Source organism: Pan troglodytes, chromosome 22 (genome assembly GCF_028858775.2).
Source record: "Pan troglodytes isolate AG18354 chromosome 22, NHGRI_mPanTro3-v2.0_pri, whole genome shotgun sequence".
Classification (NCBI taxonomy): domain Eukaryota; kingdom Metazoa; phylum Chordata; class Mammalia; order Primates; family Hominidae; genus Pan; species Pan troglodytes.
The window spans coordinates 39,689,487-40,266,202 of NC_072420.2; the positions used below are offsets into that span (position 1 = coordinate 39,689,487).

Consider the following 576,716-nt stretch of genomic DNA (forward strand, 5'->3'; position numbering starts at 1 on the left):
AGCTTTGACAATAAAGCCTTATTTATGAAAGCCAAACCTCTCCAAAGATATGTTTTATATTACTCCTTAATTTATGATACAATCTTTATATTTTTGTTATTTTGGCACTAAAGCCCTTTCTTTTTTAATAGACTTTATTTTTAAAGCAGTTTTAGGTTCGCAGCAAAACCGAGCAAAAAGCACAGAAAGTTCCCATGTACTCCCTGTCCCCGCCACCCCACATAAGCCTCCCTCACGATCAGTATGCCACACCATAATGTCCAGTTTTAAAATATGCTTCAACCCATTTAAACAACCATAGAACGTTCCCAAAATCTTCCTGACAACAAACAGCATGAATACATGCCTACTGGCCAGGAGTGAGAACCAAGAGGTTGAAGACTTTCTTCCATATTGTTCTCAAAGCCAAGACTTAGGCCTACAGCAAACATCCAGCCACCTCCCTCTGCCTTGGCCGTTCTGTCTTGATAACCACAGCTGTATACTTCAGCAGTTTCAACCACTTACTTCCCAAGCCTACAAAATCTTCCTTTTGCTCCAGTTGCAAGGGGGAGGCATTGGCTAAAGCAAATCATAGTCTCTGTGGGTACACCTGGGAGGCAATGAAACGCAATAACTGAATGCCCCCATCCCCACAGAGACAGAACTATAGTGGCCTGCCATTCACTCACACTGCAGAAACATCTTTGTCTAAGCATAACTTCGTCCAGCCAGTTACAGGAACAAGTGGCTTCATCTCAAAGTAAAAGTTAAAAAGAAAAAAAAAATTAAAGGAAACTGGGATCTCTTGACTCAACTAGCCAGTCTTGCATCTGGAACTAAAATCAGAGGCCAGCCTCAAAAATGGACAAAGGACTTGAATAGATGTCTCTCCAAAGAAGGCATACAGATAGCCCGTAAGGACCTGAAAAGACCTGCAACATCACTAACCATTTGGGAAATGCAAAGCAAAACCACCATTTACTACCGCTTTTCAACCATCAGGATACCCAGTGGGTTTCTTTTTTTCCATTCCTTTCTTTAAAAAAAAACAAACAAACTTTTATTTTAGGTTCGGGGTTACCTGTGGAGGTTTGTTACATAAATAAACTGGTGTGTCATGGGGGTTTGTTGTACAGATTATTTCATCACCCAGATATGAAGCCCAGTACCCAATAGTTATCTCTTCTGCTCCTCCTTCCTCCCACCCTCCACCCTCAAGTAGACCCCAGCGCCTGTCATTTCCTTCTGTGTTCATGAGTTCGTATCATTTACTTCCCACTTATAAGTGAGAACATGTGGTATTTGGTTTTCTGTTCCTGTGTTAGTTTGCTGAGAATAATATCCTCTAGCTCCATCCATGTTCCCACAAAAGACATGATCTTATTCTTTTATATAGCTGCATAGTATTGCATGGTGTATATGTACCACATTTTCTTTATCCAATCTGTCATTAATGGGCATTTAGGTTGATTCCATGTGTTTGCTATGTGTGCACGTGAACAGTATTCCATGTGAACAGTGCTGCAGTGAACATTCGTCTGCATGTGTCTTTAAGGTAGAATGATTTATATTCCTCTGGGTATATACCCAGTAATGGGATTGCTGGGTCGAATGGTAGTTCTGTTTTTAGCTCTTTGAGGAATCGCCGTATTGCTTTTTACAATGGTTGAACTAATTTGCACTCTCACCAACAGAGCATAGGAGTTCCCTTTTCTCTGCAACTGTGCCAGCATCTGTTATTAATTTTTTTTACTTTTTAATCATAGCCATTCTGACTGGTGTGAAATGGGATCTCATTGTGGTTTTGATTTGCATTTCTCTAGTGATCAGTGATGTTGTGCTTTTTTTCATATGCTTGTTGGCCACATGTATGTCTTCTTTTGAGAAGTGTCTGTTCATGTCCTTTGCCCAATTTTTAATGAGGTTGTTTTTCTTCTGTAAATTTGTTTAAATTCCTTATAGGTGCTGGATATTAGACCTTTGTCAGATGCATAGTTTGCAAATATTTTCTCTCATTCTGTAGGATGTCTGTTTACTCTGTTGATAGTTTCTTTTGCTGTGCAGAGGCTCTTAGGTTTAATTAGATCCCATCTGTCAACTTTTGCTTTTGTTGCGATTGCTTTTGGTGTCTTTGTCATAAAATCTTTGTCCATTCCTATGTACAGGATAGGATACCAAATATTTTTTAAAAAGAAAGAAAGAAAAGAAGAAGCGTTGTCAAGGATTTGGAAACATCAGAACACTCGTGCATTGCTGGTAGGAATATAAAGTGGTACAGTGTCTGTGGCATGGTAATTCCTTGAAAAATTAAACATGGAATTACTACATCATACAGCGATTCCACTTCTGGATATCTACATTAGAAAATTGAAAGCAAAAACTTGAACAGATATTTGCACAACAATGTTCATTATTCACAATAGCCAAAAAGTAGAAACAACCCAAATGTCCATCGATAGATGAATAAAATGTGGTACATACATGTAATGAAATATTATTCAGCCTTAAAAAGAAATGAACTTCTGACTCATGCTGCAACATAGATGAACCTTGAGGATATTATGCTAAATGAAATAAGCCAGACACAAAAGGACAAATACCGTATAATTCCATTTACATGAGTTACTGAGAATAATCAAATCATAGAGACGGAAAATGGAATCGTGGTTACCAGGAGATGAGAGGAGAAGGGAGGGAGGGGGTTGGTGTGTCATGGGTACAGAGTTTCAGTTCTGCAAGATAAAAAAAAGTTCTGGAGATGGATAATGGTGGTAGTTAGGCAATAGTATGAATGTCTTTAGTGCCACTGAATTGTACACTCAAAAAGGGCTAAAATGGTAAATTTTATGTTAGGTATTTTACCATGATTTTTTTTAAGTTCACTTAAAAAAAATCAGGAGCCTGCACCCCTTTTTGCACCAAGTCTTCCCATCAGAGCAAGGACAGGCCAGGGAGGCTGCCTGTGTCACAGCCACAGGGGACAGTGGTTTCAGATGGGGATGGGTCCTGGAGACATGGACAACCTCATTCTCTCCTGTCCAATCTCTCACCAGGGATGACATGCAGCTAAGTGGTGGAGCCAGCAGCCAACCCAGAGACCCTTGTCCTTATCCATCTTCTGCTGTCTGTGCCCACAACCCAGTCTCCACCACTGTGCTGAGGTCCGTCTACTCAGGCCCAGGCAGATCAGGCACCATACCTTCCTCTCTGTTCCTAGGTTCAATCTTTGCCTCAAATGCCCTTTGTTCTCTCGAGCTGGAAAAAGAACATCTGAGGAAGATATTGATGGCTGACAGCAGGAAAATCAGAAGTATCTTTGCAAATTAGAAAATAAAGTGAAAGACCTCATAGATACACTTTCTACAGAAACTCAGCTTTGTTTCCCTATTCTCGTCCCATCATTGTTACATTCCTGGCCCAGCTCACCCTCGGCACCGGGTGGCACAGCCCAGGAGTGAAACTGTTCCTCACCTCGACAAGCCGGGGGGACATACAATCCACAGAGCCCCCAGTTTATTTGGCCTCCCCGTAGGTTTCTGCTGCAGCCTGAGTGAGGTTTACATTTACAAGGAGACCCTCATTCTCAATCTTATAAGGTCCTCTTGGAATATTCCAGACAGGAATGGAGCTGACAAGATGCTTGGAAGGGTGCAGGGCTGCACAAAGCCACCTGTCCATTTCCCCACCCTGAGACAGGGTTGCAGTGGATGAGCACCCGCTTTAGGGACATTGGAGGTGGGAAGCCCATTGTCACTCCTGTGTTGACATCACACGCTAGAAGGGAGTCTGTTTCCTCTCCCTGAATCCCTGACACTGCAAGGAAGTTATTTCCTCGAACTCTTGGGAAGTAGGGGAACTCCTGGCCACCAGCCTTTGTTTAACAGCCCTTCCTGTTGTCAAGGAGTGATGCCCCCACCGCCCCCTGGCTCTGCTGCAAAGCAGGTGATTTAACTTTGAGTCATCTGGGTGACTTCTCAGAAGCCATAGAGGCTCACCATGGCCTGTCACAATGGGAAGACAGCTGAGTGTGAGACACATGGAGACCCAGCCTTGACCACCACTGGGGAGGACAAGCTCAGGAGAAGGAAGAGGAGTGACTGGGAGGGAGGAAAACGCAATAGGACAGTGGCTCCGCAACTTGAGCACCACAAAATCCCCTGGGGCCTGTGAGAACACAGATGTCGGGGCACCTCCCCAGCATTTCTGATTCAGGAGGGCTGGGCAGGGCCTGAGAATCTGCATTTCCAATGAGTCCAGGGTGGCGCTGAGCCTACTGATGTGGGATTGGATAAGGATGCCCCGTGCTGGACATTTCTGGAAGGGACCCACCCACCCTCTACTGCCTCAGGACCAGCCTTGGTGCCCACCCTCCTCCATCCCCACCTTTGTGCCCACAGCAGGGCTGAGTCCTCCCCACACCCACCAACCACCCCATCTCTGCTGCAGCTGTGCTCTGCTCCTCAGACAGTCCTGGGTATTTCCGTGTCCTGCTCTGCTCTGCATCTCTGAACGCTGCCCCGGGCCTACACCCTTCGCAGGGGCCCTGACCTCCGTGACTTGCCAGTTACCTGCTCCTTATAAAGCCCCCACCTGCAACCTGACTGACAGACTCAGGGATCCTCGTACCTGCCTGTGATGTCTTTTCCTACCCAGCCTGACCTCCCATCTGCAAAACCCTCCCATCCTTGGATGCCCAGCTTCACATCCTCCAAGGACTCTCCTCTCCAAGACTTTCCAACTCCCAAGCATTAAAAATACCTCTTTCTTCCCTAGTGCCCACAGAGCAGTCACTGTTTCTCAACTATGACTTCTTATGAGTAACACTGAAAACACAGATAGATTCCTGTCTCTACCAAAAACCTTTAAAAATTAAGAATTAGCTGGGTGTGGTGGCGTGTGCTTATAGTCCTGGCTACTCCGGATGCTGCAGCAGGGGGATCGCTTGAGCCCAGGAGTTCAAGGTTGCAGAGATGTTGCCACTGCAGATTGAAACCCTGTCACTAAAAAAAAAAAAAAAAAAAAAAAAAAAAAAAAAAAAAAAAATACATAAAATAAAATAAAAATACGTAGATAGATGATAGATATGAAGGTATGATATAGAGATATATGCCATACTTCATTGTTATTGAGTGTATGCTTTTGCAAACTCATCCCCTATGCACACTGCCCCACCTCTCCAACCCAGATCTGGAATACATCCCCAGGCAGGAGCTCCAATAAGTCACTCATCTATGTTGTATTATAGTAATTGTTTATACATATACAAACAAATTTACACGTATTGTTACTATTTGTGTGTACATATGTTTATGGTAGGCAGAATAATATCCTCCCCGCCTCCAGCAAAATATGACAAAATAGGGCCATCTCCTAATCCCTGGAACCCATGAATATGTTACTTTCCATGGCAAAAGGGACTTTGCAGATGTGATCAAGGTTGAGATGGGAAAATTCTTCTGGACTATCCAGATGAGCCCAATCTAATCACATGAGCCTTTAAAGTGGGGATCCTTTCCCCGATGTGGGCACGGAGAGGTGTGAGCATGGAAGGGTCAGAGACAGATGAAGGGGCCACCAGCCCAGGGGCAGGAAGAAGCCGGGAAGCACAGGAGAACAGAATCTCCAGAAGGGAGAGCAGCGCCGCCACCTTCACGTTAGACACAGGAGACCTGGGTCAGATGGCTAGCCACCAGGAGTGTAAGATGCTAAGTTTGCATTGTTTTAAGCCACTGTGTTTGTGATAAGTTGTTAGAGCAGCAGCAGAACTAATACAGCGTGTGTGCGTGTGTGTGTGTCTGCATACACACGTGTGTGCACTTGTATCCCTGCTATGCCAGAGTTCTTAAAGACAAGATGCGTGCTCAAATCACCTTTGTATCCCTTATGGAACCCAGAAGGAACCATCACAGTGTGAACATATTAGTGTAATTCCACCCATATATTAGTAATTCTTAAATGACACAGAATGTACATTGACCGGGGCTGACATTCATTTCTAAGCCAAGAAAAATGGTAATGAGGTGCAAAGAGGAAACCTGTTGCCCTTGGGATTATCAAAATCTCTCACTTCAGAAGAGGCTTTCTGGGAGACGTCATGGCCCAAATCAGGCCACAAGGAACTGCGTCTCCGGCCTGTAATTATTTCCTTTGACAATGATGAGCTAGACTCATGCTGCTGTCAGTAGAACCCTAGAGCCACTGCACCTCCTTCCAGGGCCTCCACCTCCCACTGATCCGGCCCGGAGGCAGAGCAGCAGCTACAAGGGCCAAGTCACAGCATGGGGCATCAGAAGACCCCAGGCCGGGCCCTGCCCTCTAGCCCCTCACCCCTCTCCTTGCTGAATCTGGAAGCCAGCTAAGTCCAGGCAGGTGGTTGGAGGGATAGAGAAGGCCCAGGGAGGTTCTGGGTGCCAGACACAGGAGAGGAGACCAAAGATGGGGAGAAGAGGGTATTCCCAGGAAGGAGACGCCCTGCTGGGAAACCCTGACCCCAGCCAGTGGCCAGGATGCCAGCTCTCTGCTGAGCCTAACAAGCCTGGTCGCACATACAGCATCGAAGCCCCAGTCCCAACCAGCTGGGCCAGGTGTGTGATGACATCAGGGCTCTAATGACCCCGCCAGGTGACCAAAATCAACCTCGGGTCTGGGATAAAGAGTCACTGACATGATAAATACTGAAAGCCAAGCCGATAAGATGAAATGGGTGGGTGGTTTCCCTTAAAGAGTTACTGAAGGGTTGTCCAAGCCTTTGACAACCTTCATCAGATGAACAATTATTGGTTGCATGGTTGGTGCAAGCCAGGTGTGGATGCAAAGGTAAGCAACACGTTCCCTGTCTAGGAGGAGGCAGAATAATTAAGATTTCTTGGGAATAAAATCTGACCCAGCTCCTAGCACCTGCTCAACAATCTTAGCTCTTTTATTTACATTTATTCAGTCTCAGATTTGCTCCCCGCTTCCTGTACCCATCCCTCAGCTTTTTCTTTTAGTGCAAGCATCTAGTCCTTCTCTTGATACCAATGCAAATAGCCGAGACCCTTCCATTCATGTAAGACCCCATCTTCTTCCACTGCTAAAGAACTCTTGACTTAGTACAACATAAAAGACTTAAATTGTTTCCGGTTTATCTACATGAAGCCTGGCACTCTAAAATTTCCAAAGGATATGGAGTTGCTTTGTGACCTTTTGCAACTTCCTTTCTTTGCAAACCAAAAAAAGGTGTCCATCCTTCAAGCAGCCAGTTAGGTGGTTGATAAATATCCGAGTTCTAAGAAAGAGGATTACCAAGGGAAGAGATAACTTCTGCACCTCCTCACAAGAGTACAGTGTGCATGGGATCCTAATTTCTGAACCTGGGTCTTCCATTTCTAAGTCATTCTAATGGCAGATACTATGAAAATATTCTCACTCCCCCACATCGCTCAGAATCTTCTTGTCATCAGATAATGTCTCATAGAGGAAGGATTCATTTTCTGGGAGCTCTAACCACAAAAAACATCTGGAGCCTTCTTAGAATCCAGGGTTAAAGGTCAGGGTGACTGGAACATTTGGGATGGTCACATCGTTCCTCTCCTAGCTTTACGTCAGGGAAACGTGGTACCACAGTGTGATTCAGGGCTGCGTGTGACATCAACCTGCATGCTCTGGGGGCACGAGTGTGCCCTCATTAAAAACAAGCCCTCAAGAGATGAGAACCAATCTTTGGAGACACCAGCATTAAATGCCAGGAGCTTGGCCATTGGCTGTGGGAATTTCCCAAACAGCAACATCTGTTACTAAGGAAACGACAATATCACTGCAATCCTCTAGCAGCTACTGTTTTACGGCACGGACCAGAGAGACAATAGTCTTGCACCTGCTCACTCACTCTGTCCTCCCAGCAGCCTTGCCAGGGATATGTGTATGACATCCTCAGCACACCCTCAGATGTGATATTGTGTGAATCAGCCCATTCCTCAGATGAGGAGACTGAGGCAGCTGGGAAGTGTATCCTGCTTGGGTCACATAGTGAGTGAGGGGCAGAGCTGTGACGACGAAGGTCTCCCACTCCAGCCTCCTCCGTAGAGCCCTGTCCACGGCATTGAGGCCAACCCTCACACCTGCTGGGTGGCTGTTTCTCAGAGTGTTTCCATCGGTTTCCTCAGCTCTGCAGACCCGGCCTCCTCTACTTCCTCCCTTGCCTTTATCTCTCCAGCACATGCTCACAAAGAGGAAAAAGGCCACCGCAGTAAGCCAAGCTGTCTGTCCAGCATGGACCGTGGGCCGACACCACGCCAGGCCTCCTCTTGAACCTATTCCCTACAGAGGACTTGCCAGCAGCCACAGAGCCTTGAGCAGGAAGCGGGCGGGGGGGGGGGGGGGGGAGGGAGGCGGGGGGCACGGGGGGGCAGGGGGAGTGGCAGGAGGGTCGGGGAGTGCCGAGGCTGGGCCATCACCCTGCCAGATGCTGGAAGGCACTTGCTTTTATGCTTTCAGAGGCAGGTCCCTGGAAGAAGGTCTCCTCAGCTGTATGCATTTCCTAGGGCTGCTATAAAAATGACCACAAACTAGGTGTTAATTCTTTTGTTCTTAAAACAACAGAAATTTATCCTTTCATAGTTCTGGAGGGCAGATGTCTGGCAACAAGGCAGTGGCAGGGCCACGCTCCCCTGAAGGCTCAGGGAGGAACCTTCCCTGCCTGTCCCAGCCACCATCCTCGGCATTCTTTGGCCGTGGCTGCACCGCCCTCATCTCTGCCTCTAGCTTCACGCGGCCTTCTCCCTGTGTCTCTCTCCCCTTCCTAGAAGGAGAGCAGGCACTGGATTTGGGGCCACTCTAATTCACTATGACCTCATCTTGACTTAACATCTGCAAAGACCCTGCTTCTAAATAAAGCCACATTCTGAGGTTCTGGTTAGACATGAATTTGGGGGGGACATTATTCAATCCACTTAGCAATGTTGTGTACCCACCTCCTCTGCCAGGCCTCTCCGGCAAACAAGCAGGAGTCTACCTGTCACCTTCCAACTCAGGAAGGTGGGGCTTGGGTCCCAGCTTCCCGCTTCCTGCCCCCATCCCTCAGCTTTTTCTTTTAGTGCAAGCGTCTAGTCCTTCTGTTGATACCGACGCAAATAGCCAAGACCCTTCCATTCGTGTAAGACCCCATCTTCTTCCACCGCTAAAGAACTCTTGCCTTAGTAGTACATAAATGACTTAAATTGTTTTTGGTGTATTTACCTGAGGCCTGGCACTCTAAAATTTCCAAAGGATATGGATTAGTGGATGGGATGGGGGGATGAAAGGACATCAAGTTTGACTCCATCCATACTTGGGGAACAACTGCAAAGTTTCCTGGGGTCTATGTAGGCTGGAAAAGACATGGTCCCAAAGTTACACAGCCTTCATTTCTCAGAGATTCAGTCTTGCACAGAATGTCAGGCAACCAGTTTTCCAACTTCAGGTTTCTAAGTCGATTTCTTCTCAAGTTCTATGCATCTGTCTATTGGAAAGTCCTGCAGCTGGGGTCAGACGTCCCGGCTGAGCTTCAGGACTTTATCACATTGGGTGAGCCCATGGGTCCTCAGTCAGAGATTCCACGGTAACATATAGAGAGATGAGGGTAGAAACGTAGCTCACTGTGGCAACCCCGTGACCACCAATGGGGACCGCCACCGTGAGAGTGCTTCCCAAGCTCCACGAGCCACCCAACCCTTCCTGGTCAGATCGGATCACCCCAAGTGACTGTTGAGATGCACTCAGCGGGTCAGAAAGGCAAGTGGGTGAGAGCAGATCACAGCCCTCCAAGAGCAACGTTCTCTAGGAAGGAATGATCCAGAGAACAGAGTGGGTGTCAGATGACTTGGGAGAAACACTGTTCCGTGTAGTTGAGGAGATTCAAGATTTAAACTTGAAGAGCTGAGTCAAGTATGAAATGGGGCTTCTGTTTTTCCACTGGGTTTATTCAAACAGTAGGTCCCCTGCTTCTTCCAGCCCTTTCTGTGGTCGAAAGACATCATCAGTCATGTACTTTCTGTTTCCTCTGTCCTGCTGGCCCCCAGGTTCCAGGGAATCCTTCTGCCCTCCAGCAAGATGACATCTGATGAAAAAAAAAAAATATCGAGTCAGTTCAAGCTGTGTGCATCTCCACAGCACAGCTAGCTGCCCCAGGGGACTGCTCAACTCACTTTGTACTTGAAACATTTCTTTTTTTAACCTAAACTAAATTTAGGAGCTAGCCAACAGAATAGAATAACAGGAAAACTCACGCCAAAGCCCTGGCACCTCCCACCCTGTCCCACCCAGCTTCCAGCTTCCTCTTTCCTCAGCCAAGAACCCTGACAGCCTGACCCTGCCGGCAGAAGGTCCTGTATTTCCCAGCAGCTGATGGCGAAGATTCAGAGCCTCACACTGGAGCCCACCCTGCAGAGCTCCTTCCAGCTAAGGAACAGGGGCCAGAGAGCTGTTCACAGCCCACGGCCCCTCACAGAGGGGGATCCCAGGCAGAAAAGGACTCAAAATCCAAATCTGGCCATTCACAATCCCCTTCCTGCATTTACTTCCTCATTACCCTTACAAGTATAGAGAGAACAGAATCGTTTCTGTTTTAGCATAATGTTTGTTAGACAGGTTGTACTCCACGGGTGTGAATTTTCTAGAAAAATGTTTCCATTTTATATTTCCTTTCAGTTGACAATATAAATTTTAAAAATTAGTCTACTTTCATAAATTCACAGTTGAAAGACAGTTTTGTAGAATAAGACTAACACAGTATTTTACAAATGAGAAGAGAACCCATTGTTTTTTCCCCCTTTAAATAGGATCTAAGCATTACTCAAATTTGGAAGAGAGAAAAAAAGCAGCATTAGAATAGAATTGATAATCCAGTGGTCCTCAAGGTGTGCTCTTGGGGCCAGCAGCGTCAGCATCACCTGGGAGCTTGTTAGAAATGCAAACTCCTGGGCCTCACCCAGATCTTCTGAATCAGAACTCTGAAATCCGTGTTTTAACACGCCCTGCAGGGAATTCCGACACAACCTAAACCTGAGAACCGCTGTTGCAATCTAATGAATATTCAAATTGTTATGCTAGAACCTGGAATTCTAGCATCTCTTAGCACATATTTTTAATTGAACCTAGGGCATTTCTGCACATATTTTCACCTGTCACCTATTTCCCTTTGGAATGGGTCCCTTTGACCTATTATATGATGCCTCAGATCCCAAGAGAGATTTCAGCACAACTCCTGGAGTTGCTGTATGATGGAGTAACTACAATTCACAGAGTTTGCATCATTCGCTGAGCAGGTACCAGACACCAGGCGCTGCACAAATTCATTTAATCCTCCCAACAACCGATGGGATTTAAAATAACAAACTAAAAAAAAAAAAAACCAACAACAAAAAACACTCTATTAACTTCATTTCACGGATGAGAAAACTGAGGCCCAGAGAAGTTAAGCATCTTGCCCAAGGTCACACAGCTGATTGGGACAGAGTTAGAGCTGGAGCTCACGTTGCCTGGTCCCCATACTCACAAGATGTTGACCCTGCAGGAAAGAAAAATTACCTGGGATGCTTTCTAGAACAGGATAGACATCTAAACCTCTAGGGACTTCAGAGGCAATGAAGTCCACTCCTCTATTTCACAGATGAACATACTAAGGCCCAGGGGTCTTACAGGGCAATGGTACAGGGTCCCCCAGCTGGCTGCAGCAGAACCAGGACAACCCTGAGGTCTACCATACTGTACTCTTCACTTAGAAAAGCCACAGGCCCTGGGTGGCAGATGGAGAGGACAGGGCTTAGGTCACGCGTCCACAAGCACTTGGCCCACTTCAAAAGCTTTCACGGTTCCCAAAATGCAAGAACTAGAGGCCTGACCACATGTGAACAAAGCATTTTTGAATTCTAATTAATAATGAGCCACATAATTATCTTCTTTGGAGGAGCATATTTAACAGGAATAACTCCAGCGCTAATAAATCAGTTTTTTCTAAGGAAGTCACGACTTTTCCCACCTTGTCAGAGAGGATTTCTGCTCTAAGCTGTTTGAGCCTGTTCCTGGTTTCTATGAGGCAGAGAAGCCAGACTGTGCTGGTGGAAACCTCTCTCTTTTTTTCTTTTTCTTCCTCCGCCACCCTGTTGCTTGTTTTCAGGTGCTCTTGGCCCCCCGACCCTGCTCCCGTCTGTGTGTCTTCTGCTTTTACAAAGGGTGAGTTTCCACTGTTTCTTCTGCAATGCTCAAACATGATTGGCATCCACCCCTCTCCCTGTGTCCGGAACTGGTGTTTGAGCCGTAACCATTTCCACAGCCTTGACTATTTTTCCCTAACAAAATATACCTTTGAATAAATGGCCTTATTGTGCCACCACCTTGGCCTCTTGAATGACAGTTTCTCCTCATGTGATTACCTTGTAGCTTTCACTGGAGATTTGTTTTTCCCAAAACAGCCTCTGGGACCCCTCTGGCCCTGCTGTGGGGTCACTGGTAGCAACATGCCTGCCTCGTGCCCACTTCCACACAAGGCATGGGGCCATCAGCCATCATCCCAGCCCTCCAAGAGGCCTCGTAAATTCCCTGGGAAGACAAGGCATATGCTGAATTCAGGAATATAATGCCTCATTCAGTAACTTCAGTAATCCCCATCCTGGGGGAGCCACAGACCGGGGGTGAGAAATCACAGAATTACAACAAGGTGTCTGGGAACTCAGGTGTCCAACAAGCATTGTCTGAAATCTGAACAAATCTGATTGACTGTTTTGCAATAAATATGTAGGTGCTATTAAGGCTAGCAAAACCCCAATTGCCTTAAAAGGGTCAATAATTTATTTATAACACCTATTTGACAATAGTTATTTTCTCAAGCAACAAATACCAACCTATTCCATGAGTCTTTAAGAAGTGTTGACATTACAAAGGACCCGCATTCCAAAACACCGGGAACCCCTGATCCAAGCAGTCTGTGTCCTGGGAGGTGAACATATGGGGGTCACCTCAGCAGGGCCTGGGGAAAGGCTCTTTGTGGGGAGGGGCTTCTCACCTGCTTTTGTACAGGCAGTAGGGTGGCAGTGGGACTTAGGTAAGTGGGCAGTGAGTGGGCAGGGCCCACATTCCCCAAAGGGAAGAGACTGCGGAGGTGTGGGGGAAGAAACAGTCTGACCTCAGCTTTTGTTGTGTCCTCCCTGCACTTTCTTACTAGCAGCTGGAGGTCAGAAAAGGGTGTTTGTTCAGGGCTGCTTGAGTGGGTAGCGAGCTGAACCTCTCTGAACATGGCTTCCTCTTCACAGCCTCCAGCACCCATGACCTGGCTCACTCCCCTCCTGGCCAGCCAAGACCGGTCAGTTGGAAATACAGCCCCCAGAGCCAAGGCTGACGCTGGCCCAAGGCACTGGCTGTGTGTTCTGCCCCAGCCCTGTCGGGCCAGCGCCTCCAGTAAGGAAAAGAGACTTGCTCCGTGGAGCTTCCAATGTGTTTTGGGGTGGGAGGTAGGGATTTGGAGAGGAAGTTGGATCACCTAAAATGCTGACAAACAGACGTACCTTTGCACAAACAATGCCAACATGCTGGCAGGATTAAAGTCATTCTTGTTGCTGTGAAACCATTTTGATTATATAAATAAAATAGTGCATCCCCATTGCTGACCTCCAAGATAAGGAAAGCTTGCCCCACATCCATAAAATAAGAATATTCTTTTGAACTAGCCACACCTAGAGGCTGGCTGTCAGGGCTCCTCAGGGGCCCTACTGGAATCACAAGCCATCCTAGCCGGCTTCTGTGCCCTCATTCCTGATGCAGCCTCTTCCTGGGGGGATAATTGAGAAAACCCAACGCAGATCAGGCCCTGGTCTCCATTGGCTCCCTGACCTTGCAGCCAGGGCTACTATCCTGAGTCTTAAGGCTCAGTGGCACCAGTAGCTTTACCTCCAACAGCCAGGCCCCGCTCCCAGTTTCAATCCTTGCTCCTCCCCATGGCTTCCAGGATGGACCCAAGCTCCAGAGAGATGTGCAAAGCCCTCCCAGCTCTGGCCTGCTGGTCTCCTGGGCCACAACCACACACATCCTCTCCCCTGCCACCCCCAGGCCTCCCTCCAGCTCCCCTAGCTAGGCTTCCCTAGCCGGTGTCCCAGAAGCCTGGCCACAGCATCTGTGCCGCTGCTGTTGCACAAGTTCCTGCCCCCCGTGCTCCTGGTGGACACACCCTCAGCCTTTGCATTCCATGTTCATCTACCCCTTGGTCACTCCACAACTCTTTGTGGCCCTGCCCTGGGGTGGGTGCTGGGGGGTATTGAAGAAGACAGAGGCTCTGGGGTCTCATGAGGCTTATGATCTATTCTACTAGAGAGAAGCTGAACAGTTATGCATGTTGCTATTTAGTGACAACTGGTATCAGCGCTACCTCGGAAAAGAAGGCTGAATGCAGGAAGAGGATGCCAGGCTGGGGCACTGAGGAAGAGGTGGCGTGTGGCCCGCGGGAAGGTATGAGGGGCTGTCCTTCTGGAACAGGAAGTAGAACATTCTGAAGGGCGTGTCACACGTTCTTCAAGCTCACTCTGCCAGCCACTGGAGAATGGACGTAATGGAGCCAAGGATGGCACCAGGAAGTCACGGGGGCAGTGTTTGCTGCTGTCCATGTAGGAGATGGTGATGGGTGCCCTGTCCCGGGGGGGAGTTGTGGAGGCTGATCCAAGTGCACAGAACAACTCTGAGCTGTAGGAGAGGAAGGGGGTGTATCCTTCAGAATTCTCCAGGAAACTTAACCTAGAAGACATAGACAGATAGAGATGTATTACAACAAATTGGCTTGCGTGATTACGAAGGCAGAGAAGTTCCAAGATCTGTGGTCAGCAAGCTGGACACCCAGGAGAGCTGAGGGTACAGTTCCCATCTGAGTTCAAAGGCCTGAGAACCAGGAGAGCCCAGAGTGTAGGTTCCAGTCCAAAAGCTGCAGGCTCAAGACCCAGGAAGAGCTGGTGTTTCAGTCCTAGTCCAAAGGCAGGAAAAAGCCCATGAGCTAGCTCGAAGGCCGGCAGGCAGGAGGAATTCTCTCTTACCTGGGGGAGGGCCAGCCGTGTTCTACTCAGCTCGGGACCCTCAGCTGATCTCATGAGGCCCCCCGACACTGGGGAGGACAATCTACTTTGCGCACTCATCACCTTAAGTGATAAACTCATCCAAAAACAGCCTCACAGAAATGCCTGGAATCAGGTTAGGCCAAGTATCTGGGCACCCCATGCCCCAGTCAAGTTACCACATAGAATTATTCATGGCAGGGAGTTATGCAGGTTCTGAGAAGCAGTGTGGGGAGGTGGGTGCAGGATGTGCAGACACACACACAGGTGTGGAGCTCAGACAAGAAGAACAAGCAGGGGTACAGCCAGGGAAGTACAGGCATATGGAGGTTACTGGGGCCCCGGGAGGCCATGGAGGCCCTAAAGGAAACAGGCTGGAGTTCAAGGCACATCCAGGACAGAGCCCTGAGAACCCCCAAAGACCCCACTGCTGGAAGTTTGAGCAGATCGGAAGGTGCTGGAGGTAAAAGCACCTGGGAAGGGGCTGGCATGGGACTGGCCCAGATGGGTCAGAGGGACCCTGTGCAGTGGGGCTCTGCACCCAGTGCACCTACCACTGACCCCTCATGCACCTGCCCATTCACCCAACAGTACAATTCGAGGAGCGAGTGAGAAAATCCTCATCTCCAGCTACCTGTCACCCTACCCCTAGCTTCCCTAGTCTCATTTAAGGAAAAGCAAACCAATTTCCTTTATAGAATGTGCCTGTAAGGCAACGTGACACACAGCTTACAGCAGCCACCAGCAGACTTCACTCATGCCATAAGTGGCGCCCTCTGCCACGCTCTTGTCCTCAGAAGCCCTGAGCTCACCGCACAGGGCACCTCAAGATGGGAGGGGAGCGCCTGTTCCACTGACCAAGTTAGATGAGTAAGACACCTGCTGCAACCTCACCCCTCACACACACACTCACGCGCACACACACACTCACATTCATGCTCACACGCTCACACTCACGCTAACACTCACACTCATGCTCACACTCACACACACTCACACTCATGCTCACACTCACACCTGCACACTCACTTATACACACTCTCACTCACTCTGGTGTCCACACTCTCAGGCTGATGTTCACCAACATACACATATGCATTCACATGCACACATACACACACATACATGAACACCTGCACATATACTCACTCTCACTCACATATGCTCACATACACTCACATATACACAATCACACTCACTTTCCCAATACACACACATTCTCATTCATGTACCACATGCACACACACATGCACACTCAAATGCTCATTCACACACACATGCACACATGCACACTCACACACATTCACACACCCCACATGCACACACTCCTCACACATCCCCATGTTTCCGGCCACACCTGCCATTCCATACCCATTCCCTGTGGCCTGAGAGCCTGTCTGCAGGAGAAGGGGCCTACCCCAGTGGACAGCGAGTGAGGGAGGCTCAGAAGGCCAAGCCATCAGCAGACCATTTAGGGGACCCTTCCAAAGCAGCGGCTCATCATAGAAGTGGCAGTGAAACGCGGGATAAATGGAGTGAGGAGGTGAGGCAGACACTAAAGAGAGGCTCTAAAGGGAGACACGTTTCATAGGAGGCTCTGCTGCCTCAGGGAAACACAGCAGAAGGCAGGACCAGGGTGCAGCCTGTATTAGTCCATTTTCATGCTGCTGACAAAGACATACCCAAGACTGGGTAATTTATAAAGAAAAGAGGTTTAATGGACCCACAGTTCCACGTGGCTGGGGTGGCCTCACAATCATAGCAGAAGGCAAAAGTCACATCTTACATGGCGGCAGGCAAGAAAGAGAATGAGAACCACCCCTTTTTCTTGTTTTTTGTTTTTTTTTTTTTTGAGACAGAGTCTCGCTCTATCGCCCAGGCTGGAGTGCAGTGGTGCGATTTCGGCTCACTGCAAACTCTGCCTCCTGGGTTCAAGCCATTCTCCTACCTCAGCCACCAGAGTAGCTGGGACTACAGGTGCTCGCCAACATGCCCGGCTAATTTTTTTTTTCTTTTCTTTTTTTAGTAGAGACGGGGTTTCACCATGTTAGCCAGGATGGTCTCCATCTCCTGACCTCGTGACCCACCCACCTTGGCCTCCCAAAGTACTGGGATTACAGGCGTGAGCCACTGCGCCCGGCCTGGTTTCCCCTTATAAAACCATCAGATGGCATGAGACTTATTCACTGCCACCAGAACAGTAAGGGGGAAACTGCGCCCATGATTCAATTATCTCCCACTGGGTCCCTCCCACAACACATGGGAATTATGGGAGTACAATTCAAGATAAGATTTGGGTGGGGACACAGCCAAATCATATCACAGCCCTCCACTGTCAGGTGCCTGGCACTGTACAGACGTGGGAATCCAGGCAGGATTCTCTGCCTGAACCTCTCTCATGAAGACAAGGAGGGAACACACAGCAGGCAAATCCCAGGGACAAGCCAGGTCGTGACTTTGTGCCCCTAGTGAAAGAAGGAGCCGATCATTTCATTCATTGTGAGGTGGTCTATGTGCAAACAACATGTGAGCACCATGATTGGCAGTGCTTTAAGACTTCTATAAATTAATATTCAAAATTGAAAATAATAATCAGATTAGATTATTTTGGATTTGGACTTTTTGAATTCATTTCTCTAGCATTTTCATTTCACATATTTTTTAAACTTTTAATATTGAGAGAAGTATGAGCCAATTATCTTTTTCAGGCAATCACAGTATTGGCGTTGTGTCTCAGCAGCTGGGGGTTAGGGCCCTGGATTCAAAGCATCCATCTGAACACATTGTCACCCATGCATCCTGAGAGAGACAGCTTCATGGAGTGGAGGTGTGTGGCCCCACGTAGGCCACCAGGCATGTTTTCCACGAAAACCGAAACTTCTGACGGGATTACTAACATTGGGAGATTTCCATTTCTTGGACGCCAGTGGAGGGGCTGCACCAGCCTTAAAAGAAATCATGTGAGCCTCCACGAATCAGCAAACAAAGGAGAAATTAAGGTTCTGCCCACTTTTGTGGTTTTTGCTTTTCTGGAAAGTTTACGTTGCGCATCCTTAAGTCATTACGTAACACTGTATTAATAAGCAGTTGACTCAGAACTCCAGAGGGCTTCTGAGCTGGTGAAGTCCATTTCATGTTACTAAGTCTATTCTTCCTCCCAGAATAAAATCTTCCATCTTCTCTGAGTTAGGCCTTCCTCATCAGAACCATTTCTTTTCTCATTCAGCTCTCTGAGGTTTTCTACTTATCATACAACTGTAGTATCCACTGATAAATTACACAGATTCACAATCCAGCCACTTATTTTGTTTTCTCCTAACATTTGGAATAAGCTACTTCTTGCACCAGAGCCTCTGTCTGTCATGCCTTTACCGGATCTTATTTTGGGGGGCTGACCAGTTGCCTAAACCCACATGCACCCTCTCACCTGGGCTCTCAAGAACTTCTATTTTGGACATCCACCAAAAAAGAAAATCTTGTTAAGTAAGATGAACACTTACCTGATGGCAGAAGCCTGTTGTGCTCATCAAAACTTTGAGATAACCAGGGTTCCTGGAATCTAAATCTTCCTACATAAAATAGCAGAATAGATGATCAAATAAGAGTCAGACAAGTAAGGTTCAACTTTGGAATCAATAAATGGTGGCTCACATCTGTAATCACGAGGTCAGGAGTTTGAGACCAGCCCGACCAACATGGTGAAACCCCGTCTCTACTAAAAATACAAAAATTAGCCAGGTGTGGTGGCCTGCTCCTGTAATCCCAGCTACTCAGGAGGCTGAGGCAGGAGAATTACTTGAACCCGGGAGGCAGAGGTTGCAGTGAGCCAAGATCACATCATTGCACTCCAGCCTGGGCAACAGAGCGAGACTCCGTCTCAAAAAAAAAAAAAAAAAAAAAAACAACAACCAGCAAATACCTGTGAACAGCCACCTGGGCTTTGCTGAAAGGTTCTCCCATTTCTGATGAGGGTTTGTCTCTTTTTAAAATTTCATGTACCTAAAAAGTGAATTGATCACAAGAGATTGTATCCAAGGAAAGCCCCTCTCCCAGGAATGTTAAGGGGAGAAATAAATTTGAGCATAGAGCTGCGGGCTCCTGGGGAAGGAAGTGCTCAGTAAGTATAGTACAAGGCAGCATGACACTAATATGAGGCTGAGGTGACTCTGTAACCACTGGCTGACTACAGTATCAACATCCATACAAAGACAGTAGCAGATTAAAGGAGGACACACATGGCCTGCCCTCAAGCTCATTCATAGCCCACCAAATCAACTCTTTGTTCAGCTTCTTGACTTTTCACAGTCTGCTGGCTTCAAGATGTTTTCCCTGGCCTTCTTCTAATGCCTCTTCCCTAATCCCAGGTAAAATTACTGAGGGGGGTTACTCATTCAATACATATGTAAGTTATTTGAGAAAGTTTATTAAGGCACAGTGGCTCACGCCTGTAATCCCAGCACTTTGGGAGGCCAAGGTGGGTGAATCACAAGGTCAGGAGTTCAAGACCAGCCTGGCCAAGATGGTGAAACACCGTCTCTACTAAAAATACAAAAATTAGCAGGGCATGGTGGTGAGCGCCTGTAATTCCAGCTACTTGGGAGGCTGAGCAGAGAATTTCTTCAACCTGGGAGGTGGAGGTTGCAGCGAGCCAAGATCGTGCCACTGCACTCCAGCCTGGGTGACTGAGCGAGACTCCATCTCAAAAAAAAAAAAAAAAAAAAAATGCTATCCACAAAGTTGGATAAGTACAGAAACATCGTCCCAGGAAATGAAGCCAATGATTAGGGCAGGGGTTGGCAAGTGTTTTCTGTAAGAGCCACACAGTAAATATTTTCGGCTTTTACTGGCCCATTTGGTCTTTGTTGCAACTGCTCAACTCTGCCATCAAAATGCAGGCAACAGCCGTGGATAATATATAGTGAATGGGCATGAGCACTGTCTTAGTTCATTTTCTGTTGCTTAAAACAGAATGCCTAAAACTGGGTCATTTATAAAGAAAAGGAATTTATTTCTTACAGTTATGGAGGCTAAGAAGTCTCAGGTCAAGAGGCCACATCTGGTGAAGATCCTCTTGCTAACCAGGACTCTCTGCAGAGTCCTGTGGTGGTTGGTGCAGGGCAACCTGTGGTGAGAGGACTCAAGTCTCACTTCCTCTTGCTACAAAGCCGCCAGTTTCCCTGCCACGGTCTCCCTTCCTCTTCTTACAAAACTGCCAGTTTCCTTGCGATGATAAACCACCAACCCGTTAATGCATTAATCCATTAATCCATGAATAGATTAATCCATTCATGAGGGCAGAGTTCCCATGCCCCAATCACTTCTTAAAGGCCCTATCTCTTAATATAGTGACGTTAGAGACTAAGTTTCAACATGAGTTTTGGAGAGGACATTCAAACCATAGAAGTGTGTTCTAATGAAACCACATTTATGCATGCTAAAATGTAAACATATAATTTTCATGTTCCACAAAATATTGTTCTTCTTCTGATGTTTTCCCACACTATTAAAATATAATACTCTGACTAGCTTGTGAGCCACATGAAAAGAGGCGGCAGGCTAGATTCGGGCTGTGGGCTGCAGTTCGCTGGCATCTGCTCTAGGGCCACTCTCTCAGTAACAAAAACATGCATTCGCCTCTAATAACACGCATGTACATGTGACACTACTCAAACAGTGAGCAAGCTGAGACTGAAAAACGTATCAGTTGACACTCCAGAATTTTCTTGCTGAAATCTGTCAGCGGATCATCTTATAAAGTCCCGGGAATGCACGCTGAGGCATCCGACCTAGAAAATGAGATGAGAAACTCCTGTAAGATTGGAGTGTTCTGTTAGCCCACCATCTCCAGAGATTAAATAAATAATAATAACTATGGTGCATTCAACATCTCAATCTGAGATGTTTTAGTAAAATGAAGGCATGCTCGCATGTATTCACAAAGCCTAGAGGTGAGAAATAGAAAAGATCTCAGTATTTCAAATCTGAGTAGTGCTGTGCTTGTATCATTCAGCTCAAAATCTGCAGAAGCACTTGGACCAGTTAAAACTGTGCAATGGGGTCAAGAGTTCAAATATTTTATCTCGATCGAGAAGGAGGATGTGGGAGGATGTGGGATGCCCTGCATCCTCCCTCCCTTTTTTCCTGGAGGGTTTGAAGCCATCCCAATTCATTTTCTTCCAAAGTCTGACAATAACTCAGTGGGTCATCCCAGCCTTGGAACGAGCCATTCCTGGATGCCATGGAAATTGTCTATGGGGGATGCCTCCCCAGCTATCTTCTGCAGCCTACATCTGGACCAGTCAATAATCCGAACCCTCAGCTTCCTGGATGTGAATCTTTCACCAGACTAGCTGAGAACTAGGGGTTGACTCAAGAATGCACTAAACAATTCTTCCCCCACTACCCTGTACCTCCACAATCAAGAGTGTTAGGGGCCAGGCAGGGTGGATCATGCCTGTAACCCCAGCACTTTGGGAGACGGAGACAGGTGGCTTGCTTGAGCCCAGGAGTTCGAGATCAGTCTGGACAACATGGCGAAACCCTGTCTCTACTAAAAATACAAAAAAATTAGCTAGGCGTGGTGGTGGGTGCCTGTGATCCCAGCTACTCAGGAGGTTGAGGCAGGAGAATCACTTGAATCTGGGAGGTGGAGGCTGCAGTGAGCGGAGATCGCACCACTGCACTCCAACTGAGGCAACAGAGAGAGACTCCATCTCAAATAAATGAAGAAATGAAAATAAAAAAGAGTGTTAGGAATAAAGCCTGTCAAATCATCATTACTGCTCCTAAGCATCTCTGGATGCTTCTGAAATTGCTGTTAGGCTATTTGCAAGACACTGAACATTCCAGAAAGTGTGCTAGAGCATTGAGAATTTCCCTCAGGGACTGTAGCTGCAGACCTTGCTCTCACATGCAAGGTGACCACGTGGCCTGCACGTTCCAGGACAGTGCCTGCTGCAAACAGTCTACCCCTTTACCTTTTACATAACTGTACTCACAGATCAGGAAAACAGACCTTGGTCAGACAGAAGCGATGGTCATAATCTCTCTGCAGATGGACTTTTAACTACATTTCTTCAAATTGCAACAAATGTAAATACAATCAGTCATACACACTCTATGCTACCTCCTTCTCCCATTTTAGGGTGTTGAAAGCCCAAATTAATCATGGCTGGGTGGGGCAACTCACACCTGTAATCCCAGCAGTTTGGGAGGCCCAGGTGGGGGTGGATCACTTGAGTTTAGGAGTTTGAGACCAGCTTGGGCAACACGGCAAGGCCCCGTCTCCACAAAAAAATACAAAAATTAGCCAAGCATGGCGGTGTGCTCCTGTGGTTCCAGCTACTCAGGAGGCTGAGACAGGAGGATTGCTTGAGCACAGGAGGTCGAGGCTGCAATGAGCTGTGATCACACCACTGCACTCTAGCCTGGGTCATAGAGTGAAATCCCGTCTCAAAGGGAAAAAAAAAAGTCACATGTGAAAACTTCTGGAGAGTCCAAAGACAAACACCATAGCTCATGGGCCATTAAGACAATCTGTACAAACGCTCAATGAACCAATATGAAGATAGAAATCCTGGTGAATTGTATATGTATTCCAGAAGATTAAAATCAGGAAGGCAAAGGAAAATGGAGAGCTGGCACTTGGCACCCATGAAAGACCCACTCTCCCTGCCCTACCAGGTGGCATTTCTCCTTCCCACCCTCAGGATCAGCCTGGCATCAGCGATTATCTCAGCCCACTGAGGCCTGGATGCTGCTGGCTGATTTTTGTCTCTGCAGTCAGGAGCCAACCACAGGCCTCCTGAACCTCCAGCACCCTGGCTCACCCAGGACAACAACACAGATCAACTCCCAAATAAATTCCTCTCTGTTGTCCTGCAATGTGCTAATTGCCCATAATGAGCACATCATAATAATTAAGGATGACTACGCCAAACCTTTGACTGAGGTAGCAATCCTTCACCCACAAATGGCAAGGCCTTTCCTAAATCTTAATTAAAGAACCCACCAGCCACCTGAGCTAAGGCAGAGTTCTCCCACTTTCGAGATGGGGAAAATGGAGGCTCAGGGTGGCAGGTTTCTTATTCTATTCCATAAGGCACACTTGTACATTTTAATTGGTTTAAATTAAGTGCTATACATAACCTATAAGGAGGTTGTTAAATAAATTGCTTAGCCGTTGCAAAGAATGATAGGTAGTTGTAAAAATTCATGTTCTGAAGACATGGGAAAATGCTTGTTATGGAATTTTAAGAGAAATTAAGAAAGATAAGTGTTGTATTTGTAGGACGGTCTTGGTCGAGTGTGAAAATACGCGTGCTGGTGTGTGTTTGTGTGTGTGTATCAAGAGTAGATCATAATGTTAACACGGGTTCGCAGTTTCTTGGGTGATTCAAGATGAATTTTCATGTTTTCTATACTTTTTTGTCATTTCCAGATTTTCTACAACAAACATTTAATCTTTTATAATAAGAAAAAGATAGATGTTTTAAAGATTTTTAAAGGTATTTTACTTTTTTAAAAAAAAGATATTTTAAAAGACTTTCCTATTCTGTTTTAAATCAGGCTCCTTGGCCCTCCCTTATTAACTCTTTAAATGCATGCAGGACATTCGCTCGGCAGCCCTCTTCTCCTGGGTCACCTGTACTTGGGTTTGCGGTGAATTGACAAGCATGTCATCAGGGTGGGACTCCTGCTTCAGGGGATGCCTCCCTGGAATTCACTCAGAGCAGTTGGGAATATCCAGCAAAGTCTGGGGATGCAATGTGGGGCCAAATCCCAGGTCTCCAGCCAGAAGCCCCCGTGGCCCCTGCTCAGAGTCCATGGAGTGACCTTTGTGGCCACGGCTTTCCAGGAAACGGACGTGTGTGCTGGGCACCTCCTTCTCAGCCCACCCAGCTGTCTGGTGGTCAGCGAGAGGAGAAAAGGCAGCCCCAACATCAAAGACATAGCAACTGCCTGGTGACATCCTCCCCGGCCAGCTGGAGGTGTCAGCTCGAGGCCGGACTCTGTTTCCTGCTGCGAGGGCAGCTGCTTCCCTCTTCCCTTCAACTCAGAGGTGAAAGGTTCGCACCATCCTGCAAACGCCACCCTCCAGCCTTTGACTCCCACACCCTAAACAAAACAGCAACCAGACATCATGAGCCCAAACTGAAACCCACCCCCCACCCCAAGGATGGGCAATGTGGAGAGACCTTTGCCCACCAACAACATTTTCCCACTACACCCCAAAAGGAAGCAGCCATCCTCCCTTAAACGCCTTCCGATCTGACCCTGGATGCTCAGGCCGCTTGGCTGTTCCCGGGTGCAGGGGCAGGGACCCTGGGAGGCTCCGCGTTGCTCAATGCCTCTGAGCACAGGCTGACTCTCTTCACAGCAATCTGGGGAATTTGGGTTGTTCTGGGGTGGAGCTGGGGACAACGGTGTGTGTTGGGCAACAGCAGCGGCCTCGACTTGTTCTGGCTTTTGGCTCTGCAGGGAAATCCAGGCAGATTGGGACTGAGGAAGGCTGGGTGGGTGGGCAGGGCTGGTGGACATGGGGAGCAAGGTGGTGGGCCACCCTGTTGACAGACCTCTCCGGGAGAGAAGCCTGTTGGAGCTGGGCCTGGGCGCAAAGGGGGAGAGAGGGTGAGGCGCTCTGGGAGGGAGCCCTGAACACAAGCTGCGGGAGGGGGGAAGGGAGGAGGAAAGGGGACGGGCCTGGGTCCCCCTGTGGAGGGCTGAGCTGGGGACAGGCACAGAGCAGAAAGGAAGCCATCTACCCTTTAAAATGCCTTCAAAAAAATAATCCCAGGACTCCCTTGTACCTTCCAACTTGCCTGTTGGCATCTATTGAGTGTTTTTCGTGTGGCACTCAAAGAAGAGAAACACAGTCTGTGCCACGGCGGGCTGGCCAGCTGCGGGGAACCCTCCCATTTGGAGGGAAAATGAAGACTGCAGGATGGTGGAGAGAAACGTGGGGGCCTCCTGGCCAGCCCTCTTTTCCCCGGCTCCAGAAAGCACTATGAAAATTCCTCGAGCCCTCTCACGTTTATAGCTTCTGACCCACACCTGGCTGGTCTTCCAGGTGGGTCCAGTTCTTTCCTCTCTCCTAGCACCCACCCAGCCCCCAACACACATCCCCAGGATCCACCAATACCACGCCTCCAACTCCGCCTCTGGCGCCCTTAGGTTCCATGCGAGGGTTCCTCCGGCACCGCCGTGGAAGCTGTGGCTCAGGAAAGCCTCATTCACATGCTCGGCAACCGCACGCTGGAAAGCAGCCAGCAGCCCCAGGAGCCACACTTCACCTGATCCATCCACAAAATGGGCTGAACGGACCCAAGGCGAGAGAGCCAGGCCCAGCCGCCCAGCTGGCCAGACCTGTGCACTCGCTAGGGCACGATGTCAATCATAGCCTCGACTGTTGTTAATCCCAAAGACAGGTGGCTTTTGGTCCCAAATATGTGACAGGCACGAATCACGGAGCTGGGAATCCGGAAGACTTGGATTCCCACCTCGCTTCTGGCTCCCAATGCTGTGGAACTACAGTTCAGCCTCCACTTCCTCATTTATCAGAAGTTGTTGATGAGATGCCTTGGAAATTCTTGCCAACTGTAAAATCAAAGAAATGGCAAGGACAAACCACGTGCCTTCAGAAACTGCTTCCCCAGGCACCTGCATGCTCACTCTCTTACCCATGTCGTCACCCCTAATCCCCCCAATGCCCCAGGACGGGGCTGGGTGAGTGTTGGGTGGCAGTGAGGCCCAGTCACCCAGCTGGTGAGCAGGTGAGCCAAGACCACACCCAGGGCCGCCGTCCTACCTCCCAGTCAATCATGCATATGGGAGATAGATAAAGCCCTAAATGCTCATTTGGAGCTGCTTGAGAAGAGAATATAATTCATGGGCCAAAGATACAGAAATGTCTTTCCCAGTGGGAGGCAAGCTGGTGGCACCTGCTCTCCAGGGCCTAACACCCTCATTTCCGCCTCTCCGGTACCTGATGCTATCAGAGGATTGACTCCCTCTAAAGGCCAACCTGAGACCTTCACTTAGCTCAAAATGTGGTTCAGGGAGAGAAAACTAACAAAAGGGAATGGGAGTGGGGGGAAGAAAAATCATCTTTTTCTGCCACCTAAGAACAGCTGCAAACATAGAGAACGTGAAGTAGCCGGGAAGTCGTAGTGGCTGGTGTGAATTCAGTCCCAGGGGAATCGGCCGCACTGAAGTGCTGAGCGAATGCTGCCCAGGGAAAGGCAAGCCCAGCGAAAAGGCAGGCACCTCCCAAGGTCAAGACTTCCTCGATTCGGAGGCAGCCTTCCATCGCAAACTGCACCCCCGCCCACAGTGTCAGGCTGCAGCGTCAGGAACAAAACCAGCAGCCCAGAGTTGATGAGGCGCAGGCGGTGCCCAGGCCCATGGGAGGGTTAATTAAGGCCGCCCTGAGCTGCATACCTGAGTCTCAACACTTGGGCTGAACTGCAGACCTGAGTGCTGAGGACATGGGGCCAAAAGCCGAGAAGGAATGTGAGGCTGCCCACGCGGCCATCTTGGCCGGCAGCCACGGCTGACCTGGAGGGGTGAAGGCCTGGGATGCCATTCCTCCATAGGAGACTGCATTAGCCAGGGCTGGAGGAACGCCAAGGCCATGACCCACAGAAGCCCATGAGAGGCTGAGGCCCAGCCCAGCCCATCTTCTCAAGCCTGGCTTGACCCCCACCTGCGACATCCTGCTTGGTCCCGGAATCAGTGTGATGTGATCAGGAAAGGCAGATTTCTGCTGTGTACTTGACAGAATATCAGACTCCGGTCCCTGGGGCTGCCACAACAAAGTAACACAAACCAGGAGGCTTAAAACAACGGAAATGTATTGTCTCACCTTTCTGGAGGCAAGAAGTCCAAAATCAAAGCTGCTGTCCCTCTGAGACTCCAGACAGAGCCCCCCTTGCCTCCTCTAGCTTCCGATGGTGACCATCAACCCTTGGCACTCCTCAGCTGGCAGCTGCATCGCTCCACTCTCTGCCTCCATCGTCACACTCCATGTGTGTCTATGTCTCCAAATCACATTTTCCTCTACCTATAAGGACCAGCCATATTACAATGGGATCCCACCCTAATAACCTCCTCTTTACTTGATCACAACCGCAAAGACCCTATCTCAGCATCACTCCAATCTCTGCCTTCATTGTCACAATCCATGTGTGTCTGCGTCTCCACGTCACATTTTCCTCTACTTACAAGAACAAGCCATATTAGATTGGGATGCACCCTAATGACCACCTCAACCTGGTTACATCTGCAAAGACCCTATCTCCAAATAAGGGCTCGTTTCCAAACACCAGGGGTTGGAACTTAAACACATCTTTTTGAGGGACACAATTTGACCCACAACAGAATCCTAACACTTGGGCTCAAAAGAAAGAAAAACGTCACAGCTCAAAAATCTTTATAAAATAAGCGTTATTATTTAAAAATATAGAGAAATAGCCTGAAGATACATCATCTGGAGCTTTCATTTGTTGGACTATTATGCAGTCACTGAAAACTATTATTCAGAGACAATGGGATGAGGTGACAATATATTTCTAACAATCTTAAGTGATACCTGTGGTGATGATGATGTGAAAACGTCACATGAATAATGAGGCCGGAGTGGGGAGATGAAACTGCTGTGGGGGAGCTGGGAGATTATGGACAATTTTTCTCATTATATTTTTTATCTTAAACTTCTTTGTATTTAATATTTATTTATATATTTATTTTTAAATTAATATTAATTAAGTGTATATTTGTATTTAAATATTTTTAAATTAAAAAGAAAGGGGAAAAGGTGAGCTTCAGCTTACACTCAGCGACTATAGGATTTGGGAAGGTATTAACCTCTGCACTCAGTTGTTTTTTTTGTTTTTTTTTGTTTTGTTTTGTTTTGAGATGGAGTCTCACTCTGTCACCCAGGCTGGAGTGCAGTGGCATGCTCTCAGCTCACTGCAACCTCCTTCACCTCCCGGATTCAAATGATTCTCCTGCCTCAGCCTCCCAAGTAGCTGGTGTTACAGGCATGTACCACCATGCCTGGCTAATTTTTTGTATTTTTAATAGAGACAGGGTTTCACCATGTTGGCCAGGCTGGTCTTGAACTCCTGACCTCAGGTGATCTGCCCGCCTCGGCCTCCCAAAGTGCTGGGATTACAGGTGTGAGCCACCTGCACCCGGCCTGCACTTAGTTTTCTAAGTGCACATTAGGCGAAACATACATCCCTTCCACCTCTGAGGGCAGCTGGGGTACTGACACAGCTGAAATGAATGTGTTAGGCCATTTTTGCATTGCCATAAAGAAATATCTGAGGCTGGATAACTTTTTTAAAAAAAGAGGTTTATTTAGCTCACAGTTCTGCAGGCTGTACAGGAAGCGTGATGCCAGCATCTGCTCAGCTTCTGGGGAGGCCTCTGGGAGCTCTCACTCATGGTGGAAAGCAAAGGGGTGGGGTACGCACATCACACTCGAGAGCAGGAGCATGAGAGAAAACGGGAGGTCCCAGACTCTTTTAAACAACCAGATCTCACGTGAACTGAGTGAGAACTCCCTCATCACCAAGGGGATGGTGCTAAGTCATTCATGAGGATCCACCGCCATGACCCAACACCTCCCACCAGGCCCCACCTCCAACATTGGGGATCGAATTTCAGCATGAGATTTAGAAGGGGCGAACATCCAAACAGTAGCAATGTCCTAAGGATGCAACCCCCCCACCCCCCGGAGAACTCTATGGCATTCTAATGAAACCGTTCGCCCTTCATGTTATTACAGGGCAAGGCTGCATTTCCATCATTGTCCTTTTAAATGCTTAAGTGAGCCCAGTTACCAATCAATACTACTGACAACAGGAAGAGGAAAAGAAGGAAGAATCAGCGATACAAAGAGCACAAAGTCAAAGTGAGTCCAACCACTGGACATGGGTGTCACTGGCAGAAACTTCCAGAAGCTTGGTTCAACATTACCTGCCACAGGCTCAACCTTAAGGCTTTGAGCTGCTACAAGAACTCCAAGAATTGTTTCCTAGCACAATTTCACTCATTTGCCAAATTCTACAGCGTGGGAACCTGCAGAGCCTCCCCATCTCATCACCGCTACATGACCCATTCATTCCACACTGGCCTACGGGGCGTCCATCCAGGGAGGCGTGTAGCTGTGGCCAGGATGCAGCAGAGCACATCTCGGAGTCCCTGCCCTCATGGGCTCCCGGGACTGTGAAGGGGACAGTCAACAAACAAAAGAGTGCTGGGAGTGTCGAGAGGTGATGATCGCCCAGAGGAAAAGACAAGGTGAGAGGGGAGCCCGGCCCAGGGTCGAGTTCTCGGGGGCAGGACATTTGCACAAAGATGCTGTGAAGTGAAGGGGAGCAAGCATTCCTGTACTCAGGGGACAGAATGTCTCATCCAAAAAGGACCAGCAGGTGCTTCCAGGAACATCAAGAAGCAGGTGTGTCTGGGGCAGAGGAAGTGAGCAAGAGACGGGAGGAAAGAGGCCAGAGGGAGGCTGGGACCAGAACAGTCAGGGCCTGGAAGCAAAGGTCCAGACTCTAGATTTTATTCTTCGTGAGAAGGGGGCCGCTGCAGGGTTTTGAGAAGGCAGTGTCACTTTTTTTTTTTTTTTTAAATAGAGTCTTGCTCTGTCACCCAGGCTGGAGTGCAGTGGCATGATCTCAGCTCACTGTCACCTCTGACTCCCGGGTTCGTGATTCCCCTGCGTCAGCCTCCCAAGTAGCTAGGACTACAGCTACATGCCACCACGTCCAGCTAATTTTTGTATTTTTAGTAGAGACGGGGTTTCACTATGTTGGCCAGGCTGGTTTCAAACTCCTGACTTCAGGTGATCCTCCAGCCTTGGCTTCCCAAAGTGCTGGGATTACATGTGTGAGCCACCGAAACCAACCAGCAGTGTCACCTTTAAAGGGATATCTCTGGATGCTGTGTAGAGAACAGCTGGGGGATGGTACCCAGAGTGAAGAAGGGACCAGGGCAATAGCTGTGGGGTTGCTGAGAGGGGGCAGACTCTGGACAATTGTTGAGGGATTTGCACAGAGCATGCCAGGATTCAACAAGCCCAGCATGTCCACCTTTGGAGCCAGGACCCCAGGGGAGCCACAGCAGGGCCAGAGCAGAGGAGAGAGAAGACACACTGGGATCCATCAGCACCTCTGCCTCCATCCATTGATTTTCTGAGACACACACTAGTTCCTCTTGAGGGGTTGTTATGTAAAATACAGGATGTCCCACTAAATTTGAATTGCAGATCAACAGTGGATAATTTCTTAGGCATAAGTATGTCCCATGCAATACATGGGATATGGTTACACTGAAAATTTGCTATGATTGATCTGCAATTCAACTTTAAATAGAAGTTCTGTTATTTTGTTTGTTAAATGGGCCAAGTTCTATCAGAACTCCCCAAAAAAGGAGACTCTGACAGAGCTCCTGTCCCCAGGAACTGACAAAAACAACCACTACCAACACTGAGTGCTTACCATGCACCCAGCACTGTGCCCACATTTTCAGCACTTCATCTAATTCCACAGCCCAGAGGATTACATTTTATTACTACTGGTTTGCAGATGAGAAAACTGAGGTTCACAAAGATACGCCAACTTACCAAAATTACACAGGTGGGCATAATAATAGCTAACACTTACACGGCACATGTAAGCTCAGGCATGGATCTAAATGGATCTCACTTAATCCTTTTTCACAGCTCTTTGAGACAGGAACTGTTATTGAACCCATTTTACAGATAAGGAAACTAAATCATATTGGTGTTAAGTGGCCCAGTCAGGATTTGAACCCAGGCAGTGTGGCTGCAGAATCTGTGCTCTTACCTAGCATCTTAAACTACCACTGAACCACTTCTGAGGCCACCTCCCCACTCTTAATGAAACAACATTAATGCACAAGAAACACTCAGACAGTCCTAGTGGCAGGAATGGGGCAAACTGACAACAGAGGAGATGGAAATCATTGAGGATTGGGGGAACCTAGGGAGGGTTCATGGAGGAGGAGGTAGACAAGTAGGATATCTGAACAGTTGGAAGATGTAGCAAAAGGGAGGCTGACTAAACACCCATGTTAGGAACTATAAATACATGAAGTAAATATCACTGATTACTGAGTTCTTCATATAAGCCAGGTGCTGTACTAAGCTTAGAATTTATCTCCCTCTAGACTGGGTAATAGAGTGAGACTCCATCTCTACAAAAAATTGAAAAATTAGCCAGGCATGGTGCTCATGCCTGCAGTCCCAGCTACTCAGGAGGCTGCAGTGAGAGGATCCCTTGAGCCCAGGAGGTTGAGGCTGCAGTGAGCTGTGATTGCACCACTGCTGTCCGGTTTGGGTGACAGAGCAAGGCCTTTGTCTCAAAGAAAAAAAAATACCTCTCTCAGTCCTTGAAGTCATCCCCAAGGCAATATGGTTCCCATCTTGCACACTAGAAAACTGGGGTTCAGGGAGGCCAAGCAACTTGCCTGAGGTCACCCCATCAGGAACAGACAGATGCAGGATTGCAACCATCACGGCAACTTCAAAGCCAGTGCACCTGCCATGTTTCCTTCCCTCTTGGCATGCCTGGAAGTACTTCCATCCCTAAAGTCAAAACAGGCAGTTGCAGAATGGCTGGATTCAACAAGGTCATCATGGCTTCTGAAAGAAACAGAGCAAGGGGATTTGCTCTGAGAAATATGGCCTCCATCTCAGAACCCTGCAAAGATGCCCTCCCTGGCTGTCTGAGCAGCCTTTGCTGTCAGGCCCTGTTGGCAGAGGAAAGGTGAGCCGCCTGCCCTGGGTCAGGGAGAGCTGCAGCCCCCTCCTTGGGCAGAGATTTCACCCAACAGAGAAAACCTGGGTGGAAAATTGCATCCAGGAAGAATAGAGGAAAGACAAAGGAAATGGCTGCCTTCTCCCCTGGGCACTCGCCCCCACGGCCACCACCTCTGTTGCTCACAACTTTATCCATTCCTTTCCTTGGGAATCCACGGGTGTTCCAAGAGCTCTTTAGTGCAGTGCTTCAGAGCTTTGACTTTAGGGCAAGATTTGGCCACTGCGAGCAATCTGATGACTCCGTTTCGGTTTCTAAAAACCTTCAGGAGGCAAATGCAGAAATAAGTACAAAAAAAGTGAGCAAACTTAGAGAAAACCTGCCAGCCTGGAAGAGAGAATGGATGTGCCTATGGGCAAGGCCATCCATACGCATGATGACCAGGGTAACTGTGAGTCACAGATTAGAACTGGGGCAGCTCTGGGTGTTAGAATGCAACGTGGAAGCATTAATGAATCCCAGCATTCAGCTGGGATTCCAGAAAAATGGAGTTTGGCAGATGCAGACTCCTTGTCTAAGACTTCTTTTAGGAGCCCTCCTTGCGTTGCGGTATCTTCTATTTGCTCCATCAGCCCTGGGCTCTCAGTGATTGGAGGGGTCTGTGTGAGTTGTTCCAGACCAGCTCAGTATGTTACTAGGTTGTATTATCAAGTAGAAGCCTGCAGCTTCTGTAGCAGTCTCTGTGCTGTTTCTTGATAGTGAGCTATGATTAGGGTGAGCTCAGAGCTGAAAGTCAAACAGAAATGCAGATGGAACCAATCAGCCTCAGATTCCAAAGCAGCTGACAAAAACATAACATACCAAAAAGAATGTTGGTCGCACAGGAAGGAAGCCATAGCCCCTTGCCGTCTGCATTAGGGAGGATTTTAACTTTTTGCTAGTTAATTTTGTAATTTTTTAAATCTTGTATAAGATTGTGCACCATTTGAAATAAGAAACAAATCTTTAAAAAAAATTTTTAAAGGAGATAAAGATAATGAAAGAAAGGAGCCTTGAGGACAGTAATTGCCAAACCATACTGCTGAGTTCAATGCCTGGGTGACAGACATTTTACCTGCAAAACACATAAGGTTTTCCTTCTTAGTAAACTCATGCAGGCTTTACTATTAAAACACAGAAGCACTATCGCAGGAAGGACATTGACATAAAGTGCTTTCAGGGCCCTTGAAGCACGGACTTTAATCAATTTTCCTGTGTCTACTGAAGGAGGCTTCAGCTCTTTGGTTTAAAATAACCCAGTAGATGGCCCTTAATTTCAGAAATTGTTCTATGCAGTTTTTTTCTCAGCAGGATGCAGAAAGCAATCCCCACTGTGGCTGAGAGGAGAGCGGGCCTGGTGGGCTCCACTCAGTGGCAGCCAGTGGTCACTTCTGGATCGGTTCCTGGCTGGGGTCCATTGTCCTGACCTACTGGTCCCACACCCCACAGAGGAAAGTTGCTATTAATACCCTCTTCAGGTCCCTGCAGGAAGCTTGGCCTTCTCCAGATGCCACTTAGGAGTCAATCCTTGTTCCAAAGAAAGAGAGCATAGAATGCAAACTTGTGTCAGGTTGAAGAGGCTGGGGACAGGGGCATCCCAGGCTGCTCATCCACAGGTCATCGTCACTCGGCTCCTAAAGAGTACATCATCGTGGAGGAAGGACAGACAGAAAACATGATCTGCTGGCTCCAGACCCACACCTCGCTGGCTGCCCCTCTGGCCTCTCCCATCACTCACCTGCAGGGCAACCGCCTCCGGCCCTCACCTGCATTCCTGGGATTCCTGCAGCTACATCCTCCCTGGTCTCCCAGCTCTGCTCTTTTGAGCCTCCACGTGGGGCCCAGAGATATTCTTTCATGAAGTGAGTCAGGTGGGAACCACCCAAATGTCCGTCACCTGATGCATGGAGAAATAAATTGTTGTCTATCCACGTGATGGACTATTCCTCAGCCATGGCAAGGGATGAACTGCTGGCCCACACTCCGACGTGGATGAACTGAAAACATTCTGCTGAGGGAAAGAAACCATCACAAAAGGCTTGTAGGATTCCATAGATATGAAATACCCAGAATAGGCGAATCCACAGACACAGAAAGTGGTTGTCAGGGGCTGGGGGGAGGGAGGACGTGGCGTGACTGTGCATAGACTAAGAGTCTCTTTTTGGGGTGATGAAAGTGAGCCTGTTTTGGGGGTGATGGAGTTCTGGAATTAGAAAGTGGTGATGGCTGCACAACATTGTGAATCTACTGAATTAAACACTTTAAAATCACTAAAATGGTGAATTTTATCTTATGTGCCTTTTATACCAACTTTTATTACTTTTTTGAGACAGAGTCTTACTTTGCTGTCCAGGCTGGAGTGCAGTGGCGTGATCACAGCTCACGGCAGCATCAACCTCCGGTGCTCAAGTGATTCTCCCACCTCAGCCCCCTGAGTAGCTGGGACTACAGGCGTACGCCATCATGCCTGGCTCATTATTTTATTCTTTGTAGAGACGGGGTCTCTCTATGTTGCCCAGGCTGCTCTCAAACTCCTGTCCTCAAACAATCCTCCCACCTCAGCCTCCCAAAGTGGGATTGCAATCCAATCCAAAGTTGGATTGCAAGCATGAGCGCCAATTTTTTTTAAAGTAAGCCAGAACATGACAACAGTTAGCATAAAACCGACCAGACCAGAGGCTCCCCCATCTCACCCTAAAGCCTCACCATGACCTACGCGATTCTCCCAGTGTGCTCTCATGCCTGGCCACTTCCCCGGCAGCTCCTACCTCCACTGTTCTGTCCCCATGCTCTTTAGCCACGCTGGCTTCCTTGCTGAACCTTGAACTGCCCAAATACACTGCTGACTTGGGGTCTTGGCGTAAGCCATTCCGTTTGCTAGAAACATCTTCCCTGGGTCTTCCCACTGCTTCCTCACTCCATCAGGCCTCATCTCAGAAGCCACCTTCTCTCACACGCTGGGCTAAAATGCCTCCCTCCCCTGGCCCACTGCTCTGCTGTCTGGCCTCCTTCCTTTTCTCTTGGCAACACCCCTCCTGAACTCATACACTTGTTCACTAATGTATGTGGTTGTTTAGAGTCTGTCTCCCGCACAGCAGGTCAGCTCCGCGAGAGCAGGGACCAGGTCTGGTTTTGTCCACTGCAGTATCTCAGTAACCAGGACAGTGCCTGGTACACAGTGCTGAATAGATCCAGTGACATAGCACCGTTTATGTCTAAATTATTAGAAAACCAGGCCAGGTGCGGTGGCTCACACCTGTAATCCCAACACTTTGGGAGGCTGAGGAGGGTGGATCACCTGAGGTCAGGAGTTCAAGACCAGCCTGGCCAACATGGTGAAACACCGTCTCTACTAAAAATACAAAAATTAGCCCGGCATGGGGGTGGGTGCCTGTAGTTCCAGCTACTTGGGAGGCTGAGGCAGGAGAATCACTTGAACTCGGGAGGCAGAGGTTGCAGTGAGCCAAGACAGCGCCATTGCACTCCAGCCTGGGCGACAGAGTGAGACTCCGTCTCAAAAATAAAATAAAATAAAATAATAAATAAATTATTAGAAAACCATATTTATTTTGAGTATTGATATTATCAAGTAAGATCGTTTGTACCACCTACTACAAGAGACTCCTAGACACAGTGTTATGGGGTTTAAATAAAGGAAAAGCTTTTCTACCTTGGCATGAGGGGGGCTCAGGGCAGAATGGAAGCCAAGGTGTGTGGCTAGGTAGTCCCTGGGCTGGGGCAGGACACAAGAAGGAATTCATTCGCTTAGGCAGCAAGGGAGCGTGATGCTTCCCTGTGCCCTTGCTGACCCTCATGATCGTCTTTAAAGCTGACCAATTATATTAGGTGACAGTGGCATTTTGTATTAATTAACGCTTCTTTGATTGCTAGTGAGGTTGACTGTTTTTCACACGTATATATTAATCATTTCTATTCATTCTTATAGTTATCTGTAATTGTGTTCATTGCCCATTTTTCCACTGGATGTTTGCAGTTTGTTAATTTGTTGAAAGTGTTCCTTATTAAGACACTGATGCTTACACACACATTTATATACATGTGATACAAATATATAGCATATATAGCAAATTGAAATTTCTGGTTTATTATTTACCTTTTCATTTTAACATCATCTTTAGATATGTAGTCAAATTCTTTTTTTATGCTGTTCTTTTTGCTTCTATATCTAGAAATGTCTTAACTCTAAAAATAGATCAGTATTTATCTTTTTTGTAACTGTTTTTATAATGCAAGAGTATAGAAGATGACACTTTTACTTATACGTAATAACTTTTATACTTGTGGAAGTAATTTTGTTACATAGAAGAGCCATATGTACCAAGAGTCTTTTAAAAAGTTCCCACTGTTAACCCAGCAATTCCATTTCTGCAACCCTCTGCGAAGACCTGTTTCTCACCCAGGCACCCCTGAGGCATAACATGAGAAGTAGCAGATGAGATCTGAGGCCTCAGGGTCCCCAGGGCTCATCTCCCTGGACATCCATTGTACTGAAAGCCTTTGCAGGTAGGGCTAAATTAATGACTCATTTCACGGATTAGTAATTGAAGACATTATTTTAACATTAAAACAAATCAGATCACTTTCAAGAAGAAAGCAACATTCTCCTGAAAGTCTAAGAAAAAGGTGAAAACCTCAAAGCTTCCCTTTGGGGGACACACTTTGGCAAGATGTTGGAGAATCACTGTCCACACCAACAGATCTGAGATCTGCACCGAGATTTATTCATTTACAACGTTCGCTGCAGCATAATTGTGCAAAAAAATGGACACAATCTAAATATCCAACAGTAGCAAATGGGCTCAATCAATTATGATATGATCTCATATGATGAACGGGGTCCATTGAAACTGTTTCCATGAAAATAATTTTAGTTGCAATCACTTTTTTCAACATCTAATGTAATCATGAGCACATATTAGAAAAAATATCGAGCAGGCAGTCAGCCAAAAGGTTACCAGTGGCAGAACAGCTGAAGGCGGTTCTTTTCTCCTTGATGCTTTTCTAAACTTTCATTTGCTCCACAGTGACTTTATGATTTTCTACTCAGAAGAAGAAAGTGTGGGGTTTGTGGCTGCTGTTTGGTTTGGCAGCTCGCTTTGTTTTTGAAAGAGAAGTGGAGCGGAGGGAGCAGCGCTGTTCGTGTAGAGGGCCTCGGGGAGACGCCTGGGAACGGGGCCCCTTCATGCCTTGTCTGCATGTTAGGAATAGAGACATGTGAATATTTTTACATCAGTTTTAACACCTTTGCAGGCCTGTAGGTTGGAAATAGCTGGTCAATGTCTGGTACGTCCCAGCATGGGAGGCGCGTCCCTCTCTAGCCCCATGCGACATTCTCGGGGTTGACTTGGGGTCACAGTTGTCTGCTCCCAGTGTTTGATCAGCTTCATTTCCAAAATGGGTCACTCACAGGGCGGTGTGTGATCATGTGTGCGACGTGGCTCTTCAAAGCTGTTTCCTGGTTGGGAAATCTTCACACACACACAAAGGTCGAGTCTGCTGTCTGTCCAGCGTTGACGGTGCCTGCCACACCTCACGACTGCACCCTCTCCTGTCCCCGCTTCCGGGCCTTCTGCCCATAGCCAGGTGTGACAGCCAGGGCTGCCGCCTCCCGATCAGGCAGTGCACAGCCGTGGGACCCCCAGGGACACAGACCTAAGGGAAAGTGAGCCCCCAAACCTGCCTTCCAGCCAGCCTGCTTGGAGGAAATGCCCTAGCTTTATTGAACACTTAATTACTTAATAAATATTAGATGATACCATTCTCCACAAAAAAAAAAAAAAAAAAAAAAAAGATTGAAACCCAGAGAGAGATGGGCAAGTCACGAAAACAAGAATAAAGGGGATTATTCTTCAAGGTAACAGGATATGAAGAGAAGTGCCCCCAGGCTGGTCCGCTGGAGCATTTAGGACAGCAGAAGAGAGGCCTCTTTATAATCTCCCGACCTGAAATTCACCCTCATCGCTCCCAGCTTCACATACAACCTGGAACTCCGGGGGAGATGGGGAAAGCCGGGGGGCGGCCCCTGTGACCTGGCTGACCCAGGTCTCATGACAGAATGTGAAAGACTCCTTTATTTGTAATTCTCAGTACTCCCAAGTTGTAAGCCCCAATTTTACCTACAGGTACCTTTTGAGTATTTAAAGATGTGCCAAGCACACAGTAGAGAAGTATCATAGGTGGAGCCCAGGGCAAAGAGCTCAGGCCTGAGTAAATCAGCACCATCTCCCACCAGCTGTGTGACCTCAGGTAGGAGATTCAACCTCTCTGTGCTTCAGACTACACAGCTCCCAGACAGAATTGCCAACCTGCCCCACAGCTATTGTCAGGGTTAAATGAGGATACATCCATGAAGTGCTCAGAGTGGGGCGCATCCTGAGTGTCACAAAGGTTGGCAGCTGTTATTGTCTTGTTTTGATGGTTGGGTCATCGTCATCATCATCATGATGATTATTATCCCCATTTCGCAGCAGTGAAAACAAAGGCTCAGGTCAGTCTGATTCCAGGGCTCCTTCTTTCTCATCTCCACTTTGCCTCCACCAATAACACCCAGTGGGGGCCCCAGTATGAAATTGTCTAACTCCTTACCTTCTTCACTATCTTTTTCCTTTTTCTGTCTCCTTTCCCCACTCTCTTTCCCATCTGTAAGCCAAAAACCCCAACATCTAGGAAAAGCCAATGATGAAAAAAGTCATCCTCCCACCAATTTGTGCCTCCAGCCCAGACCTCTCTCCCAAATTCCCAACTTACATGTCCAACAGCCAACTCCACACCTCAGCCTCAGCATCTCACACTCCCTTCGCCCAAGACTAAACTCCTGCTCTTCATACACAACTTGCTGCCTGCAAAGACCTCCCCATCCCCGGTGACACCATCCTTTTGGCTGCTCCAGCCAAGAGCCCTGGAGTCCCTGTCCATTCTCCTCTTGCTCTCACTCCCTCCTTCCCCTCTTCCAATTGGTCAGGAAGTCCTGCTGGCCCTTCCTTCAAAGTAAACCCAGGAGCCAACCACTTATTATCCTCCCGCTCTGCTTGCTCCTGGATTCCTGAACCAACTTCCTGGCAGTCTCCTAAGGTCAACTGGCATCTGTCTTCTACTCAGCCTCCTGTGTGGCCCCCATATCACTCAGCGCTAACTGCAGGGGCCTCATCATGGTCTCCACGACCCTGTGTGATGCCTTGCCCACATCTTCCCTCTTCCATCCATGCCTCCTGTCCCCACCGTAGTGGCCTCATTGCCCCAGCTCAGGAGCTTTGTCCCAGCTGCTCCTTTGCCCTGGAACCCACCTATTACAGGGAGCTGTCTGGCTTCCCAGCACCTCCTCTAAGCTCATATCCCACCTTCTTTTCCCTCCGGGGCCTACCCTGATCACCTGCAGTGGGTTGAATCACATCCTCCCCAACATTCATGTCCATGGGGAGCCTGTCATTGTGACTTTATTTGGAAATAGGGTCTTTGCAGATGTAATTAAGTTAAAGATTTTGCAATGAGATATCCTAGTTTTAGGGTGAGCCTAAATCCAATGATCGGTGTTCTTATAAAAAGAGGATAATACACACAGAGATACAGAGACAAGGCCATGTGAAGATGGGGACAGAGACTGGGGTAATGGGGCCACAAGCCAGGGAAGCCTGGAACCACTAGAAGGTGGAGGAGGTAGGGAAGGATCTTCCCTAGAGCCTGCAGAGGGAATGCAGCCCTGCCAGCAACTCGATTTTGGATTTCCGGCCTCCAGAAGTGTGACAGGATAAATTTCTGTTGTTTTAAGTCACACAGTTTATGGTGCTTTATCAGGGCAGCCCTAGGACCCAAGTCCACTGTCCTATTGAACATCGAAGCCTGTCCCACCCCTCGATCCCCATAGCCCCACGTCTTCCTGCCAGTCTCTGCCACTTCTTTGTCCTCGTGCAGTTACCACTGCTGGCACGTGCTGTCATTTCTGCCCAACTGTGCTTATTTTTATCAGCTGTCTCCCCACACTGGGACCAAAGGGCTATGAGAGAAACTTCTTTGTCTTGATGAGCCTGGCAGTTCACAGGGCTGAATCAATATCTGTTCAATCAATAATGGAATAATAAACAAACTCCTAAGGAATTGGAAAGGACCAGAAAACCCTTTCAGAATCTACATGAACTCTCCATCTTCCTCCTCAGCCACCTTCATTTAACTTCATCAAACTGACAGCCAGCTTTGAAAACTAATGCTTTCTAGTTTTTGTTCTATTGAGTTTAGTGACAAGCATCGCAATAGTGATTGTACCTACTATACGTCCCTGCACATTCCCTGTGTGGCTGGTAGAATCAATCAGCTCTTCTACAGCAAGATGGAAGAGTACTTGTCACTAAACCAGGGAAGCAGAGGTTGCAGTGAGCTGAGATCATGCCACTGCACTCCAGCCTGGGTGACAGAGCAAGACTCCATCTCAAAAAAAGAAAAGAAAAGAAACACTGCAGAGAGCTGCTGGTGGAAAGCGTCCCTCGTCACGCCCCCTCCCAGGCTCCCCATTGCGTGGGATCTAGTGTGGTGCACTGTGCCCCACCCACCACAGGCAAAGAAGAGAAACTGATCTTACCAGCCACTCAGGGTCCTTTCACAACCACACACCTCAAAGAAGGATAAAGCCATCCATGAGTAACCCCAAGTCACCATAAGAGGTGCCCCTACTTCAGAGCTAACCTAGCCTCTGGGAGCCAAAAAGAGCAAAGAAAGCCCCAAGACATGGATCTCAGCCCTTTGTCACTGGATGGTGTCCTCCCAGCCTGCTCACTCCTATGGGGCAGGGGGCCAGAAGCAGGGGACAGCTTCCCTCTAAGATCCGCACAAAGAACACTAGGAGGGCATTTGGGGAGTGAGTTGTCACCTACAGATCAGAGGTTGAACGAGCTCACTGGGACCTCCCTTGGCTCCAGTTCACTAAGGAACATGAAATGCTTTAGGGAGTATGGAGTACATACACTGGGAAGAAAAGATCCCCAGCAAAGCAAGGAGAGCCAATGCCAACATCGAATGGTGACCGGAAAGGCTAACATCCATTTATCCCGCAAGTCAGGCCGCCTGGGAGCCCTCTGCCTGCCCCAGGCCGCTATTCCCAGGCCAACCCAGGGCCTCTCCTTCTGGTGCAGGGGTTCTCAAGATGGCGCCCCCTCCTGGTTCCAGGTGGGCAAGGGTCAGGCCCTCCTACCTGGGTCCCTCAGTCCTGTCCACGTTCCAGGGTCTCAACCTCAGCCAGGGGCCTGGAGGGGCCTCTTGAGGACACTCATCTATACCCTGGTCTCCTCTCTAGCTGCCCCACTTTCAGCCTACAGGTTGACTCATTGGGAAATGATTCCTACGTCATTTCCTGCATCCTCTCTGCTTTATGGAGAATCTGTGATGTCTGAACAGGAGGCCTGGCCCTGGGGCCTGTCTCTGACAACATCCCGACTCCTCTGAAAGGTGCAAATGACACGTCCTGCTCTGCAGAACTTCTGTCTTGGCTGGGCTGTGGTAGCCAAAGCCCCTGGGCTTCACGTTCTTCTAGAGAAGTGCCTGCCATGCCCAGCCTAGAAGGCTGGCTCCCAACGCTAAAAGGAAGCTTTTCTCTCTTAAGAACCCAGCTTTGTAAATAAAAGCCTCCTGTGTCGTTATTATTGTTCTTTTAGGTAATTTTTTTCAAGTTGGCATTTTGAAATAATTTCAAATTTACTGAAGAGTTGCAAAAATAATACAGAAATGTCCTAGATAAACTTTGCCTACCTCCACCCATGTCTTAAAATTATTAACACCATTGTTAACACAATCATCCTGTCTTAGCCTCAGTTTCACTTTCTGAGGTTTCAGTTACCCGCCATCAACTGTTGTCCAAAAATATTAAGATATTTTGAGAGAGACAGAGGGAGAGAGAGATCATATTTACATAACCTTTAGTACAGTACATAGAAATCATATTTACATAATCTTCAGTACAGTATATTGTTATAATTTTTCTATTTCATTATTTATTATTGTTATCGATCTCTTACTGTGCCTAATTTACAAATGAAACTTTATCATAGGTATGTGCATATAGGAAAAAAACATACAATGTGTAGGGTCCAGTACTCTCCGAGGTCTCAGGCTGCCCCCGGGAGTCTTGGAACAGATCTCCATGGATAAAGAGGGCTGCCATATTTGAGGAAAGGAAAATGCATGAAGTAACGTTTCCAACTTTTGTCTCGTCAACTAAACTGAAACTTTGACACATGTCTATGTAATAGAATGAGAAACATGTGCTTCTGAAACATTTTGAAAGTGATGCTTTTCTGTCAATACTCAACCCTTTTCTTTCAAGACTCTCATGCTTGAGATATCTACAAAGCCCATATACATTCCTCACCTGCATTTAAAAAGCCGCTACTGTCCATTCCTCACCCTTTGTTGCTTGAGAGCTTCCCCAGAGATGTAAGCCAACCATGCTACCCCTCAGAAGCTAAACAGCACCTCCTTCTTGTAGGAACTCCTTTAGGGGTGACTCGGGCTCCAACCTAATGGATTTGCACACTCAGGCACTCTCTCGGGGCATGTTCACAGCACATGAAACCTGTCCAAAGACAACTATTAAAATTCTAAAATTCCACCCTCTGTCCAACAAGTTTCTGAACACTTGGTCTCTATGCCTCCCTGCTAAAAACCAAGCTAAAGAGACAAACCATGGATCAATAGAGGTTTGCTTTGCTGAGCCAACTAGTGAGGACTTGGGTTGGTGCCTTTCTGCATTTATCATGGTTACATGGTCATTAAGGGTGACATTTGTTAAAACTGAAAAGTCATTAACCCCAGGGGCAGGACTGCCCCCGGTTCACAGTGGGGCTATTCCCTGTCTAGAAAAATGAAGGGGTTTTAGTTAAAAGGATTTGAGCTGCTTGCCATCTGGATTTTATTTTGCTTTTCTATTATTTTTAAGCAGATTTAATGTTTGAATGGGTAATGCATCTACATGGTATCAAAAAGTTTAAGAAGGTGTATATATGAGCAGTTCCTTCCCTTTCCTCTCTCACAGTCACGTTATTCCCACCATGGCCTATGAGTTTCCATTCTTAACAGACGGTTTTATAGTCTTCAAAGGTTACTACACGAATACAAGCAAAGGTATACTCCCGCCCCCACCACAAAGACTGGCACTCTACAAAACTTGCTCTGTGCCTTCATTTTTGATTTAACACTACTTCTTGGAAATTTTTCCCCAATGGTACAAGAAAACACATTTTTGTTTGTTTCAGCCCTATTGTATTCCATTTATATAGACAACATACTTAACTAGTCTTCTCTTAGGGGACAATTACATGGTTGCCAACACTGCAATTATAAAACGACACAAATCTATGTGTCAGATGGTATCTGTTCACTAGCGACTAGGATGGTGCCAGAGGAGGGCACGGAAATGATAAACAAATCACATGCGGGGGGACCCTCGAAGGCTGTGTCTCAGTTGTGAAAAACAGATTTTCATCAGGCAGTACACATCTATACTCCATTTTACACTTTAGATGGAGCTAAAGATGTTTCCCTCTCCAACTGAGTTCTGCCAGAAATGTGTCTGAGAATTTGCCCCCAGTCTAAGGACATGAAACCCCTTGTTCCCAATATACAAGCATGGAGGGGCACCACAGATTAAAGTAAGATCAATGTTACCAGAACAATAAAAGGGCCCGCTAGCACCTTTAAATTTCCACTAATACTTTATTATTTTTACTCCAAACCCTTTGTTACGTTAAGAGACAGCAAATTCCAAAGAACAAACTAATTTTAGCCAGAAAGAGCACAAGCAACATGCCTATCCGGGAGGAAGTGCTCAGGAAATGATAGCTTCAGATAATACACCACCCATATCCTACTTCCTATCGTCAGTAAAAAGAGCACTAAAAAGTCCCTCAAAACACACAAAGAAACACTAAAAGGAAAGTCCAATGCCTGTAGCCCACCTCAGTTTCCTTCAGTCACCAATTTCTAGGTTAATGCTTGAAGATCACAGCCAGACTTCAGCCCCAGGCCTCACCATAGCACTAGATGTTGCTTCTAGAATCAAGCACTGAGTGGCTTCTAGAACTGAGGCACTACATCAAACCTTCAGAAAGGCCAACGCCCGTGGTTCTCAAAGATATGGTCAGGCCAGGGACCCCTGGGAGTCCCCAGACCCTTTCAGGGCCCCCATAAGGTCAAATGATTTTTATAATCATACTAAGATGTCATCTGTCCTTTCCACCCTTACTCTGTCAGTGTGCAGTGGAGTTTTCCAGAAGCTCTGTGATGTGTGGTAGTGCAACAGATTGAGTACAGAGGCGAATAGGAGAATCCAGCCATCTTCCAGCTGTTAAAGAGACTTGAAAAAATGTAAAATAACACTGCTCTTCTTATTAGACCATTTTGCCCTTAAAAATTTAGGGTTTTTTAAATAAAAATGTTATTTATATCAACATGTAATAAGTTTATTATGTTAAATGAATTAATAAATGTTTTTAAATATCTTAATTCCACTTTCTAATATGGTAAAAAAAAAAAAAAAAATGCTCAGCTTACCATAATACACACACACAAAAAAAAGCTCTTTGCTGTCTTCAATAATTTTTGAAAATGTAAAGGGGTCCCAAAAACAAAAAGTTGAGAACCACTGCCTCTACAAGAAATGAAGGTATGCCGATGATCAGCTCATTACCATGAAGTGCTAGGGGGTCAGTGAGCCTGCTTTCTCAGGTCACTCTTCCCTTCTTCATTTTCCTAGTACACAGCACAGTGCCTGCCCGGGGTGGGTGTCCCATGCATGACAGAGGAAAGGAGGGACAGCATAAGGAAAGCAGGAAGACCTTTCCATTGATTATTATTGAATAACACAACTAAGTCAAATCTAGAAAAACTCTCTGAAAGTAAATGGCAAGTTATTCTGGGTGCCCTGCTTACCAGTGAGGAAAACAGACAAATGGAAAGAGGTGTGGGGATAGATGGGGAAGAGGAGGGACGGGTGCATGTGAATGGAATGTTCACCACCAGCAGGGATTGCCCAGCACATCTGGCCCGCCCCTCTTCCCATTCACTGCTCTACAAAGAGCTTCCCCACATCACCCAACACTACCCCCAGCAGTGGGCACCCAAGTGTGTGCAGCTTCCCAGGACCACCCTTCACACCACACACACACATCCTCACCCATGTCCCAAGCATTGAATCCCTGCCCAGCAGCACCACAGCTGCAGAACGGAGCATCTGTGCCAACTTGGATTAAGTGTCCCCATGTGCTCTCAGCCTTCTGCCCCATCTGCACCTCCAAAGCAAGGCCGGAGGGCTGCTCTATCCACTCACCCACCAGTGCTGAGTATAGATGGCTTTCTTGTGTGGCCTAATGGATTTGAAGTGATATCTTCTTCTTGTCTTTGCCCCTCTCTCATTCCTAATAAGAGTCTCCTCATATGCTTGGGTATTTGGGGAAGGTTACCTCTCTTGTAAATTACCGTTTATATCGTTCACCCATTTTCCCATTAGAATTCCTGCTTTCTTTTATCAATGTGTCACACAAAAAAGCGATTCTTGTGTGACTTTGAGCCCAGGCTTTGCTGGGGAAAATGGTGGCAACTTGACTTCTTTAAATCCAACTGAGGCAAAGTCAGACCCACTGTTCAGAGACTCTATCAAAGCTGTAGCCAGATGTCAGGTGGAGTTCCCCCTTCCCCTCAGGCCTAGATGAAGTGGGCCTAAACCCCCAGCTCCATGTGGACTGTGGCAATACCAGGCCCTTTCCATCATCTCCGATGGTTCCCAAGGTTACAGCCTCAGAGTCCCAGTGCCTGGACATGTGCTCCTGTATGCATTGTCTCTGTCTCCATCTGTGTTGACCTGGCTGGAACACACAACCTATATATATATATATATATATATATATATATATATATATATATATATATATATAAACTATATACAACTATATATGTAACTATATATATAACAATATATGCATAACTATATATATAAAATATATATAACGGAATATTATTCAGCCCTAAAAAAGAACGAGATATTACAGTTTGCCACAACATGGATGAGACTGATAAGCCAGACACAGAGAGAATATTGCACGATCTTACTTATACGTGGAACTCAAAAAAATCAAATATATATATATATATATATATAATGTTTATTTATCCCTTCATCCATTGATAAACACTCGGGTTGTTTCTGTATCTTAGCTACTGTGAATATTATTCCCAATGGCATCTCTTCTCCTAAGGATACTAATCCTATAAGATTAGGGTCTCACACTTAAGACCTTGTTTAACTGTAAGTACCTCCTTAGAGGCTCCAAATATAGCCACAGTGGTTGTTGGGGGTTTAACAAATGCATTTGTGACACACAAACATTCAGCCCACAACATGGTCTTTTACCACTTCATGCTACCTCTCTGCACCAATATATCAACATGCAAAAGTGACATTAATATTTTAGGTATTTTCAGTCACAACATCCTAAACTGAGACTCAGGTCTTCACTGACCTAAACAGTTTTTCATTTGAACTTTTTTTGTTTAACTTTTTCTTATTTATGAAGGAGAGACATTGGAAACACTCAGATGCAGGAATCCAAGTTAGGAAGATAGAGCCAATTGTTTGCTTGATGATTTCCAAGAATTCTTTGTACCTTTGAGCCTCTCTTTCAATTCTCTAACAGGTTTAGATATTACAAATATTTTCTCCCAGTCTGACACTTGCCTCTTCACTTTATCGAAGGTTCCCTATCTTGGACAGAAACTCTTCATTTTAATGTGATCGATAGGATACTGATGTGATCAGGACAGATACATTTGGAAGGACAAAGAACAACTTGCAATTTTCCTTTGCTAGGCTAACCCCCACAGTGCCAGCCATGCCCAGTAAATCTATTCCACATTCAGAACACTGTAGACTTAAAATATTCCCAAAAGAATATTGAGACTTCAAATCAATGAAAGATAGGAACAAGAGGAAAATAAGACTTGCTCCCAGCTGTGAAAGACATAATCTTCTAATATACTGGTTCTCTTGCAAAGCAGAAATCATTTTTCTCAGTTCATCGGAGTCCTAGGGGTTCTCACCACAGGAGAAAATTTGAAATGCAAGGGGTGGGACTTCACATGGCCACGTGATTTCATGCAAAAGCTCCTGGGATTCACAGATAGGCAGGGCCTGATTTTTTTTTTTTTTTTTTTTTTTAATTTTAGATGGAGTCTCACCCTGTCACCTAGGCTGGAGTGCAATGGCGTGATCTTGGCTCACTGCAACCTCTGCCTCCCAGGTTCAAACGATTCTCCTGCCTCAGCCTCCCAAGCAGCTGGGATTACAGGTGCCCACCACCACGCCCAGCTATTCTTTGTAGTTTTAGTAGAGTTGGGGTTTCACCATGTTGGCCAGGCTGGTCTCAAACTCCTGGCCTCGTGATTCACCCACCTCAGCCTCCCAAAGGGCCTGATTTTTACATACGGTTGGAGAGGAACCCAAGAAGCAGCACCGACATGACTGGTGCACTCAGTTCTATGCAGAGCATGGAGCCACACACAAAGGTGAACAAGACCCAGCCTGCCTCAGAGGGTCCCTGGGTCTCAGGGGGAAGGCAGGTGGGCAAACGAGTAAATGAAACATAGCAGACTTCACCCTGGAGAAACAAGGGGCCATGAGAACGTGCCAAAGGCAGCAGCTCCCAGTCAAGAGACCCAAAGACGCTTTCAGAGGGAAGGGCAATCTGAGCTAGGTTTTGAAAAATGAAAGACAACAAAGAAGAGTAGTCCCACCTGTGGGCCTTGGAACAGACGGACACAGTGCAATCCAGCTTCCAGAACTTTCCATGTGTGGGGTGAGGAAGTGAGGAAGTCGTGCCTCACAGTGTCTTTTTTTTAATATTCTCAAGTTTTTTTTCTACTTTTTATTTTACCTTTTTTATTGTGGTAAATTATACTTAATGTAAAATTTATATCTTAAGCATTTTAAGTGCACAGTTCAGCAGCATTAAACACATTCAGGCTGTTGGGCAGCCATCACCACCATCCATCCACAGAACTTTTTCATCACCCCAAACTGAAACTTGTATCCATTAACCACTCCCCTTTCCCTCCCAGCCCCTGGCACCCACCATTCTACTTTCTATCTCTATGGATTTGACTGTTCCAGGAACCTCATATAAGTGGAATCATATATATGGTTTTCTGTGATTGGTTTATTTCACTTATCATAATGTCCTCAAGGTTCATGCATGTTGCAGCATGTGTCAGCGTTTCCTTCTTTTTCAAGGCTGAATAATATTATTATGTGGATGGACCACATCTTGCTTCTCCATTCATCTGTCAAAGGACACTTGGTTGCTTCCACCTCTCGGCTTCTGTGAATGACGTGTCTGTACACGGCAGTGGACCCGGGCCTGCCCATGTCCCCGCCACTCCTCATAGCACCTACCCCTGACCTCGGCGCCGGGAGTCTCCCCTGCATTTGTGTGGTGTCTCTGATCATGCTGGTTCCCAGACATTCACCCTTCAGTCTCAGTGGTAGCAATGCTGACTTTGTGCCTCTTCCGCAGCCCCTCTGTACTCATCTGAGGAGGTGGCTATTCCAGGAAATGCTCCAGAACAATTCTCTGCAGAATGCCTCAGGCCCTGGCAGCTGGAAAGGACATCTGAGTCTTCTCTTCCTGAGCAAGCATGCATTTCAAGGAGGGAAGGTCAGATGACACAGTACCAACCCACCTTCTGAATGTCCCAGAGAAGCCATTGCCAGGCAATATTTTTGGGACCTCCATGAGCAGACAACAGCATTTTTTCCTGGAGGTTATTAGCAGGCTCAGTGCAATGCAAACATCAGATAACAGCATTGCACTCTATAAGGTGTGTGTGTGTGTGTGTGTGTGTGTGTGTGTGTGTGTGTGTGTGTGTATACATGTGATGCAGACTGGCACCCAACAGCAAAAGACCTCCATGTAGCCTGGGCCACCAGGCCACAAGAATGACTCTCTAGGGATCATATGTCCCAAGAGCAAGCTCAATGCTCCTCTCACTGGACAATTCCCACCCACCCCTGGGATGAGCCACGATGACTGTGCCATTGATACCTGGAGCAGGAATTCAACCTGAAGATCTAGGGGTAGGGGTGGGATTCCGATGGAGGGAAGAAGAGTGAAGTGTTTAATTGGTGATCAATATATGCATATCAAGAACAAACAACTACAGTATGAGGTGGAATACAAAAATTCTCACGAATTTGTGCAGAACATGAGAAAGCATCTATCTGTTTAAACAGCCTCCAAGGACAGTGCCATATTGGTACCAGAAAGAAGGAACGGTCCTGCTCCTTTATTCCTTCCTCTCCTGGCCCCTCCCCTCCCTGGAGACATGTAGGGGGAGGGGAGAGGAGGAAGGAGCTTATATTAGTCTGTTTTCATGCTGCTAATATAAGACATACCTGAGACTGGGTAATTTATAAAAGAAAGAAGTTTAATGGACTCACAGTTCCACATGGCTTGGAAGGTCTCAAAATCATGGCGGAAGGCAAAGGAGAAGCAAAGGTATGTCTTACATACGTCTCATGAGACGTATTCACTATCACAACAATAGCACGGGAAAGACCTGCCCCCATGATTCAATTACCTCCCATCAGGTCCCTCCCACAGCACGCAGTAATTATGGGAGCTACAATTCAAGATGAGATTTGGGTGGGGACACAGACAAACCTTATCAGAGCTATCCTAAGTAAAAAGACAAGAACCAACTCCCCATTCCCAAGGCATATTTTCTGTCTGCAGCTGGCCCTGGAAGAAAAGAATCTTCTATTTTGAGTGAGGTGAGGAGTTTTCATGAGTAGATGAGGCTGGACATACTAATTACTGAGCAGAGAGAGACTTTATGGAGAATGAAATGCCCAGAGAATTTTTGATGATGAGAAAGTCACCAGGGGAACGAAGGAACCTGCCTTGATTTCAATCAAGCCATCATGGAAGAGGAGCTCATCTCATGGGGACAACATGCAGAAAAGAATCCAGTTGTTTCCCTGTAGCCTATAAGTCCTGTCATTCACTTTTCTGGGAAAACCCTCCCTGGCCTGCAGGCTGGTTGATGAGTTGTTTGGAGGTTACCAGGGAAACGCCTCAAGGTGGGGCTTTCAGAGAACAGGAGCCACAATAGGGCCTCTGAGCTCAGGAGCCACAGCCGTGATACAGCCTCTGATAGTAAATTCCCTAGAGGGATAAAAAGATAGGAGCCCTGGAGGGGATGATTCTTAAAGTCATTCTCACATGCAGTCGACATGCATGAGGTTGCCTGATAAAATACAGGACACCCAGTTAAAGTTGAATTACAGATAAACAATGACTAATTTTTTAGTATAAGTACGTCCTAAATATTGCAAGAAATATATCTGAAATATATTGCAAAAAATAAAAAATTAGCACTGGTTATCTGAAATTTAATTTAACAAGTCATCCTATATTTTTACAGTTTTACTGAGTTATAATTTACATACATTCAACCCTACCATTTAAAGCGTACAATTCAATGCTTTTTAATATATTCACAAGGTTGTGCAACCATCGCCACAATCAATTTTAGAACATTTTCATCAGCCCCAAAGGAATCCACACCCATTAGTCACACCCAATCCCTATGCCAGCCCCAGCCCCAGGCCCTGACATCCACTAATCTACTTTCTGTCTCTAGAGATCGGCCTATTCTGGACATTTTGTGTAAATGAAAGCACACAATATGTGGTCTTCAGGAGTGGCTTCTTTGATTTAGCATATGTTTTTTCAAGGTTCATCCATGTTGTAATATGTATCAGTACTTCATTCCTTTTTATTGCCAAATAATATTCCACTGTATGGATACAACAGATTTTATTTATCCAATCATCAGTTGATGCACATTTGGGTTGCCTCCACTTTTTTGGCTATTATAATAAAACTGCTGTAAACATTTGTGTTTCAGTTTTTTGTAAACATATGTTTTCATTTCTCTTGCATATATATATATAGGAATACAATTGCCGGGTCATATGGAAACTAACATTTTGAGAAATTTCCAAACTGTTTCCCATAGCAGCTGCACTTTTTAAAAATATATATATATGTGGCCAGGCGCGGTGGCTCACGCCTATAATCCCAGCACCTTGGGAGGCCAAGGCAGGCGGATCACGAGGTCAGGAGATTGAGTCCATCCTGGCTAACACTGTGAAACCCCGTCTCTACTAAAATACAAAAAAAATTAGCCGGGCATGGTGGTGGGTGCCTGTAGTCCCAGCTACTTGGGAAGCTGAAGCAGGAGAATGGTGTGAACCCAGGAGGCAGAGCTTGCACTCCAGCCTGGGTGACAGAGCGAGACTCCATCTCAAATATATATATATATGTGTGTGTATATATATATATATATATGTGTGTATATATATATATATATATGTGTATATATATATGTGTGTGTATATATATATATATGTGTGTATATATATATATATATGCACACACACACACATATTCTCACTAGCAACATCCAAGGGCTCCAATTTCTTCACATCCTCACTACATTTATTAGTTTCTGGTTTTTTCATGATAGACATCCTGGTGGTGTGAAGTGGTATCTCACTGTGATTTTGATTTACATTTTTCTAATGGCTAACGAACATCTTTTCATGTGCTTATTGGTCATTTACGTATCTCCTTCTTCTTTTCTTTTTTTTTTAATTTGAGACATAGTCTTGCTCTGTCACCCGGGCTGGAGTGCAGTATCACGATCTCAGCTCACTGCAACCTCCGCTTCCCAGGTTCAAGCAATTCTCCTGCCTCAGCCTCCTGAGTAACTGGGATTACAGGCACGCACCACCATGCCCAGCTAATTTTTTTGTATTTTTAGTAGAGATGGGGTTTTGCCATGTTGGCCAGCCTGGTCTCCAACTCCTAACCTCAGGTGATCCACCTGCCTTGGCCTCCCAAAGTGCTCAGATTATTGGCATGAGCCACCACACCTGGCCTGTGTATCTTTTTTGGAAAAAAAAAAAATCTTCTCAGATCCCTTGCTTGTTTCTTAATTGAGTTGTTTATCTTTCTGTTATTGATTTTTAAGGGTTCTTTATATGTTCTGGATACTAGACCTCATCAGATATATGACTTGCAAATCTTTCCTCCCATTCTGTGGGCTGTCTTCTCATTTTCTTGATGGTCTCCTTTGAAACACAAAACTCTTTCATTTTGATAAAGTCCAATTTATCTATTTCTTGTTGTTGTTGTTGTTGTTGCTGTTGTTGTTGTTGTTGTTGTTGTTTTGAGAGAGAGTCTCACTCTGTTGCCCAGGCTGGAGTGCAATAGTGCACTCCAGCAACCTCAGCCTCCCAGGTTCAAGAGATTCTCCTGCCTCATCCTCCCAAGTAGCTGGGATTACAGGCATGCCATCGTGCCCAGCTAATTTTTGTATTTTTAGTAGAGACAGGGTTTTGCCATGTTGGCCAGGCTGGTCTTGAACTCCTAACCTCCAGTGATCCACCCGCCTCGGCCATCCAAAGTGCTGGGATTACAGGCATGAGCCACCACACCTGGCCTTATTGTTATTGTTTGTGCTTTTGGTGTCATAGCTAAGAAGGCTTTTCATGACCTGAGGTTATAAAGATTTACTCCTATGTCTTCTTCTAAGAGTTTTATAGTTTTAGCTCTTACACTTAGGCCTATGATCGATTTTGGTATACGGTGTAAGGAAGAGGTCCAACTTCATGCTTTTTCATGTGGGTGTCTGGTTGTGCCAGCACCACTTTTTACAGGCATCTGCTAAATCTGGCAACCCTAGGCAGAGGTTTAGCAACTGGAACAAGTGTAGGGCCTCTGTGAGCATCAGTGGGTTAGAGTTGATCTCTTCCAGGAAAATGTTCTTTCTCTTCTTTCCTCTCCACATGAATCCACACCCTCCTTCAGCCCTTGGCCTTAAACACTACGTGGAGGCTGGAAAGGAGAGACCACTGGGCCCAGCCTCTGGTGGCATGTGATGACAGTGGTGCAATTATTAATTTTATGATATTGACGTGGCCTTCATTGGAACCAGCTCTTGGCTAGGGCTCAACTATCTGGACTAATCTTCACTCCACTTTAAGTTTGGAGCCTAAATCCTGCAACAGCAACTAAAATTTATGAATGTTTCTCTTTCCTGGAACCAAGGCCCCTGGTCCAGGTCTCCTATATCTCCTCCATTCCCTTTTAAGTTGTATCCTTAGCCATGATGACAGGCATCAGAAGGCATTCCCTCTGTTCAGGGCCTCTGAACCGAGCCAGTGGCAGCTCTTCCTGTCCCCTGCCACCTTGGTTCACAGAAATCCTCTTCCAGTCCCCTAGGCCGTCAGCCAAATTGCACAGTGAATTCTGCCTGTGAGAACTTAGAGAAACACTTGTTGGACTGTGTTCCTACAAGCAGGTGTTGAGGCTGCTCAACAGAATGTCTGTGAAAAGACCCAGCCCCCATTGCCTATGCTGTCCCCTTCCTGGCATTGAGCCTGAAAGCCAACCGGGCAATTTACTTTAAGGCTCAGACTTGACATGGCTCATAACTTTCTTCTGAGCCCATGAAGTTACTTCCCCAGACAAGCTCTGTCATCTGCGTGAGATGACTTATCCATTAGCAACGATGAATAATGCCTAAACACATCACTGGATCTTCCCCAAGCCCCGCTAGGGTATGGAGAACAAGGAATAATCCTGCCTGCAGAGCTGGAATCAGGCAATCACCCACAATGCCTTGAGTCCTTGATTCATCCCTGGGAATCATGGCTGAACATGCAGCCCAGGCCCATCCAAAACTCGAGGGATGGGGAGGGACAGCTACACATTCCAAAGAATTTGTGTCAACAGAAGCCTTGGTGTCTCTTAATGACCCTCTAGGATGAAGGCAGAAGAAGCAAAAATAGATCAACCCCCTCCATTAAAGAATCATTATTTTTTTCCTACCTTCATAGTGGGAAACATACTATTGAATTTGCACTTTATTAATGAAATGTATCATCAAATTTACCTTTACTATGTGTATCAGTCAGGTTCTACCAGAAAAACAGATCAGTTTCATATATATGTGTGTGTGTATGTATTCACACATTCTGATCATGTATATACACATCATATATATATACACACATACACACATAACACATATGTACATACACACATAAACACACATACATACACACAAATATATATTACTATTATGTATATAACTATATATAAAATATACGTTAGATAAATATATATTGTGTATATATACACACACATTCTGATCATGTATATACACATCACACACACATACACATATATACATACACACACATAAACATACATACAAATACATTACTATTATGTATATAAAATATAATGTATACTTTATAAATATATATTAAATGTGTGTGTACATATACACACTCTGATCATATATATACACATCATACACACACATATAAACACATACATACACACACATATACACGAATATATATTACTATTATGTTTATAAATATATAATATATATTTATAAATATATATAATATATACTTATAAATATACATTAAATGTGTATATCTATGGATTACTTTTTTATATATGAATATATATTACTATTATGTGTATATATATAATGTATATTTTATAAATATATATTAAATGTGCATGTGTGTGTGTATAAAATGTATGTAGAGACAGAGGAGAGAGAGACTGATTTCAAGGACCTGGCTTACATGATTGTGGGCCCAGGCCAGGCAAGTCTGAACTCTGCAGGGCAGGCTGGCAGGCTCAATACTCTCGGGCAGAAGCTGACACTGCAGTCAGCAGATGGAATTTCTTCTTCCACAAGGAAACCTCAGTTTGCCTCCTAAGGCCTTTCCACTGATTGGATGAGGCCCACCCAAATTATCAAGGATAACCTCCTTTACTTAAAGTCAACTGACTGCAGCTGTTAGCCACGTCGACACAATGCCTCCACAGCAATGCCTAGACCAGGGTTTGATTAAACAACTGGGTATTGCAGCCTGGCCACCTTGACACACAGAACCAACCACGGCACCAGAAATGCTTCTCTGTTGTTGGATAAGGTGCATGGGTGCAAGGTTTAGATGAAGCAGCTGAGACACACACAGGATGCGGAACCCGCTAAGTGACCCAAGGTAATGCAGACGTGAAAGGCTGAACTTGGAAGACTTGAAGGAATTATGAGCCAGGGCCCTGGACCAAACTTGCAGAGAACTCAGAGCTCACCCAAAGGTCCTCAAGCCAGGGCCAAGCATCGGCTCCCACACGCCAAATCCCACCCACTTCGGGTCTCCTCTTCTCACTACCCTCCCAGTTCTGATCATGTCTGCCACCCGCTTAAAACTTCTCAACCCAAATTCCTTTGCCTGAGATGTGAGACCACTCAGACTCGGTCTTGGCCGGCTTTCCCAGCCTCCTCTGCTGCTGAGGTTAGCCCCCTTGACCGAGGCAGTTACACTGCAGAGTACATGCGGGGTCCCCCACACCCCAGCTCTGCTGCGTCCCAGCTCCTTTGCACGTGCTGTGTGAATTTCCCCTGAACACTCTTCTGGTTTTGATATGGAACTCATATTATCCTCAAAACCCACCTTAATCACCACTACACCTGAGAAACCCCCACATCCTCTCCACCTAGAAGTCCCCTACTTGGGCAGGTGAGGGGCCCCTCCTTTGTGCTCCACTAGCTACATCCCTCCATCTGTTCGGCATTCCTCTGTTCTTACCACAGTATGATAGAACTATGCCTTTATAGTCAATAAGCTAAGATCGTAAGAAAACTAATTCATGCCCCTTCCTTTTTTATGGAATGAGAGCTACTATAGCCAGGGAGTCAGCAAACTGGAGCCCACAAGCCAAATCTGGCCCACTGCCTGTTTTTTTAAATAAAGTTTTACTGGCACACGGTCACACCCATTCACTTATATATAGTTCATAGCTGTTCTCAGGCTAGAATGGCAGAAGTGAGTACTTGCCCAGATGGCCAGCAAAGCCTAAAATACCCACTGTCTGGCTCTTTATAGAGAAAGTTCACCAATCCCTGCTATGGACTCATCAGTGAGGTGATAGCTGGAAGATGAGGGTGGTGCCACTTCCCAGGGAAGTAGATACTTGATAATGAATGGGATTTCCACCATGGTACACAGCTACTTCATGACAGTTGCTCATCTAGAGAGGGCGGACCGGCATGCACACGTTCAAGCTGGGAATGTCGCCCTGTCAGGAACAGCAGGAATGGCAGCATGCTCTTTGGGTCTGGAGTTCCTCACACTGAGGGAGTTATAATAGCTGTGGGGTTTCCAGGACTGCTCGTGAAGATTTCACTAACCCTGGCTTTGCCCAAGAAGGAGTAAGTGCTTCACGGAAAAGGCCCTGGAGGCAGAGTCTTGGATCCGGGAGCTTCCAATGTTTCTATGAATCTATGCAAACATGGCTTAACTGCTGGCTCAGTTCTTATTGACTTGAGGGCCTCAAGAAAACTCCAGGGAAGACACCAGTGAATTAGAGGATCTTTCTCAAAGACTTTGAGATTCTCAAAAATCTGATGATGAACTGGAACATGTGACCATTTCATGGTGCTAGAGGTTATGGAGAAGGGGAGACCATGATTTCACTCCTCAAGGAAAAATCAGCCCATGGAGGGTCAAGGAAGAAAGGGACAAACTCCTTCTTCCTCTCCCATCTTCAGATACCCAGGTCTCTGGGGTGGAGATAGCAAGACCTAGGGTTGGCTATGTCTTTGTAACCAGGGGCCCCATGAGTGGGACTGTCCTCCCCAAAAAGCCCGCAAGTGTGCAGTGACAGTAGCCAGAATCCACACAAAGACGCATTCCAATGTCATTTTCCCCACTGGAAGGGGCTCTGCTTTCCAGGTTAGTGAATTACTCTCGTAATTGCAAGTCGGAACAAGAGCCCCAGGGGAGATCTTCATTTGGATGCCACCCCAGCATAATTGTAGCTGAATGCTGACTTGAAGTTCCAACTGTGGGACAGAGCCACACCGGCTGTGGGCGGGTCTCAGAGAGCTCAGCCACCCCAAAAGCTGAGGTTGGTCAGCATTCCCAGCTCAGACATGCACAGGTTGGTCTGCCCTCTCTAGGTGGGCAACTGGCATGAAATAGCTGTGTACCATGGTGGAAACTCCATTCATTATCAAGTATCTACTTCCCTGGCACAGTCCTCATCTTCCAGTCTATTCAGAAAAATTTCCCCAGGATTCCAAATTATTTGCAGAAACTGTGGCCATTTATCGCATCAATGCCATCTGCTCCCAAGGTTCACACAACGGAATCTGGCAAAATCACACACTGCTCAAGAGTGGGAAAAAATATTCCATCTTCCTCTTCCCCAAGAGAAACGAGAAATGACACTTGTTTTTTCCAAGACACTCACTCCAAAGGAGTTACAAAGGATCCAGAGAGATTTCTCATCAAAGGGATTCAAGACAATGACAATTTCTAACATAACTGAAATGACTGATCTGCTACTCAGAAACTTCTTAATTGCCTTGACTGCTCTCTACCCTTGCTTCCAGTAATTTCGTTATTATTATTGTGTTGGTTGTTTCGGAAAACATCTCAATGTGTTTTCAACAGTTGTCATGGAGAGCTGGCATCATAAGGACTTCCTGGAGAAAAATCACCTCAAAGGCTCATGTCCTCCACACACACCCCCAGCATATATGCAAGGATTTTGCAGGAGAAACAGGAAGGAACTTTGAAGATAAAAATATTGTGATGTGATCTATAAATTCATTTCTTTCTTTTGGCACTCATGTGGGTCCTCACCATCTGCCATCACCTACAAATTATTGGCTTTTATTACAATGTTATGATTACACATGACAGCAAACACAAAACTTTAACAAATTAACAAAGCATAATTAACACAACTGAAACGTGATTGAGAAACAACTGCAAGCCAAAGCTCTAACCAGTAAGGAAAGGCACCAGAGAATGTGTCTACATGCAAGTGTTTAGCAATATCTTTGTATTGAGACTATTTGTCAGCTCAGAGGCACAGCTACCTGCCAATATCAAGAGACATTTTCTAACATCTAAGCAGTTGTAGAGAGAATGATTACTGAAAAATCCACAAAATCACCCAACAAGGACGTACAAATTCCATAATGTTGGGCGAAACAAGGCATTCTGCATTTTTCACAAATAGATACCTGCATAAATCATTCAATACTGTTCCTTTCAATCATCAGGATCATCTTTGTATTTGGAGTCCTGTGAAAAGTGTACTGTATACAAAAGCACATGGAACAAAAGAGCACCAAGATGTCACAGGTGGAAGAAAATGGAATCTGTGCTCCAAGACTCTGCAATCTCTATTAACAGCATTACTATTCAAAAAGTTTGTGAAAGAAAGTGCATGAATTCCGAAAGCCATTTGTTCCCTCTGACATGATGGAGCTTTGAGGAAAGACATCTAATAGAAGAGAAAAGATCAGAAGAGAAAAATCAAACAATTGTGTCTGTGAAGCATGCCTCCCTTCTTAGATCTTTCTAACGTTTAGGGCAATACCCAGACTTTCTTTCCTTGTTGTACTTCCACCCATGTCCCCCTCTTTGGGAGACAGGATCACCGGCAGGTGCTATGCTTTTCTTTGGGACCCCTTCAGTTTCTTCTCTTTACTTCCCATCTCACCCCTGACCATTCAGGCCTATTGCCTAATCCCATTTTTAATTTGCTGTCACTTTTTTTCTCTTCCTTCCCTTTGAGATGCTGCTTGGAACATTTTTCCTTTTCAGTATTCTCCTTTTAGAAATTTAGAACATTCGCCTTTGAAGTCTTATCTGCAATTTTTTTCCTCCTCATTAAGTTCCAAGTTCCACTGGAAAACTAGGAGAGAGGAACAAGTGGCAGATGACAAGAATATTAAAAAGGACTTAGAAACAGAAAATGCCACTCTCACAACAACCAGAATATAGAAAATTGAGCTCATGTAAGCTTCCTAGATCTTAACCGCACTGATGTGAGACAAATTGCAAAGTCACAGAATTCCTGCAAAGGAAAGAAAAATTCTCTTCTCACAACATAGAGGGGGTTTGGTGTTATTGAGCCACGGTGCACCTGTGTGCTAATTTTAAATGCTCCTTTCCCTCCTGCCCCCATGCCCTTAGGAACATGTTGAAGACTCAGTAAGATGAAGGAGGAGCCCAGACACTCCCTCCTGGCTCCTTTTCCAGCCTCACCTGGAAACCTCCTCAGAGACTCCAATCCCTGCCCATGCCCACCCGCCAGACGCTCCTCTTCCCTCTGTGCTCATTCTACAAACAAAATGCTTCAGGAGCACGGCCAGCAGCACTGGCTAGTTGCCATCAGGAGGGAGGGCTCCTGGTGAGCCCCCTCTCTCCTTGCCAGGTGTATTGCTTTCCTGCTGCTGCCATAACAAGTTCCCACAAACACAGTGGCTTACAACAACACAAATGGATTATCTTGCAGTTCTGGAGGCCAGATATCTGCAATGGGAAACACTGGGCTAAAATTGAGGTGTCAGCAGGGCTGGTTCCTTCTGGAAGTTCCAGGGGGGAATCTGTTTCTTTACCTTGACTGGTTTTCTAGACAACGCTGCCTGCATTCCATGGCTCCTTCCTCCTCCTTCAAAGCCAGCAACAGCAGAATCATATCAACATGAGTTGGCACATGCAGGAATCATTTTGGGGTGGTAGGTGTTTTCATGCATGCGATGGCTTCCACGTGGTAGAGAGAGTTGACAGTAGCCCTTAATTTCTGATTTGGGCAACTGAGATGTGAGACAGGGGATACAGGGACAGAAAGGGACTTGATGAGAGTAGGTCATAATAATAGCTAGCACTGGCCAGGCACGGCGGCTCACGCCTGTAATCCCAACACTTTGGGAGGCCGAGGTGGGTGGATCACTTGAGGTCAGGAGTTTAAGACCATCCTGGCCAACACAGTGAAACCCCATCTCTACTAAAAATACAAAAAATTAGCCGGGTGTGGTGGCAGGCACCTGTAATCCCAGCTACTCAGGATGCTAAGGCAGGAGAATTGCTTGAACCCGGGAGGCAGAGGTTACAGTGAGCCGAGATCATGCCACTGCACTCCAGCCTGGCAATAGAGCGAGACTCCATCTCAAAAAAAAAAGAAATAATAGTCATAATAATAATAGCTAACATTTACCTGTTCACTCATTCATAAATACTGATTGAGGGTTCTGTGTGCCAGGCTGTATTTTTCCAGGCACTATGTAGACAATAGTGAACAAGACAGATGAAATCTCTGAACTGGGAGTCTTCTGCCAGAATCCATGAAACTATGGCAGGCCCACTTGTTAGTTTGCAAGTAAGGTAAAATCTCAGACAGCTCACAATTCTTCACAATGCTTTTTAAAACTGTGTATCTTAAGGCCTTTATACAAACACATTAAATCTGGTCTATGGAGTCTGCCTAAACACTGGGAAAGACTTTAATCACAAAATATTAATTTTACACACCTTCTCACCGAGTTGAAAAGCAATGGAATCCCAAGGAAACATAGTAGATGCTAACTTACTATCCTCTGATTCCGTGGAAAGCTTATTTGCCATTTCTGGGATAGTTTGCTATACCCATTCGCAGGTTGGCCAGGATGACAGAGAACACCTTGTGTTCACATGTATTCTTGTCACCTGCTGCTCTGCTTCCTAGACACATGGCCAGACCAAATTTCCCAGTGTCTTTTGCAGATGGGTGAGGGTGTGACCATTCTGGCCAATGGAATAGGTGCAGAAGGAACTTATGCCCCTTCCTGGTCTGGCTCATAAAAAGCTTCTGTGTGGGCCGGGCGCGGTGGCTCATGCCTGTAATCCCAGCACTTTGGGAGGCCAAGGTGGGCGGATCACCTGAGGTCAGGAGTTCGAGACCAGCCTCAACATGGAGAAACCCTGTCTGTACTAAAAATACAAAAAAATTAACTGGCGTGCTGGTGCATGCCTGTAATCCCAGCTACTCGGGAGGCTGAGGCAGGAGAATTGCTTGAACCTGGGAGGCGGAGGTTGCGGTGAGCCGAGATCACGCCATTGCACTCCAGCCTGGGCAACAAGAGCAAAACTCCGTCTCAAAAAAAAAATAGCTTCTGTGTGGTCTTTTATGCACGCACTCTCCTCCCACATCCACCAGCTGAATGGAGGAGATGGGAAGGCCCTGGAAAATGGAACCACCGTAAGGCAGGAGCCTGGGTCCCTGAGTGATGCTGTGGAGTAGACTTTCTCCTCCGTAAGTTTCTGCCATCACCTGGACTTTACATGAGTAAGAAAGAAACTCCATTGTACTGAGCCACTGAAAAATTGGGGTTGTGTGTTACAGAGGTTAGCCTATGCTGACTAACTCAAACAGTTTCAGTATGTGGACCTCAAGTTTGTCTCACACACACATACAAATATATACACATAGATCAATGACACAGAAGCCACGCAGACAGAAACGCCAGGACACAGCCACCACCTATGATCATGCTTAATCTTCTCTCAATTCTTGCAAGCTCCTCTCATGCACTGAGAAATGTCCCAGATTCAAGCATTATAATTGCTGTTATTTTTAGCAAGTTATTAAAGTTATATGTTATAAAGTTTTATAAATTATATAAGTGACCACTCTTGCTCGTGGAAAAATACCATAAAATGATGCATGGTTGAGGAGGCTCAGATTATCAGCAAGACGAGACCCTGGAAATATCAACCCTCCTCATGGATACTTGGAATTCAGTGTCTGTGAACTCCGTTTCGGGGACTTATGCCAAAGAGAGCTCCTTGTCACTTTCCTTATGGATCAAACGATCTCCATTTGGGAAGCTTCAGGAAACACCCAGCTAAGGTGAGAATGCAGCCAGCCTCTCCGTCCCAAAGGAAGACTTTGGGCTGTTTTGGGGTTTGTTTAAACCAGGCCCCTTTGTCAAAATTCTGTGAAGCAAGACCCACCTTTGTGGGTAGAGAAGAGTCCAACCCAATGCATGGATTTTAGCCCTGCCTCTGCTTTCTCCTTTTCTAACCTGTTGCTATTCAGGGAATCTTTCTAAAACTGGATAAAAATGTAATGCAGCAAATGCTTATCCAGTATATGCAACGTGCAAAGCTCCAAGTTCGGCACTTAGAAAGACGCTAAGATGGGGAGTGACACGGCCCCTGCCCATCTATCTCTGTCCTAACTCCCAAGGGTCTCTCCTTCTCCACTCCCAACAGTGCTGGGAGGTAGACAAGGGTTGCTGCCCCATTTAATGGATGAAGAAGCTGAGGCTTACAGAGCACAAGTTGTCTGCTGAAGATCACAAGGATCAATGGTGGCAGAGCTGAAACCAAACTGCAGATCTGTTGGGCATCCAGTCCAGCTCCACGCTACTCCCACCTCACTGCACACACATGGAAACTTTATTGCAAACACTCCAAATTATGTTCAATTACTGGAAATATCAAAATTTGAGACCCAAACAAATTATATCTCAACCAACAACATTCAACCCAGAGGAAAGGCAGTTAAAGGGTATTTTATACACACACACACACACACACGTGCACCCACATGCATGCACATACATACACACACACTCAAATATCAAAATTTGAGACCCACACAAATTATATCTCAACCAACAACATTCAACCCAGGGGAAAGGCAGTTAAAGGGTATTTTATACACACACACACACATGTGCACACACATGCATGCACATACATACACACACACTCAAATATCAAAATTTGAGACCCACACAAATTATATCTCAACCAACAACATTCAACCCAGGGGAAAGGCAGTTAAAGAGCATTTTACACACACACACACACACACGTGCACACACATGCATGCACACACATACACACACACTCAATCCCTCACTCCACCTCTGAATTTCCCAGAGCATCATTCCACTCTGCCCTTTGCAAGGCCCATATTCGTAGCCTCTCTTGGTGTGGAACCACAGGGATAAGTCAATGTGTTCCCTCCCGGAATAAATCACCTGTCAGCTGACCTGCAGCTAGAATTTCTCGGTGACCTGTCCCCAGCTGGTCCTGCTGTGACAGCCGCAACTTCGGATTCCTATTTTCCCTGGGAGCAGGTGACAGCTTGCAGGCTTGCTGAAAGACACCCGTCCCAGCTTTGATGGGGCATCTGCAGGGCCCTCACCTTCCTCTGCAGGGTCCCCGAGCCTCCTGCTCATCCATTTCCCCTCCAGCACCCCCAGAGCAGCCTGGAGCCAGCCTGCAATGTCAAACACAGGCAGCAGGTCACTCAGGCCCATGCACAGAACCTGCTGTCCCATCTGCCCGGGCTGTCCCCAAGGCACAGGGGCTGCGGACACCCACCAACAGGGGGGAACCCAGAGGAGGGGCTCATAGAAGCAGGAGGACGGAGCAGGGCTGACCAACAGGCACAGGGACACAGCCCGTCAGCAGTACCTCTGCTGTCTCTCTGGGTGTTTTTTGAAGGACCACTTACTGCTCAGCCCATCTTCAGCCCCTCTCCAGATCCCACCAACAGGGTTTAAGAACCTTTGCTATTTCTGCACCAACAGTTTGGTTTTCCAAACTGGGAGGCTTGTGATCAATGTGCCCTGATTGGAACCACCACCGCCACCCCCCACCAGCTGGACTGAAAGGCACCTCACTCAGAAGGAGCTAAAATCCACAGCTTGCAGTGTGACAGAGCTGGAGGAAGATGTAATAGAGGAATCAACGCATTTTCCAAGCCATTTGGGGACCATGGTATGGTTCGGCCCATAGAGTCTCAGTCACCCCATGGAGGAGCTCATCAGTGAGGCTTCAGAACAAGGCCTTAGCTCACTGGCTGGGTTCACATGACCCCACCATCATCCTCAGAACAGGAGCAGAGGACGAGGGATGGACGAGAGCAGCTGGGCGTCAGTGTGACCCGCTCTGAGACTCCCCAGACCTGGCGTCTCATCTGACCTGAGGGACAAGCCCTCTGCCCGCCTCTCACATGGCCAGGCCACCCCCAGCTCTGCGTGGACACGCTGCTGTCTACGCTTGCAGAGCTGCTGTCGTCTGAAGGCATCACCCACTCCTGCTAGATGGGACCGGATGAGCCACCACCAGGGGACGAACTTCCTGCATCCCCATGTGCCCCTGGGCAGTTTCCACACTGCTGGCCTCCCCAGGTATGTAACTCCATGCATGGGCCGACCTCACCTTCCTAATGAGACCTGGACCCTTGGGGCCAGGACAGTGGGGCCACTTCCTATAGCACAGCGCTGGTCAGACAGGACAGAGGTGATGAATTCCCAGGCAGTGAGCCCCATTCTCCTTCCCCTCCTCACCCTTCCTAGAGCCTGGGGAAGCCTGCAGGCCACGGCCCCCCTCTGCGGAGTCCCCACACATGAGTCCCCAGGCCTGATCCCAGACGTTCCACCCACAGCTGCCCAAGGCAGGCATGGAGGTGACCAGCACCCAGGAGCTGCCTGGCCTGAGGCCTCCAACACACAGGCTCACCAGCACGGGGGAGGGCTGCAGCCCAGCCCAGCCCTGTCACTGCAGGCAGAACATGAGACCCACAGGAAGGCACCAGCTTTAGGGTGAGTCAGGCTGAGAGTCACACACAGTGTGGGCAGCTGAGGCCATGAGGCCTCAGGCCATGTGCAGGGATCCTGGATGAGCCTCCACTCCTTCCTGCCCATACCTGAGACGAAAGATGCTCAGGGTAGCAGCAGTCTCGAGGCGGTAAGGCAAAGGCCAGTGGGGACGCTTGTAGGCAGCTAACACAGTGAGAGCAGAAACAAGCACTCAGCCCTCCGGGAGCTGCCAGCTTCACGGGAACGAGATCCTCTCCAGGGGATCTGGAGCGGCTGCGTGTTCCGCACATTAATCCTCTCCATGAGACCTGGTCACCTTTCTCCCCCTGAGTTCCTGAGCATCGCAGCTGGGGAATCTGGGCAGGGCCCCGTCATCGCCTAAGAAAATCGCTGCACCATGACAACCTGCAGCTCGCTAACCCCATTCTGCATTCATCTCAGCCTTCCCTTACTGCCTGTGTCTTACGTAATTTGCAAACATCTTGCACTCTCGCTTTCACCAGATCCTGGACTTAGAGGCTGTGTTCTTGTCCATAGAATTGTGCTCCGAGGCTGCACGCCCACCTCTCCAATGCTATTTCACCTTGCTCCATTCACTCGCCTCTCCAGCCCCATGTTTGTGGTGCCAGCAGCAGTGGGGAAGGTAGGAGGGAAGCTGGTGCATGGGGACAGGCAGCAGGGCTGCTGGATGGAGTGTCCCAGTGTGTCACACAGTGGCATCCAGCTTCCACCCTCCGAGCCAGTCAAGGTCAACCAAGAGCCACCAGGTGTGATGTCTGGAGATGGAGAACAACAGCAGGCAAGAGATGTAGAGGGATGCGGAGCCTTCTCAGAGCAGACACGTCTTTCTCACTTCTACCTCATGACAGGTGCCCGAAAATATTGTACAGGTGTATTCAGAAAGAGTAGAGAGCCACGGATGTGAGTAGTGGGGGTGAGCATTAAATGCCACACTTACCTGCAGAACTAACGATGAGTGATGGTTATGATGGAGAGAGTGTGGCTGGCAATGGTGTTATGCTCTGAGAGTGAGACACAGAACAACCCTATCAAATGGTGGAATGATGGGAAGTGCATATAAAGCGTAGAATAAACCTCCTGATTGCCTTACAGGTATTAACCAGGAATAAAAGGATGTTTTTCAAATCAGATGCTGGAGAAGAGGTAGGAGAAAGAGAAGAAGAGGTTAATAGCTGCTTTCAATATTGCTCACAATAGGGAACTGAGAGACCATAGGCAAAAAGAAAAAAGAGAGAGAGGATGATTATTATATACAAGTATTAATAGAGAGGTAACCAAAAATATACACCTTTTGTGGTAGATTTAAGACAGCCACATAGGCTGGTGTCTCACACCTGTCATCACAGCACTTTGAGAGGCTGAGGTGAGAGGATCACCTGAGGTCAGAAGTTTGAGACCAGCCTGGGCAACATAGTGAGACCTGTCTATACAAAAAACATTTTAAATTAGGCAGCCATGACAGTAGACACTAGTAGTCCCAGCTACTCAGGAAGCTGAGGTGGGAGGATCACATAAGCCCAGGAGTTAAGAGGCCACAGTGAGCTATGATTGCACCACTGCACTCCAGCCTGGGTGATTTTTTTTTTTTTTTTACAGACCCTGTCTCTAAAATATATATATATTCTTTGCTACTTCTTTGCTGGGTGCTGTGGCTCACTCCTATAATCCCAGCACTTTGGGAAGCCAAGGCAGGAGGATCACCCAAGGCTAGGAGTTTGAGACCAGCCTGCACAATGTACCAAGATCCCATCTTTGCTAAAATAAAAAAATTAGGTAGGCATGATAGGCAGCTCTATAGTCCCACTACTCGGGAGACTGAGGTGTGACAATTGTTTGAGCCAAGGAGTTCCAGGCAGTGAGCTATGCCACTGCACTTCAGCCTGACCCTGTCTCTTAAAAAGAGAAAAGAAGAAAGAACATGGTGGAAGTGAAGTGACATTCTGAGACTTGTGAGGTTAGGCCATTAGAACTCTTGCAGTTTCTGCCTGGCCCCGCTGAACATGCTCTCTAGCAGCCCTGAGGCCAGGTGAGGAGTCCAAGCACTCCGCAGGTGCTCGGCCTAAGCCTCAGCTAAGCCTCACCCTCTGGCATCCACTTCAAGTCACCAGACATGGAAGTCAACAGCAACTCAAATACTCTAAACCAACCCATTCACAGCTGAATATTTTTAAGTGACTTCTGTCCAGGACGCCTGAAACAGAAGAATCACCCCGCCAGTCCCTGCTCAATTGCCTGGCTCACAAAATCATCTCTCAGTATGAGTTCATGATGCATTTGATCTCAAAGGAAATACAAACTATCTTTAAGAAGATACTGTCCCCTGAAAAGGCCTAGAAATGTATCATCAACCCAGCAGCACTGAGCACTGTCATGCTGCACCATGGTCTCTAAATACCATTTCCTACCAAAAAGAACAGGGCTGCCTGCAGGAATGGCTGATTCCAGATCCGAAAATGAAAATACACACAATGAATCTAAAAGTGTGTCATCCAGAAATCAAAGAAGCTACCAAACATTACCAGGGGCATGCCAAAAGAAATCAGGAGTTCATCTGAATAAAATCTTACTCATCAAAAATAAAGGCCAGGCATGGTGACTCACGCCTGTAATCCCAGCACTTTGATAGGTTGAGGCGGGTGGATCACTTGAGGCCAGGAGGTCGAGACTAGCCTGGCCAAAATGGTGAAACCCCGTTTCTACTAAAAATACAAAAATTAGCTGGGCATAATGGTGCACACCTGTAATTCCAGCTACTTAGGAGGCTGAGGCACAAGAATGGCTTGAACCTGGGAGGCAGAGGTTGAAATGAGCCCAGATTGTGCCACTGCACTACAGCCTGGATGACAAAGGGAGACTCTGTCTCAAAAAAAAAAAAAAGATATAATTTAAGCATCAATAAAGATAATAACTACAATAGGCTGAATCCATAGGTTCATAATAATATTAAAAAGCTCACTGCTCACAACTGGAAGATGGTCATGAACCACATCGCTACTCTGAAGTTGATAAAGAGAAAAGATAAGGCATTTACTAATCTTTGCCTTCACAATACAAACTGCAGGATAACAAAAGAATTGATGGGCGAAAGGATTCCAATTAGTAAACAAAGAAGGGATGATCTAATGTCACATTTTGAAACTCCTAATGAATTCACGGATCAAGGCAATGGAAACCACAAGAAAACCTGAGAGAAGCTGGCTTTAAATACTTCCTGATAGAAGAGCCCAGCAACATCTGTGAAGTCATCTTAACACTCAAGAATTTAAACTCAAATCTGATCAAACCTCTAGCTCCAACTACTAAAGTTTAGGAAAAGCAAGGCATAGAGAAACATGTTAGACAAAAGCATGGCACTATAGGAAGTTACAAGGCAAATGCGTTGATTTTTTCAATTAATAAATGACCATACAACCAGAGAGGGACTTATGAACCAATTTAAACAAACTAACCTTGTTTGGATCCCAATTCAAACAAATCATCCAAAAAAATTCTTAAGACAATTTAGGAACTGTAAACACTGACTAAGTATTTGCTGATATTTTAAAAGATTGTTTTTATATGAGATAACAGTATAGTGGTTATTTGTTTTTAAGTTCTTTGTATTTTCCTTATCTTTCAGATACACACTGAAATATTTAGAGATAAAATTATCTGATTCTTGGAAACTGCTTCAAAACAATTGGGGAAGGGCAAAGATTAAAGAGGTTAGAAAAAACAAGATTGGCTAAATTGATAATTTTTGAGGCTAGGTGGTCAGTACATTCGCTTCATGATAAATGGCTCTCTAACTTGGTATATGTTTTTAAATTTTTCGTTAAGTTTTTTAAAAACCATGCTGACAAATAATTTTCAGCAACATAGAAAATGCTTATGACACAATATTACGTGGGAAAAGGCAGGAAAAAATATCAATATAGTAAGATCCAAGCTATGTAAATCAATATGTTCAATGCCCAAATGTTTGCAGTGGCTATTTTGGGTGGTGGGATTATTATGGATAAATGTCATCCTTTACACTAATTTTCCAACTTTCTTTTAATACAATGGACACATATGACCCGGCGAATTAGGAGAAACAGATAGTTATTTTAGTTTTTAAGACTAGGTGAACTATGAGCCATTTGAAATAATACTCTTGAGTCTTGAGTCTTGAGTGATGTGTTTAGGTAACATCCTCTCAGAGAGAGCTGGCACCACCCCAGGGTGCCTCTTAGCACCTAAAAGTCACATCTGGTTTAAGATGGCAAACGTGCCACTCTGTTTCTGAGGCGCCGTAAACAAAGGATTGATGCATTTATGCTTCCACTCAGTATGACCAAAGGAATGAAAAAAGTGCAATAATCTCACATATTTGACTCTCGGATGTCCCCAAAGGAGCGCAGCTTGGTAAATGACTATCACTAGGTAATCACTGTTCTAGAAACTTCTGTGCCAGAGACAACTTGGGCGTTTTACAGTTTTGTTCTGTTGCAAGACGTGATCCAGAGGATTACGCACACTCCTCTCCTGCCTTTCTCCACAGGAAAGCAGACTGTTAGTCCCTCAGCAGGGCAGAGCATGCCAGGTCAGGGGCTCTCTCAGCAGACATTTCCTCAGAGGCCCGAAGCCCTAGCACCTCCCATAAGCAGGGCCTTGCTTTCCAGTGGAGTGTTTGTGTAAAAGGAATTTTTATGCCAGTGCCCTCTTAGGAAGCTTTCTTTAAAATCACATGAAAGAAATGCAGAGAGAGATCTGAGTAAATCCTATATAACCCACAAGCCTAGAAAGTTCCAGAAGCATTCAGAATATTAATATAGCCATCATCAGGCCTTTTCCTCTCCCATGGAGTCATTGGCACCCTGGGAGATCTGGCTGGATAGTTCTGTCCATAATCTCTTAGATTTCTTGGTGGTTTTGTTTTATTTTATTTTTCCTCTTCTTGATATCCCCCCTGAGGATGATTTGACCTTTCTGGTAAAAATCTTAACTTGGGAATTTCTTGGATTTCCTGCCTGGAGATTATCACTCCAACATTTCCATATCGCATCTGCACATCTGTGTGGTTTCCAGCATTTGTACTTCATTCCGTCACTCCCCAGTGGCTCTCAAATGTCTTCTCCAATCTCAACAAACTGCCCTCTGGGGCTGTAAGCTCCATTTTTATCGATGGGAAAATAGAGACACCAAGAGGACTTGGCGAGGAGCGAATTCACCCTTGCCTGGACCCTGCTCCAGCCAAGCTGGCCGGCCTCAGCGAGGGGCACCCACACACACAGGCCCAGTGCTCCACTCAGACACCTAAGGAGGCAGAGGCTCCATTAACACACCCTCATCCTCGCCAGGCTTCCTTCTTTAGCCACAGGTGTGTCTGCCGTGACTGCATCTACCCCGGCATCGGTATGCAAATGAGCCAAAGGTGCAATGCATGGACTGACCTCCACGTAGATTTCACAGGATGGAACTGCCATTTACAGGAGTCCTGTATATGGGAATCTAAACTTACCCATGAAAGGCAGAAAAGCTTCGGGAAATCACTCTTCGGGAAAGTAGAAGAACTTAGATAACCCACCACCTCCCAGAGTGCACCCAGATGGAATGGATGCATCCTTCCTCGGGCTGAAAGGTCTGAAGAGAAGCTCCCTAGATCAGAGCCTCTCACCGGATTAAAATCCAGATGCAGATTCAGTAGGTCTGGCACGGCCTGACATTCTGCATGTTAACAGCCCCTAGTTGATGCAGATGCTGCTGGTCCTTGCAGCCCACACTTTAAGTAGCAAAGATTTAGAGCTGAGCTGCCCAATACAGTGGCCACTACCTACTGTGGCTGTTGAGCCCTTGAAATGCAGCAAGTTATAATTTAAATGTCCTGCAAGTATAAAATACACACAAGATTCTGAAACTATTCCAAACAACAGATAAAGAGGGACTCCTCCCTAACTCATTTTATGAGGTCATCATCATCCTGATACCAAAACCTGGCAGAGACACACACACAAAAAAACATTTTAGGCCAATATCCCTGATGAACATTGACAAAAAAATCCTCAATAAAATACTGGCAAACCAAATCCAGCAGCACATCAAAAAGCTTATCCACCAAGATCAAGTCAGCTTCATCCCTGGGATGCAAGGCTGGTTCAACATATGCAAATCAGCAAAGGTAATCCATCACATAAACAGAACCAATGACAAAAACCACATGAGTATCTCAATAGATGCAGAAAAGATCTTTGATAAAATTCAACACCCTTCATGCTACAAACTCTCAATAAACTAGGTATTGATGGAACGTATCTCAGAATAATAAGAGCTATTTATGACAAACCCACAGCCAGTATCATACTGAATGGGCAAAAGCTGAAAGCATTCCCTTTGAAAACCGGCACAAAACAAGGATGCCCTCTCTCACCACTCCTATTCAACAAAGTATTGGAAGTTCTGTCCAGGCCAATCAGGCAAGAGAAAGAAATAAACGTATTCAAATTGGAAGAGAGGAAGTCAAATTGTCTCTGTTTGCAGATGACATGATTGTATATTTAGAACACCCCATCGTCTCAGCCCAAAATCTCCTTAAGCTGATAAGCAACTTCAGCAAAGTCTTAGGATACAACAGCAATGTACAAAAATCATAAGCATTCCTATACACCAATAATAGACAAACAGAGAGCCAAATCATGAGTGAACTTCCATTTACAATTGCTACGAAAAGGATTAAATACCTAGGAATACAACTTACAAGGGACGTGAAGGATCTCTTCAAGGAAAACTACAAACCACTTCTCAAGGAAATAAGAGAGGACACAAACAAATGGAAAAACATTCCATGCTCATGGATAGGAAGAATCAATATTGTGAAAATGGCCATACTGCCCGAAGTAATTTACAGATTTAATGCTATCCCCATCAAGCTACCAATGACTTTCTTCACAGAATTAGAAAAAACTACTTTAAATTCCATATGGAACCAAAAAAGAGCCTGTATAGCCAAGACAATCCTCAGCAAAAAGAACAAAGCTGGAGGCATCACGCTACCTAACTTCAAACTATACTACAAGGCTACAGTAACCAAAACAGCATGGTACTGGTACCAAAACAGATATATAGACCAATGGAACAGAATGGAGGCCTCAGAAATAATGCCACACATCCACAACCATCTGACCTTTGACAAACCTGACAAAAATAAGCAATGGGGAGAGGGTTCCCTATTTAATAAATGGTGTTGGGAAAACTGGCTAGCCATATGCAGAAAACTGAAAGTGGACCCCTTCCTTACACCTTACACAAAAATTAACCCAAGATGGATTAAAGACTTAAATGTAAGACCTAAAACCATAAAAACCCTAGAAGAAAACCTAGGCAATACCATTCAGGACATAGGCATGGGCAAAGACTTCATGGCTAAAACACCAAAAGCCATGGCAACAAAAGCCAAAATTGACAAATGGGATCTAATTAAACTAAAGAGCTTCCACACAGCAAAAGAAACTATCATCAGAGTGAATGGGCAACCTACAGAATAGGAGAAAATTTTTGCAATCTACCATCTGACAAAGGGCTAATATCCAGAATCTACAAAGAACTTAAACAAATTTACACGAAACAAACAACCCCATTGAACAGTGGGCAAAGGATATGAACAGACACTTCTCAAAAGAAGACATTTATGCAGCCAACAAACATGAAAAAAAACTCATCATCACTGGTCATTACAGAAATGCAAATCAAAACCACAATGAGATACCATCTCACGCCAGTTAGAATGGCCATCATTAAAAAGTCAGGAAACAACAGATGCTGGAGAGGATGTGGAGAAATAGGAATGCTTTTACACTGTTGGTGGGAGTGTAAATTAGTTCAACTACTGTGGAAGACAGTGTGGTGATTCCTCAAGGATCTAGAACCAGAAATACCATTTGACCCTGCAATCCCATTACTGGGTATATAACCAAAGGATTATAAATCAGTATACTATAAAGACACATGCACATGTATGTTTATTGCAGCACTGTTCACAATAGCAAATACTGGGAACCAACACAAATGCCCATCAATGATAGACTGGATAAAGAAAACGTAGCACATATACACCATGGAATACTATGCAGCCATAAAAAACAATAAGTTCATGTCCTTTGCAGGGACATGGATGAAGCTGGAAACCATCATTCTCAGCAAACTAACACAGGAAAAGAAAACCAAACACTGCATGTTCTCACTCATAAGTGGGAGTTGAACAATGAGAACACATGGACACAGGGAGGGGAACATCACATACCAGGGCCTGTCTGGAGGTGGGGGACTAGGGGAGGGATAGCATTAGGAGAAATACCTAATGTAGATGATGGGTTGATGGGTGCAGCAAACCACCATGGCACGTGTATACCTATATAACAAACCTGCACATTCTGCACAGGTATCCCAGAACTTAAAGTATAATTTAAAAAAACACACACACAAGATTTCAAAGATAGAATGAGACAAAGAAGATAAAATTGTTCACTAATCATTTTTATATCAAATATATGATGAGATGATATGAATATATTGGTTTAAATTAGCTATGGTATCAAAATTAACTTCACTATTTTTTTTTTACTTTAAATACTGGGATACATGTGCAGAATGTGCAGGTTTGTTACATAGGTATACACGTGCCATGGTGGTTTGCTGCATCTATCAGCCCATCATCTAGGTTTTAAGCCCCGCATGCATTAGGTATTTGTCCTAATGCTCTCCCACCCCTTGCTGCCCATCCCCTGACAGGTGTGTGATGTTCCCTTTCCTGTGTCCATGTGTTCTCATTGTTCAACTCCTACTTAAGAGTGAGAAAATGCAGTGTTTGGTTTTCTGTTCCTGTGTTAGTCAAAGGACATGAATGAAGCTGGAAGTTCACTATTTCTTTTTTACTTTTTAACATGTGACTACAAGAAAACTTTCCATTATAAAAACACCCCATGTTTCTATTGGTCAGCACGGATCTGCAAGACTCTACAAGCTTTAAAGCTAAAATTCTTGAAAGTGCTCTTAGAAATGGTTTTATATGCTTGCCTTCTCCTTGGAAATATACACAATTTATCAACCTGCCAAAAAGGTCTTATCCATCCACCTCTTCTCACTAGGAAGTAGCAAGAGAAAGGGCTGATCAAAGCCAGATAACCTGTCCCACACAATGGCCAAGGCTTCCTTTGAATAATATCATGGTGGCTTTTGATTTTACATAGCCAATTCCAGATAAGAGAGGCCGGTCCTTGTTAAAATGACTGTTAATTCCATTCAACATAATATTATCTGAAGACCGACTATCACTCCAATTTCTGATAAAAGCAACAAATGTGGTTAGAGTCCCAGGCTGATCTTTTGCTTGATTAACACAATCCAGTCCATTTTTTTCCTAATGATCACTTCTTTTCTTTCAGCTGAAATGTCTTTCTCATTAGCAGACATTTTTGAAGTAGAGGGGTTGTTTGTTTAAGGCTTCAAGACCAAGGCAAACATTTGTTATAAGGCTCCAAAGGAATTTGCAAATGATTTCCATCCATGATTTCCAAAGCCACAGGCTGCCTGTATAACATTTGTGCAAAATGCGTGGGCTGTTCCCATGAAGCAAGCATTGCCAGAAATGTTTACTCTGCAGGAGTAAAGCTGTGTGTTTGTCACTCTGTTTGAAAACTTCCACATGGCAGCTTAATGGGTAGAGTGTGGAATAGACACTCCATGGATGGCCACGGAACTCTCCATGCCTGTGTCCTCTGATGAGCTGCCCTTGCAGGATTTGACACCTCTTGATTCACTGTGGCTGTCACCTCTTTGAATTGTCTTCAGTTAAGACTGATTACACAAAGGCCAAGTACAGAAGGGTTCTCCAGCTCTCTAAATGCAGGCCATCCCATGAAGTTTAAGAATAGAAAAGCCCTGGACAGTCGTGGGACAATGTTATGGCATAAATTGTGTCCCCAAAAAAGATGTATTGAATTCCTAACCCCTGATATCTCAGAATGTGACCTAATTTTGAAAGTAGGGTCTTTACAGAGGTAATCAAGTTAAAATGAGGGTATTAGAGTGGGCTCTAACCTAGTATGACTGATGTCCTTATAAAAGGGGGGAATGACACAGACACAAAGGAAGAACTACATGAGGAGACACCGAGAACCATGAGAAGATTGGACTTAGGCTGTCACAGCCAAGGAATGACTGGGGCTACCAGAAGCTGGGAGAGAGGCCTGGAACAGATCTCTCCCTACAGCTCTGCAGACCTTGGATTTGGTCTTCTCTCCTCCAGAACAGCAAGAGAATAAATCTCTCATGTTTTCAGCCACCCAGTTGGTGGCATTTTATTACAGCAGCCCCAGGACTAATACAGACTTGAATTCTAACAGTTCCCATGACTTTTGGGGGTTTTTTTGCCATCATTCTCGCATGCCATCCCACCTTGGTCCCTTAGTATGCGTCAGTGATCTGGGGGTGACCACATATAGTGGCAGCATCTTAAAAATGCATTCTATAGGTTGCCAGATTTAACAAATACAAATAGAGGATGCCTAGTTCAAGTTGAATTTCAGATAAACAACAGATAATTTTTAGTATAAGTATTTAGTATACTATTTGTAAGTGTTTAGTATAAGTATTTACTATAAGTAATGTCCTTCAGACATACTTATACTAAAAAATTTTCTGTTGTTTATCTGAAATTCATGTTGAAACTGGATGTCCCGTATTTTATCTGGCAACCTAAATAATAAGCATCTTTGAAATACTCTAAACTCCCTGGAAAAGACATGTGTTTGGTGCCACGAGGCGGGCTGGGAGAATTTCCATGAGGCTGGGCCAAAACACAGGGTTCTTTGCTTGGCATCAGCTCACTTCTGCTTCCACAATGAGAAGCAGAAACTTAATTCCTCCAAGGAACAATTAATTGGAGTAGAAAGCTTGATTCTTGCATTTCCCACGTAGGTCACAAATTTCTGTTGTTGCAATGTACCTAATACCTATGTTGTGGTTCAAAATGTAGCATCATCTTAATGCATGCCCATAACTGAATTGTTCCACCTAAAATGAGTGTAATCACCCTAACCCTAAACTATTCATAACAGACAGGTGAGCTTCAGGGGTGCATGACCCACACAGCCACACAGGGCCTTGCGCTCAGGACCCCACACTTGATTCAAAACTCTGCAGTCACCGTATTAAAATTCTCGGTAATTTTTGAGCAAGGGATTCTGCATTTTTATTTTGCACTGGGCCTCACAAACGATGTCACCGGTCCGAGGACAGGTGTACCTAATAACACGTCAGCTGCTGCACAAAATGCTTCCATCACTGAAAAGTGACAGATGCCTCAGCCTATTCTTTGCTGAACTCGCTTCTAAGCAACTAGAGCCCTTTGGCCTGGCACCTCTCCTCTGCCACGTGCTGCTGTCTCCAGCATTGCTTTAATTTAATTAGTGTCTGGCTGGTTGAAAAGATTGTTTTTGATTCTGTGTGTGCTGTATGAGCTGTTGTCTGGATTCTCTTCCAACTTGGCCTTGGGAACACCCAGTGTCGAATCTGCTGTCTTTGGCTCTGTAAGACTGTGGTTTTTAAAGGACAATTGTTGCTCATAGCAACTTGAAGGCTGGATGGAGACTTGCCTGAAGCCCCATGAACCAGCAGATTTGGGGCTATTTAATTTCCCACCAGTAGCTGATTCCAAAGGTCTGCTTGTGTGGAACCAAATCTCTCTGCCATCAGCCACATTTATTTTCTAATCTTCATTTTTTTCCCTCCTTTCTCATGTACAGGGTTCAGCTTTCTTTCTCCTCCTCTAAGGTTTTCCTTCCGAATTCCCCTTATCCCTTTCCTTGTCCTCTCCCTGTTTGTAACCCATACACTATTCCACATGCCCCTAGCTGACCCACTTTTTGCCCAGGTCTTTCTCCAGGGGAGAAGAACCAAAAGATGAGATTCAAATTGATTTTGCTGCTCATTAATGTCCCTTTTAAAGGTCTTGACAAGGGCGATGAAGCCAATGCCTAGCGGAAGAAATTTCAAACATTGGCTTTCCAGTTCCATTCCAGTTCCCCACCAATATCTACAGTGATGCCACCATGCAAAGAGCATCAGGAAAGAAGCACTGAATTCTGGCTCAAAGTCACTTCTCTGTGACTTTGGCTAAGACACTGAAACTCTCAAGATCTTGATTTCCTCATCTACAAAATAAGAGTGCTCAATTACATAATAATCTCATAGAAACCTATAATTTGCACACCAAAGTTATAACCATTAATTATCCCACAAAGCACAGCAGGAATTTTCTAAATCTGAGGCTCGTGATCCACTGTATTAGTCAGCAATTGCTGTGATAATGCTACATAACAATCCCAACTCTTGTGGCTTAGAACAACAAACATGTATTTCTTGTCTGATGGGCCAGAGATCTGATTTGGTCCAAACCCATCCAAGGATGTCTCTATAGCCCCAGCATGCTCCAAAACACACATGACCCTTGAAGACAGGGAGCCCTGACCTTGTTCTTGGTCCTCTCATTGCTGAGTCCAGTTGCATCTGTTTGTCTCCTATCAGGGAATCTACCCCAATATTCATGTAGGTTCTTTTCTATTTTCCCTAAGCATTGGCCAGCTTGAGAAATAAAGGGACAGAGTACAAAAGAGAGAAATTTTAAAGCTGGGCATCCAGGGGAGACATCACATGGTAGGATCCGTGATGCCCCACAAGCCACAAAAACCAGCAAGTTTTTATTAGAGATTTTCAAAAGGGGAGGGAGTGTGTGAATAGGTGTGGGTCACAGACATCAAGTACTTTACAAGGTAATAGAATATCACAAGGCAAGTGGAGGCAGGGCAAGATCACAGGACCACAGGACCGAGGTGAAATTAAATTGCTAATGAAGTTTCGGGCACCATTGTCATTGATAACATCTCATCAGGAGACAGGGTTTTGAGATCAACTGGTCTGACCAAAATTTATTAGGCAGGAATTTCCTCTTCCTAATAAGCCTGGGAGCGCTATGGGAGACTAGAGTCTATTTCATCTCTGCAGCCTCCACCATAAGAGACGGCTACGCCCAGGGGGGCCAGTTTAGAGACCTACCTGCAGGCGCACATTCTCTCTCAGGGATGTTCCATGCTGACAAAAAGAATTCAGCAATATTTCTCCCATTTGCTTTTGAAAGAAGAGAAATATGGCTCTGTTCTGCTCAGCTCACTGGCAGTCAGAGTTTAAGGTTATCTCTCTTGTTTCCTAAACATTGCTGTTACCTTGTTCTTTTTCAAGGTGCCCAGATTTCATACTGTTTAAACACACATGCTCTACAATTTGTGCAGTTAATGCAATTATCACAGGGTCCCGAGGTGACATACATCCTCCTTGGCTGACAGGATTAAGAGATTAAAGTAAAGACGGGCACAGGAAATCACAAGGGTATTGATTGGGGAAGTGATAAATGTCCATGAAATCTTCACAACTTATGTTTAGAGACTGCAGTAAAGACAGGCATAAGAAATTATAAAAGTATTAATTTGGGGAACTAATAAATGTCCATGAAATCTTCACAATCCACGTTCTTCTGCCATGGCTTCAGCCGGTCCCTCCGTTTGGGGTCCCTGACTTCCCGCAACAGTCTCCTTGGGATTTTGATTTGTCTTTGATCAAGAAGGGTTAGGCTTGTGCAAACGGCGGTATACCGACAATCTCATTTGTCGACGTTTGCCAGACAACGGCTTTGCTCGGGGCCTGGGGCATTGGCCACAAATCTGTTCAATTAATACCAATTGACCAAATAACCAAGATGTTATATTGGCCAAACTAACAGACTGCAGTGTTTTACAGGATTGCTTAAGAACTTTAACAGAAATGTTTTAACATTAACAAGAATTTGGTTTCGATTAATAGATATATAGAAACACATATTTTATCATCAGTAACTAAAATTGTAGTATTTAGCATTGAAGTTGTTTATATTATGCTAACATCTAAGAGACAAAAAAATAAGCTAATTGATTGGCCTGGTGAATAGATTTTAACCCAAGACACCATGTACAGTTGCACAGGCTGTGCACTATACCACCTCAAGAACTCTATGTGCATAGCCATGATGTGAGTGTGCCTCCAAAACTGCATAGCACAGCAACCATGGCTTCAACAAATTCACTCCTCCTCAACCTAAGACCCCTGTCTTCATATTAATTGCCCATTTCTCTGTGACCATGGACTTTTTCTCTGGTTCCCCAGAGATGACTTTTTCTCATTCCCCAAAGCCATCACCATCCTGTCCTTTTCAGAACCCCATAACAAGACCCTCTTTGTTAATGCATTTCCATTCTGTTCTCTGACTCCCCTGCCTTACACCCAACCCCACTCTGCCAAGAAATGTATGTACATCCTAACACAGACATGTTGTGCAAACAAGTCTTTTACCTAAGAACTACTGCAGGTGCAGGAATCCAGCACCATGAAGGTTGGAATGGGGAAGTTTACCAGCAGCAGATGGGGCATACCTGATGGAGAAATTCTAAAGAGGGATAATAAGACTCTGCCTGCCTCCTTCATGGAAATATACTCTGAGGTGGAAATGTACACAGTGTTCCCATAAGGGGCTTAGAACCATCATAAATGCATTATGCACAGATACAGCATAAATGTGGGGATGGGGGGGGTCACAAGTGGCTGGTGCATCAAGGACTCCCAGGCTGTAGGTGACACTCTGGGATGTCATCATACCACTTAGCACCCCCATTATTCTCTTTAATTAAAATGAAATTCACATAATATAAAATTAATCATTTTAAAAGGAACAATTCAGTGGCATTCAGTATATTCACAATGTTGTGCAACCACCACCTCCATCTAGTTCCAGAACATTCCAGCACCCCAAAAGAAAGTCTCATACCCATTAAGCAGCGACTCCCCATTCTCCCTCCCCCACCTCCCACCCTGACCCTTGGCAACTGCTAATCTGCTTTCCGTCTCTTTGAACGCCCCTATTCTGGGCATTTTATATAAATGGAATCGTACAACATGTGACCTTTTGTATCTGCCTTCTTCAACTTAGCATAATATTTTCGAGATTCATCCAGGTTGTAACGCATGTCAGTCCTCCATTCTTTTTTATGGCTGAATAATGGTCCAATATATGAAAAGACTACATTTTGTTTAACCATGCCTCCAATAACGGACATCTGAGTTGCTTCCACTTTTTAGCTATCATGAATAATGCTGCTACAAACATTTGTGTGGAACTATTTCTTGAGTGCTGTTTTCAGCTCTCTTGGATATACACCCAGGAATGGAATTGCATCTTCATCATGATATCCTCTCATTTTTCCAGCCTTTATTCTGAATCTTTTTAGAGGTCAAGGAGAGCAAACTTTTCCTGTAAATAAGCAGATAGTAAATATTTTACGCTTTGCAAGCCAGATGGTCTCTGACGCAACTACTCAACTCTGCCTTTGTAGCATGAAGCAACCACAGACAATCCATAAAAAGTTTATTGTTCTTCAATAAAATTTATTCACAAAAACAGACAAAGGGCTAGATTTGGCCCTCAGGCTGTGGTTTGCCAACCCCAGCTCTAGGACAAGCCCAAGTGGATGCAGCCTCTTCCAAGTGCCCCATTTCACAGGAGAGGCACCTCCAACCCAGCTTTCTATTGCCAGTGAGGATGAGCAAGGGAGACGGACTTAGCCTGTGGCAGAAGAGTTGAGGAACTGCCTTTAAAACTGATTATGAAATATGTGAAATCTTGGGATGTGCTTCTGCTATGAACAGCAGCATTGTGCTCTCTGTTGATGTTTAAGAGTTAGGCTACCATCTTTCAGGTGGTTTTTGAGAATAAAACTTTGATGAGTACCTTGACCAATCTCTTGGTGTCCTTTCAAACATTCACCCTTTCTGAGATTTATCAGGGGAGAAAGGGTCGCTCATGCTCGAAAGCTCATTCACCCAACAAGCATTTACTGAGCCTTTACTGTGTGCAGACACTATGCTAAATCCTCGGTATTTAAAATGATGCATTCCTGGAGGTTTTCTTTGGCAAGTTGGCTTGGATACCTCTAGTAATGGGGAGCTCACTACCTACACAGGGCATCCTACCCCATGGCTGCGCAGTTCTTTGCTCCTCAGAAGTACCTAAACCTCACCAGTATGCTTACACACCTCCCTCCCACCAGTCAAATATCAACAGGCACCCCCACCATAAACAGGTACACAGAGAACAGGTGAGGAAATGAGGAAATAGCAAGCAAGCAAACAAAGAAACACTGACAGCAGCTTTTCTTACTCCTGGTATTTCTAAAAAGCAGAACAAAATCAATTTCACACCCAAGACATCTTGAAATGTTCCCAAACTTGGGCAAAGTTGACAACTGAATTCTAAGGAGCTGCTTCCCATTAAGAAGAGGATATTAGGAAAGAAAATTATCAGAACTCTTCGTTTAAACCATGGTCTCAGCCAGGCACGGTGACTCAGGCCTATAATCCCAGAACTTTGTGGGGCCAAAACGGGCAGATTGCTTGAGCCCAGGAGTTAAAGACCAGCCTGGGCAATGTACCGAGATCCCATCTCTACAAAAACTTAAAAACTTAGCTGGGCATGATGGGGTGAACCTGTGGTACCAGCAGCTACTCAGGAGGCTAAGGAGGGAGGATCGCTTGAGCCCAGGAGGTCAAGCCTGCAGTGAGCCATGACTGCACCACTGCACTCCAGCCTGGGCAACAGAACACAGTGAGACCCTCTCTCAAAAAACAAAAACAAACAAATAACCTTGTCTCCGGAAGAGGCAAATGAGAGGCAGGACAGCACAGAGACGGAAAACACAGGTCTTGGGGCCTGGCAGGTCTGGGTTTGAAGGCTGCTCTTTCCCCCTTTAGCTGAGGGACCTGGGGCATGTCCTTTCTTAGAGGAGGCTGAGTTTCCTCAACTGTAAAACCCGGTTAGAACAGTACCAGTTTCATAGGATGGCTGTGGGATGGAATGAGACACGCCATCTGTAGTGGTCACACAGAGCCACGAGCTATTAGTAACTCAGCGGGCCTTCCCACCTGGCCACTCTCTTGCCGCTAAACAGAAGAAGGTGCAGAAACACCGCAGAGATGGCTCATGGGTGCCACATGGGGCTATGGATTCGATTAAAAGAAAAAATAAAGTCTGGAGGAAATGGAGGCAGGCAGAGGTCAGGGACAGGAGAAAAGGGGAAAAAGCACAACTGAGGCACCCAAATGCAGAAGCCACTAGAAGCGGCGCCCCAACCCCACCCCTGCAAGAGCCTCCAAGAAATACTTGGCTGCATCACAGGCTTCACCCCTTCCTGCCCACACGCCTGCAAGATCCTGTTCTCAAGCTGCAGTCTGTGCAGAGTCGCAACTCACGAACAAGTTACGAAATCCATTCCAATGGCTGCAGCCAGCAATGGACAAACATGAAACTAGAATAGGTCAGAGGGCATAGCACATCTAGGGGAAATACTGTATTGTTAAACCTTTTCAGTAATACGTACATGTGTTTACCTGCTTATGTCATCTACATAAGGATACAGGCACACTTGCAAAGACTAGAATCAACAATGTCAGCGTGCAGTGTGCATAGTGTATGGTAAGAGTAAGTACTGGTCGGGCGCGGTGGCTTGTGCCTGTAATCCCAGCATTTTGAGAGGCCAAGGTGGGAGGATTTGATGAGAACAGGAGGTCAAGACCAGCCTGGCCAATATAGTGAGACTCTATCTCAAAAAAACAAAGAAAAAGGTGGAAAAAAAGGAGTATTATTCAGATAAACCTTTCCTATTATATATATGTATACGCAATGTATATATCCATACATTCACACATATACACATATGTACATACGTGTGTGTATATATATACATTCACACATATATACATATGTACGTATGTATATACACATATACACATATATACGTATGTACGTATGTATATATATACATTCACACATATACACATATGTATGTATGTATATACACACATATATACATATGTACGTATGTATATACACACATATATACGTATGTACGTATGTATATACACACATCCACACATATATACGTATGTATATACATATTTTGTTAAATTGTTTTTGGTTTTGCACATATGTATATGCACACACGCAATAGAACATGGGCTTCTTGCTGTGAGTTACAGCCAGGGAGATTGAAGCCGCTGGCTAAAGCACCCTTCAGGAGCAGCTCTCAGGGCTCTGGGAGCACCTGGCAGTTCTATCCTGCGGCTCCACCGTGCTGCCAGGGAGAGCGAGCAGGGCAGAGGCCAGCCAGCAAGGGCTTTCCCTGTGGGGAGCAATGGGATGTTCATTTATTTCCTGAAGAGGCCAGGGCATAACATTAATTCTAAATGGAACAATTAAATTCCAAATAAAAATCAATTTTAAAATGTGAAAAAGTAATAGGTACCAACTGATGTCTCTTTGCATCCGTGAGACTTTCCTGGTCCCCTATGCCAAAGTTATAAGCAAAGCTCGCACCAGAGAAAGTTCCGATTTTTCATGAACCTGAGTCAGATTCTCAGGAACCAAAGATTAGAGTATTGATTCTTCCAGCATTCAGCACATCTGATAGCACCCAGGGGGTTATAAATGGCAACAAATCCTGTGAAACATCAGCCCAGAGAATACAGTCTTTATTTTACAACACTTACAAAGAGATCCCCTAAGGTTTATTTTAAAAATAAATAACATTATAAAAAGCAATTTTAGTCACCAGCCTGTTACAGCAAAATATCTGAACCCCAGAATCCTAGGCAGACGTCATCACCAGCCTGTGTGTGATTAGGAAAACGGGGTCTGGTGAGGGTGGCGCCCCACCCAGTTGAGAGGCTCCCCTCTCAATCCCTGTCCATTTATCCTGCTGGGAGCTCTGTGGTTTGGGTCTCTATGTCTTCCTTTTTTTGAGGTGTTCAATTTTTCCCCAAGTCAAAAAGGGTGGCATCCTTCTAAGTCACCAGCTAAGAACATCAAAAACCCCAGGGCTCCATGTCCTGCTGAAGGTCAGGGTGAGGCCTCCGCCCCTCAGCACCAGCCCTCACTCTCCTTCCCCCTCCATAAGAAGGAGGGCCAAGTGCAGTGGCTCACGTCTATAATCCCAGCACTTTGGGAGGCCAAGGCAGGCAGATCACGACATCAAGAGATCGAGACCATCCTGGCCAACATGGTGAAACCCCATCTCTACTAAAAACAGAAAAATTAGCTGGGCATGGTGGCACGTGCCTATAGTCCCGGCTACTCCGGAGGCCGAGGCAGGAGAATCGCTTGAATCTGGGAGATGGAGGTTGCTGTGAGCTGAGATTGTGCCACCGCACTCCAGCCTGGTGACAGAGCAAGATCCCATCTCAGGAAAAAAAAAAAAAATGAGGAGGAGGAGAAGGAGAAGGAGGAAAAGGAGGAGGAGAAGGAGAAGAAGGAGGAGGAGAAGGAGAAGAAGGAGGAAGAGAAGGAGAAGGAGGAAAAGAAGAAGAAGGAGGGGGAGAAGGAGAAGGAGGAGGAGGAGAAGGAGAAGAAGGAGGAGGAGAAGGAGAAGAAGGAGGAGGAGAAGGAGAAGAAGGAGGAAGAGAAGGAGAAGGAGGAAAAGAAGGAGAAGAAGGAGGGGGAGAAGGAGAAGAGCACAGGTGCCAGGCAGACATTCCTGGTAGGGAAGCTCTCATTTGAGGGATCTAATCACAGACCCCCAAGTGTCCTGTCTGTGGACAGAATTCCAGCAGTCTGGATCTTGCATAGAGAAACTATGACTTTTTTTCCACTAATCTCTAGCTGAACATTAGCATTTCCTTCCATCGTGAATGTACACAACAAGCCACAGAAGCAAAAACACTACCTGGTACTTGGTCAACAGTTAGAAATCACAGCTACTTTCATATGACACTACATCTGTTCCAGGAATCTCAGGACAGCGTTCATGCCCATCACTACATGGAAATGAGAGTAGTTATCAGGACTGTTGATAGATCTATGAAAAAATTAATTTTTTTAAAGAGCACAAATTTAAAAAAAAATTTGGGTAACTATGTATCAGTGTAATTGATTTCCTTTGTAACCCAGAGTGTTTTCTTTTATACATTTAAAAGCATTCTCCTAATAAGGGGTCCATAGAGGTCATGGCACCCAAAGAGGAAGGAACCCCTACCCTCATCAAAAACTCAGCTCACGGGGCTGACACACACAGGAGACCCCTAACCAAGGCTGTGGGCCAAGTGGGTGCAGACTCCGAGAGAGGCTGAGGGGAGATGGCTGCTCCTCCTCAGTCATCCATCAGCATCTTCACCACATTCACACTTTATAATAACTAAACTGACTCAAAGCGTTTTGTGGAGCAGAAATGGATGATGATAAATGTTTTATTCTCACATAACAGTTACGGACGGTACGCAAGCCACTGCACTAGAACCCCACAACTGCTAGGCTGGCAAGCTGGGTATGTTGTCATTTCTTAAATAAAGAAACTGAGACGCAAAGGAATGTAATGCTTTGTTCAGAGTCATTGAACCCACCTGCCGGTGGCAGAGCGAAGCCTCACAGCTGTCTTCTGACTCCAAGTCCCGGCACCTGGCTGGGCTGCCGCTCCAGCTGCGGGCATATACTGCGCATGCGCTCTGTGCTGGCCCCGTCCCTCCGGCCCCGCCTTCCACACCCCTGTCCAGCCCCCTGGTATGAACTTAGGCGCATGGGACACCCTGTGACGACGATCATTAGGACAAGTATGCACTTGCTTATTGGCCTGGGAGTCCCTTGGCTTCTCACAAGCTTGAAGCGCTGCGCCCCCATTGTCCCAGTGCTATGACAAGCCATGCAAAGGTAAACAATAACTAATGGTCACAAGGCGGGACAGTCCACTTTCCCCAGAATATCTACAAAAATGCATGCCAAAGGTAGTAAGCCATTTCCATTTTCCGACCCGCTGCTGCACTTACAGTCCTCCTGCTCCTCCAGCTGGGTCTCCCAATAAAATCCAACGCCTGGAGAGGGAAGGTTCTGGCTCCTGGCCCGTCACTGGGCTGGCCTGGATGGTGGCCTGGTGATGCCGGGGGAGCCAGCTTCATCCATGCCAGTCCTCTCATCTCCCCGTGCAGGGAGTAGAAAGGACACTTTCCTCCCATTTTTACGGATTCAAAAACAGAGCCCACCAGTGTGTGTGCGAGCCGGGTTGGCACCTGAGTCCCCACCCCACCCCTTGGTTCAATGTAGGACAAAGAGGGCTCACGGGCTCCACGCTTGCTGCATGAGACTGAATTATCCTTCCTCTCTGTTTTACAGTCATGATTGCCCTGCAAAAGAACTTTCCGGCAAAAACAGCCCTTCGTCCTCTTCCCCCGTCTTCTGACCTCTCAAATTTCCCTCCAGTTTCTGGAACTTCTTTGAAGGGAATCTCCCTAAACTACTCGTCACAAAATTACATGGGGTGGAGCTGGAACATTTTTGTTTAGGATGCAAGATCCTGTTTAAACTGCACTCTGTTTTGCAAGCTCTGGTGTTTAGCCTCTCTATATCTCCTGGGCTTGTTGGGGGTGGGGCAGGGGTGGGTGTGGCGTGACTCACTGCAGCAGGTTGCATAAACCTTATTGGTGCAAGATGAGTGAGAAGGCAGGTGCACATCTTTGAATGACCACCTGCATATCATCAGCCCTTGGATAGCATCTCTACTTTCTTGGGAGATTGGAGGTAAGGATACAAAACACCACAGAGACTCACCGAGTCTCCAAGCAAAAAAGAGTCAACAGCAGCTGAAAGTTGGTGGGCAGGGACACCCTGTGACGTTCAAGTGAAGTTCAGGACCTAGCCCTGTTGAGCTTGAGCAAGGTCAAAATTTTCCTAACATCTTCTGGGTATTTCCACAGTTGAGAATACCAAATGATGTGGGCAGCTTGCTGGGTGCCAAGTACAACATGACGGACACACTTACTGGGTCCACTTACTGCCAAGCCAGGCACTGACTGGACCCACGCTAGTGGCTGTACTGCTGTGTGGCCAGACCTGGCTGTGGGAGGTGGGAGGTAACCAGGGCTTCACAAAGAGAGAACAGACATTTCCTCCACAGTGAAGGAGGAGCTGCCACTCCCACCTTCCCTCCACCTTCTGGCCAGTGTCTCTAACATGCTCAGCACAAGTGTCACCTGGGGTGCCTGCTAAAGATACAGGTTCTAATGCCTGTAATCCCAGCACTTTGGGAGGCCGAGGCAGGCGGATCACAAGGTCAGGAGATCGAGACCATCCTGGCTAACACAGTGAAACCCCGTCTCTACTAAAAATACAAAAAGTTAGCCGGGCGTGGTGGCGGGCACCTGTAGTCCCAGCTACTCAGGAGGCTGAGGCAGGAGAATGGCGTGAACCCGGGAGGCGGAGCTTGCAGTGAGCTGAGATCACGCCACTGCACTCTAGCCTGGGCAACAGAGTGAGACTCCATCTCAAAAAAAAAAAAAATACAGGTTCTAGACCCTATCCCACAGCTACAGAAGCCAGCTTCCCACTCTGGGCAGCTGCCATTCAACAAGCACCCCCATATGCCCGTGGTTCTTGAATACTGATGGGCATCAGAATCTCCAGACACTTGTCAAAATCCACGCCTTTACATTTACCCCAGTCTATGAATCAGCATCTCCAGAAACCAGGCCAGGTGATTCTCAGGCATCTAAAGTTTGAGATCCTACTTTGGATGAGTGATTTTCAAAGTGGAGTCCCCAGACAAGCAGCTCCTGTGTCACCTGGGAGCTTGTTAGGCACATTCTTGGGTCCCACCCCAGACCTCCTGAGTCAGAAACTCGGGATGAGGCCCCACCCTCCAGGTGAGAGCCACTGGAGTTAGACTGTGAGTTTCCCAAGGCCATGCACTTGTCCTGGTCACAGCTTAGAGTGTGGTACTTGGTGCTGAGTCAGCACGGGGGCTCTCCCCGGCTTCTAAGAGAAGTGAATGAGTTTTCCTCACCACTGACTGCCCAGGACACCCCATCTGGGCCAGAAGGAGCTGCCTGCTGTCTCCTTCTCCCAGGGGCCAGAATACAGCTCCTTAGGCACCTGTATTTGCAGGAAAGGCTGCTGTATGGGGAGAGAGCAGGCCTTGCCCTCAGTTTGGCTAACTTCTCACAGCTCCAGTTTAATCTATCTTGCTCTACAGCTGCAAAAGAATTGCCCCATGCCTTATGCATTTTGCCTCAGAGTCCCAGGAGTGCAATGTCCAATGTGGGGTGTGCTTTCTCTACTAGCTTAAAGTACAGAACAAATACCCCTCTGCTCCTATATGAACATGAACTGTTCATTCTAGTGATGGCTCTGAACAAAGCCGGGGGTCCCCTTTAAGTTGGCTTGAACATTTGCATTGCTGTTCCAGTCCTACTCATTTACAGATAACACACGGAGCCCTCCAAGCCCTTGCCACCCCTTTCCAGTCCTATTCCACTCTTCCCTCACCCTTCCCAGACCAGCTCAAGCACCCCTCATCCGGGAAACTTCCCCAGCCCTTTCCAGCCCTGGCTGATCTACCTGCTCTCCAAAGGTGAAGAAGCCGTTGCCTTCAGTGAGTATTTGGCACTTTGGGGCTCTCTTGAACCTTTGTCTTATTTCCCCAATAAAAGTGATAGTCCGATCAGGGCAGGGTCAATATTTATTGTCTTATTTTCATTCCGTCAAATTACTCAGCACCCCAGAGAGTTTTGATCATGAAGGTGCTCAGTAAGTGTTGGATGGCAGCATAGAGGTCAATCACAAAAGCAAGAAACCACACAGCCACTGCTGCAGATGAATGTCTCTGGATCTGCCCACACCCTTAGAATGGTTCCAGATCAACTGGGCGTCTGTCCAGCAGCCTAGGAGTGAGCTTTGGATCCTTTACAAAAAAAAGAAGGCAGTAGCACCCCCTGAAAACCATGCCTTACAGTTAACCTGCCTCTAAGGTACAGGCCCTTCCAACCTGCTGTTTAGCAGGGAGAAGGGGGCCAGGCATGGTGGCTCATGCCTGTAATCCCGACACTTTGGGAGGCCAAGGCGGGTGGATCACTTGAGGTCAGGAATTCGAGACCAGCCTGGCCAACATGGTGAAACCCTGTCTGTACTAAAAATACAAAAATTAGCCAGGCATGGTGGTGCACACATGTAATTCCCAGCTACTCAGGAGGCTGAGGCAGGAGAATCACTTGAACCAGGGAGACAGAGGTTGCAGTGAGCCGAGATCAGGCCACTGCACTCCAGCCTGGACAACAGAGCAAGACTCCGTCTCAGAAAAAAAAAAAAAAATAGCGGGGAGAAGGACCTTGGATTTGGCTTCAACAGACCTATGTTCAAATTAATCACTACGTATTATTAATATCAAAATAACTGTTAACCTACAGCTGACCTCAGCCACTGCCCTCTGCTGGCCCACTCTGGAGGGATCTGGCTCTGCACCCCGGATTTCTGCCCTTCCTGCACCCTCCCAGGAGGACGCTGCTCCTGCCCTATGTTGGGGGGCATTTGAGTTTGGAGATCAAGGAGAACTGCGAAGAGAAGAGAAGAAGAGCTTCAGTCATGGCTGGAGGGAGGCATTGGAAAGGAGGTCAGAAGAACGCAGTCAGAGAGTGTGGGAAAATTGGAATGCCGGAAGAAGGAGAAATGAAATGAGAAGGGGTGCTGGGGATAAGTTGGATCCCCTTTAATATACTTCCAGAAGTGCAAATAAATGATGGGATTTCCTTTACATTGATCTTCAATGATCAAACTGTGCTTCTTAAACTAAACATGATTCTCAGAGACAGTCACGGCTGCAATGCGGTTACAATGATGAGAAGCCTTTCCTGGCCCTGGAGCTAACTATATCCCATGCAATTGGCCCCGACATAGGTACTGCTGTCATAATGACCTTGCAGGTGGGGACAGTCAGGCAGACAAGAGGTTGCCCTAGGCCCCACAGCTGGGCAAGGCAAAGCCCAAAATAGAGTTCATGCTGGTGTCAGGTCAGTGCTCTCAGACACTCATGTCCTGTCTTTAGGCAGGGCCAGCCCCTCCCCGTGCAGGGCTCCAGCCAGGCTCTCACCCCTTTCCTTAAAAGTGAACCGGATCCAGGACCAACAGCTCGAGACAGCACTCTGGGAAGCTGATCCCCAAGTTGACGTCTGAGGCTCAAATTCTCTCTGATTCAACCCCACGAGGAGCCAGCTGGGGTCTGAGCCGGGGCAGCAGGGACAGAGCTGCCGCCGGGGGTCTGCTGCCAGCGGGCATCGCCGAGGAGGGCGCAGCCTGCGGGCTGAATGGAAACCAGACAAGGGGCACTCCAGGCCCACCAGGCCGGCCATCCGGAGGGTCTGCAGCTAATTAAGACTGAAGGGAGCACTGAATAACCCTTTTGTGGATCAAAAGCACTCTGTTGGAAACCCAGCTGACAACTCCAACAAAACTGACTTCATGGTTTCTTATGAGAAAACTGTGAATACATCGAGGACTGAAGAAGCGCTTTGTTCCAGACCTTCGTGGGAGCACCAGAGATTCAGATTACAAAGCGGCCCTGCCCGGCTGCAACAAACAGCGCCTCGCTGAAGCCAAGGCTGTCTCGGTGTAGGAAAGCCAGAAATAACACATTACACTGAAGCCGGGGCATGGTGTGGCCACGACTGCTCGCTCATGTGCTTCATTTACAGAAAAGGACACACACACCCCACCACAATCCGATTAGAACCAGACAAGACTGGAAGGCTGGGCACAAATCACACTGAGCCCCTCCCCCAAGAGGGTCTCCACTGAGCCTGTATCAGGATGGGTTCTTCAGACATTTAAAGGCAACTGAAAATACAAAGGCTCCTTTCACCTCTGCACTCCAGGCTGCTCTCGGGAATCACCCAGAACTTCAAACACGCCCTATGCCAGGATCCCAGCCCCAGGGACTGTAATGTAATTGACCTGGGTGCAGCCTGACGTCAGCATTTGTAGGAGCTACCTGGGTGTCGTGAGTTGGATGGTGCCCCCTCCCAGAAGATATGTCCACCCAGAACCTCCAAATGTGACTTGACTGGAATAAGGGGCTTTGTAGATATCATTAACCCTTTTCCCACTTGCCCAAGAATACTCCCCAGCAGCATTTACCCCAAGATAACTTTGCTGCAAAATACCTTGCTTTTATTATTATTTTCAAATCGCTCTAGTGTATTGACTTTGGAAACAAAACACATCATTCCATTTATAGCATTCTGGTTTTAGTAGTGGTATTTCCATTTACAAAACTATAGTAATTCTCGAGTGCTGAAAATGTCAAATCCTAGAAAACGTCGCATTCCTGCACGTGATGTTAACATTGTTCTTGAAAACAGTTATTGGCCAGAGATTCATTTGATGAATCCGATTCTTCCGAAACAGATGATTCTGATGATTTAGACAATTCTGATGTTAGTTCTGTGCAGAAATAACTCCGAGAACAGTTTTTGTATTTTATTTTCACATTGAAAATCCATCAGATTTGCTTCAGCCTCAAAGAGCATGTTTATGTAAAAAATGAGTACTGGCAGCGAGCTGCACTTTATTTTCTAAACGGAAAAAGGGTGAAGGTAAAGATCTCTAGATGACATCATCCTGGACGAGGGCGGGCCCTAAATCCAATGACTCGTGTCCTCATAGGAGACAGAAAAGGAGATCCTGCAAACAAGGCCATGTGAAGACAGAGGCAGAGACTGGAGTGATGCTGGTTCCATACAAGGAAGGCCAAGGATGGGGGTCATGAGGAACAGGAGGGAAGCCTGGAATACATGCTCCCATGCAGCTGCCAGCAGGGGCCACGCTGCCCACACCTTGACTTTGGCCTTCGGAACTGTGAGGGAGCAAATTTCTGTGTTCTAAGCCAGCGGTCCTCAACCTTTTTGGCACCAGGGACCAGTTTTACAGGAGACAATTTTTCCACACACGGGGGGGATGGTTTCAGGATGACTCAAGGGCATGATGCGTATTGTGCACTTTATTTCTATTATTATTACACTGTAATATGTAATGAAATCATTACACAACTCACAAGAATGAAGAATCAGTGGGAGACCTGAGCCTGTTTTCCTGCAACTAGACAGTCCCATCTGAGGGTGATGGGAGACAGTGACAGATCATCAGGCATTAGATTCTCATAAGGAGCGTACCGCCTAGATCCCTCACAATTCATAATAAGGTTCAACCTCCTATAAGAATCTAACGCCGCCACTGTTCTGACAGGAGGTGGAGCTCAGGCGGTAATGGTCACTCGCCCACACTCGCCTCTTGTCCATACTGGTCCATGGCCCAGGGTTGGGGACCCCTGTTCGAAGTCACCCAGGTTGTGGTGGTTTGTTACAGCAGGCCCAGGGAACTCATTCAGCAGGTGGATTTGGGTGGCCCTAATCTAATAAGACTGATGTCCTTATAAGAAGAGGGGATTAGGACACAGACACACACAGAGGGATAACCCTGTGAGGATTCAGGGAGAAGAGGCCTTCTACAAGCCAAGGAGAGAGGCCTCAGGAGGAATCAACCCTGCCCACACCTTGATCCTGGACTCCAGCCTCCAGAACTGGGAGGAAACAAATGTCTATTGCTTAAGCCACCAGTCCGTGGTATTTTGTTAGGTGGCCCTCACAGAGTCATACACTAGGTACTTGCTGTATGTGATTTTATCTGATCCTCATGGCAATTTTCTAAGTTGTGTTTAGGCCCTACATGGTGGCTCACACCTGTAGTCCCAGTTTGAGACTACAGGAGTTTGAGACCAGCCTGGACTACATAGTGAGACCCAATCTCTGAAAAAATTAAAAAGTAGCCAGATGTGATGACACATGCCTGTAGTCCCAGCTACTCAAGAGGCTGAGGTGGGAGGACCACTTGAGCCCATGAGTTTGAGCTGTGATTGTGCCACTGCACTCCAGTAGCCCAGGCAACAAAACAGGACCCCATCTCTAAAAAAAAAAAGGAAGTTGTTGTTTTATTATTATTCCCTTTTTGCAAATGAGGAAAATAAAACTATAAAAGGTTAAGTGGCCCATCCAAACTCACATATACGGTAAATGTCAGAGCCAGGATCCAGCCTGGCCTATCTCAGGCCACAGCTGGCACTAGGGCCCCTGGTTCTAGGTGGCAGCCCCTGGACACAGGGGCCTTCAAGACTGGGAAGTGCTCCCTCTGAGCGGGCAGTCCAGAGCCGGTGATGCTCACTGTTTTGCTACCCTTGGGCCTAGAACAGAGGGCTTTGCATGTCTCTTGCATTGTCTCAGGGCTGTTTAGTCCCAGGTTGAGGGTAAGAGGAAGGAGGAGCCCCCAAAGCCACAGTTGGGGTCCTCAGTGGACATCCGGGGGCAAGAAAACCTCCAGAAGGTGCACCTTCCATCAGCAACCTGGGAGGGGAAAGATATGTTTCTATGAAGAAAAGATGCATTCACTTACAACAGGAACTAGATTTAGTTCCCTTTAATAAGAACAACACTGCCCATATTCAATATTGAAATAGGCTGTTTTTCAGTATTTTTACCCAGAGTAGCTAATTTGATCCTCAAAACACACCAGCAAAATAAGTAAAGGAAGAATCTCTCCATTTTATGAGAAAATCTCAGGCTCAAAAACATCTGTGTTTGGCAGGGCGCAGTGGCTCACGCCTGTAATCCCAGCACTTTGGGAGGCCGAGGTGGGCGGATCACCTGAGGTCAGGAGTTCGAGTCCAGCCTAGCCAACATGGTGAAACCCCATCTCCACTAAAAATACAAAAATTAGGCGGGCGTCGTGGCGGGCGCCTGTAGTCCCAGCTACTCGGGAGGCTGAGGCAGGAGAATTGCTTGAACCCAGGAGAGTGGAGGCTGCAGTGAGCCGAGATCATGTCACTGCAGAAATGTCTGTGCTCTCTACATCAGCTTCGTCCCTGCAAAACAGCGGTAACACATCTGGCCTCCCGGGCTGTGAGGAAGACAAAATGAGGCAATGGACCCAATGCACAAGTATGGCTATCACCAAGTAAGTGCTCAGTTAAAGGCCACACATGACAATGTTGTGCCCAAGGTCTTAGCACTAATTAGAGACAAAGCCAGGACCAAGCCCCCTGGATTCTAGAACTTTCTGTACTCAGCACAACACTCTCTGCACCCCACCTTTTTTATGAAGTTGATTCATGAATTCAAGAACAGCCCAACTCAGATGGTCACACTCCCCTGTCCCCTCTCCTCTCTCAGGCCCAGCCCCTGGATACTGACCTCTCCCCACTCTGCTCCTCCTCCTCCTCCTCCCAGCCCCGTCGTGGGGAAGGCAGGGCAGTTCCCTGGCATTTGGCTGGCTCCTAAGTGTCAGTTGAGTGATTTCATGAATGAGCAACTACCCTGATTACTCTGATTACTCTGAAGGTTCAATTTTGATTTTTTAATTTCTATGTCTCATAGTTAGTATTGCCAGTAAGAAACACAAGCCTGATTTATAGATTAAAAGACAAATCTTCTCCATGGCTCAATAAATACTGACTCATGAACACAAGATAAATACCACTTAGTAAGATCACTGTATGAACAACAAGAGGTTGAACACATACATTAGAGACGCAAGCTAACTCCCTGTGTTGAAAAAGTAGGTCATTTTGGCAGTGCACGGTGGCTCAGGCCTGTAATCCCAGCACTTTGGGAGGCCGAGGCGGGTGGATCACGAGGTCAGGAAATTGAGACCATCCTGGCTAACATGGTGAAACCCCGTCTCTACTAAAAATACAAAAAATTAGCCGGGCGTGGTGGCACGTGCCTGTAGTCCCAGCTACTGGGGAGGCTGAGGTAGGAGAATCGTTTGAACCCAGGAGGCAGAGCTTGCAGTGAGCCGAGACTGCGCCACTGCACTCCAGCCTGGGTGACAGAGTGAGACTCCATCTCAACCAAAAAAAACAAAAAAAGAAAGAAAGAAAAAGGAAAAGGAAAAGTAGGTCATTTTGAAGTAATAGTAGAGCAGAAACTCTTTAACATGGGACGATGTTCATAATAAAATGGCGACAAACACTATGTATACTAGGCCCCTTCAAGTTAGGAAAGATCTACCCCAAATCCTTAGCAGTATACTTGAGTGCAGAGAGTAATGTGCATGTTTTACCTTTTAACTGATCTGTATCTCCTATGATGAGCAAACCATAGTACTTTCAAAACAAAATAACTTTATTTAAATAAAGCTAAGCAAGATGTAGTGGCTCATGGCTATAATCCCAGTTATTTGAGAGGCTAAGGCAGGAGGATCTCTTGAGGCCAGGAGTTTGAGATGCACCTGGGCAACATAGCAAGACCCCATTTCTACAAAACGACAGCAAAAAATTAGCTGGACATGGTGGCAAGCACCTGTAGTCCCCACTACTCAGGAGGCTGAGGCAGGAGGATCATTTGAGCCCAGCAGGTCAAAGCTGCAGTGAGCTATGATCGTGCCACTGCACTCCAGCCTGGGTAACAGTGAGATCCCATCTCTAAAAAAATAAAATCTAAAATGTTTAAAAAAAAAAAAAAAAAGCAAAAAAGACCAGCACGGTGGCTTACGCCTGTAATCCCAGCACTTTGGGAGGCCGAGGCGGGTGGATCATGAGGTCGGGAGTTCAAGACCAGCCTGACCAACATGATGAAACCCCGTCTCCACTAAAATACAAAAATTAGCCAGGCGTGGTGATGGGTGCCTGTAATCCCAGCTAGTCAGGAGGCTGAGGCAGGAGAATCGCTTGAACCTGGGAGACTGAGTCAGGAGAACCGCTTGAACCCAGGAGGTGGAGGTTGGAGTGAGCTGAGATTGCGCCACTGCACTCCAGCCTGGTTGACAGCGCAAGACTCCCTCCTCCCCCAAAAAAAATCTCCTAATCTTCTGTGTCTGTGTGGCAAGCCATGAACTCCTTCTCAGAAGAATGTTTTTAAATGCATTAAATAAAGCATGAGGTGGGGAGAGTTCCAAAGGAAACCAATGATACTAAAACATACAGAATTATCAAACAGTGTTTATGCTTCTGTTATAAGAATAGATGGGCTACTTTCACATATTAAACAGCAAGAGCTAGCAGCAAGTCTAGTGAACTGGGCACTTGGAAGCAGCGATGAACATAGCAGTATCTCTGGATAGCTGTAACACTGTGTGCAGGTATCTGGGGTTTCTGTCGTGACCACGTGGCAGGAGCTGCTGCCACTGCTGTCTGATGCTCGCCCCACAGTGGAAGGAGATGCTAAATTCCGTTACACATTAGAGGTCAGTGAAAAGGAAGATGCAGTTTGTTCCCGTCCAGGCACAAGGACTCTTGAATTTGTCCATAGTTAAGAACAGCTCATCCAGGAGCAGAGCGAGAGGCCGGGCTGCGCGTCCTCATCTCCTCTCCCAGCCTTCGCATCCTCCTGGCTGCCTCGCGTTTCCTCCACGGGCCTGGCTGAACGCACACACAGGCCTGGGGGAGACTGCAGTCAGCTCGTGGCTGTCTGGCTGCAGAGACACATCTTCAGCCACATCTTCTGTAAAACAGTCACTATGGGATGACAGTGACTGGACAGTGGCTCCGTGCAGTCGGTGTCTTTTGCAAAGATTTCCACCGTGTGCATCCTCTGCAGCCAACTCCAGCTGAGGGAGAACGGACCCTCGGCGAGTTGGGGCTGCACAGCAGGTATGGCCTGCTGCCTTCACCCCACACCTGCTATCAAATGAATCAGCCCCCTTTCCCTGTAACCCCAAGAAAAGCCTCAGGACCCATCAGGGGAAGAAGAAGCTGCCCATATAGAGAGAGGGAAGGGATACTGCTCCTCATTCCCCACATGGCATAGCCCAGGTGTAGAAAGTGGCCAACATCCATTTAGGAAGCCCCGTTTCCCTAGCTGGGAGGGGCCCTGTCCTGGGGAGGAGGCTGGTGGAAAGGACAAAACCATTTTGGAAGGAGCCAAGAGTAATAAAAATGGCAGGTTACCTGCCTTAGTTTAAACGGAATAAGCAAAGCCACGATCTCATCTGAGTCCCGTACAAGGCACACCACTCATAAGCTAACTTTTCTCAGCTTCTCTTTAAAGCCCATTGGCGAGTGGGCCCTCCAACCGTGGGCCACAGCTCGTGAATCTGTTTGTTGGGGAGTCATCTTCAAACCCAAAGAACAAGGCAAACCCTACCCCCAAGGAACCCAGATAACTCCTTATTTCCCCTTTTTATTCTTAAAAAGTACTTCTCCCAGGTTCCGGCGGATTGCTGTTCTTATTTTAGAAGGCTGGCTAACTGTGGGTGCAAGTCATTTCTCAAAGCAGTGTCTGTTCTTTTCTTTAATGGAATTGTTTTGTTCATTTGTTTCACTTCCTCCTTGGGGTTCCCAAGGAACATGAGTTCCTTTTTTCCTGGTATTAGAAGTGCGTCAATTCAAGTATGAGTACGTGAAAAGTGAAGAATAAGAGGCTGGCTCCATTAGGTGATGACATGTACCTGCTATGAGATTTGGGAAGCCATGGCCTGTCATTGTTGCTCCCGCATTATTGTCCAGCTTGTCCCCAGAATGAGAGCCAGTCTCTAAAGACATGCCCATGAGCCAGGCAGCACATAACAGAGACAGGGAAGAGGTCGCTTGGGGGCTTTGTCATCTGGAAGAAATCCCAAGGCTTATCCTAAGGACATGGAAAGCTGAAGAACAGAAAGTCACTAGTCAATGGCAGGAGGAGGGCATCCAAGTCCCCATCAGCCTAGAACGCAGCCGACTGACAAGAGGTCAGTGCCACCATCATAGTCCTATGCTTTCTCTGCCCCCGGTAGGACTTCGAACTTTCTGAAGGCTTTGGGTGTGAATGATGGATCCTCCCTATGAAGAGGACCACATCTGATGTAGTAGTTTACAACATCTCAACATGATTCAAAAATAGATCAGCAAGAACATATTTAGCAAAAAAAAAAAAAAAAAAATGCAAGTCATCAGATGCAAATGATGACACAGAATTCTTCCCAGGCCTAGATATGCAAACAGAAGCAGTGCAAGGGCCGTGTACACAATGACAGTGTGGGTGCAGATAAGACAGTAATTTCCCGGAGAGCTTTGGTTGATGGAATTCCACACTCCATGACCACACAGCCTACGAGGGAGTAGATCACAATCTCACCCAGAACCACAAATGAGCCTCCTGGTGTCAGTTACCTTCTTTTTCAAGAATGACGCCAAGCTCTAATCCCTCCTCACTGAGTCTTTATGAGCTTAAAGTAACTGCATTTTAAAATCTGTCCCATTTGGACATTTTCCCAAAACCCTTGCTCTCTGTTGGACGAGGCACGTTTCATGTTCACTATTCCCATGTCCCCTGATTCTTCTTTTCAATCCAAAAGCTGGGAACTTTCTACTTTGACCACCAGAGCTTCTCTGGCAGGCGATTTTCCACTGCTATTTTCCTTGCTGTCCTTCTCTTTAAAAACCAATAGCATATGAATTCAGGATGCGCGGATATCTTGTGCGATGCAGTAACAGGCAGAGTGAGGGGCAGCAGTGGGCTAGCAAAGAGGTGAAGGGTGAAGGAAGGCCTGGGAGCCAGGCAGACCCACCCCTTCCTGAGTGTTTCCTCTGTTTTCTCATCTGGGCTGCTGAGATTAAGGAGATAAATGCATATAAAGCACTGACCGTGCTTTCTGGCCCAGGGCAGGACTCTAACCATTGGTTGCGCCCATGCTGAGGACTAACCTTGGCCCAGGAAAAGGCTGGAGGAGGCCCACCCAAAAGCAGATGCTTCCCAAGGCCCGGTCACTGCACGAGAGCCAAAAGCACACACCAGATGGGACAGTATGCAATCGGAGGGGACCTGCTCTCCTGGAAAAGCCACCCTGAAAGCTTTCATTGGCCAGATCTGAAGGTGTTGAGGTTTGAGCCAACTGCAAAGAGGTAACCGCAGACCTTGGTTGCCAGAGAAGTCACTGTCTTTTCCAAGCAGTAGAACCACATTCGAATCCCTTGGAGCTTGTCAAGAGCCCTCAAAATCTTACTCTATGCAGAGACCGCCAACAAAAATGTGTCCCCTCAAATTATGGCACAAACTTCAGAGGGGAGGTAATTTAATGCACAGAACCACCCACCAGGGAAGGACAGTGGATAAAATGAGAGGTTCAAGAGACACACGGTGAAAAGTGCCCACAGAGAAATTGTGACATTGAATAATATTAAATTGCAAAGGATTTGAAGCCCAGATAAACACCATGAGCTAATATCAGCCAAGGAAAGTATGATTCAGTCAATGGAAATAGGCAAACAGTTCAATTAATGTTAATAAACAGGCCTTTTCATCCTTTCCCCCAGAGGAAGAAACTTGAGGGGTGTGTGGCCCACAAGGTGAGGAGACAGCGGCTGACTTGAAGTCTTTGGGCTCCTCTCCAGGCTTCTGGCAAGCAGAGACCATGCCAGGGGGTCCAGAGAGGTCCAACCAGCAGCAAAGCCCACCCAGGTCTCACCAGCCAGGGTACGGGTCACCTACTGCTTCTGATGTGACAGCTGAAGCTCCCAGATACTTCTTTTTTGACACAGCCTTCACCTACTGTTCTTTGAAAGTGAACTTTTGTTTTCAGATTCTTGAAAATCTGGAAGAGAATCCCACCACAAAAGCCACTCATCCCTCCAGGTAACAGGCGTTCCACCTGGAGGGGGCAGCGGAGAGACAGGTGTGTCCAGAAAGCCCCAGGGCCCATAGCCGCAGCACAGAAACCATGGAGGAGGGAGTGGGAGAGGGTGCACAGGAGCCCGTGGGCAGACCTCAGGCTGCACGTGCAAGGCCAAGGGGGTGAGTCCCACCCAGGGTAAGTCCCAGGTGGTGCTGGGAGCCCGTGCCCTCCGAGCCTGTTTACAAGCCATGGGCTGCACCCACCTTCCCCGTGGAGGCCCTGGACTGTGAAAAAGAATTGCTTAAAAGTCAGGATAAGTATTGGCCTGAGGATGTCATGCTCCAAGCAGAACAGGGACCCACTGTCATAGATCAGTTCATCCCCTCCCTGCAGCAGTTAGAAAAGGGGGCACCGATGCCATCGTGTCAAACACCAAGATAACTGAAGTCTGCCAAGGTGGGTCCTTTCTCCCACTTCCTAACTTCAGCCTCTTCCTCCCCACAGCCTCCCTGCCCTGGGCCTGCGTAGGGCCCTCCTGCTGACCGCCTCCCTCCCGTCGCCTCTGTGCTGCCTCCCCGACGCCCAGGCCTGTCCCACTTCCCAAGGCCTCTCTAGAATCTGTTTCCTCTGCCTGTATCTTTCAACTCAAAGTTCATCAGATCAGTTTATTCCTCCATTGAGGCCAGAGCTCCTGCTGCCTTTGAAAGCCACGTGTGCTTTTTCAGAAGATGACCTTTGGCAAAAAAACAATTTGTTCCTTTTCCTTTGGCCTTAACAAGATATTAGGGAAGTGAGAAACACAGTCGGGCAATGAAGTGGAAGTAAACGTTGAGGGGAACTATGCAAGACTTAGAAGGCTCACATCATAAGCAGTGAACGTGACAGGGCGCTTTCCTCCCTGGCAACAGTGGCCTGGTCCTGCCTATGGGCTGCATGCCTTTGAGGGCAGGAAGCTATGTCCCCTGGTGGCGGTGGTGGTCCCCAGTCCACACACGACACACATCGCAACGGCCACCATTAGACACTTGTTCCAAAGCAAAGTCAGCCCCTCCACAAAGACAGCCCCCTCCGATGATGCTCTTCTTCTGCAGAGTAAGGAGGCCTCACAACACAGAGATTGCTGTGTGATTTCTCCAACCACAGCCTGCAGGTCATTGTCAGCATTTCAAAGTGTCCACGAAGGAATCACCTTCATTGAAAAACGAAACCAATAAAACCTGCTTTTTGCCCTTGGTGCCCTCCCTTGCAGAGCCCTTCCCGTTAACGAGCGCTCCTGCAATCACGGCGTCTCATTTGCATCTGTTTTTCATCAGAGGCAGAAGTGTCAGCCCTTTTCCACTGGGGCCAGCAGGTCACTTTGCCTGGGAACAGAGCCGTCAGGGACACCCAGCAATCGTTCCTCCTAATTACAGTGTCTGCGCTAACCACTCCAGGATGGTCCCCGCATAACTGGGGTGAAAATCTAATACAACACTGTCTGGAGATCTTCCACATTCACCTAAGCCGGGGTGCAGGAATTAAAGTGTCTCTGACATTATGCTCCCATGCCATCTCCTGCACACTGATTTGCAAAGTGAACATGATCCTCAGTACAAAACCTGTCTCCATCTGCAACCTGCGAGAAACATCAAAAGAGGCAGGGCGACAGCCTGAAGGTTCCCCGAAGTCCTGCGGAGGAAAAGGAGAGCTTCTCAGGGAGAGGCAGCCAGGCGGCCAGCACAGGCACAGCGTGGCGTAGAATTTTTAAGTCCCTCTTTGGCACGTCTTCTCTACAAAGCCTAACTCTCGATCCGTGTTATAACATCCTCACATTACTGTTCCCACCTTGGGTTCTCAGAAGTCTGTCAATGCTGGTACATGATGGATACTAGAGTCTCTGATTAGAGGCCAACGCAGCACGCATTCGCCCCAAATTGTCCTTGGGGTTTCCAGCAGCAGCCCCTGCATAATGATGCTTGGTGTAAACTGACCCAGCCCCACACAGGAAGGCTTTGTGTGTCAGTTACCCCTAGGAAAAGGACAGGGTCAAAAGTCATCCCAAGAGGAAATCTGGCCCCAGCACCCAAGGCCTCCTCTCTCTGTCTCCAGGAAACTCTCATCCAACAAATCAGATATTAGCACCATGAACCCTGAGTGCCACTTAACCTCTGAACTTATCAAACAACACCAGCAAACAGCCATTTACTCCTAGGTTACCCAAGGGTATCTAAAAGAGAAAAAAGGAATGAAGGAACAGCTTTTCAGGATCTTGGTGGACATTTTATGGGCATATTTACTTGTTGTTGGCGTCTTTACGGCTTTTCCCTAAAGACTATCATTATGGTAACAGATGGCTTCATCTTTAACTGCTCAGTAAATAAAAGGGCTTTAAATTTTTTTTTATTAATCTCTTTTAGGTTTCATCTCAATTATCTTAGGGGAAAAAAGGTCTCTATTGCATTGACTAGGTCTTCTTAAACAGATTAATTGGCTATGATAAATTTTTCAAAGTTAGACTCAAAATTCACAGAACATGTAATCCTAGCCAGAGCAATTGGTGGCTTTCTGGAAAGGGACCTGCCTGACTTTCTCAGAGGCTCTCAGAATTTGCCATTACACTTTTTTGCTTTTATAGGGAGGGGAAGTGACAAGTCTTCTACCACCTGCAAAGAACTGCTTTCCTTGGTAACCTGGGGATGCGTCCGCCCCTCGGTGGATCCATCGGAAGGAAGTGCCCTGTCTCAGTGTGCAGGATGATGCAGAATTCTTTTGCCTGCCTAGAGCACCTAGCAAGGGCCAGGCTTTCCCTCTTTCATTCTTTTCTTCATTAATGCATCCAGCAAGATTTATTGAGGGCTTATCTTTGCCAAGCACTGTGCTAGGTGCTCTGAATACAGTAGTGGCCTTCACAAAGTCCCTGCCCTCATGGAGCTCACATGCTACTGCCACAGACCAAATAATACATAAATACAGGGGTCTCCACCCACTGGGCCACAGCCTGGTACTGGTCTGTGGCCTGTTAGGAACAGGGCCACACAGGAGGTGAGCAGCAGGTAAGCGAGCACTACTGCATAAGCTCCACCTCCTGTCAGATCAGCAGCACTCGATTCTCATAGGAGCGCAAACCCCATTGTGAACTGTGCAGGTGAGGGATCTAGTTGCACGCTCCTTATGAGAATCTAATGCCTGATGATCTGAGATGGAGCTGAGGTAGTGATGCTAGCGCTGGGGAGCAACTGCACATACAGACTTTTGTTAGCCAAGAGGTTTGACTGCACAGAGACCATAATAAGTCAACCGCTTTCAGACTCATAACAAAACCCTCTCAGTGAGTGGCAAGACACAATTAAGCTGCAGGCTTCATGGTGGCAAGTGAGCTTCAGTTGTACAGCTGCATCCAGTGGCAATAAAAGTAGGTCTGAGACAACTTCCCATCTCCATACATTCTGGATTAAAGTCAAGGCAGAATATCCTGCGGTTGCCAGAAAAGCACTGGAAAGCCTGCTTCCATTTCCAACATCCTATCTTTGTGAAGCAGGGTTTTCTGCAGTGACAGCAACCAAAACGAGATCACAAAGTAGACTGGACATAAGCGCCACACTTCAGGTGTTACTGTCTCCATCACCCCCAGATGGAACCAGCTAGTTGCAGGAAAACAAGCTCAGGGATCCCACTAATTCTACATTATGGTGAGTTGTATAATTGTTTTATTATATATTACAATGTAATAATAATAGAAATAAGGGGCATAAGAAATGGAATGCACTTGAATCATCCCAAAACCATCCCCCACGCCGTGGAAAAACTGTCTTCCATGAAACCACCCTCTGGTGCCAAGAAGGTTGGGGACCACTGCATAAATACACATGGAATATCACAGCAGGTAGGGAAGAAAAATAATGCCATGAAAGGAGACAGATAGAGTCCTGGGCAGGTTGAGGGTCAGCAAAGAAACCTTTCTGAGGACCCTGAATTTGAGCAGAGACCTGAATGAAGCGAGGGAGGAAGCCAAATAAATATCTGGGAAGATTTTGCTAGACCAAGGAAACAGCAGTCCTGACCAGGAAATAAGGTTGTTGCATTAAAGGAGCATCCAATAAAGGTTAAAGAAACAAGGTAGCAGGTGGTGAGAAATGAAGCTGAGAAGATAAGGCCAGGTCACATAGTTTTTGCCAGCCATTCTCAGGAAATTGGATTTGATCTTTTTTTAATGAAGTTTTCCCTCTGTCTTCCCTCTTTACTACAATGCACTTAAGTGTGGTTTTCCTCATATCTATCTTGCTTGGGGTTCAGAGTCTTTTTGGAATAAGTGGTTTAAAGCCTGTCATCTGTTTGGGAAAATTTTTCATTATTATCTCTTCAGATATTACCACTGTCTCATTTTCTCCCTTCTTCTCCTTGTTAGACCTTTTACTTTGCATCCTTATGTCTCTTGCTCTTTTCTGATTTCTTCACTTTGTGCTTATTCTAGATATTTTTCTTATTCCAGTTCACTATCTCCTCAGCTGTGTCTAATCTGCATTAAACCTTGGGGTCTGAATTCGATATTTTTTTCATTTCTAAAATTTTCTTTTGATTCTGTTTTATACTTTCTAGTTCTCTGCCAAAATCCCCAATTTGTATTTATTTCCTTGACCATATTAAGCATGGTTATTTTAAATCCACAAATTTAGATATATGTCTCTTTCTCAACACTGTCTTGTCTCCTCATGCACCAGGTTATTTTGGTTGCGTGCCAGACAGTGTATATGAAATACATGGAGATATGGAAGAATGTTACCTTTTTCCAGAGAGAAATTACAGTTACTTATGTCTGGAATCTATGGGCCCTAACAATCCCTAACCTCCTTAATCCAATCTGGGGTTGAACCAATTCAAACCTGGCTTAATTTATTGCAAATGCCAGACTATTTTAGATCAATTTTTACTCCTAGGCTGTACCCTTACGTGGTTTTCCCAACACAAATACTGAGATAGTTGTGGGGGAGGGGACTCTGGGTCTCAAGTTCCTTGCAGACCCTGAATGCCCATGTCTGTTCTCCTATCCCTGTTGTCTATCAACAGCTCTATTAGCTTCTCACTCTCTCAGGCACCTCTTCTGGAAAAAGGATACCTAGGGGAAAGTGGTCACAATGCTGGCTCACCTTTCTGTATTTTATTTCTCTCCCAGATCTTGTCCCTAAAATTATTGACTGCCTTGTGAACTGTCCAGTGCCTTCAGATATTTTTAATATTTTCTTCTTTTCTAGCTATTCTCAGGAGAAGGATTGGCTTTTATTGTATGTGTGCAGAAAAAATTGCTTGCAAAAATTACCCAAATTCTCCACCCCTCCATCTACACACACACACACACACACATTATTTATTGCTGGGGCTCAGAGGACAATACCCCAAAGTATCGTGCTTTGATATGCTGAGCACATCTTCATTAAAGGAAATTGGAAAGCCTCAAAAGCCACCGCAGAACCATAGACTTTCTAACCTTCCCTTGTTTCTCTCCACAATTGTCCCCTCCCCACAACAACCAAATGCAGAGAGGGGCTCTCTCTGGAATCTTCTTATTTGATTGAGGAAACTTCTTGCTAAAAGAAATTCAATTGTCAGCAGGGCACGGTAGATCACACCTGTAACCCCAGCACTTTGGGAGGCCAAAGCAGGTGGATCACTTGAGGTCAGGAGTTCGAGACCAGCCTGGCCAACATGGCAAAACCCTGTCTCTACTAAAAATATAAAAATTAGCCGGGCATGTGGTGCATTCCTGTAATCCCAGCTACTTGGGAGGGTGAGGCAGGAGAATTGTTTGAACCTAGGAGGTGGAGGTTGCAGTGAGCCAAGATCATGCCCCCACAGCTTGGGTGACAGAGTGAGACTCCATCTCAAAAAGAAAAAAAAAAGGAATTCAATTGTCTTAAACTCCCTCCCTAGGAATCCTATTGAACAACGAAGAAAGATTAACCCCTAGAGAAGAGACTCAAAGTCTCCACATCCAGACAGACTTTCCATCTATTCTTCTAAGGGCAGCTCTGAGAGATTACCTGAGGGACTATACGTACATAACAAGGCGGCCTTTGCTCACACTTCAGTTCCCTCCCTTAATTTCCTATAACTTGTCCCCAAGCTGCTGTTTGTCCTTTGGTCCCATTCAGCATCCTAAGAAAATAATTTACAAACCATTATCTGGTCTTCAGGCCCATTCATGCACCCTAAAATCACTGACTACCCTCTAAAATTGCCTGCAGCTCCTCACTTCGCTCCCTGCTATGATGAGGGTATCAAAGCTTCAACCATCCAGCCTTTCGTTGGTCGTCATATTTTGTATGGCTCCCATGCTTACGCATGTTAATAAATATGCCTGCCTTTCCTCCTGTTAATCTGTTATTAGTTCATATCAGTGAATCGTCAAAGGGCAGAGGAAAAGCTTCCCTCTTCAACACTACATTATAAATTGTAAACACGTTCTGTTTTAATAATATAATATATACCCCAGAAAATGTACAATGTGCACATTATTAAATGACAGAAGGATGGGGAATGAGTTAATATAAATAAAATGTTTAATGGTTTCTGTACCTCCACACTCTGAAGACCTCTGGTCTGGGAACACTTGGGGGGCTGGAGCACTAACTATTGTGGGGCAGGTGGACTGGGCTAGAGGTGATAAGAAGTGTTTAATTCAGAATGTATTTTGAAGGTAGAATTCAAAAGGTTTGCTGATGAATTGGATGTTGGTATAAAAGCAAGAGAGGAGTCAAGGATGAATCCTATGTTTCTGGCCATTGCCTGAGATGGGAAGGATCAGGCTGCACTGGGGATCACGAGTCTACGGTCCACACTGGCACGTTACAGACCCTGAAATCCAAGTCAGCAGCAGGTTTTCCCCCCAAAGATCCCTTCCATTCCAGGGATGGAGCTTCCCAGGGACACAGCAGAGGACATGTGTCCCTCAAGAGGGCAGGATTGTTTGTCAAGGAAAAAAATCACTTCTCTCCCACTGAAATTGAACTCATAAGAAAGTTGTGTAATTTTAAATTCCAGCTCTTCCATAAACATTCCTCAAACTCTTCCCACCACTTCCAAACTGTGCTAGCAACAGCTTTAGTGCATCTGGACGTTTCCCAATCTGGGCTCTTCAGAGTATCCAGTGTACGAGTTAATACCTATCCTGTGGCAGAGGAGGAGGAGAAGAAAGAAGGAGAAGGAGAAGCTGGAAAGTGAGGAAGAAGGAAGAAAAGGAAAAAGAAAGAAAGATGGAAGGAAGGAAGGGGGGAAGGAAGGAAGGAGAAAGAAAGAAAGAAAGAGAGAGAAAGAAAGGAAGGAAGGAAGGAAAAGAAAAGAAAGAGAAAGAAAGAAACAGAGAGAAAGAAAGGAAGGAAGGAAGGAAGGAAAAGAAAAGAAAGAGAAAGAAAGAGAGAAAGGGAGGAAAGGAGGAAGGAAGGAAGGAGAAGAAGTGAGAGGAAAGGAGAAGAAGGAAGACAGAAAAGGAGGGAGAGAGAAACAGAAAGAAGGAGGAAAAGGAGGAGGAGAGAAAGACGGAGCCCAAGAGAGAAAGATAGGAAAAAGAAGAAGGGGAAGAAGAGAATGAAAGAGAAGAAGTCTAAGAGGAAGGGGAGGAAGGGAGGGCAGAAGAAGGGAAGACGGAGGAGCAGGAGGATTCTCATGACCAAGTTTGGAAAATGCTGCAATAAACAACATGCACATGAGGAACATGTTTCCTTACTGTGGGACTCCTCAGAGCCTTTAATATGCTATTGCACAATATGACTCTCTAACCAGGATGCAGAGTACGCAGCCATTCCCTGACTTATTGTCTCTGAATGCTTATTAATAGCTCATGAGTAATTTTGTTCTGCTGAACAATTCAGGAGACATTGCTGTAGACCCCAGGTCAACAACTATAGCCCAAAGGCTAACGTCAGCCTGCCATTTGTTTTTGTATTGCCAGAAAGCTAAGGATACTTGCAACATTTTTAAATGGTTGGAAAAATTTAAAAAGAAAAACAAAACTTCATGACAGATGAAAATTATATAAAGTTCAGATTTCAGTGTCCCTTTATTTTTATTGGAATACCGTCTTCGTCAGCTCAGGCTAATATAACAGAATACCATCAGCTGGGTGACTTAAACAACAAATATTTATTTCTTACAGTTCTAGAGGTTGGAAATTTGAGTCTAGGGTGCCAGCATGGTTGGGGTTCTGGTGAGGGCTCACTTCCTGGTTTGCAGGTGGCTGCCTTCTTGCTGTGATGAAAAGGGGAGCTCTGGTCTCTTCATCTTCTTACAAAGTCACTAATCCCACCATGGGGGGCTCCACCCGCATGATCTCATCTAAACCTAATTACCTCTCAAAGGGCTTCAATACATGGATTTGAGGGAGACACATTGAGTCCACAGCAACAGCCATGCTCATTCACTTACCTATCATCTGTGGTTGCTTTTGAGCTACAACAGCAGAGTTGAGTAGCTTGCAGCAGAGACCATTTGTCCCTCAAAGCCTAAAATATTTACAATCTGGCTCTTTACAGAAAAGGTCTGCCGACCCCTGCTCTAGACTTCCCACACAACGTAGCATTAAAATATGCATTGTCATTCTGTATTTCTTCACTGTTAACTCTTATTTCCTCAGCTCTATTCACTACTCTGCAAGCAGGAACCATGCCCTATAATTTTCTGTTTCTGGCAGAATCTGGCACAGTGCTGAGCACAAGGACAGTGCTCGAATATCTCTGTAATGGCCTTCTTGCCAAGCATCAGGTATTTATTGGGAGGGGACACTTTTCAAAGAAGGTCATCGGGAGGCACGTGGAGAATGGTAGCTTTGAGAAAATATCTCCTGGGGAGACAAAGCCACTCTGTGTTACTTAGGACAAGCAAGGACGGGTCTGCTGCATGGAAAAAAAAAAAAAAAACAGCATTGAGTGAACACTGGCTTTTATGTATACAGTGTCTTGATCATTTTTCTTTTAGGAAAGAAATTTAAACTACACGATTGAATTACATGGTATATTAGCTTCAGAGCATTCAACGCTGTCAGCTGGGAATAATAGTAATACCCCAGTCTGTGGTTGTTTTGAAAGTTGAGTGGAGGAATGGAACAAGATAATATAAATAAAAACTGCTTTGTCAGTGGTTAAGGTGCTATATCAGCAAGTTACGCACACCCTTCTGGTCAGGCCCGTCCTAGCATTGGTGAGGCCCAAGGCATGTATAAAAATGGAGGCCCACAAACCACATGGCTAAACACTGAAAAGTAATAAATCAAGTTAACAAGCTGTTCAGTTGTGTTCTAGCCGCCTGCTTGATAAATATGCCTTATAACAACCTGGAAAACCTGGTTTGAATTTAGAGGTCTTGGGCTCCCAAGACAATGCTGGAATATGGTGGTCTGGGAGGAAGTGGCTCTGTCCACTAGCTGGCATCCCACCCCCTCCTTTCTCCCTTTCTTTTTCCCCTGCCCAGTTCTGTCTCACCTCCTAAGAAATAGGCACCTGTGGTTGTGCAGCTCACATGGCCAAACTCCAAACACTCTCCACACACACAGCCATCTCCACTTCATTGCCACCCTTTGGCCACTCCTTGGCTACCCCTTGGGCCTAACAGTACACGACCAGCTGCAGGTTTGCTCTTGGGAGGGATCCTGGGAAGAAGCTGACTTTGGACCATTTGAGTGGGAATTCCAGAGTCCCAGGTACCAGAAGCATGGTCTAGAAGGGAAGTGAGGGTGGGGTATGTCCTCTGAGCCCCACAGGCTCCCGGCCCCATGGTAGGACAAGGTGAGGCCCTTCTTGTCCAGGCCTCAGGACAGGACTGATTCTGACCTGAAGCTCAGTTATCTCACTAATAATCACCACAGTGACAGCAGCAACCGTGTGTCGAGTGCTCCTGCGTGCCAGCCACTCTTCTACGTGCCTCGCACTTTACTTAATAACAAAGTCTTTCCTCAACTGGGGCTATCAAGTGGGAATCTGTTTGCATCTTGGCACGACTGGCACATGAAAGCCAGTTCTCACTGAGGAGGAGGATTGTCTAAGTCCTTAGCACATGGGGAGCAAGCAGAGAAGCACCAGCTCAGCGAGGCTCTTCCCTGGGGTAGGAGGGCTTCCTCCCACGGGAACGGCCCAGCCGCAGGTAGGACGCCAGAACGTCAAAGGATGTTAGAAACCCAAGCCTCTGCCTTGGCTGATCCAGGGGATCCGAGACAGGAGAATGGAGAGCAGGAGCAAGTGAAAACCTGACCCCCTGTAGCCCACACCTCGATGGTTGGAGCACAGAGCTTTTAACCACATCCAGAAAGATACCTGAGAGCCCTGGAGCATCAGGGCCTGTAGCCTGCTCTCCCGAGCATAGAGTAGAGGAAATTGCAAGCCCCAGGGAGAGCCCCAGCCTTCAGCTCAGAAAAGGCGGAAGAGGAAGAGGAAGGCACCTAGGAGATGTGAACCTGGGCGAACCTGAGGAAGAATCCGCCTTGGCCTGTGTACAGCATGCAGGGAGTCGAGTCAAGGGGGTGTGGATTGGGTGAGCGTGGTGGGCGGGCTGGAAGAAACCTGGGTAGTGGCAGTGATATCTAGAAAAGTTTTCTTCCCTGATAAAGACAGGCATGTGAGGAGAAATAGGTCTGACTCTAAACCGGCTGAGTGTGGAGGTGATGGATGGAGCAGCAGCAGCCTTCTTTCAACCAGCAGAAGATATGCCTAGGAAGCACCCATCCCACAGAGGTGGCCAAGCAGAAAGAGGGAAGGCAGACTGATGCTGGAAGACGCCTCTGAACCCCTGAACCCCAGAAAGGCTGCCTCTATGCTTTAAAATGTGGTTTCTTGCTACTTAAGTCTTTTTTCCTGGGACTCTTCCTGGCTCTCAGTCCAAAGCTTCTAAACGAAAATGAACCTTTTCCTTTTCCTATGTGGAGAGTTTCTTTTCTGTGAAGGGACTCCACGTCCTTGCCTTTCCTGGAGAAGGCAGTGGGAAGGCAAGCAGGTCGCCAACACCCACCACTGTGCCCTGGGAGAAGTCATTTCCGCAGGGACAGTTCTGAATGAGAACAAATACTTGAGAGTATTTAAGGAAATAAAGGACATCTGGTTACACAGCGGCTTTGACGGAGGCAGCAAGAGATGGGTGGTGAAGAAACGAAGAGGATGAACGTGGGGCCGCCCACGGGGACCCAGCCCCAGGGGCGAGTGCTGTTGATGGTGTGGTTTTCCTTCAGAATCCTGGCACCAAGGTACTGCGGAGGCCGAAGCAAGTACAGCAAGCTCTGAGCCTTGGGGTTCCATCTGCGTTGAACTGGTGCCGTCTATAGCACGTGAGTAAATACAACATGACAAAAGGAAAGGTTTTTCTCAGAGCCTATGAATATGGAACTACTAATTTGAGTCCACGCCATCAATCCCAATCTAGTGACCCAACAGCCGTGGGGTGTGTATGCACAAAACCACTTGGATGAGAAACAGGATGGAGGAGGGAAGCCACTAATAAATGCCTCCTCGGGCGCCTGCTCCAGCCGCGCACTGTCTCATAGCCCACCCTGTCCACTGAGGCACAACCCCACTCGTGGCCTTCCCCCAACTGAGGCTTCAGGGGGCTCTTGGGGGCTGTCTTGGCTCATATCGGGCCCAAGTCTGGTCAAAAGTCCAATCTCTACCTCTTGGCATGAGCTGGTTCCTTCCTCAGCTCCTCCTACCCCTGCGCCCACCAGGTGCCACCTTCCATAGATTCTTCTGTTCCCACAGGTGTGCAAGGTAGCGGGGAGACCTGTGTCTGCCCAACAAGGCCCGGGCTCCAGGGGCCCTAACCAGGTGTGGGCTGAGAACGGGAGCTCCCCAAGGGCGGGCCGCGCTCCTCATCCTGTCGCTAAGCCCTTGCTGAATGAGTGAAGGAGGGGCTTTGGAAGCCCAGGTCTGCAGAGTCGAGAGAGAACCTCTCCGCTCCCTTGCGTCCTCAAACTCTGCCCTCTACTTCCTGGGTACAGGCCAGACTTCATCTCCCAGCCTCCCTGGCAGATGAGGGCAGGCTCCTCTTGATGGAATGGGGTGAAAGCAAGGAAGCCATATCCACGCTGGCCCATAAGAAGCTGCTACAGAACCCTTCCTCCTCCCTTCCTCCACCACCCAGCAGGAAGCAAGGGAGCCCGGGGCACCACGGTGGACCACAGGATGAATGACACAGGCCCCTGGGTCCCTGAGCCGCTCTCTCAGTTCCGCCTCTCAGCATGAAAGATCCCACATGTGGGAACTATGTGTTCTAGCAGCTGGCATCGCCTTCACCAACTCAGGGTTTAGGACAATATTGTTTGTGCCCCAATGTCTAACAACACTTTTCGTTAAATAATCATCATCACAGCTGATATTTACTGAGACCTTTGAGTTCCAGCCACTAGCCAAGTGCTTTGTCAGGATCTGATTTTTTAGAGCTCATGACCACCCCTGGGATGCAGGTGTGTGGTGTGGGGATCGTTGCAGCCTCCCCACATCCATTCCATTCCTTCCCAAGCACTGCATTCTGATTAGGATGAGGTTGGCCCTATCCTTAGCACCAAAGATGGGCCCCGACTGTGTCCAGGGTGGACAGTGTGTGTCCTAAGTCAGTCTCAAGAGCTCAAGAGCTCTGTTTCAGATGGAGGAGGAAACACCACCTCTCTCCCCAAATATTAATAGGAAGATGTGAAGCCTGGATGCCCTTGGACATCCTCTTGCAACCAGGAGGGAAGCCAGCCTGAGCCAATTCATCCAACAAAGCCAATTCATGATGTAGGATAAGGCAGAGGCAAAAGAACCACAGAGAAACAGAACCAGAGCCTGGTGCAGTTATACCTCAAGCTCAGCTTGGCAGAAGCAGTTAGTACTCATGAAATATTCCATGTGCTTGCCACGTGCCTTGAGCCACTAGGGCTGCCATACTGAAGTGCCCCAGATGCGGTAGGTTATTGTCTCAGCTCTGGAGGCTGGATGTCCTTGCAGTTAAATTGGAGCCATATGTCTAGGTCTGGCCATTAAATTGTAAATGACAGTGGTATGTGTCACTTCTTGGCTAAGGCAGGTAAGAGCCAGTGTGCTTTCCTCTCTCCTGATCCCATGATGCTCTTAGTAGCCAGGTGCCGAGATGGGGAAAACAAGAGGGCAGGAACCTGGATCTCTGCATCAGGAATGGAGGAGGGGCCCAGCTAGCGGCACTGAATTGTCGGTGAGCAAGAGGTGTACATCGTGGCGTTATGCCTCCATGCTTCTGGTGCTCACAATGCTGATTAATACATCTACTGTTCTTCTAAAATCAGGACTCCTAAATTGCCAAGACCAGTAAAATCCTGTTATTGTTGAAGCCAGATGAAATCAGGTTTTTTGTTAGTTGCAGCTGAAAGCAACCTAACTCATACAGTATTGTCACTTCTTTAAAATGTAGAAACTAGGGCTTAGTGAAATAGAGTGACTTGCTCAAGGTCACACAGCTAATATGTGACAAAACTGAGCTTCCATAATAATGCTAGGAGTTCACAGTGTGCGGTCCCCATACTATCTCCCTCACAATCATTTGGGATACATGTTTAAAAAGTAGATTAACTGGCCCCATGAATACTGATCAGTCCATCTCTGGATAAGGGGCCCAGGACTATGGATTCTCATGAGCTCTCCGGTGGCTGCTGTCCGTTCAAAGTTGAGAAGCTCTGGTCTAAACTGAGAACTCTTCAGGAGGTACAGTGTCACATGTCCCATGTGTGGGGAACTGGTGAAAATAAATCCATTTGAAGTACAAACATGTTTCAGTTGGCCACTCTCCATGCTACAGTGTGTTTGCCAGTGTTTATAAACACAGTTGAGAAAAAGTCATCAAACTTCATAGCCCATGGTCGTTGACATAAACAAAGATACTCTCCACTGAGTTTTACTTTTAACTTTGCCATTAAGATGGCAGCGATCTTAGTTGCAAGAACTAATTGCAGATTTCATGCTGAATTTTTTTCTCATATCCCCAAAATTACAAATTCTGTGTTGAACCACAAATCATTCATTCAGAAAAAATCCTACATATTATACAAGGATACGGAAGAAAAAATGCATTGCCCAAGAAAACGTGCCTGTGGGTGTCTGGCCCATGGATCATGATCAAGGAAGATGTAGACTGCAATTGTGATACACAGCCAGTGCACTATGGCAGTACGCAGCTAGTGCACTACTGTGATACACAGCCAGCGCACTACTGTGATACATAGCCAGTGCACTACTGTGATACATAGCCAGTGCACTATGGCAATACATAGCCAGTGCACTACTGTGATATACAGCCAGTGCACTATGGCAATACACCGCCAGTGCACTACTGTGATACACAGCCAGTGCACTACTGTGATACATAGCCAGTGCACTATGGCAATACATAGCCAGTGCACTGGCTGTGATACACAGCCAGTGCACTACTGTGATACACAGCCAGTGCACTATGGCAATACACCGCCGGTGCACTATTATAATGCACAACTAATGCATTATTGCAATACACAACTGGTGCCGCCTCAAGGATTGACAATGTACATTAACCTAGAGGCACAAACCATCTGTGAAATTTAAAAATAAGTAAACTATCACATGTCTAGGAATAAATCTAATAAAAGATGTGTAAAACCTCCTAAACTCATAAACATTGCTGAGAAAAATCAAAGAAGACTTAAATAGAGAGAGATGACATATACATAAAAAAACTATTAAGAGAAACAAAAGGCAAGCCACAAACTGGAAGATTTTGAAATTCATATATCCAAGAAAGGACATATTCAGAAAATGTAAAGCTATCTTGCAAACAAATAAGAAAAGGATGTAAAACCCAATTGCAAAAATAGGCAACATCAACAGGTAAAATTTTCAGTTACACAAGATGAATATGTTCTGGAGACCTGCTATACAGCATAGCACCTAGAGTTAACAATACTGTATTGCACATGTTACAATATATTAAAAGGACAGACCTCAGGTTAAGTGTTAACACACACACACACACACATGCACACACAACACCACAGAGAGATTTCTGGAGGTGATGGATATGCTTAGTACCTTGATTGTGGTGATGATATCCTGGGTACATGCATTTGTCCAAACTCATCCAAATGTACACATTATATGCAATTTTTGTATATCAATTATATATCAATAAAGCTTTTCAAAATGGGCTAAAAATGGGCAAAAAAATAAAGATAATACATTGATACAGTCAACTGTTCTTACCATCCACATCTCAGACTTTCCGGGAAGGCAGATGGGGTAGGGGAAGAAACAGTAACGCTGATTCATTTCATCTTGGGCCTCTCTCGATTTGCTGTCCAAACAATACATGCTGGACTTGCAAGCTGTACCAGAAAGCCTGGAAAGGGAAGGGAAAAAAAGAAACACCCTTGGACAAAACCTCAGCAGCCAAGTTGAGACTCTGAGCCATATGCATGTCTTTGTGTGGGTTGAAATCTATTTTCTCTGGGTTCGATGGATTATTATAACACCCAAAGTTTTCCAAAAAACGTCAGACAAGGTTACCACAGCAATTAAGCTGTCTGCCATCTGCAAGAGGCTTGGCTTAAGGTTTACTGAAGTTAAACATGTTTTGAAAAGAAAAAATTAAGGCTGTCGATGTTTTGCCTATCAGTCAAGCTCAGCAACATTAGGCCTTGGAGACTCTTCAGGGAGAGTCGTTCTCCCTCAAGGAATAGTTTAGCATTGGCATGCTGAAATTTCAGAACCCAAGGAACATTTCAAAAATAAATTATGCCTTGAGAAACACTGCACCTAATCTTGGAACTGGCAGAGTAAAAACTTTGCTAAGACATTCAGCCAAGCAATTGAGATTAACACTCTTTATCGCCTTCCCAAATGGCAAGTTATTTAAAAAAAAAAAAAAAAAAAAACAGACCTGAATGTTAACTGAATTTCACATTCTTACTCCACAGTTTCTTTAAAGCAAATAAGTGTCTAAAATGATGACAGTAAAACTTATGGTTTAAAATTCTGAGGAGTGTCTGCAAAGTCTTATATTTTTCTCAGCCAGATTTTCTGGCTGAACCAAAGCTTTCCTGAGAAAAGGAGGAGAAGGAAGATGGGTTCCATGTGCCTGGAAACATTATCATTCTTTCCAGTTGCCCATCTTTAGCCCAGGGTTACTTTTTATTCTTTCTTGAGAAAAAAATATTCCAGGAACCAAAAAAAAACAAAAACAAACAAACAAAAAACATAGTTAAATTTTATCCTCTGAACAACGGGCAGGGGAGAGTCAATGTCATTTTTCTCCGGGAATGAATGACAGGAGGTTTTCTCATCTTAAAGCAGTGCTGTGCTGGCAAACCAGCTCTCTGGGAGGAAAAACAAAATCTTCATTTGTAGCATTTGCCAATTTCCAAAGTGTAAATAATCCCACCATGGCTAATTTGAAGTTCTCAGTCATTTAACAACCAGATCTCAAAATTTCCAAATATTCAACAATCCTTTCTCAGAAACTAGCTTCAACTTACCACTCTCTTGAAGCGAATTATTATTATTGCCCATGACATGTTTTATTTATCCAATATATAAAAATAACTTTACCTGGCATTGGAATGCAAGAGAAAAGACAGATGACAGAAAGGGGCTCTGCCATTCAGAATCCTACAATTGAACAGGCAGGGAAAATACACAGTAAAGGCCTCTGAGAACACAGCTGCATATACTACATCTGTTTGGAGAATTCTCCTCTCTTCTGGGCACAGCCTTTTAAGACAGCCCAGATAATGCCAGGCATTGAAATGGCACTGTGATAGTGGAGGGGGTCAAGCGTTAGTATGGACAGAGGTAAGGTGGATGGACAGGAAAGCTCTTATACATCCATAAGAATGTCACTTGGAATAAGAGTTAGGAGTTACTTTTTTTGCTCCAAAGCTAACAACTAGGTCTGCCGGATATAAGACATAAGGAAGCTGATTTCTGCTCAACATAAGAAAAATGTTTTTGTTTTTTTGTTTTGAGACAGAGCCTCGCTCTGTTGCCCAGGCTGGAGAGCAATGGCGCCATCTCAGCTCACTGCAACCTCCACCTCCCAGGTTTAAGCGATTCTCCTGCCTCAGCCTCCCAAGTAGCTGGGATTACAGTCACCCACCACCATGCCCGGCTAATTTTTATATTTTTAGTAGAGGTGGATTTCACCATGTTGGCCAGGCTGGTCTCAAACTCCTGACCTCAAATTATCCACCCACCTCAGCCTCCCAAAGTGCTGGGATTACCATCATAAGCCACCACACCCGGCCAAGAAAAAGTTTTCCAGAAAAAAAAAGTTGTGCTGTCAGAGGAGATAAGACCATGAGAAGAAAAATAGCCTCTTACAACATTTCTACCAGTTGATACTATTTCTTACATATCCTTTTGTCCAATTCTCACAATGACCTCATGGTACAGGTACTGGCCACTCCTTTATAGTGAAGAAACTGAGGCACAGGGAAGGCAAAAAACTAACTTCTCTGAGGTCTTCTACAGCAGGAGCAGGACTCAAACCAGGTCTCCTCATTCAAGTAGGATTTTTTCCCTCTCTCAAAATGATTCAGAATCTGCCCTGAATTTCAGCGTGTTCCTTGAAAGAGGAACGCCTGGTTACGGAAACTGAAGTGCATTCTGCCAGTAGCACCCAGGCCAGGCACTGCACTGGGGGATTGAACTGGACACAGGAAACCACTCTGTGCTACTTTAGATTTCTAGATAAGGGCCCGGTGTAAATAAAAGAGTGTTCTCCTGAAGATGGTCATATTGACCTGGCTAATTTCTGAGAGGGACATTAAGAGTCAGTAAGGGACGTGCATAAACCACCTTGGACGCACTATGATAGGCACAAGAAGGAACAGATGAGTCTACCAGAGATGGCTTGGAACAAGTTTATCCCACTCCTAGGAAAATGTCATGGCAAATACTCTGTATATTCAGCTAAAATTCATCAAAAATGAAAGTCATTGACAAAGATCTTAGAACACAGCTCTCAGGGGAACAATGATTTCTTCTGTAGGGGATCATTAAGGGTCATTGCAGATTCAAGAAGTTTCCAGAATAAGGCAAACATTCCTTCAACACAGACGGGGTCCATCACAGACCACTCAGCCACCTGCATCCCAAGCTTTGCACATAACCCAGGACACAGTGAGACCAGACACTGGGCTTGGACATTGAATGCATTGAATGCATTCTCATGAGTCACTATTGCTTCATAGATATAAATTGCCCTCTGCAGACCATAAGACCTGAACACGAGAAGACTGTTCAGGTAGTGTTTTTTAGCTGCCAAAGGCACCCCCAGGAGGGATAACAGAGCAGATGTCAGATGCCCCCACGAGTGAACCCTGAACCCAAGACGCACCAGGCCAGCTCAGCCATGTGGTCATTTCCACAGGTCTCTCCTCCCCTCCCCACACTGCTGACCCCCCTGTGTGTGCTGGGAGGCACAGCCCCCCTTGGGAGGTTGACATTCCAAGTCAGTGAGTACCACAGCCAAGCTTGCCAACCTCAGCACAGCCCCCTGCCAGGGAACTGTCATTCTAAACACCATGCTTGGGATGGGACCTCCTGCTGGGGCCTGCCCCTGTGCTCCACCCGCAGCCTGTGAGGTAGTGTTTCTACCCAAGGGTTGAGTGTTCAATGAGTGTCTTGTCCTTTCAACAATAGCAGACGTGTTACCCTGCAGCTTGGGGAGCTCTGGGCCCTTCGTGAGTGGAAAATGAAACCTCACTGTGAAGGTATTGAATGGCCTCCAAATAACACGGCAGGACCAGCCCAGAAAGCCAGAGTGTTTTCTGTGCACACGTCATGTGACCCACAACCAGCTCCCAGGGGAAGTGAGAAACCCGTACCACACTTTGCCCTGGAATGATGTTTTCCATCTCTCTGGTTTTGGGCATCTGGAGATGATCCCTCTGGTGCCTTGCTCGCTGAGGACAGTGAAGCAGGAATGAGCCACCCATACAGGCCAATATGCCATCAATCAACGTCAATATTATTCCTAAGTCTCCACCCCCACCAGGAGTGGTGCGTTCCAGCCCCTGGGGAGGCAGCAGAGCTGTCAGACCATTGTCAGGCTTTGTGGGGAGTTGTGGCAGCTTTCTACAAGCCTTACCCCAACCCCGGACTCCAGCAGGGCTGCACTGCATGTTTCCTGAGGATGTCTCAGAAGAGTTCAGTGCTTCTCCTGCAAGGAGCTTGACCTGGGCTCAAGATGCTGCGACCTCAACCCTCCAGGTCCAGGCTCAACAGCCCAGCACTGGAGCCGACTGTGGATTTTTCATGCACAGCACAGCTTCACGAGGACCTCTGGGCCCCTCACGCACAACAGCCCACCCAGGGTCTTTCCTGCTCCCAACTCTCTTGGAGGCCCATGCCAAAGACAAGGGCTGGGGATGAAGGACAGAGGCCACGAGCGCCTCCCCACCACACACCACATTAGGCCTAATGGAATCTCCTCTTCCTTCTCCAAGATATCTTCTCTTCCATGCAGCTTTTCCCAGTCCCCAGAGTCACTGGTCCTTGGGCCACTGCATACTTCCAGTGCAATTATGCATTTATTGCATTTGACTTTTTTTAGTAGTTACTGGTTGCAATGGTTGATTTTATATGTCAACTTGGCTAGGCCGTGGTGACCAGTTGTTAGGTCAAACACCAGTCTAGACGTTACTGTGAAGATATGTTTTAGATGGGATTAACATTTAAGTCAACAGGCTTTGAGTAAAGCAAATTACCCTCCATAATCAGAGTGGGCCTCATTCAATCCATTGAAGGTCATAAGAGAAAAGATGGAGGTCCCTGGAGGAAGACGGAATTCTGCCAGGCAATCGTCTTCAGACATCAACTCTTCCCTGGCTCTCCAGCCAATGGGCCTGCCCTGAAGATTTCAGACTTGCCAGCTCTCATAATTGCATGATCCAATTCCTTAAAAGAGAGAGAGAGAGAAAGGAGAGAGATATCCTATTTGTTCTGTTTCTCTGGAACACCCTAATATACTGGTAGACATATGGGCTCCCCAAATGGATTGTAAGTCATGCAGAGGCCGAAACTGAGTTTCCTCCACCTCCACGACCCCAGCAGTGCCTAGCCCATAGCCAGCCACAGAATGGACCCTCAGTAAACGCATGCTGAGTGGACAGCACATGGTCTAGGCCGGGAAGGGGTGAGGTGTAGGAAGCAGGGAAGTGCAGAGGTGCACATCCTGAATGTGAGGGCCTCCTTGAGTTTGCAGCCCAGGTCCTGGGCCCTGCCCGTGTGGTCTGCAGGGAGAAGTCATTGGTCTACATGCAGCGACCCTGCTGGCCTCTGGGACTCACACTCCGCAAGCTCAAGGGCCTGGTTGGCACCATGGAAAAATCTTGAAGCGCTCACTTGGCGTGAACAAGGTCTGGGGTTCATGAGAATCAGAACCTTCCAGAACCCTGGGCTGTGCACTGTTATGCTGAAAGGCTGGTGCTCATTTTGGACCGTGAAGTGCAGCCATGAGCAGAAGGAATCCCTCCGAGCATCATGCCCAGATGGCGGCTCAGCCTTTCCCTTGTAATGCATGGCCCAGAGGGAGGGGCCAGGGTCATTCTGCCGCAGGGCTGCTCCCCCAAGCAGCCCTAAATGGGCAGACTGTGTGGGAGGAAACAGCCCCCTTGGATTACTGGGCTATAAAACTTCAAATGCATGAAGACTTTGGGTGGTGATCAAAACCCCAGCGCACCCCAGGACCCCACCATGCAAAGCTCGCCCCACCAGATAGTCCCCGAAGGTCCTTGTTTCTCAATACACAGCCCCTGGCTGGGCCTCACATCGGCCCAGATCCTTCCTGGAGCTTTGGTTTTTCTTGAATCCTCAGCAGTCCCCACCCTGCTGCTGTTAGGACAGAACCGCCAAGTCAGGAGCAACAGATAAAAGGGCCTCCCCTGCCCTGGTCCCTGCGCTACAGTGTAGGCTGAGCCAGGCTCATGGCCTGTGCAGCATGTCAAAGACAGCATCCCCATTTCGCCCTGCCCTCCCCTCAGCACCACAAAATACACAAGGCCCAGAAGAGGAGTCCAAATGCCTTCTCGCTGTCCCATGTTCACACGGACACTGCTTAAGGATCTAAGTACATCTCAGAACACAAGAAGCCATGAGTGAGACTCTTGCTTTGTTCAAAGAGCTGTGTGATGTCCACACAAAATGGAAAACAAGTACGGGCTGCCAGCTCCCTGACAGGACCCCCCTCCCCATCCATGGAGATAAAACAAGCAATCACAGAACTGGCTGGACCTACGAGCCTCTTCATCAGCTGACAAAATAGCTCTGAGGAACCCAGGAGCGTCACTGGGTGTATTGGGCCATTCTTGCATTGCTATAAAGAAATACCTAAGGTTGCATCATTTATAAAGAAGAGGTTTAACTAGTTCCCGGTTCTGCAGGCTGTACAAGCATGGCGCAGGGCATCTGCTCAGCTTCTGGGGAGGCCTCAGGGAGCTTTTACTCATGGCAGAAGGCGAAGCAAGGGCAGGCATGTCACATGGCCAGAACAGGAGTGAGAGAAAGAATGGAGGGGAGGTGTCGCACACTTTTAAACAACCAGATCTCCCAAGCACTCACTATCACGAGGACAGGACCAAGGGGATGGCGCTAAACCACTCATGAGAAATCTGCCCACATGATCCAACCACCTCCCACCAAGCCCCGCCTCCGACAGTGGGGATTGCAATTCAACACGAGATTTACAGGAGACGACATCCAAACTATTCTGCTGGGGGTGGTGTGCATAGCAGGGAAGGAAGGTAGCGTGGATGCAGAGGTCCCAGCAGGGTCTCAGATGGGGTTGGAAAGGCCTGTTCTCTCCCCTAGGAGTAGCCAGGACAGACCAGGCCTGCATGGGACCTGGAAGACACCTCCTGGTTCCCATTACATTTGCATTGCTCAGCCAAAGACCACAGGCTGGGCAGGGACCTCAGGGTTCTCAGGACCCGATAAAAGAGAAGGCGGAGGAGGAAACAACCTCTGTGCACACCCACAGATGGGCCTCGGCCAGCATCCAGGCCAGCCCCGCCATGGGGAGGCGGCTTCAGTGCCAGTCAGGGTGACTCCCAGCAGCTCTGGAGCCAGGCCCTGGTAGACCCCTGAGCAAAGGCTGCCCTCCCCAGCTCTACCCAGGGAAATGGGTGGAGGGTGGCTTCCCCACAGAGAGAAGTACCTGGAACAAAAAGGGATTGAGGGACAGGGGCTGTGGGCCCTGTACACACTAGAACCTGCTGTCTTCCTGAAACTCACCCGAGGGACCCCACATTAGGCCTAGTCTTTTACCCAATACCCAGGGAGACAATTCCAGCTACACCCCTCAATCATCCCAGCAGAATCACGGTCAAGCCCGCAGGGAGGTGACCAGGAGCACAGTCCCTAGTGAGAGGAAAGATCCACAGAATCACCTTTTCCTGAGGAAACAGAACCAAGCTAGGGCAGCGAAAATCCATAGTGAACACGAGCGACGCCCCCAGTGCGAGAACAGAGGATTTGGGAAACACAAAGCAGAAGCAAACAGAAAGAAGAAACACTTGCTGATGCTAGATATGAAACAGAATTGATGAAATAAAGGACAGGAGGGATGGGCTAAGAAGCAGGACAGACCCATTGAAGAGTGCACTGGGGGGTGGGGCGCGGTGGCTCACACCTGTAATCCCAGCACTTTGGGAGGTCGAGGCGGGCGGATCATCTGAGCTCAGGAGTTTGAGACCAGCCTGGTCAACATGGTGAAACCCCGTCTCTACTAAAAATACAAAAATTAGCTGGGCGTGGTGGTGGGCGCCTATAATCCCAGCTACTCAGGAGGCTGAGGCAGGAGAATTGCTTGAACCAGGGAGCTGGAGGTTGCAGCAAGCTGAGATCATGCCACTGCACTCCAGCCTGGGTGACAGACCAAGACTCCATCTCAAAAAAAAAAAAAAAAGAGTGCACTGGGGGTCCGGGGTCAGGAAGGGAGGAGAAGCCGAAAGGGCAGAACAGTCAGGTGAGGCGGAGAACAGGAGGGGCAGCAACAGCTCCCTAAAAGGAGAGAGAAGCGGAAAAAGGGCACGGGGGAGAGGTCGCTCAAGAAACAATAACTGAAAGTCTCCCAAAACTAAAATGAAAAAGTCACATGCATTTATAAATCCTCAGACTGACAGGATTCATGCGGCAGTGAACAGGACAGGCAGAACCCACGCCAGCCAGGCAGCAGGAAGGAAGAGCAAAGAAAAACATGAGAGGTTATATCTTCCAGGAGAAAAAGTCGGTGACCTGCTGGATTCGTCTCCTAGGTCTTCCAGAACAAAGTGTGGCACTACAAATGGGTGACTTAAAACAGCAAAAATGTATTCCGTCATGGTTCTGGAGGCTACGAGTCCAAAATCAAGATATCAGCAGGGCCACGCTCCCTCGGAAAGCTCTAGGAGAGATTCCATTCTATGCCCCTCGTAGCTTCTGGTTTTGCCACCGTCCTCAACTTGTAGACACGACACTCCCAGCCTCTGCCTCCCTGCTCGTGCAGCCTTCCCCCTGAGTGTCTGCATCTCTGTGTCTCTTCCCCTCTTCTTAGAGGGACATCAATGTGCTGGATCAGGGACCCAGCCTACTGCAGTAAGACCTCATCTCTTCACTAATTACATCTGCAATTACCCTAGTTCCAAAGGCATTAGGATTTCAACATCCTTTCAGACGACCCGGTTCAGCCCACCACACCTGCAAAAGAACAAAAATAAGATTTTTATCAGGCCTTTCAGTAACAACAGGATACAAGAAAACTATGGAGTCATACCTTAGATATTTTAAAGAAGAGCATTTTAACTTAGAACAGTGCATCTGGTTAGATTATTATTTAACACAAAAAAGTAATAGCTCCGGGCTCATATATAGATGGTTTCAAAGAACTTGTTCCATAAAGCGCTATTTGAGAAAATTCTTAAAGGGTTTCCTCTGGCAGAAGAAAAAAAATGAATCCAAGAAAAAGATATAAGTAAGGATCAGTATAAAGTTAGTGAAAGAAAGTTTTGTTGTCAAAATTAGCAAGGAGTCAAAAATATTAGGTTCTCAGCAGGGCTTCAGCATGGCTAACTGCAGGCTTCTGGTGCTCACCCCCTCCACAACAAAGACCGAAAATAGCGAGTAGATGGTCACACTCTGAACAGATCATCTAAGAGAACACTAGAATTCAACAGAGAGTGACAAGAAACACCTAAAGCCAGGAAGGCGAGAAAAGCAAGGCAGCCTGCTTGGCAGGGGTCAGCTGGGATCCTGGAGAGGCTCCCAGTGCAGGGAAAGGGTGAGTGAGTGACCCCTGGAGGTCCACACTTCCACTGCAGACTCCTGCATCCTAGCCACGGGAAAGCCCCTAGACTCTCACAGCCCCAAAGACTTATCTAGGATGCTGCCTATAGACCATGTGATGGCTTTGCTCCAGAGGGGAACTCGTGCTAGGTCCCACCTCACCCCCACCCTAGGCAGCTACAGCAGGGTGTCACAATAAGAGCCTAGCCCTCACCAGACTGCATCCTGGACCCAATAGCCCCTGGATCTCCACATCCCTGGAGCCCCACTGACATCCCCTGCCCACAGATGCTACCATGACTGACGGCTGCCCCCAGGGCTGAAGTGCGAGTCAGTAACAAAGAGCCCACTGCCCCTGGCAGTGATGCTGCCACGCATTTTCATGCACCTTAAAAACAAACCCCCCTGCCCACAGCAGTCACAGGTGCCAATGCACACACAAAGTGTGCACTCCTCAGCCACCTGCATGTGGCTGCTGCCACTGAAAGCTACTTAGCCTTCCCCAGAAGCAGGGCTGCAGCACACCTTGGGCCTGGGGATCACCCCACCCCTGCCCACCACAACGAGGACCTGCAAGCACCACTGGGGGTCTGAGGACAGGTCTACCCAGCCTGGCTCTGCACCCCCAGTGTCCAGGCATGCCAACCAGAGGACTGAGGACTGCCTAGCCTAGTCCCCACCGCTGACACCTGAGCCCTCCTCCCAGGGGCTTCAAGTTAGGCCCATCCAACCTGCCATCCCTGCAACAGTGGGCACCCACCTGCACATGCCACCTGCAGGCCTGGCAACTGGCCCACCTAGCATGTTGTAGCCACCACCAACACCAGCACAAACTGCTTGGGAGCCAGAGATTTGTCCTGCCACTGCTACTGCCATCACCCACACTATGCTTGTTGCCTAGGGGCCCAAGAACCTGCCCACCTGCCTGGCCCACCACTACTGGTATCTGAGTAAGCTGCCTGGAGTCCCAAAAATCAGCTCTCTTTTACCTGCTAACACTGGTGCCAGCGTACACATCCCTGAAGCCGAAGGACAGGCACACTTGGCACACTGCTACTACCACTGGGACCTGAGGACAGGCCAACCTGGCATCTTTGCCCCCAGCAAAATTTGACCACAGCCTCCACTAATAACCACATCCTAAGCCACTGAGGAAATCAAACACCACTGACACTGTTAGGCCAAAGAAATCACACAGAAACTATGCTACTGTACCCACAATCGAAACCAAAGTGCCCTACTCAACACTACAGATACATCTTCAGAAAAAAGTTCCCACCCATGAAAGCAAATTCAAGAAATTGGAAGAAGTGACTGTTACACTAGATGTGCAGATATCAATGTGAGGAGAAAAAAACATGAAAAAGCAAGGAAATATAACACCACCAAAGGAACACAATAATTCTCCAGCAACAGATCCAAATCAAAAAGAACTTATGAAATCTCAGGGAAAGAAATTCAAAATAATGATATTAAAGAAGGAGAGTGAGATACAAGTGAATACAGAAAAATAGTTCAAAGAAATCAGAAACATAATTCAGGATATGAATGAGAAATTACCAAAGAAATGAGTATCATAAAAAAAGGATCAAATAAAAATTCTAGTACCAAAGAATGCATTAAATAAAATATAAAATACATTTGAAAGCTTCAACGATAAACTAGATCAAGCAGAAAAAGGATTTCAGAACTTGAAGAGAGGTCTTTTGAAATAAACCAGTCAGATAAAAATAAGAAAAAAGAATAAAAATGAACAAGGCTAGGCCAGGTGCGGTGGCTCATGCCTGTAATCCCAGCACTTTGGGAGGCCGGGGCGGGTGGATCACGAGGTCAAGAGTTCAAGATCAGCCTGGTCAAGATGGTGAAACACCGTCTCTACTAAAAATATGAAAAAAATTAGCTGGGCGTAGTGGTGGGCATCTTTAATCCCAGCTACTCGGGAGGCTGAGGCAGAGAATTGCTTGTACCTGGGAGGCAGAGGTTGCAGTGAGCTGAGATCGCGCCACTGCACTCCAGCCTCGGCGACAGAGCAAAACTCTATCTTAAAAAAAATGAACAAAGCTTACATGACATATAGGACACTATAAAGTGACAAAATATTCTAATTTTTGGTGTCCCAGAAGGTAAAGAGAAAACTAAAAGAATAGAAAACTTATTTAACAAAATAAGAGCTGAAAAATTTCCCAAGTTTAGCAAGAGATGTATACATCTGGATACAGGAATCTCAGTGACCCCCAAACAAATAAAATGCAAAAAAAGGTCTTTTCTATGTCACATTATAGTCAAACTGTCAAAAATCAAAGACAAAGAGAATTCTAAACACAAGAGGAAAGCATCTAGTCACTTATGAGGGAACCTCAGTCAGACTAACAGTAGATTTCTCAGCAGAAACTTTATAGGCCAGGACAGAGTGGAATAATATATTCACAGAGCTGAAAGAAAAGAAAACTGCTGTCCAAGGAAATGATACTATACCCAGTAAAGTTTTTCTTTATAAATGAATGAGAAATAAAGTCTTTCCCAGACAAGCAAAAGCTAAAGGAATTCATCACCACTAGACCATTCCTACAAGAAATGCTTAAGGCAGTCCCACATTTGGAAGCAAAAGGACAGTATCTACCATAATTAAAATACACAAAAATATAAAAACCCATTGGAAAAGCAAACACACAAATAAGGAAGAGCAAAGACTCAAATGTTACTACTACAGAAAATTACCAAACCACAATCATAAATAAGAGATAAAGGAACAATGGATATACAAAACAATCAGATATCAATTAATAAAATGACAGGAAAATGTATTAACCACTCCACTTAAAAGATATAGACTGAATGAATTTTTCAAATGATCCAACTATATGCTGCTTAAATGAAACTCATTTCACCTCCAAAGACACATATTGACCTAAAGTAAAGGGATGAAAAAAGACATCCCACACAAACAGAAACCCAAAACCAAGCAGGATTAGCTACACTCATATCCAATAAAACAGACTTTGAGTCATAAACAGTAAAAAGAGACAAAGAAGGTCATTATATAATGATAAAGGGATCAATTCAGCAGGAAGATATAACAATTCTAAACATATATGCATCCAACACTGGACCACCAGATATATAAGGCAAATATTACTAGATCTAAAGGGAGAGATAGACTTTAATAAAATGATAGTCAGGGATAGGACTGAGTGGCTTAAGGTGGGTCAGTGAGTTTCCCAGAGCTTCAAGCTTTTAAGAGGAGGAGCTCAGAGTCAAGCCCCTCTCCCAGCTCTGCAGGCCTCAAATACAACCACCATCCCACCAGAAACAGGTCCCCCTTGGCTTTGATGTACCACTGAGTTTGAGGGGCTCCTGAGACCCCCAGACATCTCTTCAAGCAACACTACATCTGAAAGTCACACATCTGAGAGGTCCTTAGGGGTATCAGTCTCATTGGAGACAGTGACAGAAGCTGGAGAAAGGCTGGGAGTGCAGCCCCCCAGCAGGAGGTCTCACCGTGGATGGGAAGAGACCTGAACCATCTTCAAATACTCTTACGTGTCCCATTTTAAGAAAATAGAACCAACGTGTTTCCAGCAAATTGAACACACATGGACATTTTTTAATGAACTCCAGTCAGCCCATCTGTCAAAACTGAAGATGCTGGAGAAACCTAAGACTCCTCTAAAGTTACAGCCAAAAAGATGTGATATACCTCCAAGAACTGCACAAGGGATGCTGCTAGCAACACTAAGTGTTGTGGTCAACAAAGAAGTGGAGTAGAGGAGGAGCTTCTCTCTTGCCCTTCCCTGCGAAGATCGCTTTCCCCAGCATCGTTCCCAAAAATAGCAGCCGAGCTTTTAAAACACACACACTCCAGAACTGTGCTCCTGGGAGAGCTTGTTCAACTCACATCCTGCATGTACACAGAGCTCTAAATAGAGACTCCTAACTCTATAAAGGAATTCCTTTTAAGGAATCCACCCAAATCTGTTAATAACCAATCGTAGAATAAACACCAAAGGATCAAGTGTGTGTGTGTGTGTGTGTTTGCACGTGTGCACGCACACACATCAGTGCATCTAAGTGTGTACGGGGGTGAGGGACCTTCTCCTGCCAGAACCTCCCTCCTCCCACTTGTCCTGCCACTGCTACTGCCTACTCTGTAGCATAAGGGCCTGCAGACCAACAGGAGCCCAGGCAGCAAATATCACTCCTGAAGGCCCAGATAAGACCCTGTCACTCACCACATACCAAAGAAAATGATATATATATAATATACATAATATATTCAAATATATACAAATTTGTATTTGATATGTATACATTAATTTTATATAGTGATTATAGAGAGAGATGATATGTTATATATATTCCGTTTCACTGTGCTTACACTATTTTCACTGCAGAAAAGGGACAAATAGAGGCTGCGGCAGGACGGAAGGGTCACTTGCTTTTACACTGTGTAACTTTTTGTGGCTTTGAATTTTGTACTTGAAAAAATTAATTTGTGTGTGTGTGTCCTGCAGGTAAACTGTTGTCTTCTAAAAAATTTCTGCTTGACTTCCTAATCTCCAGCAGGGACCAAAACTTTTTCAGGAGCTCAGCATGCCCTCCCCTCCCCACCCATCCCCAACACACATGTACTCACACACATGCATGTCACACACCCACACAACACACATGTACACACACACATGCATGTCACACACCCACACAACACACATGTACTCACACACATGCATGCCATACACCCACACAGCACACATGTACTCACACATGTATGCCACACACCCACACAGCACACATGTACTCACACACATGCATGCCACACACCAACACAGCACATATGTATGAACACACATAGGCCATACACACCAGACACACACACCACACTGACACATACACACACACACGCATTTGTCAGGAAAGAGCCTTTCACCACCCGCTGAGACCCCTCCCACAGCATTTCTGAGCCCAGGTGCAGGGCAGGGCTCAGCTGGCCAACCAGGCCAGCATCAGGTCACAATGAACTCGCAGCATGGATAGGAAAGGCCCAAGTCCTCTAAGCCTCAGAATTCAGTGCCACCTAGAGGCTCCTCTGTTGCATGATTTCTCAATTCTGAGTGAAAAGGCAGGCCCAGCCATTGGCCTCATGAAACAGGAGGTGGTCCCATGAGCCTGTAATGTCCAAAGAAGGCACTCATTTTTTATGAGGACTTGAGAGATTGGGGCTGCCTGTCGGAGCTGCTGGCCAGGTCCCCAAGACCTGGAAGTGCTCAGTATCCCCTCACAATTTTGCCACTCTACTCAGAGTGCAAACTGGTCAATCACTTCTGGAAACTATCTGGCAATATCTATTTGAGTTGAGCATATGCAGCCCCTCGACACAGCAGTCACACTCCTGATCTATACTCAACATATATGTGCATATAAAACTCCTGCCCACCCCAGCTCACTGAAATAAGGCCCCTGAAAATCCCAGCCCCTCAGCTGGGCCATTCCCCCTTGCAGGGAAAGGGCTGGAGGAAGCTGGGAGCTCATGTTGCTCCCAGGCCCAGCAGCATCGCAAGTGTGGATGGCCCCCTCCATCCTGCCCTCTCTCGGTCCCCACCCTCTGAAGCAGCGGTTCTTAGCCAGGGATGATTTTGTCCCCTGGGGGACATTTGGCAATATCTGGAGACATTTTTGCTTGGCATACCCGGGGAAGAGGATGTACTGGTAGCTGGCGGGTAGAGGCCAGGGGTTCTGTGCAGCACCCTACGGTGCATTGGGCAGCCCCACGTGAAGGAGCATCCGGCTCCAAACGGCAATAGCAATGAAGCCAAGATATTGTGCCTTAAGTTCTCAATGGCGGAAGAGTGGGTGTAAATTATTACTTATTTTAAATAATTGGACATTTCAGCTAAAGATTTAGAATAAAAAAATTCTATTACAGGAGAATTCAGTTCTAAGGCAGATGCATTTATCTTGCATTTTAAAAGAACAAAGCTGCCTAATGAAAACGGCAGAGTGAGACCATGCACTTCCTGGGCTTTAGATGCATCTTTTTCCCAGCCCGGGAAGCTGTTCCATTCTCCAGCGAACACCACTTACTACCTAATGACTGTTCCCCCATGGACCTGTGAGTGCACTCAAATCCAAAGTTCTTATGCTGGATCACTCAAAGGGATAAAAATACATTTCCACTCATTCTTTTCTTCCCTAAAGGCAATGTCTTGTTTATCCTTCCTTGTCTCTAAACAGATAATTTAATCAAAATGAACTAGCCAGATGATCTACAATAATCAACATTAGCTGTGAAAATTGTTTATGGAACTACTCGTTACCCAGCACAGATGTATTCGCATTTCCTTCATAGTGCCTGGATTCTACTAGACATCACAGAAGCACAGTCCCTACAAATTAGTGATTATATATATTCATTGTTTGTTTGTTTGTTTTGCCAAATGCTTTCTAGATTGTTGCCCTATTTGTTGTTTAAGAAATGCTGACCCTTTTCACAAGACGGTGCTGAAAGCGAAGAAGGAAGTTCCTGCCCCTCCTAAAGCCGAAGCCAAAGCAAAGGCTTTAAAGGCCAAGAAGGCAGTGTTGAAAGGTGTTCACAGCCACAAAAAAAAAGAAGATCCACACGTCCCCCACCTTCCGGCGGCCCAAGACACTGCGACTCCGGAGGCAGCCCAAATATCCTTCGAAGAGCACCCCCAGGAGAAACAAGCTTGACCACTATGCTATCATCAAGTTTCCGCTGACCACTGAGTCGGCCATGAAGAAGACAGGAGACAACAACACACGTGTGTTCATGGTGGATGTTAAAGCCAACAAGCACCAGATCAAACAGGCTGTGAAGAGGCTCTATGATATTGACATGATCAAGGTCAACACCCTGATTCGGCCTGATGGAGAGAAGAAGGCATATGTTCCACTGGCTCCTGATTACGATGCTTTGGATGTTGCCAACAAAATTGGGATCATCTAAACTGAGTCCAGCTGGCTAATTCTAAATATATGTATACCTTCTCACCATAAAAAAAAGAAAGCTCCTTTACTGTTTTATATATTAATTCAAGTTGTTCAAATGCAATCCAACTACATTTCTAATTGTCTCACTGTTCTCCTCTTAAATAATTAAGTATTATCCTTTGGAAAACTGAGTTTGATAAAAGAAACCAAAATCCAACAACTCAAAATATCTCAGCAGAAACCAACATAAGGAATCAGTATAATCCTCATTGGCTGCCCCCAGAGTCATTTAGGAAATCAACCTCAAAGTAAATGTAATCAATAATTTGCTTTAAATTCAAAAAGATGTGTACATCACAAACTAAAATTCCAAACACTATCAGAAGGTATACAATAAAAAAGGTCTCCCTGTCATCTGATTTCCCAATCTCCCTACTGTCAACAGTTTTTTTGTGTGTTCTTTCAGAAATTCTTTACACGTACAACAAACAATATATATTTTGATAAATTATAGTTGTGCTATATGCACATTGTTTCTGCTGGTTGCTTTTTCTTCCTTTTTTCCTGCGGTAAAATGCACATAAAATAAAATGTACCCTCTTAACTATTTTTAAGCGTATAGTTAAGCAGTATTCAGTACATTCACATCTTTGTACAGCCATCACCATTATCCATCTCTGGAACTTTTTTTACCTTGCAAAATTGAAACTCTGTACCCATTAAACAACAACTTCCCATATCTCTCTCCCTCCAGCCCCTGGCAACCATCATTCTTTCAGTCTCTATGAATTTGACTACTCTAGATACCTCATGTAAGTGGAATCATAGTGTTTGTCTTTTGGGGACTGGCTTATTTCATTCAGCCTAATGTCCTCAAGGTTCATTCATGTTGGAGCATGTGTCAGAATCTTCCCTTTTGAGGTTGGATAATATTCCATTGTTATACGTAGCACACTTCGCTTATCCATTCATCACTGACGGACACTTGGATTGCTTCCACCTTTTGGATGTTGTGAATAATGCTGTAAATGTGGTGTACAAATATCTCTTCAAGACCCTGCTTCCAATTCTTTTGGATCTATATCTAGAAGCGGAATTGCTTGATTATATGGTAATTCTATGTTTAATTTTTTGAGAAACTGCCATACTGTTTTGCACAGCAGCTCCAACAAGTTACTTTCCCATCAACCATGCACAAGAGTTCCAGTTTTTCCACATCCTCACCAACACTTGTTATTTTCTGTTTTTGTTATAGTAGGCATCCTAATGGGTGTGAGGTGGTATCTCATTACAGTTTTGATTTGCATTTCCTTAATGATTAATGATGTTGAACATCTTTTCATGTGCTTACCAGCCATTTATACATCTTCTTTAGAGAAATGTTTATTCAAGTCCTTTGCCCCTTTTTCAATTGGGTTGTTTGTCTTTTTGTTGTTGATTTTTAGTCCTCTATATATACTGGATATTAATCCCTTCTCAAACATATGATTTGCAAATATTTTCTCCCATTCTATGCGTTGCCTTTTTACTGTTGAAAGTGTCTTTTTGATGCACAAAAGTTTCTCACCCTCATGGAGTCCAATTTGCCTATTTTCTTCTTCTGTTGTTCATGCCTTTTGTGCCTTATCTAAGAAATCCTCACCAAATCCAATGTCATGAAGATTTTGCCCTGTTTTCTTCTAAGACTTTTATAGTTTTCAAAGACATTTAGGTCTTTCATCCAATTTGAGTTAATTTTTCTATATGGTGTTAGAAAAGGTCCAACTCCATTCTTCTGTTTGTGGAGATCCAGTTTTCCCAGCACCATTTGTTGAAAAACCGTTCTTTCCCTGTTGTCTTGTTGATCTGTCCATGTGGGTCCATACAGAATTGCCTCATTCCTTTCATGGCTCAGTCATATTCCATCATATAGAGGTACCATCCCTTTCCAACCTGTCCCCTGCTAAAGCCCTAAATTCCTTTCTACTGTGTTGATTTTGTAAAAATGATAGAGTATACATTTTTATTTATGTGCAGATGTGTGTGTGTGTGTTTGTACATATACACACACACATAAATTCTTGGCAGTAAAATTCTTGGCATAAATTATTTGCAGTAAAAAAAAAAAAAAAGATGATTCTGGCTGAAAAGGCAGAATCATCCAAACCACCACCAGATAATCCATTTGTGTTTTTTAAATAAAAATTCATTGTGATAAAATTGAAGCAGTCAAGAGAGACATGAAATGAAAAATGACATTTTCACCTCAGCCCCAGTCATTCTACCCACTGGTTAACAATTCCTTGCAACTTCCTTCCAGAAAAAATGATTATGCATATACTCAGAAATATGTACTTGTATATTTTTATTTGCATGAGTAGGCAGACTATAGACATTACTATACATCCCAAATATATTCTAGTACTCTGCTTGTTTTGTATGTGTGTGTGTGTCTTCTGGAAAAGTTACACATAATTAACTTTCTACTAACAGAATTGTATATTAGAAGGAAAGTTTCCTTACACCAATGTCATCATGGGAAACCATCAACATTTTAACATTGCCAGTCAGATAGGTAAAAAGTATGTCTCAGAGAAAATAGACATTACTTTTCTTAAGAATAATATGGTTTCTGTTCTAGGAGCCAGGGGGTGGGAGGAGAACAAGATGGAAAAACTTTCCATCTTTTTATACTTATTTTCTTGTGAAGGGTCTTTATTTGTCTTTTGCCCAGTTTTTATTATTTTATTGCTTTTTCTTCTGGAATTGTATGTTTTATTTCTTATGGAAATTAGTTAGGCTAGCTGCTATAACAAAAATAGCCAACAAAATTCGTGTCTTAAATGAAATAAATGGTTGTTTCTCTCACCTATGACAGTCTGAAGTGAATGTCTCATACTGCTACACATGGCCACTCATATGATACACTAAAATCACATTCTGGTACCCAGGTTCCTTCCATCTTATTTTTCCATCATGACTCAAGATGTTGTTCTCTTCCGCAATGTCAATACTGGGGTAGGGGCACATCTGTGTTCTAGCTATGGAGAAGGGGGAAGAACATGGGCAAGAGTCATACCAACTCCTTCAAACCCCTGGCCCAGAAGTGACCCACATTGCTTTGTTCATATCCTATGGGTTAGAATTTGGTCATATGGCCACATCTAACTGCCAGGACAGCTGAAAGATGGAGTATAGTTGGGCTATGTATTAACTATCTACTCTATTCTGCCTAACAATATTACCACTAATAACTTAGGGCTTAAAACTAAACATTTCTTATCTTACAGAATCTGTGAGTCAGGAGTTTGGTTTGGCTCAACTGGGTCCTTTGCAAGATGGTAGCCAAAGCACTGGCTAGGCTGTAGTCTCATCTGAGGTTTGATTGGGGAAGGATACACTTTCAAGCCCAGGCAGATTGGCAGAACTCAGTTGGACTGGAGGCTTCAACGTCTTGCCTTGTTATCCATCAGCCCTGCCCTGTTATCCTCAGCTCTTAGAAGCCCTCAGTTCCTTGCCATGTAGGGTTTCCTCAAGGCCAACAGGGAGAGAGAAAATCCAGCAAGATGGATATGACAATGCTATATATATAATTACATACACACAATCATGTCAATCCTGATACCTTTTCCATGCACTATTGATTAGAAGTCATATGTCCTACCCATACTCAAGGGGAGGAAGCAACGTAAGGGCATGAACACCAGGTACTAGGGATTGTGGGGGCCACCCAAGAGTGCTATGTAGGCCTCTCTAGAATCCCATGACACTTAAAGAAGGAAAATAGATTTCAGTGGATAACTAGCTGTCAGCTTCCACCACAAAATGTGTTGCAAATATTTTTCTTAGCAAAGAAAAATGCTCAGAAAAGTGCTAGGTTGAAAATTGGCTTCATACTTTAATTTGATGGTTATTTTGTGGTTGGTATTTTAAATGTGCTTATGGCATTCTTGACTTACAAAAGCTTTTAGTTTGTGTGAAGTCAAATTTATCAATATTTTCCTTTACTGCTTCTGGATTTTGTTATGATTTATGGCATTTCATGAAAGACCTCCCCTAAGATTATGTGAAATTCCACCCATGTTGGCTCCTAAAATAACTCATATTATTATGGCCAAGCATCCCATTTTTCAGAACGTTTTCTTCACTACCAGGATAATTTGTTTGTATAAACTATTTTGCTGCTGACTTGCTTGAAAGCTATTTGTTCACAGTTTTGCTCATCAGTGACTTTTTAAGGTAAAGAAGTGGGATTTCAGCAAATTATTTTCACCCTTTAATTTACAATTCTTAGTACAGCTCTAAGATAAGCAATAAAATTTCATGGAAAGCAGCTTTTTTATGCAAAATCAGCATCATTCATGTTGAGTCAATGATACAGTTCTTTCCAGCTCTCTCCAACCTTTCTTCTACAGGGGACACATTTTTGTGGTCTCTCTCAGGTGCTTGCCCTCAGAGGTCACTCTGGTGCTGACTGTTTCCTTCCAAATAGAAAACGATGATTGTGCCAATAGGATCCATTTACTTACAATCACTTGCCTCTCAAACAAAGGCTAAATTATTTGGAAATCCCAAAGAAACACAGAGTTTCTTCTTTTCCATCAGCAAATATTCAGTGCACCTTCTACAATGGGCCAAGCATTCTGTGCAAAGTGGGTAGCTGCTGGCAAAAAAAAAAAAAACACCCTTTCAAAATTGCCACCAGGAAAGGCGACTCATCTTTTAGTTCTACAGATTCTACATTTGTGATAATATTCCAATAGTCTTCAGATGACCAAGTAGCATCAAGACCTTCCAGCATGGTCACCTAGAGCCCTTGTGACTAGACTAGACAGAAAAAAGATGGAAGGGAGGGGAGGGGCCAACCCATGCATCCCTGCATCAGCCACAATTTTTCAATCTGCAATACCCAGTGTTTTGCCAGGCCCTTCAGAACTGATCTCCATAAGTATTTGTGTAGCAGGTATCAGTCTCTGTCAGTGAATGCAGGTGTGTGAGAAATTCAGCTCTGTGCATTCCTCCATAGCACGGCTTAATTTCCACCATAAGCCCTCACCCTATCAATGGCAGAGGCTAAAGCTCAGTCCACTGGCCGAGCTGCAGCTGAGGTTTAGGGGACTTGCCTCATTCTTGCCTTGGGGAGGGGCTGAGGTGAGCCGAGGGGGTTGATATCCATGCCTGCCCCTCTGAGGAGACCTCATTGCCATCGATCCTGGCGAGGCACCCCCACTCCCCCATTGAAGGCCCCCACAGTCCTGAACTGTCTCTGCATGTGCTGGCAATGGGTCCCTCACATCTGCCTCCCCACCCAGTGTCTGTGCACAGCTGTTCTTTCTGACAGCCCTGGAAATGGAAAGCCTAGACCTGACCCCAGTTGATTCTCTTTCTGCTGTCCCATCTCTTCCGTGAGACAACCAAACCCTACCCAAGTGAAGGGTTAGAGGGCAAAAAGGGAAGCACCAATTGGCATTTCCAAGTAATACCCACCACGCCAGTCCACAAGGCTAGAGGGCAACCAGAAGATTCAGACCCAAGACACAAATGGACCATCAACCGATCATAGTGCAGGAAAGGCCTTCTTAAAAAGGAAGCTATAAATTGCTCCTTAACACTGCAAGGCGAGGTAAGCCTTGATTTAGATAAGTATGATTAAAGCAGCTTTCAGGAGACACTAAAAGCTTATGACTTTAATTATAATACAGGCTCATATTAACAAAGACACAACCAAAATAATACTGATTTAAACAAGAAAACCTTTTATTTTCTCTTACAGAGCTGCACAAATTCAGTTTCCTTCTATCTCCTTGTCCTGCCACCTGGGCTGCAGGCCTGCAGGTAGGAGTGGGGAAAAGGGAAGGGGCCTGTTCCCCTGGGGGCCACAACCCAAAAGGTGCCTGAATGCTTTCCTTCCCTCCCCGGGGCCATTCCTGGCCACAAGGGAAGATGGGAAAGGCGGCCCTTATGTTGCCGAAAACTGTGGCTGCTGTTAACTACAGAGAAGGAACAAATAAAGATTAAAGAACAAGGAACAATATTTGTCACTCTTATATAATAAAACAGCTAAACAGTTTTATATCCATTCTCCAATGCCCAGCTCCAACATCTCCAACACCGTTAGTTCTCTGAACTAAGTGATTCCTTCCATCTCCAAACTTTATCTGTACCATTCATGTGATGATTACCCTCACATGGCCTGTCTCCCACAGGCTGACCCCTGAATCTCCTCTACATCCAGCATGACAGCGCCCACCTCCGCTAAGGCGGCTCCGCTTTCCTGCCTAGCTCCTTCAGTTTCTTGCCGCGAAAATGGTCTTTGTATTGCACTTTGTGGCTGACAGACACCATCCGTTACCTCTCAGCACTGTTTCAATACACACACATTAACACACACTCGCGCGCACACACACACGTACACACTCGCACACACTCCCACATGTACACATATACACGCACACCCACACATGTACACAGTCACACACAAACTCACTAACACAAACACGTATACATTCACTAACACACACAAACTCACGAACACGTGCTAACATGTACACACTAATACACTCATACATACACACACACATTCACACATGCACACCTAACACGTATATACTAACACACTACATGTACATTCACTAACACACACGTGTACACACATGCACTCAGTAACACACATGCACACTAACACACATGCACACTAACACATACATGCACATTCACTAACACACTCACACTGTAGCAGGACAAGCTGCAGACAAAACCCCTCAGACACTGAGTTAAAGAAGGAAGGGCTTTATTCGGCCGGGAGCTTCGGCAAGACTCACGTCTCCAACAACAGAGCTCCCTGAGTGAGCAATTCCTGTCCCTTTTAAGGGCTCACAACTCTAAGGGGGTCCGCATGAGTGGGTCGTGATCGTGAGAGGGTCGTGATGGATTGAGCAAGCAGGGGGTACGTGACTGGGGGCTGCATGCGCCAGTAATTAGAATGGAACAGAACAGGATGGGGATTTTCACAGTGCTTTTCTATACAATGTCTGTAATCCATAGATAACATAACCCATTAGGTCAGGGGTCGATCTTTAACTACCAGGCCCGGGGTGTGGCGCCGGGCTGTTTGCTTGTGGATTTCATTTCTGCCTTTTAGTTTTTACTTCTTCTTTCTTTGGAGGCAGAAATTGGGCATAAGACAATATGAGGGGTGGTCTCCTCCCTTAACACACATACACACTAACACACACACATACACATGCACACACTTCTCTACTAACAGAGCCCCAGTGTGTTCCGAGGCAGTGGAGAGGACGCCCCTACCCAGCACTGTGGTGAGCCATGATTGGTCTAGACCAGATGTGGCCATTTGTTTTCCCTTTGCTGTCCAGAGATGGCCACATGACCCATGTCTGGCTAGTGAGATGTAAGTGGATGTTCTCTGCAGGGACCTTCTAGGAAACCTCTTGCTTTTGCACCAACAGGGGTCAGCCTGGGCTGGCATCACCTTTCCCCTACCTTTCCCCTTCTCCAGCTTCAGTCTTGGAGGTCTCGGTTCCTGGAGGTGCAGCTGCCTCTGCAGCTATGAGGGGATCAGGCGACCAGATGGAGATTGTGGAACCGAAAGAGCAGTGGGACCAGGTCCTTGATAACCTTGTTGAGCCCCTGCAGCATCCCGGGACTGTCCACTCCAGACTTCTGGACAAATATGACCATTCAATTATTCAGTGCTAGAAAAGAAATGAGCTGTGGAGCCATGAAAAGGCATAGAGGAACCTCAAATGCACACTGCTAAGGGAAAGAAGCCAGTCTGAAAAAGCTACACGCTGTGTAAGTCCAACCATGTGACATTCAGGAAAAGGCAAAACTATGGAGACAGTGAAAAGTCAGTGGTTGTCAGGGGTTAAGGGGAGGAAGGGATAAATAGGTGGAGCACAGAGGATTTTTAGGGCAGTGAAACTGTTCCGTATGATGCTACAATGATGGATCCATGTCATTACACGTTTGTCCAGGCCCGTAGAACATACAACCCCAAGAGTGAGCCCTGTGTAAACTCTGGCTCTGGTGAATCCATGTCATTACACGTTTGTCCAAGCCCGTAGAACATACAACTCCAAGAGTGAGCCCTGTGTAAACTCTGGGCTCTGGGCGACGGTGATGCACCAATGCAGGTTCATCCATTGTAACAAATGTACCCTCTGGTGGAGGATGTTGATAATGGCGGAGGCTGTGCATGTGTAGGGGCTCAGAAACCTCTGTACCTTCCACTCAATTTTGCTGTGAACCTAAACCTTCTCTAAAAAGTAAAGTCTATGAATTTAAAATATACACACACACACACACATATATATATATATATATATATATATATATATATATGACTATTCATGTTATTTGTTTCTGCCTCTGCAGTCAGGAGACACTTGCAACCATGTGCACTTCCAACAGATACCATCTGCCTTCCTGCCACTTCTCATCCACCCCATTGTGAACTCACAAAACACATCCCAATTCCTTCCCAAGCTGAAAATCCGGAAAACAAACCACCTGAGTCCACCAGCATGCCACTGCCTCTGGTGCACCCACATTGCCTTCATGGCCCTGGCACGGACTTGGGTTTGATGGACCTGGGAGTCAGTTGGCCCCAGGCCGGATGGCCCCCACTCAGGTCCTGTGTGTGCACATGAGTCCAAGAGACCCTGGGCTCAATTCTCAGCTGAAACCTGAACTCTGCAGGATGGGTCAGTCATCTGCCGCAGGCATTTGCCAGGCCTGGCTCACTGAGTCATAACGAGGTTAGTTATGTGACCGTCAGCCCTGGAGGGCAGGCAGAGGCTGCTCACATCCCTTTGTGGGGCCTTAGGGCTTCACGCTGGACCTGGAACCACATAGGAATTCCCTTAGTGTTTCTTTTTCTTTTTTTTTTCTTTTCTTTTTTTTTTTTTAAGAGAAGGGGTCTCACTGTGTTGCCCAGGCTAGTTTCAATCTCCTGACCTCAAGTGACCCACCCTCCTCGGCCTCCCAAAGTGCTGGGATTACAGGTGTGAGCCACAGCACCCAGCCTCAAACGGTCTTTTCTTTGTGACAGCATCCAGTCTCCTAGAATCCAGCTCCCAGCTATCCATGAAAACCCTCATGGCCTCGGCTGGAAGAAGAGAGCCCGCAGCAGATCAGACAGAAAGCACCAGACAGAACCCTAAGGCCATCACCTCCCACACTCCTGAGTCAGCAGAGGTCGCAGATAAAACCTGCCTGGAGAGGGCCCTCTGCCTGTGGGCTCTTAGCTCTCAGCTCTCAGCTCTGCAGCCTGGAAGGAAACCCAGGAGGTGTGAGTTGATGATTGCAGAGAAGAGAGCTGGGAGGTCAGCCCCTCCAAAGGTGCCTGCCCAGAGCGCATGGGGTCACATATGGAAACCATTTCTGGGGAGGGAGAGCGGGAATCTGGAAATGAGGCCACACCAGGGGGTCCGGCCATGAATACAAGAAGGAAAGCCTTGTTGAAGGGAGGCCCATGGCAGACACAGCTCAGTGGAAGGAGGAAAATACTCAGCATTCCAACAACTTCTAGTAAGAAATCTTAAAAAAACGGAGAAATCCACGCGCTTGTGGTTTTAATCAATGCAACAACGCAACAGGAGGCTGGCTCAGAGCAACGTGAGGATGAGGCAGGGCCCAGAACACTGAGGCCTAAATGTGGAGCACACCAGTGTGGACACGAAAAACTGGCAGTGTGATCTGAGACCACTCAGTGGCCCCTTTAAGTGGTGACAATTTCCACCCAGAAGAAACGGGTGACAATTTTGAGATCCTGATTCAATAGGTTCCCCACAGATCAGTTTCTCCTCGGAGAACAGAACCTCCTGAATCTTAAGAATATTAATATCTCCAGGGCTGAATGTCCCGGCACTACTGATAAAGAACAGCCTGTTCCAGGAAAAGGAGCAGTTTTTTATCTTTGCTAATAACCAGCCAGTCTCATAAAAACTGGGAGGGAAAAAAAATCCTTAAAAATATTTACTTAAAAAATAATCAATAGACACACTAAAAAGCTCATGCATACTGATTTCTTTGATGTGTTTTTAATTGCTTAAGGGTCTTTGTAGAAAAATGAGCAAAGAGCATTATTTATACATTTACATATTTAGAAGAGAGCAGGTTAAAAACTCCAACTTCACCAGCAGCAGCAAAGAACCTTTGTTGAGCAATACTGCCCCCTTGTGTCCAATCTTCACTTAATGCTTTCCTAAGTTAAGTACAGCTGCTTGATGGGACATTCTGCAGTAGCAAACGACTTCTACATTTTGCAGCCCTTTAAGACTTGCATTCCTGCAGGAAACATGCATATGCAATACCAATTCTAAGTAAGGGGAAATCTGATTTAAGAAAATTGGCCTCAGGTATTCATGATGGAGTTCACAGCATGGGAAAATGTGGGCCATCAATGTGGTGAAGAAAGCCTCACTTCCATCCCAGCTTTTTCACTGTTCCCCACGAGTAAGTAAGTGAACGGCAAATGTGCAAGGGAGTTAAAGTGTAAATTCCTCCCGGCCCATATAATTGACTTGCTGAATTTTTGCAGTAACAAAAGACTGCTGTTCAAAACATTTCCAGTGACATTTTAAGACTACCTATAAAGAGAAGTTCGGGCCGGGCGCAGTGACTCACGCCTGTAATCCCAGCACTTTGGGAGCCGAGGCGGACGGATCACGAGGTTAGGAGATCGAGACCATCCTGGCTAACACGGTGAAACCCCGTCTCTACTAAAAATACAAAAAATTAGCCGGGTGTAGTGGTGAGCGCCTGTAGTCCCAGCTACTCGGGAGGCTGAGGCAGGAGAATGGCATGAACCCGGGAGGCAGAGCTTGCAGTGAGCCAAGATCGTGCCACTGCACTCCAGCCTGGGCGACAGAACAAGACTCCGTCTCAAAAAAAAAAAAAAAAAGAAAAGAAAAGTTTGCATTGGTCATTTTTGTGCTGTTTATGATGTATAATCATTGGCACTGTCCCCACAGTGTCTTAATCCTGATATTCAGCAAATATTTATCCAACAGGGGTTTACTTATTTATTTTTGAGACAGATTATTTTTATTTATTTATTTATTCACTCGTCACCCAGGCTGGACTGCAATGGCGTGATCTTGGCTCACTGCAACCTCTGCTTCCCAGGTTCAAGCTATTCTCCTGCCTCAACCTCCTGAGTAGCTGGGATTACAGGCACCACGTCCAGCTAATTTTTGTGTTTTTAGTAGAGACAGGGTTTTGCCATGTTGGCCATGCTGGTCTCGAACTCCTGACCTCAAGCGATCCACCCACCTCAGCCTCTCAAAGTGCTGAGATTACAGGCATGAGCCACCGCACCCATCCAAACCATATTATTTATGATCTGTGCTCTTTTCTGTATGCGGGACTTGGGAAGGGTGGGACACTGGAGATTCCTGCCTCAAGCCACATTCTCCTCTGCAAGATGGCTAAAAGATTTTGTGCTTTGTGAAAGAGCAGAATCTGTTTTGTACCTAAGGCCTCTGGTCTCTAAATCCTAAAATCTCTCCGCTGGGGTCCCCTGAAGTGTCTGGTACCTACTGTTCTTCTCGCTGTGCCTAATTAAGATGATCTGGATTCGCATGACAGGAACATATGGTAATTAAGTACCAAAATCTCACAAAAGCACCAGAAATCAAAAATAGACTTTTCTAGTAAAGTCAGAATTAAAATCCCTATTTATATTTTAAGTCTTCTTAAAGAGACATACATACCATAAAAGTTCTAGCAAAGAATTTATAAACCGAAATGTAGAATGACTTCACATATAATCTGCAAATCAGGCCGCTGTGTGAACTACTTCTATTCCCATTTTATGAGTAGGAAAACTGAGGTAAAAAAAAAAAAAAAAACCAGGGTTTGAGTACTACTTGCAAGTCACTGGCATCAGTCTCCCATGTATACCCACAGTCAGATGTCACCACAGCCTGTGGCCACCAGCTGCAGAACTCCATAATATTTGTGAGCCCAAATTACACAGCAGGTGGCCCCAGGTAGAGGGGCACAGCCCTTCATCTAGAGGAACTGCAATACCACAGGGCTGGATGAGCTGGCTCAAGGTTTTCTGCTTGCAACGTGGCTGTGTACTATTATGCTATAGGTGACTTTGTCTGTTTCTACCTGCCTGGAGATACAGGAAAATGCTCATGCTTCACACCCAGAACCCTCAGAAGAGCAGCATGGACCCCTCAGAGCCTCCAGGTTTCCAACCAGGTAGGAGGAGACTCAGACATCTTTTGGGAGTGAGGGTACCCGATGGAGGGGAGGAAGGCCTAGAGAGGGATGCAATCATCCTCATCATTCCCAGTTTTCTGCCAGAGCCTGGGGACACAGGAAGGCAGGAAGACTCGGGGCTATCTAAATCCAAGTTCAAATCCTGACTCAGTTACTCACTAACTGGTGATGGATACATTAGTTCCCTGATCTGCAGTTTTCTCAATCATGAAAAGGAGGTAATACTTAGCTTGGAGCCAAGCCACCAAGTTAGGGGTGGTTTAACGAACAGCAAAATAACCATAAAAACCTCCTGCACAATCTTCTATGTTCGCCCCTTCCCCATCTGCAGAGAAAAAACTCTGAAGATCTGGGGGAAGGAAGAGCTAAAACATGAAAAAAGCCTAGTCCCTGCGTGACTGTGTGGAGCAGGGTGTCCCTTTTTCTCCCCCACCACCCCCCAACTCACGCAGAAATACAACATGAGCAAGGAATAACTTGGATTGTGTCGAGGCCCTGAAATTTGAGGATACTTTGTGATAGCAGTCGGTCTACTTGCTTAAACACGAGTGTTAAACGCATCTAAAATGCCTAGAGCTTGGCCCATAGTAGGAACTTGATTAAAGTAGAGCTTTTCCCGACTTGCTGATGACAAAGTGAGCAGACAACCAACCAGCATTTCTGAGAGTGAGAACATCTCTCACAGAATCTTTCCAAGCCTAGGCCACTCCCCTCTCAACCTGTTCTACACGCCTGAAGTGATTTCTGCCAGCCCTGCCTGCTGTCTGTCCCAAAAGGAATAGAACTTTCTGAAATCCTGGAAATGTTCTGTATCTTCACTGTCCAATAGCCTTGTGAGGCTACTAAGCACTTGTACTATAAATATGGCAAGAACCTGGAGGAACTAACATTTTATTTTAATTCTAAGTAATTTGAGTATAACTGCCACATATGACCAGCGGCTACTGTACCACACAGCTCAGTCTTAGAGACCACATGGTTCATTGCAAGCATCAGACTCATCCCAAGCAAGGACAGCCCAACGTTAATTAAACTAAGCAGATCAAGAGCTGCCAGATCACACGGGTAGTATCCAGAATGGCCTCCATATAAGATGCCAACACCTAGCCAGGATTATGGAGTTAAGACAAATATTTGTTTTTACACTTTTATAAAGCAAACAGCCCTGATTGGACATCAACCCAAGTTACAGCTGAGCCCTTCTCTATTTATTAGGTAATTGTGTCTAAACTATGTTTTTGTTTCTCTCTTCATTGTTCCATATGTCACATGCCCACCCACAATACACACACAAACACACTCCCATGAGTCAAACCCTACACGCTCAGTGCTTTGATGTTTCAGCCTCTGCCATCTGCTCTGCAGCTGGCTATCATGAGGGCTGCAGCTTGGAGCTGCTGGAAAATAGAAACTTGCTCACTGATGAAGAGATTGGGGACGGTCTGACAGCACGGCATCCTTCATCAGAGCCATGGCCTGTGTGGCCTTCCTGGGCTGGCCCAGGGCAGGATCTGCTTCTCAGGGACTAGAGCAATGGCAAGATTTTACTTTCTTTAAAAACAACTGGTTACCAGCTATGAAGCAGAAGGCTCTTCTCTTTGCATTTAGCGAAGAGTCATTGATGCATTCAGCTTGTCTTGTGTGCTAAGCATGTATAGAAACTGTTGCAGGCAGTGGCATAGTCACTGTTCCAGGTAGGGATGTCTTGAGGACGAGCAGCACAGACTGGGTGTCCACTTTCGTGAACCTTTGTCCTGGGGTAAGGGGCGGGACTGACAACAAACAAGCAAACAAATAATGAATTCAAGGCAGTGATTACAATGAAAATAAAGTGGGCCAGTGTGACACAGAATGACTGGGTCAGGTGGGAAGATCAAGGTGCTGGAAGGACTGGTGTCCTCTGTGGCCTCTGTCCTTATGCTATGGTTTGGATTCGCGTCCCTGCCCAAATCTCATGTTGAATTGGAGGAGGGGCCTGGTGGGAAGTGATTGGATCATGGAGACAGATTTCCCCCTTGCTGGTCTCATAATAGTGAGTGAGTTCTCACAATATCTGATCATTTAAAAGTGTGTGGCACCTCCCCATTCTCTCTCTCTCTCTGTCCTGCTCCGCCATGGTAAGACGTGCTTGCTTCCCCTTCACCCTCCACCTTGATTCTAAGTTTCCTGAGGCCTCCCAGTCACGCTTCCTGTACAGCCTGTGGAACTGTGAGTCAATTAAACCTCTTTTCTTCATAAATTACCCAGTCTCAGCTAGTTCTTTATAGCAGCGTGAAAACAGACTAATATAAAAAAATTGGTACCAGGAGAGTGGGGTACTGCTATAAAGATACCTGAAAATGTGGAAACAACTTTGGAACTGAGTAATAGGCAGAGGTCGGAACAGTTTTGAGGGCTCAGAAGAAGGCAGGAAGATGTGGGAAAGTCTGGAACTTCCTAGAGACTTGTTGAGTGGTTTTGACCAAAATGCTGATACTGATATTGACATGGTTTGGCTCTGTGTCCCCACCCAAATCTCATCTCCAATTGTAGTCCCCACATGTTGAGGTGGGGGGTCCTGGTGGGAGATAACTGGATCATGGGGGCAGATTTGCCCCTTGCTGGTCTCATGATAGTGAGTGTGTTCTCATGAGATCTGATTATTTAAAAGTGTGTGGCACCTCCCCATTCTCTCTCTCTCCTGCTCCACCATGGTAAGACGTGCTTACTTCCCCTTCACCTTCTGCCACGATTCTATGTTTGAGGCCTCCCAGTCATGCTTCCTGTACAGCCTGTGGAACTGTGAGTCAACTAAACCTCTTTTCTTCATAAATTACCCAGTCTCAGCTAATTCTTTAGAGCAGTGTGAGAATGGACTCATACCTTGGCTGGCAGATGGCCATGCCCTTGCTGTTTCCATGATTATCCCTTTGTGTCTCTTCCTCTTCTTACAAGGATGCCACTCATATTGGGTGAGGGCCTACCCCAATGGCCTCATTTGAACTTAATCACCCTTTTATAGACTATCTCCAAATATTGTTACAGTTTGAGCTACTAGGGGTCAAAACTTCAACATATGATTTTTTTGTGGGGGTAGGGGGCACAATTCAGCCTGTAACAGGTTTTTAGATAGTATGTATTTTTAGATAGTAGGGAAGAGGAGAAGAAGATCAGTTTGCTGTGGACCTAAGAATAGAAGACGTCAGGCTGGCTTCTGATCCTAACCTCCTGGGGGTAACTTAAGAACAGATCTGTAAAAGCAGTAAACCTTGCTTCTGGTTTGTCAGCCCAGCCCCTGAAGGCAATTTGCTTCCTCATCCTGGTGCTTTACCCGGAGTGGTAAGTCATGCAGACGCAACACGGTTCTTCCTCACCATCAGAGAAAACACACCAAGGGCCTAAAGAAACAGGAGTAGCCCTAAGCAGTGCTTCCCTTTGGTTAGATTTCTTTATAAAATGTTTGCATTTTAGTGGCCAGCACCAAAAGTTTAAGAAACGGAACTTCCAGATGCACCAGAGAAAGACCAGGAATGTGGCTATAAGGTTCAGATAAGCACGTGAGATAGCACTCAGAGAGCTGCTCTTTGTGAATGCAGGGTCATCAAGATGCTGAGAACCAGGTGCTGTCAGCAGATACCACACATAAGGCCCAAAGGGTCTCCTCAAGCACCTAGAACAGCAGCCCAGAGGAAATGCACTGGTGAAGATTCCCCCAATCAAGAGAAAGGAGAGAGTCAGACACACTGTTTCCATCATTTGGGGAGATGTTATATTCAATTTGCTGGACAGAGAGGACAATAAACAATCAGATAGAGCTGGGGACTCTAAAATCCTAGGTAGAGTCTAATATCTCCACTGTTGGATGTGGCAAGAAACAACAACAAAAAAAAAACTGTTTAGAAGTACCAGTGGGGCAGAAACTGTCAAATCCCTCAGCTCCACTGCCTTTGCCTCCTGGGCATAGAACAAGCTTGCGTTTCCCATCCTCCTCTGCACTGGGGGAGCACGTGTCTATGTCCAGCCAATGGAATGAGGGAGGAAGTGAGGTACAGTGCTGCCCAGCTTGGGACATTGGCAGATTGTTTGCAAAATGGCTTCCATAATTCCTCTTCCTGTTTCCTCCCACACAGTTCCTGGTTTAACCATGTGATTTGTTTTGGCCAATGGGATAATAGTAACTGTGTTAGAAGCAGAAATTGAAAAAATTTTCCAATTTTTTTCTTTGGGCTTGCCCTCTTTTGTGGCTGGAATTCTTCTCCTCCATGTGAACAAGTGGAGGCTGGCATTCTGGAACAGGAAGCACAGGGACAGAGGCCCAGCCATCCCTGCTGAAGCCCTGGATAAGTGAGCAGATTCATTCTAGACCAGCCAGCCTCAGCTCGGCCAGCCTGACCACAGCAATCACCCAGGAAGTCCACAAAATTGTGAGAAACATTATGTATTTATTGTTTTAAGCCACCAAGTTAGGGGTAGTTTAATGAACAGCAAAATAGCCATAAAAACTCCTGCACAATCTTCTATGTTTGCTCCTTCCCCATCTGCAGAGAAAAAACTCTGAAGATCTGGGGGAGGGAAGAGCTAAAACATGAAAAAAGCCTAGTCCCTGAGTGACTGTGTGGAGCAGAGTGTCCCTTTTTCTCCCCCACGCCCCCAACTCACACAGAAATATAACATGAGCAAGGAATAACTTGGATTGTGTCAAGGCCCTGAAATTTGAGGATACTCTGTTATAGCAGTCAGTCTACTTGGTTAATGTACTACCCACTTCCTAGAAACTGAAATCTGCCAACACACTTGTGGAATGGTCCATATTCCCAGACTACCGCCACTGGTAGCTAAGAAGAATCCTCATCCTCAAGACTTGACTCTGTGCAGCCTCTGTGTAACTCTCATTCACTTTTCCATACATTCATTCAATAAATACTAGTTGCTAAGAAATGCCAATCACCTGGTGCCAGCAGCCAAGACAAGAGTGGTCCCTGTCCTTAAGGCACTTGTAGTCTAGTAGCAGGCTAAGGAGGGGAGGACAGTCACTAAACAAATAATCCCACTGCAGGCTCCAGGAGGAGAAGGAAGCCATATCTATTTTGCATACAATTGCATCTGCAGCCCTCTGCTCGATGTAAGGCACAAAATAAGGGCTTAATAAGTTGTTGCTGAATTCATAAGCACAAGTCAATATTTAATTACAAATGGTGATACGAACTGTGAAGGAAAGTTTAAGGAGCCAGGAAAGACTATAAAAGGGGGGATCAGAAAAGTTATCTCTGAGGAAGTAACACTTAAGCCAAGAGCTGAAGGAGGGAGAAGGAAAGGAGGGCAGAAGGGAGCCAATGAATAGTAGAGTGAGAGACGCTTTGAGGCAAGGGAAATAGCTTAGGCAAAGGCCCTGAAATATAAAGAGCTTGCTGCTGAGTTAGAGCAACCAGAAGACCAGCATGGCCACACCATGGTGAGTGAAAGAAGTGGGATAAGATGGCGAGAGCAGTAGATAGGATCTGTTACATAGATCCCTGTAGGCCAGGTTAGATTTATGTTTTAACAGCTTTGTTGAGGTATAGTCTACATGCTAAAAAAAGCTTATCCACTTTAAGTGTACAGTTCAATGAGTTTTGATAAATGTATACTGTCATGCAACCACCAACACAATCAAGTTTTAGAACGCTTGAATTACCCTCAAAGTTTCCTTCATGCTCTTTTGCATTCAGTCCAGATCCCTACCTGACCCCAGGCAAACAAAGGTCTGCTTTCTGCCTAATTCAGCCTTTTCTAGAATTTAATAAAATAGATTGATACAGCATGTAGTTTTTATGCCTGGCTCTTTTACTCAGCAAAATAACTGTTTAGATTCATCCATATTGTTGTGTGTATCAGCATTTTTTCCCCTTCTATTGCTGAGTAGTATTCCATCATACGGACATGTGACATTTAGTTTGTTCATGCACCAGTTAATGGACATTTGGATTGTTTCTGCTTTTTGGAATGCTACTATATGCATTTATGTACAAGTCTTTTTATGAATATATGTTTTTATTTCTCTTGGATAGATACCTAGAAGTGGAACTGCTGGGTCATATGATAAGTCTAACTATGTAAGAAACTACAAAACTGTTTTTCTGACAATTTTGCATTCCTAGCAGCAATGTTTGAGGGTTCCAGTTGTCCCACATTCTTGTCACAACTTGATATTTTAATTCATTTTAATTGTTGCTACTCTACTAGGTCTGTAGTAGTTTCTCATTTGTGGTCATAATTTGCATTTTCTAAAGACCAATGGTATTGAGCTTTTCTTTTCATGTGTTTACTGGACATTCCCATATCTTGTTTTGTGACATGCCTCTTCAAATCATTTCTCCATTTCTATTGGGTTATTTTTCTTATTGAGTTATAAAAAGCTTACCTTTTTATTGTTTGCTTTTGAAGTCTAATGTATACATTGTTTTCCTTTAGAATTCACGTTTTAATTACTATTGTCAGTTTTTGAAGAACCATGCAAGGTGATTACAGTGGGTTTTTTTGTTGCTTTATTTTACATTATTTTTTATTTTTATTTTTGGTCCAGGGAGTACATGTGCAGGTTTGTTACATAGATACATTGCATGCTGCTGAGGTTTGGTCTTCTAATGATACCACTGCCCAAGCAGTGAACACAGCATCCAATAGGTAGTTTTTCAAACTCTTCCCCCCTCCCTCCCTCTCCTCTTTTGGAATCCCCAGTGTTTATTTTTCCCATCTTTGTGTCTGTGTGTACCCAATATTTGGCTCCCACTAATAAGTGAGAACATACAGTATCTGTTTTTCTGTTTCTGCATGAACTCACTTAAGATAATGGCCTCTACCTGCATCCATGTTGCTGCAATGGACGTTATTTTGTTCTTTTTTATGGCTACATGCTTTTTATATCTTATCCAAAAAAACTCATCTTATCCCCCAAATCATAGATTTTATCCTATGTTTTCTTCTTAAAGGTTTATTATGTATCTCTTATGCATAATTTGTTTAGTTTATTTATTACTTATTTTTTATTTTTTTATTTTGAGATGGAGTCTCGCTCTGTCGTCCAGGCTGGAGTGCAATGGCACGATCGCGGCTCACTGCAGCCTCCACCTCCAGGGTTCAAGTGATTCTCCTGCCTCAGCCCCCGAGTAGCTGGGACTACAGGTGAGCACCACCGCACCTGGCTAATTTTTGTATTTTTAATTGAGAGGGGGTTTCACCATGTTGGCCAGGCTGGTTTCGAATTCCTGACCTCAGGTGATCCACCCACCTCGGCCTCTCAAAGTGCTGGGATTACAGGCATGAGCCACGGCGCCCCGGCAATTTGTTTAGTTTCATAATCCATTTTGAATGTATTCTTGTGCCTAGTGTGAGATATGGGTAAAGGCTTATTTTTCCCATGTGAATATTTTATTATTCCAGCACCATTTATTGAAAAGATTATCCTTTTTCCTGTTGAATTACCTTGGCACCTTTGTCAAAAATCAACTGACCATATATATATCTAGTTTTAGATGTTCTATTCTGTTCCTTTCATCTATGTTTACCCTTATGACAATCCCATGCTTTCTTATTTACAATAGGTTTAGAGTAAACCTTTAAAATCATATAATTTAAGTCCTCTGACTTTTTCTCTTTTGCAATTGTTTTAGCTATTCTTTGCTTCTCCGTATAAATTTTAGAACCAGCTTATAATTTCTAAAGAAATTCTTGCTGGGATTTTCATTGGGATTGTATTGAATCTACAGACAAATTTGAGGATGACTGCCATCTTAATAATATTGAGTATTCTAGTTCATAAATATGATATATCCCCCATTTTATTTAGATCTTTTAAAATTTCTTTCATCAATGTGTTTTAGATTTCAGAACATAGATCTTGAACTTCTTTTTGTTAAATTTATTCCTCAATTTTTTTGTTTGAATGCTATTGCAAATGGAATTGTTTTATTGTATTTTAGGAGTGTTTACTATCAATATATAGAAATACAATTAATTTGTGTATATTGAGCTTGTATCCTATAACCTGGCTAAATTCACTCATTAGTCCTGGTAGCTGTTTGGTAGATACATTAGGAATTTCTACAAAGATAATCATGTTATCCACTAATAAGACAATTTTACTTCTTTCCAATCTGTATGTCCTTTATTTCTCTCTTTCTTTATTGCACTTGCTAGGATATCCAGTACAATATGCATAGACGTGGCAACAGTGGACATCTTTGTCTTGTTACTCATCTTAGGGAGAAAGCAATCAGCCTTTCACCTTTAAGTTTTGTGTTAGCCATAGCTTTTTGGTGGATGCTTTTTATTATCTACAAATCCTCTACTATGAGGGACTTATCTTCTATTGGTTGTTTGCTGAGATTTTTTGTCATAAATAGATGTTGAATCTTATCAAATACATTCTCAGCATCTATTAAGATGATCGCATGTTTTATCTCCTTTATTGTATTAATACGGTGTATTGCATGAATTTTATTTCTGGGATATACCCCACTTGGTGACTGTATATTATACTTTTTATGTGTTGCTAGATTCAAGTTGCTAATACTTTGTTAAGAATTTTTATATCATATTTGTCTTAGTCTGTTCAGCTGCTATAACAAAATACCTTAGACTGGGGAATTTATAAACAACAGAAATTTATTGCTCACAGTTCTGGAGGCTGGAAAGTTCAAGATTAAGGCACCAGCAGATGTGCCTTGCAATGTTTGGAGAGGAGCCATTCCTCATAGATGGCGCCTTCTGTGTTCTCATATGGCAGAAGGGCAAAAGACTCCCTCCTCAAGCCTGTTTGATAAGGACGTTAATCTCATGACCTAGTCACCTCCCAAAGGCCCTATCTCTTCATACCAATACATTGGGGATTAGATTTCAACACAAACTTTGGACAGACAAGAACATTCAGACTATAGCAGTGTTCAAGAGGGACAATGAGTTGTAGTTTTCTTTTATTGTGATGCCCTTGTCTGACTTTGTTATCAAGATAATACTAACAAAAAATGAGCTGGGAATTTTTCCTTCCCCCTGTTTTTTGAGAGACTCTGGGTGAGATTAGCATTGGTTGTTCCTTACATGTTTGATATGCTTGACAGGACTCACCCATAAAGCCATCTGAACCTGAACTTTTCTTTGTGGGAAGGTTTTTAAATATGAACTCAATTTTTTTTTAATTATAGGGCTATTCATATTTCTATTTCTTCATGAATTCTATTTTTTTTTTTTTTGAGACAGTCTCGCTCTGTTGCCCAGGCTGGAGTACAGTGGTGCGATCTCGGCTCACTGCAACCTCCGCTTCCCAGGTTCAAGCAATTCTCTGCCTCAGCCTCCCGTATATCTGGGATTACAGGCGCCCACCACCACACCTGGCTAATTTTTGTATTTTTAGTAGAGACAGGATTTCACCATGTAGGCCAGGCTGGTCTTGAACTCTTGACCTCATGATCCACCCACCTCAGGCTCCCAAAGTGCTGGGATTACAGGCATGAGCCACCGCGCCCGGCTATGAATTCTATTTTCTATTTGTTGTTTGCCTTGTTAGGTTTTGGATTTACTTAGGACTTTGTTATCCCTTTCTTCCTTACTGTGTCTCCCTTTTGGAATGAGAATGTCTGTCCTATGCCTGCCCTGCCATTGTATTTGGGAACACATAACTTGTTTAATTTCATAGGCTCATATGTGCTTCAGGATGAATCATAGTTTGAGTCTCACTCATATCTGCTTTAGATGATATTTAGATGAGACTTTGGACTTTGGACTTTAGACTTTTGAGTTAAGGCTGGAATTATTTAAGACTTTTGGGGTTACAGGGATGGAATGAATGCATTTTTCCTGTGACAAACAAATGAATTTTGAGAGGCCTGGAGCTAGTATAGACCCTTTTAGGGCTCTGTTACACAAGACTGTCCCATTTCAGATGTCAGTCACAAGTCTGAGCGGCCCAAACTTCTGACCAACCAGCTATCAATCGGGGGTTCCCACAACCCCTTCCTTGGCTTACATAATTTGCTAAAACTGTTCACAAAGCTCACAAAAAGGAAACATTTGCCTATGTTTACCAGTTTATTATAAAAGGTACAAGTCAGGAACAACCAGATGGAAGAGATGCCGAAGGCAAAGTGTGGGGGAGCAGCGCAGAGCTCCCGTGCCCTCTATGGGTGCACCACGCTCCCAGCACCTCCGTGTGTTCACCAACTGAGAAGCTCTCCAAATCCCGTCTGTTTAGTATTTTTATGGAAGCTTCATCACACAGGCATGAACAATTAACTCAATCTCCAGCCACTCTCTCCTCCCCAAAGGACGGGGATTGAAGCTAACAAGTTCAAAGCTTCTCATCATGGCTTGGTCTTTCTGGTGACCACTCCCAATCCTAAAGCTATCCAGGAGCCCACCAAGAGTCACCTCATTAGAACAAAAGAGGCTCCTATCACCCAGGCAAATCGAAGGGACTTATGAGCTCTGTGTCAGGAACTGGGGTCAAAGACAAAATGGTAGGACAGAAGATGCTCCTAGCACCCGTACTATTCAGGAAATCATAAAGGTTTTAGGAGGTCTGTGTCAGGAGCCCAGGGATGAAGACCAAATATATATTTCTTACTATATCCAAAATCACAGAATACCTCCAGGCAGGAAGCCCACAGATCACCATTCTTAGCAAATGCTGTAGCAGTTTCATGAGTAAACTCTTCTCAAATGTTGCCTTGTCTTTGATCATTTTCTAATGGCCTGAAATGACTGTCTTTAATCATTTTGTCGATTTTTTTACTTACTTTCTGCCAAGGGAAATCCCTTGACTTCCTCATACAACCAATACCAGAAGTAGATCCCCCAGGTTTTACTCCATCTAGACCAGGAAGCCACTAAAAGGAGTCAAGCTGCAAAGTACCAGGAATCAGCTTTCTATTCCTATATGCTCACTGTGCCTACTGTGGGAGAGTCAGTTGGTAGGAGACAGTTCCAGTTAGAGGCTTTCAGCGGCAGGTCCCAGGAAGCAATGAAAGAGATACGTTGTCAAGTAACTGAAAAGTCCTGTGCAGCTTGGGCCAGATATTCGTGACATCCTTCAGAACAGCAGCTCTGAGGTGCCACTGGATCTGTCTCACGGTACTGTCTTGGTCCTCAAGCCCTCGTGGTAGTGAGAGGTCTGTCAGTAGCTTCTAGACTCTAGAGGCTTCCTCACTTACATCCAAGGAGAGGGAACTTCTCTTTCCTCAGCCACTGAACGAAAGCCTTGGGCTTGCCTCTGCTTGGACTGATATGCTCACTCCTGAACTCATCACCATGGCCCAAGGAATTCAATGTGCAGACTGGCTTTTGCTGCTCAGGTTCGAGCCCACTCAAGCCCCGTAACTAGGAATGTCTGGGTCCTGTTAGGAAAGGGGAGCGGCTGCATGGAGGCTGAGGAGGTGGTCTGGGAGGCCTGCTCCAGGGCACAAGAGAGGAGCCCTGATCTCACTCTTCATTACTAAATGTAGCAGGTGGCTTGGGCTAACCTAATGAAATTCCAAGCACTGGGTGCCTTAAACAAACAGAAAATTATTTTCTCATAATTCTGGAGGCTGGAATTCCAGGATCGAGGTGCCAGCAGGGCTGGTTTACGGTGAGGCCTCTCTCCTCATTGGCAGAGCGCACCTTCTCCCTGTGACCTCACATAGTGTTTTCTCCGCGCACCTGCAGAGAAAGGGCTCTGGTGTCTCTCCTTCTTCTTCTAAGGATATCAGTCCTGTTGGATGAGAGTCCCACCCTTATGACCTCATGTAACCTTTGTTACCTCCTTACAGGCCTTTCCTTCAAATACTGTCACAGTGGGTGTGGTGGGGGACATAATTCAGTCCATAACACCAGAAAAGGGGCAAAGCTTTGCAACTCCGCCTGCCCTACTCAGTTCTAGCCAGCAGAGCTGCAGAAAGATCACTGATGAGACTGAACTCCAGCCCAAAGGTTCTGCACTGGCCCTGACAGGAAAGGAGAGAAGGGAGGGTCACACATCCCAGCAGTTCTATTATATATCCCATTCAGCTAAGATGGAAGACTTGGAAAAATAACTGTCTCATTGGTAATGAAAGGATTAGGATAGTGGTTGTCTGCTATGACGCAAATGCAGTAGCCACATCCCAAGAACTGTGCTTTTAAGCTCCAAAGCAATCAAAGTCAGGGAAAAATGGTCATTGAAAATGAAAAATAAAACCATGTCTGAAAAATAACCCAGACCCGGTGCAGTGCCTTACTCCTGTAATCCCACTGCAGAGGCAGGAGGCTCACATGAGGCCAGGGTTTCCAGACCATCCTGAGTAACATAGTAAGACTCCCTCTCTACAAAAAATTTTAAAAATTAACCAGGTGTAGTGATATGTGCCTGTAGTCTCAGCTACTTGGGAGGCTGAGGCAGGAGGATTGCTTGAGCCCGGGAGGTCGAGGCTGCAGTGAGCCATGATTGCGCCGCTGCACTCCAGCCTGGGTGGCAGAGTGAGACCCTCTCTATAAAAAACAAAAAGTAAAGAATAAAGAATAACCCAATATTAAATCCAGGAAATAGGAACTTATAAATATGATTGGACTTTCCCTCCTGCAATGTGTTGACGTGTTAGCCCCAAGGACTGTTCTCCACATCACGGAAGCATGGATCCCATACAGCCCCCACCCCCTCTCTCGGCATCTTCTTCCCCATTCTCCCCAAGTGCTGAATGCAGGATGTATCCTTCCCTGACTGCAGGATGTATCCTTCCCTGACTGCAGAAATCTCTCCGCACCTCCTTATCCAGGCTTGCCCTGCAGGACAATGGTTCTTCCTCCTAGACACGTCACCATCCTGCTGTCCACACAACTCCCAGCCTCCCAGAGGCCTCAGGGAACAGAACTGTCACCCTGAGAGATGTCCACCCGACAGGAGCCTCTGTGGCTGGAGACGTGCAAGCCAGGTAGTGTAGATTCTCACTATTCATCATAGTGACCGTGTAGAAGTCACCACGGACACTGAATCGGGAAACACTGAACCTCTGCTCCACGGGGAAATATGTGCATATATTCAGTATGCACATATCTCACACACATAGAGTCAAGATTAAATCCTAAGACAACGCACCCAAGTAGATTCTATTTTATTTTACAAGAGAAAAAAAAATGAGGTTCAGAAGAGTTAAGTGACTCAGCAGAAGCTGCCCCACTAACAGGTGCCAGAGTTAGGATTTGACCCTGTCCAACTGGCCCAGAGCTGGAGCTTCCCTCCCATCTCCCCCTCCAGGCCATCTATGTATGAGGCTGAAACAACTGGGCAGAGTATGGCCTGCTTCAACCTCAGGTGGAAACATGCGTATTGGGGACCTCAGAATTTTCACTGTTCTGTGTGTGTCTACTCAAATGACCACTAATTGTCCCAAAGTATTGATTTGGAGGTTACAAATAAATTTTAGCAAATAGGTAAATTTTCAAATATGGAACGTGCAACTGTACTTTTCTGCCACCATGTCATAGCCTGAACAAAAATCAGCCTCGTCAGGATGGACAATCTGTAAGGGTGGCTGCCCCGAGTTTGCTCATTCAAAGCTAGGACCTGGGTGTCAGACCCAGGCATCTACCAGGTTGGTTCCTCACTGCTATAGCTTGAATGTCTGTCCCTTCTAAAACCCGTGTTGAAACTTAATCCCCAGTGTAACAGTATCAGGAGGTGGGGCCTTTAAGAGGTGACTGGGTCATGATTCACCCATTTATGGATTGAAGGATTTGTGGGTTATCATGGGAGTGGACAGGTGGCTGTATAAAAAGAGGAACAGACCTGAGCAAGCACTCTCAGCCCCCTTTTCATGTGATACTCTGAGCTGCCTTGGGCCTCTGCAGAGGCCCCACCAGCAAGAAGGCTCTCACCAGATGCAGCCCTTCAACTTTGGACTTCCCAGCCTCTAGAACTGTAAGAAATAAATTGCTTTTACAAATTACCCACTCTCAGATATTCAGTTATAGCAACAGAAGATAGACTAAGACGCTCACTGACCACAAAATACAAGGACAGAAACTGCATCCCTTGCCCATCACTGCCTCCTGAGCAATTGGAAGTAAGCACATGCCAAAGAGTAGACAGAGGAAAATGAAGGATCCAAATCTTTAACTCAGATCTTTAATCCTTGTTATAAAGATTAACAAAAGATTTGATGAGCATACCTGACTGCTCATTCTAAATTGAGATCCAAGGCAGACACATCTAAGAATGAAACAGAGTGGGTCTCCTTTTCATAATTCATTCATTTGGAGTCTGTATTATTAGTCCATTCTCACACTGCTATAAAGAACTACCTATGACAGGTTAATTTATGAAGAAAAGAGGTTTAATTGACTCATAGTTCCACAGGATATACAGGAAGCATGGCTGGGAGGCCTCAAGAAACTTACAATCATGGCAGAAGGTGCAGGGGAAGAAAGCATGTCTTACCATGGTGGAGCAGGGGAAAGAGAGAAAGAGGGAGAAGGGGGAAGTGCTACATACTTTCAAACAACCAGATCTCATGAGAAGTCACTCACTATCATGAGAACAGCAAGGGGGAAGTCCATCCCCATGATTCAATCACCTCCCACCAGGTCTATCCTTCAACACCTAGGGTTTACAATTTGACATGAGATTTGGGTGGGGACACAGAGCCAAACCATATCAGAGTCTTTTCCCCCTAAGTATGTAAGTAATCCACTCTCAATATTGAAAACTTTTTTTAAAAAAAAGTAAAAACAAAAAACTACCAAAGCTTTTTTTAACTTCTGACTTCTTACATTTTTTGCTCCTGTTTAATGAGTTCCCTATCACCTAAAAACAACGACTAAAATTTAAGCAAATATTCTTTCAATGTTTTTTTGCCCACAGCGTTTGCAGTGGTGACTGAGGCCTGTTTTCCTCATAAATCCCCGATCCCCATGCCTCCCTCTGGCATTCCCCAACCCATGCCATGTAAACAGATGACACCCCAAAGTCTGGAGAATAGGAGTTAAACTCTGGGCACTTACAGTCCCAAGATGTGAGGTCTTGGTCTACACAGAAAGATGAGAAATGCAAGATCAGCCTGAACCAGTTCTTCCCATCCCCAGAGATGGGATTAAAGGATGTCTGGACAAAGAATAGGGAGACAAAGAGCACAGGTGTGTTGCTGGGGTCCCTGAGTATACCCCACTTTGGAAGCCAGGACTAGGCAGAGGGTGAGATCATAGAATCCCATGATCAGAGGACAGAGCCCAGCAAAGTGTCTGACCCCAGACTTTGCATCAGACATGCTTATAATTGAATTATACAAGAAACAGAATGGGCTCCCTGCAGTGGGAGCAGAAGAAATACCTTCCTGTGGTGTCAAGAAGCTAAGCCTGAAATGGTCCTCACTGTCCCTGGACACCCCTCAGCAAGCCAAGCACATCTGAATGCATCCCTCTGTGGCAGAAATAGCCCTAAGAGGTCCCTGAGGTCAGCACTTGGAGAACATGGATCAGTCACCACAGTGGCAAGAATGACCACAAGGCTGTGTTCATAGATGCCAACACAAAAGGTTGAAAATGAGCCTTCCCATTGTGGCTTCCTCAAGACTATTGCCCTGGGTCAGTCCCTGACATGGGAGCACACCCAGGGAAAGGGGCCATTTCTGAACTGGCAGAAATCTCTTCCTGTCATGGTGCAACGTGGGCCCGAAAGAGAAGCTAAAATCCAGTTATAGAAAAGTAAAGCACATGTATAGGGCCTCGGGTCTGGGGGCTGAGATTTGCACCCACTACTCACGTATCCAAACACATGACCTTTCTCCTTTTCAAAGATGGTACCCTCCTTAGACACAGTGTGTTCTGATAGTTCTAATTCCTACTTGCTGATAAATTCCTGAAAATCCTGAAGTGCTGGGGCTAAAATTCTGCTTCTAAACCGTGGGAATCCCCTGGGCTTGTTTTCTTTTCTCATGTTCTCCGCATGTGTCAGCGTCTTGTTTTGGGCCCGACTCCCAACTGCAGAGAGCCCTTACCTTTGCTTGGAGGCACATGGAAGGCAAAGTCTTCCGAGGCTGAGGGTTTTTTTGTTTTCTGTTTTTAGAGTGGGGGTCTCGCTCTGTCTCCCAGGCTGGAGAGCAGTAGCGTGGTCATAGCTCACTGCTTCAAACTCCTGGGCTCAAGCCATCCTCCTGCCTCAGCCTCCTAAGTAGGTAGGGCTACAGGCACACACCACTACACCCAGCTAATTTTTTTATTTTAAAAGAAAATTTTAGGTGGCTCACATCTGTAATCCCAGCACTTTGGGAGGCCAAGGCGGGTGGATCACTTGAGGTCAGGAGTTTGATACCAGCCTGGCCAACATGGCGAAACCCCATCTCTACTAAAAATAGAAAAATTCAGCCAGGCGTGGTGGCTCACGCCTGTAATCCCAGCACTTCGGGAGGCCAAGGCAGGTGGATCATCTGAGGTTGGGAGTTCAAGACCAGCCTGACCAACATGGAGAAACCCCCGTCTCTACTAAAAATACAAAATTAGCCGGGCGTGGTGGTGCATGCCTGTAATCCCAGCTACTCAGGAAGGCTGAGGCAGGAGAATCGCCTGAACCCAGGAAGCAGAGGTTGCAGTGAGCCGAGATTGCGCCACTGCACTCCAGCCTGGGCAACAAGAGTGAAACTTAGTCTCAAAAAAAAAAAAAAAAAAAAAATTAGCTGGGTGTGGTGGCACATGCCTGTAACCCCAGCTACTCAGGAGGCTGAAGCAGAAGAATCGCTTCAACCCAGGAGGTAGAGGTTGCAATGAGCCAAGATCACGCCACTGCACTCCAGTGTGGGCAACAGAGTGAGACTCCATCTCAAAAAATAAAGTAAAATAAAATTCTCTATGATGGGGCTAAGCTGAGAAGAGGTGGTTGGATATTTAGGAGGAAATGGCCTCTGGTGAGTTAGGCCTGCCTCACCCACCTTTACAGAATATTCTTCCAGAAGTGCTGGAGCAGAAGGACAAGAGACAGGACAGCAACTTAAAGGACTAGCAAGGTAGAAAGAAGGCTAGGGGTTTCTAGAACAGGAAAGAAGAAAGAGTCCCATGGAGAGAAAGAGAATTAAGTTTCAGTCAAAAATCTAAACAGATCATGAATTAAAAAGTAGAAATGCTTTTGGGGTTATAAATAACATCTATGATTGCTGAATAAGGATTTCTTATCTCAAAAGTTCAACTCTTTCTGCGAACTTGCAATAACAATTGCACATTTTAATCCTTTAAAGCTCGCTGTGGCTATGAGCAATCAGATGTAAATGGCTGTATTTCCTTTGGAACAAGTACACTTTGAGCTATTTTGGTATCAGTAATGTTTCATATGGGTTTCACAATGTATAGACATAAATATATGAACAATCTCCCAGTTCCTATTAAGAGATTGAACAGATGGCCAAGTTATTAATATGTGGCTTAAACCCAGCACTCAGACGTCTGAGAACATGCATTGGATTCCTGAGGCGTCACAGCAATGCTCAGCAGGCTGGCTGCCACATGGTGGCCCAAGAAGCAGGTGCTTATTATAAACATCAAAGCCCCACATCTGACCCAATGGAGACACCCCTGTTCAGAGTACTTGCAAGGCAAGACCAACATGTGCGAGCTCAGAGTCCAGCAGTGGCCCATGGCCCCTCAGAAGGCCCTGGAGGTGCCCAAGCTCCACCTGCCCATGGACCCCACCGCAGGCCAGCTCTGGCTCAGTCCCTGGGGCTTGAGCCTAACAGACAGGGCAGGCCATGCTGTCTGCCCATTCTGGGGCCCCTGCCAGGCCCAGTATCTCCTGAAGTTGGAGGCATTCTGGGGCCAAAGAGAGAAGCCCAACATCTCCAGGGGTGAGCCAAGAAACCAACCTGGACTGCCAGAACTGCCAGGCCTGCCTGAAGGCAGGGGTTTTTCTTGGGTGGGTGGGTTGGCACGAAGTGTTTGCCATCGGGATTATCAGTCAGGCCTAGCCGGTAGAGCCGTCTGGAGTCTAACCTGATGCAGCAGGTAGACACTGCGTGCACTGGATGGCTCCTTGGCCCTCAGCAGCCTCAGTCAGAGGAACTGACGCTCCCAGAAGACCAGCTTCCAAGTACCATTTTGCTGTCTAAAGCACATTTCTGTGACAAGTTCTGCAACTTTCGGTGTATCTTACTCTTAGCAAAACAACTCCCAAAATCCTTAGTCTAACATGCTCTGAGCCACAGCCCAAATGACCTTGAATTTCCTTTCCAGTACAACTTGAGAGTAGAACTTAGAGCCATGCTCTATGAAGGCTCCCACCCAGTTTTGAAATTGATGCAGCAGGAAACACGTTCTGGACGAAGACTTTTGAATTCAGACAAGGGCGATGAGTGTCCAGAGAGCCAGGTACGAAGTTCACAGAAGCTGTGATCAGAACACACCCGCAGGACTTGGAGAGATCACAACTCAACAACCTTGTCTAACGCCAGTCTGGTTGGCCTGGTGCAAACTGGGCTGGCCAACGTCTGGCCCTCTATGCTGAGCCCACCCACAGTGACTTGAGATGCAGAGATTTGTGATGCCGGTATCTGCTGAGGCAGGGAATCTTGTTCTTTGGGGCCATTTCCCTCCCTGCAAAGTTGTTTCCTCCAGAAGCCCCAGGGTTTCTGTTCCTTCTGGGTTATTCCAGCTGTAGGGCCCCAGAACCATGGCATCCTCTGTGCCATCAGGGCCAGGGGGGACTCCATGTGCCCATAGGTGGTCTTCTATGCCGACGTCTGCTGCCATAATTCCTAGAGGGTCCAACTAGCCTTGGGCAAAGTCAAATCAACCAGCTGGCTCTGTGGGCAAAGTCAAATCAACCAGCTGGCTCTGCAAGCTCTGAACACAGAGCTGAGTCTGAATCCACTTCTTTCTTAACGTCCATGAGCCTTGGTGCCCTCGTTTGAACAGGCCTCGTCTCTAGGCCTGTTTCAAGGATGATATCAAAGGATGGCAGAATGCACCATCCCAATATGCCACTTTGGCACAAGGAACATTGACTCAAAGGAACTTAGAAAAACCGCAGGTCCAAGAAGAGCACTCTGACCCCAACCCCACCCACTTACCACTCTTTTTTTTCCCTAGAGGCAGGAAATAAAACTCCCATGTGAAAGGCACCCTCCCTTTAGCGGGAGGAAAGGATGATTCTTAACACTAGAAGCAGGGAGTCAAAGCTCCAGAGTATTTTGAACAAGCAGACTTTGTGAAATAACTCTTATCTTCCTTTCATTTCCCCACTTATCTTAGTTACTTTTCACAACTGCCTCTCTTTGTTCAACCCAGTAGCTAAGCACTTGGGTTTTGCCACTTCTTTGGGTCTTCATTTTCCTATGGGGACTCTCGTGTACGTGTAAAAATCTGTGTGCTTTCCTCGTGTTAATCCTTCTTGTGCCAATCTGATTTCAAGGCCTAGCCGGGGACCCTAAGAGGATGGAAGTAGTTTTGCTTCCCCTACAATATGAAAGGACAAATCTAAAACTGTCTAGACACTATGTCTAGTGCACTGCAGGGAATTAAAAAGCATCAGTTTCCTTCTCTCCTGGTTAATCTCAGTAGCTCCTTTTTAGGATGGTGGCATCCACAAATGGCAATGAAGATGCAGGAAGGAGAGGGAGATTTTGTTTATATTGTTTGTCCTTTTTCCAAATAAGTAAAACTGACATTTCTGGCTTCTAAAATTATCATTTCCTACAAGTAACTACACTGAATTGGCTTCATTGAAAACCTTTTATGTGCACTTTCTCTCACAGATTTGTTATAACGAAACCAAAGGCAATACAAATAAATCTGCCGATAACCCTGGATTACTTTTATTGTTAACAGTAATCAAAATGATCGCACTTTCATCTCCCTTCGTTTCCTTTTCTTAGGTGTTAATGAGGAGTGACATCACCCTGGAATTTCACTAAAGATAAAATATAATTTACAGATTATGCTGAGACAAGGCTTCTATTTGTGGTTAATGGAGTTCATTTAAACAGCGCCAGATTGTTCTTGAGTTAAAGAGGTCATCAAATAGGGGCTGGTGATATTTTTCATGTTCAAAATGTTTGTGGTAATTGTATATAATGTGATAGGAGTGGACCACAAATTGGATAACCAGTACTGAGGTATTCTAAAGTCAGATTATTAAATCAAGAAGCTACCCAGAATTAGATGGCATGGCATGCAAATTGAGTTCCTTCTGCCACCAAAGGCTCCCAGCCCAGTCTCATCTATCTAAGCTTTTCTTGAAGCTTGATTTATCAAAAGAGTTCCAATGCTGGACCCATTTCTCTACCCAAAACCCAGAATTCCAGGCAGTCATCGGTGCTCTCCTTCTCTTTCTCCTTTCATCTTTCTCTACATCCTCCTTCTCTTTGACCCTCTTCCAACCCAAATTAAGACTGCAAGATTTGACCAAGGCTGGTGGCTCACACCTGCAATCACAGCACTTTGGGAGGCCAAAGTGAGAGGATCACTTGAGGCCAGGAGTTTGAGGCCAGCCTGGGCAACATAGTGAGACACCATCAGCATGGTGGCACACGTGCAGTCCTAGCTACTCAGGAGGCTGAGGTGGCAGGATCACTGGAGTCCAAGAGTTCAAGGCTGCAGTGAGCTATGATGGCGCCATGGCACTCCAGCCTTGGCAACAGAGACTGTCTTCAATTAATTAAGAAAATAAAAATTAAAAGACTGCAAGACTTGAACACAACTCAGGAACGAGTCTCCATTGGCAAAAACAAGATAGAAACTGGATTGGGTAATTTATCATGAATGGAATTCTGCATAAATGTCCTGGCTCACCGTTCTGGAGGCTGGGAAGTCCAAGATCAAGGTGCCAGCAGGTTTGGTATCTGGTGAGGGCTTGGCATCCACTTCCAAGGTGGTGAGGAATTAACTAACTCTCTTCCTCACATGGCAGAAGAGCCAAGAAAGAGCAAGAGGGGGCCGAAATTGCCCTTTCATAACACCACCAATCCCACCAATGAAGGGGTAACCCTTATGGCCTAACCGCCTCTTAAAGCTTCCAGCTCTTAATATCATCACAATGGCAATTAAGTTTTGACATGAGTTTTGGAGGGGACAGACATTCAAACCACAGTGCCATTTGTGTTCATTCTGCTTTTTAGTTTTCTCCAGAAACTACTAGCCTTCAAATTAGTAATTTACTGGCATGAATATAATTACAAATTATATACCTCTAAATAATTATTGATCTGTTACTCATGATTTCAGTATAAAGTATGCAATATACAACTCATTTGACCAACCAGTACATGCTAAGTCCAATGATTGAGCATCAATCCTCATTTTCCTTGGTGTATCAGTTGCACTAAACCCAGGTGAGCCATCCTTCCTGCTTCAACACATTCTTCACCAGGCTTCCAGGAAACTAGGAAACCATGGTTTCATCCTACCTCCCATGGGCTCTTCTCCATCTCCTGTCATCTCCCTGACCATGTGACACTGCAGAGCCCCAGGGTTCATCCCTTGGTCCTCCTTCTGTACTCATTGCCTAGTTATCTCTACCAAGCCCACAGCACTGTATGCGATCTCTTCAGACAACTCCCATTTTTAGCCTCCCCAACTGCCTACTCAACAACTTCACTTGAATGTCTAGTTGACTTCTCAAACTTGATGTATACAAATCAGAATGTCTGGGTTTCTGTCTACAGCATACCCCCATCTCAGCTAAAATAACTCCATTCCAGTTGCTCAGACCACACATTTGATATCAATCTGGTTCCTCCCATTCATACCTACATCTGAGCTGTTAGCAAATCCTATTGGCCAGATTAATCAGAGTGGTTAATGGAATGGTATAGATACAAGGGGTGAATACTATTGGAATACAACTCTTCATGGGTCACTCACATTTCTGCATTTCTTGAGAGCAGAAGTACTCTCTCTTCAAGGCTGTTTGTATAGCAAACACTCTTAGAAGATAGAGATGCTATCTCCTAGATCAAAGGGCAGATTTCCTATGTGGTAAAATAAGAGAGAAAAGGGCAGGTTTGCTTGTCCATCATAAAAGATTTGAATTCCCTAAGTTCAAGGTTCCTCAGCTGTGACACAGAGCTCCCACCTGGACTCTTCTTCATCATCCCTGTAGGACTTAGGGGACAAAGGATGCTGACAAAAACATGAAGCACACACTTCTTGCTGTCCTGTAAGAAAATTCTCTGTCTCTAACCCAGAAATGGGTGAAATCTGTCAGTCAGTTTGCAAGTAAGGCACAACCCCAGACCCTTCAGTTCTATGACTTTCGGAGCACAGAGTGGGCTTATAATTAGATACAAAGAAAGCTCACAATGTTTTTAAGGGTATTGTATTTCAGACTTTCTTCTTTCTATGGATAAGAAAGCTCCTCAGATGGCAACAAAGGCCATTTCTTTGGAAGCAGGCATGGCATGTGATGAAAAAAAGACATCTCAGAAAAGAGCCAAGAATAAGACTGGAGAGCCACTGTCAGAGAACAGAAACTGGGCTTAATCAAGGAACATCTCTTGCTCCCAGAGTAGGAGGCTGGCAATATTTTCTCACTGAAATTTCAGAATTGTTATGGACCAGTGACTGCTCTATGTGTTCTATTTGTTCCCTTTTCAAATGGAAGCATTTATTGCAGACGACCTGCCTCTGTCCCACCATTGTGTATTAGGTTTGTAGAGTGTAGACAACTTGCCTTTTTAGTTTGTAGGTTTCTGTATCAAGAGAAGATGTGTGTGGGCCTAACCTAGATTACAGGATCCTGGACTTCAAGTCTGATATCATGACTGGATGAGACTTTGACTGTCCTAGAATTGGGATGAACATATTTTGCCGGTGGGAGGGCGTGAGTGATTGCGGTTAGAGGGCAGACTGTCCCTCACACCTATTCCTTTTCATGGTGCCTTCCCAAACTGCCTCTGGAGGTGGCCACACAAATGGCTTTGGCCATTGTGACCATGGGAAACTTGATGCAGAGGCTGGAAAAAGCACTTGCATGTTTCTGTCTCCTCTCTTGTTCCTCTACAATCACAAGAAATGTCTAGGCAGGTCTGAGCAGGCCCAGGCTCATCTGCTATGGAAGAAGAATGGCACATGGAAGAGGGTCACATTGTCCCAACCAAGACGATCCTAGACCAGCCAGGCCCCAGTTCATGGTTCAAGACACATGAACATAGTTGCATGAACCAAGATTAGTTGTGTATGGCCCAGACTAGCAGCAGCACCCATCCAACCTAGACTCATGAGAAATAAATACTAGTTGTCTTAAGCTTCCAAGTTTCAGTGTGAGCATTAGGTAGTAACAGTTAATGAATAAGACAGATAATCATTTTATCTGTCTGGATACTTATACAATGATTTCTATTTTTTATTGATACATAATATTTTACATATTGATGGGGTATATGTGACATTTTGCTACATACATAGAATGTGTAATTATCCAGTCAGGATACCATCACTTTGAGAATTTCTCACTTCTGTGTGTTGGGAACAATTCAGGTCCTCTCTTCTAGTTATTTTAAAATATACAATACATTGTTAACTATAGTCTTTTTTATTGAATGACAGGACTTGTACCTTTTATCTAACTGTATGTTTGTATCTATTAAGCTAGTTCTCTTTATCCCTGCCCCCTCCTACCCACTCACTCTTCCCAACCTCTAACATGTATCATCCTATTCTATATCTCCATGAGATCAACTTCTTTAGCTCCCGCATATGAGCAAAAACATATGATGTTTGTCTTTCTGTGCCTGGTTTATTTCACTTATGACCTCCAGTTCCATCCATGTTACTATAAATGACAGGATTTCATTCTTTTTGTGGCCAAACAGTATTTCATTGTGTATATATACTACATTTTCTTTATCCATTCATCCATTGATGAACACTTACGTTGATTCCATATCTTTGCTATTGTGAATGGTGCTGCAATAAACATGCACGTGCAGTTATCCCTTTGATACACTGATTTATTTTCCTTTGGATAAATACCCAGTAGTGAGATTGCTGGATCATACGGTAGTTCTACTTTTAGTTTTTGAGACATTTCCATACTTTTCCAGTGTTTGTATTAATTTACATTCCCATCAACAATGTATAAGATTTCCCTTTCCTCCACATCCTCACCAGCATCTGCTATTTTTTGTCTTTTTAATAATAGTCATTCTAACTGGGGTGAGAGGATATCTCACTATGGTTTTGATTTGCATTTCCCTGATATTTAATGATATTGAGCATTTCTTCATATAACCTATTGGCCATTTGTGTGTCTTTTTTTTTTTTGAGAATTGTCTACTCATTTTTGGCTTTTTAAAAGATTTTTTGTTGTTGTTGAGTTTAGTGCATATCCTGGATATTAGTCTCTTATCTGATGAAGAGTTTGCCAATATTTTCTCCCATTCAACAGGTTGTCTCTTCATTCTGTTGACTGTTTCCTTTGCTGTGCAGAAGCACTTTAAATACAGTCCCATTTGTCTATTTTTTAGTAGTCTATGCTTTTGAGGTCACAGCCACAAAATCTTTGCCTAGACCAGTCCTAAAGTGTTTCCCCTATATTTTCTTCTAGTAGTTTTATTGTTTCATGTCTTATATTTAAGTCTATAATCCATTGTGAGTTGATTTTTGTATATGGTGAGATAGGGGCCTTGTTTCATTCCTCTGCATATAGATATTTAATTTTCTCAGCACCATTTATTGAAGGTGTCCTTCCCTATTGTATGTTCTTGGTGCCTTTGTCAAAATTCAGTTGGCTATAAATATGTGAATTTATTTCTGGGTTCTCTATGTTGTTCCATTAGTCTATGTGTCTATTTTTATACCAATATCATGCTGTTTTGATTACCATAGCCTTGTAATATATTTTGAAGTCAGGTAGTGTGATGCCTCCAACTTTGTTCTTTTTGCTCAGGATTGCTGTGCATACTCTGGCTTTTTGGTTACATACAAATTTCAGGATTTTTGTACTTCTGTGAAAAATGGCATTAGTATTTTGATAGGAATTGCACTGGATCTGTACATTGTCCTGGACAACATGGTCACTTTAACAATATTAATTCTTCTAATCTATGAGTATGAGATGTCTTCCCACTTGTTTGTGTCCTCTTCAATTTCTTTCATTGGTGTTTCATAATCTCCCTTCTACAGGCCTTTCACCTCCTTGGTAAAATTAATTCCTAGGTATTTTTTTGTAACTACTGTAAATGGGACTGCCTTCTTTCTCAGCTAGTTCATTTTTGGTGCATAGAAACCCTATTTTTGTATGTTCATTTTCTATCCTGCAACATTACCAAATTTGCTTATCAGCTTAAAGTGTGTATTTTGCTTTGCTTGTAGAGTCTTCTGGTTTCTCTAAATGTAAGACGATGTCATCTGCAAACGGGGACAATTTGACTTCCTCTTAAAAATCTGTATGCCTTTTATTCCTTTCTCTTGCCTGATTGCTCTGGCTCTACCTCCAGTACTATACTGAATAAAAGTGGTAAAAGTGAGCATCCTTCCTCGTCTTGCTCTAGTTCTTAGAGGAAATACTTTCAGTTTTTCCCCACTCAGTATGATGTTAGCTGTGGGTCATATATAGCCTTTATTATGTTAAGGTATGTTTCTTCTGTACCTGGTTTGTTGACAGCTTTTTATCATAAAAGGATGTAGAATTTTATCAAATGTTTTTTCTGCATCTATTGAGATAATCATATGGTTTTTGTCATTCATTCTACTGTTGTGATGTATCATGTTTATTGATTTGTGTATGTTAAACCATCCTTGTGTCCTTGGTATAAATTATACTTGGTCATGGTGTATTATCTTTTTGGCATCCTGTCGAATTGTTTGCTAGCTTTTTGTTTTGTTTTGTTCTTTTTGAGAATTTTTATGTCTAGGTTCCTTAGAAACACTGGCCTGTAGTTCTCTTTTTGTGTGTGTGTCCTTGTCTAGTTTGGTGCCAGGGAAATGGTGGTCTTGTAGAATGAGTTGTTTTTTCTTTGATTTTTTTGCAAGAGTTTGAGGAGAATGGGTATTAGTTCTTCTTTATGTGGTTGGTCAAATTGGCAGTGAATTCATTCAGTCATGGGCTTTTCTTTTTTGGGAGGGTTCTCATTACTGAGTTAATCACACTGCTCATTACTGATCTGTTCAGATTTTCTATTTCTTCTGGAATCTCAGTAGTTGTATGTTTCCAGCAATTTATCCATTTCCTCTAGGTTTTCTAGTTTGGTAGTATATAGCTATTCATAATAGTCTCTGATGATCTTTTGTGTTTCTGTGATATCAGTTGTAATGTCTTTTTCATTTCCTTTTTGGGTCTTTTCTTGTTTAGTCTAGCAAGGGGTTTATCTATTTTGTTTATCTTTTTGAAGAACCAACTTCTTGTTTCATTGACCCTTTCTACGTCTTTAGTCTTTACTGCATGTAGATTTGCTCTGAACTTTACTATTTCTTTCCTTCTAATTTTGGGTTTGGTTTGTTCTTTTCTAGTTCCTTGAGGTGCATCATTGAATTGTTTCTTTGATATCTATCTACTCATTTGATGTAGGTGTTTATTGCTATACACTCTCCCCTCCTAGAGCTCCTTTTGTTGTGTCCCATAGGTCTTGGTATGTTGTTTCTATTTTCATTTGTTTCAAACATTTTATTTCCATATTAATTTTTATCATTCAGGAGGAGCATATTATTTAATTCCCATGTATTTGTATAGTTTCCAAAGTTCCTCTTATTTCTATTTTTACTCCATTGTGGTCTGAGAAGATACTTCATATGATTTCAATTTTTAAAAATTTGTCAAGACTTGTTTTTGTCCTAACATATGGTCTATCCTGGAGAATGTTCCATGTGCTGATGAGAAAAATGTGTACTCAGCAGTTGTTGAGTAACATGTTCTACAAATTATCTGTTAGATCCATTTGGTCTAAAGTCTAGTTTAAATCCAATGGGTTTTTGTTAATTTTGTCTAGATGATCTGAGACTGAGGTGAAGTCCCCAACAATTATCGTGTTGGAGTCTACCTCTCTTTTTAAATCTAGAAATATTTGCTTTATAAATCCGGGTGCTTTAGTGTTGGGTGCATATATTTAGTTGTTATTTCCTCATTAGATTGATCTCTTTACTATTATATAATAACTGTTTGTTTACTGCTTCTGGCACAAAGTCTGTTTTATGTAAGTACAGCCATTCCTGCTTGAGTTTAGTACCATGTTGACAAAGGGATGCATAGAGAGTTGGTAAAGCATGATTTCTGGGTGTCTGTGTGAAGGTGTTTTGAGAAGAGTTTAGCATGAGTCTGTGGAGTGAGTGGGAAGATTCTCCCTCAATGTCAGCAGGAACCATCCATCCACTGGGGGCCCAGGTAGAAAAAGATGAAGAAATGGTGAATTCTCTCTCTCTCCTGGAGCTGGGTCACCCTTCTTCTGCCCTTGAACAGGACATCACAACTCCAGGCTCTCCAGCCTTTGGACTCCAAGACTGACACCAGTGCCCCTCCCCAATTACCCCAGGCCCTCAGGCCTTTGGCCTAGGATTGAGACTTACACCATCAGCTTCCCTGGTTCTGAGGCTTCTGGACTTGCACTGGGCCATACTATCAGCATCCCAGGGTCTCCAGCTTGCAGACAGCCTGTTGTGGGACTTTTCAGCCTCCATAATCAAGTAAGCCAATTTCCCTGGTATCTATATAGATATACAATCATGTTTTGCTTACCAGCCTGAAAAATGTATCGCTAGATGAGTCTGTCATTGCATAAACATCATAGTGTACTTACACAAACCTAGATTCTATAGCCTATTACACACCTAGTCTATAAACATGTACAGCATGTTACTGTACTGAATATTGTAGGCAACTGTAACACAATGGTGAATATTTGCATATTTAAACATATCTTATCATAAAAAAGATACAGTAAACATAAGGTATAAAAGACAAAAACCGGCACACCTATATAGGGCACTTACCATAAATGCAGCTTGCAGGACTAGAAGTCACTCTGGGTGAGTCAGTGAGCGAATGTGAAGGCCTAGGTTATTACTGTCCACTACAGTAGACTTTATCAACACTGTACACAGGCTACACTAAATTTATTTTTTTTTAATTTGCTCTCCAATAATTAATTAATCTTCGCGGCCTTTTTTTGTTGTTCACTGTGGCATCCAGTTTCTATTCACAAAGAAAAAGCTCCAATGCACCTTTTAATTTTTTGAAAAATTCCTGATATTACAGAACTAAATTGAAATGTATTAACATCTCACTCTGACATTTTCATAATAAACAGAAAAATTCATAAGCCAAAAAACAAAAACAGGGAGTGCTGGTCACAGTGGTTCATGCCTGTAATACCGGCACTTCGAAAGGCTGAGGTAGGTGGATCGCTTCAGCTCAGGAGTTTAAGACCAGCCTGGACAACATAATGAAATCCTGTCTCTCTGAAAAATACAAAAATTAGCCGGGTGTGGTGGCATGCACCTGTGGTCCCAGCTACTTGGGGGTCTGAGGTGAGAGGACTGCTTGAGCCTGAGCGGTCAAGGCTGCAGTGAGCCATGTTTTGCCCCACTGTACTCCAGCCTGGGCGACAGAGCAAGACCCTTTCTCAAAAAACAAACAACTACAAAAACAGGGGGAAACTTATATTGCTAAATACAATCTCAGCGTCAACACTGGAACAGAGAAAGGAATTAAAACACCTTAATTAAAAAAAAAAAGGGTGGATGACAGGCTGGCACAGTGGCTCATGCCTGTAATCCCAACACTTTGGGAGGCCGAAGTGGGAGGATCATTTGAGCTCAGGAGTTCAAGACCAGCCTGGGCAATGAAGTGAGATTCCATCTCATTTTTTAAAAAAATAAAAAATAAAGGAATGGATGAGTGTTAAAAACCAAAAATTTAAAACTATTTAAAACCTGACATGCCTGCTTGTTCAGAAACTACAGATGGATGATGGGTGGTGGTGAACAGCAGAAAGGGGTTATAGTACGTGAATCTGCATTGTTCTAGCTGTTCCCCATGCCACTCATCCTAAGGTGAGCCGGACACTGATTAGCCATTGAGCCAGGCTAATGCTGGCAGCAGATCCAGTGATGGTAACCTGCCTATCAATAGATCCTTCCACTGGGTTCACAATTTTGATCTACGCTGCAGACATCTGATAGATCTCATTTATTCTGGTGCCTTGACACCTGATTATGCAGCCAGTATCATTTGGAATGGTGTTTATGAGAAGTGGTCTGAGCAGATGCATCCAAACCTGCACTGAACCCCAGCGTTGCTATCTACTGCAGGAAAACTAGATTGTTGCATTGTCAACTGGTGCAGCTTGGTCAACTCTAGAAGTGGTCCCTCCAGGTCACAGTTGAGGCACATGGACGAAGTGGTGTGCAGAAAGAAAGCTCACACTGTCGCTGCCTGTGCTGTACCTGTCCTGATCACCTGCAAAGATCACCGGAGAATTGGACAGCTTGGACCAGTATGGGATGGCCATGCGTTTGGGGGAGACTCCAACATGACCACACAGACCTGTCCAACACACTCAATGATGGACTGCGGAATCCCAGCGATAGTGATGGCTCAGTCAGCAGCGTTGGGGAGCATATCCCCTGCCACCTGGACCTGAGCCCTGTACTCTCTCGTATTGCCTTGATCTTGCAACCACCTTTTCCAATGAGCCACACTGACTAGCAGGGACCACCAGCATCAGGGGGTCTACCGGCAGCTGTGCTATTGGTCACAGAGCTACTGATATCCTCTTCCAATCTTGCTTTGAAGATGGCACTAGTGGGTCCAGCCAAGATGATAATTCTCTCAGAACAACTCCCTTCTGAGATGCTGATACATGCACCACTCTCCTCATGCATCTTAACTGATTCTCCTCTTTCTGATGATACTGCCAACTTCCTTTCCATGCATAAGTAGCCAGGTGGTGAGAATGACATTTAATCCAATTTCAATCATACCAGTGTCCATATCAAGCAGGGCTATGGGGAGCTGGACTTGGAGTGGTCAAGTCTTTGGCCAGTGGGGATGAAAACCAAGAACTCCAGGCAGGAGGCAACTCAGGGAAAAAGGAGAGCAGGCAGGGTGGGGCAGGGGTGGAACAACAGGGGTGGGCAGAAAGGCAACGAGAAGGAGGAGAAAAGGTGGTGGAGGAAGAGAAAGAAGGGAGAGACCTCAGGGCAGGTGGGAGAGAGCGCAGCCTGTAGCTGCTCAGGCTGCTGCCTCTGCTGGTGTCAATCTCAGCTTCCTGTAACTTTTCTGCTTTCTAAACTTTTATTTTTTTTAACTTTTTGACTCTTTTCTAATAACTTAGCTTAAAACACAAATACACTGTACAGCTGTACAGAAATATTTTTTCTTTATATCCTTATTCCATAAGCTTTTTTCCATTCAAAAGTTTTGTTTTTTGCTTTTTGTTAAAAACTGAGACACAGCACACACATTAGCCTAGGCCTACACAGGGTCAGAATCATCAATATCTCACTGTCTTCCGCCTCCATATCTTGTCCCGCTGGAAGGTCTTCAGGGACAGTAACACACATGGAACTGTCATCTCCTGTGATGACAATGTCTGCTTCTGGATACCTCTGGAAGGGCCTGCCTGAAACTGTTTTACAGTTCGCTTTTTTGTTACGAGTAGAAGGAATACACTCTAAAATAGCAAAAAATAGGATGTACATAAACCAGTAGCATAGTCATTTATTGTTAAGTATTATGTACTGTTCATAGTTGTATGTGCTGGACCTTTAAACTGGCAGCACAGTAGGCGTGTTTTCACCAGCAACACCACAAACACAAGTAACACATGAGCTCTGACCTTAGGATGGCTACCACAGCCTAGGCGATAGGAATCCTTCAGTTCCATACGATCTTATGGACCCCTGTCTACATGCGGTCCGCCAGTGGTATGTCCTTATGTGGTGCATGACTATACACATCCTACTGGTTCTCTCTGGACTGCTCTAATATACTGGGCATATACTGTCTTGTCTGTGTCATCTGTTACTTCTCTATTTCTGTCCTGCATCTTAGGACACCAACTCAAGTTAGTCCTCCACATAATGGCTTTGTATTATACCCTATTTTATATATATGTAATATATATACAACTTAGATCACATACTATTTGTTGTTATTTTATATAATACAGATTTTAATTTTAAAGTTGAAGTTTTGCTTCTGTTAAAATCTTTTCCATGAAATTTTTTAAATTTCCTTTCAGCTAGCTGCTGCTTCTCATACATCTCATTATTTGCTTTTGGAAAAAGCAGGGGTTCCTGACTTTTAAAAAATAGCTGTTTCCTACAGTCATGTTTTTCAACAGAATGCTCTTCTTCTGCATTTTTAATGCTGTTTCTATCCTTCGTATTGCTTGTTTTCTTCAGCTACTCTCCTTTGAATGGGGAACCTACTCAGGCCTGATGTCTGCTCCGGCTAGACTCGAACTCCTGGGCTCAAGCAATCCTCCTGCCCCAGCATCCCAGGTAGCTGGGACTACGGATAAGCACCACTGTGCCTGGCTTGGTATCTGGCCCTAACGTGGCTCTGCTGCACTGACAGCCAACCTCCTGCACCTGCTGCCTGCTTCTTATCACAAGAAGAGGTTTACTCCTGGACAGTCTGAAGCAATTATGATTCTTTCCTTAACAAAATTATTAAAAACTACAATGCCCAGAGTTATCTGCTTCTAGGGTTCTCCCAGGATTACTGCCGATGCAAAACTTGTCCCCCAACTACTTCCACTCTTAGCCATTTGACACTGCCAAGCTCTGTGGTTCTCAAGTTAGCAAGAGGAAGTACAAGAAGGAATGAAGACTGACAGCTCCAGCTGCCCCCAGAGCAGCTCCCCACTCCTTTCTTACCACATCACAGTCAGCATCTTTGAGGTGGGGCACACAAAGGTGTGTCAACATGGAAATACCACCTTACAGTTCTTCAAAAGCATTCTTATATCATTATTCTCACAATTCAGCAAAGCAAGCAGAGAATTTCCTTCATTAAGCAGATGAAAACCTGGACCCCAAGGGAAGTAGATAACCACCCAGGGAGTATTGTCACCAGTATTATCTGTAGTTTACAGCTGAGAAAACTGTTGCTCAGGAAGCTTCAAGGCATCTGCCCAAAGTCACCTGGCCTGTAAGGGCTGGCCTGGGATTGAACATAGTCCGCTTTTCCAAGATCACTCTTCCTTACTTACCACACTGACCCTCAGCACAAGAAGAGGATTAGCTCCAGCTAGGACCAGATTCCAGGTCATATGATGTTACCTCAGGGCTCTGCAGGCACCTTTCTGAATGAATGAAAACTTTTTTTGCAACAAGGGAAATGCTTAGATTTCTGCCTTCGGGATATATTCATAAACATACTATGCACAAGACTTCCAATACTTAATTATGTAAAGGAAACCAAGTTTACTCAAGAAGGAGTTAGAACACAGTATCTCCTTACCATACTTCTAATCATTACCAAAAACAGTAAATGAACTGGAACTAGAAAATATAAATGGGTGAGTACTCTAAATCTGTAGTATGTAAATGATTCAATAACTAAAAAGGTGAAAAAGAAAGCAGAAGAGATAAGAAGCATTTAACTCCACCATTTTAAAATTTATTTTCATGAATGCAGTTCAGTTTGTGGTCCTGTGAAGTTGTGTGGCTACTCCGGGTTCATGATTCCATTCACACTCCTAATGATAACACATGACTGTAAGAGAACTGCTGACACGCGCAGAGCCAGCCTTGAAAGAGAGCCCTGGGAAAGTCTGGGTGAAGAGGCTATCTGTCAGATATTACTAAAAAGTGAGGACATACACATTTCTGTTTCATTTTTAGTAAATATATAATTTTGTTACTTTGTCATCAATTTTTACCCACAAGATAAAAAAAACTGCAGGACTCCTAAAATATCCAGAAACTTTCCACATATTAAGAATCACCAACAGGTCAATGAATAGTTACACCTAATTAACTACACTTTGCCACATGAATACAATCTGCTGATATCTGTCGCTTTGAAAAATTTAACTAAAGTTGGGCACAGTGGCTCACACCTGTAATCCCAGCATTTTGGGAGGCCGAGGTGGGGGAAATGCTTGAGCCCAGGAGGTCGAGGATGCAGTGAACCATGATAGCACACTGCACTTCAGCCTGGGCAACAGAGCAAGACCCAGCCTCAAAAAATAAATAAATAAATAAATAAGATAAAAATTTAACTATAGTACCTTAAAATATTCAAATACAACAATACTCCCACCTAGTGGATAAAAGGAAAATGCCTGGCTTATTTTGGTTGTGAATAATACCACCATAAATAAGGAATTAAAACTACAATTAATTTTTTACAATTTTATTCCGTTTCATCATTCTCAAAATATATCCCCCAAAAGTAATCTACAAAAGAGTGCAGGCTGCTCCCCTTAAAGGAATGGACAAGTAATATACACTACAAAACAATGTTTAAGATCATGTATAAATGTTACTCTGAATCTCATTTGTTGTCATCAATTTCTTTAGTATCTCAGTGCTTTGGGGAATATTCTGAAAGGAGAGAAAAAAGTGAATACAGTGAGACCCCAGGGATTCAGGCAGAGGCAACACCCCCCCCTCCACGACCAACAATCTCCACACTCGAGACTTAAAGACAACAGCCATGGGACAGGCGTGGCCTTTACTCTCCTTCTCAACAAAAAGGCAAGTGGGAAAGTCAGTTCAACAGGCCCTTTCCCTGCCACACTCGCCCATGATCTCCTGGCCTCCGATGGCCTCCTGGTCTCTGGAGGAAGTCTATGCTCTAACCCGCCCGACCTTCCCCGCAAGATGTCTTCCTCCCTCTCCACCAACACCACACTCCTCACGGCTCTCCTCACACTTCCCCACTCTGCTCACACTGCTTCCCTCTGCACACTTCTACCCAAGATTCATCCATCTTTCAAATCCAACTAAACTGCCACACAGGAAGAACTCAAAATAATTCCACCTTATTGAAAATACCACTTTTAAAAGGTCAGAAACAACGAACTGACTCAGGCTGATGTATTTGGTCATTAAGAAAACAGCATCCTGCAGAACCACCATCTTACCCTCCTGCTAATCATTATCTCCAAAGCAAAAATGAAAATGCTGAGTTAAATTTCCCCTCAAAAGTATATTCATAAAAGCTGAGTTTCCTTAAGCCCCATATGACAGATGATTTCCAAGTCTCTGAACAAGTCCAAGTGTTTATGACACACCTGTGTGCTACACACAGTCCTACAGCAGTAAACAAAACAGCCCAGCCCCTGCCCATGGGAACTCATCTGAGTTAAGTGGGATGAGGCAATTGGCTATTTAAACAAACAAGACGATCAGCATACACTTTGAAAGAGATGCTAAAAATAAATTAACTCCATGTGTCAGAAAGATTACCCTGGATTCTAGCTAATTTGCAAGATAAGCTTGCAGTATACTAAATCAGAGTTTTACAGCTGTACTCTTCAACAAATGGTTATTGACGGCTTTATTCAACATGCCAGGTATGTGGTAAACTTGGGATACCGAAATTAAAAATCGTGGTCCATTACCACAAGGAGCTGACAATCTAGTAACAAACTAATTTATGAGACCTGGGAAATGAGCTACTTCCAACAACTTACCACAAAAGTCTTAAAACTAATGGCCATTCCAGAATAAAACCGGGCTGAGGGACAATGTTGTTACAACCTCTTTCCTTTAAAGAAACCATGCTTAAACCAGAGGCTGTGGACTTCCAAAAAAGTCTCTTAAGAGAAAACAATGGAATCCCTAAACTACCTGAGATTACAGGCAAACATTTTCATGTACGTGTTCCAATTTTTTTAGAAAATGAGCCCAAAGGTATAAACCAAGGGTAAGGAAGAGGTTCATTATGTAATTCTCTCATCTTCACATATACAGTTCTCTGTAAAATTGGGTAAATAAATATTATAATAATTTGATCCACACTATACTCAAAAATAATCGTCTCAAAAATTAAATAAAAAATTTTTTAAAAACCTTGCAAAGTAGTTATAGAAGCTTATTGAACAGTAAAACCATCTGTCCACATAGACATTTGGGATTTAATTGCACTGCATTAATCTATCATACAAGAACAAAGCATTCGCCAAGTTACAGACGTATACAGAAGAGATGATGACAACCAAATTCAAACTGCCAGACTAGAAAGCTTCACTTTGAGAAGAATGGATCTCCAAGCATTGCTTAGGGTTTAAAATGACACTATACATTTATGTTTGTTACTAAGCTGATTATAACAATGCAGCTATTAATTTAAATGAGTTAAAACCTTACCTTAACCAAACCCTTCAAGCTTCTGGTAGAAAGTATAGGCTTAAAAGCTTCCACTGTGATTAGGTCTAATTTCATCACATCAGTATAACACAAGTACAGAATTGCTGGGATTTTCCATACTTGACAGTAACTTAGAACTATGAATACACAAGAAAAAAAAACGATGTAAGTTTTCTATTATGTTACTTTTAAATTAAACACCTTTAAATAATAAAGGCTGTTGTTAAAAGTAGTTATCTCAGCTGCCTCTTTCAATCAAGGTATTTACTGTAATTTTGAACCAATTATAATGAAGATTTTCTTTCAAAGTCAATTTATTTTCCTAATAATCTCTTCTTTTGCAAATATTAATTTTATATTTCCTGAAAATACAGCTGAGATGATTTAAGTAGCTGAAAGATTAAAATTCTACTGACTATAATAAAGCATATAAATAACAAATAAATACAAAATGCATAAAGTGAAATATTTAGCCACTTCTCATTCTAGTAAACATTGAAAGCAAAAAGAAACCCCAACCAAACCCTATTTTAATACAGTTCATATAATAAATAACAATTATGTAATATATTACCCACTGAAAAGTAAATGGCAGTCTCTTTGTCATATGATGGCAGATGTGAGTGACAGTAATAAAAAAAATTAAAGCAACTATCAAGATTCAATATTCAAAACTTCTGTTTTGATAATTAAAATGTACTTTATCAACTTTTCATGCACCAATAATTTATATTTAACACTGGCTTGCATTCTGAATAATCAAAGACCAAAAAGAAACACAGCATGTCTGAAGCCTAACAGTTAAGAAACATGAGCTCCTCAAATAACTGTGTCTGGAAAATCTGAAAACTCAAACTAAATATACTGCACTTGTAACTACAGATATTGAGGACTAACAGCAATATATTGGTATCAATCATCATTAATAAACTACCTCAAAAAGACCTCTAATGGTGAAAGTAGTATCAATAAAGCAATAAGATAGAACGTAAATGTTACAAATTTTAATACCACCTGCTGCAGGAAGGTCGTGTACTATATTCGGTTGTTCTAGCAATGGACAACACGCCGAGTCTTTGAAATTCTGTGTTTTTAGGGCTCTCAGGAAAGGAGAAGGAAGGCTGCCGGTGGATTCTGAGGTTTTATAATCGGTAACATGTCGACATGTGAGAATAGTTATCTGCATGTTCTTCCTTGGACAAGAGCCAAAAACCTAACATAAAATTTATTTCAAATTAAAAAAACATATAATTTTGTTACAGAATGGAAACATTCCTCTAGGTATTCACCTAACACCACAGACAATAATAGCATGCCTAGCAGGGGTGGGAGTGTGCCTTGGAGAAACAGAACACACCTGCTGTCTCAACCTGGGTTTGATCTTGGTTCTGCTTTCTAGGTGGGCAATTTTTCCAAGTCACTCTCCTCATTAGTGAACTAAGGTGATATAGTTTAGATGCCTGTCCCCTCCAAATCTCATGTTAAAATGTGATTCCCAATGTTGGAGGCCAGACTTGATGGGAGGTGACTGGATATGGGGGTAGATCCCTCATGAATGGCCTAGCACCACCCTGTTGGTGATACGTGACTTCTCACTTCTCGCTCAGTTCATGCTAGAGCTGGTAGTTCAAAAGAGGCTGGCTCCTCCCCTCTCTCATGCTCTCGCCATGTGATCTGCCTGCTCCCCCTTCACCTTCCACCATGACTGGAGGCTCCTGAGGCCTCAGCAGAAGCCAAGCAGATGCCAGCACCATGCTTCCTATACAGCCTGCAGAACTGTGAATCAGTTAAACCTCTGTTCTTTATAAATTACCCAGCCTCAGGTATTCTTTATAGCAACACAAGAATAGATGAACACGTAATGCCAGCACTACCTACTTAAGGGGCCTGCGATGTGGAGTAAATGAAGTCAGAGTGCCAGAATAGCGACTACAGGTCTGCCGTCCAGAGAAAAAAAGTCACAAGTACACACCTGACATTCATTCCCTCTCCCACCTACCACCGACACCTGAAAAATAACTCTTATGAAATTCATTTTTGGAATTACTACACTTATAGGTAAGCTTCAATCACTGTGGTTCTAAATGTCCTCTTCTATAAATAGAAGAGTCTGGATTTGATAGATTTCTAAGAACCCCTTTACCTTTTAATAAGATCTAAAGTGATGTAAACAAAGAAAGATGGGCGGGAGGAATCCAATTGTGTTTTATACTTCTGTGACCTACCGTCCTCAATGCTGAGGACCAACTGTGTTTTGTACTTCTGTACCTCAGCATTGAGGACGGGAGGACACAGAAGTATAAAACACAACTGGTTGGTCACGTTAAATAAGCAAGTTCTTTTATTCTTTATATTCCAAAAGAAATTCCCACAATATTTTAAAGAAATAAATATCTGACTGCGTAAGTTTAAGTTAAAAGACATCGAACCCTTAAAAAATGAAAACTCCTGTAGACTAACCATTCACAGGTTTTCATTTCTCTCTTACCTTTTCCAGCCACTGATACTGTTGATCTTCTGCAACATAGCAACTGCACTGACAGAGGAAAACCTGAAAAGTCAAGTTCCACGCTTTTTGTCAAGTAAGTTTTATACACATCACAAACTATCACCATATATGTAACATGTGAATGACAACACTTAGGTAATACTTATTTTCCTGGCTCCACTATTGACCTACTTATTTCTCTTTAAAATTTAACAGTCAAACCACTACTGGTGATTAGTATCAGAAAAAGTGCACACTGACAGAGCAACTGAAAGATTTGCCATACTAAAGTATACTACCAGTAAATAACATGTAAGTGATACTTAAATAACTACTTTTCAAACATACAAGTCCCACCTACCAAGGGATTGGATTTTAGATGATAAAACACACAAAAAGCCTCTGTGGAGGACAGATGTGTAGTGTCTGTTGTTCTACACCATTCATTCCAGAGTTTAGCACAACCAACTTCCTCCCAGACTCCTGAATTCATAACAAATGATGACAGAAATGCTGTAAAAAACAATTCACATAAGTTAGTGTTTGGCTCTGCAAGCTATATTTTCTATTCAATAAAAAGTAAGCTCAAGTTACTGTAGAATCTGAGAGCTGAAAGAGCCATTCAAGACCGTCTACCTAATACCACCATTATACAGAAAAAGAAACTGAGGCCCCCAAGAAGTAAAAGGCCACACACCCTGAGTAAGACAATCCTAGAGCTAGGGATCAAGAAGGCAGGTTTGTTGACAGACTTTCTACCACATGCTCACGGGGTAATACTCTTCTGAAAAACTTTAGGCCAGCAGAACTTTATATAAATGAGTCCATAGTTACTTGCCATCATGTACTTACTATGTTCTACAACCACTAGGGGTACCTTACAGAGGAAGGGATCTTAACTGGGTTTCCTGAATGTTCTCATCACAACCTGTGAACACCCTAAAAATATAAAGGTCTATGTGTGTATTTGTAAATGTACGTTGTCCTAGCTGCACTCTACACTGTTTTTACTTTAATCCACCAAGAGAATTAATACATGCAAGGACCTTAAAACTTAAGTATGTAAACATGTTGATAATTATTACTGTCTTTAGAGTTTTGTGTTCTCAAAGGAGTCTATTAACTCAAAAACATTAACATAAACCCGGATACCTCAACACACTAGAAACAGCTCCTTGAGTTTTAAGTTCCTGAAGCTAAAAACATTTTCTTTAAAGCTTTTCTCTGAGTTGGGGTCTTGCTTTGTTACCCAAGCTGGAGCACAATCAGTGGGAGGATCGTGGCTCACTGCAGCCTCAAAATCCTGGGCTCAAGCAATCCTCCCATCTCAGGCTCCTGAGTAGCCAGGACTACAGGCAAGCACCACCATGCCTGGCTTCATTTTTTTATTTTTTGTAAGAGATACGGTCTCACTATGTTGCCCAGGCTGGTCTCAAATCCTGGCCTCAAGTGATCCTCCCGCCTCGGCCTCCCAAAGAGCTGGGGTTACAGATGTGAGCCACTGCACCCAGCCTAAATCTGATTTTTTCAGTTTATTAAAAAGATAGTGCAGACCAGGTGCTGTGGCTCACACCTGTAATCCCAGCTCTTTGGGAAGCTGAGGCAGGAGGATCACTTGAGGACAGGAGTGCAAGACCAGCCTGGGCAACAGAGCAAGAAACCATCTCTACCAAAAACAAAACAAAAAAAAAATGATGCAACAGGAACAGGAGAGAGATTTTACTCAGAAATACAATCACTCTACTGTGGCTTTTTAAAGTACTAAACATTTTAAATCTTTTATGATGGAAGAAAATAAGTATATTTCATTCTTTCAACAAAATGACTAAGTCTTCTGCATTTTCACTTACCTACTGCATTATTTCCTATAGCAATTATAAACTTGGAGCACGGATATTTTTCTAGCAAAGAAACTTCCAAAGATGTTTTTGTTTGTCTTCGAAGGAGCCGCACTTCCCTAACACAAGAAACAAGATGAAACTAAAGCAACTTCAATACAAACAGTATCATGGCAAAAGGGCACTATATGTATGATTTACAATAAATAAAATGCACGTTCGTTTTATAAAGATATAACTAATATCCTCAGAAAACGATGGACTCGGACAATGATAACCAACAGATAAAACTATTGCATACGTGTTTACGGAGAACTCTAAAATAGTGATCAGGCTGTCCACCTGACCCAAGGACCAATCTTAGCATCCCTAAAAGTGAGACAGCTGGGGATAGCCTGCAATAAGAAACAGAAAGCACCACTTAGTAGAAGCACTCTTGCCGACAAAACTTTGAACGCGAATCTGACCAAGCCTCCAAATGAACACTCATTTTACAGGACATGCAGGTGATACAGACGTTAAGTGACACCACAACGAAGCTATCAGACAAATTCAGAGTGTGGGGCACTGGACAAGACAATCAGTCCTGTCTCTTAGGAGGGGTAAGAGGAGGTTGCTCTAAATGAAGTGACACGTCTAAATGTAACCTGTGGACCTTGTTAGGATTCTCATTCACACAGACCACTGTAAAATGTCATGTCTGAAAAAACTAGGTAAACGTGAGTGAGCATGGACTACAAAATGATACCGGAAAATTAGTATTAGTGTTGTTAGGGGTGATAATAGCATATGTAAGAAAATCCCTAAAACGTCTGAGATGTATTCTGAAAAATGTAGAGGTGAAAGGCCATGATGACTGGAATTCGCTTAGGAGTGGCGGGAGAGAAAATAAACGTGGCAAAATCTTCCTGTTGAATTTACCCGGTTGTGTAGGGGTCAGGGCTCACTTGACTATTTTCTCCCACTTTTTTGTGTTTGGAAACAATTTTTTTAAAGCGTGTTCATCGGCTACTGATACATCATGCTAATTGAAGTGTGGGGTGCAGGTTTAAAAAGTTTCGAGGGAATTGGTGTGTCCGTGAACAATCCACGACAAACGTGGTGGGGCCCGCGGGAGCGCTGCGGCCCAAGACAGTGTGACAAGCGGGAAGATCACGAGTCCGCAAGACACCAAGCCTCCAGAAATGCTCCAGAAACGCTCCAGAAAGCCTTTAAAGAACGGATTTGAACCCAGCCCTCCCACAGCGGCTTCACCCTGGACTCCACGAAACGCCAGCGGATCCACGCGAGAACCACACACACCTGGGGCTGGCGCCGCTGGACGCCGCGGCTTCACGGAGACCCAGGGCCCAAGCAGAGCCACGGAGAGGCGGCAACCGCGGGGGCCACTCGGAAGACCGCGGAGCCCCGGCCTTAGGCGCCGACGCGGCTGCCAGGCCCGCGCACCTTCCAGCTGCGGTGAGGGCGCTGCCCTTATCCCGGTGCCTCACCTCTTCCGCGCCAGCTGCTGACGCACCTCCCTGTCCTCGGGCGTCTCCCTCCGCCCCTCCTCCTCCTCCTCTTCGTCCTCAGTCCCAGCTCGGCACGGCGCCTTCACCACCTCTCCGAAGAACGTGGCCGCCATAGCCGCCCCGTGACCGGCTGGACACAACTGCAGCGCCGCGGGACCGCACGCCGGCTTGCGCGAGACCACGCTCCCTCACCGCGCGGGCAATAAGTCCCGCCCCGCACAGGCCACGCCCTCCGCGCACAGCCCGAGCTCGCGGCCACACCCCCACCGCGCGGGCGCTACGTCCCGCCCCGCGCAGGGCTCGCTCCCAGGCACACCCTGAGCTCGCGGCCACGCCCTCTTCACCGCCCGCCCGCGCTGTCACGCCCTGGGCCAGCAGTCCCCGCAGCTTTTTTGTTTTTAAATTACAGATTGGGGGAGGGGTCTCGCTATGTTGCCCAGACTGGTCTCGAACTCCAGGACTCTAGCGATCGTCCTCTTTAGACCTCCCAAAGTGCTTGGATTACAGGCCTCAGCCACCGCGTCCGGCCCCCAAAGGCTTTCATTCGCAGCTTGAGCCCTGCGGGCGCCAGGAGGTGGGAGGACTGCGGGCTAGAGGGGCAGGGGGCGAGAGGAGGGCGGGGCCTCCGTTCGTGGCGGTAGCGGAACCAGGGGTGCAGGGGCGGAGCCAGCGCCGCTGGCCCTGGCGTCCGGGAGCTGTGGGGCCGTTCCCTCATCGTCCGTTTCCATTTTCCTTCTGCGTTAGGAGAGACTGGGGTAGCATTAGTGTACTGAGCACCCGCTCCAAATTTCGACTGCCCAGGTAGGTGGCGGCGCGGTGGTACTGAGGGCCCCCGTAGCCAGGCGCGCCCTCAGACAGCGGGCACGGGCGGACGCAAGGGCAGCAAGAAATACAGCGCTTCGTGGTGGTATAAAAACGAGACCTTTACTCTGGCGATAGGAATTCACATTTCAAAAGCTGATGATTGTCAAGGCGATTCAAAAAACATTTTTATGAGTGTAAAAAATAGTGTTTTAAAGTTGGCCATTTTCTAATACAAAATGTTTCTTTTTAAATAGCCTTTAATAAGCAGAATGTGTGATTGTTCTTTAATTGGTTCTCTTTAAAATGTGCTGGAAGACAAAGTTCGAGGAGCACTGTTTCAAGCAAGAGAAAAAGGGGACATAATTTAAATGAAAATGAAAATATGCAGTAATGCAATGAAAAATAAAACCGTTTCCTAGATTTAGTTGTACCGAAATACATGACATCGCCTGCATTTTGTGACTTTGTCAGTAGTCACGAAGGTAAGTACTACTTTGGGGTCAGAGAGAGCCTGTTGAGATAAAATCTCAAAGCTGTTAGAAACATTTTAAGATGTGGAAAGATAATCAACAAAATCATTTACATAAAATTAGTATTTAGCAGATGTACACATCTGCAAAAAAAGAAGTGAGTTTGGAAGCAAAATTTGAACATTTAGCAATAAAATTAAGACTAAATTGCTAGCCAGTAAGAGCTTAGGAAACTTTGGATATCCTTAGTGAGATAGAACAAACAAGATCACCACAATGATGTTTTAAAACATTAGGACTCCTGGGTTAACTGGTCTATTATGATGATGGAACTGCAGAATAAAAAGGTTGTTTGGGCACCACTTGTCTTAGTCCTTTTGTTAATTTGTCATTTTTACCAGTAAGATCTTCAATTTGATTTCACAGTTCCATGATGAAGAAATATTTTCTGCAAAGCAAATTACTGTAAATAGGGTAATAGTAATACATTTGGCCATGATTTAAATTCTGCACACATTTCAGAGAGAACAATTTTACAATGTTAAGTTTTAAGCAAATGCTTATTTCATGCAGTTACAATAAGTTTAGGCCAAGCACTTTTTAAAAAGGCAAATATGTTCGAATTAAATACTTAGCCAAAAAAGGATTTCATTATGCAAGACTGATAATACAATCTCAAATACTGACAGAAATTAACCCCACCACAGCAAATTATAAAATTAAAGCTTAAATTCTTTCATTACACTGAAATTGCTTAAAAAAAAAAAAAAAAAAACTTTGCATAAAATAGTCTTCACCAAGTATTTCATTTTATAGTTACTTGTTGAGGACATAATATACTCAATAAATATTATAAATTAAGTGTAAAATTTGAACTGGAAAGAAGTTTAAGCATTTCATTAGAGCTCAAAAATCAAACCCCATGCACCTAAAAGTAATAGCAGTTTATTAGGAATTCTTCCCTTTCTCACCTGTGTATCAACATACTGGGGATCAGTAATTTAGATGAAAGTATACTACAAAAGGAGCAAAGGACACAGACTTAGTAGGTTAGAATATTCTGGCTTATGCTAAAAAACAAAAAGCCTTTTTTTTTAAAACAGACATGCAACCACAAATTTCTCAAGTATTTTAGACACTTGGTTCATCTGTATAACAAAAAAAAAATGCATTTGACTTAAAAAAGAAATAGAAAACCCTAGGTTTCTGTAGTTTAGTTTTTCAGATTTACACATGCAAATCATATATTCAGATATTTTTAAATGGGAAAACAACTTACTTTCAACAACTTAATTTTTCCAGTAACACGTTACTATGTTAAAAAGATGTGACAGTACATTCATTTAATCTGGCAATTTTAATTTCAACAAATACATATTAACAACAAATTAAATCCTATTGTAAATACACTTCTTTGTTATACCACGACCAAATTTTCTAATCCTAGCACAGGCCACAATGAAATAGGCCAAACATGCTACCATTAAAGTTTGTTGGGATGAGATTGTAGTAAGTTTACTCAAAGTATTCAAGTTCTAATTTTTAAGGTGCTGTAGAGAAACAGAAAAGATTTCACTGTATCTAAAAATATGACTGTTTTGATCTTAAGCTATACATTTTATTTTTATCTAACTGATTAAGACCTGCCTCTTAATGAGGCACATTTTTGGCATTTCTGTAAATGCTGCTACATACAAGTAAAAATAAGGAAAAGCCGTGATAGTAACATTCATAGCTTTCATAGAAAAATATATATTCCCTGAATTAGTCATATCAAGTGGTCATTCAGTATGAACTGCAATATTATAAACAAAATGACATCAATGGACTTTCTCTAATTGCCTATTTCCAACACTCTACTTCAGAACTCAATAATCAGTATCTCCAGCTGAAATTCCCAGGTCCTCCTAGTTTGTTTTTGACCTTTGGGGATGTGAATTGTAGGTACTGGATCTGGGTAGAGTTTTTGCTTCACTCAGAAGTCAAATAGGCCCATTAGCACTTCCTTTGGAAAAGTGCCTGAATTTTTTTCCTCATGACACCATAGTTGTCGTGGTCTGAATTTTTACACTGTAATGGAGAACCCTGAAAATTAGCATCAGGTTAAGATTTTGAAATTTGTTCACTCCAAGTTCTTCCTAGCCTGTACACTTCCCATTATATTCTTCCTCTAAGGAATCATGTCTTCAAGGCCTTGCATTCTGGAAAGGAATAGTAGTAGTCTTATAGCAGGCCATTTGTCTTTTCTTTCCACCTCTCCACCTACAGACTCTGCAATCTATTTCCTCCTCAGAATTCCCCAGAGCACATGTCTGTACAAGAGCTGACTGGGAGGAACCCACTGGATTATGGCTTTTAGAAAATTCCTCCAAAGATGCCAATAAGGGAGTAATTTTAGAGCTGGGAGCAGAATGTAACTGCCAGTTTACTTGTGTACCAATTGTTTTCAGATGCCACTTCTACATTCTCATAGTCACTATTGTGCATTTTCTTTCCAGGATCTGAACCCCCTTAAAAAAAGCATTTTTCTATTAATATCTTCTAGCTCTTTTTCACTTTCAGAATTTATGGTTGTATCATCCTCTTTATAAACATTCAGTAATTTTTTCTTAGCCGCAGCAGAAGCATTTCGATGGGGCAGTTTTCTGCTACTCTTCCTAATCCAGACATTTTCTGGTCCTGAGATCGTTTCTTTTAGATTACTCATTATCTTTATTTTATTTGCAGCAACAGTAGCACATCTGCGGGGAACTTTCTCAGGTACCATTTTTGCTTTCAGAGTTTCACTAGGCATCTGCACTGCATCCTTCTGATTATGCATACATGTTCTCACTTTTGTATTGGGTTCTCTGTCTCTAGGAACAAATTCTGAAAAATGAGTGAAAGTTCATGTAAATGCAAAAATCTTGTAACACAAGATTTTACTACTGCTAACATTCCTCAACAACACTCATTCGGAAACAATAAATTTAAAAGTCATATTGCTAAATGATAAATTTTAAAATGTGATACTAAGGGCTTCACATTGATATAACCTTACATTTGCTTATCTACAACTATAAGGATGTCACTTAAAACAGTAGCAGACTTGTAAGAATGGGGTGAAAAGTTCCTTCAGCATCGGCATCATAAAGCTGCTAATCTAAAAACATATATATGAGCATTTTACATAATTTGAATTACTAAATCTTAATTTCATTGTTCCAGTATTTTCTGACCTAGGTATGTGACACACGAGATTCAGATTAAAATTCTAAAAAATAACACAGAGTTGCTTTAAGGAACCAAAAAGTGCAGAGTGCTATGAGAACACAGACTGGAAACCTAACCTAGCCTAAGGGATCAAGGAAGGCTTCCTTTAAGGAAGCTTTTAGATGAGAGGTGAAAATTGTGAAGGGATTTGCCAGACAAAAAGCACTTTGGAGAGTTAACTCCTTCATGCAGACTAAGGCAGTTTTTACAGGGGGCTTGAAATCACACTGGAGCTCTACACAGCCACATGATGCCAGAACTACTACTCCGTGCTGACCAAACTTAGGAGGGCTCAGATATGTTTGTTACCAGTGTCTCAAAGCCAAATTTTCAAATTTCACAAAGAAGTCTAATTAGTACTCTTCTAGAACAGAAGTGATATTCCTTTTACGTATCTGAAGTTCACGGGCCTTTGAATTTTAGGTCTTTCTTGCAGCCATGAACAGTCAAACTATCTAAAACTGCCTTCATGGTACACACCAATCTTGATGGCAGTTTGTTTTGTAGGACCCTGCCTGAAGTTTCCAGACACTTAGCGTTCAAAAGGTCAGGCTGTAGATCACTGAAATAACCAGTTGATATCCTCCCCACCCACACTAGACATCTGGAGGACTCCACCACATTCTTTTTACTACTAAGTACCAGAAAATGAGAGCTCTTTTAGTCAGATACGATCAAGTAACACTATTATTCTGTAGCAATGAAACTACCAATGCCAACCTTCTGAACTTTTTCTTCTGTGAGGATGTTTGCCCTTCTGTCACAAAGCTGACTGAAGGGCAGATGAGTACAGGTAAAAACTGCTTCTGTGGACTGACATGTTCATACAGCTAGATTAATGAGGCAGGCCTCTGCCCTCACAGTGCAAGCACTTCAGATTTTTCCCTAAGTCTATGAAACTGATTTCACACTTCTCTAAGATCAGTTGAGCGTTCTCCCCAGAATAGGTTAGGAAATATATTCAAAGCAACCCCACCACATACACATCAGTTCCTTTTGCCAACTAACTTATGTGATTCACATGCTTTTCCAGTGAAATTCTAAGGGCACTATGTTTTGTTCAGTGTTGTCTCCAGGCATTGTAAATGGCATTTTACCAGAGTAAGACGCTCATCACGGCATTACTCTCATGCAGCATGCCCTTACCTCCTTCAGCTGGGCTCTGTGGGAAGAGAAGTGGCTTAAAGTGCACTGTGTTTACCACTTCAAAGACACTTTTCTTGGGAATTTTAAAATTATGAACTAGTATCTCCAACAAGTCAACCCTATATCCAAAATGAATCTTTAACACATTAAATCAATGTTAGCAAATGCTAAAATATAAATATGCTACAAAGGGTAAACAAAAATTTTAAAATATGCAAAATTAAGGTGAAATTTGCACTTTATAGTAGTATGAGAATATACTATTATCAACTAGCTGCACCATTTGCATTTGGAAGAAAAGAACAGATAACTGGTTCATTCCCAACAACCTATTCATCCAGTCAAATAGATAAAATTCTATTTCAACTACAATTTGTAACAAAATGCTTTAAGTTTGCAGAAATTCCATTTTGATGTGTGATCAAAGTACCTATACTGACAATTTAGGAACCTAGTAAATACTAATTCTAACACATTTTAATAAATGTTTATTTGTCATCCGGAATAATGGAAAAGTTAAGATTCTGCAGGAAAAAAAAAACTAAAATCAGGTTTTTAAAAAATACTTAAGGAAATTTGAACTTCAGTAACTATGCCCAAAGGAGGGAGAATTTGAATTACATTGTACTCTAACTTGATAAAGCTGAATCTCCTAAGTCTTAGACAATAAAACAGGAATTTCATAGAATAAGGATAAAAACAATCTGAGGAAGACAGAAAAGTGTGGAGAATTTTTTTAAATACATTCAAGTCAGTGTTAATTTTATTACTGAAAACTGAGTAAATTATAAAGTGCTTTATTCTCAAGAAAACTACAAACAGTTTTAGAAATATATATAGGATATTTCAGGGTTAGAAGTCAAATTTGTGTGTTAGGGTACAAGCTTAAGAACTCTGGATGTTGCTGCTCTAACAATGCATTTGTGATGGTGCCATGTGATACTAAGAAGTCAGTAGAATCCCCACCAGTCCTACTGCCTCAGATGATTCTTGTTTCAGTCATGGGTTTACAAAGTCATTGAGTGCTTGAGGACTGTTGTTTTCCTGGAAGTGATTCCCTACTTGGGTATGGCAAGAACACATCAGTAGTGTAAAACTGTACATCTGTAGAAGCACTCCATGATCACTTCCCTGGATGACCACTTTAAATTATAACTCACAGATATGTGTGTATTCTAAGATGGTATATGTGGTGAATAGAAACCTGGATACAAACATAACAGTTCTGACTCAACACAATCTCTAGTTTCTACATTTTAAGGATTAATCATATTCTAATTAGACTTTTATTTTTAAGCTACCTTATTTACAGATTCTGCACAATATTTCATCATACAAAACTGTTTTCCTAAATTCAAAGTAAACTGCATATGATTACTACAGAAGCATTATAAAATTTTCATCGGCATTTTTAAAATTGGAGCATTTAAAACAGATTTGAGAATGAGAAAAGAATGTCTGACTCAAAATGAAAACATACTAGCCTCTTTCATAAACTCCTAGAATCTTGACATTATTGGTTGCTGTGGTTGGTGGATAAATCAAATCCACAAAGTGGGTAAACCCTCTAGGTGCAAGTTATAAGCTCCCTCAAGCAAGCCTTTTATCAGAAAAGACTTGAGATATTCTCTCCTCTGTCTGCCCTTCATTGATAAGCAATGAAATGACCGCAAAACTCAGAAAGCAAATAACATTTATCAATGATCTTCATCCCTCCCAAAGCAGAAGTTTCCAAAAACATCCCATAAACTGAAGTACCCCAATGGCTGTAGAATAAAATGGTTTCTGTAACTTGCTGTGTTTTTAAACAGTTCCGTTTTCTAGGGGGAGCTGGTAACACTGCAGTATGGCAGCATCAGGTCAAAAGACCATCAGAAATAATTCCATGAACTAGTTCATTAGCTTATTCATTTTTAGGGTTCATTTACTCAATGATGGGCACCACACAACTCTGAATTTTTGTTCTTATTCTGGAACTACAACTAATCTAGCTCATCACAATACAGTTTTCTCTCACCCCTAGAAAAACTCAGATTTGTGATGGCTATTGCAATTTTTAATAAAAATCTCATAAAAGCCTTATTTTGAAATATGAATTCAGGGACCTTAACTGCTTAATTTGCTTTTTAGAAGCAATACCTTAAGAGCATTTCACACTAAATGCAGGCAGAATCAGAAGTAAATACTTGTTTTCAATCTACCCTATTACTGTACTACTGGAAAGAAACCAGGCCACAGACAATCCAGTGGCAAACCCCTTTTCCAGCAGGGCTCCTGACTCGCTTCAGTTCCCCTATCCAAGCTCATATGTAAAACTCACAGCCCTCGCACCCCTATATTCTGCCTGCATGAAAAGAAATTACCAGTGGAAAAGAGGTTGGGGAACCACTTGGGACAAGTCTGGAATTAACCAGCTAGAATGTATTTGGCTTGGAGTAGTGTTTTGTTTTGTTTTTTAACTCTTTTGCTTGTTAAGATGAAAATGCTAAATTTATTATATCCCATTTAAGAACTGACAAAAAATCATCTAAATGAATAGATTAATTTAGAACATTAACGATCTTATGTGAAGTGGAAAACTAAAGATCTGCTTGACAGGCTCATGTAATTTTTTGACTGGGATTTTGTAGGTGAATATATAGTTGCAGTCCAAGGACTGATTCACATTTAGAAAATTAACTTGAATATATCAAAAATTAAAGATCCCTTTAACTTTTACCCACTGATCAAAAAAGGTAATTTTTAAAATGATTTACCTTGTAAAACAAAGGGGTAGAGCTGCTACAGTCCATCTAAGCTCTATATACTGGTCATCTCATTTCAATTAGGTCAATTGGACTGCCTCTTCTCTTTGGCAGTCTAAAATCTCATTTAAGGGCTTTAATAAATGAAAAAACTTACCTTAAAACTGACATAAAATATGACCAGAAAGTATACCATAGCATTGATAATTAAATTCAAACTATTGGTCTTGCCATACTTGAGAAACAGATGTGTAGTCTAGTTATTTACATGTTGCCAAAGATAGAGCCTGCAGATTGGTAGAATCCAAATGACGTAACTCTCCCCCTCCCTCCATCAAATCTAGAAAAGCAATTCTTGAGCAGACACCAATTTAAAGATATTTTTCTACCAATTTAACAATATATTAGGAACCAGCTTGGCAGATTATGAAAAAGGTAAAAATCTCTTACTTTTGAGAATCCCCATGTATCCTTGGGCAACATCTCTGTAATTTAACAGCCTTTAAAACTTAAAATCATAAGAAAAGACAACACAGCCCTTAGCATTACATACTTTACTTTTCAATCCTTACTATTCACAGTTTGAGTTAGGGATTAACATTTGCTAATCTAGTTGGACTCAGTTTTTCCCACAATGCTCTATTTTCTCACCTAGTTTTGACAAATTTATTCCTTCTCTTCCCAAATACTAGGATAAGAGACAGTCTCAAACTGTTAAGTTGCAAATTTCTTGGGGTTTCTGCTTTATTATTTCCTTGATATCCACAGCAGAAATTCAGAGGTATAACTTCAACATTAACAGGTGAAAAGTTCTACAATGACTTGTTGCACTCCATCACATTAAAATAATTGAACTATAATTTCCATACAACATAAGAAAACTACAGTATTTGGTGACAACTGCAAGATACCTGATAAATAAATATATCAACTTACTATTCATGAAAAGAATGGAGCTGGTTATTTCAGCTTTAAAAGGGCAAAGCAAAAAGACCATTTTCTAGCCATTTAAAAGTTACTCAAAAAATTGATACAATGGAGTGGAAAGGAAAACAAAAAAGATCGTAAGCACCTTTAACAATGTTCTTGCATTCTACTGATATACAAACCTCTGGGGTTTCAGTTGGCACAATCAAGTTCAACTTGTACTAACAGAAAATATTAAAATTCTTCCTATTTAGTTTTTAATATCAAACAGGGAGGTTAGTAAATTGTTTTCTGATTCTTCTACAAAAAAAAAAGTCTAGAAGACAGAGGGAATGTAGTGTGCACCCCTTATTCTAAGTGATAATTTTTACTTACGAGGTCATAACGAGTGCAAAGGGCTTAGTGATGCATCTTATTCTTTACTTTTGGACAGTAACACCCTCAGATGGTATTTTTATTGGTTTGTTTTATATTCCCCTTTTCCATTTGCCCTTCTGTTTTGAAGTGCTTTTTCTTAAAACTTAAGTTCTTTGCCTCCATTTTCTTATAAACCCAATTTCCTCTTTAGGTGCAGCTCTACTATTTGAAAGGAACCTTTCTGTTGTAATTTACAAGCTGTGAGTAACTGCTATATCATTGTTTCCAAGGATTAATAAACTGAGAAATGATTTAATCAGATATTTGCCACTTACAAAAAGGGAGGCTGACCTTAGGAATTATTTGAATATGGGATAAACTTTTCCTTTTATTCATAAGTTACTTCACATTGTAAGTATACCTTTTTAAATAAGGAGGACACGAAAAAAGAAAGCTTTGTTAACACTCATCTATCTTGTGAATGTTTGAAATCATTTTTCCTTTATATGCTTGGTAAAGTGAGTCTTTCCAAGAAAGCAAAAATCAAATCTGAGTACTTCAAAGCCTGTAAAACCATAAATGAATAAAACCATAGGATTTTGGACATACACAACCAAAGTAGTTTTTGTTTTTCACATACACCATTAAGTTGAACTTCAAGTGCAGTGGAAAGGTACAGCACTTATTTCTGGATCAGTTCACATTCAAATCATAACCCTTTATCTTTTTCTCAAGAATACTACAAACTGACCCTAAACATTAAAGTACACCTGTGCATTAAATCCCTGGGCATTTTGCATAACGTAGAAAAAAAAAGCCAAACATGTTCTAGTGCTCAATGTAAACATTTTTAACTATTAATGATTTATTAATTTTCCTTAAAGGTACTTAGGAGTGTGTGTGTCACATAGTCAAAGTTAACCTTAGGAATAGCACCATAACCAAAAAAACCCATAAAAATTATTTTCTCCATTATCTCTCAGTTTTATTTCATAACTTGAGAAGCTACCATTGTCAGCTATGCTTTTAAAGACATCAGGTCCATTCTTGCTTCTTCTGATGAAACCAAATCTGATTAAAAACCAAAATACCACTTCTGTATGCAAGGGTCTAACTATTTTGGACTGAAAGAAAAAATGATAATTGGATGGCCAGTCAATGACCAATTAATGCAGTCCAAATAATCAGAATAGTTCTATTAATGAAGCCTAAACTGTCAAAATATTGTTTTATACCAAAAGAATGTATGTACTTATGAATGTATTCCATATTTATTTATGGATTTTTTTGGTACCTTTTTGCAAATGATGGTAAACATGGAGTAAAACCTGAGAACAGATTATAAAAGAGAAGGTTAAGAAGAGTTTAAATAAATTAATGGATTTGACATCTATCACCAGTTTTTAAAATTAGCAAAGTAAAAGGCATCCCATTAGTCTTTTCAGTCTTAGTCAAGGACAATTATCATGAATCAATCTGTTTACTATCTACTTAACACAAGTTCTGAGAAGAAAAGCATCATAGTTCTGAAATGGTGATAGCTCTCTAAGCCACAAATGAGAGGAGGTTTCCCACCTATCTCAGTTGATAATGTCCAAAAACATCCTTCCCCATGCATCAGAGTAGAAAGAAAATGTACCTTCTACTATGTCAAATGGAATAGATAACTACAAAATAGGAACGCTTCAGAATATTCTCTAACATTAATACCAGTCTGATGCTTCGCCTTGTCTGCCACTTCAAAGATACACAGGAGAAAAGGTTTTGTCTGAAACCAAACACAATTAGGGCTAATAAATAACATTGTCTAATATTGATACCAGTCTGATGCTTCACCTTATCTGCCACTTCAAAGATACACAGGAGAAAAGGGTTAATTTTTCTGAAATCAAACACAATTAGGGCTAATAAATAACTTACAGGTGGGGTACTGTAACATATCCCTTACCCACTAAATATGTAAACCATTTGAATCAAGTCCATCTTCAGGCACAAACAAGTTAGGAATGGCCATCTACACTGGAGTAGCATAACCTATCAAGTATTTGGTTAGAAAATAAGTGTACTATTTGTGTGATAAAGTTTCACTTTAAATGGATTATAAAATTATTTTCCCACAAAACATGACAGTTTCTTATATTTGGACTAGAAGTCACTAATAAAGATACATTTAGTTGCCCCAGCAAAGAATGCTTAGGATTGCACATGGAAGCAGTAAACTAAAACAAAGAGATGGAGAATGACATTTAGCTATTTTCCTATATAGATAAGATTTGCAATTGTACTCTTAACAAAACTCACCTCTACAATTGGAATACAGATGGGGGAAACCTACATGTTAACTTAAATACTCTTAGCCCTGTACACTCTATTAAAGAACACACTTCTAAATCTAAGGCACACGAATTCCTCTATTTCACAGAGTAAGATTATGGAAGAGCAAGATTTTGGTTAAATCCCTTACAATGGAAACCAGGAGATCTTGGACAGAAGACAGATTATATAGCATTTTGTTAGTGCACAGTTTAAAAGAAAATGCTCTGACTATGCTCTGGTCCTAGAGGTTTAAAACATGCACTCAAATCATTAAAAATAATTTACCAGCACTTTATAAATTCAAGTTTATAACATAAAAGTGACAACGTTTTCCTTAAGAAGAAAAAAACCCAACAGCACTTGGGAAGAAAATTAGAAACCATTTCAATGAAAGTGACCAGATCTGGTATAATGCATTCTACTCAAGTAGCCAGGGGAAGAAAAAAAAAAAAGTGGTAGGTACCTCGCCTACTAATCATGGTTACACCTCCCATGATTATAGTGTCAGTATGCATGTATTTATGAAGAATCTGTAAACATAGGTTGTGAAATTGTTGTAACTACTATAGAACAGGGGTTAGAAACTACTGCCTCTTTGACAAATTCAGAAAATAACTGCATGACACTTGCTGCCATGAAAGTAATGCTCATTGGTTTTGATAACCAGGATGTCTAGTGTTTAACATATTTCAAACTCTTACTATATGTAGTCAAATACTGTCAAAATAGATCTGCCCCCAAAATGAAGCATATTTTGGCACCTGTGCTGAATGCTGCTACAAAGACCAGCAAGTGCAAATAAAAATAACAGTCATGATTTAGTCACATTCATAACTTTTCATAGAAAAATATAAATATATTCCCTGAATTGTAAGACAAAAAAATAATTTTAACAGCCAGCTTTCACCATAAATGCCAGTCCATTTCCTCTTAAATGAACTGGCTTTCCCTCAAGGTCATAAGGTGCAACCATTGAAATCTAACACATTTTCTAAACTTCTGTCATCATCCCCATCATGGTATCTCACAGTCCTTCTACCCTGATTTCTCGTTTTTATTTTTGAACGTCGAAGAACTCTTTTAGATTTTGCATAGTCCAAATCCTCCCAGTCATTATCATCCACACTTAACCTAGGGCGTTTGCTTTGTCTTTGACGTCTCACAGTTTTAGATATGTTAGCTGTAAAAGTTTTACCTTTTCTAACTACTTTTGCTTTTCCTTTCGTTTTCCTCCTTTTGGTTTTTGTATTATCAGTACAGTCAATATCTGATTCAGTTACAGATCCCAAATCTGATGATTTGGAACTAGTATCAGGTCTAAACTTTGAATTCCCAGTTGTTTCAGAGATTTTCACATTTTCCAATTCAGGATGCGATCTCTTCCTTTTTATTTCATTCTCTGTTGTTTCCTGTGAATCATGAATCACTTTTGTCTTACTAAAAGGAGCCTTTCCATAGGTCCTGAGTCTTCTGCCATTCCACCTGCGCAGCCCATAATTCAGTTCCACTTCAAAATTATTCTCTGCAGTAGCTTTTTGTGCCAAGGTTGACTCTGAAGAAAATGTCCTATCAGTCTCACTCCCTGGAATATGACTTTTTGAATCTTCTCCTGAAGATGTAACAGAGGAACTTTTTCTTTTAGAAGGTGCATCTATTTTGTGAATATTGGTATGCCTGTGCTTGTGTTCTGAATTCAACATATCTTCAGAGTCTGAGTCTCCATTTAGAGCCTGACTAAGCACTTTTGTACTACCTTCAGAGTCAGCATCAGGTGGCTTGCCTTCACAGGCATACTGTTCACTTGGTACTTCACAATGTACACTTCCTTCACAATCACTCAATTTCTTCTTAGCTGTAGTACAAGCAAGATGGAGAGGTTTTTTCCTTCCATTTTTGCTTCTAGTGTGCACATTTTCTAAACTGACATCTTCTACATCACTCATGAGCTTGATCTTATTGGCAGCCGTGGCTGCACATCTTCGAGTAATCCTCAGGAGACCTGTTCTGGCTTTTGATGATTTCTTAACCACCTGTAAACTACTGTCTGAGTCACTGGAACAGACCCTTTTCCTGGAAATTTTTCTGCTTAGTCCATTGTCTTGTGATGTAGAATCTAAAAGTTAAAGAGCAGATTTCTATTAATCTTTTGTAAGTCTAAAGGAATTATATGTTCAATATTAAAAACAAGTTCAGAATTCGTATTAATTTGAAGGGGGTATTGCAGTGAATGGAATGGTACACACCTCTTAGTATAGTCATATGTTGCTCAACAGCAAGGATACATTCAGAGAAATGCATCGTTAGGCTATTTCGTCTTAAGCAAACATCACAGAGTGTGCTTACACAAACCTTACAGTACACCCTACTACACATCTAGGTTATATGGTATAGCCTATTACTCCTAGGCTACAAACCTGTATGACATGCTACTGTTCTGAATCCTGCAGGCAGTTGTCACACAATGGTAAGTCTGTGTCTGTGTATCCAAACAGAAAAGGTAATGCACTGCACTAGGACTTAAGGACAGCTATGATTACTCCACTAAGCAATAGAAATTTTTAACCTTCATTATAATCTTATGAGACCACCACTGTTATGCAGCACATGACTGTACTTTAAAGCAGTAACTTTTTCATCCTCAGCACCATTCACAAATTCAACACATTCTCAATAACATCCCATGATCTTGACACTATAATATTAACATGAATACAACTAAACTGTTTACCATAGCACTAGCATATGCAAAGTAATCACTTAACACTCAGCCTCTCTGAAACTCCCTGTAACTCCCCAAGTTCCAATCACACAATTACTTTTCATCTTAGTTTTAGCTGTCTTCTGCTCTACAGTATTTTATCAATCCCCATGTACCAGGGGTACAATCTTAATTCAACAAGTTATTTCACCACTTTGTGCTCCAGTTATTACCTGTAAAATGAACAATAATGCTAGTACCTACTTCATAAAAGAAATGAAGACTAAACTGCTTATTAATGGAAAACATTTAGAAAAACTTCCTAATAGAAACAGCTCAGTAACTGTTTTATTTGCTATTACTAACATCTCTTTTAAATAGTCCTACCCTTTTTGTCTACTACTTAAGCTATCAACATCACAGCTTATAAATGTGCCCCTCTCTGCTTTATTCAAGCCCATCTCTAATATAATATATCCCCATCATCAATACAAGAAGTGAAATCTTCAATAGACATAGTTCTTAAGGCCAAGATTGCCTGTTAGGTGAATAAAATTATACTCAATAAAAAGTTACGCATGCACATAAGAATATAAAGGATGAACAGAAAAGGCTAACACAGAATGCATGGGAGGGAGAGAAACAGCAAAGAGAAAAAAGTTTCAAGGGAAACTTTTTCGGGGGGAAAAAATCAATGTGTGTAAGAGAAATAAAAGGATGGTGAGAGTCAATCAGTGAACAAAGATAAATGTTTTGAATTACCTTTCATAAAATTGTTTGGTTTTTCTATTTTGTCATCATCTGAATCTAAATCAGTTTCACATCCATGATCTGAGGAACACTGGGATATAGCAATAGGGTCACAGTTCAGATTTCCTGAAATTGGGTTCATTTCCATTTTATGACATTTCCCATCTTCTCTATCTTGCTCTTCAGATTCAGAGTCTTCTGAGTCACTCAAAATCTTGGTTTTTTTAAAGAAACTCGCATTCTTGTGAAATGTATTGTATTTCCTACCACCAGATCTTCCTGGTTCAGAATCTGCTTCCTCTGAGATGCTCTCTGCCTTAAGTTTCTGCACAGACGTTGATGGGCCAGCAGTTCTGTTACATGCATGATCTGAATCATGACTTTTAGAGTCTTCCTCAGAAGACTCTATTTTAAGAAATTTTGTTTTTGAAGGTGCTGGAGTATGGGACTTGTAACCATTAGCATGCCAATTTTTCCGGGCTACCCGCAAATCACTTTCTGACTCTGAGTCTCTGTTTTCAGATTCATCAACATTGCTCTGGGCAGTGTGAGAACTGGACACTGGTAATGGTTGACTTTCATCTTTTAGCTCCTCTTCTTCAATTTCTGACTTTAAGCTCTGTTCATCTTCAGAATTATGTAATAACTTTTTTCTAGCTACAGCAGAAGCATTGCGGTGAGGCAGCTTCCGACCAGAACAGACACTTTCAGAGCTAGAATTCTCTTCTACATCACTCATTAGCTTTATTTTATTGGCAGCCACAGCAGCACACTTCCTTAAGACTTTTCGGTTATTTCCAGCTCTGGCTTTTAGAATTTCACCAGTCTCCAATGAATTGTTATCAGAATCACTTAAATAGACTCTCTTTCGAGTGGCTTTTCTGCCACATCCATTTTCTAATGAAACGGGACCTAGAAATAAGGTTAACAATAAGATTAAAAAGATTTTCCTTATTTCAACATTTTTAAATGACTATTATTTTAATGATTTTCTTCACTTTTTTGGGGGGCGGGGAGGAGACGGAGTTTCGCTCTTGTTGCCCAGGCTGGAGGGCAATGGTGCAATTTTGGCTCACTGCAACCTCTGCCTCCCGGGTGCAAGCGATTCTCCTACCTCAGCCTCCCGAGTAGCTGGGATTACAAGCACCAGTCACCATGCCTGGCTAATTTTTTGTATTTTTAGTAGAGACAAGGCTTCGCCATGGTGGCCAGGCTGGTCTCGAAACTCCTGACCTCAGGTGATCTGCCCACCTCAGCCTCCCAAAGTGCTGGGATTATAGGCGTGAGCCACCGCACCCAGCCTTTTCTTCACTTTTTAATGCCAAAATTCATTTCCTTCCTAAATCTAAGGAACCTAAAGGACATTAACTTAATCTTACGTAGATACATTAAATCGAGAATCTATTCAATTTGTAACTTTTGGATTCTTTTGATATACATTCCATAAAAGTACTACTGAGTCTCTTACCAGTTTTTCTTTGAGCAGCTCTAGTTCTGGTTACCCTGAGATTGCTGCTTCTGGATAGCCCACTGCGTGAGGAGGATTCACGAGCTCTGGAACTCTCTTTGCTTTCCTCAGAACTACTGGAAGCTGACGATGACAAAGAGGTAGCTAAAGAATCTTCCATTTCACTTTCTAGGAAAAATAAAGTGTAAATAGTTACATATATTCTCCTGTCTTTACACACATAAGCAAGCAGTTCATAACATTACTCTGAACATTACATAACATTACTACAAAAGCAGATTCCTAAAATGCTTAGAATGTATTTTTTAAAAACCATTCCCAAAAAAAGCTGATGAAATTTGGAGTATTAAAAGGTACATAATCAGCATTCCAAATAGTTTTTAATTCTATTTCTAAAAATAACAGATTAATCCTAGTGTAGATTTACAAAATATAGTTTATGTATTTTATAAACAGACTTCCAATTAAAAATTTAATTAGCTGCAGGCCGGGCACGGTGACTCACTCCAGTAATCCTAGCATTTTGGGAGGCCGAGGTGGGTGGATCACTTGAGGCCAGGAGTTCAAAACTAGCCTGGCCAAATAGTGAAACCCCATCTCTACTGAAAATACAAAATTAGCCAGGCGTGGTGGCAGGAGCCTGAAATCCCAGCTACTGGGGAGGCTGAGGCAGAAGAATCACTTGAACCCGGGAGGGGAAGGTAGCAGTGAGCCAAGATCGTGCCACTGCACTCCAGCCTGGGCGACAGAAAGAGACTCTGTCTCAAAAATAAATTAGTTAAATTAATTGGCTCCATATCTACTCCCTTCTGTGATATCAGATAGGTATTTCATATAAAAAAGACACCATCATTTCAATTCCAGCATTTCAGAAGTCATAGTTTGCATGTCTCACCATCCTTTTACCCATTCCTAACAGCACAGTAAGGTCATTTCTTACATAACAGCTACATGAGAGAGAGAGTATGAGAGGGAAGAAAAGAAAACTGGCTGTGATACCAAAATACTAGACACCAAATTGTGGTTCATCCTTTGAACTTGTTCTACTGTTTGCCCACCTCAGCTACTCCTGTCAACTCTACCATCCATCACCTTGACTCCCTGTTTTTCCAGGCTCTTCCCCTCCCTCTGCACATCACTGCCAAACTTAATCTTCCTGAAACATAATGTGACTCTATCACTCAGTAAGGAACCCAGTTCAGTAATCCAAACTCTTCTGCAAGGCTCGAAAGTTGCTATATTTTGACTGTACTCTATCTGTTTGACCCCATTGTTTGTAACATTCCCCAAAACGGTCTTTTCATATGCACAAAATGCATCCTTCTTTCCTTCAGTGCATTTTCTCATAGTTGCTACTAGGCTGTAATGTGTCCACTTATCACTAGTGCCATTTTCAATTACTCCAGCATACTCTGATTGGACATTCCATGCTATGAATGTATCCCTTAAAACACTGTACAGTTCTAATGTGATACACATGAACTTGCTTGTCTTTCTCCACATTTTATCACAGTCCACTTCCATTCCAAACTTTTATCTGTATGTATATTTTTCAATGCTGTCAATACTATTTATTGAAATACTAGGTAAAAGATATGTATAAATGATTCAATTATAATAGTAAATAGTATGCTATCGTCATAATTCAGCAAAACCACTCAGAGCAGTACAGAAATAGATACACACCACAGCCTCATTTGTACAATGTTAACAAAGTTAGCATCAGCTACAGTTATGCTACCAGATGGCAACAACATGAACAGTTTAGAATTTACTAGGTCATCAGCTTTGAACTTCATTGATTCTCAGTACTTAATTTTTAAATTAAAAAGATACAAAAACTTCAGATGCTGCACACCAAGTGTGAAGAATCTATGTATCACGTAATTGAAAATTCAATATAAATGTACCATTCACAAAGCATGGCACTTATAGAAGATAATCGAATTGTTCCATGTTTATTATGTTTATCTCTTCCATTAAACTGTAAGTTCTTTCAGTGTCAAGGCCACATCTTTATATTTTCCTCTAAATCTCTAGTAACGGCCAGTGTTACACATTTGGGTGCTCAGCAAAGAAATAATATAGTATTTCACTTCTCACCAGATAATGTAGAACCATTTGTTATAGGTCTATTTCTTCTCCTCCTTTCTGATGATTCTGCTGAATCTGAAGAGTCACCAGAAGTAACACCTGAAGAGATACCAGCACTTGTCTTGTGGGTTCCAAGATAAGCTGTCCTACTTGAGGTAGACTGGGTAGGAGAACCTACCAACTCAGGAATTATTTTTGTCTGAGATTTTAACCTCTTCTGCTTGAGGTTTCTGGCCAAACATATGAACAAAAGAAACAGTATTTAACAAAATACAAAGATAATTGGTTCACAGAGAATGACTAAATAGAAGTATATCATATTTCTTAAACTGAGAGTAATTTTATCATCAAAACATTAAAATATTCACTATTAACATTTTATTCTGGCACTGATTAATAGTAGTATTTCCTAACTCTAAATTTAACACACTGTTATTCAAATTTGGAGTAATGAATCAATGTTCCAAGTAAAAGTTACAGAAAATTATTTGAATACCTTACATTCTTTGGATTAAATGCTAAGAGGAACCAACATTTACGTCATATAGGCATTCATTCATACTACCAATGTAAGCCTCAATAGGACCCAACTTTCTCCTCTCTTATTTCTATGTCCCTAAAGACAGAATATGGTTAAGAGGAGAAATCAACAAAACCTAAACAGGAAAAGTTAAAAAAAGGCATCAGAACAAAATGATTTTTGTCCCAAGACCAGACTATTTACATCTAACTGCACCCATTCACCATGGTTGGCCACTAGGCCAGGAATTATGAGAAAGGAGAATGGAAGTTTAAGGCATGTGAGAAATATGGGTGAATGAATATTGAGATAATCCTATTTTCCTTTAAAACAGTAAGAAATGGCCGAACATGCCTGTAATCCCAGCACTTTAGGAGGCCAAGGCAGGTGGATAAATTGAAGCCAGGAGTTCAAACACTAGCCTGGGCAACACAGCATGACCCCATGCCTACAAAAAATTTAAAAATTAGCTGGGCATAGTTGTGTACATCTATGATCGCAGCTACTCAGGAGACTCGTTTTAGCCCAGGAGCTTGACATTACGATGACATTATGATCACACCATGCACTCCAGCCTGGGCAACAGAGCGAGACCCTGTTTCTTTTTTTTTTTTTTTTTTTTTTTTGAGACAGAGTCTCTGCTCACTGCAAGCTCAGCCTCCCGAGTTCACGCTATTCTCCTGCCTCAGCCTCCTGAGTAGCTGGGACTACAGGCGCCCACCACCACGCCCGGCTAATTTTTTGTATTTTTTAGTAGAGACAAGGGTTCACCATGTTAGCCAGGATGGTCTCGATCTCCTGACCTCGTGATCCACCCATCTCGGCCTCCCAAAGTGCTGGGATTACAAGCGTGAGCCACCGCGCCCGGCCGACCCTGTTTCTTAAAACAAAAGCAAAACAGCCTTTTAAGTGGTATCTAGACGTTGAAGCTTAAAGTTAATCACAATTCTTTAAAGCAATAATTGTCTATATAATAACACACAAGGCTGTAATATCAAAAATTTTAAATGCCGTTAATAATCAAGGGAGAGAACAAAAGTAAATATAAGGCCGGGCACAGTGGCTTATGCATGTAATCCCAGCACTTTGGAAGCCCGAGGCAGGTGGGTCAACTGAGGTCAGGAGTTTGAGACAAGCCTGGCCAACATGGTGAAACCCCGTCTCTACTAAAACTACAAAAAATCAGCTGGGCGTGGTGGCGGGTGCCTGTAATCCCAGCTACTCAGGAGGCTGAGGCAGAAGAATCGCTTGAACCTGGGAGTCGGAGGTTGCAGTGAACCGAGATCGCACCACTACACTCCAGCCTGGACAACAAGAGCAAAACTCCATCTCAAAAAAAAAAAAAAAAAAAAGTGATCTGATACCACCACCACCTAGGAAGGGGATGGAAGGAAGCTATACTAGAGCCAAGTTCCTATATGTACTGTAATAAAAATAGTATTAATATAAAATCGATTGTTTGCAATAGATTGAGATGCATAGTGTAGTCCCCAGAGCAACCACAAGGAAATCCCATCAAGGGATATACTGCACAGTTGAAAATATAAATGGAAACAAACTAAACATTGCACAACTCAATTTTTATACTGTAACAACATAAAGTACCTATAAATGTGATATTAATCTAAACTACATAGTCAAAGAATATAGAATGTAAATTAATATACAATTACTGAGAAAGTTAATAAATCCTTCATTTTACATTTCTTTACAAATAATCCTCAGTAATACTGAGGTACATTGTATCAAGGGTACATTTTCCCTTACACAATCAAATGCTCAAAAGACCATACATAAAAATCACATTATTCTCTACATAGCAGTCCCCAAGCTTTCTGGCACCAGGGACCGGTTTTGTGGAAGACAGTTTTTCCATGGACTGGGACTGGGGCCAGTGAGTGGGCAGAGTTCAAGACGAAACTGTTCCACCTCAGATCATCAGGCATTAGATCCTCATAAGGAGCACACAACCTGGATCCCTCGCATGCACAGTTACAACAAGGTTCCTGCTCCTATAAAAATTGAATGCCCCCACGGATCTGACAGCAGACAGAACTCAGGTGGTAATGCTTGTTTGCCAGCCAATCACATCCTACTGTGTGGCCCAGTCTACACAGGGAGCGGGTGCTGGGGACTCCGACTCTACATTAAAGAGCCAATTCTTATGCAAAATACAAATGACACTTTAAATAATCCTTAATAAGATTTGAAAAAATCTATAATTTTACATATTTATAGAATTACAAACCAATACAACAGCTCTATATTCACAGAAATGCTTTCAAGCTGTAAAACCCATGACTAGTCTTTTCAGAATGTACAGTACTCTAAAGATTAAATAACACAGTCTTAAATTTTTAAAAAAATGCATACAGGCTGGGCGCAGTGGCTCACGCCTGTAATCCCAACATATTGGGAGGCCAAGGTGGGAGGATCTTGATCCCAGGAGTTCAAGACCAGCGTGGGCACCATAGCAAGACCCCATCTATACAAAAAATAATTTTTAAAAATTAGCCAGGCTTGGTGACACACCCCTGTTATCCCAACTACTCGGGAAGCTGAGGTGAGAGGGACTGCTTGAGACCAGAAAGTTGCAGCTGCAGTGGTCATGATCATATCACTAGACCCCAGCCTGGGCAACATAGTGAAACCCTGTCTTAAAAAATAAATAGGGCTGAGCGCGGTGGCTCACACCTGCAATCCTAGCACTTTAGGAGGCTGAGGCAGGCGGATTGCCTGAGCTCAGGCGTTCGAGACCAGCCTGGGCAACACGGTGAAACCCCGTCTCTACTAAAATACAAAAAATTAGCCAGGCATGGCAGCATGTACCTGTAGTCCCAACTACTCAGGAGGCTGAGGCAGGAGAACTGCTTGACCCGGGAGGCAGAGGTTGCAGTCAGCCAAGATCATGCCACTGCACTCCAACCTAGGTAACAGAGAGAGACTCCGTCTCCAAAAATAAATAAAAAATAAATAAATAGGCTGGGCGTGGTGGCTCACACCTGTAATCCCAACATTGTGGGAGGCCAAGGTGGGTGGATCACCTGCGGTCAGGAGTTCGAGACCAGCGTGGCCAACATGGTGAAACCCTGTCTCTTCTAAACATACAAAAATTAGCCAGATGTGATGGTGTGTGCCTGTAGTCCCAGCTACTTGGGAGGCTGAGGCAGGAAAATCACTTGAACCCGGAGGCAGAGATCATGCCACTGCACTCCAGCCTGGGTGACACAGTGAGACTCTCTCCAAAATTAAATAAATAAATAAAGCAAGCTTGCCATAACCAGTTTACCTGATACTTTTGTTAGGCTGACTGTCACCTTTACAATTTTGCCGTTGCTTGAACCTCTGGCTTCTTCGAAGTTTTTCATTGAATTTTTGACCAATTTTAAAATCAGAAGAGATTTTCTTCATTTTTTCTTCAAATAAGGCAGATAATCTCAAGGTCATACTATAAATCTGCAAGGATATAAGAACAAAGTAGAATTACAAAATAGCCTTAAAAGTACTTAAGAAATAATTGTAATCATTGAGATCCCTTGCAATGTATTATATCACTGCTTATAGGTAATGGCTGTCACCCATTTCTTCTGTTTCCAACCCCCTTCCCTTAATGACATCCGGAAGTAAGAAGTATCAAATACATACCTCTCAGATGGTAAGAAAGTAGTTTGAAGTCAAGCATCTATATTCAGGACTTATGTCTATATGTCAGTGAATCTCAACTGTTTTTGCCTATTCTAACATCTGTATGTACAAACCCCAAAATATACCCTTCTCCCAAAGTTAGATGGGAAGTTGAATGGTTTTAAGGCTGCTATTTAGGCTACAAAAGCGCTGTCTCTCTTTGGGGCAAGGGAACAAAAGCACTTTTATATACCCCTCTCCGTCTGCAATCTGTTTTCAATGCCACCTAATTCTAAAAATGAAACAAAAATACCTTGCATCCAGTAGCAGAAAGTATAACCTAGAACGTTAATGCATATGAAAGATTTGTTTTAACAATGTTTACAATTAAATAACATCAAATCTTAAATACTTTTGGATACAGCTATGTATGTACAGAACTACTCTATCCTCCTCCACGACCTTTCCTGAAAATAAGTGCAAAAGTCTAATGCTCAAAACTTAAATATAATTCTTGTACATGGCAGTGGATGGCGAAGACACTCCAATACCAGAAAACTTTTTTAAAAAGTATGTGAGATATACGAATTTCTTACATGCTTCTCATATACATATATATATGCTCACAAATGAATGTGAAATTTGTTATACTTAATCTGAAATGATCTTTGACAGTTATTTTCAGTATTTCATATATATAAATTTTATTCTGCCAGGCACAGTGGCTCATGCCTATAATCCCAGTACTTTGGGAGGCCGAGGCAGGCAGATCACTTGAGGTCAAGGGTTCAAGACTAGCTTGGCCAATATGGTGAAACCCCATCTCTACTAAAAATACAATAATTAGCCGGGCATGGTGGCGCAAGCCTGTAGTCCCAGCTACCCGGGAGGCTGAAGCAGGCAAATTGCTCAGGAGTTGGAGGTTGCAGTGAGCCAAGATCTCACCACTGCTCTCCAGCCTGGGCAACAGAGTGAGACAGGCTCAAAAAAAAAAAAGAAAAGAAAACACACACACACACACACACACACACATACACACAAACAAAACTCCAAAAACAACAAGTGTTGGCAAGGATGTGAACAAACTGTGGCTTTTATACACTGCCAGCGGGAATGTAAAAAGGTGCAGCCAATATGGAAAACAGTGTAGTGGTTCCTGGAAAAGGTAAACATGAATTATCCCATGACCCAGCATTTCTACTCTTAGGTCTATACCCAAGGGAATTGAGCAGGGTTTCTGAGAGATCCGTGTATTCCAAAATTTGCTGCAGCATTACTCGTAATGGTCAAGAAATAGAAACAGCCGAGCTGGCCATCGATAGATGAATGAATAAGATATGGTATAACCACACACTTTAATACTATTCAGCCATAAAATGGAATAAAGTTCTGATACATGCTACAACATGCATAAGCCTTTAAGGCATTACACTAAGTGAAATAAGCTGGACACAAAAGGACAAATATGGTAAGATCTCAATTTTTATATGAAATTATCTAGGACAGGCAAATTCAGACACAGAAAGTTAGAGGTTTCCAAGGACTGGGGGTGAGGGGAAATTACTGCTTGATGGTTACAGAGCTTCTGTGTGGAATGATGAAAAGGTTTTAGAAAGATTATAAATGATGCCACTGAATTGTACTCATAAAAATGGCTAAAATGGCAAATGTTATGTTATATATAGTTAACCATAGTTTTGAACAACTGACAATGTACTATACCAAAAACCACTGAACTATAAGCTTTCAATGGTGAATTGTATGGTATGTGTCCTCAAACATGTATTTGAGGGGCGCAGGGAAGACTTGAATGAAATTTATTTTGTCGCTGAAAAAAAACAGTCTTACAAATGGTGACTTTGACAAAAACCCAAGCTTGGAAACGTTAGCCTTGAACGTTAAGCTGATCCAGCAAGCAGTGTGGATCCTGAATCCAAAAAAGAGTTCTCAAATTGAGACTAGAGGCAGTAATGCTGGAGGAGTCTAATATTAAGTAATGACAGGGAAATGCAGTTAAAGCAAAACAGTTAAATGTCACTGATTGTAGACACCAAAAAATGTTGTTAAGATCAAACAAGTATTTTACTTTAAATATGACTTTTTACAATTATTCAACACATGAGCTACCTGGAGTCTTGCTCTGTTGCCCAGGCTAGAGTGCAGTGGCGTGATCTCAGCTCACTGCAACCTCTGCCTCCCAGGTTCAAGTGGCTCTCATGCCTCATTTCAAGCGGTTCTCATGCCTCGTGCCTATAGGTGGGATTACAGGCAAGCGCCAACACGGGCTAATTTTTTTATCTCTAGTAGAGAAGGGGGCTCACCATGTTGACCAGGCTGGTCTCGAACTCCTGACCTCAAGTGATCTGCCTACCTTGGCCTCCCAAATTCCAGGGATTACAGGCCTCATCAAGTTTTGAAAAGTTACCCAATGTGTAACATGTTAACAAAACTTTAGTAACCTTCTACTGAAACTGCGTGCCCCAAAGAGTTAAAGAAATCAATTAACTAACAAAAATTCTTAAGTTTACAAAATGACACAAAAAAAAAAAAAAGAAAGAAAGAAACCCAACCTACTATAAAACACTGAAACTCCCTCTGCTTATGAGATAAGAAGAACTGGCTGAAACTGGTTAAAACCAGTATGGCCAAGTGGAGTCTGCAAAGAATGAGCCTGCTGACATCAGAGCCTGAATTTCCAGCATGTTTCACACTAACTTCCCCCAAATTTGCACACGCAACCCATGAGATAACATAAAGAAATAACTATACATGCCCAAAGACTTTCCAGACCTCTCCTTTCCTTCCATTAATCACCTGCTAATCTCAGAATCCATGCCCTGAACCTTTTCTTTAAAAAAAAATAAAAAATAAAAATACTGCTTTAAAGCCAGCACCGGAGTCAGATTTGAAATTCACTCCTGTCTCCTTAGGAGTCAACTTTCAATATAAAGCTTATTCTCAAAAACCCAGTGTCACCACTTCACTTGAATAGGCTAGAAGAAAAAAAAAAGAAAAAGAAAAACCCTGTGTCATAATATTAGCTTCTAACACATCAAGCAAAGAGCCTCCACTGGCTCTGTAACATTATTTGTGGTCTTAATCTGATAGCTTATGTGTTCCTTCTTCAAATCCAAATGTTCTTATGCTCTCAGCAGTCTCACAATCAGATTTTCCTTTTTACTTTTAATATTCTTACAGTCTCGATCTACGTTTCCAATCAAGATCCTTATACATACAAAACACAGAGACTCTTACTCTGTGTATCAAATTTGTTCACTTTCTATTGATGCCTACTCCCATTAATCCCCACTTGCTTATAAAATTTAAGGAGATTATGATAAACATCAACTGATGAAAGGCAAAAACTGAAGATATATGAGCAGTAGCAGAAGCTCTTTTCTTTATAATAGTCTTAATTTATTCACTTATCTTTAATGTTCTAACCTCTACTACACAGTGGAAAATTACACTGGAAAAAATTACTATTACATTGGGAAATTATCTACACAGATCAGGCAGTTTTTTTCAATAAACCACATAAAAAATTACCTTTGATCTTTTGTTTGGTGTATATGCTTTTGCATTGCTAAATATGAGCCGGATGTCTTTGCAAAACTCCAAAGGGCTGTCATAATTTCCCGCATCTAGAGTTTCCCTTACTGTTCCAAAATCCATTGGGGTATCTATAATATCTCTGTAGTCCTAGGTTTTAAACACAATATTTAATTCATAGATTCATTTCTTGCTTTTAGAAATGTAAATGCATCAGATCTCTAAAAAATTTGAAATGATAGAAGAGAGGAAAAGGTTAGAGGACTCTTAAAATTCATTAGTAATGTTTAAAAAGAGGTATAAAAACAAAGAAAAGATAGAAATATACCAAAATGTTAATGTCTATTTATTGTTAGTGACACATGGGATGGTTTTATTTCCTGCTGTATGTACTCCAAGCATCCTACAGTCACTCTGTGCTGTTATAATCCAACTTTTTTTATAAAGTCATCTTTCAATTTCCCTTTTTAAAGAGTGCAAACAGACACGTTTATCCAATTCACAGTTCTCCTAGTGCTGGGCCTACTTAGATAGAAATCTAAGTAGATCCATCCCACTGTTATGTAATACTAATCTGATTATCTAAGTCTAAATTCTTAAATGAGCTCACAAGGGTGTCTATAAATTGAAGAAAACTATGTAAAAACGATACTTCTACCACTTAGTGATAGGAGCAAAAAAGTTAACATAAAGCCTAGGTATCTTTCTCTTTAAAGTTTAATAACTCTACCCCAGTTTCCTCACTGCAAAACAAGAAAAGCCCCAAACATTTAAACAATGGAAACTTACTGGATATTCAACCAAATCAACAGGTTGTCTAAATGGTTCAGAATCTTCACACTGAAAAATTAAGTTCACTAGTTCCTTACACTGTTTCTTCCAGTTGCTTTCAACATAGTTCGTAGCTCTGATGCTTTTTTTCCCATCATGGACCTAAAAATACATTCACAGTCTTAAGAAAAATCACACTATTGGTGTAAGACTGTGGTAAAAATGTAACTGATCTACTGTCTTCTATAAAAATACAATAATGTCATATATGTTGCTCTCAACACATTTTTCCAGAAATGAAATTTTTAAACTATGCATGTAACATAAGTTATTTTGATATAACTTAACCAATTTCAGAAATATTACAAAGTTAGCTATGAAAAGCATACTCTAACAAGAGCACATTATCTAGTGAAAGGCTATTCCATGACCTCTCACCTCCCAGGTTTATAATATTTGTTTTCGCAGAATATGAAGCATATCTGATAATATGATAGGCAGAATAATGGCCCCACCAAAGATGTCCACATCATAATCCTCATAACCTATGACTATGTTGCCTTACATGAGAAAAGGTATTTTGCATTAAGGGTATAGACCTTGAGATGAAAGATTATCTTGAATTGATTGCTTGGACCCAGTATAGCCACAAAAGTTATTATAAGAGGGAGGCAGAAAGGTCAGAGTCAGAGAGAGACTGAAAAATGCTACGTTGTTAGCTTGAAAGATGGAACAAGGTGACCTGGAGCCAAGGTGAGGACACCCACTAGAAGCTGGAAAATGCACGTAACTCTCCCTGGAGCTTCTAGTCACACCAAGACCATGATTCTGACCTAGAGACCCATGAAAACTTCTAATCTACAGAACTATCAGGTAATACATTTTTATTATTTAAGCAACTAAATTTGTCATTTGCTGCAGCAGACATAGCAAATAAATACAAATACTAAACACTTGGGAGTCTAGAAATAAAATTAAACGAAAATGACTAATCAAATTAGAGTATTTTAGGTCTAACTTTTCAGTGTTCTGGAAGGCAAGCACATGGTATAAATTAATATTTCATAAAAAGCTTAAATTTAAGGAGCATTTGGAGGAAATTTAAAATGATCTGGGCTAAAATGTCTTAAGCATTTTCATATTAATAACCTTTAATTTTAATTACTCTCTATTTGCACTTCAAAGCCTGCTGCTGATACTCCATTATGATTACCCACTTTCATAAACTTAGTTCCATAGACCCTTCTCCTTACCCCTCAACCTCATCATCCCAACATATCTCCATTGTTAAAAAAAGTTCAGTCACCAAATCCTAGTTAGTTTTCCCTAAAAAGGTCTCATAATTTTCCTTTCCTCTCCATTCCAAGCAAATATCCTTGACTAGGTACCCATCCTTCACCCTATATTCTTGGAATAAACTCCTAATTCATCTCCTTTAATACACATCTTCTTATCCTTCAAATTGTATTATCTATTTTGGCTGTTCAACTGATTCTCTACTTTAAATGAAATCCTTGGATTTCAATATCACCATAATCTACCCCAATCATAACAGCCAGACACAGCCACTTTGGTCACTTCAACATCCAACCTCTACACCAGTCAGGTGTAGTGCCCTTAACAGTCTATGGACATGCCATGCCATATTTCTCTACTTTTTTTGTCTTTCCTGTGGTAGCCTCTGTTTTTTGAATGGCCTCTTCTTACTCCATCTCACTCTGATAATACAGTACAAATTCCAACTCTCCCACTAAACCTTTCCAGTAATTTCTCCCATTTTGCTAATAAAATATTCAGTATCTACATTTTGCTAATAAAATATTCAGTATCTACACTGATATAACTTTTCAAAGACAAAAACTAAAATCCTGAATTGATTTTAAAACAAAGAAAAAGAAACTACAAAAGTCAACCATGCAGAGTAACTTACTCTCCTTCTTCCAGAAGATGTTTTAGGAAGATCACTATCATCCTAGGAATAAAATCAGAGCACCTTAAGTATTTAGAGTCTCATTAGAAAATAATAACATAATCTTAATAAATAACATATCAAAGACATTTGGTATTACCAGAGTTATAACATGTTATTAACAAAATCTCCAAAGAAAGAGTACCAGATGATCTTTGTGGCACCCAGGCTTGAAAAAAAAAAAATCATTCTTAATAATCCTTTTTCATTCCCTAAGAACATGAACTAATTCTAAAATTTGAAATTACAGCTATAAAAAGACGTTTCATGCATTTCCTAAATACAAAACTTGTGTTTTACCTCTATCCACAAATCCCCAGAAACATACAGATTCCTATAGTTTCTGCATTTTGTGTTCTATAGTACAGGCATGCACTACCACCCCCATCTAACTTTTTTATTTATTGTAGAGACAGGGTCTCAAACTCCTGGCTCAAGCAATCTTCCCATCTCAGCCTGCTAAAGCACTGGAATTACAGGTGTGAGCCACTGTGCCCAGCCTCCAAGGTACTTTATATAATACACCTTTCACTAGCTAAAATATAGAAAGAGAATATATTCCACACCTAAAGTTATTCACTTAGATATATTTTGATATTAGCTAAAACAAATTACCTCATAAATCATCTAGAAAATTCAAAAATATAATTTTATCAAATGCCCTATTTGTTCATTGGACTACTACAAGAGTTGGTACTACAAAGCCAACATTTTCTTCTTCACTTTTTAAAAATACCATTTGAAATTAACAAAAACCATTATAAAATCAACAAACTTCATACCAAATCCTCAGCATTTTCCTCATCATTTTCAGATGTGTTAGAAAGTTCTGAGATATTTGTACAGTGTTGATTCCTAAAAAACAAATTTTCACTTTAATAGTATGCAGATGTAGTGACTTGTTGGCAAGGATTCAAATTATACATTAAAATATAAACAGTTCACCAACCTATACGTGCCTAATTTCAAACAGAGGAATATCAGGTTTTCCCCCAACCCTTTGTAAACGTAACTAGCCATCTTAAATCCTAATTTAGAATCTTGAAGGTTTTTCTTGTTTTCCGTTAAGTGTGTATCCAAATTAAGCAGGTAATCCAGAAATAATATATGTATGGCCTCAATTAGATGAATACATGGATGAGTTTTTCTAAGTATCATCAATAGCAGTATTCACACAATAAGTACCAGGAAAACAGTTGATTTAAGGTAAATATATATATACACATATATATATAAGGGAAAAAGTAATTGAAATTAAAGCAAATAGTATCTTACTGTACACACAGGAGAAAAAAAGAATGCTGAAATATGGATATCTAAGCATAAAGGAGACAAAAATGGGTAGATAATTTTCCTGAAGTAAGAACAAGAAGGTGATTCTGGGGAGGAGGTAACTTAAGTATGAGTCTCCAAGACTTAGGACAGAATCAACCCAAGAAAGCTGACAAGAATCAGTTACTCCCCAGTTTTCAGCTAGATGCTGAAAACGATGGCACTGTTTCTAAATCAAGAATGCTCACTAGAATAGAGCAGACTAGAACCTGGGTCTGAATTTCCAAGTCAGTTTACATTCTTTGATTCCGAATACTTCTGAATTTAAGAAAATCTACAGAATATTCACACGTATACAAACATTTTCACAGGACATAATCTGAAACATTAAAACAACATAATCATGGGAAAATACCAAACAAACTCCAATTAAGTATACTCTATAAAATAAGTAACATAACTATACTCTATAAAATAAGTAACATTCATAAAAATGATGAGGTGATAAAGACAAGAAAAAATTGAAGGAGACTAAGAAAACAAAACGCTAAATTTGATGGGGATTCTGGATTAGATTCTGAAACATAAAAGGGTGTAAAAACTAGTGAAATCCAAATAAATTCTACACTTTCTGTCAATAGCATGGTACCAAGATTTTTTTTTTTAACATTTCATAAGTACACCGTAGTTATATAAAATGTTAACCTAAGGGGAGACTAGATGAAAGGCAAATGGCAACTTTCTGGAGTATAAAATTATTTCAAAATTTTAAAAAGTTGAAAAACTGAATTATTCAGTTTCTCAGATTTTACTTAAATTATGTATGTAAAGAAATGTCATCTAAAGTAAAGCATTAAAAAAGTATAGTTCTGAGTAAAAAACAAAACTAGATGATTTTTTTTTCCTCTTTTTTTTTTTTCTGGAGACAGAGTTTCGCTCTTGTCACTCAGGCTGGAGTGCAATGGCACGATCCACACGATTGGGCTCACTGTAACCACCACCTCCTGGGTTCAAGCAATTCCCCCACCTCAGCCACCCACCACCACGCCCGGCTAATTTTTGTATTTTTTTTAGTAGAGACGGGGTTTCACCATGTTGGCTACGCTGGTCTCAAATGCCTGACCGCAAGTGATCTGACGGCCTTCGCTTCCCAAAGTGCTGGGATTAACAGGCATGAGCCACCATGCCTGGCAAAACTAGATGATTGTTAATAGCACAATATGCAGTCACTTTTACACAACATCTATGAAATTACTTACTTGATAAATTTTAAAAGTTGGTCAGTTATCTTTTTAGCTGATCTTGCAATTACACTCTCAGGTTCGTTAAATGTTCTGGCATTATTTTCTATATATCTGACTTCCCAAACTAACGCAGACAGCCTCCTTCAAAATAAAGTAGACAATTTAGGGCTTAGAAAATGAGAAGACAGAAACCAAGTGAAAAAATGCAGCATGTGAATTAAACAACTGTGAAATAATAATTAAACCATAAGTGCAAAGTTATAATGAATAACCTTCTAATGCTCTCAACTTGATCATAGTCATAGGCAATACATTGGACACCGAAGCAATTATATTGAACTGAAGAGGACAAAAATCTTAACAAATTACTTAATCACATACATAAAACCAACAAAACTACCCTCCCTTTTCATATTGCATATAGGTACCTTTTAAAATTGTTGAATCTCAATAAAGAAAACATGTTAAATATCATCAACCCTAAAAGCTGGCCCAGCAAGCTGGGATTACACCTGTAATCCCAGCACTTTGGGAGGACAGGGCAGGAGGACAGCATGAGCCCAGGGGTTCAAGATCAGCCTGGACAACATGGCAAAACCCCATCTTTACCAAAAATTAAAATTAAAAAATTAGCCAGGCGTACTGGTGCGCACCTGTAGCCCCAGCTATTCAAGAGGCTGAGGTGGGAGGATTGCTTGAGCCTGGCAGGTCGAGGCTACAGTGAGCTATCATCATGCCACTGCATTCCAGCCTGGGTGACAGAGCAAGACTCTATCTCAAAAACAAACAAAAAAACAAACAAAAACTAAGAGCTTCAGTCTCACTGTAAACAATCAAGTGGTTTCTGATTGGAATGCACATTCCAGTGTTAAATTACAGAGATAAATTACGTCGATAATGTGGACTCAAGATGACTTTTTATAATTTCTTAAAGTAGTTGAATTATAAAAGTTAAAATACAATCAACTGCTGTAAAAATCATTAAGAATAGGAAATTTTATACTTACCAGTGCTCTAGAAGCCAAAGATAAAAAGTCAGTGCCTCTGGGAAATTAATCTTCCAAAGGCCAAAAAGACCAAGTATTAACTATATAAATATTATTTTTAAATGTAGTTAAATAGAAATTTAAACATACAAAGAAAGAAAATAAAGTTATCTAACAACTTAACAAAATTTCTAAGAAAAACAGATTACTAAAGATTGAGGGTTGAGGCCCTGACTCGGACCTCCCTTCTCCAGCCAGGCCTGACCATCCCTGCAACTCTCAGCCTCCTACTCATGTCGGCTGTGAGAGCCTGTGCTTAAACAAGATATCAGGCCTTACTGGAGACACTCAAGGATAGGTTGAACAACTATTTTTCCAGAGCAGAAAGGAAACTCATGCATCAGAAAGGCCAGAAGTATATGACTGTATAAATAACAGAATCTACTCAGAACAGTTTAAGGAATTTCTTGGGACCTACAATAAACTTAGAGAAACCTGCTTTTTGGACTGTGTTAAAGACTTCACAACAAAAGTAAAGCCTGAAGAGACCACCTGTTCAGACCATTGCTTACAGAAATATATTTTTTTTAACTTTTAAGTTCAAGGGTACAAGTACAGGATTGTTACACAGGGAAACTTGTGTCACAGGGGTTGGCTGTACAGATTATTTCATCACCCAAGTATTAAGCCTAGTACCCATTAGTTGTTTTTCTTGATTCTCTCCTTCCTGTCACCCTCCAAAAGGCCCTAGTGTGTGTTGTTCCCCTCTGTGTGTCCATGTGGTCTTATCATTTAGCTCCCACAAATAAATAAATATATATATATATATATATATATATATTTTTTTTTTTTTTTTTTTTTTATTGCTTAGACAGGGTCTCACTCCACCACCCAGGATGGAGTGCAGTGGCGTGATCTCAGCTCACTGCAACCTCCACCTCCCAGGTTCAAGCAATTCTCCTGCCTCAGCCTCCCAAGTATCTGCGATTACAGGCACGTGCCACCGTGCCTGGCTAATTTTTGTATTTTCAGTAGAGAAGGGGTTTCACCATGTTGGCCAGGCTGGTCTCAAACTCCTGACCTCAGGTGATCTACCTGCCTGGGCCTCATGAAGTGCTGGGATTACAGGCATAAGCCAATGCGCCTGGCCTCCCACAAAAATTATTTTTAAATGACACAAAGAATATCCAAGAGATTTCAGGAATATCATATTCAACAGAACGAAGCCCTGGTAGCCAAAGCAAAACTACTTGGCCAATCACAATAGGTAACTCCAGATGGATGGACTTTTGATGAAAGACTGCCAACAGCTGCTGCACTGGAAATGAGGATTCATCTGACAGTTCCCTGGGAGCAGTAGCCACCCTGTTAAACCATCTGTCATGAGTTTGGCAAATGAAAACCACTGGAGAAACAAAACCACTATTTACCAAGAATAATTAAAATAGAAGGTCTTATTGTTCAAATAATAAAACACAACATTTACTGAGGCCTTAAGATTCTGCACCTTGGTTACCTGATTAGAAAAACAAACAACTGTTTCTTCAATTATGGCTATTAATTTTAAAACAAATTATGTCTTCAATCATGTATGAGGATAGAAAAATTCTCATTACTAAAGTACCAGTGAAAGTTTACTGAAATAAGTGGAATAAAAGTAAAATTTCAGTGATATGGAAATAATCACTGAAAAAAAAACGAGGGTGAAATATGGTAGTCAATCTTCTGCCTGGCCCTACCCACACCTACCCATAGGCATCTAACACCATCTGACAATGAAAGAGAATAATGAAACAGAAAATGCTAATCAGCCCCCAATTCTACCACTATCTCTTTCTTTCTTTACCCTAGTCAATACTGCCAAATATAGCTTTTTAAACATTTTGAAAGCAGGTTTCTACTAACCTGTAAAATCGATTAACAAGTCTCATTCGAATTGTGTAAAGATCGGTTGGATAAGCTACTACAGTACAGTACTTCGGGTACGTACACAGATCAACAGGGCCTGCAAAAGCTGCTGCTATATCTGTTAGGGAAGACAGGAGAGTTTTTAATCAATAAATCCATTGCCTCTAAGTGGTACTTCTCTAGAAATCATAAGATATGGCTACATTTAACATTACAGGCTAAATTAAAAGATAACCAATACAAAGTGTAGAAAAGAACAGAAACCTCAATTATGCTAGTATTTTTAAATACCTTTATGAAAAAATTGAAAAAAAAACTTTTCATCCTAAAAAATAAAAAACTTACCAAGATTCAAAAGTTGATCTATACCACTGATAATTCTATCACATTCTTCATCTCTTGATTTCTGACCCCATTCACCAGCTTGTGGTTTATAGAGCAACTTCTCTAGCTCATCTGATGTGACAGAAATACTAGCTCCTAATTCTTCAGGTGGATCAACTATGAATACCATAAAAAACAATGAGGGGAAGAAAAAAAACACAAAAAATAAATATATACGGTATTAAAATTCAATTTTCATAGCTTATAAAACTAGGTTATCTCCACAGTCAAAAATAGAGTTCAAATGTGCAACTCTTTTAAAATTACTCATTGAGATTAACAAATTGCTTAAATTCAGGTAAAAACACAATCTACCTACCCTAACAAATTAAAAATTAAAAATAAGAGTGCCAGTATTGCAGTTTTCAGTCTATTTCTTCAAGGAGGCAAACTTAACCCTGAGGCCTCTGAAAACACAAATTGAACCTGACAATATTCAAAATTTTAAGCTTACATACAGTTAAAATTTTTAAATTAAAATTTTTAAAAAGTCAAGTCAAAATGGATAAAATAATCCCACGTGACAAATGGCTAATTTTCTTAAATTTTAAGGGAGCGCAAATGAAACAGACTGGTATTTCTTGAAAAAATAAGGAGAAGCAGGCAGGGTGGCTGACGCCTGTAATCCTAGCACTTTGAGAGGCCGAGGTGGGTGGATCGCCTGAGGTCAGGAGTTCGAGACCAGCCTGGCCAACATGGCAAAACTCCATCTCTACTAAAAATACAAAACTTAGCCAGCCTGTAATCCCAGCTACTAAGGAGACTGAGGCAGGAGAATAGCTTGAACCCGGAGGTGGAGGTTGCAGTGAGCCGAGATTGTGCCATTGCACTCCAGCCTGGGCAACAGGGCAAGACTCTGTCTCAAAAAAAAAAAAAAGGAGAAAATCTGAGGAAGCTCAAAATATTTTAGCTTATTGAATATCAGTTCTAACATACAGATAAGAAATGTCATTTACTGTGTACTGTGTACTGGCTACCAGGTTAACTCAGAGCACGTTCACAATGAGGGAACAAGGGCATTGGGAAGAGCATCATTTTAACAGCTGCTAAATGATGGAGAGAATGCTCATGGGAACATTTCCTCTAGAAACATATCCATTAAGATTCCTGCAAACATACACACAAGTTTTATATAGAGCATTCTTTGGGAATGCTCTTAACTTCAGTAGAGTTGACCTATTAGAATTAAGTCATATGATGTAGTCTTTTAGCTGAGAGATGGGAATTTTTTAAACATGGATGATAAATGATTCCTATAAGCTTATAATTCATGTTCTTGCAAAAAGAAAAAGGATTTCCATTTTATTTTCTGCATGAACATAAAAGAAATGTGGGGGAAGCAGGCAGAGACATCCCACTGCCCTAATAAGCCAAAATGTGTATTTTTATACTGTAATTCAGAGTTATGCTTTCAGTATTTTATCTCATCAAAAGGAAGAGGAAAGACACTGTACAGGCAGGCAACATAAAGTGCTTTAAAAAACACTGGTTTATCAAAGCCGGGATCTGAGTTCAAATCACATCTATACCACCTAAAAACTATGACTTTGGGCAAGGGGTGTGGGTGTGTGGGTGTGTCTGTTTTAATGGGGAGAAAGGGGGTCTCACTATGTTGCCTGGGCTGGTCTCCTCAGGTATTCTGGTGAATACTGATCAACCCACACGTGTGAAGAAATGACAGGAAGCCAGGAAAAGAACCAAATGAAAGACATGTGATAACAAAGGCCTGATGCACAAAAGGGCCAGCACCCATGCCTGTTCCCCTCAGCCAGACTGAAAAAGCTGCATGATACATAGAGCAATGGATACATTGCATAAAAGGGTCTTGCCTTAGAAGTCAAAAGTAAATCAGTTCTAGGCTGAGCACTGCTCCAAACCCATCTACCGTATCTTAAAAAGATAAAATTGTTTCCGACTAGCTTAATTGTGTGACAGAACAAAGTGTAACACTTACAGGAATACAAAAATATACAGCACCCAACAAGGTAAAATTCACAATGTCTGACATAAAATGTAAAATTATAACACAGGTAATATATTAGGAAATACCCATAATGAAGAGATTTATTAATCAACCAACCAGAATTGGCACATATGTTAGAATTAGCAAAGACATGAATGCAGTTATTATATTACGCATGTTCATTAAAAACATATATAAATGGAAGACATGAAACACACACCCAAATCCAACTTTTAGAGATGAAAACAACAAGCAGTAAGGTGAATACTATAAACACATTGGCTGGTGATACATAAGATATTCCGAAAGAAAATATAAATATGTAAGATAAAAATATAAAAAGACTCAACACCAGGAATGGTGGCTCATGCCTGTAATCCTAGCACTTTGGGATGCCGAGGCAGGGGGATCACTTGAGGTCAGGAATTCAAGACCAGCCTGGCCATGGCAAAAGCCTATCTCTACTAAAAATACAAAAACTAGCCAGGCATGGTGGCACACACCTGTAGTCCCAGCTACTAAACAGGCTGAGGCAGGAGAATCACTTGAACCTGGGAGGTGGAGGTTGCAATGAGTGGAGATTGCGCCACTGCACTCCAGCCTGGGCAACAAAGCAAAACTACATCTTAAAAAAAAAAAAAAAAAAAAAAAAAATTCAAAAGAGCACAATATGTGTTATTCATTTCTGAATGTATATCATCATTGAGGGGAAAAAACTAAATCTTTTCTCATAATGTCTATTTAGTGCCTAACTTGATGCCCCCCAAATGGTAGGCATTCAAGAAATGTGCATGAAACAAATATGTGATGTAGTTATATGATTTACTCTATAAGCATAGCTAATATTTCATAAAACAAAGCAATAATAACTAATATTTTCCAAACATAAAACTAAAAAGATGCATATGTAACAAATTTTACACTAACATAGTGTAGACACAGCAATAAAAACTGAAGACACAGCAATAAAAATTATCCTAATGAAACAGTAAAAGAAAATAAAGCAAAAAAAAAACAAAAAAAAATCCAGAAAAGCCCCGAAATACAGAGACCATTTAAGGGAACAGAAGAAATTATGATATCCCAAACTAATGGATAACAGTTAAAAATGAGGAAAGAATCTGAATATTTCTCAGCCAGGCTCCGTGGCTCACGCCTGTAATCCCACCACTTTGGGAGGCCAACGCGGAGTTCAAGTCTAGTATGGCCAACATGGCGAAATAGCTGGGTGGCACATGCCTATAGTTCCAGCTACTCAGCAGGCTGAGGCACAAGAACCACTTGACCCTGGCAGGTGGAGGTTGCAGTAAGTCGCGATTGCACCACTGCATTTCAACCTGGGCAAAGAGGGAGACTGTCTCAAAAAAAAAAAAGAAAGAAAGAAAAAAGAAATTGAACATTTCTACAAAGATATAAAAATGACCAATAAACAAAGGAAAAAATGCTCAGTATCATTAGGCATCAGAGAAAGGCAAATCGAAACCACAATAATACTTCCTATAAGTTAAAAAAAACAAAAGTATCCAGGATGTAAAAAAATTGGAACCCACATACACTGTTGCTGGAAATGTAAAATGGTATACCTGCTCCAAAAAAACCATTTGGAGCCCTCAAAAGGTTAAACAGAGTTACCACGTAACCCAGCAATGCCACTCCTACATATGTACCCAAAAGAAAAAAAAACTTGCACATGATATTCACGGGAGGACTATTCACAGCCAAATAATGGAAGCAATCCAAATGCCCATCAACTGATGAATGGATAAAAATGTGTTATATCCATATAATGGAATATTATTCATCAATAACAAGAAATATCTTGGTTTCTAAATGCCATTCTCCAATCAAACAGGCCATGGCCCCTGAAAAACTGCCTGATTCCACAGCTGAGGTAGGGAAAGTACAAGGTGAGCCTTGAACACTGCATATTGCCAGAAGCTATGAAAACACTCAAAGGCGATTCAAAAGAAAATGTCAAATGGACATAGGAGCCAACATGAAGGGGTTCCCAGTGGCCAAATCTGCAATAAGGTAGCAACAAAATAATGATAACAATTGAACACTGATTTTATTTTACAAAAATCTGAGTACATACTAATATAAATAAATGGGAAAGGAGAAGATGTATCTTATAGTAGAATTCCAACTAATACATGTAAGACAATGAAAACAAAAAATCATTATTTGAGGCAAGAATTATCAACGGATGCTACAATTAGTGAGTGGAAACAGCATAAGAAACAAGATTATTTGCAGCACATAAATATATCCCCATGGGACACTAATTATAATGGAAAAAGTATTTACTTTACACTGGAGAAACCTGACACATACCCCCTAAATCAAATTATTAAAATCCTAAAATAATTGCACTGAGAAAGACACATTACCTTTCTGACATTTTTGCCAAAAATGCAAAACCTAAATTTAATCGAGAAAAAACATCAAACCCAAACTAATGGAAATTCTATAAAATAACTGCCCAGTAATCTTCAAAAGCCTTAAAGTCATGAAAGAGTGAAAAACGGAGGGATCCTGGATTAAAGACTAAGATGACATGACAAATCCAAAATGTGAAAGAATATTAGTGAAACAGACAAAATCTGAATAAAGTCTATAGACAATAGTATCGTATTAATAATAATTTCCTGATTTTGATCACTACAATGTGCTAGCTGTATAAGAAGGGAAATATAGGTATTCAGAAAATCCTTGTACTATTTTTTTTTAACCTTTTTTAAGTCTGAAATTATCTTGAAATCAAGTTTTTTAACGTGCTATAAAAATGGAGAGTACATATTGAAGAGAAATATCAAAATACAGATATTCAGAGATTTTCTTGAAAATTATAAAAAGAGAAAAACATCAAAGGATGTTACAAATCAGTAAAAACACATAAAGAAAGCTTGGTGGTGAAAACAATGGACGCAAGAGATATAGAGTACCCTTTCAAAAAGTTTCGCAAAAGGGAAATAATTCAGTAACAAAAATGCTTCATGAAGTCAAATATAAGGTCTAAGAGACATATTCAAACCTGACTGGAGAAAGGTAGGAGGAAATTAAAATTGTTGGAGGGGATGAGCTAAGTGTAGGTACCAGGCCCTTGGAAGGCCAACAGCAGTGGGATGCTAGCACTGGAGGACAGGCTGGCTTTAAATAGTTGTCTATTTCAGTAGAAAATCCATAATAAGACAACTTGAGGTAAAGCAGAAGACAGATGGAAGTCAAGTTCAATCTTTTCCTTGAAGGAAGACCAAGGGTAAAAGATTAAGAATGAGGTAGGCAAAGTAGAGGCTACATGAAGGATGTAAATTTTTTGTTTTGTTTTTCTGAGATGGAGTCTCGCTGTCGCCTAGGCTGGAGTGCAGTAGCCGCGATCTCGGCTCAGTGAAACCTCTGCCTCCCGGGTTCAAGCGATTCTCCTGCCTCAGACTCCCAAGTAGCTGGGATTACAGGCACACGCCACCATGCCCGCCTAATTTTTTGTATTTTTAGTAGACACAGGGTTTCACCATGTTGGCCAGGCTGGTCTCGAACTCCTGATCTCAGGTGATCCATCTGCTTTGGCCTCCCAAAGTGCTGAGATTACAGGCGTGAGCCATGGCGCCCAGCCAGGAGTTAAGTTTAATGCAGGGTTACATGAGAAACGACAGCAAGCTACTAAGGTACAGCCAAAATCAAGCTGGAATCTAAGGTCAAGAATTAACAAAACAGATAAACACGATGCTGTTGTCTTCTTTCAGTAAAGTTCAGTTACTGTAATAATTTGAATATATTGATCATAGAATACAAATATGTTTGTTCCATGTGCACTGGCAAATGTACATATTATAAAAATAAAATGTTTTCATTATTTAACAAATATATATACCATTATCAGGAATTGGTTCCATGTCCCATGGGCTAAGTTTTTCAATTTCAGTATTATCCCACCTGTTAAAAAACAACAAATCTCTGGTTAGCCTTTCATAAAAACAAAATGTGGATAATAGGTATCCATTATAAAAGTAAACAAAAGATACAAAATGTGAAAATTAACCTCACTGCAGCAGTACAATTTTAAATATTAACAGTAAATTTTTTTAAGAAGGATATATTATTAAAATAACAGGTTTAAGAACAAAACCAGAAATCCTATGTGGCCTGCACCCAAAGTAAACAATAACTGAAAGACAAGGCATGAAGCCCTTGAATTCCACTACAGCCACAGTCAATGGTTTTTATCCCATTGCCAATGAAGAGGCATCAAAGGTTTCTTTGAAGAAGATTAATGATATAGTATCTGCTTCTGAACTAGGACACTGACAATACGAGGTAAAGGAAATATTAGGTGGCTACAGAAATAGTTCCAGGAAAGCAAGCAGAACCTGAACCAAGGGGAGTACTAGTGAATAGGAAACAAAGAGTAGGTGCATGTCTGAGAGACATTTCGGGTCAGCCTGACATGACTTAATGACAGATAAAAACCATGTTTTTTTAAAAACCAGAAATGTATTATTTATACAGCAACCTGCCACACTGAATTACTGGGAAATGATTAGTTTTCATCTGTATACAAACCTAACAATATAACACTGGAAATGACTATCAGGATACTGTGGTTGATATGGCTCTTGACTTAACACTGTTCCAAACCACCAAGCATCATCAATAATAGAGCGGAATCTGTCACCTAGGAGAGAAATGATCAAGTCTGAGGCATTTCTCTGCTAACATTCATTAACATTTTTTTAATCTACAAAATACCATATGATACAGATAAAAAAGAAGCCAAAAGCACAATACAAAAACAGGCAAGCAGCGCTCCTAAACAAACCAAGAAAAATATGGCATAAAAAATTTAACTTTTAGATTAAATGCATTTCTAGATGTATTTTACAACTCTAACACTTCAACCAGTGAAATAAACTGCACTAGATCTGTGTTTAACATTCATTACAATAGAAACATGAACTGCTGCAGTAACCATATCTCTTCCTTCTTACCCTTCCCACCATTTACAAAACAAAACCAATGAAACAATAAAAGTCACCTATCCAGCACTGATGATTCTTCGGGATATAGATCAACAGTTCTTTTCTCAAGGAAAGTTTTATAGAAATAATCAAGATTAAAGCTACAATTTATCCCCAAGAAAGAATATAATATACCTGGCAAACAGTCTTGAATAATTAAAGTATGCTTACAGTGAATTCTTCAAAGGTTTGAAAAAAAATAATGCCATAACTACTAGACCTACATGTTTTAGTCTTTAGCATATTTTCAAACTTATGTAAACATGAGTTTTACATATATTTTACTTCAAAATCACTTGAAACCATAGCCCCTGAAAGAAATCTAAGGAGACTAGTATAGCTTTAAACTTACAATTTAAGATAAACCACACCATGATTTTATCCAAATCTCTAATACCCTAATTTAACATAAACATTAATTACAACTGAATGTAATAATAAATTATTGTCATAAAATCAGCTGCCTCAATTTTGAGAGGCCAAATATAAAAACATGTTAGAAGAGAGTCTTTGATATAAAAAATTAAGTGTATATTTTTCTTGCTATTTACCTAATACTAGAAGATAATTTCAGTTTAGTTAAAAATATTTCTTCATACAAAAACAACCCTTTAAATAAAAAGGAGCCCGAAAAAATTAAGTTTTCTCATAATAAAAGTGTCTTTTCTATGTTTTTGCTAGCTGATCACCCTGGTAATCTTATGTTAAGACTTTTCAAATAAACCTACTTTGGCCTTTCAAGAGAAGGATAAAAATCCACTGTAAAAATGAAAACAAGCAACTTCTTCTTGCCATACTACTCAAATTCCACGCAAAAATGGGGGAGCAAAATGAATTAAAGTGTAGTATAACAGGTCTGGTCCAATAATTTCTCAACCACAAAAATAAAACAAAAACCACTAAATTACAGGAGGCATCTGGGACTCCATCTCTAGAGTTTAACTGTAGATAATTCAGTTTTAAAAAAATTAATGGACATGTTGGCAAAAATGAGAGCCTCTTACACCTCATGGGAGCTGAAAAATCATAATAGCTGGGAAGCTTTAAAGTTATTCGGAACACAACTATACAACCTGCTAATGTTGCTTCATGTTATTTTTGTGGCTGTATGTTTTTCTTCAAGAAAAATTTTCTCTGCATCTACTCCCAAAATAATCTTGATTACTTGTGTAGGTGTTACCAGGAGAATAATCTATAAAGAGGAGCCACACGCCCTGACAATCTTTCACGTCAGATGAGTATGATTAGGGACTTTATCTAAAATTTACCTTCTTGTAGTACGACACAAAAAGGCAGCAGTGGCCAGATATGGTGGCTCACACCTGTAATTCCTACACTTTAGGCAGGCTGAGGCAAGAGGATTGCTTGAGCCCAGGAATTCAAAACCAGCCTGGGCAATACAGCAAGACCCTGTCTCCACAAAAAAAAATTAAAAATTAGCTGCACATGGTGCAGCTTCCAGAATTTACATGTTTGTATGCACTATAATTAAGAGTCCCACAGCCAAAAAGGAGGCTGAGGTGGGAGGATCGCTTGAGCCCAGGAAGTTGAGGCTGCAGTGAGCTCTGATTGCACCACTGCCCTTCAGCCCGGGCAACAGAGCAAGACCTTGTGTCCAAAAAAAGAAGGAAAGAAAGAAAGAAACTGCAGTAACTAGAAAGATCAATGTCTTAACATCATTTATGAATATGTACACCAGATGACACAGCCTGGGTAAAACTTAATATTTCTAACAAAAATCCAAGAACTGATAAAAGAATGAACCATCCTACTTCTAACTCAATACACAAGCTCCCTGGATAGCATTACACACTGAACATATATTTGTACACCTGTGAAACAGGTACTACAGTTACTATTAACAGTTGCTATTACTACCCAGCCTAATGACAGTCATTCAATCAATTATCAATTATATCCTGAGATTAATAATCTACACAACTCTGAATAAGTGAGCCCTCCTTAAATGATCATCACAAAAATCACATTCGAGTAATTTAGTACCTACATTGAGGTACTAAAATTACTCCAATGTGTAATTTTACTCGAATGTGTAAAATTACATTGAGGTAATTTTAATTTTTTAATTTTTCTGCCCACCTATACATTACATGGTTATAAAGCAAAGTGTATATGAATTTTTTATTTCTTAACAAAACAGTGTCAAGTCTTCCCATTTAAGTCTACGTTGTTATGATATCAAGGGTAAAATAATTGGGTATACCAGAACATTTTCAGTGTGAAATCTGAAATTACTTTTCAACCTTCTGATCATTTTAGATCCTAGTATAATTGTGTAAATTATGCCAATGTTACATCAAAGATAATTATATACAATATAGTACAGGGAAGTCTAAAAGGAAGTAAGTCTACCCTAGCCTATAGTCAAGGAGTGAAAATAATCTTTTCCAAATGTCATGAACCAAAAGAACAGAAGAAAAGTTGCTCGTCTAAAAAAGTCTACATAATAGGGCTGGGCACGGTGGCTCACACCTCTAATCCCAGCAGTTTGGGAGGCAGAGGTGAGTGGATCATGAGGTCAGGAGTTCGAGTCCAGCCTGACCAACATGGTGAAACCCTGTCTCTACTAAAAATACAAAAATTAGCTGGGCGTAGTGGTGCACACCTGTAATCCCAGCTACTCAGGAGGCTGAGGCAAGAGAATCGCTTGAACCTTGGAGGCAGAGGTTGCAGTGAGCTGAGATCACGCCATTGCCCTCCAGCCTGGGTGACCTAGGGAGAAAATGCCTGCCCTGTCCACCGTCCCCCAGCCCCTACCAAAAAAGTCTGCATAATCAGTAAGTACCAAGCCATAAGCAAAATATATTTATAGGTCACTTATATCTCTTCCGGAATTTACATGTTTGTATACACTATAATTAAGAGTCCCACAGCCAAAAAGGTAGACCAATAAAACAGATTAATTTTTAAGGGTATATAAAACTTAGTAAGGATAGACTTACAAGACTGCCAATTCCTCTGTCTTGCTTCATCATAAAATTGACGCAATACAAGAAAGTCAATAACATCTGGCATATCATGATATCTAGACAAAAATTTAAAAAATTATTAAACTCTCTACAAAGCAGGTTATATAGTCTAAAAGCAGCACTGTCCAAAAGAAACATTAGATCTACGAATGTAATTTTTAATTTTCAACCAGCTACATTTTAAAAGGTAAAACAGTAAATTTCATAGCATATTTTAAATATATCCAAAATATTATTTCAATATGTAATCAAAACAAAGTAGAGATCTTACATATTTTTTCTTCATAACTAGTCTTCAAAATGCAGTGTGTACATTCACAACACATTCATTTCTTTAAAAAAAAATGTTTATGCCTCATACTCTGCCAAGTCTCATATTAAGACATTCAATCAAACCATTCATATTTCAAGTGAGCAGTAGCCACATGTGACTAGTGGTAACCTTATTAGACAGCACAGGTGTAGGAAATTATTTATTCTGAATTTTTTCAAAAACGAAGGGCAGAAAAAATTTGGCCCGTATGTCAGAATTCCCCACCCACATAAGCAGCATGAAAACCATATAAAACAGACTGCCCACACTTAACTATAACTGTGACATGCCTACTATGACTTCAGGGTCAGGGATGGGTTTCCTAGCCATCAGAAGCTCGAGCCACATCTTAGGCTATCCACAGTGCTCTACCAGTTACCCTGGAGTTAAATGGGAAGGGCATGCTAATCATTCAATCAGCAAAATGGCAAATTTAAATTTAAGTAATTCCATTTTTAAAAATAATACATACCTAATAGAGAAAGATTTGTCCGTAAGTTTTCCAGTTGCTGGATCTATAAATGCTAGTTTGAGGCAACAGAGTGTAGGGGGCCCAACTTCATATCGTATTCCAACTATTTTAACCAATTCTTGATCCTTTAACAGACATATTTTTTTAATGGTTAAAATAAAAGCAATTCCTTAATACTATAATTCTCCACATACTGTTATATTAAGTAAACTCATAATTTAGGCTTCCAAACCAGCAGACAAGTTTAATTAATACCATTAATTACATTCAATTTTTCTAAAGTTAATCTCCACATATTTAATACAGTTTCTAATACAAAGAACATCCTTTAGAAAATACATTACAAAAGTGTAAGATTGAAAACACAAATCTCGGATTAGCGCAATATCTAACGACAATCACTGTTAAAAATCTAACATATTTCCTTCTGGCTTTGTTTTGGAAACAGGATCTCACCGTGTTGCCTAGGCTGGAGGGCAATAGCACAATCATGGCTCACTGCAATCTCAAACTCCTGAGCTCAATCAGTCCTCCCACATCAGCTTCCCGAGTAGCTGGGACTGACTACAGATACAACATGCCACCACACCAAGCTAATTTTTTATTATTTGTAGAGACAGGTCTCCCTATGTTGTCCAGACTAGTCTCAAACTCCTGGGCTCAAGTGATGCTCCCACAACAGCTTCCCAAAGTGCTGGGATTATAGGTGTGGCCTGCCACACCCAGTCAATGCACATTTTTATTTATATAGCTTTATATTATACAGTGAAAATGTGTAAGCATTCTACTTATTCATAAGTGTTCTTCAAAATCTTGATATTAAGTTTCTGCCTAATACATTCAGTAAGTCATGTTTGTTGAGAATCTACCATATGCTATGACCTCTTCTAGGCAGTAGGGACAGGACGGTAAACAGGTGAAAGTCCCTACCTGGATGGAGTATCCATCAAATGGATTTGCCATAGTCAACCTTCCCCCCAGTGTCTGCTTCTCTGATACTAGGAATACAACAGATCATTCATCCACTTATTCACTGAACAAATGTTATTATTATAATGTACCAAACAAAGTGCTAAGCATAGTTTTCATTATTCACAGCAGTTATGTTCTATAGTCACCTAGAACACTGAAATAAAATACTAAATCAGTGCTATAGAGAATATATAGGGATAGGTTCCTGCAAAATTCTGGTCACAACACTGTAGTAAACCAGTGCATACATAACTTGGTTTTATGTGTGTTTCCATTTAAAGGTACCTTATTTAATATGTTGTTGATTTGCAAACATTTAACTGATACCTGAATGAAGCTTATCTAACATACCTTCTCCATAAGGCACATCTCAGCCTTCTAGCACTTAAGAACACTAGAGAGCATGTCAGCACTAAGCTTAGGGGCCATTTTAAACAGCAAAGTCACCAGAAAAAGCACAAAAATGGAAAACATGTGGCACTGAATAGACCATGAAAAGGACACTTGTTTGCAGTGCGAGAGCTTAAAAAAAAAAAAAAAGAAGGCAGAGCAACACCTTGTTCAACCTCAACTAGAAACATGCTCGTCAGGCAAGTCAAATTTTTCACCACCCTAAGCATGTCCAGAAATGACCAAAAGGCTCCGAGAGTACTGTTTGGGGGATTACAAATAAAGCAAGTACACAGTTCACAAATACAGAATCCAAGAATAATGAGGATGGACTGTACTTAGGTACACAGTCCTAAGTTAAACAGACATAAATAAAACCGCCAATGTATATAAAGCCTAACTTATACAAGCAGAGCCATTAAGTTGAATATGTGTTAAAAACAGCTATATTTGTTAAAATAACTAGCATTTTCTTCATTTTCTAAGTTTTTAAAAGTTATCAAAATCTGTAGAATAAAAATATAAAAAATGAAAAAACACGTGTACTACTACCCCACAGATCATCACTATTGACATTTTGATGTTGTTCTTTTGATTGGCTGCAAATGTTTTTAAAATTTTGCTACCATAACCAGAAATACCACTTCACATCCCATTTTTCCTATTAGTAATACACTGTGAAAATGTATCCATCATTCATTCAACAAATATTTTTCAACCTTCAAGTACAAGATGGGCTGTACATAGTAAGTGACTGTGTGAATGCACCATGATTTGGTTCATTCACTATTGTGGAATATCTGAATTTTTTTTTTCCAGCTTTGTTTCTGTCAACAGTGAGTGAACTACAATACTCATATATTTACAAGCATTTCTGCTTGTTTTCCAAATTACCAGAAGAGTAAAATCACAGAATTAAAAGTTCCAAATATTTTTCAGTTTCAACTACTATTACCAAAATATCCCCTAGAAAGCCTGGAACACTTCACACACCCCACCAGCAATCTGAATAACTGTTAACAAACCAACATCTTTGCCACTTGCTAAAATGTGGAATTCTTTCTTGAGCTAAAAACAAACGAAATCACAAAATTGGCTAAGTACTGAAAAGGAAAAATTATTATTTCCTTATTTTATTATCCATCAGGTTAAACCCTTCTTCCAGTTTTTATTTCTTCTTTTGAAAACTTGCATTTCTTCCTCTGAAAATCTGTCTTGGATACATAAACATTTTTAAGAGTGATAACATATATATTGCCAAGCTGCCTTTCTGAAACTCTAGGTTGTTGCATTTAACATTTTACACACCAATCAGCAACATACAAATTTTGCCCAGTGACAAACAAGCCATTCCCACAGGATCTTAAGGTTTGGTTACAGCAGAAATGTTATCAAGTAGGAAAGAAAGTAATAAAATATGTTTCCAACAGGTTTTTAAATAGATTTGTAAGTAACTTAACTATGTATGTGCTAAAATGTTTAATGATTTAATAATGCCATCATCCTACCCTAAGATCCATTTTTCTCCATGGCTCCTTATTAGGGTTCAGTTCATAAATATTATTTCTTCTTACAGCCTCAATATAAGCTTCATGACCCTGTCGAAAATATATTACCTACAAAAGGGAAATATGCATTTAAAAATTAAGAGCAATATAAACTTTATGTTCCATATTCTTGTTTTTAAATTTGTATTACTCTCACCTCATCACCCATTTGAGGAACAAAAGGAGATTTTCTAAGTGTGGTGTCAGTAATCCAAACTGGAGGGTGAAATTCATATAAATGCTCCATATTTGCAAGCTCTGCTGGAGTCATCCTCCGCAAATTCTACCAAGGGGAAGAGAACAAAGTTTCTTAGATTAGAAAGGGGCAGCATGCACTGTCTGAATGAAAAATAAAAGAAACTTCACCATTCAGAATGACTATTTTTGCCATGTCCATCTAATGATTAGTTTTCACACAGCATATATATTTAGTTCCTTTACACAGGAATATATCACTTAAAAAAGCATTGTAAATCTACCTAACATTTTCCTAGCATCATCTCCTAAATTTCTGATAGATTCTTCATGCTATTTTACATCCCATTTTAGGGGGCTAATACCCAGCCTAAATCCTCTTTTACCCATAGCCTGTTCTGCCAAGACTCCACTCTGAGTTTGGCCACAGGCTAATCATCACAAGGAGTCTCCTCTTGATTTTAGGTTGTAAGACCAGTGATTTCAAAATATGCCTACAAATTCCCCAATAGTTCTCTCCTTTTCAAGAAGTGGAAGTCTCCTCCTCTTAAGTGTGGACTACACTTAATGACTCACTTCTACCAAATATAATAAAGCCGATGAGACTATGTGCAACTTCTAACACTAGGTCATAAATGGGGGCTTATCCCTGGCTACTGTTAAATCATTCACTCTGAGGAAAATCAGAACTCAAGCAGCCAGCTTGAGTTGAAAATCAACACTCAAGCAGCCAGCTAAGGAGAGATCTGTGTGGCAAGGAACTGAGGCCAAAAGCCATATGAATAAGCTTGGAAAGAATATCATCCAACCCTCATCAAGTCCTCAGATGACTGCAGCCCCAGTCAACATGTTGTAACCTCATGAGCCAAAATCACCCAGTTAAATCAGCTCCCAGTTCCTGATCCACCAATACATGAAATATGCAACGTTTGCCATGTAAACACCTAAATTTTAGGGTGGTTTGTTATATACAGCAATAGATAAATACAAAGACTTAACATCTTTAAACAATGACTACCTGCTTGAGATCAGCACAGTGTACACAAATAAATAGGGATGTTATTAAATGAAGAGACAAGTATGAAGACAGACATGTAAAATGAAAATGGTAAACGTAGCAATAACACACACACAAAAAAACAAAAAAAGCACCTTAAAATTCCTTGAAGTCTACTACTAGTGTTGAAATTGACAGGAGAAAATAAGTGTTGCCGTGAGATTCTGAGCAAAATAGAGCTTTCTCTTTAAGTTTCAGATTTGGAAAGGTTTAACTGTCAAGCCCACTACTCAGAACAGTGGAGATGGAGAAGTGTTAATAATAAAGTAGCTTGGCCGGGCGCCATGGCTCACGCCCGTAATCCCAGCATTCTGGGAGGCTGAGGCAGGTGGATCACTTGAGGTCAGAAGTTCGAGACCACCCTGGTCAACATGGTGAAACCCCGTCTCTGTGAAAAATACAAAAACTAACCGAGCGTGGTGGTGTGTGCCTGTAGTCCCAGCTACTTGGGAGGCTGAGGCAGAAGAACTGCTTGAACACGGGAGGTGGAGGTTGCAGTGAGCCAAGATTGCACCACTGCGCTCCAGCCTGGGTGACAGAGTAAGACTCTGTCTCTAAATAAATAAATAAATAAAAATAATTTTTAAAAAGTTTATGTGTGACTTCATGAAGTGTATCAAAGTCAATCATAAAACAATATAACAATCATTTAAACCAACAATCAAAAGCCTCTAACTGGAATGTATCTTTTTCATTATTTGGTTATGATATATTAATACCAGATCCTGGGGAAGCAACAATGAGAGATGCAGAAGCATTCCTGGCCCTCAAGAAGCTTACAGTCTACTGGGTAATACAGACACTGAATGAGCAATTACAAGTACAATACAGAAGGAGCTTATGTTTGGGAAGCTAACCTCTTAATGGAGGGATGGGATTTAGAATCTTTTTTACTGTTATCCTATATATTATTAAGAAGGCATGGAAAGCTTAAGAAACAATTACATTAAAGCAACATTTGAGACAAGGTAAAGCTGAGGGGGAAAACCACAGCTTTTGCTTTGATAAAGATAACCTATATTCGAGTCCAAGACTTAAGGTACTCTCAAAAAGTAACTAAAACTTTATTTTTACTTAACCCTTTGTTTAGATACTTAAACCTGAAATTAAGCCAAAAAGCATAATATGAGACCCCAGAAAACTCACACCCCACTCAACCAACCCAGAGTTTTTACAATTTAAATGGGGCAAAAGATTTCAATAGCACCAACAGCTCAGGGAACATGTTAAACCTCTTTCTTATATCCAGAAAATCAGAAAACTGGGCTAAACACGATGTATTTCAGAAGGTGTTTAAAATTATTTGTATGATTTAACCTCGCCAAAACAAGCTTGCTAGTTTAAAGACACCTTTATACCAATGCTTCACATCATCAGTGAAAACTGTTTATCAAGAGGGAGCAGTATGGAGTACAGAAACAGCATGAACCAAAATCTCACACTTAATCTTTTAACATTAATGGAATTTCAGAGTAAGTAAATATGACTAAAAATTACAGCAATGGCGAGGCACAGTGGGTCACCTGTAATCCCAGCACTTTGGGAGGCTAAGGCGGGCAGATCACCTGAGGTCAGAAGTTCGAGACCAGCCTGGCCAACATGACAAAACCATGTCTCTACTAAAAATACGAAACTTAGCCAGGCGTGGTTGCGTGGGCCTGTAGTCCCAGCTACTTGGGAAGCTGAGGCAGGATAATCACTTGAACCCAGGAGGCAGAGGCTGCAGTGAGCCAAGATTGCACCACTGCACTCCAGGCTAGGCAACAGAGACTCCTCTCAAAAAATAAAAAATAAATAAATAAATAAATCACAGCGATGGCATAAAGCACTGCTTTGTTTTAAAACTGCATGTGTGTTTTGTCTCCAAGACCTTAATCAACACCCTCAATGACAGCATGCTTATAAATGATAGCCAACTGTAGGTCCTTGCTGTGGCTTCTCTTCTGTGTAAGTATGTACATCTTTCTCAGTATCATAGTGAACCTTACAGTAAACTGCCTCTCCAGCATTGCTCAAAAGTTACTCCGTTCATAGTGAATTAAGCAAGGTAAAAGAATCATGGAGTGATTGCTACAGAGATGGTCCAGTGTTTGAAGAAGATCTGTGAATGTTTCTTCTAAATATATGATATCGGCTCCAAGTATCAGGTCAAAATCTCTAGGAGAAAAACTCCCCAAATTCTTTCCCCAAGTCGGCTCCTTAACAAAAGCTCTGGATTGGATACAAGGAGGTAAATTGCCTTGAACATTTGATTTACAAAACTCTAATGCTACTTTTCGATCTATGACAGTCACATGAGCACCCAGCAGGGCAGCCACTATGCCCATCAGCCCTATGCCAGCACCCAGTTTCACTGCGGGGCAGCCTAAGAGCTCCACAGCTCCCATCTCCAGATGTGTGGAGAGAACCATGGCCACATCCCAAACCACTGTGGCAATTCCCAGTTGTCTCCGGTCCTGCCGGATCTGTGTCACGTGGTTCACAAAGGTGGCAAGAGGCTTATGGAATTTCTGCAACCCCAATCCCAGGGTCTCCTCATAGGGAAACAGGGCCAATCTGCCTGCACCCAGCCCTCTGACCAGACCTGCACTTAGACTGGATGTTAACAGTTTGAGATTATCCTGCCTTTTGACACAGCCAGAAACATGCAGTCATGGCAGTTCCATCTCCTCAAGACTGAAGTGAACGACACTGGTGGACTCCAAGTCTCTCGCGGGGAGACCGGGGCCCCAGTCCTGCAAAGGACTCCGCATCTGTGAAGCAAAGGCCTCCCCCATAAGTCCCACTATATCTGCCCCCACCCATCCCTCCAAAGGACTGACTGATGCTCCCTTCCTTCCCACAGGCCCCAGAGCTCCTGCTATCCACAGGGGTTGAAAGTAGGAGACAGAGGAGTCCACAGTGCCCTTCAGAATTCCCAAGACACACAGGGTACCTGCTGCACCCTGGGAGTGCAGTGAGCTTCCCCAAGGAGGGCTGACAGCTCGCCCAGACCAGCCCCAGAGCAGGGCCCAAGACACCCAAGGCACCACTATGCCAGTATCACGAGAAATGTTAAAACAACATTTGAAATGGGGTAAATGGGGTATCATGATACATGCTATTTTTAAAGATACGTTTTTCTTACCTCCTTCTTAGGCTTATTTTCTTTCTTTCTCTTTCGTCTTCTTTTTGGAGGAGATAAATTCTCAGTAGATATTTCATCTTCTGAACTACTACAAAATCGAGTAATTCGTCGACGACATGATGTTCTTAAAGGAGGCTGCAAATTGATGCCCGCATCAGCTGTCCAATCGGAATATCTAGATGAAGAGTCACTAGAAAAGGGGAGTGCTTTCAGTTGAATGGAGCCAGAATATAAGCACTGATAGCAAGTCAATCATATAAAATTGAGGGGAACAGAGAGAGGAGAAAAAGGGAAGGGAAGATACCAGAAAGATTTAACTTGAGCATTCTCCCCTCACTACCAACAAGTACTGAAGTGACTAAAGATCATGACAAACATAAGAGAAAAAGAGAAATCTTCACTAACACTAGAAATTAGGAAAGGATGTAAACCCGAAAAAAAAAATTTAGGTATATTGTAGATAAAATATGATGGAAGACAACTAGCAATTACCCCTTCAAGGAAACAAAACACAGACTTATGGAAACATAAGAATCACACAAAACCCCAAAAATAGGCCCCACCACTACCCCCATGTTGGAGGAAGCTGAGGTATAGACCAGGAATTTCAACTGGAATCACAAGCCATCAATGAACACACTGAGAAGCCCAAGGGAAGCATAGCTACACCAAACTGAAAGCCCTAAGTAGTCAGTTTCTTGCCAAGAGGAGTCTCCCTGATAGAAAGAGACTAGTCCTAGTCCTTAGCAAAATCAGAGTCAAAGAGGAAACTAGTTATAGAAAACTAGTCCCTGGTCCACTACTAGCTTCACCAAACAGAAATAATAATAAAAATAAAGGACTCTACTTGGGCCATCCTTGGCCCAACTTCAACCAACCACACACCTTTTCGTCTCTATCAAATACACAGGTAAACACATTACAAAAAGGTATTTATTAGAAAAAGAGCTTATTTATGAAAATTATAAAAGCATCTGTTTTGGATAAATAAAATTCAAGAAAAGTTGAATTAGAAGACAATGAATGAAAACACGGAAGGTAGAATAGTGGTTGCCAGGGACATGAGGAAGGGTAAAGAAAAGAATCATTCTTTAATTGGTATAGAATTTCCGTTTTGCAAGATAAACAAGGTTCTGGAGACTGGCTGCACAACTATGTCAATGTACGTAACAGTACTGAACTGCATGCTTTAAATGGTTATATTTCTGTTATGTGTATTTTACCACAATTAAATTTGTTTAAAAAAAGATAATACATTATGTTCTTAAAAAAAAATCATTCTAGCTCCTTATCATAATGAAGTAAAACAAGACAAGAAAGGAAGCAGAGAGTATGTGATAATGGTTTGAACCAAACAGTACCAATAAAAAAAAAAAAAAAAAGATGATCTGAGTGATAGGAAGGAGAATTTTCTAGCCATGTTATGGATAGGTGGACAAGAGAGATTAAGGTCCAGTTTTCTGGATTGAGGATCTGTTGAGATGAAGGTGACATGCACCAAGAACCAAAGGCTGACATTTTGGACCCAGGAAATCTGGATCTCAAAACTAACAAAAATTCAACACATGCAATAATAATGAATATACTGTGGTTTTACCACACATACTTTAGATACTAGTCTTTTTAAGTGCAACCAAGATTAAATTTATATTTTCAGTATGCATGTTCAACAGTGCTGGGTCAACTGCTTAAAGTCAAAAAAAAAAAAAAACTCCTGAAATACTCCTATAGGAACAGCTGTTGATCTAGTTTTTGTCTCCTTTTAAGTGTATTAAAAACTGTTCCACAGTTGCAAATTCTTGCCTCTTGAATAAAATTCAAGTATGATTCCATCCAAGACTATGACTAAAATGCTTAAAAGACCACAACAATTAAAAACAGATACCTTGAACTTTCGCTGTAACTTTCACTTTTTCTGTCACTTCTCCATTCATCCTCTTCTGAAGAACCAGAACCTTCACTCTGATCACAGGAAGTCTCCTAATTTGTGAAGGGGGGAAAAAAATCTTGATCCCTGAAGTTAAACAACACATGTCCAGAAAAAAGGTGTACACAATCCTCCCCAGTAAGATTAAATCATCTAAGAAAAATGAACAGTAATTAGTAAATATATAATCAGATAAACTTAAAAAGCAAACTTCTTCACTACATCCCTTTCTTATCAAAGCATAAGACAAAAAGAGAACATCCGTAAGATTTAACACTACCACCATTAGCAAAGAAAGTGATACAACAGGCCATTCTGAGTAAAGTTAATAAAAAGTCAATGTAAATGTTTTCCATTTTGGACTTTAGCTATTCTAATAGAGGTATCTAATTGTTGTTCTAGTTTTCAATTCCCTGTGACATATTTTGGTAGCTTTTCATATGGTTATTTGTCGTCTGTTTATCTTCTTTGGTGAGGTGTCTGTTAGATCTTCTGCCCATTTTTAAATTAGGCTGCCTTCTTATTGCTTGGTTTTAAGAGTTCTTTGTATACTGTGAATATAAGTCATTTATCAGATATAAGTTTTACTAATATTTTATCCTGGTTTGTGGCTTATCTTTTCATTCTTTTAATAGTGTCTTTCCCAAAGCAGTTTTCATTTCAGTGTAGTCCAAATTTTTTATATTTTTTCTTTCATGATTGTGCTTTTGATATTGTATCTAAAAAGGTCAATGCCACACTCATGGACACATAGATTTTGCCCTTTGTTATCTTCTAGAAGTTTTGTGGTTTTTTTGTTTTACATTTACATTAAGCTTATGATTCATTTTGAGTTAATTTTTGTGAAAGACTGGTGTCTAAGATTTATTTTGTATGTGAATGTCCAGTTATTCTACCACTGGCTGAAAATGATAAATTTGTCCACCAAGTTCTCTTTGCTCCTTTGCCAAAGATCGTTTGAATATATTTGTGTCAGTCTGTTTCTGGGCTCTTTATGTTGTTCCATTGATCTGTTCTTTCACCAGCATCACTGTCTTGAAAACTGCAGATTTACAGTAAGTCTTAATGCCAAGTAGTGTCAGTCTTTCAGTTTTATTCTTCTTCAGTGTTGTACTGGCTATACTGGATCTTCTTCCTCTCTATATAAACTCGAAAAATCAGTTTATCAGTAAAATTAATTTGCTGGGATTTTGTTTGGGATTGTGAATCTACAGATGATGCTGGAAAGAATTTTTTAACAAGGGTGTGGATCAGCAGGAACTCTCATTCATTACCGATAGGAATGCAAAATGGTACAGCTACTTTGAAAGACAGTTTAGCAGTTTCTTATAAAACTAAACATAATAAGATCCAGCAATCACACTTGATGTTTACCCAAATGAGGTGAAAAATTATGTCCGCACAAAAACCTACACCCAGATATTTATACCAACTTTATAATGGCCAAATCTTGGAAGCAACCAACACATCCTTCAGAAGGTAAACTGATAAACTATGGTATATCCAGACAATGAAATATTATTCTGTGCTAAAAAAAAACAAACAAAAAAATCAAGCCATGAGAAGGCATGTAGGAAATGTAAATGCATATTAATAAATGAACGAAGCCAATCTGCAAAGGCTACTAGCTATATGATTCCAATTACATGGCATTCTACAAAGATAAAACTATGAAGACAAAAAATCAGTGATTGTCAGGGGCTGTTGGGAAGAGAAAGATGAACAGATGGAGCACAGAGGATTTTTAGGGCAGTAAAATCATTCTGTGTGATATTATAATGGTGGATACATGTCATTATAAATTTGTTAAAAAATTAACTGGGCATGGTAGCACATGCCTGTAGTCCTAGCTACTCAAGAGTCAGAAGCTGGGAAATCACTTGAGCCTAGGAGTTCGAGGTTGCAGTGAGCTATGATTGCACCACTGCACTCCAGCCTGGGCCATAGGGCAAGACCCTGTCCCTAAGAAAAAGAAAAAAACAAAGAAATATATCCCCAAATGACACTTCCAGCAGTACAAAAATACGTATACAAAATATTATTCACTGTAGCATTATTTATAATGTAAACATTGGAAACAACCTAACTGCCCATAACCAGGAGAATGATTCAATAAACTGTTTCAATCATGCAATAAAGTACTACATAACTCTTAAAACAAATAAGGATCATATGGAGTGATCTCAAAGATATTTTAAGTGAAAAATGTCAAGTGTGGGACTATCTGTAGTATGCTGTATTTTGTATAAGAAGGATAAATAACTTTTGAACTATTTGTGCTAAATACAATTTGGTTAATGACAAAAAAAGAACAGTAAGTAAATAACTAAACTCTACATACTAGGGTTTTTACCACAGGGTAAGTAAATCTTTTTTTTTGTTTTTTGAGACAGAGTTTCACTCTGTCACCCAGGCTGGAGGGCGGTGGCACTGTCTCGGCTCACTGCAACCTCCAATTCGTGGGTTCAAACGATTCTCCTGTCTCAGCCTCCCAAGTAGCTGGGATTACAGGCACCCGCCACCACGCCCAGCTAATTTTTTTTTGTGTATTTTTTGTAGAGACAGCCTTCAGTCACCCAGCCTAGTAAATCTTAAACTACTTTCTGTATATGTAGAATTAAACAAATAAGTTTATGATAAATAACAGGGCTGGACATGGTGGCTCACGCCTGTAATCCCAGCATTTTGGGAGACCAAGTCAGGCAGATCACTTGAGGTCAGGAGTTCAAGACCAGCATGGCCAACATGGTGAAACCCTGTCTCTACCAAAAACATAAAAAAATTAGCCGGGTGTGGTGATGCATGCCTGTAATCCCTGCTACTTGGGAGGCTGAGGCAGGAGAATCGCTTGAACCCAGGAGGTGAAGGTAGCAGTGAGCCAAGACTGTGCCACTGCACTCCAGCCTGGGCAACAGAGCAAGATTCCATCTCCAAAGTAAAAAAAAAAAAAAAAAAAAAGATTTAAAAATCTAAATAAATAACAGGAGCCAGGTTTCTCTGTACAGAAGGGAAGTACAAACGGGTATCATTAAAATCAGAATAATGTGAAGTCGTGCATAACAATGACAGATATACAGACAAAAAAATACATGTGTCTGCATATAATATGTATACACAGGCATACTTTTTATGGTGCTTTACTTTATTGTGCTTCACAGTTGTGTTTTTTACAAATTGAAGTTTTGTGACAACCCTGAACCCAGCAAATTTATTGGTGCCATTTTTAAACAGCATGAGCTCATTCTTGTCTCTATGTCACATTTTAGTAATTATCATATTTCAAACTTTTTCATTTTTATTGTATCTGTTACTGTGATTTGTGATTAATGATCTTTGATGTTACTATTCTAATTGTTTTGGGGGCACTAGGAACAATACTCATATAAGATAGCACACTTAAGAATACCATGTGTGTTCTGACTGCTCCAGTCTATTCCCTGAGATACAATATTGCAATTAGACCTACTAATAACCATACAGTAGCTTCTAAGTATTCAAAAATGAAAGAGTCACACATCTCTTACTTTAACTCGCAATGTAGAAATGATTAAGCTTAGTAAGGAAAGCATGGTGAAAGCCAACACAGGCTAAAAGCTAGGCCTCTTGCACCAAATAGCCAAGTTGTGAATGCAAAGGAAAAGTTCTTCCAAGAAATATAAAATGCTATTCCAGTGAACACACAAATGGTAAGAAAGCAAAATAGCCATACGGCTAATATAGAGAAAGTTTTGGTGTCTGGATAGAGGGTCAAACCAGCAATAACATTCCCTTAAGCCAAAGCTTAACCCAGAGCAAAGCCCTAACTCTCTTTAATTCTATGAAGGCTGAGAGGTGACAAAGCTGCAGAAGAAAAGATGGAAACTTGCAGACGTTGGTTCATGAGGTTTAGGGAGAGAAGGCATGTCCATAACATAAAAGTGTAAGGTGAAGCAGCAAGTGCTTTAATGGAGAACCTGCAGCAAGTGATCCAGAAGATCTAGCTAAGATAATCAAGGAAAGTGGCTACAATAACAGATTTTAAATGCAGATGAAATAAATAGCCTTCTATTGGAAGAGGATGACATCTAAGACTTTCACAGCTAGAGGGACTTATGGCTTCAAAGCTTCTAGGACAGGCTCACTCTCTTGTTAGGGCTAATGCAGCTGGTAACTTTCAACTGAAGCCACTGTTCATTTTTACCTTTTCAAAAATCTCAGGCCCCTTAAGAATTATGTTAAATCTGCTCTGCCTGTGCATAAGAAATGGAACAACAAAGCCTAGGTGACAGCACATCTATTTACAGCATCATTTACAGCATGGTTTACCAGATATTGTAAGCCCACTGTTCAGACCTACTGAGCAGAAAAAGAAGACTCCTTTCTAAATATTACTGCTTGTGGACAATAGACCTAGTCATCCAAGACCTCTGATGGGCACATCAAAGGAGATTAATGTTGTTTTCATGCCTGCTAACACCACATCCATTCTGCAGCCCATGGATCAAGGAGTAAATCCAACAATCAAGACTGTAATTTTACCATAGAGAAACCTGCAACCACCACCACCTTAGGAAGTGATCAAAGCACCTATCACCAGTAGTGGGACAAAACAAATCATGTGCTTTCTGATGTGATGCACTGAGAAGAACAGTATATTTTCTGTCGTATTACTGCCAAAAATGCATGACCCTAATCATCAAAATTACCAGTCATAAATCATCAAAAAATATCAACATTAAAACAAAAATCAAGGAACTAGACTAGATTCAGGTTACTAAACAGACACAACAAAATGTAACACGTGATCCAGGATTGTATTTTGCTATGAAAATTATCAGGACCATTGACTGGGAAAATTTGAGTAAGATCTGCAGATCTGATAATGACATTATATTGTTGTTTATTGCCTCATTTTTTGTTTTTTTGACACAGTGTCTCACTGTGTCACCCAGGCTAGAGTTACACTGGCGCAACCAAGGCTCATTGCAGCCTCAACCTCCTAGGCTCAAGTGATTATCCTGCCTCAGATTCCAGAGAAGCTGGGACTACAGGTGTGTCACCACGCCCAGCTAATTTTTTTTTTCTCATTTTTTTGTGGAGGAGGGCTTGCCCTGTATTGCCCAGGCTGGTCTCGAACTCCTGGGCTCAAGCCATCCTCCCACCTCAGTCTCCCAAAGTGCTGAGAATTACAGGCATGAGACACTGCACCCAGCCTGATTTTGATAATTATATCACTTGTTTTTGAAAATACACAAGGAAATATGTAGATATCAAGAGGCATATGTATAACTCACTCTCAAAAGGATTAAAACATATTCATACATACAGGAGAGTGATAACATTCAGGGTGGTAAACACAAAGGAATTTTTATTATTCTTAGAACTTTCATGTCTGAAATTACATCAAAATAAAAAATTTACACCTGGCAGATAGGAGGCATTCAATAAATTTTTTTTTAAGTTTAATTTCCCCAAATCCTCAAGTGAACTGATGCTTCGGTAAGGCAGGGTTTCTGCTCTGAGATCATGCTGCTAACTTTTTTTTTTCTTTTTTTGAGATCTGTCGCCCAGGCTGGAGTGCAGTGGTGCGATCTCGGCTCACTGCAAGTTCTGCCTCCTGGGTTCAATGCCATTCTCCTGCCTCAGCCTCCCTAGCAGCTGGGACTACAGGTGCCCACCACCATGCCTGGCTAATTTTTTGTATTTTTAGTAGAGATGGGGTTTCACCGTGTTACCCAGGATGGTCTTGATCTCCTGCCCTCGTGATCCACCCACCTCGGCCTCCCAGAGTGCTGGGATTACAGGCATGAGCCACTGCACCTGGCCCATGCTGCTAACTTTTTATATAAATGTGGGAAAGTTACTGAACCTCCATATCTGTACCTCAGTTTCCTCATTTTTAAAAGAGATTATAAGAGTGCCTTAATTCCTACTTGTTGGAATGATGAAATTAGATAACGTGTAAAACATTTAGAATAGTGCCTCCCAGGCATAATAAAATGTATTGATGTTTAGCCCTTTTATAGCACTTTTTACATATTGATTGTATGATTTTGTATATCCTTGACAGTAATTAATGTATTTCCACATCAATAATGATAATGCCACTACATACCACCCTAGCCTTTCTAGAATGACCTTACGTAACAGTTTTCCCAAAGGAAACCATCCCATGTCTACTGTGTTAGGCAAATTCAAGGTACTTGAGGCGGAGAGGTTGGAACAGAGCTGCATGGTAAAATAGTTATTTCCAGACTAGGATACTACACCTTCCTCCCAAAGGCAAAGTCTATATATAACCCTTTATTCCAAACCATGATACAACCTGACTATCCAATTGCTTAAGTCATACAATGTAAGTTACATATAGAAACTTTGGAAGAAATATATATACATATGCAGAAAAAGAAAAGAGAAAAAGGTCAACCAGCATAAAAACGACACATAATAAAATAATTATTTCCTATTATATCCTGGGGGACAGAGCAAGACCCCATCTCAAAAAAAAAAGAATGTAAAAACATTCTCATTACATAATATAATAGTTTAGCCAGGCAGGGTGGCTGGTGCCTGTTAATCCCAGCTACTTGGGAGGCTGAAGGAGGAGGACAGCTGGAGCCCAGGAGTTTGAGGCTACAGTGAGCCATGACTGCACCATGCACTACAGCCTACGCAACGGAGCAAGACCCTGTCTCAAAAAAATAAAAACAGTTTAAACAGATGGTTTTAATCATAATCGTAGCTAACATTATTGTGTATTAGGCACTATTTAAACACATTACATTACTGATTAAATTAATTCTCTCCACACCTCTGAGGTACATGTTACCACGCCTCTGAGGTACATATTACATAGGCAGAGGCACAGAAAAGCTAAGCAACATGACAAAGTAAAAGAATTTGGATTTAAACTCAAACCCCATGCTTAATTATTAACCTACTGCATCATAAGACAATTAAATGAACTTTTCAGTCATACCTAATACTTCATTCCTCAAAACATTACTCAATCAGGAAATTTTAACACTGTAGTATTAAATACTTTTTTTTTTTTTTTTTTTGAAACAAGAGTCTCGCTCTGATGCTCAGGCTGGAGTGCCATGGCGCAGTCTCGGCTCACTGCAACATCCACCTCCCGGGTTCAAGCTATTCTCCTGCCTCAGCCTCCCAAGTAGCTGGGATCACATGCACCTACCACCACGTCAAACTAAATTTTGTCTTTTTAGTAGAGACAGGGTTTCACCATGTTGGCCAGGCTGGTCTTGAAGTCCTGACCTCAGGAGTCATCTGCCCACCTTGGCCTCGCAAAGTCCTGGGATTACAGGCATGAGCCACCGCGCCCGGCCTATTAAATACTCTTTACCAAAAAAGTTGGTTTCTCCCTCAAACAAATCAAAATGAAGACAAATAGCTTACATATGATTATTAAAAATCAATCAAAGATATTAAACAAAGACTTAGACACAACAGTAAAAGAAGCTACTAAGGAAAAAATGAAATGAATGTCATCAATATTTAAAACTTTCATCCTCAAAAGACACCACCAAAGAAGTGAAAAGACAACCCACAGAATGGGAGAAAAATTCTACAAGTAAAATATCTACAAGTCATAAAGGACTGTATCCAGAATATATAAAGAATTCTTACAACAATAAAAAGACCCCCCCAAAAAAAGTGAAAAATAAGCAAAAGATCTGAAGAAGCATCAAACATGTTCAACATTACTGGTCATTAGGGAAATGCAAACTGAAACCAAGAGATACCACTTCACGCCCATTAAGATAGCATAAATAAAATGGAATAATAACAATCATTGGTGAGGATGTAGAGAAACTGGAACTCTCATATTTCTGGTGGCAATATAAAATGGTAGAGCCAATCTGAAGGAGTCTGGAGGGTCCTCAAAAAGTTAAAACATAAAACTTGCCATACGACCCAGCATACCATCTCCTAGCGTGACCCAAAAGAAATGAAAACATATGTCTAAACAAAAACCTGTCATGAATGTTGATAAGCAGCACTATTCATAACAGCCAAAAAGTAGAAACAATACAAATGTCCATCAACTGATAAATGGATAAACAAAATGTGGTACATCCAATGGGAGAATTACTAGGCAATAAAAAGTAAAAAAAGAATGAAGTATTGATACATGCTACACAAATGCTCAACATACTAATCATTAGAGAAAACATTATGCAATGTCAAAGAAGCCAGTCACAAAATCATATTTTAAGAGCCCGTCCGGCTGGGCGTGGTGGCTCACGCCTGTAATCCCAGCACTCTGGGAGGCCGAGGCGGGTGGATCACAAGGTCAAGAGATCCAGACCATCCTAGCCAACATGGTGAAAACCCCTTCTCTACTAAAAATACAAAAATTAGCTGGGCCACCACTCACCTGTAGCCCCAGCTACTCGGGAGGCTGAGGCAGAAGAATCGCTTGAACCCGGGAGGCAGAGGTTGCAGTGAGCCGAGATCGCGCCACTGCACTCCAGCCAGGCAAGACAACGAGACTCTGTCTCAAAAAAAAAAAAAAAAAAAAAAAAAAAAAAAAAGGGGGGGCCCATTCATATAAAATGTCCAGAACAGGCAAATGCAGAAAAAGAAAATGTATCAGTGATTGTGAGGGGCTGGGGGAGAGGGAGGGACTGGCAAGTGACTGTAAATGGGAATAGGGTTTCTTTTAGGGATGATGAAATGTATTAAAATTTAATAGAGGTGACGATGGCCCAACTCTGTCAATATACTACAGGTTATATACCCCTTATCCAGAACGCTTGGGAATAGAATTGTTTCAGATTTCGTATTTTTTCAGATTTTGGAAAATTTGCATTTGCACTCACAGGTTGAGCATGCCAAATCCAAAAATCCAAAATCTGAAATGCACACTAGAACATCATGTTTATATACAGAAAGTTTCAGATTTTGGTGCATTTCAAAATTCTGAGTTGGGATGCTCAACATGTAAAACCACTGGATTGCACAAGTATACAGTATGTGACTATCTTAGCCATTAAAAGTTTTTGTTAACATTCAAAATGTGAAATTTCATATTAATCTCTGCAGAATGCTGTGTTTTCATATAAATTTGGGGTATATTCATTCAAAGTAAAGAATTAAGCCAAATTCATTTAAGATTATCTTATAACATTTTAAAGTTTTCCACTCACATGTCTTACAGAGCTTGAAGACTCATTTCCAGAAGATAACTCACGCCAGCTACGATTTCTTCTACCATAATTTGGATATTTACGCCTACATGTCCTTTGTCTAGACTGTGATACCAAAACCACTGAATCCGACTGAAACATAGAAAAACATGCGAATGAAAATCAACACCTAAATAAGGACAATATCAACAAAATGGGCATTCCGTCAAGTTTCCAAAAGGATTTAAAGCAAAAAGAAAAAAAGGCTTAAAAAGAAGGTAGCATTTTTGCCATACAGTTTTAACTCAAGCTTAGTAATTTTACTTTTAAGGTCCTTAGAAAACATGAGAAAATGCACATCAGATGGGCATTTTCCAAACTATGCTGTAAGTTAACTGGTTTACCACGAATGAGGGAAAATAACAATAATCTGAAAAGGATGTCGCCTTAAAAGTATACATCTCAGAAATGAAAAATACATATTCGTACATTATGATGCAGTAAGCAACTTCTCAAGGAATGTCTCACTATCTCTATACACAGGTGTAAAGAAAAAATGTTCAACATACTTATCATTAGAGAAATGCAAATCAAAACCACAATGAGATACCATCTCACACTAGTCAGAATGGCTATTATTAAAAAGTCAAGGCCAGACGCGGGGGCTCACACCTGTAATTCCAGCACTTCGGGAGGACAAGGCAGGCAGATCACTTGAGCCCAGGAGTTCGAGACCAACCCAGGCAACATGGAGAAACCTGCCCCTAAAAAACAACAAAAACAAGAACAAACAAACAAAAAACGACAAATTAGCTGGGCATGGTGGTACACAGCTACAGTCCCAGCTACTAGGGAGGCTGAGGGGGGAGGATCACTCAAGCCCAGGAGGTTGACGCTGCAGTGAGTGAGCCATGATTGCACCACAACACTCCAGCCTGGGCAAGAGTGAGACCCTATCTCCCAAAAAAAAAAAAAAAAAAAAAAAAAAAACTGGGGGGTGGAGGGCATCAAAAACTAGCAGATGCTGGTGAAGTTGCAGAGAAAAGAGAATGGTTATACACTGCTAGTGAAACTGTAACTTAATTCAACCACTGTGGAAAGCAGTTTGACGATCCCTCAAAGAACTTAAAACAGAATTACCATTCCACCGAATAATCCCATTACTGGGTATATACCCAAAGGAAAAGAACTCATTCTACCATAACGACATATATACACCTATGTTCACTGCAGCACTATTCACAATAGCATAAGACATGGAATCAGCCTAAATGCCCATCAATGGTAGACTGGATAAAGAAAATATGGTATATATGAACTATGGAATACTACCCAGCCATAAAAAAAAACGAGATCATGTCCTTTGCAGCAACATGGGTGAAGCTGGAGGCCACTATCCCAAGTGAACTAACATCAGAATAGAAAACCAAGTACCACATATTCTAACTTACAAGTGAGAGCCAAGCATTGAGTACAGAAGGGAACAACAGACATCAGAACCTACCTGAGGGCACAACGTGGAAAAAGGGTGAGGACCGGGAAACTACCTATCAAGTACAATGCTTATTATCTGGGTAACAAAATAATCCATACACCAAAACCCTATGACTCGCAATTTACCTATATAACAAACTTGCACATATACCCCTGAAGCTAAAAGTTTTCTTTTTAATGTTCAAATATTAACTGTAAGTATGTGTATTTTCAGGTTTTTAATGTTTACATAATTTGTTGTCTGTGCTTTTCAGTTCTGAATGTTTTAAATATATTTTTATCAAAACAGAATAATCATTCAAAATCAGCCAAATAAAGTAACTATATTGGTTTTAGTTTTTTTAAAAGGCATGCCATTCCCCAACCACAAAAGCAGATGAGATTACCCAATGAGAGCACATATTCCTTACATTTATGCACAAATCAATTTTCACATGAGTGGCCATCTGTCTAATGAGCATTGGTCAGTTTTAGAATTTCAACATTATCACTGGATGATCTTAAAATGAACTGAATTTTCCTTAATTTGTCAGTACTGATTTTGGCAAAAACTCGTATTAATGAGTTTCACGAGTGATAATAGGTTAACATGTAGGTGGGCCAAACTTTCACTAAGAAAAACTAGAAAATCTGGTAAAACATATTTTTTAACAAATCTGTTTAAAGGCACTTTATGCCTTAAAAGGTTATGAAGAATCACAGAACCAAGATCAAAAAAAGAAGGTGTGTGTGTGTGTGTGTGTGTGTGTATACACACACACATAGATATATATATATATTTTAACCCTAGAATTTCATTCTGGAAGAGGAAGCTGGAAGGTTTAGCAAGTAAGCAAAATCACAGACTAACTCACGAGTTAGGCTAATAAACTTGCAATTCATGGCCTCCTATATGTAGGGGACCCCCCCAGGCTTTGGCTGTTAGCCCAAAAGGCTACAGCCTAGACCTGTAGGTAAACTACAGATAGAACAGTAATCCCAAGGAACTAAGGCCCATTCTTGTTCGGATAAGGCAATAAGGCTTGAGAGTGGCCCCAGAAGGCTGCCAGAAGTCAATGTAAATCTTCTCTGGGAATAAAGCCATCCTGTGCTTCAAATCTTTTCTAACATTTAACAATCAAAAAAGAAACAAAAATATGATGATAAAAAAGGAGAAAAATCAACAGGCAATAGAAAATGGTCCACAGGGAAGCAAGACATTGAAAAAAATGAAATTACCAGACCTGTTTTTAAAATAGCTATGGCTGCTTTCCAAGTAATTAAAACAATGAGAATTTTAGTAGAAAACTGAGAGCCCTTAAAAAAAAAAAAAAAGAACCAAATGACAATTCAGAATCAAATAATTTAGTAACTAAAATTAAGAACTCAATACCACTGTTAGGCACTAGGCAATTTTTCTCAAGTTTTCAAACTACTCCTTTCTAACAGCTATATAACCTTAAGTCTACTATTTTAAATCCCAAACAGAAAACCTTAAGCAAGAAATACTCCACTTCAGATGAAAGTTACTGATAGTTTTATAAATCAAAAAGAAAACTCTATATTTCAATTTAATTTCTAATTTGCTAAGAAAACAGAATTTAGGTTACCTTATGTGAGAGTTGAAGAGTCTTTCTTTTTCTTCCTATTATATAAAGATTTCTTTCCTCTTCACCTTTCTCTAATCGGAAGTCTTCCAGCTTCCTACAAATTTAAATACCCAGTTATATTAACTACTGAACTGATGGATAACTAACGGATATAAAGAATAAAAACCAGTGTGATTCTATAAATCATAAGTTTATGTACTTTAAAAATACACAAAATCTCTGAAGTTAAAACATGTTAAAAATTTATATGAATATAAATAAAATCTCAGAGGCAGTTAAACCTATTTTTCATATCTGAGGCAAAAATATTCATTCATTTTCTGATTGGTACTATCAGGACCAATTCAAACAGAATCTCCCATAATAGCTTTTCAAAACGTCTTCATGATTTTCCAAGATTGCAATTCCTTTCTCTAAAGAAAAAATAAGCAGAGTCTGCCTTCTCCACATTTATTTAAGCTATGTTTGATAATTTATAGAAAACAAGAATAGCAATGTTACTGGTTTTTCTAATCACCTATATTTCACTCACATGATACAACAAAAAGATTATGTTATTGTGACCAATTTCAAAGCAAAGGACCTGCCACCAAGAAGAAGGTACTAAAAATCATTTTTCTTCTCTGGAAAAGACTGACTGTCCCTTTTCTCCAACTGGAACATTATTAAAAACACGTGGCTTTTATGTTTTTGTTTACTTTAACATCTCAAAGGAAAAAGGTTTATACTGAAATCTTGGCCATGCTCCAAGGTATAACTAGACACTCAGCAGAGTGTAAGAGTAAATGCTGTAAGGATAAAAACTGATTTTTAAGAACACTGCATTTTTCTCTAAGTACGCCAGACAGCCCACACTCAAGATTACAGTAGAACATTATTTTATCCAGCGGGGATTTCTAAAGCAGACTCAACCTTTCACAGGTTGTCAACTTCACTGCTTTACGTGTGTTTAAGGAACCATATAACGAGATTTTCAGCTTGCAGCCAAATGAAAGTCCCACCTGATATCTGTGTGTTTCCCTTTGACAATAAAGCAATACATACAATTGATTCTCAATCAATAAAACAAAGGAACACTTGACATAGGTATCATTTTCAGCTGCATGCAATTTTACTCCTAATGAGATGGTCAGCTAAGAAAAGTGGTATTAGCAAAGATCATAGAGTGTATATAAAAGAATTTTTATAAGGCCGGGCGCAGTGGCCCACACCTGTAATCCCAGCACTTTAGGAGGCCAAGGTGTATGGATCACCTGAGGTCAGGAGTTCACGACCAGCCTGGCCAACATGATGAAACCCCGTCTCTACTAAAAATACAAAAAATTAGCTGGGCTTGCCAGCTACTCTGGAGGCTGAGGCAGGAGAATCGCTTGAACCCGGGAGGTGGAGGCTGAAGTGAGCCAAGATCACACCATTACACTCCAGCCTGGGCAACAAAAGCAGAACTCCGTCTCAAAAAAAAAAAAAAAAAAATTTATAATGAATAGAATTTCTACTGTTATTGGATCAAGACAAACTACGTGCCTGAATCCTAGGCACAAAAAGAATTACTTATACTGGCAAGCAACATTATATGCTCATAGCTCTGCACAGCTGTCATTTACCTTTATGCTTTTATATCTATTACTCCAATTTTTCACAATGGACACAAACTTTTATAGTCAGAAAACAAATTTTTAAATACTCTTCATCCTTATCAAATGATATCCTAACATACAGTTATGCAAAATTCACCCTTGTTTCCACTATTGGAACTGTTGTCATGGGCAATGATCACCACATCTCAATCAATTATCGCCTTTATAAAATTTCACATGAGCTTTATTTTAGAATAAAATGCTAGAAAGAGCTATGTTCTTTTTTGTGAAAATTATATTATGGCAGATAGCTAGCTGCCGTTCTCCTTTTCTTCCTTAGAAACACAATACCAATTTTTATCCAGGTTCTTTGCTGCTCTAAATAGATACTGTGTTACCTACTCTCCTCCTTAGCTTATTATGGTCAAATGACAACATTCTGGTCAATGAGTTATAAGCAGAAATGCCACATGGCTACTTAAAGCAAGTTCCTTTGACTAGAAATGCCCTTTTTGACATCTGAACATCTTTCTTCTTTTCTTCTAAATTTCAACCTACATCACAAATACAGATATGTAATAGCTACAGCTTCAGCAGCTATCTTGGACTATGAGGTGACCTTAAGACTAGAAGCCAAGGCTGGATGCGGTGGCTCACGCCTGTAATCCCAGCACTTTGGCAGGCCGAGGCAGGTGGATCACCTGAGGACAGGAGTTTGAGACCAGCCTGGCCAACATGGTGAAACCCCATCTCTACTGAAAATACAAACTTAGCCGGGTGTGGTGACCCATGACTGTAATCCCAGCTACTCTGGAGGCTGAGGCAAGAGAATCGCTTGAGCCCAGGAGGAGAGGCTGCAGTGAGCCGAGATCATGCCACTGCACTCCAGCCTGGGTGACAAAAGCGAAACTGTCTCAAAAAAAAAAAAAAAAAAAAAAAAAAAGGACTAGAAGCCAAGCTCCATGATGGGGATGAGAAACACAGGAGTCTAAGTTCCTGATTAACTGTGGAACCACTATTCCAGCCTTAGATTATTTCTAGTCTTCCTTCGGATAAGAAAATAAATGCTTGTGTTTTAAGAAACTAATTTTTCAGGTCTTTCTCTCTTGACACCTGTTTGCTTCCCTTGGTTTTGAAAAAGCATCCCAAAATGACACTTTTGGTTCTGATGACCATAAGACTTAGATGACAATTTAAAACTTAATTACAGCATACTATATACATATTGATTTTCTATATTTCTCATCACAATTCCACATTTTGCTTTTCACTATTTTCTAGTCCTTCCCAAATTCACAGAACAATATATAAGTACTATCTAATAACACTCCAGCATTCACTGAAACTCTTCTGGTTAAACATATAAAAACACAAAGATAAATTTACAAAATTATCTTCAAGCTATTATGACATACAAACATGAGAAAATACTGAAACATTTTAGATATCATTCTAAAAAGTATTTCCTGCTTCCATTTCAATAACTCAAATCAGTACATTACAACTCAGCACCAAGGACACTACTGCCCATATTATAATTACAAAATATCATTTCTACACTTGATCTTAGCAAAAAGGCCAAGAAGCAATATAAAATATCATTTCTTAGGCTGGACATAGTGGCTCACACCTGTAATCCCAGCACTTTGGGAGGCCGAGGCAGGCAGATCACCTGAGGTCGGGAGTTCAAGACAAGCCTGACCAACATGGAGAAACCCCGTCTCTACTAAAAATACAAAATTAGCCAGGCGTGGTGGCGCATGCCTGTAGTCCCAGCTACTCGGGAGGCTGAGGCAGGAGAATCACTTGAACCCAGAGGCAGAGGTTGCAGTGAGCCAAGATCGTGCCATTGCACTCCAGCCTGGACGAGAGCAAAACTCTGTCTCAAAAAAATAAAAGAAATAACATTTCTTACTAAAAGAAAATAGGGCTGCTTAATTTCAGATATAGGTCAAAAATTTACAAGATGAACTATAATATCTTCCCCTGTCTCATAGTAGGGATGCTATGGAAAACTACTAGTCATTTTGAAAGGACAGGGAGCCTTGAAAAGAGGCTCCTCATGGCTAGAAAAGAGATGATTTAAACATCAATAAAGAATATCAGAAATAAGTTAAACCCCAGCTATTTGATTTATACATTAAAACACACACACATACAAATTGGTCGCTGTTGAATAATGAAAAGGAATAAATCTTTATTTTGAGGGGAAATAAAGCAAAATAATCAAGCATCTACTCTGCCCTTCCTACACAAACTTTGCTACTTGAAAACTAAGTATACTTGGGTTTTTTTTTTAGATTTCTTTTTTAGAAGTGTCCAAGATAATAAATGAAGAAGTTTTCATAGAGTTAAAAATCATGATTATACAACAGCTAATAAATTAATGAATCTAGACATTAAGCACTGATAGCTGCTAACATCACAAAAACCGAGGAGGCTATTTATGTGTGCCTTCTGATAGAATTATCACTTATGAAGCAGTCTTGCAAAAAACCGAAAACATTTATGACACCTGAAACAACTGGAAATTTAAACACAGCCTGGATATTTGGTTATACTGAGAAACCAAGGTACGGTTTTTTTAAGGTGTGATAACAGCATTATTTTATATATTTTAAAATTTCTTAACTTTAGAAATACACACTTATATGCTTATGGACAAAAATAATATTACATCTAGAATTTCTTTCAAAATAATACTGAAAGGACAAAAGTGGGTGTGTGTGTGTATGGACAAAAAAAGACGGAGCCAGGCGTGGTGGCTCATGCCTGTAATCCCAGCACACTGGGAGGCTGAGGCGCGTGGAGCGCCTGAGGTCAGGAGTTCGAGACCAGCCTGGCCAACATGGTGAAACCCTGTCTCTACTAAAAATATAAAAAATTAGCTGGGCGTGGTGGCGGGCGCCTGTAAGCCCAGCTACTCAGGAGGCTGAGGCAGGAGAATCGCTTGATCCCGGGAGGTGGAGGTTGCAGTTAGCCGAGATCATGCCACTGCACTCCAGCCTGCGCAACGAGAGCGAAACTCCGTCTCGGAAAAAAAAAAAAAGAAAAGAAGCAAGACTGGCTCTGAAAACCTTTAATGTAGTAAAAACATTAGAGAATAATTCTGACATTTTCCTACCACAATTAAGATAGTAAGATTCCCACTCATTACTAATATATTTATACAATTATTTACACAATTAATGGAATACAGAATGTGTAAATAACCATATGAATATATTTTCACAGATAGAAACATTATAAATAGATATCCTAAAACAAACCTAAATATGCCTAGTGGTACCTCTGGTACAACCACTCTTCGTTTCCAAGCCTGCAGGTCACGTTCTGTAGCAATCTGACTGCGTGGAGCGTTTTGATGCATCTGACGAACACCTTCAACTTGTCCACTACGACGTAGACCAATATTTGGAGGGGACTGAATGTCTAAGCTCAGCCTTCTAAAACCTAGGAAAAAATGATGGGGAAGTGATTCCAATACACTTTTAAACTAATATACATTTAGCATGTAACAAGCACACGTTCACCTAAGATGCGCACCAAAAATAAAGAACTAAGAGAAGATAGTATCTACTGAAAAAACTTTGTGAGAAAAATCTTTTTAAAATTTATTTTCTGTACAGACAAGGTCTTGCTATGTTGCCCGGGCTAGTCGCAAATGCCTGGCCTCAAGCAATCCTCTTAACCACGGCTTCCCAAAGTGCTGGGATTATAGGCATGAGCCACTACACCCAGCCTGACAGAATCTTAACATGACTAAGATCAAAATGTAGAATACTGAACAAACATTAACTATTAAACCTCGATTTCAATTTTTACTAGACTTTCTGAAATTATAAAACGTACATTTCACATTACATTATATATGCATTCCTAAAAACTGTGCCTTCTTAAAAATTGCATACTAAAAAAAGTCTTTTTGAAAAATTTGCACCGAAGACAGATACCTGAAATCAAAGTGGTTTTACAAGAGCTCTTACAACAGTAATCATGATTCTCATGATTCTCAAGAGATAATCTGAGCCACCAAGGCAAGTAGCTGTCAAGATGGTTATTAAAAAGTCAAACAAATAAAATGCTGTGGGTAAATGCCAGTCGTGCTTAAACTAAAGCTGGGCAAGTGGGTGATGAGGCAATGAAGACAACAGTGACGCTCTGAGCCTGAGGGGCTGCTGTTAAGGTGGGTATAGGAGGCTGAGCAACCTCCCATGAGCTGGAAGCCACAGAGAGACTAGCCTCTGAGGAGGAAGTCCTAGACAAAGTGCTCATTTTCTTACAACAGAAGGTGAAGGGGCTCCTGCTACTAACACAACAGAAAAACTGAGGGTGATATTGATTCTTGTGGGAGGCTATGGAGCTGTACTCCAGCTGTGCCAGCTCTTCTTGCCTAGGGAAAAATCCACGAGTGAATGCAACTTCTGCACTCTTCTATGTACCACACTCTATTTACCAATCACATGTGTACCAATGTGCATTAGAGAACACACTATGCTTCACCAACTTCAAATGGCATTAAATGCCCCGCTAGTAAACCAAGCATTTATATTAAAATACTATATATTGAAGAAACATTTTTGAACTGAGAAATATAAATTCTAAATTTAACTGCCCAAGTCATAGCATTATTCTCCAACAATCTGAAAACATGCATGAAGTTATTTATCACATCACTTATAACAGCAAAGCATAAGAAACAACCTAAATGCCCATAAAGAGATTACAAAGGTTAATTACTCCACACAGAGGAGGAGTATGAAGCTATTAAAAAAAAAAAAAAAGGATGAAGAATTCTGTGAACTGATACGATTTCTAGAATATATTGTTAAGGCAATACAGTAGGTGCCAGAAGAATGCGTTTATATATCTTGTGCCTCTTGCCATGACAGACTGAGGACAGAGCATCAACTATTCAGTATTCCTGTCTAAATGCTTAACCTGAACCCAATTATGAGGAAATAATTAGACAAATCCAAATTGAGAGAAATCTTGTGAAAACAACAGGCCTGAATCTTTCCAAAGTACCAGTGCTCTGAGGAAACTTTTCTGGATTAAAAGACATAATCCTAAAATGTAATGAGCAGGGCTTATTAAATCCTAAATTTTTTTTTTTTAAAAAAGGCCATGAGGAAGGACAGTTAGTTATGGGGACAACTGGGGAAGAGTAAGTAAGGACTCAAAATTAGATAGCAGTGCTATATCAACAATTATCATATTCAGCTTGTTGAATGTGATCACTGTATTATGGTTATGTAAGAGAATATCTCTGGTTCTTGGATGATACAGGATGAAGCATTAAGATATCAAGTGTCACAAGTCTTACTTTCAAATGCTTCTGAAAAAAAACACATAGGAATGTGTGTGTGCACACATACACAAAAAAAAGCAAAAGCAAGTATAGTAATATAAGGAATCTAGGTAAAGAATATATGGCTGTTCATTGTATCCTTCTTCCAACCTTTCTTTCCAAAATAAAAAAACAAAGTCTTATGCTGTAAGTTTAAGAGAAAAAAAGTACTATTTTAAATGAATAATGAAACTTGTTAATCATATTGGACTAGAAACAAAGTAAATAGTGGAACTAACTGAGGGGAGACTGGTGATTGTTATGTATTTACTTCTACACTGTACTTTTAAGGACTCAACACTGAAAACTCACTAAGTTTTCAAACTTTCTGATTCAGTAAGAAAAATCATACTCTACCCAATACAGTTTTTCAAAAATTACCAATGTTAAAGCAAAGAAAAGCTAGAACTATGGTTTTATTTTAAAAACCAATCTGTTATTCGCTATTTAATACAATTTTGTAAATACTATATTTTTAGAGTACAAAAGGCTTCAGCAGTACTTGAAATTCAAAGACCCATTTGTTACTACATTATCTTACACCTCATGAAGCTACCTTCAGACTACTAATTAAGTTGTAAAAATACATTGTTTACTTAAGTTTCTCACATTACATGTACCTGACAAAGACTTCGTTTACTCTTTAATTTCAATGCAGCCATATTCAGGTAAAACATTTATCATTATTTATTACCTCTCCGGGGTGTTTCTTCACCATTTGAAAGTCCTCTTGGAATAGTATCCTGATCTGCTCCCATTCTCTGATCTTGCTGCTGCTGCAACTGTCTTATCATTCCATCAAGAATACTCGATTCTGGGCTGCGTTCATCATTATCATTGGTTTGCAGGCTTATAATTTGTTCAATCACCTCTCCATCACCTACAAATTCAATTATTTAATATATAATCATATAAAAGCAGAAAACAAAAAAAATTTCGTTAGGGTACAAATTAAAATACATTAACAATGGTCAGAATTTCCCATTTTTGAAAAATAACCAGTTTAAAAAGATACTCTACATATTCACCAAGAAGTCAGAGAAAAGATTCAAAGCCAACAAAAGTCTTCCTGTAGAGGACTAAATACTACAAAAACCTGAAAGCAGCCTCTGAAATTCCTGCAAGTGGAAGCATGGAAACATTTCTGTAAAACTTTATTACGCTGTTTCACACTAATGCTTCTCACCATACTCGATATATTTCACTAAAATCTTATTCCCCAGTCTCTAACGGGAACAGAGCAACTATGGGTCATTTCCAATGTGGAGAAAATCCCTGAGATTTAATTTCTTCTCTATGTCTTAAGAAAGGGGAAAAAAGGGAGGTAAGACCTTTTTTAAGCCTTCAACAAGACTTTAGCTCTCCTTCTGCCCCAAGAGTCCTCGGAGAACAGTGCAATTGATGGTGGTAATTACACAAGCCTCTCCGACTAATCTCAAATTACTCTCTTAGATATGTTTTTAACATAGCTAGTACCCATAATTCTTACTTCAAGTACAGAGTTTTTCTGAGACGGAGTCTCACTTTTGTTGCCCAGGCTGGAGTGCAGTGGCGTGATCTTGGCTTACTGCAAGCTCTGCCTCCTGGGTTCAGGCCATTCTCCTGCCTCGGCCTCCCGACTAGCTGGGACTACAGGTGCCCACCACCATGCCCGGCTAATTTTTTGTATTTTTTTTTTTTTTCAGTAGAGACAGGGTTTCACCATGTTAGCCAGGATGGTCTCAATCTTCTGACCTCATGATCCACCCACCTCGACCTCCCAAAGTGCTGGGATCACAGCCGGGGCGTGGTGGCTCACATCTGTAATCCCAGCACTTTTGGAGGCCAAGGCAGGTAGATCACTTGAGGTCAAGAGTTCGAGACCAGTCTCTACTGAAAATACAAAAAAAAATTAGCCGGGCCTGGTGGCGCACGCCTGTAGTCACAGCTACTCGGGAGGCTGAGTCTACAGAATTGCCTGAACCCAGGAGGCGAAGGTTGCAGTGAGCCAAGATTATGCCACTGCACTCTAGCCTGGGTGACAGAGTCAAACTGTGTCTCAAAAAAATAAATAAAATTAAAAATAAAGGAGATTAATAAGGTGATAATCAAAAGGAATGCAAAGATATAACTTGCCACCATAAAGACAGATAGAGAAACTGTAAAACCTCATATAGTATTATGGGATGGGCAAGGGAGGACATTTCCATCCTGCTACCTGAGTAAGACTCCCTTGCATATCACTGATAATGTCTTTGTTTTGCTATGGAAACCAAAGAAGAACTTAAAAGAGCTAAATGTTATATCTCATATTAACTTTGTCTTTAAAAATTTTATCAGTCTCAAAAAATGAGTTGAAAAGGCAGTACATAGAGGCTTAATCTAAAAAGATAAGAAGATTTTAGTTAGAATTGCTTATAACACAAAATTCCTAAGATTACAACATGATACCAAAGGGAAAACGGCAAAGAAGATTTCTAATCGGCATAAGCCAAAATAACCTAAGTCTATATAACTTTTCTTTTTTTCTTTTTGGTAGAGACAAGGTCTTGCTATATTGCCCAGGCTGGTCTTGAACTCTTGCTATATTGCCCAGGCTGGTCTTGAACTCCTGAGCTCAAGCAATCCGCCTGCCTGCCTCAGCCTCCCAAAGTGCTAAGATTACAAGCGTGAGCCACTGCACTCAGCCTAACTTTTCCTTCATAGCACAGAACACTTAACTGTTAACTTCTCAAATATCAGAATGTTAACTGTCTCTATGGAATAATACAATCGATACTGAAATATTGAAGGAGGGTTCTACCCATGAAAACTTAACTGCCGCAGGAAGTGTCCTTCTGCCATAAACAACTACAATACTGGAAAAAATATATGTAAAACAAAAGCTTTCAGACACTGGATAACAGGCAGCACAAGACTGTGATCCCTGAGAGAAGGGCAACAATGGAGACAAACCCTCTGATTGCTCCAGATTACTGTCTGGAGGTAGTCTCCAGGTTACAGAACAAAAGAGAGAACCCAAACAGCATCCACAGATCTAACTGAGTTGAGGAGACAGAGGTGAGAGTTTGCTGGAAGAAGAATGTTAAAATACGCAGGACTGAAAATCAGAGGAGAGTGAACTGCACACAAAGCTCCAAAGATCTGTAATGAGGTCCCATCAATTATTTGACTAAATACTGATACGTGGCCGGGCATGGTGGTTCACGCCTGTCTGTAATCCCTGCACTTTGGGAGGCTGAGGTGGGCGGATCACCCGAGGTCAGGAGTTCGAGACCAGACTGGCCAGCATGGTGAAACTTCATCTGTACTAAAAATACAAAAATTAGCCTGGTGTGGTGCACACCTGTACTCCCAGCTACTTGGGAAGCTGAGGCAGGGAAACTGCTTGAACCCCAGAGGCAAAGGTTGCAATAAGTCAAGATCACACCAGTGAACTCCAGCCTGGGCAACAGAACAAGACTCTGTCTCAAAAAAAATTTTTTTAATTAAATACTGTTATGTGTGCACATGGGGTAGAACTCCACTACCGAGGGGAAAATATAAAAAAGCAGTTGCACAAAAATTTGCAGAGCTCTCACAGGACAGAAAATAGTTCAAGTTCCCAGGAGAAAGAATACACAGCAGAAGTGCTTTATGTACACTTCCAGTTTTAATACCTAGAATAGTAAAAAGACATGTATTCATGTGCAGAGCAGTGAAGAATATAATAACTCCTACTATTTTGGTGCCACAACCAAGATTTGTGCTACAGTGCCAGAAGTTTATTTCTACCCACCCATGATCCATCAGTACAAATGTCAACACTGTAAAAAAATAAATATCTCAGTATTGTTATGAAGATGGCTGTGACCTTGCAGACTCCATGAAAGGTTGCAGATACACCTATGGGTCTGCAAACCACACATTGACAATTTCTGCCCTAAAGCAACCATTACATACAAATAAACAGGTATTGCTAGTAAGACATTAGTGGAGGTCGTATGGAACACACAAAAAAATCATCAATCCCAAAGAAGAAAAAAAAAAAAGAAAAAGGAAAAAGGCACAAAGAATGAAAAGAATATAGAGGAAACAAATAGGAATACTCTATGTTCAAACCCATACCATATGAACATTTAAGTGTAAATACTCTACACTTAATAGAGTACTTAATACTTAAATCCCAATTAAAAGACAAGTTATCAGATTCAATATATAAAGACACAGACCAGCTGGAAGAACTGACAAAGATATACCATGACAATCCTAATCCAAAACAAGTTGAATTGGCTTTATTAATATGAAACAAGACTCTTCAAAACAAAAATTATTTTCAGAGATACAGAGAAACATTTCATGAGAAAAGAATTATTTCATCCAGAAGACAAGCAATTCAAAATGTGTATGCACCTAATGAATGAACTTTAAAATATATAAAGTAAAAACTGAGTAAACTGAAGAGAGAAATGACAAATTCCACGTGACAGCTGGATATTTCAATCTGGATGATAGCCCCAAAATGGAAACAAGCCTTTAACCATTAGTGAATGCAAAAACAAATGATAATATACCCATCTATTCCATGGGGTATTATCAGCCCCAGTGAATAAACAGGAACAAACTACTGATACATGCAACAACACTAATGAATCTCAAAAGCACCACACTAAGTCAAAGAAGCCAGACACAAAAGATTACACTTTGTGGCCAAGCGCGGAGCCTCATGCCTGTAATCCCACCACTTTGGGAGGCCGAGGCAGGCGGATCATGAGGTCAAGAGATCGAGACCATCCTGGCCAACATGGTGAAACCCCATCTCTCCTAAAAATACAAAAATTAGTTGGGTGTGGTGGCACACACCTGTAGTCCCAGCTACTCAGGAGGCTGAGGCAGGAAAACCACTTGAACCCGGGTGGCGGAGGTTGCAGTGAGCCAAGATCATGCCACTGCACTCCAGTCTGCTGACGGAGCAAGACTCCGTCTCAAAAAGATTACACTTTGTATATAAAACCCTCTTAAAGTACAAAATTAAAGTGACAGAAAATGTAACACTGATTACAAGGGACTGGGAGAAAGGAGAGGACTGACTCCAAACAGGTCGTGGGGACTTTTGGGGGCAGTATAAATGGTTTGTATCTTGATTGTGGTGGTAGTTACTTATTATTTAACATCTGTCAAAACATACTTGACAGCCTGGGCAACATGGCAAAACCCCATCTCTACTAAAAATACAAAAATTAGCCAGGTGTGTTAGCACACGCCTACAAGTCCCAGCTACTCAGGAGGCTGAGGTAGGAGGATCACTTGACCCTCCTGCAGTCAGCCAAGATCGCACCACTGCACTCCAGCCTGGGCAAACGAGTAAGACCCTGTCTCAAAAAATAAACACACATACACTTGAATTGTACACTTAAAATTGGTGAATTTTGTATATAAAGTACACTTCAATAAAAGTAATAAAAAATAACATTTGAAATAGCAACCATATAGTAATCTACATTAGGTTTTAACTTTATATATAGCTGGTGATTTAGTTTCAGTAAATCCTCATCCAAACAAACAAAATAGCATTTTTTCTTTAACATCTGTAGAGAAACACTGCCCTGCTATTAACACAAAAAAGAACTTTGCACTTGTCTACGACAGAGAAAAGTACAAGACAAACCTGGAACATCCTACATCCAGAAAAGGAAAAAAGTGACTGAAAAAGTGTAAGGACTTGGGAAAGGACAGCTTCAAAAGGCTCTGAGAGTCAAACCTAAGGATTACGTGAGTAATACAACCCACTAGCCACACCCAGAAGCCCATACTAAAACTTAATAAGCCTCATCAATAAATAAAGGGGTGAGCAATAGACAGTCATATGCAATGATACATATGATGCAATGAGGGAGCAATGATACATATGATGCAATGACAGAACAATGATGAAGTTAGAAAATAACCACTTTGGAGTATTCACAGTAACAACCGATTCAGGCAAAACTCATCAATGGGTCCTAAAACTTGAGGGTAAACTTTGACAATGAACAGGTTATTGACATATCTCCCCACAAATAACTATTAATTACAAAGAGAAAAATACTAAGTTTATAGTGTTCAAAAACGACATTACCAGTAATTAGACAAACCACAATCATAAGCATCCTGACAGGATGCTCTATTAAGACTAGAACATCATTTATGTTGTATTCTGTCAAAAATGCATAACTGGAACCTAATCAAGAAGTAGACAAACCCAGATTGAGGCCTTCTACAAAATTCCTGACCTGTAATCTTCAAATACATCAATATCATGAAAGTCAAAAACTGACAACCTGCTCCAGATTACAGGAAATTAAGGAACTATGACAACTAACTTTCGTATTTCGTATGTGGTCCCAAATAAAAATTGGGAGAATTTTAAAAGCTATAAACGAACATTACTAGAATAACTGGAAATTTTTGGTTACACACTATAGATTTGATAATAGTATTATCTGAGTGTAAAACGTCCTAATTGTCATAAGTGTCTATAGTTATGTAAGAGAATGTCGTTCTTATTTAGAGGTAAATGGTACATGAGGTCCAGAAGTTAAATGGTTCAAAACAATACACAGAAAAAATAATAATAAAACAAATATTGCAAAATATTAATAATTGGGGATCTAAAGGTAAGGAAATTATTTATATTATACTTTAAAATATTTGAGTACAACTTTAAAAAAAAAAAAAAAGACTGCACTTACTTGTTGCCACATAGCCCAGCTGTGGAATCAAATGTTCATCTGCAGAATTTTCTCGGCCTGGTACTAATCTCTGATACTTGGTTGGATGAGGATTTCCATCTACATCTACCAAGAATGGTGGAGGCATAAGATGAGGAGCCTGCTGAGTTTGCTCATCTAAGACATAATTATTAGAATCTCTAATAAGTGGTCGATAGTCAGTATGGAAGAACATCTGATCAGGAATCTAGAAAAATGAAGTTCACAGGATGACATTTTAAGGTTCACGCATTTTAAAGGAAACAAATATTAAACAGTTAATTAAAACTAGAAAAACAAGGAAATCAAATCACTCAGCTAAACTGTTTCCAAAACATAGCTCATAACTACTTATTTCCAAAACACAGCTCATAACTATTACTTGCATGCTACAACAAAGTATTAAAAATGACCTTTTCATATGGTTTGCTGCATCCAAAACCAAATATCAGAAGGTGCCCATGAGAATCTGTACAGGCAAAATGCTGTCCATCCTGTGAAAACTTACAGTCAAACACAGCTCCATGTCCTTGTCCTTCAATCTAGGAAACACAAAAGGAAAAAAGTTAGGACCAATTCTATGCAAGTGATTTGCTATGTAAACTTTTTTAATGTGGATAACCTGTGACAATATATCCCTTCTGAAAAAAAAAAAAAAAAGTTTCAGCCAGGCATGGTGGCTCATACCTGTAATCCTAGCACTTTATGAGGTGGAAGCAGGTGGACTGCCTGAGCACAGGAGTTCAAGACCACCCTGGGCAACATGGTGAAACCCTGTCTCTACTAAAAATACAAAAAATTAGCCGGGCGTGGCAGTGTGCGTCTGTAGTCCCAGCTACTCAGGAAGCTGAGACACGAGAATCGTTTGAACCGGGGAGGCAGGGGTTGCAGTGAGCCAAGACTGCACCACTGTACTCCACTGCACTCAAGCCTGGGTGACAGAGTGAGACTCTGTAAAATAAAAATAAAAACAAATGTTTCATTAAGCATATACATCAATCACTATTCCCAAAAAATAAAATTGATTTTGGATACAACTAGCCCAGAAAAAAGTCTTCAAAGTTCTTCTAAGCATTAGTTCTCCAAGTGCTCCAATGAAGGCTAACAACCCAATCCAAAGTGAAGGCTTCTTTTACTTCTTATAAACAATTTCATAAATTTTTGTCTTAGTATATAATAAAAGGATAATAAGCTACAAGATAAATGATTAAAGATTAACCAAATTTGGTATTCATGAACTAAAATGAACACTTTTCTAGATTTTAAGGTGGGCTCTACTTCAGCTCATTACTAAGATGACTAAGCACCATGCAAAATTTGGCAATGCTGCCAGGTCTCAAGCATATATATGAAAAAGTCTGCAGCCACAACTACCTTAACAGAGATTTCAGAAAGGATGCTCTAAGTCTATCATGAGTGTAACCTTAAATAGATTACTTTTATACTGTTTTATTCTTCCTTTTAAACTGTTAACTATATTAGTTTAATATCATCAATTTATAGTTAAGTTAGTTATTTGGTTAACTCTACAGTGTAGAGCTATGCATATTTGTTGTCTGCACCTTTAACTTTCCAGTAACTAAATGTTATGCGTTCAGTGTTGGAGAAATGAGACATCTACTCAGTAACTGCCAGAACAAACTCACGTCCACGCCCAAGTAAGTCACTGCTTGAATAGTGATACTTCACTATTGCTGCACATGAAAAGGATGACAATTAGCAAACATGGAAAAAATAAAGTTACTCGGATATTCAGAGGATTGCTGAATAAGATGTGCATATTAATTCATATTCTCTTAACATAAAAAGGAAAAAATTGTGTGTGTATATATATTATATATATTTTTTTCCTCCAACTGATCATTAAAACATAAGAACATGGTTTCACCCACATGGTCCTTCTAGGAGCCACCTGTGCCACAGCACAACCTGCATATATGTACCATTTTGCATCCCTGGCCTGGGACCTTCAGTCATGGTTAAAGCAGATGCCAGTGGGGAGGGAGTGGCAAAATCTCAAAGCTGGAAAGCTGAAGATGGTGGCAGCAACTCTGCCCATCATACATGTGGACTTAACAGCACCAAAAGCTTTTCTATAAATACTTGCTGAGATGAAAGTTTTCTCAAGTGGGCAGACCTATCTAAGCAGAGCAAGGAGGACTTGGGGTTTCACTTGTAACTGGAAGCGTCCTATACAATGATTCCTGACAAAACGCAACCTGCAACTGTGTCTGGAGAAAAATGTCACATTAAAGTTTATTATGTATTCATGAAATATTGTTGCTATTAATAACTGACAACCCTATTTAGTCTATCTAGAATTAGGAATTATGAGCCTCTTAGCTGAGCACTAAGGAAATGTCAGTAAACAAGGCCAATTTTGGCTATGCAACTGGAAATAAGATCATCGTTGCCCACGTGAAATGTTTTTTCAGATTATTCTTTGGCATAGAGTTTTTCCGCTTATATTCTGCTTAAAGCCTAAATTAATGTAGTTTTTTGTGTTGAGGAGTTAAATTCAGGATGTAATATTATTACTGAGTTTGAAAGGATAGTTAAGGTAATGGATGTATCCCACGGATTTTAAAACGACAGAAAAATTGTCCAAGAATGTTTAGTTTTTTCCAATAATTTGAATACATAGAAACGCAGCTTTCAGAGATGCCTAATTGTCTATTTGTACTTTGATCATACTATTTAAAATGTTTTAGAATGCATTTAATCAAAGGTCTAAGAACCTGAGAATCAAAGGTCTAAGAACCTGAGAATCAAAGGTCTAAGAATGCATCAGCATCAATAGGATGCTACTACACTGCCTCTAAAATACATCACACAGGCCAGGTACAGTGGCTCAAGCCTCTAATCCCAGCACTTTGGGAGGCCGAGGCGGGCGGATCACAAGGTCAGGAGATCGAGACCATCCTGGCTAACATGGTGAAACCCCGTCTCTACTAAAAACACAAAAATAAAATTAGCCAGGCGTGGTGACAGGCGCGTGTAATCCCAGCTACTTGAGAGGCCGAGGCGGGAGAATGGCGGGAACCTGGGAGGCGGAGCTTGCACTGAGCCGAGACCACACCACTGCACTCCAGCCTGGGCGACAGAGAGAGACTCTGTCTCAAACAAAACAAAAAAAAAATCGCACTTTGAATTGTAACAGTATAAACTGAAGAGTAAATTCACAAAATGTCTCAAACATATAAAGCCTTAACAGTGTTAAAACCCTTTTACACAATAATTCCTTCAGAATTTATCTTAGGGAAATAATCATGTACAAGGCTATTCAAAGTGTTATTGTCATACATATTTTAGAAACCACTTAAGTATTCAACAATAGAAATTAATTGTGTAAAAGTTAACTTTCTTCTCAGACAGGCTGAATTTATACTCAAAAATACATCTGTAAATTCTTTAAAAATAAAAATTTCAAAAAAAAAGGTTTTACATGAAATAAGATTACAAAACTATGTGCAAGCACATTTACCCATGTAATCAACCTGCACATCCTGCACACAGCAGGTAGCCCCTGAACTTAGAAGTTGGAGGAGGAAAAAAAAATACCACTGTGTGCAAAGATGCCAACTAATAAATATGGAAGGAATAATGCCATTGGAAAATCTTCAATGGATCCAATACTTGTGGGTAAAAATTTAATGAGAAACAGGATATTCAGATTAGTCTCAAAAGCGCTACTAAAAAAATTAGTTTAATAATTATATTGGGAGGCCGAGGCGGGTGATCACTTGAAGTCAGGAGTTCAAGACCAGCCTGGCCAAGATGGTGAAACCCCATCTCTACTAAAAATACAAAAAATTAGCTGGATGTGATGGCAGGTGCCTGTAAATCCCAGCTACTCGGGAGGCTGAGGCAGCAGAATCACTTAAACCCAGGAGGCGGAGGTTGCAGCGACCCCAGATTGTGCCATTGAACTCCAGCCTGGGCAACAAGAGAGAAACTCCATCACCAAAAAAAAAAAAAAAAATTATCACCATAGTAAGGGGACAAATAAATATCATGTGCCTCCTAATATGATTCATGAAGGACACAATATCATTTATGTTTTATTTCATTTAAAAAACTATAACAATCTAATCATGAAAAAATATCAGACAAAACTGAGGACACTCTGTAACAATACTTGCTAATATTCAACAAAAGTTAAAGGCCAAGAAAGAGGAAAAAGAAAAAAGGCTGAGAGGAGCTGGTGACAATTAAAGAAAACTAGAGGCCGGGCACAGTGGCTCACGCCTGTAATCCCAACACTTTGGGAGGCCAAGGCAGACGGATCATGAGGTCAGGAGATGGAGACCATCCTGGCTAACACGGTGAAACCCCGTCTCTACTAAAAAATACAAAAAAATTAGCCAGGTTTGGTGGCGGGTGCCTGTAGTCCCAGTTACTTGGGAGGCTGAGGCAGGAGAATGGCGTGAACCCGGGAGGCGGAGCTTGCAGTGAGTTGAGATTGCGCCACTGCACTCCAGCCTGGGCGACAGAGCGAGACTCTGTCTCAAAAAGAAAAAAAAAAGAAAAGAAAAAAAAGAAACCTAGAAAGATACAACCACTTAAACACAACGCATGAGCTTGAACTGGATTCTGGTCCACGGAGCAAAATATATCTAAAAAGATGTTACTACAGACCTGACTAGATAATGCTATCTTATAAATGTTAAATTTGCTGATTAGTAACTATAATTATGATTATGTGGAGAAATTCTAAAAAGATACAGTAGGATCCTCATTTGGTTCTAGAATATACATATGCAAAAAAAAAAAAATTTTTTTTTTTTAAGAATACACCTGTACAGAAAGAAAAAAGGCCGGGAAAACCTAATGATGTTTGATCTCTATATCAACCATCTTGGGATTTTTTTTTTTTAAGAGAGTGTCTCACTACATTGCCCAGGCTGGACTTGAATTCCTGGGCTCAAGCAATCCTCCTGTCTCAGCCTCCCAAAGTGTTAGGAGTTCAGAGCCACCATACCCAGCCCAAGGTTACTGAAATTGGAGTAATCAAATATTGTAATATTTGGTTAATATTGAATATTAATAATGTCATTTTATTTTATTACTATTTTTATATTTCTATTTGTTATCAAATATTTCAATTTGTTATCGAATATTTCAATAAATTCAAGTAGTGAAAAAGTTTTTATAATTGCCATACTTTTACCAGTTTAAACACACAGGCACATAAAATGCTCAACAGGTAACTTAAAAATGTCTCCCTCATATAAATCAGTCATACAGAGAGTTTCATGTATGTACGTATATACATGTAGCTGTCTAATATTTAGCAGGCTTTGAATATGCTGATTTGTAAAAACAAACTGCCAAAACAAGCAGATCAATTTCTGGCTAAGCCGCATAACCCAAATACTCCAAACAAATTCAAGCATGTATCAAGGTACATCTCACTTCACTTACCATATTAAAATAATGTTTCATCTTGGTACCTTTTGTAATATCCCATATAAATATGCTGCCATCGTGTCCTGCAGATAACATAATTCTGGAATCAAAGGGATGCGTCTCCAGAACAAATACTTCATCAGCATGTCCCTTTATTTAACAAAGTCATAACATTAAGGAGGGTTTACAAGTTACAAATTGAAAATTTAAAAATACATACTGTTACAGCATATACTTTTAAAAATGTATTAGACAATAATTTATAATTATAAAAATTTCTAATCATTTCATAGTTTACATGAGAGAAACAACTTGTTCAGTATATTATTTTTATAGCTTCAGAATTACAATCATATTTCAAAAAATCTCATTTGTTACATTGTACCAGAAATTACCTACCATTAAGTTATGAAGCAGTTGTCCAGTGTAAGAATTCCACACTTTGAGGACATGATCATTCACAGCTGTGACAACAATGCTATCATTTTGATTCCAAGCTATCATTGTTACTTTAGGTTTCATAAACCTTTCCTCTTCGGAAGATAAGTCCCTAACAAAAAAATACACAACATGTATAGATGGCTGGCTATACAATGTATACAATCTCTCATCAATACAAAAATAAAGAAATCCAACCCATGTGCCTATCTTATCAACCCTACAGTGAGTTCATCACAGCTGACCCAGAACAGATTATCTAGAAACAGGTGAGGGCAAAACCTGAAGAAGGGAGGGATAATTTAGAAACAGTACAGAGACTGAATAAGGGCAGATTTTAGGACACCATTACTGCTTATGAAAGCAATGCTTTTTCTCCCTACTTCTTTCCTATTATTTCCTTCTTCTGAATACAAACCTATTGCTAACACTTACTTTCAACTGTTTCTCTCCATAGAAGACAAAAAAATTTTAGGAACACAAAAATAAGGTAATTCATATTCATATCCCCAATGTTTAGAAAAATAACTGACACACAGATGTTCAATCTGAACTGTAAATGGGACTATTCTCATCTCTTTATACAACTTTCCTACAGTCTACTCCTACAGGCCCCTTGGCAAGAACGGTCTTGGATACACCTGCCTGGAATGTTTTTCATCCTTTATAAAAGTGTTATGGAGGGCCAGACACGGTGGCTCACGCCTGTAATCCCAGCATCTTGGGAGACCGAGGCAGGCAGATCACGAGGTCAGCAGTTTGAGACTAGCCTGGCCAACATGGTGAAACCCCATCTCTACTAAAAATACAAAATTAGCCGGGTGTGGTGGCACACACCTGTATTCCCAGCTACTCAGAAGGCTGAGGCAGGAGAATCATTGGAACCTGGGAGACAGAGTCTGCAGTGAACCAAGACCGCACCATTGCACTCCAGCCTGGGTGACAGAGCAAGACTACGTTCTCAAAAAATAAAAAAGTGATATGCAAAGGGTCTCTGCATTACAGTAGTCAACAGTGGGGTAGGGAAGGCCTAATGGTTCTGAAATAATAGAATACGTTTTAAGAAATTACAAGCATCGGCCGGGCACGGTGGCTCACACCTGTAATCCCAGCATTTTGAGAGGCCGAGGCAGGCGGATAACAAGGTCAGGAGATTGAGACCATCCTGGCTAACACGGTGAAACCTCATCTCTACTAAAAATACAAAAAAAAGCAAAATTAGCCAGGCGTGGTGGTGGGCACCTGTAGTCCCTACTACTCGGGAGGCTGAGGCGGGAGGATAGCATGAACCCAGGAGGCGGAACTTACAGTGAGCCAAGATCGCACCACTGCACTCCAGCCTGGGCAACAGAGCAAGACTCCGTCTCAAAAAAAAAAAAAAAAAGATATTACAAGCATCTAACATGTTTTAATTAACAAAGGCTGGGCATGGTAGCTCACACCTATAATCCCAGCACTTTTGAGAGGCCAAGGTGGGCAGATCACGTGAGGTCAGGAGTTCCAGACCAACCTGGCCAACAGGATGAAATCATGCCTCTATAAAAAATACAAAAATTAGCTGGGCGTAGTGACAGGCTCCTGTAATCCCAGCTACTTGGGAGGCTGAGGAAGGAGAATCGCTTGAACCCAGGAGGCGAAGGTTGCAATGAGCTGAGACCGTGCCACTCCATCTCAAAAAAAAAAAAAAAAAAAGAATATAGAATGAGTGTTATAAAACAGCTATCTATGTAATTACAAAAAAAAAAAACACACAGAAGAGAGAATAATTCTAACTAGATTGATTGGTGTTGAGGGTAGAATAATATTAAGAAGTAAAATGGAGGCCGGGCGCGGTGGCTCACGCCTGTAATCCCAGATCTTTGGGAGGGCGACGTGGGTGGATCACGAGGTCAGGAGATCAAGACCATCCTGGTTGCACATGTATACATATGTAACTAACCTGCACATTGTGCACACGTACCCTGAAACTTAAAGTATAATTTAAAAAAAAAAAAAAAAAGACCATCCTGGCTAACATGGTGAAACCCCGTCTCTACTAAAAATACAAAAAAAATTAGCCGGGCATGTGGCGGGCGCCTGTAGTCTCAGCTACTCATGAGGCTGAGGCAGGAGAATGGCATGAACCCAGGAGGCAGGGCTTGCAGTGAGCAGAGATCGCACCACTGCACTCCAGCCTGGGCGACAGAGCAAGACTCTGTCTCCAAAAAAAAAAAGTAAAATGGAATAAAGGCAAAGACTCCATTCTTCACTTTAAACTAAAAGGCTTTTGAAGTAACAACATTGCTTTTTTTTTTTTTTTTTTTTTTTGAGGCGGAGTCTAGCTCTGTCGCCCAGGCTGGGGTGTAGTGGCTCCATCTAGGCTCACTGAAACCTCTATCTCCTGGGTTCAACTGATTCTCCTGCTTTAGCCTCCCGAGTAGCTGGGATTACAGGCACATGCCACCATATCCGGCTAATTTTTGTATTTTTTTTTAGTAGAGGCAGGGTTTCACCATGTTGGCCAGGCTAGTCTCGATATCCTGACCTCAGATGATCCGCCTGCCTTGGCCTCCCAAAGTGCTGGGAATACAGGCATGAGCCACTATGCCCAGCCACAAATTAATAACTTTGAATTTACTAACAGATATGTTCCATTTCATCAAGTTGATTCGCCAATATTAGAACACTAAAATAAACAGATCAATCAATTCTTACATACAGAAGACTCTGTTTTTCAAGATTTGAAAGCAAGAAAACTTAAAATGAGAAGATATTTTCTCATGAAGAAAATTATAGGAAAAGTCCCCTTCATGGATCGAGTGCGTCAGCAAGAAAACTATAGTTTTCAGTCTCATTTAAAAATTTTCATTCAAGTTTTGACAGTTTCTATTTTCCTTAATAAAACAATAATAGGTGAAACTGATTTTAAATTATCTTCACCCCCATTCCCTTTATTTCAACTAATCAAGGATTGACAGTATTCACTTTCATACTGAGATGTAACATTTTTATATATAATAAAGATTTTTTAATTTGTTTATGAGCAAGGGTTATCAAATTTCCAGTATATATACTTTTCATTCTCCATCACAGATAATTCCACAAAAAAACAAGAAGATCAAATTTATTTTGAAAATGCAATACAATTCTTTGAGCTACAGCAGAGAATATAAGTCAATTTCTGTTGTTAAAAACAAAGCATTTGGGAGGCACAGGCAAGAGGATCACTTGAGCCTGAGTCTTTACAAAAAATAAACATAAAAATTAGCCAGGCATGGTGGCTCATGCTCATAGTCCCAGCTACTCGGAAGGCTGAGATGGGGGGACTGCCTGAGGCTGGAATGTCAAGGCTGAAGTGAGTCACGATCATACCACTGGCGCTCCAGCCTGGGCGATGGAGTGAGACCCTAGAACATTTTTTTTAAATAAAAATACAGCAGACATGATTTCCAGAAGACAAAATGTGGAAACATTTCTCAGAAAAACTGATATGAAAAAGTGCAAAGTTAAAATCAGGAAACAAACTCTAAAGTAAAATCTATGACTTTTATTTTTAGAGAGTCTCGCTCTGTCACCCAGGCTGGAGCTCAATTTTCTTTTTTAACCTTAATAATAAAGTATGTTTGCTTACCCTATTTCCCAGCCTTGGCTCTAAGCTACTTTTAAATTTTTTCAAAAATCCTATCCACAGAAAAGTATAATTTCCATTCTTAACGTACTTGAGTTAATTTTATCTTTTTTACTTGTAGAAGCTTTTAAATGCAACATCTAAGAAGGAGGTCAATGCTTTGAACCATAGAAAAAGTACATGTTATTCTTTGCTACACAATGTAAGGATAAATTTACCTGGATGTCTCTGTTCACCTGATATGCAGTACGCAGCTATTCACTTATACCACAGCTCTTCGTAATAGAAGGTAGCTATAATCCCCTCAACAAAATAACCACTGAGAGACACAGAGAGCAAGAGAGAGAGAGAGAGAGACAGATCGAACACCTATGATGCACCTACTTCTAACAATCTCAACTTACCCTGAGATTCTGGTAGCCATATCCAATAAAATGCTCCTCCATTCTAACTGCTCAAATCTCCAAATCCGTGCTGTTCCATCTCTGCTACCACTTAGGAACCTTAAAACATTCAGAACAGGATCTTACTATATTCACACACTTTCCAACAAGGGCTACAATTAAAATCACATGCAAAAAAAGAATGTAATGAAGCTGTCCTAACAACAGGACAATCCACAGGTGTTAATTCAAAGGACAAGGTATTTAGAGCGTTATCTGGATGGGAAAAAAAATTTGGTTTGCTATGATTTGCCCGGCCCTATGAAATAAAACACACCTCAAACTCAATCAATAGCTTTTCAAACAGATTAAGTTTTGAAAATACAATGTATAAGAATGCTGAGAAGAGGCAACCTGCAGTGGCTCATGTCTGTAATCCCAGCACTTTGGGAGGCCGAGGTGGGTGGATCACAAGGTCAGGAGTTCGAGACCAGTCTGACCAACATGGTGAAACCCCGTCTCTACTAAAAATACAAAAATTAGCCAGGCGTGGTGGCACATGCCTGTAATCGCAGCTACTCAGGAGGCTAAGACAGGAGAATCGCTTGAACCCAGGAGGGGGAGGTTGCAGTGCAGTGAGCCGAGGCTGCACCACTGCACTCCAGCCTAGGCAACAGAGCTAGACTCCGCCTCAAAAAAAAATAATTAAATAAGAATGCCAAGAAGAAAAAAAAAACAGAAAAAAGTTTTAAAGTATAGGAAAATAAGAGCAATAGCTCCATTTTAAACATCTTACTTGTTAATTCAAATTAATTCATGTTGGACACTGTGTAAAAATAAATCAATCTATTAACAAATTAAGTTCTCAACAATTAGTTTAGCAAAGGTACCTGACACACAATGGAGGCAAAGAAGGAGTATATGATTTAAGTAATAATTTATTTGCAGGATATATCACAGTGGTTTCTTAGAAAAGTTTTTTTTAACTACCCAAACAAGAAATTTAATGATCCTTACACATAAGTTTTTCAGTAAATCAGACATCTAGCCGAAGAAAAACTACTTTTGGTCGCTAGAAGCTGGCAAAAACTACAATTCTAAAAACTTACATTTCATGTGTTCTTCCCCCAACCCCTGCCCTAGACACTTTTCATTCAGTTAATACATTTACTAATAAATATCTGCAATATACAAAGTGACAGTTAATTATATATTATTTCAAAGTTTCTGAGTAGATTTCAGATGTTCTGACTACAGAAAAATGCTCAGTATGTGAAGTGGCAGAGATGTTTATTGGCTTGATTTAATCATCCCACAATGTAAATATATATTAAAACACCACAGTGTACTTACTCCATAAACATAGACAATTATTAGTCAACTAAAAATAAAAAATAATGGCTGAGCAAGGTGGCTCACGCCTGTAATCCCAGCACTTTAGGAGGGCGAGGCAGGCAGATCACCTGAAGTCGGGAGTTCAAGACCAGACTGACCAACATGGAGAAACCCCGTCTCTACTAAAAATACAAAGTTAGCCGGGCACAGTGGCAGGCGCCTGTAATCCCAGCTACTCAGGAGGCTGAGGTAGAAGATTAACTTGAACCCAAGAGGTGGGGGTTGCAGTGAGCCGAGATTGTGCCACTGCACTCCAGCCTGGGCAACGAGAGCGAAACTCCATCTCAAAAAATAAATAAATAAATAAATAATCAAAATAATACAAAGGGAAAAAATACATACAAAATGACAGGTTAGCTATACTAATATGTAGCACATTATATTTGCCTAATAACACACACACACACATACAAAACACACACTTACCGATCACCATTGTTACAAAATTGGATACTATCTACTTTATCCTAAAGGGGGGAAAAGGACAAATACAAAAATGATCATCTACATGGTCTGTGAATTTGAAAAAATGAAGTTTTAATGCTAGAAGCCTATTTGCTTTAACAAGCAAAATTTGCACTTGTGTTGCTTAGCCCTGTCATTCAACATGTTTTATAATTTTAAGTGAAGACTAACTACAAACCTAAGACTACTAAAATACAGCTTTCATTTCAAAGAAAGGCACATCTAACAGGAAAAAAAGCCTTGCTTCTAAACTTAAAGCAGTATTTATAATTACATCTGTTTAAAATGACTTATATGGAAGTGAAATGTGTGGAAAGTGCTCAAAATACAGGCTTTAAAGTAGCTAAAAATAAGGCATTTTCAATTGTTGTTTTAAGTTATTTAAATCTGTATCTATCAAATAACCTCTGGATGTGGACTGGCTTCCCAAAAGCTTCAAATAAAAGAAAAGATGGCCTAACCCTGACCAGTACTTCAGAACACTGACAGTTTTCTATCTTACTATGCATTATTAAAATCACATTCTTATTTCATGGGCTTGGTTAGATAAACAGGCCCACTTAAAGTTAACCCACCCAGATCAACTGTCATAATCAAGATTTTGAACATAAAGCTAAAATAACCACTGTAAAATATTAGGCCTCTCAAGTGCTAATCTGAGTTGCCAATGACATACCTCCCCTTTAAATATAACTGCTTGTATGCTTAAATTAAAATTAGAATAGAATTAACAAAAACTATATTATACCTAGACATTTTCATTTTTATAAATAAACAAACATCTCTAACAATATTTTAACTGTCAAATAGAATTCAGCAAAAATTTAAGATAACATTCACAAGCAATGACTTATCTCAGAAATGCAACTATGATTTAATATTTTAAAACTTAATACCATCAAAAAGTTATAAATGACAGTTCATTTGTTCAACAGAAAAAAAATTAAAAATAAAAGTAGAGCCAATAACAATGCCCCTTAGCAATAACAGGAATAGTATTAACAATTAATCTAAAGGATTTTAAAACGTGGATGCTTACAGTGTGGCTTTCAAGTTCTGCGATTTTTTCAGGTGCTTCAAAACCCAAAAAATACATTCTGATTACATGATCAGTACTACCTGTGGCTAAAAACATACCACCTGAAATAAAAATGGTAAGGTTTAAACATCCAGTTTATAACAAATACCTGAACAAATCAAATTTCCATATTAAAATATAAAAAAGAAAGATCATTTACCCTAAAACTAAGTTTATCTCAACAGTTACATTTTCTGACTCACTATATAGAGGTTATAAAACTGAATTTGTAGCTTTAAAAAACAAAATTAATTCAATCTGGAAACATTCACAATCTCCTCCTGTTTTTTTTGAGACAGAATCTCGCTCTGTCGCCCAGTCTGGAGCCCAATGGTGTGATCTCGGCTCACTGCAACTTCTACCTCCCAGGTTCAAGTAATTCTACTGCCTCAGCCTGCTGAGTAGCTGGGATTACAGGGGCACACCAGCACACCCAGCTAATTTTTTGTATTTTTAGTAGAGATGGGGGGTCTCACCATGTTGGTCAGGACGGTCTCGAACTCCTGACCTCAGGTGATCCACCCGCCTCAGCCTCCTAAAGTGTTGGGATTACAGGCGTGAGCCAGCTGGTGGGGCGGGGAACATGGTCTCAGTATGCCGCCCAGGCTGGAGTGCAGTGGTGTGACCATGGCTCACTGCAGCCTCAACCTCCTGGACACAAGCAATACTCCCACCTAGTCTCCTGAGTAGCTGGGACTACAGGTGTGCACCATGCCCAGGTAATTTTTGTTTTGTTTTTTTTGAGAGATGGGTTCTCCCTATGTTGCCAGGGCTGGGCTCGAATTCCTGGGCTGAAGCAATCCTCCCATCTCGGCCTCCCAAAGGACTGGGATTACAGGCATTGAGTCACTGTGCCTGGCCTCCCCATCTATATTATTAAGGGTGGCAATATAATGCCAATTAAGCACCAGTGCTCTAAAAATATTTTTAAGAAAAGAAGTTCTGCTTTCTAAACAATTCTACATACCTAACCCTAGCTTGTTCAAGTTTTCAGATTTTATGAGGGAAAAGTCTTTGACCTATCCGAAAAAAGAGAAAGGTTACCACACAAGTTCACTGTACAAAAAATGAAAAAGAATAATTTCATCAAGATATTATGTGTGAGAAATAAATTTAAACTATCAAACATACACAGTTTAGCCTATTCGAAGAAAATCACAAGTTTAGATTATCATACACATAGTACTGGCATAGGAATCACTTGTGTGGACACCTCAAGCCTCCCTGTTACCAGCCATCTCTTATATCACTGATTACTACCAGAAATCAGAGAAAGGCAGACTGGAGGACTGGAAGAACAAGGCTAACAAAATGAACATCATAAATTGAACCTAATGAAATAAACATCAGAAGTCATTTACCACGTAGCTAATAAAAGTTCTTAGCAACCAAGTGGTCATTTAATAAATGTTTAAAAAAAAAAACTAAGAAAAAAATGTGAAGAAGTTCTTACCAACACTAAAAGAAGAACAAAGCATTTGAACGCCTGGCCTAGGCTTTTCAGTGAACTTCAGGGGACGTGGGCTTTAAAAGAAGAAGATGCTGCTTTAAAATAGATTATTTCACCACATTAACACAGCTTAAAATATTCGTTTTAATCTAGCATATTTAAATATTATAATTTTTTAAGAGACAGGGTCTCGCCATGTTGCCCACACTAGACACAAATTCTTGGGCTCAAGGGACCCTCCAGCCTCAGCCTCCCTAGTGGCTGGGGACCACAGGCACACAACACCCAGCTATAATCTTATTTCTATAATACCTTATTGTACATCAAATATTTCCACAGATTTCCATGTATTTTTACAAAATATAAAAAGATCAAATTAATCATATTTCCTTTAACCCAATACACCCAAAATATCAACATGTAATCCAAATCAATAAAATTATAAGATACTTTCATACTCTTTCATATTAAGTCTTTGAAATTTTCCAGTGTGTATTTGAGACTCAAAATACATCTCAATTTGACAACTATTTTTTAACAAAAATATTTTATCTATATTTGGATTTCCCAAAACTCATTGAAAATTTCACATACTCGTTATTCAAGATATGCTTAATTTTCTAATAGGCCAGGCGTGGTGGCTCACGCCTGTGATCCCAGTACTTTGGGGGGCCAAGGCGGGTGGATCACCTGAGGTCAGGAGTTTCAGACTAGCCTGGCCAACCTGGTGAAACTCCATCTCTACTAAACATACAAAAAATTAGGGGGACGGGGTGGCGGGCACCTGTAATCCCAGCTACTCAGGAGGCTCAGGCAGGAGAATCACTTGAACCCAGGAGGCAGAGGCTGCAGTGAGCCGAGATCACGCCATCACACTCCAGCCTGGGCAACAGAGCGAGACTCCGTCTCAAAAAAAAAAAAAAAAAAAAAAAACGAAAACAAAAGGAAAAAAATGTTTTAATACATTAACCAATTGTAAGTTTTAAATTTAAATTATCAATTCAGTTCCTCAATTGCACTAGCCACATTTAAAGTGCTCAACGATCATGTATGGCTAGTGACTACTGTATTAGCACAGGTATACAATACAGGTCTTATGACTCTCAAATGTTCCTGCCTGAATTTCCAATTATATACCTATTATTTTAAATGCCTTACTTTGTCTTTGCAAAAATGTGCTAAGATAGAAAAGCTATGCTTCTTTTACAAATCCTGCTATCTACATAATTATAAATAGCAAATAGTCAATATGGCACATATGCTGTATATAATAAAAATTAAGTTCAAAGGTTAAAAAAAGCAACAATACACAATTTCTCATAACAATAAAACTTCATTTCATTAGACTAAACTGTAACTACATTAAAAAACAAAACCTGTTACATAATTAAAGCCACTTACCTAAACTTTAAGGATTCTAAATCCCATTGCCAAAAGCAAACTGTCCCATCAGCACCAGTGGAAACCATGTATCTTTGAGAGCCTTTGGCCATCGGGCTAAACTAAAAAGTAAAACATATACAATTCAGTTTCCAGAACTTCTACTTAAGTTACAGTTTAATAGTCTTGCAAACTTAACTTCAATTGACAGTTTCAGGAAATAAAACACATGAAATCCAAAATATAGGTAATACTACCATAGTGGAAAAAATCATAACCTCTCCACATTCATTTATATGTAATATGATCTCAATAAGTCTATTTTCAGAATAAACAAGACTGGCCAGAAAAACTTTAACAAGGTGGAGATCTAGTCCTACTAGATATTAAAGCATATCACAGAGTGTTAATAATTAAAACGATCAGACAAAACAGGGTACACTGACAGAATGACCAATGGAAAAAATACAATCCAAAACTAGACCCTATTCAACCTGGGAAAGCTGACTGAAAAACTGGAAGGAAAAATGGGGGAAAACATGAATCCTAATCTAAGACTTAAGTAGAATTAAGGTATTATCTCAAATCTGTTGGGCGAACAATGGATCACTGCATAAATGGTATTACAATTGTGCAGTAATCTGGAAAAAAACTAAGTCCATTCTTCAGACTGTACATCAGAATACATTCGAAATGGGTCAATGATTTAAATATTTTGAAAACAAAACCATAAAATAAGGAAACACAGGAACTATATTGCAGCGCAACTTCAGAATAAGGCTAACATCTGTACTTAATAAAATACCAAAAGTGCTAAACAAGCAAGCTACAGAAAGGAAGATGAACTAGCTAGAGACATCTAGGAAGGATTAAATAGTAGGAAAATGCAAGGAAAACAAACACACACTAAGCAAAGGAATAATATCAGCACAAGTTCAAAAGCGAGGGGGAATATGGTATAAGATAGAAACAAAGATCTATATGAACAAAGTGTTCATTTCTCAAAGTCATGCGGCAATGGGGTAAATGAATAGAGAATCTGGATGTAATCAAAGCAGCTTAAAGGGTAACTGTACTTTTCAAGTAAAAACACCAGAAGCAGCCAAACGATTTGTCTTACAGCAATATACGGTATTGATTGAAAAAGAAGAGGCAAGATGTAATAAAAAGCCAAGAGGGAACCCAGTTAATCTAAGAAGCAAGAAGCTTAACTGGAATACAGCTCCACCCTTCTCCCCCTAGAATGGGGAGGAAAGACCAAAAGAGAGGAGCATCAAAACTTGCTGACTCGCCCGAGTGCCGTGGCTCATGCCTGTAATCCCAGCACTTTGGGGGGCCGAGGAGTGAGAATTGCTTGAGTCCAAGAGTTCAAGACCAGCCTGGGTGACATGGCAAAACCCTGTCTCTACAAAAAAATACAAAATTGTCCAGGCGTGATGACACACGGCTGTGATCCCAGTACTATGGGAGGCCAAGGCAGGCAGATCACTTGAGGTCAGGAGTTTGAGGCCAGCCTGGCCAACATGATGAAACACCACCTCTACTAAAAATACAAAAATTAGCCAGGCATGATGTTGGATGCCTGTAACACAAAAAGTAGGCAGGAGTGGTGGCGGATGCCCATAATCCCAGCTACTCGGGAGGCTGAGGCAGGAGAATCACTTGAATCCGGGAGGCAAAGGTTGCAGCAGGCTGAGATGGCGCCACTGCACTCCAGCCTGGACAACACAGCGAGACTCCTTCACCTACCAAAAAAATATATATATATATGTATGTATGTATACATGTATATATATACGTATACATATACATGTGTATATATGTAGACATATATGTATACAAATACATGTATATAAATATGTATATATACACATGTCAACATATACGTCTATGTATACGTATATGTATGTACATATGTATATATACACGTATACGTATATATGGACATATACACATACGTATATAAACATATATATAAAATAAAATAAAAAATTAGCCAGGCATGGTGGCGCATGCTTGTAGTCCCAGCTACCCAGGAGGCTGAGGCTGCAAAGAGCCAAGATCACACCACTGCATTTCAGCCTGGGCAACAGAGTGAGACTCTGTCTCAAAAAGCAAACAAACTTGCTGACTCAAGAAATATTCAAGACAAAGAAGGAGCTTAGAAAACAAAGACTAATAGTGCCATTAACAGAAAGCAAAGTAAGGAAGAAATTATGGATTTTTTTTAATGTTGAAAGTGATTGTTTATATCTAAGTAGATATGTTCCAGAATGTGGCCTAACATTGAGCTTTGCAGGCTATCTCATTAAAAGTAATGAGAAAAAGTAGTATAATTAAAGTTATATTAGTAGTTGGATATTTTTGTTAATTAAATTTGAAGATTCTTTTAGTCCTTTGCTTTCTTAATAAACTTGCTTTCACTTTAAAAAAATTTAAACACCTTCCACACTGAATTGCTAATTGGACAAAAAAAATTTTTTTTAATTAAAACATCAGAGTAAAACTCGCAACCTTGCAGAGTACTTTGAGAATTCTAGAGGCCAAGCACAGTTGCTCATGCCTGTAATCCCAGCACTTTGGAAGGCCAAGGCAGGTGGATCACCTGAGGTCAGGAGTTCAAGACCAGCCTGATCAACATGGTGAAACCCTGTCTCTACTAAAAATACAAAAAATTAGCCATGCATGGTGGTGGGCGCCTGTAATCCCAGCTACTCGGGAGGCTGAGGCAGGAGAATCGCTTGAACCTGGAAGGCAGAGATTTCAGTGAGCTGAGATTGCACCACTGTACTCCAGCCTGGGCAACAAGAGCGGAACTCCGTCACAAACAAAAAAAAAAAAAAAAAAAAAAGGAATTCTAAACCTAACTGTCCATGGAAGAATATGTTTAAGTCACCTGTTCTAAATCAAATTTCCAGACAGATAAGCAATTTGTAGCTATTTCTGTCCCACTTATATCTTCGTCTATTCATGGACTGATATATACTGTTTTCTTTATAACAGCTCTAAAACATTTTTATATCTCCAGCATGGCTCAACAATTCTTTGCTCTTCTTTCGCTGTCCGTGCTTATTTTTCTCTTTTAAATGAGCTTGATTGGCTGGCATAGTTCCATAAAAACAAAATCATTGGAATTTCAAATGTAAATACGCTGATTTTATAGCATAATCAGGAAAGATCTGACATATTTACAATACTGAATCTTCTGATTCAGGAACATGGTAGAGGTATTTTCACTTACTTAGACTATTTCCTTCCCCAACCCAAGACTCCGGTCAGTATTTTTAAGACCTTTCTTCATAAACGTATTTCACATTTCCTGTTAAATTTATTCCTATGTGTTTGAGGGGTTTTGTTGCTATTACAAATTATACTCTTCTTCCATTGTATTTATTACTTGTTTATTGCTGGTGTACAATAAAGTTCTGGTTTTAAGACATGGGTCCTATATATATTTAACCGTCATATTAAGCTCTCAGCAGTTCTAACAAGTTTTAACAGAATTCACTAATGAAGCCTCTAAGCTTGAAGTTTTAAAGAGTTGCGATTTGTTTTTGTTTTTTTAGTGTCCAACAGGTATTTTTAACTTCTGGGGGCTTCCTTTTACTGTTTCTAAATAGCAACATTTCATCAATTGCAGTATCACTGACATACAACCATGTTTTGTTATGCCCTCTCAAGGCCAGTCGCCAATGACTATAATATGTATTTCTGGATATTAAAAATAGTCTTGCTTTTTTTTTCTAAGATGGATTAGCTAAATCCTGCATAAAAGAAACAGTATGAACTATGATATCTAAGTCTTCTTTGGCCTAGGATTTTAGGATTCCGTGCTACAATCTCATGTGTCTACTTCCAAAGTCCAAAGTATGCTTGAAATCTACACATTTTGAGTGACTACCTAGTATTTACCACAGGCTCATGAGCTTAAGAACGTCTACTTTTACAACTTGTTCAGTGGTAAAATAAGGACTCTTTAATATATGCTGATCCTCTCTTTTGCTATGAAAGAATGTATTATTTATTTTCTTTGGATATAAAGCCAATCTTTTTTTGTGAAGAACCTCCAGCTGGGTAGGGTGGCTCATGCTTATAAAGCCCAGTGCTTTGGGAGGCCAATGGAGGAGGATTGCTTGAGGCCAGAAGTTCAAGACCAGCTTGTGAAACATAGCAAGACACTGTCTCTACAAAAAATTAAGAACTAACTAGGTGACGTGGCACACACCTATAGTCCCAGCTACTCAGAAGGCTGAGGCAGGAGGATGACTTGAGCCCATAAGTTTGAGGCCAGGCGAGCTATGATTACACCACCGCACTCCAGCCTGGGCAACAGAGAGAGAACCTGCCTCTGGGGGAGGTGGGAGAACCTCCATACTGTTTCCCATAATAGCTGTACTAATTTACATTCTCACCAAAAGTGCATAAGAGTTCCCCTTTCTCCACCTCCTTCCCAACATTTGTTATCCTTTGTCTTTTTGAGAACAGCCATTCTGACTGGGGTGAGGTAGTATCTCACTGTGGTTTTGATTTGCATTTTCCCGATAATTAGTGATGTTAAGCATATTTTCATATATCTGTCGGCCATTTGTATGTTTTCTTTTTAGAAATGTCTACGCAGGTCTTTTGCCCATTTTTTAACTGAATTTTTTTTCTATTGAGTTCAGTTCCTTATATGTTCTGGATATTAACCCTTTGTCAGATGCATAAAGTTTACAAGTACTTTCTCCTATTCTTCAGGTTGTCTCTTCGATCTATATTGTTTGTTTCCTTTGCTGTGCAGAAGATTTGTAGTTTGATGTAATCCCATTTGTCTGTTTTTGCTTTTGTTCCCTATGCTTTTGGGTATATATCCAAAGGGAAATGAAATCAGTATATTGAAGAGATAATTGCACTCCCATGTTTACTGCAGTGCCATTCACAATAGTCAAAACATGAATCAACCTAAACACCCATCTACAGATGAATGGACAAAGAAAATGCCGTTCTGTGTATACACACACACAAAATGGAACATTATAAACAGAATACTCTTCTGTCGTTTGTGGTAATATGGATGAACCTAAAGGCCATTATGTTAAGTGAAATAGCAAGGCACAGAAAGGCAAACACTGTGTAATTTCACCCTTGAATTTTAAAAGTTGATTTCACAGAAGCAGAGAATAGAACAGTGGTTACCTATGGCTGGGGAGTATGGGGGAAGGGGGGGACCATGAGAAATTGTTTCAATGGGTATTAAGTTACAATCAGACAGGAAGAATAAGTTCTGGTGTTCCATTACACAGTAAGGTGAGTACAGCAAATAACAATGTGATAGACATTTCAAGATAGCTAGAAGAGAAGATTTTGAATATTACCACAACAAATAAATGATAAATGCTTAGTGATGGATATAATTACCCTCATTTGATCCTTATACAATGCATATATGCACTGAAACATCACACTGTATTCTTTGTCTTTCTACAAGTATTATAGGTCAACTAAAAACAAAAAATTTAAAAAGGATGTAGGCTAGGTGTGGTGGCTCACACACATAATCCCAGCACTTTGGGAGGCCAAGGCAGGAGGACTGCTCGAGCCTAGGAGTTTGACCAGTTCAGGCAACATGGCAAAACCCCATCTCTACTCAAAAAACACACAAAAAAAAAACTTAGCCAGGTGTGGTGACACACACCTGTAGTCCCAGCTACTCCCAGCTACTCAGGAGGGTGAGGGGGGAGCATCACTTGAGCCCAGTCAACAAAAAAAAAAAAAAAAAAAAAAGATGTATTTGTCAAAGGTAGTTAGCTGTCCTGAACTGTTAAAATGAAATCTCTTCCTGTATGCTCACTCATGCATCCTAGGGGAGATAAAAATTCACATAACATAAAACTCACCATATGAACTTTTTTTTTTTTTTTTTTTTTTTTGAGTCAGAGTCTTGCTCTGTCACCCAGGCTAGAGTGCAGTGGTGCCATCTCGGCTCACTGCAAGCTCCGTCTCCCAGGTTCACGCCATTCTCCTGCCTCGGCCTCCCGAGTAGCTGGGACTACAGGCGCTGGCCACCATGCTCGGCTAATTTTTTTTTATATTTTTAGTAGAGATGGGATTTCACCATGTTAGCCAGGATGGTCTCCATCTGCTGACCTCGTGATCTGCCCGCCTCGGCCTCCCAAAGTGCTGGGATTACAGGCGTGAGCCACCGCGCCCGGCCCATATGAACCATTTTAAAGTCAACGATTCAGTGGCATTTAGTACATGCACAATGCTGTGCAGCCATCACCACTACCTAAGGTCAATAGCTACTATTTCACAAGATAAACTGCAACCTGTCAAGGCATTTTTCAATTCTCTTGGATTTTAAGTAGGCAACCAAACTTCTGGAAAAGAAAAGTTTTTTATTTCCAGTATTTGTACTTTTTTTTTTTTTTGAGACGGAGTCTCACACTGTCACCTGGTGGGAAGTGCAGTGGCGCGATCTCTGCTCACTGCAACCTCCACCTCCCGGCTTCAAGCGATTCTCCTGCCTCAGCCTCCCAAGTAGCTGGGATTACAGGTGCCCGCCACCACGCCCGGCTAATTTTTTGTATTTTTAATACAGACAGGGTTTCACTATGTTGGTCAGGCTGGTCTGAAACTCCTGACCTGGTGATCCGCCCACCTCGGCCTCCCAAAGTGCTAGGATTGCAGACGTGAGCCACTGCGCCTGGCCCATTTTTGTTCTTGCCTAGCAATACTAAAAAAATGAACAGTTGTAGTAATAGTATAGTGTTTTCTGCAAATATTTAATTTTGTAATATTTTTAATCTAGATAAAAGTCGTAATAGTACCATGAGCACCCATACACTGGTCATCAAGATTCACCAATGGTTAATAGTTTGCAACACTTGCTTCCTGATGTAGATATCACACTGACATGAACCATCCAAATCTACCTTGCTGACATCATCACTTCAACCCTAAAATCCTTAGTGTGTATCTCCTAACAATGACATTCTCCTACATAACTATGATTATCAATACTTCAAAAACTTACTATTGATAAAACATTATTATATAATCCATATTCAAATTTTCCAAATTTCTCAAGCATCCTTTACAGCTTTTTTCTCTCCTAAATCTAGAACCCAAATCAAGGCTCACACATTACACTAACGTTTGTCCCTTTTCCTGAGGTTCCTTATTGAAAAGCTCTCCACCTTTCTATCTTTCTTGAAACCAAACTTTTGAGGAATAAGAGATTTGTTTCACAGACTGTTTCTCAATTTGGATTTGTCTGATTGCTTCCTTGGGAGATTAGCGCCAAACATTTTTTACCTAAATAATAAGTAGGTAGAGAAAATGTTTAACTACAGATACAATGCATTTCATAGTTACAAGTCAATTCAGATTTTCTTTTTGTTTCTTGTTTTTCTCTGTATTTACCTTCAATTTTCCTTTATAAAGCTGCTTAAAATATCCTCTTTTTATTATCTGAAGGATATGTAGTGATACCCCTTTTTCAAATCTGATAATGGTTATTTGTCACGTTTCTTTTTTGTTCCCTGAACAATGTGTCTTTTACCAGTATTTATAGTCTTTCAAAGAACTTCTGGCTTTGTTGATCCTCACTACCGTTATGCACATTTTTTCTATCCTTAATTTCTGTACTTATCTTCATAATTTCTTTCTTCTTGTTTGTTCTTCTCCCAACTTCTTGAGAAATACACTTGTGATCACTGAATTTCAGCTTCTTTCTAATACATGAATTGGGTGTAAATTTCCCCTTCAGCACAACTTCAGAAGAGAATTATATACTGCTATGAAACAACTTACCCCAAAATTTTTAGCTGCACTGGACAACAATAAATATTCATTATCTCATAGTCTCTATGGTCCAAGAATTCAACAGCAGCTTAGCTAGATAGGTCTGGCTCAGTGTCTCAAGGCTGCGAGATGCAGTCAAGATGTCGACCTGAGCCACAGTCACATAAAGGCTTAACTGGGAATAGGGGGATCTGCTTCCAAAATGGCTTATTCACATGGCTATAGCAGAAGACATCAGTTATTACCATGAAGACCTTTCCATAGGGCAGTTTGAGTGTGCAATCTACCTAACAACTGGCTTCCCCCAAGACCAGTGATTAAAGAGAATAAGACAAAAGCTATTTCATTATGTTGTAGTGTAACTTCAGAAACACTGAAAGTCACATTATACCATTTTCTCAATATCTTTAAGTTCACAGGTCAACCCTATTCAGCAAGGAGACTACAGTGGCCTAAGTGCCAGAAGGCAAGAATCACTGGGCCCTGCCTTGAAGGCTGGCTCCCAAAGAGTACCTCCCCCAAGTTTTAATATGTAATGTTTTCATTATTAATCAGTTTGAAATATTCTTAAATGTCTATTGTGATTTTTCTTCTTTGATGTATGGATTATTTAGAAGTACAGTTGACCCTTGAACAACGCAGGGGTTAGGATATCAAACCCCCCCAGGCAGTTGAAAATCCACATGTAACTTCTGACTCCCAAAAAACTTAACTATTGATAAAGCCTCACCAATTGCATGAACAGTCAATTAACACATATTTTTGTATATGTTTTATATAATGTATTCTTATAATAAAGCTAGAGAAAAGAAAATGTTATCAAGAAAATCGTAAGGAAGAGAAAATATATTTACTATTAAGTAGAAGTGATCATCTTAAAGGTCTTCATCCTCATTGTCTTCATGTTGAATAGGCTGAAGAGGAGGAGGAGGAATAAGAGGAGTTGGTCTTGCTATCTCAGGGGTGACAGAGGTGGAAGAAAATCTATATATAAATCGACCCATGCAATTCAAACCCATATTGTTCAAGGGTCAACTATACATAAAATTTACAAAAAGTGAGGATTATCTGTTATTAATTCTGGCTGTTAGTAATTTCTGGCTTAATTACACTGTTGTCAGAGAATATACTTGGAATTATTTCAGTTGAGACTTGCTTTAGACCATTTAATGTAGTTGCAAGTAATATAATTATGTTTACATTGACATTTACTATCCCAGCATCATCTTAGTACTGTTTTTTTCTCCTTTCTTGTTTTAGTTTCTTTATTAGTACATATTTCCGCACCTCTATTAAGCCTAGTAGTTATGCAATCTCTTGCTATACTTTTGGCTATTATTCTAGAGATTTCAAAATGCATCTTCATCTTAAAGTCTAATGTAAATTTGTATTATTTTCCACTTCTTGAACAATGCAAAGATCTTAGAATACTGAAGTTACCGCCTCCTGATACACACACTATTCATTCTTTAATTCCATATGTATTTTGAAGCCTAGAATTTACTTATCTTATACAGCCAATGTTTATTTCCATTTACCCACACATTCATTTTTTTTTTGTCTCAAGTCTTCATTCCTTCTTGCATCTCCAAGTTTCCACCTGGGATCACATCCCCGCCTAAAGAATATTATTTAGAATTCCCTTTAATGTTGTTCCATTGCTAAGAAGTTCTCAGCTTGTCTGAATATGCATTTAATATACTTTCATTCTTCAATGATATATTTTAATAGGTTCAGAATTATTGACTGGCATTTTCTATTAGCAATTTAAAAATATTACTTCTTTGTCTATCAACTTGCGTTACTTCTATTAAGAAGCTAGCAATCAGGCCGGGCACAGTGGCTCACGCCTGTAATCCCAGCACTTTGCGAGGCCGAGGCGGGCGGATCATGAGGTCAGGAGATCGAGACCATCTTGGCTAACACGGTGAAACCTCGTCTCTACTAAAAAATACAAAAAATTAGCCGGACGTGGTGGCAGCCGCCTGTAGTCCCAGCTACTTGGGAGGCTGAGGCAGGAGAATGGCGTGAACCCGGGAGCCGGAGCTTGCAGTGAGCCGAGATCGCGCCACTGCACTCCAGCCTGGGCGACAGAGTGAGACTCCATCTCAAAAAAAAAAAAAAAGAAGCTAGCAATCAGTCTTCTTATTAGTCCTCTAATTTTTCCCTAGAGCTGCAATGATTACTCATTGTACTCCATTCTATTTATTTTCTTCTGGCCTCAATTCCACTTCACTAATTCTCTCTTCAGTTTCATCAGTTGTGTTCAGATGCTGTTAAAATCACCCACTGAGGTTGGGCGAGGTGGCTCACACCTGTAATCCCAGCACTTTGGGAGGCCAAGGCAGGTGGATCACAAGGTCAGGAGATCGAGACAATCCTGGCTAACACAGTGAAACCCCATCTCTACTAAAAATACAAAAAATTAGCCGGGCGTGGTGGCACGTGCCTGTAGCCCCAGCTACTCGGGAGGCTGAGGCGCAGAAGAACCACTTGAACCCATGAGGCAGAGACTGCAGTGAGCTGAGATTGCACCACTGCACTCCAGCCTGGGCAACAGAGCAAGACTCCGTCTCAAAAAAAAAAAAAAAAAAATGTACTACTACCCAATTAGATTGTTCAGATATATTCAGTAGGTGATAAACGCATGTGAGCCCCCGTTACAAGAAGAATCATTTCAGGGAAGACTAGAACTCCACTTTCAAAGAATTCCAAGATGATTTTAAAACAGGCACTCTCTCAAAGTATAAATTTTCTTATTTGCTGCTATATTGTCAACACATTCATATCAAACTATAAAATGTTAACTGTGAAACCTAGCAAGAATTTGAATTAATTTTCAAACTATAAAATCTTCCAGAGAACAATATACTTAACTAAAAGTAAGTACACAAACCAAAAATCTTGCTTAAACTTCCAAAATAAAACACTATCTCAGCAAGGCACGGTGGCTCAAGCTTATAATTCCAGCACTTTGGGAGGTGGAGGAAGAAGGACTGCTTGATCCTAGGAATTCAAGAACAGCCTGGACAACATGGCTAGATTCCATCCCTATAAAAAATTTAAAAAGCCGGGGTTGGTAGCACACACCTGTGGCCCTAGCTACTCGAGAGGTTGAGATGGGCAGACCTTGACCCCAGGCTGAGGTTACAGTGAGCCATGACTGCACCACAGCACTCCGCCTGGGCCAAAAACAAAAAACAAAAACAAAAACCACTATCTCAGTTATAACTATCTTCATCCCAAAATAGCTACTCACTCTCTTTTCTTTGAGAATATTGACTAGAACAAAAGTCACCTTTTATCATAAAATTTCACACCAAATCTATTTAAGTGACCAGTAATACATAGCCTAGGTGAATGTGCATAAAAAAATTGAACCACCACCAGTTTTCACCAAATTCTAATGAGAGACACCAATGTACCTTTAAAAGCCTTATAAATCAAACATAAAATAAAAGCCTTACAAATCATCTAACAATTTACTTCAGCCTAACCAAACGTTAAGTTTCAAAACATGATAGAAAAGCACTGAAACAGGGTAGTAGGGACAGCACTTGGCCCAACCCCACCAACATGTTTTTCCATATGTGACCACTGACCACCAGACATTTTGGTACCACCCCCACTGGCCTATACTCGCTGACCAGACCTTGTAAGTTGTCTAAAAAAACTAAAACAAGCAGCATTCTGCCATGAATCCTCCTAAGGAGAGTTAACTCTATCCGCCCATATGTGCACAAGGCCAGGAGAAGGACCAATCCTAACCCTGAGCCTCATTGTAATACTAAAACCTTCGCCCAGAGGGGCTTATCTGCCCCTCTCATCATGTGACATATGTGTCAGCATGATTCCTTTGTGCATCTGCACACCCTGGGCTCCATCCCACACATGTAATAACGTTCACCTACCTGATGAGTTATGCACATTACCCTCCTTAAGACACGGCAAGGCATTCCCCTGGGGAGCCAACCAGAGAACCCTTCTTCCTTCACTGTCTCACTTATTCCCAATGTTTCAGGCATAAGTCTCTTTTTTTTTTTTTTTTTTTGAGGCAGTCTCACTTTGTCACCCAGGCTGGAATGCACTGGTGCGATAACGGCTCACTGCAGCCTCAACCTCCTGGCTCAAGCAATCCTCCCTCAACCTCAGGAGTACTGAGACTACAGGCGTGTGCTACCTTGCCAAACTATTTTTTGTGGGGGGGGGGGGGGTCTCACTAAGTTGCCCAGGCCGGGTCTCAAACCTGTGAGCTCAAGTGATCCTCCCACCTCAGCCTCCCTAAAGTGCTGGGATTATAGGCATGAGCCATCGCTAGGCACAAGTCTTAATAAATCTCAGCATAAGTCTTAATAAATCTTGTCTGGGAAGTCTGCCTAGCCTCCTATTAATTTCTGTTACACTGAGAGCCAAGAACCTTGCACTAGTAAGAGTAACATTTTCTATCCCTAATAACTAACGGATGTAAGGCAATGATCATCAGTGAGTAATACAAAAAACACTAGACATTTTGTGCCTTCTGATGGAAGAACTTACATCCCAATATGATCAATTCTCTATCAGTGATGAAATTCTCATACCCCCACCCCAGACGTTTTGAATCAGAAACTTTGGGAGTAGTGCCTAACAATGTTTTAATCAAGCCCTCCAGGTGATTCTCATGCACATTAAAGAGAACCACTGCTCTACATCCAATAACCAACTTAATAGAAATACAGAGGAACATATTAAACTACTCCAACAGGATACAACTGGCAACATCCAAACTGTGGGGAAACTATAGATAACCTAGGTCCTTCAACGAAGAAACTGCAAGCGAATTTTTTTTTAAACTGCATAGATAGGTGAAATTTATATTTTAAGTTTCTTTTATTCTACAGCAACCAATTGTAACATGCAGGCTTCGTTTTGCTCCTGATTCAAACAACCTAAATAAAATACCATTATGAGACAACTAGAAACTTGAACATCAATAAATAGTGTGATAATGGTGTTGCAGTTTTTTTAAAAAGGAATCTTTTCCTTCCATCATAACCGTCACTATGAAAAAAAGTGGGGAGGGGAATCCTTATCTTTTAGAAATACAGAATGAAATATTTGCAGAAGAAATTATATAAAACCTAGGATTTGCTTTAGGTACAAGATGAAGCAGTTAGGAAAGAATTGGCCATCGGTTGACAGATACATAGGGGTTTATACAATTCTGTCTACTCTGTATAGGTTCAAAATTATCCTCTGCTTATTGTGAAAAAAACTTTAAATATTTTGGTAAATTAAATCAACTAAGCAGCCAGGCACGGTGGCTCACGCCTGTAATCCCAGCACTTTGCGAGGCTGAGCCGGGCAGGTTACTTGGTCAGGAGTTCGAGACCAGCCTGCCCAACATGGTGAAACCCTGTCTCTACTAAAAATACAAAAATTAGCCGGGTGTGGTGGTGGACACCTGTAATTCTAGCTACTCAGGAGGCTGAGGCACAAGAATCGCTTGAACCCAGGAGGCAGAGGTTGCAGCGAGCTGAGATCACACCACTGCACTCCAGCCTAGGCAACAGAACAAGACTCAGTCTCAAAAAAAAAAAAAAAAATTCAACTTAGCAAAATCCACAAGTTTTAAAGTTGAAAAATAATTAATCTATCACCAGTTTCTAATTGACACTCATCCAGTTCAACCATAAACCCCAAAATATCAATAAGCCTTCATGTAAATATACATTAGATCTTCATTTCATCAGCCTTCCATGATTTGTGGAAGTATGAATGATTATCACTTCTCTTACTTAAAACATAACTAATACACATCTTACTATTTCTCAATTCCAAAGAAACTGTTTTAAAGAAAAAGGTGAAAATACATATAGGAATGTGCCCACTAAGCTAGAAGTTTACCTGTAAAGATGTAATTGATCCTGTGTGTCCTTGGAGCACAGCAACTGGGGCACAAGTTCTCAAGCACCACACTCTAATAATTTTATCACAGCTCCCCGCAGCAATCATTGTATTCTCATAGTTTACTGCCATATCTGAAATTTCTGCAGAATGACCTCTTAATGTAGATAACAAGCGGCCATTATGTGTTGACCAAATCTTTACCAAACAGTCATCTGAACCCTAAGAAAAAATATATCCAAAAATTAATGTTAGTACAGCAAATCTTTTAAATAATATTAAAAGAATACCTTTTATATGCCATCCAAATTAACTTTAACTTCTCTCTTTCCAACTATAGAATACTCTGTTATTTATGTAATAAATTATGACTATGGTCAGAACACTTACGGAATAATAGTATTTTTCTTTAAGGCAAAGACAGTCTACATAAAGATACTGCCCAGTTATCATTTCTACGGGTCAGACTCCATTACCAATACTATTTTCCCTCAAGTTCTCTGCAAAGTAGTAAGTCCAACTCAAAGTTCACGGCTCTCTTATATCAACTAACAATGGTTAAATGTTAGTCTAGGCCAGGCACAGTGGCTCACGCCTGTAATCCCAACACTTTGGGAGGCCCAGGTGGGCGGATCACAAGGTCAGGAGATGGAGACCGTCCTGGCTAAGGCAGTGAAACCTTGTCTCTACTAAAAAATACAAAAAATTAGCCGGGCGTGGTGGCTGGCACCTGTAGTCCCAACTACTGGAGAGGCTGAGGCAGGAGAATTGTGTGAACCCAGGAGACAGAGCTTGCAGTGAGCGGAGATTGCGCCACTGCACTCCAGCCTAGGTGACAGAGTGAGACTCCGTCTCAAAAAAAAAAAAAAAAGTCTATTCACATCAAGCTAGATAATGTGATGAATGCTGGAACAGATCTATACTTCACAGTGTGAGAAACAGGACTAAGTGGCAATCCCAAAAACAAACAAAAGTGGTGAGAATAGCCTCCTCACAAACACAGTCTCAAGTTTACAGTACTAGCCAGCACCCATTCAAGAAACATTTGATTATCTACTCTTGAATTGTACACCCGCAAAATGAAAGTTAAACTTCTCACCTCTCCTAATTTACCCTTAAAACATTAAAATGATAAATTCCAAATTTTTTCAGATAGGTTTTTAATACTTACTTGAACACTAATGGGTTATTTTATAATCAACCCATTTTCCTGAACCAGTGATTAATGTGAACATGAATCACTTGTAGAGGTCTGAGGAGCTTTTTATTTTGGGGGGTTTACAGTTAATACATATATTTAATTACAATGTAATCTAATTCAGTAAGTCTAGAATGTGTTAGAGGGAAAGTGTTGGTATGTCTATTTTTTTTTTTTTTTTTTTGAGACGGAATCTCGCTCTGTCGCCCAGACTGGAGAGCAGTGGGGCGATTTCTGCACACTGCAAGCTCCACCTCCCAGGTTCACGCCATTCTCCTACCTCAGCCTCCCGAGTAGCTGGGACTACAGGCGCCCACCACCACACCCGGCTAATTTTTTTGTATTTTTACTAGAGATGGGGTTTCACCGTGTTAGCCAGGATGGTCTCGATCTCCTGACCTCGTGATCCGCCTGTCTCGGCTGCCCAAAGTGCTGGGATTACAGGCGTGAGCCACCGCGCCCGGCCAGGTATGTCTATTTTTAAGCATCCTTAAATATCACATTTAAGAACCACTACTCTAAATCACTGTCTTTCAAAACAGCACAGAGTCCTATCTTCAGCTGAAGCACTTATTAAAAATACAAATTCGTGAGACCCACACCATACCTACTGAGTCAAAATCTCTGAGGATGGGAAACAGAAACTAAGATTTCCTAGATGATTCTGAAGCACACCAAAGTACTCTAGATGACATCAAATCAAGTTTAAAATTTTAACTCACTGTAAAGATTCTATGTCCTGTCCTATCAAATGCTACACAGTAAACAGCAGATAGATGTCCGAGAATCCTTCTGTGCATTTTTATATGCTGATACATAGTTCCTGGAAATGCTGTACTAAAAGTGGAACACCCTGTGAGTTGTTTTCCTCGATGTATCTCCACTAGGAAATAAAAACAATGAAAATGGTTAAGGGAGAGCCAATAAGGAAAAATCTAAGAAAAACTCAAATAACAATTTCTAGAGGGTCACAAAAATCTATGTTCAAGAAGCCCTAATGACACAATTTCTTCCCAATTCTATTCTTCTGTATTCAGTAACATAGACTTCTTACTATAAAAAGATTTTTTATTAATTTTATTTTTAGTAATTATTTTAACAATAATTTGACATTTGATACTTATTACTATTAAAACAACATTTCAACCAGTATTTCCTTTTAAATTTTAATACAGCATTTATAAAGGTTGTTGAGAAATTTAAAAACAATTATTTCAGGCATCTCAAAGGCCAACCTTACTTACCAAGATTTGGTGGGGAGCCGTAATTCACTGGCATTTCAGGAGGTCTTCCTCTATGAAGAGCAGCAAAGGCAGAGCCCTTCCAAACTGTGTGCCTGCAGTCTTTAAAATGAATTTTAGATACACATAAAATCTTGAAAGTTAACCCCAAGAAAGATTTTATAGAATACTTACGTATATTGTAATAAACTGTTTATTCAACATTTTACCAACTAATATACTTTAACAGAAAAGCCCTGGAGGTTTATTAGACTATTTCTGAAGAAAAAGAAAATTAAGACATCTCAGATACAGCAGCAACAACAACTAACATTTGTGTAGCACTTTACAATTCACAAAGTGCTTTCAACATACATTAGCTCATTGAATCCTCACAACAACCCTGTGAGGTAGGTATTTTTGCCAATTTACAAGTGAGGTAACTGAGGCTCAAAGGTTCCAGGACCTTTAAAGAGATCCACAACAAATGATTGGTAAAGATGGACCATAAAACCAGATCTTTTGGACTCCAAGTCCCATTTAATGCCAAGTGTTTATTTTTCAATGTAGAATTATATCATACAATACTAAAGATAAAAGATCTTACAACTGATCCAACTTTTCAAAAATGGAAGCTTTTATAAGGAAAAAGTTCTTTCATTTATATGAAAATTCATGACTTGTTCAGTTTTAAAATTAATTTGGCCAATACTACCATGACTTTAGTCTCTATCTTTAGGAAGTACCAATAAATTATATAGCTTCCCCTTCATTTTAGGATCACAGAAAATCCACTACTGAAGAGCACATACGTAGGATCTGTGACTCTGAACACTAATTCAAAGTCCATCCCTCCTTGACCTACCAGCAAATGCACTAAGAAAAAAAAGTCTGCCCTCCTCTATAGGAGATAGCAGCAGAACATAGGTTTGAAGCAGTCACACTGTGCCAGAAATTAGTTTCTTCATAACTCAAAGAAGAAAGGGAAGGCATCATACTAAACCTCTACTGAGCCTCGGGTGCCCCAAACTAACAGACATATTGCATTTTACATGAATGGATTCATTACCACTATCATGACCAAAGAGCAGTTACAAGGCATCCTCCTGGGGTACCAGTACAAAACAAACAGAATATGCCCCTACTCTAGGGCAGCTTGCTGAAGACTCTTCTAAGGTCTGGCCAGTTCTAAATCACTGCTCATCACAAAACAACAACATGGAGCTTGACACAAGTAAAGAAAACAAAGGAAAACAGGCTACCAATTAACTACCATATAACCAGCTAAAATAGAATAATTACAAAGTGAATAGGGACACAGAAGAGGAAGAATATAAACAGTGTCCTGATTAGTGCCACAGGGTGACATGGCTAGAGCACTAAGAAACAACTAAAGCTAACAAACCAGTCTGGCACGGAACTAAGAGGGAGAGGTGTTCTTTCTCAGTTAAGCTTTATACTGGTGGTGCAGCTAAGAGTAGCATCACATCAGCAATAGCTCGTAATAAAAAATAATCATGGGATGAACTTGATGTATACTCAGGATCAGAAGAACCAACAATCTTTGCCCATTAGCAGTTTAGCCACATGTACACATATATTATATCACATACATATACTTAGTCTAAGTCATATATACCAAGCTAACAGAAAAAGAATAGCAATTTCAAACATTTTGCTAGCACATAACTTGGCAAAAAAATTAAATTAGTAAAAAAAGAACCATGCAATTTTACATTTGTGGTGCTTGTTTTCAAGCTGCTACCAAATTTAGAAAATCACTTCCCTTTATAACAAAGGGCTTTCAGAAGCTAAATATCAAATGAAATACCTCTAGCATTTAAAGAGTTTATTAGACACATACAATTACATTCAATGAAGTTATGAGTGAGCTACAAAATGGAAAATTAAGAACTCACATTGATAAAACCTCAAACAACATCTCAGAATAAATTCAAGCTTTTTAGCTTAACATCTGTATCTTTATCAACTTTTTAATGCAGAAGGACCCATTAAACACTTATGTAATAAAATTCAATGTTCTATGCTAAATGCAGAGAATTTTATAGTCCACAGCATGATTTATAGTTACATTATCACCTTTCTTCCACAATGCTTACATTACTTCACAATTATAATAATTATTAGGCTATTAATACAAAGCAGAACACTTCTTCAAATTAAGGTACCTTTTGCTGTACGTAGCAAAGACTGCCTTCCTGCACCAAGTAAAGAAGTGACTCTTGAAATACTGGGTGGAATTTCTTTATCCAACATAGGACCGATGCGCTGGCAGATTTGCAACAGATGATCAGGAGCCACATGCTTATTGGACAAGACCTAGTTGGAGAGCAAGTTTTAATGACAACAGTTTAATAATATCAAAAACTATTAAATACTTAGGGATAAGTCTGGCAAAATGTGAAAAACATACACTGAAAACTGTAAAACATGCTGAGAGAAATTAAAGACGACTTAAATAAGCAATAAGCTGATCTACAGATTTGAGCTACAGATTCAAACCTGTAACACTCAAAACTTCACCAAGATTTTTTTTTGTAGAAATTCACAATTTTGTTCTAAAATTTATATGCAAATGACCTGGAAAAGCACCTCTGAAAAAGAAAAAGGTTGCAGAGCTAACAAAACTTAATCTCAAGACTTGAAATCAAGACTTTACTCAAAATTGCACTAACTGGGCCAGGGATGGTGACTCACACCTGTAATCTCAGCACTTTGTAAGGCCAAGGCAGGTGGATCACTTGAGATCAGGAGTTCGAGACAAGCCTGACCAACATGGTGAAACCCCATCTCTACTAAAAATACAAAATTAGCCAGGCATGGTGGTGCACACCTGTAGTCCCAGCTACTTGGGAGGCTGAGGCAGGAGAATCACTTGAACCCAGGCGGTGGAGGTTGCAGTGAGCCAGGATCGTGCCATTGCACTCTAGCCTGGGCAACAAGAAAAAAATATATATATATATTACACTAACTCGCCTGTCTCAAAATATATATATATATATATGCTAACTGGCCTGTAAGTGAAGCATACATCTTTGAGAGAGATGTTAAGATATCAAAGATCCTATAAGACATCATTTAGTATCTAAATCATGGATAACTGGTTCTCAACAACATACTAGGCAGTAAAAAACACTAATTCTTTCAGTAAGTACTGACAGCCTATTAGGTGCCAGGAACCATAAGTGGATATACCTATGGATTACTATAGACAAATATATGTCTGTTATAATTTTAAATGAAAAATAATCATTTACTCCAACGTAAAAGATAAAAGATACTGCTCTCATCTCTACAATGAGAATAGGCTGGATAAACTTTTAAAAATGCATAAACCCATCACAGCTGAAGAAACAAAGAAAAATCTACATTAACTAATCCCAGAAAGTACAAGCTTTTCTGGGAACAGAAAAGGGACTCAGGCTGGGCACGGTGGCTCACGCTTGTAATCCCAACACTTTGGGAGGCTGAGGCAGGTGGATCACTAGAGGTCAAGAGTTCGAGACCAGCCTGGCGGAAATGGTGACATCCCATCTCTACTAAAAAAAAAAAAAAACAAAAATTAGCTGGGTGTGGTGGTGGGCGCCTGTAATCCCAGCTACTTAGGAGGCTGAGGTATGAAATCACTTGAACCTGGGAGGCGGAGGTTGCAGTGAACCAAGATCATGCTATAGCACTCCACAGCCTGGGCGACAAGAGTGAAACTCCATCTCAAAAAAATAAAGTTAAAGAAAAGGGACTCATAGTTGCTTACATCCCTAGCAGAGAGACAGGAAGAACTGACCTCAGAAAAGAATAAGAAAAAACCACTCAAACCTCTAACAAACTTAATGGCTACTTGTGGCCGGCATGACTGATTAGAATCCTAAGGCGCCTCAGTTACAGTGAGTCTGCACACCTACCACAATTTTTTCCCATAGGCCTTCACCAACTGCATAGGGCCCAAACACTAAAGCCAGGGCAGCCCTGGAAGAAACCTTACATTCCAAATGCACTGCAGTGGCCCTCCTAAGGCTAGAGATGGGACAACAGGGTGGAGAATGATCTCTTCTGACATGGAAAGCCTAGAGCAGGACGGCAAGGCAGAGTGAACTCTGTGGCAACCTAAAAAGTTGGCAGTCAGGTACAAAGTAGAAAAAGATCTCACAAAGTTTGGAAAGGTGGCAACTCCAGTGTAAAAAAATAAGACATCTCAGAAATTTCACGAGGGCCAAATGTCAAACTCTGCTGGAAGGGAAAGTATTGATGCCACCCTCAAAGCATGGAAAGCCAGTGATTTACTGAATGTAACAAAGCTTAGAGATGATCAGTTACAAATTAGATTGACCCTGTCTCACACACTAACTGCTTGAGAAAAGAGCACATCTTTACCAGAGGTAAATACATTACTGCAGCCTCTACTCTTTTTACACAAAAAGTTACAGCATACCTCAAAAAAATGATGAGATACACAACAAAGCTAGATATATGACCCATGGTCAAGAGGGGAAATGGTCAACAGAAGCAGACCTAGAGATGGCCCAGATGTTCAAAAACGCTTAGCTGTTATTTCTTCAAACTACTTCTCCCCTCTATCCTTTCCACTTGGGACTTTAATTACACATTAAACTATTTGATATCATACCACTTATTCAAAAAGCTCAGAGAACCCAAGAAAAATAAATGCAAAGAAAACCCACTTTGGGAGGCCAAGGCGGGCAGATCACGAGGTCAGGAGATCGAGACCATCCTGGCTAACACGGTAAAACCCTGTCTCTACTAAAAATACAAAAAAATTAGCCAGGCGTGGTGGCAGGTGCCTGTAGTCCCAGCTGCTGGGGAGGCTGAGGCAGGAGAATGGCGTGAACCCAGGAGGCGGAGCTTGCAGTGAGCCAAGATGGCGCCACTGCACTCCAGCCTGGGTGACAGAGCAAGGCTCCCACAAAAAAAAAAAAAAAAAAAAAAGGAAACCACCTAGGTGCACATGTGAAAGGCAGCTTCTGACATGCCCGCTAATAGTGCCCAAACCTCTTGGTAGTCAGACTTGTGAAATCCCCTCCTCAGTTACTTCAGAAAACAGTAACATTGAGAGGATACTACTTCTATGATTAGGTTACAATTGTGACTTCTGTCTTGCTAAGACTCTACTGCCTCGTCAGCTTCCATCTTTTGATAACTCAAGCTATCACACTGGAAAGACCAAAAGGGCGAGGAACTGAGAGTGGCCAATAGTCAGGTAGAAACTGAGGCCCTCAGTCAAACAACCCTCCAGGAACCGAATCCTGCCAAAACTACGTGAGCTTGGAAGCCTATTCCTCCCCCGTCAAGCCTTCAGCTAAAACCCCAGTTCTGCCAACATTTTGACTGCACCTTCAGAGAAAAGGAGACAGGGAACCCATCTGAGCTGTGTCTGGACCGCTGACTTACAGAAACTGGCAGATAACAACAAATTAGTGTAGTTTTAAGCCGCTAAATTTTGGGGTAATTTGTTATACAGCAATAGATCATGACTACAGGACAACATAGTAAAACTGCTGAAAATAAAAGACAAAATAAAAATCCTAAAAGCAACCAGACCAAAAACAACATTATTTTCAAAGGAGCAATAAGACTGCTAAATTTTCAACATTAGGAAGGCATAAGGCAGTAGAACATCTTTACTGTGCCGAAAAAAAAAAAAAGGACTATGAATCAGAATTCCATAGCTACTGAAGTCAATGTCAACAAACCTTTGTTAAAAAGCTTTGTGTGTGTGTTTTTGTTTTGTTTTGTTTTTTTGAGACAGTCTTGCTCCGTGGCCCAGGCTGGAGTGTAGTGGCCCCAATGCCGGATCACTGCAACCTCCACCTCCCAGGTTGAAGCGATTCTCCTGCCTCAGCCTCCCAAGTAGCTGGGATTACAAGCACACGCCACCACACCCAGCTAATTTTTGTATTTTTAGTAGAGAAGGGGTTTCACCATGTTGGCCAGGCTGGTCTCGAACTCCTGACCTCAGGTAATCCACCCGCCTCAGCCTCCCAAAGTGCTGGGATTACAGGCGTGAGCCACCAAGCCCGGCCAAACCTTTATTAAAAGAAATAACAAAATAAGTTCTGCAGACAGAAGAAAAATTACCACAAATAGGTCCCATGGAAGTGGAGGAAGAAATTTAAAATACCAGAAAAGATGTATAGGTAGGTAAGCAAGTGATTATTGACTTTAAAACAACAGTAACAACATCTTGAAACTTTTATAATATGTGGTAAGTCCGGGCTGACAGCAGTGGCTCAGACTTGTAATCTCAGCACTTTGGAAAGCTGAAGTGGGCAGATCACCTGAGGTCAGGAGTTCAAGACCAGCCTGGCTAACATGGTGAAACCCCACCTCTACTAAAAATACAAAAATTAGCCAGGCATGGTGGCACATGCTTGTAATCCCAGCTACTTGGGAGGCTGAGGCACAAGAATCACGAATCTGGGAGGTAAAAGTTGCAGTGAGCCAAGGTCACACCACTGCACTCACACCTAGGTGACAGAGTGAGACTCCGTCTTAAAAAAAAAAAAAAAGTAAGGCCAGGCATGGTGGCTCATGCCTGTAATCCCAGCACTTTGGGAGGCCCAGACAGGCGGATCACTTGAGGCCAAGAGTTCAAGACCAGCCTGGGCAACATGGCAAAACCTCATCTCTACTAAAAATACAGAAAGTAGCTGGGTGTGGTGGCATGCTCCTGCAATTCCAGCTACTTGGGAGGCTGAGGCAGAGAACTGCTTGAACCCAGGAGACAAAGGTTGCAGTGAGCCGAGATCATACCACCACACTCCATCCTGCACAACAGAGACTCCGTCTCAAAAAAAAAGATTACTAGCTCAAAGCGACAAGATGGTGACAACTAACAGTTATAACTTTATTTATTTGGGAAGTGGTAAAGGAACTAATGTAAAGTAATGTATATTGGTAATGTATATTGAAACCTCTAAGGAAACCACCCAAAGAATAATAAAAGGATATATAACTAAAAAGAAATAAAGAGGCCGGGTGCAGTGACTCACACCTGTAATCCCAGCACTTTGAGAGGCCAAGACAGGTGGATCACTAATGGTCAGGAGTTCAAGACCAGCCTGGCAAATGCGGTGAATCCCCATTTGTACTAAAACTACAAAGATTAGCCGGGCATGGTAGCAGGCGACTGTAATCTCAGCTACTTGAGAGGCTGAGGCAGGAGAATCGCTTGAGCCCAGGAGGCAGAGGTTGCAGTAAGCCAAGATCACGCAACTGCGCCCCAGCCTGGGCAACAGAGCGAGACTCCAACTCCAAAAAAAAAAAAAAAGTTATTAAAAAAATGAAGAAAAGGAATAGTTAGGCCAGGCGAGGTCCACTTTGGGAGACTGACGGCAGATCATTTGAGCTCAGGAGTTCCAGACCAGCCTGGGCAACATGGCAAAACCCCATCTCTACAAAAAAAAATAGCCAGGTGTGGTGGTGCATGCCTGTGGTTCCAGCTACTCAGGAGACTAAGGTTGGAAGACAGCTTGAGCCCAAGAGGCTGAGGCTGCAGTGAGCTGTGATCATGCCACTGTACTTCAGCCTGGGTGACAGAGTGAGACCCTGTCTCAAAAAAAAAAAAGAAAAAGAAAAGAAATACAGAGTAAGTAGTTGCCAGGCGCAGTGGCTCACACCTGTAATCCCAGCACTATGGGATCCTGAGGCGGGTGGATCACCTGAGGTCAGCAGCTCTAGACCAGCCTGGCCAACGTGGTTAAACCCCGTTTCTACTAAAAATACAAAATGAGCCAGGCGTGGTGGCGGGCGCCTGTAATCCCAGCTACTCAGGAGGCTGAGGCAGGAGAATCGCTTGAACCCGGGAGGCGGAGGTTGCAGTGAGCCGAGATTTCGCCATTGCACTCCAGCCTGGGCAACCAGAGTGAAACTCTTTCTCAAAAAAAAAAAAAAAAGAAATACAGAATAAGTAGAATACTTTTTACCTTTTTGAAATCCTGCTGTCATCTTAATACTTGATTAATCAAAAAAAAAAAGTGAGAGAAAGAATAAAGAAGAAATGAGATAAAGAACAGGTAGACTTAAACCCAATTATGTTTAATTATGTTAAATACAAATGAGCAAGGCACAGTGGCTCACACCTATAATCCCAGCACTTTGGGAAGCCAAGGCGGGAGGACTGTCTGAGTCCAAGAGTTCAAGATGAGCCTAGGCCATATAGTGAGACAGTCTCTACAAAAAAAAATTTTTTTTAATTAGCCGGCCATGATGGCACACACGTATAGACTCAGCTACTCAGGAGGCTGAGGCAGGAGGATCCCTTGAACCCAGGAGGTCAAAGCTGCAGTGTGCCATGATCATGCCACTGCACTCCACCCTGGGCAACAAAGTGAGAACTTGTCTGGGAAAAAAAAAAAAAATACGAATGACCAAAACATCACTAAAAGAATGCACATAAAACTACACGCTGTTTACGGGACATAAACTTTAAACATGTGAACACAGAAAGGTTGAAAGGAAAAGGACAGAAAAAGATACACTGTGCCATTGCTAACCAAAAGAAGTTGGTGTGGCTATATTAATGTAAGGCAAAGTAGATGGGAAGACAAGAAGATTATAATGAATAAAGCATTTTCTAATATTTAAGGTCAATTCAATAGGAAAACAAAAATCCTAAATCTGAATGTACCTAATAACAGCTTCAAAAAAGGACAAAAAGAGCAACAAATCCACAATCATATTTGGAGAGTTTTTTTTTTTTTTTTTTTTTTTAGATGGAGTCTTGCTCTGTCGCCCAGGCTGGAGTGCAGTGGCACAATCTCCGCTCACTGTAACCTCCGCCTCCTGGATTCAAGCAATTCTCCTGCCTCAACCTCCCAAGTAGCTGGGACTACAGGCATGTACCACCATGCCTGGCTAATTTTTTTATTTTTAGTAGAGACGGGTTTCACAAGGTTGATCAGGCTGGTCTTGAACTCCTGACCTCAAGTGATCTGCCCACCTTGGCCCCCCCTAAAGTGCTGGGATTACATGCGTGAGCCACCACATCTGGCCGTAGTTGGAGATTTTAACAAATCTTTCTCAGGAATCAATACAGTAAGCTTGCAAAAATCCATAAGGATACATATGATCTGAAAATAAACAAGTCACTCAACTTTTATCCGTTAGATACAAATAACTTCTTGTTGTTGGGTGAGCCTATGGAAACTAGTAACTACTCTCTTATAAGGTAGCACAGCCAGCCAGGCACAATAGTTCACACCTGTAATCCCAGCACCTTGGGAGGCCAAGGTCGGTGGGTCACCTGAGGTCAGGAGTTTGAGACACCAGCCTGACCAATATGGTGAAATCCCATCTCTACTAAAAATACAAAAATTAGGCCTGGTGCAGTGGCTCACGCCTGTAATTCCAGCACTTTGGGAGGCTGAGGTGGGTGGATCACAAGGTCAAGAGATAGAGACCATCCTGGCCAACACGGTGAAACCCTGTCTCTACTAAAAATTCAAGAATTAGCTGGGCATGGTGGCATGTGCCTGTAGTCCCAGCTACTCAGGAGGGCTGAGGCAGGAGAATCACTTGAACCCAGGAGGCGGAGGTTGCACTGAGCCAAGACTGCGCCACTGCACTCCAGCCTGGCGACGGTGCAAGACTGTCTCGAAAAGAAAAAAAAAAAAAACACCTTATCGGGGTGTGGCTGCGCCCTCCTGTAGTTCCAGCTACTTGGGACACTGAATGGGGAGGATCACCTGTGCCCAGGAGTTTGACGCTGCAGTGAGCCATTCATTATTGGGACGCTACAGTGAGACATTCATTATTGTGTCACTGCAGTCCAGCCTGGACAAGAGACCCAAACTCAAAAAACAAAGAATTGAGACTAGTTATCTTTAAGTATCTTTTTTTTTTTTTTTTTTTTTGAGATCGAGTCTCACTCTGTCGCCAGGCTGGAGTGCAGTGGTGCAATCTTGGCTCACTGCAACCTCTGCTTCCCGGGTTCAAGTGATTCTCCTGCCTCAGCCTCCCGAGTAGCTGGGACTACAGGTGCCCGCCACCACGTCTGGCTAATTTTTTGTATTTTTAGTAGAGATGAGGTTTCACCATGTTGGCCAGGATGGTCTCGATCTCTTGACCTTGTGATCCACCCGCCTCGGCCTCCCCAAGTGCTGGGATTACAGGCGTGAGCCACCGCACCCGGCCTAGATATCTTTAAATATCTAACCCTGCATTGGGCCTGTCAAATCCATGTTATTTAATTGTAATTTTCATGTATATGAGTGGTAAACACAGAGGAGGAAGGAAATATAACTACAGAACTGAGCCTAAGAATTCGGAAGGACTAGGTTTGTAGAGGGGTTTATTTAAAGGGAAAGAGATTAAGAGACTTAATAATTGAATAATGTGTTACATTTTTGTGGGCCATTTTCTTTGACCGGAAAAAATACCAGAAGATCCTTATATTTAGTGTATCATTAGAAAACTCATTAAGATTTAAAGAAATATATTGGAGTAGTCCTTTTGTGTGAGGAACAGACTTAAAAGTTATTTATACTGAAATCAGAATTTGGTTTATTAGAATTGCAAGTAGTCATTTTTCTTAAACCTTCAAATACAAATCTTATTTATAAATCCAGAAACAAATAGTTACTTTTATTCTTTGGTTACTGTTTAATTGATAATTGAAAATTTGTTTATTTATTTTAAGATGGAGTTTTGCTCTTGTTGCCTAGGCCGGAGTGCAATGGCTTGATCTCGGACCATTGCAACCTCCGCCTCCTGGGTTCAAGTGATTCTCCTGCCTTAGCCTCCCAAGTAGCTGGGATTACAGGCACCTGCCACCACGCCCGGCTAAGTTTTGTATTTTTAGTAGAGACGGGGTTTCACCCTGTTGGCCAGGCTGGTCTTGAACTCCTGACCTCAGGTGATCCACCTGCCTCAGCCTCCTAAAGTGCTGGGATGACAGGTGTGAGCCACTGAGCCTGGCTATAATTGAAAATTTAATCATAAAATATTTTATACCACTTACACATTTAATCAAATTTCCTTGGGCATTTTTCACTACACTTAGAAGCGTACAGTTATTTTAATCACCTCAGCAGGGTTAACTTAGACACACCTAACCATGAATTTTCTAAGACTAAACTTGTAAATAGATTTCAAATTTATTTTGTAATTTTTTTGACTCTATCAAATAAATGTAACTCAGTAATTACAAAACTTGTTACTACGTCAGAATATGTACTTGTATGAATATCAATGTATTATATGTATATATTTTATGTATATATGTTTGTATGTATATATTGTACATATTATATGTATATATACTTGTGTGAATACATTTGTACTTTCCTTTTTCTTCATCTTCGCTTGTTAACCTTCCTGGGTTATGACTTAATTACCCAAACTGGGAGGAGACTGGTATTACCATTTTAAGTACTCTACAGGATTAAGGAATCAGGTTATGATAGAAGATTTTAGGCTATGACTTGGAACTTGGGTGCACTGCCAGATACTTAAAGTCTTAGGCTGAGCCTTTTTTAATAGTAAGACCCCTTTAAAACAAAAACCTCTTTTACAATTTTGTATTTCCCACAAGTCTTGAAACTAATCCCATTATCATTTAATTTTCACAGTGGAACTCTAAAGACCCTTCATCCTGAGGGTAGCTAATTTCTTTCCTCTATGGATTCTGTATTGTCATTGACTATAGAGATCTATCATTCTATAGGTATTTCATTTGTAACTTGGGGACACTTAATGATCATGGTAGTGTGATTGATGAGTTACAGTCTAGCAATATAGCAGTGCAGGTAGAGACTAGAAACTTGGGAGCTGGACACGGAGGCTCACACCTGTAAACCAAGGTTTTGTAAACTTTTTTTCTACAGATGAGGTGTTGCTTATGTTGCCCAGGCTGCTCTCAAACCCCTGGCACCAAGTGATCCTCCCACCTCAGACTCTCAAGTCTCTGTGTAGCCTTAGCCACCACACTTGGCTTCAATTCTTATAAGAAGCAAAAGTAGGCCTGGCAAGGTGACTCATGCCTGTAATCCCAGCACTTTGGGAGGCCAATGCAGGTGGATCACTGAAGGTCAGGAGTTCGAGACTAGCCGGGCCAACATGGTGAAACCCCGTCTCCACTAAAAACACAAAAAGTAGCCAGGCATAGTGGTACATGTCTGTAATCCCAGCTACTCAGGAGGCTGAGGCAGGAGAACTGCATGAACCTGTGAGGCAGAGGTTGCAGTGAGCCAAGATTATACCACTGCACTCCAGCCTGGGCAACAGAATGACACCCTGTCTCAAAAAAAAAAAAAAAAAAAAAGAAGTAAAAGTACCAAAAATACTCTTGCCCCCAAATACAGGTTGGAATAACAGCATGGTCACAAGTTTAAGATAAATTGTGGCTTTACAAACACTAATACTAGAATCATCTAAAAAGCTTTTTAAAATACTGATGTCCAATCCCACCACAAAGATTCTGATTTAACTGGTTTGGGGCATACTCTGGGCAACCAGATTTTATAAGGCTCCCCAGATGATTCTCATCTGAAGATGAAAACCACTAAGAAAAAGGAACAAGTTACCATCATGAGGAACAATAAGACAAATACAGAATGTAAAACATTCTACAGGATAAATGATTTGGTCTCCAGTAAATCAATGGCATAGAAACAAGACTATTCAAGATAAAAAGAGATTTAAGATAATCAGGGCAAGGGCAGGATGCGGTGAGTCACACCTATAATCCCAGCACTTTGGGAGGCTGAGGCGGGCAGGTCACAAGGTCAAGAGATGGAGACCATCCTGGCTCACATGGTGAACAGCCGTCTCTACTAAAACTACGAAAATTAGCTGGGCATAGAGGTGTGCGCCTGTAGTCCCAGCTACTTGGGAGGCTGAAGCAGGTGAATCGCTTGAACCCGGGAGGCAGAGGTTGCAGTGAGCCGAGATCACACCACTGCACTCCAGCCTGGCGACAGAGTGAGACTCCATCTCAAAAAAAAACAAAAAAAAAATCAGGGCAGGTGTGGTGGCTCACACCTGTAATTCCAACTTTGGGAGGAACATTTGAGACCAGCCTGGACAACATAGCGAGTCTTTTTCTCTAGGGGGGGGAAAAAAAAAAAAACTTAGCCAGGTGTGGTGGCACATGCCTGTGGTCCCAGCTACTCAGGAGGTGGAGGGCTGAGGTGGGAAGATTGCTTGAGCCTGGGAAATGGAGGCTTCAGTGAGCTGTGATCATACCACTGCACCCCAGCCTGGGTAATAGAGTGAGACCCAGGGTGGGGCGGGGAGAGAATCAATCAGTCAATGCATGTATGGACCTTTCTCAAGACCAAATCAAACTAATTGTAAAAAGACACCCAGGGACGCCGGGCGCGGTGGCTCACGCCTGTAATCCCAGCACTTTGGGAGGCAGAGGCAGGCGGATCATGAGGTCAGGAGATCGAGACCATCCTGGCTAACACAGTGAAACCCCGCCTCTACTAAAAATACAAAAAAATTAGCCGGGCGTGGTGGCGGGCGCCTGTAGTCCCAGCTACTCGGGAGGCTGAGGCTGGAGAATGGCGTGAACCCGGGAGGCAGAGCTTGCAGTGAGCCGAGATCGCGCCGCTGCACTCCAGCCTGGGCGACACAACGAGACTCCGTCTCAAAAAAAAAAAAGACACCCAGGGAACAAAAACAAAATCTGGATATGGACTCTGTGATATTGGCACTTGATGATATAATAAGCAGTCCTTATTTTTTAGAGATGAACTCTGACAAACTTAGAGATGAAATAAATGTAGTGTCTGGAATCTGCCTTAAAACATTCCAACACATTAACCAATGAAATGAATGGCTTTCTGGAATTTGCTTAAAAACAAGGGAGCAGACAATATGCAACATTCTCTGATAATCACTGAAGTTGGAAAATGGGCACCTAGTGGGTGGGTCATTTATTCTATTATTTTTGTTTGAAGATGTCCATTGATAGTTTCTTAAAACATATGTATACCTCAAATAGAAACCAAACTAAATATAGCAAGTTAGTAACTTTCAAAATTCAAATTTGTTGGCCAGGCGCAGTGGCTCACGCCTGTAATCCCAGCACTTTGGGACACAGAGGCGGGCAGATCACCTGAAGTTAGGAGTTCAAGATCAGCCTGGCCAACATGGTGAAACCCCTTCTCCACTAAAAATACAAAAATTAGCCAGGTGCCTGTAATCCCAGCACTTTGGGACACAGAGGCAAGCAGATCACCTGAAGTCAGGAGTTCAAGACCAGCCTGGCCAACATGGTGAAACCCCATCTCTACTAAAAATACAAAAATTAGCCAGGTGCCTGTAATCCCAGCTACTGAGGAGGCTGAGGCAGGAGGATCACTTGAACCCAGGAGGCAGAGGTTGCAGTGAGCCGAGGCTGCTCCTCAAAACAGACTGTCTCAAAAAAAAAATTATTATTATTCAAATTTGATGATATACAGGGGTGCATTACATTATTCTCATTTGTGTACATCTGAAATACTTCTTTTTTGTTGTTGCGTTTCGAGACAGGGTCTCGCTCACCTAAGCTGGAGCATAGTGGCTTGACCAGGGCTCACTACATCCTCAACCTCACTTTAGGCAGGTCTGGAACTCCTGGCCTCAAGCGTCCTGCCAAAGTGCTGGGATTACAGGTGTAAGCACCGCAGCTGGCCTGGAATACTTCTTAATAAGGTATTTTTAAAAGACTTTGAAAGTTTAGAAACGATACATATACCATTAACAAAAGAATAATTCTCTACACATGAGGCTCATCATCACTCAGTCCTGAGGGACTGGAGGGCAGAGAGGAAGGTAAAAAAGAAAGGACACCCACCAGACAGACCAAATCAGGGAGGCAATGATAGATGCCATATGTCATAGCCAAATCACAGCCATATTATCACAGAATTTAAGTGATTTTAAACAATAGTAAGTAGGGTTTTAAGCAATTCTACCAACAAAAGCCAAAAAATTTATATAAATTTTTTTTAAAAAAAAAAGAAACTAGGCCTTGCTCCATCTCCCAGGCTGGAGTGCAGTGGCAGGAGGATAGTTCAATGCAGCCTCAAACTCCCAGAGTCAAGTGATCCTTCCGCTTCAGCCTCCGAAATAGCTGAGACTACAGGCACGGACCACCACATCCGCCTAATTTTCTGTTACTTATTTTTTGTGGAGACAAGAGTTGGTCTGAACTCCTGGCCTCAAGTGATCCTCCCACTCGGCCTCCTAATGTGCTGAGATTGCAGCCATGAGCCACTGCACCCAGCCCCTATAAATGTATTTTAAAAGTAACTTTTCCAGTAGTTACAGCACTACATTTGTTTCAAGTTATTTTCTCTCAGCACGACAACAGCATCATAACCAGTAATGCTTTTCCGCTTCACCTATAAGGCTATATTATCCGTGAAGAAAACTAAAAGAGGGCGTCCTTTAAATGTTTCCTCAACGTTTACAAAAATAAACTCTCAAAATGTCAAACTCAACACATTGCCATCAGAATTTTTAGAACTCATTCCCTTGAAAACATCCACTGTTAAGTGTTTACTTCAAAATCTAAGAAGGCAAATATTATTTATTACTTGCACCAGGCTTCAAAAGTTAACTGTTCATGGAAATAACACATCCTCTGGTTTCTTCTGTTGTCTAATTCAAAACCAGTAATCTTCTACCACTTTTTTTTCTTCTTTTCACTTGCCACCATACTCTACCACTCAAGTGTTACAGGTCTTCCAACTGTGGTAAAAGATCACTCAGAAGCTCTGTTCTTTCTCAATTGTTTTCCTTATACAAGATGCTGAATATGGCCTGGCAATTAATGAATTCCTTTATCCTAATAACGAAACGGCAAAAATATATTCCTGAAAAATGTCTCCAGTAAAAACAAACGAATCCCTGCAACTGCTGTAACTATAGATAAAATGCAAATTATATAGAGACATTAACCAAGTTCACAAAAGAAATGAGACTGTAATGCACGATTAACCGAGCTCAAAAGAAAAGTGCCTATTTAAAGCACTTCATTGTGTTATCTACAAGATCAGTGTGAAACTCATCAACTACGGCGTTCAACAAATATTGTACAGTAGAAAGGAGCACAAGCACTACAGTGGCATATTCATACAGCTGCAAGATTTTTATGACGCTGCTGACAAAACAAAAAATAAAAAGCTCAACACAAGAACATTTCTCCACCTTCAGAGACCAATGATTCTATTCCTAGGGAACAAGTGGGGGACAGACCTGGGCGGGGCAAGAGCAGGGAGGCCAATCAGAGCGCGAGTTACAAGCGGGGTGGAGTGGGGAAGCGAATGAAACCGCCCAGTTGAATGGCTGGCTGCGCACGCCACACCCCCGCAGAGGCGGCCGCACCTGGAGCCCCACCCCCGCCGCAGGACCTCCGCGAGTCGCCCCCACCGCTCCGCCCCGCGCCGCCCCCCATGACTGTTTCCTGCCAAAACAAACCTGGCCGCCTCAAAAACAAAACAAAATCTTCAGCCGGAAACGCAGCTATCCCCGGGCCGCCCCCCAGTGCGGGTCACACTTTGCACCCCACGGGCCGGGGTCCCCGCGAGGGGAAGGGGCGGGGGCGGGGGGCGGTGCACGGAAAACCCGGGGAGCAAACGTGCCCAATGCTCACCAACTCCTCGTAGCTCCTGTTGTGCTCGTTGCCCTCCCAGTCCAATCTCTTCGGCAACAACTGGAAAGACACGAAACGCACACGAGTGACCACCGCTCCGGCGCGGGGGGGGCGGGGGGGCGGGCGGCGGGCGGGGGGCGCGGGCGAGCATCCCTCAGGGCAAGGTCGGGAGGAGGAACCCGAGGGAGCGCGGGGACGGGCGCGCACAAACCTGGTACTGCTCCAGCTCCTGCACCAGCACCTGCGGCCGAGAGACGCGCGGTCAGGGGTGGGGTCGGGCCTGGGGCGCTCCCGTTTCACCCCCGCCCACCACCCGCGACCCCCGGCGGCGGGGACACTGGGGACGCCAAGTCCGCAGCCGCCCGCGGGCCCGCACTCACCTGGGCCGCTCTCCGACACGGGCCCGCCGATAGGTACCGGGCGATGAGGAAGTACAGCTCTGCGGGAAGACAGGGAGTCGGGTCAAGCCCGGGCGGGGAGGGGAGGGGGACGGGGCCGGGGGAGCCGGGGGTGCCCGGGGAGCCGGGGAAGCCGAAGCAGCCGGGAGCGCCAGGGCGGGGGTGGCACGGCCTCGCGTCTTACCCGACTCGATGAGAGGCACCGGGCGTCGGGCGGACGACGGCTCCGCCATGGCCGGGCGCGGGGCGGGAGGCGGGAGCGAGCGAGCGGAGCGTGTAGGCCGCGCCGAGGCCTGACCGGGCTGGCGTCCCCTTTTCTCAGGCGCGCGCCGCCGCCGCCGCCGCCGCCGCCGCCATACCGTGCGCGCCTCCTGGACCGACGCCTCCGCGGGGGAGGAAGTAGTCCCTCCGCAGGAGACGAAAAGTAGTCCCTCCGCGGGGGGCGGGGGTTTGCGCCAAGGGAGGACCGGAGCTCGCGTCCCGCCCGGGGAAGCGAGCCTCGCTCAGCTCTCTGCCTCCGGGGACTCGATGAGGAGAAAGTGACGCGGAGGCAAAGACCTGGGCGCCGCAGCAGCGAGTGGGGGAGGGGAGGGCGCGTGGTCCGAATCCCTGCGCGCAATGAGGCGGCGGCCCGGGCTTTGTGAGGCGGCAGCGCGACGCCGGGCGGCCCAGCAGCGGGCGGGTGCCGGGGGCGGAAGCGCGGCCACAGGAGGGAGCGATTCACCGCCGACCCCCGTGGGACCTGGGTCCTCTACGCGGGACCGCAGGGGCCCCGAGTCGCGGCTTTGGCAAGGTCGCCCGCTCCGGGTCGTTCGGAAGGGTCATTTCACGGACCGGTCGTCTGGGGCCAGCGCGTCTTGCCCCCCACGGAAGATCCCTCGCTTCGAGGACACGAAAGCCTTTAAAGTGAGGATTGGCTCGCCGCGCCTCCCGCAGAGGGGAACGCCGCCCGGACCCGCGCTCCTGGGGCGGGGGCCTCGTATGCCGGCGTTGCCGGAGCGTCTGCGGCGCTGAAAGCTGCCGAGACCCAGCCACAACCCCCACAAGCCAGCAGCCCGGCAGAAAATTACATAAAATGCAGCGCTTCGCCGAGGGGGTGCGAGTCGGGGGAGCAGCGCGCAGCTGCGGCTGACGGTTCGGCCGGATCCGTCCAAGCATGGACAGGAAAACGGGACTGCGGGGAGAGGGTGGTGCAGACGGGCCGCAGACCCTCCTTAGGAAGAGAAGCCGGAAACTAGGGAGTCATGTGCAGTTAGAATCCTCTTGGAAGACTAGTAGGATGTGAGGTTGGAGAGGTGAACGACGACCAGAAAATTCCCTTGTCTTGCCAGGCTTCTGACCTAACTATGAGTTTCCTCCGCGCATCCAGCCTGCCCTGCTCTGGCCCCTAAAGTACAGCAGTAACACTCAGTGGTGTCCCTGCCTTCCTGGAATGCGCGTTAACAATTCTGATTCTTACTCATGGCAATAACCTACACACCACATAAACGTTAAATGTGGTTCGGGTCAGACTCTAGGGCAGGACTCTCTGCCTGCACCTTGTCTTGGCTCCACCAGCTTGACCTTGAGCAAGTCACAACCTGTGGGTCTCAGTGTTCCTTACTAGTAAACCGTAGGTAATTCCTCACTAGTAAACAGATAATATTTGTGCCTGTCTCAAAGTTGTGAGGATTTAATGAATTTGTGTTCCTGGTATACGGTAAGCACCGTGTACAAGTTGGCTTTTATTTATTTATTTTGAGACAGGGTCTTGCTCTCAGGCTGGAGTGCAGTGGCGCGATCTCACCTCACTGCAACCTCTGCCTCCCGGTTTCCAGCGATTCTTGTGCCTCAGCCTCCCGAGTAGCTGGAATTGCAGGCACGCGCCACCACGTCCGGCTAATTTTTATATTTTTAGTGGGGACGGGTTTCACCATGTTGGCCAGGCTGGTTTCGAACTCCTGGCCTCAGGTGATCCACCCGCCTTGGCCTCCCGAAGTGCTGGGGATTACAGGCTTGAGCCACTGCGCCTGGCCAAAAGCTTTTATATATATTTATAAATGGACATAGATATCTGTGAGGCTGTCGGGCATGGTGGCTCACGCCTGTAGTCCCAGCACTTTGGGAGGCCGAGGCAGGCGGATCACGAGGTCAGGAAATCAAGACCATCCTGGCCAACATAGTGAAACCCCCGTCTCTACTAAAAATAAAAAAATTAGCCAGGTGTGGCAGTGCGCGCCTCTAGTCCCAGCTACTTGAGAGGCTGAGGCAGGAGAATCGCTTGAACCCCGGAGGCGGAGGCTGCAGTGAACCGAGATCGCGCCACTGCACTCCAGCCTGGGCGACAAGGCGAGACTCCGTCTCAAAAAAAAAAAAAGCTATTTGTGAGGTAACAATCTAAATATGTTTGAGCTAGTGCATCAGTAAGTTAACTCCTTACATCTGTTAATTCAGCAAGCACTAACAAGTGATGGAGATTAAAAAAAAAAAGGAATGAGCCACAGCTTTGCCATCAAAGACTTCAGCGTCTCTTAGGGGAAACAGATGTAAGCAAATAATGACACGATTTAGGGCAGAGATATATCAGAAGATCAGCTTGCCTGTGCGTGGGGGAAATGTTAGGGAAGTTTGGGTTATCCAGGCTACAATGTGTGGAAAGGGATTTCGCACATACAAACAACAGAGGGCCAAGACATGAATATGATTTCTAGTTTAAGGAACCCGAAGTTTAGTATGACTACTTGGGGGACTTTGGAGAGGATGGGACCATGATGTCAGAAGTTGAAATTGGGAGCAATTGAAAGATTCTAAGCCAGGAAGGAATCATTTTCTATTTTAGGATGGGTTTGAGAAAGTTAAGACCAAGAGGCACTTAACATACCCCTGAAATAGAAAAGAAATGATGCATGAGGGCGTTGGTCATAAGGATAGAGAAGAGACAAGATCAGAAGTATGTAGGACAGTAAATCTGCAAGATGAAGTTGGGGTGAAATAAAAACCACAAAAATCTCGTTTGGGGCTTTCCAAGGTTGTGCCAACAAATAAGGTAGGGCATACAGGCTGGTAGCTAGATTGTTAAGATGAGTAACTGCTTGCAACAACTTGATTATTTGAAGTTACAGTGCATAGATGACTGTGGGACAGTGATCTGATGCTGCAAGATTACCAGTGTTACCAAATGACAAAGACATCAAGAGGGGAGAATTTAAACTTTAAATGATTGACCAAGGAGTTGTGCATTTCATTTTGTAACAAGGGCGTAAGATTAAAAACCCCCTAAAGATATTACAAGAATTTATATCCCAAGCTCTGGTCATTGTCCAAAATTATAGTTCTGATACTGGCAGCATGATAACCATTACAAGAGATCAGAAATGATGACAGGAGCCCAGAAACAGTGGCTCACACCTGTAATCCCAGCGCTTTGGGAGGCCAAGGCCAGAGGACTGCTTGAGCCCAGGAGTTCGAGACCAGCCTGAGTAACATAGTAAGACCCCATCTCTACAAGAAATAAAAAATAGCCAGGGGTGGTAGGTGTGTACCTGTAGCCCCAGCTACTTAAGAGGCTGAGGCAAGAGAATGGCTAGAGCCGGGGGGGATTGACACTGCAATGACCCATGATCACAGCACTGCTCTCCAGCCTAGGCAGCAGAGCAAGACCCTGTCTCAAAAAAAAAGACATGATGACATGAGTTTTCCTTTACAAGAGCCTTGGGAGTCCTTTTACAACTTACTATCACATTCATGACAAATATTCTTTCTAAATTTTGAATAGGAACAAAGATTTCTAACAAGAGAGAGAATATCTTCCCGATTCGACTCCCATATGTCAAGAGACTCAGATGTGACTCTCATATTTGCCTGCCAGGAGGAGGAAAAAGAAATACACTGTCCAAGAGCAACTCCTTAGTGGGTACCCACCAGAAGTGGTCTCCAAACAAGGCAAGAATCTGTGTATTCCTCACACAATTCAATCCAAGCCATTCCATATGTACACACTGAGGTTTGCTTTTGGGTAAATGGAAATAACTTTAGAGTTTCACCACAAGAAAGCTATATGGTAAGGAAGTGTTGGAAAATCTTAACAGTGGGTGACATTAAGCTATAGGGTTGCATTTTCAAGGGAACCAACATCTTATCCCGTGGCAAGCAACTCCTGACTGGATAAACAGCTCTTAGATGTCATTGATAGGCTCAAGCTGAGGTGCAGAGGGAGTATGGCCCAAGGGCATATAGCTGGTAAGTGGTGGCTGGACTGCAATCCCAAGTAGACAGTATTACCTTAGACTGAAACACAAACACTGCAAAGTCCATTCTCCCTTGGCCACGTTTCACAAAAGAGGAAATGGGACCTGAAAATTAGGAGACTTACACAAGATTGCACAGCTAGTGCATCAGAGAGCTGACATTTGGAAGCCCACGTGATAAGTACGTGTGTAATCTCATTTACCGCAGGCAACTCTTAGATTCTGTTATTCCCATTTTAAGAATGAGGAAACTAGTCTGGGCGTAGTGGCTCTCTTCTGTGCTATCAGCACTTTGGAAGACCAAGGCAGGAGGACCGCATGAGCCCAGGAGTTCAAGGCTGGTCTTAAACATAGTGAGACCCTCTCTCTACAAAAAATTAAAAACTTAGTCCATGCATGGTGTTGGGTGACTGTAGTTTGAGCTATTTGGGGAGACTGAGGCAGGAGATCACTTGAGCCCAGGAGTTTGAGGCTGTCACAAGCTATGGTGGTACCACTGTGCTCCAGCCTGGGCAACAGAGCGAGACCCTGTCTCAAAAAAGAATGAGGAACTAAGGCTAATAAAGTTTAAGAATTTGCCTAAAAATGGAAAGCTTTTTTTTTTTAATCTGTCTGTGAATGAGAGGAAAATAAAATTCAGTAAGGCCTTCCAAATCACCACTTAGGAAGCCCAACAACGTTAAATATGAATGCATATCTAGAAAATGGTGACCAAAGAAGTCTGGTTCCAACAATTCACATAAGAGAGTGGTCAAAATGGAATGAATTAGTAGATTAGAGTCAATTTCAAAAGACTCTGAAAAATGAGATAAGGAAATCTGTGAGCAGTGGAGAACATGCAAAACAACTCAGATACATAATCCAAAGCCTAATATTAGTTTTAATGCAAATTTATGTTAACTGAATTTAGGTTCATTCAGGAGGCTGTGCTGATGTTGATGTACACACAACATCAGCATACCTCTGAAGGGCAGGAAGTAGATGACGTTGGACCTCCAGAACACTATACCACAAACTGGATCAGCACCTAGAGGTGAAATTAAATGCACACAAAAACCTGGATCACTTCATTCATTCATTCAACAAAATATGTGTTAAAAGTCTTCCCTGGCTCCTGGGCTTTGTTTTGTTTTGTTTTTTTCCGCTTTAGAGACAGTATGTCATTCTGTCACACAGGCAGGAGTGCAGTGGTACAGTCAGAGCTCACTGCAGCCTCGCAGTCCTACCACTGAGTACTTGAGACTACAGGTGTGCACCACCATGCCTGGCTAATTTTTTAATGTTTTTTAGAGATGCGGGTCTTGCTCTGTTGCCCAGGCTGGTCTCAAACTCCTGGCCTCAAGTGATCCTCCCACCTGGATCTTCCTGGACTTCTGTTGGATAAATTCCCTAGGAAGAGGAGAGTTAACACTTCGATAGATTTTATTTATTTATTTATTTTTTAGAGACAGGGTCTCACTGCGTTGCCTGGCCTTAAGTGACCCTCCTGTCTTGGCCTCCCAAAGTGCTGGGATTACAGGCGTGAGCCACCACACCTGGACTTTGATCGATTTTTGGAGGACTTTCAAAGTAAAAATGAAGAAGGTATCTGATCTTTTGATAAGCCGTTAGTCACTAGTAGATATTATATTGCATTTAATTCCTGATGCCCTTCCTCCACCTACTAGTGGTGTCATCTTTCCCACAGGACCTTTTCTTCCCTTTAAGTCTAACCCAACCAGCTGTCCCCTTAATGCTACTTATCCCTGCCTTCCTCAGCAAATTGTTTCCACATTTATCTCTTCCCTCTCCAACTTCTGCCTCTCCCTTGCCATTGGCTTCTGTCCTATTTGTTCCCAGCTTGCAGGCGCTGGCCCATGTCTGTCTCCAAGTCTTACTCATTCTTACTTTGAAACATTTCTCACAGCACTAGAGAAAACACAGTGTGGTTGGACAAGACCTTGGGAACATGGGAGCTGGGATCAGAATGTGTCTGTGTTTGGATGTCGGAGTTGGGCAACCTCTTGGCTCAGATATTTTTCTGTTTGTTTTGTTTAATAATCTTTAAAATAAGCATGACAACTAATAACATTTATTGGATATGTTTGTATGCTGGACACTGTCCTAAATCATTTCCATGCAGTATTTAAGGATCATGAGACAGCTAGAGGTGTTTGTGAGCATTTCCAGAGAGCATGCCTGTGAAGCTCGCTGAACAATGCCCAGCTCTCAACATGACCCTGTTATATAAGAATGATTCTTTTTCTCTCCATTCCCACTTAGTTCAGGCCCTCAATCATCAACGAGCATCCTGCTTAAAGTTCTCCCTGACTCTCCACCTAATTAATCCTGTCATTTTATTTTTTTCCTTTCATTTATTTATTTTTATTTTCTTTGCCACTTCTGTATCTTCTTTGGAGATAATCCTGTCACTACTTTTAAAAACCTTAAGTGCAACTTAACATATTGCTTCCCTGTTCACGTCTTTCTCATTCGCTGTCACCTCAAATCCAAACTCCTTGGCTTGCTTTTAACACTGTGGAGGACATTCTACTCTCCTCCCTCCCTGCTCCACACCCAGGAAAGATGACTGTGCAGTAAAGCCATGGCTCGCTTGCCCTTGAGTTTCCAATGGGATTCATCTGGTAAGAGGCCTCAGCCAGAGATGGAAGGGTGGGAGGAGAGTGAGGTTGGAGTTTCCATTTTCCCAGCTCCTTTCCTGCCAAGCCACAGGTTGATAGTAACTGCTATTTGTGTGCATATAGAGACCCTCTCTTTGCACATAGAGACCCTCTCTGGGCTTTAAGACCACTGCCTCCCCTGCCCCTTAAGGAGTTGGGCTTCCCTTTTTTTTCTTGTTGAAACAGTGTCTCAGTCTGTCATCCAGGGTGGAGTGCAGTAGTGCAATCACGTCTCACTGCAGCCTCGATCTTTCAGGCACAATTGATCCTCCCACCTCTGCCTCCCAGGTAACTGGGACTACAGGCACCCACCACCACAACTGGCTAGTTTTTGCATTTTTTCTACAGACGGGGATTCACCATGTTGCCCAGGTTGGTCTCGAACTCCTGGGCTCAAGCAATCCTCCAGCTCTGCTTCCCAAAGTGCTAGGATTATAGGTGTGACTACCACACCCAAGCCGTTAATCTCTTTTCAAAAACCTTAGAGTCATATCTTTTTTTTTTTTTTTTTTGAGACAGAATCTTGCTCTGTTGCCCAGGCTGGAGTGCAATGGCATGATCTCGGCTCACTACACCCTCCGCCTCCCAGGTTCAAGCAATTCTGCCTCAGCCTCCCCAGTAGCTGGGAATACAGGTGCACACCACCACATCCAGCTAATTTTTGTATTTTTAGTAAAGACAGGGTTTTACCATGTTGGCCAGGCTGGTCTCGAACTCCTGACCTCAGGTGATCCACTTGCTTTGGCCTCCCAAAGTGCTGGGATTACAGGCGTGAGCCACGTGCCTGGCCAGAGTCATAACTTTTATATCATACATGCAACTCATCAGTAAACCATCCAATTAGCTTACCTTCAAAATGTATCCAGAATCTAAGCACTTCTCATCCGGAAGAGCACCATAACCTCTTATGTCTTACTGCTTCTACCTTCATCCTATTTCTGTGTATTCTCAGGCAGCTGGAGGGATCCTGTTAAAACTTAAGACAGGGCCAGGCGTAGTGGCTCATGCCTGTAATCCCAGCACTTTGGGAGGCCGGGGCAGGTGGATTACCTGAGGTCAGGAGTTTGAGACCAGCCTGACCAACACAGTGAAACCCTGTCTCTACTAAAAATACAAAAATTAGCCGAGTATGGTGGCGTGTGCCTGTAATCCCAGCTACTCAGGAGGCTGAGGCAGGAGAATTGCCTGAACCCAGGAGGTGGAGGTTGCAGTGAGCCGAGATCGAGCCATTGTACTCCAGCCTGGGCAACGAGAGGGAAACTCCATCTCAAGAAAAAAAAAAAAAAAAAAACTAAAGACGGACTTGTCCTTCCTCTCTCAAAATCCTCCAGAGGCTCCCATCAGACCCAGAGGAAAAGGCCAAGTCCACACGATCTGGCCTCTCTCTGGCTTGTCTTACCTCTCACCTGACTGCTCCCCTTCTCATAGTGCTCCAGCCTCACCGTGGCGTGACCTGGCCCACGGCTGCCTCAGGGCATTTGTACTTGCTGTTTGTTCTGCAGGAATGCTCTTCTCCTGGAAAAACTGCATGGCTGAGTCCCTCCCCTCCTTCAAGTCTTGGCTCAAATGTCACATTTTCAGTGAGACCTTCCCTAACCACCCTAAGTACAATTTAAACTTATCCTCACTCTGTGCCCATTTCTCTTTTACTCTTCCTGTGTTCTTTTCCTCCATAGCACTGTTGATCTTCTAACCTACTGTAACATGTCCCCGTCTATTTTGTTTATTGTCTATCTCTTGACATTCTATGAAGGCAGACAGAGATCTGTGTCTGTTTTGCTCTCTGATACATCTGCAGGGCTATGATGAGTCCTGACATACTTATGGTAGGTATGCAATAAATATTTGTTGGATGTTTAATGAAAAATTGCTCAACTAGACAGTCCCTCAAATATGAGATAGTTATGCTTTCAACATTTCCTCAAATCTTTCAGCCACTGTGGTGGTTAGATCTGAAGACAAGCCTGGGCGCGGTGGCTCACACCTGTAATCCCAGCACTTTGAGAGGCCGAGGCGGGCAGATCACTTGAGGTCAGGAGTTCAAGACCAGCCTGACCACATGGTGAAAGTCCTGTCTCCACTAAAAATACAAAAAAAATTAGCCGAGCTTGGTGACAGGCACCTGTAATCCCAGCTACTCAGGAGGATGAGGCAGGAGAATCACTTGAACTTGGGAGGCAGAGGTTGCAGTGAGCCAAGATCGCACCACTGCACTCCAGCCTGGGTGACAGAGCGAGACTCTCTCAAAAAAAAGATCTGAAGACAATCTGCAGAAACTCGTTGACCCATAACATACCTGGAGATACGGCCTCCTTGGCTCAAGGCTCCCCTCAAAGGCAGCAGGATAGTCAAAGTCTCTGGAGCGGAAGGGTGAGTGGAAGGAAACACTTTCAGGAGGAGCAATGGAGGCTGCTTTAGGAGAGGGTCCCCATACTACAGGAACGGGGCATCCTGTCCATATATTTCACAGGTGCCCCATGCCCTCCGTGGCCAGCCTGCTTCAACCCACTGTCAGCAGCCTGTTTCACAGGCCCCCATCTCCCTGAGCCCCCGCAGAACACAGCAGTCACCCCTGGTTTCCCCCAGCCTCTCTCTCAGACTGGCTCAGTACCCTCTGGTTTCCTCAGGGTCTCGCTGATCCCAAAGATGAAGAGACAAAACCGGCCTTGCTTGCCCCCAAGGTGAGACTTTGGATCTGTGGTGAGGGAGGGAAAAATTCCAGCAGACCCAAGAGGAAGGCTACAGAGGAAAGGACAGAAGCGTGGAGAGAAATTCTAAGCGGGAGGCTGGGGAAGAAGGAAGAGCTACAGGTCACTGGGTCACCCCACCAGGAGATAGTCCCCTTGTGGCCTTGAGACTTATGCAATGGGCAGATGCAATCTGGGTACCTAAGGCAAGGATTGCCCTTATTCTGGCCATGACATTTAACACCTAATTGCAGTAATAACCCCTCTTTTCCACCCGGAGAAAGCTTCCTGGCCCCTCTTTTTCACTTGTGGGTAAGTCTGGCCAAGAGCAGGGTAAAGAAACCCATAGTCTAACACAAAACCATACTTTTTATTTTTATTTTTTTAATTGTAGAGACAGGGTCTTACTGTGTTGCCTACACTGGTCTCAAACACCTGGCCTCAAGCAGTCCTCCCACTTCAGCCTCCCAAAGTGCTGTGATTACAACACAAAACCACCTTATCATTAAAAAATTAGGGCAAGGAACAGTGGCTCACATCTGTAATCTCAACACTCTGGGAAGCCAGGGTGGGAGGATCACTTGAGTCCAGAAGTTCGAGACCAGCCTGGGAACACATACAAAAACCCCACCTCTACAAAAAATACAAAAATTAGCCAGGCATGGTGGTGCGTACCTATAGTCCCACCCACTCAGGAGGCTGAGGTGGGGAGGACAGCTTGAGCCCAGGAGCTGGAGGTTGCAGTGAACCGAGCTTGTGCCATTGCACTCCAGCCTGGGCGACTGAAAGAGACCCTGTCTCAAAAAATAAAAATTAAAAAGCTTTTAAAAAGTTAAAATATTGAAGCCACCAAAGGTTAATATATGAATATTGGTAATTAGATGAGATTAAGATGATTTTTGGCTTGAGAATGCAGATTCACAAATCTTTTTTTAATTTTTATTTTAGGTTCAGGGGTACATGTGCAGGTTTGTTACCTGAGTATATTGCATGATTCTAAGGTTTGGGGTATGAATGATCCCATCACCCAGGTACTGAGCATAGTACCCAACAGTTAGTTTTTCTTTTCTTTTCTTTCTTTCTTTTTCTTTCTTTTCTTTCCTTTTTTTTTTTTTTTTTTTTTTTTTTGAGATGGAGTTTCACTCTTGTTGCCCAGGCTGTAGTGCAATGGCGCGATCTCAGCTCACTGCAACCTCCGCCTCCCGGGTTCAAGCGATTCTCCTGCCTCAGCCTCCCGAGTAGCTGGGATTACAGACATGCACCACCACGCCTGGCTAATTTTGTATTTTTAGTAGAGACGGGGTTTCACCATATTGGTCAGGCTCAGGAGTTGGTCAGCTCCTGACCTCAGGTGATCCACCTGCCTCAGCCTCCCACAGTGCTGGGATTACAGGTGTAAGCCACTGCACCCAGCCTCCCACCCAAATTTCATGTTCAGTTGTAATCCCCAGTGTTGCAGGTGGAGCCTGGTGGGAGGTAATTGGATCACAGGAGGTGGATCCTTATCTCTCTCTCTTTTTTTTTTTTTTTTTTTTTTTTGAGACAGAGTGTTGCTCTGTTGGCCAGGCTGGAATACAGTGGCACGATCTCGCCTCACTGCAACCTCTGCCTCCCGGGCTCAAGCGATTCTCCTGCCTCAGCCTCCCGAGTAGCTGGGATTACAAGCCTGGCTAATTTTTGTATTTTTAGTACAGACGGGGTTTCACATATACTTCACTCATACAGGTGGGCCCATATTTCCTACATGAAACAGGACCCATACATAGTTCACTTCTAAGTGGGAAAATATGAAAATACGTCTTTTAACAAAAACCTATATATGAATATTTATTTGTAAGGGTCTTAGTCATGAAATCATCAAAAATTGGAAGCAATCAAAATGTTCTTTAACTTGTGAATGGATAAATAAATTGTGGTACATCCACATAAGGCAATGCTGCTCTATAATAGAATGAACCCATGATACACACAGCAACTTGGATGACTCTCAAAAGCAGCATGCTATGTCACAGAAGCCAGGCTCAGCAGGCTACACACATAATCATTCCATATATGTGACATTTTTACAAAGGCAAAACTCTAGGGACAGAGAACAGACCAGTGCTGGCCAGGGGCTGGAGGTGGAGGGAGGGGCTGACTACAAAGTAGTTTCAAATAATGTTTTGGGGTAATTGAAATATTCCATATCTTGACTGTGATGACATCGATGTGTTTGTCAAAACTCATCGAACTGTTTACTAAAAAGAGAGAATTTTATTGTATGTAAATTACACTTCGGTAAACCTGACTTTAAAATAGCAATGAGTTGGAAATTTCAGGAATCAAATAACCTAGAGATTTGTCAAAGGGCTTTTCTCCTGCCTCTCAGCTTTACCAAATGCTTTATTGCCTAGCATTATGCTATGAGGTTCATTTCAGTCCTGTGCTTGTGAGATTGTTTTTTTGTTTGTTTGTTTGTTTTTTTGAGACAGAGTTTCGCTGATCTCGGCTCACTACAACCTATACCTCCTGGGTTCAAGTGATTCTCCTGCCTCAGCCTCCCGAGTAGCTGGGATTGCAGGCGCCCACCACCACGTCCGGCTAATTTTTGTAATTTTAATAGAGATGGGGTTTCACCATGTTGGCCAGGCTGGTCTCAAACTCCTGACCTCAGGTGATCCACCCATCTCGGCCTCCCAAAGTACTGGGATTATAGGCATGAGCCACTGCGCCTGGACCCCCTCATACTTTTTTAACTTTTAAAATTCATTCATATAAAAGCATATGTGTAATGTATTTTTAATTTTGTTTTTGTTTATTATTTTGTAATGTATTTTTTACATGTATTATTTTGTAATGTATTTAGTATTTTGTAATGTATTTATTTTTTATTTGTTTGTTTGAGACGGTCTTGCTCTGTCACCTAGGCTAGAGTGCAGTGGTGTGATCACAGCTCTTTGCAGCCTCAAACTCCTGGGCTCTTGCCATCCTCCCACCTCAGCCTCCCAAGCAGCTGGGGCTACAAGTGTGTGCCACCACACCTGGTTAATTTATTAATTTTTCTTTTGAGGAGAAGGGGTCTTGCTATGTTGACCAGTCTGGTTTCAAACTCTTGGCCTCAAGTGATCCTCCAGCCTCTGCCTCCCAAAGTGCTGAGATTACAGGTGTGAGCCACCACTCCTGGCCAAAATAATATATGTAATGTAGATGTAAGGTATTACACTCAATATTAAAATAAATTGCTTTGAAGCCAGCATCTGATGTAAGAATTAAAACATCATCAACATCATTGAAGCTGCCCTTCTGCCCTTACTTTTGTTTTTTGTTTTTTGAGACGGAGTCTCGCTCAGTCACCCAGGCTGGAGTGCAGTGGCGTGATCTTGGCTCACTGCAACCTCCGCCTCCTGGGTTCAAGCAGTTTTCGTGCCTCAGCCTCCCAAGTAGCTGGGATGACAGGTATGTGCCACCACACCCAGCTAATTTTTGTATTTTTAGTAGAGACAGGGTTTCACCATGTTGGCTGGGCTGGTCTTGAACTCCCGACCTCAGGTGATCTGCCCACCTCCGCCTCCCAAAGTGCTGGGATTACAAGCGTGAGCCACTGCGCCTGGCTGAAGCTGCCCTTTCTATAGCACTCCCCTGCTGGTCCCCAGAGGCATCCACTGGCCTGAACTTTATGTATATCCGAATCTCGCTTTGCTTTTTATGAGTAGTTTTACTAGATATGTAGGATTCCCTTATAACATTGTTTAGCTTCCTTGGTTTTGAGTTTGGTAAAAATGGAATCAGCTAGGTGCAGTGGCTCAAGCCTGTATTTGCAGCGCTTTGGGAGAGCAAGGCAGGAGGAGGACTGCTTGAGGTCAGGATTTGGAGACCAACCTGGGCAACATAGCAAGAGCCCATCTACACAAAAAATTAAAAACAAAACAAAAAATGTATCCAGGCTGGTGACCTGCACCTGCAGTGCCAGCTACTCGGGAGGCTGAGACAGGAGGATCACTTGAGCCTGGGAGGTCGAGGCTGCGGTGAGCTATGATGGTGCCACTGCACTGGGGATCATTCATATGTAGATTGTGTCAGCTTGAAAACAAAAGTTCATTCTTATGCTTCAAAGGAAGAGATTGTATTGAAGAAACTGCAAGTTGTGGCCAAAGTTAAGGAAACCAACCAGATGCAATTGAAGCTCCCAGGGATGAGCAGCTGTGGAAAGCCATGACCACCCTAGGCCTGATGGAGCCAGGGAGAACACCTGTGCCCTGAGAGCTGGGTCACTAGGTCACTGGCTGAGGAGGTCCACTGGGAGCCACAGCCGTGCAGCCACTGCCGGCACAGCTCTAGCAGGGGAGAGATACTCCAGGCTCTCTTTTGCCCTGCTGGTGTCTCCTGTTGGGAGAATCTGGCTGGAGCTCAGCTGCAGGAAGACCCTAGTGCAGCAGTCTGTTGGAGTCAGACTGTTGGAACATAGCACAGAGCAAAGGACAGAGTGTGATCAGGGAAGGGGTTGGAAGCATCTTTTCTCAAAATTTTCTCACTCAATACAGAATTGTTTCAAACGTTCATTCCTGTTGAGCGTGGCTGTGATTCATTCTTTTTAAGTAGTTTAATATGCCACTGGGTACAAAGACCACAATGTATTAATCCATTCTCTTGTGGTTGGATGTCTGGGTTGTTTCTAGCTTTTTGGTTTTTTTTTTTTTTTTTTTTTTTTTTTACAGTTTTTACAATTATGAAAATGAATACTGTATGAAGGTTTCTGAGATAACGGAAAGAGGCCTTTGCCCACAACCAAGAGTGCCATCAAAGGTGGGAGAGATGGGCATATGGTATATGCCTGCAACCCCAGCATTTTGGGAGGCTGAGGCAGCAGGATCATTTGAGGCCAAGAGTTTGAGGTCAGCCTAGGTAGCCTACCAAAACTCTGTTTCTCCAAAAACATTTTAAAACTTAGCCGGGCATGGTAACATGCGCCTCTAATCCCAGTCTCCTTGAGAGACTGAGGCGGGAGGATGACTTGAGGCTAGGAGTTCAAGGCTGCAGTGAGCTATGATCGCGCCACTGCACTCCGGCCTTTGCTACAGAGCAAGAGCCTGTCTCTTAATAAATAAATTAATTAATTAATTAATTAAATTAAATAAAGTGGGAGATATCTCGTGCTTTTCCTCAGGCAGAGATGACCTAGCCACCTCACCTTGCTCTAGGTAGGATTAATTGACAAGGCAACGGATCTTGTTTTTTATTATGGTTAAGTATACATAACATAGACATTTACCATTTTAACAATTTCTAGTGTATGATTCAGTGGCATTAAGTATATTCCCAGGACAGCTGTTTTTCTAGTAGTGAAATTGAACCAGTAGCAAGCTGGTATACTTTTTTTTTTTGAGACGGAGTCTTGCTCTGTTGCCCAGGCTGGAGTGCAATGGCGTGATCTCGGCTCACTGCACCCTCTGCCTCCTAGGTTCAAGTGATTCTCCTGCCTCAGCCTCCCAAGTAGCTGGGATTACGGGTACTTGCCACCACACCTGGCTACTTTTTGTATTTTTAGTAGAGATGAGGTTTCGCCATGTTGGCCAGGCTGGTCTCAAACTCCCAACCTCGGATGATCTGCCCACCTCAGTCTCCCAAAGTGCTGGGATTATAGGCGTAAGTCACCACGCCCGGCCACTGGCATGATTTTTAAACCAAGATCGCTCCCTGGAATTTTACATACATAATATGCTCCACTTGTCACAACCTCTTGATTTATTTATAAGAAAGGCATTCACAGTTCTTGCGGAATTCACTTGAGAATGAGAGTACAAGTTTTTATTTTCATGTTTTTTTTCCAAGGAGTCCCCAAAGCATTAAAGATATAGTGAATGGAAAGGAGGTCTTGGGCCTAGGAAACAGAAGTTGATGATGCCAATTTTATCAGTCCCCAATTGAGAGACATTTGACTATTTTCAATTTCCATCATTACAAACAATTCTGCCATTAACATCTTTGTCTGTGTCTCCTTGAACTCTTGTACTTCTTTAGGGTAAACACTGAAAAATGGCATTGCCAGGACATAGGAAATACCACATTTAATTTAATAGGTACTGCCAAATTTCCCTGTCGATTCTGAAAACTTCTGGAATGCTTAGATCAAGATCTCAATGTCTCAGTCACTGTCTAGGGCCCAGAAGATCTAAAAACATGTTTGGATAGGTGTTCCTAAAATACGTCATTTAGGTTATGTCTCTCCCAGGCCTGCTCGAGTTACTGGTACACAGATCTTTAATTCACTCAACAAGTGTTTATTGAATGTCTATTATGTGCTAGGGCTGTTCCAAGCTCTGAGGATGAAGAAGTGGGAAGAGGAGACAAGTCCCTCCAAACTAGTCAGGAAGGTGTATTCTCACTGTTTCACCTCAGGCTGTTCTCAAGTGTGTCTGATCCATAATAGGAACACAGTGTTCATGCATTCATGCTGGTCTTGCTTGGAAAAAAATCATCTTTCTTGGTTTTTTGGCTATAACAAATAGTTTTTATTAATAGTAGCCAAATTTTTAACTTTCCATCAAAATATGCCATGTCCAATTTTGTCCATAATTATGTTAACTCAGGAGCTCAAAATTGTACCATATTTATCCAAGAGAAATAAAAACATATTCACAAAAAAACCTCTTTGTACCAGAATGTAGTGTTCATTGCAGCTTTATTTCTAATAGCCAAAAAAAAAAAAAAAACACCCCAGCCGAGATATCCATCAATAGGAGAATGGATAAACAAGTTGTGGCATATTCACCAATGAAAAGGAATGAGCCACTGATGCAAGCAAATGGCATAAGTGAGTCTCAGAAACATTCTTCTGAGTGAAAGAAGAGTACACACTGCATCATGATTCCATCTATATGCAGACCCGACTAGAACAGGCACAACTAATCTATGGTGGAAAAAGTGAAGCCACAAGGGATGGGGGCAAGAATCGAGTGGGTAGGGGCATGGGAGACCTTCTGAGGGTGATGGCAGTTTATCTTGATGAGGTGTTGGGTACACAGGTGCATCTTTTTTTTTTTTTTTTTTTGAGACAGAGTCTCACTCCTGCCCAGGCTGGAGTGTAGTGACACAATCACAGCTCACTGCAACCTCCGCCTCCTGGGTTCAAGTGATTCTCCTGCCTCAGACTCCCGAGTAGCTGGTTACAGGCGTGCCCCACCACACCTGGCTAATTTTTGTATTTTTAATAGAGATGGGGTTTCGCCATGTTGGCCAGGCTGGTCTGGAACTGCTGACCTCAAGTAATCTGCTCGACTTGGCCTCCCAAAGTGCTAGGATTACAGGCATGAGCTACCACGCCCGGCCACAGGTGCATCTTATCAAACAGGAAGCTTGAGATTTTACATTTTATCAAATGCAAATTTTACCTCTGAAGGAAAAAAAATAGAACCATAAATATCGAGCTTTAAATAATAATGTGTATGCTGAATTATTAGGGGGAAGTGTACTGATGCCTGCGATTTACTTTAAAATAAATGAAAAATAGGCCAGGCACAGTGGCTCACCCTTGTAATCCCAGCACTTTGGGATGCTGAGGTGGGTAGATCACCTGAGGTCAGGAGTTTGAGACCAGCCTGACCAATATGGTGAAAACCCCGTCTCTACTAAAAATACAAAAATTAGCTGGGCATGGTGGCGGGTGCCTGTAATCCCAGCTACTTGGGAGGCTGAGGCAGGAGGATTGCTAGAACCTGGGAGGTGGAGGTTGCAGTGAGCCGAGATCTCACCATTGCACTCCAGCCTGGGTGACAGAGTGAGACTCCATGTCAAAATTAAATAGATAAATAAATGAAAAATAAGGTGGGCCGGGTGCGGTGGCTCACGCTTGTAATCCCAGCACTTTGAGAGGCCAAGGCAGGTGGATCATGAGGTCAAGAGTTCAAGACCAGCCTGGCCAAGATGGTGAAACCCCATCTCTACTAAAAATACGAACGTTAGCTGGACGTGGTGGTGGGTGCCTGTAATCCCAGCTACTCGGGAGGCTGAGGCAGGAGAATCACTTGAACCTGGGAGGCAGAGGTTGCAGTAAGCCGAGATTGCGCCACTGCACTCCAGCCTGGGCAACAGAGCGAGACTCCTCAAAAAAAAAAAAAATAATAATAATAAGGTGAATTGATGAGGAATGGGTAGATGGATAGAAATATATGGAACAAAGCCACTATAGTAAAAACATAAATTGTAAAATCTAGCTGGTGTCTCTATTTAAAAAAGGATCTTTTGGCCAGGCACAGTGGCTCACACCTGTAATCCCAGCACTTTGGGAGGCCAAAGTGGATGAATCACTTAATTTCAGGAGTTTGAGACCAGCCTGGCCAACAGAGTGAAACCCCATCTCTACTAAAAATGCACAAAAAATTAGCCAGGTGTGGTGGCGGATGCCTGTAATCCCAGCTACTCCAGAGGCTGAGACAGGAGAATCACTGGAACCTGAGAGAGTGAGGTTGCAGTGAGCTGAGATTGCATCATTGTACTCCAACCTGGGTGACAAGAGCAAGACTCTATCTCAAAAAAAAAAAAAGAAAGTATCTTTGGAGATCAAAAGCCTCAAGTCATGTCATCCTCAGCCATGTGAAGCCAGTTCAGAGCTTTTTTTTTTTTTTTTTTTTTGGAGAGGAGACGCTCTGTCGCCCAGGCTGGAGTGCAGTGGCACTATCTTGGCTCACTGCAACCTTTGCCTCCCGGGTTCACGCCACTCTCCTGCCTCAGCCTCCCGAGTAGCTGGGATTACAGGTGCCCACGACCACATCCAGCTAATTTTTGTATTTTTAGTACAGACGGGTTTCACTGTGTTGGCCAGGCTGGTCTCGAACTCCTGACCTCGTGATCTACCCGCCTCGGCCTCCCAAAGTGCTGGGATTACAAGTGTGAGCCACCGCACCCGGCCCAGAGCTTTTTGTCAGTTTAAAAAAAAGGGAATTTCTTGGAGGGATTTAGGAAAGAGTAAAGGAGAGAGAGTGAGCATATGACAGCAAGGGATTGCAACAGATTCTTCTCTAGTGGCCTCCATCTCCTTGAATGCCTCCCAATTCATCCTTTACAACATTTTTTTGGCAACTTGAAGATCTTTTCCCAGAACCTTTAATCCAAAAGGAGTTGCTACTCAGCCGACAGTGAGATGTCCATATTCAAATGCAGAGGCCATGTTGCGGTTTAATTACAAACTTTTTTTGTGACATACTGTTCCTCTTGCCTGCAAAGGCATGGATTGTCAAGAGTTGACTGAAAAATGTTTTTTAGAAACCTTGCAAATTATCAGCAGATTAGTGATGTAACAGAGTACCCCCATTTTTCTGATAAAGAACATGAGTTATTTTTTAAATGTTATTTTCTTTTCTCTTTCCTCCTTTCCCCCTGTTCCCCACTTCCTACTTATGTCTTTAGGAATGCAGTTATAACCTTGACCTTCCCTTCACCAGACACTCCCTACAGGGCGAGCTTATCTAACTGTGTGCTTACTTAGAAGCTCCAGAGCAGGAACTTTCTCCCACTGGGAGATTGCCTTGAGAGACAACAGTCCATTTACAACGTAAAATGTGCCTGCAACAGAACCGTCTCCCACCTGGAGAGCGTCTGGAGACAATGGCTACTTTACAACCTAGCTCTGTCCAATGGCGCCAGCTAGACCACCCGGTAGATAAGACACTGAAATGAGTCACATAGTACCCACACCTGCTTTCTCCCTTCCCTGCCTGCCATTCATGCCAAGTACCCCACATTTTGTTTTGTTTTGTTTTTATTTGTTTTTTGAGATGAAGTCTCACTCTGTCGCCCAGGCTGGGGTGCAAAGGCGCGATCTTGGCTCACTACAGCCTCCGCCTCCCGGGTTCAAGCGATTCTCCTGCCTCAGCCTCCCCGAGCTTCTGGAGATGGATGGTGGTGATGGTTGTACAAAATGTAAATGTACTTAATGCCAATTAACTGCACACTTGAAAATGGCTAAAATGGTACTTTTAAAACTTTTTTATTTTTGAGACAGTCTCGCTCTGTCGCCTAGGCTTGAGTGCAGACATATGATCTCGGCTCACTGCAACCTCCGCCTCTTGGGTTCAAGCAATTCTTGTGTGTCAGCCTCTAGAGTAGCTAGGATTACACGCGCCTGCCACCACACCCAGCTAATTGTTGTATTTTTAGTAGAGATGGGGTTTTGCCATGTTACCCAGGGTGCTCTCAAACTCCTGGCCTTGTGTGATCCTCCCTCCTCAGCCTCCCAAAGTGCCGGGATTATAGGCGTGAGCCACCATGCCCTGCCAAAATGGTACAATTTATTTTATGTATATTTTACCACAATAGAAAAATATTTATTTAAATTTTTCAAAATATAGGGATGGGGGGATCTCACCATGTTGTCCAGGCTATTCTCAAACTCTTGGGCTCAAGCAATCCTCTCGCCTTGGCCTCCAAAAATATTGGGATTTATATTTATATTTCTTTTGTGAATTATCTTTTCATATCATTTGCTCATATTTCTATTGGTTTTTTTCATATTGATGGTCATATTTCTATTGGATTTTTTCTTTTTCATATTGACGATAGGAATTCTTTTTTTTTTTTTTTTTTTTTTTTTTGAGATGGAGTTTTGCTCTTCTCTGCCCAGGCTGGAGTGCAATGGTACGATCTCTGCTCACTGCAATCTCCACCTCCCAGGTTCAAGCAATTCTCCAGCCTCAGCCTCCTGAGTAGCTGGGATTACAGGCATCTGCCACCATGCCCAGCTAATTTTTGTATTTTTAGTAGAGATGGGGGTTTCTCCATGTTGGTCAGGCTGGTCTCAAACTCCTGACCTCAGGTGATCCGCCTGCCTTGGCCTCCCAAAGTGCTGGGATTACAGGCGTGAGCCACAGCGCCTGGTCAACGACAGGAATTCTTTCTATAGTTTGACATCTAGCCCTTTGTTATGTGTGTCACAAAAATTTTCTCCCAATCTAACATTTCTCAGGTATTTGTTTACATAAAATCATATCAAGCCAGGTGAGCACCATTAGTCCTAGCTACTGGGGATGAAAGAGGCTGAGGCTCCTTAAGCCCAGGAATTGGAGACTGTATTGAGCTATATGATTGCCCCACTGTACTCCAGCCTGGGTGACAGAGTAAGACCCCATTCTCTAAAATAGAAACAAACCATATAAAAGTTTAAATTGTTATGAGGTCAAATACTCCTACCTTTTCTTTATGGCTTCTGAATTTATTATCTGGCAGAGGAAGGAAGGCCTTCTTCAATTCATAATCATAAAACTATTCTCCTATACTTTCCTCTGGTGCTTTTAGAGTTTTTCTACATTTGGATTGTTAAATCTGTCTGGAATTTATTCCTATGTGTGGTGTGAAGTAGAGAACTAATTTATATTTTCCAAAATGAATATCCAATTGAACTGAAACATTTTATTTTATTTTATTTTTTCCAGACAGAGTTTCACTCTTGTTGCCCAGGCTGGAGTGCAATGGCACGATCTCGGCTCACTGCAACCTCTGCCTCCCAGGTTCAAGCAATTCTCCTGCCTCAGCCTCCCCCGTAGCTGGGATTACAGGTGGACACCACCATGCTCGGCTAATTTTTGTATTTTTAGTAGAGATAGGGTGTCACCATGTTGATCAGGCTGGTCTCGAACTCCTGACCTCAGGTGAGCCACCTGCCTCAACCTCCCAAAGTGCTGGAATTACAGGCATGAGCTGCCGTGCCCGACCTGAAACTTTTTTGAGTGGTCTCTTCCTCAACAAGCTGAAATGCTACCTTTATTGTATATTAAATTTTTGGCTAGTCTCACAATTTTTCCTATTTCCAATGGAAATTCTACTGGGATTCTGATTGGTATTGCATTACATCTTACATAGAAAAAAACAGACACCCTCAAATCGTTACTCCTTTCCCAATAGCAGAGTCATGGAATCAACCTAAGTGCCCATCAGCAGATGTCTGGATAAAGAAAATGTGGTACACATACATTGTGGAATATTGCACAGCCATAAAAAAGGATGAAATCATGTCTTTTGCAGCAACGTGGATGAAGCTGGAGTCCATTATCCTAAGTGAAATAACTCAGAAACAGAAAATCAAATAATTCGTGTTCTCACTTATAAGTGGGAGCCAAACTTGGGTACATATGGACACTGGGGACACCAAAAGAGGGGAGGGCACAACAGGTACAACATCCACTGTTCTGGTGATGGGCACACACTAGAAGCCTAAACCTCACCATTACCCAGTACATTCCTGTAACAAATCTGCACGTGTACTCCCTGAATTTACAAAGATTAAAAAAATATATAGGGCCAGGCGAGGTGGCTCATGCCTATAATTCCAGCATTTTCGGAGGCCGAGGCAGGTGAATCACGAGGTCAGGAGTTTGAGACCAGCCTGACCAACATGGCGAAACCCCGTGTCTACTAAAAATACAAAAAGTAGCCAGGTGTGGTGGCAAGTACCTGTAATCCCAGCTACTTGGGAGGCTGAGGCAGGAGAATCACTTGAACCTGGGAGACAGAGGTTGCAGTGAACCGAGATCGCGCCACTGCACTCCAGTCTGGTGACAGAGCGAGACTCCGTTGCAAAATAATAATAATACTATAAAAATAAAAATAAATATTAACTTTTCTTTAGGAACATTGTGTATTTCTCATTTGTTCTGATCTTTTTATGTCAAAGACTTCAGTCACATCTTGTATTTTTCTTGGAAGAGAAAAATGCTCTTTTTTTTTTTTTTTTTTGAGACGGAGTCTCGCTCTGTCGCCCAAGCTGGAGTGCAGTGGCAGGATCTCGGCTCACTGCAAGTTCCACCTCTCGGGTTCATGCCATTCTCCTGCCTCAGCCTCCCGAGTTGCTGGGACTACAGGCGCCCGCCATCACCCCCGGCTAATTTGTTGTATTTTTAGTAGAGGTGGGGTTTCTCCGTGTTAGCCAGGATGGTCTCGATCTCCTGACCTCGTGATCCACCCACCTCGGCCTCCCAAAGTGCTGGGATTACAGGCGTGAGCCACTGCACCCGGCCCAAAAACGCTCATTTTTGATACCAACCAAGAACCACAATGAGACCTGAAAATGTGCGAGAGCAGCGCGCCCGTCCACCAAAGCACCTAGGCTCTGCCCATCCCGGTATCTAGGAGACTGCTTCATTCATATTAGCTCAGTTAAGTTCGTTGAATTTAATATTTCATTCATATTGTCTTTAAAAATAGATGAAATAAGGAGAACTGAAGCAGAAAGTGAGAAATCATGTGATGACCTTTAAGACTGTCTTAAATATATTTCTTTTGAAAATCTAAATGGGCACTGGTGGAAATGACAATCTTGCACGTTTTAATATGCAACCACATCCTTACATAAAAACAGCCAAGCATGCAAGACTCCCAATCTTTCTTCTCTATGAATCATGCATAACAGATTAGTGTATTTTAAAATTCTCATACATAACTTCAATGTATTATTAGTATTTGTACATTTTTTAAATTAGAATTTTCTAAGGAGTAACAACATTAAGTGCTTTTCAGAGATAACATTTGTAGTATAAAATTATATATAACTTTTTAATATAATTTGCAGTTATGGATTAAATCTAAAACACAAAAGTAATCTTTACACTTAAGGATGTAAGGAAACACTGAGGGACTTACAAAAGCCACTCTCTAACAAGACAGCACAGCCAGATTTTATGAGTACGAGTTACCCATTATAATGCTCAGCTTAAGGTTAAATTAAGTGTAGTTTCAAAGGCTTTCCTCAACACTATATATTGCTGTGAGGTGGTGGGAGGCGGGCAGGAATCTGCCAGGAATCTAGTAATTGTAGGTTCTGAAAATCACTCAAGAAAGAAAGCAGACGTTTATGGTGCACTAACTGCCAGGCCCCGCATCATCCACTCTGACCCTCTGGGTAAAGTATTATCGTCTCTTCAGTTAAGCCCATTACCTATATCCTTAGCCCCTTCTGTTGTCAGGTTACCTTCATTTGCAACCGAGAGGTGGTGGAATGGAGCTACAGATGATGGTCCCTTGCCCTGATGCCGATCCGCGTTCACCCCAGCGAGTGTCTTCGTATCTTCGTGCCGTTTCCCTTCAATTCCATCACTAACCATGGCACTATACATTTCCATGCCCTCAAAAAATCTCAAACATCTACCTACTTTTTTCCACTGGAAAAGATTTTTGTGGAATCAGCATCTGGAAGCTAATATGTAATTCTTTTTTCTTTTCTTTCTTTTTTTTTTTTTTTTTCTGTTTTGTTTTGAGACGGAGTCTCGCTCTATTGCCCAGGCTGGAGTGCAGTGGCGCGATCTCGGCTCACTGCAAGCTCCGCCTTCCGGGTTCACGCCATTCTCCTGCCTCAGCCTCCCGAGTAGCTGGGACTACAGGCGCCCGCTACCACGCCCGGCTAATTTTTTATATTTTTAGTAGAGACGGGGTTTCACTGTGTTAGCCAGGATGGTCTCGATTTCCTGACCTCGTGATCCGCCCGCGTCGGCCTCCCAAAGTGCTGGGATTACAGGCGTGAGCCACGCTAATACGTAATTCTAAAGTGGAACTAGCCATGCTGGCTATATATAATTTTTTTTTTTCCCCCTGAGACGGGGTCTAACTCTGTCGCACATGCTGGAGTGCAGTGGTGCGGTTCAGTGCACCCTCTGCCTCCCAAGTTCCAGTGATTCTCCTGCCTCAGCCTCCGGAGTAGCTGGGATTACAGGCACCCGCCACCAGGCTTGGCTAATTTTTTTGTATTTTTAGTAGAGACAGGGTTTCACCATGTTGGCCAGGCTGGTTTCCAACTCCTGAGCCCAAGTGATCCACTTGCCTTGGCCTCCCAAAGTGCTAGGATTACAGGCATGAGCCACTGTGCACTGCCGATTTTTTTTTTTCTTAATAGCAGCTTCTTTTAAAATTGAACTTGTATCCAATCCTGAGAAAATGTCCAATACTCCAAAGGTAAATGAGCTTTTACTCCTAAATATTTGTTCTTATGCATTTTGTTCCCTTTCAGTTTTGTATTTGTAGATATTATTTTAAAAATATCCACTCTTATTTGCTTCCAAAAACGTTGATGGCTACTGGGACTGGTTGCCTGGTACAGGGGCTTCGGTATACTGTACTGTTGGCATGAGCAGTATTATCCCAAATAGAGTAATTTTTTTTTTTCTGAGACAGTCTCGCTCTGTCGCCCAAGCTGGAGTGCAATGGCGCTATCTCGGCTCACTGCAACCTCCGCCTCCTGGGTTCACGCCATTCTCCTGCCTCAGCCTCCCAAGGAGCTGGGACTGCAGGCGCCCACCAGCACGCCCGGCTAATTTCTTTTTGTATTTTTAGTAGAGACGGGGTTTCACCGTGTTAGCCAGGATGGTCTCAGTCTCCTAACCTCGTGATCCGCCCGCCTCGGCCTCCCAAAGTGCTGGGATTACAGGCGTGAGCCACTGCGCCCAGCCCTTAATAATTATAAAAAAAAAAGTGTAATGGCCAAATTATGGTTTTGCCACACGATGAACTATTAAGCAAGTATTAAAACATTTTACAGTTAAGGAAAAACCCAAACATATGAAGAAAATTCACCCTAAAATAATTGCTTTTAGCTTCTGGGATTAAATGGTTTTTTTGTTTGTTTTTTGAGGCAGAGTCTTGCTCTTTCGCCCAGGCTGGAGTTCAGTGGCAGATCTTGGGTCACTGCAACCTCTGCCTCCTGGGTTCAAGTGATTCTCCAGTTTCAGCCTCCCAAGTAGCTGATACTACAGGCGCCCACCACAGACTAATTTTTGTATTTTAGTAGAGACGGGGTTTTGCCTTGTCGGCTCGGCTGGTCTCAAACTCCTGACCTCAAGCTCAAGTGATCTGCCCACCTTGGCCTCCCAAAATGCTGGGATTTCAGGCATGAGGCACCATGCAGGGCCCCTAAATGGTTTCTTACTTTATACTCTTTGAGGTTTTAAAAAATGTAATCCTAGCTTTCACAATCTTGAAATAAAAACAATTGTTACCAATTGATGAGCTGCTTCCCATCATCTTTTTAAACCTAATGTTTAGAAATTCTCAATTCTAATTCTCAAAATTACTTGGTGTTTCAACCAAGTATTTCTATTGCAAACTCATGGAACAAATGGAGATTGTGATAAGCAGATACATCTTTAGGTCTATCTGTGTGGGTTAGCAGAGATTAGTTTTTAGTTTGACAATTCTTGTTTTAATGTGAAAAAGTCTAAATGTCTGACAAATTATATATTCTTGAAATAAAATACTACACAGTGCTTACAAACGCTGTGTAAGTGTATTCACTGAAATGGGAGAAAGGTCACAGTATGATAAAGACTACAAAATAGGATGTACAAGCATAGAATAGGATCTGAGAAAAATGCATCTTTAAATAGCTACTTAAATAGTTGTTTAAGTGAATTATGGGTGATTTTAGCTTGTCTGCAGTTCCTGAGTTTTTTTTCCAATGTGTATTAATTTCTCCCCTATGATGACACACATATTTCTCATCCCTGCATCTGTCCATCTCCCCAACCTCATCCCTAACCCCACAAGACTTTTATACACATTTCCCAAACTGCTACAACAGAACAGAACTTCCCCCTGGGGCCTCCATGATTACCATGAATCCAAGTACTAAGTACCAAGATCTATGCCTTAAATCCTGATTAACCCACATTTGACGCACGTCAAGCTCAATCTCTGAGAAGTCAAGAGAATGCAGGGTTCTTGTTCACTAGTTTTTCTAATCAACCAACTGCTGTCTGATAAGAAGTTCTCTTCCTTATACTTTTAGATGTCTGATATTGGTACAGCCAGTCAACCATTCTCATCACTCAAAAGTACTGTCGACTCTGTTTAAACGGCAAGATATTAACTTTCTGTACTGATCCCAGAAAACATGCCTCAAAGTGGCTTTTGAGACAAGATCTTTGTACCCCAGGCTGCAGTGCCATGACACAATCATAGCTCACTGCAGCCTTGAAATCCTGGGCTTGTGATCCTCCTTCTTCAGCCTCCTGAGTAGCTGGGACTACAGATATGCACCACTATGCTTGGCTAATTTTTAAAATTTTTTGTAGAGACTGGGTCTTGCTGTTGCTCAGGCTGATTCTGAACTCAGGCTCAAGCAATCCTCCTAGCTTGGCCTCCCACAGCACTGGTGTGACTGCCACATCCAGCCCCCAAGGTGGCTTAGTTAAAAAAAAATTTTTTTTTCCTTTGACAGTTGAAGTCGGTTTATCATAAAAATATGTGTCCTGGCCAGGCGTGGTGGCTCACGCCGGTAATCCCAGCACTTTGGGAGGCCGAGGCGGGCGGATCATGAGGTCAGGAGTTTGAGACCAGCCTGGCCAACATGGTGAAACCCAGTGTCTAATAAAAATACAAAAAAATTAGCCGGGTGTGGTGGCTCATGCCTGTAATCTTAGCTACTCAGGAGGCTGAGGCAAGAGAATTGCTTGAACCTAGGCGGCAAAGGTTGCAGTTAGCTGAGATCGCACCACTGCACTCCAGCCTGGGCGACAGAGTGAGACTCCGTCTCAGAAACAACAACAAAAGGTGTTCCTTCCTGTGGGTAGGATTTAAAAGAAAAAAAAAAAAAAAAGGAAAATGGGCAGCCTTAGGGCTAGCAAACACCCAAGTAATTGGTCAGATTTAACAAGGCAAGGCTTGCTCCAAAAAAACTGTAGAAAAGCCTAACGGAGTAGTTCAAGGCAGGATCTTAAAGTACTTCTGTTATGCTTTTCTACAATGTTTTTGGTATTCTATAAGCCAAAACCCTTTACCTGTTTTAATTTGTAAGAAAAACTAGTGATTTCTTTAAATATATCATTACAACGAGTATTCAACGATTAAGAAAATCTGTGATTTGAAAACATCTATTACCACTGTCCGGGGTGGGAAGGTTGGGGATTACAACTAACTAAACACTGGCAGATGGTTCTATGGTTAAAAGGCTTATCAAAAACTCATCTATTCTACCTATACTTCAGAGTTAAAGGCAAATCTGTTCATCACCGTTTCAGGCCTCCATCGTGTAATGACCAACAGCGCTCAGGTGGCCCCTAGTCCTTCCCCATCCCCCAAGGGTTATCAAAGCTTCTTTGCCGTCAGTTCATGACACATCACTATCCTCTGCATTTGTTTTTACTGTATCCTCACTATTCCCTATAAACTCTGCTCTGGCAGTCCGTGCAGAGATCTATGATCCCATAGGGCTTGTTTTTAAAGGATTCTTGCCTACTGATCAGCCCACAGGCAAAACAACACACCAAGTGTACAGAGGTTTAAATTCTGTTCCAAGGATCCCTATTTAGTGATAACCTCAGCAAGGTCTGTTCTCCGGCCGTTTTCACTGTTGCCAAGTCAAGAGTTGCCCCACACCACCTCTGAAGACTATACTTAAGAGGGCAAAATGACAACAGAATGTATATGAAAGCAAATCTGGAAAATACATACCATACTAGATTTAGTTGTAGCTTTTTTTGGGACAAGTTTCACTTGTCACCCAGGCTGGAATGCAATGGCGTGAACTCAGCTTACAGCAACCTCTACCACCTGGGTTCAAGCAATTCTTCTGCCTCAGCCTCCTGAGTAGCTGGGATTACAGGTGCCCACCACCAAACCCAGCTGATTTTTTTTAGTAGAGATGCGGTTTCACCATCTTGGTCTCAAACACCTGACCTCAGGTGACCTACCCACCTCAGCCTCCCTAAGTGCTGGCATTACAGGTGTGAGCCACCACACCTGGCCTATCTGTACTTTTTTTAACCTCATACGAAGTTAAGAATTATGTATTTGCTTTGATTCAAAGGATATTGGATTGTTTTTCCCTTAAACCAATATAGTCAAGCAACTTCAAAGGACATAGATACTCAAGCAGTTATGTCTCAGGTATCAACCAACAATGAACCACACAATGGTCCCATATTATATACTGTACCTTCTCTTTAGATACACAAGTACTTACCATTCTATTACAACTCCCTATAGTATTTACATAATAACATGCTGTAGAGGTCTGTTGCCTAGGAGCAATAGGTTAAACCATACAGCCTACATAGGTAATAGGCTATGCCACTGAGGTTTGTGTAAGCACTCTCTATGATGTTCACGCAAGAAAACTGCCTAACAATGTGTTTCTTAGACTGTATCCGGTCAGTGGTGACCCATGACTGTATTAAACAAAAATTCAAACATTTCACTTAAAAAAAACAACTTTGGAAGATCAAATATGGAATTTTTTTTTTTTGAGACAGGGTCTCACTCTGTTGCCCAGGCTGGAGTGCAGTGGTGCGATCTGGATGCGCTGCAACCTCCACCTCCCAGGTTCAAGCGATTCTCCTGGCTCAGCCTCCCGAGTAGCTGGGATTACAGGCACCTGCCACCACACCTGGCTAATTTTTTTTTTGCATTTTTAGTAGGGACAGGGTTTCACCATGTTGGCCAGGCTCAAATGTGGAAATTCTGTAAATAAAATTTAAACCAGAATTTAATCCATGTGCTTCAAAATATTTTCATAACTGAGATTTTATTGGTTGAGGATCAGTACAGACATTTCAATTTGTACACAAATCTTAACATACGTAACGAAATTCTAAAAAGCCATGTATTGTAATTCTTTTTTAAAGTTATTCCAGTGACTTTCCAGCTTAAAATTTGGAAGCAAATTTTCCTTAAGAGGCTATCAAGTACCAGTATCTTCACGTTGGTCAGCTGTTACATACGGCCCACCAGTTCACAACTCAATAGCACATACACTACATGTTCAAATCTGTAATCTTTCACAGCACAGTAACAAAGTTATTAGGAAAACAGGACTACCACAACCAAAGATGTTACAGAGTGCACACAATTCTGGCAGAGAGAGCCATGATCAAAGAGTGGTTTTCTTTAGGAAACAATTCTACTAAAAAACAACATGGTAATAGAAGTAATTTAAAATGTTCAAGACATTAAATGCAGGACTGACTCCATATTGCCATTTAATATGCTTTGTATTATAGGATATAAAAACTAACCCCCCATCTGTGGAATGTTAAGCTGACACCCGAGACAGTCAGAGCCTCCCATAATTCAATATCCCACACTATTTTCTGGTTGTACCAAAAAATAAACAACCAGCAAATGATTTCACCTCTTAAAAAAAAGCATTTACACTTAAAAAATGGGATGAGGTGGGATTCCCTCCTTCTTAAAAATGTTTCTAGAGCTACTAAAAAACTTGCATTTACAAAATAGTTGATAAAAATATTCCTCTGGATTGTACAAGAAGGGAGACAGGGACCACTGATAAGACATGGTATATGGTTATTAATCAGACTTGGCTTCTTTCTCTCCTGCTTCATCAGAGGCTGGACTCTGCAAAAGAAAGGAAATTGAGATCTTTAGCATTTAACACGTTGTCATTTTATTTATATGCAACTATCAGGTCTTTAAAAAAGTCAATAACCTTTGTTATTTGTAAAGTCACCTACTCTTGTTAAAAAACTTTTGTTAACCACCCCCTCACCCCAAATCAATACTTGCAGCCCTTCCATGGTCACGTGCATGCATCTACAGAGCAGGAAAAAATGTTGAGTTGCATCACATGTACACTCCAAGCTGAGGTCACTCTGTCTTCTTGTTTCAGCTCTAATGCCGTAAACAACTGTTTTTCCGGTCTACTTAGTGCCACATATTTTACACCTTTGTGCTTTTTACTGATGATTTTGTTGTTTAAAATGGCCCCCACGCATCTTGTTCAAGTGCTATCTAATGTTGCTCAATTCAAGGCTGTGATGTGCCACACAGAGAACGTATGTGTTGGAGGGCTTTGTTCAGGCACAAATTACAGTGCTACTGGTAGTGAGTTCGATGTGAATTTAACATACATTAAGGCATGTCTAAACAGAAATACACATGTAACAAAGTCACGTATTTTCAGTTGATGAAAATGTTGTGATCAGAGGTTTGTAGGAACCCAATCCTGTATTTCCCCTATGTGAAAACGGTTTCATACTTGTGGCAGCCTTATATTAATAGAACACAGCTATAAACAAGGGAGAACCAACTGTAATTTGATAACATGTACTAGAAGGTCAAGTTCTTCCTTTAAAATCAGAACTAGATTAGCAATGTGATCTTATTATCACACAGTATTTGATGTATGGTTAGAATTAAGTAGTACAGGCCAGGAGCGGTGGCTCACACCTGTAATACCAGCACTTTGCGAGGCCGAGGCGGACAGATCACCTGAGGTCAGGAGTTTGAAACCAGCCTGGCTAACACGGCGAAACCCCGTTTCTACTAAAAATACAAAAAATTAGTTGGGTGTGGGGATGCACGCCTGTAATCCCAGCCGCTCGGGAGGCTGAGGCAGGATAATCGCTTGAACCCGGGAGGTGGAGGATGCAGTGAGCCAAGATCCCACCACTGCACTCCAGCTTGGGCAACAAGAGCGAAATTCCGTCTCAAAAAAAAAAAAAAAAAGGAATTAAGAAGTACAAGTTAAAAAAATAAACTGTGATTACAAATTTCTTAACTTAGGAATAAATAGTTTATAACTTAAGAATTTGATAAATATCAAATATAAACATCAAATACTTAAGTGATATCAAAATTTAAAAATCAATATACTAAATTACTTATCTTTTCTAGCTTAGCTAATATAACAAACATAAAATAAAGGCCTGGCTTAACTGAACCTTGCAGTTCAGTTATTTTTTAAGAAACAGCTTCCAGGCTAGAGGAGTGCAGTAGTGCTCACAACAAATCAATCAAAACCTGTTACAGACTTCTTTGTTCCTTCTCTACTCCCACTGCTTCATTAATAAAAAAAAAAAGACAGCTTTTCCTCACAGCTTAAAACAATAAAGATTCAGCCTGGCTAATAGACACTGTCTCTAAGAATAAAGATTAATGACACTAGTCTTTTTATTTACTTGATCTATGTTATTATTTAGACCTTTAAGAAAAATACAAACAAAAACATTTTCATTAGAAATGAAAGTGGGAAAAAATGCCAGGAAAAATGCAAGTAAGGGGAATAAATTTTCAAAAATATATTTAAAAGCAACATCCAGAATATAAAAACAAAACAAAGACTGAATTATATCTGAAATTAAGCATATTAAACTTTCTTGCTCTTAAATAAGCCATTTACATATTTACTTTCCAATAACATAAATCATAGAAAACCGTTTGTCCAATCACTTTGGGATACCGTACAAAACTTTGTTCAATATTATAATGAATACTGTTATCTGCTACAAAAAATGTACAATTTAGTATCTACTGTTCAGAGTCAAAGCAATCTCTCTCTCTCACACACACACACACACACACACACACACTCTCTCTCTCTCTCTCTCTCTGACCTCCTCAGTCTTCGTTTCCCCGTTTTCCGCAGGTAAATCTTCTTTAGTTTCTTGGTTAGCCACTTCGGCCTGTTTTCCCTTTGCTCCCCTTTTCCCTTTTGTTTGCACTTTTTTGTCTGAAGATTTATCCTATGATAGAATAAGAATATATTTTAAGTACATGCTTTACCCCTTATTTACATTTTGTTTTACTTTTTCCCCTTCATGTCAGACAAGTAATGTGCCCAGTGGTGCTGACTTCATAGTAAGGTTTGAGAGAGGGACATCTCACGCATGAGCATGAAACCCCAATCTTCAAGCTTATGAAAGGATCTCATTTTGTATAGACTGTATCCATAACAGCTGTCATATTAATGTCTATCACACATCAGTTGATACACCTATTACATGAGACAACTTAAGGTCCACCCCAGTAATCAGGAAAACAACGTATGCTAAGGAGATTTTAATAGTACTTGCATGTCAAGCCTCATTAGACATATGACAAATCCTAAAGCCCGAGCTATATTTCACCACTGTCACCATCATCCACTATTCTCTACAGTTCCACATGACAGGACAATGTCATGAAGTTAAATACCGGAGGAGTCTCGTCGACTGTATTCCCACCCATCCCCAAATTTGTTGTGAACTTGAACAATACTGTCCTCACAAGACCTTAACCCTCACATTAAGACCAATCACCTGAAAAAAAGCACCATGCCGTACGGTCAGGTTGACTATCCTGCTACAGTTAATCCCTTCATATCATATAATGAGGAACTAAAAGGATCAGTTTTGAATTTATCACTTTCATTTAGGTGTTTGAAGAATCTGAAAAGCACAGGTATTAATATGACCATACTAACTTGATACATTAAGTTCAAAATTTAAGCCATGTTAAAGAAACATAAAAATACTTTTAGATACCATCCATCAATACTGAGAAGAAAGCTTAACATTTATTCCTTGTTAGTAAGTATACAGCAGCAGCTAAATTAGTTTAGCCCCCAGCGGGTGGTATAAAAGACCCAAACGGATACTGACCAATTACTTGAATTAAAGGGCCATAAAGACAAGCAAGTAGAGCTCACAACTTCAATGCTAACATGGGCGGAAAAATCACTGCAGGGTGTTCTGTACTAATAGTAGGATTCCACAGACAGCATAATGACTTTTAATACTTCAACATCCTTTGAGTAACAAATGATAAATGTATTTGAGACAAAACTGCTACTACACACATTGCTATCACAAAGTTTCACAATCACTTCTGTATTTAAGAACTACTCTTTTGTAGTCTGATTTCTAAAGATTTCTCATTAATTTCATAATCATTCCAATACAAAAAATACAAAACTGGGAAACAGTTAAAATAGAATACATAATACCTTGGACTTGAAATAATACCACGTGTAACCATTATCAGCTGAAAAGCTAGATTAAAAAAAAAAATCAATCAAGTTTCCCGAAGTATAATGTTTGGACCTTCAAAATATTTAGTTCTAGGGAAAGATACAAGTCAGAAGCACACACAGTGACAAGATATGCCTTGAAAACATGTCTACTGTGTAGTATGATAATCGATACACCAAGTGCTTACGTTCTGTTTAGACTTCAAAGTCTGATCAACCATGAAGTCAAAGGTGTACTACAGAAACGAGATGTAAAAATGAACAAATCCCTTCTGCCCTTTTTCCTTTTGGGAAAACTGACCTCATAGGCTCGTTCCTCAACAAACACTGACATGAAGACTTACCTGTTGGCCTCTCAATTACATCTGATGTCCCAAACCCACTGAGAGTAAAACTTGGAACTGTTTTCATTAAAAAATTCACTTTACAGTAGATCTCAAGATGGACAAAGATAAATAAGGAAAGAAACAAGAAAAATGTAAAGAGGGAAACAGGCAGATATTTCAGCCAATTAGTTTAAAAAACACACACACACACACACAGAATCAAAAAAGATAGGTAATAATATACCGCTAACGCCAACATTTTTAACAAGGTCAGCTAATTTTTTAGGCCTTCAAGTTTCCGTGCTGTTCTAACTGTATACAGAGAAATTACCACATGGTCTTCTGGTAATGAGAAATTTAAAGTTGAAAAATACTATTCTCATACCTTCCGTGAAGCTTTATTTTTAAAAGGATCACAAAAACAGAACTTTCTGTTAAAGAAAACATAGTTAATATTTTTACACTCAGCTCTGTAAAAAATTTAAATTAAAAAAGAAAAAACGTCTTTGTTTTATACCTTTATTTAACAAGGACAAATTTAGTAATTAGCCAACAACTCCTCAATGTCAAGGAAATTAATCTTGCCTCTTCTGATGACTGCAGTGCTAAACTTCCACCTACACTTTTAGGAAAGAGGTGAAGGCATTAACAAAAATTTTTTTTGAGACTTCAAATAGCAAACTCTCACCTAAGTTTTGGATAAAAATTAATCACCCCGCGAAGAACATGTAGAGCTTTACAGGTGGTGGTTTCAATGCCATATCCAAACACAAAGCTTATACATGTTTTACACATGTTCTGCTTTTCCACCCTGAAAGTTATCAAACACACGTATACCCAAAGCCAACTTCATTCTACAGACCTGCAATTCGAATCATGCAATCACGAATTTGTTAGGGAGCAGCCAAAATCACGGTTTTGTATAACTGCTGTTGAACACTTCCAGAGTAGTGGCGGCTATTTTCTCAGAGATCACAACTTTTTACCTCCCCACCCCCACCCCGTAAAAAGGTTAAGGCTTCCCGAAGTTGGCTTGGAAACTGTATATATAAAAACTTACACGGTCCCTTTCTCCTGGCCTCAGTGCTAACTTGACTCTTTTATTGTCAAAAAAGGAAGTACAAGCACGCAATTAAAAGCCAAGCACCAGCCACAATGTACGCAACGCAAAGAATAAATTTCCTTTGTAGACTTAATATTGAATATTTTTTGTCGTCCTAAGTCTCCTAACATCTGCATTAGTGTGATACAGTTCTATAAACCAGGATGAATATATCCATTACATTTTTGCCTCGACCACTAGAAAAATTATTTACCGTAATTATTAAAGTATAAAGAAAGCTCAAATAGCTAATCACAATGGAAAGTCCCGCATTAAGAAGCAGTGTAGCCTAAGGCCCCGCTGCATCCCAATGCGCGTTTCGAGGCCTACCTTCGCTGCTGCCTTTTTCGGCTTCGCTTCCACTTTTGCAGGAGGTTTCTGAAAGGCAAAAGTAGCACTGAGCGTCCTCACCCGGGACGACCCGCGGAAAACAAACGGATACGGGGCTCGCTTTACTTACAGCTGACAACCGCGCCGATCTCCTCTTGGGCTTGGAGAAAGAAAAAGGAGAGTCAGCGAGAAGAGAAGGCAGGCCAGCGGCTCACGGGAAACCCACCACCCCCCGCAGAAGGCCCCGCACTCACCTCTTCCTTGGCGGCGCCTTCGGCGGAGCTGACCTGCGGAGAAGGAGACGCACGAATAGAGACGGGCCGCAGTCCCACGACTCGCGCGCCCGCCCGGCCCCGAGAACAATGCCCGGCCGCGTGACGTCACGGCTTCCCGCCGCCCCGTTCGAATAGCCCCCTCAGCTCCCCCGGCCGCCCAACGTTCCAGAACGCCCGCCCCCGCGGCCGCCGAGCGCTCGCCTGCCCGCCCGCCGGTCTCCAAGCGCCTCCCGGGCCCGTCGCCACCGTGGGTGCAACGGGGCCTGGGCCTCGCGGGGCCCGGCGGGGCGGCCGGCGGCGGCTCCAGGGGGCGTGTGCGGGCCGCGGCCGCCGCTCACCTTCCTCTTGGGCATCGTGGCGGCGGGGAAGGCGCGTGCCGGGTGCCTGCGGGCCGCGGCGCGCCGAGAGCCTTCGCGAAACTGGGCTGCCTTGCCGCTGCCACTCCTCCCGCCGCCCGAGCTGCTGAGACCCACAGCGGGGGCGGTGGGAGAACCGGATGGAACCGGATTGGGAGCCCGCCTCCTCCTCCCCCCGCGTCCCCGGCCGCGGGCTCCCCCTCCCCGCCGGCCGGGCCGCCCCCCACCCCCGCCCATTGGCTACGGGGCTCAGCCCGCGCCCGGAATAGGTGAGGCGGGCCGTCACTCGATCCCGCACCCCGCCCCCTCCCGGGCGCCCCCTCCCGGGCGCCCCCACCCCTTTCCGCCGTCTCGCGGGGCCCCAGACCCGGGCGAAGGGGGCGGGGTCCCAGTGGCGCTCCGGCCTCACGGTAGTTTGAAGCCGAGCCGCAAAGTGCGGTCTGCGCGCTGATTGGCGGACGCAGGTCACGTGACCGCGGGTCCCCACCCACAATTCTTCTGGATACCTGGGCGCCTTCAGGCCACTGGTATCTGGCCCCTCCCCTCCGGGGTGAATTGGGTTCGAACATTTATGGTTCGTGTCTTAGACTGGGAAGGGAGAAGGATAAGGGATACATGAAGTAGCAAATTTCTCCCGCCTCTGTCCGCAAGAAAGGCTATCCAGGGGCTCCAGCTTCGCAGGCCTGCGTGAGGCGGGCCCTGGTGCGCAGGCGCTGGAGGAGGGCGTGGGAAGGAGAGCCGACGCGGTCTCGGCATGGGCCAGTGCGCAGGCGCGGGGCACTGGCGGCGCTTCCCTCGCGGAGGTCAGCACCTGGGGCTCTGATGCGAGGTTACGGCAGGCGGCCTTTCTGTGTAACTTCCTTCCTTCCTTCCTTCCTTCCTTTCTTTTATTTGAGACAGGGTCTCGTTGTGTCGTCCAGGCTGGAGTGCAGTGGTGCGATCACGGCTCATTGCAGCCTCGACCCCTTCGGCTCCAGCGATCCTCCCACTCCGGCCTCCCGCGTAGCTGGGACCACAGGGCACCATTTTGCCCAGCTAACTTTTGTATTTTTTGTAGAGAGGGGGTTTCACTATGTTGCTCAGCATGGTCTCCGACTCCTGGGCTCAAGCGATCCTCCCGCCTCGGCCTCCCAAAGTGCTGGGGATCCAAGCTGTGGAACTTTCTTCAGATTTCCCTGGAGGACTGCAGGTGCACGAGGGTCGTTTCTGGGCCCAGAGTAGGGCAGCTCTCAGATTGCAGCTCCTGAGAGCCGTGCGCGACCGTCTCCAGCACTCGCGGACCCCCAGAGGGCTGTTTTATTTTCTCCATAGCATTGATTGAATATATATCCTTATACATTCCATATATATCTCAGGAAGAATACACAAGGAAGTGGTACCAGCGGTTGCCTCTGGGGAAAAGTGGGAAGATTGAGGGTAAAATTTCCCTTTTCTCGTGTGTAATTTTTTTTCACTTTCCTATCTGCATGGATTACCTTAAAAAAATTCAACATCAGAGAGTACCCAAGTTTGTGGCACAAGGGTGTACTGAGCACCTGCCCTGTGGCAGGCACCTTGAAGTCCCTGGGGTAGAGAGAATCCGGGTTTGTATCCCAAGCACTGGGTCTAGTAATTTAGTGGGGAGGGAAAGTACTCAATTGGCCTAGTAAAGAAAGGGGAAGCCATCGGCAGGGGGGTCAGCATATTTCAAGGCATGCTGACTTGCTAGAGTGTGGCAGCCCACCAAGACCTTTAAAGTGGCAGGGATGGAGATATGAAAAATGGACGTAAAGATCAGGGAAAAGAGGCAGAAAAAAAGAAGAGCAGCCCGTCATGAAGTTCGATCATTATCCAAAGATTGAGAGATACTGCAAGGTCTTAAGCAAGCGAACTCTATGCTTTTGGACTTACCTCATAAAGAACTTTCTCCCATAAGAACCGAAGATGCGCTAGGCCAGAGGTGACAACTGATGGTCCACAGATGTTTTATTTGGCCTAGTTTTTTTTAAGTTGCCAACACAAACAAATGGAGCAGCCAGAACTCAAATGAAAAACTATTTGGCAGTAGATTCCACTACTCATCAGCATGGGGGTTTTGACCTGCTCCGTTTCTGACCTGAGCCGGTTCACCCCTTCATAGGCAAACTTGTGGGTCTTTTGCTCCGTGGAAAGTCACCGTAATGATGCTAACGACCTGATCAGCATAACACACTATAGCCCAGAACTGGATTCAAGCAATCCTCCTGCCTCAGGTTCCCAAGTGGTTGGGACTACAGGCATGTGCCACCATGTCCAGTTGGCAGTATGTTTTAAACCTAAACAGACACTTTCAGGACTCAGTCATTCCACTCCTAGAAAGGTACACAACAAAAATGCTTATATATTTTCACCAGAAGACATGAAACAGAATATTTATAGCCGAACAATTTGTTATAAGCCCAAACAGAGAGCAACCTAAACGCCAGTCAACAGAAGAATAGATGAATAAATGGAAGACCGTCAGCAATGAAAATGACCCATATGCAACTACATACAACAATGTGGGTTAATTTCACTAGCATAATGTCGAGAGAAAGATACCAGATCCAAAAGTGTGTATACTGTGTGATTTTATTCATATAACGTACAAAAGCAGGCAAAACTAATCCAGTCTGTTAGAAGTCAGGATAGTGCTTCCTGGTTGGGGTTGAGGTGGGGAGCTAGCGACTGGAGGAGAGAGCGATGGAAAAATTTGAGGGGCTGGCTATTCATGCTCCATTTCTTGATCTGGATGTTGGTTGCACTGTGTTCACTTCATGAATACTAATTGAGCTTTTCACCTATGTATACATTTCTGGATATATATAAGTTTTGTTTTGTTTTATTTTGTTTTTTTGAGACGGAGTTTCGCTCTGTCACCCAGGCTGGAGTGCAGTGGTGCAGTCTCAGCTCACTGCAAGCTCCGCCTCCTGGGTTCACACCATTCTCCTGCCTCAGCCTCCCAAGTAGCTGGGACTACAGGCGCCCGCCACCATGCCCAGCTAATTTTTTGTATTTTTAGTCGAAACAGGGTTTCACCGTGTTAGCCAGGATGGTCTGGATCTGCTGACCTCGTGATCTGCCCGCCTCAGCCTCCCAAAGTGCTGGGATTACAGGCGTGAGCCATCGCTCCTGTCCTATAGTGAAGTATTTTTTCAACATGTCAGAGTCAGAAATTTTCACTTACAAATTTAGCTCTTCCACTTCTCTTGGCGTCCTTTGGGCGTGCGTTCCACAGGCTGCACTTGACCTTGTATCTTGTAAGGAGGTGTTCTTTCTCCAGTTGCCAAGGTTCCAGACCTGCTGATTTCACTCCTTTGTATTTCCTACTGGGCTTCTGGAGGAATTTTAGTTTGTGATGCCCGCATATATGTGTAGGTTATATATAGATATCACCTTTTACATTTTCATTTAGTTTTGGACGATGTGTTTCTGTGATTCAAATTCCAAAGATTCCATTCTGGGCAACAACACAAGACCCCGTCTCTACAAAAAAAAAAAAAAAAAAAAAAAAAAAAAATTAGCTGGGTGTGTGGCACACACGTGCAGTTCCAGTTACTCAAAACGCTGTGGTGGAAGGATCACTTGAGCCCAGGAGGTCGAGGCTGCAGTGAGCTATGATTGTGCAGTCCACTGCACTCAAACCTGGGTGACAGAGTGAAATCCTGTCTTAAAGGAAAAAAAAATTCCAAAGGAACAAAAAAATTTCCAGAGAAGTCTGCCTTCTGCTTCTGTTCCCCCTGGCTATCTACTTCTAAGAAGAAACCAATGTTGCTGCTTCTTAGGTATCCCTCTTGAGATATTTTGTGGAAGCAAATTAATATATGTTCTTTTCTTCCTCCTTTATTTTTACACTGTTTGGTACCCATGCATTTTCACTTAACAATAGAGATTGTTTTTTATCAGTCCTTTACAAATTATTCTTTTTTTAATTACTGCATTGTATTCCACCATATAGATGGAACAAACATTGTTAAAAATTGTGACAAAGTACATATAACATTTATCACCTCAAATATTTTCAGTGAAAAGAAGAATGAAAATCAGTGAGGAAAGTTTATGAAACTTATGGGACAACTCAATGCAGCCAATATGTGCGTTATGGGAATCCAAGAAGGAGCACAGAAAGAGAAAGGGATGGAAAACTTACGCTTGAGGAAATAATGACAGAAAAATTCCCAAATCTGGAGAGGAAAACAAACATCCATCCCCATGAAGCCTATAATACTGAAAATACTTGAGCATAATGAGGTTCTTGAGACACATAATCAACTTGTCAAAAGTCAAACACAAAGGATCTTGGACTGAGCACAGTGGCTTGTGCCTGTAATCCCAGCACTTTTGGAGGCTGAGGTGGATGGATCATTTGAAGCCAGGAGTTCAAGACTAGCCTGGACAAAATGGTGAAACCCTGTCTCTACTAAAAATACAAAAATTAGCTGGGTGTGGTGGTGCATGCTTGTAATCCCAGCTACTCAGGAGGCTGAGGCACAAGAATCGCTTGAACCTAGGAGGCGAAGGTTGCAGTGAGCTGAGATTGTGCCACTGCACTCCAGCCTTGGCAACAGAATGAGACTCTGTCTCAAAAAATAAAAATAAAAAATCTTGAAAGCAACGTGAGAAAAGTGACTCATCACATACAAGAGAGCCACTGTAAACTATGAGCAAATTTTTCAGCAGAAATCTTGCAGGACAGGAGAAAGTGGGATTCAAAGTGCTGAAAGAACTAAGTACTCTTAGTGCCAGGAAAGAATACTATACTTGGCAAAGCTGTCAGAAATCAAGCAGAGATAGACTTCCCAGACAAACAAAAGCTGAAGGAGTTCATCACCACTAGACCTGCTTTAGAAGAAATGCTAAACAGAGTTGTTCAAGTTCAAATGAAAGGATGCTAATTAGCAACATGAAAACATATGAAGGTATAAAACTCACGGGTAAAGGTAAGTATAATCAAATTCAGAATATTCATACTGTAATGGTAGCATATAAATTTTAATTCTAGTATAAAAATTAAAAGACAAAAGTATTAATTATTATATAACTATAAAAATTTGTTAGTGATTACACAGTGTAAAAGATATACATTGTGATATCAATAAAATAAATGTGGGAGGGAAGAAGTAAAAGTGTAGAGCTTTTTTTTTTTTTTGAGACGGAGTCTCACTCTGTCTCCCAGACTGAAGTGCAGTGGCGTGATCTTGACTCACCGCAAGCTCTGCCTCCTGGGTTCACACCATTCTCCTGCCTCAGCCTCCTGAGTACCTGGGACTACCGGCACCCACCACCACGCCTGGCTAATTTTTTTTGTATTTTTTTAGTAGAGATGGGGTTTCACCATGTTAGCTAGCATGGTCTCCATCTCCTGACCTCGTGATCCACCCACCTTGGCCTCCCAAAGTGCTGGGATTACAGGCATGAGCACTGCGCCCAGCCAGAACTTTTATATGCAATTGAAAATATCAGCTTTGACTGTTATAAGTGTAAGATGTTTTATGTAAGCCTCATGGTAATCACAAAGCAAAAACTGGTAGTAGATACACAAAAAACAAAGATAAAATAATCAAAGCATGCCACCAGAAAAATCATGACATTAAAAGGAAGTAGTAAGAGAAGAAAGAAACAAAGGTGGCCAGGCGTGGTGGCTCACGCCTGTAATCCCAGCACTTTGGGAGGCTGAGGCTGATAGATGACTGGAGGTCAGGAGTTCAAGACCAGCCTGGCCAATACAGTGAAACACCGTCTCTACTAAAAATACAAAAATTAGCCAGGCATGGTGGCACATGCCTATGATGCCAGCTACTCGGGAGGCTGAGGCAGGAGAATCACTTTAACCTAGGAGGCAGAGTTTGCAGTGAGCCGAGATCGTGCCACTACCCTCCAGCCTGGGTGACAGACCGAGACTGCATCTCAAAAGAAAGAAAAAAAAAAAACAAAGGAACTACCAAACAGAAAACAATGAACAAGATGGTAGTGGTAAATCCTCCTATATCACTAATTACTTTAAATGAAAATTGATTCATTTCTCCAATCAAAAGACATAGAGTGAGCCAGGCATAGTGGTGTGTGCCTGTAATCTCAGCTGTCAGCTGCTTAGAAGGCTGAGGCAGGAGAATCCCTTGAGGCCAGGAGTTTGGGGCTGTAGTATGCTGTAAGTGTTCCTGAGAATAGCCATTACACTTTAGCCTGGGCAACATAGTGAGACTTAATCTCCAAAAAACAAAGACATAGAATGACTGAATGAATAAAAATTTAAAGATAGACATAGGCTGAAAGTGAAGGGACAGAAAAAGATACTCCATGCAAATGGTAATCAAAAGAGAGCAGGAGTGGTTATACCATCAAAAAAATATACTTTAAGTCAAGATGTCACAAGAGACAAAAAAGATCATTGTGTGATGAAAGGGGTCAAATCATCAAGAGAATATAAGAATTGTAAATATGTATGCACCCTACATTAGAACACCTAAATGTATAAAACAAATATTAATGGAATTGAAGGATGAAATAGACAACAATACAATAATAGCGGGAAATTTGAATACTTCACTTTCAACAATGGATAGATAATCTAGACAAAAAAGAAAAACAGTGGACTTGAACAACCACTATAACCAATAGAGCGGACATACACAGAACATTCCATCTAACAGCAGCAGAACACACATCTTCTCAAATGCACATGTAACATTTCCTAGGATAGATCATATATTGGGCCGCAAAACAAAACTTTCCTTTTATAAAGTTTAAACAAATTTAAGAAAATTGAAATTATTATTATTATTTTTTGAGACAGAGTCTCGCTCTGCTGCCCATGCTGGAGTGCAGTGGCACAATCTTGGCTCACTGCAATCTCTGCCTCCCGAGTTCAAGTGATTCTCCTGTCTCAGCCTTCCAAGGAGGCTGGGATTACAGGCATGTACCACCATGCCTGGCTAATTTTTGTATTTTTTAGTAGAGACAGGGTTTCACCATGTTGTCCAGGCTGGTCTCCAACTCCTGACCTCAAGTGATCTGCCTGCTTTGGCCTCTGAAAGTGCTGAGATTACAGGCATAAGCCACCGCACCCAGCCCTGAAGATTGAAATTATATCAAATATCTTTTTTTCTCACCACAATACTATGAAACTGGAAATCAATAATAGGAGGAAAATTGGAAAACTCACAAATATGTGAAGTTAAATAGCACACTCCTAAACAACCAATAGATCAAAGAATAAATCAAATAAGAAAAAAAATCTTGGGACAAATTAAAATGGAAACACAACATACCAAAACTTATGGGATGCAGTAAAAGCTGTTCAAAGAGGGACATTTATTGCACTAAATGCCTACATTAAGAAAAAAAGAGGGCAGGCACGGTGGCTCATGCCTGTAATCCCAGCACTTTGGGAGGCCCAGGCAGGCAGATCACGAGGTCAGGAGATTGAGACCATCCTGGCTAACACAGTGAAACCCCGTCTCTACTAAAAAAAAAAAAAAAAAAAAAAAAAATTAGCCAGGCATGGTGGTGGGCGCCTGTAGTCCCAGCTACTCGGGAGGCTGAGGCAGGAGAATGGCATGAACCCGGGAGGCAGAGCTTGCAGTGAGCCGAGATTGCACCACTGAACTCCAGCCTGGGTGACAGAGTGAGACTTCATCTCAAAAAAAAAAGAAAAACTGGGAAGAGAGGAGCCCCTCTGCCCGGCCAGCCACCCCGTCCGGGAGGGAGGTGGGGGGGTCAGCCCCCCGCCCGGCCAGCCGCCCCGTCCGGGAGGTGAGGGGCGCCTCTGCCCGGCCGCCCCTACTGGGAAGTGAGGAGCCCCTCTGCCCGGCCAGCCGCCCCGTCCGGGAAGTAGGTGGGGGGGTCAGCCCCCCGCCCGGCCAGCCCCGTCCGGGAGGTGAGGGGCGCCTCTGCCCGGCCACCACCCCGTCTGGGAGGTGTACCCAACAGCTCATTGAGAACAGGCCATGATGACAATGGCGGTTTTGTGGAATAGAAAGGGGGGAAAGGTGGGGAAAAGATTGAGAAATCGGATGGTTGCCGTGTCTGTGTAGAAAGAGGTAGACATGGGAGACTTTTCATTTTGTTCTGTACTAAGAAAAATTCTTCTGCCTTGGGATCCTGTTGATCTGTGACCTTACCCACAACCCTGTGCTCTCTGAAACATGTGCTGTGTCCACTCAGGGTTGAATGGATTAAGGGTGGTGCAAGATGTGCTTTGTTAAACAGATGCTTGAAGGCAGCATGCTCGTTAAGAGTCATGCCACTCCCTAATCTCAAGTACCCAGGGACACAAACACTGCGGAAGGCCGCAGGGTCCTCTGCCTAGGAAAACCAGAGACCTTTGTTCACTTGTTTATCTGCTGACGTTCCCTCCACTATTGTCCTGTGACCCTGCCAAATCCCCCTCTGCCAGAAACACCCAAGAATGATCAATTAAAAATAAATAAAAATAAATAAATAAATAAATAAAAGAAAAAAAGAGATCTCAAACATCTTAATATTCACCTCAAGGAACTAAAAAAGGTAAAACAAAAACTAAGGTTAGCAGAATGAAGGAAATAATAAAGATCAGAGCTGAAATAAATGAAATAGAGAATAGAAAAACAATACAGAAGATCAATGATATGGCCAGGCGCAGTGGCTCACTCCTGTAATCCCAGCACTTTGGGAGGCCGAGGCGGGTGGATGACGATATCAAGAGATTGAGACCATCCTGGCCAACATGGTGAAACCCCGTCTTTACTAAAAATACAAGAATTAGCTGGGCGTGGTGGTGCGCAGCTACAGTCCCAGCTACTCGGGAGGCTGAGGCAGGAGAATCGCTTGAACCTGGGAGGCAGAGGTTGCAGTGAGCTGAGATTGTGCCACTGCACTCCAGCCTGGAGGACAGAGTGAGACTCCGTCTAAAGAAAAAAAAAAATCAATGATAGTAATAGTTGGATTTTTAAAAAGATAAACAAGATTGGCAAGCCTAAGGATAAAAGAACATGCAAATAGATAAAATTATAAAAGAAAGAAGAGACGTTACAGCAGATACCACAGAAATACAAAGGCTCATAAGAGACTACTATTAATAATTACATGCCAACAATTTGCATAACCTAGAAGAAATGAATAGATTCCTAGAAACGTACATCCTACCAAGACTGAACCATGAAGAAAGAAAAAATTTAAACGGATCAATATGGGTAAGGAGATTGAATCAGTAATCAAAATCTCCCAATGAAGAAAAACCCATGATCAGATTGCTTCACTGGTCAATTTTACCAGACATTTAATGAAGAATTAATGCCAGTCCTTCTCAAAGTCTTCCAAAAAACTGAAAAGAAAGGAGCATTTCTAAACTCATTTTATGAGCCCATCATTGCCTTAATACCAAAGCCAGCCGTGGACACTGTAAGAAAAGAACATTACAGGCCAATATCCCTGATCAACATAAATGCAAATAGAATCTAAGTTGGTGCAAAGTAATTGCGGTTTCAGACTAGGAATTTTAAATAATTATAACTAGGCTCAAACACATCTTTATTAATCAAAATAGGAACCATTACAATCAACATATTTTTGCTAATGAGAAATAAGTTTGTCATTCCTTTAGTATAAAAAATCCATGCTTTGGGATTCGGTGAACTCTTGGAAAGCATTTTCTGCTTTTTGCTGGTTGTGGAAATGTTTTTCATGCAAAAAGTTGTCGAGATGCTTGAAGAAGTGGTAGTCTGTTGGCGAGAGGTCAGGTGAATATGGCGGATGAGGCAAAACTCTGTAGCCTAATTCATTCAACTTTTGAAGATTTGGTTGTGCCATGTGCGGTAGGGAGTTGTATTAGTCCATTTTCATGCTGCTGATAAAGACATACCTGAGACTGGGTAGAAAAACAGGTTTAATTGGACTTACAGTTCTACGTGGCTGGGGAGGCCTCAGAATCATGGCGGGAGGCAAAAGGCACTTCTTTTTTTTGTTTGTTTTTGTTTGAGACAGAGTCTCTCTCTGTCGCCCAGGCTAGAATGCAGTGGTGTGACCCCGGCTTACTGCAATCTCTGCCTCCCGGGTTCTAAGCGATTCTCCTGCCTCAGCCTCTGGAGTAGCTGGGATTACAGGCACCTGCTACCATGCCTGGCTAATTTTGTCTTTTTTTTATTTTTATTTTATTTTATTTTTTTAGTAGAAACAGGGTTTCGCCATGTTGGCCAGGCTGGTCTTGAGCTCATGACCTCAAGTGATCTGCCCTGCTTGGCCTCCCAAAGTGCTGGGATTACAGGCATGAGCCACTGTGCCTGGCCAGCACATTTTTAATCTAATTAGGAAACAACTAAATTCCACCTCAACTTTAGATTGGACTTGGGCAGAAGACAGCTGCAATCCCAGCACTTTGGGAGGCTGAGGCTGACAGATGACTTGAGGTCAGGAGTTTCAGACCAGCCTGGCCAACACAGTGAAACACCATCTCTACTAAAAACACAAAAATTAGCCAGGCATGCTTGTGCATGCCTGTGATTCCAGCTACTTGGGAGGCTGAGGCGTGCAGGTATCAGGTGAAGCACCTCTATGTTCTGAAAGGCACAATAATAGTCACCACCAGACTAGAACCTGTGATATGGGATTTTTGCCACCTCAACAATGTAGTGAGACCCTTTTATTAGCAGACCAGATGTGGATGGTATGGCAACATAATTTGCCAAAAATGGATGCCTACCCTTCTCCTTGGGGATGGTTATGGGCTTGCAGAACTCATGGCTGGCTGTACTTACCTTCTAACTGGACTGGAAGGTGTATATGTGGTCACCCTTATCTCCCAGGTTGTATCCTCACCAAATTGGACTCTCTCCCATCTAACTGGGAAATTGTAAAGGCTCGCCATAGGCGACAAAAACAAGCATCTTGGTGGTTCTACCCCATGGCTATGTTTTCCTCACAGGCAGCTACCAAATTACAAGCTGAAGCCTTAGCCGAGCACACGGTTGCAGCTTTCAGTAATACATGCCATGCTGCCATGCCCTTACCATCCTGAGGAAACTTCTCAGATTAGGCAGGTACCCTTACAAAACCGTATGGCTTTGGACATTTTAACAGCGGCCCCAGGAGGAACTTGTGTTTTGATCAAAACTAAATGTTGTGTGTATGTTCCAGACTATTCACATAACGTTACTCAGGCTATGAAAGCTTTAGACACTCATATCTCTGCCATTGATGTGCTATCAGTCAACCCTATATCGGCTTAGTTCCAACAACTGCCCAGTTCTTAGAAGGCCTTTCTGTTTAGTTTACTTGGAATTATTTTACTTATTTTGCTTTGCTATTGTGGAATATATTGCGGTTATATTCTTCGTGTAGGAATGCAAGACAAGCTTACTTAAATTGGACCCTTATTAAGCTTCCAGATATGACCTTTTGTTTGAACTCAGAGTTATGAACACCCCTCATCATACTGATGCTTTCTGACTGAGCTCCTCTCTACCCTGAATGCAAGAGACCCAATAATTAGGCAGGAATATCGTCACCCCTATTCAGCCTGAAGGAGTTACAGAAGACAGATCTTTGTCCCTCTGCAAACTTTAGGGTTAAGGGTCCTCTTGTAAAGGGAGGGGAGAAATATGTCAGAGGCGTTTGAACCAGAGCGACTCCATCTTGAGGGCTATGTAAAATGAGGCTGGGACATGCTGAGCTGCATTCCCAGAAAGTCAGGTATTCCTAGCCTCTAGATGTTTACGGTTAAAGGAACAGATTGATAATGTTTACTAAAGTGACCCGGACTTAGGAATGTCCTGATATCCCAATATCTTGAGAACAGAAGCGTTCCTAATTTTGCTTTAAAGATAATAATATCAATTCTTGCAAAATGTAGTAATTAGGAAAATTAATCATTTATCACAAATCCTTGTAGCAGAGCACATCTCCCCATGATCTTTTTTTAATCCTATCTATAAATAAGTATTGTATCTAGGATGGACACATTCCTCCTCTGGTAACTTCCTTCTTTCCTTTCTTTTTTTTGAGACAGGGTCTCGCTCTGTTGTCCAGGCTGGAGTGCAGTGACGTGATCATGGCTTACTGTAGCCTCCGACCTCCTGGGCTCAAATAATTCTCTCCTTTCAGCCTCCTGAGGAGCTGGACTATAGGTGCATATCCCTATGTCTGGCTAATTTTTAAATTTTTTTGTGGAAACAGGGCCTCACTATGTCGCCCAGCCTAGTCTCAAACTCCGGGGCTCAAGCCATCGTCCTACCTCAGCCTCTCATGGACAAATGATTTTCCATTTTTAATAGAGAGATTCTCGCTCTGTCACCCAGACTGGAGTGCAGTGGCGCTATCTCTGCTCACTGCAACCTCTGCCTCCTGGGTTCAAGGAATTCTCCTGCCTCAGCCTCCCAAGTAGCTGGGACTACAGGAGCACGCCACCACGCCTGGCTAATTTTTGTATTTTTAGTAGAGATGGGGTTTCATCATATTGGTCAGGCTGGTCTCAAACTCCCGATCTCAGCTGATCCACCCACCTCGGCCTCTCAAAATTCTGGGATTACAGGTGTGAGCCACTGTGCCCAGCTGACAACTAATTTTTGACAAGGACACGCAATGGGGAAAGGCTGAAGCGGGGAGGATTACTTGAGTTCAAGACTTTGAGAAAACCAGCCTGGGCCACATAATGAAACCCCTATCTCTTTTTAAAAAAGTATTGTATACTAAAAGTTTGCTAAGAGAGTGGATCTTAATATGTTAAGTGTTTTTGTCACAAAAATAGCAGAGATCATAATAAAGGAGGTGCAGTGAAACTGCGAGGGGATGAGTATGTTTATGGCCTTGATGGTGATAATGGTTTCCCAAGTGTATACTTATCCCTAATCTCATCCAGATGTTTACATTCAATATGTATGGTTTTGATATGTTAATCATACCTGAATAAAGTGGTTTAAAAAGAAGAGTTGGCAGGGTGCAGTGGCTCCTGCCTGTAATCCTAGCACTTTGGGAGGCCAAGGCAGGAGGATTGCTTGAGCCCAAGAGTTCAAGACCAATCTGAGCAACACAGGGAGACCCCTGTCTCTACAAAAAGTAGTAGAAAAAAATTAGCTGGGCATAGTGGTGCGTGCTTGTAATCACAGCTACTCAGGTGGCTGAGGCTGGAGAATCACTTGAACCTGAAAGGCAGAGGTTGCAGTGAGCTGAGATTGTGCCACTGCACTCCAGCCTGGGTGACAGAGAGAGATCCTGTCCCCCCTAAAAAAGAGTCAAGCTTCCTGTCCTCATAGGACTTGTGCTCTAGCTTGAGAAGACAGACAATAAACCAGTAAACAGGATACTTTGACATAGTTGTAAGTGCCTTGAAGGAAGAAAACGCAGAGTTTAGCCTGAGAGGTTGAGATGTAGGATCGGGTTATCTTGAGACAGAGGAGACCGGGGGTACATAGTAAATTCACTTAGGCAATGAATGACTAGGATCTTGGCTGTAGGGATGGGGATCAGTGGTGGTGGTGGTGAATTGGGGATATATTTTGGTGGGGACTGACAGGACTCTTCAGTGAATCTAATGTGAGACAGAGCACAGAGACTTTTGGCTGTGAGCAATAGAAACCCAAATTAGCATCAACCACGAGAAAGGAGATCATCTCCAACAATAGAAGATGGATGTGGGATTCATAATAGGCTTGCCCTGGGTCGTGGATGCAGCAGCTTAATGGGTTATCACAGTCCCAAGTTATTTTTTTTTCTTTTTTGAGACGGAGGTTCAGTTTTGTCACCCAGGCTGGAGTGCAGTGGCGCTATCTTGGCTCACTGCAACCTCCGCCTCCTAGATTCAAGTGACTCTCCTGCCTCAGCCTCCCAAGTAGCTGGGATTACAGGCGGCCACCACCACACTTGGCTAATTTTTGTATTTTTAGTAGAGATGGGGTTTCACCATGTTGGCCAGGCTGGTCTCAAACTCCTGACCTTAGGTGATCCACCCACCTCAGCCTCCCAAAGTGCTGGGATTACAGGTGTGAGCCACCACACCCGGTCCCAGTTTCTTTTTTTCCTCTTTTGTTGTGCCTCTTTCTGAGTTGGCTTCTTTCTCTGTCTGAAATGGAAATTCTAGGTGTCATATCCAGATTACAGCATCCAGACAAATAATGTCTCTTTTCTCAGAGTGTCAATCGATTGGCTTTTCTTACTGCTTAGAATGTAGTCACAGTCAGGGGGACTTGGATACCCTTTGGCCAAATCAGGCCCACCCCTGGAGTTGGGCCAGGAGTGGAGACAGTGGAAACCTGAACAAAATGAGGGCTGTGTCACAAAGGACAAGGAGAAGAGTTGATGTGGCCTGGTATTCAGCAGTATCCGCCAGGCTGTGTGGATGGGGAGCCATTTGCCCTGCCAGGGATGCAGAGAGTTTGAGAGGAAGCTGGTAGGTCTGGTGTTGATGCATTACATTTTGGGAAACATCCGGGTCCGGCAGGCAGTTGCAGCTACAGGCCTGGAGCTTAGGAGGAAGGAAATATTTGAAAGAAAAGAGATGTTCGGGCGAGAGCTGAAACCTCAGGCATGTGGATGGGTCAAATGGGGAACATAAAATGCCTACACCCGGCAACTAGGGATGTCACCCATCGTCCTGATGAAGCAGTTTCAGTGAGTGGCAGGGCAGAAACGAAGCCAACGGTAGAGAGTGGAAGGGAAAGGAAGAAATGGGAAGAGCTCTGGATCCTACACTGCCGTGCTGGACCACACTGTTTCACAGGAAGCCCAGGGTCTGAGCTGGTTTGTCCACGTGATGAAGACAGAAGATAAATAGGGGTAGGTGTGACCCAAGCCTGTGAGCCAAGGAGAAGGTATGAAGGGAGGTGATGGTCAGAACATGTGAATGCTCAGCGCTCATCACTGTATTGGATATCCAGGCTGCTGCAGAAGGATGAGAAGCAAAGGATGCAAATGAGAGCAAAAACACAGGGCTTGACACAGCTTGTCTATCATCACTATGATGGATGAGCTGGCCAGTGACACCCAAACACAAATATACACATATAGCTCACCGTGTAGCATATGTTTCTAGCCTGTTGCCAAACTTTATGGATACATGACTGTGTAATTAATTGTCATTAGATACGATGATTGGATTTCTGTTGTTACATGTATCCCTCTAGCAGTCCACAGTGCTGATTGTTATTTTAAAAAAAACACAGAGGGGCGCGGTGGCTCATGCCTGTAATCCCAGCACTTTGGGAGCCTGAGGCGGGCGGATCACGAGGTCAGGAGATCGAGACCATCCTGGCTAGCATGGTGAAACCCCGTCTCTACTAAAAATACAAAAAATTAGTCAGGCGTGGTGGTGGGTGCCTGTAGTCCCAGCTACTCAGGAGGCTGAGGCAGGAGAATGGCGTGAACCCGGGAGGCGGAACTTGCAGTGAGCTGAGATCGCACCACTGCACTCCAGCCTGGGCGACAGAGCGAGACTCCGTCTCAAAAAAAAAAAAAAAAAAAAAAAAGAACGCTAAGCCAGCCATAAATTGGTCACACTGTTCTCTCCTAATCACAAATGAGGCCTGGTTTTCCAAATATGGAAAGGAAGGGCCCCTTGCTTCTCTCCCATATGGCTCAGCTTTTGTGGCTTCAAAGGATAATCACTCCCTCTAAGGGGCAGCCATTTAATATTCAAGACATGAGTGAAACCCCCCAAAACCTACTCAAATATTAAGGGGCACTTGTTCTGCCTGACTCTTGAAATTACATGAACAAGCTAAAGGTTTCCCTGTCTCGGGTGAGCTATAAAAGCAGAGGCAATGGTACAGACATGTGTATCTGACATGGCCTGAGGGGTGATCCCTTCTTAAGCCTGCGGGAGGAAGCTGCCTTAAGTTTGATTAGATGTTGCCCTACGTCTGTGGTTTGGAGTGTTGGCCAGGATAATAACTAAAAGCAGAAAAAAATGTCATCTAAATGCTACTTTTACATTTTTCTTTTTTTGTTTTTGAGACTTACTCTATCACTCAGGCTGAAATGCAGTGGTATGATCATAGCTCACTGTAATTTCAAACTCCTGGGCTCAAGAGATCCTCCTACCTTGGCCTCCCAAAGCCCTGGGATTACAGGCATGGGCTTCCGGGCCCAGCCAAGGTCTTTATTATGACAGGATTTTGCATCATCTTCATGTTGCTTTTATTGATCATATTTGCATGCTGCAAAATGCTTTTTCCATGGCACTCTGCCATGTGGTCAGCTCACCACCCTGAACTGTGTGTGAAGTACCATAAATTTAGGTTTGATCAAAAAAGGACTCTCTAATTATCAAAATGTGCCTGTTATGTTGCCTGGGCCAGCGAAGTTATTCTTTCCATTAATAGCTCTAAATGGAATGAGAAATCTTAGACTTATAGGTTAGTCTATTTTACTTGTGTGTTTATTTTGAATACTTTCAAAATGTTTGGTGAAACTTAATTTGGAACATTCCAGGGTGTTCTCTCATCTCTGAGCCAACCTATAAAGAAAAGAGGAGAATTGTCTCTTCAGTGTATCACTCGTGGGGCTGTAGGGGAGGCAAGGAGATAACAGGTTGCATTTTTCTTTGGAAATTTTCTGACACAGGCCTATTAATCAGTCTAGCCTATTTTTTCCATGGGAGTGAGATGAAAAGAATGAAGTATATGAAATCCCTTATTAACCCTTGCATGCTCAATCTCCACACTAGATCAGGGCCTTCTGTATTTAATAGGATTCCATACTACTTTTTTGTTTTGTTTTTGAGATGGAGTCTTGCCCTGCTGCCTAGGCTGGAGTGCAGTGGTGCAATCTCAGCTCACTGCAACAACCCCTGCCTCCTGGGTTCAAGCAATTCTCCTGCCTCAGCCTCCCGAGCAGCTGGGAGGCACATGCCACCATGCCCGGCTAATTTTTGTATTTTTAGTAGAGACAGGGTTTCACCATGTTGTCCAAGCTGGTCTTGGACTCTTGACCTCAGGTTATCCACCCACCTCAGCCTCCCAAAGTGCTGGGATTACAGGCGTGAGCCACCACGCCTGACCTGCTTTTTTGAAAAAGTCTTAAATAATGCACACACCCCATTTTTATTTCATGCGTATCCTTCCTTTGTTTTATATTATTTACAAACAATATAATGTGCATCTGTAAACCTATCATCCAACTTGGAGCTAGGATGTGGACAGTTACCAAGATAAACTTATGTGTCCCTTCAAAATGCTTTGCATGCTTATAATTATTTACAGTACTTACAGTTGTTTAGTTAAGCCATAAGAGAACAAGGTCTGGGCATATTTGGTTCATCATCATATTTTACCCTGCAGTGAGTGAAGTATCTGATACCTAAAAGGCTTTAATATCTTTTTTAAAATATCTTTTTTTAGAGAAAAATGTAATTCTTGTAAAAACACGTATCATAACATTTACCATCTTAACGATTTTTAATTGTCCAGTTCAGTAGTGCTGAGTACTCATATTACGGTGGAACAGATCTCCAACTCTACCCATTAAACAACTTCCCATGTCCACGTCCCCCCAGTCCCTGGTAACCACTATTCCACTTTCTGTTTCTCAGTTTGACTACTTTAGATACCTCATACAAATGGAATCATACAATATTTGTTTTTTTTGTGTGTGTGACTGGTTTATTTCACTTAGCATAATGTTGCCGGGGTTCATCCATGTTGTAGCATGTCAGAATTTCCTTCCTTTTTTTTTTTTTTTTGAGATGGGGTCTCACTCTGTTGCCCAGGCTCACTGAAACCTCTGCCTCCCAGGTTCAGTGGCACAATCATTCAGTGGTGCGATCATCACTCACTGCAGGCTGTGTCTCCGGGGCTCAAGTAATCCTCCCACTTCAGCCTTCAGAGTAGCTGGGACTACAGGTGCGCACCACCATGCCCACTAATTAGATTTTTTTTTTTTTTTTAGAGACGCTGTCTCGCTATGTTGCCCAGGCTGATCCCAAACCCAGTCCTCTCATCTTGGCCTCCCAAAGTGCTGGGATTACAGATATAAGCCTCCAAACTTGGCCACTAAACTTATTTATTTATTATTATTTTTTGAGACAGAGTCTCACTCTATCACCCAGGCTGGAGTGCGGTGGCACAAGCTCTGCTCACTGCAACCTCCATCTCCCGGGTTCAGGTGATTCTCCAGCCTCAGCCTCCCAAGTAGCTGGGATTACAGGTGCCTGCCACCACACCCAGCTAATTTTTGTATTTTTAGTGGAGACGGGGTTTCACCATGTTGGCCAAGCTGGTCTCAAACTCCTGATCTCAGATGATCTGCCTGCCTTGGCTTCCCAAAGTACTGGGATTACAGGCATGAGCCGCTGCACCCGGCCTCAGCTTATTTTATTTATTTTGTTGAGGCAGGTTCTCATTATGTTGGCCAAGCTGGTCTCAAACTCCTGACCTCAAGGAATCATCTCATGTTGGCCTCCCAAAGTGCCGGGATTACAGGTGTGAGCCATCACACTCAGCCTCATTTTTTAAAAAAAATTAATTTAATTTTTTCTGAGACAGGGCCCAGGTTGGAGTGCAGTGGCACAATCTCGGCTCACTGCAACTTCCACCTCACGTGTTCAAGAGATTCTCATGCCTCAGTCTCCCAAGTAGCTGGGATTACAGGTGCACGCCACCACATCCTGCTATTTATTTTTATTTTTAGTAGAGATGGGGTCTCACCACATTGGCCAGGCTGGTCTTGAACTCCTGGCCTCAAGTAATCTGCCCACCTCGGCCTCCCAAAGTGCTGGGATTATAGGTGTGAGCCACCACGCCCCGCCTCATTTTTAAAAATAATGTTTTTCTACCCAATTGGATATGCTGCTGGAAAGAATGATTTAATTTTTTTCTGAGAATGGAATATATTTTTCCCCCTTCCCTTCCCCTTTCTCTTCCCCCTTCCCTTCCCTTCCCCCTTCCCTTCCCCCTTCCTTCTTCCCTTCCCCCTTCCCTTCCCTTTTTCCTTCCCTTCCCCCTTCCCTCCTCCCTTCCCTTCCCTCTCCCTCCCCCTCCCCCTCCCCATCCCCTCCTCCTTCCCCCTCTCCCCTCCCCTTCCTCCCTTCCCCCCCTCCCCTCCCCTCGTCTCTTCTCTTCTTGAGGCGGGGTCTCACTCTGTTGCCCAGGCTAGAATGCAGTGGTGTGACTATAGCTCACTGCAGCCTCCACCTCCTGGACTGAAGCCTCAAGCAATCCTCTCGCTTTAGCCTCCCGAGTCAGCTGGAACTACAGGTATACGCCATCATGCCTGGATAATTTTAAATTTCTTTGTAGAGACGGGGTTTCACCATTTACTTACCTAGACTGTCTCAAACTGCTGGGCTCAAGCGATGCACCTGCCTTGGGGGATTCTTAGTAAATCTACAGGGCTGTGCAACCATCACCACAATCCAGTTTTGGAACATTTAAATCACCTGGAAAAGATCCCGCCTGTCCATCTGCAGCCAATCCTGGCCATAACTCCCGAAGCCCCAGGTAACCACTGATCCACTTTCTTTTACCGTAGCTTAAAATCTTCTGCCTCTGACTAGCCTGGGAAACATAATGAGACCTTGTCTCTACAAAAAATTTAAAAATTAGCTGGTCATAGTGTCATGTATCTCTAGTCCCAGCTATCTGGGAGACAGAGGTGGAAGGATCGCTTGAGCCTGGGAGGCAGAGGTTGCAGTGAGTCGTGATTGAGCTACTGCACTGTAACTAGGGTGACCGAGCAAGACCCTGTCTCAGGAACACAACAAAACAACCTTCCGCTCTTCAAAGGACAGTGTTAAGAGAATGAAAAGACAAGCCACAGACTGGGATAAAATGTTTGCAAAACATATTACAGATAAAGGATTTGTATACAGAATAAACTCAACATTATAATAGTTAATAAACAACTCAGTAAAGAAAGGGGCAAGAAAGATCTGAACAGATATTTCATCAAAGATATAAGAATGACAAGCATATGAAAATGTGTTCAATATTAGTAGTCATTAGGGAAATGCAAATATAGCAGAAAACTATAATAAGATACCATTACCCCTTATTAGAATGGCCAGATTGAAAAGACTGACACTACCAAGTATTGGTGAGGATGTGGAGGAACTGGAACTCCTGTGGTTGGTTGGTTTGTTTGTTTGTTTTTGAGACGGAGTCTCATTCTGTCTCCCAGGCTGGAGTACAGTGGCATGATCTCTGCTCACTGCAACCTCTGCCTCCTGGGTTCAGGTGATTCTCTCACCTCAGTCTCCCCAAGTAGCTGAGATTACAGGTGCCCATCAACCAGCCCGGCTAATTTTTGTATTTTTAGTAGAGACAGGGTTTCACCATGTTGGCCAGGCTGGTCTTGAACTCCTGACCTCAGGTGATCCACCCGCCTTGGCCTCCCAAAGTGCTGGGATTACAGGTGTGAGCCACTGCGCCCGGCCGGAACTGGAACTCTTGTACGCTGTTAGTCACTGCTAGAGGGAATATAAAATGGTATAACTGGCCAGGTGCTGTGGCTCCCGCCTGTAATCCCAGCACTCTGAGGGCGAGGCGGGTAGATCACGAGGTCAAGAGATCGAGACCATCCTGGCCAACATGGTGAAACCCTGTCTCTACTAAAAATACAAAAATTATCTGGGCATGGTGGCGCGCGCCTGTAGTCCCAGCTACTCGGGAAGCTGAGGCAGGAGAATCGCTTGAACCCAGGAGGCAGAGGTTGCAGTGAACCGAGATCACACCACTGCACTACATCCTGGGCGACAGAGTGAGACTCCATCTCAAAAAAAAAAAAAAAAGGTATAACTATGCTACGCTACTTTGCAAAAGAGGTTAGCAGTTTCTTGAAATACATTTCTTTTTTTTTGAGACAGAGTCTTGCTCTGTCACCCAGGCTGGAGTGTAGTGGTGCGAATCGGCTCACTGCAAGCTCCGCCTCCCGGGTTCAAGCAATTCTCTCACCTCAGTCTCCCCAAGTAGCTGAGATTACAGGTGCCCACTAACCTGCCGGCTAAGTTTTGTATTTTTAGTAGAGACAGGGTTTCACCATGTTGGCCAGGCTGGTCTTGAACTCCTGACCTCAGGTGATCTGCCCGACTCAGCCTCCTAAAGTGTTGGGATTACAGGCATAAGCCACTGTGCCCGGCCAGAACTGGAACTCTCGTACACTGTTAGTCACTGCTAGAAGGAATGTAAAATAGTATAACTGGCCAGGCATGGTGGCTCCTGCCTGTAATCCCAGCACTTTGAGTCCGAGGCAGGTGGATCACGAGGTCAAGAGATCAAGACCATCCTGGCCAACATGGTGAAACCCCATCTCTACTAAAAATACAAAAATTACAAAAATACAAAAATTATCTCTCTGAGTCCCATCTACTAGAGAGGCTGAGGCTGGAGAATCACTTGAACCTGGGAGGTGGAGGTTGCAGTGAGCCGAGATCGCACCACTGCACTCCACCCTGGCGACAGAGTGAGACTCCGTCTCAAAAAAAAAGGTATAACTATGTTATACTACTTTGCAAAACAGTTTTTCAAAATACTTTTTTTTTTAGGGATGGGGTCTCACTATGTTGCCGAGGCTGGTCACCAACTCCTCAGCTCTAGTAATCCTCTCACTGCAGCCTCCCAAGTACTGGGACTACAGGCACATCCACTGCTCTGGCTCATAAACCTTTTTTTTTTTCCTTTTTTTTTTTTTTTTTATAGGCAGGGGAACTGTATCTTCAAAAATGTCAATATAATAAAAAACAAAGAAAAGATATGGAAATGTTTCAGATTAAAGGAGGCCAAAGAGACATGTAAATTAAATAAAATACCTGACCCTGGATCTTTTTTTGTTTTTGAGATGGAGTTTCGCTGTCGTTGCCTAGGCTGGAGTGCAATGGCTCGATATCAGCTCACTGCAACCTCCGCCTCCTGGGTTCAAGCGAGTCTCCTGCCTCAGCCTCCCATGTAGCTGGGATTACAGATGTCCACCACCATGCCCAGCTCATTTTTGTATTTTTCATAGAGACGGGGTTTCACCGTGTTGGCCAGGCTGGTCTCGAACTCCTGACCTCAGGTGATCCACCCGCCTTGACCTCCCAAAGTGCTGGGATTACAGACATGAGCCACCACTCCTGGCCAACCCTAGATCTTATACTGAAGGAGAAAAATGCTACAAAGGAAATTATGCGGTCAATTGACAAAATTGGAACACAAATAGCAGATTAAAGTATTGTATTAATGTTAACATTACAGAATTTGACAAATTATGTAAGAGGCCGGGCGAAGTGACTCACACCTGTAATCCCAGCACTTTGGGAGGCTGAGGTGGGTGAATCACCTGAGGTCAGGAGTTTGAGACCAGCCTTGCCAACATGGTGTAACCCCGTCTCTACTAAAAATACAAAAATCAGCTGGGAGTGGTGGCGCATGCCTGTAACCCCAGCTACTCGGAGGCTGAGGCAGGAGAATCGCTTGAACCTGGGAGACAGAGGTTGTAGTGAGCCAAGATTGCGCCACTGCACTCCAGCCTGGGTGACAGAGCAAGACCTTGTCTCCAAAAATAATGTAAGAGTACATTGTTAGTGACACACACACACACACACACACACACACACACACACACAGAAAGAATGAGAGAGCGAGAAGGAGAAAAGAATGAGAGAGAGAGAGATACAGAGAACAAGTCCCCAAAGAACCTTGGTCAACCCAGCTCTCCCCTTCTTGCTTGCGGTTCCCAGGCAGAATGTACCAAGATTGCAACATCCTGAGATAAAGAGGAACAACCCAGGCTCTCTCCACGATCCTCCTAGAACAGATGTCCTGCAACACTTGTGATCAGTTAAGTCAAGTCCTGGCCAGAGTATAAAACCCAGAGTTGGGGGGTGGTGTGCTTTCTGAGTCCCTCAGCTGCAGTGTGAAGTGGAGCTCGTGCAGATGAGACTTCCTCTGTCCTATGCACCTTTCTTGAGGCTTGGGGACCAGCTCACCGTGGATCCTAGGCTTCTGTTGGCTTTTGCCGCCTTTCTGGGAGTAATAAAGTTGCTTTGCCTGACTTGTGCAAGTGTTCTATCTCCCTGGACTTATACTCGGACAGCTGGGTTTGTGCAAAATCTCCTAGCAAATGCAGGAATCTTAGCAGAAGTTAACGAGGTGTTTAGAGCCCTCCCTTGGGATTGGTAATCAGTGTGTGATGTTTCCCTCTCAGTGATTGACACTGGTCTATGGTATTCTGCTTAACAGAGGGAGAGAAAGAACATGAAGGAGCAAATGAAGTAAAATGAACTAGGTTAATCTAAGTTAAGGATTTTTTTTTTTTTTTTTTTTTTTTGAGACAAGGTCTTGCAATGTTGCCTAGGTTGGTCTTGAACTCCTGGCCTCAAGCGATCCTCTCACCTTAGCTTCCCAAAGTGCTTGGATTATAGGTGTGAACCACCAGCTCTGCCTACATTGAATGTTCTTGACACCATTTTTATTTTTTGCAACTTTTCTTTCTTTCTTTCCATTTTGGGACAGAGTCTTGCTCTGTCACCCAGGCTGGAGTGCAGTGGTGCAATCACAACTCATTGCAGCCTTGAGCTCCTGGGCTCAAGCAATCCTCCCACCTCAGCTTCCCAAGTCGCTGGGACTACAGGTGTGCACCACCATGCCTGGCTAATTAAGAAAAAAGAATATTTTTTAGAGACAGGGTCTCTCTCTCTATGCTGCTCAGTCTGATCTCAAACTCCTGGGCTCAAGTGATTCTCCTGGCTTCACCTCCCAAGGTGCTGGGATTACAGGCTTGAGCCAATGTGCCTGGCCACAACTTTTCTACAAGTTTGAAACTATTTTAAAATAAAAACTTTCAATATTTTAATTATTTTTAAAAGGAAGGTGGCATGGCATAAAATAAAAACAAATTTAAAAAGCAAATGAAAGTTTATTTAGAGATAAATTTCTGGGCATAGTGCTAAGCCTGTGAAAATTTATGGTCTAAATAAAGTTGGCTGCACTAATAACAATAAGATTAATTTTTAACTTATTGAACTTTACCTAATCAGAAGGCCTTGGTGTAAAATACGGACTAAAATAAAAACATATTAAAGGTTATCTGGGGCCGGGTGTGGTGGCTCATGCCTGTAATCCCAACACTTTGGGAGGCCGAGGTGGGTGGATGACTTGAGGTCAGGAGTTCGAGACCAGCCTGGCCAACATGGTGAAACCCCATCTCTACTAAAAATACAAAAATTAACAGGGCATGGTGGTACGTGCCTGTAATCCCAGCTACTTGGAAGGCTGAGGCAGGAGAATTACTTGAACCTGGGAGGCGAAAGTTGCAGTGAGCCAAGATTATGTCACTGCACTCCAGCCTGGGCAACAGAGCGAGATTCCATCTCAAAAAATAAAAAATAAATAAAAGTTATCTGGTTTTAGCAATATTTTTCAAACTGAGGTGAAATTCATAGAAGATACAATTAGCCATTTTAAAGCATATAATTCAATGTCGCACAACACCATCTAGCAATATAAATAGTGCTGCCGTTTAGGATAATTTAATATTTGTATTTTAAAATGTTGCATAAATGCTTGTTTTTAAACTTCTTTTTTAATTTTTTTATTTTTATTTTTATTTTTGAAACAGAGTTTCACTCTTGTTGACCAAGCTGGAGTGCAGTGGCACGATCTCGGCTCACTGCAAACTCTGCCTTCCGGTTTCAAGCAATTCTCCTGTCTCAGCCTCCCAAGCAGCTGGGATAACAGGTGCCCACCACCACGCCTGGCTAATTTTTGTATTTTTAGTAGAGATGGGGTTTCACCGTGCTGGCCAGGCTGGTCTCAAACTCCCGACCTTAGGTGATCGCCCACCTCAGCCTCCCAAAGTGCTGGGATTATAGGCGTGAGCCACGGTGCCCAGCCTACACTTCCATTTTATAACATTTTACTTTATTTAAAGATTTAAATTCTTGTTCTTTCAAGAACCCTTCTACATGTATAATTTAATTTATTTCTTGGACTCTTTTTATTTTATTCTTTTATACTGTAGAGATGGGGGTCTTTCTTTTTTTCTTTTTTTTTTGAGACAGAGTCTTGCTCTGTCGCCCAGGCTGGAGTGCAGTGGCACGATCTTGGCTCACTGCAAGCTCCACCTCCCGGGTTCACTCCATTCTCCTGCCTCAGCCTCCCGAGTAGCTGGGACTACAGGCGCCCGCCACCACGCCTGGCTTTTATGTATTTTTTAGTGGAGACGGGGTTTCACCGTGTTAGCCAGGATGGTCTCGATCTCCTGACCTTGTGATCCGCCCGCTTCAGCCTCCCAAAGTGCTGGGATTACAGGCGTGAGCCGCCGCGCCCGGCCAAGGTGGGGGTCTTTCTATGTTGCCCAGAGTGGTCTCCAGCTTCTGGCCTCAAGCAGTCCTCCTGCTTTGGCCTCTCAAAGTGTTTGGGTTGCAGGCCTGAGCCACCCCACCTGGCCTGGAATCTTTTGTATTAATACATAATAGATGTACATATTTTGGGGATCCATTTGATCATTTGATACATTCATATAGTGTTAAAGATTAAAGCAGGTTTATTGAGATATCCATCACCTTAAATATTATCTTTTATACACACTTTTTAAAAAACTCACTAAAATTAGCCAGGTGTGGTGCTGCACACCTGTAGTCCTAGCTACTTGGGAGGCTGAGGTGGGAGGATTGCATGAATCCAGGAGTTCGAGGCTGCAGTGAGCCATAGCGATACCACTGCACTACAGCCTGAGTGACAAGTCGAGACCCTGTCTCTAGCAAACAACAACAATCAAAAACTAGTTAAACATAGCAAAATAGTTCATATTACATTCTGTTTTTCTTTCAGATTAGCTATACACACACACAAAGGCTTAAAAATTCAGCTATACTAAAATGCAGTATTCCAAAAGACACCAATTCTTCATTCATTGTTAGCCATCCTGGATTCTCAAACAGGCTGCCAACATACAGGACGACTGTAGGTGTCTCGCAGCTACTGAGCAATACGATGGCTGTAAAACGTGTTCATGTGAGGAATTGCCTGAGCTTAGTTCCTGCCAGTCAGCTACTGAAACAAACACTGCAGATTTTACTTGATTCACTCTGAATACTGATGCATCCTAGTTCCTGGGGGAAAGATGGTCAGTCTGCTCTGTAATTCAACCTGTGTGTAATCATCAATATGATCATCATTATTGTCATCTAGTAAAACCAAGTGGATAATGCTAAGAATAGGGAAAGTTTCAGTTCCCACTAAATTCCTTCTTCTCTCTGTCCACTCTGTTTTCACAGGTTTTAGAATGAGTTGAGGCAAGCTCATTTTCACCTTGCATTTCAGTGCTGCCTTCTGGATGTGCTCTCTTGAATCTGCCTTGCGTTTGCTGCCCTCAGTAACTGACCCTGCTTCCCTCCGTTCTGATCACACTGCTGGTCAGTGCTGATGTTCCTTTGAGTCTCTGACTGAGATGTAGTCTCCCTGAAGAGACTTCAGCTCTCCAAACTCAGTCATGATTGGTTTAAAATTGATGTAAAAGCCACCGATGAAGGGCTTGTTAGCCTGGCTCTCTGAAGTCCGAAGAAGAAAGATTGTTGGCCAGGTGCGGCGGCTCACACCTATAATCCCAGCACTTTGGGAAGCCGAGGCGGGCAGATCGCCTGAAGTCAGGAGTTCGAGACCAGCCTGGCCAACATGGTGAAACCCTGTCTCTACAAAAATACAAAAATTAGCTGGGTGTGTTGGTGTGCCCTGTAATCCCAGCTACTCAGGAGGCGGAGGCAGGAGAATCGCTTGAACCCGGGAAGCAGAGGTTTCAGTGAGCCGATACCAAGCCATTGCACTCCAGCCTGGGCAACAAGAGCGAAACTCCATCTCAGAAAAAAAAAAAAAAAAAAAAAAAAGAAAAGAAAAAAAAAGAAAGATTATTAGGACAGAAGTCCTGGTACTTGTCTGCTCTGAACAAGAAGTGGTTTGACAAAAGCCCCCGCTGCTGCTTTCATTGGTATTTGCATTTTCTGACAGTTTTGCTCTGGGCTCAGATCCATTTGTAACACTGTCCCAATCTCTATCCCCTCCCCTCCACTTCTGTCCCCTCCCCTGCCCTCCACTTCCCTTTCCCCCCCTTTTTTTTTTTGACAGGGTCTTGCTCTGTCACCCAGACTGGAGTGCAGTGGCGTGATCTTGGCTTACTGCAGCCTCTGTCTCCAAAGCTGAAATGATTTTCTCTCTTCAGCCTCCTGAGTAGCTGGGACTATAGACATGTGCCACCATGTCCAGCTAATTTTTGTATGTTTTGTAGAGATGGGGGTCTCACTATGTTGCCCAGGCTGGTCTAGAGCTCCTGAACTCAAGTGATCCTCCTGCCTCGGCCTCCCAAAGTGTTAGGATTACAGGTGTGAGCCACTGTGCCCGGTCCCAATTTCTATTTTCTACAGGGTGATTTTTTTTTTTTTAACTTGACAGTCTAGTGTGATAGTTGGATGGTGTTGGTAGCAGTTTGGACCTGCTGTATTCTTTTTCTTCTTCCACTGCTTTACTTGACTCAAGTCTTGAATTAAGGAATGAAACTTTTCTGTGTTCTCTGTCTCTTAAGAAGAAAGAGCTATAGCTGTTCTCCTGATAGACCTTCTAAAGTCTGTGTAAAGATCTTTTTTCCCTCTGTGAATTATATTCCTCAGAATAAGCAGTATAGTTGTTTCTGAATTGGTAAACAACTTTTATTATTTTATTTTCTTGAGACAGGGTCTTGCTCTGTTGCCCAGGCTGGAGTGTAGTGGTGCAATCACAGCTCACTGCAACCTCAACCTCCTGGGCTCAAGAGATCCTCGTGCCTCAGCCACCTGAGTAGCTAGGACTACAGATTTGAGTCACCATGCTCAGCTAATTGTTTTTTTGTAGAGACAAGGTTTCGCCAGGTTGTCCAGGCTAGTCTCATACTCCTGGGCTCAGTTGATCTGCCACCTTGGCCTCCCAAAGTGCTAGGATCACAGGCATGAGCCATCATGCCTGGCCAACAACTTTGATTATTTAAGGTATAATGTAACCTTGTTGGCTCTAGTCTCTGAACTGTGTTTCTCATTGTAATAATGATTCTAGCACTATTTTCCCCAAATATGTGCTTCTCCAAATGGTTTTCCTTCTTTTGCCTGAATTCACTACTATCTGATTGGCTTGCATAACCACTAAGTAAATTAGCATGCAGAGCAATAGGTCTAGAACTTGCCTATTGATTCCAAATTTCATTTTTAATCTTCCCTATATTGTAAGTAAACATTCTTTTTTTTTTTTTTTTTTTTTGAGACTGAGTTGCACTCTGTCACCAGGCTGGAGTGCAATGGTGCCATCTCGGCTCACTGCAACCTCTGCCTCCTGGGTTCAAGTGATTCTCCTGCCTCAGCCTCCCGAGTAGCTGGGATTACAGGTGTGTGCCAACATGCCCAGCTATTTTTTGTATTTTTAGTAGAGACGGGGTTTCACCATGTTGGCCAGGCTGCTCTCACGCTCCCAGCCTCAGGTGATCTACCCACCTCGGCCTCCCAAAGTGCTGGGATTATAGGCGTGAGCCATCGCCCCCAGCCAGCACCTGTTTTTAGGTCATCATTTCTGTTGGGGTTTAAGAGTTGAATACCCATATCACATTGACCAGGAATTAATTGATTGTAGAGACGAAGTCTTGCTATGTTGCTCAGTGTGGTTTTGAACTCCTGGGTTCAAAACCCTCTCAAACTATTGGGATTACAGGCGTGAGCTACCGTGCCCAGCCTTGACCAGGAATTTAAAATCCACTTATTTTCATGATTTATATTGATTTCTGGCTGAAGCCAACACTCTTCACTGGATTTATTCAACTCACAGATTTCAATGTTTGGTTCCCATCTTGACCACTTTAAGGTGCATTTTATGTGCAATAAAAGGTGTTCAGACATTTTAAAAAGATTCTCTATTTGAAATTTTTTTAGGGACTCCTGAGCCTCTGACATATGTCCCAATTACCCTATTCTCAGGTCAGGCTGAGGTGGGGCATGTGCCTGGATCCATCTAACAGTGATTGATTGGAAGCAACTGATGTTATTTCTCCAGTAGTGCTTGGAAGCTTATGGTTTTCCTCTGGCAACCAACACCATGTTCATTAATAAACCAGTAATAGGCTTCTTCTCTGTGGAGTTTCTCTTGCTGCCATCTTGGTTCATTTTCACAAATGATTATGGTATTTACAGTAGGCAGAATACTGTCCCCCCACCATGTCCACGACCTAATCCCCAGCACATGTGAATATGTTACTTTTTGTGGCAAATGGACTTTGCAGATGTAATTAAGTTAACAATTTTAAATGGAGAGATTATTTTGGTTTAGCCACATGGATCCAGTATAATCACAAACATTCTTCTAGAGTGAAAGAGGGAAGCAGGAGAGCCAGGGAAGATGTAACAATGGAAGCAGGAGTCAGAGAACTGTGCCTGCTGGATTTGACAAGGAAGAGGGACGCAAGACCAGGAACGCAGGCAGCCTCTAGAAGCTGGAAAAAGCAAAGAAATGGATTCTCCCGTGAACTACCAGAAGGAACTCAGCTTTGCTTTTATTTTTAGCCCAATAAGACTCATTTCAGGTATCTTTCTCCCAGAACTGTGAGATAATAAAGTTAAGCCACTGAGTTCATGGTAATATGTTACAGCAGCATTAAGAAATGAACAGTCTTGTTCTTGTTATGAGCTTTGTTTACTATCTTAACCTGTGCTGGATGTAGATTGACTCACGCTGAAACACCCTGGCTCTCACATTGCTTTCCATGTGTTGGAAGAGGGTCTCCGCCTTCCATTGTTGGTGCTTTTGTGAAGTGCTGCTCACAGGAAGCAACAGGAGAGGGTTGAGTTCTTCAGACTGGGTTGCCTGTGAAGCCCGGGTGCTGCTGCTTCTCTCCCACCACTGCTGCAAAGTTGAGGACATGCTCCAGGGTTTTTTTTTTTTTTTGTTAGGCGTTCTCCACTGTCCAGGAATTAGGTAATCCTTTTCCTGAAGATAGGTGGCAGTGGGGTGTGGTAGTGGACTTCTCTTTAGCCAGAGGCAGAGACTGGGGGCGGATGAAAGGGGTCCAGTGGGGTCGGGGCTGTCATCACTTTTCCTTTTTTTTTTCTTGTTTTTTGAGATTGAGTCTCTCTGTTGCTCAGGCTGGAGAGCAACAGCACGATCTGGGCTCACTGCAGTCTCCGCCTCCTGGGTTCAAGTGATTCTACTGCCTCAGCCTCTTGAGTAGCTGGGATTACAGGCGTGTGCCATGCGCCACCACGCCCAACTAATTTTTGTATTTTTAGGAGAGATGGGTTTTCACCATGTTGATCAGGCTGGTCTCGAACTCCTGACCTCAGGTGATCTACCCACCTCGGCCTCCCAAAATACTGGGATCACAGGCATGAGCCACCATGCTTGGCCTGTCATCACTTTTCAACAGGCAGTTTCTCCTTCTAAATCCATCTCAATCTCCAGTGAGAGAGGAGCCAGGAGCCTGGCTGCCGTGCTGCGTGGTCCATCCAGGTGGAAGGGAAGGCTATGGAGGAGAGCCAGGCTCCTGCTCTTTGTTTTGGTCAGTTCAGAAGTCACTTAACCAATAAGTCCTTTCAGGGAAGGAATTCACTCTACCACTACAGAATGCTTCACATGTTTTCTTGACACAGAAATTTGTAGAACCACAGCCTCTTTCTTTTCTTTTCTTTTTCTTCTTTTTCTCTTTCTTTCCTTTCCTTTCCTTTCCCTCTTTCTTTCTTTCTCTTTCTTTCTTTCTTTGTCTCTCTCTCTCTTTCTTTCTTTCTTTTCTCTTTCTCTTTCTCTCTTTCTTTCTTGACAGAGTTTCACTCTTGTCACCCAGGCTGGAGTGCAATGGTGCGATCTCAACTCACTGCAACCTCCGCCTCCCAGGTTCAAGCGATTCTCCTTCTTCTGCCTCCTGAGTAGCTGGGACTACAGGTGCCCGCCACCACACCCAGCTAATTTTTGTATTTTTAATAGAGACAGGGTTTTGCCATGTTGGTCAGGCTGGTCTCGAACTCCTGACCTTAGGTGATCCACCTGCCTCGGCTTCCCAAAGTGCTGAGATTACAGGCTTGAGCCACTGTGCCGAGCCGCATAATTATTTTAATTGGTTCATAATAATGAGCCAGAGTTGTACTCTGTCGCCCAGGCTGGAGTCCAGTGGTGTGATCACAGCTCACTGCAGCCTCGACCTCCCAGGCTCAGGCGATCCTCTCATCTCAGCCTCCCTAGTAGCTGGGGCCACAGGCACGTGCCACAGTGCCCGGCTAATTTTTATATTTTATTGTAGAGATGGGGATCTCACTATGTTACCCAGACTGGTTTCAAACTCCTGGGCCTGTGATCCACCTTGCTTGGATCTCCCAAAGTGCTGGGATTACAGGCGTGAGCCAGTGTACCCGCAATCTTGCATCATTTTGATTAGGATTTAGTCCTCAGAAACCAGTCATGGCAGCATGGCAGAAGAGACAGTTGAACATGTCTTGCTTTATCCACTAGGCATACTTTTTTTTTTTTTTTTTTGAGACGGAGTCTCGCTCTGTCGCCAGAGCTGGAGTGCAGTGGCGCGATCTTGGCTAACTGCAACCTCCGTCTTCCGGGTTCAAGCGATTCTCCTGCCTCAGCCTCCGGAGTAGCTGGGACTACAGGCGCGCGCCACCACGCCCAGCTAATTTTTGTATCGTAGAGACGGGGTTTCACCATGTTGGCCAGGCTGGTTTCAATCTCTTGACCTCATGACCTGCCCGCCTCGGCCTCCCAAAGTGCTGGGATTACAGGCGTGAGCCACCTCGCCCTGCTCACTATGCATACATTTGAGTTGGGATTCTTTCGCTGCAAAACCTGATCTTCACCTAGATTCGGGTTAATTTATTAACTATTACTAATGATTGTGAACAGTGCATTCTATTAAACTTATTTTTCAGGTATGCAGTTGTGTAAATTGGTTAGACTTACTACAGTGTTTAGATCTGGAACGAAAACGTAAGGCATTTTCCATGTAACTGCTTGGAACACGACAGTTACCTGCTACTATAAAAACGGTAGTTTTCTATTTATGGAAGAGTTTATCTTAAACTTATCTAGAATTAAAAGTTAATTTAAAGAAAGTACTAATTATGACAAAAGCGGGGAGTCGTTAGCACTTGAAACCAGAGTTTGGTACTATGAGAAGGTTTTTAATTTTAAAAAGAAGGAAAAAAAGAAACACGGACGTCAGAAAACTGGTTCAGTAGGGGTGGGTGCTAGAAGGCTACGGAATCGCCGAAGGCCCAGGAGAAACCCGGAACGTGTTAACCGCTCCAACTGGAGCCGGAGGAAAAAACGGCCCCGCCTCCCGCGAGGGCGACGCAGTTCGCAGGCGCGTCGGCGCGCCTGTTCTGGGGCGCTTGGCTTCACCGCGCAGGCGCGGTCGCCGCTGTTGTTGTGGTCCCCATGGAGCTGCCGTAGCGGACCCAGCACAGCCAGGAGCGTCCGGGATGAGCTCAGCCGCGGCCGACCACTGGGCGTGGTTGCTGGTGCTCAGCTTCGTGTTTGGATGCAATGTTCTTAGGATCCTCCTCCCGTCCTTCTCATCCTTCGTAAGTGGCTGCCTGGCCTCCCAAGGGCCGGTGGGGATGCCGCCCCAGTCCCCCGGCGGGTCTGGCGTAGGTACAGGGGTCTCAACTGGGCGACTGAAGGCCGTAGTAGCGTCTTGGTTGGTCCGTAAGCTTTTTTGAGATAGTTGTTAGCGTCTAAAAGGTGCGACGCTTTACCCCAAAATCAGACTTTCTGGGTTCTAGGGGGTTGGGAGAAACACCCGGCAACCCTGGGCCACGCTTTCACGTGGCAGGACTCTTCTGGCTGTGGGTGGCGGCGGCGAACCTCACACTGGGAGTTCCTAGTGCCCCGCTGTCAGCCTCGTTTCCGTTAATCCTGGTCCCTAGAGGCATTCGAGCAGCCGTCGGCCAGGGTTTCCCAGAGGCCTGGCGGGCGAAGTCAGCTGTTCCAGGTCCCGGAGAGATGGATCCTCGCGTCCAGGAGCCCACATTCTTGGGGTGGGTAGGGTGGGAGACAGGTGTAGAGAGAATCTCAGTACAGCGTGATGCCTTCAGTATCCAAGGGAGCAACCAGGTTGGGGAACACTCTCTTTCTGCCAGGTAGTGAGTACATTACCTCTGTCTCACGGCTGCTGGGAGAGGCGAGTATTATCATCCCATCCTCCTTTACCTCCCGGAGGAGTCTGGCTCAAGAGAATTTAGTAGTGGCACTAAGTCATCCACCTAGTGACTGGAGGTGGAGATTTGATTGCCTTTTGGAGCAGGGATAGGGATTTGGTGGCAAATTGGACGGGGCGTGGTGGGGTGTGGCCATGGAAGGCGGGGGTACTTTGGGAACTGTCCCCGAGAATGAGCGCCCTCTGTATGCCCACAGCAGAAATGAGCTGTTGGACAAAGGCGGAGTCCTCAAAGATTGGGCGCTTTCGTTTCAGCGTTGTCTTGGAAAACAGTTCTTGCTTTTCTCTCCTAAGATAAATTGGTAGTAGTGGAGGATATTTTATTCCACCAGTATTCATTGAGTGCCTGTTTTGTGCAAAACTCTATTCTTACTCTCTCAATTGTCCTACTGTCTGCATTGTCCTGAGATATAGGGAATTCTCTTTTAACCCCTGAGTCTCCTTCAGAATCTTTCCTGATGCTATCCAGTCTTTAAGATGATGTCTCAGGCATTGCATAAAAGACTCCTGATGAGCTGGCCCATGCTCATCTTCTTGTTTTTAATTGTAAAATATACATAATATGAAGTTTATCATCTTTATCATTTTTAGGTGTACAGTTCAGTGGCATTTAAGTACATTCACATTTTTGTGCAACCATTATCCCAGAACTTTATTATTATTATTTTAAGACAGGGTCTGGCTCTGTGCAGTGGTGTAATCTCGACTCATTGCAACCTCTGCCTCCCAGGTTCAAGTGATCCTCCCACCTCAGCCTCCCAAGTAGCTGGGACCACAGGCATGCACCACCACGCCCGGGTATTTTTTTGTATTTTTAGTAGAGACAGAGCTTTGCCATGTTGGCCAGGCTGGTCTCAAACTCCTGACCTCAAGCCATCCACCCACCCTGGCCTCCCAAAGTGCTGGGATTACAGGTGTGAACCACTGCACGTGGCCCCGCTCCCAGAACATTTTTCTTTTTTTTTTTTTTTGAGACAGAGTCTCACTCTGTTGCCTATGTAGGAGTGCAGTGGCCTGATCTTGGCTCACTGCAGCCTCCACCTTCCAGGTTCAAGCGATTCTCCTGCCTCAGCCTCCCAGGTAGCTGTGATTACCAGTACCTGCCACCATGCCCGGCTAATTTTTGTATTTTTAATAGAGACGGGGTCTCACTATGTTGCCCAGGCTGGTCTCAAACTCCTGACCTCAAGTGATCTGTGCTCCTTGGCCTCCCAAAGTGCTAGGATTACAGGCGTGTGCCACCACGCCCGGCCCCATCCCAGACCTTTTTTTATCTCCTCTAACCGAAACTCTCGCACTCATTAAACAACTTTCCATTCCTACCTCTCCCTGGCAATCACCATTGTACTTTCTGCCTCTGTGAATTTGACTACTCTTGGGACCTCATGTAAGTGGAATCAGACAGTATTTTTCCTTTTGTGACTGGCTCTTTTCACTCAGCATAATATCCTTAAGGTTCATCCATGGTGTAGCATGAGTCAGGATTTCCTCCCCTTTTAAGGCTGAATAGTATCCCATTGTATGTATAGGCCACATTTTGTTTATTAATTCATCTGTCTATGGACACTTGGGTTGTTTCTACCTTTTGACTATTGTAGATAATGCTAAAATGTTTACAAATATCTCTTTGAGTCTCTGCTTTCAGTTTTTCTGGACATATACCCAGCAGTGGAATTCCTGAATCTATGGTAATTCTATGTTGAATTTTTTTGAAAAACCACCATACTGTTTTCCATAGCAGCCACACCATTCGACATTCTCACCAGCAGTGCAGAAGGGTTCCAGTTGCTCCATATCCTTCAACATGTATTTTGTTTTCTTATTTATTTATTATTTTTATTTTTTTTTATTTTTTGAGATGGAGTCTTGCTCTGTTGCCCAGGCTGGAGTGCAGTAGCGCAATCTCGGCTCACTGCAAGCTCCGCCTCCCGGGTTCACACCATTCTCCTGCCTCAGCCTCCCGAGTAGCTGGGACTACAGGTGCCCACCACCACCACAACTGGCTAATTTTTTTGTATTTTTAGTAGAGACGAGGTTTCACCGAATTAGCCAGGATGGTCTCGATCTCCTGACCTTGTGATCTGCCCGCCTTGGCCTCCCAAAGTGCTGGGATTACAGGCTTGTGCCACCGCGCCCGGCCTATTTTTTTTTATTTATTATTTATTTTATTTTATTTATTTATTTTTTGAGACAGAGTCTTGCTCTTGTTGCCCAGGCTGGAGTGCAATGGCGCAATCTCGGCTCACTGCAACCTCTGCCCCCCGGGTTCAAGAGATTCTCCTGCCTCAGCTTCCCGAGTAGCTGGGATTACAGGCGCCCGCCACTATGCCCGGCTAATTTTTGTATTTTTAGTAGAGACGAGGTTTCACCGTGTTGGCCAGGCTGGTCTCGAACTCCTGATCTCCGGTGATCTGCCCGCCTTGGCCTCCCAAAGTGCTGGGATTACAGGTGTGAGCCACTGCGCCCAGCTAATTTTTATTTTTTTGAGAGGGAGTCTCTCTCTGTCACCCAGGCTGGAGTGCAGTGGCTCAATCTTGGCTCACTGCAACCTCTGCCTCCCGGGTTCAAGCAATTCTTCTGTCTCAGCCTTCCAAGTAGCTGGGATTACAGGTGCATGCCACCATGCCGGGCTAATTTTTGTATTTTTAGTAGAGACGGGGTTTTGCCATGTTGGCGAGGCTGGTCTCGAACTCCTGACCTCAGGTGATCCACCTGCCTGGGCCTCCCAAAGTACTGGGATTACAGGCGTGAGCCACCACACCCGGCCTTTTTTTTTTTTTTTTTTTTGTAATACTAATCATCCTAATGGACGTAAGGTGGTGTCTCATTTTAGTTTTGATTTGCATTTCCCTAATAGTGATGTTGAGTATCTTTTCAGATGCTTATGGTCATCTGTTTATCTTTGGAGACATGTCTAGTCAAATCTTTTGCCCCCTTTTAAAATCCAGTTGTTTTTTGTTGTTGAGTTCCTTTTGTTATTATTATTATTATTATTATTATTATTTTTGAGACAGAGTTTTGCTCTTTTGCCGAGGCTGGAGTGCAGTGGTGCTATCTCGGCTCACTGCAACCTCTGCCTCCTGGGTTCAAGCGATTCTCCTGCCTTAGCCTCCCGAGTAGCTGGGATTACATGCATGTGCCACCACACCTAGCTAATTTTTGTATTTTTTTTAGTAGAAAGAGGGTTTCACCATGTTGGCCTGGCTGGTCTCGAACTCCTGACCTCAGGTGATCCACCTGCCTCAGCCTCCCAAAGTGCGGAGATTACAGCTGTGAGCCACCACACCTGGCCGACAATTTTTTTTTTTTTTTAACTTTTAAGTTCAGGGATACATGTGCGGGTTTGTTATATAGGTAAACTTGTGTCATGGGTGTTTGTTGTACAGATTATTTCGTCACCCAGTTATTAAGTCTGGTACTCATTAGTTATTTTTCCTGATTGTCTCCCTCCCACCCCCTACCCTCCACCCTCCGAAATAAAAAAATTTGTTTTTAGAGGCCGGGTCTTGCTCTGTGACTCAGGACCTGTGGCCACATCCTGTGCTGCCTCATACAACCTTATGGCCTCTCTAACCTCAACCCAGTTAGCTTTCCTAAACCCATTTCCCTATGATTGTTAACACTTGTTGTTAGCCAGGTTCAGAGGGATAACATAATTATTATCCCAGCAGAGTACACCCACCCTGTAATCGGTAAGAGAGATGTTTGGCCTGGTCACTGGGTTTGTGGTGAGGGTCTGTGAAAAGCTGTAAGGAACGCGCTGGTCTTCAGTGGGGTCACATGCTGCTCCTTCACCATCGTCAGAGGCTACTTCATCACAGCCTCTCTGATTCGAGGATTCCAGTGGGAAAGACTCATGACAAGCAGCAGAAAGTCGAATTGGGAAAACAGTGCCCTCAGGGATGGGGCCGCGCTCAGGTACTTAGATTATAACCTCCGTTGGGATGTTTCTGAAGCTTTCGTCCTAGCAGAAGTTAGGGAGGCAGCACCCCGATCTCAGCACTCAGTCTAGGCCGCACTGGTCCCCGCACTGGTCTCCCCCCTCCCCCCGCGTGAGGCCTTAGGGGGTCTGAAGTATCAGAAGTCCTTGGGCCAGTTAATCCTAGCAAGGTCCTGGGAGGCGATCTCAGCTGTCCGCTGCGGTGGGGGTGGGATGCCTGGTAAGGACACCAAGTCCCTGGTGTTGGCGTGGTTGGAATTTTCCTGGGATCGCTCCCTTCTCTTCAAGCTGGTCACGGGGACGCATGGTTGAGAGAGCCTAGTTCATTCAGTAGGTGGTCCAGGACTTTCTTCAGCTATAGGAGGGAAACAGACTCCTTTGGTGAGCACCGGCTCTGCAGCTCTGCGGGTGCAGGGGAGGTGTACTGCGTAGGTGCCCCAGGACTGGCGGGGGCTGAGGGTCCATGCGAACGGCACTACTACGCAGGCGTCGCAGGACTGGCGCGGGCTCAAGGTCCGTGCAAACTGCATGCACTGCGCAGGCGCTCCAGGACTCGCGCGGGGTCAAAGTCCATGCAAGCCGCACGCACTGCACAGGTGCCCCAGGACTGGCACGGGCTCAGAGTCCACGCATACCGCACACACTGCGCAGGCGCTCCAGGACTGGCGCGGGCTCAGAGTCTATGCAAACCGCATACACTGTGCAGGCGCCCTAGGACTGGCGCTGGCTCAGGGTCCCTGCGAGCCGCACGCACTGCGCAGGCGCCCCAGAGCTGGTGTGGGCTGAGTGGCCACACGAGCCACATGCACTGCGCAGGCGCCAGGAGGCCCTTCCTCGCAATCCGAGCTTTGCAGATAAAAGGACTCTGCGTGTGTTGCCTTCTGGGCTTACGGGCCGAGTGCCCTTTCAGATTCAACTTTTTCTAAATTATCCTTCACTTTCTGCTGTAAAGAGTGGCCACCTCCTTTTCCCTCTAGGGGACTGAAGCGAGAGGAAGATATTGCAGGGTTTGCGTCTGTGGTCATCTTCTTAGAGAGCACCCCCTCCGCCCCCACACCCTTTTCCTCAGAGCTGTTGCTTAGTGAGTCCCTGCCATGGACCAGGCTTGGGAATGGTCCCCAAGTATTAGTTTAGGGGGACGACTCTCTGCTTCACAGGACCTGCCCCAGAATCCTGTGACTCAGAAGCGCGCTGGTGAAGTGCGCATGTGCGGGCAGGGCCTCCAGTGGGGCTCTCGTGGGGGCAGCAGCCAAGGACTGGGGCTGGCGGCCTGGAGAGCTGCCCGCTTCTCCTCCCTGGCCGGCAGGGGTCCTGGCCGAGAGTGGCATCTGGGGCTGTTCAGGGTCTGGAGCTTCCTGAGTTGGAAGACCCTGTCCCCTGTGTTCAGGGACTCAGGGTGACCTGAGTTGGTGGTTCCTGGGTTTGCCTGCTCTACTGCTGGCAGGGACGAGCACGGGTTGTGCACGTTGTCATGCCATCAATTAATTCAGAGATTCACTTTTGTTCTAAAAATTAGTATTTGCATTATTACATTTAGATTCATATTAAATCTTACACTGCGTGATTCTAGAACATTTTAACACTTATATGTGGGTCTTGGATTAACACTGATACATATTTGCAAATTTATACTTTAAAACTTTTTTTTTTTAGAGACAGAGTCTCACTCTGTTGCCAAGGCTGTAGTGTGGTGGTGCCATCATAACTCACAGCAGCCTCAACCTTTCGGGCTCAAGTGATCCCTCCCTCCCCGCCTCAGCCTCCTGAGTAGCTGGGGCCACACGGACCACAGGCGTGCACCACCACACCTGACTAATTTTTAATTTTTTGGTAGAGATTGGGTCTTGCTATGTTGCCCCGCCTGGTCTCGAACTCCTGGGCTCAGACGATCCTCCCGCATCAGTCTCCGAAACTGCTGGGATTACTGCACTGCACCTGGCTCAGACAATTTTTATTGTGCTTATATATGTAATAGATGTAATTATTTTTTCAAGCACCAGTTGTTTTTGTTAACCTTACAAAGCTGCCTTCAGTTTTCCTGAAGTTCACCCTTCTGCCTTCACTCACCTCCCATTCCTGAGTTGTTTTGTGTATTCCCTATAATGCTAAATAATGTCTTGGAATCTCTTTTTCTTTTTAAAATATGGTTTTAAAAGCAGATTTATTGAAGTGTAATTTGTATAAGGCGAAATTATCAAAAAGTCCTTAGCAGTGTCTGTAGATTTTCCTTGCTTTTGAAAGATAATTTTGTGATTCATCTAAGAGAATTTGGCCCATTCCTATTTCCTTCTCCAGAGTGGATCAGGCTGGAGTATAGCTCCTTTGGTTATAGTGTTGGGTAGTGGCCAGGGCAGAGGCACCACAAAGAGAGCTGGGTTTGAACCCCCTACTCCCTGCGCAAAGGCTGCCAGAAGCTGCGCTGCAGTGAACACGCTGCGCATAAGCCCCTGGACCCCCCCCCCCCCCCGCCTACTCCCCACATTCCCCCCACTTTTGCCTCATCACGCAGGCGCTGGTAGGTGGCATCACTGGGCGGGTCAGAAACCAGGCGCATGCGCAGACACCCTCCGGCGACTGCAGGGACGCGGCTTCCAAGCTCTAAATGGAGAGTTGTCCCTACTGTGCGGCAGGCGGAGGAGACCTGTAAGCTGGAAGGGGGAGGGGGGGATCTCATTTATTGTGTGCCAGGCACACTTTAGATACACTATAACATTTCATCTTTATTAATCTATTTTTAAAATTTCGAAACACAAATGTGCAGAAAAGTTACGCATACAGTCAATACCGATAACTGATTTTGTTTCCTGAACCATTTGGAAGTTGTCAACCCGAACCCCCTCATTCCGAGATACTTTGGTATTCAAAAGAATCTTGGGGGCCGGGCACAGTGGCTCACGCCTTCAATCCCAGCACTTTGGGAGGCCGAGGCTGGCGGATCGCTTGAGCTCAGGAGTTCACTGGCAACATAGTGAAACCGTGTGTCTACTAAAACTAAAAAAAAATTAGTCGAGTGTGGTGGTGCAGGCCTGTAGTCCCAGATATTCAGGAGGCTCAGGTGGGAGTATCGCTTGAGCCCAGGAAGTCGAGGTTGCAGTGAGCCGAGATCTAATGCAGGCGTCAAGTACGTTACCACGATCTGATCCTCAGACCCCATGCAGGTTCCCCACGTTTCGCAGTAACGTCCTTAACAGGGAAAGGACCCAGTTCGGAATCATGCGTTGCATTTCCTGGCCTCTAGCCTCCTGTCTGGAGGAGTTTCCCGGTCTTCCCTGACTTTCATGGCTGTCATTTGTGGGTGTCAGAGGCCAGTGATTTCGCAGAAGGGACGCCTACTGGCATGTCTGATACTTGGTAGGGATTTCTGAGAGGCAGTGCTGTGTTCTCATTGTGTCTCATCCGCTGGTGTGGGACTGGGATTTGGGGATGTTCGCTGATCCCTTGGGGTAGGTGGCAGAGGCGCCTCTGAGGGATCTGGTCTTGGGGCGCCCGCGCAGTCCTTGGACTAGGCCTTCCCGGCAGATCTGCGGGCGCCACCTGGCGGTCACTGCCGACTCCTCCGTTGCGCTCCAGTTACCCCTCCCCTCCCGGTGCCGTGGCCCGGGGCCGTTCCCTGGAGAGTGGACGGCTGGGGCTGCTGCAGGGAACAGGGGCCTGCGGGGGCTGCGCAGGCGGGCCTCCAGGTCATGCGGGGCCCCTCTGTTCACAGGGACCAGCCAGGCCAGCCTGGGGAGCGTGCCTCTTTGTTTATGTCTGTATTTCTCTGCCTATCTGTGGAAACCACAGATCTCCAATTGAAGCCAACACCACAAGATTCATTCTGCTTCTCTCCGAGACGCCTGCCTGCCTGCCTGCCTGCCTTCCTTCCTCCCTCCCTTCCTCCCTTCTTCCCTTCCTTCCTTCACCAGGTTATGAAACTGGCTAATTTTTCATATTTTTTGTAGAGACAGGGTTTCACCATGTTGCCAAGGCTGGTCTCGAACTCCTGGGCTCAAGCGATTCACCTGCCTTGGCCTCCCAAAGCGCTGGGATTATTGGCATGAGCCACCCAACCTGGCCTTTTTTCTTTTGTCCCCCCCCTTTTTTTTAGACAAGGTCTCACCCTGTCGCCCAGGCTGGAGTCCCATGGCGTGATCTCAGCTCACTGTAGCCTTGAACTCCTGTATACAAGAGGTCCTCCCACCCCGGCCTCCAGAGTGTTAGGGTTGCAGGCCGAGCCACCATGCCAGGCTGAGGCATCTTTCTAAGTGTCTTTGTTGAAAGTGAGAAGACTGGCTTCCATTACTCTCAATATGTTTATTTCTGTGATCACCCTTTTGTAATTAATCTCTGGTGTCCACCGCCCACTGTTACCCAGGTGAATGCATGCCTCTCCCCACCTGGGCTCCGACACTGGCAGGGTTCCTTCTTGTCTTGTATGTCTGTTTCCCTCACCCTACAGACCCTGACTCCCGTGTCAGGCTGCCCTTTCTTGGGGACCCCTGTATCACCATGCCTGGCCCTGATGCCTCTTGCCAGGGTGCCATTCTGTGGGAAGGCCCTCTGCACTGAGCTTGGGCACTGACACTCTGCCCCGGGCCCCTGCCTCACCACTGTTACCCTGCACCTTGCTCTGCCCCTCCCTGAATTCTACTGGGAGGGGAGAAGATACATGTTCCCTGTCACTGGAATAACAGCTCTGGTGATGGAATTGGTTTTCATTTCACAATTGCAATTTTATTTATAGTGAAACAGACAAACATTTGTATTGGAGCAAATTCATGGGCATATCTGTAAAAGGAGAAATATAGTTTGAATAGCAATTTGAGTATGAGTTTTTTTTTTGTTTTTTTTTTTTTGTGGTCGTTATAGGGAGCCAAAAAAGGCAGCAGAGGCTGGCTGTGGGAGGAAGGTGTACCGGTTCTGTCTGGCCAAACCCATGCTGGAGTCGCCTCAAAAGCAGTGGCAGGGGAGTTCCCTCAAGGGGCTGCTCCAGACTGCCTGGAGATGGGGCCGGCTGGGATTCCAAAGAAAGAAGCACTAAACGCCAGGGTGATAAGTCCACAGCATTCATGACGGGAACTTACAAGAGCTGCGGCAGTCCCGGGACAGCCAGTGAGAGAAAGGGACATTTACCTAGGGCTGTCTGCCACCCGGGGGTTGGGGTATGGCGTGTATATGGGAGTTTAAGGACTTTGTCATGGCGGGGCTAGTTTGTAGGTGTTTCTCAGCAGGATGAATCTCCCAGTGTTCTCCAGCAACAGCCTTTACTCTTTATCAGTCCTGGGAACGTTCACGGCCCCAGTTTGCATTCAGTCCTGCAGGGAAACACACAACTGGCTGGGTCACAGAGTGGTCAGGGCATAGACAGAAAGTAGCGGGGGACTGGGGAACCCTCCTGTGACCCGTGTTGGAAGGTGCTGATCCCCGTTGTCCGCCCTGCCAGATGTCCAGGGTGCTGCAGAAGGACGCGGAGCAGGAATCACAGATGAGAGCGGAGATCCAGGACATGAAGCAGGAGCTCTCCACGGTCAACATGATGGACGAGTTTGCCAGATATGCCAGGCTGGAAAGAAAGATCAACAAGATGACGGATAAGCTCAAAACCCACGGTACTGTGTCCCTTGCAGCCTGAAGGCTTCATGAGAGCTGATGAATAGAGAAGTCTGTATGTAAAGATTAGTAGAATATATACTTTGCTTCTTGGATGTTCTGAATATTGATGGAAACTTAAGTTATCTGGAGGAAACTCAGTAATAAGTATTACTTTCCTCTTATTTGCTGGTGAACCTTTGCTTTCTAAGCACAGAAATATCTAAGATCCTCTCAGATTTTCCTCAGAGCCAACTCTTTAAAATTTTAAGCCAACTCTTAAAAATTGTAGGTTTTCATTTTTAAATTCATCACTTTTCTGAGAGAAGCCCAGAAAAAAAGTCTCACAGTGGATTCCCAGAGGCTTTTGTTCCACTCTCTAGAAAAGTGCCCAGCAGTGTCCTCTTCTGAGTGTCACCTCCCGGGTCCAGTGTCCTGTGATGAAGAGCGCTTTCTCAGGGCAGCCCGTGTGCTGAGGGACCCCGGTCACAGTGTGTGCACAGTCAGAGAGCTGTCTCTGTGGCTAGGAAAACAGACAAAGGGGCCTGTCCAGGCCCAGGACAAGCTGGACTCCCACCAGGGGTTCGTGTACTGTGCACACTGGGAAATAAGGAGGAAAATTTAGTCCTGTTGGTAAGTGGTAACTGTATTATACAAAGAATCTTTGATTTCATGAGTCGTTTTAAGAGTTTTCAAAATTAAAGCTATTCAAATCTCAATCTGAGTCGGATACTATTTTAAATAATGGCATAATGAGATGGTGGGTGACTTAAAAATTCTATTTTATATTTTCTAAATATGTTGAGCGATTGTTCCATTTATAATCAGAAAGTGTATTATAAGGGAAAATAACATTTCTGTGTATTTGAATATTTTGTTAATTTTTCAGGACTGACATAATTATTTATCCTGTTTTTCCTTTCAGTGAAAGCTCGGACAGCTCAATTAGCCAAGATAAAATGGGTGATAAGTGTCGCTTTCTACGTATTGCAGGTAAGTGTGCTAGAGCGTCAGCCGGGTCATTGGAGTTGGTGACCCCGGCCTCCGGAGACGTGCCTGCAGATCCAGGGCTGGGAGTTCGGGCTGTTCCACCTTCAGCTGTCGTGTCGTGTGTCCCTGCCCACACGGAGCTCTAAACACTCTCGGTCTCTAAGTCAGACTAAAAGGAAGCCTTTCTCTTGAGGAGAGTTGTTAAAGTTTGGGACTTTTTGGCAGATGGACTGTGAAGTAAGTTCTTGGAGAGCTTTCACCATGCCTGCATCCCAGTGTGGTTTGAAGGGCCTGGTGGGATGAAGCGAGAAGCTTATAGATGACATCGGTTTTTTCTGAGATCTTCAATACTTTTGGCCCTTACTTGTTACCTGGTGTACTTCATGCACACTCTCCACCCTCCAGGTAGAGAACCAGCTTTTCCGACTGGAATTGGCTTCTAGCCTCCCTGCCTGGGGCTTAACCCTCATAGCCTCTCCTGGAGCTGTTGTTGGGCTCTGTTCTGCCCCGAGAGTGCAGTTGTGCTGCCCAGACACCTTTAGCAGCTGCCGTAAATATCCGAGTTGCAGTACCATGTGATCTGGTAACCAAGGCAAAGGATTCAAGCCCACCCCCAAAATAATTTAGTTTGGCGGGGTATATTGAAGGAAATTAATTCTGAGGCACTGTCATTTGCTAAGAGATAAGCTTCCGCAGACAAAGGAGTTAGGCCAGCAACCCTCTTTCATGTCTCTTCTGAGCGGCCTGTTCAAGCCAGGAAGGGGACAGATGACAATCGAAGGAATGCTGTGGGGGGATGGAGGGAAATAAAGCATCCCCCACCATTGAAACTTACACAGGGCTCACCTCTGCATCCCTTGCTAACACTGGTGTACATGGGAGAATTCACTATTTTTTCCAAGGATGGCTTTCGTCACTAATAAGGTGTGTTGAGCATACAGTCTGGCTACTCAAAGGAGATACTCAGTGAGAAAAGTACACCCATGTTATGGGAGACTTTGGTTAGTTTATCAGCTAATTTAAATTATGTGTAGATTGTATTCATCCTAAAACAGTGAAATGCCCATTCACATAGGAAGGCTCGCCTACTTGTTGGCAGTGTTCAGACATGCTGCTGAGCTCGTCTTTAATTTGACTTTCTCATTCAAGGTTTCACCAAGGGACATTAGTGGCTGTGTGTGCTCATCTGTTGTCTGTGGGGACTGGGTTCCTAGGCTTGAGGTGCTCAGTCTGGAGAGTTTTCCTGGTTTTATTTTCGCATTTCCCTGTCCTCCCTTCTGTGTGGTCGGTTGTGTGATTGGCAGGCTGCTTTGCTCACCAGAGGTGTCTTTCCAGGCTGCCCTGATGATCTCACTCATTTGGAAGTATTATTCTGTCCCTGTGGCTGTCGTGCCGAGTAAATGGATAACCCCTCTAGACCGCCTGGTAGCCTTTCCTACTAGAGTAGCAGGTAAGAATTTTCTGGAAGATGCAGTGGAAGAGTGTGAATAGGCTTATGTAGAGGTGTGTGGTAGAAGATTAAGTTAGCCTGACATCCTCCTCACCGTCCATTTAGTGAGCGGGGTTGTGTCTCAGCCTCACATGAGGCTTCCCATGAAGAAACTGAGGTCTAAAAAAGTTACTTCACTTGTCCAGTGTCACCAAAATGTTAAGGAGCAAAGCTAGAATTCAGTCCTTAGGTCTGTTTCCGGGATCCATGCCCAATACGTCAAGTCTGATACCCCATTGAAACACTAGCCGTAGTTCCAAAATTCTGTATCTTTTCAATCCCTATTATGGTTGGCTTCTCTGTAGCACTTGCTGCTCTTGGCTATTCTTTTATTTTTTATTTTTTGAGACTGAGTCTCACTCTGTCACCCAGGCTGGAGTCAGTGGTGCGATCTTGGCTCACTGCAACAACCTCTGCCTCCCAGGTTCAAGCAATTCTTATGCCTCAGCCTCCCAACTAGCTGAAATTACAGGCGTGCACTACCACGCCCAGCTAATTTTTGTACTTTTAGTAGAGACAGCGTTTTCACCATGTTGGCCAGGCTGGTCTCAAACTCCTGACCTTAAGTGATCCTCACGCCTTGGCCTCCCAAAGTACTAAGATTACAGGCATGAACCACTATGCCCAGCCACGTTCTTTTATTTTTGAAGATAAATTTTTTTTAGATATTAAAAGTAGTACATGTCACTATAGAATGATTAGAAATATAGCTATCAATTAAAAATCCCAGCTGGGTGCAGTGGCTTACGCCTGTAATCCTAGCACTTTGGGAGGCCAAGGTGGGTGGATTGCCTGAGCTCAGGAGTTTGAGACCAGCCTGGCCAACATGGTGAAACCCTATCTCTACTAAAATACAAAAAATTAGCTGGGCATGGTGGTGCGTGCCTGTAATTCCAGCTACTTGGGAGGCTGAGGTGTGAGAATCACTTGAATCCTAGAGGGGGAGGTTGCAGTGAGCTGAGATCACGCCACTGTACCCCAGCCTGGGTGACAGAGTGAGAATCTGTCTCAAATAAAATAAAATAAATAAAAAATAAGATTCCTATTAGCTTTTAATGCTGTGATATGTTTTTCTTTGCCTTTTTTTCCCCATTTATTTTGATATAGTTAAGGTCACCTGGCACATCACATGTTGTGCCTCCTTTTTACTTTATAGGGTAAGCCTATTCCCACATGTTTTAGTTTGTTAGGGTTAAGTGAAATACTATAAACTGGGTAGCTCATAAAGAACAGAAATGTATTTCTCACTGTTCCGGAGGCTGGGGAGTCCAAAATCAAGGTGCTGGCAGATTTGGTGTCTGATGATGGCCCATTTTCCAGTTCATGGATGGTGTCGTCTCACTGTGTCCTTGCATGGTGGAAGGACAAGCTCCTTTAGGCCTCTTCTATAAGGGCACTAATCCCATTCACACGGACTCTGCCCTTGTGACTTAGTCACCTCCCATAAGGCCCCAATTCTTAATGCCATCACTGTGGGGGGTAGCATATTAACATATGAATTTTAGGGGGATACAAACATTCAGACCATAGCACCATATCAGTACATTTCTTTTCTTTTTTTTCTTTTCTTTGTGAGGCAGGGTCTTGCTCTGTTGCCCAGGCTGGCAGTGGCACCCTCATAGCTCACTACAGCCTGGAACTCCTTGGCTCAAGTGGTCCTCCCACCTTAGTCTCCTGAATAGTTAGGATCACAGTTGCACACCACCATGCCCAGCTAATTAAAAAAAAAAAGTTTTTTATAGAGATGGGGTCTTGCTTTGTTGCTTAGGTTGGTCCCAAACTCCTGGCATCAAGCAATCCTCCCTCCTCAGCCGCTCAAAGTGCTGGGATTATAGGCGTGTCACCTTGCCTGGCAAATTTCTTTATTAAGGAATTTTCAGTAGCTGTTCTTCATTTAGATATCTCATTTGCAGATTTTCCTGATGAAGGATATTTATTCCGGTCCTGATTTTTTGCTATTAAAGATAATGCTGCAGCACACATACTTGCTGGTCTTTGGTTGTGATTTGTGATTTAGAGGTGAATACTGTATCAAAAGGAATGACTATTTCTTTTTTTTTAAGACCGAGTCTCACTCTGTCGCCCAGGCTGGAGTGCAGTGGCGTGATCTCTGCTCACTGCAACTTCCACCTCCCAGGTTCAAGTGGTTCTCCTGCCTCAGCCTCCCCAGTAGCTGGGATTACAGGTGCCCACCACCACGCCCGACTAGTTTTTGTAGTCTTAGTAGAGACAGGGTTTCACCATGTTGGCCAGGCTGGTCTTGAACTCTTGACCTCAGGTGATCCACCTGCCTTATCCTCCCAAAGTGCTGGGATTACAGGCGTGAGCCACTGTGCCTGGCCAGGAATGGCTGTTTCAAAGACTCCCAATTTAGCTACCACCCCTGTCCCCTTCCCCACCCTTTTCTTCCCCTCTCCTTTGTTTGACACAGCTGGGCCTAGGCCAGGAGCTCTGCACTGCGGCCAGAGAAGCATCCAGCCACCCTTCCATGCATCCAGCAGGGCCATGGGCCACTCTTGCAGCCTGTCTTCCTGGACAGGGGGATATGTATGCCTCTCCATTATTGGTGGGGCAAGAAAGGCATAGGTAGACATTGCTTTGTTTATAATGCTTTCTGAGAAAGGAAAAATAAATAATCTTACAGGTTTGGTTTTGGAATCTATTAATATCATAAATAGTAACGCACATCTCTCTGGCAGGAAAGGGAAATTCAGCCCAGGGTCCACTGTTCACTGCAATTCCTGCTTAGTAAAGAATACAGCCCTATGATTCTATAGAAAGTGACAAATTCAGGCTGGGCATGGTGGCTCACACCTGTAATCCCAGCACTTTTGGAGGCCGAGGCAGGCGAATCATCTGAGGTCAGGAGTTTGAGACTAGCCTGACCTACATGGTGAAACCGTGTCTGTACTAAAAATACAAAATTAGCCAGGTGTCGGCCGGGTGCGGTGGCTCATGCCTGTAATCCCAGCACTTTGGGAGGTCGAGGCGGGCAGATCATGAGTTCAGGAGATCGAGACCACGGTGAAACCCCATCTCTACTAAAAATACAAAAAATTAGCCGGGTGCGGTGGCGGGCGCCTGTAGTCCCAGCTACTCGGGAGGCTGAGGCAGGACAATGGCGTGAACCCGGGAGGTAGAGCTTGCAGTGAGCCAAGATCGCGCCACTGTACTCCCACCTGGGTGACAGAGCGAGACTCTGTCTCAAAAAAAAAAAAAAAAAAAAAAAATTAGCCAGGTGTGGTGGTGCACACCTGTCATCCCAGCTACTCGGGAGGCTGAGGCAGGAGAATCGCTTGAGCCCGGGAGGCAGAGGTGCAGTGAGCCGAGACCGCACCGTTGCACTCCAGCCTGGGGGACAGAGCGAGACTCCGTCTCAAAAAAAAAAAAAAAAAAAAAAGAAAGTGACAAATTTGAACCTATGAAACATAAACTTCACTTCAGCCCAGCACTGCTCAAAAAGAATGGAAATACTCTCTTTGCTGTGAGTTAAAGACAGCAGAGACAGATGGGGGCAGCACTGCTGGTACGCGCTCTCATGGTGAATGTCTTTGTTTTCAGGTGGTGTTGGAATTACCTGTTGGATTTTAGTCTGTAACAAAGTTGTCGCTATTGTGCTTCATCCGTTCAGCTGAACAGGAGGATGGATACAGCCGCGAGGCTAAAAAACGGATTTCCTCTTACTAGCTTAAAATCTGATTTACACTGTTTTGTTTTTTAAGAAACAAAAGTGCACAGTTTAGATTTTTTTTTGTTGAATATGTTTGTTCTTGGACTTTATGAGAGCGTCTTAGAAGAATCATGATTTTCTACACCTGTCATTGAGCCAAGAAAGTCCAGTTTATGACACGTATGTGAACACCGTCCTCGATCTGTACGAAATGTGAAATGTTTAGGGACATCTCCGTGCTGTCACTTGTGATTTGCCCTCTTATGTATTTTGGTCATATTGCCAACTGGAAAGTCAAAATTTTCTAACAACTTTAAGTAAGTTCTTTGAAGACTTAGTGCTGTTTTTAATCCAGTTTAGAAAGTAACTTAATTTTAATACCACTACTAAAAATTAGAAAATTTCTTCTTTAATCACATTCAATATGGTTAAAAGAACAACACTAATTGACATTGCGTGGGCTTTTTCTCCCTTTGTTTAAAATGTCATTTGTTGAGCAAGAGTTGTATAGTATTATCTACTTACTTGAGGCTGTTAATTTTTCATTACAGTGTTTTGTAAATGTATCCACGAGACCATGATGCATTGTTTTGTGCTCAACTTGTGTTTTGTATTTAAAGCATTTTGAATGAAGTGTATTTTATAAGCATTTAATATTTATGCTCTTTAGAATGGAACACAGAAAACAAACCTTATAAGGCCTGATTAAATTAATCTGAACCAATAACCTGTGTGACCTACAAAGTATAATTCTATTAAATGTTCCTTAAAACACTTTTTTCTAATTAAAATCTTTGCAAGTGCTTGTGTAACTTCCTGCCTTACAGCTACTTGTTTGCTGTGAGCCACCCGCAACTGACAAGTGGCTGTTAACTGAGTCACCATATCCCAGTAAAGCTGAATTCTCTCACTAGTTTCTGCAAGTTCATATTTGTACTCTTTTGTTTCCTAATGATCTAATAAGTAGTTTGTCATTATTTTAGCTGATTGGACTGTGAGAAGACAAAGTGCTGTGGTCCTTTATTTATTGTCATGCTGAAGGCCACCACAGCAGCTTTTGGGTTCCACTTACTCAAACACACATGCACCGCAGGCTTACCCAGCACCAAGCTTACTTAGCTTTAAGAAAGGACAGAGCAGGGAACGCAGCCACAGCCTGGTGGAGGAACTGGACACCAGCTTCCAGCGTCCGTCACCACACGGGATACATTTTGCCCACAAAGGATGAGAAGCCAACCTGGGGAGGAGGTGAGAGCAGCACACGGAAGCTGCAGGAACTCGTCCTTCAGACGAAATGTAGCACCAAGGGGGCACGTGCCTAACTCCCGTTTTAGTAAGCTGCAGGCAGAAATGATGGTGGACAGTCAACAGTGCACCGGCCATGTAGAGCGTGCCCAGGGAACTGCTGGGATCACTCATCCGCATACAGTGTCCATGATGATACCCGTATCTCTTAAAGATATTCTCATTCAGTTGTTACAAGAATTTTGACAAATCTCACTGAGGCTAGAGGTAAAAATTTCTGGTTCACAGCTATTAACTTTCCCCATGCGTGAATAGTTTGTGATGATTAAATAGGGGAAATGTAAATGTCCTTTATGTTTCACATTATTGTGTCTTTTTAGAAATTATACAGTTTTTTTTTTTTTTTTGAGATGGGAGTCTTGCTCTGTCACCCAGGCTGGAGTGCAGTGGTGTGATCTCGGCTCACTGCACCCTTTGCCTCCTGGGTTCACGTGATTCTCTTACCTCAGCCTCCCAAGTAGCTGGGATTACAGGCGCCCACCATCATGCCCAGCTAATTTTTGTATTTTTAGTAGAGACAGGATTTGGCCAGGTTGGTCTTGAACTCCTGACCTCAGCTGATCCACCCGCCTCGGCATCCCAAAGTGCTGGGATTACAGGCGCCCGCCATGACGCCCAGCTAATTTTTGTATTTTTAGTAGAGACAGGATTTCACCATGTTGGCCAGGTTGGTCTCGAACTCCTGACCTCAGCCGATCCACCCGCCTCGGCCTCCCAAAGTGCTGGGATTACAGGCGCGAGCCACCGCGCCCGGCCTGCCATTTGTTTTAACAGATGATGAACACGGTGATGAATTCAGAAGATAGAGAAAGAGCTACAGTAAATGTGCATCTTACGACTCTTGTCCCCCAATTTCCCAAAGTTTTCCTCTGTTACCAGTTTTTTATGATTCTGCCAGTGATATTCCATGCATTTATGAATATTCATGCATGTGCTTTTAAGACATGTTTTAAAGGTATAAAAATAATACCTAAAAAGACAAAAGTAGTACCTATTTACTGCTTTTTTTAAAAAATGGAACTTGGGAAGTACAGAAAAGCAGCAAGGAAGAAAAACCTATGACTCCGTAGAACTAGGGTGACTGGCGTTAGCATCTGTGCTTTTGCTTTTTTGCATATATGTATGTATAATGTTGAAAGGTAATGATAGGTTTTTTTTTTTTTTTAATTTATTTTATTTTTTGAGATGGAGTTTTGCTCTGTCGCCCAGGCTGGAGTGCAGTGGCGCGATCTCGGCTCACTGCAACCTCTGCCTCCTGGGTTCAAGTGATTCTTCTGCCTCAGCCTCCCGAGTAGCTGGGACTATAGGCTTGCACCATGACGCCTATTTTTTGTATGTTTAGTAGAGATGGGGTTTCACTATGTTGGCCAGGCTGGTCTTGAACTCTTGACCTCAGGTGATCCACCTGCCTCAGGCCCCCAAAGTTGGGATTACAGACCTGAGCCACCACGCCCAGTGGGTTTTTGTTTTTATTTTAAAAATACTGGATATATTTTATAGCTTTACGTGGAAGCAGGTATCTCTTTGATTTAAAATACATCTAAAGCTCTCTTCATACCGATTTTGTCATAAATTTATGGTAAATCAAGCAGGGAAATTTTTAAATATACAAATCCATAATCTTTTTTTATTTATTTTTTATTTTTTTTAAATAGAGACAGGGTCTCACTATGTTGCCCAGGCTGGTCTCAAACTCTTGGGCTCAAGTGCTGGGATTACAGGTGTGAGCCACCATGCCCAGCCCATAATCAATTTTTATTCATTTTATGTGCTGTTGCCACCATAAGGGGCTGGAATGCTAGGCAAACTGGTTTACTGTCCCCTGAGCTGGGGGGCTCTCTGGCCTTCCATAGTTTTTCTTACACAGTGCATCATGGGAGAGGTGTGTGTGTGTGTGTGTGTGCACGCGCACGTGCTGACAGCCCCCCGGAACCGGAGCTTTAGGCTTAAAGCTTTCTCCCTTATGGTGGTGGTTTCCTTTCTTTCCCATCCTCATCTGAGCATTTAAAATACTATCTGTTTGACTGATTTGTCGTGTCTGCTGTTGTGGTTTTGTTTCTCATGTTGTAGATCCTTGTTTTGTGTGTGATAAAAGGTTATTTCAGTGATGACGCAAGTGCCTTTAGGGCCAGAGACTATTCCTTGAGCTTTTCTGTACTCCTCCTGCATGCCTTCAGTCAGTACCCAGGAGTATTTAACTCACAATCACATAATGGTTTTCCACTAGAGCCGTGTATGGAGTCTGTTTTCTTTGCAGTTGAAATGTTAGCAATTAACAACTGTCAGGAGAATTTTCTAAGTGCTGCTCTCTTATAAGGCCTGCGGTATGGAGCACTTTGATGACATCTCAGATTCAAAGCCATGTGTGACTGGTTTGAACACCATTGGAATCCCAGGCCAGGCAGCTCATCCTGTCTCTGGACCCAGGGTTCTTGTGTGGGTCGGCTTTCCTGCATGCATCTTTGGGTTCTAATGCGTATCAATCTATTGACACGCAGAGTGCTGACTCTTACTAGTGAATTCAATCATAAATAGCATGAATATTGTGTAGTTTTAGCCAATATTGTGGGAAAGGATATTGGACTCTAAAGGGTAGGGTAATCATTCCTTTATGTTGGCCAAATTCTTTTCCTGTATTTTTTTTTTTTTTTAGAGACAGGGTCTCATTCTGTCACCCAGGCTGGAGTGCAGTGACATGATCATAGCTCACTACAACCTCGTGCTCCTGGTCTCAAGTGATCCTCCAGCCTCGGCCTCCTGAGTAGCTGGGATTACAGGCATGCGCCACCATGCCTGGCTGTTTCTCATTTTTTATTTTTGTAGAGAGGAGGGTCTGACTGTGTTCCCAGGTTGGTCTCGAACTCCTGGACTCAAGTAATCCTCCTGCCTCAGCCTGCTAAGTAGGTGGGACAACAGGTGTGTACCACAACTTTGGACTAATTTTTAAATTTTTGTAGAGACGGGGTCTTGCTATGTTGCCCAGGCTGGTTTCAAACTCCTGGCCTTAAGTGATCTTCTGCCTCAGCTTCCCAGAGTGCTGTGATTACAGGTGTGAGCCACTGTGTCCAGCCATTTTTCCTGAATCTTTTTAAAAAAGTTTTTATTAAATATTGAGAGGTGTAAAATATTTAAAATATGTAAATTTTAAAGAATAAAAATACAATGCAAATCTTTGTATCTTTCACCCAAGTTTTAGAAGAACCTTTGCGATCCCCACTGAGCAAAGGTAACACCACTGCTCTGAATTTTATCATTTCCTGTTCGTCAGAGTTGTATCACATATTTGAATCTGTAAAAATACATTGTTCGGTTTCGCATGCTTTTCAGCACGCAGACATGTCTGTTTTTTTGCGCTTCACTTTACTGTGCTCTGTAGAGACTATATTTTTCACAAATTGAAGGTTTGTGGCAACCCTGCATCGAGCAAGTCTGTCAGCGCCGTTTATCCACAGCATGTGCTCACTTTGTGTCTCTGTGTCACGTTTTGGTAGTTCTCATAACATCTCATATTTTTTCGTTATTATATGTTATGGTGGTCTGTGATCAGTGATCTTTGATGTTACTACTGTAATTGTTTTGGGGCATCAAGAACTACACCCGTATGAGGCAGCAGATTTAATGTATAAATGTGTGTGTGCTGACTGCACCACTGACTTGGCCATTCCCGTCTCTTCCCCCTTCCCCAGGGCTCCCTATTCCTTAAGACACAAAAATGTTGAAATTAGGGCAACATTGGCCCCTAATTTCAATAATAATGATGACCTCTAAATGTTCAAGTGCAAGAAAGAGTTGCGTGTCTTTCGTGCTAGCTTTTATTTTATTTAATTAATTAATTAGTTTATTTGAGATGGAGTCTTGCTCTGTCACCCAGGCTGGAGTGCAGTGGCATGATCTCGGCTCACAGCAACCCCTGCCTCCTGGGTTCAAGCGATTCTCCTGCCTCAGCCTCCCGAGTAGCTGGGATTACAGGCGTGCACGACCACACCTGGCTAATACTTGTATTTTAGTAAGAGACGGGGTTTCACCATGTTGGCCAGGCTGATCTCGAACTCCTGGCCTCAAGTGATCTGCCTGCCTCGGCCTCCCAAAGTGTTGGGATTACAGTCTTGAGCCACCTGTAAAGAGTCTGAGTTCTTTACTTACAATTTTTTAGTTCACTGAGCTGGAGACCCCAGGGAGGTCCCAGCATTGTATGGAAAAGGGACCCCCTAACTTGGGCTGCCTGGGTTTTGTCCTCAGGAGGAGTCTGTGTTGCTCAGACATATTCGGCAAATGCCCTTTAGGCAGAAGCTTACTTTAGTGCTTTGCTTACTTATCTCCTTGGGCGCCTAATTTCTTTTCGTGTTTACCAGCTGAGCAGCTGAGTTAGAAACGTTTTCTATAGTTGGTACAGCATTTTTAGCTTTTGTTACAGCAAGAGTGTTGGAGTGCCTTCTCTCTCAGAGCTCAGGAAATGGATTTGTTTTTAAAAATCTTTTTTCCATGATCGTAAAGTTATGTTCATCATAGCAAACATGCGAAAGAAAGCCAGAGTAGAAAACACTAAAAGTAAATTAAAAATTGGCCCCAATCTCATAATACCTCAGAGATAAAAAGTTAGCATGTTAATCTGTTACCCTCTAACTTTTTTATTCATACAGTTAAGATGACTAGACAACAGGCTTAGATTGTATTTTTATTAAATTAGTTCTCTACACTTCTAAATATAGCTCTGATTTAATATCACGATGTGTGCTTTCATTGTGGGTGGGCATAAGAAAAGATCCCTTGGAAAATCCTCTGTCTGCTATGAAGCTGGAGTAGACACTGTCATGTTACTCAGCATACCATTTCCAGGAGTCCTTTTAATACATTTCTCCGGAATTGAGGCCACTATGTCATCTCACTTAATTTGCGTATTTCCCCTTATGAGCCTGTGAGAGCTCTCCCTCCCTGCCTCCCTTACTCCTTCCGTCCTCTTCTTTTCTGTTATTCCACCTTGCTTTTCATAAACGATCAAAGCATATGCCAATTGTAGTATTTATCTCATCTTTGGTTTTATTATTTTTTGATTAATTAATTTGACACGGAGTCTCTCTCTGTTGCCCAGGCTGGAGTGCAGTGGTGCGATCTCGGCTCACTGCAAGCTCCGCCTCCCGGGTTCACGCCATTCTCCTGCCTCAGCCTCTCCAGTAGCTGGGACTAAAGGCGCCGCCACCACGCCTGGCTAATTTTTTGTTATTTTTAGTAGAGACAGGGTTCACCGTGTTAGCCAGGATAGTCTTGATCTCCTGACTTCATGATCCGCCCGCCTTGGCCTCCCAAAGTGCTGGGATTACAGGCGTGAGCCACCGCTCCTGGTCTACTATTTTTATTTTTATTTTTATTTTTGAGATGGAGTCTCACTCTGTCGCCCAGGCTAGAGTGCAGTGGCGGGATCTTGGCTCACTGCAACCTCTGCCTCCCAGGTTCAAGCAATTCTCCTGCCTCAGCCTCCTGTGTAGCTGGGACTACAGATGCCGGCCACCACGCATGGCTAATTTTTGTATTTTTAGTAGAGACGGGGGTTTCACCAAATTGGTCAGGCTGGTCTCGAACTCCCGACCTCAGGTGATCGCCCGCCTCAGCCTCCCAAAGTGTTGGGATTACAGGTGTGAGCCACTGCGCCCGGCTCTATTTTTATTTTTATATTTTTTGAGACAGGGTCTTGCTCCTTTGCGCAGGCTGGAGTGCAGTGGCATGATCCTGGCTCACTGCAACCTCCTCCCAGGTTCAAGCGATTCTCCTGCCTCAGCCTTCCGGGTAGCTGCCATTACAGTTAATATTACACACCAACACATAAACATCACTGGAAAGGAAATAGTATGGTCTAGATTATAAACAAGTTGCCCTTATAACTAAATGAAGTAAGCTAAATAAAGTGAGGCTGGGAGTATAGCCTCCTTATTACAGTCCTAATTTAAAATATCCTAAGTTTAGTAAATATATTAGTTAGGACTGAGCAGCTAGCTCGAATAAACACCAGCAGGGCCATGGTACTGTTTTATGGTTTTTAGAACAAGGTTAACAGAAAAATGGTCAACATACAGGTATGCAACAAATCTCAGTAAATGATACTGGATCTCACGTGTACACAAGGAAAGCATCACCCACAAAGGAAAGACATTGGATACCCAGGTTAGCTGAATAAGAGAAACTCAAAAATGATTTTCATGGCTGGGCACGGTGGCTCACGCCTGTCATTCCCAGCACTTTGGGAGGCTGAGGTGGGCAGATCACCTGAGGTCAGGAGTTCAAGACCAGCCTGGCCAACATGGCAAAACCATTTTTAGTCTCTAATAAAAATACAAAAATTAGCTGGGTGTGGTGGTGCACGCCTGTAATCCCAGCTACTCTGTAGGATGAGACACGAGAATCGCTTGAACCCCGGCAGGGTGGAGGTTGCAGTGAATCAAGATTGTTATCACTGCACTCCAGCCTGGGTGACACACTGAGACACTGTCAAAAAAAAAAAAAAAAAAAGATTTTCATGAAACTAAGCTTGGTAATCACTATATATATACACACATACATACATATATGTATTTTTTTTTTTTTTGAGATGGAGTCTCGCTCTGTCACCCAGGCTAGGGTGCAGTGGTGTTATTTTGGTTCACTGCAGCCTCTGCCTCCTGGGGTTCCAGCGATTCTCCTGCCTCAGCCTCCTGGGTAGCTGCCATTACAGGCATGTGCCACCACACCTGGCTGATTTTTTGTATTTTTAGTAGAGACAGGGTTTCACCATGTTGGCCAGGCTGGTCTCAAACTCCTAACCTCAGGTGATCCACCTACCTCGGGTTCCCAAAGTGTTGGCATTACTGGTGTGAGCCATGGCACCCAGCCTATTTTTTTTTTTTAGTAAAAAGAGTCTTTTGATCATATTGTTCCCTTTCAAAGCTGCTGCCACATTTTGTTTTTATTTTTTGAGACACGGTCTCACTCCGATTGCCCAAGCTAGAGTGCAGTGGCACGATCATGCTCACTGAAGCCTTGACCTGGGCACAAGTGATTCTTTGACCTCAGCCTCCCAAGTAGCTGGGACTACAGGCACACACCACCACACCTGGCTAATTCTTATAATTTTTGTAGAGACGGGGTTGTACCATGTTGGCCAGGCTGGTCTTAAACTCCTGGACTCAAGTGATCCTCCCACCTTAGCCTCCTAAAATGCTGGGATTACAGGCAAGAACCACTGCATCTGGCCTGCTTCCATGTTTTTAAGTTACAATTCAACTCTATTGCTGATAAATTTTGTTGTGTAGGAGATGCATGTCTTGGGTTGACTAACTTAAGAGTTACTAGCTATGGAGTCCCACAGAATACTAAAACCATATAGTAAACCAGTCTTCCAGAAGATAATGGATGTTTCAGTTGTAAAGATGTAAATTTGTATTTGAAGTGTTATCATTGGCTAATATAAAATAGATTTTTTACTATATTAGCAATAAAACAAAAATTTAATTATCGAAAGTCAATTAAGTACTAAAACACACACATACATACACTCCCTCTCTCACACATTTCAAAAATAAGATGCAAGGCACATAAGCAGCATTATATCAAACCAGAATGCATTAGGATATTGATTATATTTAAATAATTATTTTTCTTTTTCCTTCTGTAGGTGACGATGGCTTACTAGAATTTACCACAGTTACTTTAGAGTCTCCGAAAGCATTGCTGGCGGAGGCCTGACTGGGAGGCAGGGGATGCGACTCCTTACTTTGCAAAGGCTCCTCTGAGCCTTTTGCAACACCAGGACTTGATTGGTCAGTTTTCAAGACATAGCCTGATCCAAAGAGTTCTTCCATGAGACTGCTTTTCTTATCTCTGAAAGTTGTATCCTTCACTTTTATTCTGGAAGACTTACCAAATGAGGGCTCATACCCACTGTCGGAATGCTCTAGCTCCATTTCCTCTCTGTTACTGAGATGCTTGCCTGTACTATGACTGTACCTCATGTTGCCGGCATTGGCTGGCCCCCCTGAAGCAGGAAGCCCATGATGCAGGTTTTCAGTTGCTTCTGTGAATGAGTAATGTCTTCTTTGTCTGAGGGGGCCTTTCGTGTAGGGAGCAGTGCCTTTGCCAAGTGTGTCATCCACGCCAATTCTCTGCATGCTTCTTTTAAACTTTTCTCTTATTAGAACATCTTCTTGATTGCTTTCTCTTTCAGGATGAATAACTTCAATTATTTTTGGTGGTAGTTCTTGCTCTTCTTTCACAAAAATGGTTTTCTTTTCTTGGTCTTCTTTTTTGTCTTTTTGTCTTCCAGTATTCTCCAGCAGTATTTGGACTTCCAAATGTTTCTCTTCCCCTGATAAATCTATATTAGAAAAATAGGCAATTTAGTGCTGTTTAAAATGAATGGATCTCTATTTCAAGATGGCATGTCTAGTACACTTATGTGCACCGCCTCACAAGCACACTGAAATGACAGAAAAGGTAAGAAAATAGATGCATAGACAAAAGATTACAGAGAAAGGTGCTATTAACAAATGTGTTATGTTATAGTTTCTTGGAACTTCCCAAGCAGATGGGAATTATGAAGCCAAAAGAAAAATGACATTCATAGAAGAAGAAATAAAATTTGCCAATAAGGTTATTAATAGATGTTTAACATCACTAACTGGACATACTGCCAGTTGAAACAATGATGGCTGGGTGCAGTGGCTCACACCTGTAATTCCGGCACTTTGGGAGGCTGAGGCAGGAGGACTGTTTGAGCCCAAGAATCTGAGACCAGCCTGGGCAACATAGCGAAACCCTGTCTCTACAAAAAATACAAAAATTAGCTGGGTGTGGTGGTGTCTGCCTGTAGTCCTGGCTACTCAGGAGGCTAAGGTGGGAGGATCACTTGAGCCCAGGAGGACAAGACTGCAGTGAGCCGTGATTGTGCCACTGCATACCAGCTTGGGCAACAGAGCAGAGCTGTTTCAAAACAAAACAAAACAGAACAGAAGAACAGAACAGAACAGAATAGGACACAATGAGAACATTTTTCATCCATCCAATTGGCAAATAATTTCTAGAGCTGGTGAGAAGATGGGGAAATTGGAATGTTTGGTCCCCACTGGTGGGTGTGTTGTTGGTACAGCATTTTTGGATGGCAGTTTGGCAGTATCAACATTTTAGGTGAATATACTCTTAGACCTAACAACTTCTTCTTAGAACGAACCTACAAAAAATAGACAAGGATAAGTGCAACGATGTTCACTGAGGCGTGGTTTAGTAACAATAAAACCTCCTAAACATCTGCCAAAGGAATAATGGTTAAATAAGGTATGGCACGTGCAGTCTGTGGAATTCCAGGCAGTTATTATAGACAATGAGCTGGATCCATGTGAACTGATGGGGAAGGATGTTCCCACTACAGAATATAAGCACATGAGGGCAGGGTTTTGCATTTGCTTCCTCCTGTCTCCCTAATGCCTAGAACAGTGTCAGACACATAGTGCATGCTCAGAAAGTATTTGTCAAATGAATGGATACACTTTCTAGGACACTATGAATTAGGACAATGGACTGAAAAATAAGCAGAAAATTTAAACACACCAGTGACCACAGTGCAACTGCAACTGACGATCAGTTTCCACCAAACTGCAACAGAGAGAGTGGCTTTGCCGGTGAGTTCTGTCAAACTACTGTGTTATTTAAACATTATTTGGCCTTACAACTAAGGTGAGGCCCTTCCTGGGCCTCTACTGAAGGCCCAATGTGTTCAACAAGGGCTCTCCATGCTGCCTAAGGGAACACATCTGATTTGCAGCCCTGAATGAACTCTGGGACTCATTCATCATGCATGTACTTTCCTCAGAAGTTGCTCTTACCCAGCCTTGCGGGGCTGCAGCCAGATCTCCCACGAGTGGTAATGTAACATGAAAACAATGAGCCACATCTTCAAAATTCCAAAGGAAAATGACCCTCAACCTAGAGTTTCCTATCTAGGCAAGTATTAAGTGTAAGGGCAGAATAATGACACTTCCAGATGAGAGGTATACAAATTTACCTTACCTGCACCCATTTACAAGAAGCTAGTGAAGGTTGTGCTCTTTAAAACATGATGGAATTTACCAAGAAAGAGGAGGACTTGGCTTAGGAAAGAGAAGATCCAGTAGAGAAGGGGAGTGACAGGAATCTGCAGGAAATGATGAAGGGCAATCCCAGGATGTTAGCTGCACACCAGAGATGAGGAGACAGACTAGGACCCCCGCTCCATTAGACCTCCAGGTACCAAACACCAGGTGAGCCAGGGCCTTGGCCTGTCTTGCCCATGGCTGATGAAGTGTTGTACTCTCTATCAAACCCTGCAGTCTGGGCCAGCTGAGGACTCTCCTTGGACCCCAAAGAAGCAGTTTGTTTCCACCTACTCCCAAGAGCTGAAGGTAAGCTTTGGTGATCTTAGAACAGGAAAATCTGGGCAGCCCATTCTCTTGGCCCTAGCTCTCTTGGGCCTGCCCAGAAGAGCTCTGCCAGATGCCGTGGATCTGAGGGTTTTTCTATCTCCCAGGATGATTCAGGACCTCACCCACTGATTGGGCCCTTGTATATTCAAGGGAGCTGAAGCTGGAGTCCTTTTTCTGGAAGTCTTTATTCAAAAGTGGTAATATTGCCCTTTGCTCAGCTGGATTTGAATAATTTGCTACTCAGTTTTTCAAAGCTGAATATATTATTTAAGGATACTATTATGAAATGAATGTTTGTATTCCTTCCTCCCAAATTTCATATGTTGAAGCCGTAACCCCCAGTATGGCTATATTTGGAGACTGGGTCTTTAAGGAAGTAATTAAGGTTAAATGAGATCACAAGGTTGGGGCCTTCATGACGGAATTAGTGTCCTTATAAAAAGAAACACTGGAGCACTGGTGCTCTCTCCCCGACTCTCCTCGTGCGAGCACTAAGGAAAGGCCACATGAAGACATAGTGAGAAGCGGGACATCTAAAGCCAGGAAGAGGGCCTTAACCGAAGCCAAATGCCTAGAACCTTGATCTCGGACTTCCTAGCCTCCAGAACCATGAGAAAATAAATAAGTGTTGTTTAAACCGGCAGTCTGTGGTATTTTCTTATGGCAGCCCAAGCAGACGAATGTAGCTACATATAAAGACAGGGAGCTGTGAGGGAAAGCAAGGGAATGACTGGCCTAAAACCCAAGACGGTGGTGGTTTCTGGTGGGCAGGGCGAGGGGATATGATTGTGAAGGGCCCAAGGGTGTTCCAAGGAGTACTCATCCACTGTTTCTTAAGCAGGCTACTGGGTACGTAGGTGTTCCTTTCATTATAATTCTGGAAACGGTTTTATGTTTTTTTTTTAATTTTTTGAGACAGAGTCTCACTCTGTCACCCAGGTTGGAGTGCAGTGGCACGATCTTGGCTCACTGCAACCTCTGCCTCCTGGGTCCAAGCGATTTTCCTGCCTCAGCCTCCTGAGTAGCTGGGATTACAGGCACATACCACCATGTCCGGTTAAGTTTTGCATTTTTTAGTAGAGATAGGGTTTCACCATGTTGGCCAGGCTGGTCTCAAACTCTTGACCTCAGGTGATCTGCCTGCCTTGGCCTCCCAAAGTGCTGGGATTACAGGTGCGAGCTGCCATGCCCAGCTGTTTTATGTGTGCTTTATATACACATATAGTAATTCACAATTTTAAAGAAATCAGATAAGATAGACTTTAAAGAGTTAAAATTACCTTCATATTTTCTCTTAGAATCCTCTTGCTTTGGTAGTTTATTCACACAGTGAGGAATTTCATGATTTATTTCAGTTGATTTTTCTTTATGATCAATGTTTCCTGTTGCCTTTTTACCCTGTAATTTAGAAAAGCAGCAAAAACACATTTTGGGGGGTCTAGATAACTTAAAATTGCATTTTATTCTAATGACTACAAATACTTTTCACATAGAACAAGTGACTGTAGCCTATTTTGTTAAGACATGTTTAATTAGACACTGCAAGATTCCAAATTTGCTGTACCTTAGTTGTCAAAGGTGGAACATCTGATTTTTGGGTTCCCTGGTGTCTCATACTTGTGAATGGCAAAATTTTTCTGTCTGCTTGGACTGATTTTGTTGAAGAAACTATGGAACAGGTAGATTATATGTAAGAAACATATTTTACATTTGGATACAATATTGATTTTAAACATAAAATAACTTTTATGCAATGTAATAATAAAGTATACTAAGCATTTTCTAAATATTCTATATATATATATAAGCATTTGTTAGTTTCCTGTTTTTCCCTCCAGGGCCCTTGCTTTGTCTTACTTTGGGCCTCACAGTGTTCGAGTACAAAACAAGTAGGTGTTAGGATAAGACATTGTTGCTGTTGGAGGACAAGGCTGTCCTTTGTGGATGGGATTCAGCAAGGTAGACGTGTAATTGTGAGAGGCCAGGCCACCGAGCTATCCTGTGGCAGAGCTCTTGATTATCAGTGGTTAGACTGTCCATGCTGAAGCGCATGACCACTAAATCTAGACTGCACTTTCCTGAAAAGTGAAGGAAATTATATCATTTAAACAACCCCTCGGTTGATTCATTGTCTCTATTATTCTAGATTATAAGCCAGAAGCAAACAAAGGCAGGCAAGGAAATTTGAGGTTGTTGCATCTGGAAGTAAACATGTAGCTACTTCTTCTAATAAAACAGAGGTGAGTATTCCTATGGTACTTCTGAGTCGAATCTGTTGCTGGGAGATTTTGGGGGGAAAGCAGTGCACGTGCTCTTGAAGAAAAGAAGACTTCACCAATGAGAGGTATACACTAATGATAGTGGCATCAATATAGACGAATCTCAAAAACACTATGCTGAACAAAAGCAGCCAGATACAAAAGGGTTCATGCTGTGGGATTCCACTTACATGAAATTCTAGAACAGACAACCTAGGCTATTGTGACCAAAGGAAAGTCAGTGGTTGCCTCGGGTGAGGTAGGGGACTACTGACTGCAGGGGACACGAGGAAACTTCCTGGGGAGGTGGAAATATTCAATATCTTGATTGGGGTGGTGGCTCCATCGGTATTAACATCTGTCAAAACCCACTGAGCTGCGTGCACACTTAAAATGGGTGCATTTTATTGAGGTCAAGTATACCCCAATAAAGTTCATTTTGAAAAGCCATACACTGGCTAACAGATACACTTAGAAAGTTCACTTTTTGGCAGACATTTTGCTTCAAGCTGAAGTTATCCTCTTGCTCCACCTGAAGAAAGGACATAAAGGGGTGTGCTGAGGATGGGAGAACAGGAAAGCATTTCTATTCCTTTCTAGCCATGTCACCATCTCAGTCTCGTTATTCTTCTAGAATCACAAAATGTATTTTAATGCCTAATGAAGTGATTTTTGAAAATATCCATTATTTTGTCTATATAAATTAGGAAAATGACTAGATACTTAAAAATAGATTTTGAGCAAAAGTAATTAAAACATACCTTTTGGATAGTCCTCTGTGTCGTGTAAATTTTTAAGTATTCGATGACTATAGATGTTTTTAATTTCAAGCTCACGATCCTTTTCCTAAAAAGAACCACAAAACCAATTTTTCTATAAATGTTTGCTTTTGTCAACCCTGATTTCTTTTAAAAACAATTTAAATGAGCTCAGTATCCTATGAATAAAATCTGTAGATTTTAGAAGAAACAGAAATAGGCCATATCATCCTATACCATTCCTGACATCAAAAAGTACTAGCTCTTTAAACAAAGTGACACATTATTGTGATCGGGACAGTATTTTTGAAGAGCCTTGCAGGTCAGCTTGTCCACTGTTTTCCTTCTGTCCTGTGGGCCTTGAAGTTTATGAAATATTCTTCTGTACTGTGCACTACAGTAGCCATTAACTATATGTTGTGATTTCATTTAAATGAAAGTAAAACTAAAATTTAGGTCATCAGCCACACTATTTGTATTTCCAATAAGCGGTCAGCAGCTGTGTGTGACTAGTGACTACAGTATTGGATGGCACAGGTGAACATTTCCGCCATCTAATAGAAAGTTCTATGAGACAGGGCTACGTCTAGACAAGGGCAGGAGGGGAAAGCCTAGAACAAGGGTATCATTGTTCCGTTTTAAATTTCATAATGATTTTTTTGAGTCTTGGCAAAACAGACATTTTGAAACCTTAACTTGTTGAGGAACAAAGAAAGGGTTTTTATTAAATATCAAATGCTCCTTCTTACATGTACACCAGGAGGCAAGAAAGGCTTTGGACTCAAGACCATTGAATTTTAGTAACAACCATGGTTAAGAGAGGTGGGCATATATGAAGTAAGGAGGAAGGAACCCAGGGATGTCAGAGTGTGACAGACGTGCATGTGCACACACACACACACACACGGGGGGTGGGGCGGGGAGAGAGAGCTCTTGTCTCCTTGTGCCCCTTAGGGTCAAATCTATGGGCCAAGGGATATTCAGGGGGTGAGAAACATCTCTGAGGTTTGGGAAAGTCTCAGTGCAAGAGGCCTTGGCGTGGTCCAGGAAAATTGCAAGCCCCTTAAAAAGCGCCTCCCCCGCCGCCCCATTCATCATGGAGCTAAAGTAACATGGTATTGCCCAAGTGTAAGTTAGAAAGGGCTAAATACCCTCTCTAGGCCAGAGATTGTGCTTCCCTTACCCTTGCAACCAGTGGGACCTGTGGAGGGAGCTGCACCTGCCCTGGAGTCCTTAAGGTTACAGATCCAGGTGCTCCCATAGCACAGGCTTTGCAACAGAGAATCTAGCCAGGGATCAGATGGAGGATGCATCTCAGAGCATTTGCATCAACAGTCAGCAGGGGACGATCACCAGGATTTATTTGACCAGACTGAGAAGAGGCCAGGAGTTTTAGCAGCCACATTCAGTACACATCAGACAGGGTCCTGGGAATTTGATTTAAGACCAGTCACTCGTCAGGAGAACCAGCTCTAGAGAGGGGCCAGAGGGCAGAACACAGACCAGAGGCCTCTTTTTTACTCCACCAAGAGTACACATATGTTTTCTCTCCTGCCCAGGATGCCATCTCCACTGAGACAGAAGATAGGGATGAGGAGAAAGTCTGCAAGTCTAAGAGACAACCTAGCATAAGACTGTTTTGAGTTAGAAGAGACTGAGACAAGCTTTTATCCATTTCTTCTTGTCCAACTGCCATCCTCATCCCTAATTTGTGGGACTGGGGCTCATAAGGAAGTATGGCTTAGTTACAGAAAATAAAGAACATGACATATTTTTGTACCTGAATTGTACAGTGTAAATTTTCTACTCATTTGAATCATAAAATTAGTTTATTATCAGAGGTACACAAAGGGATAAAACATGAGAATATTAATCTTTTCTAGAATTTAAGTTTCTGGAGGCAAAAATGTTAACAGTTCATCTCTCTTTTCTTATTGTGGTAACAGCCAAAAGAACAGTAAATGCTGACAGTTCATCACCATGAAAAGTTGATCAGGTGTATTCTGGATAATAGCTTTCAGATGAAGGATACTGTGTAAAACATTTTAGAATGAGTTTTCATCCACATTGGTTAGGAAACATTTTCATATTTACAGGGACAAATTTTGATTACCTGAAAAATTCAGTTCTATCTTTTGATTTGGTCTGGACACTTGGAGGTCAGCAACCGAGAGCAGGAAGGAGGCACAACAACAACAGAAGAACAACAAGGGGCTGCGACAGGGGCGGCATGGGTCAAAAGGAAGCAACCTGGAGGACAGTCCTCCTTGCGGCTTGGAGCAGAGCTTCAGGTTGGGCACCACGACAGAGCTGGGCCAGAAGTCTAACACAGCCCGTTTGGAACACAACCTGGGATACTTGTGTGGTTGGGTTCAATCAGTCAAGGGAAACAAGAAGCTAATCCGTGGCTGGGAATGTTCATGGAATGCTCGTGGAATACTCAGCGCAAAGCCTGCCCGCAAGCACAAAGGGTATCAAGGAAGAGTTAAATGGGAAGTTGGGTCATGGTGTGGAATCATATTAAGGTCAGCATTGATGGCTTCCGGAACTTAGATAGAAAGCAGTGTCTTAATGCAGGAGTGTGACCGTAGCCTGGGTGTAAGACGGGTGGCAGTACCTCACGTGGGAGCTGTGGAAGGCTGACATCCCTCTTCTTACTTCGGCTCATACTGCAGAAGTGGGCCTAGAATTCGGTGTGGGATGACTTTGAAAATGAGTTTCAAAGTAAAGAAACGAACTTTTGACCTTTGGGACCAGACTCTTCCAAGCTCAGGCAATGACTTTCGTTAATGTGGCAGACTGTATTTTCGTAGAATTCCCACGACAAGATTTCTAGTCCTATATGCTCTTCAACAACCTCGTGACTCGCTACCAAAAGGTGGAGTTCACTGCTTGAACTGCCTAGGACTGCCCTGACAAATGCTGTGAGGCAGAAGTGATGCTGCGTGACTGCCAAGGCTAGGTCATAAAAGGCAGTATTGCATCTGTCTGGTTCTCTCCCCCTCTCTCTCTCTCTCTGTGTGTGTGTGTGTGTGTGTGTGTGTCTGTGCATATTTTACTTTGTGATTGTCTATGTTTGGTTTCATTAATCTACAAAAAAGAAAAGCCCCTTTTTATCTTCCAGAAATTCTTTGTTAGATCTGGTAGTTGTGGTATCCTTTCTGGGATTCTGGATTATTTTATTTATTTTTAGAGACAAGAGTCTCTCTCTGTTGCCCAGGCTGGAGTGCAGTGGCGCCATCACTAAAGCCTCTAACTCCTGGGCTCAAGAGATCTTCTGCCTCAGCCTCTGGAGTAGCTGAGATTACAGGCTTGTGCCACCATGCCCAGATAATTTCTAAATTTTTTTGTAGAGACAGGCTTTGTTCTGTTGCCTTGGCTGGTCTTGACTTCTTGGGCTCAAAAGATCCTTCTGCCTCAACTTCCCAAAAAATGATGTAAGCCACCATGCCTGGCTTGGAGTGTTATTTTAAAAATAACATTTTCTGTCATTTCCATGGGGCTTTGGCAGGGAGGGACAAAAAGCATGTGTTCAGGCCACCTTCTTGATCTAGCCATTTCTACTCTTTTAAAAATGCATAAAATATGTAATTTCAAAAGCATTTTTCCCTTTGAAACTTTATTATACAAATTAAAATATATAAAAAAATAAAAGTAGAATAGTACAGTAAACCTCCATGAGCCCATGAACCAGCTTTACTAATGAGCAACTCATGTGCTGTTTCCCACTCTCTCTGACCACTCCCCAGCCCTGGCTTATTTGAAGCAAATCTAGACCTCTAAGAACTTATTTCAGTATCTGTAGCAAACAAGGGTATCCCTTTTAAAACCTAACTGCAGTATCTTCATTCCACTTCCCCCAATCAATAATTCCTTCACATAATCAAATATCCAGTTTGTTTAACATTTTCCCCATTTTCTATAATTTTTAAAAGGTTTGTTTGAATTAGAATCTAAACACGGTTCAAAACACTGCGACTGATTAATATATCTCTTACTGTCTTTTAATCTATAGATTCTCTCACCTCTTATTTTTTCTGCTTTGCTATTTAATCGTAGAAATGGGGGTATCTGTAATGCAGTTTCCCACAGTCTCATGCTGCTGACTGCATCCCATCCTGAGCATGTTCCTCTCCCCTCTTCTTTTTTCAATTGGTAGGTAGAGCCCAGTCTGTAACTAGGTTTAGGTTCGGTTCGTTGGCATGAGTAGGTGGTGGTGTGTACCTCTGTCAGGAAGCGCGTATCTCTTATGTGATACTAGGAGCCACTGATGATCATTGATTAGAGCCACTAATTCATTAGGAGTTTCCAAAATAGTGACAATTCTAATCCTGTCATTCCTTCTTCATTATTGAGTGGAATGCTTTTATAAGGAGGATCTTACCCCCTCACAAACGATTTGGTTACTCTGAGGAGTCGTTCATACAGGGAAGGTAAAAATGTTTGCTTCTTGTCCTCTACTGACCAGTCTTCAAGACAGCATGCTGTTCCCTAGTATCCTCCACAAGTGACTCATCGCTGAGGTGTTTAGTTTTTTAAGTATCATTATGAAGTGTGGATTCATTTGATAAGTTTTAACCTGGGCAGTTATCTTTATTGATCCTCAAATATCCCCATCTTTGGCCAGTAAGAACCTATTCTAGATGGGCCTGAGTCCTTTTGATACTACCCTAATGGTCCTTAATAGTTTCTTTGCTTTTGTATGACAATACGTTCCAGGTTCATCTAGTGCATTTCCTGCACCAGACCTAGAATTTTTTTAGGGAGCCTTGGTTTGTTTCAGTGGGATATGGAACTTACAGACCATAATCTGGGTGCTGGAGGTGTTCATTGCTCCTGGTTACTCTGAGAATATTGCATACTTTCACTTCAGATCAAAATCAGGACTGTAGGATTTTTATTTGACTCTATCTTACTTCTGTATTTTTTTTTGTCCATCCCCCAAATCCCAGTTCTCAATGACAACACCATAATCTATCAGGAGCTTTATCCCATAAGATACACACAACATTCTCAAAACAACAACATCAACATCATTACCAACTATATCATTACTAAACAGTGTAAGATTTTTTTGTAAAGTTATTTGTGTCCTTACAGTGTATCTCACTGGCCATATGCAATGACATTATGTGTTTTAAGTCACTTGGAATGGCTTCTTTCTGTGGCTTTGTGCCACCAATAGGATACAGTCAGCGTTCCCTGTCTGCAGGTTCTGCATCCTGCGGTTACAAAGGGCTAACTGTATACACATTTGGGTTCATCTGCATTTTACTTTGGATATTTAGGGATAGCTTTTTATTTTATTTTATTTTTGAGACAGAGTCTCGCTCTGTCACCCAGGCTGGAGTGCAATGGCACGATCTTAGCTCACTGTAATCTCCGCCTCCTGGGTTCAAGCATTTCTCCTGCCCCAGCCTCCTGAGTAGCTGGGATTACAGGCGCGCACCACCACACCTGGCTAATTTTTTTATTTTTGTATTTTTGTAGAGATGGGGTTTCACTATGTTGGCCAGGCTGGTCTGGAACCCCTGACCTCAGGTGATCCGCCCACCTTGGCCTCCCAAAGTGCTGGGATTACAGGCATGAGCCACCGTACCCAGCTGCTTTTTAGTTTTTTTTACATTTAATTCTGCTTCATACTTATGGAAATATTTTCATGGTTCCATAAAGATATTCATGAAATCTAGGTTCTAGAGCTGTCCCTTCTACTCTATTCTCTCTTTTTCTGCTGTTATCCTATTACTGGTTTATTTTTTAAATGTAGGCAAATAGATGGATATATTTCTATTGCTTCCTTTATCTTAAATAGGATTGTATTAGTCCTTTTTCAGGCTGCTTATAAAGACATAACTGAGTCTAGGTAATTTATAAGGGACAGAGGTTTAATGGACTCACAGTTCCACATGGCTGGGGAGGCCTCACAATCATGGTTGAAGACAAAGGAAGAGCAAAAGGACTTCTTACATGGCAGTGGGCAACAGAGGACTTGTGCAGGGGAGCTTCTTTTTATTTATTTATTTAATTTTTTAATTTTTAATTTTTTTTTGAGATGGAGTCTCGCTCTGTTGCCCAGGCTGGAGTGCGGTGGCGCGATCTCCGCTCACTGCAAGCTCCGCCTCCCGAGTTCACACCATTCTCCTGCCTCAGCCTCCCAAGTAGCTGGGACTACAGGTGCCCGCCACCATGCCTGGTTAATTTTTTGTATTTTTTAATAGAGATGGGGTTTCGCCATGTTTGCCAGGATTGTCTCCATCGCCTGACCTCGTGATCCACCCACCTTGGCCTCCCAAAGTGCTGGGTTTACAGGCGTGAGCCACCGCACCCAGCGGGGGAGTTTCTTTTTATAAAACCATCAGATCTCATGAGACTTATTCACTATCACAAGAACAGCATGGGAAAGACCTGCCTCTATGATCTAATTACCTCCCACTGGGTCCCTCCCCTGACATGGGGGAACTGTGGGAGCTACAATTCAAGATGAGATTTGGGTGGGGACACAGCCAGACCATATCAAGGATATTACAGTTTCGTTTGCCTTCCTTTCTTCCCTTACCAGTGTATCCTAGAGATTATTCCGTAGTAGTACATCAAGATTCTTCATTGCTGTTTACAGATATATAGATATCCATTGTGTGGAGGTACATTTAATTTTCTTTTTAAAAGTAAATTTGGATCTTACTGTATATAGAATTTTCTATCTTTTCATTAAGCATTTCATTAAGTATTAAGCATTTCTCTGTTAAAAATGGTTATTTTTATTTTTATTTTTTTAAATTTTTTTGAGATGGAGCCTCACTCTGTCACCCAGGGTGGAGTGCAGTGGCACAATCTTGGCTCACTGCAACCTCTGCTTCCCAGGTTCAAGCAATTCTCCTGCCTCAGCCTCCCGAGTAATGGGATTACAGGCACGCATCACCATGCCAAGCTAATTTTTGTATTTTTAGTAGAGACGGGGTTTTGCCATGTTGGTCAGGCTGGTCTCGAACTCCCAACCTCAGGTGATCTGCCCGCCTCGGCCTCCCAAAGTGCTGGGATTACAGGTGTGAGCCACCATGCCTGGCCAGAAATGGTTTTTTAATGGCTGCATGTTATTCATATTCATATGTCTGCATGAGGAAGCATAAAATTTATTTTAAAATTCCCCAATTGTGTCTCCATATGTGTGTGTGTTTGCTGTGACCAGGGGATCTTGAAGTCTCTTCTGTTAGATTTCTCAGCTAGCTGCAATAGCCATGCCTACGTTCTGTGTATTCTTTTTGAAGTTTCCTGGAACTCCACAGAAGAAAGGAACTCTTTTTTCTTCTTTACAAAGGGAAAATTTTCTTTCTTTCATCCTCCAAATCCCAGTTCTCAATGATACCAACATAATTCATCAGATGAATTATCCAACTCGTCCAGCTCCGCCCCAACTCCTCACCCCCCACTATTCTTCTCCTGTCTCTGAGTCATCTCAAGGCTCCTGGAAAATCTAAATTGCCTAATTGTCATAAAAAAGTTAAAGATCAGGCTGGGTGTGGTGGCTCACACCTGTAACCTTAACACTTTGGAAGGCCAAGGCAGGAGGATTGCTTGAGCCCAGGAGTTTGAGACCAGCCTGGGCAACACAGCGAGACCCCGTCTCTACAAAAATTTTAAAAATTAGCTGGGTATGGTGGCATGTACCTGTGATCCCAGCTACTTGGGAGGCCGAGGTGGGAAGATCGCTTTAGCCCAGGAGTTCGAGGCTGCAGTGAGCCAGGATGGTGCCACCGCATTCTAGTCTGGGCAACAGAGCAAGACCCTGTTCAAAAAAAAAAAAAAAAAGAAAAAAGAAAGAAAGGGAAATTATTGATATGGTGCTAAATTTCTTATGTTAATATCCTAGCCCCCATGGTGATACTTTTACGACGTGGGCCTTTTGGGAGGTGATTAGGTCACAAGGGCAGAATCCTTGTGAATGGGATTAGTGCCCTTGTAAAAGAGGCCTAAAGGAGCTCATTTTTGCCTTCCTTAAAAATAAAAAAGTTAAAGATCCTTGTCTTAAAGAATCAAGCTTAAGATTTATTAGTTGAGGCTTGAAACAGCGTATTTCTTAAGCATCTTATCTAAATTGTTGGACATTTTACCAATCTTGAAGGCAGAAAGATAGCAAAAAGCCTGACAAAATATTTTAAAAATTCTTATTTTTAAAGCAGTATACATATTTTTAAGACAGTTTTTCAAACACATTTGTAAGTAAAACTAAGATAAATTTATGAGTCATTAAAATTTATCTTAAATATTATATATTTTTAAACGTTAATTTTGAGTTACATTAAAATGTTAACAAACGCTGTATTACTTAACGTGATGAAATAGGAATGCTAACAAGAAGGCTTGTTAATGAATAGAGTTTTTATTTTTCTAAGACAGTACACATTCGCCAAGCTGTTAACTCATTCTAATAATTGCAGATCCTTTGTCTGTTCATATGATTGTAGAGAAAATATCTGAGAAAGATATTAATGAAGTTACATAATTTAGGCCAGGTGTGGTGGCTGACACCTGTAATCCCAGCACTATGGGAGACCAAGGCAGGTGGATCACTTGAGCCCAGGAGTTCAAGACCAGCCTGGCCAACACGGCAAAAGCCCGTCTCTACTAAAAATAACAAAAATTAGCCAAGCGTGGTGTTGCATGCCTGTACTCCCAGCTACTCAGGAGGTTGAGATAAGAGAATCACTTGAACCTGGGAGGCAGAGGCTGCAGTGAGCCGAGATCATGCCACTGCACTCCAGCCTGGGTGACAGAGCAAGATTCTATCTCAAAAAAAAAAAAAAAAAAAAAAAAAAAGATAAACAGAACTGTGGATGGGGGCCCAGGCCCCCTGCAAAGGGGAGAGGAGCCTTATATATGTATGTAAAATAAAAAATCACTTAAAGATATAATAGACATAAATAGCTCATATATTTCGGGAAACAGGATTTCATTCTTACATTTTGTTTTAAAAGAAATACCTTAAGTTTTTGTTGAAGGTGTTTTACTTCCACCTGCAGAGTCTTGGTAGCTGTCTGAGCTGCTAAAGTCTTCCGAGTCTCAATAGCCAGCTGCCGGCTAAAGGCTCTGCAGTTCAATCTCAGTTGTTTTTCCAAGCTCTGAAAACAGTGTATATTATAATTATTCTGCAACCAAGTTAGTATGTTAAAAACTTCAATTATCATGGAACTAACTACATTTATGAAAAGTGCACATTTTCAATACAATTTTAGTGAATGACTTATACAAGGGACATATATTAGAATGAAGTATAACCGAAAGAAAGACCCCAAATCCCAGATCCCAGCTCTAGAGAACAAATATCACACGTTTGGAGCCTGTTTTTTACATATTCTAAAATTTGATTTAACAATTCATTTTTTTTTTTTTTTTTCTAAGTTGGAGTCTTGCTCTGTTGCCCAGGCTGGAATGCAGTGGTGCGATCTCGGCTCACTGCAACCTCCACCTCCTGGGTTCAAACGATTCTCCTGCCTCAGCCCCTGGGTAGCTGGGTTTACAGGTGCACACCACCATGCCTGGATAATTTTTGTATTTTTAGTAGAGACAGGGTTTTGCTGTGTTGGCCAGGCTGGTCTCAAGCTCCTGGCCCACCTCGGCCTCCCAAAGTGCTGGTATGACAGGCGAGAGGCCACTGTGCCCTGCCCGATTTAAACATTCTGACCAGATCCTGAAAATCAGTAGACATCATGGATGGGCATTCCCAGACAACAGAAACTGAATGTTATAAAAGGGACTCAAACCACCACATCCATCCACACTGATGGACTGTAAGACAATGAAATGACTGATTTAACTCAATAACCATCCATAAATAGATTCATCTGCTCTCTGGAATGAGAACTATTTTACTGGAGAACTGTTAGATCTGGACTGGACAGAAAGCTTAGCAAAAGGACCACTTTTCTGTGTTTTAACATAAAGTGGGACCTCCTCCATGATAACAGCAGTACTTTCCCAAACAGGAAAAGTGGAAGACATGGAAAGCTACAAGGGGAAAGAATCACTAAAAATACCACTCCCTAAAACATTAATGTTAAAGAAATAACATGTTTTGGTCCACAAAACAGTTTTCCTCCACTAAATGCCTACAACCAAACAGAAATTTCTTATACTTGGTAAGTGCTTTTTGTATCAAAGAAAATAGTTATGGAATTTGTTTTGGTTTTATGTATAGATATAAAAACATGAACTACTTAGATACATACATGAAAACAGATTTGCTTTTACATGACAGACATACGCTAAGATGAATACAATATTACCTAAAAGGCCCAATAATATCACTTTGGTATACAAGAGTGAAAACTGAGGTTGCTCATTATTTTCTGTAGATCACATATTAATTTCATGTGAAAAAAATTTATTGGAAAATAGAGAATTTTAACAACAGAAGAAATAACTGAGATTAAAACGTGGAGGAAATGAACCTGGTATTTACTTACTTCAAGATCATAGAAAATACTCATGTTTCAGCATCAAATATTACAGAATTAAATCCTAAATTAATTCCATTTATGTTTATGTCTATACAGACTCAAACTAGCTAATGTAAGATATGCAGGAGAATTCTTAATATGATATCAATACCTTCTCCCAAGTCATCCCTTATAATGTAATCCCCAGGCTTTTGACAACCAAGTGCTGTTGAGGAAAATCAATCCAGTCATCTCTTTAATTATTTTAATTCCTTTTCCTTCCCTACTACCCAGGAACATTATCTGGGAAAAACTGCTATTTTGAAAATAACTACAAATGTCTGTGTGGTAATGCCTGGCCAAAATGGTGAGGGAGAATACAAAGGCCCTGAACGGATGCACTGAGTAGGTTTTTAGGGAAGTAGCCCTTTAATCAACAGTTTAAGGTAGAGGGTTGACTTCAAAGAGAGGTTTCACGTAACACAATGCAATCTTTTCAGCACAGGGAAAAAGTCCCTTAGCACTGTAGCTGTGCTCTCTTAGAGAATGGTCATTTCCAGATAAACCAGTCCAGCCACAGAGTGAACTCTTGTGCACTGCAACAGATGAACATTTCTAGTTTGAGCTGCTTCTGTTTTTCCTTCAAACCACTCCCTTTCTGTGCCCTCTATTAGACAACATAATTATTTAGTGCAGCACGCCAAGCAAAGCAGTTAGTAATGCTTTGTTACAGAGGGGGCGCATCCATGATTAATTCACCCCCTCTCTCTATTAACTTTGGAATCTTAAACTGTCTGGGCCCCTGAAATACAGACCTGTATTTTTTTGTCATTTGCGTCCATTTTTGTTGTGATAATAGATAATTTATGAGTGAGTTCTTCCCTTTCTGCAAGGTTTTTGTCTTCAGAAAGTTTCTGCAGTGCCTGCAAGGTATCTTTAGTCTTCAGTAACTGGCTGTCAGTTTCTCTAAGTTTCCTAGATACAGTTCTTTCCTTTTCCTGGGATTTCCTAAGTAGTTGCCTTAAATTTTTTACTTCATTCTGATGTTTAGCCATAATTTGAGGTAGATTATTTTGTGAATTCTCATATTTTCCTATAGCTTTCAAATGCCTAAGCTGAAGTTGTTTCAAAAATTGGTTTTCTGTAAGGATGGCTTCCAATTTATGATGCATATCAGCTAATTCATTTTTTAGTCCTTTAATTTTATGAAGCCTTGCTGAGAGTATTCGATGAGCCATAGCATCTCTTCTTTGGGCAATCATATGGATTTGAGAATTAAAGAGTGATGCATTCCAGGTGTGCTTTTTTTCAACTGATATTTCCTTCTGGCCTGTGTAAGCAGAAAATCCAGTTTATTACTAGTAAAATATACAGATATGCAAATATGCACATAGGCATAATCTCTCTCCCATGACCCCATGCACACACACCACACACATACACACAAGCATAAGTGTAACTAGAAGGGGACAAAACTATCATTTAATGAATACCCATGCTTTAGGCTAGGTACTTTATATATAACTACCTCATTTAATACAATTCTTTAAGATCAGTCGTAATATATTTTATAGCTGGAGATTTTACATCATTTGTCCAAGATTACATAGCCACGAAGTGACACAGAATGGATTGAAAACCAAGTCTTCTTTGAGTCTAAAATCTGTACTTAGATTTCTATTATAACAGCTAGACTAAAAGCTGTGATAATAGGCCAGGTGCAGTGGCTCATGTCTGTAATCTCTACACTTTGGGAGGCTGCAGTGGGAGGACTGCTTGAGGACAGGAGTTTGAGACCAGCCTGATCAACAGAGTAAGATCCCATCTCTAAAAAACAATTTTTAAAAATGTTTATTTTTATTTTTTTTTGAGATGGAGTCTCCCTCCGTTGCCCAGGCTGGAGTGTAGTGGCGCAACCTTGGCTCACTGCAACCTCTGCATCCCGGGTTCAAGCGATTCTCCTGCCTCAGCCTCCCGAGTAGCTGGGATTACACGTGTCTGCCACTATGCCCTGCTAATTTTTGTATTTTTAGTAGAGATGGAGTTTCACCATGTTGGCCAGGCTGGTCTCAAACTCCTGACCCTCAAGTGATCCACCCTCCTTGGCCTCCCAAAGTGCTGGGATTACAGGTGGGAGCCATTGTGCCCGGCCTCTACAAAATTTTGAAAAGTAGCCTAACATGGTGGCACATGCCTATAGTCCTAGCTCCTCAGGAAGCCTTGGCGGGAGGATCCCTTGAGCCCAGGAGTTTGAGGCTGCAGTGAGCTATGATTGCACCACTGCATTCCAGCCTGGGTGACAAAGTGAGACCCTGTCTCAAAAACAAACAAACCAACCCCATGACAATAGCTGAAATTTACTAAGTGCTTATCATATGTCAGGCATTAAACTAAATGCTTTCTGTAGATTATCTGATGTAATCCTTTCAACAATATGTTATGGGTAATTAGAGTGTAACATGAGAATCCAATGTAAAGAACTTATATATTCAAAATGACCCTCAAAAGGTCATCAAATTGCATAAGAGTCTATCTATTTATACAGATACCGATTTTCCATCTGTCAATAAATCCAACACAGTTACTTTTTCCTGTTACTTTGGCTGGGCACCAAATGAAGTAATTGGCATGTGTCCAGGGGTCTATCTTAAACAAAAAGTCTCTAAAAATTATCACAGTTAGCACCAAACTTACCTAATTGAATTTGAGTATGTTAAAAACATTTGTAAATCACTGTACTATCATCCCATTTTAAAGATAAACACATGGAAGCTTGGGGATGTCCCTTGTCAATGAGCACACAGCTAGGAAGTGGTGAGACAGAGCCCATTGTCTATGTGCCTATGCTAGTGCCCCACAGGTGTGTGCATTTGTAGGATATAGAGGTATATGTATGCGTGCACCTGTGTATGTAAATATATATGTGGTGTGCAAGTGTATGTATTCATATATCTAGATTCGGAGAAGGAGAAATTGAAACTGGATTCTAAACTCTAAAAATGTCTGATCCTCATTCTGGAGAGGGAAGGATACTTAGTGGCCAGTGTCACCCAAGTCCTAACCTTAAACTACTGGTCCAAGTGTGGACACATCTGAGATGTGGCTTAATATGTCTGCTCCAGGTGGTGGGAAAGGCAATTCTACCTGTGATAGAAACAATGAACCAAGAGAGCCAAAGCATGCTTTCTGGGGATAAAACATTTGAATCATAACTATGAAAGAACTCATAGATTATACAACACAGTATAACATCAATAACTGGTGGCCTGTCTTTGCAATTATACCTTCAAGTGTATTTATTTTCCCATGGTTTAGTAGGGACTATGGCTGAATATTAAGTATTTTAGAATAGGCTTCTGAGCACACTAAGTGGAAAGCAGAGCAGGCCAGCCTCTAGGACATCTACTAGAAGGCCTGCGAAGAGGTGTCTGTGGTTTTGTTGAGGCCGTACACTTTAATACTCTGGGCACTGGCTAGGGAAGCTCTAGACCCAGGCCATATGGATCAGGCTGGTTTAAAATAGGGGTGGGCGAGGACTGACATGTTCTACACTATGGCCAGCATGACTGAACCTGACCCCCAACTTGTAATGTCTTCCAGCTCTTAGGTGCTCTGACCCTGGAGGAGAGGGATTTCACTGAGATGAGAAGGATGCGTGATGGGATCCATGGGCACTGGAGGCTTATATTTCCCTCTCATGCCATGCTCAAGTGATGGGAGGGCAGAGGCATGAGAGGGTGCTAAGGGACTAAACGCCATGGCCACAGGAGTCAAGAAGTGCACAGAGGGCATGGATGCGTTGGAAAGGGGAGGTGCTGGCCTTTTAAAGATCATATGGCTTGGACAAGGAACATGTAAGTGGTAAAAATGAAGGGCAGAGGCTTCTCCCCCAGTATTCTTCTTCGTGTGAGGCCCTTTCCATGTCCCTGCCCCCTCATATTCCCTTATTCCCCAAACGTGTCTGAGATTGACTTTCCTGTCTACCCTAGTGAGTGGGTGGGGAGGACAAGCCAGGTTTGTTGGCTTCAGAAAGGTAAGTACACCACTTGCATTTGAGGGGTATGTAACAAATTCATACTGTATCCATCATGCATACTTGATGGAGGAATATATACTCCAAGAGTAATCAGCTTTAAAAAGCTAAATTATAAGGTACTTAGAATTCGAAATGCAATTTCTCTCTTGTAGAAAGTTTTATAAATGCCAACTGCCCTCTTGCATGATCCCACAAAAGCTTACCATCAATATAAAATGTAGTATATAGATTCAAGATCTCTTATTGTAAACCCTTGGAACCAGACTGTTTCAGAATTTGGGGGTGGGTTTTAAAGGTGAGTGCATATATGGTATTTTCCACAGTTCTCTCATTGGGGTCTGGAACAACACCCTTTAATGAAACTATATTTTTTGCAGTGAAATTATAATCACTATTCACACTAAGTGAAATAAGTAAAGATCTGTTTCATATTAGTTCAAATAAGGTTTTTGTTGCCAAATCAACTTTGATGCCAAGGATATGAAAGATGTTGGGTTTTTGGAGATTTGTAAATTTCAAATGTGGATAAGGAATTGTGTGTTTGTAGGATCTAACTATGATGTTCATTTTTGATGGAGTCCAGGCATGAGAGAAGTAGTGGACTTTTCATTTCCTGCCCTGGGCCTTGCCAGTGGAGGTAGGACCCCCAGCTCTCTAGAAAAGTAACATTTAACCTTTTGAGACTCTGATGAAAGGTACAGGGCCTTCTAGAAAAGTTTACAAACACACATAGACACAAAAAAATGCATAGAATTTCATGGGGTTCACAGACATGTGTCTTAGATAAAGAATCCCTGCGCTATAGCAGGGGAACTGAAGATTCTGGGTGTTCCAGAAGTGGCACAGAGGGTCCTGGACACAGCTGGTAACAGCAGACTGGGGATGCAAGATGCAAGGTGGACATGGTGGTGGCAGATGCACTCCCCAAACAGCAGGCCCTTTATTGTCCTCCTGTTGACTGAAGTGCTCTGATGGTCAACATGGACAACAGCCCCAGCTGTTTCTATATAAGGAATACTTATGAGCTCAAGATTGCCTCAAATGGGAGGAAGGAATTACAGTCTGGGCAGGGAAGGAGGAAGAAAGGAGATCAAAGATAACACAAGCGAATTCCAATTTGGACAGCTGGGAGTTGATAGAGCTGGTACTTTAAAAATCTACAAAGAGCCGGGTGTGGTGGCTCACGCCTGTAATCCCAGCACTTTGGGAGGCCGAGGCAGGCGGATTACGAGGTCAGGAGATCGAGACCATCCTGGCTAACACGGTGAAACCCTGTCTCTACTAAAAATACAAAAAATTAGCCGGGCGTGGTGGCGGGTGCCTGTAGTCCCAGCTACTCAGGAGGCTGAGGCAGGAGAATGGCGTGAACCCGGGAGGCAGAGCTTGCAGTGAGCCGAGATCGCGCCACTGCACTCCAGCCTGGGTAACAAGAGCAAGACTCTGTCTCAAAAAAAAAAAAAAAAAAAAAAAAATCTACAAAGAAATGACATTATTAACAGCCTTTTGAACCATCTCTGTTTCAAAAGATGGTGTTTGCCAATGTCTCACCAGACTTGGAGACCATCCTCTTGGGGTGCTGAGATAGGTATTTACATTTCACTGGCAATTCAAACACTGATTCTTCAGCTGAGATGAAAGGCAAGAAGCCAGTGAAATCCAAGTATTGTGGTACTCTGTAACAAGGCCACCTGTTAACTAAAAACGGAACTAACCTCACTAGTAGGCTCCAGTAGGGTAAGCCATGCAGGGGGCTAGGCTTTACATGTGAAGCCTTTCTGTTATTTTATAATTACTCTTAATTTCTCTATTTCCTAATTTCTTCTATAAAAGTTCACCTATAATACACATTTACAATATGGGAAAACAATAAAACTGAGTATGAACCACTTCAAACACTAGTGCAGTAAAATAACATCATTATGACAGAAATTTGGTCTTGCTTGGGAAATTTTACTCCTTACCTTTAGATTGGGAGATTTTAGAAACATTATACTTTTTCTTCTCCTTTTCTTTTACCACAGGCTGCTTTAAATAATTTCTATTAATAGCCTTTTCTGAACAATCACAGAGAAAGTCTTCTGAATAATCATACTGAGAACTTAAACTTCCACAGGAGCACTGAGATCTGCTATAATCAACACTCTTATTGGAAGCATTACTGTTCCGTGAAAAATCGCCTGTGCCTGGGCTTCTCTTGCATTCTGCAGACCTCCTATTGTTTTCTAATGCCATGCTGGAGAAATGCTCATCTATATTTGTTTTTGTTAGATCAGCCAAAGACATAGCAAACAACCTAATAAAAGAAAAGTAAAACCTAATAAAAGTATTTTTGAATTTATTGACATTAAAATGAACTTATGCTTTATTTTATATATATATATATATATATATATATTTTTTTTTTTTAAAGACAGGGTCTCACTCTGTTGCCTAGGTTGGAGTGCAGTGGTGTGGCCATGGCTTTCTGCAGCCTTGACCTCCTGGGCTCAAGCGATCCTCTCAGCTCAGCCTCTGGAGTAGCTGGGACTACGAGTGTGTGCCGTCACACCTGGCTAACTTATTATTTTTTGGTAGAAATGGGAGTCTCACTATGTTGCCCAGGCTGGTCTTGAACTCCTGGGCTCAAGTGATCCTCCCACCTTGGTCTCACAAAGTGGTGGGATTACAGGCGTCAGCCACTATGCTCAGCCATGGACATAAACTTTGAATACTTTCAATAAGCCCTCTTAGTTGTCTAAAGTGATAATTTAAAATGGAAGGAATAGAAAGTGAAATACAAGAAAGACCCCAAATTTATACCCTTAATAAAATTAACATTAGTTACAAAGCAGATGGTTCTGCATTTCTTTATTATGCTACTGCACTAAGGACGATACCACCACAAGTATCTCTTTTATAGCAGCTTACCTCAAAAGCAGATTGAAACAAACAGATCCATCTTCTGAGGTCTTTAAAAGGATTTACCTTTTCATTTAATTCTCAATTCTCGTGTTTTATCAAGAAAGCAAAAGAGAATTTAACTGGCATTAGATCCTTTGCAATAGGAATCTAATATCACTTTCTCTACTGAGAGGGTTTTTTTGAAGTCAGTTTCTGCCTTTTGCTGCATCTGCTTAATTCTCCAGCCTTCTCTTCTGATGAAATATATTAGGCAGTCCACAATCTCCTCACTACAAGAAATCAAATGATCTTAGTAATAATTAATATTAGCATTACACTTAATATCTAACTAGTGCTCTTACTTTGTACAAACTTATTTCACATCACCTCATCTCAGCCACCTAGAGGGAATAGGTTCAGACAGGTTTAAAGTTCAGAGACTGTCCCTGTTTCCTAGCTCCAGGGGCAGTGCTTTTTTCATTAAGCACCATGACTGCAACACCACATTGGTGGGAGCATTACACAATCCTAAGGCAAAGAATTTCTCTTTCCAGACACATTCTGCTGTGTAGTGGTGGGCAGAAGCAGATCCTTATTTGTGAACCTTTGCATCTAGATTAAGAAGAATCCAGGCCGGGCATTGTGGCTCACATCTGAAATACCAGCACTTTGGGAGGCTGAGGTGGGTGGATAGCTTGAGCTCAGAAGTTTAGGACCAGCCTGGGCAACATGGCGAAACCGTCTCTACAAAACAAATACAAAAATTAGTGGGGTGTGGTGGTGCACACTTGTAGTCCCAGCGACTTGGGAGGCTGAAGTGGGATTGCTTGAGTCCAGGAGGCAGAGGTTGCAGTGAGCTGTGATCGCGGCACTGCATTCCAGCCTGGGTGACAGGGCCAACTCTGTCTCAAAAACAAACAAACAAACAAACAAACAAAAAAACAAAAAGAAGAATCCCAGATGTTGGTGTAAGGGACCCTGAAAGACTACAAATGCTCCCGTGTAGCCCTCATAGCCTTGCCTGTCCTTGTCCCCAGGAGCTGTTCCTCCCTGCCCTCTTGCTCATGACCTCAGTCCCTAATTTCCTCCTCACCTATCTTGGTAAATCCAAATGGCTCAAACAATGGTTGCTAATCCGCAAGAAGAATTTGTTTTTTTGGCCAGTTGTTTCTGACTCAAGCTAGAGTTCAGCTGACTTCTGCTAAAGCCCCTCCTTCTTCCTCACTTTAGAACACTCCTTCAACAAGTCTTCTTATGCAGGCAATTTTGGATAAAGGCTTAATTCAAGAGTGTTTTTCATGTTACATTCACAAATTGTCCAGCTACAGTAGTGGGAGGGAGTGTGATGGAGTAGAAGGTGATGGACAATTTGAAGGCAGACCGGCTTGGGTTTGAACTTGGGTCTGCCTGTCACTTAAGTGCTCTTGTCCATCTGTAAAATGTGAGTGACACCACCAATCCCATAGGGTTGAGAAAGAAAAGAAGCTTATCTGAGGAATGCAACCCCCTTTAAATGACCAGGCCCAAAGAGGCATTGGAATGAGACAGCAGTCACGTCCCCCCATCCCCCCAGCTGAGCTAAGTAATCATTTCTTAGCTGCTTGCTCCGTGGGCTCTGACTGACACCACCAATAGCTATAAATTAACCTAACAATGCCATATGCTGGACACCACAGCTCATACCCTGTGGTTCAAACAACAATCTAATCGCCAGTCACTGTTATTTCTGTAGACCAATGAGAATTCCTGAAAAACGACGTTTGCAATTGTCCCTCTCCTGACTTTGTCCTTTTTTCTTTAAAAAATGCAAGCCTCTCACAGAAGACTAAAGTGAACTTCAATTGTCCCATGTTTGATAAAGTAGAAGCCTAGCCATCTTAGTCTCTTAGTTTAATAAAAATTGATGTAACAGCCAAAAAAGAAAAAAAATTCCAATGGAAATCCTGTAGAGCCACGTAAGAATAAACAAGACTATAAATAACTTCACTCTTAAAACAATTCTACCAGATTAAAATGTCCCCTAATGAGGCTTTCTAGACTTAGTTGTGAGAAAGGTGGTGGATTGGAAGGTGTTACCGCCCTCCCCACGTGGATGTGCAAGTCATAAGCCTCTGTGGATGCTGAGTTGTCCCATTACCTACTGGCTCCAGTGGATGTCTGTATTTTGCAGGATCCTTATAGCTAGAAGTAATTGTAGCTTCTTAAAAGTGCTTGAAAAATCAAAAATCTGTCAATGTTTCAGTGTGTTTCAGTGAGAAGATCCCTTACTAGCAAAATTATCCACAATCTTTCCTGCTCAATAATTTGCCTAGCCTAACATTAGGGATCTAGTTGCCTCAGGATGGGCAAAGGGTGGTCTTACTATAAAGACAATTTTTTTTTTGTTGGTGGAATGGATGAGTAGAAAATGACTGCTACCAATTTTATTTATTTTATTTTTGAGATGGAGTCTTGCTCTGTCACCAGGCTGGAGTGCAGTGGCATGATCTCGGCTCACTGCAACCTCTGCCTCCTGGGTTCAAGTGATTCTCCTGCCTCAGCCTCCCAAGTAGCTGGGACTACAGGTACGTGCCACCAAGCCCAGCTAATTTTTGTATTTTTAGAAGACATGGGGTTTCACCATGTTGGCCAGGATGGTCTCTATCTCTTGACCTTGTGATCTGCCCGCCTCGGGCTCCCAAAGTGCTGGGATTACAGGTGTAAGCCAGCGCGCCTGGCCTGCCATAAATTTTCTAGTGGATGTACTGTCAACTTGCTTTTGTCAAATTTCTAAAACACATAGTATAAGGCAGTGATCAATTCTACTATTGATCACTACTATAACCTAATCTGTCTCATGTAAAAAAAGCTACAAGCAACTTCAGATTAATTGCTGTGTTCACCGATTTGTCTTAAATAGGCAAAAATATCTGAAAATCAAAAATCATAATTTCAATCCATATCCTAAGACACTGAATTTTTGGGAGCTTACTAAATTTAAAAGTTGTCATGAATGCTTTATAGAGTATATTTAGATGCTATATTCTTTTGAAATAATATATTTACAACTTGGTAAGATCAGTGTATAAACTGACTGGCCCAGTGTTTATCACAGCTTATTAATGTCAGTGTCACTAAAATCAGCTTTTAGGTAAAATTGGCTTTTAGGTAAACTCAGTATGCTGCTTTTTGCTACAACAAATAGACAATTGTTTTTAATATTAATGGCATAGTCTTTGACAAAAAGAGGTCATAAGAAAAGCTGGGACCAGATGATAACAACACTTAAATGAATTTTGTACCTGATTCGCTAACATTTTAAAATGAAGATTTAAAAAAATGTATCAAATAGGTCAATTTATTTGGCTTACTGAGCGTACATATTTAACACAACTGATTCCTAAACCTTTGGGATACAATTCTTTATTTTTAACCCTCTTTTATTGAGGTATCAAAGAAAATTAGTAAGAGTACCATTTGATAAGATTAGAAATGTGTATCCCCATGAAACTATCACCACAATCAAGACAGTGAACACAACCACATAATCTCCCAAAGCCTCCCAGCACCCCATTGTAATTCCTCTCATCCTTCCCTGCGCCTCACTCCCAACCCAGGCAAACCCTGTTTTTTTGTCACTATCAATTATTTTGCATTTTATAGAGTTTTATATAAATGGAATAATCCAGTATGTATTTTTATTTGGTTGGCTTCTTTCACTCAGCATTATTATTATGAGATTCATCCATGTTACTATGTGCATCAATATCAGTAGTTCATTTGTTTTTTTTTTAAGTTGCTGAGTAGTTTCCAATTGTATGTATAAACCATAATTTGTTTATTCATCTGTTCACAGACATTTCAGCTATTTCCAGTTTTGGGCTATTACAAATAAAATTGCTGTGAATATTCTGGATATAAATCCTTTATCAGATATATGCTTTGCAAACATTTTCTCCTCATCTGTGATTTTTCATTCTCTTAAAAATGTCTTTTAAAGAGCAGACTGTTAATTTTGGTGAAGCCCAATTATCAATTTGTTCTTTTAAGAATGATCCTGGCTGGGCACGGTGGCTCATGCCTGTAATCCCAGCACTTTGGGAGGCCAAGACAGGCGGATTGCCTGAGGTCAGGAGTTCGTGACCAGCCTGGCCAACAAGTTTAAACCCCATCTCTACCAAAAAATAAGAAAATTAGCTGGGCGTGGTGGCGGGCGCCTATAATCCCAGCTACTTGGGAGGCTGAGGCAGGAGAATTGCTTGAACCCAGGAGGTGGAGGTTGCAGTGAGCTGAGATTGCGCCATTGTACTCCAACCTGGGTGACAAGAAACTCTGTCTCAAAAAAAAAAAAAAAAAAAAAAGATCCTTTTGGTGCTGTATCTAAGAAATTTTTGCATGACCTGAGGTCACAAAGATATCCTCCTTTCTTCTAGAAGTTTTACTTTAAATCTATAATCCATTTTGAGTTACTTATGGATTAAAATTCATTTTTTGGTATATGGGCATCCAATTGCTCCAGCACCATTTGTTGCAAAGACTATCCTTTTCCCACTCAATTGCCTTTGCATCTTTGTAAAAACCCAGATATTCATATGTTGATCTATTTCTGTGCTCTCTACACTGTTCTACTGATCTGTTTCTCTATATTCATACCAATACCACACTATTTTGGTTACTGTAGCTTTTTTTTTTTTTTTTTTTGAGAGAGGGTCTTCTATTGCCCAGGCTGGAGTGCAGTGGCACGATCTTGGCTCACTGCAACCTCCACCTCCTGGGTTCAAGTGATCCTCCCTCCTCAGCCTCCCAAGTAGCTGGACTACAGGTTCATGCCACCACAACCAGCTTTTTTTTGTTTTTTTTTTTTGTAGAGACAGAGTTTTGCCAATTCTCCTGCCTTGGCAGGGTAGGTAAATTTCCAAAAGAGTTACTTGTACATAAATTATACTCATCAAAGAGACAGGATATTCCTAGCATTCTGGAATTCCCAGGACTCCAGAACCATCCTAAAATTTCTACCTATATGACCTCAATACAGGTATGTTTGGGTTCACCTGGCACTGTGTGAGTTCTATTCTTTTCCACGAAATGGTGACTGAGAGACATTATCAGCAATGTAAACAAAAGTAAAACCCAGTTTGATTCTTGGCTATTACTATAGTTGGCAATGAATGTGTCCTGAATGCAGGTATCAAGTAGGATCATATATTCAGTCTGCTAAATACCAGTTTTCTCACTGACCTGTTAAAAATTGATGACTAGTATCAGGCCTATAACTGCACTTTTAAGTTGATTAAACTATTTCAGAAATCTTCATATTAATATACATACACTACACTTCTCTATTGTTATCAATAAAAAGTGTAGTTTCCACATACAAATTTCTGATTATGTGGTGCATTTTTGAAAAATCCAGGCCTTAAACCAACCACCTACTGTTCTTTCTTTTGAGACGGGGTCTTACTCTGTTGCCTAGACTGGAGTGCAGTGGTGTGATCACAGCTCACTGCAGGCTTGACCTCCTAGGCTCAAGCAGTTCTCCCACCTCAGCCTTTCATTTAGCTGGGATTACAGGCACATACCACCATGCCTGGCTAATATTTTTAGTTTTTGAAGAGATAGGGTCTCACTATGTTGCCCAGGCTGGTCTTGAACTCCTAGGCTCAAGCAATCCTCCCATCTCAGCCTCTCAAAGTGCTAGGATTACAGGCATGACCCACCATGTCCGGCCACTGATGTTCTTAATTAATTAATATGTTCAGTCAAAGAACATTTATTTAGTGTCTTCCAGGGACTGGGGTTATGAAGAAGGTAAGGCAAAAGGATCTTAAAATAGGCAAAGTTAGTAATTATAAAATTAATATCTACTATAGTTACACTAGTTTTTGTATCAAATTTACAGTATAGTTCAGATTTAGTTTGGCAGCATTTATATTTTGAACAGTTTACAGTATAGTGGTGCCTATTTTACTGCACATGAAGCATAATTTTATTATGTCTCTATCATTATGGAGTTTATAGTTGTTTCTTTGCTGTTATGACTCAGGAACACAATGAGTAATTATAAACACTATTCTAATGGAAAAAATCTGATCTGGTTGAGGTTACGTTTTCCCGGAATGCACTATGGTGAAAGGGATGGCTACTTAAAAGAACAGTAAACTTCTATATTATGCTTATCTAATTAGTGAATTAGAAATAAGAATGTTCAAGATCAAGGTATTGTCTGAATCATTCTGAATACAACGGTCAGGTGTCTTTTCTCCTGCTTTTGCAACAAGGCAGATGGAAAATAAAACACACTAAAATGTTTGAAAGTGATTACTGCATACCTGGTGTTCTTTATCAAACTTCCCTAAGATGTCTGATGATAAACTGAAGATAAGCACAGGGTTCTTCACACTGTAGTATTTATGAGCTTTCCACGGTAGTATTTTTTTGACAGGTTTTGGTCTCTTTTTAAAGAAAGAATATATATTAAAAAACCTAAAATGGTATTACAAAAGGAAAATGTTACAATCTCACAAAGAAACATATTTATGTAATAAGAATAAGGTTTTGAAGCAGTTTTAATTAATATATATATATTCCCTTGTATTATGGATTGGTGTGGTCTTGGCTCACTGCAACCTCTGCCTCCCAGGTTCAAGCAATTCTCCTGCCTCAGCCTCCTGAGTAGCTGGGATTACAGGCGCCCGCCACCATGCCCGGCTAATTTTTTTGTATTTTTAGTACAGACGGGGTTTTACCATGTTGGCCAGGCTGGTCTCAAACTCCTGACCTCAAGTGATCTACTCACCTTGGCCTCCCAAAGTGCTGGGATTACAGGTGTGAGCCACTGCACCTGGCCACAGGCGGCTTTTTCTCTATGAAAGTGAATCACCTGTTGGCAGTTGATTGGGAAATTCTTGGATGTGATTATCAAACAGTGATGTTGAAATAAGATTTGAAGGAGCCATACACAGCAGTGCCTTTTCAAGTTTTTGGCAGAAAAGATCTTGTGGCTCACCTGCCTGCTCTTTCTTTCCAGTACAGAGTTGAACATAAATAATTAAAGTTTTTGGATTATGTGTTTCTTGCCTGTCAACAATAAAAATAACAAAAAGACGACCCTCTTGGTAGCTAATTGTAAGCACTGGATTGTATTTTAGAAGCAGAGACAATGACTGATTTAGTATTATATACTAAAATGTATTCTGGTTCCATACTTTCATGAATTATCAGATTCTTGGTTAATAATACAACTAGAAAATCCTAATTCTTAAAAGTAAATATTTTGTTACACGCATATAATGAAAAAAATTCAGTAGTGAATTTATAATTAATTCATAAGGATAATTTAATTCAAATGATTACATCTGTGTTTCTGGCTGAAATTATTCTATGGGTAGGTAATTACATACATATTTTTTGAGATGGAGTCTCACTGTGTCATCTAGGCTGGAGTGCAGTGGTGTTAGCTCAGCTCACTGCAGTCTCGACCTCCTGGACTCACGCGATCCTCCTGCCTCAGCTTTTCAAGTAGCTGGGACTACAGGCATGTGTCACCATGCCCAACTAATTTTTTTATTTTTGCAGAGACGGGATTTTACTATGTTGCCCAGGCTGGTCTAGAACTCCTAGACTCAAGTGATCCACCTGCCTTGGCCTCCCAAAGTGCTGGGATTACAGGCATGATCCAGGCCACAGCGCCCGGCCAGTAATTATATTCTTAACCAGTCCTGCCTCTTGGGGAAAAAAATTTACTCAGCATGCAAATTTTCCCTCTTTTCTTATCCATTCTCAACATTTCCTATTGCCTTCCCCATTTCATTTTTTCTCTTTAACACATACTGTCTAACCTAACACCCATTTTACTTCCTCAGCCTGTTTGTAGCCTGGCTTCCCCACTAACTGCATGCTTCACAAGGCATGCATTCTGGCTCCTTTGTCTATTGCTATATCCTAAGTGCCTAGAGGAGTTCCTGAGAATATTAAGTGTCCAATAAATATTGATCAAATAAATTAATGTTCCGGATGCCTCTGTGCTTAATTCCTCTCTTCATATCCATTACTCCTGAAAAAACTTCTCATTACTGCTAACCCAATCTGAAAAGCTCCAAATGAAAGCTTTCCCAATGTGATAAATACCTATCTCAAACAAAAAAACAGCTTTAAGCTTAATGGTGAAACATTAATTTACACTGATGTAAGAATTAAGATAAGAAATGCCTACTATCACTGTTGTTCATTAATATTGTTCTGGAGGTACTAGGTCTAAATATTGGAAAATAAGAGGCAAGTTATTATGTGGAAATGAAATGAAATGATTATATACTTATAAAACACTATCAAGAGAATTAAATTGACACTATAGGTTACAAAATGGCTATAAAATTAATCTTTTTTTTGAGACGGGGTCTCACTCCACTGCCCAGACTGGAGTGCAGTAGCGTGATCACAGCTCACTGCAGCCTCAACCTCCTGGGTTCAGGTGATCCTCCCACCTCAGTCTCCCGGGTAGCTGGGACTACAGGCACGTGCCACCATGCCTGGCCACGTTTTTGTAGAGATGGGATTTCACCATGTTGCCCAGGCTAGTCTCAAACTCCTTGGCTCAAGAAATCTGCCCACTTTGGCCTCCCAAAGTGCTGGAATTATAGGTGTGCCTGGCCCTAAAAATAATCTTTCCTATATGCAAAATAAAACGACTTAGAAAATAGATGAAAAATACCCCACTTACTATATCCAAATATTTAAAACATCTAAGTTTACTATGAATAATATGAAGGAAACTTTAAAACTACTGAAATAAAATATTTAAGTGAAGGACACATTTTGTTCTTATATCAAAAGGACACAGATTATAAAGCTGTAAATTCTCCCTAATTTAATCTACATGATCAATGTATTCTCAGTGAAATACTGAGTAATTTTGTGAAATTTGACCAAATGATACAAAATTCATATAGAGAAATAAATATGAAAGAATACAAGAAATATGAACAAAAATGATGAGAAGGGACTACTTTGATCAGATACTGAGATATAAAACTACAGTTACTAAAATAGCCTGATACTAATGCTTTGACAGAACAATATTCTGGAATAAAGAGTTCAGAAACAGAAACACAAACAAATACATATGGTAACCTAGTCTAAGATAAAGGTAGAGAAAGTGGACTTCAGTAAATGATGAGAGGTAGGCTAGAATCTACCTGGAAATCAAAACAAAAGCAGATTCTTATTTCATTTCTTACACTAAAATGACGGTTAGATGGGTTCAAAATGTAAATGTTTAAAAAATTATTAAAAGAAAACACAGAGTGTGGAAAAACATAAAGCCTAGAACCATAAAGGAAACAACTGATAAAAATAACTGCATAAAAATATAAAACTTCCTTATAATTAAAAAAATAATAAAGTTCAAAGGCATCTTACAAACTGGAAAAAAGATTTTCAATACATATGACAAAGACCTAATTTCCTTAATTTACAGAGACCTCTTAAAATAATCCATTAGTAAAATGGGCAAAAGATATGAATGCATTACAGCATAAACACATTACAGAAACACAGAAAACCAAGAGTTGTATAAAAAGATGTTCGAACTTACTCATAATGAAATGCAAATTAGATTCCGCTTTTCATCTACCAGAATGGCAAAAATTAAAGAATCAGATAAAACATATTATTGTTATTATAACTGTGATGAATAATACTGATAATGCATATTATAAAAAATAAAGCATATCTGTGTATGTGTAGATATGTAAATTCTCTAAGATACGTTCATTTTCCAATCAATGTCTACATGTAAAATAGAGTTAAATTCTCATTTTTAAGATTTAAGACTTTCATTTGGTACAGTGGTAGGCTGAATAATGGTCCCCTAAGGATGTCCATGTCCTAATCCCTAGAACCTGTGTTACTATATATAGCAAAAGGGACTTTGCAGATGTGATCAGTTTCAGGTCTTGAGGTGGGAAGATTATCCTGAGTTATCCCAGATTATCCATGTGGACCTAATGTAATCACATGGGCCTGTCTAAGAAGGACACAGGAGGGGTCAGAGTGAGAAGGCTCTGTGATCACAGAAGCAGAGTCAGAGGGAGAAGACATGACGCTGCTGGCTTTCAAGATGGAAGAAGGGGTCACATGCCACAGAATACAGGCTTTTCTAGAAGTTAGAAAAGGGAAGGGAATGATCCTCCCTTGGATCCTCTAGAAGGAATCAGTCCTGCTGACATCCTAACCTTAGCCCCTTAAGACTCATTTCAGACTTCTGACCTCCAGGGCTGTAAGAAAATAAATTTGTTTGAAGCCACTGAGTTTGTGGTAATTTGTTATAGCAGCAATACAGAACTAATACAGGTACCTTGAAAAACATCACAAATTAAAATGAGACTAAAAGCAGGCTATTAAATGCAAATAAATTGCACTGTTATAAATTTCAAGAAGTCAGAGAAGATGGTGAGTTCAAACGTTTTGGGGAAATATCTTAATTGTTCCAGAAACCAGCTTGCTTTACCTTGCCTTGGACTATATCTAGGAACAAGATGACCAACCCGAGATAGCTGGTGGGATTGTTTGCTTTGGAAAAATGAGCTGGAGAAAACAGCCGACCCTCTCATAAGCACTCCATGAAGATTTTTTTTTAAAGCAGGTGGCTTTCCTGCAGAGGCAGTGGCAGAAGCATGGCTGAAGGCTGAGAAAGCAGAGTGAAGTAGTTGTAAGGGGGAGGAGTGACAAAGAGGCGTCAGGTAGCTGGCAAAGTTAGGAAATTAATTAGAGCTAACAAATTAACTGAGGACATAAGTAAATATATTTAGAATCATGGGGTCAAATTTCTTACTGTCTGAAAGAGGGAAGGCTGGAAAGAACCCTGAAATGTTGGATTAGAATGAGAAATGCTAGGTTCAAATACACACACATACACACACAAGGAGGTATATACAGTTACAGATCTATGTGCATATATATCTATAAATGTATGTGTATGTGTATATGCATATGTATGTATATGTGTGCGTGTATTTTTCCCCTAACTCTGCTGAGAGGGCCTAGAATCAACGACACCCCAGAAACAATGAGTACACTGTGTACCATTCTCCACTAAATACCATTCTCTGCTATAATGAATTGGGGTTCCTTGGAGAAATGGATGATCCTAAGCCTGAGGCAGGCAAAGAGAAGAAAGGCTGGTGTGTATCAAAAGGGCACAGGAGCCAGCTTTAAGAAGCTCCCACTAGTCAAAGATAGGGCAATTTGAACATCAATACCAATAAGGATACATCAGCCTGAGCAACATAGGGAGATGCCATCTCTATAAAAAACAAAACAAAACAAATTAGCTGGGTGTGGTGGTGCACACCTATGGTCCCAGCTACTTGGGAGGCTGAGGCTGCAGTGAATTTGATCATGCCAACACTGCACTCCAGCCCGGACAAGAGTGAGACCCTGTCTCAAAAAAAAAAAAACAAACAAAACAAAATGGGATTTACCACGTCAGAGTATCTCTTCCCAAAGCACTAATCAAATGCAAAGGGAAAACAGGTGGCTGTGGAGAAACCTGGCAGATTTGTGCTTGAACAGGTAATCAAGGTTCATGTCACCAGGGTGGGACAGGTGACATTCACTAGTGTCCATGGGCACTTGAGAAGATCACAGCACCACCTCTGTGGTCTTTCTGCCACAAGCACAGCCTGTCTGGTTAGAAAAAAACATCAGCCAGACCCAAGTTCAGGGTGTTCCTATTGAATGAAAGGCTTAAACTCTAAACTCTTTGACAAAAATGTTAAATGAACAGAAAAGCTCTTCTCTAAGCTTATAAATGTGGTATTATATAGCTAAGATAATCAATATCTTACGGTTTTCAAGAACATTATTTCAAACACTTTATCTACTTTTATGTGTCCCAGTTTTTTGCTTCAGAAATTTTGCGAGTCACTCTAAACATTGACAAAGGGAGGTTATGATTCTTAACACTGATTGGCCTGGCGTGGTGGCTCACACCTGTAATCCCAGCACTTTGGGAGGCTGAGGTGGGCAGATCACTTGGGCCCGGGAGTTTGAGAGCAGCCTGGGCAACATGGTGAGACCCTGTTCCTAAAAAAAAATTAGCCGGGTGTGTCAGTCCCAGCCACTCAGGAGGCTGAGCCCAGGAAGTCAAGGCCGCAGTGATGCAGTGAGCTGTGATCGCACAACTACATGCCAGCCTGAGGGACGGAGTGGGACCCTGTTTCAAAACCAAAAAAACCAAACGAACAAAACACTGATTGAGAGGCAGTATACTGTGGAAGAAAAAAGGTATGTTCCCAGTTCTGCCAATACAACTAGCTATTAGGCCTCAAATGTCTAAGGCAAGAAATTAGCTGATTTCTCAGTGACATCTAAGGTCCAGTCTAGCACTAAAATCCATAAATGAAATATACCTATATATATAAGCAATTTCAAGTTTATTTGATAACATGAAAATGTGCCACGTTCAAAGTTTGGATGGTTACAGACTAGCTATGCTATGTAGGTTTTGGTAATTTAACAACTTTATATATTTTAGAACAAATGTTTGAGTTCACTACCCGACTGACACCCTAGTCACCTTCAGGATAAGAACCCGTGCCTCTCTACTTCCACCAAGTGGTGGCAAATGCAATGTAGTGCACTGAGTAAAGGGCTACAAATCTTTACACAAGTACCCGTTTTTAGCTACCCTGACACAACATTCTTTTTAATTTTCAGTGTTTGCTTGATTATTTTTACTAGATTTTCATTCTATTTTAATAGAATTGTACTAAAACACACGGCGCTTAGTATCTCTTACACATTAGAATGTTCATTTCATTCATTCTTTCAGCACCCATTTGAGTGCTTACTATGTGCCAGGCACTGTGTGGGGTGTGGAGATACAATGATGAACACAAACAGCAAATGTTTCTATTTTTGTGGGCCTTATGTCAGTAATGAACTAATCATAATAGTGACTGTCCTGAGTGTCTTCAAGGAAGGAGATACAACTCTGTGAAGATAAAGAAACCTGATCCTGACAGCGATCAGGGAAGTTATCCCTGTAGAAGTACTGTCTGAGTTGAGATAGGAAGGGTCAGTGGGAACTAACTAGGCAAGAGAGGATGAGAGGGAGGAGGGAAAAACAATGCAGACAGAGAGGAAAGAATGCCAAGGCCTGGTGGGTGGAGGAGGCCCATGTGGCTGAAGCCCAGTGAGAAGGGCCAGCGGTTTCAGATGAGTCTTGAGACGCAGGCGGGGGTGAACAGCTGCAGGGCCTTCGGAAGGCGTGTTTATGATGTGGATCATTAATCCGAGGGCAATGGGAAGCTGGCTGTAGGCAAAAGAGGGAGGCGGGGAGGGGTGGCATAATCAGCTCTGCCTTCTGAAGGTTACTCTGGCTGCAGGGTGAAGAATCGAGAAAAGCCAGAGGGGATGTGGGGAGACCAGCTGGTACAGGACTGCGGCAGGCTGAATGAAGGTGGTGGTTTGCACTTGGGTGTCCACGACAATGAAGAGATGTGAAAGATGCCCAGGAGCCAACCTCACCTGGGCTTAAGGATTCACTGGGTGTTGGGGTGTGATAAGGGTCAAGGAGGAATTCTAGGTACAATGGAAGAGCTTCCAGCTGGGGTTGGGAAGTGGGGTTGTTTGGTTTTGTGCATGTTGAATTGGAGGAGACTGAGTGGTATTAAGAAACACTGTCACGCAGCTAGCTGAATGTACGAGTCTAGCTGAGAGAAGGTCAAGTTGGAGAAAGGTGGGAGTCAAGAGCACAGGGCTGGAACTTAAAAGCTGTGCGTGTGAATCTGTGCCTTGTGCTAGATGAAGGGGCGCAATGGAGAATAAAATGGGAACAGATGCCGAGCTTTGAGAATCTCCAATATTAAGGAGCCTGGGAGAGGAGGGTGAGCCAGAATGGCAGCAGGAAAAGCAGAAGAGTCAGGGGTGGTCACAGAAGCCAAGGGAAGACAGTGTTTGTAGAGTGAAATGGGGGCAGCAGTTTCGGATGCCGCTGAGAGATTGAGCAAAACGAAGCCTGAAAAAGTCTCATTCCTGGTTTTTGTTTTAGCAGAGATGAAGAGGGAAGCCAGACTGGCTGAGGAGTGAGAGACAAATAATAGAGGCATTGAATATGGCAGTTCTTTAAAGTTTGCCTGTCGAAAGGGATAAGGGATTGGACAATAACTGGAAACTGAAGGGGAACGTGGGGTCAAAGAAGATTCTTTTTTTCTCTTTTGTGATGGGAGACTTGAACATGCTTCAAAACCATGGCAAAGAGCCAGCTGAGATGGAACAGGTGATCATACAGGAGAGGGAATGTATACCTGACAGGGTAGAGTTTTTGGCGAGTGGAAAGCGATGGGATCCAAAGCACGGAGAGGGAGTGGCCTTGGTTAGGAGGAGGAAGGAAGGTAGGAACAGATATAAGTAAGGCTTGCAGTTTTGGGAGCTGAAGAATGAGGGGATTCCCATGTGACAGCTTCAAGCTTCTCTATGAAGTGACAGCACAAGGGCATGGTGGGAGATCAAATCTGAGGAAAATGGTCATTTATGAAATGCAATCTCCTACAGACCCTCAGCTAACCGTGGCAATCCTACTCTGTTACTTTGGTTAATTGGGGTTTTACCTGATGGCAAAAGAGAAAAGATGGGGCTAGGAGTTTAAGAGAGTGGCAAGGGTAGGGCCGGGCGCAGTGGCTCACGCCTTTAATCCCAGCACTTTGGAAGGCCGAGGCAGGCAGATTACCTGAGGTCAGGAGTTTGAGACCAGCCTGGCCAACATGGTGAAACCCCATCTCTACTAAAAATACAAAAATTAACTGGGCATGGTGGCGCACACCTGTAATCCCAGCTACTCAGGCCGAGGCAGGAGAATTGCTTGAGCCCAGAGATGGAGGTTGCAGTGAGGCGAGATCTTGCCACTGCACTCCAGCCTGGCCGACAGAGTAAGGCTCTGTCTCAAAAAAAAAAAAAAAAAAAAAAACAACAAAAAAAGAGAGATTGGCTAGGGGCCTTAGCTCCTTGAGGGCAGGGACCTGTCACATTGATCGCGGTATCAGCACCCAGGTACTTACTATTCAAAATGATCAGCATACAGATGATCATTTGTCTGCATCTCAGTTTGCCTCTTTTGGTGCTTCTCTAAAAAATAAAAAAGGAGGAGCTTAAACTCCTACATGATTCCTGTCTTTGCGCTGGGAAGAAGGCTCTGGGTTCTTTTGTTCTTCAGGACAGTCCCTTGTAAAGCTCTTGCCATAGTTCTGTTCCAGGGGCACTGTCATATTTATACCTAACAAAGCTAAGGGGTGTCTTTACATTTTTAGCTTGTTAGCAGGATGCTTATATGGCCTTGTTGACCCGGTTTAAAAGTTGCAATTTGCAAAATACATACTGAAAATACTGCACTTTTACCTATGGAAGTTGTAATTTATATAAGGAAATTGTAATTTATATAATCCTTTAAAAAACTTATTCATACGAAATAACAGAGAACGGGGAAATACCATTAAGACTGTCATGCTCAAGTGGGGGAGGGGCAGACTCAGGGAAACCAATTAGGAAGCAAGTAAAATAATCCACGCACCAGATGATGGGGGCCTGGACCAAGGTGGTGACAGTGGCGGTTGAGAGAAATGGTAGAATTGTGAGTCTATTCTGGGTGCATTTTGAAGGCAGTGCTGACAGACTGAAGGTGAGGAAGAGAAAAACAGGACTCAAGCAGGATGCAAGACTCGGGCAACTGGAGGATGGAATTTCCAGCAACTATGGTGGATTAAGATTGTGGGAGGACAGGCTTGGCTTGGGGAATTATTGAGCGCTATCTTGGACGAGCTGTGTTTGAGATGCCGTAGACATCCAAGTAGGGATGTGGCAGGCAGCTAAATGCAGGGATCTGGTGTTCAGGGGAGGGGCGAGGGCTGGGAATGCACACTTGGGGCTCACTGGAATTCAGATAGGCTCTGAGTACAGGCGACTGGATGAGTTCATCTAGGGATTGAGTGTAGACAGAAAAAAGGCTCAAGCTCACATTCAGCCGTGGAAAAAAACTGGTCTCTGAAAAAAGTTAACCGTTGGCTTAAGTGTGGCAACAAAACGTTAACACGTTGAGGGGAGGGTGTGGATAAAGAGCCCCGAGGCTGGGTGAGTGGGGGACAAACAGACAGAGAAGACATTTCAAAAGATTTAGATTCCTACGAGATAGGGAGATGCCAGCGCTAAGGTTAGAAAGAAAAACTAATCCAAAGCAAAACAGCAAGTAAGCAGAGGCAAAATCGGAGGTCAGATAGAAGATTCAGATAGAAAAACCCCAAAGTTCCCTCGGTGGGGCGGCGGTGAGATCGGCCTCCGCCCCCTCGCCAGACCCAGGCGCGGCCCCGGGAGCGCTAGGTCACCTCGGCCCAGGCCGTCCCCCTGCCCAGCGGGCCTGAGAGTACGTGTGTCGCCGGGGCGCCCGGTCACTGCCGAGCCGGGGTAGCTGTTCCTTGGCAGACTGTGCCGCGAGGAGGAAACGGCGGGGCGCCAGCGAGGCAGGCAGGGGCGAGGACTGAGTGACCGGCGATACTGGAAGCCCAGAAAGAGCGTAGCAGGAGGGTCCGGAAGGGCCCAGAGCTGGGGCTGTAACAGGGTAACCGGCTGAGGGGGACGACGGCAGCAGCGGGGCCGTTACCTGCTCCGCGCTGTTCCCGCGACTGCGCCAACCCCGCAGCGCCGGCGCGTCACCATGGAAACCCGCGCGCGGGGCCTCCTGGGAAGCGCCGGCCTGCGGGGGCTGGGCGCGCGCATGCGCACTCGGGCAGCAGGAGCCGCGGCGGGGAGGGGCGTCTTGGGCCTGGAGGTCAGTGTGGCCTCGCGTTTGTCTTCGGTGACGGGAAGTGAGTTTCTTGTGTAGACGTCTGTAAACGATCCTCCTGCCGTCCCTGTTCGGCGCCCGGGACCCTCCCTTCCCGCGTGGCCGCACCGAGACGAGGGAGCCTGTCACGCGCTCTGGCGCTCTCCCGACCTCTTAAGGCTCTGTCAGTCTTAGGTAACTTGAGTCAGTAGGTGGGTGTAGACGCCTGCCGGTAGGCTGCTAGGCAGCGGGTGTAGACGCCTGGTCAGGTCCTGGGAAGCACAGTTCCCCTATTAACCTCTTGTCATAAAGACGATTTTTTTTTTGTTTTTTTTTTTTTAAAACAAAATCTGATGACAAAACAATGCGTGTTTGGCATAGAGAATATAGAAATGTACAGGCAAGTCCAAAGCAAAAGTCAAAATCACCTAGATGATGGAGTTATAGGTGTTTTTTAATGACAGCATAGGAATTTGGCATAATTTAGGAAGACTTACATTGTTTCCTTTTATTTATTTACTTTTTTTCCTGCGTCAAAGCCATGTTGAATATCCTTGCAGATGAATCTTTGAGGTCACCCCTGACTGTTTCCTTAGGATAAATTCCTACAAGTGAGGTTGCAGGGCCAAAGCATATGCTCACTTTGAGGCTTTCTAAAGGTAGAGGGAAACTGCCTTCCAGTAAGTGTCCCAATACTTGGCCCGCATTGGAAATTCTCTTTTTTCTTAAAATTTTTTTGCCCATTTTATTGTCAAAAATTGGCATCTTTAATTGTATTCACTTCCTTGTTAGTAGGAAGAATAGACTTTTTCCCATATCTTGAGTGCCATTTGTCCTTATTGTGTGATTTGCATTTTCCTGTCTTTTGTCCATTTTAAAACTTGACATTCATCTTTGTAAAAATGGGTTTTGTAAGGACTTTTGATGCTTGAAAACTTGGCTTGTGATATACGTTGCAAATATTTCCTCAGTTTGTCAGTTACCTTTAATTTTGTTTACAGTGTATTTTGGTATTTGTTTAGAGTCAAGCTTATTACATTTCTCTTTATAGTTTCTGCATTTGGTTTTTATATAAAAGGAGAAACGGGTGTTTTTTTTCAAATTGACTTTAATCCTACTTTGGTAGAAGTGGGTTAGGACAAGCTTTCTCTCCATATCACCATTTCTTCCTCTAGAAATGCATGACCCACCGTGAGTTTTGGTGGGCCATGCATTTCTAGAACTCCTTAGGTAGGGAATTATCCGTATAAGATGGGTGCCGGTTGTTTTTGCTGGTGGTGGTGGGCGGGGCAACATCTCCAGGTAGGCAAACATTAGACAAATGTCACTCTAGACTTGACATTATGGAAAGATGGGCTGATGCTTGGTGGCTGGTGGTGGCCCCATGACAGTAACGAGAGCGGAGTTTTGCCGTTGCGGGAACATCCAACCCTGGAGCTCAGGACTGGAGGAATTGAAAGGTAGAGTTTCCTTAGAATGGTTTCCTCCTCTTTTCTACCAGCTTTTCCCAGTCTGTAGACATGATAAGTCACTGCAAATCTGCCCTTGAATCTTTCTTTGCTTTTGCTTTTGCTTTTTTTTTTTTTTTTTTGAGACGTATCACTCTATCGCTCAGGCTGGAGTGCAGTGGCGCCATCCCAGCTCACCACAACCTCCGCTTCCTGGGTTCAGGTGATTCTCCTGCATCAGCCTCCTGAGTAGCTGGGATTACAGGTGTGAGTCACAACACCCGGCTAATTCTTTTTGTATTTTTAGTAGAGATGGGGTTTTGCGATGTTGGCTAGGCTGGCCTTGAACTCCTGACCTCAAGTGATCTGCCCGCCTCGGCCTCCCAAAATGTTGGGATTTCAGGCATAAGCCACCGTGCCCGGCCTTTGCTTTTGCTTTTGAAGGGGTGTTCTTTTCTGTGTACACAATGGAAGGAGAAGAGCCATGGCCTTTCACTATTCTGGGGCCATCTCCATCATGCCACATAAAAAGCATAGCCTTTATTTCTCTATATTAGGTTCTTAGGTTCCTAGGGATGCCATAACAGACTACCACGAACTTAGGGGCTTAGAACAATAGAACTTTATCTTCTCACATTTCTGGAGGTCAGAAGTATGAAACCAAGTTGTCTGAAAGTCCATGTTTCCTCTGAAGGCTCTTAGGGAGAATTTTTTGAGTCTTCCAGCTTATGGGGACTCCTGCTATTCCTTGGCTTGTGGCAGCACCACTCCAATTTCTGCTTCCATCTTCACAGGGTGTTCTTCTCTGTGTCTCCCTGTCTTGTCTTCTTATAAGGACAACCAGTCATTGGACTTAGGGCCCACCCTAAATCCAGGATGATTTAATCACAAGACCCCCCCAGCTGATTACATCTGTAAAGACTCTATTTCCAAATAAGGTTACATGCTGAGGTTTGGCTGAACATGAATTTTGGTGAACAATATTCAACCCACTACAGTTATTATGGTAATCATTTCCATCATTCTACATAATAAAGACGTGTCTTTATTTGTCATTTTAAGTTATCTGTAAAGTTATGTAAATCAAAACATATCATCTGGTATCATTTATCATGAGATCATCTGGGGGTCTCTATGAAGTTTGTAGCCCAGTACCTCATGTCTTTAAATCAAAATTAATCAAATCAAAAAGTGATGTTATTTGACTTGTTAAAATATACTCCAACAGACGGACAAAATGAACTCCTGTTTCCTAAAATGAGATGCACCAAAAACAGAATGTCCTACTGGGGAGGCTGAGGCAGGAGATGAATCTGGGAGGTGGAGGTAGCAATGAGCTGAGATCAAGCCACTGCACTCCAGCCTGGTGACAGAAACAAACAAAAAACAAACAACAAAACAAAACAAAACAAAACCTCCAGAATGTCACAGCCAGAAGGATGAGGGGTTAGTTACGTATTTTTGCATTATTAACTGCTATTAAGTAAGCAGAAACCAGCTTCGAAAAAGCATAGCCAACACAACTTCAGCTGGAAAATTTCCAACTGACCCCGATAGACTGCCTGATGCCAGCCAATGGAAACATTCCCTCCCTCAGTATGCGCCCCCACCCCCAAACGCCTTGCAGACCTACTACAACTCCAGTTGGACAAAGGACTGGTCTTATAAACATTCTTCATTGATAAACAGCTGCAGACCTCCAGCCAATTTTGGCCAGCTTATAGAAATTGCACATAAAATGTCTTTGTGCCCTATAGTTCACCTGTTGATATAAAGAGCCAAATTCCATCCCATTTTAATGCTAGAACTCCACCCCAAGGTGAACATGGAATGTATGATACATATATGTTTACCCACTGCACACATGCCTGAATTTCCTCATAAATATTAGTAGATCCTCTGCAACCTTGCTCAGTATGTATGTAAGGCTGACTCTGTAAGACACAGATACCAGCTCCTTCCTCCCTTCTGCAGCATGTGCATTTTTGGTTTTTTCTGTAAGCTGCATTCCCCAATCTGCAGGTTGTATCTCCCCCTAAAAATAAAATCTCCTTTCCTTCCTCCGTGGATCTCCTGGTCTTTGTGAACAGACGTAAACAGCAAGCAGGAGATGTTGAATGGTTGGCTGCTTGCATCTTCACTAAATTATACACCTTCTTTCTGAAGTGGATTTTGTAAGTCAGGGGTTCATTGAGCTTTATTTTAAGATGCATTTGGAATGTTCGCTATTCCTGTTAATTATGTTGAAGCTCGTTTGTGTCATTAATAATACATTAGAAGGAATCTTTCACCTGGAGTTTTCAGATTTTTAATTTGTACATTTTTATGGTCATTTCGAAAAGAGTAAACTTAAAAAAATTCATAGTGAAAAGGGGGCACTAGGAATTTGAGGGTAGCATCTCAGGAGCTTCTCATGTGGTGTAGAGAGGAATGGGTGAGGCTTAAGTCTTGGATATGCCATTTCCTATTCCCATCATCTCTAGTTCTGTGTCCTCATGGTGAGTGGGCATAATAATGGAACACAGTTTTAGGGTTCTTATACAGGTTAAGGGAGTGGCTTATGCAAAGCACCTAGAGCAGATCTGGCACATGGACAACACCTACAAATTGTTAGCTGTTATTTGAGTAGGAAATTAATTTCTCCCCAGGGTTTGCAGATGGAGGAGGTGTCATTATTGAGGGCAGTTTTCACCTGATATAATCAAGAGATGCGTATTCTCTAGAGCACATGAGAATCCAGCTATAGTTTATGCTACTAACTTACAAAGTCATTAGAAAATATGCCTCCACTTTCTTCAAGAATATTTGGAGAAATATGGCATGCTTATGTGGCAGACTTTAAGGTGTGAAAATATATAATTGTATGAAAAAATAATACGTACTGTAGAAATTTTGAAAATGCAGAAAAGAAAAACTGATCTGTAATCCTTGATGTGCTTTAAAATAAAATTTATAATTCTACTGACTTAAATTTGGGGAACCATTAGTCATCTTCATCAAGGACCTTATTTTTGGAGCAGCTAACTTTGCATGTTGAAGCCAAAAGTTAAATGTTGGTAGTCACCTCAATCATTCATTGTGATGTAGAGGCATTTAAGCGATATTCCAGGAACTGGGATATTCCGGGGACTGGGATGTCTTTTCTCGTTGCAGGCACCTACCTGAGGGGGTGGGAAACATGCCTCTGGGGCTCTGGGACTCAGGTGAAGAGGGAGTACAGAAGCCTGGGAGATTCCTCTCTGCTTCAGAACGTCGGTGCCACCCAATCCATGATGAGCAGCAGGGGATTTTAAAAAGGGAGCCGGAGAACAGACAGAGAGAGAGACAGTAAGAGACTCAGTTATCTAAGCTAAATATCCCCCAAGTGCTTCTTGAAAAACTAGCCCTTTGTCCCTAATGCCCTTGATCTTGATTTTGAAATCTATCAGAAGAATTTACGTAGCTGGCATTTGGGCTTCTTTGCTAGATTTTGTATTCCTTTAATTTAATTTGTTTGTTTGTTTGATTTGGTTTTGTTTTAGAGATAAGGTCTTGTTCTGTCACCCAGGCTGGAGTGCCGTGGGTGCGATCATAGCTCACTGCAGCCTCAAACTCCTGGCTAAAGGGCTCAAGGGATCCTTCCACCTCAGCCTTCCAAGTCGCTGGAAATACAGATACAGGCGCCTGCCAACATGCCTGGCTGTTTTTTTTTTGTGTTATTGTTGTTGGTAAAGTCGTACCTCAGTATGTTACCCAGACTGGTCTTGAACTTCTGGGCTCACACAATCCTCCTGCCTTGACCTCCCAAGGTGTTGGGATTACAGGTGTGAGACACCGCCCCGGACCCTCTCTAACTTTTAACACAATTCGAAATACCTGTATAAACATTAAAATGTATAAACACAAATATATATAAATAAACACAAAATACCTATGTAAACAAAGAGCCTATTATAAACAGATTATTTAGGTTTTTTCCCCAAGCACTTTAAAATAGTTAATAAACTTCAAGTCAGTGACAAGTAAATAAAATAGTGAGACAATTGGCTTGTTGCAGCCATGAGTATTGACAAGCCAGCGGCTATTTCCCTGCCTCCCTGGATGTCAGTGAAACTTTAGATGGCCCATGGCTGGTCAGTTTCTGTTCTTTAGGAGAAACAGGTGGGAAAGAGAGCACACTGGAAACAGCCACTCTTAAAGGCATTTCTATTGTATGACAGTTTACTTAAAAATTTTTTTTTAACCTGCCAGGAAAAAAAACAAAGTTGCTCTTTACTTAAAGGCCTCTGTGGCTATTCTGACCCTTCCAGTTTATTTGTTTGCCAAAAGCCCTGTAAACCCAGCCTCCTCCCAGACTGAGGTGGTGTTTTCCGGGCTTTTCCAGCTCCCAAGAGCTCCTCCCTCACTTCTTTCGCCTCCTGCTGCTCTGTTACCGGGGCCCCACCTCCCTTGGCCCCAAGGCATCTCTGCACAGGTCTCCGATTGGTGCACAGCACAGCCTGGCCTTTTAGGGACTGTTGTCGCGCCTTTAAAGTGATAGGGAAAGGGTCCAGTGGCTGCTTTTATCGACCAATCAAATATTTTCCTGACAGATCCCAAAATATTCCTGGGCCAATGGAGGGAGGAGCCCAAGATGCCTCTGCTGCTCCTTGGAGAGACAGAGCCTCTTAAGTTGGAGCGGGACTGCCGGAGGCCAGTGGAGCCCTGGGCTGCTGCCAGCCCCGACCTGGCACTTGCTTGCCTGTGTCACTGTCAGGATTTGTCTAGCGGCGCATTCCCTAACAGGGGTGTGTTGGGGGGAGTCCTCTTTCCAACTGTCGAAATGGTTATCAAAGTGTTTGTTGCTACATCTTCTGGGTCCATAGCGGTAGGTGTCTGGTGGACTCTTTCTTCCTATACTCTTTTCTGAATAACTTAGGGTTGGAAATATGGCCAACGTTGGCCTTCAGTTTCTTTTTTGCGTGTAGTCAGCTGTGGCTCTGCAATAAGTATGTGCGCCCTTTGCTTTCTGCATTTGATTTCATAGTGTTGAAAAAGCATGGAAAGGGTGTAGTCTGGATGGCTGAGTGTGCAAAGGGATTCGAGTAAGGAGGCGTGCTTGACACTAGAATTTTTAACATGTGATTTGTGTTGTGTTGCCTTGTGAATATCATAGAAGCAGGGACTTTTTTGTATGTGTTTCTGCCATTCATTCTGCAAGGCTTAAACTAATTTAAAATTGTAAATAAATGATACTTTGTGTAACACTGTTTGGAGCGGATGATGAACCAGATTGCTAAAATGACTCTGGGGTGTAATCACTTGTATATGCCATGTAATGATGTAACCATACTGAAAGTGTAAAGTTAGCATGTGTAATCCTTTGTTTGAGGAAAGTGATGTCACAGTGACCAGAGCAGACGTCTCTCAGGCCACAGTTATAAACACTCCAGGCATTCAGACGGCCCCAAAATAAGAGCTGAAAGCCGACCTTCATAACCAGTGCTTTGTCTAATTTTCTTGAGACCATCCACCTCTTCAATTCTGGCCTTCATTCTGTGCAGGCTGGACCTGCCGTAAGAAATAGGGGTGATGAAGTGACACATTTCTCTTTGGAAATGGGTCAGACTTTGATTTTAGGCTTGAACCTATATAGTGTCTGTCTGTCTGGAACTGATATTTCGACCAGCATTTTAGCAGCAGTTAGGAAGGCTGTGGAGAGAAAAAACAGTTTTATTAAACCCAAGAGTTAGAGACCAGCAAGGCGGCTGTTTCCTTTTATATCTAGTTTCTGGAGGATCTCAGGTTTCGGCTGGGATTTCAGCAGCCACTCTGCCAGAGACAGTACCCAGAGTAAGCCATTGGCTGGGGTGACAGCCCCAAAGGCAGCCGCTGAGTGCCACCACTCCCAGCCCCGAAAGTTCATGAGGTTTCCAGAGAGGGTGAGAAGAAAGCAAGAGAAAATAGCTTGGCTGTCCCTTTTGCTAAGTACAACTGAGCAGCTATTGTTTTAGTGATCTCTAGAACAAATTAGCCGAAAAAGATGAGAACGCACTCCAAATGTGAAACTCTGCGAAATCTTTTGTGGCTATTGATGACTGCTGAAACTTTCAGTTGATCTAGAAGGAGTAAATTTTTTGGCTGTTGGATAAAAAATTTTTTTGGGGGGGGAAAATGGTTTTGGTGGGCTCTAAATATGTTGTTGATGCTCATTGCTAAAAACTTTACCTCTTACCAGCCAGTCCTCTATATATTCTGTAGACCTGGTCTACATATTCTTCAGAAGACAATCAATAAGTTAATGGATTTTTAAGGTTTATTTGATGTCCTGTGTTCTTGAAGTTTGGGCCCATAATTTAGTTAGCTTTGGATGACCTGGAGAGGCAGTGTTCATCCCAGGGTCTTGGAAAAGCCGTTAGTTTTGGTTCCCTAAGCAAATGTTTCAGTGCCACTTGTAACTGTATGACCTTGGGAAAGTTATTTCACCTTGTTAAGCCTCAATTTCCTTGTCTGTAAAATGAGGATAAGAATAGTGCCTACCTCATAGTGTTGTCATGAGGACGGATGAAATGATGTGCGTGGGTGCCCCGCATGGTGTCAAGTGTTTATCAGCACTCAAGAAATATTCTAATGATTAGTGAATGTTATTTATACTTACTAGCTGCTATTAGTTAATATTAGTTGCTACTATAATTGTTATTATTAGTTAGTTAATGAATATTAATTAGGATTTCAGTTACAATTATTAGTTACTATAATTATTAGCTAATATTATTTAGTAGATCGGGGTCTATGATCAGTATGTGTGAGAAGAATTTTCCAGAACCACATACATGGGAGAATTTCTGCCTTAGCCGTAAGAATGAGAATTGATTATCCCTGCGGTGTCAGTGCTAATGATTTTTCATGGGTAGAGAAATTTCACTCAAAACTTCTTGGCAGGAAAACCCTAGAGTGGCTTCTTGTGCCCATGCTACTGTGTGGCAGTCAGTCTGCCAAGCCTTTCCTACTTATTTCTTCAGCCTGTACATTTAAAAAATGGATTCTTGCCTGATACCTCATCAGTAAGGGCATTCTGACTTCTGTTGGTTGAATGAAATAAATGAGAAAGGAAAAGCAAATTGTAATCTCCTTATGAGGAATTAAATACATGCAGCTGTGTATTACATCTCAATTTTAATAGTTGACTTCAAAGAGCTGTGGCACATTTTACCACGTTCTGGACGGATTTGGGTTAAGAGACCCTGGCGAGCAGGAGAGGGCGCGTGACTTCTTCTAGGACCCTCCTCTCTTCCAGAAGGCCACAGTGGGGCAGGGGGGACAAAGGGAGAGAGGACAGTCCCTGCTGTCTCCAAGATGCACAGCCCCTGGAACCGATCTTTAAGGACAGACCCTCATAGTGGCTCTTGGGCTTCACAGTCCTTTCTCCATTTTGATTGACAGTGTAAATATCGTGGGAAAAATATGACTCTTGAATTAGATCGTTGAGTGTCATTCTTGGAAAATTCATTCATTTATTGGAGCCTCAGCATTGTTATAAAATAGCCATCCAAATACCTACCTAGATGGCCCGTGTGACAGTGCACTGGGATGATAGTGTGCTATGTGGTGCCTGACAGTGCAGGTTTTCAGCCTAAGGTACAAAATGCTTTTCCATGCATCATCTTCTTCAGTTCCCACCAAAACCCTGTGAGGAAGGCATTGTTACATCCAGTTTGCAGATGAAGAAATTGGAGATCAGAGCCCTTGCTCAGAAAGCAGCCTTCCAAGCTAGGATGGAAGCACAGGTCGTCTCTGGCTCGAATCCAGTGTGCTTTATACTACAGTACAGTGATCTCAGTTGGAAAGTCTCCTAACTGTACAAGACAATAAATGAGAGGTGCCAAGTGAGTGGCAATAAGAGGTGCTGCTGTCAGATCACTCTGACACAGTCTAGTAGCTAACAGTGTCTGGGTGACTTTAGGACAGAGAACAATACTTTCTTATAAGTAAATGTAACAGGATAGGAAAACGGAGCTCTCTGAGTCTTCACTGAGGTCCCAAAGGCTCCAAACAATGACACACACCCCAAATACCCCCAGATCCTGTAGAGCCACTACTCAGGACAGACAGTGCAGCCTGGGGGGCCAGCATGGGCCATGGCACCCTGGAGGGTGGAGAAGGGGCAAAGGGGGAGAGGTGAAGAGTAGGAGTGTGTCCATGATGGGAACTGATGGGGTGCTATGCACACCCCTCCCTCTGGGCCATGAAGAGATGGACTCTTCCAAGAGCTGATCCTGTGTCCCTGGGAGTCAGCTCAGCAGGCGCTGTGAGGAGCTGCACTTTGCAGGCCCACAGGAGCTCCTTGATCAGGGACCCTGCAAGGGGGAGGATTTTGGAGGAGAGGGGCCCCATGCTAGAGCCAGGGCACAGGGGTGCAGCAAGACGACAGTGCCGGCCAGGTTAGCTCATGTGCTCACTCCCCTCTTCCCTCCTCTGGCCTGGATCCTAAGACCCTTTTCTGCAGGCTCCCAGCCCAGGCAGAACTCAAGTGCCCTGAATAGCGTGATAAGCAATGCATTGGGCTCTGTTTAAATGACTGGTGTTTGGGGGATTACAGGGGGCAAACATTTCATTTTTCTTCTTCTTTTTCTCCTTTTTTGGGGATGAGGGCTGAGAAATGGCACTTAACACAATGCCAGGCATCCAACAGTCCCGCAATGGACCTGGATGCAGTTGCCTGTCTTGTGAAGCTTAATCATAAGCATGGTCTTCCCCTCCCATTGTCTCCATCTCTTTTTGCCTTTCTAATAGAAGAAACATAAGTCAAGACTTTTGGAAATATTTTTCATCTATTCCAAAATTATGGAATAAAATATAGCTTTTTTCCCATCCCACATCAAGGCCTGAGGCATGGTTGATAGAAATAATGTTGGTGAGGTGGCTTGGACCTGGGCCAGCTGCCTCCCAGGCCAGTTCGTGCTCCCAAGAGGGTATCTTAGAAGGCTTTGGAGAAAGAGCAGACAGGGGTTTGGACCGAATAAAGGAGTTGCCTTCTGAATAGTTAATTAAAAGTAAAACTGCCTAAAATGAAGGCATCTCTACTCTTTGAAACAGCAAAGTCGTCTCTGAAAAGATGTAAGGGAATAAGTGCTTTATAAAATGGCGTGAATAGTTATGGACAGGTTGGAAAAGATGTGTAGAGAATGCGATGAATTAAAATGATGATTTAGTCCAACAACCTGTCATCAGGCCTGATGGGATTTTGTAATGTTGAAAATTCAGCCTTGAAGCTGTGGAATTTGGAGCAGTTTCCATGCGGGGTAGCAGTTTCCGTGCGGGGTAGCAGTTTCCATGCGGGGTAGCAGATTCCATGCGGGGTAGCAGATCTATGTGCCAGGCATCCACGGCACAGCTGTGGGAGGAGGACACCTTGGTGGGGAGCACGCACCTCCTCCTTTGGTTCTCATAGGCCTGATCCTGGGGAATTACCAGAGCCCATATGCCAGAAGTTTAAGAGAAATTCCATCATTCCACACCTTTCTATCTATATTTATTTGTCCGTGCTTGCCCCAAACTGCAATACCTTTGTTGGCCTGAGTCTTACAGATTGAGTAAGTGTTGTGTTGTGGCAAACAGAGCCTTTAATTTATTGATCCACTGTCTTTAGTTCCATTGTCTTTTTTATATTGATGGTATAAGTGTTAATTAAATTAAATGCGTGATTACCATTTATATAAGTTTATATGTGATTTGTATACTTATTTATATAAAATTTTATAATATATATTGACTGTCAATTTTGTTTTAAAAATTAACATAGTAAATATAAAATTTAAAAAAATTAAGAATTACTTGATATTAATTTATATTATATACCATATATAATCAAATCACCATCAAGACCAAATTATATATAAATCATATAAATTATGTATATTATGTAAGTTATATTACATTATATTATATAAATTATATAAAAATCATATATAGTTAAATATAAAAATCTTATATATGATTATTAGATATTATATTGTTATATATAAAAGTCATATATAAGATTATTATAATATAGTTACATATATAAATCTTATTATATATAAGATTATTATATATTATATAGTTACATCTATAAATCTTATTATATATAAGATTATTATATATTATATAGTTATATATAAATCTTATATATAAGATTATTATATATTATATAGTTATATATAATCTTATGTATAAGATTATATATAGTTATATATAATCTTATATATATGATTATATATAGTTATATATAATCATATATATGATTATTATATATTATATAGTTATATATAAATCTTATATATAAGATTATTATATATTATATAGTTATCTAATTTGGTCTTGGAGGTGATTTGGTTCTAGGGCTTAAGTATCCAGATTTGTCTTACCTTTCCTTATATTATGAAACACCCAGCCGGGCACTGTGGGTCTTGCCTGTAATCCCAGCACTTTAGGAGGCTGAGGCAGGTGGATCACTTGAGCCCAGGATTTTGAGACCAGCCTGGGCAGCATGGTGAAACTCCATCTCTACCAAAAATTAGCCAGACGTGGTGGTGTGCGTCCATAGTGCCAGCTATTCGGGAGGCTGAGGTGGGAGAATCACTTGACCCTGGGGAGATTGAGACTGCAGTGAGCCAAGATTGTGCCACTGCGCTCCAGCCTGGGCAACAGAGGGAGACCCTGTGTCAAAAGAAAAAACAAGAAACAAAAAAAACAAGAAACAAAAAACCCCAAACAAAGAAACACCCTAACACCCTATACATGAGTCATTAAATTTGTCAAAAGTGAATAAAATAGATATTTTCGTTTACATGTCTCTAAGAAAGGAGTTGAGTTTAGTTAAAAGAGGGTTTGCATCCAGATATTAGATTTGGGACAGGCATGTACCTTTTACAGCATTTGTTTGAAACCCTCAAAGTGTAGTCCTTCTTATAAACAAGGCACATGAAAATGACAAGGGGCTCTTGTGCTCTGTAAAACATTTTTGTAAGTTGTTTTTATATGAGATGATATTCTATTCAGAAGACTTTTAAAAAATTGAGATATTAGATATTGTCATGTCAAAGAAAATTTTTAAAGTTTATTTATTTATTTATTATTTTTATTTTTTTTTTAAATTTGAGACAGAGTCTTGCTCTGTTGCCCAGGCCAGAGTACAGTGGTGCAATATTGGCTCACTGCAACCTCTGCCTCCCGGATTCAAGCGATTCTCCTGCCTCAGCCTCCTGAGTAGCGGGATTACAGATGCGTGCCACCACACCCAGCTAATTTTTGTATTTTTAGTAGAGACAAGGTTTCGCCATGTTGGCCAGGCTGGTCTCAAACTCCTGACCTCAGGTGATCCACCTACCTTGGCCTCCCAAGATGCTGGGATTATAGGCATGAGCCACTGTGCCTGGCCTAAATCTCACTTTTTTTTTTTTTTTTTTTGAGACAGAGTCTTACTCTTTCACCCAGGCTGGAGTGCAGTGGCATGGTCTGGGCTTACTGCAACCTCTGCCTCCGGGGTTCAAGTGATCCTCCTGCCTCAGCCTCCCAAGTAGCTGGGATTACAGACATGCGCCACCACGCCTGGCTCATTTTTGTATTTTTAGTAGAGACGAGGTTTCACCATGTTGGCCAGGCTGGTCTCGAACTCCTGGCCTCAGATGATCTGCCTGCCTCAGCTTCCTAAAGTTCTAGGATTACAGGCCCGAGCCACCGTACCCGGCCAAGTTTTAATCTTACTCTTAATAAATGGCCATACTTTTGCCTCAGTATCCTGAGTGTATTCTGTATCTATATTGTACCAATTAGTTCTGTGGTTTTTTTTTTTTTTCCACCCAAACAAGCAGTTTAAGAATCTGTTCACATGAAGGACTTGGCACAATGTCTTGTGCAAAGTAGAGAGTCAATAAATAACTGTTGATTGATTATTTGTTTTATTACCCTTTCTTTCTCCTCCTTCCCTTCCTCCCTCTCTCCCTACCTACCTTCCTTCCTTCTTCCTTTTTTCTTTTTCTTTCTTTTTTTTTGAGACGGAGTCTCACTCTGTCACCAGGGTGGAGTGCAGTGGCACGATATCTGCTCACTGCAACCTCCGCCTCCCGGATTCAAGCAATAGTCCTGCCTCAGCCTCCCAAGTAGCTTGCACTACAGGTGCGTGCCACCATGCCCAGCTAATTTTTGTATTTTTAGTAGAGACAGGGTTTCACCATGTTGGCCAGGATAGTCTCGATCTCTTCACTTTGTGATCCGTCCACCTTGGTCTCCCAAAGTGCTGGGATTACAGGCATGCACCGCCATGCCTGGGCCTTTTTTTTTCTTTCTTTCTTTTTCTTTCTGACAGGGTCTTGTTCTATTGCCAAGGCAGGAGTGCAGTGATGTGATCATAGCTCATTGCAGCCTCCACCTCCCAGGCTCAAGTGATCTTCCCACCTCTTGAGTAGCTGGGACTACAGGCATGCACCACCACCCGTGTCTAATTTTTAAATTTTTTGTAGAGATGTGGTCTCTACAAAAACTTTTTGTAGAGGCCCCATCTCGACAAAAATGTGTTTGCCCAGGCTGGCTGGTCTTGACCTCCTGGGCTCAAGTGATTCTTCCACTTTCAGCCTCCCAAAGTGCTGGGATTATAGGTGTGAGCCACTGCACCTGGCCTGATTACACTTTCTGTAGGTTTCTCCCTGTGGTTATTAAAATGGGGTCCACACAGTCTGCTGTAACTTATTTGCCAGTGTTTATAAAAGATGGCATCATACATTTTCAGGAGTGAATTCTTTGAAGAGAGAAAATTGTAATTGCTTTTGTAATTGTTTATGGGGAAGGAGTTCTAAGTGTGAGAGATGGCCACGTTGGTAAGAAATGGCTACTGGCAGATACAGTCATTACATGTTACACAGGTAGAGAAAGGACATTCAACCATGTTCCCTTAGGTGTGGCTGCACTGAACTCAGAGAGGAGCCAGGTGTGAGTAGGAAAGGAGGAATCTGTGGGAGGAAAGGGTTGTTTTGTTGTGTGGCTTTTTTATGTGCTGGGAGAAACATCCTCCAGCTTTTTCTAGCCTCTGCTTGTGCCCTTCCCCTCCAGTAGTCTCTATGTGAGCTTTTTAATCTCCTGTAATATTTCTAAAGCTACTTTTAGTTCAATGTGACTAATACTCTTATTTTCATAACTGAATGAAATGCATTTTAGTGTGGGTATACTTGATATTTGAATTTCATAGTAAAGTATCTTTTTTATTTTATTTTATTATTTTACTTTATTTTTTAAAAATTAAACTAAAAAATTTTTTTTGAGACAGAGTCTCACTCTGTCGCCCAGGCTGGAGTGCAGGGCTTACTGCAACCTCCGCCTCCCAGGTTCAAGTGATTCTACTGCCTCAGCCTCCCGAGTAGCGGAGATTTCAGGCGCATGCCACCACGCCCGGGTAATTTTTGTATGTTTAGTAGAGATGGGGTTTCACCATGTTGGTCAGGCTGGTCTCGAACTCCTGACCTCGTGATCCACCCACCTTGGCCTCCCAAAGTGTTGGGATTACAGGTGTGAGCCACCGCACCCAGCCTTCTATTCTTCTTTAAACAAAATTTTTATTTTATTTTTAAGAGACAGGATCCTGCTTTGTCACCCAAGCTGGAGTGCAGTGGCATGATCAGCACACTGTAACCTCGAACTCCTGGGCTCAAGCAATCCTTCTGTCTCAGCCTTCCAAAATGCTGGGATTATAGACGTGAGCCACATTGTCTGGCCTCTTTTTTCTCTTCTTTCCCTTTTCCCAATCCCTTGTCTTCCCAATTCTGATTTACTTTTTGGCCATTAAAGCTTTGCAAAAAATTAAAAGTATTTTGAAGACTGCAAAAAAGATACGAGAGCATCTCTATTCCAATTAGGTCATGTTAAAAGACAACATTACAACTCATCTAGTTTTGTAGATTTTTTTTTTTTTGCGACAGAGTTTTGCTCTTGTTGCCCAGGCTGGAGTGCAGTGGCGCAATCTTGGCTCACTGCAACCTCCACCTCCTGGGTTCAAGCGATTCTTCTGCTTCAGTCTCCCGAGTAGCTGGGATTACAAGGCATGCGCCACCACGCCTGGCTAATTTTGTATTTTTAGTAGAGATGGGGTTTCTCCATGTTGGTCAGGCTGGTCTTGAACTCCTGACCTCAGGTGATCTGTCCACCTCGGCCTCCTAAAGTGCTGGGATTATAGGTGTGAGCCACTGTGCTTAGCTGTTTGTAGATCTTAATTGGCTTTTGTGATTCCAGAATCTGGCAGCAGTCCAGACCAAAAAATCGTTCACAAAGCTCTGCCCCCACCACACGTGCAGGTTATATTTATCACCAGAGAAAAGGAAATAACATTCAGAAAAAGGATGTGAGGTACAGACAGCTAGGTTGGTTTATAACTCAGTATCTGCCTTATTTGAAAGTGGTTTGAACAGTTGGCCACCTGTGATTGGCTGAAGCTTGTCTGCTGTCATTGACTGAAACTCAGCTCTGGTTACAAAGGCAAATTTCTAGTTAGGTTTTCAGTTTGTTTATGTACTAAGCTAGGTTGCAGTTCATTACCTAGGACTCCTATGGAGTCTTCTAAAGCCCAAATTTAGTTTTAACAGTTGATTATACAATAATTAATTAATTATTTTATTTATTTATATTTTTTTGAGATGGAATCTTGCTCTGTCACCCAGGCTGGATTGCAGTGGCATGATCTCGGCTCACTGCAACCTCCACCTCCCAGGCTCAAGTGATTCTCCTGCCTCAGCCTCTCAAGTAGCTGGGATTACAGGCGTGTGCTACCATGCTTGGCTAATTTTTGTATTTTTAGTAGAGACAAGGTTTCACCCTGTTGGTCAAGCTGGTGTCGAACCTCTGACCTCAAGCGATCCACCTGCCTTGGCCTCCCAAAGTGCTGGGACTACAGGTGTGAGCCATCGCACCCAGCCTGATTATATAATAATTTAAGCATTGATGATACTAAAATTTCAGAATTTAAATAGTCATTTGGTTGACCCTTTATAACAAAGAGGTGTGATTCTATTATTTTCCTTGTTTGAATACTTAACAAAATTATTTGTGTTGTATAGTATAACTAGAGGAAGGATTTAATTTTTGTAAATGTAAGCAAAATATTTTTCATAAACAGCCTAATATTTCTCTACTCTTGACCAGATTAGGAAGAAACAGCAAGAAGTAGTGGGTTTTTTGGAAGCGAATAAAATCGACTTTAAGGAATTAGATATTGCTGGAGATGAAGACAATAGGAGGTGGATGAGAGAGAATGTTCCTGGAGAGAAAAAACCTCAAAATGGGATTCCTTTGCCTCCCCAGATCTTCAATGAGGAGCAGTACTGTGGGGTGAGTATGTGCTTCTATTAAAAATCCTGCTGTGTGTGTGTTTATTAGAAATTTTCTAAAGCAGATTAATTTTGAGTCAGCATTTGAAATTATTCACAACTGTCAGGTCATGGTCTATTTCTGCCATCCAATAGCTGGATGGTAGATCCATTATGAATAATCAATATTTAAGATTTAGAAAAGGACAGAAACAATATCATGATGATTCAGAAGTTTTGGGGATTATTTCAGGTTCTTTCTTTTATTTTGAAGAATTGAGGTCACATGTTCAAAAAATACATACATGTAGCTAGGAATTCTGTTCAGCCTTGCAGTGTGCACACACGTGTATCTGCACGGGAACATGGTAAGTTTTCTCTGTCGCCCAGGCTGGAGTGTAGTGGTGCAATCATGGCTCACTGCAGCCTCTTTCTCTTGGGCTCAAGCGATCCTCTCACTTCAGCCTCTTGAGTAGCTGGGACTGCAGGAGTGCAGTACTCCACCCAGCTAATTTCTAAATTTTTTGTAGAGACAGGGTCTCCCTATGTTGCCCAGGCTGCTCTGGAACTCCTGGCCTCAAGTGATCCTCCTGCCTTGGCCTCCCAAAGTGCTGGGACTACAGGTGTGAGCCACGGTGCCCAGCAAGTTTTCACTTTTATAAAATTCATTTTTAGAAATAAAGTCTTACTATAGATACAAGATACATTTGTGTACCTTTAATTAGTTTGAAAACTGTTCTGGGCATTTTGTTTATAACAACAATTTTGTTTTATACATTTGATAGTTCATTTCACCATGAGATCACTTTTTTTTCCCAGAGTTTATAGATCATACTTAATAAATCAAGTCGTTGGAAAGAAATATTTTTAAAAAAGGACTTCAGAATATGAGAACTGAAAATTAACTTAGAGGTCAGCTAAGCCATCTAGGGTTTTTGCAGATGAGGAAATGAGAGCTGTGTGAAGTAGAGGGAATGTCTCAGCGCCATGCGCCTGGGACTGCTGGAGCCAGGTGTAGGAATCTTATCTGACCTCTTCTCTTGCTGCACAGAACTGCTGGTTCTTCAGGTTACTTTTTAAAAAAATTGTTTACTGCCACTGTCTGCTTTATACATTTATAAATGAATGTCCACACTCATTCATTTACCTATTGTCTGTGGCTGATTTAGCACCATGGCAGATTTGAATAGATGCAGCAGAGGCCATATGATCCACAAAGCCAAGAAGATTTACTATCTGCTTGTTCACAGAAAAGTTTGCGGACCTCTCATTTGAAGGATGAATTGTGTAGTTGTTGGGGGCTTGTATTAGCTTCCTAGGGTTGCTGTATCAAACTACCACACATGGTGGCTAAAAACAACAGAAATTTATTCTCTCACAGATCTGGAGACTGGAAGTTCGAAATCAAGATGTGGGTGCAGGGTTGGTTCCGTCTGAAGGCTCTGAGGGAGAATTCGTTCTATGCTTCTTTCCTAGCTTCTAAAGCTTGCCAACAGTTCTTAGCACTCCTTGGCTTATGGAAGTGTCTCTGATCTCTGCCCTCATCCTCACATGGAGTGTGTCTCTCTGTGTTCATATGGCCTTCTCATAAGGACAGCAGTCATGGGAATAGGGCCCGCCCTCATCCAGTATGGCCCCATCTTAACTAATTACAACTACAAAGATCCTATTTCCAAATAAGGTAACCCTCTTTTTTTTTGAGATGGAGTTTCTCTCTTGTCTCCCAGGCTGGAGTGCAGCAGTGCAATATCAGCTCACTGCAACCTCTACCTCCTGGGTTCAAGTGATTCTCCTGCCTCAGCCTCTTGAGTAGCTGAGATTACAGGCGTGTGCCACTACGCCTGGCTAATTTTTATAGTTTTAGTAGAGACAAGGTTTCACCACATTGGCTGGGCTAGTCTCGAACTCCTGACCTCAGGTGATCCACCTGCCTTGGCCTCCCAAAGTGCTGGGATTACAGGTGTAAGCCACCATGCCCGGCCCAAATAAAGTCACTTTCTGGGGTTCCAGGCTGACATGGATTTATGGGGGACACTGTTCAGTCCAGCAGAGGGCTATACAAACTTATATGGTTGTGTTAGCATTCTTCAGAGGCTTAACCAAAAGTCCTGTGGGTGTGGAAGTATTTTCAAAAATCTTAATGTGGTAGCATATATTAAGGTGAACATGTGGTCCAGTTCAAATTCCTCCTCACCCCTCGCTCCTGTCCTACCCACATCTTCCCCACCTTCCTTTACCTGACCCACATTTCTCAAAATTGTGGCCCTTGTTGGATTAGGAAAGGGATAATATTTTTTTAGGGGGGATGGTGGTGATGAGGAATTTTATTTCTTATAAAATCATTTCTATTATATAATTGAAAAATTAATATATATGCCCACTGAAAAATTAAGGTGATTCAAAATGGTCTCTAGTGAAAATTATTCCCCTCCGTTTCTGTTTATTATTTATTTAAGAGAGAGAGTCTCGCTGTGTTGCCCAGGCTGGAGTGCAGTGGTGCAATCATGCCTGGGTAATTTTTAATTCTTAAAATTTTTTGTAGTGACAAAGGGGTCTCACTGTGTTGCCCAGGCTGGTCTTGAACACCTGGCCTCAGGCAAACTCCTGGCCTCCCAAAGTATTGGGATTACAGGCATGAGCCACTGTGCCTGGTACCCCCTCCAATTTCTGACCCCTGTCATTCTAGCTACCTTCCCCTGAGCCAGGCTGGCTCTTTGGGCCTGTGATCTGGGATACCACACAGGACCCCATCCACAGGAGGGCTCTGTACTTGTTTAATGTTCTCCTATTGCTGTCTTGAAATTCTCAACCATTTTTGAAGGAAGGGCCTCATGTTTTCATCTTGCACTGGCTCTTTTGAATTCTGTAGCTCGTCCTACTCTGAGGCAGCCAGTGTTGGCAATTTCGTGTTTGGGTTTGCAGAAATTTTCTATGTAGATTTACAACTGAATGTCATTTAAAAAATCAGAGTGTATCATATACGACTTTGTTTTCTTGACTTAATAACTGCATCTCAGAGTTCACAGTATAGCTGCCCATGCTTATTTTATTTATTTTAATTTTATGATAGGGTCTCACTGTGTCACCCAGGTTGGAGTGCAGTGGCGCAATCATAGCTCACTGCAGCCTCAAACTCCTGAGCTCAAGCGATCCTCCTGTCTCAGACTCCTCAGTAGCTGGGACTACAGGTGTGCACCACCACACCTCGCTAATGTTTTTTATTTTTTGTAGAGATAGGGTCTCACTGTATTTCCCAGGCTGGTCTCACACTCCTGGCTTCAAGTGATGCACCCATCTTGCCTCCCGTAGTGTTGGGATTATAGGTGTGAGCTGCTGTGCCTGGCTGCCCCATATTTTAATGTCTGCAAAATGTTCCATTGTGTGTGACAATTTTTTGGCTTGGTCCTCTAATGAAAAACATTCAGGTTGTTTTCAGCCTCTCCCCCTTACAAACAGTGCTGTAGGAATTATCTTTATACATAACAGATCTTTGTATCCGGTATGAGTGTGTATATATATATGTAGGATAAATTCCTGGAAGACATCTGAGTTAAAGTACATATGCATCTCACATTTTGATCAATATTGGCAAATGGTCCTCTGTTGCAGTTGTACTAGTTTACATTTCCACCAGCTGAGTTTGAGTGGCTAGTTCTCCGTGACTTTGACAACACTGTGCATAGCATACTTTTGGAACTTTGACAATCTGTTTGGTAAAACATGAATTCTCATTGCTTCTACCTGGATTTCTTTCTTTATGGGTAAATTGAACATCTTTTAAAACTACATTTATAAATCATCTGTGCTTTTTCTATGATTTACCTATGCATATTCTTTGCTGTTTTCCAATTGGGTTATAGGTAATGTTTACTGGTTTGTAAGAGTCTTTGCATATGAAAGAAAGTAGCCCTTTGACCATATGTATTACTTCATTCTCACGCTGCTAATAAAGACATACCCAGGACTGGGTAATTTATAAAGGAAAGAGGTTTAATTGACTCACAGTTCAGCATGGCTGGAAAGGCCTCAGGAAACTTACAATCATGGTGGAATGGGAAGGAAGCATGCCCTTCTTCACATGACCACAGCAGAGAGAAGTGCAGAGTGAAGATGGGGAAAAGCCCCTTATAAAACCATCAGATCTCATGAGAACTCACTCACTATCATGAGAACAGCATGAGGGAACCACTCCCATAATTCAGTTACCTCTGACTGGGTCCCTTCTATGAGACAGATTATGGGAACTACAATTCAAGATGAAATTTGGGTGGGGACACAGCCAAACCATATCACCATAGATGTTGCAAATATTTCCTCCACATTTCTTACTTGTCTTTTGACTTTCAAAAGGGATTTTTTTTTTTTGCAATGCAGAACTTAAATTTTTTTTGTGTAGCCAAATATATTAAATCTTTTCTCTTTGTGATTCCTGAATTCAGATTTTTGTTTAGGAAAGCTTTCTGTGCTCAGAAATTATCAGAAGAATCATCTCATGTTTCCTTCTAGTACTTTTCCAGGGAAAATAAGATTTTAAATGTCTTAGTTTGCTTATTTTAATCATGCTTTTAAATTTAAGTGAGTTACAGTAGACACAAGATTAATGTAGGTGTCCACCAATGTTAACTCCTAGGATAAAATTACTACAGTTATTTTCTGCTATAAAAAAGAAGATTTCAAAGTCATCTCTTATCCCAGTTTGCTGTGATCTAGTAATTTTTTTTTCATTTTAATTGCGGAGGAGAAAGAAAAGGTTTTCCAAATAATGACTGCTATTTTTAAGATGTATTTTCCTATAACAAATATGGATCTAATGAAATAAATATACAAATTATTTCATGTTTAACTGTTTCTATTCTTTTTATTTCTACCTTCAGAGAAGTACTTGTAGTTTACCTTATGAGAAGCTTTGCTTAATTTGCTTTTCTGTGGTCTATGGACACACTGACAAAAGTATATTCATGAAGAAGAGGGCTTTGTTTCCAGAAAGTAGGTAAAAATGATTATTTTTATTTGTATGCTCAGATTTTAAAAGGAGACTCAAAAATTCTGAAGGATATGCAGGCTCAAAATAATGTTAGTCTAGATAGTCAGTGTCTCTTTCTACATGATTAAAATGTATATAACTATTATTTAAGTGGTCTCCGTGGCTTCTGAAGATTCTTGGTCAGTCATATGCCATGCCTGATGATGGCAGCAGGTGGAAGGAGACCCCAGAGGCAAGCAGTAGATTTCATTGGGCAGTGAGGGGATTGGACATCAAGGGTAGTCCTCAGTGCCTTCCTGCCCCTGCCAGTTTGAACTTCTGCTACTCTATGCAGAGCAAATGAAGATATTATCCTGAGAGCCAGGGCAGACAACTGTTAGATTGAGAAAGGAGACACCACACTGGAAGCCAGGCACAGTTGAGGCCAGGCTCCCCGCCTGACAGAGGAATGTGAACTGGAAAGAGCAGACACATCTGTTGATGACAAGTTGGCATCTGTGCATTTTAGCCCAGGTAAGGGCCGGAGTGCCTGCCTGGGACCAAGATAGCCTGGGCCTGACTGAACACAACCAAAGAGGACCTGGATCATTCAGCACAGAGGTGCCCATTTAGCAGAGGTATGAGTGTCTCCGGGTACTCAGGGCTGTAAGGAAACACAGGATGCAAACCCAGTTAGGGTGGGGAGAGGGCTTCTCAACATATCGATGTTACTGAACAAACTATGTTATGTTCCTAAAATTTATTCTGAAATATGCCGTATGTGATAAGAAATACATAATTTAAAAAGGAATGATACAGTGAGCAACCATTGTATGCACTATCCAGTTTAAGAAGGACAGTATACTATTATCAGAAATGTGGAAGCCCTCTGTGTGCCTCTCTCCCTGATCCCATCCCTCCCCCTCTGCACCAGTGATAGTCATTGGAAAGAAAGGGTCTTGCTTTGTCACCCAGGCTGGAGTACAGTGGCACGATCATGGCTCACTGCAGCCTCATCCTCCTGTACTCGATCGATCCTCCTGCCTCAGCCTCCTGAATAGCTGGGACTATAGGTGTGCAGCACCACACCTAGCTAAATTTTGTATTTTTTGTAGAGATGGCATCTCCCTATGCTGCTGAGGCTGGTCTTGAATTCCTGGGCTCAAGCAGTCCTCCTGCCTTGACCCCCCAACGTGCTGGGATTACTGGTGTGAATCACTGTGCCTAGACCTTATTTTTCGTTTAAAAACCTTTGTCTTCTTTTACCTCCCTGAATATGCACATAGTTTACTATGACACATGTGTTCCCATTGCAATTCCTTATTCCCAAACAAATATAATTTTCTTTTAGAGAGCCTCTTGTTCATCTGGGAAGCTTGCTAGGCTTGGGTTCTTCTCTGTGGGAAACGTTTCAATTTCCTTAATGAGTGGACTGTTTAGGCTTTCTACTTTTTCATAAGTTGGTTTTCATAATTCTGTTTCTATAAATTCTAAGATGTCTAGTTTTTTTTTTTTTTGAATCAGGGTCTTTGTCTGTTGCCCAGGCTGGAGTGCAGTGGTGCCATCATGGCCCATGGCAGCCTTGAGCTTGTTTTTAAGTTTTAAAGTCTAGTATAACATTTTTTTTCAAAAGGAAGAGGAAGGTACAGAAATTTCCCATGTACCCCCTGTTCCCACACATGCAGAGCCTCCCCCATTATCAACATCCCCCCAAGTTTTAAATAAGATATTCTTAAGACCTGTTTAAAATAGGTAGTTATGTCTTCTCTTCATTCCTAATGTTTCTATTGTGTCTTCTCTGATTTTTTTTTTTTTAATTTATGTTGTTCATAGTTTTTTGTTTGTTTGTTTTTGGTCTTTTGGCTTATTGATTCTTTCTGATCTCTCTATACTTATATCTTTATAGCTAATTTTTCTCTTATTTTTAAAATTTCTGCCCTTGCCTGTATCATTTTTTCCTTCTATACACTTTGTTTTTTTCCTCCCCTTACCTTAATGTTCAGTTAGATGCTTAGCTCACTTTTAACCTTTTTTTCTTCTCTAATATCAATATTTAAGGCTAGAAATTTCTCACTGAGTACTGTCAGTTCATTCCATATATTTTGATATGCAGTATTTTCTTTTGTTTTTATTTTATTTATTATTATTATTTTTTGAGACGGAGTTTTGCTCTTGTTGCCCAGGCTGGAGTGCAGTGGCCCGATCTCAGCTCATTGCAACCTCTGCCTCCCGAGTTCACGTGATTGATTCTTCTGCCTCAGGCTCCCTGAGTAGCTGGGATTACAGGCGCCACCACGCCCGGTTAATTTTTTGTATTTTTAGTAGAGACAGGGTGTCATCATGTTGGCCAGCTTGGTCTTGAACTCCTGACCTCAGGTGATCCACCAGCCTTGGCCTCCCAAAGTGCAGGGATTATGGACGTGAGCCGCCGCGCCCAGCCTGCAGTATTTTCTTTATTGTTAAGTATAAATGTTAAGATATTTATACCTTTCTTTTTTGACCCATGCATTGAAATTATGAGTACATTTGGAGTTTCTTCTACTTTATTATATGCTTTTTTCTCAGTTTTGCAGTTTTTTTAATCCTTTCTTGATGTAATTTTACTAAAGTCTCTTTTTTCTAATTTTATTTTCCCCTTTACTCAATTCAAATAATCTACCCTTTTAGTGGTTAACTTAGCTATTTTAACATACATACTTAAATTAGTTAAAGATAATCAGTAACCTTACTTTTGTCCCAAACTTTTTTTTTTTTTAAAGCCAGAGTCTGGTTCTGTCACCCAGGCTGGAGTGCAGTCGTGCAATCTTGGCTCACTGCAGCCTCCACCTCCCAGGTTCAAGCAATTCTCCTGCCTCAGCCTCCTGAGTAGCTGGGATTACAGGCACGCACCACCATGCCCTGCTAATTTTTTTGTATTTTTAGTAGAGATAGGGGTTCACCATGTTGGCCAGGCTGGTCTTGAACTCCTGAACTCAGATGATCCGCCCACCTTGGCCTCCCAAAGTGCTGGGATGACAGATGTGAGCCACCACACCCAGTCTGTCCCAAACATTAAAAGGGCCTTTAGACACTTTCACCCTAATCACTCTGTTTACATGTGTTTGGTTTTTCAGTATTTCAGTTGGCCTCTCATCCTGCTCCACAAATTAGGCATTTCTATTTGTTGGTTGAACAATCAATGTTTGTTCAGATTTAGATTTACCCACATATTTACTATTAATTTTATCTTCTTGAATCTGAGATATTCCATCTGGAATTATTTTCTTCTTCCTGAATACATCCTATAAGTTTCTTTAAGTGAAGTTCTCTTGGTGGTAACTTCTCTAAGTTTTTGTTTGTTTAAAAAAAGATATTTTCCAGACAATGTCTTTCTTTCACCTTCATGCTTGAAAAAATAGTTTTACTGAGTCTGGAATTCTGGGCTGATGGTTATTTTTTCTAAACACATTGAAATTCTTATTTTACTTTCACCTGGCCTCTAAGTTGCTATTGAGAAGTCAGCTGTCAGTCTCATCACTATTCTTTTATTGGGAAACTTTGTTTTTTCCTTTTTCTTTTCCTCCCTTTCTTCTTCTGTCCATTCTGTCTCCTTCTTCCTCTTTCTCTTCGTCGTCTTCTTCCCCCTCTCTGGTTGCTTTTAATAATATTTCTCTACGATGTGTCTAGGTTTAGAGTTATTTTTATTTGTCTAGTTTAGAATTATTTATTGGGCTTCCTGAGACTAAGGGTTGTTATCTTTCAATAAGTCTAGAAAATTTTTAGTAATTGGCCAGGCGAGATGTTGCATGCCTATAATCCTAGCACTTTGGGAGGCCGAGGTGGGAGGATTGCTTGAGCCCAGGTGTTGGAGACCAGCTTGGGCAGCATAGTGAGACCTTGTCTCAAACAATTAAATTAAAAAAAGAAAATGTTTAGCAATTGTATGCTTGAGTTTAGGTTTTCACCTATTATCTGTATTTGCTTCTCCAAGAGCTCCTATAAGACATCTGTTAGCTCTTCTCACACTGTTTTCATACAATAATATTTCCTCCACATTTTTCATCTTTTTTCCTCTCTAGATTATTTGTTGTTTGTTTGTTTGTTTATTACTTTTAAAAATAGAGACAGAGTCTCGCTATGTTGCCCAGGCTGGTCTTGAACTCCTGGGCTCAAACAATCCTCCCTTCTCTGACTCTTAAAGTACTGGGATTATAGGCATGAGCCACCACACCCAGCCTGGATGACTTCTTTGACTGCATCTTCCAATTAGCTAATTTTCTCTTCAGGTGTGTTTGTTTAATCCACATATTGGGTTTTACAATTCCGGTATTATATCTTTTTATTTTCAGGAGTTCTTTTTGGTTCCTTTCTAAATTTGCTTGATTGTTCTCTCTAGGTATTTATGCTGTTTTCGAGTTTCTCTTTTATTTCACTAAATATATTAAATATAGCTGTTTTATATTCCTTGCCTGATAATTCCAATATCTGATTCTGATTTCTAATTCCACCTTCTGTTATTTCTTCTTACTCTCACTATGTTTTCTTTTTATTCCCTTATTTATATTGTAACTTTTGGCTTCAAACTGCTCATTTTTAAAAACTTTATTAGTGGCTATCTTAGTCTGTTTTGTGCTGCTAAAACAGAATACCACAGACTGGGTAGTTTATAAACAATAGAAGTTTATTTGGCTCATAGCTCTGGAGGTGGAAAGTCCAAGATCGAGGGGCAGCATCTGATGAGGGCTTTCTGGCTGCATCAAACATGGTTGAAGGTATCCCAGGAGCAAGAGAAAGGGAGAGCCCTAACTCACAGCCTCAAGCCTTTTTATAAATGTCATCAATCAGTTCATGAGGGTGGTCCCCTTATGGCCTCAACAGCTCCCCTTAGGCCCTACCTCCCAACACTGTTGCACTGGGGATTAAGTTTCCAACACAAGCTTTTTGGCGGATACATTCAAATCACAGCAGCAGATACTCTTTGAGGCCTGGGGTTTATTTCTGCTAGTTTCCTTAGAACTGTATCAAACCTAGACACATCTTAAACTCAGATTTCCTTTTAAGATTTTTTAGGATCACACATGGCATGGGAATTTGAACTGCAGCCTCTCATGAATTCTACTTTTGGTTATAAATTCTCAGAGGAGAATATTTTCCCCTTCACCCAGAAGCAAAGTTGAATCAGGGAAGTTTCCTTCCATTCTGTTCTGCCTGGTGGGGTATTTTCTCATTCATATTTACTTTGAAGGCAGAACCCTCTGGAGTTCTGGTGTGTGTGCTTTATGAAACTCCCCAGCTTGACGAGGCTCCGGGCTTTATCTACATCCCCCTTTTTCCTCTTCAGTGTCAAAGTGATGATAAAGGTGTCCTGTGTGTGTCAGAAACTCTCAGCATGAATGGTGGCTTTGGTGTGTGCTTACTCTCAGGATTCACGCTCTCACTGGCTGGACTCTTTTATGCCGGCTCAGCAGTGTATTTAAATTTTTTTTTTTTCTTAATTGGGTTAAAAATTTTCTTTGAGACAACTTTTCAGGGTCTCTAATCTGCCATAGTAGCAGAACTGGGAGTTGAAAACCTGTTTTATGTTCATTATTTTCTACATATATTTGGTAGCATCAAGTCAAAGATAATGATGAATTGTTCTTCAGCCTTCTGAAATTCTGAAGAAGGTATTTGGTCTTAAATTGAAGCAAAAGACTAGTTCACTCAACTATGATAAAACCTTTCTTGCTTTGAAATCTAGAGTTGGCCAACGAAAGAAGTTTTCAGAACTTTATATATGGAATTTCTGGGAAATAGCATAGATTTACTTTATTACATTTCACCAACTTACTGCTACTACTATTAACGTGTTATCTCATGTAATCTTTTAACAATGATTAGTAAGTGTGTACTCTGGGAATCAATCAGAATTTCTGATACCAGAGTTCCTGCACTTACTCATGATGTTATATTCCTTTCAACCAAGATTTGAGGCAGCTTCCAACCATGTATTCAGTATAAAAGAATAAAATTAATCACTGAGAGACTTGAGGCAATGGATAGGAAAACAATAAAGCTTTGAATAAGAGTAACACACAGGAGGCTGGGCATGGTGGCTCACGCCTGTAATCCCAGCACTTTGGGAGGCCGAGGTGGGTGGATCATTTGGGGTCAGGAGTTTGAGACCAGCCTGGCCAACATGGTGAAACCCCGTCTCTACTAAAAATACAAAAATTAGCTGGGCATGATGGCATGCACCTGTAATCCCAGCTACTCAGGAGGCTGAGGCAGGAGAATCGCTTGAACCCAGGAGGCAGAGGTTGCAGTGAGCCGAGATTGCACCACTGCATTCCAGCCTGGGAGACACAGTGAGACTCTGTCTCAAAAAAAAAAAAAAAAAACAGTAACACACAGGAATACATAATACTTTTTTCTCAACAGCTGCAACCTGTATTTGGTGTTAAGATTTTGTGTTTTTTTTTGTGAGTCAGAGTGTTGCTCTGTTTCCCAGGCTAGAGTGTAGTGGCACAATCACAGCTCACTGCAGCCTTGATCTGCCAGGCTCAAGTGATCCTCCCACCTCAGCCTCCCAAGTAGCTGGGACCACAGGTGTGTGCCACCATGCCCGGCTAATTTTTGTATTTTTTGTAGAGACAGGGTCTCACCATGTTGCCCAGGCTAGTCTTGAACTCATGTTCAAGGAATCCTCCCACCTTGGCCTCCCGAAGTGCTGAGATTAGAGGCATGAGCCACCACGCCTGGCTGGTTTTAAGCTTTTTGAACATACACTAAGAGTAGGGTAGGCAAAGAACAACTAAGTTGGTTTGTGTGTTGCCCTGTAGGACAAACACCTGTGACTTTGTGAGCCTTTTTGCAACACTGTTGAAATTGCATCAAGGCCCTAATGACGAAGATTGGCAGTAATAAAGTAGTCTGGGGGAATATCGTTTATGTTTTAATTATAAAAATTGAAACTCTTCTAAGCTATTGACAGCTGCATTACTGGGAAGGTGGTTTAGGGCTGGACCTGCCTGGTGAAGGACTGGCCCTGGTAGGATCTGGATGGGGTGGTAGCTTCATTGAGCATCAGATTTCAATCCACTACCAAGTTTCTGATCACTCCAGTTGTTCCTATTTTGCCAAAACAGTCGCCCTCTATGTCCCCCGTGGTCTTGTGCCTGTTCGTATTGGGAGGGCCTGAGATGCATCTGGGCCCTTAGAGATACTTTAATCACAGTATGGACAGCCTGTATCATCTCAGTCTCAGCTGATCAGGGACCATATGCATAGGGGCAGATTATAAGTAAACCAGCCAGTGGTGTGAAACTTGGAAAAGCCATTTACTGTGTATATTTGGGTCTTGTCAGCAATTCTTGAGCATGGGTAGGGGTGTGTGTGTGTGTATGTGTGTGTGTGTGCTCTTGCTGTGGTATACAAGCACAATGAAAGTGTATAAAAACAAATGTAAAGTTCATGATTAGATTTCTTAACTCTGGAGGTTAGTCATCTTTGATAAAGCAAACTGGGATGACTTTTTGTGTGAGCTCCTCACTTAAGGACTAATAAATACAAAAGATCAGTTTCCGTAAATAAACTGGCTCACAAGTGTGCAGTCGTTTTAAACTTTCTTTTTCTTTGCTTCAAGGATTTTGACTCTTTCTTCTCTGCAAAAGAAGAGAATATTATTTATTCCTTCCTTGGTTTGGCTCCTCCTCCAGACTCAAAGGTAAGTTTGAACAAACTCCATTGGGGTTCAAAACAGGTAATACTAAATGAAGGTAGAAATCACAGCATCCATGACTGTTTAATACATGATGATCTCTAAATTAACATGACTTCAGTACACTTCTTATTCTGATGCAGTCCTATGCATAGAGAGAATGCAGTTTTTACTAAAAAAAGTTCTAAAATTATGCTTTTCATATTTATGCTGTGTTTTCGCCTTGTTATGATAAATTTTATAATACCTAAGTTAGGAAATATCATTACTTTGAATAATCTTAAGTGCATTCATTAAATATGTAAACATTTGAGCTCCTAGGTTGTGTTTATACAATTATTTTGTTTTGAATTGACTTCTCATATAACTTTATATGAATTAATTTCATAATGATATATACCCTCATATTATTTCTATTTAAATGAACCAAACTACATTTTGGTCTCATAAAAATGGGACAGGTAAGATCTCGATTCAACGACAAGGTAGGTTTTATCAGATTTTTTTCTTCCAGTGATGTCTCATCTTTGATTATGTATAATTAAATAGAGAGTTATGCTAATAAAGCAGGAACCATGAATTTGACTTGTGTGCATGTTTAATTCATGAGACTTGCTAAGACTTGCTGATGGATTGAATGTGGATAGGGATGGATTCCTTGATGACTTCTAATCAGTGTGTGTAAAAATCCACTCTGAGAGAGGACCATATTGACAGGGGAAGTTAAGTTTGAATGAGACAGCTGAGTGAAGAAGTGAGGTAGGCAATTGCATACTGATCTGTGTCTCTGCAAAGTCTGGTTGGAGACACACACGTGGAAGCTGCGAACGCGTGTAGATGGAGCTGAAGTCATGAAAAGTGGATGAAACAGAGTAATGAGAGAGTTGTCAGGATGGAGACCAGAGTAGGGGTGGAGGTGGGACTTCAAGTTTAAAGTTGCCTGGAAGATGAGAAACCAGTTGAGGAGGCTAAGATGGAGAGTAGGGAAGGCAGGAGGAGACCAGGAGCGTGTGGCGTCATGGAAGCCCAGGAGGAGCTCGGCTCTTTACAGAAGAGGGTGATGTTAGTTGTGACAAATGCGGCTGAGAGATTGAGTCAGGTGAGGCCATAAAGGTGACCACTGGCTTTGATGACATGGAGGTCATTAGAGGCCATGACAGAAGTAGTTTCTGAGGAGAGGTGGAGGAAGATGTATGTGGTCTAGACAGAGTGGTCTAAGGAGGGCTGGTAGTGAGAACGAGGGACTATGCACAGACAATTATTTTGGGGGAATTTTCCCACAGAGTGAAAGAGAAAAATGGCAGACATCATTGTTTTAAAAAGTTGCCCTACTCCTTCCCACCACTGGAAATTTGGGCAGAGTCCCTTGCGTCCCTGCTTGCTGCCGGTTCCCTAGCTTCCTCTCTCCTCCCTATGTTCTGGAAAGTTCCCCCATCTCTGTTCTTTACCCAAGCTCAATCTCTCTTCTTAACCCAAGTTCTCTGTCTTTCAGTAGACATCTCCCGTATTCCTACTACTTCTCAATCCCCTTCTTCCAGACCCCAGACCTGTGGGTGGTAGGAGGGGAGAGTCTACTTTTTACAAAGGCCCACTAGGGGGTTATCTAAACAAAAGGGAATTTTCTATCCTTGGTCAATAATAATGTGGCAAAACTTTGAAATGACTTTTTTTTAACCTTTTGTAGGTCAAATTCTTGACAGAGTTACTGTCTTCACCAAGAGTCCCAATAAACAGAAGGGGGAGACGGTAGTAGAAAAATATATTTTCTGTCTGTTCATCACAAATTCCAGGAATCATGTCTTCCTTATTTCTTCCCTTTGCAATATCTTTTTATTTTTTATTCCTTTTCTTATAGCATTAGAATCTTTTATTTTTTCATGTGGCTATAGCCTTCATGATGATCATTTAAAACTTTTGTCTGATACTCTATTACATTGATGTATCATAATTGACTTCCTTATTCCTATATGTTTAATTTTTACTTATTATTGTGTCATAAACATGTTTATGCTATTATGGTGTCATAATGTCATCTAAATATTTTGTATAACATTCCATCAAGTTGATGTGCCATGCATTTAAAAAAATTTTTGTTCATTTATTTATTTTTTAGAGACAGGGTCTTGCTATGTTGCCCAGGCTAGTTTTGAACTTCTGGGCTCAAGTTGTCCTCCTGCCTCAGCTTTCCAAGTAGCTAGGACTACAGGTGTGAGCAACTGTGTCCAGCATAATATTTTTTCACTATGCTTATATTTTTGAACCTGTGGTTGCTCATTATTTTTAATTACAAATAACTCTGCACTGATTTTCACCATGAAATAGTATTCTTTATTTTGGAGTATTTCCTTAGGATAAATTCCCGGTAGCTCTTTCAGTGAGACAAAAATGCACACAAATTTTTATGGCTTTGAACATGCCTCCAGATTACTTTCTGGGAGGATTATAACATTCATCCTGCTGCACTGTGGTGGACCAGCTTCACTGTACCTTCCAGATATGAGCATTTTAATGACCTTGATCTTAGGACCATTAAATTGTATTTTAGAAATTTGTTTCTGGTTTTACTGTGCTATGAGGAGGGAATTTGGTTTTGATAAATGTCTGTCTGAAGTGTCTTTGTACCTGAATGTATATTTTTTCATTTTTGTGTGATATTTTATTTTTTAAATTGACAAATAAAGTGTATATTTACCATGTACAATGTGATGTTGTGAAATACGTATACATTGTGGATTGGCTAAACTGAGCTAATTAACATCTGCCTTTCATTGAATACTTTTTTTTTGTGGTGAGAACACTTAAAATCTACTCTCAGTGATGTTCAAAACACAGTGCATTGTTATTTGCTATAGTCACTATCTTGTAAAATCAATATCTTGAACTTATTTCTCCTGACAGACTATTTTGCTATAAAAGATTGTTTTCTGAATATTAAAAAAATAACTTTTTTCAAATCTTACATATATGATATTGGAAAGGTCAAATAGTCCTACAAAGATTACTTTTTAAAAAAACAGTCCTGCTAAACATTGCATGCCAGAAAATGCCTTATATTTTCCTGCTTTAGTTTGCAGTGTGCTTAGGTGCAGAATTCCAGGCTGGACGTTGCTGCACCTCAGAACCGGGAAGGTGCCGCTCCATCATCTCTTCCCACTTCCAGAGCTGCTCTGAGATCACGTCTGATGCCAGTCTGTCTCCAGATCTTTTTATCTGCCTATTTTTGTCTTTCCCAATTCTGGGAGATTTTAGGGTCCAATTTTTTGGTTTTGAAGTTGTACGATGAGGTAGCTGGTAGAGGTCTTCGTTATTGTGCTGGGCATTTGCTGGGACCCTTTAATCTAGAAGGTCATGTGCCTTGGCTCTGGAAAACAAAATGTCAGAGGACTTCTATGCGGATTCATTTCCAGTTCATTTTCACTTTCTTTTCTTTTTGGAATTCTTCTTATTTAAATGTTGGACCTCTTGGATGAATTCTCTAATTTTCTTATCTTTTCTCGCCTATTTTCCATATTTTTGTATTTTTCTGCTTTCTGGGATATTTTCTTAATTTTCTACCTTATCTTCCCTCTAGTGGTAGTTTTTTTCCATTTCTCCTATCAATCATATCTGAACTTCTCAAAAGCCCTTTTTTGTTGTTATCTCTGCATGTTCCCTTATTAAATAGCTTCCTATTCTTATTATATAGGTTCATTATTTTTCTTAATTCCGAGTTTATTAAATATAGTTTTCTTTTACATCTTCTTCAACTCATTGCATTCTTTGTTTTCTCTAATTCTGTTTCTTCTCTGTTTGCTTTGCTTTCCTTTTTATTTTTATGTAAGTTGTTTTCCTCAGATGTTTGGTGATCTTTGACTGTTTGTATTTAAGACAAAGTACTGAGCTAGCAGTGGTGGGTGCATGTCTGTATTCCCAGCAACTAGGAAGGCTGAGGTGAGAGGATTGCTTGTGCCTAGGGTTTCGAGGCCAGTCTGGGCAACATAACGAGGCTATGTGGTGGTGGTGGTGGAGGTGGTAAGGGTGGTGATGGTGATGGTGGTGGTGGTGGTGGTGATGGTGGTGATGGTGGTGGTGGTGATGGTAGTGATGGTGGTGATAGTGATGGTGGTAGTGGTAATGGTCATGGTGGTGATGGTGGTGGTGGGGTGGTAGAGGTGGTGATTGTGGTGGTGATGGTGGAGATGATGGTGGTGGTGATGGTGGTGGTGGTGATGGTGTTGGTGGTGACAGTGATGGTGGTAGTGGTGATGGTGGTAGTGGTGGTGAGGTGGGTGATGGTGATGGTGGTGGTGGTGATGTTGGTGTTGGTGGTGGTGATGGTAGTGGAGGTGGGGGTGGTGGAAAGTGGGAAATAAATCTGGCTGCCAGTGTTCTAGAAGCAAGTAGGGAAGGGAATGGAGGGTCTCCCCTTTCAGAATGTGAACTTCTTATATAGACCCCTTGTTTTCAGTATGGTTGCCTACTTCAGCTGGCCTCATGCCCAGGAGGTCATATTTCCTCTAGTTCAGCTTCTACAGAGACAAAAACTGCTTATTTAGAAGGGGACAGTCACTTGCCGTCCAGGGTTGAGGAGGGAAACTAAATCTGCTTCTTCTTTCTCTCACATCACTCCTTGTAAGCAATTAGGTTTCAGATTTTTTCTGGTTAAGTCAATTATTACTCAACGATTCCCTTTACTGCCTTTGAATTTCTGTAGACATTTTTTTTTCCTGCAAAAAGACTTCTTGTCCATTTGCCCTGTTCTTGTGAATTTATCCTTTTCTTTTTAACATCTTTGTTGTATTGTCAGTGGGGTTCTGGTAAGAAGCCAAAGCAAATATCTGTTTTCAGCTTCTCATGATTAACTAGAAACTGCCTGTAGTTTTCAATGGTCCCAGTCTTCCTGAAAAGGAACTATCATACCCTGTTATTCCATTAATTTCTTTCCATATGTTGGTTAATTTAATTTAATCTATTTTTAGTTACATAATTTGAGATTAAGGATTTTAATATCTTTGCTCTTTTTAAAAAAATAGTTTTATTGGGATATAATTCACACACCACACAATTCACCCATTTAAAGTGTACAATTCAATGGCTTTTAGTATATGCAGAGTTGTGCAACCACCACCACTACTTCCAAAATACTGTAATCACCCTTAAACCCAGTACCCCTTAGCTGTCACCCCCTAATTCAGCCATTCTTCCTGCCTAGGGAACCACTCAAATGCTTTCGTTCTCTGCAGACTTGCCTCGTCTGAGCATTTAATGCCGGTGGAACCATACACCATGGGGTCCTTTGTGACTGGCTTCTTTCACTTGGCATCATGTTGTCAAGGCTTGTTGTAGCAGGTGTCAGCACTTCTTTCTTTGTTAGGGCAGACTACTATCCATGGCACGAATGGATGGACTGCATTTTATGTATCCATTCCTCAGTGGCTGGGTATTTGGGTTGTTTCCACGTTTTGGCTATCATGAATACTGCTGCGATGACCATTCATGTATCTTCTGTTTAATCGATTTCCAATACTTCTACAGTTGCTGCTTTGTATCAGAATCTCTTGGACAATTTTAAAAAATTCAGATGCCTGAGTTTTACTCTAGACTTACTGACCCTAAATTACCAGGGGAGAGGCCCAGGGATCTACATTTGCAAAAAGTCCCTTAGTTGATTCTGATGCTCATTTCTGTTTAACAACCACTACACTGGAGACTCATTTAACTAATATTCATGTATATGCTTCTCCAGAATGAATGTGGTATCTTATTTGCTTTAGTTAAGAAACTCAAATAGGCAGGGAAATTGTAAGGCCACTTTGTTCCTTTCCCCATTCCTGATTCTCTCCTGCAATCATGAATTTGGTATCTCTCTTTCCACAAGCAAGACATCTTTTTGTGCTGTATTTTCAATGCCTAATTGTTATATTGTATGAAATCTGCTTTTTAAAAAGACACCATGGACATTTTATTAATATTTTTAAACAACAATAGTAGTAGCAGTCGCAACAAGAACAAACTCTTAACCAGGCATTGTGGTTCGTGCCCGTAATCCTAGCACTTAGGAAGGTAGAGGCAGGAGGATAGTTTGAGCCCAGGCATTTGTGACCTGCCTGGGCAACATAGTGAGACCCTGTTCTCAAAAACAAACAAAAACAAAGAAACTCCTAGAGGGCTAGCAACTTAACAGATATTGTGAAGCTCCAAATGGAATTCCAGCCATTAAAAAAAGTAACTCATATAATAGCATTAATAGATGTCAAAGAAAATATATGGATAAGTGAATAGTGAGGCTGACAAGTTCAAGTAGATTGCTCCAGGTCACAAGGCTCATAATCTGTAGACCTAGAATTTGATTTCAACATTTTCTGATTATTAACCCAGTATCCTCTTCACTCCCTTGTATTTAGGGCTACATTTATAGAAAACCTATCTACCCTTAAGTCTATTAAAATTAAAAAACTCATTTGTCACATATATAGGTAACTATCACCCCGATATTTTACTCTAAAATTAATAATTAAAAGAGAAGATCCAAACATTTTTTTTCTGCCTTTTAAACTAGAATCTATAATTCATACCTGGTTGTTGAGAGTAAACTTTTTTTTGTAGGTCAAATATCAAATAAATGATAGAATTAGAAAAATAACCCGTTTGCCAAAGCCAATGTAATAATCGATTACAGCATAGCTAATGAATAGATAATAAAACTGGGTAAAAGGCATTAGGTGAATTTGTTTCTTGGGGGAATGAGTTGAATTTCCTGTGCTAAAGTATTAGCCCCGCCAAACATTATTTGCTAAATTCAAGGGGGAAACCGATCTTTATAATAAAGAGATCTGTTGGTCACAGCCTTAACAAAGTAGCCAAACCACTGCCACTACTAATGGGACTCACTGATATCAAATGCTGCCTGTTGCAAACGTGAAGTCCATAGTCTCACCAGTCAAGTGTTCTTGCTAAATCATTTCACCTGCATCCAATCTAGTCTCCAGCTCCAAGTTCTAGTCTATAAAAAACACAGAGGAAGAGGAGCAAGTTAAATAATATCACAAAGAAAGAATCAGACAAAACAAAAATTTGGAACATTCTTCAAGATAACTGACCCAGATTCTTAAAACATTCAGTGTCATGAAAGAAATAAATAAAAAGAGGTGGAATTGTTCTAGACTAAAATAGACTGAGGAAATATGAGAATCAGATGCAATTAATATGTTTTAAGAGGTTCAAGTCTAAAGAAAGTAACTGTAAAATATTTATTGCAGGCAACTTGGGGAATTTGGAAAGGAATTGGATATTAGATGACATTAGGGAGTTCTTGTTAGTTTTCTTAGATGTGATAAAAATACTGGAGTTATGTAAGAGAATGCCCTTGTTTTTAGAAGATGATACTAGAATATTTAAGGGTGCAGTTTCATAAGACAGATGAAAATGTTAGCAAGTGTTCAATCTATGTAGTTCATCTTTAAAAGCTTTTCTTTGTCTTTAAAATTTTCATAATGAAGAGCTGGAGCAATGCTTTTTTTTTTGAGACAGAGTCTCGCTCTGTCACCCAGGCTGGAATGCGGTTGCGCAGTCTCAGCTCACTGTGACCTCTGCCTCCTGGGTTCAAGCAATTCTTGTGCCTCAGCCTCCAGAGTAGCTGGGGTTACAGGTGCCCGCCACCACGCCCAGCTAATTTTTGTATTTTTAGTAGAGACGAGGTTTCACCATGTTGGCCAGGCTGGTCTCGAACTCCTGACCTTAGGTAATCTTCCCACCTTGGCCTCCCAAAGTGCTGGATTACAGGCATGAGCCACTGCGCCTGGCCTGGAGCAATAAGGATTTGGAGCTAAGCATATGGCAATGTTGTATTGCCTTTGCTCTTATTAGTTAAAAGCCCTTAAAATGTCCTAGTCAAAACTTGAGGAGGATTGCTCTAAATGGAGAAGAACACAACTCAAATAAAACTTGTTTCAAGGCAGAAAGACACACAAATGGCAAATGGCCTTGTCCAAAGTTACTATTTCTAAAGCTGCTTTAAGTTTTACAGGGAAAAAAACAGACTTTAGAAAATTATGTGGAAAAGTTAGAGCAGATGAACTTATTTTCCAGTGTGCAGAGTGTCCAGGATCAATCTCATATTTTCAGCAACAAAAATAAAATAAAATAAACGGATGGAAGTTGATCAACATAGATATTGCCATTTTTCTTTCTCTGAGATAATGACTTGCCATTCATGTCTAGGGACATCCCACTTCCTAGACCCCTTCTCTTGCATTTCTCCTGAGAAGTCTCAGAGTTCACCTCTCTTCTCATCGAGGCTTTTGTAGTCCTGGTATTTCTTTCCATCCATAATCTGTCTCATTCAGCATGAAATGAAGAGGAACTCCAGTGGAAAAGAACATATGATTCAGTTAGAAAACCTTACCTGCTTTTTACCTGCTGACCCTGAATTTGGGGGCAAGATTTTTAACGTTTTCCCAGCTATAAAATGAAGAGAGAAATATGACCACCTACCTCTTAGGGGTATTTGTTTTATAATTTATTCTTTCAAGACAATTTTTTTGCGTACATGCTGGGCCAGACACTGGGCTGGTTGATTGAAGGGACTTTATGGTCTAGAGGAATAGTTAGATGTGAGCATTCTGTAAGTAGATAAAATAACTGTCTATGTGAATATGGAGATGGTCCACCAATCTCAGGCCTTAGATTAAGTCTCCGAAAAGAGTTGATACCTCACTTGGTATTGGAAGATTTAGTAGGAGCTCAGTAAGTGGAAAAAGATAGTCAAGACACTATGGGAAGATGGATTTATACACTAAGGCAATGAAATTTATGAGAGTATGTTTCATTCAGTGAAGTCATACTTTGGATGGAATCAGAGGTTTCAGTAGAACCCAGGATATGGAAGTGGGTAAAGATAAGAGCTGAGGCAAGAAAAGTTAGTAGGGATGATATTGTAAAGGGCCTTCTGTGTCTGGACTTTTTTCTTGGCAATGAGAATGATGGGAAAAGGTCAATGTGGAGTGATTTACATTTCACAAAGCCTCTGACTCAGACAGCAACATAGAAGATTGTTAGAGATAAGATGCAGAATCTGGGACTATATCTTTCATATTTACATCCTCAGAGCCAAATACAGCTCATAACTCGTAGTAGGTGTTCACCTCTGAAATTTGAGGCAATAATTAACTGGGATACCAAAGTCAATGAAACACTCCGGAGATATTCAGCACCATTCTTCAAATTGAATGTAAATGGGACAGGTTTGTTTATTGTAACTTGCTATTTAAAAAAAAATTATATTTTGAGATCTATTTATACTAATACATATAAATCTATTTCAGCCTCTGCTGTGTTTTATCTTATCTCATTTTTATTTTAATATCTAATCTCCGTTTTTAGATACTACCCTGATTTGTGCTCAGGTACTGTCATATTATATAAAACTCTCGTTTTGTGGAAGAAAGGGATGGCCACGGGATTATGAAACCTGGCCTAGAGATACCTAAGAGGCCGTCCAGTCCAGATTCTTCTCTTCTGAGAGGAGCAACATGAAGCCCAAGGAGCTTAAGTGACTTGTACAAAGAACCCCGCTAATTAACAGTACAGTTCGTGCTAGAGCCTTTGGTGCTGTCAGCATTGCTTAGGTTTATAGGTGTTTATACTGTGCGCAGGGACAGAGTACTTCCAGTATCCTTTGAAAAGACAGACATCTGATTTATGGAAACATTACTTATCACGGTGTCATGTTGTAGTAAACAAGATTGTGGAAAGGTGTCAGCAAGGAAAATTAATCTCACTCAAGCTAAAAATAGGTACTCTTGACAATTATGTAGAAAATGCATGCTCATAAAACGTATCATCATATGCAGCATCATTGCTTTTAGAACATTTTTCTTGTCTTAGACAGGCTGTTCTAGGCCAAGGACCAGGCCAGTTTTCCCAAGAGGGCTTTGTAAGTAAGCATTGGTTCCATAAAGTCAACCTTAGTTCTTTAAAAGCACGTGGTCATATCTGATTAAATGAATATCATTCTTAATAGGACATGGCAGGCAGGACCTAGGTTACATAACCAATGTTTTCAATTATGCCCTGGCAAGAAGGAAGACAGATTCTTGTTGAAGTTATGGAAATAAGTATATTGCCAAAAAATATATATGTATTCTGATTTAATAAGCAGATTCAATAAGAATTTTTGAACTCCAGAAGAATTAGGCAGGGAGAATAAGAGGTCATTTACAAGTGATTCATTTCAGCTTACAAAAGCAGAATCTACAACATTATTATGATGTATGAAAAGCTTAAGAGAAAGCAAAAAGGGCTTCCTTATATATAAGGAAAATAAGACATTAAAATAACATCAACAGTATTCCAGACAAAAATTACTATCATCCCTCACCAATTCATTTAATCCTATGTAATTAATTCCTATTCCACTGGATCTTGTGGATCTTGGGTTAGTCGTCTAATGAACCCATCTGCTTCTCAACAAAAGTTCTGGAAAATTTGACTAAGTCCACGGATATGGTCTCAAAGTTCTTTTCTTTTTTTTTTTTTTTTGAGACGGAGTCTCGCTCTGTCGCCCAGGCTGGGGTGCAGTGGCGCGATCTCGGCTCCCTGCAAGCTCCGCCTCCCGGGTTCACGCCATTCTCCTGCCTCAGCCTCCCGAGTAGCTGGGACTACAGGCGCCCGCCACCACGCCCGGCTAATTTTTTGTGTTTTTTAGTAGAGACGGGTTTCACTGTGTTAGCCAGGATGGTCTCGATCTCCTGACCTCGTGATCCGCCCGCCTCGGCCTCCCAAAGTGCTGGGATTACAGGCGTGAGCCACCGCGCCCGGCCGGTCTCAAAGTTCTTTAAGCAATGCCATCAGAAACCTGAACCCAAATGTATTTAACATATAACCCTTTACTGTGGGGCTCTGAGCAGTCATTCTTCATGAAAGATGAAGCATTTTTGCTTGTAGCTCATTACAAATAACTTCAGGGAAGCATCAAAGCAAAACATGCTAACAAAAATATCTGTAGATGACAAAAAACTTAAAATGGGTGCCATTTATTCATTGCTTATAATTTTCAAAAGTGAAAGACTGGAAAGTCATAACAGGAATAATATATTTGATGAGAAAATTTGTTGTTTTCTGTGACATGCAAAACGAAACTATAAAATCAACCACCCAAATTTTAGACAAATTACTTATAAACATAATAATTAGGCCTATTTCAAAGAATACAGAAATCATTATATCTAATTTACAACAATAAGTGGGCATAGCAAAAATCTTGATGTAATTATTCAGAGACATAATATACTCTGACTATACCAAGCATATGATAAGAATATCAAGAAACAAGATGTAGTAGGTCTGGAGTAGGTCCTAAACATCTATTTATTAATAAAACTGTATGAGTATATGATGGGAATTCCCAATTGAAAAACACTGTTGTAAAACATGGTAGATTCAGATTAAAGAAGGATCAAGTTAACATTTAAAACAACTGAAGTTATGGTTGATAACTTAAGCACCTGTTGTCTGATACCAGGCAAAACAACAACATAATCAATGTCTTTTTATTTTTATTTTTTATTTTTTGAGATGGAGTCTCTGTCACCCAGGCTGGAGTGCAGTAGCACAATCTTGGCTCACTGCAACTTCCGCCTCCCAAGTTCAAGCACTTTCCTGCCTCAGCCTTCCAAGTAGCTGGGATTACAGGTGTGTGCCACCACGTCCAGCTAATTTTTGTATTTTCTTAGTAGAGACGGGGTTTCAGCATGTTGGCCAGGCTGATCGTGAACTCCTGACCTCAGATAATCTGCCTGCCTTGGCTTTCCAAAGTGCTAGGATTACAGATGTGAGCCACCACGTCCAGCAATCAATGTCTTTTAGTACATTAATTTAGTCAGGGGAATATTATTATATCAATGAAAGACATCCAGTTATTTAGGCAATTAGATTTGCCCTTAATTGACAGAGATATACACAGCCATAACAATGTTTTTTTGTTTCTGTTTTTTGAGGCAGGTTCTTGCTCTGTCTCCCAGGCTGGAGTGCAGTGGCCTGATCACGGCTCACTGCAGCCTCGACCTCCTGGGCTCAAGCGATCCTCCCACCACAGCTTCCCTAGTAACTGGGACCGCAGATATGCACCGCCATGCCTGGCTAATTTTTGTATTTTTTGTAAAGACAGAATTTCACCATGTTGCCCACACTGGACTTGAACTCCTGGGCTCAAGTGATCCTCCCACCCCAGCCTCCCAAAGTGCTGGGATTATATACAGGTGTGAGCCATCATGCCTGGCTGTCATAGCAGTGTTAAAGTGTTACCTTTACAGATTGCTGTTGGTGTATAACTCCTCAGTGCCAAAGCTTGTACATCCCAGCGAGGGCTGTCCTTCTCCTGGGAACCACATTAGGAAGTTCTAACATTCCAACAGCCAGACCAACATTGCTCAAAAGAGGTTTCAAATCCCTCTATTAGAGTCATAGTAACATCTTCTATTGGAAGATGGATTTTCTTGTAGAACACATTTCAGTCTAATGAATAAGGCAGGGATAATATATCTGGATCATGTAACTTTTGGCCAAAAGTGACTTGTGATGAAAAGTTTTGAGATTCGTTTTCCGGTATCACTAGCGAGTTCCTATTGAAAGCATTTTTGAGTAATGGCAAAATATTTAAGTAAGTGTAGCATTTCCTGGTGACCTGAAGGAGGAAGGCAAAACTGGACAGAGGACAGGCGACTTCACTTGAAGGAGTACAAAAGGAAGAAGCAGAAGGATTTTTGGAGGAGCATTTGTTGAGAAGCATAAAAGATATGAATTTGGAGCACAAAATTCATTCAAAAGATGTTCTGGAATTTTCTAATTTGAAACTACAAGATGGGTCCTTACTGCAGGAAAGGGTATGATATCTCACCAATTCATTTAGTCCCGTGTAATGAATCCTCATTCCACTGGATCTTGGGCTAGTAGTCTCAGGAAGCCACCTGCTTCTCAACTAAAGTTCTGGAAATTTTGACTAAGCCCACTGGTATGGCCTCAGTTCTTTAAGCAATACCATCAGAAACCTGTACTCCAAAGTTTCTAGCATATAATCCTTTATGACAGGCTTCTGAGCAGTCATTCTTCACGGAAGGTGATGCATTCTGGCCTGTAGCTGAGCAGAGCTGAGCAGTCCAACATGTAACTTCATTGAGAACCAGACCGCAGAGTTCAAGGAGGCCTTCCAGCTGTTTGACTGAATGGGTGATGGCAAGGCCCTTACAGCCAGTATGGGGACATGACGAGGGCCTTGGGCCAGAGCCCCACCAATGCCGAGGTGCTCCAGGTCCTGGGGGAACCTCAGGAGTGATGAGATGAATGTGGAGGTGCTGGACTTTGAGCACTTCCTGCCCATGCTGCAGACTGTGGCCAGGAACAAGGACTAGGGTGCCTAGTCTTAGGATTATGTCCGAGTCCAGGGATTATGTGGAAGGTCTTTGGGTGTTTGACAAGGAAGAGAATGGCACCATGATGGGCACTGAAATCCGGCAAGTCCTTGTCATACTGGGTGGGAAGATGACAGAGGCAGAAGTAGAGATGCTGGCGGCCGGGCATGAGGACAGCAATGGTTGTCAACTCTGAAGAGCTCATCTGTGTGGTGCTGAGTAGCTGGGCACATTCCCAGCATCCCCCCAGCCCTGTCCTTTGCCCTGTGAGACACTGTGTATCTAGCCCCGAAGGCTTTCTGGTCACAGCACCCTTCCCATCTTGTCTTTTTTGGATAATGCTTGCCATGAGCATTCACCAATAAACTTGTTCTCTGTTCCCCCCAACCCAAAACCCTCAAACAAACAAACAAAAACTACAAGATGAGCAACAGAGAGAATGAACAGTGTTCAGGCCTCCATTCAAGAAGACCAGAGGGAAGAAGGCATCAAACATAAAATAAAACACAAAGAAATAGAAATTGTGAGTGAAAGGTACAAGTTTGCAAGTCAGATGCTGGAGACCTGATATGTGCACGAGAGGAGTTCCAGAAACAACAAAAGACCAGATGGAAGAGGGCTAATCATTCGAGAGATGCCAGGGTCTTCCAGTTGGAGATGCTGCTGCAGCCCCCTCCATCCCCTTATCTTATGACTGCAGGAAAACCAGAAAGGGTGCTGCCTGAGGACTAGAAACTATGGGAGAATCCCTGAAAGGTTAGAAAGCAAAAACATTTGGTTTGAAGAAGGAAATCAAGGTCCAAATGCCTGTCAGAGATGGGAGTGGCTCTGTGGGCCCTGCACAGCCCCAGTGGTGTGTTCCAGTTGCAGGAAGGGCCTGGGCATGGGCTTGGAGCTTGAAAGGCAGAGCCCACTTCCATCCTTCTCTTAGACCTGGCAGGGGTCAACACAGTGGTCAACAGAGTGGTCAACAGGGCAGGGCAGTGAGCACTGAGTTGGGTGGGGAGGCACAGCAGGTCCGAGGGAGGTGTTCTTACTCCAGAGGGACAGAGAGAAGTTTAGATACTGGCAGTCAGCCTCAACCCTGGCTGCACATTAGAAATCTCTGGGGAGCTGTTAAAGCTATTAGGTTGGTGCAAAAGTAATTGCGGTTTTTGCCCTTAAAAATAGTATGCCGGGGCTACATTTGAGAGCAATTAAGCAGAAGCTTCAGTCAGGGAGCTCCCAGGTGAACCTAATGTTTTATCAATGTGGAGAGCCACTTCTGTAAAGGAAAACATTGAATAATAGTGAAATCAAGAATTGTAAACTATCTTGGAAAAATCTAGGAGTTCTGGTATCACTAGTGAGTTCATCACTGTGGATGGAGCTATGTAAGAAAGGAGATATAGGAAAATATCCATTACAAGGATTCTGTTCATGGATGAGGGTATGGAGAAAAGAAGGGAAATAAGTGTAAGTGTTCGAAAGGGTGCATCTCAATTGCAGGTGAACTATCTTGATGGGAACCCATGTATTGTGTAACTGTGGATGTTAATAGAGAATTATGTTTAATGATGACTGTTATGAATAGGAAACTAAACAGTAGTGAGATAGAGAAGCATTTCAGAACATTTATGTTAACAAGGCCGGGGGGCAGAGCTGAGGAAAACAGAGGGAAGAGAAACTTTAGCCAGCAATAGTAAGGAAAGGGAAAAAGCATAAGAGAGAAGACAGGCTGTCATGAATTAATACAGCAGAAGCAATTGAACTAACTATATCAGTTGTTCTAATAAATTTGAAAAGGCTAAAATTCCCTGGAAGAAAAGAGACAATCCGTTTGGATTCTTGCACAGCTGTTCTGCAGTTGAGAATATCTCCGACCATGATTGTGCATTTTCTGTTCCTCCCTTTAATCCCGTCAATTTATTCTTCTTGTATTTTAAAAATTTATATTATTAGGCACATTTGTATTTATAATTGTTATAGCTTCTGTAATTATCAGCTGTCTTTTACAATTTCTGATAATACCCTTTGTCTTTGTATCTGTATTATATAAAGCTACTCTAGATTTCTTATGCTTATGGTTTGCCTGGGATATTTTTTCCATCGATTTCCTTTCAACTTCCTATGCCTTTGTTTTTATAATATGTCTTTTGGAGACAGCATCTGATTTGGTTTTGTGCATTTTTTTTTTTTTTTTTTTGAGAAAGTCTCACACTGGAGTGTGGTGGCATGGTCATAGCTCACTGCAGCCTTGACTTCCCTCCCAGGCTAAAGTGATCCCCCTGCCTCAGTCACCTGAGTAGCTGGGACTACAGGCATGCACCACTATCCTCAGCTGATTTTTAAATTTTTTATAGAGAGAGGGTCCTACTAGTTGCCCAGGCTGGTCTCAAACTCCTAGGCTGTAGTGATCCTCCCTCTTTGGCCTCCCAGAGTGCTGGGATTACAGGCATGAGCCTCTGCACCCGGCTGGTCTTGAGCATTTTAATTCATCTTGATAATCTCTGTTATAAATTGGAGTATTTAGTTCATTAACAATTAATCATTGATATAATTGTGTTTAGATTTACTATTTCTTTATTTTTTCTATTGGCCTCCATTTTATTTATTTATTTATTTATTTTATTTTTTATTTTTATTTTTAGAGACGGAGTGATCTCGGCTCACTGCAACCTCCGCCTCCCGAGTACAAGCGATTCTCCTGCCTCAGTCTCCCAAATAGCTGGGACTACAGGCGGGTGCCACCACACTGGGCTGTTTTTGTATTTTTAGTAGAGACGGGGGTTTCACCACATTGGCCAGACTGGTCTTGAACTCCTGACCTCAAGTAATCCACCCTCCTCGGCCTCCCAAAGTGTTGGGATTACAGACATGAGCCACCACGCCCAGCCCCATTTCAATTTTTATTATTTAAAAATACAATTTCCATTTTATTTTTCTCCAGAGAATAGTTTTTCTTCAGTCTTTAAGGCCTCAGCTCCTTACATGGGCTTTGGTGGGGGTCGTGGGGCAGCACCCACAGGTCTAAATAGGGGTGGAGGTGTTCGGTCCTTGCAAGCTTCACGAGATTGATTCCTCACTACTTTGCTTTAATATTATAAACTGCACAACTCACACAGTAATGTAACTTCATATCCAGCTTGGGAAGCACACAGGTGTCGAAGAAGCTTGCTTAGAAATGTCCCTGACTGCTGTGGCCTCCACTGTGTTTCAAATGACAAATTTCTTAATGGCCTTGTTCTTGGGCACACATCAGGTATAGTTCGTGCAGCAAATAGGCTACACGTGGCCATGGCCCTTTTTGGTATGACCTTTGTTCCTTCTTTTATTTGTCATTTTGGAGGCACAGACTGGAGCTGGTCTCCCATTTTTATTCCTCTGTTTTATGCTTTTTTGCTTTCTTTTGGGCTATATGAATGTGTTTTAGACTTCCTTTTTAACTTATCTATTGTATTTTTAACTATGCCTCTTGGCATTATTTGGTAGTGGTTGTTCTAGTGGCTATAATATATATATATTTTTTAAATTTTTTATTTCCATAGGTTTTTGGGGGACAGGTGGTATTTGGTTACACAAGTAAGTTCTTTAGCGGTGATTTGTGAGATTTTGGTGCACCCATCACCCAAGCAGTGTACACTGCACCCTATTTGTCATCTTTTATCCTTCACCCCCTTCCCACCCTTTCCCCCTGAGTCCCCAAAGTCCACTGTGTCATTCTTATGCCTTTGCGTCCTCATAGTTTAGCTCCCACTTTTGAGTGAGAACATACGATGTTTGGTTTTCTATTTCTGAGTTACTTCACTTAGAATAATAGTCTCCAATTCCATCCAAGTTGCTGCAAATGCCATTAATTAATTCCTTTTTATGGCTGAGTAGTTTCCCTTGTGTGTGTGTGTGTGTGTGTGTGTGTATGTGTATATATATATATGTGTGTGTATATATATATGTGTGTATATATATGTGTATATATATGTGTATATATATATACACACACACACTACATTTTCTTTATCCACTTGTTGATTGATGGGCTTTTCGGTTGGTTCCATATTTTGGCAATTGCGCATTGTGCTGCCATAAATGTGTGTGCAAGTATCTTTTTTGTATAATGACTTCTTTTCCTCTGGGTAGATACCCAGTAGTGGGATTTCTGGATCAAATGGTAGTTCTACTTTTAGTTCTTAAAGAAATATCCATACTGTTTTCCATAGTGGCTGTACTAGTTTACATTTCCACCAGCAGGGTAGAAGTGTTCCCTGTTCACTGCATCCACGCCAACATCTGTATTTTTTGATTTTTTGATTATGGCCATTCTTGCAGGAGTAAGGTGGTATCACATTGTGGTTTTGGTTTGCATTTCTCTGATCATTAGTGATGTTGAGCATTTTTGCATATGTTTGTTGGCCATTTGTATATCTTCTTTTGAGAATTGTCTATTCATGTCCTTAGCCCACTTTTTGATGGGATGATTTTTCTTGATAATTTATTTGAGTTCATTGTAGATTCTGGATATTAGTCCATTGTCAGATACATAGATTGTTAATATTTTCTTCCATTCTGTGGGTTGTCTGTTTACTATGCTGACTGTTCCTTTTGCCGTGCAAAAGCTCTTTAGTTTAATTAAGTCCCAGCTATTTATCTTTGTTTTTATTGCATTTGCTTTTGGGTTCTTGGTCATGAAATGCTTGCCTAAGTCAGTGTCTACAAGGGTTTTTCTGATGTTATCTTGTAGAATTTTTATAGTTTCAGGTCTTAGATTTAAGTCCATGATCCATCTTGAGTTGATATTTGTATAAGATGAGAGATGAGGATCCAGTCATTCTCCTACATGTGGCTTGCCAATTATCCCAGCACCATTTGTTGAATAGGGTGTCCTTTCCCTACTTTATGTTTTTGTTTGCTTTGTCAAAGATCATTGGCTGTAAGTATTTGGGATTATTTCTGGGTTCTCTATTCTGTTTCATTGGTCTATGTGCCTATTTTTATACCAGTACCATGCTGTTTTGGTGACTATGGCCTTATACTATAGTTTGAAATCAGGTAACATGATGCCTCCAGATTTGTTCTTTTTGTTTAGTCTTGCTTTGGCTATGTGGGCTCTTTTATATGAACTTTAGGATTGTTTTTTCTAGTTCTGTGAGGAATGATGATGGTATTTTGATGGGAATTGCATTGAATCTGTAGATTGCATTTGGCCGTATGGTCATTTTCATAATATTGATTCTACCCATTCATGAGCATGGGATGTATTTCCATTTGTTTGTGTCATCTATGATTTATTTCAGCAGTTTTGTAATTTTCCTTGTAGAGGTCTTTCACCTCCTTGGTTAGGTATATTCCTAAGTATTTTATTTTTTTGCAGCTATTGTAAAAGTAGTTGAGATCTTGATTTGATTCTCACTTGGTCACTGTTGGTGTATAGGAGAGCTACTGATTTGTGTACATTAATTTCATATCTGGAAACTTTGCTGAATTCTTTTATTAGTTCTAAGAGCTTTTTGGAGGAGTCTTTAGGGTTTTCTAGGTGTATAATATATATTCTTAACATCTCACAGTCTACTTAGACTTAATGTTATAACACTTTCATGTAATATGTAGAAACATTGCCATCATATGCATCCATTGACTGTTTCCCATCCTTTAGGATGCTATATGATCATGTGTATCACGTTTCCATATACCATTAACTCTACTATGTAATATTCCCATTGAACAGTCTTCTTCTTCTTCTTTCTTTCTTTCTTTTTTTTTTAAGTAGGAGGTAATCTTTTGTGCTTACCCAGACTTTTAAATTTCTGATGCCTTATTAAGAGTGAAGTTTCCATCTGGTGCCATTTTCTTTCAGCCCAAAGAACTTCCTTTAGTCCTTTAGCATTGTTTCATAGTGCAGGTCTGCTGGCAATAAGTTCTTTACTTTTCTTTTATCTGAAGTGTCTTTACTTTGCTTTCATTCTTGAGGGATATTTCACTGGATATAAAATTCTTAGTTGACAGGATTTTTTCCTTTCAACACCTTGGATGTGTTTTTTTCCATTCTGTCTTCTGATCTCCATAGTTTCTGATGAGACATGATCTTGTTTCCTGTAGATAGTGTATGATTTTTCTCTGGGTGCTTTTAAGATTTTCATTTTATCTTTGGTCTTCAGCCATTTGATTATGATATACCTACCTATGGTTTTTTTATGTACTTATTATTATTGGGGTTTTCTGAGAGTCTTGAATCTATGTCATTTACCAAATTTAGAAAACTTTCAAACATTATATTTTCAAATATTATTTCTGCTCCATTTGTTTTCATTTCCCCTTCTGGCGCTCTAATTACATATATGTTAAATCTTTTGTTATTATTCCACATTTCCCTAAGGCTTAAAATTTTTTCAGTCTTGTTTTTCTTTGATCTTCATATTGGATAATTTCTATTGATTTATTTTAAGTTCCCTTATTTTTATGTTTGTCATTTTCATTCTGCATCCAGTCTAGTAATTTTTTTATTTCATATATTGTATTTTTCAATTCTGAAATGTTACACTTGTTTGATTTTTATAATTTCTATTTTTCTATTGAGAATGTCAGTTGTTTCGTTCATTGCAAGCATGTTTGCCTTTACATCTTTGAGAATAGTTTTAATAGCTGCTTTAAAATCCTTGTCTGCAAATTCCAGCATCCAGGTCTTTTCTGTGTTGGTCTTCATTGGTTGTTTTTTTCTCTTGAGAATGAGTAACATTTTCCTGGTTCCTTGTATGTTAAGTATTTTGGATGGTATCTTGAACATAGTGAGTCTTGTGTTGTGGAGATTCTGTATTTTGTTACATTCTTCTGAAAAACATTGACTATTGTGTTTGTTTCAGCAGGCATTTACTTTGTTGGACCCAAACAGCAAACTCTATGTTTCTAGTAGCAGCTGTCCTATTACTTAGGATACTTTCAGTTGTACCAAGATCAATCTCAGTTATGAATCAGAGGGTAAAAGTCTCTGTTTTTTTTTTTTTTTTTTGAGTAAGGATCTTGCTCTGTCACCCAGGTGAGAGTGCAGTGGCATAATCATGGCTCACTGCAGCTTCAGACTCCTGGGCTCAAGCAGTTCTCTTGTCTTAGCCTCCCAAGTAGCTGGTACTATGGGCATACATCACCATGCCTTGCTAATAAAAAATTTTTTTTTTGTAGAGGAAGGATCTTGCTGTGTTGCACAGGCTGGTCTTGAACTCTTGGCCTCAAGTGATCCTCCCACCTAGGCCTCCAAAGTGTTGGGATTACAGATGTAAGCCATCATGCTCCTTCTGAAAAGTCTAAATAAAATACGAGCAAAATATATTCAGAAGTGAATTAAAGATAATTCACCATCATCAAACAATTTATTCAGTTGCCATAATTCATTACATGAACTGATTAATGGAGAAAAACCATATGATTGCACCTATAAATGCCAAGAAGATATTTGATATAATTTATCAGATATTTCTAGTTAAGAATGGATTAAAGTATAAGTAGAAAGAAACAAAACATAAAATACATTTATCAGAAGGTAATTATAAGTATCATAATGAACCATGCAATACTGAAGCATTTCTATTAAAATTAGAAGCAAGATAGGCATGCCTGTCATCACCATATTATTAAACATTGTTTTAGGAGCTGTAGTTATTGTAATAATGTAATAACGTGTAATAAGTCTTATGTATATAAGACATGGATACAATTTAAAAATTATCTTTATTTGCATATGATATAATTGCATGCCTAAAAATCTTTAAAATTCCAGTGAAATGCATTAGAATTGATAAGATGGTTTCTTAAGTTTCTAGATGAAAGAAAAATGTACAAAAATTTGTAGGTTTTGTTTACATCAATAATTATAAGTAGTAAGTTAAAATGTAAGAAGGAAAAGTATCCCATTCATGGTAGTGATAAAAATCTGTAAAATGTTTAGGAATAAATTTATCAAGAAACATACAGGGCCTCTGTGAAGAACATAGTTTAATTTTATTCTGAAGGACACTAACAAATACCGAAGAAATAAACCTGCAGTGTTCCTGGATGGAATGATTTAACAATAAGGAATGAAAATTTTCTAAATTAATAAATGTTTAGTGCTATTTCAATCAAAATTCTATTTTTTAATTTTTGGAACTAAGAAACATTATCTTAAAATGTATTTGGAATAATAATTGTCTGAGAGGAGCCAAGAAAATTTTGAAAAATACTTTGTGTAACAACTTGACTTTCCAAATATTAAAATATGTCCTCTAAGCTACAGTGATAAAAGCAGTATATTGGTCTTGGAACTAATACATGTATTTATATGTATATCTGAGAATATATTTATATTTATATGTTTATATAAAATATTTTAATTTTTATTTTCATTGTATCAGTATTTATATATAGGATAGTGTAGAAACATCTATTTATATATATTATAGTAAATGACAAATATATAATCTGAATGTAATGGGAAATGATGATTTATATATAATATAGACATAATTTGCCATCTAGCTGGAAGAAAACAAATGTAGACATCGACTTTACATTATATGCTAAATTAAATTCCAGATGGATTAAAGCTCTAGATATTAATAACAATATAAAGTAATAGAAGTATATTTTAAAGAATAAAAGTTAGATAAATTTGCCCATAAAAAGACTACAAACTAAAAAAAATACAACAAAATCTGTAAAAACTGTAGACTGGAGGAAAACATTTGTAACATGACAAAGGAATAAAATTTTTAATATAGAAAGATACTCTAAAAATTTATAGTAAAGCACAAACAACTCAAGTAAAAATGAGCAATGCATTCACTGCAATGTCTACAAAAAAGAAAAAAATCAAATAAAATGGGCAAAACATATCAAGACAATTATTTGAAGAGGAAATAGAAATAGCTAAAAATTTATAAAAAATATGCCCTTATTTCCAATAATGATAAATGTATAAGTGAAACCAAAAATGAAATTCTATTTTCTTCTCAACATCTTGGTAAACATTAGAAATAACAATCATCTTCACTGGTTATGAGGATAAGGGAGAAGGAGACATTCATATATCACTGTGGGGATATGAATTGCTGCCACCTTTTTGAAAACTAGTAAGAATAGCCTCACCATTTTATTCAGTTTAGTACAGTGTTATTTGTGGTGGAAGAAACATATAAACATTTGGAACACCCATTGACTGGGAAATATTTGAATAAATTATATATTTAATATGAAGCAGATGTTAAAAAGAATGATTCAATAGGATCAATCATATGAATTGACCTGGACAAAGGTCCATGGTACATTGAGCTAAAAATGAAGTTGTGCATACTGTGTTCCCATTTCTGTTTCAAAACCACAAAAATAAAAGAAAAATGACAATCAATTCCCCCCTAAAATAGCTTTTATGTATTAGGATGCAGAGGTACCCTATCACATTTTTAATACTGATTATCACAGGAGGGTGGGATTGGAGGGTGTGTGTGTGGCTTAATTTGCTCCCATGAGCTTGCAGAGCCTCTGTAATAAAAATAACCTGATATTTTAAAAGGCTGGGACCCATTTTGTAAGTTAAAAGAGCATCAGGGAGGAGGTATAGACCTAGTCCTTCCCCTAACTCACAATGTGACATTTTCTGCCTTTATTTTCCTGTCTCTGAAGTGTGGGTGGTAATGACTGCCCTACCTACTTAGTGAAGATAAGATTAAGGATGAAGACAAATATAGTTTGAATAGTTAAGACATTGAAATGCAAGCTATTATGCTTAAGAAAATTCTCAAACACTCTCACTTTACATCATGCGGGTGACAAAATCACCCAAGGAAGCATCGTCCCTTCCCAATGGTGATGTAGTGGGAGAGGCACTGAGCACCACAGAGGTAAACACTGGTGTCTCGAGCCATCGCCCCCATGCCCGTTTCCTCAAAATGTCTACTTGGTCCTAATCTCTCTCTCTCTCTATCCATCCACCCGTCCATCTATCATCTATCTGTTATCTATTCATCTGTCTAATCAATCATCTATCATCTGTATCTATCCATCTGTATTAGTCTGTTTTCATACTGCAATAAAGAACTGCCCAAGACTGGGTAATTTATAAAGGAAAGAAGTTTAATTGACTCACAGTTCAGCATGGCTGGGGAAGCCTCAGGAAACTTACAGTCATGGTGGAAGGTGAAGGGGAAGCAAGGCACCTTCTTCACAAGGCAGCAGGAAGGAGAAGTGCTGAACGAAGAGCGAAGAACCCCTTATAAAACCATTAGATCTCGTGAGAACTCACTCACCATCATGAGGACAGCATGGAGGAAACCTTCCCATGATTCAGTTACCTCCATCTGGTCTCTCTCTTGACATGTGGGGATTATTGACATTATGGGGATTATAATTCAAGATGAGATTTGAGTGGGGACACAAAGCCTAACCATATTATCATCTATCTATCTATCTATCTATCTATCTATCTATCTATCTATCTATCTATCTATGTCTGTCTGCCTGCCTACCCATCTCTTTGCCCATCCATCCATTCCTCCGTCTGTCTGTCTGTCTCTGTACATTATCCATTCATCCATCCATCTATCCATCCGTCCATGCATCCATCCATTTATCCATCTATGTATGTTTACCTGTCTACTTTATCTTTCTATCTTATCTATCTTCTTAATTTTTAATCTCTAAAATTATAAGCCTCCCTCCATACAAGCAATAGAAAACACTGTGTAAAGATAGAATTCTTCGAATTTCTCCTCATCAGCCTGAAGTGGGTGAACTGAAACTCCTCACTTAGGCAGTTTGTTACCCTGCAATGCACATAGGTTGGATCTTTGACTTATCCCAGTCGGCATTTTGGAGTTTGGAGATCCTATGCTGTAGTCGCTAAGTGACCTAATGAGTGGGCAGTCTATGTTTGCTTCATGTATATACTGTGTGTCTAAATAAGAAAGCCACAGCATATGTGGCCTGTTTTTTTTTTCTTTTTTCTGTTTTTGAGCTCATATCCTGGGTTTCCTTTATGACCAGGGATCAGAGAAGGCTGAAGAAGGTGGAGAAACTGAGGCACAAAAAGAGGGCAGTGAAGATGCGGGCAACCTCCCAGAAGCCCAGGAGAAGAATGTGAGTTTTTGCTTTTTCACAGCAGTTTGACTGGATTCTCTGCTGTTCAAGACTTTTACAGGGCTTGTACAACTTGACTCTGGGCACAAGCAGTCAGAAAGAGAGCAAGGAGCTGAGAGTTTAGCCAGGGAGGAAGCAAGTAATTTCTACTGATGTGTTAAGCACTGGAATCCTGGTGCAGAGAGGGCTAAAGGGAAGACAAAGGAGCCTGAACCCAGACCAGGAGGGAGCCGGCTGGACAAGGCTTGGAGAATTTGTTGTGGTGTTGTTATGGCTAGGTTAGGTGCATGCTCTTTATAAACAAGGGACCTTTCTGCTTGATCATGATTAATGACAGACTCCTAGCTTACACCCACCCAGGAGCCCTGCCCAGTGGGGAAATAGAGCTAAGGGAGTGCAGTATATCTGGCGGAAGACAACAGGAACTTGAGGATAAAAAGGACTCCTTGGGGAGGGAAATTGACACTCAGTTAATTTAAGTTCAATCAGGGAAATAGATCCTGGTGAAGTCACATGATTAATTCTAAAGGGGTTCCCATGCAGGAGCAGCAGGGTAAGGAGTGGGCAATGTTGGGGGACACTGTGGTTCTGTGAGTGCCAAGCTGACATAATAGGGGATGGGATGGGCCACTTCTTCAAGGAGTTCTGAAAATGTGCTGGGAAACCAGGCGCCAAGGAAGGAGCCTGGTGGGGCTGGGAATGGGGTGCAGGCATTGTTCTGGGCCTCCTTAGAGGAGAATGTTAGAGGGCTTCTCCACTGGGTCAGTTGTAGCAAAGACTTATTTTTCAAACCCTGATGGTTTGCTAATTTATTTATTCCGGGAGAGGTGTGGGAGCTTTTATGAGAGCTGGATCCTCATTCACCAGATAGAATGTGGCTAGAAAGGGGCTGAGACCCACACCCACACTATGGAAAAAGGGGTGTGGGGCTGGGCATCCATTTGTCTTTACCTCAAAGAACTTAAATTGGGAGGGGCTAGGGAAGGAAATTCCCTGATATTTAGACTTATATTTGAAGTAGACTGCTATTTCAAAATGTTGATATTACAACTCTGAAGTTTTTGTTTTAAAGAAAGACAAAATCTTCAATCTTGACCTAGAAGTTAGACGGTGTTTCATGGCAGCCTGTATAATTCAGAAACAATACTTTAAAAATTAAATATAGTGACCATTTCATTATCTTGTAATTAAAACATAATCTGTTTCACAATTTGAACTTTGCATGAGTTGCCTAATGCACCCTTACAGTCATATTGATGAATACTTTGAAGTTGAGTTTGCTTCTTTTAAGACATAGAGACAAAGATGAAAAGCATTACACCCCAGCCCCTTTCTCCCGTGAGACCAGCAGGAAGGTAGCATATTTATAATCAGATCCTGCCTCCTATAGCCAGGGTGGGCTTTGCTTCAGCTTCTCAGCCACTGGGCTGGGTTAGTTCTGTGAAGTGATGAATCACCCAGCTTGGACGTTCTCTTTGCTACTACATTTTAAAATTGTGAGCCTTTGACAAAGTCAATTATAATCTTGTGAATCCTGGTAGGAATTAAAAAAACCATTTTTTGTTATTTTTGTGTGGGCTATGGTGAAGAAATGACCGTAAGTGAAAAATATTTTTATTTTATATGAATATATTACTAACATCATATTATCAAATTTACTTTTCAACTCTTTAATGCCATTTATCCTACAGAAATACAGATTCTGACTTCTTCCTGTTTGAAAACCAACACATGCTCTTTGATTTACTTTAATTCAATTAAATTAGAAAAACCCTCTGTGATTGTCAGTAAACAGATGAAAAATGTTGTAAAAACATGATTAACCCTTATGAGTGTATATGAAAATAGGCTGAATTTTAAAATTTAAGAAGGAGACAAACACCACTTAGATATTTAGAATGCTTGCATTTTGTGCTTCAACAACCTACTGGCTTGTTTTGACGGTCTCTGGTTTGTTGTTAAAAGCTGAGATGGGGCCGGGCGCATGGCTCACGCCTATAATCCCTGTACTTTGGAAGGCAGAGGTGGGCAGATCACTTGAGGTCAAGAGTTTGAGATCAGTCTGGCCAACATGGTAAAACCCCGTCTCTACTAAAAATACAAAAATTAGCTGGGTGTGATGGCGCACGCCTGTAATCCCAGCTATTTGGGAAACTGAGGTGGGAGGATTGCTTGAACCCGGGAGGCAGAGGTTGCAGTGAGCTGAGATCGTGCCACTGCACTCCAGTCTGGGCAATAGAGTAAGACCATCTCAAAAAAAAGTTGCTGAAATGGGAGGACGTTGTGGGCTATTTGTAAAGGCATCTCTCCTCCCAGGGCACCCCAGGCATAGACAGGCTGATAGGGAATCAGAAAGACAAGGGAGAGCTCTGTGTGTTTTGAACATTGATTTTGAAAGTATGAGACACATCCTAGTAGTTTCATGTAGGTATGACACCTCAGATAAATCGAAGGCTTTCAAACTCCTGGCTCCGTTGAAACCATCTTGAGGCTATTTCTTTTTGCTCCTCTTGGCTTGCTGTGGTTAAAACAGAGGTGCTCCCCTGGGCTTCCCTCATTAACCAACACGCTGTGGTGGATATAAAGTTTAGAATATTCGTGGGCCCACATTTGGTTCCTAAGACTCCTGGGCAAGGAATGTCAGCTTCCTTTATTGCTTTAAATTCCCTCTATCTGCTCCATGTGCCCACCTCATGGCTGGCAGGAGCTTCCAGCTGGGTGGGGTGTTTTGAAGACCCTGTCCTCCTGAGGGTCTCACAGCCATCCTGGGGTCGTTAGTGGTGACTGGGCAGGGATTGGGTGCTGGTTGTCTGTGGTCGTGTTTCTGCTGTCTGTCCCTTGGCATGGGCCAGACCCTCTGTTCTGGCTGGACACAGACTGGCCTTTCACAGTGGCTGGCCTTCTGACCGCGGACGCTGCTGCCTGTACAGAGTGCCTTGTGTTACTTAAATGCCCCAGCGGTCCCTGGCTCTGTTTCTGTGTATGAGCAGGGCCTGGGCAGTACCCCTCCTGGAAAATCCTTCTTTCCTCCCCAGTCTGGCCACCTCCGTCTTGCCAATTCCAAGCTCTTTTTTTTTTTTTTTTCCTCAGGGACCGCCTAGCTTTATCACCCCATTAGCCTAAAGTTTTGAAAACCAAGGTCTATACTTTCTTCCTTAGGGGTGGAAAGCCAGAACAAATAGGTCGCCTGTGGGAAGAGAAAATAACTCTTACTCTGACCCCTCTACCCCCTCAGCTTTGTGTAGCAGAAAGAACAAGTCACAATTCATATCCTGGCCTTCAGCCACACTTATTATGAGAAGGAATAAAAACAGTTTTAAACATTTTATTCTGAAATAACTATAGACTCACAGGAAGTTTCAAAAATAAGAGTCTTGTGTGTGCCCTTCACCCAACTTCCCCAAATGGTGACATCTCATCTAGCCTTAATGAAACCAGAAATGCAATGCATTGGTGCATTTCTGTTAACTAGATGACAAACCATATCAAGTTTTTACCTTTTTTTAAAAAAAACCTGCCTTCATTTGTGTGTTAAAAACAATTGTCATGTGTGCAGTAAAAACACAAAACGAGCAAAAAACCTCTCTCCAGCACCTGGCAATGTTCAGTTGAGTGATAAACCAGGTAAATGCCTAAGTCAGGGACAGGCTTATCTGATCTCTGCTATGAAACATGCATACTCAATGCACACTTGTAGGCACTCATACAATTCCATTTAATGGAGAGGAATATTTACCTAATGTTTGACATTGATTAAAAAAATCAACAGAAATGGAAACAAAAACTATTATCTTCTTTAATGATATGGACTTCCCCTGACCACCTCCTCAACTTCCAGGGTTCTTAAAGACAAGATGCCAAGATGTAAATTCTGTCCTTGATAAAGGATTGAGGCAGGAGGACTTGGGAGGTCAGGAGGGTGAACACCGAACAGACCATGACTTCATGCCTAGGAAGATCTTACCTGTAACTTTAGAAAATAGGGGACCTCATGGGGCCTGGCCTGATAACCCAGGGGAGGGTGAGGGGCTAAGGAACCGGCACCTCAGGAGTAAAGGAGGAAAACAGAAAGTCAGCTCAGCTTCTGGGCATTCTCTAAGAAATGAACTGCAGACTGGGACATCATGAGAGCTTTAGAAAATGCTGGAAGCATTGCACCTTGTGCAGGTTTGGTTCGTGTTTTTTGATCAAGGTACAATTATTTAAAATTGTATGCTTTGTGAACCCAGTCATCCTATCTGAAAGTCATGAGGCCCTTGCTTGACAGATAACATGATTATGGTCTGTAACCACCCCTCTTTGGCTTCCTCCAATAGCAGTCTTGAGAAAAGTTTCAAGGGGCAAACATTGATGTAGGTTTGTGGGAGGAGTCACGGGTCTCAGCCTGGGTCCCTGGAGTGCCTGCAGCTCGAGAGGACTCTGCCTCTGTCCTCTCATCTCTAGCCGCTCTGAGGCTGGCTGCCCTTGCAGGTCACGCTGGGCTAGTCCTTCACTATCTCCCACGCCTGCCACCTGTTCCCAGTGAACGCTGCCTGGCACTCACCACCACGGACACCTGTCCTTAGTTCTGGCCACGCACCACCTCTGCAGTCTGCTTTTCTGGCCAAGTTTCCAACAAAAATAGCTGCTGTGGAAGGTTCTAAGACTTCCCACTTCTGAGGTTTCTCTCTTCTGGCTTTCTCTGAAAAACAAGGTGAAATTACTTTAAGGTGTATGCTTCCTCAAATGGTGATTATGTGAGATCTTGGCTTAATTGACTGGATGATTATAATTATCTTTAAAAAATGCTTTTGTGCCTATAATTACTTGCCAGCCGTGAAAGTCAATTCAAGCATTTTACATAGATAACTTTTAAGGATCTGCCTAATTCCAGTATTTTATAATTCTATGAACCAAGGTTGGAAGCTTAATTATTATTATTTTTATTTATTTATTTTTAGAGACAGAGTCTCATTCTGTCACCCAGGCTGGAGTGCATTGGCATAATCATAGTGGGCTCGAGTGATTCTTCCACGTCAGCCTCCCGAGTAGCTGGGACTATAGGCACAGGCCACCACACCCAGCTAATTTTTACATTTTTTGTAGAGATGGGGTCTTGCTCTGTTGACCAGGCTGGTCTCAAACTCCTGGCCTCAAGTGATCCTCCCTCCTCAGCCTCCTAAAGTGTTGGGTTTACAGGCATGTGCCACCACGCCCAGCCATTATTTTTAAAACTAATATATCCCACCTCATTCTATGGGGGATTTGAAGCTGAGCTGGAGTAGCATTACATAAATGCAGTCATTCAACATTTTATGGGCAGATTGAGTGCTGCCACTTGCCAGGCAGGATTCCAGGGACTGTGGAGGGAGCAATGAAAATGACAGAGTCACTGCCCCCACAGAGCTTATGTTCTGGGGAAGCTTGTGATGGTAATATCCAAAGTTCTTCCAAGCTTACTTATCCTTTTGAGGCTAAGTATTTTTATGCATTCTCTGAGCAATCACTTTCCCTGAGCAATCACTTTCCCTGCTAAACGTATCTTTTAAGAAATTAAGGTCAATTCAGATATTGATAAAGAGTGCTAGGAGCCAGATGCGGTGTCTCACACCTGTATTCCCAGCACTTCGGGAGGCTGAAGCGGGTGAATCACCTGAAGGTCAGGAGTTTGAAACCAGCGTGGCCAACATGGTGAAACCCCATCTCTACTAAAAATACAAAAAATTAGCCGGGTGTGGTAGCGGGTGCCTGTAATCCCAGCTCCTTGGGAGCCTGAGGCAGGAGAATAGCTTGAACCCAGGAGGCAGAGGTTGCAGTGAGCTGAGATTGCGCCATTGCACTCCAGTCTGGGCAACGAGAGCAAAACTTTGTCTCAAAAAAAAAGAGTGCTAGGTTCCTCCATAGTTGTTGCTAGCTAACTATAAAAGTTGAGACTTACATTCCTATAAGACTTCCTACTGCCCCCCAGGCTGGCTCTACGGTTGACCTTATCTGGTTAATTCATTTGTTTCAACTGAATGTAACTAATAAAAATAATTGGATTCAGAAGAATGTAAAACTCTACATAATCAATAATTCTATGGCACATATAATGAATTTTATTCTGATCCTATGTGAAGAAGAAAATCAAAGTTCTTTGAGATCCAAAGAGTTACTAACAGATTTCATGTGTTCTTCTATCCAATCACTAACACATATTTATCGAGCTTGCCTGTTGGTTCCAGAAAGTGGCCTGGAGGGGCCAGACAGTTCCCAGAGATCCAAAAATGAATAAGACACAGGTTATGCCCCCAAACACACAGACTAGTGAGGGAGACAGATAAGTAAATGATGATTATGGGAGCAAGTGAGAAGGTCCTTAACTCAGCCTTGTGGGTTAGGAAAGTCTCCTTGGAAATGTTTGGAGCATATCCTGGAAGGTGTGGCCAATGTGAGAAAATTGCATGTGACTCAGAATGGCTGAAGTAGAGTGGTGAGGGATGAGGCCAGAGGGGTACACAGAGCCAGATGGCCTTTTCACTGTTCTAAGGAGGTGTATTAGTCTGTTCTCACGCTGCTAATAAAGAAATACCCGAGACTGGGTAATTTATAAAGGAAAGAGGTTTAATGGACTCACCGTTCCACATGGCGGGGGAGGCCTCACAATCAATGGCAGAAGGCGAAGGAGGAGCAAAGCCATGTCTTAACATGGTGGCAAACAAGAGGGCTTGTGCAGGGGAACTCCCATTTACAAAACCATGAGATCTTGTGAGACTTACTACCACAAGAACAGTATGGGGGAACCCGCCCCCCTGATTCAGTTACCTCCACCTGGCCCCACCCTTGACACGTGGTGATGATTGCAAGTCAAGGTGAGATTTGGGTGGGGACACAGCCAAACCATATCAGGAGGATAGATTATCTTGAGGAGATGGAAGTTTCTAAAGATGAGGGTAGTACAGTAAGGTTGGGTGCTTTTTGGAACGAACTCTCTGGCTGCAGCCTGGAGCACAGATTGGAGATGAGAAAGAAAAGAGGAGGTGATAATCACTCTTTAGGAGCTTCCTTCAGCAACCCAGTGAGCAAAGATGGCGGTCATGGCAGAGGAGGGGCGAGACATGGGCAGGATTAGGCAGGATTAAAGAGGCACGATCAACACGTCGCTGTGAAAGCAACCCCTGGATTTTGCAACAAGTGCCAGACTCTTCTGCACATTATTTGAGCACCAAAACTTGGGGTGTCACCAGTGGCATTTAACGTAAAGGTTAGTTTGAAGATTCCCAGTGCTGAAAAAGTCCTCTTGGCCTGATTCAGACCTGGCTGGCACTGTCAGGCTTTCAAGTTCAGTGCCCGTCTCAGAAATAGGAAGGTATTGTTCTGGTAATGGCTAAAAACATGAGGTTGGGCCAGGAGATGTGGGAGTGTGTTGGATCCTGTATAACTTGCCTTCTGTGATATTTATTTATTTATTTATTTTAGATGGAGTTTTGCTCTTGTTCCTCAGGCTGGAGTGCAGTGGCGCAATCTTGACTCACTGCAACCTCCGCCTCCTGGGTTCAAGCGATTCTCCTGCCTCAGCCTCCCGAGTAGCTGGGATTACAGGCATGCGCCACCATGCCCAGCTAATTTTATATTTTTAATAGAGACGGGGTTTCTCCATGCTGGTCAGGCTGGTCTCAAACTCCTGATCTCAGGTGATCTGCCCGCCTTGGCCTCCCAAAGTGCTGGGATTACAGGCATGAGCCACTGCGCCCGGCCTACCTTCTGTGATTTTTAAAATTTTATTTTATAGACAAGGTCTTATTTTGTCACCCAGGCTGGAGTGCAGTGGCACGATCATAGCTCACAGCAGCCTCAAACTCCTGGGCTCAAGTGATCCTCCCGCCTCTGCCTCTGGATGCCTGGCTTATTTTTAACATGTTTCATAGGGATGGGGGCGTCTTGCTATGTTGCCCAGGCTGGTCTTGAACTCCTGCCCTTAAGTGATCCTTCCTTCTCAGCCTTCCAAAGAGCTGGGATTACAGGCATGAGCTGTTGTACTCTGCCACCTTCTGTGATTTTGATTTTTCCATTATTAATCTTGAGAGGCTGCCTGGTAGTATAACAAGGACACTTAATTAGGAATCAGTAGACTTGCAGTGAGTCGTGATTGTGTTGACTCCTTGTCCTGTGACCTTTGACTTTGGCAAATGACTTCCCTCTGTGGCCTCAGTGTCCTCATCTGTATAAACATGGTGCTGGGTAGAGAATGTATATGACTGCAAGATCACTTTCAGTGCCCCCTGTCCATGATTCCCTGAGCTCACTGCCTGAATTGTAAGGCATTAGGAATTTTTAGGGACTGCTCTTAAGAACCACATCTCTCTCTTTAATTAAAGCAATTGTGGCACTCTGGCTTCAGGGAGGTTTATCGGACCATTCTGGGAAGGGATGGAAAAGCTTTTGTTTTCTTCTTAGAGGCATTTTTAGGAGCTGTAACCTGGTTATTTTGCTTTGATCTGGGGGAAATAGAAATTCCAGTGGGCTGGTGGCTTGCTCAGTAGAGACCTATCTGAGCCTTGGGTGACCCCACCTACTCTTACCTTGCAAGTTTCTTTCTTTACCCAGAAATCAGTATTTAAAATACTTTGTGATTCAGAAATGTTATCATTTTGTTCTCATAGAGGAAAAGTTTTTGACCTACTTTTATTAATTTGTTCAAACCTGAAGTAAAGACATAGTTATAAGGGCATAAAGTCAGAAAAGACATTTTTGTTCAAATTTTTACATTGCTTGCATATGGTCTGAATTTTGCTAGATAGCACTATCAATCTTTGGTATGCTTTAGAAATAGAATTGAATGTATTACTAAGCAGTATTAATAATTAATTACATTTTCTCAGGAGTTCAAGTGATGGGAAATGGTCTTTAATCTCACAGGTATTTTAAGAGCTTGAAATATAATGTATGAAAGAAGTAGGGATCACCCAGCTATCATATCTTTGCTATTTACTTATTTTATGGATAAACTAATGTGTTGTTCATTTTGATTAGCTTGTATTTTATTATAGTTTGCTTGATTTTCAGATTTGACTTTAAACTTACTTGAATTATGTTTTTTTCTTGAATTTTGATTTATGGATGTAAGGAAGAAGAAGGAGAGACAGCCACAGAAGAGGTACGGTCGACCATCTTCAACAGCTGTGCTTAATCTGCTTAATAAAAACATCTTTTAGGTGGGAGGATTGCAGCTTGAGGCACGTTCTTAATAACATAAGAGAGCGATGCAACCCACACACCCAGAAAATCCTCCTTTAACCTGCTGAGAAGGAAAGTAAGTTGGAGATACGTTTGTCCGAGGGAGGTGGAGAGAGAAACGGGGCTTGGCTGTGGAATCTGTTCGGAGCCCCCTCAGGTGAAGGTGTCTTCCGTGGTTTCTCACTGACATCAGGCCAGGCCAGGCCAGGGCACTGGCTGGAGATGCCTGCTCCTCGTCCTTTTCTACCCTGTTGAATGCACTGGATTTAGGAATCCTGCATGGTGGTTAGTGGTGTTTTCATTGAGGGAGGGATTCCACCTATGTTTATGTTTTTGAACATCTTTGAATTAATCACTTTTATTGTTTTTTTTTTTTTTTTCTGAGACAGGGTCTCACTCTCTTGCCCAGGCTGGAGTGCAGTGGTGTGATCTCAGCTCACTGCAACCTCCGCTTCCTGGGTTCAAGCGATTCTCCTGCCTCAGCCTTCTGAGTAGCTGGAATTACAGGCACGTGTCACCACACCTGGCTAATTTTTGTATTTTTAGTAGAGATGGGATTTCACCATGTTGGCCAGGCTGGTCTCGAACTCCTGACCCCAAGTGATCCACCCACCTCGGCCTCCCAAAGTGCTGGGATTACAGGTGTGAGCCACTGCACTGGGCCTGGATTAATCACTTTAAAATGCTAGAGAACTAACTTAAAATTATGAACACAAGGTTAGGGAGAATAATTTACTAAGTTACGTGTATTGTCTAGATGTTTCAGCACAAGGTCATCAACATTAAAAAGGGTCCCAAATGTCAAAAGAAATCCCCCCAAAGAAACTTTTATTAACTTTTGAAATGACAAAATTTATGATCTTTATAGAAAATTTAAAAAATGCAGATAGAAGAGGAAAATGAACATAGCTTTTAACCCTCGTTACCCAGAGATAACCACTGTAGCTACACACACACACACACACACACACACACTGTAGCTACACACACACACACACACACTGTAGCTACACACACACACACACACACACACCCCATCAATTTCTGGTGAATACTCTTGTAGTCTCCTTTTTTTTCATGGAATGTGTCTATATTTGGGGAGGTAGTAAGTATAGATCTGCTTCATCATTTTAAATGTTAATATATCAAACCAACCCCTCTTCTTAGACCTATAGATTATTTCTAGTATATTCTACACCATGATTTCTCAATATTTACATCTTTCCAATAATTATTTCTTTTGTTTCTCTCTTGCTAGGCCAGCTTCAAAATAGAATTTTAAAAATAAGATAAAAACATATTGTTAATTTGGAAGAAATTCCAGATTATATATATAGGTTGCTGATAACTTTTGCTTCAAGAAATTAGCTTGTTACAAGAAAATGTAACCAACTTGTGCATTTAACAGCTCATCCTGACAAAATTCAATTTGCTGATTCTTTTTGTATTTGATTCTTCTAACTATATATATATATATATATATATATATATACTTTCTGAATTTGTAAAGGTTATTTGCTGAGAATGGTTTGTTAATATGAGTGGAGACTGTACATTTAGGTGGGATTATAAAACCTGTTAGGATTAACATATCATTCTAAAGCACCATTCTAAATTGAGGACTCTGTGTTTAGAAGGATGATTTTTTTTATGTATGTGTGGTATGTGTGGTGTGTTGTATGTGTGGTGTATGTGTATTTGTGTGTGGTGTATATGGTGTGTGGTGTGTTTGGTGTGTGTGTGTGTGATGTGTGTGGTATGGTGTGTATGTTATGGTGTGGAGGGTATGTATGTGTATGTGTGATGTGTATGTGTATATTGTGTGTGTATTTGTGGTATATGTGATGTGTGTGGGGTGTGTGGTCTGGTGTGTGTGTGTGCTATGTGGTGTTTGGTATTTGTGTGTGGTGTGTATGTGGTGTGTGTGCGTGGATGTGTGTCTGGGTGGTGTGTGGGGGTGTGTGTGTGCTGTGTGTCGTGTGTGTTTCTGTGGTGTGTGTGTGTTTAGGCAGTATGTGTGTGGGGGGTGTGTGTGGCATGTGTTTGTGTGGCATGTGTGGTGTGTGTATTTGTGTGTTGTGTGTGTTTGTTTGTGTGTTGTGTGGTGGGGTGTGGGAGGCTTTGACCTCTAGTCCAGCATTTTACAGTCTTTTTCTCACTGTATCCTTGGCCCTTATGCTTCTTAATACTAATGTAAGTTTTGTTAAAATAAGACGGAAGAAATAGCCATGGAGGGTGCGGAAGGGGAAGCCAAGGAGGAGGAGGAAACTGCAGAAGGAGAAGAAGAGCCTGGAGAAGACGAAGATTCCTAGGCCTTTTCACGCTTCATTTCTTCCACTTCTCCAGGTAGCTACAGGATTCTGGGGTGGAAAAGCTGCTAGTTACCGTACTGTATGCTATCTGCGGCATGTTTTGCTTAGTAACAGGAGAAAGGGAATTCCAATTCAGGGCTGTCTGTCTCCTTCCAAAGCCCTGGTCTGCACACCTTTCTGGCGGGGTCCAGCTCCTTTCTAGAGCCGCGGGGCTGCTGACCTTTCGTGGGTCTGTTTCTTGCGCACTAGGGCACAGAAGGCTATGGTTGATGGGATTTCTAGGAAAAAGTGCACCTTTGATGCAGGGAAGAGTTTTGTTTTGCATTTACTTCCTCCTCTTCCTCTATATAAACTTTGTTTGAGAGAAGATACAGCAAGTGTCCTTTTATCAGCATTCTGTAACCTCAACTCCTCCACCAACCACATGTACAACTTTAGGGGGGTGACTACTGATGTTCAGAATGATGGCAATAAATTATAACCTAAAAAAATCACAAAGCTGGTGTTGAGTCATGAAAGAAAATTATTGCTGCCACGGGTTTAGTCGTCAGTGCTTGATACTCCATTTCCGTTTCTATTAACCAGAACACTCCTCTGGAAACACCGGGGAACATGGTGAAGTCCCTTTAGGTATCTTTGACAAGTAAGCTCTTGCTGCCTTCTGGTTTTAAACTTCCCTTGATGATGGAAAATAATTATGTAATTCTTACTAGTTTGATAAGTGCCACATATTAGTGAACATTTATTAAGTGTTAATAAGACAATAGAATCTGATAATGGATCTTGAGGACATGGGCGAATGCTTAAATATTGTGAGCCATACAGATAGGACAGCATGCGTGAAAACCCCTAAAGACATGAAGTGCATTAGCCGGGTGGGGTGGCTCATGCCTGCGGTCCCAGCTACTTGGGAGGCTGAAGCCTGAAAATCACTTGAACCCGGGAGGCAGAGGTTGCAGTGAGCCAAGATTGCACCACTGCACTCCAGCCTGGGTGACAGAGCAAGACTCTGTCTCCAAAACAAAAACAAAAACAAAAACAAAACAAAACAAAACAGAAGACATTAAGTGCTATAAAAATATCTGGTTTTTCCTGATATTTGGCAAATACCTAGGTACATGTTGTATTATTATTAATATGATTGGCTTTGCAACTGAATTTGAGGCCGTAGTTTATTCTCTAGGGCAACATTGCTCATGGTTTTGCTCTGGAGCTATAAGCGTTTTTCAAAAAATTTAAAAAAGTTTAGTCTTTTTATCTCCCATATTATGCCTCCACTGAAAATTAAGACGGCTTTTTGGGCTGTTACTCTCAGGAGATAATGATAGAATATGCCCTCATTATTCTCTAAATGAGAGACACTTATCAAACCAGTAAGAATTACATAATTATTTTCCATCGTCAATAGAAGTTTAAAATTACAAGGCAGCAAAAGCTGACTTGTCAAAGATACCTAAAGTGACTTCACCATGTTCCCCAGGCAGGTCTCCAGTTAAGAATTGGTGCATGTACAAAGAAGGGTGGATAGAAGGGTTTATTTGGAGAAGGAAGAAGAAATCTTTGGTGCTCTTTAAAAATTGGCTGACAAATAGCAATGCTCTTTGCACCAAAGTCCAATTTGAATAGTAGGGATGTCCCTTCTTAATAGACTTACAAAAAAAAGCTGATATAAAAAGCACTTAATCTATTTTTAGAGCATCTTGGAGCTAGTGAGGGTGGCCATCACACTTTGTTATTGGACCATAAAGGTTTTGTCAAATTCATTTGCTTGAATGAGAAAGTGAGTCTAGCCCACGATTTGATGTCTCTCCAGGGTGTTTCTTTCATGCTCTGGACCCACAGACTTCTACTTTAAAGCCCTCTGCTTGCCACTTGGTTACAATTCCATTTCTAAGGAGTGGGTTGGGACTCATTTTTGAAAAAAAGGAAACTGGCAAGCTTAAGATATTCTACCTGAAGAATGGTAGAAAATGAAAATATGATTATATTTATCCTCATACCAGAAACAAAACAAAGCAAAACCCACAGTAACAGACTCATTGGTCCCGTTTAAATCCATGTCTGTTCACTCAGCTTGGAAAGTTCTTTAAAAATTGTGCAGTTTTAATGTGATAATTATAAAGAAATATTGGATGTGAAATGGCACAGCCGAGAGAGAATCTTTAATGTAGACAGATGGCTTCTTTATAGGCCATTTCCAAAAAAGAAAGAAAAAAAGGCAAGTTACAGTTGTGGCTAGCACATTCTGCCTGTTTCTCTGATGGGTTCTAGTTTGGAATCCAGTCCCTAATAGTCTGTTGTGAGGTCAAAATGTCTGACAGTGAAGGAGTAAACCAGGCAGCACCCTAAATCCCAGCCACTGACTCCCGAAGAGAGTCAATAACCTTTAAAATGCGACATGATGATGCAGTCAGGTATTCTGCAAACTATTTGGCTTCCAAAAACAAACCCATCTCATAACTCATAGATTATCCATGCATTTTATTTGAAAAGACGATTTTAGACAGAACAAGGCAATGAATGGAACTATGAAAGAATTCTCATTTCCCATAGCTGAAGTTGGAGTCAGAATCTATTATTATTATTATTTATTTATTTATTTTATTTTTTGAGACAGGGTCTCACTCTGTCACCCAGGCTGGAGTGCAGTGGTGAGGTCATGGCTCACTTTGACCTCCTTGGTCTCAGGTGATCCCTCCCACCCCAGCCTCTTGAGTCGCTGGGATTACAGGCACACACCACTATGCCTGGCTAATTTTCGTATTTTTTGTAGAGATGGGGTTTCACCATGTTGCCTAGGCTGGTCTCGAACTCTTAGGCTCAAGTGCTCTGCCCACCTTGGCCTCCCAAAGTGTTGGAATTACAGGCATGAACCACCACGTCTGACCTAGAATCTAAATTGATGTTTGAGTCCCAGGGCAAATAATGTCCAATATGAGACGGGATTCTACCTCCCCAAAGCTTGCCACTTAATACCTTCTTCTGGTGTAGCCATGAACCATTTAGAGCTCCGCCTCTGGGACCAAGCTGTCAATTCAGCCTATTTTCCATGAAAACACAGTGGGAAATTATAATTGGAGATGTTGTCTTCCTTATGGTGTTTGATATGTGTTTATGCAGAGAAAGGATATAAATCTAGCTTAGTTTTCCATGAGACAAATTCCCTTTCCTTTCAGTGGGGAGCAAATGATGACTAGTGGTTTATAGAATAAAAGGCAACACTTTCCTTTATTGTATGTTAAGTGATGAAGATTGTGGTAAACATTCTGTGTCTTTCTCTACAGTCTTTCCCTAATATTTGCCTTTTCTTTTAGAAAATGGAAGCTATGAAGCGACATTTCAAATGTCTCTCCACAAACCAAACTCAACAGAATACTTTGGCTTGAAGCCGGCACACCCAGGGTTACTGAGGACTTATGCTGCCTGACCTGGTTAGATGTACATGGAGGTATCTCCCGAATCATACAAAATTAAATGTGAAGACAGTTTATGCATACCTTCATGTGCCTGACAGTCTTGGCTTTTGAAGATTTTTTTTTCTTTTTTGCTCTGCATAGCTAGACCATCTTATTAATAATACTCTGAAAAAAATGATTTCAAGGCATGGAAGTTCTCTGTGATACAACAATAGTATTTCTTCAAATGCGCCTTATGCTACTTATCTCAGAAGCAGGTTTTAAAATGAAGTGCTTTCCAGAGAACCATCATATAAATAAAGATTAATAGAAAAATATCTTGTCCCAAGGAGCATCATTTTATTATTTATAGTCTCTGCTTGCATATGCTTGAACTCCGTCTGTCTGTTGCCAAGTCTAAATCTTCAGCAGCACTTTTCTGTCTGCGTTGGGATCGATGTCTTTTATTGCACTGATTGTTTGGTCCATGTTTTCAATTGCATTGATTGTCTCATTACGTCGTATTTTTTTTTATTACACACACGTTGTGCGTATCATCTTTGAAGGCTTATCTAACTGTAACTTTATCATCCACTTGTTTGGGGATGATGGTAAGGAGGGATGATGTTAAGGACAGAAATTTGCAACCCAGTGCCCTTCACATGTTTCTGAGCTGAAGGGAGTGGCTGCTTCTGTTTCTCCTGCTGTTGATTGATTTGTAGCCATGGCTGTGGAGACGGGTCCTGTAATTTTTCTTCCCGATGGCCAGGAGTGTGTGTTCTCCTACAGCTGATCCAGCTCCAATGACTTGTACACCAGGTAAGTTTGATAGCATTTCTCTGCTCACCTGCCTGCCTCAGTTTACTGTAGATATTTTTTCTTCCTTGTAAGATTTTGATATTCCCCCTGCTACCTCCCTGCCTATGTGTGATTCCTTGTGTTTTTGCAGCAAATGTTGCTCCTGTATTGTCAGAGGGGCTCATCTCCTTGCTGTGCTCTTTTCCTATTTCATGTTAATTATGGCAATTCAACTTGGAGTGGCATAAACTTTCCCCTCTGGAGTCTGCCTCCTAATTTTGCAGCAGAGTCTGTTGGTGTTATTTCAGAGTGTATTCTGCAGTTGCAGAAGTCTCGTGGCTGTCATGAACTCTGGGAAACGGCTCTTTTCTTGTTACCCTAGTAACAAAAAAAGGCATTTTGAATAGAATTAGGTTATTTTGTTTCCAATCATTGAAGTAGTCTGTGTTAAAAACATTTCTCCCTTTGCTTAAGGTAAAAGACCACAGTAAAATGGAAATTCATATAATTAAAAATTAATTTCTACTTTTAATTTCATTGCACTAAATTATGTCCTATCTAAAAAGCTTGCATAATTTTTACAACAACCCCCTACACAAATAGGCCTTAACTTTCTTCTTCTTGCTCAGGGCTGACTTTTCTCTCTTTTATGGCAGAGTAGGATGGAGATAGATTTAGTTAGGTGCCAATTTTCCTCCTATTTCTCTCTCTCTCTCTCTCTTTTTTTTTTTTTTTGAAACAGAGTCTTGCTCTATCGCCCAGGCTGGAGTTCAGTGGCAGGATCTCGGCTCACTGCAACCTCCGCCTCCCAGGTTCAAGCAATTCTCCTGCCTCAGCCTCCTGAGTAGCTGTGATTACAGGCACGTGCCACTACGCCCAGCTAATTTTTGTATTTTTAGTAGAGACAGGGTTTCACCATATTGGCCAGGCTGATCTGGAACTCCTGTCCTCAAGAGATCTGCCCACCTTGCTATTTCTCATATTTTAAAAAGAAAATAAATATCTATGCTGACAATAAGCAAAGATAAAAACCCAGACCACTTATTTAAATTGAATTAATTTTTTCTTATATTGTTTTCCTGTAGTCAGAAACATTAACATCTTAGAAGGGTATTTGTATTTGCTCCTGTTTCATTTTCTTTAAAGTATCACTGAAATGCAAAAATCACTTAGATCAATAGTACCCTATGGATGGTATCAGTTCTCTTCTAGTTTTGGCTTCAGCTGTCCCTTCAGCCTTCCATGGTTAGCAATCCAGTGGCACAGTGAGGAGAATCCCAGATATGGACTGTATGGTATCAAAATACGATTAAAAAATCTGAATGCTTTTCAATATAGGAAGCTTCTAGAAACTAAGCAGCGTTGTGAATCTGTAAAAAAGAATAACTCACAAGGAAACCCCAAGTGAATAAGGAAAGTCATTTTGAAAAAAAAACCAAAAGAGACCAGAGAAATGGAATAATTGCATGATGATCTGAAGTGAATCGAAGTTCAAAGAGCTTGGTTTAATAGTATAAAGGAGGCCTGAACACGCAAAGGAACTGTTTCTTTTCTTTCCTTTTTTTTTTTTTTAATTAGAAAAGCAACTACACAAAAATTTGAGTGTATTTTTTTTCCAGCCACTGAACAATACACTCTCCTTTCCCCACTCTCCTCTCCTGGGCTCCCTCTCATTTCTTTGGACTGAAATCTTCCTTTGGTTTGTGGTTGTCTTTGAGTTCTTAGTTTTCTCAATGAAATGTGAAAGGTATAGGAAGAGAATGAACTGTATTGCCTGCAAAGATTCTTTGGAAATATTTACAGATTTTTTTTCTTTTTTCTTTTTTTTGGAGACAGTGTCTCGCTCTGTCGCCAGGGTGGAGTGCAGTGGCACTCTCACTGCAAGCTCTGTCTCCCAGGTTCAGGTGATTCTCCTGCCTCAGCTGCCGGAGTATCTGGGACTATAGGCCTGCACTACCATGCTTGGCTAATTTTTGTATTTTTAATAGAGATGGGGTTTCACCGTGTTGGACAGGCTGGTCTTGAACTCTGACCTCAGGCAATCTGCCCACTGCAGCCTCCCAAAATACTGGGATTACAGGCGTGAGCCACCGTGCTCAGCCTACAAATGTTTTCTTTCAAAACTCATTTACCCGGGCCGGGTGTGGTGACTTATGCCTGTAATCCCAGCACTTTGGAAGGCCGAGGTGGGTGGATTGCCTGAGCCCAGGAGTTCAAGACCAACCTGGGCAACATAGCAAGACCCCATCCCTACAAAAAATACAAAAATTAGCCAGGCATGGTGGCGTGTGCCTGTAGTTCCAACTACTCGGGAGGCCAAAGTGGGAGGATTGCTTGAGCCCAGCACTCTAGCCCAGCCCATTGATCACGCCACTGCACTCCAGCCCGAGCGACAGAGCAAGACCCTTTCTCAAAAAGAAAAAAACCAAAACAAAAAACCGCACCTCATTTAACTGTTAACACCTGTGCAAGCACGGCAAGTAGGTGTGAAGGGCCTGGTACATTGTAATAACAGAGAATGGCCATTAGGTGGCGATAAAAGACAAGCTTCTCGCTATGGTGTCGCTGCCCCCGAGGTCCCCTGGCTGTGAACCCGAGTCAGGGTACTGCTAGTTGACATTAGAAGGTGGGAAGAGGTATTTGTCAACCAGATGGAGGAAAATAGACAAAAACCCTACTTATAATTAATTTGTGAATTAATTAGTATATCATTTATAAAGCTTTTATCCAAGATAACTTTATTTTGGGCCAAATGTGCATTTATTGTTCGAATGCACATCCTTGCATTATACAAAAGGAGCCTAAATTCAGTCAACAACTGATTGCATATTGACAATTTTGATAAAGATACGGGGTCTTTTAGCCTCTAATGGGGTTCTATCTTATCAAATAAGTAAAAACAGAACCCTGGTTATTGAAGGGGTTGATTATCCTTTTCTGTCGCAAGACTTTTAGTTCGAATAGAACATATGTCCAAATATTTGGAAATATATTCACGATCCTAACAAAGGCATTCCTTTCACAGTTGTCTAGGTTACTTGGCTTTTTCACTACTTTGTTTTGGAAGGACTTTCTTGGAAGTAGAAAAACTGAGTTGGGAAATCTTTAAAATGTATCAGTGCATCTGGCTGTTTCCCAATCAGAAGTCAGGAGATTGTTCAATGATGCGGAAATGTACTCAGGTGTGGAAGATTCCAGTTGGGGAGGGGCTCAGGTGGACAGGTGTGAGTAGCATAGAGGGGGCGTGGAGTGGGGGCTTAACCTGGGGGGCTCCTGGTTCCAGTCCAGCATTCTGTAGATTTAGCACCCAGATCTTGTCAGGAGAGGTGAGAGAAACCTCCGAGGCAGACTCCCATGAATCAAGCTCACAGTCTAGGATTACAATCAGGGTGTGGGCTTTCCTATTATTTTTATTCACTAACACTAACGGAGTGCCTGCTATGAGCCGGGCTCTGATTAAAGGCTTCGTGTGTTGCCACAGTAACCCGATGAGGTGGATACCATCTTTATCTGGCAAGGAGGAAACTGAGGCACGGGGTTTCAATTCAGTACTTCGGCAATGGCTGAACCGAAGCTGAGATATACCTGTGTCCCACTCCAAAGCCACGAACAGCCTTCCCAACAAGCCCTTTCCTCTCGGTCCTGGACCACAGTACGGTTCCTCTACGGTGCCTGGCTGGCCGTGGGCAGTGTGCGCCTTGGCCCCAGAGCGCCTCCACCGCCTGGCTTTGGTCCTCGCATTCTGTCTTGAGACTCGATGCCGTTCGGGCCCTGGTGCAAGGTGCCTTGCCTTTCTCACTTACGATCCACCTATTTTGTTTTCTTAGTTGCACCATCAGAGGTCTATTCCATTACCTTCATCTTCCAGTTCTTTGGGCCGCTAGCTGTGGCCGCCACCACCAGCGCCAGTTACAGAGGGAACTGGGTCACTGTCCACCCACAGGGTTCTAGAAATTGGTCAGTGGCCTCAGATCCGAAGTTTCAGGTTGCAGAGAGAAAATACTAAAACTGCCACCTGCCTTTTCCAGCCTGGTTGTCCTTGGATATATCTTGCCCACTGATGCGGAAGGACACACACACACCAATAACTCATTTGGTTCTGAGCTATCAGCTGCCACGCAGTGATGTGCCAGAGTTGCAACCAGCCCCACATGGTATTTTTAGCTGAGAGAACAACTCCTTCTAGTTGAGGATGATTTAATGAGTGCGTCTTAATCCCATGACATGAATTTTAGTTCGTTTTGTAGCAGGTCAGGTTTCTCTGTAGTCCCTGCTTTTTAAACAATTAATTTTAATTTTAAATTAAAAATTTTGTGGGTACATAGGTGTATATATTTATGGGTTATTTGAGATATTTTGGTACAAGCATGCATTTTGTTTTTTTGGGAAAGTTTTTATTTCTCCTTCATGTTTGAAGGATATTTCCACTGGGTATACTATTCTGGGGTAAGTATTTTCCCTTCAGCACTTCAAATATGCCATGTCACTTTCTCCTGGCTTGTAAGGTTTCCACTGAAAAGTCTGTTGGAGGTCCATTGTACGTTATTTGTTTCTTTTATCTTGCTGCTTTTAGGATCTTTTCTTTATCCTTGACCTTTGGGAATTTGACTATAAATGCCTCGAGGTAGTCTTCTTTGGGTTAATCTGCTTGGTGTTCTGTAACTGCCTTGTACTTGGATACTGATATCTTTCTCTAGGTATGGGAAACTCTGTTACCTTCCCTTTGAATAAACTTTCTATCCCTACCTTTTTCTCTACCTCCTCTTTAAGGCTAATAACTATTAGGTTTACCCCTTTAGGCTACTTTCTAGATCCTGTAGGATTGCTTCATTGCTCTTTATTCTTTTTTCTTCTCTGTGTATTTTCTTATTTTTGATGCACTTTTTGTTTCAATAATTTTTGGGGTACAGGTAGTTTTTGTTTACATAGATACATTCTTTAGTGGTGATTTGTGAGATTCTAGTGCACCTGTCACCCAAGCACTGTACCTAATATGTAGGCTTTTATCCCTCAACCCCCTCCCAAACATCCCCTCAATCCCTTAAATTTCATTATATCATTGTTATGCCTTTGTGTCCTCACAGCTTAGTGCTCCCTTATAAGTGAGAACACATGATATTTGGTTTTTGATTCCCGAGTTACTTCACTTAGAATAATGGGCTCCAGCTCCATCTAAGTTTGCTGCAAATGACATTATTTCATTCCTTTTTATGGATGAGTACTATTCTGTGGTTGTATATATACCACGTTTTCTTTATCCACTTGTTGGTTGATGGGCACTTAGGTTAGTTCTATATCTTTGCAATTGTGAATTGTGCTGCTGTAAACATGCATGCGCATATGTCCATTTCATACAATAAGTTCTTTTCCTTTGGGTAGATACCCAGTAGTGGGATTGCTGGGTCAAATGGTAGTTCTATGTATGTAGTCTGGAGATTCTTTTAAGAATCTCCATTCAGTTTTCCACAGTGGTTGCACTATTTTACATTCCTACTGGCGGTGTAAAAGTGTTCACCATATCTATACCAACATCTATTGTTTTTTGACTTTTTAATTACGGCCATTCTTGCAGCAGTAATGTAGCATCTCATTGTGGTTTTAACTTGCATTTCCCTGCATTCGTGATGTCGAGCATTTTTTTGTATGTTTGTTGGCTGTTTGTCTTCTTTTGAGAAATGTCTATTCATGTCCTTTCCCACTTTTTGATGGGATTATTTGTTCTTTTCTTGATGATTTGTTTGAGTTCCTTCACCAGTTATACTAGGTATGGCCGTTTTACATAATCCCATATTTCTTGGAGATTTTGTTCATTTATTTTGATTCTGATTGGGTTAATTCAAAAGCCTTGTCTTCAGGCTCTGAAATTCTTTCTTCTACTTGTTCTAGTCTATTCTTAAAACTTTTCACTGCATTTTATATTTCCCTAAGTGTGTCTTTAATTTCCAGGAGTTCTAATTGGTTTTTCTTTATGATACCCATCTCTCTGGAAAATTTTTCATTCATATCCTGAATTTTAAAAAATTCCTTTATTTTGTTTTTCACCTTTCTCTGGTATCTCCTTGAGTAGCTTAATAATCAGTCTTCTGAATTCTGTGTCTGCTATTTCAAAGATTTTAGATTGGTTTGAATTCATTGCTAGGGAGCTAGTGTGATCTTTTGGGGTGTTATTGAACCCTATTCTGTCATATTACCAGAATTAATTCTCTGGTTCTTTCTCATTTGCGTAGACTATTTTTTCAAATTGTTCTTGAATTTATTTGACTGTATTTTTTTCTTTAATTTCTTTTTTTTTTCTCTTAAGGGTCTGACTTTAATGTTTATAGTTTATTATAGCCTAATTTGATTCTTGGTGATTTTAGGGGGGAAGACTCCGTATGAGTTCCTTAGTTATAGAGAGTCTTTGTGTGCAGGCTTTCCCAGATGTTGGCTGTAGTATTTATGTACTTGGTGTATGGGCAAGTTCACTGTCTCCTACATGGTTGGAATGGCAAGGATCTCTTGAAGCTTATCTCATTCTCCCATTGTGAACAGTTTTTAAATGTATTTGATTTTCCCCCAGCATTTTATTTACTGAGTTGATGATTTAGGCTTCAGGCCAGAAGAGGAGGTATCCCTGGGTAGACACCAGTTGTAGCTAAAACAGGTAGGTAGCTGTAATACCCAGTGGTGGGCGCAGGTTCCAGCCTTGATGAAGGTGTCTGAGGGAGCTCTCAATTAGATGTCTAAGGTTTTATCAGGGTAAAGGGTGGGAGCTACCTCAGCTCCCCTGCCAGGCCAGCAGGAAAACTACTTACCTCCCAGCTTCACTCCTGTCCCAGTGTTCTGGCTATTCAGATCAGACAAGCACTTCTTTTCATCTGTAGGAATGTTGATGTTCCAAGTAGAGAGGGGTTGTTACTCTGCCTCCCACGCAAGCCTAAATGTGAGGAGTGCTCCTCCTGTGGGGATGCGATCACCCTGAATTGTACCAGAAGGCTGACCATAGGTGAATCCATGCTGCATACCCATGAGAGAAGCACCAGCTGTGTCTGCAATGGTGTACCAGAGAAGAACAAGAACCCCTTTTCCAAGACCCTTCATGTACAGACAGGCTGCCTGCCTACTGGGGCAGACTTTCCCTACTGTCCTTAGCAATGCAATTGTATCTCTGAAACTTCCCATTAGTGGATAGATCTGGGACTCAAGACCTGCTGTTTAGATTCTTTCATCTGGGTGTTCTTCCCTTTGATGTTGTATTCCTCCTCTTCCCTAAGAATGGGAATTGCTGAGAACCATACTATAGGGATTGTTATTGCTCTCCTGGGTCTAGCCACCCAGTGGGGCTACCAGATTCCAGGCTGGTGTTAGGAAATGTCTACAAGGGATCCAGTAATGTGACCTGTCTTCAAGTCTCCCATCTGTAGATACCAGCACCAGCTCTGATGGAGGTGGTGGGGGAGCAATGTGGATTCTGTGAGATTCCTTGGTTGTAGATAGGCTTAGTGTGTTGGCTTTCTTGAATGCTGGTTATAATTGTAGTGAACTTGTCATGTGGATAGACTCAAGACCTCTGGTTAGCCAGGGTGTTGTATGCAGAGATGATAGCTGAGGTCACATGACTGTTTTCTCCTTCCTGGGCACAGTGTTATTCTACTCAGAAGTGCTACAATGGACTGTGTTGGTTGGCCTCCATCCAGGAGGTGGTGATTGCCAAAGAGCACTAGCTGTGGTAGTAACAGTGGGATCTGAGCTTGCCCTAAGTTGCCCTGGGAAAGTATTCTGGTTTCTCAGGCAATGGGTGAGGCTATAAAACTCCCCAAAATTTATGTCCTTTGTGTAAAGCTACTAGAGTGGGTGGAGGGGCACAACCAGGTTGGGGCAGGGTTAGGCAGGTCTGCACTCTGACTCTCCTTGAGCAGGGTTAGTGACAGCTCCCGCAAGGGTTGGGGAAATTTTTTTCATGCTGCTTGGGTAATGTTCTGGAGAGGAGTATAACTGCCTCTGCTGCACAGGACAGTTTGCAAAGGGAGTGGGGAAAAGTGGGTAGCAGTAAGTCTCATGCAGCTCCCATGCATTTGGCAAGGCTGATCTCACTCCTGCAGTACTCTGCTAACAGTGCTGGGTTAGATCCAGGCAGTCTGTGCACAGAGCTGCGCCAGGCCATCGGCTTCCCTGCACAGATAGCAATCTTGGCTTTCAGGTCACACTGTTCCCCATCTGCCCACAAGGCTGGGTACCCAGCTCCTGAGGGTAGTGTCTGTAGAGCACTTGCCATTCACCCCTCCCTAGGTTCTGCTCAAGGGAATTTGTCCCCACTTGAGATTATATTATAAAATTCAGTTGAAAACTTCTTAATTCAGTTGAAAGCTTCTTTTAAGTTGTGACCCCTCCCTGAGTTCGTTGGCTGACTTCTCTGAGGACCCCTGTGGGATATAATCAGGAATGGCTTCCCCCAGTTCATGCTGGAGACTGGGAATGCCTGCAAGGTACTTCCTGCTGCTGCTTCCACTTTTATATTTCATGTCACTCCCTGAATCTGTTCCATCTGTGGGTAGAGTTAAGACCTTCTCCCATGGCCTGGATTTTCAGATTCCATGGTGGGTGGGTGTGCTCTGGAGGCAGACTCTCCCCCTCTCACACTCCGGGGACTTAAACAGTTTCTTACTTGTCTCATAGGGTAGGCTGCAGCCTGCCACTTCTTTCAAAGGTCTGTGGATTCTTTTGGTTTTCTTGTTAAGTTCCTGCTTTGATTCTTGGAAAAAAAAAATTCATTGTGAATCTCTGCACAGTATTCGTTCCTTCCAAATATGAGAGACACACTAACACTGCCTCCGATCTGCCATCTTGGAAAAAAACCTGACTGTGTATTTGCAAATAGCCTGTCTTCAAGCTCACTAATTCCTTATTCTGCTTGATCAGTTCTGCTATTAAAAAACTCTGATGAGGCTGGGCATGGTGGCTCACGCCTGTAATCCCAGTGCTCTGGGAGGCCGAGGTGGGTGGATCACGAGGTCAGGAGATCGAGACCATCCTGGCTAACAAAGTGAAACCCCATCTCTACTAAAAATATAAAAAATTAGCTGGGCGTGGTGGGAGGCACCTGTAGTCCCAGCTACTCAGGAGGCTGAGGCAGGAAAATGGCATGAACCTGAGAGGTGGAGCTTGCAGTGAGCCGAGATCACTCCACTGCACTCTAGCCTGGGAGACAGAGCAACACTCTGTCTCAAAAAAATAGAACAAAACTCTGATGAATTCTTCAGTATGCCAATTGCATTAGAAGTCTACCTGGTATTCTATTGTACCGCAGCCAAGCTGGCACTCAAATCATTAGACACAGTCTCTCCCGTTTCAACAGGCAGAGGAGCCTCGGTCCCATGGCCACTATTGCCACAGGCCCACGAGGAGTACTGCCAGGCTCCTGCCAACGTTCACTTAAGGCCCAAGGGCTCTTCAGTCAGTTTGTGGCTCTTCAGTCAGATTCTGGTTAGGCCCCAGGAACTAGAGTCTTTTTAAAAGCTCCCCCAGCCTGCTGCCTTGAGGGATGCTGAAGTCCCTGCACTTGCTAACACCAACAGCCCAGGGGAGCTGGGTCCTGCCTCCACCAGTATTCCAGTGGTGGAGCTTCAATGAGGCTGGGCACCATGTACAGTGCCGAAGACCTCCTGATCACTCATGGGTACAAACTGTTGAGAGACCTCCCAGCACCACGCAGGGATAACCCTGAGGGATGCCAGCCAGCAAAGACAAGGATGCGAGTGGTCTGTGGCCTGCTGAATAGGCATGAGGATGGCCCTGCGGCCTTGGCACATCATAAGACATCTGCTGGGAAAGGGCGTGGGAGTGACTCTGAAAGCTGCCGCGCCACACTGAGAGGCCACGGGGATCCCCAGAGCACTTCTGCTTCTAGAACCTCTGAGGCAGGGCTTCATAATCAACCAACCCCAGACTGTTAATGACCAAGCCAACTGAAGAAGAGGAGGGCGGGAAGTCAGCAGCCTGCTGGGTCCGAGGGACCCAGAAGACCTGCAGGAATGACCCAAGCCCACAGTCCGCCCGTCCACATGAGGCAGGGTCCATAGGAAGTCAGAGGAAGGGTAGAGGATGTGACGAAGAAGACAACTTGGGGCCGGGTGCAGTGGCTCACTTCTGTAATCCCAGCACTTTGGGAGGCTGAGAGGGGTGGATCACTTGAGGTCAGGAGTTCGAGACCAGCCTGGCCAACATGATGAAACCCCGTCTCTACTAAAAGTACAAAAATTAGCCTGGTGTGGTGGTGGGAGCCTGTAATCCCAGCTACTTGGGAGACTGAGGCAGGAGGATCGCTTGAACTCAGAAGGCAGGGGTTTGAGCTGAGAACACACCACTGCACTCAGCCTGGGCAACAGAGAGAAACTCGGTCTCAAATAAATAGATAAATAAGAAGGCAGCTTGGGAAGAAGAATTGAGAATGTTGGGTCCTGCCAAGTGGCTGAACGTCTGCAACCAGCCAAGGAAATTCAGGTGGCGGGTGTCTGATGGTGATGGGAAGAAATTATTTCAAGATCTGTTACTGTTCATTCAAGGAGAACACATGTCGAATTCTCAAAACAAAGAGAAATCCCAATTATTGCCTAGAACTCTCCCCTCTCCCACCCCCATAGCCCTCCGACCCACAGCCTGAATTGCACAGAAATTTCCATTCCATTAAATGACAGACATGTACCTAAAATGTCACAGTATTCTCCCAATTATGCAACAAATTTGAAATTCACAAGTGACCCTGAGAAGGGTGGCTCCTTGGCCTCTTTTCCTCAGCCTAAGTTTGGGAGACCCCTCAAGCCCCCATCTGACGGCTTGCACCACCAGTCCCATAGGGAGTAGAAAGTGGTGACTATCAGGACAGCCAGCAGCGGATCCATAAGTCCCCAGGCATGAGCTCTGCATGTCTGACTTTGGATTGGAGCCTCCAGTAGGTACCTCCACCATCACACAGGTCACCCCCCAGCACATCCCAAGCCCCTACTTGGAAGACACAGTGCTCACTCATATGTGGCATTCACGGTCAGCAGCAGCCTCCAACTGAGAAGGCCGGGCTGGTGGTCGGCTTCCTTGTGGCCCCCGTGGAACTGGGCACTGCAAACACCCTCTTACCTCGGGGCTCCCTCCACACCTCCAATCTGCCACTGCGCATGACAGCTTCATTCAGTACATTCCCTTTGATGACCCAAGGATATGACATATCAAACCAGCTCAACCCCAGGGTTTCTTTGAGGACACAAGGTTTGGTGATGAATCTTATACTCCAGTCCTGTCACTGACCAAGAGCCAGCTCATGGAAAAATGCTGATGGTGCCATTTGGAATCCACAGAGCCTGATAGCCTCGTCAGGGAATAAGAGAGGCCCAGCCTTGGCTGATCCTAGCCCCTTGTGGCCGTGGGGCCAGCTTCCCAGAAATAGAGAAAATGGTGGCCTTCCTGACCAAAGAGACAGCTGTGTCATGAGAGGATGGCAGCCTGACGTGAGGGGCAGCCCTCACAGACACGCAGAAAGCCAAGTTTCTTCCCCAAGCCCACAGGGCGAGGGCACTCATGAAACTCAAACCAAACTCAAAAAGTTTGAAACTGGGATTCGGACCAAGAAAAGTTCAAAGAAGTAAATGAAAACCAAACAAAAAACAAGACTGTATTTTGTTTGATTTTCATCCCAGTGAAATCAGAATCACAGCTGCCAGATACAGGTACGGACAACAATGACTTAAATCTGAGTGGGTCTGATAAGAGTACAGCTCTGCAACCACAGTCTGCTGAGCATGTCCTCCAGCGACCTGGGGCTGCAGGCTGTCACAGGAAGCATGGGTGGGAGAATGGAGCTCCAGAAAGAAGATCTGGGGGTGGGGATCAGAAGAAGATAAAGCAATCAATGACCTTGGATTCATTTACCTTACAAAGCACAGTGAACTCCAGCATTCTGGCTCTTGGCCAGGGCACCAGTACAGAGATCAGCAAACACAAACCAGTTTCCCCAAAGAACCCCAAAGCTCGCAGCTCCTTCCTGTTGCAAAGCTGGGAGGGTCTAATGTGTCCCTGACTCCAAAATGTTTGGACCCTGCTGCCTCCGAAGCTCAGATGCACACGGCAGTCCCTTCTGGTGACCACAAATAGAGGTGAAGTGCCTGCAACCTGAAAGGTCACAGGTCCCTCAGCCCAGCCGGCAACAGTGCTTTTCCAAGGACTTCCTTGTCCATAAATCAGGCACTGATGACAAAAGCAGGCTGAAGTCAGCCCTGTGTGGGTGTCTGTGGGCATGCAGTCCACCCCGGCCCAAGTGGGAGGTGGTGAAGGAGGTACCCACATGTCTGTGCAACAGCAAACAATGATTTGGGCGTTTTCTCCTGACACCAGTCAGCCATTGTGCCTGGGCTTATAAGTTAACGAGTAAGTTTTAACAAGGAGCTTCAAGAAGACAAAGAAGGAAGACAAAGAAAACAGCTGCTGCGGCAATGAGGAAACAGAGGCGGAACAGCAGCAGGAAAACTGTGCTGACCCCAGACTGGAGAATTCAGGCTTCTGTGCAAACAGCCCGGAAATGAGTTGAGCAACAGCCAAGGATGTGGGTGCCGGAGGACCCTGGGTTTAGTTGGGAAAAGGTAGACATAAGTCTGAGAGCTGAGGTGAGGAACTGGAACCTGGCCACCTGCGTGTCTGGCCTCTGTCCCCGGGTCCCTCTCAGGTGGAGACGACAGCCATGCATCCTCCAGGCAGCAGATGAAAGCTTGAGAGCAGAAGAGAGACACCAGAAGGTTGGCAATGGAGGTAATGAGCCCAGGTCCTGCAAAGAGAGTGATGTCTTCAAGATCAAGTGACACAAAACCAGTGCCCCTCTCCTATCCAGCTGAGCCAAGGCGTCCCAGGAAAGTCAGAAACTTACCAGCACTTTCAGTTCTGTGAAACTGAGTGAAGTGGCCCCTTGGAAGGTTGATAGTGGTGGAGAGAGGGACACAGTGCTCCCGCTGTCCCTGACTAACCAGAACCGAGGGCTCTTGGCACCAGACTTTACAGGCTATGGTGTTCACCACAGGGCAAGAGTAGAGTGAGCCAGCAAGCTAGAGGGGTCTTTGAGGGAAGTGGGTGCAATAGAAACCCTCCAGGCAAGTCCCTGCAAGTGAGGGCTGTGAGGATCCTGGGCATTGAATGGCGGTGGCATTTCTCCTGCCAGTGCCCTGAGGGTGGAGGCAGAACCAGCCTCCCTGAGGTGAGCGTCTGCAGCCCAGAGGCCCCCAGGCAAGAGTCGCTGTCCAGCTCAGCACTGGCTGATGGCCTCATGGTGTCCACTGGTGCCTTTTATGGCAGGAGAAAGTGTGGCTGGACTGAAAGCCCTCTCTTGGTAGGGGAAGGGAACAGTGCCACGTGGGCTCCCCAGGCTTCTGAGCACTCAGACCTCACTTAGGGTTGTCACCAATGGAGCTTCCAGCCTTGAGTCTCAGGCTAACCCCTTGGAGTCCAAGTCCTTAAAGGAAGCGGGGGCAAAACTGCCCTTCATATTCACTTTGTTCTACTTCATAGAGAGGACTCCAAGTGTGGCAGACTCAGAAAAGAGGCTCAGAAGTGCTTTCAAAGTGATTGAAAGTTCACAAGAGAAACTGGCTTCCCCCTGGCCAGGAGAGCAGACCCTGCCACCTGATGAGAATGGAAGAGGTGTGTTGAGTGTCTACTGAGCTTCAGGAGTGCTGACTCCCTGGAGGAGGTGGAGGGACTGAAGGCTTGGAGGGGCCAGGTCCACCTTCCAGAAGGCTCTGTGTCTCTGAGAGGCAGGGACGACAGGGTCAGAGTTGGCCACTCACTGTCTTTCTCCAAGGATGGTATCTCACGGGAAGAAAATCAGCATCTGGTGTCCAGATTCGTATGTCCCTAGCGGAGAGGAGAGACTGTGATGAGATGCCAGTGACGCTTGCATGCGTTTGCTGATGGAGTATTCTCTTATTTGTTGTTGTTTTCTTTTCCTTTTCTCTCTCTTCACTGTTCATCTGCAAGAGCATTCTCTGATTCAGTCTATGTAGGATCTGGAAACTGCTAGTTTTTAATGTACTGATAACATTCTTTACCACTGTCACTAGGAAACTTACCATCCACACAGAATTGCTTTGTGGAGATAAAGCAATAGTCCGTTGAAATAATCCTTTTTTAAAAAATTAAATTTAATTGATTAATTATTTTTTGACACAGGGTCTTGCTCTGTTGCCCAGGTTGGAGTGCAGTGGTGTGATTTTGGCTCACTGCAACCTCTGCCTCCCAGATTCAAATAATTCTCCTGCCTCGGCCTCCTGAGTAGTTGGGATTACAGGCATGTGCCACCACGCCCAGCTAATTTTTGTATTTTTAGTAGAGACAGGGTTTCACCATGTTGGTTAGGCTGGTCTCAAACTCCTGGCCTCATGTGATCTGCCCACCTCAGCCTTCCAAAGTGCTGGGATTACAGGTGTGAGCCACCACGTCAAGCCCTTTTTTAAATTTTAAAAAATAAATGAGACGAGGTCTCACTGTGTTGCTCAGGCTGGTCTCGACTCCTGAGCTCTAGTAATCTGCTAGCCTCCCAAAGTGCTAGGAGTATAGGCGTTAGCCACCATGCCCGGCTGAAATCATTTTTTATAGCATGAAGATTTAATGCCTATAATTAGGAAAGAGCTTTCACAGAAACCCTCCTTCATGAAGGATTTGGCCAAACTGGCAAATAGTTTGGTGTTTCTGTGGTTCTGCGTGAAAACTTAGACACAGAAGATCTAGTGAACGATTTTAAAGGACTGTGAATGCCACACATTCTCCTTCGTGTCTCCGTGCCCTGTGGCCCATGCTCAGTCTTTGCAGACGTAATCAAGTTAAGATGAACTGACTCGGCCGGGCGTGGTGGCTCACGCCTGTAATCCCAGCACTTTGGGAGGCCGAGGTGGGCAGATCACATGAGGCCAGGAATTTGAGAGCTGTAATCCCAGCCACTCGGGAGGCTCAGGCAGGAGAATTGCTTGAACCCGGGAGTTGGAGGTTGCAGTGAGCCGAGATCGCGCCATTGCACTCCAGCCTGGGCGACAGAGCGGGACTCCGTTGCAAAAAAAAAAAAAAAAAAAAAAAGATGAGCTGACCCTGGAGTGGGGTTGGCCCTAACCAATGACTGGTGACCTTCTAACGACAGGAAACCCCATGTGAAGACAGAGACACTTAGGGAGAACGCCCTGTAACGACACAGGCAGAGATCAGAGGAATGAGGCTGCAAAACACGGGGCGGGAAGGATTGGCAGCTGCCAGCAGAAGCCAGGAAGAGGCAAAGAGGATTCTAAGCAGAGCCTCAGAGGGGGCGTGGCCCTGCTGATTCCTTTGATTTCAGACTTCTGGCCTCTAGAACTGTCAGAGAGTAAATTTCTTTGTCTTAAGCCATCCATCTGTGGTGCTTTGTCAGGACATCCCAGGACACTGACGTGCTAGGCTTCTGTGATTCTTTCCGTTCCTACCTCTCCCTCCATCTCTGCCTTTCCTTTCACTTTTCACCCTTTAAATAGGAAAATTTCTGAAGGACCAGTCCGTGGCTCTCTATTCTTCTCCATTGATTCTTTCTTCTTTGGCAATTTCTTTCATTTTCATGGTTTTGCTATAGATCCTGATGATTCTCAAGTCCTGTGTTAGCGAGGCTATTGGTTGCAAAGGTTGGGGCCTCCCTCAAGCCACCTTTAAAAAAGGATGCTTACCCCTGCACATCATTTAGAATGGCTGCTATAAAAACCCAGAAAATAACAAGTGTTAGTGAGGGTGTGGAGAACTGTTAGTGAGAATGTTAAATGGTGCAGCTGCTACGGACAGTGGTAAGGAGATTCCTCAAAAAATTAAAAATAGAATTATCGTATGATCCAGCAATTCCAGTTCTGGGTATATGCCCAAAAGAATGGAAAGCAGAGTCCTGAAGAGGTATTTGTACACCTATGTTCTAAGCAACATTATTCACAATAGCCAAAAGGTGGAACCAACACAGATGTCCATCAATGGATGAATGGATAAACACAATGTGGAATGCCCATACAACAGACTATTATTCAAGCGTTCAAAAGAAAGGAAGCTCTGTCACATGCTACAATATGAATGAACCTTGAGAACACACTAAGTGAAATAAGCCAGTTACAACAGGATGAGTGCTGTATGATAAGTGGAATCATACAGTATGTTGTATGAGTCATCAAATGGAGACAGCGAGTGGAATGGTTGTTGCAAGGGGTCATTATAGTTTAATGTGTATAGAGTTTTAGTTTTGCAAGATGAGAGTTCTGGAGATACGATCATAAAGACCAAACAAGGCTGAGAAGACCCACTTGTGTGCGAGTGCTGAGGGTAGTTTTTTAGGGCACAGGCTGAGAAAGCACCCCCAAATGTACTGACTACACCCAGAATTCAAAGCACCTGCAGGATATCTCCATGTGGATGTCCTGCAGGTACTTGTCTCTACTAAAATACAAAAATTAGCTGGTCGTGGTGTTGCATGCCTGTAATCCCAGCTACTTTGGGGGTTGAGGCAGGGGAATCGCTTGAACCCGGGAGGCGGAAGTTGCAGTGAGCTGAGATCGTGCCACTGCACTCCAGCCTGGGTGACACAGTGTGACTCCGTCTCAAAAAAAAAAAAAAAAAAAAAAGTCAAAGATTTAACTCATCTTGATTTCAAAGCAATTTTCATCTTGATGCCAATATCTAATCTTTCAGCCTTTCAGCCATTGTGCCCTGGCACTGTCTTAAAAACTTTTTTCTTGTTACAAAAGCAACATATGTTCATATTTTTTAAAGAAGATATAGATAAGTAAAAAATAAACATAAAATAATTTATAATCTCTGTGCCCAGAAATAGCCATTAATATCATTGTAACGTATTTTGCCATTATTTTTCTACACAATCATCAGAACTTCATGTACATGTAGCATGTTCTTATCCATGCTATCCAAGTCTTTGCTTATTTGTCCGACTATGTCCACATGCCTGAATCTTACTTGTAGGTTAAGACCCAGCTTGAGGTCACGTCTGTCATTAAGCTTTACTCACTATTGCCATCAGAGAGTATTTACTACTCCATACTTGACCTCTCAGAGCATTTTAACTAACCTTTCTCGTGATACAAATCATTTTCATGTAAGTCAGCGCTCTCCTTCAGTCCAGTAGTTTTTAATTTTTTTTTTTTTGAGATGGAGTCTCACTCTGTTGCCCAGGCTGGAGTGCAGTGGCCCAATCTCGGCTCACTGCAACCTCCACCTCCCGGGTTCAAGCAATTCTCCTGCCTCAGCCTCCTGAGTAGCTGGGACTACAGGCATGTGCCACCAAGTCCGGCTAATTTTTTATTTTTAGTAGAGATGGGGTTTCACCATGTTGGCCAGGCTGGTCTCGAACTCCTGACCTCAGGTGATCTGCCCGCCTTGGCCTCCCAAAGTGCTGGGATTACAGGCGTGAGCCACCACACCCGGCCTCGTTTTTAATTTTTTAAAGCCATAGGATTCTGTTCAAATGGGTCCCTAGCATAAAAAATCAGATGGAAAGAGAGCTGCTCTGACTGTAGTTACAGAGACCTTGAACCCCAAGGGGACTAAATTCAGAGCTCGGCTTGAAAGCCCTGTACTAGATTGCAGGATTTTTAGAAAATACATTTTATTAAGGTTTAATTCATCCAGCAATATGCACCCCTTTTGAGTGTACGGTTTGATGAGTTCTGACAAGTGTGTATAACCAATGCCCCTGTCAAGACACAGATTATTCCTGTCACGCTGTAAAGCTCTCTTCTCCTGTGCAGCTAATCCCTCCCTTCCACATGACCCCAGGCTACCGCTGCTGTTTTCTGACATTACGGATTAGATTTTCCTTTCCTGGAACTGCATGGGAATGAGTACAACAGCTATTTCCTCTTTTTGTGCCTGGGTTCTCTTCTTCCACATGTGTTTGAGACTCACCTGTAATGTCGTTAATATCAGTAGTTTGTTCCTTCTTTTAAATTTATTTTTTATGTTATTCATTTATTTTTAAGATTTTTTTAAAAACTTACATTTTAAATTTTTTATTTTTTATTTTATTTATTTTAATTTTATTTATTTATTTTTAATTGAATGAATTTAATTTTTAAATTTAAATTTTAGTTTTTTATTTTTATTTTTTATATACATAAATTTGTTCCTTCTTGCTGAGTGTGGCATTACCAGTTTGTTTACTCACACTCGACATTTGAGTCATTGCCAGTTTTGGGGTATTTTGAATAAAGCTGCCACAGACATTTGTGGATAACTCTTTTTGAGTATGAATGTTTTTATTTCTCCTCAGTAGATGTCAAGTAAAAGTTGAGATGATAGGTTTCTGAAAATAGAATCCATGTCTCTTTCATTTTTGTGATCCAGAGCACACTGCATTGAGCTAGGGTTAAATGAACTTCTTGGTAAGAAAAGGGAAGGAATATTTAGTAAATGTTTACTAATTGCCAGCTACTTTTAAAAGGATTTTTAATATATTGTCATATTTAGTTTTTTCAACAACCATACAATGTGTTATTTTTACAGAATTTTCTTTCTTTCTCTCTCTCTTTTTTTTTTTTTTTTTTTGAGATAGCGTCTCACTCTGTTGAGCAGGCTGAAGTGCAGTGGCATGATCATGGTTCACTGCAGCGTCAACCTCCTGGGCTCAAGCAATCCTCCCACCTCAGTCTCCCAAGTAGCTGGGACTACAGGTGTGCACCACCACGCCTGGCTAATTTTTTTATTTTTACAGAGATGGAGGTCTTACTATATTCGAGACCAGGCTGTTCTCAAACTCCTGGACTCAACAATCTTCCTGCCTTAGCATCTCAAAATGCTGGAATTACAGGCATGACTCACTGTGCCCAGTCCAGAATTTTATTTCTAACTGGAGAGTTAGAGGCTTGGAAAAGTTAAGTAGCCTGCCTAGGAGCACACAGCTAATAAGTTAATAGAGCTAGGATTCAAACCCTCTGTTGGACTCCAAAGGCCAGGTTTATTTCTTAGTATTATTTTTGGCTGCCTGTTCAATCAGCTAAGTTGATTTAACATGTGGGAGAGTCCGTAAATTCTCCCGAGAGCCTCTGTGGGCTCAGCAGAGCCTTTCTGGCCACTGAAGTAGGTCAGGTCCTGCTACAGTGAAGTTTTGGAGTCAGTCTTTAACTCTGGGACATTGTCCATTCTGTCGTATCATTTACTGTTGAAAATAAGAGCATTTAGCTGGGCATGGTGTTGGACACCTGTAATCCCAGCTACTCGGGAGGCTGAGGCAGGAGAATCGCTTGAATCCAGGAGGCAGAGGTTGCAGTGAGCCAAGATCATGTCACTGCACTCCAGGCTGGGTGACAGAGGGAGACTGCATCTCAAAAAAAAAAAAAATAATAATAAAAAATAAATAAAGGAGCATTGTCAGCTGAATTTTTAAAGATTCACCTGAATTTTCCTTGTTATCAACCTTTTGCTGGTAAGCCACTAATTAATTGTCACCTGTGGAAATTTAGACGAATTTTCTAGCTTTTTATGTGTTGTTGACTCACAATAAACAACACTTCCACAAAATCTATGGGCTTTTCTGGAGGCCTTTTCTTGAGCGATGGGACTCTTGTTGAAAAGGAACTTTGAGGGCTTCAGCGTTCTTTACAATTTCCTATCAATTCATCTCCTCCAGGTGGGGAGGCCTGTAGAAGAGAGTTGTGAACAGAGCGCTGTGTGGCACCCAACACCATAGATATGGCAGGGTGGACTGGAAATGGGGTCGATGCACAGCTGGGATGCTCTGGTTTGTCCACAGTGATTCCCACAATATTGAAATGCTTTTGTTTCTGTAGGTAAACAGCAGGCTGCCCTGGCTCCTCCCCTAGAGCTCTCTCCTCTCCAACATCTTATGCTCCAGCAATGAAAGGGTTCGCACCCATCTCCACAGGGGGCCTCTGGACCCTGTGCCAATGCCCTGGCCACCGCCCATTCTCACTGCTTGGTCCCATGACACCAAATTGTTAAATAGTTGGCTATTGACCTCTTGGCTAAAAGTTATTTTCAAAACAGAAATGTACAGGCAACAGGCCAATCACATTCTTAATTTGTAACCACCCAAGGGGTTCACCTTGCCCACTGCCTAGAGAGCCGATTCATCAAGACAGGGGAATTGCAATAGAGAAAGAGTAATTCACACAGAGCCGGCTGTGCGGGAGACCAGAGCTTTATTATTACTCAAATCAGTCTCCCCGAGCATTCGGGGAGCAGAATTTTTAAGGATAACTTGGTGGGTGGGGGGAAGCCAGTGAACTAGGAATGCTGATTGGTAAGGGATGAAATCACAAGGCGTCGGAGCTGTCTTCTTGCACTGAGTCAGTTCCTGAGTGGGAGCCACAAGATAAGGTGAGCCAGTTTATCCATCCTGGTGGTGCCAGCTGATCCATCAAGTGCAGGGTCTGCAAAATATCTCAAGCGCTGATCTTAGGAGCAGTTTGGGGAGGGTCAGAATCTTGTAGCCTCCAGCTGCATGACTCCTAAACCATAATTTCTAATTTTGTGGCTAATGTTGGTCCTACAAAGGCAATCTAGTCCCCAGGCAAGAAGGAGGTCTGCTTTGGGAAAGAGCTGTTGCCATCTTTGTTTAAACTATAAACTATAAACTGTAAACTAAGTTTCTCCCAAAGTTAGTTCAGCCTATGCCCAGGAATGAACAAGGACAGCTTGGAGGTGAGAAGCAAGATGGGGCCCGTTAAGTTAGATCTCTTTCACTGGCTCAGTCATCATTTTGCAAAGGCAGCTTCAATCTCACTTTCCATTATTCTTATCTCACTCTTCATTGGAGTAGTCCTCCCTTATTTGTGGTTTCACTTTCCATGGTTTCTGTTACCTGCAATAAATGGAGGTCTGAAAATGGGTGAGTGTAGCGCAGTAAGATATTTTGAGGGTGGGCACAATGGCTCATGCCTTCAATCCCAGCACTTTGGGAGGCTGAGGTGGGAGGATTGCTTGAGTACAGGAGTTTGAGACCAGCAGGGCAACATAGTGAAATTTCTCCACAAAAAATAAATTTTAAAGAATTAGCTGGGTGTGATGATGCATTCTTGTAGTCCCAGCTACTCGGAAAACCGAGGTGGGATGATCACTGGAGCTCAGAAAGTCAAGGCGTCAGTGAACTATGATCGCAGGACTGCACTCCAGCCTGGGCAACAGAGCAAGACCCTGTCTCTCTTAAAAAAAAAAAGATATTTTGAGAGAGAGAGAGAGAGAGAGAGACTGCATTCGCATAAATTTTATTGCAGTATATTGTTATAATTGCTTTATTTTTTTATGAGTAATTGTTGTTAATCTCTTGTGCCTAACTTATAAATTAAACTTTATCATAGGTATGTATAGATAGGAGAAAACAGAATATACAGGGTTCAGTACTATCCAAGGTTTCAAGTATCCACTGGGTGTTTTGGAACATATCCCCTTTGGATAAGGGGGATCACCGTATGACAAAAGCCATTGTTTTTTGTTTTGATTCTGATCTTTCTGATTCCTACATATACTTTAAGCACAAACAATTTGGTTAAAGTCTATTTCCAAGTTTCTGTGGTGTAGAGGAGGAAAATTTTAGTTTCCCTCTGCTCTTCACAGTTATTATTTGGGATGGACTCCTGTAACAAAAGACAGATTAACAAGAGAAAGACGAACGGAAGTTTATTAACATGCATGCCTCCTGTGTATGTGATAGATACCCAGAGAGATGAGTCAGTCTCAAAGAGGAGACTTTGAATTCAGGCTTAAATATTTAATACCATCTTCAGCTGTCACAAAGAAAGGTGTTGCTGGCAGGTGTGGGGAGGTAACCAGGAAAAGCAGTCAAAAACGGTAAGGTTTGTTATGCAGATTCGAGTCATCCTTGTCTTCCTGGTACAGAGGGGGAGGCACCCTCATAAATGGAGGGCTCCTTTACAGAAGTAAATTTCCCTTACAAAAGGGTAACTGCCTCTGTGTTCTCAGGGCTTCTTCTGTGTCAGCAGTTTCTCAAAATAATCCTTATGCCCAAAAGGCATATTTGGGGGGGGGGCAGGTTGTGGTCTCCTACACTGGTCATGCCAAAGCACTGGCAAACATTATAGTGTAGCAGTTATGAGCATGGATTTTAGGATCTGACAAGCTTCAATTTTGATTTCTGGCTCTGTTACTTCCTAGCATGGTGATCTTTGACAAGTTATGGCAAGTCATACAACTTTTGTAATGCCTCAGTTTTCTCACCTGTAAAATGAATATGATAATATCTACTTCATAATTATTAGAGATTGTTAGCAGCAGTGAATCCTTATGGGTCTGCAGCAAACTCAATTCTTGCTTCCTCAGAAGAAAGAATTTGACGGAAGGACATAAGGCAGAGGGAGAGACCGAGGCAAGTCTTAGAGTAGGAGTGAAAGTTTATGAAAAATTTTTAGGGGAAGAATGAAAGGAAGTGAAGTGTCCTTGGAAGAGGGCCAAGTGGGAGAGACAAGAGCACTGTTTGACTTTTGACTTGGGGTTTCACTTGCTGGCTTGCTTCTGGTGTCTTGCTTCTCTTCTTTCCTTATTCTTCCCTTGGGGTGGGCTGTCCACCTGTGCTGTGACCTGCCAGCACTTGGGAGGGGCTGCGTGTACAGTGTTTACTGGAGTTGTATGCATGCTCACTTGAGGCATTCTTCCCTTACCAGCCAAGTGTTCCTAGAGGAAGATCATGTGCCACTTAATGCCGCCATTTTGCCTTCTAGTGCGCATGCTTGAGCCCACTCGTCCAACTCCTGAGATCTTCTCCAGAAGCTGCTGATTACCAGTTTCAGGTTTTTTCTTTCTACTGGGAGACTGCCTTTCCCTGGCGCTAGCTGTGACCAATTATTGTTTTAGTGCTTAACAACCGCCTGGCCATCAACTCATGGTTGCCTGACATTCCTGGTGTGATGGGGCCCTCTTCTGCCCTGCTCATGTCTGCCCGACTACCTACTGCAATAAGATCACGGAGGGGATGGGTGCAAAGACCTTGCCCCAAGTGCTCCCTGCATGCTGGCTGTGTTACACATTTCAGGGGAATTTTTATAGATTCATTCAATGCTGAGTGTTACTTTCTTCAGATATTGGAAGCTGTAACTGTTAATTCCAAAAGAGCTGCTGCTTTTGCTTTAAAGTGACTTTATTTTGCATGAGTTGATTTCAGCTCCATGCCTGTCTTCTTTTTTTGAATGGAGAACTTCTTTCCCAAAGGAGCAGTTGATTTTAAATAACAGAAAAAACAACTTGTAAAGGTGAAGAAACAAACTTAAGGCTTGAGTTTTGAACTTAGGGTTTCAACTTCCTTTGCCTATAAGTAGGAAGGATGGAGATGGCCACTATGTACCTTGCATATAAAATCAGTTGAACAGAAAAAAGTGCAGCTTTTCTGGGCAGAAGAAACAGCGATCATCTTGGGGACAAGATCTTTGTTCCCAAACTGGGAACAAAAAGAGGTTTAATTGGACTTACAGCTCCACACAGCTGTAGAGGCCACAAGGCTTCAGAATCATGGTGGGAGGCGAAAGGCACTCCTTACATGGCAGTGGCAAAAGAAAAATGAGGAAGAAGCAAAAACGGAAACCCCTGATAACCCCATCAGATTTCATGAGACTTATTCACTTTCAAAAGAATAGTACAAGAAAGACTAGTCCCCATGATTCAATTACCTCCCCCTGGGTCACTTCCACAACACGTGGGAATTCTGAGAGATACAATTCAAGTTGAGATTTGGGTGGGGACTCAGCCAAACCATATCATTCCGGAAGACCATGGCCCCTCCAAATCTCATGTCCTCACATTTCAAAACAAATCATGCCTTCCCAACAGTCCCCTAAAGTCTTAACTCATTTCAGCATTAACCTAAAAGTTCATAGTCCAAAGTTTCATCTGAGGCAAGACAAGTCCCTTCCACCTATGAGCTTGTAAAATCAAAAGCAAGCTAGTTACTTCCTAGATACGATGGGGATACAGGCATTGGGTAAATACAGCCATTCCAAATGGGAGAAATTGAGCAAAACAAAGGGGTTACAGGGCCCATGCGAGTCTGAAATCCAGCTGGGCAGTCAAATTTTAAAGCTCCAAAATGACTGCCTTTGACTCCAGGTCTCACATCCAGGTCACACTGATGCAAAAGGTGAGTTCCCACGGTCTTGGGCAGCTCTGCCCCTGTGGCTTTGCAGGCTGTAGCCTCCCTCCTGGTTGCTTTCACGGGCTGGCGTTGAGTGTCTGTGGCTTTTCCAGGTGACCGCTGCAAGCTGCCAGTGGATCTACCATTCCAGGGTCTGGAGGACAGTGGGCCTCCTCTCACAGCTCCACTAGGCAGTGCCCCAGTAGGGACTCTGTGTGGGGGCTCTGATCCCACATTTCCCTTCTGCACTGCTCTAGCAGATGTTCTCCATGAGGGCCCTGCACCTGCAGCAAACTTTTGCCTGAGCATCCAGGTGTTTCCATACATCTTCTGAAATCTAGGTGGAAGTTCCCAAACCTCAATTCTTGACTTCTGTGCACCTGCAGGCTCAACACCACGTGGAAGCTGCCAAGGCTTGGGGCTTTCACCCTCTGAAACCACAGCCTGAGCTGTACGTTGGCCCCTTTCAGCCACAGCTGGAGCAGTGGGACATGGCACCAAATCCCTAGGCTGCACACAGCATGGGGACCCTGGCACCAGCCCACAAAACCGCTTTTTCCCCCTGGGCCTCTGGGCCTGTGATGGGAGGGGCTGTCGTGAAGGTCTCTGAAATGGCCGGGAGACATTTTCCCCATGGTCTTGGGGATTAACATTAGGCTCCTTGCTGTTTATGCAAATTTCTGAAGCCAGCTTGAATTTCTCCTCAAAAAATGGGTTTTTCTTTTCTATTGCATCGTCAGACTGCAAACTTTCTAAACTTTTATGCTCTCCTTCCCTTACAAAACTGAATGCCTTTAACAGTACCCAAATCACCTCTTGAATGCTTTGCTGCTTAGAAATTTCTTCTGCCAGATACCCTCAAGCGTCTTTCTCAAGTTTAAAGTTCCACAAATCTCTAGGGCAGGGGCAAAATGATGCCAGTCTGTTTGCTAAAACATAACAAGAGTCACCTTTACTCCAGTTTCCAACAAGTTCCTCATCTCCATCTGAGACCACCTCAGCCTGGAGACCACTTTATTGTCCATATCACTATCAGCATTTTGGGCAAAGCCATTCAACAAGTCTCTAGAAAGTTCCAAACTTTTCCAAATGTTCCTGTCTTCTTCTGAGCCCTCCAAACTGTTCCAATCTCTGCCTGTTACCCAGTTCCAAAGTTGCTTCCACAATTTCGAGTATCTTTTCAGCAATGCCCAACTCCCGGTACCAACTTACTGTATTAGTTCATTTTAACACTGCTGAGAAAGACATACCTGAAACTGGGAACAAAAAGAGTTTATTTGGACTTAAAGTTCCACATGGCTGGGGAGGCCTCAGAATCATGGCGGGAGATGAAAGGCACTTCTTACATGGCGGTGGCAAGAGAAAAATGAGGAAGAAGCAAAAGCAGAAACCCCTGGTAAACTCATCAGATCTTGTGAGACTTACTCACTATCATGAAAATAGCACGGGAAAGACCGGCCACCACAATTCAACTACCTCCCTCTGGGTCCCTCCCAGAACATGTGGGAATTCTGGGAGACACAATTCAAGTTGAGATTTGGGTGTGGACACAACCAAACCATATTAGGGCTTAAACCCTTGATTTAAAATCTTTAATGGCAAGTATAGTGATTCCTATTCTGTACAGCTTTTTTTTTTTTCTTTCATAAGATTGTATTTTTTCTTTCCTTTTTTTTTTTTTTTTCTGGAAACGGAGTCTTCCTCTGTTGCCCAGGCTGGAGTGCAGTGGTGCCATCTTGGCTTACTGCAACCTCTGCTTCTTGGGTTCAAGTGATTCTCCTGCCTCACCCTCCCCAGTAGCTGGGACTACAGGCACCTGCTACCACATCTGGCTAATTTTTTTTTTTTTTTTGTAGTTTTGGTAGAGACAGGGTTTCACCATGTTGGCCAGGCTGGTCTCAAACTCCTGCCCTCAGGTGATCTGCCCACCTTGGCCTCCTAAAGTGCTGGGATTATAGGTGTGAGCCACTGTGCCTGGCCAAGATTGTATCTTTTCAATTGAAAGAACATACACAGCTAAGGACAAAAGCAATAACAACCTTCACTCTAAAACTGCCAGGGTATAAAGATGAAAAGATAGGCTTTGCAGTGTGTGCTTGCATGTCTGTGAACAGATATTTGTGCATGTGTATTTGAGGAAAATAACAGCACCAAGAAGATGGAAACACTGAGCAGGAAAAGGAGCTTTGGGAACCCCCAGATTAAACGCACACTTCTCACTATGGCAGTTTGTTGAGCCACTTGGTTCCTCCTTTAATCACACATTGATGCAAAGAAAAATGTTTAGAGAGGGTGGATATAGTTTGCTAAAAGATTGTGATTATTTTCATATAGGAGTGCTTCCTTTGTGGACATTGTCGAGGCCGAGAGAAATAACTTCCCTTTCACCCTCTGAAGTTTCCCTGAAAATCATGACAAGAGGCTGATTGATAGGAGAAAAGGCACACACATGCATTTGATCATAGTTTTATGTGACACAGGAGACTTCAGAATGAACAACCAAAGAGGGAAACTGTCCATTTTTATGCTTAGGTTCAACAAAGTATGGACAACTGTGTAGAGATATGATTGGATAAAAGGGGTAAGACCTAATGCTGATAGGCTGGGAGGGGAAATCCAGCAAGGCCTGTCTGTCTAGATTCTTCTTGGCTTCTCTGAGCAACATCCCTTCCTTCTGGGTATGGGAAGTACCCTCTCTGGAACAGAAGCCTTATGACATACAATCAAACAACGTAGGTCTGATCATTTCTTAAAAAAATTTTTTTTAAAATAAAAATGGAGATGGGGTTTCACCACGTTGCCCAGTCTGGTCTCAAACTCCTAAGCTCAAGTCATCTGTCTGCCTCAGCCTCCTAAAGTGCTGGGATTACAGGCATGAGTCACCATTCACGGCCTTGATAATTTCTTTATGGCTAGTTTTTACACAGAAAGGTGGAGGAAAAGTTAGAGCAATATTTTTTGGTTTATAGCTGGCTTTGGGGAAAATGGATTCTGGTTTCTATGCCTAGCCTCAGGGAAACGTGAGATGGATAACATGAGGGCAGGAGAAGGTCAGAGGAAAACTTTTGCTTCCAAGGTCTTTGTTTTGAGTATCATTTTCTGAATCCCAACATTCCCTGGTCTGAAACTTTCCCAAGAAGTTTCACAGTCCAGAAATTGGATTGGTGGATTGTCTTATAAGTTATTGAGCCAGGATCTCAGTCCCAAAAATGGATCTCATTTCAGGCTTCCACTAAAGTCAGGCCTCTATATGATTTGAGCAATCACATATTTAATAAGAGGCATTTCTGGCTGGGCGTGGTGGCTCACACCTGTAATCCCAGCACTTTGGGAGGCCGAGGCGGGCAGATCACCTGAGGTCAGGAGTTCGAGACCAGCCTGGCCAACATGGTGAAGCCCTGTTTCTATTAAGAATACAAAATTAGCCAGGCATGGTGGTGCACGCCTGTAATCCCAGCTACTGGGGAGTCTGAGGCAGGAGAATCACTTGAACTGGGGAGGTGGAGGTTGCAGTGAGCTGAGATAGTGCCATTGCACTCCAGCCTGGGCAACAGAGCAAGACTCCATCTCAAAAAAAAAAAAGGCATTTTTATAGAAACAGAAGAAAATAAAAACAAAGATTAATGGTTAGAGCAAACTATAAACTCAGTTTTTTGAGTCTAGAGGGCAGCCAGTTGAGAAGAATTGTAGGTGCTGGGCTCAAAGCACCTGCAGATAAAGTGAGAGCAGACAGTGAGAATCTGACAGTTTTCCTGGTTTGCAGTTTGCATCAGGCATTCCAGTGAACTTTCTGTGTAATCTATACATCGACAGGCATGAAGGCTGTTTGTCTATTAAGTTGCTGTAGTGCTTTATCCCAACATTTATATAAAATTGTCTAGTTTCAGCTTGCAGGACTTTAAAAAAAGTGCAGTTTTAATTTCTAGTGTTCCAAGTCAGTAAAATGGGAGAAAAACGTGGAAGGAAATGTTAGTTTGGAGACTTGTTGCAAGGAAAGAATTCAGGATTCAGTCCAAACTGTAGGAAAATCGGCCAGGCATGGTGGCTTATGCCTGCAATCTCAGCACGTTGGAGGCTGAGGTGGGTGGATCACCTGAGGTCAGGAGTTCGAGACCAGCCTGGGTAACATGGTAAAATCCTGTCTCTACAAAAAATACAAAAATTAGCTGGGCATGGTTGCAGATGCCTGTAATCCCAGCTACTCAGGAGGTTGAGGCAGGAGAATCAGTTGAACCCAGGAGGTGGAAGTTGCAGCGGGTTGAGATTGCACCACTGCACTCCAGCCCAGGTGAGAGAGCGAGGCTCCATCTCAAAAAACAAAGCAAAACAAAACAAAAAAACCACCCCAATGGTCAGGGCTAAAATCTAATAACAGGTATACTATAGCTTTCTTCTGAAGCATAATTTTTCTCTCTCTAATCCCCCATTTCCACCAAAAATAAATCATAGTAGGGCCAATTTATTTGCAAAATAAGTTTTAGTCTTATTATCCTTGGCCTAATTATTTGCATGAAGTACAGCAAGAATAGTGATTGTCGTATAAGCTCTTTTTAAGCTTGCTTTGCTGGATCATTTTCATGAGGAATCTCAGATTAGACTTTCAAAAATCTTTTGAGGCTAGGAAGCCAAGCCAAGGATTCACCCTCTGATTGTGCTTGTATCATCTAAATGAATTGGGTGATTTCTGTCTTCCTAAGGTCCTCCAAATATCTTGACGCTCCTAGTCCTGTCAGAAAGTGACATTCTTTACTTACCACAAGGTCAGAAACACTGTAAGGGACCTGTGCAGACAAGGTACCAGGCCAGTCTTTTTCTAAGGCTATTGGCTTATAAAGTTGACCTCAATCCCTCAAAGCAATCTGGTCACCTTTGAAAATACGACATTCCAGTCAAAGCCTTGATAAAATAACCAGTGTTTCCAATGTTTCCTGTTACAAAAAGAAAAGAGATTCTTATAAAACTTATACAAAAAAACATATTGCCATAAAATGAGAATACTAATGAATAGTTTTGAAATTTTGGAGAATTCAAGTAGACAGAATGTATTTTAATTTTGCCTACAAAGTATACTTTACCAAATTGCTGTAAACCATAAATAGCTCCAAAAAAGTTTTCTTGACTCTGGAAAACAAAATATAAAAATAATCAGCAATGTTTCTGATATGGTTTGGCTGTGTCCCCATTCAAATCTCAGCTTGAATTGTATCTCCCAGAATTCCCCCCTGTTGTGGGAGGGACCCAGGGGGAGGTAATTGAATCATGGTGGCTGGTCTTTCCTGTGCTATTCTCCTCATAGTGAATAAGTCTCATGAGATCTGATGGGTTTATCAGGGGTTTCCACTTTTGCTTCTTCCTCATTTTCTCTTGCTGCTGCGATGTAAGAAGTGCCTTTCACCTCCCGCCATGATTCTGAGGTCTCCCCAGCCATGTGGAACTGTAAGTCCAATTAAACCTCTTTTTCTTCCCAGTCTCAGGTATGTCTTTATCAGCAGCATGAAAATAAACTAATACAGTTTCAAACAAAAAGTCATAAAAAATCATTTCAGTCCTCTATCAGTTCAGTCCCATGTAATAATTTTTCTTCTGCCTGATGGTGGGTTAGCAGTCTTCATGAACTCATCAGTTTTAAAATTAGAGTTCTGAAGGTTTTACCTAATTCAGTGGTATGCTCTACAAAGTTATCAGAAACCTGGATTCAAGAGTACTCATCAGAGTCCAGGGTCATCTTCATAAATTTCCTTGAAGACACAACACTTTAGGATTTGCAAAAAGCTTTTAGAGTAAAATCATCAGAATGAAGCAATTTACTGCATACACTAAGACCTATCAGAGTTTAGGAATCTGATACAATTTTGGAACACATTTGAATAACATATCCATACAAATACAACTCAAAGAATGTTAACTCAAAATCATTTCTTATTTGCCAATGTTTCTAATGTAATTTTAAGATACGAAGCTTGAAAAGCAGTTGGATTTCTTTACTTAATTTATAAGCACTCATTTGTTTATAAATCCATTTGGTACCATGTAGATAATATGACATGAACTTATGTATGCATAAAAATACAGAGAAACATAAATCAAGATTTTATAGCTTATATTTTAAAATTTTAGCCATGAAATTTTAGTGTCCATTTACAGAGTGCCATTTGAGGTACATTTAGTGCCATTTACAGAGGCACAATTTAATCCAACTGTCCTTCTAAACTGGTGAGTTTTACTAGACAAGTAAAGTTTTACTAGACTAGTAAAACTTTAGTAAAAAAGTAAAGTTTTACTGTAAAAGTTTTACTAGTAAAGTTTTACTAGTCTAGTAAAACTCACTAGTTTAGAAGGACAGTTGGATTAAATTGTACCTCTGTAAATGGAACAAGTTATGGCCAAAGGCCTTACCAAATTTTAGATAAAATGGTTGCATATTTGCACCTCAAAGCACAGAGCAAGAATTTGAATGTTTAAAAAGGAGTTTGGGTGTTTTAGAGGGAGATTAAAAATGGATGCCAATGTAACACAAAATCATAGGAATTTGCCCTAGGATTTTATAAAGAGACCAATTTCATTTGGATAGGTAGCTTCTAATTTAATCTCCATTTTCCATCTAGACCACTGAGCTTAGGGTGAAGCCCACTAACAAATAATGCCAACAAAGCATTTGTAATTTTCAGGGAATAATGCTTACATATGTGAAAAACAGGTACTGCTGGAAGGCGGAACACCTAGATCCCCCAAAATTAAGGATCTTAGTTTCACATTGAATTCCAGGTTCCCAAAAAAGGGACCACTGGATCAGGCTGTGCAGCACTTCCACAGCCCTTTTCTTAGTTCATAGATGCCTGTCTTCTAACTGTGTCCTCATGTTAGGGGTGGGAGTGGTGAGGGAGCTCTCTGGGGTCTTTTATAAGGACACTAATCCCATTCATGAGGGCTTCACCCTCATGACCTAATTATCTCCCAAAGGCCTCACCTCCAAATAGCCTACACTGAGTATAGGTTTCAACATATTTTGGGAGGAAACAAGCATTCAGATAATAGTGACATAGAACATATGAATATACATGTATTTGTTATAGTTGCTTTCCTCATGAGGCAAGTGGCATAATTGTATTCACTAGATTGAAATAGTTTTTAAATAAAAAGGAATGATTTAATGAGGCCAAGAAAATTTTAAGAACTTTTAAAAATGTGAGTTCATTTTGAAATAATTACAGGGCTAAATTTGGACTGGTCTGACTTGAGTGTCATGTTTGGCTCACTGTAGTATATTTGTTGTCTCAATGAATGTGTGTTTTTCATATTAAATAGAGTTGGTGGCAGAGCTGGGACTCAAATATGGATATTATGGCACTCAGTGGTCACACTTAGGTGAGGCTGGATGTTCCAGCCCGTTGCGGAGAGAACTGGGAATTTCATCGGGTGCTGTTTCTCCAGTCTTGCCCATGTTCACTCCACTGCCGTCAGACACATCAACCTTATCATGCCACTCCACTGCTTGAAATACTTCGTCTCCTGCGTAGGGCTTTCAGCATAAAACACACTCTTTATATGGCCAATATATTAGTTTGTTCTCACACTGTTCTAAAGAACTACCTGAGACTGGGTAATTTATAAAGAGAAGAGGTTTAACTGACTTGCAGTTCTGCAGGCTGTACAGGAAGCATGCTGGGAGGCCTCCGGAAACTTACAATCATGGTGGAAGGTGAAGGGGAAGCGAGCACGGTCTTCCCATGGTGGAGCAGGAGAGAGCGAGATTTGGGGAACGTGCTACACACTTGTAAACAACCAGATCTCATGAGAACTCTGTCAGGAGACAGTACGAAGGGGATGGTGCTAAACCACCGCAAACCACCCCATGATCCAATCACCTCCCTCCAGGCCCCACCTCCAACACTCAGGATCACAATTCAACATGAGATTTCGGTGGGGACACAGAGCCAAACCATATCAGCAGAGAAGGCTCTACCCGTTGAGACCCTGCTTTCCAACACTACTCGTCTCTCTCCATTTCTGCATTATACTCTATGCTGCAGCCATAGGTAAATGGCTTTTTTGTTTTAAACTGTCCCACGTTCTGTCTTGCCTCTGAGCCTTTGTCCCTGCTGTCCACTCTCCTGGAATACTCTTACTCATCTGCAAAACCAGAAATCCCCCATCCTTCATGTTGTAGCTGAGATATCAGTTTTGTGGTGAAGCCTTCCCTGACCTCTTCCAACTCCCTTCTGTACCCAGTTAGCTTCCCTTAGCAGTTTACACACTATGTTTGTTTATAACTCTCATTGCCTTCTTAAATTATAAACCCGAGGCCATCCTGGAAAAATGAAGGAGTTAGCCACAGCAATCAAGACTTCCAGGAGATGCAAGTAGTCAAGCCTATTTGCTCCCTTTCAGGTGATGCAGAGAGTGTGGAAACACCACTGTTTTGGCCTGTCGGTGCCTGTGATCATGTAGCTGTTCCTGAATACTTTGTCAGTGCTGAGAAACGGGCAGTAACAGAACTTGATGATGGGCATTTCTTAATCTCAGTGTACATGCACAGAATACCAAAAGCAGTTTACCTTCCTTTACTGGGCAGGGACAGCAATGTACTGTGCTACCCTGAACACGAAAAAAACCTGTATAATTTAGCCTTTGTTATACAATCATTGTGTACTTCTATCATGTTTATTCCTTAATAAAACATGTCTGGAGAGGACAGAATCCTGGATGCAACTGAAATCCTGGATGAAATCAGAATCAATCAGTTATTAAAATCGTTATGAATAAATTGAATTAAAAAGCTAAGTTCAGGAGGCTGGAATATGTAGCTGCATTTGCTCAGAAAACATGCTAACAGATTGCCATTTAAGTGCAGTGTTTCCAGATCACATTTAGGTTAGCATTGTGGGCGCACGTGTGGCGTCTTCCTTTTTCCTGCTACTCCAGCCACTTTGCTGTTCCTCGGACAACCTAGGTACATTCTTGCCTCTGGATCTTGCTGTTCTCCGCCTGGCATGCTCTCCCTCCCTCCACATGTAGGTTTTGTTTAGATCATCTCCTTCAGGGGTCTGCTCAATGTCATCTTATCAACAAGGCCTCCCCTGACTGCTTGATTTAAAATGAAACTCCTTCCTCAAAAAGTTAAACATGGATACAGTGAGCTTTGATTGCATCACTGTACTCTGGTCTAGGTGACACAGAGAGACTCTTTCTCTAAAAGAAAAAAAAAATAAAACAAGAAAACAAACAAACAAAAAAACCACATGCAGTTACCCTGTGACTCAATAATACCCTTTTATGTATATGCCCAAGAGAAATGAAAACCTGTCCTTACAAAAGCTCATACTGAATGTTCATGGCAGCATTATTCATAACAGCCAAAAGGCAAAAACAACGTAAATGCTCATCATTAGATGAATGGATAAATAAAAGTTCATACATCAAATGGAATATTATTCAGCCAAAAAAGAATAAAGTACCAAAGTACCCATACATGCTACAACATGGATGGATCTTGAAAACGTTATGCTAACTGAATGAAGACAGATATAAAAGGCCACATGTTGTATAATTCCATTTATATGAAATGTCCAGAATAGGCAAATCAATAAAGATATAAAGGAAATTATTAGTAGCCAGTGGCTGGGGAGAGGGGGCAATGAGAAGTGACTGCTAATGGGTATATATATATACCCATATATATATATATACCCATATATATATATACCCATATATATATATACCCATATATATATACCCATATATATATACCCATATATATATACCCATATATATATATACCCATATATATACACCCATATATATACCCATATATATACACCCATATATATACCCATATATATACCCATATATATATACCCATATATATATACCCATATATATATACCCATATATATATACCCATATATATATCCATATATATATACCCATATATATATACCCATATATATACCCATATATATACACCCATATATATATACCCATATATATACCCATATATATATACCCATATATATATACCCATATATATATACCCATATATATATACCCATATATATATATATACCCATATATATATATATATATATATATATATATGTTTGAGAAGATGGGTGGGTAATGAAAATGTACTAGAAGTAGATAGTGGTGATAGTTGCACAATTCTTTAATAATACTAAAGGCCACAGGCTTGAACAGTTTAAAAGGATGAATTTTATGATATCTGAAATATATCTCAACAAAGCTATTATAGAAAAATTTGAACTCCCTGTCTTTCTGGCGCTCATTATTCTTCATTCCTGCTTTATTTCCTTGTTATTCCTACCTAACATAACATTTGTAGAGTTTGCTGTCTGGCTTACAAACTCCGTGTGATCAGACATTTTTCCCTGTGCTGTTCACTGTTGTATTCCTTTGCCCTAGAACAGCGCATACAGTAAATCAATAAATCTCTGTTGAATAACTGACTAAATAAATGAGACCATATATACACTAAAGCTAGTGTAAGGATGTCATTTGAAAAAGATAAAAAGATCATTGCTCAGGTAAGGAAAAGAGAATAAAAGCAGAGTCACTTTCTTTTTTTTAAAAATTTTATTTTAAGTTCTGGGATACATGGGCAGAAAGTGCAGGTTTGTTACCTCAGTATACATGTGCCATGGTGGTTTGCTGCACCTATCAACATGTCATCTAGGTTTTAAGCCCCACATGCATTAGGTATTTGTCCTAATGCTCTCCCTCCCCTTGTCCCCTACCCACTGACAGGCCCCCGTGTGTGATGTTCCCCTCTCTGTGTCCATGTGTTTTCATTGTTCAGCTCCCACTTATAAGTGAGAACACGCAATGTTTGGATTTCTGTTCCTGTGTTAGTTTGCTGAGAATGACGGCTTTCAGCTTCATACATGTCCCTGCAAAGGACATGAACTCATTCTTTTTTATGGCTGCATAGTATTCCATGGTGTATATTTGCCAAATTTTCTTTATCCAGTCTATCATTGATGAGCATTTGGGTTGGTTCCAAGTCTTTGCTATTGTAAATAGTGTTACAATAAACATATGTGTTCATGTGTCTTTATAGCAGAATAATTTATAATCCTTTAGGTATATACCCAGTAATGGGATTGCTGGGTCAAATGGTATTTCTGGTTCTAGATCCTTGAGGAATTGCCACAGTGTCTTCCACAATGGCTGAACTAATTTACACTCCCACCAACAGTGTAAAAGTGTTCCTATTTGTCCACAACCTTGCCAGCATCTGTTGTTTGCTGACTTTTTAATAATCACCATTCTAACTGGCATGAGATGGTATCTCATTGTGGTTTTGATTTGCATTTCTCTAATGACCAGTGATGATGAGCTTTTTTTCATATGATTTTTGGCCACATAAATGTCTTCTTTGGAGAAGTGTCTGTTCATATCCTTTGCCCACTTTTTGTTAGGGTTGTTTTTTTTTTCTTGTAAATTTGTTTTAAGTTTCTTGTAGATTCTAGATATTAGACCTTTGTCAGATGGGTAGCTTACAAAATTTTTCTCCCATTCTGTAGGTTGCCTGTTCATTCTGATGATAGTTTCTTTTGCTGTGCAGAAGCTCTTTAGTTTGATTAGATCCCATTTGTCAATTTTGGCTTTTGCTGCAATTGTTTTTGGTGTTTTAGTCAAGAAGTCTTTACCCATGCCTATGTCCTGAATGGTATTTCCTAGATTTTCTTCTAGGGTTTTTATGGTTTTGGGTTTTACATAGAAACAGAGACACTTTCATATTAGATTAATATAGGAAAAACAACTCAGTGAAACCAGGTTTTGATTGAAAATTTTAGCACAGATTATGACTTTGTAAGATGTGAGACTCTGTCAGTGAATAACTGAAGTCTCTTTTCTGGGATCACTTTGCTCACAATTGTGTGGGCCCAGAAACAAACGTTTGGCCCTTTACTCTTTGCTTCCCTCAAGAAAAACTTGCTTTCCTGAAGTATATTAACAGAAAATTTGAGGTCCACTAAGGCCAACAGATCAGATGGTGACTGCCATTGAAAAGATAGTTTGTTATTTGCAGGTCCCAACAGAAAGGACCATGTCACACCATGGAGACCACCTGGGGAAGCACCAGGGTTGGTCAGCTGGTAGAGGGAGGGGGTATCTGTGGGAAGAAAGGCATGAGACAGGGCAGGAGGGGAGTCTGAGAGCCCAGGAAAGGAGGCGGTTGTGTTATGAATTGGTTAGTTTACATTTGAAAAGCTCACTCTCAGGCAAGCTGTTTGCTACTGCTACTGAAACACCAGAGGTTTGGTCTAGGTCCTGCTGCTCATCACACAGAAAATGATGACCAAGATGATGATTGTTTCCAAGGAAAAAGGCTTTAATAGGGTGCTGCAGCCCAGGAGATGGGAGCTCAGTCTCAAACCCATCTCCCTGACTGACTAAAACCAGGGGTTTGTGTGGCAGGGAAGAAATGTAATAATGTGTAAGAAAACAGGAACTAGGGAGGGGCAAGGAAGTAATCATGATGAATGAGAGGTCCGGTATCTGGAACGGTGATCTGGTAAGTTTCAGTTCTTTGATACTTTTTTGAGAGGGCTGAAAGTCCTTTCATGAGAAAAGAACTCAGATAAAACAAATACGTGTTTCAAGTTTTAAGACTCCGAAAGGTCAATTTCTATGTTTATCCAAAAGAACAGTCTATGGGACTATTGGGATGGTTTCACTATCTCTAGGAAATGGGTAACCCTGGAGGTGGAGGAGCAGTCCGTCCAGGGTCAGCAAGGCTCCAGATGTCACAGAATCAGAATAAAGAAAATAAAAGACAGGGTTAATACACCTGAAGTGTAAATAGTACTAGATCTTAGATCTCGGGACCCAAGATGATCCTGAAATGCCTTGTTTTGGGAACACAAAAGTATTTGGGGCTGCTGCTGGAATGGGCAGGAGACCATTTATGAAGATGTTGCTACCTCATTTTCATAGTAAAACTTCCTTTTGGAAAACTTCAACTGCTCAGAGAAGAAAAGGATGTTTCCTATACCGAGGACTGGCTACATAATTTGCAGGGTTCAGTGCAAAATGAAAATGGCAGACTCTTTATTTAAGAGTTGTTGAAGCCAGGCACGGTGGCTTGCATCTGTAATCCCAGCTACTCAAGAGGCTGAGGCAGGAGGATCTTGGAATGTCTAAGCATTGAGGAGTTGGATCTGAAAAGCAGTGAATACAGCAAGAAAGGACAAGCCAATCTGTAAGAACCTTGGGTCCATGAAGATATGGAATAGATACTTAAAGATACTAATGTGACTTGTGCCTATGGTGAAAGTAGTGTCACAAGGAATTAAATGTTATTTAAGACATACTGTAAAATGATCAAACTACACTACAGGTGCCTTGCCAACACCCAGATGTTATTACTCCAGAACTTTGGATCTCTACTATATGCCAATTTCGGTGAACACCCAGATGTTATTACTCTATAACTTTAGATCTCTGCAGATTGTGATGCTGGAGCCTGTGAATTCATGAAGTATTTTATTCTTCGGGTCAAGAGGTATCTATTGAATAAACTATATGATCTGTGTGAATAGCGAGAGTTGGTCTCTAGCAATCTGTAAATTGTACTTCAAATGCTTAGCTTACACACACACAGACACAGACACAGACACACATGCATGCCTTTTCAAATTCCTAAAATGGCACAGCTACCCTGCTTTTGCAATCAGGAAAATTACCTTGGTCCCTAGTTGGAAATATTTTGGGGAATTGTCTCAGCAAAAGATTAAAAATATCAGGGCAGCATTGTTTCCCTAAGCCTTGTTTCTTGGGTATCTTTACTCTCTGTCTCCCAGGCCTAGTGCTGCAGCCAACAAATGCTGCCAATGGCAGCTGATGACCTGAAATATTTCCTGCAGCTTAAAGCTCAGCCAGTGCTTGATTTTATTGCGTTCTGTTGCTTGGTGACACTTGGAGGGGCCATCAGTTATGAGGAGGATGGTTAAGTGGCCCTGAGAAATTCTGAACCTCAACGCAGCCTCGGAGGCCCTCTTCTGAGCTATGTTCTGGAGAATGGACTCTAAGACAGAATGACTTTTTCTGCAGAGACAAGAAGAAAAGGTGGGAAGGTGAGACAGAGTTTCTAAAGCCAACTCAAGCTACAGTTTAGTTTGGTCTCCTACATAATATTCCTGTTTAAGTGGGAGGTGGTTGGGGTGGATTCTTTCCTTTATTGAAATTATAATAAAAAAATGTAAATTTGGTCTGAAGGGAAGGCCAAGTGGTAAATTCTGGCACTCATGGAGATCTTTTAGAGATCATGAATGTCTGGGTGTTGGATCAGGATTTGAACCCAGGTCACTCCATATCCACAGCCGTGGAGTCATTTTCTCTATCACTGTTTGTACACAGCAGGCGATTATAAATATTGTAAATACTCTGCCGCTGGTCTCCTTCCTCTTCCCCTCCTCCTCTTCCTTCTGCTCAGGGCTCCTTATTCTTCTCCTCCTGCCTTCCTCTCTCCATGTCCTCCTCCTCCTCCTTCCTCCTAGTCATTCTGCGCCCCCACCTCCTCTCTTCCTCTTTCTTCTTCCTCTTTATCCATCCCTTCCTCCTTCTCCTCCACCGCCTTCTCTCTTATCATCATCATTATAACCACCACGTAGGGCATGTCTATTCTGCCCCAGTGTTGTGTCAAGCACTTGACCTGCAATAGCTCATTAAGTCATACAGTCGGTATTATTAATATCATCCCCATTTTACCACGAGGAAATGAACACTTGGAAACACTATGTGGACCACCTAAGTACTCACAGTTAGCAAAGGGCTGACATTTGACCCTAGAGTTTCCCAACTTAAAGCCAGTGCTCTTAACTCCTTGATGTCTACTTATCTGTAAGTGAATCATGCAGAAGAAAGCACATAGTTTTCTCCCTGGGCATAGGTTAGCTGTCCTCAGGCCTTGTGGGTTTTGCAAAATTCCAAGGTCAATATTAAGTGCTCTGGTATCATTTCATATGTATGTGGATTGAGTTGGCCTTACTTCTAAAATTACAGGCAATGTTCTGGTTCCCACGCTGAGCTGGTCATCCTTACTGCCAGCATTGTACTCAGCACTGCAGGTGCAGGGGGCCAGGCTCTGCATATTCTTGGAAGCCACTCCTCATGAAGCTGCTTAAGTGATGCCACTAGCCCCCAAGACCTTTGCTTGCCCTGAGGGCCCAAGATGTGCTTCATCTAGAGTAATTCTGATTTCTGGAAAAGAATTGAGACCAGCCTGGGCAAAAGGGTGAAAGTTTGTCTCTACCAAAAAAAAAAAAAAAAAAAAAAATATATATATATATATATATATATATATATATATATGTAAAAGTTAGCCAGGCATGCTGGCACACACCTGAGGTTTTATGTCCATAAAACATAAATTATGGCTTTTAATTGGACACTATAATTTTTACCTCATTATATCAGTAAAACCTCCTTGAAAAGGATTTTTCTTTCTTTTTCTTTTTTTTTTTTTTTTTGAGACGGAGTCTTGCTCTGTCGCCCAGGCTGGAGTGCAGTGGCGCGATCTTGGCTCACTGCAAGCTCCGCCTCCTGGATTCGCACCATTCTCCTGCCTCAGCCTCCCCAGTAGCTGGGACTACAGGCGCTCGCCACCACGCCCAGCTAATTTTTTTTTTTTTTTTGTATTTTTAGTAGAGACGGGGTTTCACCGTGTTAGCCAAGATGGTCTTGATCTCCTGACCTCGTGATCCGACCTCCTCAGCCTCCCAAAGTACTGGGATTACAGGCGTGAGCCACTGCGCCTGGCTTCTTTCTTTTTCTTTTCTTTTTGAGACAGGATCTCACTCTGTTGCCCAGGTTGGAGTACAGTGGTGCAATCATGGCACACTGCAGCCTCGACTTTCTGGGCTCAAGTGATCCTCCCACCCCAGCCTCCTGAGCAGCTGGAACCTCAGGTGTGTGTCCGTATGCCTGGATAACTTTTATATATATTTTTTGTAGAGACAGAGTTTTACCCTTTTGCCCAGGCTGGTCTCAAACTCCTGAGCTCAAATGATCCTCTGACCTTAGACTCCCAAAGTGTTGGGATTACAGGCGTGAGCCACTACACCTGGCCGGATTTTAATTTTTCTTATTGAAGTAACTTGTCGTAGAATTTCCTGGTGGGAAGTCCCATCAAGACATGAAATAGACATAATGTAAAGACATTTATGGAAAAGCAAAAATTACATTTCCCAAAGCCATGCTCTATGCATGATGGTTGGGAGGCTTTGAAATAGTGGGACTGAGAGGAATTATTCTCCGATGTCTGACTGTCACAATGGTTTTAATCCAAGAATAAAACCAACACAAACAGCATGGCTCTAAACCAAGAAACGAGTCCATTTTAAAGCAACATCTGTAAGCTTGGAAAGCACCTATTTTCTCTGGTGAGCTGTTAAAAATCCAAATAGTTGAGCAATTACAGATGGCTTTCCAAAGACCTGTTTTCCTATTTTTTTCTCTTCCAAAATGATTTTTTAAATATTTAACATGAACAAGTAACAGTATTGGCTCATATATTAGCATGCGGCTCAACTTTAAGTTTTATTTTCTCCCAAAGCTTTTGTGGTGAGGTGAAGAGGCAAACTGTGGAGGGTTAGCCTGGTAACCATGGCAACAGCATTGCCATCCATGAAGTGGCTCTGAGAGCCCAAGGCCCTCAGGCTGGGAGGCTAATTCCTACAACAAAGCCTTTTCTGTGTTCAACTGGGTACAGGAAAGCCGCTGGTTGTGATGGTGGCTATGACAAACCTTCAGCCTGAAGACCCGGGAGGGAAAAATGTGAGTCTTACCCTTCACACATTAATTATTTTATGAATAGATGAATGCAATGTGCTAGCAAACCTGATGAATGTAATTCAGGCCTGCTCTCCTAAACCGTACCGTTGCTTCATTCGACATGCTCCTGCAGAAACACATTTAATGCTCGTCGTGCAAATCATTTGAACATGGTCTTTAAATATTTCTCATTCTGTGACGGTACCAAAGCTGTCTCAAGCATCTAAAAGGGATTATGAAAGCCATCCTTTCTAAAGAGTTTGTTTTAAAATAACCCAACTATTAGAATATTATACTTCCATTAGTTGCTGGCTTAGTGGGATTTCCCACTCAGGAATGAAGCAGGATTTAAAGTGGCTTGTCGTTTGTGAGGCATGATTTCTTTTCTTTTTTTTTTTTTTATTATACTTTAAGTTTTAGGGTACATGTGCACAACGTGTAGATTTGTTACATGTGTATACATGTGCCATGTTGGTGTGCTGCACCCATTAACTCGTCATTTACATCAGGTATATCTCCTAATGCTATACCTCCCCCCTCCCCCCACCCCACAACAGGCCCCAGTATGTGATGTTCCCCTTCCTGTGTCCATGTGTTCTCATTATTCAATTCCCACCTATGAGTGAGAACATGTGGTGTTTGGCTTTTTGTCCTTGCGATAGTTTGCTGAGAATGACGGTTTCCAGCTTCATCCATGTCCCTACAAAGGACATGAACTCATCATTTTTTATGGCTGCATAGTATTCCGTGGTGTATATGTGCCACATTTTCTTAATCTAGTCTATCATTGTTGGACATTTGGGTTGGTTCCAAGTCTTTGCTGTTGTGAATAGTGCTGCAATAAACATACTTGTGCATGTGTCTTTATAGCAGCATGATTTATAACCCTTTGGGTATATACCCAGTAATGGGATGGCTGGGTCAAATGGTATTTCTAGTTCTAGATCCCTGAGGAATCGCCACACCAACTTCCACAATGGTTGAACTAGTTTACAGTCCCACCAACAGTGTAAAAGTGTTCCTATTTCTCCACATCCTCTCCAGCACCTGTTGTTTCCTGACTTTTTAATGATCGCCATTCTAACTGGTGTGAGATGGTATCTCATTGTGGTTTTGATTTGCATTTCTCTGATGGCCAGTGATGATGAGCATTTTTTCATGTGTCTTTTGGCTGCATAAATGTCTTCTTTTGAGAAGTGTCTGTTCATATCCTTCACCCACTTGTTGATGGGGTTGTTTGTCTTTCTAAACTTGTCTACTATGGTCACATTAGGAAGGGTATTTATTGCCAACTGAAAAATAATCAGTGTGTTATAAATTCAAGAGAAAATATGTTCCAAATTAATAAAATGGGACTAGAAGTATTGAACCTGAAAAAAGGTATAATTTTGAATTCTAGAAAAAGAGGAGTGTTCGGTTTGGAAATTTTAGTGACAGTAAAAATGTGCCTGAATTCCAGTTCATTTTGATTTACAACAACATCTACATTGGAGGTGACAGCGGTAGAATCCTAAGCTTTTCAGTTAGATCTTGGTTTTCTTATTTTCCAGATATGTAATTGATATGGTTTGGCTCTGTGTCCCCACCCAAATCTCATCTTGAATTGTACTCCCATAAGTCCCACGTGTTGTGGGAGGGAACTGGTGGGAGATAATTGAATCATGGGGGTGGTTTGCCCCATAATGTTCTAGTGGTAGTGAATAAGTCTCACGAAAGCTGATGGTTTTATAAGGAGTTTCCACTTTCACTTCTCTCTCATTCTTTCTTGCTGCTGCCATGTAAGATGTGCCTTTTGCCTTCCACCATGATTGTGAGCTCTCCCCAGCCACGTGGAACTGTGAGTCCATTAAACCTCTTTCTTTAGTAAATTGCTCAGTCTCGGTATGTCTTTATCAGCAGTGTGAAAACGGACTAATACAGTAATTTTGGGTGAAGGATTCAACCTCTTTTTGGGTGATTCTTCAGTTCTAAAATTGAGATAAAAATAGTACCTTAGAATGTTGTGAGAATTGAATGAGAAAATTTATGCAATGTACTTAGCACTGTGACCAGTCAGGGTTCAACACTGTTTTACATTCCTAGGTCTACCTTTGATGGCTCAACTATGGCTAAGCTAATCAGGCCATGCATGTATTTTTTGGAAAGAATTACTGCAGTATAGAATGTGGTGATGGAACTGTACTGTGAGAGTTAGCCTAACTCTTGACTTGTGCTTGAAGTTACTCAAGATGTTGGTTTCAACTTCTGGACTGTAGCTGAAGCAGCTACGTTGTCTGGGGTACATACCCTGGGGTTCATTGTCGTGTGCCAGGAAAATTTAGGACATGGACATGCACGAGGAGTTTAGGAGCCAAAGTTTAACAGGCAGAAGAGAAGAGAAAGAGAAACAGCTCTCTCCATAGAGAAAGGGGTCTCCAAGCTCAAAGGACTGGCTGTTGGTGAATGCACAAGGTTTTATAGTCCAGTTTGAGGAGGCAGTGTCTGATTTATATAGGGCTCACAGATTGGTTCAATTGGATCAGGTATGATGTTTACATAGCACACAGGGAAGGCTGGTTGCCCCACCCTCATCTTATTATGCAAATGAGCTTTCCAGGTGATGGGCGCCATCTTGTCTTCTGCTCCTTACATTACATGTGGCTGACAAAGACAAGGAAAGATGGAGCCTCCATCTTAAACATGGTTGGCACTACTGCAGGTATCTATGTCTGCAGCTCGATTTTACAGGCTGCTTTTGGTTAGAAAGGAAAGTAATTCAGAGCTGCTTTTCATTAAAAAGAAAAGCCTTACCAAGGACTCCCATACCCTTGCTATCTGCTTAAGTGGTTTCTTCTTAACTCCTATTATGGTAATGGTCACTATAGGACTCACTGTGGGTGGGATTGGCCAGCCATCCTGCTTTGTATAGAGCCTCCTACTCTGGGTATGGACAAGTATGCTTTTTCCTACAGCTGAGGATTAGGAATCCATGTGGAGGCGCGGTACCCTGGCCGTCCTTGCTGGAGGTGAGGAGTGTTCCTTAGCAGCTGCATGCCTGGGGGTCTGGATAGGGAAAAGGAAACGGCAAGGAGAATCAGCCACAGGCAAAGAATTTCTTCCCCACCTGGGCCCTGTAGCCTCTGGGATTCTCTGCCAGCAGGGCACCCTGTGGTTCCTCAAGTCAAGAATGAAAACAGTTGAAGGTCTCACTGCATGTTCTAGTGATGGCTTGTCTTTTGTTTCCTAAAGTCACAAGGGTGAGACTGGCCAGGGGCTTGTGTGGTTTTATGCCTCAGGCTCCAGTGCACAGGAGAAAGGGCAGGGTTCACCTCCCAGCTCTTCTGCTTAATGGCTGCATTACCTTGAGCAAGACTTAGTGATATGGTTTGAGTCTGTGGCTCTGCCCAAACCTCATGTCAAATTCTAATCCCCAATGTTGGAGGTGGCGCCTGGTGGGAGGTGATTGGATCACAGGGGCAGTCACTCATGAATGGTTTAGCACCATCCCCCTAGTGCTGTTCTTGGGATAGAGTTCTCATGAGATCTGGTTGTTTTAAAGTGTGTTGCACCTGCCCCCTTGCTCTCTCTTCCTCCTGCTCTGGCCATGGAAGAAGTGCCGGCTTCCCCCTTGCCTTCCACCATGATTGTAAGTTTCCTGAGGCCTCCCTAGAAGCTGAGCAGATGCAGCCATGCTTCCTGTACGCTGCAGAATAGTGAGCCAATAAAACCTCCTTTATTTATCAATTACCTAATCTCAGGTGTTCCTTTATAGCAGTGTGAAAATGGACTAATACAGTTGGTGTCATCAAGAGACCTGTGGAGAATATTAGTACTGAATCCACAGGGGTGATATGAGGATTCTACAAAGACACACCCGAAGTGCCTCGCACAGCCTATGGTGCCTAGAAAGTCTTCAGTTCATACTGGGCATAAGTGGTTCCTAGTGGGATTTGGGGGCCTCTAATTGCCTTAAGGCAAGTGCTGCCCCTCCATCCCCTACTCCTGCCTGTAGCTCTGAATTACATGAGTTCCCTGTGGGCTGGCAGAGTTAGAGCTGTGAGATTCTAGGCTGTAGACATCATGTCCCCCATCCTAAGGGCCACATCAATTGAAGAATCGCCCTGGGCAACATGCTTGGGGAAAACAACTGGCTGTATTGAGGGTCATTAGGTTCCTGATGACTTCAGAGGTCCCAGTGATAGGACCATGGCACCTCTACACAGCTGGCTGGGGCTAGAGAGGCATTTGCCAATTCACTCTGTCTCTGTCTCTCTTTTCTTGCTCTTCTCTGTGTCTCTGACTCTCTCTCTCAGTCATGCAGCAACAAAAGCTACAGGGCAGGGGCAAGTCACACCACACTCAGAAAACACCGATTAACCGTAGACATGTGTAATGACAAGCCAAACAAGGTTAGGAGCTTTGTTGAAGGGGTGAAGACCCCAAAGTGTGGGCATGGACTATATTGGGATATCAATCAACAGGGACTTAAGGAGCAAAACCTGCACGTTTGCATCAAATGCCCCCTGACCTACCAGGTAAGGCCTCCCCACCCCAAACCCCTTTAATGTCAGCATCATCTTTTTAAAAAGTTATAAATGTAATACATGTTCACGGTAAAAAAAAAAAAAAAATCTAAATGGCACAAAAAATAAAAATCTCCTTTCTCCTCTCATTTTTTCCCCAGTCTTTAGAAGTAATCATTTAACACACCATGTGCATTTGCTAGATAATCGCCAGAGTTTTCTTTATCTTGTATTATTCTTTTGGATTGACTGTTTGCTTTAGGTGATAAAGTGTTTCTATGATGGTTCAAATAAGGTTCCTGTCTCCAGGCTGTTTAATCCAACTGTATTAGTTTCCTAGGTGACAAACTACCATAAACTCGGTGACTTAAAACAGCAAAAGTGTATTCTCTCACAATTCTGGAGGGCAGAAATCTGCCATTGAGGTATTGGCAAAGCTGCAACCCCACTGAAGGTTCTAGGGAGGATCCTCCCTGGCCTCTTCCAGCTTCTGGTGACCCCAGTTGCTCCTCAGCTCATGGCAGCCTCACTCCAGCCTGTGCCTCCATTCCCATACGGCCTTCTCCTCTGGTCTCTGTGTCTCCTCATCTCCTCTTACAAGGACATCAGCCATAGAGTTGGTGTCCACCAGCCCACCCTAAAACTTGGACATCTCATCTCAAGATCTTTAACTTAATTATATTTGCATTGACCTTGTTTCCCCAATAAGGTCACGTTCTGATTCCAGGTGGACTTGAATTTTGGGGAGACATTATTCAATCACTACAAAGTTCACTCTGTCTCCGGCTCTCTTTTCCTGCCCCTCTTGGCTAAGGCAAATGATCTTAAAACTTTAAGTAGTTGTTGACTCATTTTCAATACTCCGACAATTTGAGAGCGGCCAGCAGCCAGCGCAGAGTCCCCATCATTGAGACTGAAATTTGAAATAGTGCTACAAGCTCCTTGAGCCACTTTGAGAGGAAACTTACCACCAACAAAACTTCCCCCAAAATGATGATGCAAAATCAATAAAGATCTCGATCAAAGATTCTTGGTAACTTCCCAAAGATAAGCAGATCCTTAATTGGCTGTGAGATCTTAGCCAAAAGTCTCAAAGTCTTCATCTATAAAATGATGGTGGCAACGTCATCTATTATTGGTGTTGTGTGAATTAAATGAGGAAATGCATTTGGAGTGTTTGGTGCGGTACTTGGAATGTAGTGAATGCTTAATCAAGGATGACTTTGAAAATCTTAAGAACTGAGAACAGACTTCAGCACAGCATATATAATGAACATGACTGGGGATATAAGTGGTTCTTTAAAAAGATGGCATGAAATAAGCCTGTATCAGGGCCCAAGAATAGAAGCGGACATAGCTGGATCTTATCATAATGACAGGGCACCAGAATCAGTGTCCCAGCAGGCAGGAAAAGCACACTCAAATTAGGGAAACCCAAGAAAGGCTTAATAAAGGCACCAGGTACAAAGGTGTAGGGAAACCACCAGGGTTGTGTGGTAACAGGGAGAGGGAGGGTGGTGGAACAGCTGTTACCATCCCTAAAACCAAAGGGATGGAAGAGAGGAAGTGAGCAAAGGGACAGGGAAGGAGAGAGTCTCTAGAGAAGGTGCCTCAATGGGGCAGTGACCACAGCCACCCTGCAGGATATGGTCAAGGGAATAAAGCCGAAATTTTACTGTTCTTCCTCCTTCCAATCCCCTGCTGGGGCTCCCCTTTGCTGAGTTAATTTTGAAATCATAGAGCAAGGGAACTTCTGGATCCCTAGGGATATGAGTGTGGTCAACCCAGCCCCCAAGAAAGCAAACTTCCTAGGGCAGAAAAAACGGTGCAGATGCTGGGAGAATCTTGGGGAGGAACCTGGAAAGATACCGCCTGCGGCTCTTAATCATTTGATTGTCAGATTGTGGAACATTCTCTTCTGTAGGTGGCACTGCTCTTGCAAGACAAGGAACCCGTGGCTCAGCACCACCTGCCATAACTGCACACTGGCACAGCTTCTAGCAATACCCACCGAGCGTCCACTGAGGAACTTACGGTATTTGCCAACTTTGGCAAAGGATAAGAGAATGTTGTGGAAAATACCATACTCTGCGGCAGTTTTAGGTATGGCTGCAGACACTGCCACATCCCGAGACAGATCGCCCTGAGCTCTTCTAAAAAGAGACAACTGCTGGGCTACTGTCTGGTGAATCATCGAAATTGCCTGTTGCCAGGGCATGTGACCCATTGTGACTCTTCCTGGAGAGCAGCAATCAAGGCTAAAGTATTAGTTCCTGGAGCTGCAGGAGACATTCAGAGTGGCATCTGTTCTCACTGGTTGGCAGCAGAATTGGTTCATTTCAGCCTGCAATCGTCTTCCAGTGAATCCTCTTCCAGTGAATCCTCTTCTCCACCCCCATTTCCCTATAAAACCTCCTCCTCCCTCTCCACTTCCTCCCTCTCCCTCTTTCCCTTCCCCTTTCCCTCCCTCCTTTTTCTCTTCCCTTCTTCTCTCTCTCTCTTTCTCTGCCTCCCTCTCTCCTTCCCTCTCCCACCTTCCTCCTTCCTTCTCTCTCTTTCCTCCCTCTTTCCCCTCTCCCTCCTTCCTCCTTCCCTCCCTCCCTCTCTCCCTTCTCCCTCCCTCTCCATCTCTCTCTCTCATTCCTGCTTGGACATCAGGTTCCGAGGGCTGAGCTGGTCACACTCCTCGCTTCTTGGCACATTTTCAGTGTGGCTTCTTGCAAGGACTCTCACTTGTTTGGTTCTTTAATTTCCTTTTATAACAGCAACAGCAATTACCCAACCCTTCCAATGTCACTTTCAGACCAGATGCTGTACCAAGGGCTTTATGTACACTCACTGTTTGCTCCCCACTTGCAAGTGTTGAGATGGATTCCACCACGGCCTCCAGCTGGAGGAGCTTGGTGAGTTGCATGTGGTGTCAGGGCTAAGCCCAGGCAGTCTGTTCCTTTGATTTGGGCTCTGCACTGTCCCCCTTCCCCTCCCCTTAGGTTTAATGGATATCATTTTGTTATGTGTTCCTACAAAACGGATATCATTGTTTTGTAGTCATTTACAAAACAGTCAACAAATTATTGTTGTAAATGTCTCTGTTTCTTATTTTCTCTAGGCCACCACTTCCCTTGGTGGCCAGGTACTTTCTGGTTCCCCCAGAGGAAATCATTTCACCCATCCTTTCTTCCAGTGGTGGACGCAGAGTGCTTCCAGCTCTCTGTCCTACAAATAAAGCTGTGACAAATATTCTCAAATATGTCTCCACAAGGGGCCGTGGGGACATTTCCATGGCCTGGAATCAGAAATGCCAGGCCCTGGGGTGCTGAGGCCTAATTGGTGAGCTAGGCCCGACTGTGCCCAGCCTCCCCTCCCACCAGTGGGCACAGTTCCAGTGTCCTTCCATCCACGCCAGCACTTGGCATCAGCTGCTGAATTTGTGCCGGGCTAATAGGTGTAAAGTGATTTTCCATGGTATTAATTTGCATTTCTCTGACTATTGATGATGGCCAACATTTCCCCCAATGCAGGCGGCCTTTCATCTGGTTGCATTTCAGTAAACCGCTTGTACTCATTTTACTATTAGAGCTGCTGGAATTTTCTTGTTGGTTTGTGGGGTTTTTGGTTCTACATTTCTGTTTTTTTATCTGGTAGATTTTATCTGCTGCAGAATCTTCTCCCTGTCTGTCATGTATTTATTTTTGTCCCTGGGGTGACCATTTGGAACAAAACTCCTTCATTTTCATATAATCAAATGTATTAATATTTCTGTACATTGGAAGTTTTAAGAAGTCCTACCCTACCTACAAATCATAAAGATATTCTCTTATATGTCTTTCTGTTATCCTCACCCTTTTACCTTCCTCAGGCAGGTATTGCTTTCATCTGGAGCGCATGATGATTTCTGTGTTAGGTAGAGATTGAGTCGTATTTCGATTGACTGATACAGTCATGGTCTCTCCAGCACTATGTACTAACCATTGTCCTCTTTTCCTTATTGAGTTTTGTTCCCCTTTACTATGTTAAATCCTTTTCAGACACAGGTTTCACTCTGTACTCTCTATTTGGTCTCCTTGATATAGTTTCTACTTTGTGCAGCTTGCATGCTGTCTTTTCATTACCATAACTTTGAGATGTGTTTTAATGCCTAGCAGAACAAGCCTACTTCAGTTTGCTTTTTTTTTTTTTCTTTTTCTTTTTGAGACAGGGCCTTGCTCTGTCCCTAAGGCTGGAGTGCAGTGGTGCAATCATGGCTCACTGCAGCCTCAATCTCCGGACCTCAAGGGATTTTTCTCAACTCAACCTCCCAAGTAGCTGGGACCACAGGTGTGCACCACCATGCCCGGCTAATTTTTGTATATGTATGTGTGTGTGTGTGTGTGTGTGTGTGTGTGTGTGTGTGTGTGTGTATATATTTTGGAGATGGGGTTTTGCCATGTTGTCCAGGCTGGTCCTTAACTCCTGGGCTCAAGTCATCCACCAGGCTGGGCCTTCCAAAGTGCTGGGATTACAGGTGTGAGCCACCTGTGCCTGGTCTCACTTGGCTCTTGGCTTTTAAAAAGTTGACATAGCTTTTTTTTTTTTTTTTTTTTTTGAGACAGGATCTCACTCTGTTGCCCAGGCTGGAGTGCAGTGGCACGATCTCGGCTCACTGCAACCTCCACCTCCTGAGTTCAAGTGATTCTCCTGGCTCAGCCTCCTGAGTAGCTGGGATTACAGGCACACGCCACCATATCAGGCTGATTTTTGTATTTTTAGTCGAGATGGTGTTTCATCATGTTGGCCAGGCTGGTCTTGAACTCCTGATCTCAGGTGATCTGCCCGCCTTGGCCTCCCAAAGTGCTGGGGTTACAAGCATGAGCCACCACACCCGGCCCAACCCAGCTCTTCATAGACCTTTCTTCTTCCATGTTAAAATTAAAATAAGTTTACTGAGTTTCTCAAAACACCTGCCTGTAATTTTATTGCAACTGGATTGCGTTTATATCTTAATGTAGGGAGAATGATGTCTTTATTCTGGTTTTCACCCACCTAAGTGGCATCTTTTGAGGATTCCTGACATTTTCACGTCTATTAACAAGGATGTAGAATGTACCCTGAGTGCTTGAAGTAAAGCGTTCCTATGCCTAGCAGGGAGTGCACCTCTGCTGGTCTCCTACCCTCCACCAAGAAGGATTTCAATGAGGCTCTGGAGAGAGGCATGGCGGCTGGGGGGAAGGCCTCCCTCGGCAGGGGTTTGAGGGAATCCGGATCCCCTCCCGGGCCCCAGCACCCAGTGTCAACACATGCACTGGCCCTGTGTCCACCACGGCTTGCCTCTGCGTGACTCTCACTTACATACATGTCAATCACCACGGATGCCCTGGAATTCTAGGTGGTTCCTCATCGCCTCCTTCCGGATCCCCACAGTGTCTGAGTATCCCCAATATCTGCTGCATTTCTCATTCCTGCCCAAACCCTTGGGCCTTTCCACTGTTCCTTCTAGAAAACACTCTGTTGGACCTGGAGGTGAGGCAGGGGTCCCTCTTGCTTCTTCTTGTCCCTTCTGGACCTCTCTAAATGCCTCAGCTTTGCCTCATCCCATCAGATCGCATCCCCCTCTCCCCCGGCTGCAGCCATCTGCAGACTGCTCACTTCTCAGTGACTGGGGCTTCTGGTTCCCTGTCACTGTCTCCATCACCACTCCAGCCTTAATTCTGCATGATTTCAGTCCATGTGGTTGATTCTTCCAATGAGGAACCTTCCAGTTCCCCGAATCTCTCTCTTAACGATTGTGTCATATACACATCCCCTCCGGCCTGCAACCCAAGTGCCTCACTCTTACGGTTCATTATACCTCAGACCTGTGCTGTCCAATATGGTAGCCACTAACCACTAGTGGCTATATACATTTAAATTAGTTACAATCAAGAATAAGTAAACATTTGATTTCTTAGTTGCATTAGCCACATTTCAAGTGCCTGTGGCTAGCAGCTACCGTGTTGGCTAGTGCAGATATTGGACACTTCCATCATCACAGATAGTTCTATTGGAACTTTCTAGCATTGCCCTGGGCTTTGTCATTACCAGTCAGTATAATGTCTCCATAATCCTAGCTGGACATCTCCACTCCCTGCCCACCACCTCCTGGCCTTGCCGCTCTTCTCCATCTACTGCCTGAACTCTGCCAATCCTTGGACCCTTCAGCAACCTGCACACAACTCATGGACCCCTTTCCACTGTCCTTCCCCTGTGGGCCCTGCAGCCTGTCCTCATTCCTCCTCACTTAGTTAAATGTCCTGGGCACACATGATAGTCACTTGCTGCCATGTTTCCAGTTCCCTGTTGCTGCTCGCTTTATTGCACTTGTTATTTTATTGCTCTTGCTTGCTCAGGCTGTGGTGCGGATGCACTGCAATTTGCCGACTGCAATTTGCTATGTGCTCCTCGTTCATGCCGATTTAACAGAATGGGGCTAGAGAAAAACACAACTGCACCCACCGGTCCCACTTACACGAATGACCGACATCATCAAGTGGGCACCCGCACTCCGCTGCAAGTCCGCAGTGCTGTGTATTGCCGGTGCACTGGCTTTTCCATTCTCCTAGGTGAAGATGCCAAGAGGTTCTCCTCTTCTTGGATTCCCACCATCCTCTCCTTCTTCCTGTCTCAGCTGGTGATCTTGCTTCGTTCTTCACTAAAGACATGAAAGAGAACGTTTCCAAACTCCCACTGCACCTACCCACCCACCTGTGTCTGCATTGATATCCTCCACATTCCCTTCTGCTGCCATACAGATGAACTGCCCAAGCTCCTAGAGTGGGGAAGTTCTCCTGCTTGTGCCTAGGACCTGTCCCCTGTTGCCTACTGAAGGGTGTGCTGTGGCGTGAGACTCCCCTCCCTCTCCTACATCATCATTTCTATCTCTTTCCTGGCTCGTAAGTGCACAAACATGCTTTCATTTCTTCCACCTTAAAAAAAAAATCTTCTGTTGATCCCACTCTCCTCCTCAGCTATTGCCTATTTCTCTGCTCCCTTTTGCAGAAAACCTCTGAGAGAATTGTCCATATTTCCGGTTCCTAGTTCCTCTCCTCTTGTTCTATTTTATTAAGGAAAATGTTTGTTTCAGAATGATCTCAGATTTATGGAAATGTTGCAAAGGTGATATTCTTATTTGAAATTACTGTAATCAGGTTTTCTCACACCTCTCCCCAAACTGCTCTTGTCACTGTCATCGATAAGCTCCCCTTCACCAAGCTGCAGCGAGGAAACCTTAGCCTTCGGCTTCCTGAAGCCATCAGCAGCGCCTGGTGTGGCTCACTCTCCTTCCTCTGCCTGCTTCCTGGCCTTCCGTGGTCTACCACTCCAGGTTTCCCTCCTGCCTCTCCAGCTGCTTTCTGTTTTTTTTTTTTTTCTCCTTTGCTCTCCTGCCTGGGTCCCTGTCCTGGGACCTCTTCTCTTCTCTGCCTACACCTGCTCCCTGTCTTCCAAGCTCATGGCTGTGGATACAAATTACACGCACATGACTCACACATTTGCATCTCCACTTCACTTCCCACCTGGACTCCAGACGCCTTGATCCAGCTTGCGGCCCGACCTCTCTGCTGGGATGGCTGCTACACACACAATACATCCAGGACGGAACCTGTGGTCTCCCTCCCGACCTGCTCTCTCCACTTCAGTGGCAGCTCTACTTCTGTAGCTGCTCAGGCCAAAAACACTGAAAGTCCCCCTGGACGCCTCTTTTTCTCACACCTCATAGCGAATCAATCAGGAAATGCTGTTGAGTGGCCCTCCAAAATACTTCCAGAATCTGACTGCCTCTTCCTGTCTTCCCTGCTGCTTCTGTGGTCCAAGCCTCCTTGCTCTTCCTAGATATTTTCAGTACCTTCTCATTGCTTTCTCATCTTCCCTTACACTCTATCTGGAATGATTTTTTTTTTTTTTTTTTGAGATGGAGTATCGCTTTTTTGCCCAGGCTGGAGTGCAATGGTGCAATTTTGGCCTGCAACCTCTGCCTCCCCGGTTCAAGCAATTCTTGTGCCTCAGCCTCCCAAGTAGGTGGGATAACAGGCTTGCGCCACTGTGCCTGGCTAATTTTTGTATTTTTAGTAGAGATAGGGGTTCACCATGTTGGCCAGACTGGTCTCGAACTCCTGGCCTCAAGTGATCTGCCCGTCTTGGCCTCCCAAAGTGCTGGGATTACAGGCGTGAGCCACTGTGCCTGTGCTGGAATGAGTTTTAAAAATGTCAATCAGAACGCATCATTCCTTTGTCCAGTGGCCCCTCATTTCTCTACACATCATCTCCTACAGCTCCTGCTCATTCACCCTGCTCCATCCACGCTGGCCTTGGCTTTGGTCCTTGAATATGCCAGGCACATTTCCACCCCAGACCCCCTGCCCTGGCTACTTCCTCTGCCTAGAACACTCTTCCCTGACGTATCCCCATGCCTCACTCTGCTTTTTCATTCAAGTCTTTGCTCAATTATCAACCTCTCTACGAGGCCTACTTTGGCAACCCCCTTCAATCTGAGACCCCCTCTCCAGCATCCCTAAACCCGTTCTATTGCACCCATGAAACTTACATTCTTATACTACCCTATAGCATTTATTTCTTATATTGACTTTTTATTTTCTCTCTCCCACTAGCATTTAAACTTCTGCTCATTCTAATAAGGAAGGAAAAAGCAATCAGAGATTTAGGAATTGGGAAGGAAGTGACAAATCTACCATTTTCTGTACCTTCTAAGAAACACAAACAGAATCAAGGGACAAAGCTCTTGAACTAATGAGTGCTTTCAGAAAGAACAGGCTTACCCAGGCTGGACTCAGTGGCTCACGTCTGCAATCCAAGCACTTGGGGAGGCCGAGGCAGGAGAATTGCTTGAGCCCAGGGGTTTGAGACCAGCCTGGACAACATGGTGAAACCCTGTCTCTACTAAAAATACGAAAAATTAGCTGGGCATGGTGACGTGCATCTGTGGTCCCAGCTATACAGGAGACTGAGGTAGGAGGATCACCTGAGCCTGGGAGGTCCAGGCTGCAATGAGCCATGACCTTATACTACATTCTTATACTACCTTATAGAATTTATTTCTTATATTTACTTTTTATTTTCTCTCTCCCACTAGCATTTGAACTTCACGAGAGCAGAGATTGGTTTGTTATTTTGCTCTACCTTTAGACTCCAGTACAGTGCATGGCACCGAGCAGGTATGCAACCATTTTTGTTGCATGAGCGAATGTGTCCTGTACAGAGTTTTAATTAATGTTTTTTTTTTTTTTTCCACAGAGAGCCTGTAAATTCTTGGCTATATTAATATCTTGATACTCAGAGTTTTAGTTCTTTTTTAGTGGCACCTTATTTTTGACAACATTTTCTAGTTGCAATGTCATTGCATTTTTGCAGGGTAAACTCATTTCTTTTTTTGTTGTTGTTGTTGCTTTTGTTGAGACAGGGTCTCGCTTTGTTGCCCAGGTTGGAGTGCAGTGGCGTGATCATGGCTCACTGCAGCCTCGATCTCCCAGGATCGGGTGATCCTCCTACCTCAGTCTTCTGTGTAGCTGGGGTCATAGATGCATGCCACCATGCCCAGCCAATTTTTTGTATTTTTAGTAGAGACAGGGTTTCATCATGTTGTCCAGGCTGGTCTCGAACCCCTGCGCTCAAGCAATTCTCCTGCCTCGGCCTCCCCAAGTGCTTGGATTGCAGATGTGAGCCACTGAGTCCAGCCTGGGTAAGCTCGTTTCTGGCGCTCTTTCTGAACCCACTCATTAGTTCAAGAGATTTGTCCCCTGATTCTGTTTGTATTTCTTAGAAGGTACAGAAAATGACAGATTTGTCACTTCCTTCCCAATTCCTATATCTGGGGTTGCTGTTTCCTTCCCTGTTAAAATGAGCAGAAGTGGTATCATGGACATCCTTGTCTTATCCTGATTTTAAAGTGCTTCTAGCATCTCTCCCTTGATGTTTGCTGTAAGATTTTGGTATACAAGCTTTGTGAAGTTTAAGAAACTGATTTCTATTCCAGAGACCTTTTAAATTATAAAATATACACTGAAACTTGTCAAATACTTTGTCATTCCTGATTGAAATGGTCATGGGATTGTACATACTTTTAGTCTATGAATGTTGTAAATTACATTGACAGATTTTTCTTTGCTTTCCTAGAATAAACTCTATTTGGTCACATTGTATTTTTAAAAAGTACATAGAGTTAGATTTAGCTAGCTAATATTTTCTTTAGAATTTTTGCTAAATAAATGATTTAGTAAAATAAAGAACAAAATGAGTTTGCAAATATAGATGTGTGTGTGTGTGTGTGTGTGTGTGTGTGTGTGTAACTTGCATTGTTGTTTTCTGGTTTTAGAATTAAGATTACATTAGTCTCTTAAAGTGAGTGTGTCCGATTTATTTTGCTCTTTTAATATTTTGTGAACATCTTAGATTAAGACAAGATAACTTAGGAATTAATGGTTTCTTGAATGTTTGGGAGATCTAACAAGGAAAATTGTCAGAGACTGGAGGTCTTTTGGTAGCAGAGATCTTTGACCACTACGTCAGTTTCTCTAACATTTACTCTGTATTTGTCTTTCTTTCCTGGTGCCAGGTTTGGTATTTGTGTATCTTTCTCCCCTGCTGCACCCCAAGTGAACCTTTCCCATCCTGGGCAGGCACAGCTCTCCTACTGCACCCCAAGTGTCTTCAAAAGCAATTGCAACAAACTGAAAATAGACAGGTGGGACTTGATTATACTAAGGAGCTTCTGTAGAAGCAAAATAAACTATCAGCAGAGTAAACAGCCAATTTTCCTAGAAAGAGATCCTTTCTAACCTAGGTCCCCAGATTTATTAGTATATGGGTGTTCTTACACTATTTCAAATCTCATTTTGCCTGTAGTTATGTCCCCTTTTTATTTTATATTATATTTATTTATATATTTTCTCTCTCACTCTCTCAGTCTTTCTCTTCTTCACTATTTTGTTGATTCTTGCCAAAAATATGTCTTCTTAATTTTTGTAGGTCTGGGAATCAGATTCTGAGCCTCTGAGCTTTGCATGCTGGGGACATATTGAAGAATATTTTCTTTTGAGGGGTGAGAGGAATATGATTGGGTGGAGGGGGAAGGTAAACTGTGATTGAGTTGCCCTTGGTTGAACGCAGGCCATCAGTGGATCCTGCTAGGAGCCCTGGAGCTAGGATGGCCCTTGAGAGCCATCCCACTGAGGCAAGGGGGCTGAGCCTTTGTCCCCACTCCACCCCCTTCATCAGATGCAGGCGGTCCCAGCAAAACCTTAGGAAAGGCAGCTTCCTTTGCCAAGGGAAATTCCTGGACGGCTCAGTGCTGAAAAGGGTAGGGTAGGGAACCCAGGAAGTACGGGGACAGCATCTACTATCTCACATTCCTGGAGCATCTACTCCAGATCGACTCAGATCTACTCCCTTCACAGAGCAATGTGCTTTCAAAGGTGTGCTGAAACCAGCTTGTAACAGATTGTGACAGCAGATTGTTAGACTTTTCAGGAATTTTGCAGGACAGTTGTTAAGCCATTGGTAGCTTGAAATAGGCTATGGAGGAAATTTTTACACCATGGTAATTGGCAAATGCTCCAAGTTAGTATCTTTTCCCCCTTTTTTCTAACAGATGATGTAGCAGCACATAATCATGCTTAATTAAACAGCTGCACCAGCATTCTGGCTAATCTCCTTTCCTGGGGAAACTCAGGAGAGCCCTATAGTCCTGCAGTCTTTATTGCTAAACTCGTCTCAAAGTCACAGCGCGTACTCATCTTCTCCCTCTACCCTTACACGTTCTGTATTCCCCTGCCCTTGGCTGAGTAGCACTTCTGGTCTAAGTGGCTGACCTCATGGGGGTGACCTAGACCCTCATCCCTAAGGAGTCTGAACACCTGGCTACCATGTTAACACAGAACTACACTTGGACATTTGTTGTCAAGATTGGGCAGGGGTGTAACAAAAGACATGCAGTGGATCACCTGGGTGCCAATGTAATCTTCCCTACTGCCACTCATGACAGTAGTCTTACCCACCCCAACGAGCAGGGTCAATGGCCCCTCCTGGGAGGGAAACACTTTCCTGTCTGGTTGGTCTCTTGTCACAAGAAGCTTAAAGAGAGTGGGCCAAAACCACAATGGGACTCTTACTGTGTACCCTGGAAGAAGCATTCCCTCTCTGTCAACTAGGACCTTATACCCACAGCACCTGGAGTGTGGGCACGAGAAGTACAAATTTCCCAAGCAGATCGCGGAGAGTAATGGGGAGCAGGGCCACTCTGTCCTCCCCCTTTTGTTCTTGTGACCATTTATTGGAGACAAACCACCATATGATGGTCCTTCATGAAGGGTTTAGGCTGCCTCCTGGAGGATGGTGGTTCATCTTTGCAGGTTATCACCTCCAAGCTGATGCCTCAGTTGCATCTTCAAACGGTGATTCCAAGCCTTCACTAAATTAGCAGCTTCCATGTGTAGTGTTATATGATAGGACCAAGGGATTGCATGCTCAGGTATACACTGCTACACTTCTTTTATTGTAAAGTGGGTCTCTTGACCCACAATATGCAATGTTATGTAGGCTGTTTAGTTGGTGGATAAAAAAGTGTGTGTGTGTGTGTGTGTGTGTGTGTGTGTGTATAGTTTTATAAATTTTATCAGACTGTGATGCCGGCTAAGCTTTCTAGGCAAGAAAGGCAAAACCATACTCAGAAAATGTGTTGGTTTCCATTAAGATGCATTGCTGCATCAGAAAGGGGTCTGATGTAATTAACTTGCAAAGACGTGTCTTGTTAGTCTTCTCCAGGGATGATGGTATCTTGGAGGCTCAGAGGTAGTCTCTGTTGCTTGCAAATTGGACATTGGGTAGTAGCAGTAGTTAGATCAGCTGGTGAATAGGAGCCCATGCGTTTGGACTCATGCGTAACCTCCACCCTTGCCATTATGACTCCTTTGTTCAGGAGCCTGCTAGTGTGGCTGGTGACAGAGGCTGGCTACAGTAACTGGCCAGGTCATTCTGCCCACTTGGTTGTTTAGTGCCCTTTTCATGGTGAATTCTCTCCCTGGGGCATTGACATGGGATTGAAAGATCTCCCTTATGTCCATTCACTTGCTTCTTCCAAATTCTCTTTTCCAGGCTCTGAATCAAGCAGCTAAGATATGTGGTATTGAGTCTAGGTCTAGGCTTATTTTGGGTCATTCATCTCTGTCATTTGCTTGGAATGTATAGTATTTTCAATTGATCTAAATATTGAAACATTGACCAAAAATCATTTTAAAATTTAAAAAGAGTAAATGAAAATTTCTGCATTTAGTTTTCTTTCCCTGACTGCATGTGCTATGCTTATGAGAAAGAACTGGAGACTTAACTGACAATAAGTTAAAAATGGGACAAAACATAAGGCAACGGAAATGCTCAGGCCACATTGATAGAAAAACTGTGTCACATCGTTTCCTTCGTTGCCTGGGTGGGCCGACAGCACTTAGAGTGTACATCCATTTATGGGGGTGACATATTTTCCAAAGGGATGCCCAGATTAGACCAAGCCCGGGACTGGTTACAGGAATGAGAAACAATTAACTGAGGAGGAGAGAAGTTTGGGGTGAACTTGTTGCCAGAATAAAGTGATGCATTAGTGCTGGCCCATGAATCAACCGCATCCAAATCTGTGGAGGAAATTCTAAAAAATCCCAATTTCTAGGATGAAACCTAAGATCGTGCACAGCTCGAAGAATCTATTATAAGATAAGGGAGTTGTGTTTTTACAGGCTACCATGAAGAATCAGGTACAATCCTGGGGAGCATGTCGTAGTCCATTTGGGCTGCTATAACAAGAACAGAATACCATAACCGGGGTGGCTTATACACAACAGACATTTATTTCTCACCGTTCTAGAAGTTGAGAAATCCAAGATCAAGGTGCCAGCAGACTTGGTGTCTGGTATAGACCAGCTTCCTGTTCATAAAGGGCACCTTCTCCTCTGTGTCCTCACATTATGGAAGGAGCAAGGCAGCTTTCTGGGACCTCTTTAAAAAGGACACTAATCTCATTCATCAGAGCACCCTCCCCATGACCCTAATGACCTCCCAATGGTCCCACCTCCTAATACCATCGCACTGGCAGTTAGGATTTCAACACATGAACTTTGGGGGAGGGACCTAAACATTCACACCATAGCGGAACATTACCACAGAAGAATAAACTGGGACCCATGTAGAACAGGTGTAGGGGTAGAGTGATTCAAGTAAAAAAACCCAAACCAAGTAAATAACCAGGTGTAGCCATGAGTGGAACAGGCTTCCTCCTGCTGTGGAAAGCTCTGTGTCATTAGAAGTATTTAGGCAAAGTTTGGGTTGTGGGGATTCTATTAAAAAGAATTCCAGCTTTGGGAGGGAAGTTAATTTGGAAAAGCTCAAAGGTTCTTTCATTTATTCAACATATATTTGCTGAGCACAAACTATATGGCAAAGGTTATAGGGCTGAAGAAGACAAGTCCCTGCCCTCTAGGAGCTCACATTCTGATAGAGTGATTTCAACAAAGTCCAGATTTAAAGAATGTCAAAATAGGAGAAGAAGAATCCTAAGGCATGTATTAGGGAAAAATTCCACTTAGAAATAAATGTATTCCTATGTTCCTAGCAAAGAGTTAACTGGAAAAAAAAGGAAATAGGAAAAATTGATTTTAAGTGTGAATATAGGCATTGGAAAATCGGCAGTATATGAAGTGTTATCAAGTGTTCTGAATACACACACACACACACACACATATATATATATTATATAAATTTAGCATTGTTATATTTAATAGAATGAAATCATGGTGCTTAATTAGCCCACAAATGGAAGAGAATAACAGTTTGGCAGTCCTACAAGGGAAACATATGGGCATATTTCCTATCTTACTCACTGGCCTTGGTAAGGTGTTGGTGGAGGAAGTTAAGCTTTTGAGAAAAGGATGCTGACTCAGGAAGGTTTTTGAGCTTTCCTTGAGCTTCAGTAAGAGGAAATTTAAATTCGAACATTCCCTTGCTTCCATGATTAGCTTAGAAGTCATAATAAGAATAATGTCATTGTATTAAATGTATTCAAATTCTATGGTTTAAAAAAGTAGCTTAGGGCTCTAAAGAGTTCTTTGGTATTCTTTTTGAATTTAATGTTAAATTTTAAAAACTTAAAAAATACACAGATTAGGACTTCTATTTTTATCAATGAGGTAATCCACATACCCCAAAACTGTTGTTTTTTTATAGCAAAACAATAGTTTTGCCATAGAAAACAAAACAAAACAAAACAACTAGAAATAATAGATAAAATACAACCAAGATTCTTCTAAAGGAAAGTTCCAC

General features: G+C 42.7%; 8 protein-coding genes, 2 long non-coding RNA genes, 1 other non-coding gene and 4 pseudogenes across 62 annotated transcripts in view; 8 read left to right on the forward strand and 7 right to left on the reverse strand.

Moving 5' to 3' along the window:
- Positions 1 to 33,327: 33,327 nt before the first annotated feature.
- PSMG1 (proteasome assembly chaperone 1) lies at positions 33,328 to 183,687 on the reverse strand. Of its 6 annotated transcripts, XR_010154514.1 has the most exons (11): positions 183,349 to 183,634; positions 181,871 to 181,977; positions 180,382 to 180,533; positions 180,021 to 180,083; positions 178,547 to 178,745; positions 177,533 to 177,669; positions 122,504 to 122,566; positions 118,600 to 118,789; positions 114,095 to 114,230; positions 33,625 to 33,869; positions 33,328 to 33,492 (listed from the first exon to the last, which is right to left on the reverse strand). XR_010154514.1 is itself a non-coding variant. In XM_063803635.1 (8 exons), the coding sequence occupies exons 1-7, from the start codon at positions 183,480 to 183,482 to the stop codon at positions 122,528 to 122,530; spliced, it is 831 nt and encodes a 276-aa protein (XP_063659705.1). In that variant the 5' UTR covers positions 183,483 to 183,634; the 3' UTR covers positions 115,383 to 118,789; positions 122,504 to 122,527. The 6 variants fall into 6 exon arrangements, 5 of the variants coding, with proteins under 5 accessions (XP_063659705.1, XP_531460.1, XP_016794032.1 ...); XM_063803635.1 differs by lacking the exons at positions 33,328 to 33,492; positions 33,625 to 33,869; positions 114,095 to 114,230 and having other exon boundaries at positions 115,383 to 118,789; XM_531460.9 differs by lacking the exons at positions 33,328 to 33,492; positions 33,625 to 33,869; positions 114,095 to 114,230; positions 118,600 to 118,789; positions 122,504 to 122,566 and adding an exon at positions 175,556 to 175,762 and having other exon boundaries at positions 183,349 to 183,687.
- Positions 129,154 to 130,162, forward strand: LOC129138294 (large ribosomal subunit protein uL23-like; annotated as a pseudogene).
- On the reverse strand, positions 168,701 to 172,297 carry LOC129138312 (poly(rC)-binding protein 2-like; annotated as a pseudogene).
- Positions 183,688 to 185,572: 1,885 nt separating the features above from the next.
- BRWD1 (bromodomain and WD repeat domain containing 1) lies at positions 185,573 to 314,256 on the reverse strand. Of its 8 annotated transcripts, XM_001170924.6 has the most exons (42): positions 313,336 to 314,256; positions 313,134 to 313,192; positions 312,965 to 312,994; positions 312,754 to 312,813; positions 298,322 to 298,472; positions 296,157 to 296,255; positions 295,635 to 295,795; positions 293,715 to 293,936; positions 280,065 to 280,165; positions 278,667 to 278,737; positions 277,175 to 277,275; positions 276,097 to 276,137; positions 274,297 to 274,395; positions 270,247 to 270,397; positions 269,863 to 269,997; positions 264,852 to 264,980; positions 264,421 to 264,646; positions 258,426 to 258,611; positions 255,651 to 255,834; positions 250,805 to 250,898; positions 247,743 to 247,874; positions 238,552 to 238,646; positions 236,667 to 236,856; positions 232,445 to 232,570; positions 232,249 to 232,356; positions 229,379 to 229,503; positions 228,567 to 228,649; positions 225,149 to 225,260; positions 224,460 to 224,521; positions 218,587 to 218,742; positions 218,239 to 218,359; positions 215,363 to 215,488; positions 213,614 to 213,686; positions 212,793 to 212,834; positions 210,881 to 211,024; positions 210,089 to 210,241; positions 206,205 to 206,371; positions 202,405 to 202,625; positions 200,302 to 200,469; positions 198,846 to 199,745; positions 196,581 to 197,498; positions 185,573 to 187,511 (listed from the first exon to the last, which is right to left on the reverse strand). In XM_001170924.6, exons 1-42 carry the CDS (start codon positions 313,382 to 313,384, stop codon positions 187,120 to 187,122), a joined length of 6,963 nt encoding a protein of 2,320 aa, XP_001170924.3. In that variant the 5' UTR covers positions 313,385 to 314,256; the 3' UTR covers positions 185,573 to 187,119. The 8 variants fall into 8 exon arrangements, with proteins under 8 accessions (XP_001170924.3, XP_016794030.2, XP_016794029.2 ...); XM_016938541.3 differs by lacking the exon at positions 247,743 to 247,874; XM_016938540.3 differs by lacking the exon at positions 232,249 to 232,356.
- Positions 235,353 to 236,187, reverse strand: LOC104002385 (protein N-lysine methyltransferase METTL21A-like; annotated as a pseudogene).
- LOC134809252 (uncharacterized) lies at positions 313,770 to 314,561 on the forward strand. The gene has a single exon (XM_063803639.1). The coding sequence runs from the start codon at positions 313,770 to 313,772 to the stop codon at positions 314,163 to 314,165; it is 396 nt and encodes a 131-aa protein (XP_063659709.1). The 3' UTR covers positions 314,166 to 314,561.
- A 27,618-nt stretch (positions 314,562 to 342,179) lies between these two features.
- On the reverse strand, positions 342,180 to 349,011 carry HMGN1 (high mobility group nucleosome binding domain 1). 4 transcript variants are annotated; one of them, XM_063803638.1, is made up of 8 exons: positions 348,791 to 348,934; positions 348,432 to 348,464; positions 348,308 to 348,337; positions 348,178 to 348,225; positions 347,263 to 347,367; positions 345,710 to 347,176; positions 345,026 to 345,154; positions 342,180 to 343,028 (listed from the first exon to the last, which is right to left on the reverse strand). In XM_063803638.1, exons 6-8 carry the CDS (start codon positions 345,724 to 345,726, stop codon positions 342,668 to 342,670), a joined length of 507 nt encoding a protein of 168 aa, XP_063659708.1. In that variant the 5' UTR covers positions 345,727 to 347,176; positions 347,263 to 347,367; positions 348,178 to 348,225; positions 348,308 to 348,337; positions 348,432 to 348,464; positions 348,791 to 348,934; the 3' UTR covers positions 342,180 to 342,667. The 4 variants fall into 4 exon arrangements, with proteins under 4 accessions (XP_063659708.1, XP_063659707.1, XP_514899.4 ...); XM_063803637.1 differs by having other exon boundaries at positions 345,710 to 347,367; positions 348,791 to 348,956; XM_514899.8 differs by lacking the exons at positions 345,710 to 347,176; positions 347,263 to 347,367 and having other exon boundaries at positions 348,791 to 349,011.
- Positions 345,231 to 345,337, reverse strand: LOC112206702 (small nucleolar RNA U13). The gene has a single exon (XR_002941133.1). It is a non-coding gene; the product is annotated as a small nucleolar RNA U13 (small nucleolar RNA).
- Positions 349,012 to 381,072: 32,061 nt separating the features above from the next.
- Positions 381,073 to 398,471, forward strand: GET1 (guided entry of tail-anchored proteins factor 1). Of its 10 annotated transcripts, none has more exons than XM_063803338.1 (6): positions 388,389 to 388,484; positions 390,690 to 390,932; positions 391,264 to 391,429; positions 392,335 to 392,402; positions 393,735 to 393,849; positions 397,450 to 398,471. In XM_063803338.1, exons 3-6 carry the CDS (start codon positions 391,264 to 391,266, stop codon positions 397,521 to 397,523), a joined length of 423 nt encoding a protein of 140 aa, XP_063659408.1. In that variant the 5' UTR covers positions 388,389 to 388,484; positions 390,690 to 390,932; the 3' UTR covers positions 397,524 to 398,471. The 10 variants fall into 10 exon arrangements, with proteins under 10 accessions (NP_001238848.1, XP_024208078.1, XP_009440030.1 ...); XM_054675027.2 differs by having other exon boundaries at positions 388,401 to 388,484; positions 390,690 to 390,869; NM_001251919.3 differs by lacking the exons at positions 388,389 to 388,484; positions 390,690 to 390,932 and adding an exon at positions 381,073 to 381,266.
- On the forward strand, positions 383,498 to 385,784 carry LOC107970149 (uncharacterized). Its single transcript, XR_001712507.4, has 3 exons — positions 383,498 to 383,589; positions 385,573 to 385,593; positions 385,706 to 385,784. It is a non-coding gene; the product is annotated as an uncharacterized LOC107970149 (long non-coding RNA).
- Positions 398,472 to 406,241: 7,770 nt separating the features above from the next.
- Positions 406,242 to 446,529, reverse strand: LCA5L (lebercilin LCA5 like). Of its 24 annotated transcripts, XM_063803363.1 has the most exons (12): positions 446,280 to 446,305; positions 445,197 to 445,298; positions 444,688 to 444,754; positions 435,958 to 436,080; positions 429,677 to 429,939; positions 428,731 to 429,062; positions 423,549 to 424,063; positions 421,279 to 421,416; positions 412,304 to 412,388; positions 410,849 to 410,952; positions 410,565 to 410,682; positions 406,436 to 407,204 (listed from the first exon to the last, which is right to left on the reverse strand). In XM_063803363.1, the coding sequence occupies exons 6-12, from the start codon at positions 429,050 to 429,052 to the stop codon at positions 406,474 to 406,476; spliced, it is 2,013 nt and encodes a 670-aa protein (XP_063659433.1). In that variant the 5' UTR covers positions 429,053 to 429,062; positions 429,677 to 429,939; positions 435,958 to 436,080; positions 444,688 to 444,754; positions 445,197 to 445,298; positions 446,280 to 446,305; the 3' UTR covers positions 406,436 to 406,473. The 24 variants fall into 24 exon arrangements, with proteins under 24 accessions (NP_001230902.4, XP_063659433.1, XP_009426645.4 ...); XM_009428370.4 differs by lacking the exon at positions 445,197 to 445,298; XM_063803368.1 differs by lacking the exon at positions 428,731 to 429,062.
- On the forward strand, positions 407,200 to 428,880 carry LOC104002082 (uncharacterized). 2 transcript variants are annotated; one of them, XR_010154515.1, is made up of 5 exons: positions 408,419 to 408,504; positions 409,192 to 409,263; positions 411,431 to 411,524; positions 426,334 to 426,587; positions 428,791 to 428,880. It is a non-coding gene; the product is annotated as an uncharacterized LOC104002082 (long non-coding RNA). The 2 variants fall into 2 exon arrangements; XR_010154516.1 differs by lacking the exons at positions 408,419 to 408,504; positions 409,192 to 409,263 and adding an exon at positions 407,200 to 407,323.
- SH3BGR (SH3 domain binding glutamate rich protein) lies at positions 446,382 to 515,518 on the forward strand. 4 transcript variants are annotated; one of them, XM_016938552.4, is made up of 7 exons: positions 446,382 to 446,447; positions 463,013 to 463,198; positions 475,743 to 475,823; positions 500,186 to 500,278; positions 509,364 to 509,393; positions 511,687 to 511,819; positions 515,100 to 515,518. In XM_016938552.4, exons 1-6 carry the CDS (start codon positions 446,394 to 446,396, stop codon positions 511,783 to 511,785), a joined length of 543 nt encoding a protein of 180 aa, XP_016794041.1. In that variant the 5' UTR covers positions 446,382 to 446,393; the 3' UTR covers positions 511,786 to 511,819; positions 515,100 to 515,518. The 4 variants fall into 4 exon arrangements, with proteins under 4 accessions (XP_016794041.1, XP_063659710.1, XP_003319123.1 ...); XM_063803640.1 differs by having other exon boundaries at positions 446,396 to 446,484; XM_003319075.7 differs by lacking the exon at positions 446,382 to 446,447 and adding an exon at positions 452,242 to 452,735.
- On the forward strand, positions 476,836 to 489,655 carry LOC107970159 (myosin light polypeptide 6-like; annotated as a pseudogene).
- Positions 515,519 to 556,817: 41,299 nt separating the features above from the next.
- IGSF5 (immunoglobulin superfamily member 5) overlaps positions 556,818 to 576,716 on the forward strand; it is a 246,295-nt gene continuing 226,396 nt past the window's right edge. Inside the window, exon 1 of the mRNA XM_054675296.1 lies at positions 556,818 to 556,887. The gene's annotated coding sequence lies outside the window, so the exon portion shown is untranslated. The remainder of the gene's footprint in view (positions 556,888 to 576,716) is intronic.

What these genes read in the sequence shown, in the direction of transcription:
- PSMG1 (XM_531460.9), bottom strand. Translation starts at nt 183,482, where the DNA reads ATGGCGGCCACGTTCTTCGGAGAGGTGGTGAAGGCGCCGTGCCGAGCT. An exon ending in ATCTAAAATCCAATCCCTTG is followed by an intron (nt 180,084 to 180,381) that starts GTAGGTGGGACT and finishes TTGACTTTTCAG; the next exon opens with GTTTTCCTCTGTCAGTGCAG. An exon ending in GCTTGAAGGGTTTGGTTAAG is followed by an intron (nt 175,763 to 177,532) that starts GTAAGGTTTTAA and finishes CTCTCCTTTCAG; the next exon opens with AATATTCCCCAAAGCACTGA.
- BRWD1 (XM_001170924.6), bottom strand. Translation starts at nt 313,384, where the DNA reads ATGGCGGAGCCGTCGTCCGCCCGACGCCCGGTGCCTCTCATCGAGTCG. An exon ending in ATGGCTACCAGAATCTCAGG is followed by an intron (nt 270,398 to 274,296) that starts GTAAGTTGAGAT and finishes TTTTTTTGTTAG; the next exon opens with GGACTTATCTTCCGAAGAGG. An exon ending in GACAAATCTTTCTCTATTAG is followed by an intron (nt 228,650 to 229,378) that starts GTATGTATTATT and finishes ATTTTTGTCTAG; the next exon opens with ATATCATGATATGCCAGATG.
- LOC134809252 (XM_063803639.1), top strand. Translation starts at nt 313,770, where the DNA reads ATGAGGCGGCGGCCCGGGCTTTGTGAGGCGGCAGCGCGACGCCGGGCG.
- HMGN1 (XM_063803637.1), bottom strand. An exon ending in GGGAAACGAAGACTGAGGAG is followed by an intron (nt 343,029 to 345,025) that starts GTCAGAGAGAGA and finishes TTTCTTTTGCAG; the next exon opens with AGTCCAGCCTCTGATGAAGC.
- GET1 (XM_024352310.3), top strand. Translation starts at nt 381,165, where the DNA reads ATGAGCTCAGCCGCGGCCGACCACTGGGCGTGGTTGCTGGTGCTCAGC. An exon ending in AGTCCCCCGGCGGGTCTGGC is followed by an intron (nt 381,333 to 391,263) that starts GTAGGTACAGGG and finishes CCGCCCTGCCAG; the next exon opens with ATGTCCAGGGTGCTGCAGAA. An exon ending in GGATAAGCTCAAAACCCACG is followed by an intron (nt 391,430 to 392,334) that starts GTACTGTGTCCC and finishes TTTTCCTTTCAG; the next exon opens with TGAAAGCTCGGACAGCTCAA.
- LCA5L (NM_001243973.4), bottom strand. Translation starts at nt 429,052, where the DNA reads ATGTCTTTGGCTGATCTAACAAAAACAAATATAGATGAGCATTTCTCC. An exon ending in CAAATGACAAAAAAATACAG is followed by an intron (nt 421,417 to 423,548) that starts GTCTGTATTTCA and finishes CACTGTTTTCAG; the next exon opens with AGCTTGGAAAAACAACTGAG. An exon ending in ACCTTCAACAAAAACTTAAG is followed by an intron (nt 412,389 to 421,278) that starts GTATTTCTTTTA and finishes GGTTCTTTTTAG; the next exon opens with GAAAAGGATCGTGAGCTTGA.
- SH3BGR (XM_003319075.7), top strand. Translation starts at nt 452,502, where the DNA reads ATGCCTCTGCTGCTCCTTGGAGAGACAGAGCCTCTTAAGTTGGAGCGG. An exon ending in ATGAGGAGCAGTACTGTGGG is followed by an intron (nt 463,199 to 475,742) that starts GTGAGTATGTGC and finishes CTTTGCTTCAAG; the next exon opens with GATTTTGACTCTTTCTTCTC. An exon ending in CAGAAGCCCAGGAGAAGAAT is followed by an intron (nt 500,279 to 509,363) that starts GTGAGTTTTTGC and finishes TATGGATGTAAG; the next exon opens with GAAGAAGAAGGAGAGACAGC.